The sequence below is a fragment of the Panulirus ornatus genome, chromosome 59, assembly GCF_036320965.1.
Source record: "Panulirus ornatus isolate Po-2019 chromosome 59, ASM3632096v1, whole genome shotgun sequence".
In the NCBI taxonomy this organism is placed as follows: domain Eukaryota; kingdom Metazoa; phylum Arthropoda; class Malacostraca; order Decapoda; family Palinuridae; genus Panulirus; species Panulirus ornatus.
Genome location: NC_092282.1, coordinates 2,527,384 through 3,066,486, shown reverse-complemented (window position 1 = coordinate 3,066,486; position 539,103 = coordinate 2,527,384). Strand labels below are relative to the sequence as shown.

The window sequence follows — 539,103 nt, the reverse complement described above, 5'->3', positions numbered from 1 at the left end:
TAAATGAAAAAAAAAGAAACAATGAACTCAGACAAAAAAATACATTGTGAGAAACAGAGAGAGAGAGAGAGAGAGAGAGAGAGAGAGAGAGAGAGAGAGAGAGAGAGAGAGAAAAGAAGACAGTGAGACAGAAAGTAAGACCAGAATTCCTGCCTGACACCGAGGGTGTCAGATGGCTCAAGGCATCACGTCAACACTCCTGCGTCAGGAGGGGCTGTGGGCAGCTGCTCTCTACAACCTACTGACATGTGGGAGAGTGGTAGAGCGTAAGGCGGCTCCGGGCAACAAGGGAGTACAAATACATTAATGTCCATACGTATCTACATCATGATAATAAATACAAGGACAGGAAGGAAAGAGAAAAGAAAAATCGTATGTTATAAAATGATAAAGACTTTTTCTATCGTGAGATCAACATCAAAAACCCGGAGCTTTTCTGAAGCCATTGTTCTCTTGTGTAGCGTCACGTGGTACTGGCAAACTATCGCATAGCATCTACTGAAGAAGCTTTGGGGTGGTCTCTCACACTGCCACGTTCTTCCGTCTCTACACTTCACAAATCTCCTCAAAATGTCCTCTAACTGCAACGTTCAAGGCCCACGCGTGCTAAGACGAGACCCTCGTAAGTTTAGCTCAGCGCAAAAGGTTGGCGACGGTATTACATGGTATGGTCGTGAGGCGATGAAGAGAGAAGCCCTCCGGCCGGCCGTCCCCGAGGTGCCACGAATGGCGAGCGAGCCGTGCACACACACACACACACACACACACACACACACACAAGGGCTTGTCATGTACCTCTGGTGCTCTGACTGGTCCCAGCTGGTGCGCCAAGACACCTGATCACCTGACGCCGACTGCTGTCTACCGATCATACGTACGAGAGAGAGAGAGAGAGAGAGAGAGAGAGAGAGAGAGAGAGAGAGAGAGAGAGAGAGAGAGAGAGAGAGAATTATTATGGGTTCCTCTCATAATGAGGACCTCTGCGTAAGACCCATACCCACACTTTGAGATGCCTGTCAGCGCACTGTAAGACTCCTACAATACAGCACTACCACTACCAACACCCTGGTGGCAAACTGCCTTCCCAACAGCCGGTGAAGCAATAGTGTCTTTCGTCCCATATTCTTCCATCAATAACCACACACACACACACACACACACACACACACACACACGACACCAGCACACACTCGCGCTCCCTCCCACCCACTCCACCAGAGATATCTTGATCAGCGGTCTACATGCACGGGTGCATCTGCTACACAGGAGGCGTTCTTCCAAACTCCCCCGGTCACTCCTACCAGGCAGGGAGTCACATGTGGCACAGGAGTACCAGCAGCTAACGTGAGGTGCACATGCCAAGTCTGAAAGGATATCGAACCCTGGTCTGTGGCCGCGCGTGAGTCATGCCAATTTTTCGTTCTCTTATTTGCTGCATAAGTTTCGTCTGTGTTATTAAACAACGTACGGGGAATGTGACGTTATTAAACAACGTACGGGGAATGTGACGTTATTAAACAACGTACGGGGAATGTGACGTTATTAAACAACGTACGGGGAATGTGAGGTTGTTAAACAACGTACGGGGAATGAGAGAAATGACTGATGAAATAATGATATAAATAATAATCACAATAAATGCAATCATCTCGAGTATATACACAAAACACAAATAAAAAAAAACTATGGCTCATTTCTATAAACTACTACAATCCCCCATAACTATACAGAAAAATATCACTCTGAACAAATTAAACTGTTCTTATACGAGCATGCCAGTCCCCCACCACCGCCATTAGTACGAGATGGAGGAGAAGGGAGGGAGGGAGGGAAGGAAAGGGAAACAGGAACAGGGAGCTGGTGATTAGATTGGGGAGAACCCACCGCCATTAATTGGCACACGACACGTAATAACCCCTCGCCCAAGTCTTGCACTGGAGATAATCTTATTATTTATTTCATTCAGCTGAACATATATATATATATATATATATATATATATATATATATATATATATATATATATATATATATATATATATATACGGAGCCGTATACTTCACTGTCGAGTTTAATCCACATACGGACACACGAAATTAACCTCCTGAGCACGACGGTAGGCACGGCCGTCCTCCACGAACGACAAGTCGTGCTCAAGGGTCGTACCGTCGTACACTTGTGTTTAAGGGCTGTACCGTCACGCATCAGAGAGGGGTTAACAATATGTCTTATGTGTACCAGCTGTTCTGGAGCAGCTGATCCAAGAGCTGGCACACTGTCCAGGTTTGTGCAGCTGGCCTCGTTCTTTCCGAGGTTCGTCGATGCCTTGTGAGGAGAACTGATGGTTCTAGGAAGGGCCATCGTGAGTCACATCCTGTGGCAGGCGTCAGCAGGCGGCACATCAGCTTGAGTCAGCGTCAGCAGGTACCGACCCCACCACTCTCTGTCGAGGTGCGCTGGCAGTGTCGAACGCTGACACAAACGGAAGACGACAATAACTTGACGGTGAGGTTTAGAGGGTAAATATATGGTTGCTGAGGAGGAAGTCCGGGAAGAGTACAACAAACGACGCACTGGAGGTAGCCACATACTCGCGAGTAACGACCCGTCCCCTTCTGAGTGCGTATCAATGTATTCGATACACGAGACCCTCAGCTCATATCTGTAACCTAACGTACACATTACTATAATGTCCATACGCATGAGTAATGGCACATCCTGTGCTGTATTTGCATCTATGTACTGAATATACAGGGCCCTCGGCCTATCTCTGTAACCTTCCAGTTCACCTAACTCTATACACACTCAAGTTGGTCGAGTGCCTGTGTTGTCTAGTCCACACTACATGGGCTTTGGTAAATAAAATGATTAACTAAATTTGCGGCGGCCGCATGAAAACGTGGCTGGGAGGAACGAACACTCCATTACAAGTGTTGGCCGGGATGATGATGACGGTGGTGGTGGGTGTGTGGATGTATGTGGCGGAATACACCGCTGTTATTACTGTGGTGAACCTGGTGAGAACTGTCATGGTGACTGTGATCAAAGGCTGACTGAAAAAAAAAAACTTTGAAACTGTACTTATTACAACGTTGATGCTAAATGGCACATAAAATCCACCGACGAGCATATATATATATACAATGAAGGAAACATTAGGGAAATAATGCCACGGGCCTACGGCTCCTGAACCCACCACCAGCAATATGTAAAGGCCACCACAGAAGACCCCCGGACTGTTTCTAACATTACCTGGACAGCTTACTTCATGGTGTACTGACTAGCCACAGAGCACGACTTATATATTGACCTGCAGAAACAAACAATCTGATACACCAAACCATGATTACTGAAACTTAGACTAAACTACGGGGGTAGAAAACAGCATCCGAAACCACACTAGACAAAGCACTGTTCATTTGAACTCCTTCAATATGTAAATTCTGCCTTTAAAATGACAATCATGCAAGACAAACAGCTCCTGTTATGAAACAGAAGCGACGTCACAGAGACCAGCGATCAACCACCACAACTACACGACAACACAAGGAAGTATTCACAACACACACACACACACACACACACACATTACACCAGGCTCACACGAGAAGCAAGCAGAACCAATGACGGTATTTCCAAGTAGCCTTTATATGTACGTCTACCGCCACCCTCCCGTGTACCGACCACAACCGCCCCCCCCCCCCCCCCCCACTATACGAGGCCAGAGTGGACCAACTTAACGAGACCTCGACCAATGAAGACTTTCCAAGTACATATCGACAGAATGATAATATACAACGTGGCTCAAAGGCACTTACTTTCCTCTCTCAATGGGGAAGACGTGGGAGATATACAACACGGATAAACCAGACGATAATAAAGGTTGAGTGCCTATTTTTGCGCAGGAAATCAATATCAAACTAATGTGACATGAGTTGGGGGCAGTGGTGAGCCCAGACAGAGGTATGGGTCAAAGAGGCTGGTATACACATGATGGAGGTACCCGTGGCCGACAGCTCTCTCTCTCTCTCTCTCTCTCTCTCTCTCTCTCTCTCTCTCTCTCTCTCTCTCTCTCTCTCTCTCTCTCTCTCTCTCTCCGGCATATTTATGAAACGACATGGTCAGGCTCCTCCAGGCTTGATCTCAAGAAAGAAATCTACAGGTTTCTCCAAAACTGTGTGTGTCCTCCGGCAGCTGTGGTGGTTATCTGAGTCTGAAGACTGCAGCCACAAATAGCCTGGTTGACCAGGTATTTACACAAACAGCTGGATCGAAGACCGGGCTTGAGCAGCGGTGAAGACCTCTCGTCACCACCACCAGTGAAAACTGGTGCCTTGAGGCTCTCCTGGTCACGGTGGAGGAGGATGTAAAGGTGAAAATGATGGAGAGTGACGGAGGATGTGGCGGTGAAAGTGAGGGAGAGTGTGACGGTGTAAGTGACGGAGGATTTGGGTAAAACATTGAAATTTCTATATCAAAATAGAAAAAAAAAACATTAAATTTGGAGAGAGGAAAAAAAAAAAAACAACTTTCACAGACAGATACTATTTACAGGCAGACAACCCACAACAAATATGAAATTCTAAAACTAATAAACAACAACATAAAGTGCTTGACACGGAAGATTCATGTTACATCATGGGCAGGAAAATATTAATCCTGTGAAAGCCTAGATTGCTATGCAGTTAGCACTATCCCTCCCACAGTGATTCCTCAATATACACCACACGTAAAACTTGAGGAATTGTTATACAGCTGATCTAGCAGAGTATATACATGTCTATATATGTGCGGGTCTATATGTGCATGATGGAGTGATCACGTGTGCGAGAATACAGTTCCCCGTCATTACCGGCAACCTTGAGCATTCAAATATAACCCAACAAGAAGACCTGAATTTCCCTGAAGTGGATGATTTGCAACACTTTCCTGGATTGCGTCCGAAGTGACCATGAGGGAGTGTGATCACCGGCCAATTACCGCCCACAACCAGTTCCCACCGTCACTGGGGGTTTATATGTGAGTCATGGCCACACACCTGTCGCCCGGGTCTCGAACCCAAGCCCTCGGGGAAGGAGGATGGCGCCGCCGCAAGGGAGATTAGAAAGGTCAGGAAAGGGGGTGAAGAGAGGGCGAAAAGGAGAGAGAATGAACGATGACACAGAAGCGGAGGAACTTCAGAGAAGCGGAGGGGCCTGAACGAGTAGGTGCACAGTGGTCCAGACAAGCCAAGTGTTTACGTAGGCTAACGGGCCTCCCCCTCTGACAGCCTAAGTGAACTGGGGAGCAATATGGCAGTTTGGTTTCAGGCAGAGCTGTGTGGGTCCCAAGAAGACCTTCGAAACCATCGGAAGGGACGCTTTAGGTATGGTCCTAGACCCAGCTGTTGGGGTAGACCTTCGAAACCATCGTAAGGGACACGTAAAGTAACGTAGGGCTCCAGACCCGAGATATGGAGGAAAGAAGACCTCCGAAGCCACCGTAAGGTGCACACTACCATTCCCTCATGAACCCGACGGAAACCATGACGTGCTGTGCAGTAAGCTGACCGAGGCGAGAGGCAGTACTGGAGGAGGGCACCTGGCAGGAACCAGGCTGAGAGCGACCCCCCAGGACCTCCCTCCTCCCAACTAACCCCATCCCAAAGTAATGACCACAACGCGCCGCCGTGCACCTCATCCACCCTATCTTCCCAGGTCAATTATCACCCGTCCTCTCACTCACACTCTCACCGACAGACACACAGACACACACACACTCTCTCTCTCTCTCTCTCTCTCTCTCTCTCTCTCTCTCTCTCTCTCTCTCTCTCTCTCTCTCTCTCTCTCCCAGACAAGTGCCACCCCAGGCAGCAGGTTTCAGGCCACTACCACCCAAAGTGAACTGTGGGGCCCCATGATCTCCCTGCACCGTCCTGTGTGCAACCAAGACTTGGGAGGACCATCGTCTGCGCAGCCCGGTCTGTGACCAGGCTGCACTGGTGCTCTCCTCTGGTCACTCTGGCTGTTTGAAGCTGCGATTCGCAGGCATGAGCACCGTCCACATTTAGACTGATCATCCACACTGTGTTCACCGACCCACCGCGGTTATGGGTCACTTCCACCTATATGAGATCTTTAGATCTATTCTGGTGTCGTCTACATATAGTACCGGGAAGTTGAGGCCTCCTGTTCTTCTCTGTCTACTATGAAAGAATGAGGAACACGAGGTGTGCGAGTACAGCATCAGAGAGAACATAGCACCTTCTTACCGCCCAGGAACGAAGAACATCCTGCGTTATAAACACGTGATGTGGTTTGCACAAAGGTTGCACAGTCATCTTTCCATTACACAGGGTATTCTACAAACACCATTAATCAATGTGTCAAGTCACTGCATTATGGCTGCTTTTCACATACGTTACAGACTGTGAGGATGAGCAGCTCATGGTAAGACAGTGCTATTTTACAGACCACGACTCGCTAAACAGGTGTGGACGATTGTTTGATCTGTGTTTGAAGGGTCTCTCATTTGGCTAAAGTCTGGTGTTGGTTAGTGTGGTGCTGATGGTCTCTGGCGTGGTCCTTGGTCTGATCACCAGCCTGAGTGTTCACCATCTATGGTCTCTGGTCTGGCCCAAAGTCTGGTGGTGGTGGTGGTGCATCAAGCCGTGGTCAGGTGAGCCGTGACTTCCTGACCGGGAGGGGTGGCGGCTACCCGTCTCGCTGGCCGGGGGTACGGATGCCATGAGTGAGGTCAGTTAATTTCGGCCGGTGGAGAAGCATCCGTTCCCGTCGGCCACACTGCAGCAGCCAGCGCCTCTCTCTCTCTCTCTCTCTCTCTCTCTCTCTCTCTCTCTCTCTCTCTCTCTCTCTCTCTCTCTCTCTCTCTCCCAGCCTCCATACACACACACACACACACACACACACACACACACCACGGTCGCCGACAGATAAGGACCAGAGTGACGTGATGGCCACGCCCAGATACGACAATATTGACATAACTAAGGGTGTTCAGATAAGGCATTACTCAAACTGCCGGATATCGAGATAACACAACCATGATAATATGAGTTTAGTCAACTGACAGTTACTGTCATATCTCCAGTACCAAGTTAATAGGGATAATCAAAACAACAAGTGTGTTGGGGCACACGGGTTGAGGGTATAATCATTATGCTACGACAATAAGGGGTACTTATGGTGATAACGCAATAATTGTCGATAAGAAATCAGAATAAAGACGTTGAATCTGTAATACGATAAACTGGGTACTTCCAGGGCCTCGGTCAACATTTCACTGTACGGATCCTTCAACCACAGACACCTTGCTGGGGTCCAGAGCGAGGGATCAGGGAGTTACTGCCCGATGTGTTGGGTAGGTCTGGAGGCGGGTCCACAACAGCACACTTGAGGTACACCCAGCAGGCCATGGTGACGGCGAGGCAACCGTGGCAACCATACACGTGCCGCGTGGGTCCTCTGTGTACAGGCCTCTTCAACAAGTGTCGGGAAGGATGCAGGGGATGGGTTGCAGGAAAGGGGAGGGAGGGTAGTGCCGCTCCAGACGGAAGCCAGAGCAGTGAAAGACAAACACGGGAGCCGTGAGCCCGTGCCTGAGACCACCTCCTCCAGCCGTCCGCGTTTTATTATGGAAACACAAGAACTCCGCCCCAGCTCAGGCGGTGTGCCTCCGTCAAGACCGTCCTGAACCCGGGCAAACACAACGTGGGAGGGATACCAGGGACTGTAACTCTAGTGAACAACTGACTAACTCATCTTCCTGAAATTCAGGGGAACACCACACAGGGAGAAGAAATAAGCGTGGGACTAGAACACGTACGTACGCCTGACACTGATCCATAATTAAGGTGACATCATTGTGGGTCGTCGTGAAATTCACAAATGGTGGTTAAGTACAAGTAGGAAGTGAGTAACCTGAGTCGATTCTCATTCAATATTGCCGTTTCTGGTGATGAAACCGGGCATCAGACCTCTAACACGGCCTTCCTCGCCAACAATATAAGTCCACCCTTAAGAAAAAGAACTCCTGGTGTATGAGGCTGGACGGAAAAGGTCAAATTATGTTGTAAAGTTTACATACTCGTCTCACGTCAAGAACTCGGAGCTTAGTTCTTGTTGACATCATGAGCACAACGGGTACAAACCGCTCTGCACGATGTTACGACCCTTGAGCACGACGCTACGATCATTGAACACGACGGTACCACCCTTGAACACGACGGTACGATCCCTGAGCACAATTCACGGCCCTTGTATATGAGGGAGTGGCTTTTAAAGACTTGCCCATTGAGGGTCAGGTCAAAGGTCAGGCCATCATACCCAAGGGTAGAACCATCGTGCTCAGGGTCGTTCCATTGTGCGCAAAGTCGTACCGTCGTGCTTAAGGATCATACCACTGTACACAAGGATCGTAACGTCGTGCTCAAAGATCGTACCGTCGTGCTCAAGGATCGTACCGTCGGGCTCAAGGATCGTGTCGTCGTATTCAAGGATCGTACCGTCGTGCTCAAGGATGGCAGCGTCGTGCTGAAGGGCAAGACAACTGTATCTTCACGGCGGCCCGGGCAATGCGTCCACCAGGTGGCTCTTATCGCCACAGTGGCCTCCACCGGGAGAACTTCTTGCCACCACCAGCTCCTGACCAAGATACTGCGGCTCTTCCCACGGCCAAGTTACCCACACACACACACACCACACACACACACATAACATGCACAGGTGCTTGGTGATAAATAATGATAAATTTATTTCCAGTTTAAACCATGTTTACTTATTGATTAAGGTAGCTGAGATGCCATAGGTAACTGACTACTCTGATCTTGGCCAATATTACGTATGCTACATATATTGACCAGAGCCACGTCCCCCATCTACCGACCAGCGCCGAGAGGATGATGAACACCTAGGTTGGGTGAGGGACGACTGCCCGACCCCAAAGGATTCCAGCGCTGGCGGGCTCGTGTGTCACTCATAGTCAGCAACACCAACCACAACACCAAACGAGAGAGTGATCCTCCTCACCACCCAATATCGTCTCGTTGTGTCGGCTGCGGTCATGCCCAACTGCGGCGCCGCAGCGATAAGAGAGCACAAGGTCGCCAACCATAGCTATCTGGCACGGCCAGCACAACGATGCCATTCTCGAGCATCACGTGCCTCCAGACCAGCCTTGTTGACAGAGGAACTCTTGTGGTGGTGCTAGTCAGCTGTTTGCATGACCGCCTGACTCGTCAACACATGAAACTGTCCTGAGCTCACAACAACAACAACACATGCCAGTCCTCAAAACAATAACCATGATTGCTAATGCTTGATTAGACAGGGTTGGGATTATCTGTACGGTATGTCGAGAATAAATAAATCTGAGGGAAAAAAAAAGGTAAAAAAAATCTCTTCCATCTACCTGCTGTTGGTTTTCCAATGTCGTGCTGGGCCAACCCTCGAAGTTCGGTCACCCCGGCCGGGGTCCTAAGAACACGATGCCTCCTACTGGGATCAACGTAGCCATGTGCCTGGCTACCTACCTTAGCAATACACACCACCGCAGGTCACGTCTACTACCACCAAGCTACACAGCGAGAGGGAGGGAGGGAAGGTCGGGCTGGTAATGTACCAAGTTACCCGTCCTCACCACGACTCCCTATGAGTATTCATACTGTGTAACGTACTGAAGGCTCGCAGGACAATACCAGAGGAGTCATTATGCCTTCTTCCCTGGCTCCCTGCCAGCCAGCCAGCCGCCCGACCAAGTCTCCAGCCACATAACAAACTGGCTAACCAGGCACCTACCGAGCCAACCATTCAGTTACCTAACCAACCAACCATAGAGTTAGATATCTAACCAATCAGTCAGCCTAACAGCAAGTCACCTGCTAGCAAGCCCCATGAGCAGAGACAGAGAGACATGAAACCTGAGAGCCAACGGCCTGTCCACCTCTTAGCTGAACGACCAGTGAGTGGGCCAACCAAGCTGGCCTTGAGCATAGACCTCCACCGTAGCCCACATGAGGGAAACAATCCTGCTAATTTGGTAGCGCTGTGACGCAAAGACTTACTACTGTTTCCAGTTAAGATCCTTCGTCTGCACGCTACACAACCATTCACTTTATATATATATATATATATATATATATATATATATATATATATATATATATATATATATATATATATATATATATATTAGAAATGAAAATCATACAAGATTACATGTTGGCTTGCTTCAGCCTGAGAGACATAGAGTGATACAAAGTGATGTCTCTGTATTTGAGAGGACCTCACCAGGCCGTCGTCCACTTGTGAACAGGGACGGAACGTTCGCCAAGCAGCACCCCCCCCCCCCCCCCACCCCGAGCAGGAATGAAATGGTCGTCAGGGTGAAGGGACGTGTGTGTGTCAAGAGGTGATTAACGCACATGGAAAGGACGGGCTGCGGGTAGAACGATGGTTAACCCAGTGCTTCACCAGGACGGGGAACCGGGGGGGGGGGGGGGGGGGACACTGTTAAGTCTAGGGCATGATGGAAAAAAAACGATGAAAGTATATGGATAATCTCTCAGGTTAAGAGGCACCACGAGAGGGAGCTGTGACGTCATCAACCCAATTCGTTCCCCAGGGCACACCAGCACACATACCGACAAGACTGCATGCAACCCAGAGACAAGACCACCCCTGAACGAGTCTAAGCAATTTATATCCAGACTCCAAGGACGAAAAAGAACACAACTTTACCCATATCTAAAACCGACCCGCGTGAATGTGCAGGCGACTTTACTCCTCTCACTGGAACGACCGCGAGGAAATTACACACGTCTTCAAGCAGCTTTACTTGGAGTAAGCAGCAAGCAGAGCAAGGAAAACTGCATGCCCTCGGACGGGCCACTGTTCAAGTTATCACGAGCACACCTAATTAGTCCAACCGAGACAGATCAAAAGACTCGCAGGCTCCAAGCATCAACGATCAAATAGAACAATGATTTCACCCAGGCAGTTGTGACCTGCCCCTTGTGAGAGGAAGATGTAGCCTGTAGTCCACCTCACCTTATGGTTCCATGAAGGACTCGTCCCACGCCAGCAAAGCTGACTGAAGCACCGAACCCCCACACCAGTATATACACACACACACACCCTCGCTCTAGATGGGGCATGACCCTCTTCCTTGTGTGTGTGTGTGTGTTGTCTGCGTTACATAACCGTTCCCCATCTACTGTCATCTTAAGCGAGGTGTAGTCATGTCTACTATATAGCTGCTGGAGCACCAAGGCTTTCAAGGCAGGTTCTGTTCTCCCACCTTAACTGTAAATTCCTCTATTCTTACATCTGTTCACCGCAAGACAATTGTAATAGCTGTGTCGGACGTTTCGAAACAAAGTCGAAATGTTTTTCTTTCTAATCTTCGTGACCCGCAGGACTGCCGCTATATTACCAGGAAACGTTTCACGGGTTCCATTCGATCTGATTCAGGTAAAAGCGAGTTTTTAATACAAGAAGGTCAAACTTCACCAAGCATCCTTCCGACCTTGTCACTTCTGTCCAAATGGCGTGTAGTCATTTCGAATCGGCTCCTCACCACTTCCGCGATGGCTGGAAACCTCCTCCCCCCCCCCAAAAAAAAAAAAAATAATGGCCATGGGAGGGAAAGCGCCCTAAGAGCGAGCGGATTCTGCTGTGAGTATCATGAGCGCCCCCGAGTGCTGCCAGAGAGTAAATAATGTTCCATAACCTTTTAAAGAATGAGAGAGAGAGAGAGAGAGAGAGAGAGAGAGAGAGAGAGAGAGAGAGAGAGAGAGAGAGAGAGAGAGAGAGAGAGATTCTGATATTCCAGCCGATGCGCTGGCCCGAGTCGCTGTTGTACTGTCAAAATGTCTTTCTCCATTTTGTGACCAACAGGACCAGTCCAGCAGGAGTACGGATGCTTCGCCAAGCCTCCCCTTTGCTCTGATGTAGGCGCGCCCACGGTCCCGCTAGCACTGGAGACGTTGCTATGGGTAGTAGTAATATACACGTCTCCCTGCTGCTGGTGGCGACTGAGATAACGCTCCCCATCTCGGCCATCCAGGACACACCGCACTTCCTGCTCTGTGATCAGCCACACAATACAACCCTCGGTAATTATTTTTTCTTGTTGAATGACTCGTCCATCTCGGGTAGAACAAACGCATGTCCCGCTCTCCTTCGCTGAATAAGTGTGTGGCATTTCCTTTAGTGATTAGATCCAAACACAGACATATACTATATATATATATATATATATATATATATATATATATATATATATATATATATATATATATATATATATATATATATATATATATATATATATATATATATATATACATACATATATAAAGCAGTACACTGCTGATAACTGTAAAACTAAAACCATCATCTAGCGACAAAGGCAACCTTGTGTTGTGTGGAGGCAACACACCTTGGGTCATTAGGCAACCAGTGTGTGTGTGTGTGTGTGTGTGTGTGTGTGTGTGTGTGTGTGTGTCAACCATTCAGCTCACGTTCAGTCAGCAGGAACGGAGTATTTCCCCGGGAGTGTCCACTACGTTTCTTGTATATACTTCACATCACCCAGCAGGTGGAGCCGGAGGAACAGACGGTTGTCTCCCACTGCATCCTGGCCAACTCACCTCCCCCCTACTTTTTCACAGTCCACGCCACTGTGTATTATAATCCAGTGTGATCATGATTTTGTCTAGACGACAAGTTCTTCGTTTTCGACGAATTATATCATCTGCGTTTGTCTATCGGTGAAGAGAGGCTTATATAATAACCTCAGGTTCGGCCAAGGGTCACCACATTCCCACGACAACAATATGAGGTAAAACACAAAGCATTAACCCAAGTATCTATCCTGCTACACTACGCATTACCCCATGTATCTATCCTTCTACACTACGTATTAACCCAAGTGTCTATCCTTCTACACTACGTATTAACCCAAGTATCTATCCTGCTACACTACGCATTACCCCATGTATCTATCCTTCTACACTACGTATTAACCCAAGTGTCTATCCTTCTACACTACGTATTAACCCAAGTATCTATCCTGCTACACTACGCATTACCCCATGTATCTATCCTTCTACACTACGTATTAACCCAAGTGTCTATCCTTCTACACTACGTATTAACCCAAGTATCTATCCTGCTACACTACGCATTACCCCATGTATCTATCCTTCTACACTACGTATTAACCCAAGTGTCTATCCTTCTACACTACGTATTAACCCAAGTATCTATCCTGCTACACTACGCATTACCCCATGTATCTATCCTTCTACACTACGTATTAACCCAAGTGTCTATCCTTCTACACTACGTATTAACCCAAGTATCTATCCTGCTACACTACGCATTACCCCATGTATCTATCCTTCTACACTACGTATTAACCCAAGTGTCTATCCTTCTACACTACGTATTAACCCAAGTATCTATCCTGCTACACTACGCATTACCCCATGTATCTATCCTTCTACACTACGTATTAACCCAAGTGTCTATCCTTCTACACTACGTATTAACCCAAGTATCTATCCTGCTACACTACGCATTACCCCATGTATCTATCCTTCTACACTACGTATTAACCCAAGTGTCTATCCTTCTACACTACGTATTAACCCAAGTATCTATCCTTCTACACTACGCATTACCCCATGTATCTATCCTTCTACACTACGTATTAACCCAAGTGTCTATCCTTCTACACTACGTATTAACCCAAGTATCTATCCTGCTACACTACGCATTACCCCATGTATCTATCCTTCTACACTACGTATTAACCCAAGTGTCTATCCTTCTACACTACGTATTAACCCAAGTATCTATCCTTCTACACTACGCATTACCCCACGTATCTATCCTTCTACACTACGTATTACCCCAAGTGTCTATCCCTCTATCAGCAGTAAGGCCGCTACAAAGTTTCTTGGGGGTTACATATGCAGTGTATTACTCCGTCATTCCCATGTATCTGCTGGGTTAATGTCGGGCCACACGGAAGGTGTGTCTGCCGCCAACCCAGGGTGGGAGACACACATGAGCTACCACCTGGAGACAGATCCTTTTTTCTAGGGGGGGTGAGGCTGTGTTGCTGTGCCCTGGGGAGTCAACCCTGACCTTCTAATTTCCCTAAGGCCCCTGCTGCTGCTGCTGCTGCTACTCCAGCTATTTGTGGGTCTGTCAACACTGACATACCCTACATAATGCATCGCCAGGTATAACTTAAAGCAACGCGCCTTGCGCGCGCTCTCGGTTCACAATCTCCTCCCCGCCACAATAAGGCTCGAACATGCAATAATACTTTCCTCTTCTTAAAAAAAAAAAAAAAGTACGCCGTGGGAGTCTTATTGTTCACACGCTAGACCCGGTCTTATTATATTACTGGACCAAGAAAAACATAATCTGGTGCACTTTTTTAATGCACGCTGGAAACTAAACCCGCTAATAATACAGTTATTCGTGATGTGTTCCGTGCGTCAACGCTGCGGCGATCGATGTACACAGACAGACACGTACACACACACACACACACACACACACACACACACACACACACACACACACAAAAAAAAAAAGTGTCAAAACAAGCGAAGCATGACTGCAGCAGAAACTCTGCCAGGAGTTTGTCTGGTTCTGACTGCTACACCTTTTGGTACATACCAGCGACTGACGAAGTTGAGGACAAGGGTGGCTGGAGGGGGAGAGCGAGGGAAGGAGGGACGGACGGACGGACAGACGGGAAAGAAAAGAAAAAAAAAAAGACAACTGAGAAAAGGAAAATATAAAAGGAAACATATGAAAAAAAAAAAAAAATATGAGTCGAGTCCTGGGGCCGGATATGCCTCCCATCATGACCTTTGACCAAGCGGTACCAGACGGGCTGGCTGGAGCTCGGAGCTCTCTGCCAGTCCTACCTTCGTTGCCTCACAAATTTTCCTCGTAATAAAACGTCTTTAGACTCGGCAGGAGCCACAGAGGGCGCCCGCATACCCTCAACGACCTGTAGTTCACTCAATGCTGTTCAGTACCAACAGACACGGCAGCAAACCAGTCTCCACGAAGGAAGTCCCCCCCGCCTCCAAGGACACCAGTACTGAGGGGACAGTTTGGGTCCACCGTAACCCCCACCCCCGAGTGCTGTGAATCGCAAGACGAGCTGGGTGGGGTGACACGCCACACGTGAGGGATGGATCGGTCGGGATGGTCTACCCTAATTCCACTTCGAGCGATGCTGGGATGACGTCCAACGTGTGGAGACCCTGTTCACGGCAGTCCGGACCAAATGAACCCATCCTGACGTGATGCACATACCACCAGTAGTAACAGTGCGATGAGACATATCCTCACAAACCTTGACCTGCCCTTTAACAATGTCAAGGGCGGTACCGTCGAACTCTAAAGGGTCTTCGAGTGGCGCTCTGGATGGTTAAGGACCACGAACTTCGACGGCGGTAACTCTACCAGTCAGCCAGGGTGGCTCAGGGCCACTACAGGTAGTTCTACCTGTGGTATCAGAGGTAACACCTACAGGAGATCACTACCACAGGCTTGAGCCTCCAGCTGAGGAGCACAACGCTTCCTGCGGCCTTCCACGGTCACTGGTGGCGGCTTTCTGCCTCTTACTCCGCCATGTTTCACATGCATCCCACGTCCCTGCTGGAGTACGAGGACGTGTACACAGCTTCCGGTGATAACGGTGTCGGGAAGGAAGGTGGAGGAGGAGCAACCCGCCCTCCTCACACTCGCCTCCAAGGATGCGTTTTATACAACTGCTCTACGTCAAGACCTTACCTTCAACTCTCTCTCTCTCTCTCTCTCTCTCTCTCTCTCTCTCTCTCTCTCTCTCTCTCTCTCTCTACTGACAAGAATATGAGGCTATCTTCAGTCCAAACAAAGACGGAATGAAACGTCCTAAAATAACCAGGCCACAGCAGGTCAACTCAATGCAGACCAACAGGACTTCCGTTCATGCTTCAGCCGTGTTTGATAAATGGTTAACTATAAAAAATGAGAAACAATTGGTATACAGCAGAGCGAGAGGGATGGCCTTGTTAGCAGAGGAGGAAGCGGCAATCTTCGCCAGACAACAACACTAGCCAGACAACAGAGCACACGCCCACCAAACACCGTAACTGCACGTGGAATTAGATTACGTGAGACAAGTTAGCTGGTAGGCAGCCAGTCGTGGCCGCAGCTGACCTCCACAAACACCCAAGGCGGACTCAAGCTACGAGGCCAGGCCTCTCTGACGCCTCCAAATGGTACCTCCTCCACCTGGCAACACACAGGATAAAACTACGAGACAATCGCGTACATCACTTAATGCTTTACCTGGCATAATCGTCCTGAGGCAAGGAGCACAAGAGGCTTCCATAACGACCCTTTTAACGTGTCAACCGCAATGGCTTGTGGCTCACAAGAGAACACCCTCACCACCAAGCAGTGCTGTCCTTCTTACACCCTCAGCAACCCACACATTGTGTGTGTGTGTGGGGGGGGGGGCATCGTGGACACTGACCCAAGGGAAATACGACTCTTCCATCATCCTGGGATAAAAATGGGCACGGTGGCCGCGGAGGACAGTTGTCGGGTTCCCTGTCCTGGAGAACTATACCGGTTTCTTGGGGCCGTTCTTTAACCCCGCCGCTCGGTTGGCGACCAGAAGCTTCCCCGTCCACGACCTGTTCTACCAGGTTGCAGCCCACATTTCAGTCCGTCACGTGCACCTTGTGGCCTCCGCCTGTGGTGGTTTACGCATCCGTCATCATCAAGATACGAGAGTTCCCTGGACCTGCCCTGGGAACGGAGCGCATGGGGTACAGCCGTCCCTGGGCTTCATGGGGACACGGTCGTGTCCCACATGTCTATGGAAGTAAGCGTGTCACTGATGCCAGGACGATCTCATGGTCCGGGAAACAAACGTTCTGCTTAACCTTCCTACAGTCACGATCGACAGTAAGCCTTACCTTTACCATTTCTCAGTCTGTAGGACTTACCATTACCCACCCATACAGTTCATTCTTGGGCCATGCTACACCGCCATTCCCGTGATCAGACACAATCGTCTGTGGACGCAGCCTGCAGGCCTCGACAACCGCCACAACTCGACTTATTTTACCAAGTTTCCTCGCTAGATCCCTACAGCAGGTGTTCCCACACCCTCCCCGGCGTCTGATTCGTAATCTCTCCTCCGTCTGCAAGCAGTGAAGGGAGCGGCCTCTGGTCTCACCTGTTGACAAACGTCCTTCCCTTTGCGTGTGGTCAAGTACTTCCGTTTATTCTTCTCGCACGAGGAGCCTTTCGCTTTCTCTTGTGCTCACTCGTCAAGATATGAAACACTTGAGTTGTGGTCCTCTCCCTCCCGTACTCCTCTCGTCCAATCTGTTTACGTGAGCTAGGATGTTTGTGTCTGTGTCAGCAGCGCCGCCCACGGCGTCCTCACACCGTTCCACGACCAGCCGACCCACCAACCGGCCGTTAATTTCATTGTTTCTTACTGGTACGTGACCGGGACACACCTCATGCGCTCCACACATCAATTTCTAGACAGTGACCAGATGGAATGCCTTGGTGGGAGACTGTCTACGCCTAGCATACTGACCAAGGCTTCCTGTCTCCCTCCCGACTCCCACATCATATGAACAGCGAGCTCGCCCGGTCACTAAGCCTGTGCCAAGAGCAATGACGAGCCCACATATTCTATCAGTCAGAGAACCACCACTAGACACAGCAAATATCACCCTTTAATCAACAAACTCATTTTCTAAAAAGTTTTAATCGTTTTTAATCCTTGCGGACGACCATTAATCCCGGGGAGTAATATGGCTCTCTGGCTGCGACACTGGCGGGCTGCTGGTCTGCTTCATGCCGTCCCCCACGCGCCCACACACACACAGAATTTTTTTTCTAGCTCCGTTCCTAATGATCTTCAATAGTTTGCTCAGGATCGCACTCCACATCTGTGGGGCTGCCAACCTCACGTCCTCGATCTCGGAAGCTTGCCTCCCTTCCACACCGCTCCGTCTAAGACCGAGCTGCCACTCTGGTTGTGCGTACGTATGCCACATACCCCCACGTCGCAAGGATCATTCGGCTAACTAGGTAAATGTTGTAAACATTCTCCCCCCCCCCCTCCCCCGCTTTTTTTCCCCAACAGGAAATGATGCCTAATATTTCCCATCTCTGAGATCTCATAATAATAATTCCTGGCCTCGTAAGCTGGGTGTACCAGCCGTTGCTACTAGGATGCTCACGTGGCTACCGTGTAATGTAGCAGCCTCCTGTGCGCATCGCTCCATCAAGAAATTATTCACAACAGTAACCTGGCCGGCTGGCTGGTCCCCGGGACCCCTCCACGTTCTGATATACACCGCTGCCGCCCCGCACCACCAGCAGGGAAAACTCCTGAGTCATTTCCAATAGTTTCCCGTTATGAGCACCGGAGTCAATGCGGAATACGCAGTTAATTAACTCAACCTTCCTGTACCAAATGTAAATTTAAGCTGGCCTGCCCCAGCGAGAGAGAGAGAGAGAGAGAGAGAGAGAGAGAGAGAGAGAGAGAGAGAGAGAGAGAGAGAGAGCTGTGCACACTTTACCTCCTCACACATATACGAAACCACATCCACAAGTTGAGGCTTCCAGCATATAACCCTTGGATATCTATATACACCAAGCCCGTATAGCCTATATCGTTTCTCTGGACAAGAAGGTATAGTTGCTTATATGGAGAAGATCTCTCGTCCAGCTGTGTGGAAGCACCTGCACGAATCTGGTATGCGAAACTACAACGACTATTCTCCATACAGGTCCCCCCCCCCCCGAGTCCACAGATACACCACCGAACATACAACACGTATAATAGAAATACCCTGCAAAATGAGGCGATGGACGACCAATTTCCTGTGCCATCCATGCCGCTGTGTTGCCACGGTACACTGGCTGACAGTGTCCCTCCTCCACCCTAGCCTCGCCTCCTACATTACAGGTACGACGACGCCAGTGTTGTGGGACTCCCGGTCACCATGAGAAGACATTCAGCCAACGGGCACGGTGCACAGCCGGCGAGTGCTTGCACACCACGGTCTCCGGAGTGCACGTGACCTCACATGCTGACCGGAGGGCAATACCACAGACTCCTTGACTGTGAAGGGAAGGAGGGGATCAATACAGACGACACTGTCACGATAGAAACTATCGGACAGGAAATGTTGGTGACGCCAGACGACCATGGGTAATGGTGACGTCAGAGGGAAAGCAGTGATGACGTCAGCTGACCAGCTGTGATGACATATACTTGGAATACACAAGGTCGGGTGAACCTCGCCTCGTGAGACCACAACCTGCGCGTGTGGAGGGCAGGCAAGTGTGGGTCCTGCCAACCCACAACAGGTGTGATGGACAGCCATTACCAACCTCTTTCCGAGACACCTACTCTACTCCCACTAACATATTCTTCCGGGGCAAATCACCTTAATCAACCGGACAGATCACAGAACTAAGAAACAAAACAAAAAAAAAAAAAAAAACACCTTAATGAGCAGGTAATGATACACCTGCTCCTACTGCAGGTGACAAGCTCAAGTCCCACGCCAGGCTAGCTGTAACCAGAGCACCCCCCCCCCCCCCCCCAGAACATCCCTCCCTGGACGGTGGTAAAAACTTACACCCACATCAACCAGCCTTGTGCTGCAGACCCCCCCCCCCCCCCACCGGGCAACTCTCGCCCAAGTCAAGGCATCCTCCTCCTTACCCCAACACCACCAAACCCTCATGAACGTCACCCAGACTGGAACACTTCGAGCAGCCGTCACCCGTGCAGGCCGGCAGCGCTGGCCCAGGTGCCCCGCGACCAACGTCTCAACGCACTCCACGCCGTCACTTCCGGCTTGCTGACGGTAGTGCCATCCTCGGCTCGTGTGGGCAGGGCAGGGCAGGGCGGCAGACGGAGCCAGTGTGCGGCCAGGTGCGTCATGCACAGAATGAGCGAACACCTTGACGTCCCAGGCCCGTGACTCCTCACCGATTAACCAGTAGTCCTCATCAACACCAAGCGATGCACGGAGGAGGAGACTGCCAGGGGTGACCAGACCAGCCGGGATGTGGAGCCTACGCGGGGGCCAGAGTGCGGGCCGCGACTTGCAACAGCTTGGTCGTCCAACTAACCCAAGAACCCACGGCAAATTTCGCCTCAGTGAGTGTTACGTATCCGAGATACTACAGTCAGAACCACCATAACCCCCCCGGTGCACATTCACTTTAGCTCCCTGTCTTATCGACTTCATTTCGCACAGCTCGGCTTCGACCCTTTCCTTCCACCTCAAACTATTAAACAAACAACCCCCTTGAGCGCGAGGTTACAACCCCTTGAGCATGAACTTACGGGGACCCCTGAGCGATACAAACAACCACTGAAAACAACGTCACGACCCTTGAACACGACGGGGCGACCCTTGAGCACAACGCCGGTGTGCTCTCTGGGTTAACATTACCAGCGTCTAATGAGTGATTCACTTTAAACTGGCATCATCATCACTGACGTCACCTGGCCAGGGTTTGCGATCACAACAACAAGTATTGATGGCAATCAGTACCAATCGTCAACTTTCCAGGCACCATTCACATGGACCAGAGGCGGAGGGGACCGAGGGCCGGGTCTGTGGGAGGGTTCGTTTCCCCCCCCCCCTCCCCAGCCCACACAGGAGCCAACCCGCTATTGACGACGCTTCTCCAGTGTGACAAACTGCTCCGCCTATGACGTCAGAGGGCGTGAAATTAGCATTCTTTACATAATTTATGACCGATGATTCACTCCAGGGAAATCAATGCTAATACTGTGTGGCCGACGACCTGAAACCTCCCGACCTACTGCACTAACTGACTGACTAACGCCTCAGGTCATACCCTTCCTATAGCCTCATCAGGATCGTAAACACACATCAAGAGGCAGCTTGCACGACGGTACTCTCTCTCTCTCTCTCTCTCTCTCTCTCTGTTTCGCTGCGCGTTCAATGTCGGTGTCCTTGGGAGAGTGACTGTAGTATGTGCACTAACTGGGGGAAACACGCATATTTACAGACACAAGGACGCTCAAGTTTCCACACGCATTCCTGAATGACTGAAGTAAAGGACACACACACACACACACACACACACACACACACACAGAGGCTGGGTCATCATGCACGTCCATCATCGCCTTCCAACGAGGTCATGAAAGTGTTAAGTGCAAAGATCGTAAAAATCAAACCACACGATGCATAGGGACGGCCTGACAGGAAAATGCAAGTCAGACTAAGCTAACACCTGGGGGGTGCAGTGTTAACACAGGAGATGCAGTGTAGCAGAGGAGGTACAGTGTAACACAGGAGATGCAGTGTAACACAGGAGGTGCAGTGTAACACACCCTCATTATGACTGAGCATCTTACGTATTTCTACTGAACCTTAATAACATGTGCGCCTCTGGCTGGTGGAGTGAGTACTGCCCGCGGGCCCTCCTTGATACACAATAGAGGCAGTTGAAATAGGTAATAAGTAAGTGGATGTTGCTATTTCTCCATTTAACATAATGCCCAAAGTGCTAAGTAAAAGATGGTACAAATAATGCTACGTGCAATTACATTAGAAATATGGGTAATTACATTGGAAATATGGGTGAGTCTGGGATGAATGAACCTTGTGCAGACGAACGAGAATGTTAAAAGCAGACAGACAGTTTTGATGACGGTCGTGACTTCCAGTGGTCCAAAAGTCACCAGAGAAGCTTGGTGGACACGACAACTTGCTGGCGACTGCGGCTTAGTGAGACGGTAAGGGAGTGGGACAGGGGCTGGCAGCGAGGATGACGGCCTGGGGATGGTTGATGGTGACGTGGTTTGGCGGCGGTCCTGTTCCGAAGGCTGTTCAAAGACGTGTGTGTGTGTGTGTGTGTGTGTGTGGGGGGGGGGGGGGGCATCGTGGACACTGACCCAAGGGAAATACGACTCTTCCATCATCCTGGGATAAAAATGGGCACGGTGGCCGCGGAGGACAGTTGTCGGGTTCCCTGTCCTGGAGAACTATACCGGTTTCTTGGGGCCGTTCTTTAACCCCGCCGCTCGGTTGGCGACCAGAAGCTTCCCCGTCCACGACCTGTTCTACCAGGTTGCAGCCCACATTTCAGTCCGTCACGTGCACCTTGTGGCCTCCGCCTGTGGTGGTTTACGCATCCGTCATCATCAAGATACGAGAGTTCCCTGGACCTGCCCTGGGAACGGAGCGCATGGGGTACAGCCGTCCCTGGGCTTCATGGGGACACGGTCGTGTCCCACATGTCTATGGAAGTAAGCGTGTCACTGATGCCAGGACGATCTCATGGTCCGGGAAACAAACGTTCTGCTTAACCTTCCTACAGTCACGATCGACAGTAAGCCTTACCTTTACCATTTCTCAGTCTGTAGGACTTACCATTACCCACCCATACAGTTCATTCTTGGGCCATGCTACACCGCCATTCCCGTGATCAGACACAATCGTCTGTGGACGCAGCCTGCAGGCCTCGACAACCGCCACAACTCGACTTATTTTACCAAGTTTCCTCGCTAGATCCCTACAGCAGGTGTTCCCACACCCTCCCCGGCGTCTGATTCGTAATCTCTCCTCCGTCTGCAAGCAGTGAAGGGAGCGGCCTCTGGTCTCACCTGTTGACAAACGTCCTTCCCTTTGCGTGTGGTCAAGTACTTCCGTTTATTCTTCTCGCACGAGGAGCCTTTCGCTTTCTCTTGTGCTCACTCGTCAAGATATGAAACACTTGAGTTGTGGTCCTCTCCCTCCCGTACTCCTCTCGTCCAATCTGTTTACGTGAGCTAGGATGTTTGTGTCTGTGTCAGCAGCGCCGCCCACGGCGTCCTCACACCGTTCCACGACCAGCCGACCCACCAACCGGCCGACCAGCCAACCGGCCGTTAATTTCATTGTTTCTTACTGGTACGTGACCGGGACACACCTCATGCGCTCCACACATCAATTTCTAGACAGTGACCAGGTGGAATGCCTTGGTGGGAGACTGTCTACGCCTAGCATACTGACCAAGGCTTCCTGTCTCCCTCCCGACTCCCACATCATATGAACAGCGAGCTCGCCCGGTCACTAAGCCTGTGCCAAGAGCAATGACGAGCCCACATATTCTATCAGTCAGAGAACCACCACTAGACACAGCAAATATCACCCTTTAATCAACAAACTCATTTTCTAAAAAGTTTTAATCGTTTTTAATCCTTGCGGACGACCATTAATCCCGGGGAGTAATATGGCTCTCTGGCTGCGACACTGGCGGGCTGCTGGTCTGCTTCATGCCGTCCCCCACGCGCCCACACACACACAGAATTTTTTTTCTAGCTCCGTTCCTAATGATCTTCAATAGTTTGCTCAGGATCGCACTCCACATCTGTGGGGCTGCCAACCTCACGTCCTCGATCTCGGAAGCTTGCCTCCCTTCCACACCGCTCCGTCTAAGACCGAGCTGCCACTCTGGTTGTGCGTACGTATGCCACATACCCCCACGTCGCAAGGATCATTCGGCTAACTAGGTAAATGTTGTAAACATTCTCCCCCCCCCCCTCCCCCGCTTTTTTTCCCCAACAGGAAATGATGCCTAATATTTCCCATCTCTGAGATCTCATAATAATAATTCCTGGCCTCGTAAGCTGGGTGTACCAGCCGTTGCTACTAGGATGCTCACGTGGCTACCGTGTAATGTAGCAGCCTCCTGTGCGCATCGCTCCATCAAGAAATTATTCACAACAGTAACCTGGCCGGCTGGCTGGTCCCCGGGACCCCTCCACGTTCTGATATACACCGCTGCCGCCCCGCACCACCAGCAGGGAAAACTCCTGAGTCATTTCCAATAGTTTCCCGTTATGAGCACCGGAGTCAATGCGGAATACGCAGTTAATTAACTCAACCTTCCTGTACCAAATGTAAATTTAAGCTGGCCTGCCCCAGCGAGAGAGAGAGAGAGAGAGAGAGAGAGAGAGAGAGAGAGAGAGAGAGAGAGAGAGAGAGAGAGAGAGAGAGAGAGAGCTGTGCACACTTTACCTCCTCACACATATACGAAACCACATCCACAAGTTGAGGCTTCCAGCATATAACCCTTGGATATCTATATACACCAAGCCCGTATAGCCTATATCGTTTCTCTGGACAAGAAGGTATAGTTGCTTATATGGAGAAGATCTCTCGTCCAGCTGTGTGGAAGCACCTGCACGAATCTGGTATGCGAAACTACAACGACTATTCTCCATACAGGTCCCCCCCCCCCCGAGTCCACAGATACACCACCGAACATACAACACGTATAATAGAAATACCCTGCAAAATGAGGCGATGGACGACCAATTTCCTGTGCCATCCACGCCGCTGTGTTGCCACGGTACACTGGCTGACAGTGTCCCTCCTCCACCCTAGCCTCGCCTCCTACATTACAGGTACGACGACGCCAGTGTTGCGGTACTCCCGGTCACCATGAGAAGACATTCAGCCAACGGGCACGGTGCACAGCCGGCGAGTGCTTGCACACCACGGTCTCCGGAGTGCACGTGACCTCACATGCTGACCGGAGGGCAATACCACAGACTCCTTGACTGTGAAGGGATGGAGGGGATCAATACAGACGACACTGTCACGATAGAAACTATCGGACAGGAAATGTTGGTGACGCCAGACGACCATGGGTAATGGTGACGTCAGAGGGAAAGCAGTGATGACGTCAGCTGACCAGCTGTGATGACATATACTTGGAATACACAAGGTCGGGTGAACCTCGCCTCGTGAGACCACAACCTGCGCGTGTGGAGGGCAGGCAAGTGTGGGTCCTGCCAACCCACAACAGGTGTGATGGACAGCCATTACCAACCTCTTTCCGAGACACCTACTCTACTCCCACTAACATATTCTTCCGGGGCAAATCACCTTAATCAACCGGACAGATCACAGAACTAAGAAACAAAACAAAAAAAAAAAAAAAACACCTTAATGAGCAGGTAATGATACACCTGCTCCTACTGCAGGTGACAAGCTCAAGTCCCACGCCAGGCTAGCTGTAACCAGAGCACCCCCCCCCCCCCCCCAGAACATCCCTCCCTGGACGGTGGTAAAAACTTACACCCACATCAACCAGCCTTGTGCTGCAGACCCCCCCCCCCCCCCCGGGCAACTCTCGCCCAAGTCAAGGCATCCTCCTCCTTACCCCACCACCACCAAACCCTCATGAACGTCACCCAGACTGGAACACTTCGAGCAGCCGTCACCCGTGCAGGCCGGCAGCGCTGGCCCAGGTGCCCCGCGACCAACGTCTCAACGCACTCCACGCCGTCACTTCCGGCTTGCTGACGGTAGTGCCATCCTCGGCTCGTGTGGGCAGGGCAGGGCAGGGCGGCAGACGGAGCCAGTGTGCGGCCAGGTGCGTCATGCACAGAATGAGCGAACACCTTGACGTCCCAGGCCCGTGACTCCTCACCGATTAACCAGTAGTCCTCATCAACACCAAGCGATGCACGGAGGAGGAGACTGCCAGGGGTGACCAGACCAGCCGGGATGTGGAGCCTACGCGGGGGCCAGAGTGCGGGCCGCGACTTGCAACAGCTTGGTCGTCCAACTAACCCAAGAACCCACGGCAAATTTCGCCTCAGTGAGTGTTACGTATCCGAGGTACTACAGTCAGAAACACCATAACCCCCCCGGTGCACATTCACTTTAGCTCCCTGTCTTATCGACTTCATTTCGCACGGCTCGGCTTCGACCCTTTCCTTCCACCTCAAACTATTAAACAAACAACCCCCTTGAGCGCGAGGTTACAACCCCTTGAGCATGAACTTACGGGGACCCCTGAGCGATACAAACAACCACTGAAAACAACGTCACGACCCTTGAACACGACGGGGCGACCCTTGAGCACAACGCCGGTGTGCTCTCTGGGTTAACATTACCAGCGTCTAATGAGTGATTCACTTTAAACTGGCATCATCATCACTGACGTCACCTGGCCAGGGTTTGCGATCACAACAACAAGTATTGATGGCAATCAGTACCAATCGTCAACTTTCCAGGCACCATTCACATGGACCAGAGGCGGAGGGGACCGAGGGCCGGGTCTGTGGGAGGGTTCGTCTCCCCGCCCCCTCCCCAGCCCACACAGGAGCCAACCCGCTATTGACGACGCTTCTCCAGTGTGACAAACTGCTCCGCCTATGACGTCAGAGGGCGTGAAATTAGCATTCTTTACATAATTTATGACCGATGATTCACTCCAGGGAAATCAATGCTAATACTGTGTGGCCGACGACCTGAAACCTCCCGACCTACTGCACTAACTGACTGACTAACGCCTCAGGTCATACCCTTCCTATAGCCTCACCAGGATCGTAATCACACATCAAGAGGCAGCTTGCACGACGGTACTCTCTCTCTCTCTCTCTCTCTCTCTCTCTCTCTCTCTCTCTCTCTCTCTATCTCTGTTTCGCTGCGCGTTCAATGTCGGTGTCCTTGGGAGAGTGACTGTAGTATGTGCACTAACTGGGGGAAACACGCATATTTAGACACAAGGACGCTCAAGTTTCCACACGCATTCCTGAATGACTGAAGTAAAGGACACACACACACACACACACACACACACACAGAGGCTGGGTCATCATGCACGTCCATCATCGCCTTCCAACGAGGTCATGAAAGTGTTAAGTGCAAAGATCGTAAAAATCAAACCACACGATGCATAGGGACGGCCTGACAGAAAAATGCAAGTCAGACTAAGCTAACACCTGGGGGGTGCAGTGTTAACACAGGAGATGCAGTGTAGCATAGGAGGTACAGTGTAACACAGGAGATGCAGTGTAACACAGGAGGTGCAGTGTAACACACCCTCATTATGACTGAGCATCTTACGTATTTCTACTGAACCTTAATAACATGTGCGCCTCTGGCTGGTGGAGTGAGTACTGCCCGCGGGCCCTCCTTGATACACAATAGAGGCAGTTGAAATAGGTAATAAGTAAGTGGATGTTGCTATTTCTCCATTTAACATAATGCCCAAAGTGCTAAGTAAAAGATGGTACAAATAATGCTACGTGCAATTACATTAGAAATATGGGTAATTACATTGGAAATATGGGTGAGTCTGGGATGAATGAACCTTGTGCAGACGAACGAGAATGTTAAAAGCAGACAGACAGTTTTGATGACGGTCGTGACTTCCAGTGGTCCAAAAGTCACCAGAGAAGCTTGGTGGACACGACAACTTGCTGGCGACTGCGGCTTAGTGAGACGGTAAGGGAGTGGGACAGGGGCTGGCAGCGAGGATGACGGCCTGGGGATGGTTGATGGTGACGTGGTCTGGCGGCGGTCCTGTTCCGGAGGCTGTTCAAAGACGTTCTGACGGTCCATGTCATCGGAAGAGCAGTCAACGTTATGGCAATGTGTGTGTGTGTGTGTGTGTGTGTGTGTGTGTGTGTGTGTGTGTGTGTGTGTGTGTCGGGGGGGGGGGGGGGGGTGAGGGGCGTCACATGTGGTCTTGTTGACTACATAGTGCAAGTCCCTGGTGGCCATGACGTCACGACTCATCTCCTGCACAATTCGGCCACGTTTCCTTCCTCGACTCTCCACCACCGCCGCTGTAAATCCGCGCAACTGCAGACATCTTTATCATTTTGGATCACAAGACGGCTGGATGTGAGGGTCGGTCAGACCGCTGCCTTCAAAGAGCCGGACTGATCACAGTATGAGAGTGTGGTGGTATGGTCTCACATACAGAGAAGCAGAGATATGGAAACAAACATCCACAGTCATCGTAAGGTATGTTTGGCTTCCTTCACCATCATCGATCTCATCTCCATATTTGCCAAGAGACCAAAAGGTGAGACTCGTCTGATGATCTTATGTTTGCTGCTGGCGACTACGTCAGCTGGCCAGGGAGTGTTGACAGGTTCCATCCTTCCCTTGAGCCTCTCACACGGTGACCCACACAGCCAGATGACCATCTTCTGCTGCGACTGAGTAATGATGTACACATCTCGCGCTGCAGGCTTGACTTACCTAAGGTGCCACACCTGATACAATTACAGGCTGCGTCGCAAGGTCTTTCTCACACACACACACACACACACACACACACACACACACACACACACACTATTGCTTCTAATGATCATATCCACAAGTTGAGGCGGTAAAACATCAACCAAAAATAATATTAAATCCCTTCGCGTCCCTGTGCTGCCTTCCACTCCAGAAAGATTTGCGTCATTATTTGAGTCAATCTTCAATATCAAAACAAATTAATATCTACACGGGTAATTTGGTCTGCCATTAAACCATTCTAAATGGGGGAAACAAATGCCTTTGTTAAAATCTGCGCGTCATTCATTCTTCAGTCATTACCCAAATGATCTGTGTTGTTAATGAACCCATGTGGGATTTCTGAACGTTTCTGAAACGTTTGCGCCCACACAGCTGTTTACCGTTACACTGGCGACAAAGAAAAGTTTTCCTGATCACACACACACACACACACACACACACACACACACTGTGCTCTGACGTAAGGCATGTCGTAACTACTGTTCCGCCTGCACAGGCACTGTGAACAACGGTTCCTTAACTTTGCGTCTCTGAAGTACAAGGTACGACGGTGATCTTTTATATACACACACACAACATACACAGACACAGTTCTACCAGCAACAAACGGTTCACGCCTGGCAATCAACCAACCTCATGGCTCAGATTTTGTTTGTAACTTTTTTTTCTTTTCGTCCGGGAGGGATGGCTGAGGACTTCTCATTCTGCGCTGGATGTGGATGACATTTGAGGTTGGCCGAGCGCGTAGATTTGTCCAGTAGTAGACTGAGGACGCAATTTTGTCCAGAGATTGGCTGAGAACTTACTCTGATCCATGGCATACGCTGAGAGACTATTTTGTCCATGTATAAAGCTGGGGGCTTATTTTGTCCATGTACAAAGCAGAGGATCTTCTGAGGGCTTTCTCGTTGTAAGAACATGACGTGAGAAATGCAAGATAAACAAGTCAGCAGTTTAATTTGACAACACACTAAGGTCAACCTTTATTCTTTATCTCAAGACACCAGTCACGGACAGACGTCCCTATCGAGTCCAGGCCTTAAATAAATCATAAAAAGGGGGGTTCCCCGCCGCCCACCTCTTTTCATGAGAGAGAGAGAGAGAGAGAGAGAGAGAGAGAGAGAGAGAGAGAGAGAGAGAGAGAGAGAGAGAATATATGTGCATGGCGCATGTAGGGAGACGCTGAGTCTATCTCGTCAGCTTAGTTTAATGAGACAAAGAGCCCCTGTCCCACACACAGGATGTAAGATGGTTCCGGCCAGCACTTTAACACTACCTCGGATTGACACGAGTTCTGCTATACGGGAAACCTACGAACTTAACACAAGCATGAATTACAAAATTAGTTTATGAATCAGTTAATAAATGCTTGACTTATATATATATATATATATATATATATATATATATATATATATATATATATATATATATATATATATATTTCATATACACACAAGGAAGTACAATATAAAACGGGAGTAATCAACTGAGTCAGACGACCTTAACCACAGTTAGCAGAACAAAGCAACCATTACATTTGGATCTGACGAACCTTCAAGACGAAATGCAAGACCACAGTGGCACTCTGCAAAGCACCTACAGTGAAAGCTTACAAACTTTCCCTCACAAGATGCACATAAGAGACAACTGAGGGGCATGGTACCCACTCTGCACACAGGAGCTTTCCCTACTTAAAAGACAAGCAGCATAGAAATGTGTCTAGAAATACCATGAAAGTGAAATGGGGGCAATAAACACAGCAAGTGTACAAACATCCGGAGCCTAAAACTGATCCACTCATCAACGGCAAGAATTAAGGGGACAGCAGACTAAACCAACACACAGCGAATAGGTACCTCGAGAGCACATCATTCAACCAAGTTCTGGAGGTTGGGTACAAAAGACTTTACCAATGCTTGCATGATCAGGGAAGCAACAGTAAGCCTGGTCGCAGTCGGGGCTGTATGAAGTAAACATGAAGGCAGGTGGGAACCACATGGAAATACCACGTCCAATCCCTCATTTGCGTACACAGATAACCCTTGCTGATACGACAGACAGAGGAGAACTTGCAAGAATCTGGTATGAAACATGGTAGAAGAGGCATTAAAGGAGAGTATGAATGTCAGGAGCCCGCGCGTGTTCGATCTACGGCCAGTAATACATAATACAGCATGTGTACGAAACACAATGGGAAAACCCTTGATACAGAAAAAAAAATGCTGAAAAGCTACCCGCTGCCCTTAGGACCATAGAGCCCCCACAGTCTGTCTAGTGTGGTCCACTTTGTATGTATATACATGTCCATAGCACTCCTAAAACTTCTCTACCGTGCATCCTATGCTGTTTGTGATGGTCGATGGAAAGTTGTTACTTACGAATCGGGAATATTCGAGAAACGCTACCTTCCGAAGGAGTTCAATTCTGGGACATTATTACATGGCAACAATGATGGATTTCATAAGTTCTGGAAGAGGGTAAAGAGAGAAAATTTCGTCGGTTTGGATCTAATTGTGGCTTCTTAGAAAAGCCACAGGGTAATCCCTTTATCCAGGAATATATAAGCTTAGATAAATATGTAATTGATTTGTGTATAACATATGATGGACCATAACACAAAGTTCCAAAGCATTCTTAATTAAAATACTATGCACGAAACAAACCGAGCACTTTCCTTCAGTTTTTACAGCATTCAGTTATAAGCATCAGAACCAAAAACTATATCAAATCACCCAATAATTCAAAGTACAACTGACAACTCAATCAGGAACGTCTAAAGTTATATATATATATATATATATATATATATATATATATATATATATATATATATATATATATATATATATATATTGCATCTTTTAAATATTCGGTCTTCGCAAGTAGGATTCCCACAGGTTACGGTGCTTGGTTAAGGTGAGGTGAGCGATCTCTGCACAAGGATTAACACATTTGCACTATACATCACTACAAGGAACACTCACAAACCTTGGTAGAAGAAGGCAAACCACGAAAGTTTAAGAAATATTTTGGGATTACTTTTATTTCTTGCGCACAGAAAATTGTATGCATCAAGCCACTTCAGGGAAAAAATATTTCACTTTCTCGTGCAAGTTATAGGCACGGTAGTACATGGCAATCCAATCTATAAAAGTCATACAGAGTAATACAAACAGCAATGTTACGAGGCCGTTTGTGATCGTGGAAGAGATCAGGAGCAAGATAGTGTGGAAAGAGTAAAGCAAGAAAATAATTTGAAAGTCACATTCATCTATTTCATAAGCAATTTAAGTTATGTTAAACATGAAGTACGTAATTCATAAATAAAGTTCAAGCCTTACTGAACAACTATTCCTACTATTATCATGGTTGTCTTAGGAAAAAAATATAAAAACAAAAAACAGTGAGCACTAAAAAGTTGGCGTTCGGCACCGCGGCACTGCTGTTGTCGATGTATTTATTGCTGCAGCGCCTCAGCTGAGACCCACAACAAAGAAAACAACCCATCTAAAAACACACTTAAAATAGTATACGTTTTTATCCAAGACAGACTAAAAGGTAGCACTGGCCTGTATGTCAAGGTGGCCACAAAACCTGCGTGATTTGGTGTCTAGTTGCCTCTCAACCACTCGCATATCACAAGCCACTGCGATTCCATCTTAACCATTCTTAAGAATGAGCCGTTAGTATGTTATAACTTATGACTGTGTAACGATTCGCAAATACAAACAACACTAATTTCTTTCATATCTCCATAAGCAAATAATACAAATTCTTCATTACAAAATGTTCTATGACCACCGTACCCAGTAAACTGCAGCTAATGGGAACCTAATAAAATGATCACTATAGAAAATCTCTCGAAAAGTCAGAACACATTACCGAAGGACAACAATAAAATACTGGATGAAACATCACGAAGGTCAAAACAATAAACACTGGCGAGGGTCTGATTAATCAAATAAACCTTCCAACCTCGCAACGACTTTTACCGATGGCTTGCGGCAGCACCCTTTTTGCCTGTCTGTCAATCGTATTTTCACTAGACGCTTAACAAGACAGTGAAAAAGAATGCACAACAATACATCCCAGGACCTTCAACGTTCAATATAAGGAATCGGAATGGAAATCCACAAAGATCTCGGGGGAACAGTCCTTCGTCCTAATTAGTAGCTAATATCAGACCCAATTCAACGGTCCATTAATACACGAGGCAGCAGTAATGCCGAAATTTACAGAAAATGCTTTACTTAAAATCAGTCTACAACTGTCCACAACTGTAATATATGGAGACAAGTTCAAAAGAAACACTTGGTCAGCATATTTCCTTTTGCATGATATATATATATATATATATATATATATATATATATATATATATATATATATATATATATATATATATATATAAATTTTCCATTTGGTAACTTGCAGCCTTTGTAACAAATTACTGTACTATAATAATAATAATAATAATAATAATAATAATAATAATAATAATTATTATTATTATTATTATTATTATAATAACAGAAACATGGACATGTAGTAGCAGGAGCAGGTGGAACACTTTAGTACGTACACAGAAATATATGATCATTCTAGTGCTATACAACCACAAACACTTTCCTCATTAGCCAATGATAAACTATCACTGCATACTAGATTTATCACGGTGCAAGTCTCCATATTAACACCATTCTGAGTCACATATATGACACTTCAATGGAAAGCGTTATTTCAACTCAGTGCCGAACTCACTTTGTACCTTGACTTGCAATTAGCATTCTCATGTTCCGTTGTGTACATAAGATGCAAATCAACGCGACAACGAAATCCACAGGAACTTCCTGACCTAAGAAATAAGAAAAGACTTTCTAGTAAAATTTAATAAATTTCGCTCATCTTCGCATAATATTCTTTTGGGGTTTTCCATTTACCTAAATAAACAAAGATGTTTTACGACCCTAAAACTAAACGGAAAACAATCTGATCATCATGGATACGAATATCCATTACATCAGACAAGCGTAACATAAAACCGAGTAAAATCATGAACTGGATCTGTAAAAAAAATTCGTGAAGGGTGAGCAGGACCACCACACAAAGTAGCAGTCTATTGTGCATTGCCATAAACCTCCTACGACAAAGGTTACCGTCATTAACGCAAAATCTAATACGATACATCGATAACTTGAGGAAATGTATATTACCCAGGTGGAACTGAAAGGAATATGTGTATGACTGTCGAGTGAGCGGGGGTCAGTGACTGGTCCTATGCCAGACTACCAAGTCCTCCTCCACCTGATCAGGACAACAACGGCCACAACAAACGCCACTTACCTTCACATTTCGGCCATAATATGACTAGCAAGTATAAGACTGTGTAGCTCCATAATCCCATGTTTATAGGCACTGATAATTTCCTTAGGATTCAACATATAGTCCAATATTTACACTAAATTTTACGCTAACATTCCCCACACACCCTCTTTCTGTTCACCCTGATCTCAAAACTAAGAATCTGAGTGACGTCATGAGTAGGATGAACGCTAGGGTTATTGTGTGGCTCTGCAGCTCGAGCGTTTGAAAAGAGTCTTTACAAGAAGACTTTGACACTTCAAATTGTATTATATGGACTTGATGTTCTGTAGAATCCATTGAAAATTACTATCTTTACTTTTCAAATTATTATAGAGAGGAATACTCGAGAAACAGCGATAAAGCGAAATATTAAGAGGGAAAAAAATTCCTCGCGACTGTAAACGTTCTAACCATGGCACGAACTCACTTTCAGAACTAATTTCTTTAGAATTATTCATTCATCTGCAAATATATTGATAAGGAATTAAAGAGAAATGATACTAAAACAATGAACTTAGGACGGTACAGACATGAATGATCAAGTCAAAGAAAATGGACTAAATTCGTTTTCTATGATCTTTGTGTCAAATATGGGACAGTAAACTCAGGTTGAACGATTATATCGAGATATTGAAACTTCAAAAGCACTATATTTCATTATCATTTTACATCATTAGTTTGAATCTCGAATTTCCCACTTATTTCTAATATATCTTTTGATAAAAGTAGAGAACAACGGATAATTTTCATAATTTTAACTGTAGAATATGTTCCTTCACTCTAGTAAAAGCTCTTTGTCTGCTTTGAAAGTCAGCTTCGCAATAACACTGTACTCTTTAACCATAGTTGTTTTCGTGTTAGTTACCGGTCCAATTGTCCTAATATTTTATCTTTACTTTAAACCTACCGCCAAATGCTGACTGGTATGCTATGGAATGAAGTTATTAACCTTACTGTAGCTGAGCTAATAACGTTCTTTGTTCTGTGAAATGTTCTATCTCCCGCAATTTCAGTTTACTGTTTCCTGTACAATACAGGAGGGAGGGAGATTATTGTACAAAGAAAGGGTACTGGATTTAATTCTTCTGGAGGAAATACTCTTTAAAAGGCAAAATAATAATATATATTTTTCGAATTTCCCCAATGCTTTCACCTTTAGTTTCGTGCCTATTGTTTAAAACTTTCCTGTTTCGTTTGTCTGATTTGCATCGGTTACTGACGCCTTTTTCAAGAAATGATTATCTCAGAAGACATTCATCAGGAAAATTTTGTGTCTACCCCTTTTGCTGCACTCATGTCTTTAACTACATGCGACTTTAGAACTCCTTTTCACCTGTTCCTGAATACACTACAAAGCTGAAGTATGCGACCATGTCAACAAAGGAAACATCAAGGTATAAGCAGGGTAAAGATGAGCAACTGTTGATATTGACCTTGAAAATCTTAATAATTTCTCTTCGTTACGTGTCTGGCATCTTCTATCCCTTCCATCTCCAGCTCATTGCAGATATTCCACTGCCGCTCTTCCCCTGCTACACACCCTCAGTAAATGCAACTCTCACTTCACTAGGCCGCATCTCTTACTTCAATTTCGGTCGAGCGCTGTTCCGCCCACTTCAGACTATCCCGTTTTTCCCCATTTGTTTCATGTTTATTTCCTCAGGTTTATCAATATATCTCTCATAAATATAAACAAAATCTCACTTTTACTCCATTTCTTCTATCTTTTCAAACCTTTGTTTACATGGCTGCGTCATTCATGTATGTATTCCTTGTCTGAGTTGCCAGCAAAGGTTACCACATTTTGAGACCTACCACTGTATACCATCAGCTCTGCCCGTCCGCCGTCACCTACAACAGCTTGACAAAACCTGCAATGTAGATGGGCTCCTCTGAAGCTCACATTCCCCCTATAAAACACAGGTAGATACCTACGCCAATAACGACTATATGTATTTTCTGACGTATGCCCAATTTCTTGAATGAAATTATATCAGAAAAAATTCTTGGGATGTTTATTGATTCGAGAATGTTTCTAGCAAAAACCTTAATTTCTAATATGACTGAGCGGGTGCAAAGTCATAAAATTGAGATCGCTATTGACGTTGTTCCTGAGAGAGAGAGAGAGAGAGAGAGAGAGAGAGAGAGAGAGCTCGAAATGGGGAAATTATTGAGCTGCCGTTGTACGTGATTTTTATGTCAAACGAGAGGGGCTTAGCTTTTTCATTTTTACATCAGTCCGTAATTAAACCTAACCTATCCAAACTTAGTTAAACTTAAACAGTGAACAAACCAAACTAACCCCACCAAATTTAACCACCTTTCTATAAAAAATTTTGTAGAAAGTCTACTCAAAAGGGCAAAGCAAAATAAAAAAAAATGTAAGATCACAAAGTTCAACTGTGGACCGTTCATCCTCATATATTGTTGGTTTCTACTTTTTTGAATATCAGAGTAGAATGTCATCAAGTAAATTGATGAAGAAGGGAATAACACTTATGCCTGACACTACTGCAAATCTGGGTGATGAAAATGGTTTAACGGTCGACCATTGAATCGGACGAGGACATTTTGTAATCAACACAGGATAAGCAAAGTTTTAGATAAAGTCTCAGAAAGTTCAGGTGCGTGGTTCTGTTTCGATCCCTGGCACGGGAAGTTAGTTTTAAAGATACCTGCGTTTTTGTAAGCTGCTCGTTATAGTACAGGGATAGTTCATGTAAACTTTGTGAACTATAAAGCAGACTTTATAAAGTCTACCGCTGGCGTTGACAGTTTTGTTGTTTAGTCTATTTCAACCTTGAGCCATCATCTTCAACGTTCTGCGCAGTTGCATGACCTCTGGTGTTGCATCTCATTAAGAGCCGTTCACCGTCGACCCTCTCACTTAGATTTATGTGCAACTTTAGGTTCGATACGTATATATTGTAAATACTTTACCAGGTTTCATTATTCATACACTTAAAAGACTAGTGTTTGCCGGCAGATAGTTGAAACCTATCACAATTCTGATGCAGAGTCCTGGCAACAGGTTTGGCACGTTGTCCCAACTTCCCTTTGACCTACAGTTTCCTTTAGTTTGTTTCCCCTCTAGATAACATCAGCACCAAGACCTTCCATCTTTTTTACGTACTACTTGGCCAAAAGTTCATCATTTATATATCAGGACAGTTTTGAAATTTATAGAGGTCTTGTAGGCTTATGAAATTATCAGTACCTCTTTCATGCCCTGGAAATCATCCTTTAACATGTTCAGGTAAGAATGCAATGCACCATCAGGCATCACTTGTATCCATCCAAGCATCACACCAGTGTTGATCCCCAGCTCATTTTGAGAATGCTCCTCTGTGTTCTTTACTAAAGTAGTTCTCTGTGGATAATCTATTCCTTATTTGTGCTTGTAGCTCTTGCTTCTTAATCTGTGATTGGTAGGATTGTGTGAAAACGTTTTTAGGATTTGCAAGAATGTACATTCTAGTCTTTAAAGTCTTCATCTATTCTTAGCTTCCTTTGCCACCCCCACAATTTCTCCTTGGCAAGCAGTCATGCATTTGTTTTCCGATTATTTTTCTCACTGCCAGATACCTAAAACACTTTACTTCCTCCAATTTTTCTCCACTCAGACTCACATCCCAACTAACTTGTCCCTCAACCCTACTGAACCTAATAATCTTGCTCTTATTCACATGTAGTCACAACTTCTTTCACACACTTTTCTAAACTCAATCACCAACTTCTGCAGTTTCTCACTTGAATAAGCCACCAGCGCTGTAGCACTGGCGATCAAATGACTTGGTTCCCAGGCCCTCTCATCACTAACAGAATGCATACTTGCACCTCTCTCGAAAACTCTTGCATTTATCTTCTTAACCACCCCATCCATAAACAAATAAAAAACCCAGGGGTTATCACACACCACTTTCCGCATCAGCGAGGCAGCCCCAGGAACAGATGTAGATATACTATGTTAGCTCATATTCATTAATGCTCTAGCAGTCATATGTAATGCACTGAAACCATAGCCTCCTATCTTCAACCAGGCCCTACAGACCTCTCCATGGTTTTCCCTATTGCTTTACATAACCTGTCAGTCCAATGATAGAATGTCAACCTCTGAATACCATATTGCACTGTATATGTGCATGCATTTTACCCTCCTGCATGATCAGACCCCAAACACTTAAATTTTCATTCCATCTCCAATTTGGTCTCTCCTTCTCCTTGTTCCCTTCACTTCTCATATCATCTTTATCAACCTCTCCTTATTCATGCTCTCCATATGTCCAAACCATTTCAACACATCCTCCTCAGCTCTTTAAACCAACTTTTTTATTACCAAACCTCTCTCTTACCCTTTCATTACTTACTCAATCAAACCACCTTATGCCACATTTTGTCCTCAAACATTTCACTTCCAGTACTTCCAAACATCTTCATCTCTAGCTCAAGCCTTGCACCCATACATCACCAGGAATACTATACTATACAACCACTTTTGCCCTCCCAGATAATAACTTGCCTTTCCAAACACACATACAAATACCTAGTCCGTCTCCCCATATATTTCTAAAGGCACTGACGGACTTGCATATTAGTAATTTGTCCTCCCCATATATTTCTAAAGGCACTGACGGACTTACATATTGGTAATTTGTCATCTCTCCTTTGGCCTTGATTACCATCTGCAGATACAGATGTCTGGGCAAGGAATTGCCAATCCAAGATTCCTCAAGTATTCTAGGTCCGCAGTTTGGGTCCATAAGGTCTTGATCGAAATGTGGCAAACTTTCTTCAGCACTCTTAACCATACTCTTTTTACTACCACACCTCTCTTAAAAGCAGTTGATTTCCTGAAACAATACAAAACATATGATATTGTAAGCAGCAGATATCTATACTGCTAAACACCCTGGCCATTTGGATGTCATTTTCTCTCAAGGGGAGGATCAAGGGGCTGTCTACTTTGCTTTGAGATTTGTTGTTGAATTGCTTTCAATCACCCCAAAGAATAAGTCAAACAACATGCTAAAGAAGCAGTCAGGGCAAACCATGAAAAAGCTTGTGGGGCCCGGCAGTGGGTAGGAGTTCCTGGTTTTGGTGAATTACACATAACTGTGATAGAGTGGACGAGAGAAAATTAGGCCATTTCTTTGTCCGTTTCTGGTGTTAACCTCACTAATGTGGGATACGCTAAATATGTATGGGAAAAAATCTTAATGATTATGATTATCTTAAGACAGCTGATGTCAAGGTCTATATTTTCTAATTACTCTCAACATCTTTACAGATGCCTGCACTACAGCAGGTTAACCATTTATTGGGTTTTTCAACAAATAAACTGCTCTTAGTTTGTTTTTTCACATTTTTTCCCCCATAATTTCCTTGTCCTGTAATTAAGCACTGTTAATCATCATTAGTGGGTAAAAGCAATATTCATCCACACTAGTAATTTTGTGGTTAAACAGCAAACCAGTTCGTATTTACAATGAGTGCAATTAATAAATGTAACAGTTATAAGATTAACTTATCTTTTTTTATTAAAGGTTGTACAGTACATTTATCATAGTGAAGAGTGATTTATTATCCATGAAGGATTTTGTAACATAATCTAAGACTCTGATACATACACACTAGCTATGACAAGGTCTGGATCTTTTCAGTGGTAACATCTATAATGGACAAGTTAAAGCATTATTTATAATTTAGAGCAGACACTATTACATTTGTACCAACATATTGAAGACAGAAACAGAAGAGATAATAATCCCTATGGCTAACTTAAGAAAAGCTTTAAAAAAATATTGAGCCTACAAGCCAGTTATGGCTTAAAAGAACCCATTTCTTACATCAAATAAAAGAAAGCCTTAATACCTTTTGTCAAAAATGAGTATGGCTTAATTCTCAAGGTACATGGTACACTATTCAATCAACCCCCATTTTACCTATAAATTAAAATCAACAGTGAAATGAATGGAAGGATTTGCCATACTTTGCAAGGTGTGGCTGAAAACATACACCATCACAATGCTAAAAAATCGCAATCACAGCTTTAAAATAATGACCAAGGGACTGACGAGTTCAAGATTCAGAATATCCATTCACAATTCTGTCTCTTTTGGCAAAGTATATATGTACAAATTTCAGGAATGCTGCCACCCTCACTTGAAACTGCCATAAATATAGAAGCCACATCTGTACAGACAAGAGGAGGGTTAAAAGTTTCCAGGTTCTGAACTACAGCATCTCTCTAGTCCTTGGCCTCAACATCTTTTACTCTGGGATACCACATTGGCTATTCTGAAAAGTAAGATTACAATAAATAAAAGAAAAAATATGTTCTCTAATCAATCCCTAAGTTCCATCTGAAGCCTATCATTAAAACGTTGGACTTGCTACAAAGTAGTTTTTAATATATACATACAGTGCAAGAAACTATATTCAATAAATAACTGGTCCCATAGTAACACAGTCCAACACATAAACTATCACCATATGGCTGCCTTATTCACCCAGCTCTACATCCAGAAAGCTATTCTTATGTACATCAGGGCAGCCAATACATTATCTGAATACCAATTACAGCAATACATTATCTGAACACCAATTACAGCATATCATTACATACCTCTAAATGCTCAAAACCACAACACATGAGTAAACTATCTGATAAAGAATGTAAGGTTAAGACTGGACAATGCAGTCAGATCAATTTCCTGATCTTTTGTTGTTTTCACTGAACTACATCTGGAATATTTACATCTTTGTTACTTCCAGTCTGTACTGTGTAAAAGATTCCTCAAAGCAGGAATTTTCCCCTGAAATACCTCTCTACTATGCTTTCTTTCATGTATTCATACGATAATGACATTAAAAATATTCTTGACTTACTCATCTCATCTTTTCTGTCATTCTATCAAGTTCATTACCACTTCAATATTTAAATATTTTTGGCTATCAGCCATTCCTACTTTCCCTTGAACTACCAAACCTTTTTTCATATTTGTTAGCCATTTCCCATGTTAGCAAGGCAGTGTTAGGATATCAAATGTCAGAGGACAATATGTGAAGTGAGTTTATTCAATCGAATAAGTAGTGAAAGGGTAAGATATAGGTTAGGTAATAAAAAGAGTGGTTGCGAGAGCTAAAGAGAGTGTGCTGAAATGGTTTGGACATATAGAGAGAATGAGTAAGGAAAGGTTAATAAAGAGTATATGCGTCAGATGTGGAGGGAACAAGAAGAACAGGGAAACCAAATTGGAGGTGGAAGGATGGAGAAGAAAAGATTTTAAGCAATTGGGCCTGAACATGCAGGTGAGTGACAGGCATGCACAGGACAGAGTAAAATGAAACAATGTGGTATACATGGGTCAGTGTACTGTCGACAAATTAAACCAGGGCATGTAAAGTGTCATGAGGTAAACCATGGTAAGGTCTGTGGGGCCTGGCTGTGGTTTTGGTTTATTAAACATGATAGACACAGAGTGGATATGAGTAGATGCAGCCTTTCTTCCTCTGCTCCTTGCACTACCTCACTAACACAGGATATAGTGATCAAGTCTGAAAGAGGAAAGAATTATCATCATCATCATCTTTAATATCAGTCACCTAAGCTGCAGCATTTTCCTTGCTTCCATCCAATGTACGAGTTTTAAACACGTAAAAGCTATAATGAGCTCTTTGCTTTTGCTTACATTCATGGTGTCATCTCACTTGCTGGCTGCCATTTTGTTTTGTCTCTGAACATACAAATACTACCATGAGGGTCTATTTGTTGACTTCACTTAAACCAAGTAAAAATTGTTGTATGTTGTATGGTTGCGAGGCGTGGGCTATGGATAGGGTTGTGCGCAGGAGGGTGGATGTGCTGGAAATGAGATGTTTGAGGACAATATGTGGTGTGAGGTGGTTTGATCAAGTAAGTAATGTAAGGGTAAGAGAGATGTGTGGAAATAAAAAGAGCATGGTTGAGAGAGCAGAAGAGGGTGTTTTGAAATGGTTTCGGCACATGGAGAGAATGAGTGAGGAAAGCTTGACCAAGAGGATATATGTGTCAGAGGTGGAGGGAATGAGGAGAAGTGGGAGACCAAATTGGAGGTGGAAAGATGGAGTGAAAAAGATTTTGAGTGATCGGGGCCTGAACATGCAGGTGGGTGAAAGGCGGGCAAGGAATAGAGTGAATTAGATCGATGTGCTGTCAATGGATTAAATCAGGGCATGTGAAGCGTCTGGGGTAAGCCATGGAAAGTTCTGTGGGGCCTGGATGTGGAGGGGGAGCTGTGGTTTCGGGCATTATTACGTGACAGCTGGAGACTGAGTGTGAACGAATGGGGCCTTTGTTGTCTTTTCCTAGCGCTACCTCGCACACATGAGGGGGGAGGGGGATGTTATTCCATGTGTGGTGAGGTGGCGATGGGAATAAATAAAGGCAGACAGTATGAATTATGTACATGTGTATATATGTATATGTCTGTGTGTGTATATATATATGTGTACAATGAGATGTATAGGTATGTTTATTTGCGTGTGTGGACGTGTATGTATATACATGTGTATGTGGGTGGGTTGGGCCATTTCTTTCGTCTGTTTCCTTGCGCTACCTCGCAAACACGGGAGACAGCGAGAAAGCAAAATAATAAATATATATATATATATATATATATATATATATATATATATAAAACATCCCTGGGGATAGGGGAGAAAGAATACTTCCCACGTATTCTCTGCGTGTCGTAGAAGGCGACTAAAAGGGAAGGCAGCGGGGGGCTGGAAATCCTCCCCTCTCATTTTTTTTTTTTTTCCAAAAGAAGGAACAGAGAAGGGGCCAGGTGAGGATATTCCCTCAAAGGCCCAGTCCTCTGTTCTTAACGCTACCTCGCTAACGCGGGAAATGGCGAATAGTTTGAAAAAAAAAAAATATACATAAAACATAATATGCAGCAACAACAAGACACAAAGAAGAATCCAAACTGATGCCAAAACAATATAGACTAGTGACATACAATCAAAATAACTTACAGAGAGGTAAAGAAAAGAATGATGGAACTTCATATAAACAATGCTGTTCATTCCATGAATCAATAGTTTTCTCTGTAATGGGGTCTTCATATTAAATATTTTTAACTATGATGTCTCCCAGGTCTTTGAAATCTGGGGAGGCAGGGTGAAAAAGCTTGTAAGCTCAGATCTTTTGCAAGAATGTCAAGAGTATATTAATCTACAGTATGGATATAACTAATAGATGGACATCTATAAGCATGCCAGTCTGTATCTCTGACACCGGTTCCATCTGGACACTCCCTCAAGGTGGTGGCTATGGGAAAAGAGTCTCCATTACTGGTGAACTACAGTGTCCTAAATACTGAGTATCTACTTTTGTTGGCCTATGCACCGTTTTCATTCTTTAGGCCGACAAAAGCAGAATTATTGTTCTATCAACTTCATGTTTGAAGGAATAGTGGTTCCAACAATGTTGTATGGTTGCGAGACGTGGGCTATGGATAGAGTTGTGCGCAGGAGGATGGATGTGCTGGAAATGAGATGTTTGAGGACAATATGTGGTGTGAGGTGGTTTGATCGAGTAAGTAACGTAAGGGTAAGAGAGATGTGTGGAAATAAAAAGAGCGTGGTTGAGAGAGCAGAAGAGGGTGTTTTGAAATGGTTCGGGCACATGGAGAGAATGAGTGAGGAAAGATTGACCAAGAGAATATATGTGTCGGAGGTGGAGGGAACGAGAAGAGGGAGACCAAATTGGAGGTGGAAAGATGGAGTGAAAAAGATTTTGTGTGATCGGGGCCTGAACATGCAGGAGGGTGAAAGGAGGGCAAGGAATAGAGTGAATTGGAGCAATGTGGTATACCGGGGTTGACGTGCTGTCAGTGGATTGAATCAAGGCATGTGAAGCGTCTGGGGTAAACCATGGAAGGCTGTGTAGGTATGTATATTTGCGTGTGTGGACGTATGTATATACATGTGTATGGGGGTGGGTTGGGCCATTTCTTTTGTCTGTTTCCTTGCGCTACCTCGCAAACGTGGGAGACAGCGACAAAGCAAAAAAAAAAAAAAAAATCAACTTCAAAAATATCCTAACCCACATTATGCATGTAACATATAGATGGACATGCAAATGCATGCCAGTGTCCGTAACACTGAGCATCCACTTTTCTAGAATGAAAGCAGTATATTTTAAGAATCATTGTTCAACCAACATATCTCTTCACATCTAAATAAAAATCAAATTCTTAGCTACACTGCATAACCAAAACAAGAAGGATGAGGAAGAAAGTGAATATCACAATCTGTGATCCAACACACCTTCTTGACATTCCAAGCTTTGAGTTGAAATGAATTCTGGAAGGGCAGCAGCAATGTCAAGAGTTAAATTGGGATCACAAGTTTTCAACTGATGTATACTAAAAGGAAGTGCTTTCTTCGCTATCCAACCTTTACCTGAATATGATGTAAGTTGCTCCTTTGAGAGACCTACAAAAAAAATATGAATTAAACTTTTTTCATAAAAGGGAATGATAGTATGCAAATATTTCAAATCCATACTCTGATGACAAATTATCTAAACAGTTACTGGGAAGGATGGTAAAGAAGCAACCAATTACAGAAAACAGGTAACCCGACACCTTTTGGAATAAAATATTGTATGTAGTATGAATTGAAAAATGAGGCTTGCTTTTCACCTATATACTTAGTTATAGGTACCTTACCAAGTAGAAATAATTAGTTCGTGTTTCTTGGGTTCAAGATTTTAGTATTTATGACACTGTTAGCCACCTTATTTGTTTTTAAACGCCCTAACTGTAAGGACATCCTTATACTGATAAGAAACCTTTTCACTTTACTACACTTTTTCCACTGTTTCTGTTTATCACATCCCTTTGTACTTTGAGCTGAGTTTCTACATCAGGTACCAAATTTTCTCATCTTCAGTAGAAACTCTTTATCAAGTTCTTTTCCAGATCTTGTGCCCAAAGATGTGGTTTCACTTAATAGTTACACAAGATTAATGAAATGTCTATTGCAATAATCAAACTGATGATGCTATCTTGTTAGGGTTAAAGATAGGAATTAGATAGAATGAGTGGTCACTCTAATGAAGCAAAGAGGAGGAGGCTGAAAATAACTATGTAAGTCAGGTTTTATATTATGACAAAAATGAATGTCAATGTAATATCATACTGAACAACTTGACACTGTGGATGAGTTTAAGTAAGCAGAAGTAAAGCTCATTAACATAGAGAATTTGCTTGCGAGACTCAGCAGAAAAGCTTTGAAGGGAGAAAAACTGAAAGTGCACTAATACCATTCTTGAATAAAAGAATTTAAGTGTAAAATGTTCTTGCATAAAAGAAGACTTCTTTCATCTGCAAGAAAGATTCTGAGATGGACAATTTACAAAGTACAGCTGGAATAGTGAAAGATACTGGAGATATATGAAAAATATTGCGATGAAAATCATTAGGAGGCACACACGTCAAGATCTTATACTGAAACAAAAATCAAGGACCCTATCGTACACATTTATATTTCATCAAATAAATGTCCCCTTGTTGGCTCTTACCTTGTTCGTCTGCACCCTGACCATAGTAAAGTTCTTCTGGGGCAACCTCCCCACATGCCCCACTTAGTTGCTCCATGATGCCAGCATTTTCAGCATATTCCTTTCCCTGGAAAATAAGATGAAAAAACATGTGAGACAGCAAAAAAAAAAAAAAAAAAAAAAAAAAAAAAAAAAAAAAAAAATACTTCCCACGTATTCCCTGCGTGTCATAGAAGGCGACTAAAAGGGGAGGGAGCGGGTGGCTGGAAATCCTCCCCTCTCGTTTTTTTTTCAATTTTCCAAAAGAAGGAACAGAGAAGGGGGGCCAGGTGAGGATATTCCCTCAAAGGCCCAGTCCTCTGTTCTTAACGCTACCTCGCTAATGCGGGAAATGGCGAATAGTATGAAAGAAAGAAAAATTCATATTTCATTATACCTGATTGCCATCTCTATAATAGTGTTCCAAGAGTTATTTTCATGACAGTTGGAGACTGAGCATGAACGAATGTGGCCCTTTTTGTCTTTTTCCTGGTGCTACCTTGCTGAAGCAGGGGGTAGCGATTGCTATTTCCTGTGGGGCAGCGTAGCACCAGGAATGGATGAAGGCAAGCAAGTATGCATGTATATGTCTGTGTATGTATTTATTTATTTATTTATTCATTTATTTATTTATTTATTTTTTTTTTTTTGCTTTGTCGCTGTCTCCCGCGTTTGTGAGGTAGCGCAAGGAAACAGATGAAAGAAATGGCCCAACCCACCCCCATACACATGTATATACATACATCCACACACGCAAATATACATACCTACACAGCTTTCCATGGTTTACCCCAGACGCTTCACATGCCCTGATTCAATCCACTGACAGCACGTCAACCCTGGTATACCACATCGATCCAATTCACTCTATTCCTTGCCCTCCTTTCACCCTCCTGCATGTTCAGGCCCCGATCACACAAAATCTTTTTCACTCCATCTTTCCACCTCCAATTTGGTCTCCCACTTCTCCTCGTTCCCTCCACCTCCGACACATATATCCTCTTGGTCAATCTTTCCTCACTCATTCTCTCCATGTGCCCAAACCATTTCAAAACACCCTCTTCTGCTCTCTCAACCACGCTCTTTTTATTTCCACACATCTCTTTTACCCTTACGTTACTTACTCGATCAAACCACCTCACACCACACATTGTCCTCAAACATCTCATTTCCAGCACATCCATCCTCCTGCGCACAACTCTATCCATAGCCCACGCCTCGCAACCATACAACATTGTTGGAACCACTATTCCTTCAAACATACCCATTTTTGCTTTCCGAGATAATGTTCTCGACTTCCACACATTCTTCAAGACTCCCAGAATTTTCGCCCCCTCCCCCACCCTATGATCCACTTCCGCTTCCATGGTTCCATCAGCTGCCAGATCCACTCCCAGATATCTAAAACACTTTACTTCCTCCAGTTTATTTATTTATCTATATCTTATGTATGTGTAGGAAGAGAGGAAAGTGATTGGTTCTCAGTGAATGTAGGCTTGCAGCAGGGGTGTGTGATGTCTCTATGGTTGTCTAATTTGTTTATGGATGGGATTGTTAGGGAGGTGAATGGAAGAGTTTTGGAAAGAGGGGCAAGTATGAAGTCTGTTGTGGATGAGAGAGCTTGGGAAGTGAGTCAGTTGTTGTTCGCTGATGATACAGCCCTGGTGGCTGATTCATGCGAGAAACTGCAGAAGCTGGTGACTGAGTTTGGTAAAGTGTGTGAAAGAAGAAAGTTAAGAGTAAATGTGAATAAGAGCAAGGTTATTAGGTACAGTAGGGTTGAGGGTCAAGGCAATTGGGAGGTAAGTTTGAGTGGAGAAAAACTGGAGGAAGTAAAGTGTTTTAGATATCTGGGAGTGGATCTGGCAGTGGATGGAACCATGGAAGCGGAAGTGAATCATAGGGTGGGGGAGGGGGCGAAAATCCTGGGAGCCTTGAAGAATGTGTGGAAGTCGAGAACATTATCTCCGAAAGCAAAAATGGCTATGTTTGAAGGAATAGTGGTTCCAACAATGTTGTATGGTTGCGAGGAGTGGGCTATGGATAGAGTTGTGCGCAGGAGGGTGGATGTGCTGGAAATGAGATGTTTGAGGACAATGTGTGGTGTGAGGTGGTTTGATCGAGTAAGTAATGTAAGGGTAAGAGAGATGTGTGGAAATAAAAAGAGCGTGGTTGAGAGAGCAGAAGAGGGTGTTTTGAAATGGTTTGGGCACATGGAGAGAATGAGTGAGGAAAGATTGACTAAGAGGATACATGTGTCAGAGGTGGAGGGAACGAGGAGAAGTGGGAGACCAAATTGGAGGTGGAAAGATGGAGTGAAAAAGATTTTGAGTGATCGGGGCCTGAACATGCAGGAGGGTGAAAGGCTGGCAAGGAATAGAGTGAATTGGATCGAAGTGGTATACTGGGGTTGACGTGATGTCAGTGGATTGAATCAGGGCATGTGAAGCGTCTGGGGTAAACCATGGAAAGTTGTGTGGGGCCTGGATGTGGAAAGGAAGCTACGGTTTTGGGCATTATTGCATGACAGATGGAGACTGAGTGTGAACGAATGGGGCCTTTGTTATCTTTTCCTAGCGCTACCTCGCACACATGAGGGGGGAGGGGGATGGTATTCCATGTGTGGCGAGGTGGCGATGGGAATGAATAAAGGCAGTGTGAATTGTGTGCATGGGTATATATGTATGTGTCTGTGTGTGTATATATATGTGTACATGGAGATGTATAGGTATGTATATTTGCGTGTGTGGATGTGTGTGTATATACATGTGTATGGAGGTGGGTTGGGCCATTTCTTTCTTCTGTTTCCCTGCGCTACCTCGCAAATGCCGGAGACAGCGACAAAGCAAAATAAATAAATAAAAATATTTTATTTTGCTTTGTCGCTGTCTCCCGCGTTAGCAAGGTAGCGCAAGGAAACAGATAAAAGAATGGCCCAACCCACCCACATACACATGTATATACATACACGTCCACACACGCAAATATACATACCTATACATCTCAATGTATACATATATATACACACACAGACATATACACATGTACATAATTCATACTGTCTGCCTTTATTCATTCCCATCGCCACCTCACCACAAATGAAACACCTTATATATGTACATAAATGAGTGAAAGTGTGAATGAAGACAAAAACAAAATACAAATTTATGACATAAACAATAAAGTGAGCACTTTTGTATATGATGTGGCATGAACAGGTATAAGTCAGAGACCTATCTGCACCTGTCACCCTAAAACTTAATGTGTGATGGCTTTTCAGTCTCACAAGTAGACCCTTACTATACTATCACATTCATTCTAGTGTGGTAACGGTACTGCTGACTAGCAATACTGAAAGATAAATTTCCTTCTTTCAAAAACTGATGTGTAGGGGATAACCTCAGGATTTAAGCCATCTACAGCACATGGGTTGAAGCAAATTCCTGTATGAAATAAATTTTGAAAAATAATATACAGAATGAACTTCAAGATACCTTGCATGAAGAAAAAAGAAGACTATGAAACAAATATACATTTTTACCCAATTGCTAACTTACCTCAACGAAAGCTGAAGAAAATTCTTCCAGTGCTTGGGATGATGAAAAATTAGCTTTAAATGTAGAGGTAACAGATGGCTCTGGTTTTAGGTTTAACACAGTCCAAGTGGCTGCATTACCATCTTTATGCATTGTTGTCTGTATGGCAATGATATGTTCCGCTAAAATCTCACCACTGTCTGAAGTCATGGTAATACGTGCCCCATAGATATCACCATCATACTTGATGCGCAAGTCTCCCATACCTAGTGTCTGCAGACAGGAAACACTAAGAATCAATCAAATCATTAACCCACACTTTCAAAAAAGTTAAATGTACTTTCCTATCACACATATCATAAACAATATATGCACACATGAATTTTTACCAAGAGAGCAGGGCACGTGTGCAAAAAGGGAGTACAGCAAGTAGTTCCTAAAGAAGGCTGGTCAACAAAAAAGAAGTGTGATGTCACTATAGTTGATTTATCTTTTCATGGATACGGTGGTGTAAGACGTAAATATGAGCAACTTGGGTGCTGGTGCATATCTGCTGAATATTAGGGGTGGGGGGGCACTGGGCACATCTGAATGCTATGAGTGTGTGAACACATGGGGATACATCTGTTGAACGTTTGGGAGAGAGAGAAAGATAAGTGAATCAGCTGCTGTTTGCTCAGGTGGCAGAATCTAAAAATAAACTTTATAAGTTGGAGAAAGAATCTGTGAGTGTGCTTGGAAGGAGAAACCTGGGAATAAATGTGAACAAAAGTATTATAAAAAGGCACAATAGAAAGGATGAGTCAGGAAGGACTAAGTGTAAGTTTGAATAAGGAAGGCCTTAAGGAGGTAAGGTATCTTAAGTAACCCTAAGTAGATGTGCCTGTGGACAGAACTATGCGCCTGATACGAGTCACAAGGTGGAAAAGGGGAGCCAAGGTCCTGAGGTCTTGGATATGTAATAAAAGGTGTAGAAAGCAAGGTCTGAGTCTGTTAAGAAAAAGGCATAGTAGCCCTAGCAGAGTTGAGTATTGTATGAATGGGGGCCTTGGGCAATGAATGCAAAAGAAAGGAAAGAGTTGGGCTGATAGAAGTAAAACTCCAGAGGACACAAGGTGTGAAGTAGAAAATCTGTGTATGGAATGACCATGTAAGAATGACGTTTGGTTGTAAGTAGGGTATGACAATAAGCACACAAACTGAAATGGTTCAAAAATATGGAAATAATTAGAAAATCTAAATATTTTTAGGGCCCAGAGGATAAACAGTCAAGAGGAACTGTGAAAGAGATACAGGTACTCCTCATTTAACATGCACTCCTGATAAGATTCAGCTTTATGTATGACAAAATTTATAAACAATGAATGAACAAATGCTTTCCAAAAAATCCCATGGGAGAAAGGTGACATTCCTTGCCTCATCCTCAAAACCTATTTTACCATGGTATGGGAACTCCCATCAAGGGAACAGCAACAGTGTTTCCAGACCTGAGAGGCATAATCCACTTTCAGGCCATTTTGTAAATCACTTGTTAAACATGTCCTTATCGATATACTAAAATGTGATTTTGATATTTGCCAGGAGACAGTTCACTTTCACAATCCTCCTAACATACCGGTCTGGAAACAGGTTATGTATAATGTTGACACTTAGATTTTTTCCAAACACTGCTTATACTGCTTATTTCCCACACTGCAGTATTCTGTCAATTTATATCTCTGATGCCTGTTCCATTCTGGAACTCCACTGGCAGACGGCAAGTCTAGCACTCTTTGCAGAGGTTCCCATCTAATGTCCCTACTGATTACTTCTACCTAATGCTCATACCTAATGTTTGTACCTACTACTACTACCTAATGCTCCTATCTACTACTTCAATTTATTGCTCCCACCATATTGCCAAAAGGCAGGGGTACCACATAAGGCTTCCCACAGGAAAATCTAGAGGCTGTATGTTTGTAAAAAGAATGCCAGTAGTTCACATGCAGGTTAGGCATAAAGGAAAGACAGTTACTTGGGTCAAAGGAGTGCAACTTGACAACCAGTGCAATGCTGGCTCACTAAGCAGCTGTCACTAACCCTCCCAATAATCCAGGTGGATAGTTTAGGTAATATACCTTCCTGGTCATTGGCTGCCTACCAGCTACTAACTACAAAGACATCTGGCTTCATATGTTCTGATTTACTCTTCAACATCTGTAGTGTGTAGGTATTTCAGCTACATTCATACTAATTCTATTCATACAGTGGCTTTCTTTGGCTGGGTCCCATCTTCATCACCTGGCATTTAACTGAAACAGGTCTCAACATCCATTTCCCAGACCAACTTTTGAGTTTGTCCAGGTACTCTTGTAAGCTGAGGCAATTGTTTTCATTCACTATTTCTCTCATGACTTTGGTATCATACGCAAATACATTTAGGTATGAGTCTAATTCTTCTGGCAAGTCATTTACATACACCTAAAACAGCAGTGGGCTCAAGGCTGTCTTTGGCACTCAACTTGCATCCTCAGCCCATTTTAAAAATGTGCCTTGTATTCTTTGTCTCCTTCGACACAGGTAATCCTCAATCAAGCGTAAGAGTTTATTCCTTATTCCTGCCTGTAGCTCTAGCTTCTTAATTAACCTCCAGTACAGTACAGTGTCAAAGTATGTGTGCATTCATGTACTATACGACAGTAAAACAATATTTGCAGCTGATAATTCTACATGGTTTAAGCTTACCTTCTCTGAAAAATACCAAATAACTGAATGTTCAAAGTCCTTACCTTCCAGCTTCCATTTTCCTTCTTGAGCAAAGTACACCTCTTGTTAAAAATTTCTACATTATCCTCTCCATCTTCCTCCTCATCATCCTCATCCTCTTCATCTTCCTCCTCCTCGTCCTCCTCCTCCTCCTCCTCCTCATCATCATCATCCTCCTCCTCCTCCTCCTCCTCCTCGTCATAACAATTTTCATCTTCATTATCTGCTTCTCTATCCTCCTGGTCTTCCTTATGTGCAGTATGACTAGGCTGTGAGATGACAACTGTTACAGAGGTGCTTGTTGTCATAGAATTGTTAGCTTCTACATTCCGTAATTTCTCTTGGCACTCTTCAAACTTTCTCTTAAATTCTTTGGCCAAATCAACATTCTGAAAGGGTAATATAATTAGTAGACTAGTCACATATATCTTCTTTTATATTAGATGAAACAGCACAGGCAACTGAGTCCATAATCAAGGCAATTTCATTACCCCATGTGTTAGAGAGGTAGCACCAGGAAACAAACAAACAAACAAACAAACAAAAAAAAAAAAAAAAAAAAAAGCCACATTCACTCATACTCTGCCTCTACCTGTCATGTGTAATGCACCGAAACCATAGCTCCCTATCCACATCCAGACACCAAAGACCTTCCCATGGTTTACCCAATGTTTTACATGCCTGGTTCAGTCCACTGTCAGCACATGACCAAATGCCTCTCTTTTCTCTTTCAGTAAAAACTTTATTTCTTCATCCCACTGCTTACTACCCTTTCTAACCTGACCACCTCCTACCTTTCTCAAGCTACATGCATCTCTTTCACATACCATCACTGCTTCCCTAAATACATTCAATTCCTCACCCATTCCCCTCACTTCATTTGCTCTCACCTTAAGGACATGTGACCAAATGCAGCCTTTCTCTGTCTGTTCCTGGCAGTACCTTGCTAACATGGAAAATGGCAATCAAGTATGGGAAATAAAAGTGAAGGGATGAGTGAGTGAATGATGTGTCTCCATTCTTTAACCTTAACTTACGACTAATGAGAAATCACACTGAGTCTGACAAGGATGCAATGTGATTTATCAATGGTAGAGACTAAAAGCTAAATCTAAGGGTATATATATATATATTTTATTTATCTATTCATTCTGATTTGTTGCTGTCTCCCGCTTTAGCGAGGTAGCGCAAGGAAACAGACGAAAGAATGGCCCAACCCACCCACATACACATGTATATACATACACGTCCACACACGCAAATATACATACCTACACATCTCAACGCATACATATATATACACACACAGAAATATACATATGTACATAATTCATACTGTCTGCCTTTATTCATTCCAATCGCCACCTAGCCACACATGAAATAACAATCCCCTCCCCCCTCATGTGTGCAAGGTAGTGCTAGGAAAAGACAACAAAAGCCCCATTCATTCACACTCAGTCTCTAGCTGTCATGTAATAATGCGCCGAAACCACAGCTCCCTTTCTACATCCAGGCCCCACACAACTTTCCATGGTTTACCCCAGACGCTTCACATACCCTGGTTCAATCCATTGACAGCACGTCGACCCCGGTATACCACATCGTTCCAATTCACTCTATTCCTTGCACGCCTTTCACCCTCCTGCATGTTCAGGCCCCGATCACTCACAATCTTTTCCACTCCATCTTTCCACCTCCAATTTGGTCTCCCACTTCTCGTTCCCTCCACCTCTGACACATATATCCTCTTTGTCAATCTTTCCTCACTCATTCTCTCCATGTGACCAAACCATTACAAAACACCCTCTTCTGCTCTCTCGACCACACTCTTTTTATTACCACACATCTCTCTTACCCTATTATTACTTACTCGATCAAACCACCTCACACCACATATTGTCCTTAAACATCTCATTTCCAGCACATCCACCCTCCTGCTCACAACTCCATCCATAGCCCATGCCTCGCAACCATACAACCATATATACATACATTTTTTTTTCATACTATTCGTCATTTCCTGCGATAGCGAGGTAGCGTTAAGAACAGAGGACTGGGCCTTTGAGGGAATATCCTCACCTGGCCCCTTTCTCTGTTCCTTCTTTTGGGGAAAAAAAAAAAAAAAAAAAAAAAAAAAAAAAAAAAAAGAGAGGTGAGGATTTCCAGCCCCCCGCTCCCTTCCCTTTTAGTTGCCTTCTACGACACGCAGGGAATACGTGGGAAGTACTCTTTCTCCCCTACACCCAGGGATAACATACATATATATTATTATTTTTCATTTTGCTTTGTCACAGTCTCCCGCGTTTGCGAGGTAGCGCAAGGAAACAGACGAAAGAAATGGCCCAACCCACCCCCATACACATGTATATACATACGTCCACACACGCAAATATACATACCTACACAGCTTTCCATGGTTTACCCCAGACGCTTCACATGCCTTGATTCAATCTACTGACAGCACGTCAACCCCGGTATACCACATCGCTCCAATTCACTCTATTCCTTGCCCTCCTTTCACCCTCCTGCATGTTCAGGCCCCGATCACACAAAATCTTTTTCACTCCATCTTTCCACCTCCAATTTGGTCTCCCTCTTCTCCTCGTTCCCTCCACCTCCGACGCATATATCCTCTTGGTCAATCTTTCCTCACTCATTCTCTCCATGTGCCCAAACCATTTCAAAACACCCTCTTCTGCTCTCTCAACCACGCTCTTTTTATTTCCACACATCTCTCTTACCCTTACATTACTTACTCGATCAAACAACCTTACACCACACATTGTCCTCAAACATCTCATTTCCAGCACATCCATCATCCTGCGCACAACTCTATCCATAGCCCACGCCTCGCAACCATACAACATTGTTGGAACCACTATTCCTTCAAACATACCCATTTTTGCTTTCCGAGATAATGTTCTCGACTTCCACACATTCTTCAAGGCTCCCAGAATTTTCGCCCCCTCCCCCACCCTATGATTCACTTCCGTTTCCATGGTTCCATCCGCTGCCAGATCCACTCCCAGATATCTAAAACACTTCACTTCCTCCAGTTTTTCTCCATTCAAACTCACCTCCCAATTGACTTGACCCTCAACCCTACTGTACCTAATAACCTTGCTCTTATTCACATTTACTCTTAACTTTCTTCTTTCACACACTTTACCAAACTCAGTCACCAGCTTCTGCAGTTTCTCACATGAATCAGCCACCAGCGCTGTATCATCAGCGAACAACAACTGACTCACTTCCCAAGCTCTCTCATCCCCAACAGACTTCATACTTGCCCCTCTTTCCAAAACTCTTGCATTCACTTCCCTAACAACGCCATCCATAAACAAATTAAACAACCATGGACACATCACACACCCCTGCCGCAAACCTACATTCACTGAGAACCAATCACTCTCCTCTCTTCCTACACGTACACATGCCTTACATCCTCGATAAAAACTTTTCACTGCTTCTAACAACTTGCCTCCCACACCATATATTCTTAATACCTTCCACAGAGCATCTCTATCAACTCTATCATATGCCTTCTCCAGATCCATAAATGCTACATACAAATCCATTTGCTTTTCTAAGTATTTCTCACATACATTCTTCAAAGCAAACACCTGATCCACACATCTTCTACCACTTCTGAAACCACACTGCTCTTCCCCAATCTGATGCTCTGTACATGCCTTCACCCTCTCAATCAATACCCTCTCATATAATTTACCAGGAATACTCAACAAACTTATACCTCTGTAATTTGAGCACTCACTCTTATCCCCTTTGCCTTCGTACAATGGCACTATGCAAGCATTCCACCAATCCTCAGGCACCTCACCATGATTCATACATACATTAAATAACCTTACCAACCAGTCAATAATACAGTCACCCCCTTTTTCAATAAATTCCACTGCAATACCATCCAAACCTGCTGCCTTGCCAGCTTACATCTTCTGCAAAGCTTTTACTACCTCTTCTCTGTTTACCAAATCATTTTCCCTAACCCTCTCACTTTGCACACCACCTCGACCAAAACACCCTATATCTGCCACTCTATCATCAAACACATTCAACAAACCTTCAAAATACTCACTCCATCTCCTTCTCACATCACCACTACTTGTTATCACCTCCCCATTTGCGCCCTTCACTGAAGTTCCAATTTGCTCCCTTGTCTTACGCACTTTATTTACCTCCTTCCAGAACATTTTTTTATTCTCCCTAAAATTTAATGATACTCTCTCACCCCAACTCTCATTTGCCCTCTTTTTCACCTCTTGCACCTTTCTCTTGACCTCCTGTCTCTTTCTTTTATACATCTCCCACTCAATTGCATTTTTTCCCTGCAAAAATCGTCCAAAATTCAATATTACAGCAAATCTAAAGAATGGAACCTTAATATTCATAGATAATTATTAAAATGCCTAACTCATCTCTCAATGTAAAATACAGATAAATCAAATAAACAATTTTCAATAAAGCCTGATACAAATCAAGAGTGACTTTAACACTTTCAAAATGGGTGAAATACAGGAGTACATACAGGCAGTCATATTAATATGTGAATCAGCTCTATCCTTAAACTACTTCTGAAAACATTAGAATAGTAATTTCACCAAAACAGATAAATACATATCACTAAATAAAGCTAATCATCATGATAATGGGATAATTATTGAGACAAGCAACATTCAAGCCCCAATGAATAACCTAGGACATTAAAATACATTTACAGGATAGTCTGGTAACAAGAAAAATGACAAATTAAAAAGTCCACTATACTATTACCTTAGTTTGCTTTGTGAAATTTTGGACAAACTGGGCCCTCCGTTAACCTTAAATTACGTACTACACAACATACCTTGAATCTAATTGCAAGTCGCTCACTAGTTCCTTGCAAATTATCTGAATAATCAGTAGCATACCAGCACCATGCAGTTTCAGATGTCTGCAGAGGTCGTAACTCGAGATGTGGGGTGAGGTAATGGTTACAGCAAGTTTTGTGGACCTGCAATGTAATAAAATAATATATATATGGTGGCTGATTCGTGTGAGAAACTGCAGAAGCTGGTGACTGAGTTTGGTAAAGTGTGTGAAAGAAGAAAGCTGAGAGTAAATGTGGATAAAAGCAAGGTTATTAGGTACAGTAGGGTTGAGGGTCAAGTCAATTGGGAGGTAAGTTTGAATGGAGAAAAACTGGAGGAAGTGAAGTGTTTTAGATATCTGGGAGTGGATTTGGCAGTGGATGGAACCATGGAAGCAGAAGTGAATCATAGGGTGGGGGAGGGGGCGAAAGTTCTGAGAGCGTTGAAGAATGTGTGGAAGTCAAGAACATTATCTTGGAAAACAAAAATGGGTATGTTTAAAGGAATAGTGGCTCCAACAATGTTATATGGTTGCGAGGCATGGGCTATGGATAGAGTTGTGCGGAGGAGGGTGGATGTGCTGGAAATGAGATGTTTGAGGACAATATGTGGTGTGATGTGGTTTGATCGAGTAAGTAATAACAGGGTAAGAGAGATGTGTGGTAATAAAAAGGGTGTGGTTGAGAGAGCAGAAGAGGGTGTTTCGAAATGGTTTGGTCACATGGAGAAAATGAGTGAGAAAAGATTAACCAAGAGGATATATGTGCCAGAGGTGGAGGGAACGAGGAGAAGTGGGAGACCAAATTGGAGGTGGAAAGATGGAGGGAAAAAGATTTTGAGTGATCGGGGCCTGAACATGCAGGAGGGTGAAAAGCGTGCAAGGAATAGAGTGAATTGGAACGATGTGGTATATACATAATATATAAACATAATTCTTATCTATATATATGAAATGTTTTTTTCATATTCTATAAAAATTCTAGCCAATAAAGTATTTTTTCATGCCAAATAATTTTCAAATATTAAAATTTTTTTCTTTCTTACAAAATATTTGGAATATACAAGGCATTTCATACAATAATATGTTACTCTGGTATTACTATGCAGACCAGACAACCACATATGTAAGATGAGTGTTAAAGTCTGGTCAGTGAGTACTAAATTCATTATGTATCAAACAGATATTTCATATGTCCATTCAACTGAATAAAAGAAAAAACCATTACTTACTAGTTCTCTCCTTTGCAACAATCGATACTTGTTATTTACTCGATCATAAAGTATCTTAAAATCTCCAATTCCTCTCTCTTTCCATTCCTTTGAAGATGTATCATATCGATAAAGTTTACCACGGTTACTAAAGATTACTTCCAGTTCTTCTTCTCCTGTTTTCACCTGTTGTGTAAATAATATCAATTCACACTATTCTGATTCAACTAACAATACAAATTACAGTACATGCATAATTTCAAGGAATTTTCTGATAATTAACTATACAAGAATTCAAACCATGATCCCCTTACAATCTTCCTTTAATCCTATTTTCAGTATAATTTTGCTATGGGACAAGATATACTCATCCCACAAACCCGATCTCTTTACAAGTATAATGTATATAGCTACTAAGTCATTCAAAACCTCAACAATATTTCTACATGCCATATACACATCTATGTGCTGCCACCTTTACACCTCCCACTCTCCTATATATTTTTCCCTTCCCTCTTATATCATCATCAGTTTTTTTCATACTTGATCACTGTTTCCTGCATTGGTGAAGTAGCACCAGGAAAAGATAAAGAAATGTCACATTTGCTCCCAACCATTCTCTAGCTGTCATGTGCAATGCACAGAAACCACAGCTCCCTATCCCTAACCATACCCCATAAACCTTTCCATTAGCTATCTTATATATGAACGTATCAAATCCCCAATCATATATCTATTTATGCCCTCTCTTCTATATATAAAAGAGAAAAGAGTACTGCAATAATCTCCTCCAAAATAATATCTTAAATCTCTGAAATTTTTTTCTTTAATTTTTCTTCCATAACAAAATGTGCTACCTACCAATTCTTTCATCTTTAAATAAATTCCAATTTCATAATCAAATCTTCCCTACTGACTTCAAGCATTCCACTGAATTCTTACCAGTCTTCATCTCCATCCACCATTCAACCCCTACAAATGAAATATTTCTAATAAAGGTGTATAAGGAACAAATGCATGGAACACAATAATCATGAAAAGCACTTAAAAAAAGATATGCTTACTTTAAAGTTAATCAAGAATGAGATTTTGTTCATCTAAACAACAGAGAAATAATCTTATTCTTATCTAACCTCAACAAGATCTGGCAGCGGCACAATGGGTTCAAAGTGTGGATCATGTGTATCTGCATCATCAGCTCCACCTTCCTCTTCACCTAATTTTTTGGGTGATTTGCTAAAAACAGGCTGGCCTCTTGTTGCCCACACAGCAGATGCTGCTTGATCTAAAATGAAGGATAAAGCAGTTAGAGTTTTCAGTAGAAGGAAGAGGATACAGAATTGAACATGGATTGGGATTGTGGAGACTTCTGCCAGTCATTTGTCAATGTGCCAATAGTGTTAGTTTCATTTATTTTTTGGTGTTTAATGATAAACCAATGTAGTAATGCTGTAAAATTATGATGTGGTATGTGAGAAAGTCATAAACGCCCCTGCCAACTGAAAAAAAAAAAGTATTCTGAAATATGAAAATATAAACTTTTCAACCCAAACAGAAACCCAAAAACCATCCACATAATCTGAAGATAAATATTCTATCACCTATTTCCTAATTATCACCTGTACATTTCAATAATGACTCATACTAGTAAATAAATAAATGACATACTCTTCTGAGGTCATTTACACAAATGTCACTCTCTGAATGGTCCAATCTCCGACTTTATTTTTTTATTCAATTAAGCAAACAGGACCATCATGTTTTGACCATACTTTGAATTAATTCCTCTTTTTGTTCCCTTCTATGTGACTTATTTTCTTGACTGCATTTCTCATTTCTCTAAACCTTTCATCAACAAGGACAAAATCTTACTTGACTACTCCAACTCTAACAATGTCTATCATTCTTTCAACAGTTTCACTTAATATAAAATTGCTCCTTCAAGTCATGTCCTTTAACTGAATAGCTTCTCAATCATCTTGAATAGACTCATCAGACCTTTGCTTTTTAATGAATTTACCATTTTCATCTTGTTTTTATGTACCTCCTGAATCCATTCCACCAAAATTAGTTTCTGTTCATACCAAATCACTATTATTTTCAGTTCCTTAATATCCTCTTTCATCTATGGTACCCTTCATAAGTCTTGAACTGATTTCTTATTTTTTTCTTCTCCAGTTATACTTTTTGACAATTTACCATACTAATTACAAATTAGCTTTCACAGGTGGTTACTATTTCATTTCTTCCTTATAGGTCTTGTTATGAATGACTGATCTTGGTGCACTTCTAACTCACATACATGCCTTACTCTCCAGGCAAAAACTTTTCCCTGCATTTTGTAACTCGCCAATCACCCCAAATTTTCAGGGCATCTTCCAAGGGCATCTTCCAAAGGTCTCTGTCAACCATCACTTAAGCTTTCTACATATCCATTAATTATTTATTTATTATTTTATTTTGCTTTGTCGCTGTCTCCCGCATTTGCGAGGTAGCGCAAGGAAACAGATGAAAGAAATGGCCCAACCCACCCCCATACACCTGTATATACATACACGTCCACACACACAAATATACACACCTACACATCTCAATGTACACGTATATATACACATACAGATTTTTTTTTTCTTTTTTTGCCACTGTCTCCCGCGTTTGCGAGGTAGCGCAAGGAAACAGACGAAAGATATGGCCCAACCCACCCCCATACACATGTATATACATACGTTCACACACGCAAATATACATACCTACACAGCTTTCCATGGTTTACCCCAAACACTTCATATGCCCTGATTCAATCCACTGACAGCACGTCAACCCCGGTATACCACATCGATCCAATTCACTCTATTCCTTGCCTGCCTTTCACCCTCCTGCATGTTCAGGCCCCAATCACTCAAAATCTTTTTCACTCCATCTTTCCACCTCCAATTTGGTCTCCCACTTCTCCTCGTTCCCTCCACCTCCGACACATATATCCTCTTGGTCAATCTTTCCTCACTCATTCTCTCCATGTGCCCAAACCATTTCAAAACACCCTCTTCTGCTCTCTCAACCACGCTCTTTTTATTTCCACACATCTCTCTTACCCTTAGGTTACTGACTCGATCAAACCACCTCACACCACACATTGTCCTCAAACATCTCATTTCCAGCACATCCATCCTCCTGCGCACAACTCTATCCATAGCCCACACCTCGCAACCATACAACATTGTTGGAACCACTATGCAAGCATTCCGCCAATCCTCAGGCACCTCACCATGAATCATACATACATTAAATAACCTTACTAACCAGTCAACAATACAGTCACCCCCTTTTTTAACAAATTCCACTGCAATGCCATCCAAACCTGCTGCCTTGCCGGCTTCATCTTCCGCAAAGCTTTTACTACCTCTTCTCTGTTTACCAAATCATTTTCCCTAACCCTCTCACTTTGCACACCACCTTGACCAAAACATCCTATATTAATATTATATACAAATCACTATCACATTGCTCCTTCCCACCCTCTTGATCACCTGAATATTCAACCACTTTTGTTCCTCTTGTCTTTACATAAGGGCACTGTTCATGCACTATACCAATCCACATGCACCTTAGCTTAGGCCATACAAAACATGAAAAACATTTTCTGGTTTATAATACTAAGGTGTCAGCTTAGATCCTCTTCTGCGTATTAGTATTACATAACCTAGAGACTTGAGTGTGAACGAATGTGGCCTTTTTGTCTTTTTCCTAGCGCTATCTCGCTGAGGCAGGGGGTAGCAATGCTGTTTCCTGTGGGGCAGCATAGTGCCAGAAATGGATGAAGGCAAGAAAGTATGAATGTGTATATGTGTAAATATGTATATGTGTTGTTGTTCCATGTGTGGCGGGGTGGCGATGGGAATGAATAAAGGCAGACAGTATGAATTATGTACATGGGTATATATGTATATGTCTGTGTGGGTATATATATGTATACATTGAGATGTATAGGTATGTATATTTGCGTGTGTGGACGTGTATGTACATACATGTGTATGTGGGTGGGCTGGGCCATTCTTTCGTCTGTTTCCTTGTGTTACCTCGCTAACGCAGGAGACAGCGACAAAGCAAAATAGGAAAAAAAAATAATGTATATGTATGTTATCCCTGGGGATAGGGGAGAAAGAATACTTCCTACGTGTTCCCTGCATGTCGTGGAAGGCGACTAAAAGGGAGGGAGCGGGTGGCTGGAAATTCTCCCGTCTTTTTTTTTTAATTTTCCAAAAGAAGGAACAGAGAAGGGGGACAGGTGAGGATATTCCCTCAAAGGCCCAGTCCTCTGTTCTTAACGCTACCTCGCTTGTGGGAAATGGCGAATAGTATGAAAGAAAAGATGTATATGTATGTATATATCCCTGGGGATAGGGGAGAACAAATACTTCCCACATATTCCCTGCGGGTCATGCAAAGCAACTGGGGGTGGGGTGTGTGTGTGTGTGTGTGTGTGTGTGTGTAAATCATTCCCCCCCCCTCTCACTTTTAATTTTCCAAAAGAAGGAACGGAAAAGGGGGCCAACTGAGGATATTTCCTCCAAGGCTCAGTCCTCTGTTCTAAACGCTACCTCGCTAACACGGGAAATACTGAATATGTATGAAAAAAAAATGTATACGTGCATTTATGTATATATGTGTGTATATGAGTGGATGGGTCATTCTTTGTCTGTTTCCTGGCGCTACCTCGCTGACACAGGGAATAGCCATTAAGTATAACATATAATATAAATACTCGTGGATGTCTTGCCGCTTTGCTTTTATCCGTTCCAAAAGCAAAGAAATGTAACAGCATGATAAAACTTACAATGACAAACACTAAAGACAGGAAAAATAAAATCAGATTCACCGGGAAGCAATTTGAAACTTACTTGTCTGACCAAAGTTGGTAGTGGAGGCTTGTGCAGCAAGATCAGCAAAGGACAACTGGGAACTATTATTAACAGAAGAAAACAGATCATCTTCTGAAGCTGTTTTCGTTGTGCTACCTGTGGTGGTATTCTCTGTAGATGTGACAGTGGTAGCACTAAATGAGGTACTGATCAGTCTTGCAGAATCCATAAGTTTAGGACTAAACAGTGCAGTGGAACTAGAGGTACCACCAAATATACTACTACTTCCACTGATAGAATTACTGCCAAACAGATTTGTAGTACTAGTTGGGGTATTATTTCCAAAAGTACTGACTGATGTGCAAGCTATGGTACTATTTCCAAAAATACTGGTAGAAGTACTTGGAGTACCGCCACTGGAAAAATTATGACTACTAGAACTGCTGCCAAAGACACTTGATGTATTTGTCGTGTTCTTTCCAAACAAGTTTGAAGAATTATTGGAACTGCTGCCACCAAACAAACTCGTTGAACTTGATGGGAATTTTCCAATTACATTACTGGAGAAAGATGTTCCACCACTGCTGCCAAATATAGTTGGCTTGAATGTGATACCTGAGCTTGATGATGTTGACTCGGGAACAGTTTCTTGACCTTCCTAGAAAGAGATTGACAGAATAAATAAAGAGGTTTATTTATAAAAGTTTAGATTTATCCAAGTTACAATAGCAAATTGAAGGTAAAAAGAGGATAGGTAGACTGTGGAAGAGATACATGGTACAGAAAAAACTGCTTTGAATTAGGGTAATCTCGTATGTCAAAGACTGTGGAATAAGTAGAGATAAGGGATTAAGAATACTTCCCACGTATTCCCTGCGTGTCGTAGAAGGCGACTAAAAGGGAAGGGAGCGGGGGGCTGGAAATCCTCCCCTCTCGTTTTTTTTTTTTTTTTTTTTTTCCCCCCCCCAAAAGAAGGAACAGAGAAGAGGGCCAGATGAGGATATTCCCTCAAAGGCCCAGTCCTCTGTTCTTAACGCTACCTCGCTATCGCGGGAAATGGCGAATAGTATGAAAAAAAAAAAAAAAAAAAAAAAAAAAAAAAGACAAAATGAAACCATACCAGAGATAATCTCACTTGACATATCAAATTAGTACACCGTAAAAGCATCAAAACCTTATACAAGCATCGTTCAAGTCACTTTAACAAAATAAGCAGTAGTTGATGACATACATGAGAGGTTTCAGAGGAGGTATGCACCTCATCAACTCTTCAGATATGAAAGTAAGTTCATTGTAAGAGAGACACACATAGAGAGGTTACATTTCCTATAACTTAAGGCTTACATAGAACAGAAAAAAATCCAGTCATTCATGATGACACAGAGTAATCAGATTTCTTATTAAACTGTTCATTACACTGGTTTCATTTTTTTCTCCAGTTTGCCATTTCCTTTGTTAATGAGTTAGTCTGTGGGTGTGTGTGTGTATGAGGGGAAGATAATTCCCTTACATACATTCTCTAGATGTCAAGCGTAATGAATCAAAACCATAGCCCCCTAACCACAACTAGGCCCTACATGCCACTCCATAATTTCCCTTGACTGCTTCATATGTGCTTGTTCAGTCAACCACGTCACTCCATTTCACTCTATCCCGTGAATGCCTTTCACCCTCCTATATGTTCATGCCACACACATTCAAAACTTTTTTCTACCTATCCAGTAATATACTTCTCCAGTCGGTGGCTGCCTACCAGCCACTGTCTACCATGCCTTACTCTCTTGATAAAAACCCCTTACTGCTCTCATAGCTTTAGTCAAACACCATAAATTTGAAACCAATTGTCTTTAACCATTTTCACATGCTTCCTCTACCTCTCTTAATCCACTGGCTAAATGACTGTTTCCTGTAAGTATCTCATTAAAAATAAAAGGTTCATTATCTGCATACCTCCCCTTCTCAACAGTTATCTTCCCTCCATTAAACCTTACCTTTTGCATCTTTTCATCATCTTCACAACCACGACATCCTGAGCAAGGAGGGGCGTCCTCATAAAGGTAGAAGTTGTCTGGTAGCTGGTGTTTCCGTGCCCGTTCTATTTGTTCCGGTGTAGCCTTCTTTTCGTACAATATTTCAATAGAATCTACAAAATATATTGAATGGGGTAAGTCAGATGCTACCTTGCTAAACAGTGTGTGTGTGTGTCTTTTACAGAAAACAACAAAGCAGTGATACACAACTTCCACTATTAATACATTTGATATTATTTGCATAATTCAATGCCCTGTATAACAGTGCATGTGATTTAATATAAACTACTTTAATAAATGACAAACACTGACCTATTTTTACATAAATTTAGTGAAAAAATTCCCAGTATAAAATGTACACCGGTGACACATAAATACATTATTATCTTCAGTTCTGGGCCTAATTCTTGCATTTCCCTAAGAAATGAAATCTCAATATGAAATATATGAACTGCTTAACTCACTCACAATTTGTATGCCTTTCAACTCAACAATTTTGTCTGACCTAAACATCCAGTGATTCAGGATAAGACACTATACTATATTTCATTTATCTATCTATAAAACCCCCAGGGCTTGTTTCAGTCAAGGTTCTGGTGTTACCTAGTTCCCTTTTTACAGGGGCTCCAAGGCTAGCTTTACAGACCATAAGTCAGAATAGGCCAGCAAGGGTCAGGCTCACAAGGGTTCGAATCCTGAGTGTGGCAGTCAGGCCACATCCAACCCAAGTATTCATTCTTCCTTCAGAGTTACTCAATAAATGAGCATCTGGCTTAGGCAGCAAACACACATATCAAGTATAAGTAAAATAGCATACATAAATGTTTTCTTTTCTCATACTATTCGCCATTTCCCACATTAGTGAGGTAGCGTCAAGAGCAGAGGACTGAGCCTTTGAGGGAATTGGCCCTCTTCTCTATTCCTTCTTTTGGAAAATGAAAAATGAGAGGGGAGGAGGTAAGAGAGATGTGTGGAAATAAAAAGAGCGTGGTTGAGAGAGCAGAAGAGGGTGTTTTGAAATGGTTTGGGCACATGGAGAGAATGAGTGAGGAAAGATTGGCCAAGAGGATATATGTGTCAGAGGTGGAGGGAACGAGGAGAAGTGGGAGACCAAATTGGAGGTGGAAAGATGGAGTGAAAAAGATTTTGAGCGATCATGGCCTGAACATGCAAGAGGGTGAAAGGCGGGCAAGGAATAGAGTGAATTGGATCGATGTGGTATACCGGGGTTGACGTGCTGTCAGTGGATTGAATCAAGGCATATGAAGCGTCTGGGGTAAACCATGGAAAGCTGTGTGGGGCCTGGATGTGGAAAGGGAGCTGTGGTTTCGGGCATTACTGCATGACAGCTAGAGACTGAGTGTGAATGAATGAGGCCTTTGTTGTCTTTTCCTAGTGCTACCCCGCACACATGAGGGGGGAGGGGGATGGTATTCCATGTGTGGCGAGGTGGCGATGGGAATGAATAAAGGCAGACAGTGTGAATTGTGTACGTGGGTATATATGTATGTGTCTGTGTGTGTATATATATGTGTACATTGAGATGTATAGGTATGTATATTTGCGTGTGTGGACGTGTGTGTATATACATGTGTATGGGGGTGGGTTGGGCCATTTCTTTTGTCTGTTTCCTTGCGCTACCTCGCAAACACGGGAGACAGCGACAAAGCAAAATTAAATAAATAAATAAATATTTGAGAGAGAGAGAGAGAGAGAGAGAGAGAGAGAGAGAGAGAGAGAGAGAGAGAGAGAGAGAGAGAGAGAGAGAGAGAAGAGAAGAGAAGAGAAGAGAAGAGAAGAGAAGAGAAGAGAAGAGAGGAGAGGAGAGGAGAGGAGAGGAGAGGAGAGAGAGTTTTGCACTTACTGGACCCCATCTCTTGAACATTCTCTTCTTTCATAAAGACTTAAATCTATGTATGCCATCTCTATTAATCCTGTTCCCAATAGGAACTCCCTCAAAGGGGTGGCCACAGTTATAGAGTCTCCACAACCAGCAAACCCTAGTGCCACTTCTTACCCTTAAGTGCTTCACCCTTAAAAGGCCACTCATAGAGGGCAATTCTCGTGCAGTGTTTGCAGAGGCTCCTACCTATTGTTCCTGCTGGCTCACTACGCAGCTGTCACGAACCCTACTGATACTCAGGTGGATAGAACTATTGATATACCTCCCTGGTCAGAGGCTGCTTACTAACTACTACCTACTACACTTATATGAACAGAAGTAATAAAAGTGACAATGTTTTTGTTAAGCCATCTTTAAAAGATTCCAACCAAGGAAGGGATATAACATCTATAATTGTCTGGGTATGTATGAAATGTGTGTGAAGAATGTTTGGCTGCTGTACAGATGCTCCCTGACTTATAATGGGGTTTCATTCTGATAAACCCATCGTAAGTTGAAAATACTGCGTCGAAAATACATCTAATAGTGTACATCTAACCTTCTTAGCATCACAGCTTAACCTGGCCTACCTTAAACATTCTCAGAACACTTACACTTCTCATCCACAATCATCATGTGCAGCTCTTCCATAAAAGCTTCAGCACCCTCAGTATTGGCACTTGCTGCCTCACTGCTAACTTTTACATTATGAAAATTATGATGCCTTTTGAAGCACTGGAACCACCCATGACTTGCTGTAAACATTTAAGCATACAAAGGATCATCAGCACACCATTTTAGTGTATCAAAAAGACTTCTTGCCTTAGCCTAGATCGACAATAGGCTAAGCCGTATGAGCTTCTGTATCTGGTCTTCCATCCATGTGACAAATAATTTTTTCATATCATCAGATGCTGGTGACTGAGTTTGGTAAAGTGTGTGAAAGAAGAAAGTTAAGACTGAATGTGAATAAGAGCAAGGTTATTAGGTACAGTAGGGTTGAGGGTTAAGTCAATTGGGAGGTAAGTTTGAATGGAGAAAAACTGGAGGAAGTAAAGTGTTTTAGATATCTGAGAGTGGATCTGGCAGCGGATGGAACCATGGAAGTGGAAGTGAATCATAGGGTGGGGGAGGGGGCAAAAATCCTGGGAGCCTTGAAGAATGTGTGAAAGTCGAGAACATTATCTACGAAAGCAAAAATGGCTATGTTTGAAGGAATAGTGGTTCTAACAATGTTGTATGGTTGCGAGGAGTGGGCTATGAATAGAGTTGTGCGCAGGAGGGTGGATGTGCTGGAAATGAGATGTTTGAGGACAATGTGTGGTGTGAGGTGGTTTGATCAAGTAAGTAATGTAAGGGTAAGAGAGATGTGTGGAAATAAAAAGAGCATGGTTGAGAGAGCAGAAGAGGGTGTTTTGAAATGGTTTGGACACATGGAGAGAATGAGTGAGGAAAGATTGACCAAGAGGATATATGTGTCAGAGGTGGAGGGAACGAGAAGTGAGAGACCAAATTGAAGGTGGAAAGATGGAGTGAAAAAGATTTTGAGTGATCGGGGCCTGAACATGCAGGAGGGTGAAAGGCGGGCAAGGAATAGAGTGAATTGGATCGATGTGGTATACCAGGGTTGACGTGCTGTCAGTGGATTGAATCAGGGCATATGAAGCGTCTGGGGTAAACCATGGAAAGCTGTGTGGGGCCTGGATGTGGAAAGGGAGCTGTGGTTTCGGGCATTATTGCATGACAGCTAGAGACTGAGTGTGAAGGAATGAGGCCTTTATTGTCTTTTCCTAGCGCTACCCCGCACACATGAGGGGGTAGGGGGATGGTATTCCATGTGTGGCGAGGTGGCGATGGGAATGAATAAGGGCAGACAGTGTGAATTGTGTGCATGGGTATATATGTATGTGTCTGTGTGTGTATATATATGTGTACATTGAGATGTATAGGTATGTATATTTGCGTGTGTGGACGTGTGTGTATATACATGTGTATGGGGGTGGGTTGGGCCATTTCTTTCGTCTGTTTCCTTGAGCTACCTCGCAAATGCGGGAGACAGCGACAAAGCAAAATAAATAAATATAAATAACCATCAATTGGCCCAGCTTTTTTCTTTGTGATGACAGAGTATTTAACTGATGCTGAAGATTTCATCTGTTTCCTTGTGCTACCTCGCTAATGCAGGAGACAGCAACAAAGTATAATAAATAAAAAACAATACATGTATTGTATATGAAAGAGAGAGAGAGAGAGATTGGCTGGTTGAAGTATGAAAAAAAAAAAGAGAACCTGGAAGGTGTGGTGTTTCAGATGGCAGCAGATGGAACTATGGAAGCTGATTTTGTCATCTGGTAGGTGATGGTGCTAATGTCCTAGGTGCATTGAAAAGTATATGGACAAGAGGGTCCACTCTTACAGGCTGCAAGTTAGCTGACAAATGACATAAACCCAGTGGCAATTACTGTCTGGCTTACAGCAGGCCCAAAATAAGGAAGCCACTGTGGTCACAAACGAGTGATTAATAAAGGGAGAGTAAAGACTAGTAATTCTTAACTACAAATAATGAGGTTAGGAAAATCATGGGAAGTGCCACACGGTTAAGGAAATATTTTCTAAAAGTTCAGAGACATCTCAGACTCGAGAGCAGTTGTAGAAGTGTATGAGTCTAAGACTGAGCATGAGTTACACACTATAAAATGTTTTCATTACACCAAAGCACATTTAGAGCCAGGCTAACATATTTCTTTTATTCCTTACCAGTGGATTCAGGTTCAGAGGAGAATTTGTCACCAAAACTAAATGAACTTCTTGTGGTTGTAGATGCTGTAGTTCCTCCCCCGAACACTAGAAATAAATATTCTAATGTAACTTCTATGTGCAAAAACTCCAGAATTGTAAAACAACATAAGAATTCCCAATGAATTATGCAATCTAAACAACATACAATATATTACATATATCAAGCACCCCTTTTCCAAAGAGTTACAATGGGCGGGACAGGTCCATTGAAATATCTTGGGTGATAACCACTTTCACACTTTTGCCAAGGCCCTTAACACAAAGCTCAGATCATGAAGAAGTCAGCTAGCTAAGAAGGATGATTAAATAAGAGAGACAGGTGCTCTTAACCTGATGATGACACAGTTCTTGTGACAATCTTTAGTAAGAAAATGCAGCAGCCAGTGTCTTAGTTTGGGAGTGTAAAACAAGGAAGCTGCAAGACAGTGTGAGTAAAAGTATGGTTATGAGCTTTGGCAAGGGGAGAAAGACAGGTTAGTTTGAGATTATAAGTGTACGTGCTAAGAACATCGGAAAAATTGTTTTAAATACCTGGCAATGGAGATGGGAACATATAAATCTAAGGCTGCTTAAGTGAACCATAAGATGGTTGAGGGGAAATGTCCTGAGTGCACTCAATATGTCTGATGGTAAAGTAATCCCAAGAGTGCTGTTATGCAAACGATTTGTGGGTGCTAAAGGCAAAAGAATAAATAAGGGTAGATGTCTTCATCTATTTTCATTGTAAGGTGAAGATTTTTATAAAATTGTGGGGCTCCATTTCTTGAACACTGTATACTATCATAAAGGTTTTAAAGCTCTGTATGCTGCATGCATTAACCATGTATATATTCATTTCATTCCATTCATATAAAAAGATACGTTTTCAAACCTTTCTTAAGTTTTTTATTAAATCTGTGTTATGTCTTCTGGCTGTTTCATCCCTACATGTATGTCTCAATGAAGTGTTCACTGTCTGCATCATCAGTATGTTTTAACAAAGGCAGTGATCACGTCACTCCTTACCCTTTTATCTTCTAAGGTGGGAAAATTCATGCCTCTATCCTTTTCCTGTTTCTCAGCTCTCTTAAGACTGATACTCTCTTTGATAACTTCATCTAGACCTTTCTTGGCTCTATGTGCTTCTTTAGGTGTAGTGATCAAACATGAAAAGCATATTCTTGTTTTAGTCTCATGTGTGATGGGAACAGATTGCTGAATATTTCCTTATCGATGCATTGGATTACAATTCTAAAATTTGCTAGAAGACAGATGGCTTCCTTAAATAATCTCTTTAGGATGGGATCTGGCAACGTGTGGGACGATTTCCTTCAAGATCATAATCAAATCGAACGTTTCTCTTGTTGTTGATCTATCATCATTATTTTGCATTTGTTTGGAATGAACTTCAACCTTGCATCTAACAAACTCTGGAGTCTGTCAAGGTGTCCTTAAATGGTGATGAAATCCTCTATGCTTTTCAATTCCCTCATGAACTTTGCATCATCAGCAAAATATTCAGGTAAAAGACCATAACTTCAAGCAAGGCATCCATATACTAGTGACCTCAACACATTTTAAGCATGCTCCTCTTGACATGCATCCTCTGTTCCCTTCCTCTATGATACTCTATCCACTGAAGGAGTGGCCCCCTTATTCCTGCTTTGTAACCCAGCTTCTTAACCAGCCTCCCAAGTTGTCGTCAAATGCTTTCTGGCAGTCCAAATTCAAACATTCCACCTAACCTTCCCTTCTGTCAAAGACATAGCTCACTAACTCATAGAAATCTATGAGGTTTATTATACATCACTTTCCCTTAAACCATGCTGTCTCTCACTTAGATAATTTCTCCCCAGTAGAAAGTCATCCATATGCTTCCTGATTATTGTTTCCATAAGCTCAAGAGTAATTCCTAGAAACATACCAAAAATGCATAAAAAAAAGATACATGAATGCCCAGCAAGGCAGCTGGAATGACACCATCATGCAACTCAGGGTGATCTTTGAAATACATATATAGTGATTTGACTTGTGAGTGAAGGTAATATCAGATGAACCTACAATAGATAATTGTGTCAGAGGAGTAGCTGGTGGAAAAAAAAAAAAAAAATGCCAGACAAATAAAATGTCATTCATCAATACTGAAAGCGAGTGGTGAGTGAAACATGCTAGCCATGGCAAAATCTCCTTAAAGATACTTGCAAGTAGGTAGATAAATAGGTATACTAACCCCTGACTTTACCCTTAAAACATTCACACAGCATTCTTCTCCCTAACCCTTAAGTTTTGTTTCACTTACAGCCAGAACATCTAAGTTCCTCTCCTTAATCATGCTACCTATCTCTCCCTTAATCTCATCTTGGTTATACCCACATACATTCAAGCACCTGAGCCTTAGCCTTCAAGGAGGATGAGCAATGCTTCATTGGCTCCTCCTTCTGTTCCAACTTTTAAAAACTGCAATACAAGGAGGGGAAGGTTTCCAGCCCTACTGTGCTTTAAAATAACTTCCTAGGAAAATCAGAACTAATGAAAAAAATTAACTTACGTGAGGACTCCCCACTGCCATGACTAGCAGTAGAAACAGTGTTTATGCCTAAATTTGCAGGTGTCTTCAATGAGAAGTTGGATGATACATTGACAGTGAATGTGGGCGAACCAAATAATGATGATCCCCCAAATACTGAGGCTGAAGATGTGGTTGTTCCTCCAAATACAGAGGTTGAAGACGTAGCTGTTCCACCAAATATTGATGAAACAGGTGTTACTGATGCTCCAAATACAGTTCCAGGAGATCCTACAAGAAAGTGAAACATGTTACTGTATGCACGGCGATATCAGGATGGAATTAATTCAAGAGACTCCTTAACTTTGAAAATCACAAATTTCATATGTTTATGTCTCTTTACAGGTACATTTCAAACAACTAACAAACATACTTACCCCCAAAGATCAACTTTCCAGATGTTCCTCCAAAATGTAATCCAATGGTTTTGCTGGGAGTGGTAGAATCAGCTGGTGCTACAACAGCCACAGACACTGACTCTGATGTTGTTGGTGTTGAGGAATTAGATGTTGCAACAGTCACTGGTGATTTGTCTTTTTGGTCATCTTCTAATTCCAGTGGACTTGATGTCATACCAGAAGGTTTTGCATGTATTCCTCCCAGTTTCACCTTTAATTAGAAAAGATGTAGAGGAAAGTTAATCGAAATTTTATCATATATCAAATGGATGAAGGCAAGTATGAATATGTACATTTGTATATATGTCTATGTATGTGTAAGTATATGTATGTATATGAGTACATGATATGAATATATGTATGCACATGTGCGTGTAAGGCGTTTATGATCATATACAAGCATTTCCAGAAGTCCTCTACTAATCCTGAAACCACATTTCCCCCCCCCCCCCCCCCCCCCCCAATCTCATTCTCTATTCATACCTATGAAGTATGAACTCTTACCTCAGTCACCCTCGCCCTTAAATAATAGTGTTATACATACATTCCGCCAATCCTCAGGTACCAGAACATGATCCATACATACACTGAAAATCCTAACTAACTGACAATTGAACAATACAGTCAGCCCACTTTCTGAGAAATCCTACTACAATACCACCCAATCTAACTAACCTCCTTGCCACATTTCATCTTACGCAAGGGTTCCACCGTCTCTGCTCCTCACCAAACCACTTTTTATGACATATTCTGCACACCTCTCAGAACTAAACACCCTACATCTGCTACCTTCTTATCAAACACATTCAACAATCCTTCAAAATACCCACTTCATCTCCTCCTCATCTCATCACTACCTGTTACCACTACCCCATTTGTCCCTTTCATGATGTTCCCATTGTTTCTCTTGTTTTTCTCAATATCAACGTCCTTCCGAAACACCTTATTCTCCCTGAAGTTTACTGATAATCACTTTCTTCAACCTTCATCTGTTCTCTTTTTCATACCCTGCACCTTCCACTTGACCTCCTGCCACAAGTACCTTTCCAATAATTTACACTCCTTCCCTTTAATTAAAGTACCACATATACAACTCACTTTTCTCTCACTAGCTCACTACCCTCTCTCACTTGCCTACCTTCCACATGCCAGAACTGCTTCCTTTAATATCTCCCTTTCCTCACCCACTCACCTTTTATTTCTTCATATATCATATTTATAACAATAAATAAAACCAAGTTGAATGATGTGATGCATCTGATACGCAAAAACTAGAATCAACATGGTTATGAATAATGGATGGTAGTTTACTCTACGCATAATAGATATTTATTTATTTATTTTGCTTTGTCGCTGTCTCCGGCATTTGCGAGGTAGCTAGCGCAAGGAAACAGACGAAAGAAATGGCCCAACCCACCCACATACACATGTATATACATAACACGTCCACACACACACAAATATACATACCCATACATCTCAATGTACACATATATATACACACACAGACACATACATATATACACATGCACACAATTCACACTGTCTGCCTTTATTCATTCCCATCGCCACCTCGCCACACATGGAATAACATCCCCCTCCCCCCTCATGTGTGCGAGGTAGCGCTAGGAAAAGACAACAAAGGCCCCATTCGTTCACACTCAGTCTCTAGCTGTCATGCAATAATGCCCAAAACCACAGCTCCCTTTCCACATCCAGGCCCCACACAACTTTCCATGGTTTACCCCAGACGCTTCACATGCCCTGATTCAATCCATTGACAGCACGTCAACCCCAGTATACCACATCGATCCAATTCATTTTATTCCTTGCCCGCCTTTCACCCTCCTTCATGTTCAGGCCCCGATCACTCAAAATCTTTTTCACTCCATCTTTCCACCTCCAATTTGGTCTCCCACTTCTCCTCGTTCCCTCCACCTCTGACACATATATCCTCTTAGTCAATCTTTCCTCACTCATTCTCTCCATGTGCCCAAACCATTTCAAAACACCCTCTTCTGCTCTCTCAACCACGCTCTTTTTATTTCCACACATCTCTGAGTTTGGTAAAGTGTGTGAAAGAAGAAATTTAAGAGTAAATGTGAATAAGAGCAAGGTTATTAGGTACAGTAGGGTTGAGGGTCAAGTCAATTGGGAGGTAAGTTTGAATGGAGAAAAACTGGAGGAAGTAAAGTGTTTTAGATATCTGGGAGTGGATCTGGCAGCGGATGGAACCATGGAAGCAGAAGTAAATCATAGGGTGGGGGAGGGGGCGAAAATCCTGGGAGCCTTGAAGAATGTGTGGAAGTCGAGAACATTATCTCCGAAAGCAAAAATGGGTATGTTTGAAGGAATAGTGGTTCCAACAATGTTGTATGGATGCGAGGCGTGGGCTATGGATAGAGTTGTGCACAGGAGGGTGGATGTGCTGGAAATGAGATGTTTGAGGACAATATGTGGTGTGAGGTGGTTTGATCGAGTAAGCATAATAGATACATAGTAAAAAAAAAAAATTGGTTGTTAAACCTAATGTTGAAACTTTTTATAATACTTTTTAAATCATCTAATTTTTCTTTAATAGCAAGGGAAATCTTAAGTCAGGAAAGAAATAATTGGGTAGGTAGGATCCAGGGGTGACTAGGAGTCTCAAGTGGACACCATTAAAGACTAACCATTAGAAAGCTTAAGAATTACCCAAATACATACAGAGACAATGTAAGTTAATTTATTCAAAGCCGATCAAATCAATATTCAGGTTAGGTTCCTAGCAGTAGTTACTTTGGGCAAGAAAATACAAATAGGAAAAAAGTATATGAACAGGTAAAACAAGGTATGGGTTGGGAGAATTTGTTATTCAGTTCCACACATATCCATACATCATCCTCTACATTTCATTCTACTCAGTGACTAGCAACTCTTTAAATGAAGATTTTTTCCTGATGATTTTAGAGGAAAATTTTGGATTTTCCTCATTATTCTTTTCAAAGTTTCTTTGTTCCTCTTTTCTGATCCTGCTATGCTATTTATTCCTTACCCTTGTATACCCTGTAAATGCAGACAGACTGAAGAGTTGCTTATGAGTTTACAACTGCTTATCTCAAAGAATTCTAAACTTTTTGACAAATCATACTTAACATTCACACCATAATTGAGGACAGAGGTAGCAAAGCTCCTACTACTTCACTGTAAACAAATCCTTTAACCACAATGCACTGGTTCCCGTCTACTGAACTCCATTTCCCAATGTATGCTAACCTAAAAATGTTTGAGGTTTGAGAAGTTTCCATGATTATATCTACTCTTTAGGAAGTCTCACCTCTTCTCTTTTGACTTCCTGATTTACCATATAGTCAAACTTGAGCATTACATTATCACTTTTTTCCATCTGGTGTGTCATACACAATATGATGTCCTTATACATTTAATTTCTAACAAATCCACCTTCTTCCATACTCTTTTATAAATGGCCCAAGCCTCACATCCATACAACACTGTCGGAATCAATATAAGACCAAACATAACCATCTTTGCTCCCAAATGCTGTGTCCTCTCATTCCCCAAACTCGGTGAACTATGGATCTCAGCCCCCTCACCCACCATATGGCTTACTTCAGCTTCTATAGTGCCATCTGCTGCCATATCCACACACATGTACCTAAAACAATCCAGTCCAGCTTGGTATTATCTGCTTAAACTCACACTCTAACCAATCTGCTTCTCTCCCCTGATAAGGCTGATAACCCTACTTAAATTAATTTCAACTCTCAACTTTTGCTTCTCACACAATCAGACACCAGTTTGTGCAATATTTCACTTAAGTCAGTCAACAAAGCTGTCATCAACAAACAAAACTAACCTCCTAAGCCCTATGAAGAGAACAGAACAGACATGACAGCAGAGAAAAATTAAAAGTGGAACCAAAATCAAAAAGTCTGTCATCAGTTAGTGTTAACAGAGAACAGTACATATTCAAAGAATGATATGGTTTCTTTCCTACCTTAGCAATGTCCACTTCTTTAATAAACTCTGAAGCAATTTCAGGAGTTTTGAATCGAATGGCAAATGTCTCATTTTGAGGAGTCGCTTCTGAATAGTCTAAAGCAGCCCAGTAAAAGTTCTTGTCATCCTTCTTGTGGAACTCCATATCTTTCTTTAAGTAGTGATTTAAGCAGATCTTGTGAACTTGTTCCCTTCGCATTAGTAGTCTAATCTTACCAGTCTGAGTGATGAAAGAAAATAAGGGTGTACATATTAAAAACACCAAATTAGTAATATTAATCATCAGTGACAATAACTATGTAAATAAAAAAAAATCTTGTGGACTTGTTCCTTGCACTAGTAGTCTAATTTTAACATTTTAAGTGGAGAAAGAAAAATGAGATATATACTCAACATATTAAGCATCAAGAACATAAAAGAACAAAAAAATTAGGGAAAATATTCAGACATGAGAGACTATACATCCTAACTTTCAAATTACAAAAAATACTGAACAAACCTGTTTATGAGCGAGGATCTTCACATCCCCAAGTCCACGCTCCTTCCATTCTCCAGCAACAAGTCGGAACAATTTCGCACGGTGTGTATACAGAACATCTTCTTCTTCTTCTCCAGTAACTACCTCCACTTTATCCGGAAGGGGTATTACTGGCTGCAGAAGATGAAATAATATAAAATTTCCTTTATGAAAATATTACATTACAAATACACATTAAGTGAAATGATAATGGCAAGGACAGCAAACAGCAACAGATTACATGAGAAATTACAAACATTAGGAGACCTGGTTGGCCCACAACTGGGTTGTCTGGATGGGGTGGTTAGGGATGTAAATGCAAGAGTTCTGGAGAGAGAGGTGAGTATGCAGTCTGTTGGGGATGAGAGGGCCTGGGAAGTGAGTTAGTTGCTGTTCGCCAATGATACAGCTCTGGTGGCTGATTCGTGTGAGAAACTGTATTAGTTGGAGACTGAGTTTGGAAAAGCGTGTAAAACAAGAAAGTTGTGGGTAAATGTGGATAAGAGCAAGGTTATTAGGTTCAGTAAGGTTGAGGGGCAAGCTAATTGGGATGTAAGTTTAAATGGAGAAAAATTGGAGATAGTGGAGTATTTTAGATATCTGGGAGTGGACTTAGCAACGGATGGAAGCAGAAGTGAGTCACAGGGTGGGGGAGGTGGAGAAGGTTCTGGAAGCAATGAAGAACGAGTGGAAGGAGAGAAAGTTATCTCAGAGAGCAATAATAGGTATTTTTGAAGGAATAGTAGTTCCAACAACGCTATGTGGTTGTGAGGCATGGGCTATAGACAGGGTGGTATGGAGGAGGGTGGATATGTTGGAAATGAAATGTTTGAGGGCAGTAAAAAGTGTGAGGTGGTTTAATTGAGTAAGTAATGAAAGGGTAAGAGAGATGAGTGGAAAAAAAAGAGCATGGATGAGACAGCAGAAGAGGGTGTGTTGAAATGGTTCTGACATATGGAGAGAATGAGTTGAGGAAAGATTGACAAAGAGGATATATGTGTCAGAGGTGGAGGGAACATGGAGAAGCAGGAGACCAAATTGGAGGTGGAAGGATGGAGTGGAGTGAAAAAGATTTTGAGCAATCGGGGCCTGAACATACAAGAGGGTGAGAGGTGTGCAAGAAATAGAGACAATCGGAATGATGAGGTATACCAGGGTCTATGTGCTGTCAGTGGACTGAACCAGGGCATGTGAAATGTTTGGGGTAAACCATGGAAAGTTTTGTTGAGCCTGGATGTGGATTGGGAGCTGTGGTTTCAGTGCATTACACACGACTGCTCGAGGCTGAATGTGAACGAATGTAGCATTTTTTGTCTGTTTTCCTGGTGCTACCTTGCTGAAGCAGGGGGTAGCGATGCTGTATCCTGTGGGGCAGAGAAGCACCAGGAATGGATCAAGGCAATAACTCTCCTCTATTCCTACTCATATACCTGCCTTCCATCCTTGGTAAAAACTTTTCACTGCCTCTAGCAACTTACCTCCCACACCATATACTCTTAAGACATTCCACAAAGCATCTCTATCAACCATATCATATGCCTTCTCCAGATCCATAAATGCTTCATACAAATCTATCTGTTTTTCTAAGTATTTCTCACACACATTCTTCAAAGCAAAGACATGATCCACACATCCTCTGTGACTTCAGAAACCACACCACTCTTCCCCAATCTGATGATATGTACATGCCTTCAACCTCTTGATCAAGACCCTCCCATACAATTTCCCAAAAAGTGTCACAATAGTACATCATATATTGTACACATGTCAAAGGTGGAGGGAACAAGAGGTGAGAGACCAAATTGGAGGTGGAAGGATGGAGTGAAAAAGATTTTGAGCAATCAGGGCCTGAACATGCAAGAGGGTGAGAGGTGTGCAAGGGACAGAGCGAACTCCTAGCACTACCTTGCCCCACAGGAAACAGCCATTGCTACCCTCTGCATCAATGAGGTGGCACCAGGAAAACAGACAAAAAAGGCCACATTCATTTACACTCAGTCTCTAGCTGTCATGTGTAATGCACCCAAACCAGAGCTCCCTACCAACATCCAGGCCCCATAGACCTTTCCTTGGTTTACCCCAAACGTTTCACATGCCCTGGTTCAGTGTACTGACAGCACATCGACCATGGTATTCCATAGCATTCCAATTCACTCTATTTCTTACAAAAATTCATATGATACCTACCTCAAAGTAAAGGTGATCTCCATCATCTTCTTCTAATACACCATCTTCTGATTCACATACACTTATATCTCTTGATCGGGGAGATTTTGCCTTTATTCCTGCAAAAGTAAATTCATACTTTCCTGGGCTTCCAAAAACAAATCCTGATTTCCCATCCTTCACTGGGGTGGAAGTATCTTCTTCAGAACCTGTAGAGGATGCCTCAGGTGCTGCTGAGAATACTGCTGATGAAAAAGCTGAGGTGTTGGTTGAAGTGGAGGATGACGTGGATGACACTAAATTTGCAGCTGTGTTTGTTGGATTCCAAGCAAAACTGAATGGTTTGTTACTATGGTCACTTGGAACACAAAATGAAAATGCAGGAGCAGCATCTGAAGCTACGGTCTCTTGAGAAGACCTGTTTGCAACACCAAATGTAAATGGTGGATGAGATGCTGTACCTGTTGTCACTTGGCTAGTTTGAGGAATGCCAAATGAGAAAGGTTTATTATCTGAAGTGCCAAAGCTGAACCCACCAGCAGAGGATGACAAAGCCACTGATGTTCCTTCATTTTTCCTTATGCCTAAGCTAAATGATTTATTCTCAACAGATGATTCATTACCACATGATCCGCAAGCAATGCACTTAGTCACCTCGGCTTTGTTGCGAACTAAACAACTGTTACACTCCCAAGATCCAGCTGGTGGCTTAAACATCCCAGCTAATGACAAAGGCACAGTATCATTTTTCTTTTCTTGATCGCCTCCACACTCCTTTTCATTTCTTTCGGTAACATTTACAGAGCTGCCATATTTTGGTGTACTCTCTCTAGGTGGTTCATAACCTGGTTTATTAACAGAACATGAAACACACACACTGCTCTCTGCTGCATTCCGCACCAAACATGTTTCACATTCCCAAGATCCAACAGCTGGTTTGAACATGGCTGCCAAACAGCTGAATGATCCTTGGGTTGAGGATTCTGGAACATTTGTTGTCAAGTCCACAGAGGATGATGTATTCTGAGATTTTTGAGCTTTCTCAAAGGCTGCCTTAAAGGAGAGTGCCTAAAAAAGAAAGAAAAGGGTTTAAGCATATGTAAACTACAAAGGCACTATCATTCCAATGGATGTTTTTATTCAAATATCTACTAAAGTGGAATTTTGCTGAAAGTCATGTTGCAGCAATGTGTGCATATATTATCTAGTAGGTTTCCTCTCCAAGCAAATCAAACCTATCTATCTATCTATATCTCTGATGCCCTTAATACCAGGCAATCCTATCAATGGGGTGGCCATGACAAAAGTGTCTCCACTTATCCATGTCCTAACATGCCTCCCTCACATACAAAATTCCATGAATTCTTCCCCCAATTCTCTCACTCTAGCACACTTAAACTCTATTTCCCAATGTCACAAGCGGTCTTCTTTGCACACAAACCCCTTTAATCATACTATTATATACTTGCCTTGTAAGTCCACAGAGTTCTTTCAACATACCCAAACCACCTCTAGTACATTTCACCCACCCACTCTACCACTCGACAATTCATTCCCTGATGTACAAAATCACTCAAAGACCCCCCTCATTACCTTCTTCAATACATCTAGCCATGCCATATGCTCCTCACAAATAACTCACTTCCATAGCCTGGATTACTGACACTTGTGATTCATCCTTGTGCATGTTTTAGCTGCACAGATCAGGGTTGGGAGGACTAAGCTGTCCCTTAATCCTTTCTTCACTCCCATACTAACCATTCTATCCTAAATAATTCTATGAAGGTACCCAATCTCTCTTCCAACCTGTACTACTCTCTCCCTTCTGTACCACCAAATTTACTCAAGATTGTATCTTCCTTCATAAAATCATGACTTACCAATTCCTGTGTTTTAAATTTGGCTGCAAACTGCTCCTCCTTTACTTCTTCATCAGCAAAGTCAGGAGCAGCCCATATCCAAGCCTTGTCTGATGACAGCATTGGAGTTAGTTTGATTTCAGGAGTTATGAAATGATTGGCACACACCTTGAGAATCTGTTCTCGACGCATCAATACCCGGACCTGTTAAAACCAAACTGAATTTTAGGAAGGATGAAAACAAAAAATGCCATTTGTTCTACTTTTTACTCTTAAAAAAGAAAGAAAAAAAAAAAAAAGCACCTAAGAAATCAAGCCTTTACAGGCAGCATAACCAAAAAAATTCATCTTGTCCTCTAATATATTACTCTGCTCACTTTCACAAATACCATAAAAAAGTGCTCATATGTCTTGTGAATCCTAAACTTACCAATTACATTCTTCTTCACTCCATTCTGACATACACACTGTCTACAGGTGGTAAAACCAAAAGTGATTGTATCATCATGGACAGAAAAGGGTAGACCCATCCTGACTACACATGGTAAGAAAAGTGTCTATCTATATCTCCGATGCCTGTTCCAATTAGAACTCGCTCAAAAGGAATGGCCACGGCAACAATCTCCATGACTAAAGAACTCCAGTGCCACTTCTTAGCCTCTAGTGCCTCATCCTTAACAGGACACAGGCAGAGGGCAAGTCTAGAGCAAAGTTTCCAGAGGCTCCTACGTGATGACTACTTATATGTACTGCTCCTACTTACCACTTCTACCTAATGTTTCTACCTGATGCTCCTCCCTAAAATGTTCCTACCTACTAATTATATCTACTGCTCCTACCATTTTGCCAAAAGGCAGGGCTAGCACATAGTGCTCACCAAAGGAAAATCTAGTTATGACGAATGAGCTGCATAAGTGTTTTCAAGTGTTACATATGACAAGGAGAAACTGTATGTTTGTGAACAGAATGCCAGTAGTCCACATGTTTGTGAAGCAGAAAGAAAAGACAGCTACCTGGGTCAGAGGAGAGCAACTTGACAACCACTAAAGAGCTAGCTTACTAAGCAGATGTCACTAACCCTCCTGATACCCAGGCGAGTAGTAGTGATAATGTACCTCTCTGGTCGTTGGCTGCCTACCAACTACTACCAACCAGAAAAGTATCTTATCAAAGGTTATGTGAAACACTATGACTACGTGGATGAAGGGAGCAAGGGGCTGGAAATCCTCCCCTCCCGTTTTTTTAATTTTCCAAAAGAAGGAACAGAGAAGGGGGCCCATAATAAATGTTAACTTGATTGCATATTTCCATGAAATTAACTATAAGCAGGGCTACCTTAATCATCAAGGTTTTCTCATTCAAGTTCACCAACCCTACCATGAAAAAGGCCTTATTCACTTTTTAATGAATTCACCTTCTTTCCTCTAAGTCCCCAACACCAACTTAAATTTCAGCAGATAATTTTCTCAGATCACTTAGTTTCTCTCTCATCTCATGACAAACTTCATGATCCTTGAATTGACTCCTCATATTCTGTAACTCCTCCTGTAGTTAACTTATAGTTAGTCTTACTCTTTAACAATTTCCCATAACACCTCTAAACATTTGTTCTCTGGCAGTCCCTAATTCATTTCCCTCCCCCCTTTTGCCTCTTCTCGTGAGTGTTGTATTGACTGACTGTTTTTGGTACATTCCCTTGTTTAATCCATATCAGATGGAAGCTCATTTCTTTGTGTAGTCTTGGCTTTTTTTTTTTTGTATTTGTTGACTTTCATCATTTCTTTGTGTGTTTGTGAGTGTGAGACAGAATATTCCTTAACAGACCACCAATTGTAACATTCCAAAGAAAATACTGCAGATAATGATTATATCAAGTTCACTTATTGCTCAAGAAAAGTACAACCTTCAACTTTTACTAACCTTCCCAGATGCAATATTTTTCAGGATCTTCAACTCTCCAACACCTCGTTCCTTCCACTCCTTGGTCTCTTTGTCATACCGGAACAACTTAGCTCGTTCACAAAACAGTTTTTCTTCCTCTTCTTCACCTATGGAGAAAATTTTCTTTGTAGATCTTATCTTTTTTATAAGGATTCCCCATTTCCCATGATAGTGAGGTAGTGCAAGGAACATATGATATGACTAAGCCTTTGAGGGAAAATTCCTCACTTGGCAACCTTCTCTGTTCCTTCTTTTGGAGAAATAAAACTGGATGAGAGGATTTCCAGGCCCCAACTCCCACCAATTTCAGTCGCCTTCTAAGACATGCAGGGAATATATGGGCTGCATTCTTTCTACCCTAGCCCTACATTTATCTAATATAGTTATTATAATTTTATCTATTTATTATACTTTGTCGCTGTCTCCTACGTTAGCACAAGGAAACAGACGAAAGAATGGCCCAACCCACCCACATACATATGTACATACATAAATGCCCAAACACGCACATATATACCTATACATATGAACGTACACATGCATATATACATACATACATATACATACACAGACTTCATACTATTCGCCATTTCCTGCGTTAGCAAGGTAGCGTTAAGAACAGAGGACTGAGCCTTTGAGGGAATATCCTCACTTGGCCCCCTTCTCTGTTCCTTCTTTTGGAAAATTAAAAAATGAGAGGGGAGGATTTCCAACACCCTGCTCCCTCCCCTTTTAGTTGCCTTCTATGACATGAAGGGAATACATGGAAAGTATTCTTTCTCCCCTATACACAGACATATACATATATACACATGCACATAATCATACATGCTGCCTTCATCCATTCCTGCTGCCACCCCACTTGAGGTAATGCTAGGAAAGGACAACAAAGGCCACATTCGTCAGCACTCAGACTAGCTGTCATGTATAATGCAGTGAAACCACAGCTCAATTTCCACATCCAGGCCCCACAAAACTTTCCATGGTTTACCCAAGATGCTTCACATGCCCTGGATCAATCCATTGACAGCATGTCGACCTTGGTACACCACATCATTCCAATTCACCCTATTCATTGCACGCCTTTCACCCTCCTGTATGTTCAGGCCCCGATCACTCAAAATCTTTTTCACTCCAACCTTCCGCCTCCAATTTGGTCTCCCACTTCTCCTCGTTCCCTCCACCTCTGACATATATATCTTCTGCTCTCTCAGCCAAACTCTTTTTATTACCACACATCTCTCTTTCATTACTCACTCGATCAAACCACCTCACATCACATATTGTCCTCAAACATCTCATTTCCAACACATCCACCCTCCGCACAACCATATCTATCGCCCATGCCTCACAACCATATAACATTGTTGGAACCACTATTCCTTCAAACATACCCATTTTTGCTCTCCAAGATAACATTTTCACCTTCCACACGTTCTTCAATGCTCCCAGAATCTTCGTTCCCTCCCCACCCTGACTCACTTCCACTTCTATGGTTCCATCTGCTGCTAAATCCACTCCCAGATATCTAAAACACTTCACTTCCTCCAGTTTTTCTCCATTCAAACTTACCTCCCAATTTACTTGTCCCTCAACCCTACTGAACCTAATAACCTTGCTCATTCACATTTACTCTCAGCTTTCTTCTTTCACACACTTTACCAACCTCAGTCACTAACTTCTGCAACTTATCACTATCATCATACATAATTGCTGTTTCCTGCGTCAGCAAGGTATTGCCAGGAAACAGATCAAGAAATGGCCCATCCACTCTCATACACATATATATATTTGTATACATATATATATGTACTCCCTGGGGATAGGGGAGAAAGAATACTTCCCACATATTCCCTGCGTGTCGTAGAAGGCGACTAAAAGGGAAGGGAGTGGGGGGCTGGAAATCCTCCCCTCTCGTTTTTTTTTTTAATTTTCCAAAAGAAGGAACAGAGAAGGGGGCCAGGTGAGGATCTTCCCTCAAAGGCCCAGTCCTCTGTTCTTAACGCTACCTCGCTATCGCGGGAAATGGCGAATAGTATGAAAAAAAAAAAATATATATATATAATCCCTGGGGATAGGGGAGAAAGAATACTTCCCACGTATTCCCTGCGTGTCGTAGAAGGCGACTAAAAGGGGAGGGAGCGGGGGGCTGGAAATCCTCCCCTCTCTATTTTTTTAATTTTTCCAAAAGAAGGAACAGAGAAGGGGGCCAGGTGAGGATATTCCCTCAAAGGCCCAGTCCTCTGTTCTTAAAGCTACCTCGCTAATGCGGGAATGGCGAATAGTTTGAAAGAAAGAAAGAATATATATATATATATATATATATATATATATATATATATATATATATATATATATATATATATATATATATATGTATATAAATGCCCACATATGCACATATACATACACATACATATCAACATATACATACACATAAGCAGACATTACATACATACACATGTACACATTCATACTTGCTTGTCTTCATCCATTCTTGTTGCTACCCCGCCCCACAGGAAAACAGCATCGCTATCCCCTGCTTCAGTGAGGTAGTGCTAGGAAAACAGACTAAAAAGGCCACAATCATTCACACTCAGTATCTGGCTGTCACGTTTAATGCACCGAAACCACAGCTCTCTATCCACATCCAGGCCCCATAGACCTTCCCATGGTTTCCCTGGCTGCTTCAATCCACTGACAGCATGTTGACCCCTGTACACTATATTATGTCAATTCACTCTATGCCATACATGCCCTTCATCCTCTGGTATGTTTAGGCACCAGTTCCTTACTTCCATCTGCAAATAGGTTTCCCCCTTCTGTAAGACCTTCCACAAGGGATCTCTATCATCCATATCAAGTAATGACCCCACTACTTGGAGGAAAAAAGAAAAAGAAAAAATAGATATTTCAAATACATACTTAAGGTGTTAATTACTGCTACACCTTTTACTCACTTTTTTCAAATGAAAGAAACCTAACAGCTTTAGGGTTAAATTGAATCACATAAACTCAACAAGTGAGCCTAATACCTGTGCCATAAACATTGAAATATATAAAATTTTAAAGTAAATAATTCATTGTGATTTCCAATTTCCCTACTCAGAGCATGGTGTTCCAGGAAAAACCTTTTCCAACCAGTATAAATGCCAACCATCTCCACATCTTCAGTGCATAAAATCCAAACATGATACTTTAAACATTTCTATAATGAGAATGTCTTTCCATGTTTCTTCGAAGTTCCCTATAATCAGAACTAATTCTAAACAAATGGAAAGCATAAAAGAAATCTTACCAGTCTTAACTTCAACCAAATCAGGCATCGGCACCACTGGCTGGAAGTCCACCTGGGGTTCATATTCCTCAACTTTGTCCTCACCATCTTCCTTTGTAGGGGATTTGGCTGGTGATGATTTTTCAAAAACTGTCTTGGGTTCAAACTATAAGAAGAAAAACATGAGATGTTCTTATAAAAGAATACAAGCCATCATGCAAATGGTATGAATGCAAGAGAAATGATGCAATCACATATTGCTGACTCAACTAGGTAAGACTGAAACTGGGCATAAGTAGAATAAAAGATAGCATTAGCAATTGCAATAATCCATAAAACTGCTCTGCTGACATCCAGTACAGAACACACTTCCCTCTCTTTGCATGGGAGATAGAAGTAAAAAAAGTCATGCACATAATAAGTGGTATTTTTAAAACAAAAGTAGAGGGCTTTTGTATTGGTAGACAATATACAATATCTACTGTGGATGTGTGCAAATGAGGCTACTGTCCAACTGTTCCTGACCCTAGCTTGGATAGAAAAAATACAACCCTCATAAACTTGCACAAACAATCCTCTCTCTCCACCTTACTGTATTTCATCACCTTGCTTTGTTCATATTTACACAAAACTGTATCCTCTCACAAATTCTCCCACATTGTCTCCAGTATATTATCACAGTACAGGGGATAAGGGTAAAATGAGCTTGGTTATAATGCCACGAAGGCATTACATGGGATGTGAGATCAACCAGTCATTGCTGCCAGACTAATGAGTATGCTTATGCACTTTTCTTCCTATTACAGCAATGCAAAACTCTGTATTAGCACATATCAATTCATGAAAATATCTATTTTGCACAAAACTAATGAGGTTTTAAATGAAAAGCTCTCACAAACTATATTGGAGTTTACTCCCATGCAGTGTCAGCACATCAGATTCCAATACATGATAAGTAAAGGGTAGCTAAGCCCTTCACTTTCTTTCGTATATGGCAACTTTCTATTACCATTCCCACAAAACTGCCATGCGGGGGGAGGGGGGTTGTTATTTCATGTGTGGCGGGGTGGCGATGGGAACGAATAAAGGCAGACAGTATGAATTATGTACAAGTGTATATATATGTATATGTCTGTGTGTGTATATATATGTATACGTTGAGATGTATAGGTATGTATATTTGCGTGTGTGGACGTGTATGTATATACATGTGTATGTGGGTGGGTTGGGCCATTCTTTCGTCTGTTTCCTTGCGCTACCTCCCTTACACGGCAGACAGCGACAAAGTAAAATGAAAAAAAAATTATTATGCTATGTCCCTGTCTCCCTTGTTATCGAAGTAGTGCAAGGAAACATACAAAAGAATGGCCCAACCCACACACATACATGTGTATATACATGTTCAAATCAAACATAATTCAACAGAGCAAGCAATTACAAATCAAACTTTAGAATGTAAACACAGGCACACACAATTTACTGTTCGATGAAATTTGTTGAAATCAATATACTTGACAGAGGTCCCAAGATACAACCTGCTTTAACTGGAGGACAGAAAGACTACGAACAACTTTACAATTATTAATGTAGTTAGACGAGGCATGTATTGGAGATATGAAGGCAAAGATACAGATAGATAGATAGAAAGATAGATAGATAGATAGATAGATAGAAAATATAAATTCACATAACATGGTTCACTTCAAAAGACAATGGGAATTTGCAAAAAATGTGTGTTAATAACTGAAAATATACTTGACAACTTGAAATACAAGAAAAATCTGATAATGTAAAGTACAAGAAAAATCTGACAATGTAAAGTACAAGCAAAGTCTGACAATTTGAAGTACAAGTAAATTCACACTTACTGCCTTTGTATTCTTTGTGGTGAACAAATTAGTGGGTGATGAAGTATCAGTTCCCAAACTTCTGAAAGAAAGCAGAGGTCCAGATGCTGCTTTACTGCCAAACAAACTTCCACTATTTGCCACTGTAGTACCTAGAAACAAAGAAAAATTATCAATACTGACAGACAGGAGTAATAAAATAGAACATTAAGAATGGGGGCAGATGTGCATAAGAGTAATGATATGGATGACCATGAAACAAGCATTATCTTCATTGTCTACTACATTAAATAATATTATTATCATTATTCTTTATTATTATACTTTGTCACTGTCTCCTGCATTAGCGAGGTAGCACAAGGAAACAGACGAAATAATGGCCCAACCCACCCACATACACATGTATATACATAAACACCCACACACGCACATATACATACCTATACATTTTAACTTATACATACATATACATACACAGACATATACATATATACACGTATACATTCATACATGCTGCCTTCATCCATTCCCGCAGCCACTCTGCCACACAAGAAATGGCGCCCCACTCCCCCCACATGCGCACAAGGTAGCACTAGGAAAAGACAACAAAGGCCACATTCGTTCACACTCTGTCCCTAGCTGTCATGTGTAATGCACCGAAACCACAGCTCCCTTTCCACATCTAGGCCCCACAAAGCTTTCCATGGTTTACCCCAGTCACTTCACATGCCCTGGTTCAATCCATTGACAGCACGTCAACACCGGTATACCACATCGTTCCAATTCACTCTATTCCTTGCATGCCTTTCACCCTCCATTATGTTAAGGCCCCGATCGCTCAAAATGTTTTTCACTCCATCCTTCCACTTCCAATTTGGTCTCTCCCACTTTAAATAAATCCCTTCAATTTCCTACTACTATCAATACTGTTCCAAATCCCATGAAGTCAAACAAATGCACACAGCCTTTGATTAATCAAACATCCTCAACCAATAAGATGTGTGTCTACTCAAATTTAAACTCTGCACATCAAGTTAATTTACCAAGGAATAGCAAAGTTCTAGAGATAAAGAATGGAAAATATATCTATCTATCTATCTCTGACTCCAGTTCCAAACTGGAACTCCTCAAAAAGGTGGCCACAGCAAACAGTGTCTCCATAACTAATGAAATCTACTGCCACTTCTTAGCCTTTAGTGCCTCACCCTGAACGGGCCACTAGCAAAGGGCAACTCTAAGTGTTTGCCTTGGCTCCTACCTAATGTTCCTACCAATTACATCTACCTGATGCTCCTTCCCACTGTTCTAGCCTACTACTTACTACCTAGTGCTCCTGCTTAAATGTTGCTACCATTTTGTCAAAAGGCAGTGCGAGCACACAGTGCTCAATGCAGGAAAATCTACGAGTTACAAAGAATACTGTGTCAGAGTAGTGCAACTTGACAACCACTGAGGTGCTGGTTCAACAGGTACAAGTCACTAACCCTCCCAATGCCTAGTCAGATGATACCGGCGTATAACTATCTGGTTGGTGGCTATCTACCAACTAATATGAACTAAGTGGAAAGATTTCTAACTTCATCACTCTTATATAAAAGCAGCATTATAATTACCAGTATGGTCTCCATCTTTCTTGGTGTCAGCACTAGGAGTGCTGAAAGTAAAACCTGATGCTGGAGGGTTAGCGGTGCCTGATCCAAATGAAAATCCAGCAAAGATGGATTCTTTTTTCTTCTCCTCTTCCTGGGACTCTTGCTGAGGTTCATCTACATTTTCTTGCTTGAGCGAAGGGGTGGTCGTAAAAGTAAAGCCACTTAGAGAAAACCAGCCAACTTCCTTGGAAGCATCGGAGGTGGTGGTACTGACTGAGGAAGTTGTGGAAGAGACTTGTGAGGTAACGGCAGCAGCTGAGTTAGTAGTGTTGCATGAAGAAACTGTACTGACAGACTGACTGCTAGTTGTACTTGTAGTGCCCAATCCAAATATGAAACTAACTGGAAAATACATAATGCAAACAAATATCAATCAACAAGATAAAATGCAAATGTAACTTTCAACTATATATAAGATTTTGCTGTTACAACCTTTAAATCCTGTAATTCATAAACCCTTTTTACTGCATCAAGTTGGGGTGAGAGAGTATCATTAAATTTTAGGGAGAATAAAAAGATGTTCTGGAAGGAGGTAAATAAAGTGCGCAAGACAAGGGAGCAAATGGGAACTTCAGTGAAGGGGGCTAATGGGGAGGTGATAACAAGTAGTGGTGATGTGAGAAGGAGATGGAGTGAGTATTTTGAAGGTTTGTTGAATGTGTTTGATGATTGAGTGGCAGATATAGGGTGTTTTGGTCGAGGTGGTGTGCAAAGTGAGAGGGTTAGGGAAAATGATTTGGTAAACAGAGAAGAGGTAGTAAAAGCTTTGCGGAAGATGAAAGCCGGCAAGGCAGCAGGTTTGGATGGTATTGCAGTGGAATTTATTAAAAAAGGGGGTGACTGTATTGCTGACTGGTTGGTAAGGTTATTCAATGTATGTATGATTCATGGTGAGGTGCCTGAGGATTGGCGGAATGCTTGCATAGTGCCATTGTACGAAGGCAAAGGGGATAAGAGTGAGTGCTCAAATTACAGAGGTATAAGTTTGTTGAGTATTCCTGGTAAATTATGAGAGGGTATTGATTGAGAGGGTGAAGACATGTACAGAGCATCAGATTGGGGAAGAGCAGTGTGGTTTCAGAAGTGATAGAGGATGTGTGGATCAGGTGTTTGCTTTGAAAAATGTATGTGAGAAATACTTAGAAAAGCAAATGGATTTGTATGTAGCATTTATGGATCTGGAGAAGGCATATGATAGAGTTGATAGAGATGCTCTGTGGATGGTACTAAGAATATATGGTGTGGGAGGCAAGTTGTTAGAAGCAGTGAAAAGTTTTTATAGAGGATGTAAGGCATGTGTACGTGTAGGAAGAGAGGAAAGTGATTGGTTCTCAGTGAATGTAGGTCTGCGGCAGGGGTGTGTGATGTCTCCATGGTTGTTTAATTTGTTTATGGATGGGGTTGTTGGGGCGGTGAATGCAAGAGTTTTGGAAAGAGGGGCAAGTATGCAGTCTGTTGGGGATGAGAGAGCTTGGGAAGTGAGTCAGTTGTTGTTCGCTGATGATACAGCGCTGTTGGCTGATTCATGTGAGAAACTGCAGAAGCTGGTGACTGAGTTTGGTAAAGTGTGTGAAAGAAGAAAGTTAAGAGTAAATGTGAATAAGAGCAAGGTTATTAGGTACAGTAGGGTTGAGGGTCAAGTCAATTGGGAGGTAAGTTTGAATGGAGAAAAACTGGAGGAAGTAAAGTGTTTTAGATATCTGGGAGTGGATCTGGCAGCGGATGGAACCATGGAAGCGGAAGTGAATCATAGGGTGGGGGAGTGGGCGAAAATCCTGGGAGCCTTGAAGAATGTTTGGAAGTCGAGAACATTATCTCGGAAAGCAAAAATGGGTATGTTTGAAGGAATAGTGCTTTCCACAATGTTGTATGGTTGCAAGGCGTGGGCTATGGATAGAGTTGTGCGCAGGAGGGTGGATGTGCTGGAAATGAGATGTTTGAGGACAATGTGTGGTGTGAGGTGGTTTGATCGAGTAAGTAGTGTAAGGGTAAGAGAGATGTGTGGAAATAAAAAGAGCGTGGTTGAGAGAGCAGAAGAGGGTGTTTTGAAATGGTTTGGGCACATGGAGAGAATGAGTGAGGAGAGATTGACCAAGAGGATGTATGTGTCGGAGGTGGAGGGAACGAGAAGTGGGAGACCAAATTGGAGGTGGAAAGATAGAGTGAAAAAGATTCTGAGTGATCGGGGCCTGAACATGCAGGAGGGTGAAAGGTGGGCAAGGAATAGAGTGAATTGGATCGATGTGGTATACCGGGGTCGAGGTGCTGTCAATGGATTGAATCAGGGCATGTGAAGTGTCGGGTAAACCATGGAAAGTTCTGTGGGGCCTGGATGTGGAAAGGGAGCTGTGGTTTCGGGCATTATTACATGACAGCTAGAGACTGAGTGTGAACGAACAGGGCCTTTGTTGTCTTTTCCTAGCGCTACCTCGCACACATGAGGGGGGAGGGGGATGTTATTCCATGTGTGGCGAGGTGGCGATGGGAATAAATAAAGGCAGACAGTATGAATTATGTACATGTGTGTATATGTATATGTCTGTGTGTGTATATATGTGTGTACATTGAGATGTATAAGTATGTATATTTGCGTGTGTGGACGTGTATGTATATAAATGTGTATGTGGGTGGGTTGGGCCATTTCTTTCGTCTGTTTCCTTACACTACCTCGCAAACGTGGGAGACAGCGACAAAGCAAAATAAATAAATAAATAAATAAATACTATTTGCCATTTCCCGCATCGTTAAGAACAGAGGACTGGGCCTTTTGAGGGAATATCCTCACCTGACCCCCTTCTGTTCCTTCTTTTTTGGGGGAAAAAGAAAAAAAAAAGAGGGGAGGATTTCTAGCCCCCTGCTCCCTTCCATTTAAGTTGCCTTCTACGACACGCAGGGAATATGTGGGAAATATTCTTTCATATTCACTCAAAAATTTATACCTGTCAACAACAATAACTGAACTTGACCCGTAACTTCAAAACAGATATATTCTTCAACTATAACAAGCAAAAAATACCCCATACATCCTTGAAAAGTCCATCACACCATTAAATACTTTCCTAACTGAGTAACACCACACTCAACACTTGTACAGACACCTGTTGACCAGCCACAAAGTGAGCTGATTTTCCTAACTGTACTGCACAGGAAGGGCATTTTACACTCATTGGATCCATTCTCTTCAAATTTCTGTCATATAATTTCTTAAATTCTGAAATGGTTTGGTCACATGGAGAGAATGAGTGAGGAAAGATTGACAAAGAGGATATATGTGTCAGAGGTGGAGGGAATGAGAAGTGGGAGACCAAATTGGAGGTGGAAAGATGGAGTGAAAAAGATCTTGAGTGATCGGGGCCTGAACATGCAGGAGGGTGAAAGGCGGGCAGGGAATAGAGTGAATTGGAACGATGTGGTATACCGGGGTCAGAGTGCTGTCAATGGATTGAACCAGGGTATGTGAAGCGTCTGGGGTAAACCATGGAAAGTTCTGTGGGGCCTGGATGTAGAGAGGGAGCTGTGGTTTCAGTGCATTATCACATGACAGCTAGAGACTGAGTGTGAACGAATGGGGCACTTGTTGTCTTTTCCTAGCGCTACCCCGCACACGAGGGGGGAGGGTGTTGTTATTCCATGTGTGGCGAGGTGGCGATGGGAATGAATAAAGGCAGACAGTATGAATTATGTACATGGATATATATGTATATGTCTGTGTGGGTATATATATGTATACATTGAGATGTATAGGTGTGTATATTTGCAGGTGTGGACGTGTATGTATATACATGTGTATGTGGGTGGGTTGGGCCATTCTTTCGTCTGTTTCCTTGAGCTACCTCGCTAACGCAGGAGACAGCGACAAAGGAAAAAATAATAATATATAATTTCTTAAATCTATGCATGCTCATTTAGCTTAAAAAAAAGGTAAAGATGTTATCTACTACAGGTATTCAAGATAAGCAAAGGATATGATAATCTAATCTAACTGGTAACAATGGATACAAACTCCAAGGGAAAATGCTTTACCTCAAATGAGGAGAAGTACTTTTTATTCATCAGCATTGTTAATGCATGGAATGATTTACCAAATAATGAGACTGAAATCAGGACAAAAGATATGTCTAGCAAAAGACTAGCTCAATATTTCAAATCCAAGACTAATATTATTCGCACCTTCATACCCTTGGTGAAAGCTTTCAAGCTTCTCTAAATTGATGCATTTCTACTTTTCCTAAACTAATCTGTAAGTACCTGATATCTTCCACTATAAAAAACAGCCTGGAAGAGACCCAGTGGGCTGTTGCTATTTGAATTTCTGTGTATTCCTTTGTATTTGGCTGTCTGCATTCACAAGTCTTCTTTCATTTCACTTTGTTCATCCACCATTCTAATACTATAAAAGTACTTTTTAAATCTAAAAAAAAAAAATCTTGATTTCATGCTAGGTACTCTGGTTGTCCTATCCCTACATCTTTTTAAAAATTCTTACTGTTTACATAATTAATCTGGTTTAAAATTTTGAGGCTATGATCAGGTCACCTCTCACTCATCTTTCTTCCAAGATGGGCAAATTTAAGGCTTCTAGCTTTTGTAAATTTTTTTCATACATGCTATCCCTTTCCCATAAGAGCAAGGTAGCGTCAGGAGCTCATGACTAATCCTTTGGGGGAACACTCTTCAGTTGGCTCCTTGCTCAGTTCCTTCTTTTGTTCAGTAATACAGGGACAGGATATCCAGCCATCTGCTATCACCTCTCTTAGATGCCTTCTACAACATGCAGGGAATACATGGACGGTATTCTTTATTCTTATCTCTTATTTTTCATGTTTTGAGGTTGATTACATCTATTATTAGAGAATGTTGTAAATCATATCTTTCAGATATATTCTGTATTTAAGTATCTTTTTTCTTTTTTTTTCTTTTCTTTTTTTTGTCGCTGTCTCCCGCGTTTGCGAGGTAGCACAAGGAAACAGACATTTAAGTATCTATTCTCTGATATACTATTATATGCCTGACATTTTGCGATAAGCCCCACAGGAAACAGCATCACCATCCCTGCTTCAGCAAGGTAGCACCAGGAAAACAGACAAAAAAGGCCACACTTGTTCACACTCAGTCTCTAGCCATCATGTGTAATGAACCATAACCACAGCTCCCTATCCACATCCAGGCCCAACAGACCTTTCCATGGTTTACCCCAGATGTTTCACGTGCCATGATTCAGTCCATCAACAGCATGTCAACAACGGTATACCACATCATTTCAATTCACTCTGTTCCTTACATGCATCTCACCCTCCTGTATGTTCAGGCCCCAATCGCTCAAAATGTTTTTCACTCCATCCTTCCATCCCTAATTTGGTCTCCTGCTTCTCCTTGTTCCCTGCACCTCCGACACACATATCCTCTTCATCAATCTTTCCTCACTCATTCTCTCCATATGTCCAAAACATTTTAACACACCCTCTTCTGCTCTCTCAACCATACCCTTTTAATTTCCAAACATCTCTCTTACTCTTTCATTATTCAATCAAACCACCTCACACCACATATTGTCCTCAAACATTTCATTTCCAACACATTCACCCACCTCCATACAACCACATCTAAAGCCCATGCCTCGCAACCATATAACACTGTCGGAACTACTATTCCTTCAAACATATCCATTTTTGCTCTCTGAGATAACATTCTCTCCTTCCACACGTTCTTCATCGCTTCCAGAACCTTCGCCCCCTCCCCCACCCTCCGACTCACTTCCACTTCCATGGTTCCATTCGCTGCTAAGTCCACTCCTAAATAGCTAAAACACTTCACTTCCTCTAATTTTTCTTCATTCAAACTTACAGACAAATTAACATGTATCTAAATTACTAAAAAGGGAAAAACATATTTCATTATTATTATACTAAAAAGGGAAACACATATTTCATTATTATTATACTTAATCGTTGTTTCCTGCTTCAGCGAGGTAGCGCAAGGAAACAAATGAAGAATGGCCCAACCATTCATATACACATATATTTAAACAAACTTCCATACACGCACATATACATACATATGCATTTCAATGCATACACAGACATATACATATATACATATGTACATATTCATACTTGCTGCCTTTATCCATTCCCGTCAGCACCCCACCACACAGAAAATAGCATCCCCTTCTGAGAGATATCAGTTTTTATCAAAAGTGATATTTTCATTAAATTTCTGTGTATATAATGTACGTAACACTACATTTTGAATTTTCATAATCATAACTCACTCTGAAGTAGAAGTCAATATACAAAAAGCAAGGAAATATAAAAACTTTAATTTTTCACCAAATATTTGTCACTTTTTCAAGGAAAAGCTTTTTCTTCTACTGATATTCTCATCATTATATAATGCGTATTATGATTCAATTCTTTCTCTTTAATAAATAATGAATCTAGCTGTTCACCGGCTTAGTCAAGGGAATTCATGTCCCATTTATGGGAGAATTTTTTTTCTATATATCTGAACTTTTTTGAAGGAATCATTTTTCTCTATTGTTATGGAATTCAAGGAATTTTAGTAACATATCTATAAAACATCTCTTTTTGTTATTGAAAAGTAACGAAAAATGACAACAATCTAATTTCTGGTGGACTATATGCATTTCAGGGCAACCCACAAACACAATCTCTCAATGTCACACGTACCACTTGACAACACTTAACTTACACAGCTCATTCTTTGCAACCTTAGATTTTCCTATGGAAAGTGTTATGTGCGAGCCTTGTCTTTTGGCAAAATGGTAGAAGCAATAGACAGTAGTAGTAGTAGGTAGGAACATTTAGATAGTAGCATTAGGTAGTAGTAGGCAGGAACATTAGGCAGTAGTAGTCATTAGGAACATTAAGCAGGAGCATTAGGCAGAAACAATCAGTAGGAACATTAAGTAGGAGCCTCTGCAAGCACTGCACTAGACTTGCCATCTGCTAGTAGCCTGTTAAGGGTGAGACACTAAAGGCTAAGAAGTAGCATGAGTTCACTAGTTATGGAGACTCTACTGCTGTAGCCAACCCCTTGAGGGAGTTCCAGAAGGGAACAAGCATCAGAGATACGAGACAGATAGATAGATAGATAGATAGATAGATAGATAGATAGATAGATTAATGGGCAACCCTTCTCCAAAACAAATTATGCAGCATAAGGATTAAAATTTGATTTTAAATACAGTAATGCCTCTTTTTGCATTTCATATTTCTTAGGATAAATCACTGATACTGCTTGTAACAATTTACTAATTCACGAAAGGACTGAAACTTACAGCCAGAAGTTGTTGCAGGGGTATTAGTTAGGGTTGTCTTGGAAACAGAAGGGGATGATGATGTACCAACAAACTGGAAATTAACTGGGAAGGCAACAGCAGCTCCATCAGTCTTGTTTGTTGGGGTGAACTTGAAAGATGCTGAAAATGCATGCAAAGCCGAGGTTAACTTTTTGCGTACACTAATACCTATAAAAAGGAATGTATTTCTTTTATGGTGGCTCATTTCATATGGACACAGGCATAAGCTATTTCCCTTTATTTGTATGTTTCCCTCAATATTTGAACAATATTATAAATATTGCTTGTTTGAAAATAATGACCCACATGACGCTTTTACTTTTCCATACAATCTGCTCTTCATTCATGAAAACTCAATTTTTCAAACTGTTTACATGTAGAGATCTGTCATACTTAATGGTAATACAAAATAAATAATATGAATCTACCTCATCAGCCCTGAGTGTCTATCAATGTTCATATTGCTTCTTACAGCCAATTTTCTAGCAGAATTCATTAATTCTCACAAAGCAGACTTGTAAAATGTGATGGGTATCTCCAATCACTCCACCGTACAACACAAACTATTATCCTTCAGAGTTCTGGGAAAAGGGGTCCTCAAGTAACACCAGGTACCTTTTAAAAAATGGGTCCTGGGGCAATCATAATAATTATTCATAAAAGAGGCCGGAGGTCAAGAGAAAGGTGCAAGAGGCAAAAAAGAGGGCAAATGAGAGTTGGGGTGAGAAAGTATCATTAAATCTTAGGGAGAATAAAAAGATGTTTTATCCCTGGGGATAGGGGAGAAAGAATACTTCCCATGTATTCCTTGCATGTCGCAGAAGGCGACTAAAAGGGGAGGGAGCGGGGGCTGGAAATCCTCCCCTCTCGTTTTTTAATTTTCCAAAAGAAGAAACTGAGAAGGGGGCCAAGTGAGTATTTCTCTTGAAGGCTCAGTCCTCTGTTCTTAATGCTATCTCGCTAATGCAGGAGATGGCAAATAGTAAGAAAAAAAAAAAGAGGGGAGGATTTCTAGCCCCCTGCTCCCTTCCATTTAAGTTGCCTTCTACGACACGCAGGGAATATGTGGGAAATATTCTTTCATATTCACTCAAAAATTTATACCTGTCAACAACAATAACTGAACTTGACCCGTAACTTCAAAACAGATATATTCTTCAACTATAACAAGCAAAAAATACCCCATACATCCTTGAAAAGTCCATCACACCATTAAATACTTTCCTAACAGAGTAACACCACACTCAACACTTGTACAGACACCTGTTGACCAGCCACAAAGTGAGCTGATTTTCCTAACTGTACTGCACAGGAAGGGCATTTTACACTCATTGGATCCATTCTCTTCAAATTTCTGTCATATAATTTCTTAAATTCTGAAATGGTTTGGTCACATGGAGAGAATGAGTGAGGAAAGATTGACAAAGAGGATATATGTGTCAGAGGTGGAGGGAATGAGAAGTGGGAGACCAAATTGGAGGTGGAAAGATGGAGTGAAAAAGATCTTGAGTGATCGGGGCCTGAACATGCAGGAGGGTGAAAGGCGGGCAGGGAATAGAGTGAATTGGAACGATGTGGTATACCGGGGTCAGAGTGCTGTCAATGGATTGAACCAGGGTATGTGAAGCGTCTGGGGTAAACCATGGAAAGTTCTGTGGGGCCTGGATGTAGAGAGGGAGCTGTGGTTTCAGTGCATTATCACATGACAGCTAGAGACTGAGTGTGAACGAATGGGGCACTTGTTGTCTTTTCCTAGCGCTACCCCCGCACACGAGGGGGGAGGGTGTTGTTATTCCATGTGTGGCGAGGTGGCGATGGGAATGAATAAAGGCAGACAGTATGAATTATGTACATGGATATATATGTATATGTCTGTGTGGGTATATATATGTATACATTGAGATGTATAGGTGTGTATATTTGCAGGTGTGGACGTGTATGTATATACATGTGTATGTGGGTGGGTTGGGCCATTCTTTCGTCTGTTTCCTTGAGCTACCTCGCTAACGCAGGAGACAGCGACAAAGGAAAAAATAATAATATATAATTTCTTAAATCTATGCATGCTCATTTAGCTTAAAAAAAAGGTAAAGATGTTATCTACTACAGGTATTCAAGATAAGCAAAGGATATGATAATCTAATCTAACTGGTAACAATGGATACAAACTCCAAGGGAAAATGCTTTACCTCAAATGAGGAGAAGTACTTTTTATTCATCAGCATTGTTAATGCATGGAATGATTTACCAAATAATGAGACTGAAATCAGGACAAAAGATATGTCTAGCAAAAGACTAGCTCAATATTTCAAATCCAAGACTAATATTATTCGCACCTTCATACCCTTGGTGAAAGCTTTCAAGCTTCTCTAAATTGATGCATTTCTACTTTTCCTAAACTAATCTGTAAGTACCTGATATCTTCCACTATAAAAAACAGCCTGGAAGAGACCCAGTGGGCTGTTGCTATTTGAATTTCTGTGTATTCCTTTGTATTTGGCTGTCTGCATTCACAAGTCTTCTTTCATTTCACTTTGTTCATCCACCATTCTAATACTATAAAAGTACTTTTTAAATCTAAAAAAAAAAAATCTTGATTTCATGCTAGGTACTCTGGTTGTCCTATCCCTACATCTTTTTAAAAATTCTTACTGTTTACATAATTAATCTGGTTTAAAATTTTGAGGCTATGATCAGGTCACCTCTCACTCATCTTTCTTCCAAGATGGGCAAATTTAAGGCTTCTAGCTTTTGTAAATTTTTTTCATACATGCTATCCCTTTCCCATAAGAGCAAGGTAGCGTCAGGAGCTCATGACTAATCCTTTGGGGGAACACTCTTCAGTTGGCTCCTTGCTCAGTTCCTTCTTTTGTTCAGTAATACAGGGACAGGATATCCAGCCATCTGCTATCACCTCTCTTAGATGCCTTCTACAACATGCAGGGAATACATGGACGGTATTCTTTATTCTTATCTCTTATTTTTCATGTTTTGAGGTTGATTACATCTATTATTAGAGAATGTTGTAAATCATATCTTTCAGATATATTCTGTATTTAAGTATCTTTTTTCTTTTTTTTTCTTTTCTTTTTTTTGTCGCTGTCTCCCGCGTTTGCGAGGTAGCACAAGGAAACAGACATTTAAGTATCTATTCTCTGATATACTATTATATGCCTGACATTTTGCGATAAGCCCCACAGGAAACAGCATCACCATCCCTGCTTCAGCAAGGTAGCACCAGGAAAACAGACAAAAAAGGCCACACTTGTTCACACTCAGTCTCTAGCCATCATGTGTAATGAACCATAACCACAGCTCCCTATCCACATCCAGGCCCAACAGACCTTTCCATGGTTTACCCCAGATGTTTCACGTGCCATGATTCAGTCCATCAACAGCATGTCAACAACGGTATACCACATCATTTCAATTCACTCTGTTCCTTACATGCATCTCACCCTCCTGTATGTTCAGGCCCCAATCGCTCAAAATGTTTTTCACTCCATCCTTCCATCCCTAATTTGGTCTCCTGCTTCTCCTTGTTCCCTGCACCTCCGACACACATATCCTCTTCATCAATCTTTCCTCACTCATTCTCTCCATATGTCCAAAACATTTTAACACACCCTCTTCTGCTCTCTCAACCATACCCTTTTAATTTCCAAACATCTCTCTTACTCTTTCATTATTCAATCAAACCACCTCACACCACATATTGTCCTCAAACATTTCATTTCCAACACATTCACCCACCTCCATACAACCACATCTAAAGCCCATGCCTCGCAACCATATAACACTGTCGGAACTACTATTCCTTCAAACATATCCATTTTTGCTCTCTGAGATAACATTCTCTCCTTCCACACGTTCTTCATCGCTTCCAGAACCTTCGCCCCCTCCCCCACCCTCCGACTCACTTCCACTTCCATGGTTCCATTCGCTGCTAAGTCCACTCCTAAATAGCTAAAACACTTCACTTCCTCTAATTTTTCTTCATTCAAACTTACAGACAAATTAACATGTATCTAAATTACTAAAAAGGGAAAAACATATTTCATTATTATTATACTAAAAAGGGAAACACATATTTCATTATTATTATACTTAATCGTTGTTTCCTGCTTCAGCGAGGTAGCGCAAGGAAACAAATGAAGAATGGCCCAACCATTCATATACACATATATTTAAACAAACTTCCATACACGCACATATACATACATATGCATTTCAATGCATACACAGACATATACATATATACATATGTACATATTCATACTTGCTGCCTTTATCCATTCCCGTCAGCACCCCACCACACAGAAAATAGCATCCCCTTCTGAGAGATATCAGTTTTTATCAAAAGTGATATTTTCATTAAATTTCTGTGTATATAATGTACGTAACACTACATTTTGAATTTTCATAATCATAACTCACTCTGAAGTAGAAGTCAATATACAAAAAGCAAGGAAATATAAAAACTTTAATTTTTCACCAAATATTTGTCACTTTTTCAAGGAAAAGCTTTTTCTTCTACTGATATTCTCATCATTATATAATGCGTATTATGATTCAATTCTTTCTCTTTAATAAATAATGAATCTAGCTGTTCACCGGCTTAGTCAAGGGAATTCATGTCCCATTTATGGGAGAATTTTTTTTCTATATATCTGAACTTTTTTGAAGGAATCATTTTTCTCTATTGTTATGGAATTCAAGGAATTTTAGTAACATATCTATAAAACATCTCTTTTTGTTATTGAAAAGTAACGAAAAATGACAACAATCTAATTTCTGGTGGACTATATACATTTCAGGGCAACCCACAAACACAATCTCTCAATGTCACACGTACCACTTGACAACACTTAACTTACACAGCTCATTCTTTGCAACCTTAGATTTTCCTATGGAAAGTGTTTTGTGCGAGCCTTGTCTTTTGGCAAAATGGTAGAAGCAATAGACAGTAGTAGTAGTAGGTAGGAACATTTAGATAGTAGCATTAGGTAGTAGTAGGCAGGAACATTAGGCAGTAGTAGTCATTAGGAACATTAAGCAGGAGCATTAGGCAGAAACAATCAGTAGGAACATTAAGTAGGAGCCTCTGCAAGCACTGCACTAGACTTGCCATCTGCTAGTAGCCTGTTAAGGGTGAGACACTAAAGGCTAAGAAGTAGCATGAGTTCACTAGTTATGGAGACTCTACTGCTGTAGCCAACCCCTTGAGGGAGTTCCAGAAGGGAACAAGCATCAGAGATACGAGACAGATAGATAGATAGATAGATAGATAGATAGATAGATAGATAGATTAATGGGCAACCCTTCTCCAAAACAAATTATGCAGCATAAGGATTAAAATTTGATTTTAAATACAGTAATGCCTCTTTTTGCATTTCATATTTCTTAGGATAAATCACTGATACTGCTTGTAACAATTTACTAATTCACGAAAGGACTGAAACTTACAGCCAGAAGTTGTTGCAGGGGTATTAGTTAGGGTTGTCTTGGAAACAGAAGGGGATGATGATGTACCAACAAACTGGAAATTAACTGGGAAGGCAACAGCAGCTCCATCAGTCTTGTTTGTTGGGGTGAACTTGAAAGATGCTGAAAATGCATGCAAAGCCGAGGTTAACTTTTTGCGTACACTAATACCTATAAAAAGGAATGTATTTCTTTTATGGTGGCTCATTTCATATGGACACAGGCATAAGCTATTTCCCTTTATTTGTATGTTTCCCTCAATATTTGAACAATATTATAAATATTGCTTGTTTGAAAATAATGACCCACATGACGCTTTTACTTTTCCATACAATCTGCTCTTCATTCATGAAAACTCAATTTTTCAAACTGTTTACATGTAGAGATCTGTCATACTTAATGGTAATACAAAATAAATAATATGAATCTACCTCATCAGCCCTGAGTGTCTATCAATGTTCATATTGCTTCTTACAGCCAATTTTCTAGCAGAATTCATTAATTCTCACAAAGCAGACTTGTAAAATGTGATGGGTATCTCCAATCACTCCACCGTACAACACAAACTATTATCCTTCAGAGTTCTGGGAAAAGGGGTCCTCAAGTAACACCAGGTACCTTTTAAAAAATGGGTCCTGGGGCAATCATAATAATTATTCATAAAAGAGGCCGGAGGTCAAGAGAAAGGTGCAAGAGGCAAAAAAGAGGGCAAATGAGAGTTGGGGTGAGAAAGTATCATTAAATCTTAGGGAGAATAAAAAGATGTTTTATCCCTGGGGATAGGGGAGAAAGAATACTTCCCATGTATTCCTTGCATGTCGCAGAAGGCGACTAAAAGGGGAGGGAGCGGGGGCTGGAAATCCTCCCCTCTCGTTTTTTAATTTTCCAAAAGAAGAAACTGAGAAGGGGGCCAAGTGAGTATTTCTCTTGAAGGCTCAGTCCTCTGTTCTTAATGCTATCTCGCTAATGCAGGAGATGGCAAATAGTAAGAAAAAAAAAAAAAAAAAATGCTTTGGAAGGAGGTAAATAAAGTGCGTAAGACAAGGGAACAAATGGGAACATCAGTGAAGGGGGGTAATGGGGAGGTGATAACAAGTAGTGGTGATGGGAGAAGGATATGGAGTGAGTATTTAGAAGGTTTGTTGAATGTGTTTGATGATAGAGTGGCAGATATAGGGTGTTTTGGTTGAGGTGGTGTGCAAAGTGAGAGGGTTAGGGAGAATGATTTGGTAAACAGAGAAGAGGTAGTAAAAGCTTTGTGGAAGATGAAAGCCAGCAAGGCAGACGGTTTGGATGGTATTGCAGTGGAATTTATTAAAAAAAGGGGCTGACTGCATTGTTGACTGGTTGGTAAGGTTATCTAATGTATGTATGACTCATGGTGTGGTGCCTGAGGACTGGCAGAATGCTTGCATAGTGCCATTGTACAAAGGCAAAGGGGATAAGAGTGAGTGCTCAAATTACAGAGGTATAAGTTTGTGGAGTATTCCTGGAAAATTAGATGGGAGGGTATTGATTGAGAGGGTGAAGACATGTACAGAGCATCAGATTGGGGAAGAGCAGTGTGGTTTCAGAAGTGGTAGAGGATGTGTGGATCAGGTGTTTGCTTTGAAAAATGTATGTGAGAAATACTTAGAAAAGCAAATGGATTTGTATGTAGCATTTATGGATCTGGAGAAGGCATATGATAAGAGTTGATAGAGATGCTCTGTGGAAGGTACTACGAATATATGGTGAGGGAGGTAAGTTGTTAAAAGCAGTGAAAAGTTTTTATCGAGGATGTAAGGCATGTGTACGTGTAGGAAGAAAGGAAAGCGATTGGTTCTTAGTGATTGGTTCTCAGTGAATGTTGGTTTGCTGCAGGGGTGCGTGATGTCTCCATGGTTGTTTAATTTGTTTATGGATGAGGTTGTTAGGGAGGTGAATGCAAGTTTTGGAAAGGGGCAAGTATGCAGTCTGTTGGGGATGAGAGAGCTTGTGAAGCGAGTCAGTTGTTGTTCGCTGATGATACAGCGCTGGTGGCTGATTCGGGTGAGAAACTGCAGAAGCTGGTGACTGCGTTTGGTAAAGTGTGTGAAAGAAGAAAGCTGAGAGTAAATGTGAATAAGAGCAAGGTAATTATTAGGTACAGTGGGGTTGAGGGACAAGTCAATTGGGAGGTAAGTTTGAATGGACAAAAACTGGAGGAAGTGAAGTGTTTTAGATATCTGGAAGTGGATTTGGCAGCGGATGGAACCATGGGAGCGGAAGTGAATCATATGGTGGGGAAGGGGTCAAAAGTTCTGGGAACGATGAAAAATGTGTGGAAGTTGAGAACGTTATCTTGGAAAGCAAAAATGGGTATGTTTGAAGGAATAGTGGTTTCAACAATGTTATATGGTTGCGAGGCGTGGGCTATAGATGGAGTTGTGTGGTGGAGGATGGATGTGCTGGAAATGAGATGCTTGAGGACAATATGTGGTGTGAGGTGGTTTGATCGAGTAAGTAATAATAGGGTAAGAGAGATGTGTGGTAATAAAAAGAGTGTGGGTGAGAGAGCAGAAGAGGGTGTTTCGAAATGGTTTGGTCAAATGGAGAGAATGAGTGAGGAAAGATTGACAAAGAGGATATATGTGTCAGAGGTGGAGGGAATGCAAAGTCGGAGACCAAATTGGAGGTGGAAAGATGGAGTGAAAAAGATTTTGAGTGATCGGGGCCTAAACATGCAGGAGGGTGAAAGGCATGCAAGGAATAGAGTGAATTGGAACAATATAGTATACTGGGGTCGACGTGCTGTCAATGGATTGAACCAGGGCATGTGAAGCGTCTGGGGTAAACCATGGAAAGTTTTGTGGGGCCTGGATGTGGAAAGGGAGCTGTAGTTTCGGTGCATTATACATGACAGCTAGACACTGAGTGTGAACGAATGTGGCCTTTGCCGTCTTTTCCTAGTGCTACCTTGCACACATGCAGGGGGAGTGGGATGTCATTTCATGTGTGGCGGGGTGGCGATGGGAATGAATAAGGGCAGACAGTATGAATTATGTTAATGTGTAAATATGTTTATGTCTGTGTGTGTGTATATGTATGTATATGTTGAGATGTATAGGTATGTATATGCGCTGTGTGGACATGTATGCATATACATGTCTATGTGAGTGGGTTGGACCATTCTTTCATCTGTTTCCTTGCGCTACCTCACTAATGCAGGAGACAGCAACAAAGTATAATAAATAAATACTTTTATTATACTTACTCGCTGTCTCCTGCGTTAGTGAGGTAGCACAAGGAAACAGACGAAAGAATGGCCCAACCCACCCAAATACACATGTACATACATAATGATAATAATTCCAGATCATTCCTATGAGGTCATATATCTTTAGTTCAAAGCTATTTTATCTTCATCTAACACCATCTGCAGGTAAATATCTTTACCTTGTACCTATCATCTACCATACTTTTTCCATGACCATAATAACCGATAAGATTCTCTGTCATATGCCTTCTGATGATACTTACATACTACCTACATACTACCAACCTGCATCTTAATCAGTCCTCTTGGTCTGCATTTCTTTGCTCATCTTCATTTGTCAAAACCATTTCAGCACACCCTGGCCACCATTACTTACCATACCTCTCTCTTACAATGTCATTCCTTACAAGAACAACCTGCCTCTCTTACACTGTCATTCCTTACAAGAACAACCTGCCTCACACCACATCTCTTCCTCAGGCAATTTCTTTCCAATACACCCACCCTATTCTGTTCTTTTGCATTCAGAGCCCCAAAACTTGCATCCATATACTGCTCACAGGACTGCTATACCTCTAAAAATACTAATCTGTGCCCTAAGACAATGACCTTTCCTTCTACATGGTCCTTAATACACCAGTGCCCTTTTCCCTCCCTCTCCCACCTTACAACTCACCTCAGTAGCAATGTTTCCACATGTGGCCATGTCCCCTCCAACTGATCTAAAACACTCCATTTCCAGATTCCCCCCCATTCATAATACACCAAAATCATCCTGTCTTGCCCCTCCTATACCTCATTACCTTACTTTTATTTATATTCACCTTCAAAATTCTCTTTTCACACAGTCTCTTCACCTTACATCATTAGCTTCTAGAGATTCTCATTCAAGTCTGCTACCAAGGCCAAAACATCTGCAAAAAGGGACTTTCACATAAAATATACAAATTCATCTTACCATACGGAGTTTGGGATCCAGCAACTGGTTCTTCTGCTTTCGATGCACTGGGATTGGGTGTTTCACATGCTGCACACTTCATTTTCTCTCCAGTGTTTAACACTAAGCATGTCTGGCAAGTCCAAGATCCTGCTGCTGGCTTAAACATCTCAGCTAAAGAGGACTGCTTGGGAGTTGCTGGTAATTGGTCAGCTGCTTCCTTAGATGATTCAGTACCATCCTGCAGAAAAGAAAGGGGACAACAATAAATTCCTTGTTAGTAAGCAATTACGTTTATGCCAAATCATGGCATTTAATGTCTCCATAATCAAATAATTACCTCCCAGGACAATCAATAGGCTTGTCTACTAAACTATACAAACAAAGGTAGTTATCTACTTTCACACACACTCTCTGCTAACATGAGTAATCTAAAAATTTTGCATAACCCCAACAAAAGGATTAAAAGATTTCTGTGCAAAATTCCATGAAAGTTGGTATGACATTAAAACTTTGACATACATTTTCACTACAATTTGTACTTATATTAAATGAAGCCTGTGAAAAGCTGACAAGTAAAATCAAATGCAGATAATTTGAGTCTGCACATCAAAAAACTTATCATCTGTGTAGGAGTTTACTTTAGAAGGTAATCTCCATAGCAGAGAAAGACTAATTCATTCTGGGAGACTGATTTTCATGTAATGTTGGCCCAAAAGTGAACAACAGAAAAGCACCTTATCAGTGGTACACATGGAAAATATTTTTGGAAAATAAATTTGCTGCGATACAATTAAACAGAAGCAACCTACTTGTTGTTCTTTACTTGCAGCTTCCTTCTCCTTGGCAATATTTTTGGCTTTTAAGAAAGCATCTCTGAAATTTGAGGCAATTTCTGCTGTTTTGAATCGGCAACAAAACTTTTCCATCCGAATTTCCTCATCAGCAAAATCCTGCAAATTGATGAATATGATAATGTATCAAACAGCAAATGGATTTGTATGTAGCATTTATGGATCTGGAGAAGGCATATAATAGAGTTGATAGAGATGCTCTGTGGAAGGTACTAAGAATATATGGTGTGGGAGGCAAGTTGTTAGAAGCAGTGAAAAGTTTTTATCGAGGATGTAAGGCATGTGTACGTGTAGGAAGAGAGGAAAGTGATTGGTTCTCAGTGAATGTAGGTTTGCGGCAGGGGTGTGTGATGTCTCCATGGGTGTTTAATTTGTTTATGGATGAGGTTGTTAGGGAGGTGAATGCAAGAGTTTTGGAAAGAGAGGCAAGTATGCAGTTGGGGATGAGAGAGCTTGGGAAGTGAGTCACATGTTGTTCGCTGATGATACAGCGCTGGTGGCTGATTCATGTGAGAAACTGCAGAAGCTGGTGACTGAGTTTGGTAAAGTGTGTGAAAGAAGAAAGTTAAGAGTAAATGTGAATAAGAGCAAGGTTATTAGGTACAGTAGGGTTGAGGGTCAAGTCAATTGGGAGGTAAGTTTGAATGGAGAAAAACTGGAGGAAGTAAAGTGTTTTAGATATCTGGGAGTGGATCTGGCAGCGGATGGAACCATGGAGGCGGAAGTAAATCAGAGGGTGAGGGAGGGGGCGAAAATCCTGGGAGCCTTGAAGAATGTGTGGAAGTCGAGAACATTATCTCGGAAAGCAAAAATGGGTATGTTTGAAGGAATAGTGGTTCCAACAATGTTGTATGGTTGCGAAGCATGGGCTATGGATAGAGTTGTGCGCAGGAGGGTGGATGTGCTGGAAATGAGATGTTTGAGGACAATATGTGGTGTGAGGTGGTTTGATCAAGTAAGTAATGTAAGGGTAAGAGAGATGTGTGGTAATAAAAAGAGTGTGGTTCAGAGAGCATAAGAGGGTGTTTTGAAATGGTTTGGGCACATGGAGAGAATGAGTGAGGAAAGATTGACCAAGAGGATATATGTGTCGGAGGTGGAGGGAACGAGGAGAAGTGGGAGACCAAATTGGAGGTGGAAAGATGGAGTGAAAAAGATTTTGAGTGATTGGGGCCTGAACATGCAGGAGGGTGAAAGGCGTGCAAGGAATAGGGTGAATTGGATCGATGTGGTATACCTGGGTCGACGTGCTGTCAATGGATGGAATCGGCATGTGAAGCGTCTAGGGTAAACCATGGAAAGTTGTGTGGGGCCAGGATGTGGAAAGGGAGCTGTGGTTTCGGGCATTATTGCATGACAGCTGGAGACTGAGTGTGAGCGAATGGGGCCTTTGTCGTCTTTTCCTAGTGCTACCTTGCACACATGCAGGGGGAGTGGGATGTCATTTCATGTGTGGCGGGGGTGGCGATGGGAATGAATAAGGGCAGACAGTATGAATTATGTTAATGTGTAAATATGTTTATGTCTGTGTGTGTGTATATGTATGTATATGTTGAGATGTATAGGTATGTATATGCGCTGTGTGGACATGTATGCATATACATGTCTATGTGAGTGGGTTGGACCATTCTTTCATCTGTTTCCTTGCGCTACCTCACTAATGCAGGAGACAGCAACAAAGTATAATAAATAAATACTTTTATTATACTTACTCGCTGTCTCCTGCGTTAGTGAGGTAGCACAAGGAAACAGACGAAAGAATGGCCCAACCCACCCAAATACACATGTACATACATAATGATAATAATTCCAGATCATTCCTATGAGGTCATATATCTTTAGTTCAAAGCTATTTTATCTTCATCTAACACCATCTGCAGGTAAATATCTTTACCTTGTACCTATCATCTACCATACTTTTTCCATGACCATAATAACCGATAAGATTCTCTGTCATATGCCTTCTGATGATACTTACATACTACCTACATACTACCAACCTGCATCTTAATCAGTCCTCTTGGTCTGCATTTCTTTGCTCATCTTCATTTGTCAAAACCATTTCAGCACACCCTGGCCACCATTACTTACCATACCTCTCTCTTACAATGTCATTCCTTACAAGAACAACCTGCCTCTCTTACACTGTCATTCCTTACAAGAACAACCTGCCTCACACCACATCTCTTCCTCAGGCAATTTCTTTCCAATACACCCACCCTATTCTGTTCTTTTGCATTCAGAGCCCCAAAACTTGCATCCATATACTGCTCACAGGACTGCTATACCTCTAAAAATACTAATCTGTGCCCTAAGACAATGACCTTTCCTTCTACATGGTCCTTAATACACCAGTGCCCTTTTCCCTCCCTCTCCCACCTTACAACTCACCTCAGTAGCAATGTTTCCACATGTGGCCATGTCCCCTCCAACTGATCTAAAACACTCCATTTCCAGATTCCCCCCCATTCATAATACACCAAAATCATCCTGTCTTGCCCCTCCTATACCTCATTACCTTACTTTTATTTATATTCACCTTCAAAATTCTCTTTTCACACAGTCTCTTCACCTTACATCATTAGCTTCTAGAGATTCTCATTCAAGTCTGCTACCAAGGCCAAAACATCTGCAAAAAGGGACTTTCACATAAAATATACAAATTCATCTTACCATACGGAGTTTGGGATCCAGCAACTGGTTCTTCTGCTTTCGATGCACTGGGATTGGGTGTTTCACATGCTGCACACTTCATTTTCTCTCCAGTGTTTAACACTAAGCATGTCTGGCAAGTCCAAGATCCTGCTGCTGGCTTAAACATCTCAGCTAAAGAGGACTGCTTGGGAGTTGCTGGTAATTGGTCAGCTGCTTCCTTAGATGATTCAGTACCATCCTGCAGAAAAGAAAGGGGACAACAATAAATTCCTTGTTAGTAAGCAATTACGTTTATGCCAAATCATGGCATTTAATGTCTCCATAATCAAATAATTACCTCCCAGGACAATCAATAGGCTTGTCTACTAAACTATACAAACAAAGGTAGTTATCTACTTTCACACACACTCTCTGCTAACATGAGTAATCTAAAAATTTTGCATAACCCCAACAAAAGGATTAAAAGATTTCTGTGCAAAATTCCATGAAAGTTGGTATGACATTAAAACTTTGACATACATTTTCACTACAATTTGTACTTATATTAAATGAAGCCTGTGAAAAGCTGACAAGTAAAATCAAATGCAGATAATTTGAGTCTGCACATCAAAAAACTTATCATCTGTGTAGGAGTTTACTTTAGAAGGTAATCTCCATAGCAGAGAAAGACTAATTCATTCTGGGAGACTGATTTTCATGTAATGTTGGCCCAAAAGTGAACAACAGAAAAGCACCTTATCAGTGGTACACATGGAAAATATTTTTGGAAAATAAATTTGCTGCGATACAATTAAACAGAAGCAACCTACTTGTTGTTCTTTACTTGCAGCTTCCTTCTCCTTGGCAATATTTTTGGCTTTTAAGAAAGCATCTCTGAAATTTGAGGCAATTTCTGCTGTTTTGAATCGGCAACAAAACTTTTCCATCCGAATTTCCTCATCAGCAAAATCCTGCAAATTGATGAATATGATAATGTATCAAACAGCAAATGGATTTGTATGTAGCATTTATGGATCTGGAGAAGGCATATAATAGAGTTGATAGAGATGCTCTGTGGAAGGTACTAAGAATATATGGTGTGGGAGGCAAGTTGTTAGAAGCAGTGAAAAGTTTTTATCGAGGATGTAAGGCATGTGTACGTGTAGGAAGAGAGGAAAGTGATTGGTTCTCAGTGAATGTAGGTTTGCGGCAGGGGTGTGTGATGTCTCCATGGGTGTTTAATTTGTTTATGGATGAGGTTGTTAGGGAGGTGAATGCAAGAGTTTTGGAAAGAGAGGCAAGTATGCAGTTGGGGATGAGAGAGCTTGGGAAGTGAGTCACATGTTGTTCGCTGATGATACAGCGCTGGTGGCTGATTCATGTGAGAAACTGCAGAAGCTGGTGACTGAGTTTGGTAAAGTGTGTGAAAGAAGAAAGTTAAGAGTAAATGTGAATAAGAGCAAGGTTATTAGGTACAGTAGGGTTGAGGGTCAAGTCAATTGGGAGGTAAGTTTGAATGGAGAAAAACTGGAGGAAGTAAAGTGTTTTAGATATCTGGGAGTGGATCTGGCAGCGGATGGAACCATGGAGGCGGAAGTAAATCAGAGGGTGAGGGAGGGGGCGAAAATCCTGGGAGCCTTGAAGAATGTGTGGAAGTCGAGAACATTATCTCGGAAAGCAAAAATGGGTATGTTTGAAGGAATAGTGGTTCCAACAATGTTGTATGGTTGCGAAGCATGGGCTATGGATAGAGTTGTGCGCAGGAGGGTGGATGTGCTGGAAATGAGATGTTTGAGGACAATATGTGGTGTGAGGTGGTTTGATCAAGTAAGTAATGTAAGGGTAAGAGAGATGTGTGGTAATAAAAAGAGTGTGGTTCAGAGAGCATAAGAGGGTGTTTTGAAATGGTTTGGGCACATGGAGAGAATGAGTGAGGAAAGATTGACCAAGAGGATATATGTGTCGGAGGTGGAGGGAACGAGGAGAAGTGGGAGACCAAATTGGAGGTGGAAAGATGGAGTGAAAAAGATTTTGAGTGATTGGGGCCTGAACATGCAGGAGGGTGAAAGGCGTGCAAGGAATAGGGTGAATTGGATCGATGTGGTATACCTGGGTCGACGTGCTGTCAATGGATGGAATCGGCATGTGAAGCGTCTAGGGTAAACCATGGAAAGTTGTGTGGGGCCAGGATGTGGAAAGGGAGCTGTGGTTTCGGGCATTATTGCATGACAGCTGGAGACTGAGTGTGAGCGAATGGGGCCTTTGTTGTCTTTTCTTGGCGCTGCCTCACGCACATGAAGGGGGAGGGGGATGTTATTCCGTGTGTGGCGGGGTGGCAATGGGGGTGAGTAGGGGCAGACAGTGTGAATTGTGTGCATGTGTGTATATGTGTGTGTGTGTGTGTGTGTGTGTGTATATATGTGTGTACGTTGGGATGTGTGGGTGTGTATGTTTGCATGTGTGGACGTGTGTGTGTGTGCATGTGTGTGGGTTGGGCCATTTCTTTCGTCTGTTTCCTTGTGATACCTCACAGGAGCAGGAGACAGTGACAAAGCAAAATAATAATAATAATAAATCAAACAGCATGAGTACCTCCCTATCAACAAGATCTGACATGAGTACCAAAAGGCAGGGCTAAAACATACTCTTTACATATCCTGTTTGTTCCACAATAATGACACTGTCTTAGGGTCATCTAGAAATGCTTTTTGACACTCACAATCTTTTATTAAGGGAATCTTAGCAGATCATTTGGCAAAAAGTCGAACAAACAAGAGAAAAATCAGTTAACAATAAAATCAAGTTTAATCTCCCATAGTATACCCCTTGCTTACATAGCCATGCAAAGTTCATAACAATTCAATACCCTCATATGAATCTGTACCCACCTTGTTCACACAATGTGCAAAACTCACTGAAGCACTACAAATTCCAAAACATTAAGAGACTAATTCATCTCTTCATTCTTTATTACATTTTATCAGAGGTAACTGCTCAACATCGGAAGGGCATCTGCAACTCCTCTCGTTATTGTGTACCACACATGCATGGTAATTTGTAAATGAATGAACGTGTGGCATAAACAAAGCACTTATCTTTAACCTAGCTTTCTTGAAAGTATGTTTCTATACCTTTAAAAAATCCTCAAGTTTTACCGTTTATGGTATGGATTCTTATAATTTTTGTTTCTTCCTTGCAATAGCTCAATACAGTAGAGTATGGTGAACAGGATGATTATCTTCCTTTTCTATTTTCTTTTCAGCAGAAATAGCTGCAGATGGGGAAAAAAAAAAGCTGCATTTCAGGATTCAATTTCAACAAAATCAAGAGGCAAAAGTACAACTATCCTCTCAGAGGTTTCAGAAAGAGTTCATACACCGCAAATATCCTAATTAAATAGATAACACATCAAGAGAATGTTTCCATCTTTCTTCCTCAGCTCTAGTAATGTTTTGTGCCTTTACAATTCAATGGTATTCTTGTCAAATCAATAAATCTTTCTCTCACTTTGTAAAGCTTTGCCCGAATAATTTCATTCTTAATTTCTTCAAAATGTTGTCATGTGTAAGTTATATTTTCTTTTCATACTTGTTCATTATTTCCCACATGAATGAGGTAATGTCCAAAGCAGATGACTGAGCCTTAAAGGTAAAAAGTTTCTCCTTATTTCTTCTTTTGGAAAGTTATACAGGAAGGGAGAATTCCCACTCTCCCATTCCCACCCCTCTCAGTTGCCTTCTATGAAACAGACGAGACTTATACTGTTCCTATGAATATATATTATATAACAGTCCTTTACTCAAACTGCATAAAGTAAAATATCTACGACTCAAATTACAAATAAAGTGTAAGTGTAAGAAATATATGGGATTAGAGTGCCATAAAACAAAATAAATGAGTTCAGGGTGCCTTCAGTTAAAAAGGTTGACAACGTGGACATAACATATCAAATACTATTAAATATATTCTAAGGCCTTGCATACCTGAGCAGCCCAAACCCATAATTTATCATTGCTTTTCATGGGTTGAAGTTCTATACTTGAGGCAATCAAGTGGTTGGCACATATCTTGTGTGTCTGAAAGAAGAGTATAAAGAAATAATGATTTCTAATGCAACTTTGCTTCCTCACTGATATTCTAACCAATAAAATATTTCCATCTTAGCATCAATCTCACCCTGCTTCTATTCTGTCATCTTCAATGCTAGTACTTTCTTGCTCATACAATTCTCTCTATATCAAAACATACTTTTAAATTACATTCCATCATATTTGTCTATTAATTCTAAAAATCATTATCTGGGTCAAATCTGGAAATGAAATACACAATTCAAATTCTTCTACATATCATAATTGCTGTATAATTCTTAGTGCCAATCTATATCTATCTATATCTCTGGGAACTCCCATCAAGGGGTGGCCACAGCATGTCTTCACTTATCCCTGTCCTTACAAGCCTCCCTTGCACACTGTTGGTATCTCAAATAAAACCCCTATAACTTTATCAAAATCATTATCTCAAACAACAACATACCTGATCTCTCCTCATGAGCACCCTGGCTGAGCCCTGAGATGGATTATGCAAAATTTTCATTACTCCCGTCCCACGCTCCCGCCATTCTTTTTCTACAAAGCGATAAAGTTTGGCTCGCTCTTCAAACATCACCTTTGAAATGTATGAACGACTCATTAGTAAATCATTACATACCTGAAAGTGAGAGGAGGGAGATGGAGAGGTGACTATTTAAGGAATGGTGAGAGGATGTAAAAGGAGAGGTGACTGCTTAAGGAAGAGCAGTTTTGATACAAGATATTGAGAGCATTGAATTATCTAGCATTTTGAGTTTTTCTCAGACTTGTGTTCACATTTCCGGTATAAATACCCATTTTTCAATTATATCTTTTATATATACATATCATTTACATATTCATGCATTACTAGACTGTGCCTGCTCAAGGTCACACCACAAGTGAAAAGTTACATCTGGCAAGGCTTTACCAATGGGAGTATTGTCTCATCACAGAACTTCTCACTCTAAAGAAGTCTACATTTCCCAGCAACTGGAAATAGTGGCAGCTAGTGATGCGTGAACCTTTAAATATGTCCTGGGTAACATCAGGACTTTTTCACTGAAACTGGTTCTACAGTAATAATAAATGAGATAAAAATCAAAAGTTACATATTTACAGAAGCATAACTTTATTCAAATGAGCTAAAGAAACAAAGATAATTTTTCATCAAAAACAGATACACTAATACAAAAGATACTGTCTTTTACGCTATATATGACACCATAATAGGTGTACAAATCTGGCACCACACCATGATGACGAACATCCACTCTCTTTGATGTTATGTAGGTGACTAAGATACATGACCTTTCCAGCTGTAAGGCTTTAAGTGAGTGGAAGTGGGTCACTTATGGAACAAAAATCAGCTGGGTTATAAATGATGGCAAGAGGCAATAAAAAAAACCACAGATGTGTGGAACAACAGGTCTTAACTCATCATATGAGGCACAGAGCTGAGGAAGGTTAGAAACAGGATGAGGAATGAAGTGTGTGGCTAAAATTAACTATTTTAAGGGAATTGTGAAATAATGTGAACTTGTATGATAGCACAAAGATGGCACAAGGACAAGGTGATTCAAAGTTAGAGAAATAAAAAGTCTCTCCTTTCGTCCCTATCATTAGAAAATTGGAAATATTTCATAATGACCACACAAAAATACATAGTCAAGATCAAGTTAAAAAATAAAAGTTAAAGAATGTACCAAAAAAAAATGCGAGAACATGTTTAAGCCTCAAGCTCTGCTGGGTCTTGTGGAAAAGAAATGTACAGGATGGCTAATACTAAAGCCAAAGTCTGAAACAGTACATATACTTGAAAAATGAAAATCACTGAAGGAGTTAATTAATGGTGGAGTACAGTAGGTTAAAACCATAGATACTAGCAACCAAAAGAATGATAGTATCGCATATGTTTTAAAAGTAAAATGAGAACAATAGTAATCTGTTCACATGAACTAATCAAGGTAAAGTCAGAGCACTATCGGAGATACAGTGGTGGCAATTTACATGATAATTTACATATATTCAGTGGATAACTGGGATACACTACTGTTATTCCACAAACTTCACCATCAAAATGGGCTTGGTCCCAAGAACTAAAATATTTTAATGAGATGACTGTAATTAATTCCAAAACTAATGTAATCATGTGCATTATGTGTATGCAAAGTATAAATCAGTTTTAAAAAATCAAAGGGTTAAGAGGATCTTGGGCACAATGATGCAAAGGTTGATATACAAGGAGCTATTAACTTACCTCTTCATCTTCTTCTCCAGTAAGAACTTCCACCTTCTCTGGTAGAGGAACAACAGGTTTAAAGTCTGGGCAAGGATCATGATCATCCTCAACATAACAATCATTGTCCTCATCAACGGATTCCTTGCTCTTGATGGGCGAGATCTTTGGTAAAGTACGTCCTGCAGGTGACTTGAAGGCACCCATAAATTCTGGGGAAAAAATTTACCTGATATGAAAACAAACAAATAAATGTGTTTAGCAGTCTGGTCATATCAAATTAAGCTACATATCAAAGAAATTTAATCCTTTAATCAAGGGCTATGTATAATTTATGATACAATGTACATTCAGATATCTGTACAAAGGACTGATTCATGCTGAACACTCACTTCTTCCTACACTTCATCTGCTTTCCTTAATGACATTAGGTTGACAAACTTTTGTAATTAGCCATGAGAAAAAGGAAGAGAGAAAAAGAAAGCAGTGCATACATACAAATACCTATGACAAGAATTTTCCCAAGAGGATTGGATATTGCATAATACTGATCACGAATGCCATTTGCTTAAATATATATGGTACAACATTAATATTTGCTTAAAAAATTCAGAAAATTTAAATAATTCTCTAAGTTTGCTTGCCTCAAAATAACAAACAACATGTCATGGTACAGGGAAAAAATTATGTATTGTGAAACAAGTTTGTGAAATTCATAATTGTGATCTCAATTCATCATCCCATATGGTACACCATGTAGTGCCATACTCCTGTGGTAATATGTTGAGCATGTCATCTCCCCCACTTGCCTGACATGAGCTACAACATCCACAGCATTAGTTGTTGCCTGTACTTCACTGTAAATGGATCTCATATTTTGTGTGTTTTCCACTCGCCTTTGTTGCGTTACACTATGGTTTCTATGAATCCTCAAGACCCTCGCGTGCATTCTGGTAGGGAAAAGACAACAAGCAAGAAGCCTATATTTAAGCTTTGAGGCAAACATCCGAGCCTAAGTATGACAGAAAAGTTAAGTGTGTTAGATCACTTTGATGCCAATGTGAAGGTCCACAAGATTAAGGGTAAATTTATCACATTCCAGCACTGCTTATTATAAAAGGAGAGCTAAAAACAAACCAAAAGCCTACCTAAAGAAGTAAATGAATCGAGTTGCTGGCCCCAAGAGGAGGAAGAGAGTTACTAATACCAAGAATATTCAGCCTGAGGAAGCAATATGGAGAAGATTCTTCCCTAGGGGGTTTGATCTAAGTAACACATTCAACAATCCAACAGACATCCTAGTTATCTAGACAATTATAACTGATCCATCCAATTCTGTTGTCAAATACTAACCAGTGATATATGCTGACACTTGTCTTCACAAAAATTGTCTTTAACAAAATGGAAATACGAACATATATGGAGGAAGACTTTCTTTGCTCAACACAGATATGGGAAAATGGAGTGGCAATTACTTTGCTCTGAGCTTGATACTACCAACTGAGAGCTCTAATACCATAACATTTGCAGCCATAGATCTTCAATAACTAATCACACCTTTAGAACAAAAACATGCCCATGACAAAATGTGACCAAGTTGTTAGAGTAACTTGGATACGAGATGCTGCTGTTGTCAGTATCAAGAGATACTGACAACATGCTCAGGTGAACCATACTTAAGGACTATCAAGGTTACTCACTGATTTAGGATATCTCACACTGACTAAATGTGATGCAACTATGGTGGCTAACCAACTAACCTCACAATTCATGGATAAGATTCAAGTCCCAGCCATACAAAGGCAATCAACAATATCAATACTGAGTTGATCCTAACAGTTGTGTCAGTTCATGTGCTCAGTCTACTAAAGCCAAATGGCAGACACCTCAAGATTTATGGCACATTATAATTAATTTCAAAAATGCTTCTGGGGTATGCAACTTAACAGGTTAACTCTTTTCGTCAACTCTACCACATCTGCCTTGCACAGTGTTAAGGGCCACCCTGAAGGAAAAATGCACAAATCATTCTAGTTAGCATGAAAAAAGTCAGAGAGACATGGGGAACTACTGGCCAGCATCTTTACTTTCCATCAATAAAATCCTGGAATATTGGATCCCTCAGACATGAAAAATATTCATTTCAGAACAGTCTGTCAAATGAAACATTTTGCAATCAAGAGTTCAGCAACCAAATTCACTACCATCTCCAATTCATGGCACCAGAAGCAAGAAGACTCTAAAATCACCATGGCATTACATTGAATACTACTAGTGCCTTACCACATGTGGCATCAGGAACTCTTCAAAAATAATATAATTCATGCATGTGTCAATATTCTAATACTTCACAGACTTGTCAAAAAGTACAACAATATAATAACAGGGACAAGTCCTTCATGTTCTCCATCACACTTCCATCCATTACATGCCAGTAAAGAAAATCCTACAGCACAAAAATTGCTAGCAGTAGTTTCAGCTTGGCCTCATCATTCTAAAGCAACACCTTACTGACGATCTATCAGGACTAGTCATCATAGCTGGAATGTGCATTAAACCCCTTTTGAATGACATATCTGGAATGTACATTAAACCCCTTTTGAATGAACTTCAGCATATCAGGATTCAGGCTTCAAATGGACCCTCTGAAACTATCTGAATAAAAGTTAATTGTATTACAAATTTCATACATTAATGTAAGGATCCATCAAACTGAAGTTGGTTTGTAACAGAATAGTCCATTAGTTTATGACCTAGGTTTGGGACACCAGACATCAGAACATGGGACAGCATGCTATGCATCATCTCAATGCACTTCTTTATTTCATTGACATTCAGTATTCTCACTGCAAACACACATGTAGTTCTACACATTTACAATAGTTAAATGGTGCAAAACGGTTTTTTGTACCAGTACACCTACAAAGATAATTTAAGTAGAAATTGCAAGATTAAACAATGGTCACTGCCCATCAGTTTGAAATAAGCATATACTTGGCCAAAACACACAAATCTCAGTGCCCATGTTCTCATACAACTGCAGTGGTTTTTTGTGGTGCACAGGACTATCTTTCTGTAACAATTCATGGCAGATAAGAGTGCTACTAATGCTGCTAGTACTATAAGTTCCAAGAAACATCCCAGCATTGCTGAAAATGACAGTGCCTCAGGCATTCCCTATTTCTGACCAAAAAAGCAATTCAGGTGACTCTAGGTAACCATGGAGCTATTTCCTTCAGATTCAGAGTAGTCTTTGTTCCTCCCTTATCAACTCCAGCCACTGGAAGAGCCTACATCATCAAAGAATAAGATAAATTTCCACTACACTTCCAAATATTTCATTTATCAATGTCTATCTATCTATCAATATCTTGATGCCTGTTTCCTCTGGGAACTCCCATAAAGGGGGTGGCCACAGCAAAAGTCCTCAATTATCTCCATCCTTAGATGCCTCCCTCACATACACCATTCCATGCATTCTTACCCCACTTCTCTCCCTCCAATACATTCCACCCTGTTTCCCCATGCACAGATGCTTCCTCTTACATCAACCCCTATGTACTATCATACACTCTCCTTGCAAATTCCCCATCTTGTATTGTTCCCACATGATCAAACCACCTCAAAGTATTACATTTCACCCACTATACAATTCATTCCCTTTGCATTCTTTGCCATTTCAAACCTCTCATACACCCCCTCATTATTTTCTTCATTCCGTCTACTCATGCCACATGCTCCTCTCAAATAACTTATTTCTACAGCCTGGATTCATGACCACTATGACTCATCCAATGTCAATGTTTAGGCTACATAGGTCCGGGGGTCCAGAGGATTATGCTGGCCTTGATACTTCTTTACTTCCATACTTACATTTCTACCCATCATTCTTCTATTTCAGGATCCAATGATTTTTCTACCCAGCACTGTTCTCTCCCTTATCTCTCTTTCCATATCACCAAACTTACACAAGATAGCCCCAAATACTTATATTCTAATACCTCTTCCAGTCTTTTTTCCCCCATATCTATAACATAGTTTAGTACACTTTCTTATTTCCATCCTTTCAATGTTTCCTTTCAAACACCATTACTTTATATAGTGTTTACCTTCAATCGCCTATGCTAACATGCATCATAAAACACACAACCTTTTGCACCTCCTTTTCACAAACATCAAACAAGACAGTATCATCTGCAAACAGGCTTGTCTCTATACATCACACTTCGCCACCACACTCCATCTCTTTTTCCCTAGTTTTTCTTTCATCTCTCTTATCACTCCATCCATATACATATAATAAAGCCATGGTGACATCACAAAGCCCTACCTCACATCCACTTGTATACTGAAACTTTTGCTCAACTTTCCATCCACTCTTACATACACATGCATTTGCTTCTCTATAGAAGGCTTTCACACCATCCAACAGTTGTCCCCCTATCCCATATATCCTTAACACATCCTATACAGCATTCCACTTGACTTTTCCATACACTTTCTCCTGACCCATAAAAGCTGCATAAAGCTTCTTAACTTAATCTAAATACTCTTCCACAGAAAAATTTGATCCACAAATCCCTTACCTTTCCTAAAACCCTTATTCTGCATTCATTCACTTCCATCACTCTGTCAATCATTACTCTTGAATTCATTTTTCCTGGTATTCACTTCCATCACTCTGTCAATCATCACTCTTGAATTCATTTTTCCTGGTAAACTTAATGGACTTACTTATTTCATATATATCAATTTTGCTTTGTCGCTGTCTCTCGCGTTAGCACGGTAGCGCAAGGAAACAGACAAAAGAATGTCCCAACCCAACCACATACACATGTATATACATACACATCCACACACGCAAATATACATACCTATACATCTCAATGTATACATATATATACACACACAGAGACATATACATATATACACATGTACATAATTCACACTGTCTGCCTTTATTCATTCCCATCGCCACCTCACCACACATGGAATAACAACCCCCTTCCCCCTCATGTGTGCGAGGTAGCGCTAGGAAAAGACAACAACGGCCCCATTCATTCACACTCAGTCTCTAGCTGTCATGTAATAATACACCCAAACCACAGCTCCCTATCCACATCCAGGCCCCACAGAACTTTCCATGGTTAACCCCAGATGCTTCACATGCCCTAAAATTACTTAATATACATCCTTAGCACCTTTTCCTTTGAATAAAGGAACAATAATAGCTATCAACAAATCCTTGGAAAAATTTGGGGTGTAACAGAATTCATCCTCTACTATACCAACTAAATCATTCTGATAGATTGGGACTTTACTGTAGACAACACAACGATTTCTTTTCAGGTCACGACTGAAAAGCCAACTGTTGGTCATAATCTATGAGAGAAAGATAATCTGGCTCCTACACCTTACATATGAAGACTATAAGAGACAACCTATTGTACTGTAACCATACCAGCATGAAATGCCTGGGGCCAAACCATTTTCTGGCCCTAGAATTTTCCAGACTGATGAGTGACTACAGGCTGCATAACAAGGATATCAAAAGATTACAGAGTGACTTAAGATTGCTTAACCACAAGGGTGAACCAAAAAACATCATGATATACATTTTCCATGCCCGTTCACAATATCCCAGATTAGTGACTAGAACTACGTGAATGCTGCTAGGTTTAACACATAATGCATCTAGAATGATAAAATACAATAAGTTAATATGTGAAAAAATATATTGGGTGCCAAAACTAATTGGAATTATGAAAAGTATGAGCGCAGAGACTTTGACTAGTAGGATATACATTGTCAAAATTGGAAAGAGCAAGAAGAGATGAAAGAAGATGGAGGAGATGGAGGGATGAAATGAAACAGGCTTTATGGTATCAAGCCTTGAACACTCAGGAAGGTGAGACATGCATAGGATAGAACAAACTGAGGTAACATATCATCAGTAGGTTGAACCTGGGAATATGAAGGGATAAGGAATAACCACAATTTGTTTTTTCATGTTGATGGCTCCAGTCATGGACAAAAGTCTACCATCAAGGCCAGGCCTTTATTGAAATAGAGAGAGAATTATGAAGCGGAAAAAGAAAAGACAAGGGAAGGTATTTATGAAATTTTGAGGAGGCGAAAGACCTGTCTTTTGAAGTGTGCCAGGTCATGGGTATCGGGAAAGACATGAGAGGGTAGAGAATGCCAAAGCTTCGACACGTAGGGAAAGAAGCAGGTGTCAAAACAGCCCACCCTTAAGTTGCTGATGGCCACAGTAATCATGTAAAGCAGCAACTTGCCGAGTATCGCATGGTCTAGCTATTGGTAGAGGCACACAATCTGTAGGGCTTGACTGAATAGTGGGCTCTGATTTCAATGCATTATATTTGACAGCTAGAGAGTGTAGACATAATGAGCAAGTAGGGTCCTCATTCATCTGCCCCAGGCACTACCTTGTTCATACAGGAAAAGGCAAATATATATAAAGAAAAAAATAAGTGAACAAAAGTATTGTTATTAATTAATTTCCAAACTTAACTATAGTAATATGCAAAAAAACAAGAGAACAAACTGGAACACTGGTGAAGTGGGGCAAAAGGGTAAGTGGTAACAATAGTGATGAAGTGAGGAGATGAAAAGAGTATTCTACAGGACTGCTGAATGTATCTGATACTAGGGTGGTAGATGCAGGGCATTTGGGACAGGGTGGTACGCAAAGTGAGAGTCATGGAGAAGAGAGAAGAGGTGGTGAGAGTCTTACCTAAGATGAAATGTGGCAAGCTGGAGTGGATGGTATAACAGATGAATCTATTAAGAGGGTGGGTGACTGTGTTGTTGATTGGTTAGTTGGGATTTTCAATATATGCATAGATCATGGATAGGTCTTTGAGGATTGGCAGAATGCATGTACAGTTTCACTGTATAAAGGCAACTGTTCAAACTACAGATGTAAAAGTTTGTTGAATGTGCCTCGTATGTTATATTCAAAGGTACTGATTGAGAAGGTGAAGGCTTGAACTGAGGATCAGACTGGGGAGGAACAATGTAGTTTCACAAGTGGTAAAAGATGTGTGGAACGGGTGTTAGCTTAAAAGAATGTTTATGAGAAATAATTAAAAAGACAGATGGGTCTGCATATGACTTTTCTGAAACTGGAGAAAGCACATGAAAGGGTTGAAACAAATCTCTTATCAAAGGTCTTAAGAATATATGGGACTAGAGGAAAGTTGCTAGAAGCACTAAGAAGTTTTTATCAAGGGTGTAAGGGATGTGTATGAGTATGAAGAGAGTGGCAAGTGAATGATTGCAAGTGAAGACTGGTCTGCAGCAAGGGTGTATGATGTCCATATGATTGTTTAACTTGTATAAGGACAGGATGGTAAATGGAAGAGTCTTAGAGAGAACAAGTATGCAGTTTGTGGGGATGAAAAGGCCCAGAAAATGAGTCAGTTGTCATTTGCTGATGATACTGCACTGGTTGGCAGATGCAAATGAGAAACTCCAGAAATTGGTGACTGAGACTGAAACAGTACACAAATGGAAGAAGTTCAGAGTACATGTGAATAAAAGCAGGGCTACTGGGTTTAGCAAGGTTGAGGGATAGCTTAGTCGGGGTGTGAGTTTGAATGGAGAAAACCTGGAGGAAGTGAAGGTCTTTCAGATAACTGGGTGTGGACATGGCACCAAATGGAATCATGGAAGCAGAATCAAGTCATAAGATGGGTGAAGCAGTAAAGGCTCTAGGAGTGCTGACAAATGTCCAGAAAGACAAATCATTACCTGGGAGGGTAAAAATGAGTGTTTTGAAAGGTATAGTAGTTCAAATATTTTATGGATGCAAAGTATGGGGTATAGGTAAGATTGTACTTAGGGTGGTGTGTTGAAAAAGAAATGTTTATGGTCAATATGTGGTGTAAGGTGGTCTGATCAAGTAAGCAATGAGTGTTAGAGAGAGGTGAGGCAATAAAACGAGCATGGTTGAGAGAGATGAAGATGGTATACTAAAATGGTTTGGAGATATGCAGATAATGTGTGAGGAAAGGATGATAAAGAGGTTGCTCATTGAGAAGTGGAGGGAACAAAAAGAGGTGAAAGACCAAATCAGAGATAGAAGGATGAAGTGAAAGATTTTGAGAGATCTGGGTCTATACATGCAGGAGGGTGAAAAGTATGCACAGCATAGTGAATTGGAATGATATGATATCCTAGGGTCAATGTGCTGTCAATGGACTAAACCATGGTATTCGAAGCATCTGGGGTAACCTACAGAAAGACTTGTGGGCCTGGTTGTGCATATGGAGCTGTGGTCTCAGAGCATTATACATGAGAGCTAGGGAATGGATGTGAGCACATTTGGCCTTCTTTCATCTGTTCCTGGAGCTACCTCATTATTGTGGGAAATGGCAAACAAATATAAAAAGAAATAGATATTGCAATTTGACATATACCAGAAATATTTGACAGTTCATTGTATTTGGTGCACAAACAGATACGTCAACTCACCAAAGACCACTTTGTACGCAGTATTCCAGATCTGGGATATTCAAATGTGTAAAAATCAAGAAAAAACATCACACGAGTTAAAATGGTTTTGAACAGTTCTGGCACTGGTAAACTAGCAATGAAAATGGAAAAACATTGGCTTAACTCCTATAGCTGGAGTGACAACAAAGTAGGGCGTACTACTGAAAAGATTAAAACAAGCAGATAAATCAGCATATGATACCATTACGTACAACTAGAAAAAGTTAACCCAGTTTCATCAATACACGATCTTCCTAATCCACCTAAATGCATTATTCGTCTTTACACGTATACCAACTAATATACAAGACTAACTCGTCACTTATTAAGTATTTCTGACATGTAATTACCCACTGTGGTTTTGGTGCATTACACACGACAGATTGAGACTGAGTGTGAACGAATGTGGCCTTTATTGTTTTTCCTAGCGCTACCTCACGCGCATGGGGGTGTTGCAGTTTTTCATGTGTGGCAAGGCGGCAACGGGAATGGATAAAGGCAGCAAGTATGAATACGTGTATATATGTATATATCTGTGTATGTTTATGTATACATTGAAATGTATAGGTATGTATATGTGCATGTGCAGGTATTTATGTATATACGTGTGTACTTGGGTGGGTTGGGCCATTTTTTCGTCTGTTTCCTTGCACTACCTCGCTAGCGCGGGAGACAGCAACTAAGTATGATAAATAAATATATATAATTACCCACTGTACTGTACAGCGAAGGAGTTCTAAAATTATGAAGCGCCATCTTTTGAAAATTCCCTGCTGTCATATAACTTTTTTAATCTATATACACTGTCTATATTTACCATGTCTTTATACATTTCATTCCAATCATTCACTACTGTCACACTAAAAAAGTACGTTGTATCTTTTTCAGCAAGTTCCTTCCTTAATTTCACACCATGTCTTCTGGTTGTTCTATATCAAAAGTCACCAAACATGAGAAACATATTCAAGTTTTGGTTTGAGATAGAAACATATTCAAGTTTTGGTTTGAGATAAGAAATGAAGAGCTTGCTGAATATACCCTTACCCATATTGTTAAGGAATTATGTCATTCTGCGTGTGTTAGGTTGTATTACACTGTACAGATTTAGCATTGTGAAACGAGTAGATGTCTGCGGCTTAGGCCATGGGAACAAGGAGGGTGTGCGATCAAGTGTGAAGTGGTGTGACAGCGGGTAGACAACCATGAGTTATCTTATGATATCAGCTCTATGTAAGAGCTAAGTCTGGGGATGACTCAAGTTGTTTGTTCTCAATTTCTAGCCAATCACAGTCAAGAAGTGGGCCTGCTTGGGTGACATCAGTATCTCAATTGCATATATCTCTTTGTCAACCAATCAGAACTGACAGTTAGCTAACTCTTCTCATAAATACCCTGAAAGGGGTTGGGTTGTTGATTCTTTCCAACTGACAGCACCCAGATAAGTATTGTAATTCTCTCGCACATCATTAGCAGCCACTGCATTCCACTGATTTGTATTGTATTACATTTATTGTTAATTCAGGTGGTCTATATTCACGTGTAAAGTACCAGTATTATCATTCTTACAAATGTGTCTGTGCTGAGGAAGATTTCTTGGTTTGAAAACTTACTTGGATTATGTTTAAAGGAACTTTTTGAGCCCTGTAAATGATTATTCCCCATTTTATGATATCAATTCATTTGATGTAGTTTTATCTCTTTTATTTCATCCCCTAACTTTGGAGTGGCTTTATCCATGTTGCATAACAATATACTTGAAATCTACTCTTAATATTTGTCAGCTGACAGTTTACTCCTTAAATATTCTCCTATTACGGGACTCTGATGAAAGGTTAGGCAATAACAACACCTGGTTTCCTATATAAATACTTCCTGTCAAATAATATTCATACAGAGGCCCTCTTTCACAGTGTACCATCCTCACTCTTCTAAATTTACTCAGGCTGAATTTCATCAACCAAGTATCATACTAAGTTTGGAAGTCCCTAGATTACCTTGTAAGACAATGCAATTATCTTCACTTTTCATTTTGCTTATGATTTTTGCATAATCTACAAACACACTCACAAAGAAGTCCATACTTTCTGACAAATTATACAAACAGATCAGGAAGAGTGATAGTTCTATAAGATCCATGTGGCACTCTGCTGGAGATCTTAACCCTTCTGGAGAAGGATCATCTGACAGGCATTCCATGTTCCCACTACTATCAACATCATCTGTCACTGAAGCAAGAACCCAACACCTACAGCCAAGCCCTGGACATTAGTGTATGAATTACCCTGACCACTTCATATTCCCTAGGTCAGGCCACTAAAAGCAAGTTGCACCCTACATACAATGTCAATCCAATTCATTCTAACACATACACACTTTTCATACTTTATGTTCATGCCCCAATAACCCAAAACCTCTTTCACTGTGTCCCTTTATCTCCCTCCCTTTGACATGTAAAACCCCTTAGTCAGTCTTTCTTCACTCATCCTCTGCATCCATCTAAATGATTTAAGTACAACCCAGCCATCTCTTTCACACCTCACTCTCACACCATCATTTCTTTAAAGTGCCATCTCTCTCCATCAGTCTGGACTTACTCCCACACCTCTGTCTTACACCATAATTCTTTACATGATCAACATCTCTATATGCTAGGTAGAACTTTTTTTTTATTTTTTTTTTTATTTTCGCTGTCTCCCGCGCTTGCGAGGTAGCGCAAGGAAACAGACGAAAGAAATGGCCCAACCCACCCCCATACACATGTATATACATACGTCCACACACGCAAATATACATACCTACACAGCTAGGTAGAACTGTTTGGAGGAAATGGCTTTGGGAGACAGAAAAGGGATGCACTGCCTGTCTAGAAAATTTGTACAAGAACTCCCTTTCTCATATGTCCATGTCCCACTTGCATACCACATCCTTCACCTGCACAACAAAGTAGTGCTTCCCTAAATAAATTTCACTTCTCTAGTTCTAGGTACACTCAAACCGTCATTCTTCATTTAATCTCTACATGTTATCGAACCATAATTCACTTTAAAAAAACCTCAGTGACTTTCACTACATATCTTATGTCATTTTCCCTTTTCCTTAATCCAACACCTACCCACCAAAAACTGATTACATGTTCCACCTGCTGCTCCTTTCATCACAATCACATCCATCAACATTACTTTGCACACCTGTCCATTTGCATCCAATCCACTCATGCCTTATAATCCCCATCCTGTCTGAATCATATAGACTTATGTTTGCAAATCTTTTTTACCCTGAAATTTCCAAATCACCATTCCTCTCTCAGCACACAACTCAACAAGCTTTTATACATTTAAATTAAATTCATGCTAGAGACCCCATGCCACCTAATTATATCCTCAATTCCCGGCGTCTCCCATCCTTGCATTCAATTTCCTGCACCTAAGCTGCCAAAGCACTCACTCAGCTCCTACCAAAATGTAGTTTCCACTCATTCTAACCCATGTCAACCTTGATTCCCATAGTTTAATACTCACCATAAGTGCAAAACTTTCTTTTGCACATCCTCTATCTAACTAAACTTTACCCAAACAATATTCCTAATCCACTATACCCCTTACACTTAATACTCCAAGTCAAAACATCTAAGATTTCTTACTAAACATGGCACCTAACTCTCCCTTTTTCCATAACAGTCATAATCATGAACACTCAGACAACCTAAGCTGAACCTTTGTGGAAAAACTTTTGATTGGCTCCTCCCTTGTTTCAGTTTCTGAGAAGTGATAATACAGGAGGAGATGGTGTACAGCCCCATCTCCCTGCCTGTTCTCATCTCTAAATCACACTCACAGGAAATACAAAGTTATTATTCTTTCTAACCATCCCAGGGATTAGGTAAATATATAAATGCAGGTCCTTGAAAACTGAGTAAAGGGAGTAATTGTGCAAGCAAAGGCCACAATCAAGTTGATTGAAAAGGCTGTATAACTGAACTGAAACACCTGGTTAAATAAACCTCTGGGAAGTAATAGTTCTGATATTACAGTCACTCTAATTCCCCTAATTCATATTTTGATGCAATTGCTGCTTGGCTACAGCACAAAATGCAAATGTGATGTTTATGCACACCATATCTTTTTTATTTTTATAATTTTTTTCTCTGAAGAAATACAAAGCCTGATTACGAATAAATAAAAGCTTAATGCCGAAGTAACAAAACTGTTAGAATGATAAAATAAGTGATGAAGTACTGATAAACAGTTCCCTACATATTAATGACTAAAAAATAACAAGCAAAGCAATTACAGCACACAAAATTCAAACTGCACATGACTCATGAACCACCCATGCACCAGCAAAACAAAAATGATGGCACTCAAGATCAAATTTGACATACTGAGAGTGCTATCCTGTGAACCAGCTGCAGCAGATGGAGCAACCAAACTCTCAGTCGGAGTGGACAAGCCTTCTGTAGACAACACCGTTGACACTGATTGGGCATGCGACTCGCCACGCACTGGGGATGAATCTGGAGTGACTGCAGAGTAGAGTGGGGGAGGCACATTGGCCAGGAGACCAGCGGTGGTAGAGCAGGGGAGGGGAAGGGACAGCGGCTCTCCTAGTGTTATCATGGTGGTTGTGATGGTGGAAGTGACAAGAAAAAACCCAGACTTAGTTGGGTGCAAGTTATGTTATAAACATGTGAAAAAATTTTCAACTGAAGCTCAATTAAAAATAATTGTGTAAACAAGAGCAAAGAGCCTGATGAAAAAAGTTATATTAATATGTAAACAAAGCATCATATTTGTAATGACCTCCATATTTAGTAAATTACCAACATTACATAAAATGTGTATATAACAGGTTTACAGATTGACATAAAAATCTGTAGAGCTTGAAATGCTAATCTTCTTTGGAGAAAATATTGTCAGTATCTTCTAAAACTGAAAAATGTGTTCATATATTCAAACGATAATAAATCCTTCATTTATCATTTCAATGGTAATTATTCCAATGTTAATCCTTCAGAATTTCTAAAAACTACTGTCACTCAAGAGAGAAGTGCACAATATTAAAAAAAAAATTACACTGCACCTGGATGAGAGATTATACCTCTTAAATTGGTCAAGCACAACAAAACTTGAGATCACATTATCAAAGCAAACAAAAACAAAAAAAGCCACCTGAATCATGACCCTATCCTAAGATAAAGTTAATCAAGACACATAGAATAATATCTGGTCAACACAATCTTTCAATAATTATTTGTTACCATTTATCTAAAAGCAAGCTAGCAAGTATCATGAATTTGAGGAAAATTACCATTACATCACTGCAGCTCCTCTATCAGTAACATACTAATTCTTGTATGTCATCTATGAAAACTATTAACCAGAGTGAAACTAAGTTAAAAAATTTATGCTTTATCTAAAAACTTCAAAAGAAAGCAGAGCTAACTCCACTTTAAATATCATGATAAAAAAAATAAATAAAGAACCTGACAATGAAACTGCAGCTTACCTAATTATCAAGAATCACTATGAAAAAAAAAAGCAGAATCATTTCAAGTTCATTTTTTCATACATCTTCAAAATTTCCCAAGTAGTGAGGTAGCACCAAGAGCAGATGAAACATGTTCTCATTTACTCATATGAAGACTCTAGTTGTCATGTATAACAGACCACAACCATATCTCTTTCAAACCCTTCTGTGCTTTTCCCGACCACTTCCTATGCCCTAGCTCAACCCACTCAACATATCACACCAATTCATCTCTATCCCAAGCATGCCTCACACCACCTGGCATATTCTGATGCCAGTCACTCAAAGCATCTTTCACTCCAATCTTCCAACTTGTTTTCCTTGTACCCTCCACTTTTGACTTGTTTACCCTAAGTCAGCCTCTCCATTTCAGCAATCTCATGCATACTCTTATCACTCACACAACTCTAACATCATTTCTTTTTAGATCAAACTTCCAAACACCACTTATCGTCCTCAAATATTTCCAACACATCCATCCTCTTCTGTACATTTTTATCTTGGGCACATACCTCAAATCCATACAACACGGTGGGGTTTTCCATGCCATACAACATACCTATCTTTGTCCTCAGACTAAGTGACCTTTCTTTCCACACTCACCTCAATGCAACATAGACCTTGTCTCAATACCCATCCTATGGCTTACCTCAACTTCCATGGTTCCATTAGCTGCTATGTCCAATCCCAAGCGACATTAAAATTAATACTTAGACATCTTTCAAATAGTAAATAATTCATGAGACTAACAGCTTTTACTATCACATGCGAAAGACAAATTTATGTTTTACCTGGTATGGATCTTGGAGGAGGAGTTAGAGTATTAGATACAATTGGCATGGTGATTTGAAATGCATGTGGGGGAGCAGAATTATCTGAAAGATGGCTGCTGCTGGAGCCGGCAATAGTAGCTGTGGTAACAGTGGTAGCCACATTCAAGCCAAGATTGCCCAAACTGCTATCACGAAGACTCTGTCAAAATAAAGAAGAAAAGTCATGAACTGTATTATGCACCAAAACCTGAGCCTACCATTCAAAGCCAAGGCCCACAGGATATCCCATGATTCACCTTAATCACCACATACACCATTATCAACCCATATATTGCACACACACACACACACCCCAATATGAAACATCACTGAAATTCTGTGTAAAAAACAAATCTTTGAACCCCTGGATGTTCTGACCAAAATATCTTACATCTTTACTCCATCCTGCCATCTCCTTTGAACCCTTGGATGTTCTCACCCAAATATCTTACATTTCCTTTTTCCATCCTGCCATCTCCTCTTCAGTCTAACCTTCTAATTTGTTTCTTTCACACGTGACACACAGACAGTCTCTGCTCACCACTATTCACTTATTCTCTCTAAATGACCAAACCTGTTCAACACATCCTAGTGTGGCTTCCTCAGTCATGCTAGGCTCCTTTCCACATCTTTTTCTTTTAAAATTTCATTTCTCACACAATCAACCTACCTTAGGCACATATCATCCACAGGTATTTATTTTCATTCATTATAATTAATTGGCATTTCCAGCTTCAGCGAGGTAGCGCCCGGAAACAGATGAAGAACAACCCATATACACATACATATTGACATATATAAAAAAAGTACATATTTATCCTTGCTTTCCTTCATACATTCTTAACGCCACTCTGCCTCACAGGAAACAGCATAGCCACCCCCTGTATCGACAAGGGAGTAAAAAAGAAAAAAAAAAAAGAAAAAAATCATTCACACTCTAGCTGTCATGTGTACTGTACTAAAACCACAGCTTCATATCCAGGCCCCACAGACCTTTCCATGGTTTATCCCAGACATTTCACATGCCCTGGTTCAGTCCACTAACAGCAAGTATTTCATATATTTCAATTCATGATTTTACTTTAATATTTACTTACTTTTCAGGCAACAATGAGGTAGCATTAGGAAAAACTGAACAATGACCTTATTTCCAAACATCCACTCTCCTGCTGTTAAGTATTATATAACAAAACCATATTGAAAACAATTATAGTAGAATAAGAGCAGTATTGAGTATGGTTTAGAAAAGTCTTTACACCTTTAAGCTGGATGGAAGAAATCTGACATTTTTTCCTTTTATTTATTTATTTATTTCGCTTTGTCGCTGTCTCCCACGTTCGCGAGGTAGCGCAAGGAAACAGACGAAAGAAATGGCACAACCCACCCCCATACACAATGTACACACACACACGCCCACACACGCAAATATACATACCTATACATCTCAATGTACACATGTATATACACACACAGACACATACATATATACCCATGCACACAATTCACACTGCATGCCCCTATTCATTCCTATTGCCACCTCGCCACATATGGAATACCATCCCCCTCCCCCCTCATGTGTGCAAGGTAGCACTAGGAAAAGACAACAAAGTCCCCATTCATTCACACTCAGTCTCCAACTGTCACGCAATAATGCCTGAAACCACAGCTCCCTTTCCACATCCAGGCCCCACACAACTTTCCATGGTTTACCCCAGACGCTTCACATGCCCTGATTCAATCCACTGACAGCACGTCAACCCCGGTATACCACATCGATCCAATTCACTCTATTCCTTGCCCGCCTTTCACCCTCCTGCATGTTCAGGCCCCGATCACTCAAAATCTTTTTCACTCCATCTTTCCACCTCCAATTTGGTCTCCCACTTCTCCTCGTTCCCTCCACCTCCGACACATGCCCTACACACCTACACGTACAACCTTAATACAATAATAAGGCACACAGTTGACCATACAATGCTTGGCAAGCTGCTGCATCACATGATTACTGTGTGGCCATCAGCAATAATGTGTAGACCATTTTGATAATTCCTTCTTTCCCTAAACCTCAAAGCCTTGGAACTCTGTATCTTCTCATGTCTTTCCCAATAGCTATGACCTCGCACTTTTATCCAAGCATATTTGCCATTTCCCAGGTTTGCGAGGTAGCATTAGGAACAAAGGGATACCTGACAAAAATTTCCTTTACAACCTTAGTATGACAAAAGGACACATACATACCTGAGCTGCTGAAATATTAGAGGGTGATGGGAGAGGTTCCTTAATCGTGATGCTTGCTGGGGAGCCCAATGTTGAAGTCACTATAGCTGTGCTCACTTGAGCAAGACTGGAGGCACTTGGTTCTTGGCTCACACTGGAGTACATAATGAGGTAAAGGTTAATATCTTAATTTATATAATTTTTGAAGAATACAAAGACTAAGGAGGTAAAAAATAAAGACAAATCCTGTGCATCATTTAAAACACATATGTGTTACATAAATATCAAAATAAGAGTCTGACAGGGTCGTGGCATTTGGGTCCAATTTCTAATCTCTCTTCATTCAGGTTTCTTCCCATAATCTATTCTCTTATGAAACCTTCTCTCTGGTCAGTCCAATTCCTTAACTTTAGTGGATTAGTCTTTACTTTCCCTATCTATCCTCTTCCTTATTTTCTAAAAGATATAGTTTCTTCAAAAAATAACTCTGTTCATATATAAATTGGTGACTCGTATCTCAAAAACTCCACTTTTATATCCACAACAACATCTCTTCCTTGACCTATATCTTACATTAACCACTTTTTCTTCTCTCTGATACTCAACTTTCTATCAGCCTCTCCATTTCAGCACATCCTCTTCAGCTATCTCAAACATAATCTTCTTACTAACGCATTTCTCTTTTATCACACCTTTGTGTGGTATTAATAGGAACAACAAACAATAATCTCAATTGCATACATCCAAACGCTAATTGTCAAGCATAAGGGACTAAAACCAAAGCCTAGCATCAAGAGCCAAGCCCCACAGACTACTCCATGCACCCTGATTCAGCACAATAACAGCACAACTCCCAACCCTACCAACCACCACACACTAAAAAGCTAAGAAACTTAAAGACAAGGAGGAAATCAGTAGGATATTCACCATATGTGATAATTCAAAGGAAGGAGGGGAGAAAAGCAAAGAATACAGTCAAAAGACAAAAATGGGAGACACCACAAGGATTAAACATAAAGAGGGCGAGTGAGAAGAGGATGAATATGAGGGTATACACATCAGAAGTGGAGGGAACAAAGAAAAGGGGAAAACCATGGACAAGGTGGAAGGATGGATGGAAAAGTGCTTCTAAGTTTCAGAGCTGCAACATGCAAGACAGTGTGAGGTGGGCAAGGGACAGATCAGTAGGAACGATGTGGTAAATGGGAAGATATGCTGTCAATGGGCTGAACCAAGGCTTGTGAAGCAGCCTTGAAAATCCACAGGAGGAATTGAGGGCCCAGGTTTTAAGAGGCTCTGGTTTTGGTGCATTATACATGGCAAACAGAGATGGATGTGAGTGAATGAGGCCATTTCTTTGTCAGTTCCCAACACTTCTTCACAGACACATGAAATGGTGAACTCCACTCACTCATCCATCTTACTATGTATACTTATTAGACATAAACCTCTATAATTCAAGCATTCACTTTTGTTTTCCTTGCCTTTATGTACGGGTACTGATGTATACTGACAATCAACTTGCCTTCATGCACTTCACAATGGGCCACAGCAAACAGAAAAGCCTGACCAACCAATCAACAACAATGTCAATCCCATTCTTGAAAAACAGCTGCAATCTTATCCACACCAGTCATTCTGCCACACTTCATCTTTTGCAAGGCTTCCACCACCTCTTCTCTTTTTGCTAAACCAATTGCAATGACTTTCTCACTGAACATACCACCTCATACCAAACAATTTTTTGTTAGCTGAGACGACATGGGCAGCAGAGGCCCTAATCAAGGCCATCCCATTTATGCTATATATGATTATGGATAGGGTGGTTAGGGAGGTAAATGCAAGAGTTACAGAGAGAGGGGTGAGTGTGCAGTCTGCTGGGGATGAAAGGGCCTGGGAAGTAAGTTAGTTGTTTTTGATGATACAGCACTGGTGGCTGATTCAAGTGAGAAACTGCAGAGGTTGGAAAGTGTGTGAAAGGAGAAACTAAAGTAAATGTGAATAAGAGCAAGGTTATTAGGCTCAGTAGGGTTGAGGGACAAGTTAACTGGGATGCAAGTTTGAATGGAGAAATATTGGAGGTAATGAGGTGTTTCAGATATCTAGGAGTGGACTTTGCAGTGAATGGAACCACAGAAGCGGATGTGATTCACAGGGTGGGGGAAGGATCGAAGGTTCTGGGAGCAATGAAGAATGTGTGGAAGGAGAGAACGTTATCTCAAAGAGCAAAATTGGCTGTGTTTGAAGGAATAGGCATGGGCTATAAATAAGGTTGTACAAAGGAGGGTAGATGTGTTGGAAATGAAACGTTTAAAGACAGTATGTGGTGTGAGGTGGTTTGATTGAGTAAGTAATGAAAGGGTAAGAGAGATGTGTGGAAATAAAAAAGAGTGGTTGAGAGAGCAGAAGAGAACATGTTGAAATGGTTTGGACATATGGAGAGAATGAGTGAGAAAAGATTGACAAAGAGGATATATGTGTCAGAGGTGGAAGGAACAAGGAGAAGCAGGAGACCAAATTGGAGGTGGAAGGATGGAGTGAAAAAGATTTTGAGCGAGCAGGGCCTGAACATACAGGAGGGTGAAAGGTGTGTGAGGAATAGAGTGAACTGGAACGATGTGGTATACCAGGTCAATGTGCTGCTAATGGACTGAACCAGGGCATGTGAAGCATCTGGGGGTAAACCATGGAAAGGTCTGTGGGGCCTGGATGTGGAAAGAACGCTGTGGTTTCAGTGCATTATACATGAAAGATAGAGACTGAGTGTGAACAAATGTGGCCTTTTCTGTCTTTTCCTGGCGCTACCTAGATGGGTGGGTGGGTGGGTGGGTGGGTGGGGTGTGTGTGTGTGTGTGTGTGTGTGCCATTTCAAGTGTGGCAGGGTGGCGACGGGAATGGATGAGGGCAGCAAGTATGAATATGTACATGAGTGTATATGTGTATATGTATATGTCTGTTTATGTATATGTATGTAAACATTCAAATGTACATGTATGTATATGTGCATGGGTTGGGCCATTCCTCGTCTGTTTCCTTGCACTACCTCGCTGACGCAGGAAACGGCGATCAAGAATAATAAATAAAATATATATATATATATATATATATATGTTTTGAAATGGTTTGGGCACATGGAGAGAATGAGTGAGGAAAGATTGACCAAGAGGATATATGTGTCGGAGGTGGAGGGAACGAGGAGAAGAGGGAGACCAAATTGGAGGTGGAAAGATGGAGTGAAAAAGATTTTGTGTGATCGGGGCCTGAACATGCAGGAGGGTGAAAGGAGGGCAAGGAATAGAGTGAATTGGAGCGATGTGGTATACCGGGGTTGACGTGCTGTCAGTGGATTGAATCAGGGCATGTGAAGCGTCTGGGGTAAACCGTGGAAAGCTGTGTAGGTAGGTATATTTGCGTGGGTGGACGTATGTATATACATGTGTATGGGGGTGGGTTGGGCCATTTCTTTCGTCTGTTTCCTTGCGCTACCTCGCAAACGCGGGAGACAGCGACACAGCAAAAAAAAAAAAAAAAAAGAAAAAAAAAAAAAATATTCTTTTTTTATACTATTTGCCATTTCCTGCAATAGTGAGGTAGCATTAAGAACAGAGGACTGGGCCTTTGAAGGAATATCCTCACCTGGCCCCCTTCTCTGTTCCTTCTTTTGGAAAATTAAAAAAAAAAAACGAGAGGGGGGGGATTTCCAGCCCCCCACTCCCTTCCCTTTTAGTCGCCTTCTACGACACACAGGGAATACGTAGGAAGTACTCTTTCTCCCCTATCCGCAGGGATAATATTGAGATGTATAGGTATATACATATATATAAGTAATGTAAGGGTAAGAGATGTGTGGAAATAAAAAGAGCATGGTTGAGAGAGCAGAAGAGGGTGTTTTGAAATGGTTTGGGCACATGGAGAGAATGAGTGAGGAAAGATTGACCAAGAGGATACATGTGTCGGAGGTGGAGGGAAGGAGGAGAAGTGGGACACCAAATTGGAGGTGGAAAGATGGAGTGAAAAAGATTTTGAGTGATCGGGGCCTGAACATGCAGGAGGGTGAAAGGCGAGCAAGGAATAGAGTGAATTGGATCGATGTGGTATACCGGGGTTGACGTGCTGTCAGTGGATTGAATCAGGGCATGTGAAGCATCAGGGGTAAACCATGGAAAGCTGTGTGGGGCCTGGATGTGGAAAGGGAGCTGTGGTTTCGGGCATTATTGCATGACAGCTAGAGACTGAGTGTGAACGAATGAGGCCTTTGTTGTCTTTTCCTAGCGCTACCCCGCACACATGACGGGGGAGGGGGACGGTATTCCATGTGTGGCGAGGTGGCGATGGGAATGAATAAAGGCAGACAGTGTGAATTGTGTGCATGGGTATATATGTATGTGTCTGTGTGTGTATATATATGTGTACATTGAGATGTATAGGTATGTATATCTGCGTGTGTGGACGTGTGTGTATATACATGTGTATGGGGGTGGGTTTGGTCATTTCTTTCGTCTGTTTCCTTGCGCTACCTCGCAAACAGCGACAAAGCAAAATAAAAAATAATAATATATATTTATTTTGTTTTGCTTTGTCGCTGTCTCCCGCGTTTGCGAGGAATATTATTATTATTATTATTTTGCTTTGTCGCTGTCTCCCACATTTGCAAGGGAGCGCAAGGAAACAAACGAAAGAAATGGCCCAACCCACACCCATACACATGTATATACATACACGCCCACACACGCAAATATACATACCCATACATCTCAATGTACACATATATATAAACACACAGACACGTACATATATACACATGCACACAATTCACACTGCCTTTATTCATTCCCATCGCCACCTCGCCACACATGGAATAACATCCCCCCCCCCCTCATGTGTGCGAGGTAGAGCTAGGAAAAGACAACAAAGGCCCCATATATATATACCCTAGCCTGAGCCAGGTACCCATTTTATCAACCAACCCCTAGTGGTGGATGAATTGCTGGGTCAACTGTGGAATGAATGCCGCAACCAGAATGTGAACCTATGCACTCAATCCTAGGCGGCCTGTAAATACGTCACGGCCAGGAACGATAACCACTACACAACACGAGTCCATACAACTCTATCATTCAACCCAACACATTCATCAGTCCTTCAATATCAGTCCTATTTATTGTTATTAATCTGTTCTCACTACACAGCATGCATTTTAGGAAAGTATGTTTACATTTGGAAGTTGTGCAACCCTGCCATTTTTGTAAGCCTACAGGGCTGGGCCTATGGACCCCTCTTCAGATTATTAATCCTGAAAGATGCAAATAGCTTCCATAAAATAAAATAAAAAAAATACAACACACCTGTATGACTGCTCTGGAACTGTAGATGGAGGGAAGAATGGAGGATTGCCAAAAATCCCTTGGGTAGGCATCAGAGGACTAGGTACTGGCTGTTGACCATTGTAATAGCTCATATAGCTGGGGTACAAACCAGGGTGAACCACAGCTGCTGAAAAAAAAAGGGATATTCAGTGCATGTATGGATCAGGGTAAAGTGCATGAGGATTGGCGGAATGCATGAATAGTGCCACTGTACAAAGGCAAAGGGGATAAAGGTAAGTGCTCAAACCACAGAGGCATAAGTTTGTTTAGTATTAATGGAAAACTGTATGAGAGGGTATTGATTGCGAGGTAGAAGGCATGTACAGAGCATCAGACTGGGGAAGAGCAGTGTGGTTTTGGAAGTGGTAGAGGATGTGTGGTTCAGATGTTTTTTGAAGAGTTATGGAAGAAATACTTAGAAAAGCAGATAGATTTGTATGGAGCATTTATGGATCTGGAAAAGGCATATGATAGGGTAGATAGAGATGCTGTGTGGAAGGTCTTACAGTCAGAAGTTTTTATCAAGGGTGTAAGGCATGTGTATGAGTAGGAAGAGAGGATAGTGACTGGTCCCCAGTGAAGGTCAGTCTACGGCAGCGATGTATGATGTCCCCATGGTTGTTTAATTTGTTTATGGATGGAGTAGTTAGGGAGGTAAACACAAGAGTTTTGAAAAGAGGGGCAAGTATGCAGTCTGTTGGGGATGAGAGGGCCTGGGAAGAGAGTCAATTGTTGTTCGCCGATGATAGAACACTGGTGGCTGATTCGGGTTAGAAACTGCAGAAGTAGGTGACTGAGTTTGGAAAAGTGTGTGAAAGGAGATTATTAGGTTCAGCAGGGTTGAGGGACAAGTCTGTTGGGATGTAAGCTTGAGAGGAGAAAATTTGGGGGAGGTGAAGTGTTTTAGGTTTCTGGGAGTGGACTTGGCAGTGAAACCATGGAAGCAGAAGTGTCATAGGGTGGGGTAGGGGGCGAAGGTTCTGGGAGTGATGAAGAACATGTGGAAAGAGAGAATGTCATATCAGAGAGCAAAAACAGGTATATTTGAAGGAATAATAGCTCCAACAATGTTATACGGTTGCGAGGCATGTGCTACATAGTGCTATGTAGAGGAGGGCGGATATGTATGAAAAAATGTATATGTACGTGTGATTATATGTGTGAGTGGATGGGTCCTTCTTCAAGTATAATCAATAAATAATACTTGTGTCAGTGCATCACAAGACAGTTAAAGAATGGATATGAACAAATGAGGCCATTTCTTCTGTTCCTGACTCTACTTCAATAACACAGGAAATGGCAAAGTATGACAAAATCAACCTACTATCTGTGTTTCATTTACACCAAAAATCTTTTAATTACAACTGTTATTCCTCATTCAAACTACTTTATATTAGAAAAAAAGAATCAAAGCAATAAATGCAGTGGAAGCATTTTCTCTATGGAGCTATTAAAAATGAACCATCTCTAAACACATGCACTCAATGTGTACAGTGATAAGGTAATAAACCCTTTAGTAAGTGTACAAGTCCATATTTCACTCTTAACACATTGGACATAGGTTGAGGATATATGTGCATTGCAGAAGATGCTCAATATACCTGATCCACCTCTTTAAATTGGATATGGATTGACAATATTACAAAAACAGAATAATTCAAAACAACATTCTGTATCATACTCTCTCTCCGAACATTCAACTTTAAGCCATACTTCATGAATACTTATTACTTAAATGAGATATGAGATAACTTTTAAGCATTCTGTCTGTTAACTTACTTAGTCAAATTATTACCATATGACACATTAAGTACAAGCATATTTCTTCTTTTCAAAATAGAAAACAAGACCTTACTCACCATGGAAAGGTCTGTGGGGCCTGAATATGGATGGGGAGCTGTGGTTTCAATGCATTACACATGACAGCTAGAAAGTGAGTGTGAATGAATGTGGCCTTTTTGTCTGTTTTCCAGGCACTAACTCACTGAAGCATGGTGTAGCAATGCTATTTGCTGTGGGGCAGGGAAGCACCAGGAATGGATGAAGGCAAGCAAGTAGGAATGTATACATGTGTACATATATGTCTATGCATATAAGTTAATAAGTATATGTATGCATATGTGCTTGTATGGGTGTTTATGTATACATACATATACATACACAGACATATACATTATGTGGCGGGGTGGCGACGGGAATGAATAAGGGCACACAATGAATTATGTACATGTGTATATATGTATATGTCTGTGTGTGTATATAAAGGTATACGTTGAAATGTATAGGTATGTATATGTGCGTGTGGACGTTTATGTATATACATGTGTATGTGGGTGGGTTGGGCCATTCTTTCGTCTGTTTCCGTGCGCTACCTTGCTAACGCGGGAGACAGCAACAAAGTATAATAATAAAAAAAACAAAAAAAACACTCATACATGCTGCCTTCATCCATTCCCGCCACCACCCCACCACACATGAAATAGCATCCCCCTTCCCCGCACGCACGCAAGGTAGCGCTAGGAAAAGACAAAAGCCACATTTGTTTACACTCAGTCTCAAGCTGTCATGTATAATACACCGAAACCACAGCTCAATTTCCACATCCAGGCCCCACAAAACTTTCCATGGTTTACCCCAGACGCTTTACATGCCCTGGTTCAATCCATTGACAACACATCGACCATGGTATACCACATCGTTCCAATTCACTCTTTCCCTTGCAAGCCTTTTACCCTTCTGCATGTTCAGGCCCCTATCGCTCAATATCTTTTTCACTCCATCCATCCACTCATGATATGGTCTCCCACTTCTTGTTCCCTCCACCTCAGACACATATATCCTCTTTGTCAATATTTCCTCATTCATTCTCTCTATGTGACCAAATCATTTCAATACACCCTATTCTGCTCTCTGAACCACATATTTTTTTATTACCACACATCTCTCTTACCCTTTCATTACTTAATCAAACCACCTCACACCACATATTGTCCTCAAACACCTCATTTCCAACACATCCACCATCCTCTGTACAACCCTATCTATAGCCCACGCCTCGCAACCATATAATATTGTTGGAACCACTATTTCTTGAAACATACCCGTTTTGCTCTCAGAGATAACGTTCTCGCCTTCCACACATTCTTCAACACTCCCAGAACCTTCACCCCCTCCCCCACCCTGTGACTCACTTCTGCTTCCATGGTTCTATCCGCTGCTAAATCCACTCTCAGATATCTAAAGCACTTCACTTCCTCCAGTTTTTCTCCATTCAAACTTACCTCCCAACTGACTTGTCCCTCAACCCTACTGAGCCTAATAACCTTGCTCTTATTCACATTTACCCTTGGCTTTCTTCTTTCACACACTTTGCCAATCGCAGTCACCAACATATATATATGTTAAGGTACATACCAGCTGGAAGATCCACAGGAACCTGTTCTTCAGCAGCCTTAATTTCAGCCACTTCTGAATGCTAGAAGAAAAAATACACAATCAAAAATCGAATTCCAATCTTGTAAAAAGAGTGATGAGATCAGATGCCTTTATCTCTCCTGTATGCATATTCTACTACAAATTTCCCATATAAAAAAACATTATTTTACATTTCCATGAATTAGCATTAGATAGCTTTAACAATCAACAAAAGAAGTATCAGTAAATACTAATATCATTAATACCGTCACAATATATATAAATTCCTAAAATAGTGACATAAACAGCCTTTAACATTAGGCAGGAACATTGGGTAGAAACATAAGGTACAACACGAAGGTAAGAACATTAGATGGAAGTGTCAGGAAGAAGTAGTAGGTTGGAACATTTGGTAGAAGTAGTTAGTAAGAACATTTACAAGTCTCCGGAAACTCCGGCAACACTTCACTAGAGTTGTCCTCTGCCACTGGCCTGTTTAGGGTAAGACACTAAAGGGTAAGAAGGGGCTCCTGAGTTCACCACTTGTGGAGACTCTTTTCCCACGGCCATTCCCTTCAGGGAGTTCCTGGAAGGAATGGGCATCAGATATAAAAACAGATATGTAGCTATTTTTTTCTTATTAATTATTTATCTATTTTTATTTATTTTGCTTTGTCGCTGTCTCCCGCGTTTGCGAGGTAGCGCAAGGAAACAGACGAAAGAAATGGCCCAAGCCACCCACATACACATGTATATACATACACGTTCACACACACAAATATACATACCTATACATCTCGATGTACACATATATATACACACACAGACATATACATATATACACATGTACATAATTCATACTGTCTGCCTTTATTCATTCCCATTGCCATCTCGCCACACATGGAATAACATCCCCCTACCCCCTCATGTGTGCGAGGTAGAGCTAGGAAAAGACAACAAAGGCCACATTCGTTCACACTCAGTCTCTAGCTGTCATGTAATAATGCACCGAAACCACAGCTCCCTTTCCACATCCAGGCCCCACACAACTTTCCATGGTTTACCCCAGACGCTTCACATGCCCTGATTCAATCCATTGACAGCACGTCGACCCAGGTATACCACATCGATCCAATTCACTCTATTCCTTGCCCTCCTTTCACCCTCCTGCATGTTCAGGCCCCGATCACTCAAAATCTTTTTCACTCCATCTTTCCACCTCCAATTTGGTCTCCCACTTCTCCTCGTTCCCTCCACCTCCGACACATATATCCTCTTGGTCAATCTTTCCTCACTCATTCTCTCCATGTACCCAAACCATTTCAAAACACCCTCTTCTGCTCTCTCAACCATGCTCTTTTTATTTCCACACATCTCTCTTACCCTTACATTATTTACTCGATCAAACCACCTCACACAACATATTGTCCTCAAACATCTCATTTCCAGCACATCCACCCTCCTGCGCACAACTCTATCCATAGCCCACGCCTCACAACCATACAACATTGTTGGAACCACTATTCCTTCAAACATACCCATTTTTGCTTTCCGAGATAATGTTCTCAACTTCCAAACATTCTTCAAGGCTCCCAGAATTTTTCGCCCCCTCCCCCACCCTATGATTCACTTCCGCTTCCATGGTTCCATCCACTGCCAGATCCACTCCCAGATATCTAAAACACTTTACTTCCTCCAGTTTTTCTCCATTTAAACTTACTTCCCAATTGACTTGACCCTCAACCCTACTGTACCTAATAACTTTGCTCTTATTCACATTTACTCTTAACTTTCTTCTTTCACACACTTTACCAAACTCAGTCACCAGCTTCTGCAGTTTCTCACATGAATCAGCCACCAGCGCTGTATCATCAGCAAACAACAACTGACTCACTTCCAAAGCTCTCTCATCCACAATAGACTGCATACTTGCCCCTCTTTCCAAAACTCTTGTATTCACCTCCCTAACAACCCCATCCATAAACAAATTAAACAACCATAGAGACATCACACACCCCTGCCGCAAACCTACATTCACTGAGAACCAATCACTTTCCACTCTTCCTACACGTACACATGCCTTACATCCTCGATAAAAACTTTTCACTGCTTCTAACAACTTGCCTCCCACACCATATATTCTTAGTACCTTCCACAGAGCATCTCTATCAACTCTATCATATGCCTTCTCCAGATCCATAAATGCTACATACAAATCCATTTGCTTTTCTAAGTATTTCTCACATACATTCTTCACAGCAAACATCTGATCCACACATCCTCTACCACTTCTGAAACCACACTGCTCTTCCCCAATCTGATGCTCTGTACATGCCTTCACCCTCTCAATCAATACCCTCCCACATAATTTACCAAGAATACTAAAACTTATAACTCTGTAATTTGAGCACTCACTCTTATCCCCTTTGCCTTTGTACAATGGCAATATGCAAGCATTCCACCAATCCTCAGGCACCTCACCATGAGTCATACATACATTAAATAACCTTACCAACCAGTCAACAATACAGTCACCCCCTTTTTTAATAAATTCCACTGCAATACCATCCAAACCTGCTGCCTTGCCGGCTTTCATCTTCCGCAAAGCTTTTACTACCTCTTCTCTGTTTACTAAATCATTTTCCCTAACCCTCTCACTTTGCACACCACCTCGACCAAAACACCCTATATCTGCCACTCTATCATCAAACACATTCAACAAACCTTCAAAATACTCACTCCATCACCTCACATCACCACTACTTGTTATCACCTCCCCATTAGCCCCCTTCACTGAAGTTCCCATTTGCTCCCTTGTCTTCCACACTTTATTTACCTCCTTCCAGAACATCTTTTTATTCTCCCTAAAATTTAATGATACTCTCTCACCCCAACTCTCATTTGCCCTCTTTTTCACCTCTTGCACCTTTCTCTTGACCTCCTATCTCTTACTTTTATACATCTCCCACTCATTTGCATTTTTTCCCTGCAAAAATCGTCCAAATGCCTCTCTCTTCTCTCTCACTAATAATCTTACTTCTTCATCCCACCACTCACTACCCTTTCTAATCAACCCACCTCCCACGCTTTTCATGCCACAAGCCTCTTTTGCGCAAGCCATCACTGCTTCCCAAAATACATCCCATTCCTCCCCCACTCCCCTTACCTCCTTTGTTCTCACCTTTTTCCATTCTGTACTCCTTCCCAAGCTCACTTGCTCTCACCACCCTCTTCACCCCAACATTCTCTCTTCTTTTCTGAAAACCCATACAAATCTTCACCTTCGCCTTCACAAGATAATGATAAGACATCCCTCCAGTTGCACCTCTCAGCACATTAACATCCAAAAGTCTCTCTTTCGCGCACCTGTCAATTAACACATAATCCAATAACGCTCTCTGGCCATCTCTCCTACTTACATACGTATACTTATGTATATCTCGCTTTTTAAACCAGGTATTCCCAATCACCAGTCCTTTTTCAGCACATAAATCTACAAGCTCTTCACCATTTCCATTTACAACACAGAACACCCCATGTATACCAATTATTCCCTCAACTGCCACATTACTCACCTTTGCATTCAAATCACCCAGCACTATAACCCGGTCTTGTGCATCAAAACACTTGCCTCTCATGATCTTTCTTCTCATGCCCAGGTGCATATGCACCAATAATCACCCATCTCTTTCCATCAACTTTCAGTTTTACTCATATTAATTGAGAATTTACTTTCTTACATTCTATCACATACTCCCATAACTCTTGTTTCAGGAGTAGTGCTACTCCTTCCCTTGCTCTTGTCCTCTCACTAAACCCTGACTTTACTCCCAAGACATTCCCAAACTACTCTTCCCCTTTACCCTTGAGCTTCGTTTCACTCAGCCAAAACATCTAGGTTCCTTTCCTCAAACATACTACCTATCTCTCCTTTTTTCACATCTTGGTTACATCCACACACATTTAGACACCCCAATCTGAGCCTTCGAAGAGGATGAGCACTCCCCGCGTGACTCCTTCTGTTTCCCATTTTAGAAAGTTAAAATACAAGGAGGGGAGGATTTCTAGCCCCCGCTCCCATCCCCTCTAGTCGCCTTCTACGACACGTGAGGAATGCATGGGAAGTATTCTTTCTCCCCTATCCCCTATCTTATTAATTATGTGCATAAAATCTTAGTACTGGTAAACTAAATAGGATCAAAAATATTTCATTAAATCAAAAATTTGGTCTTGACAATTTTTTGAATTTCTTAAGTCTTCAGAATTGTGTTGCCCAGCCTTTTTTATATCCTGTACTTGTACATGGGTGAGTGGGAATGGGGTTTGACAGATAATATTCACAATCAGCAAAGAAGAGATTGCTTAATGTGAACTAGCTGAGGGGGCTGCAAGTGGTATATATATGTCCATTTCTTGGTGGAAGCAAATGTGAAAGTTTACAAAAGCTTTCGGAAAAAAGGAAATGGCGAGAAAAAATGGCTAAACTAAATGAGTTTCGGAAAAGATGCACAAGTGCAGAGACATCAAGAAAGGCAAAATGATGAATGGTGCAAGAAGTAAGGATTGGGAGAAGAGTGGAAACAATCATGCAAAGATAAGCATGTGGCATGCAGGAGGTAAGAATATGAGAAACAGAAGTAAGTGATAAGATGAAGAATTCAAATTGCTAAAGAAAGAGAAAAAGAGGGTGTATACACGGTACTTGAATGGAAGGAGTATGAAGGACTGGATGGTGTAAAAGGAGGAGGGAGATCAAGACAAAGGTAGGAGCTGAAAAAGAGGGTATATAAATCACTATTTCTCAACAATTGTTCTTTTTAATTTTCCTAATAAACTGACAACATACATGTGTGCTCCTCCTTATCACCTCAGTCATCCAACATTCTATGCCTTTTCCACTGGGTCACTGCATGGATGATCTCAGAGAGGTCAACAAACATGCATTTATACTGGTGACTGTAAGTGGCACTAAAGAGCAGAATTTTTACCATGCCTGCCTAGTGGTTAGACAGTAAGCGCCATTCTCTAAAGGAACATTCACAGATGTTGGATGCCATTTAAGAGTTAAGAAAAAAACAATATTTGTCAAAATCAAAATACTAGATTGCAACACTTACCTTAGCAGAAGATTTTAAAGCCTGTAGCTCTCCCAAGTCAAGTGCCACAGCATGCATCTGAGTCTGTTAAAAGGGGACAGAAATCAGTTCGAATACTATACTCTTGGAAAGATGGAAGACTGGCGAATGTTTTTGTGAATCTATTAAAGTAAAAACAGCCAGAGAATAAAAGGAACTTACTGGTCACAAGTGAATCAATCATTGAACACAAAAGCATGTTTGTAAAATGATTATGTCCCTGAATAAGGCATCACAACCCCCTTTTCAAATGTCATCGTGTGACTTTGATCCTAACCTCCCAAACCCTTACTGAACATAAAATTTGCTGGGTAGTATCTTTGTTGCAAGTCTGGTGAGTATCCATCCTCAAACTCTTCAGATACTGAGTACACAAGCATTTAGCAATACATGACCTTAGTCACTGACCTCCCAAATTTGTAATGAATAGTTTTGTATGTAATATCTGTAAAGTGTCATTAGCCATCATCCAATCACCTAGTCATGAGATATTATAAACACAAGCATCCAGCGGCAATTTAGTTCACATGAACTTCCTTCTGAAAGCTCGCTAAACAAGTGCAACTAGGACCCATCAACTACTATCATCAAAACAGCACATTTGCAACAAAAAACTTGAAAATAAAAATCTCAGAAACAAAACATGTAACATACTTTTAGTACAACAACATACAGGGATCCAAACAAAGCAAAATTTCTTTTATAAGTGGTTTACTGGAAAAGGGAAATACAATATTCACAGCCTTTAGTGAAACTCACATTACAGTTCACATGAGCAGTTAGGTTTGGATAACTTAAATGTGTTAGGACTGGATGACTGTACATATTAACGCTTCTTCCTCTTGTGACATCCTCTCTCTCTCTACTGCGTATTTTGTCCATATATTTTCAGTCTTTGGCTGGAGTCAATTCAATGACCAATTATCTATCATCAATAATCTAATAATCAACAACATTAAGGGGTATGTTTGAAGGAATAGTCATTCCGACAATGTTATATGGTTGCAAGGCATGGGCTATAGATAGGGTTGTGCGGAGGAGGGTGAATATGTTGGAAATGAAATGTTTGAGGACAATATGTGGCGTGAGGTGGTTTGATCGAGTTAGTAATGAAAGGGTATGCAGGATGTGTGGTAATAAAAAGTGTGGTTGAGAAAGCAGAAGAGGGTGCATTGAAATTGGTCTGGTCACATGGAGAGAATGAGTGAGGAAAGATTGACAAAGAGGATATATATGTCAGAGGTAGAGGGAACGAGCAGAAGTGGGAGATCAAATTGGAGGTGGCGGGATGGAGTGAAAAAGATTTTGAGCGATCTGGGCCTGAACATACAGGAGGGTGAAAGGTGTGCAAGGAATAGAGTGAATTCTATCGATGTGGTATACTGGGGTTGACGTGTTGTCAATGGATGAGCCAAGGCATGTGAAGTGTCTGGGATAAACCATGGAAAGTTTTGTGGGGCCTGGATGTGGAAAGGGAGCTGCGGTTTCGGTGCATTACACATGACAGCTAGAGACTGAGTGTGAACAAATGTGGCCTTTGTTGTCTTTTCCTAGCACTACCTCACATGCGCAAAGGGGGTTGCCATTTCATGTGTGGCGGGGTAGTGATGGGAATGGATGAGGGCAAGATGAATATGTACATGAGTATAAATGTATAAGTCTGTGTATGTACATGTAAGTATACTTTGAAATGTATATGTATATGTGCGTGTATGGGCGTTTATGTATATACAGGTGTGTGTGGGCGTTTATGTATATACAGGTGTATGTGGGTGGGTTGGGCCATTCTTTTGTCTGTTTCCTTGCTCTACATCGCTAACGCAGGAGACAGTGATTAAGTATAATAAAAAAATCATTTGTATGCTAAAACTTGAAATAAATAAAAGAAACTTCAGGTGTTCAATGCTGTGGAGAAGCGTTCCTTTACTAATATGAAAAATCATGCAAAAAAATATGATGAATGAAGATTAACAATTCTATACATTTGTCCTAAGTTTAACACTAACCTGCAAATCCTTTATGGTAGAATGCATGTGCTTCATTTCACTTAGAATTGATGTATATGCCTCTTGAGAGAGAGTCTTGTTTTGCTCTAACATACTGCGATATAGTGAAGAGTTTTCTTTAAACTCATCTGCCATAGTGGTACACAAGTTTCTGAGTGCCTCATTTTGAGCCCTGAGTGCTGCATTCTGCTCTTCCATATTCCTCAGTGTGTTTTCTTGCACATCAGACAAGGCTCTCACCTGAGCATCTAAACGTTCAGGACTTGGACGTGCCTCCTACAAATATAACTCGGTTAAAAAAGATCAATGATTGTGCTGATATATTTATCTGAGAGAACATATTAGAAAGGATGAATGACCTTTCCTTTTGAATCCCTTATCCTATTAAAAAAATAACAATGAAGAGTTAAGACTTTAGGCTATTTTCAGAAAAAACAAAGAAAAATGTGTCCTTTTTCTATCAATAAAGTTTTAAAAACAGACTTACCTCTAGATATGCACCTAACTATTAGCTATTACCTTTCCTTTCCATACTCTTCAAACTTATGACAACTTTTTCTTTTTCTTTCTATCACCCTTACTAAACCTACTACAAGCAAATACTCTCTATCATCTCTAAATAGTCTGTCCACCTCACTGTCCTACTTCACTTTCCACTGTATATTCATGAGAAAGAGCCATGTCTACCTTTAATTTACAATCATGTTTAATTTTTCACACATCCATACTGGATTGTTGGAATGACAGGTGGGTTGCTTTAATGTGTTGAAAGACATTAAAACTTAATGAAATAGCAAGGTTCTTGGTTATGAGAGATGAGCAGTCACAGTATACCATCAGTCTACACAAAGAAGAACCAAAAGTTGTTCATAAGTTATTTGATTATATGATCAATAGGGATGGTGGCGGGAAAGCTGAAGCTGAGTAGAGTCAAGTAACAAGGAAGAGCTTAAGATGCATGGAGATCTTCAGTGAAACAGAAAATGCTTATGCACAGAATGAGCAGAAAGCACAAAGCAAAGGAGAACTACCTTATTCAGGCAATCAGGCTTACCTAATAATCTTGTTCAGTGCTAAATATGACAGACTGGATTCAGTAACTGTCTTTTCAAATGTGTAACATAAAACAAAAATAAGGCAAGTTACCTGTCTGGCTATCCTTGTGCTATTTCTATTATCTCTATATGGTGTACTAAACATCTGTGGGGTTTGTGACATATTTGTAATGTGTCCATTTGTTATGTCTGGACGTGGTGACTGAGACGCATCAGAAAGTGACTCTGTGTCATCCTCTCGTTGCACAGCCATCTCCTGGTCAAGGTTAATATGAGACAACCGTCTTTCCACATCTTCCAACTGCTGGCTAAGTTTGGTGTTTAGTGGATGAAAACGGTCAACACCTGACAATAAAAATACAAGATAAACAGCAGCCAAATCAAACTTTAGTTCAATCACAGTTAAATTTACTATCTCTTAAAAAGATACAAAATATAAATGGGACAAATTACTCTGGAATTATCAAGAAGGGTATGATTTTTGTTTGACAAATTCAACTTTAATATCATTCTAGATTTAGAGAATCAGGGACATTCTAAGGCTTTCTTTCACTTGTGTTAGGCCATTACAAGGAAAATTAAGAAAACCTACTCCCAGGAAAGGTCAATTATATGTTAACAATGTTAAATCTCCACATAGGCCCACCAGAATGTACTGAATGGTCTCAAGAAGTCCTAGAATATGAAAACAGCCTCCTACAACAACCTCCCTCTACACAACTACCTGTCTTCACTTGTAACCAACACAAATCTTACTGGTTACAAAACCAGTCAGATTTGAGAGGCTTCTCTGAGACTTTTAAGTTTTTAAGTTTTTCATTACAACAGGATTCAATCATATCATCTAAGCAACTAATAAGCCAACTTTTCTTCCATACATACACTATTTGGAGTAAAAAGAACAGGAAAAATTACATTTTTTTTTTTTTTTTTTTTTTTATACTTTGTCGCTGTCTCCCGCGTTTGCGAGGTAGCGCAAGGAAACAGACGAAAGAAATGGCCCAACCCCCCCCCCATACACATGTACATACACACGTCCACACACGCAAATATACATACCTACACAGCTTTCCATGGTTTACCCCAGACGCTTCACATGCCTTGATTCAATCCACTGACAGCACGTCAAACCCTGTATACCACATCGCTCCAATTCACTCTATTCCTTGCCCTCCTTTCACCCTCCTGCATGTTCAGGCCCCGATCACACAAAATCTTTTTCACTCCATCTTTCCACCTCCAATTTGGTCTCCCTCTTCTCCTCGTTCCCTCCACCTCCGACACATATATCCTCTTGGTCAATCTTTCCTCACTCATTCTCTCCATGTGCCCAAACCATTTCAAAACACCCTCTTCTGCTCTCTCAACCACGCTCTTTTTATTTCCACACATCTCTCTTACCCTTACGTTACTTACTCGATCAAACCACCTCACACCACACATTGTCCTCAAACATCTCATTTCCAGCACATCCATCCTCCTGCGCACAACTCTATCCATAGCCCACGCCTCGCAACCATACAACATTGTTGGAACCACTATTCCTTCAAACATACCCATTTTTGCTTTCCGAGATAATGTTCTCGACTTCCACACATTTTTCAAGGCTCCCAAAATTTTCGCCCCCTCCCCCACCCTATGATCCACTTCCGCTTCCATGGTTCCATCCGCTGACAGATCCACTCCCAGATATCTAAAACACTTCACTTCCTCCAGTTTTTCTCCATTCAAACTCACCTCCCAATTGACTTGACACTCAACCCTACTGTACCTAATAACCTTGCTCTTATTCACATTTACTCTTAACTTTCTTCTTCCACACACTTTACCAAACTCAGTCACCAGCTTCTGCAGTTTCTCACATGAATCAGCCACCAGCGCTGTATCATCAGCGAACAACAACTGACTCACTTCCCAAGCTCTCTCATCCCCAACAGACTTCATACTTGCCCCTCTTTCCAGGACTCTTGCATTTACCTCCCTAACAACCCCATCCATAAACAAATTAAACAACCATGGAGACATCACACACCCCTGCCGCAAACCTACATTCACTGAGAACCAATCACTTTCCTCTCTTCCTACACGTACACATGCCTTACATCCTCGATAAAAACTTTTCACTGCTTCTAACAACTTGCCTCCCACACCATATATTCTTAATACCTTCCACAGAGCATCTCTATCAACTCTATCATATGCCTTCTCCAGATCCATAAATGCTACATACAAATCCATTTGCTTTTCTAAGTATTTCTCACATACATTCTTCAAAGCAAACACCTGATCCACACATCCTCTACCACTTCTGAAACCGCACTGCTCTTCCCCAATCTGATGCTCTGTACATGCCTTCACCCTCTCAATCAATACCCTCCCATATAATTTACCAGGAATACTCAACAAACTTATACCTCTGTAATTTGAGCACTCACTCTTATCCCCTTTGCCTCTGTACAATGGCACTATGCACGCATTCCGCCAATCCTCAGGCACCTCACCATGAGTCATACATACATTAAATAATTACATATGTTGCCATATTTGAGTTACCATGACTCTTACACCGTATTTATTCAAATGACAAGTGATCCAGCAAGTCCGAAAAAGTTTTCTTTCTCTAATGGTTGTAATGACCAATTCAAAAACAGCTAAAATTTCAATTATCATATCCAATATTTGCACTGGATACAAGAAATTATTTTTCTTTGCATCCTATTGGGAGGGATCTTGTATTACTCTGGGATTGGGGAAAAAAAAGTCTGCAGCATTTATAATAGATTCAGGCACCTAAAAGTTTAACTAATTCTGCAAAATGGAGTATGGAAATAGAACATGTCTCCGCCTGACTGAAAAAATACAACAAGGTCACTGAAAATGCATTTCAAGTATTCATTGACATCATGAAACAAAAAGAATTTCTTCTGGCCCATTTCAATTTGCAAGATAGAAAAGGAAATTTTCTCCTTCTTAAAGATGAAGAGGAAATGGTTACATGAAGGAAAACACTTCAGTCTGATCAAAGGAAGCAATTTTTTTTTTTTTTTTTTTTTTTTTTTTAATACCTCGTCGCTGTCTCCCGCGGTTGCGAGGTAGCGCAAGGAAACAGACGAAAGAAATGGCCCAACCCCGCCCATACACATGTACATACACACGTCCACACACGCAAATATACATACCTACACAGCTTTCCATGGTTTACCCCGGACGCTTCACATGCCTTGATTCAATCCACTGACAGCACGTCAACCCCTGTATACCACATCGCTCCAATTCACTCTATTCCTTGCCCTCCTTTCACCCTCCTGCATGTTCAGGCCCCGATCACACAAAATCCTTTTCACTCCATCTTTCCACCTCCAATTTGGTCTCCCTCTTCTCCTCGTTCCCTCCACCTCCGACACATATATCCTCTTGGTCAATCTTTCCTCACTCATTCTCTCCATGTGCCCAAACCATTTCAAAACACCCTCTTCTGCTCTCTCAACCACGCTCTTTTTATTTCCACACATCTCTCTTACCCTTACGTTACTTACTCGATCAAACCACCTCACACCACACATTGTCCTCAAACATCTCATTTCCAGCACATCCATCCTCCTGCGCACAACTCTATCCATAGCCCACGCCTCGCAACCATACAACATTGTTGGAACCACTATTCCTTCAAACATACCCATTTTTGCTTTCCGAGATAATGTTCTCGACTTCCACACATTTTTCAAGGCTCCCAAAATTTTCGCCCCTCCCCCACCCTATGATCCACTTCCGCTTCCATGGTTCCATCCGCTGACAGATCCACTCCCAGATATCTAAAACACTTCACTTCATCCAGTTTTTCTCCATTCAAACTCACCTCCCAATTAACTTGACCCTCAACCCTACTGTACCTAATAACCTTGCTCTTATTCACATTTACTCTTAACTTTCTTCTTCCACACACTTTACCAAACTCCGTCACCAGCTTCTGCAGTTTCTCACATGAATCCGCCACCAGCGCTGTATCATCAGCGAACAACAACTGACTCACTTCCCAAGCTCTCTCATCCCCAACAGACTTCATACTTGCCCCTCTTTCCAAGACTCTTGCATTTACCTCCCTAACAACCCCATCCATAAACAAATTAAACAACCATGGAGACATCACACACCCCTGCCGCAAACCTACATTCACTGAGAACCAATCACTTTCCTCTCTTCCTACACGTACACATGCCTTACATCCTCGATAAAAACTTTTCACTGCTTCTAACAACTTGCCTCCCACACCATATATTCTTAATACCTTCCACAGAGCATCTCTATCAACTCTATCATATGCCTTCTCCAGATCCATAAATGCTACATACAAATCCATTTGCTTTTCTAAGTATTTCTCACATACATTCTTCAAAGCAAACACCTGATCCACACATCCTCTACCACTTCTGAAACCACACTGCTCTTCCCCAATCTGATGCTCTGTACCTGCCTTCACCCTCTCAATGTGACAATATAGCATGACTGCTGTGGATGGAACCATGAGGACTGAAGTGAGTCATGGGGAGGGAGAGGGGCTAAATAAGACCATGAGTGCATTAAGGAGCCTGTGGAAGGAAAGATCAGTTTCTGTTAGGGCAAACATGGGTGTTTGAAAGAATCCTAGTCACAAAAGCATTGTAAAAATGAGTGACAATTATACTGTTCCCTTGCTGTTAATCTAAAAAAATAATAATTCTTCAAATCCCTCTTACACAAAAACTAAAATTCCAATTATTTACCTGGCATACGAAGTCTGTCTAGCGTGAGGTAAAGAGTGTCGCGTGCCTGGGTAAGAAGAATGGTGTGCTGGGAACGCATTTCTGATGTGACTGATTCCAGACTACCCTCACCTAGTACTGCTTGTGCTCGCTCCTTATACAACTGGAAAATAATATCTTATGATAGGTGTAAAGTGCAATAAACATTTTAGTTCTTTCTGTTTCATGATTATGCACTACAAATTACAATCATTGGTGTGGCACTCTATTGTTCGCCTTGAATATGTTGGTAATTGTCTGGCTGCATGACTAACATTTTGTAACTTTAAAGATTTGTTGCTCAGTATGATCCTACAACTCTATGTGCAGTTCACTTTTCTACTAAACCAAATAATGAATATCATATATCCAAGATTCAGTGCCATTCCATATTTGTCTCCTTAGAGCTTACTTTTCTGTAAACAGTTCCATTTGAAAAGAAAGATAAATTTCTTAGGCAAATCATAAACAGTACAGTCAGTGCAATTAGATCTGAAAATTATAATGTACACTGAAAAATCTAAATAATTTCTATTTACTCATAACTCATACAAATTTTGTGCTATACTGTATAAGAAATAAAAATACCATTGCTCTCTGGAAAGATGCCTCAGGACTCTTCAACTCTCCCAATGCTTGTATGGCTTCCTGCTGCTTGCCTGCATGAACAAGGCGCATTGCCAAGAAGTACTTGCCTTCCTCTTCTAATTTTTCTCGTTCTTCAGTTGCTAGGCTCACACTGAAATAATGAGTTAATGCATGATAACTGGTAACCTCTGCTCTGGCTATAAAAGAATATTTTAAAATTAACTGGGTCTGGGTTATACCAAGTATGTCAACCAATACTTGCAACATTCAAATTGAAATAATTACTGCTGACATGACAAGTCCAAGTTTAGCAACAGCTTTCATAATAAAAATAATCAAGTTCCAAATATCAAAGACTTCTTTCAACACCTCATTTGTACTACTTCCCTGCAAAAATCATCCAAACGCCTCTCTCTTCTCTTTCACTAACAACCTTACTTCTTCATCCCACCACTCACATAAAGCCAATACCGTTTTAAGATCTAATCAGCTACATAACTACTCAGAAAAAATGAGTACTCAAAAGGTTAATGTATTCTAATCATGCAATGAGGTGAGTCTTTCTTTTTCTTTCATACTTGATTATCATTTCCCACATTCACTACTTGGAAAAAAAAAAAAAAAAAAGCCTCATCAAATAAAATCCATTAATCAGCTGTCAAGTGTAATTCACCAAAATGACAGAATAATATATTGCAATCACACAAGTACCACATCCTAATATCTTAAGATGCATATTTACCTTCCACTTAAACTATCAATAAATCTATGCTATCACACAACAGTGATAATGATGTCCCTTTCTCCCAATACAAATGCCTGAATATCAACAAGACTTTTTAATGTCCACTTTGTCCACAATAAACCACCCTTTAGCAGCATCTGTTTTCATTTTCATCTATAACAATAAATAATTAACCATCTAGTGTTCTTCCACACACTTTCAAACTTCCTTTTATAAAAATGATTCGAAATTCTGCACAACTACTTGGGCAAGTGACTATTACTAGCCTAACATTCATCTTATAATTTTTATATCCCAAGGCAGAAAGGAGAAAGTACAAATCACATGACTCTATAAGTCATACATGACAACTAAGGAATGGAGATGCGGCCAGTATTCTTCCCCTCACATGACTACATCCTAAAATTAGGAACAAAAGAAAGAACTAGGTGAGAACTTTTTCCCTTGAATGCCTAATTAAGTACTCCTGGTTCTAACTCACCATAACAGAAAGATAAAAAATTATATATTTCTTCTTTTCTCCTACCTTTCTCTAGCAATGCTTAACCAGATCGTAAACAAGCAAATAATCCTAATCAATCATAACATCCAATCTCCTCATTTCATCAGCCATTCCTACCTTCATAACAGCTTCCTTATATTACACAATATGATCCTTTTCTCCATACAAAAATGCCTTTGCCATATCTTACCTACATTATACAAAAAAAAAAAAAAAAAAAAAATTCTTACCTCTGAACAACAAAAAGAGGGTTTCGAGGCATTATATTTATGACATTACGCGCAGCCCTCTGGCAGAGAGTCAAAACACGATGCCAGTAATGTTCAGCCCGATCTTTCAAGGCATCAATTTCACTGTTGGTACTGCCATCATCAACGGCTGCACTTGCCTGATGATAAAACAAAAATCATTTCTATAGAGAAAGACTTTTCTGAACTCAGACAATGGTTGCATAAAAAGGTTAAGATTCTTAAAATGTCTCATTTAAGAATAACATTTTCAGCTTATCCTTAAAAGTCAGGTTGAGGTAAAATTGCAATTCATGCTTACTAAAAAATTTCTTCAAAATTGGTTTTCTAATACAAAATGAACACTATACATGTATATCTGAATTAACAAATTAAAACAAATCACCATTGGAGATAGTACTGGGATGGTGGAGGAATGGTGAAGGAAGGAAGGGAGGGTGGAGATAGAGCACAGAGTGCATTTGGTAATACTACAACGTTACTTTTGTAAGAAATACATGTACAAGGTAAGCACAAACAAATGAAACTTATATGGCTGTGGTATAGCACATATAATAGTGTAAATCCACCAGTGGAGGCTTTGAGAGGATAATGAAGTACAAGACCCATGACACATAATCAATAAATGTCATCACTAATAATGGTTACAATCTATCAATTTATCTATCTATATCAATGATGACCATTTCAATCGGGAACTAACATACGGGAAGTGGCCGCAGCAAAAGAGTCTCCCCTTAACCCGGTCCTTTTATGCCTCCCTGGCATATAGCTGGTATATTTGTGCATAACTACATCTATTTGCATATTTTTTTTCATACTATTCGCCATTTCCCGCGTCAGTGAGGTAGCGTTAAGAACAAAGGACTGGGCCTTTGAGGAAATATCCTCACGTGGCCCCCTTCTATGTTCCTTCTTTTGGAAAATTAAAAAAAAAAAGAGAGGGGAGGATTTCCAGCCACCCACTCCCTCCCCATTTAGTCACCTTCTACGACACGCAGGGAATACGTGAGAAGTATTCTTTCTCCCCTATCCCCAGGGATAGCTATTTGCATATATATTTACATCTAATGATTCTCTCCTGAGAGTGGTTGTTTATGAAATAAGTACCCACAGTTACCAAGGCAACACTTAGCAGCTATACAAATATCAAAATATTGGGGTTCACATTAAGCACTCAAACATCAGAGCTCATTTGAAGATTCACTGCATTAATAGGTCAAACAAAGTAAGAACCACCAAACCACTACAACACGACAAAACAAGACCCCTTAATCTTCAAAAGTTTCTCAATTACGGCCAAAAAAATTAGGAATAAGCATGAAAAAGTCTCCCCATTGCCCCATTTGTATTCATGATTTAACAGGAGGATAGTTCATGATAAGACTATATACTTTCTGCTTCTAAACTGAGGCAGAAATAGGATATCAAAGAAAAAGGACCTCCCTAACCATCTCTCCCTCTGGTTCACCTTCTATGAGGAAAAAAATAAGATGAGAAACACCATGTAATATAGGGAAAGTACAATGCCAAGGAAATTTTGAGCAAAAGAGAATAGTCCCATACTAATTCTATAAAAGGCTGTAATGTGACTATTATAAAAAATTTAAAAAGTTGAATTATCTCTTCTTGAAACACAATTCCTTACTAATAAATGATTCTGAAATGATTCATAAATAGCTGTCAAGCTTTGATTTCAAAGTAGCAAGGATAAAGGCAGAAATGAGGGCAGAGAGCATGTTGGGAGGGTAAGAGAGGGAGGCAAGTACTGACAGGGATAAGTGGAGACTCTTTCACCACGGTCACCCCACTAATGGAAGTTCCCAAAGGGAACGTGCTTCAGGGATACAGATAGATAGACAGAAGGTGGGAGGCAGTGTGCAAGGATGGTGAAGGTGGAAGGCAGAATGTGGGGGAGAGGGCAATGTATGACATGAAGGTGGGAGGCACTATAAAGGCTTGTGGATAATGTAGCAAACAGGATCCAGCATAGTGAAGATAGTGGTAAAGGTAGCAGGCAACCTGCAGAACAGAGTTGTGTAGAAGCTGGAAGACAGCATAAGGGAGAGTAGTGTAAGTGAAGAAGGGAATGTAGGGAGAGAGGGGAGCAGAGGATGTTAAGGTGGGATGCAGTGGGTATGGAAAAGGGCAATGGTGGAGGCTTCATAAGTTTCACCACGTTTTTAGTAAGTTTGCCTGTTACAACTTGGACAGAAAGAAACCTAACCCTCCAACTCAAACTTAAAAGATATATCAGTTTCACAGTACATCAATGTACACAGGTGGTTTTCATATCTTCTTCTCTATTATCTACTAACAATAGCAAATCACTGATAAAAGGAGAATGTGCAGAGGACAGAGGTGAACCTCAAGAGAAAATAATACTGATGAGGATATGGGAAGAAGTCCATTCATCAAAGAACTGAACATCAAGGGAGAATAAATGTTGATAAGGAAATGGGGAGACGCTGATCCAACAACAACTATATAGATCAGCCAGAAAGAGAATTAACTATGTGGGAGCAGAGTGAGGGAGGAAAGCCAAAAGACAGGAGCTTGATTTTGAAACCTCCTCTTACTCATGACTCATTACCTGATCTGTACCTCTGCTTTTCATGGTGGTACTGCACCAGACTCACAAGAGGCTTACACTTGAAATGAAGATACCCAAAAAAAAAAAAAAAAAAAAAAAAAAAAAAAAAAAAATCATTCTCCAGTTTGGAATGATAGCCTTTCTATTTCACTTTGGAAACTGTGTGAATTTTCTAATGTGACCCTGGCTTTAGTGTGAAGTCACTGGCTCATAACCATTGCATGCGTCAAGTACTGCATGACACCTCTTGTGGAAGAATAATGTATATCTTGCTGTTCCTCATTTTATAACTTTGACTGGCAGCCCTATAACCATGTAATCTTTGAAAATGGCAGATATGTAAAAGTAATTGCTGTTTCAAGGCAAGGCAAGTAGGCAAGAAACATATGGTTAAGCTTTTATCAAAAGTAGAACTCTATCGAAAACTTACAACTTTTTACAACGCACTCTTTAAATGGCTAAGTGTTCACATTTTCTGTAAAAAGTTGAATCATGTTCATTCCATTAATGACACTGCATAATGAATACAAAGATTATAATATATGTCAAATGATAATCCTGTAAGGCAAACTTACCCAAGTAGTGAAGCACTGTGCAAGGTGTGCCATGAGAGCTAAGTCAACACCATGGTTTCCAAGTGCCCTAATGACCTCCAAACCACGCTGTAAGGTCATCCTTAGTTTGCCAAGCCTGTGATGTGCACGATTGGTAAACAGAGTATAAGCAGCAGACCACCATTCTGCTTGTTCTGGCGTGTTGAGAGCTGATGCTACCACTGTAGGTAAGGAGGCTGGTGGTGGGCCTATCATTGAAAAAAGACATTAGTGAACCAAGTTAAGTGAAATGTTCAACAATTTAGTATCAGGTACCATATAAAACACTCACTCTTACCAAACAAGGCTTATGGAAATCATTACTGAAGAAACAAACTAAGTTTTTCTCTCTAACACTGTACTTAAGAGAAGTTTAAAAGCCCTATCCAATTACACTAGTATTCTATGATTTTTGAAACAACCTTTCCCTACATAGTATCAATATTCTCTGATAAATCAACAAAGCTCTTTTCCACACATCTCGTAAGGGTAAGACAGATGTGTGGAAATAAAAAGAGCGTGGTTGAGAGAGCAGAAGAGGGTGTTTTGAAATGGTTTGGGCACATGGAGAGAATGAGTGAGGAAAGATTGACCAAGAGGATATATGTGTCGGAGGTGGAGGGAACGAGGAGAAGTGGGAGACCAAATTGGAGGTGGAAAGATGGAGTGAAAAAGATTTTGTGTGATCGGGGCCTGAACATGCAGGAGGGTGAAAGGAGGGCAAGAAATAGAGTGAACTGGATCGATGTGGTATACCGAGGTTGACGTGCTGTCAGTGGATTGAATCAGGGCATGTGAAGCGTCTGGGGTAAACCATGGAAAGCTGTGTAGGTATGTATATTTGCGTGTGGATGTGTATGTATATACATGTGTATGGGGGTGGGTTGGGCCATTTCTTTCGTCTGTTTCCTTGCGCTGCCTCGCAAACGCGGGAGACCGGAAAAAAAAAAAAAAAATCAACAAAGCAAGGTCCATAAAAACATATATCAAATTTGTAAACAGCCTGCCCCAACACTCTACTCATAAGGGTTAACTTGAGAACCTAAGATCAACTTGTTCCAAATCTCTACTCATACGGGTTAACCTGAGAACCTCAGACCAACTAAGTGACCTAAGTCAAGCATCATCCTACAATACGGTGGGCGAGTGGTTGGTTAAGTATAAAATCATAATGTCACCTCAAAAACACTCAAATGTAAAACATCGTAAGATTCCCATGGATTAGTGACTCAATATCTTAAACACTCTTTTAATCCACCCCCTCCTTGGTCACTTCATCCTTCTTTCTCGACCCACTTCTGACACAGGGTAAGCTCAGTCTTGGATCAAAGGGATATATGGGTAGACTGTATTTCTAGATTGCCATAAAGAATTTCACAGTTCCTTATAGAGGCTGATTACAAAGCTTGAGCAAAAGGAAGGATAAGGAGCAAACTCCTCAATGGATACAGAATTACCACAGGAGAAAGTATCAAAAAACAAAGATCATAGGCACATCCTTAAGATGAGCTGAGATAAAAGTAGACTGCCATAAGTCATCATCTTGGGCCCTCTGCTATTCTTGGTGTATGTGAATGGCTTGCCTGATGGACAAATCTCACACCTACAACATGTTTGTGGATAATGTCAGGATCATGAGAGAAGTGAGGAATGAAAATTATCACATCGGCTTTCATGGGGGACTTGCACAAAATCCAAAGATGGTTCGATAACTGGTTGATGAAATTCAATCCAAGTAAACGTGAGGTAATAATAAAGATAAAACTCAGAGGGAAAAATTCTCTGGGAACTTCAATCAGGGGGAGGTCATGGCATGAGTTTTCACTAATCTCTACCCTTACATAAATCCCTAATATAAACCATTCCAAGCAATCTTCCACCACTTCTATCCCTCCAGTACTCTTTCCACTTTATTTACCCATGTCACAGGTGGTCTACCTTTCAAATCAAACTCCATTAATCATACTATCATACACTCTCCTTGTAAACTCCATGTTTTGCATTCTTTCCACATGCCCAACCACCTCAATATTATTTTTCACCCTTGCTACAAAGCCACAATGCATTCCCTTTACACCCCTGCCAAACTTTATCTCTCATACATCCCCTTATTACTTCCTTCATTCCATCTAGTCATACCATATCTATTTCTCTATATCTCTGATGCCTGTTCCAAACTGCACTCACTCAAGGGGTGGCAACAGCAGTAGTCACCATGACTAGCAAACTCCAGTGCCACTTCTGAGCCTTCTAGGGCTAACGCAACGTCTGCAGAAACTCCTACCTAATGTTCCTACTGACTACTTCGAACTAATGCTCCTGCCTAAATCTTCCTACCAAATACTTCTAACGACTGCTCCAACCATTTTGCCAAAAGGCAGGGCTAAAACATTGTGCTCAATCAGAAAAATTAAGTTATGAAGAATGAGCTTTGTGAGTTCAGTGCTGTCAGGTGATATGTATAACATGGAGGTTGAGGGGCAAGGGAGGTAGCGCCAGGAAACAGAAAAAGAAAGACCCATATACACACATTTATACATACACAATCATTTACTTTCTCTATATCTCTGATGCCTATTCCAAACTGTACTCCCTCAAGGGGTGGCAACAGCAGTAGTCACCATGACTAGCAAACTTCAGTGCCACTTCTGAGCCTTCTAGGGGTAATGCAATGTCTGCAGGAACTCCTACCTAATTTTCCTACTGACTACTTCGAACTAATGCTCCTGCCTAAATCTTCCTACCAAATACTCCTATCTACTGCTCCAACCATTTTGCCAAAAGGCAGGGCTAAAACATTGTGCTCAATCAGAAAAATTAAGTTATGAAGAATGAGCTTTGCGAGTTCAGTGCTGTCAGGTGATATGTATAACATGATGATTGTATGTTTGTGGACAGAATGCCAGTAGTCAACATGTGGATGAAGCAGAAAGAAAAGAGAGCTACGTGAGTCATGTACACATTCATGCTTGCTCGCCTTCATCCATTCCCAGCGTCACCCTGCCCCATAGCAAACAGCATCACCACCCCCTGCATGAGCAAGGTGGTGTCAGAAAACTGATGACATCCCTGGGGATTGGGGAGAAAGAATACTTCCAATATATTTCCTAAGTGTTGTAAAAGGCAGTAATAGGCAAAGAAAAGAGTGAATTGGAACGATGTGGTTTACTGGGGTCGACATGCTGTCAATGGACTGAACCAGGGTATGTGAGATGTCTGGTATCAACCATGGAAAGATCAGTGGAGCCTGGATGTGGATAGGAAGCTGTAGTTTTGGTGCATTACACGACACCTAGATTCAGTGTAAACAAATGTGCCCTTTTTGTCTGTTTTCCTGGTGCTACCTCGCTGAAGCAGGCAGTGTGTAGCAATGCTATTTCCTGTGGCGTGGGGTATTGCCAGAAATGGATGAAGGCAAGCAAGTATGAATATGTACGTGTATATAGTATATGTATATATGTTTGTATATGTGAGGGTATGGAAGTTTATGTACATATGTGTAAATGAGTGGACGGGCCAGTCTGTTTCCTTGCGCTACCTCGCAAACGCGGGAGACAGCGACAAAGCAAAATAATAAATAATAAAAAATTATTATATCTGACTGCTGCTTCTCGCACCAGGAAACAGAAAAAGAAAGACCCATATACACACATTTATACATACACAATCATTTACTTATTTATTATACTTGATCGCCGTTTCCTTTATCACCAAGGTAGTACTAAGAAACAAAGAATGGCCCCATCCACTCATATACATACATATATGTGAGAGGAGAAAGTTGAGAGTAAATGTGAATAAAAGCAAGTTATTAGGTTCAGTAGGGTTGAGGGGCAAGTTACTTGGGATGTAAGTTTGAATGGAGAAAAACTGGGGAAAGTGAAGTGTTTTAGATATCTGGACTTAGCAGCAGATGGAACCATGGAAGCAGAAGTGAGTCACAGGATGGAGGTGGTTCTGGGGGTAATGAAGAATGTGTGGAAGGAGAGACTGTTATCTCGGAGCAAAAATGGGTATGTTTGAAGGAATAGTACTTCCAACAAAGTTATGTGGTTACGAGGCATTGGTTATTGATAGAATCATATGGAAGATGGTGGATGTGTTGGAAATGAGAGGTTTGAAGACACTATGTAGTGTGAGGTGTTATAATTAAGTAATGAAAGGGTAAGAGAGGTGTGGAAACAAAGAGTGTGTGGTTGAGAGGGCAGAAGAGGGTGCATGGAAATGGTTTGGACATATGGAGAGAATGAGGGAGGAAAGATTGACAAAGAGGATATATGTGTCAGGGGTGGAGTGAACAAGGAGAAGCAAATATTAAAAACTCACTCACATAAATGAGTAAAGAAATGTTTCTTAAGGTATCCAAAACATATTTCAGACCAAGACGGGATTATGCCTCTCAGATCTGGTCACCATATCTGAAGAAGCACAGGGATATGACTGAGAGGGTTCAGAGAACAACCAAGCAGGTAGATGAATTAAGAGAGCCGAGCTACAATGCAAGGTTGAGGGCTACATCACTGTCTCATTTGGAAGATAATAAAGGGGTGACATGACAACAGACTAAATCAAGAGGTGCAGTGCCAGAATTAACAGACCATAATCAGAAGCTCAAAAAGAAGCATATCAAGAAGAATGTGTAGAAATACATTTTTAGTGTAGGGGTCATGGATTATCATAATGGTCTAAGCAAGATAGTGAATGCCAGCAGCTTACAGAGTTAAGTCTACCTGTGGGTATAAAAATATTTGCGATAAGACCACCACACATGCACATCTCTCTCCCCTTAATGTATAAATTAGTGATCACAATTATGTAATTATGTCCACCTTCTTCTTTCCTTCTTCATTCAAGGTCCTTGACTCACATCCACAACACTGTTAGTAATATAATACCATAAAACACACCGACCTTTGCCTTTGAAATGAATGACCTCTCCTTCATGTTCCTTATTGTGACCAGGACTTTAACTTCCCTCTCCTACCTTGTGACTCACTTCAACCCCCATGGTCCCATGCACCGTCACATCAATTCCCAAGTAAAATGCAGTCCACTTGCTCCCATTTACACAAACCTGTCTCAACTCCTTGCAGCACCTCATTATCTTACTTTTACTCACATTCAACTTCTACCCTCTCTTTTCACACATACCCCCAAATTCTTCATATGTTTAAAAGCTCCTAAACAAAAAAAAGCAATTGTTCTAAAAACACTCTCAAACACTTTATCAAAAAATATAAACCATACATTTCCTAATTTCAAACGTTTCACTTTTACCACTTTCCTCAAGATCTTGCTAATATGAATCGGCTTATTCTATGCACAATCACTGAAGACCGTTTCACGCTAAGATCTGATTACTAACCATGAGCCTCTTTAGATGCAGCAATCTGGCAATACACTGTAGCAGCCAGAAAGGCCAAGAGATCAATATGACACAATGTCTCCGGAGCCCCAGTATTGACATTAGTTGTAGAGAACTGCAGGCCCTCAAAAAGTGTGAAGACGTAGTAGGGCTGTGGCGTTGTGAGACTCCCAGAACCTTGTTGCAAACACAGCCAAACCATGTCACCAAGGCTGGCACAATACATGCTACCAACAACTGAAAAAGAGGAAAGTAACACCTTACTCAACAACTGCATAACTACTGACAACCAAGTCTTAAGTGACTACACACTAAAGGCGAATCAAGTGAACACACAAGAAACTGGTGCTTATAATCAAAAGAAATAATGATCACAGAAAAAATTTCCCTGTGTAGGTTATAAGCTTCATAGTATTTTCAAAATGCCATAAGCTTTTTTTCTAATGATGCCATACTACAGCAAGGCATAAAACAATAGACACCTACATAGCCTAATGCCCTGCCAAGAGTCAAATATAATAAGAAAAAAAGCTATGAACTCAAATTTTTTTTGCCATGAAATTTGCCTACCTATGACATGCATTGAAGATTTAAACTTCACATCATTCAGCAATCCCGAGTTATAGTAACTCCAAAACAAATAATTTTTCCAAACCAATACGCAAATTTAACCAGGTACCTATTTTGTGAGTATAAAATTTCTTTCACATATTGTTCTTAACTACTGCATTGACAAGATGTCCAATGACAAACACAAGTACATATGTGGTCCTAAATACAAACTCCTTCCACATACAGTACAAATTGGTTACTACTCTACACGTGGTGGTGGGTCATAACAATTAATCTAACCTGGTGCATTAATGAGTGAAACATCCCATGCTAAGTTCACCAAAGCACCTTGGATTACCAGAGAATGAGCCTGAACTCTACCAATGTCTGATACTAGATGCAATATAACTTATCTATGTAACTGTCATGGCTCTCTCTCTCTCTCTCCTCCCCCTGCAACCAATATGATTATAGGCTAATACCACACCTTTCAAATTAGGACAGACATTGCATCAATGGATACTTGTGCTCAAAGCAGCATGGACATTTTACGAAGCTTTGTACCTAGAGCTTTCCTCATGTCATCCCATACCTGTTTCAAGAAACCTTACAACCATTACACTCCACTTCAAATCATTTGAAAATGAGTCTTATCATAAATCCTGAAACAACATAACACCTACAGATTTGTTTAAATAATTCTAATAAAACCATTAAAAACTTCAAAATCTCAAAGAATATTTTTTCAGCTTTATATATATTCTGTATCATATTACAAAAATTACACAAATCTAATATAACAGGAAGTAAAAACCAGGCCTCCACATATACTATTTCTCAGGTAGTGTCAGGAATAAACAATGACCTTATTTGCATACAACCAATATATAGCTGTCATGTATAACATGTTTATACCATAGCATCCAGAGTTAAGGCTCACAGACCACTCCAAGGTTTATTCTATCCCATGCATGCCTCATCCCCCAAACCCCAAAAAGCCTCCATCACCCCTTCCTTCCATCTTCTGTCCCATGCCCCTTTCTTCCTCTTCTGACACAAAGATCACCTTCTTCAGTCTTTCTCTGCTCATCCTCCTCATGTCCAAACTATTTCAGGACACCTTGGTTAGCCTTCTCAATCAGGCTGCACTTGCTACCCCACCTCTCTCTTATACTGTCATACCATTAATATTCAACATGCCTCACACTACATATCTATACCTCTGATGCCAGTTCATGAAGGAATTCCCTTAAGATGGTCACTACAAAAGTCTCCATAATTTGAAAACTCCAGGACCACTTTTTAGCATTTAGTGCCTCTCCATTAACAGGCTATTGGCCTGGGGCAACTAAGGTGCAGTGTTTTCAGAGGCTCCTTCCTAATGTTCCTACCAACTATTGCTACCTAATGTTCCAAACTATTACTTTTACTTAATGCTCCCACCTAATATTCCTACCTACTACTTCTACCAAAAGCTCCTTTGTAATGTTCCTACTCACAACTAGCTATTCTTTCTGCCATTTTGCCAAAAGGCAGGGCTAAGGCACAGTGCTCACTATAAGAAAAATCTAGTTACAAGGAATGAATTGTGTGAGTTCTGTGTTGTCAAATGTATGTGACAAGGACAGACTGTATGTATGTGAACAGAATGCCAGCAGTCCTCAGACATCTAACTTCCAACAAACCTTTCTTCTTCAAGATCATTTTTACATACCAAGTCCCTAAACATTTAATAAACATACAGTGTAACTACAAAATATACAAGACACAACTTTTACAACCCTGTAGACTTAGGCACTTCAATGCTGGTGCTGTATCAACATTGATAGCTACTCGGACCTTACTAATACACTTTTTAGTGGTGTCCTGAAACATCAAAACTTATACACATTATTAGAATGAAAGCAGTGGAAGAAATATACTCCTGAAGTATTTCTTTTTTCATTTTTATATCCCTATCTTTTATAATTTCTATATACATATCTCAAAATTGTAAAGAACATTTTCTGAACTTGAAAATGTAAATTTTGAGGGTTGGAAAGGAAAACTTCATTTATAGTTAAGGAGGTAACTTACCATTATCCCATTCTCTGACTTGCTCTGACTCAGGGTAAGCTAATGGAGAGCTGATAAATTCCTCATCTCTCAAGAAAAAACTCTGGTCTTTTTTGTTAGCAGAGGAAGTCCCAAACAACATTTGATATATACTCTCCTGAGCTTCCCTGTTACTGCACTGTTGTTTCACTTGGTTGAGGAATTTTGTTTTCTCAGCTTCAGTTTTGGCCATGTGATGGAGAACATGAGCAGCCTGGGACAGTCTGTGACAGGCTAGTTTGTACCAGAACTGATCACGAGATGTCCAAGATTTACACTGATGGCCACTATCTGGAGCACGGATACGACAGGCATGGAAGAGAAGAGCACCAGCAGTAATACTGGTGTGTGTTAAACCATCCTGAAATTCAATAAAGAGATATAAATTAAAAACATATTTCTCTACTTATCTATAATCAACTCCATTCCTAATTCCATGTGGAGGATCAGGGGCATGTAACCTCTGGAAAATATGTTTTAGTAAGTTGTTCACATCATACACAAGGTCAAAATTAGAATATGCCTCTCAAGTTTGATCACTTCACATTTTACAAGCACAAAGAGCTAGCAGAGAAAATTCAGGGGAAGGCAACAAAGATGGCACAAGAATTCAGAAAGTTAACTTAGAAGTCAAGGCTTATCTAAAACTACTGAACCTACATGAAACGAGTAAGTTTGTAAAAAGATCAGTAACAAGGACAGCGAACAGTTTTTCAAGTGATGTTGAGACAGAGCAACCAGAGGACGTCACATGGCGCAAGCAAGAAACTTGTTAAGCAAGATGAATGAATGAATAAAGACAGTTAAAGCAGAAAGCAAGAAACTTGTTAAGCAAGATAAATGAATGAATAAAGACATAGTTAAAACAGAGAGCATACATAAATCTGAAAAGCTGTGTATTAAAGAACATTCAAGAGACAAGGCCCAACAAGCGTAAAATTCCCTCCCATACAGTACTAATGGGTAATTACAAATAGGAAATCACACACACAAATATCTATAAGTAAATAGCAAAAAGTTGAGGAGTTTTTTATGAAGAGAGATAGCGTGAGTGTGAGTAGGTAAAGAGAAAGGTGTGTGGTACAAGGTGAATGTAGGTCTGTGACAGATGTGTAATGTCACCATGGCAAAGGTCTAGGGTGCAATGAGGAATGTGTGGAAAGACAGGTCACTATCTTTGAGGGCAAAGATGGGTACGTCTGATGGGTTAGTAGTCCTCCAAAAGCTATAAAGATGCAAGGCATGGGCCTTAAGACGAAAATGTAAAGGGGGTTGATGTGATGGATATGAAATGTTTGTGGACATAATGAGGTGTCCAAAGGAGTGACAATAAAATATTGTAGGGTAAGAAAGCGGTGTAGTAGTAAGAAGAGTATGTGTGTGATATGAAGAGGGTGTGCTGAAATGGTTTGAACATATGGAGAGGATGACTAAGAGGGTATATTTGTCAGAAATGAGGGGATGTCATGTGCATGCCCATGCAACACTCAACCGAAATAAACAAGAGAAAAACATACAAATGCTTTTCTTTTACAGCCATTTTGTCCTGGGCAACTTCATACCCTTCGTGTTTCCCATGATTCCTCTCTCACATACACAGTAACCTCTTGTAATGGACTAGATGCATCTGAGGAATATTTACCTCACGAAAAATCTATTACAAGGGATGACATGGTGCCTATGGAGATGAGTTCCTGACAGTACCAATTCTTTAATTAGTAAGTGCCATAGGATGGCTCCCTTCAGTAACAGTAATGCCTCTGCATATGTTAATCTATTATTTCATGCATAAAACAAAGACATTGTTATGTAAATGTTATACGAAACTAAATCTAATCAATGTTCACAAGATTGTCAGAGCTTGCAGTGTTGCCAATCAATGTTGTTACTCTCCAACAATGCAACTACACCTTCCTGGCCTACTCTCCACTGTCCTTAGGTGGGAAAAATCTGTTGCAAGCTGAGATGTGGTGGACTGGTTGGTTCTTTTTATAATCTCGCTGTTATCATGTTTCACTTTAATGGAAGAATTTCATCCAAGTGACAGACCCACTTATGCCTGATGCTCTCTTACCTATTATACATAATTATATACTGTATTTACTAAATAAATACTTTTCATGTCCATTAAACAAAAATCCATTATACAAGCCTACATCAAAAGTTTTTCTGTGCTTCCTTACTCCACTCTCCTTCCACCTCAACCTAGGTCTCCCTCTTCCATTAATTTGACCCAATGACATTCATTCATCAACTATCCCTTCTATACACCCATATAGGCAGTATGACAACTTTCTTTCTTCCATAACTGTTTGCCATTCTTACATTAATGAAATCTCACCAAGAAGAAAAGGTTTCATTAACTCAAATCTATTCTCAGTTGTTATGTGTAATGCAACAATAACCGCAGCCTTTTATTCACAACCAGATTCCATATTCCCTCCTGTGGTTTTTCCTAGCTACTTCATTTGCCCTGGTTCAGTCCAGTGACAGGATATTTCCCCATGTATGCCAGATTGTTCCAATTCGTTCTTTTATCCAGAGCAAGCTTTTTATCCTCTTACATGTTCAGGCCCCAAGCACCCAAAATCATAGCAATTCCATCTCACCATCTCCAATTCAGTTGCACCCGTCTCCTTGTCCCCTCCACTTCTGACTTATATTTACTCGCTCATACTCTTTATATGTGCAAACCTTTTTTAGCACATCCTCTTCAGCTCTCATCCTCATTACCACATTTCTCTCAATCTATCTTTAATTACCCTATCAACATTTCTCACACCGCACATTGTCCTCAAACATTTCACATTCACCACTTTCCATACATTTTCATCTATAACCCATGCCTAGCATCCATGTATACCATCAGGCTACTATGTTTTCAAACATTCCTCACTTCACCCTTCCATACATTCCTCAATGCTCCCAGAACATCCATCCCTCATCCTCCCTATGACTTGCTTTACTTTCCATAGTTCCATTTTACTGCCAAAACCTAAGAATCTAAAACACTCCACTTCCTCTTCCTCCAAGTTTCCTCCATTCAAACTTACAACCCAACAAACCTGTCTCTTTGTACTACCAGCCCTAATCACCCTGGCTTTCATTTGCAGTTACTCTCAACCTTATCCTTTCACACATACCCAACTTCTGCAGTTTCTCATTCAAATCAGCCCTCAGCAAACAAAATCATTCACCTCCCAAGCCCCCTATCACAGCAAACTACATACCTTCCTCTCTCCAAGACCCTTGCATTTACCTCACTCAACACCCCATCTATAAACAAATCTAAACAGCCTTGGTGACATCACACATCCCTGCTGTATAACCACAATCACCTGGAACCACACATCCTCCTATCTGCCTACTCACATGTGCTATAAACCTCCATCCTTAATTCTTTTAGTAGCTCCTTTTTCTATTACATATTTCCATTTCACAAAGGAGGTAAGGGGAGTGGGGGAGGAATGGGATGTATCTAGGGTAGCAGTGATGGCTTGCGCAAAAGATGCTTGTGGCATGAGAAGCGTGGGAGGTGGGTTGATTAGAAAAGGTAGTGAGTGGTGGGATAAAGAAGTACGATTATTAGTGAAAGAGAAGAGAGAGGCATTTGGACGATTCTTGCAGGGAAAAAATGCAAATGAGTGGAAGATGTATAAAAGAAAGAGGCAGGAGGTCAAGAGAAAGGTACAAGAGGTGAAAAAGAGGGCAAATGAGAGTTGGGGTGAGAGAGTATCATTAAATTTCAGGGATAATAAAAAGATGTTTTGGAAGGAGGTAAATAAAGTGCAGAAGACAAGGGAGCAAATGGGAACTTCAGTGAAGGGGGCTAATGGGGAGGTGATAACAAGTAGTGGTGATGTGAGGAGATGGAGAGAGTATTTTGAAGGTTTGTTGAATGTGTTTGATGACAGAGTGGCAGATATAGGGTGTTTTGGTCGAGGTGGTGTGCAAAGTGAGAGGGTTAGGGAAAATGATTTGGTAAATAGAGAAGAGGTAGTAAAAGATTTACGGAAGATGAAAGCCGGCAAGGCAGCAGGTTTGGATGGTATTGCAGTGGAATCTATTAAAAAAGGGGGTGACTGTATTGTTGACTGGTTGGTAAGGTTATTTAATGTATGTATGATTCATGGTGAGGTGCCTGAGGATTGGCGGAATGCTTGCATAGTGCCATTGTTCAAAGGCAAAGGGGATAAGTGTGAGTGCTCAAATTACAGAGGTATAAGTTTGTTGAGTATTCCTGGTAAATCATATGGGAGGGTATTGATTGAGAGGGTGAAGGCGTGTACAGAGTATCAGATTGGGGAAGAGCAGTGTGGTTTCAGAAGTGGTAGAGGATGTATGGATCAGGTGTTTGCTTTGAAGAATGTATGTGAGAAATACTTAGAAAAACAAATGGATTTGTATGTAGCATTTATGGATCTGGAGAAGGCATATGATAGAGTTGATAGAGATGCTCTGTGGAAGGTACTAAGAATATATGGTGTGGGAGGCAAGTTGTTAGAAGCAGTGAAAAGTTTTTATCGAGGATGTAAGGCATGTGTACGTGTAGGAAGAGAGGAAAGTGATTGGTTCTCAGTGAATGTAGGTTTGCGGAAGGGGTGTGTGATGTCTCCATGGTTGTTTAATTTGTTTATGGATGGGGTTGTTAGGGAGGTGAATGCAAGAGTTTTGGAAAGAGGGGCAAGTATGCAGTCTGTTGTGGATGAGAGAGCTTTGGAAGTGTCAGTTGTTGTTCGCTGATGATACAGCGCTGGTGGCTGATTCATGTAAGAAACTGCAGAAGCTGGTGACTGAGTTTGGTAAAGTGTGTGAAAGAAGAAAGCTAAGAGTACATGTGAATAAGAGCAAGGTTATTAGGTACAGTAGGGTTGAGGGTCAAGTCAATTGGGAGGTAAGTTTGAATGCAGAAAAACTGAAGGAAGTAAAGTGTTTTAGATATCTGGGAGTGGATCTGGCAGCGGATGGAACCATGGAAGCGGAAGTGAATCATAGGGTGGGGGAGGGGGCGAAAATTCTGGGAGCCTTGAAAAATGTTTGGAAGTCGAGAACATTATCTCGGAAAGCAAAAATGGGTATGTTTGAAGGAATAGTGGTTCCAACAATGTTGTACGGTTGCGAGGAGTGGGCTATGGATAGAGTTGTGCGCAGGAGGGTGGATGTGCTGGAAATGAGATGTTTGAGGACAATATGTGGTGTGAGGTGGTTTGATCGAGTAAGTAATGTAAGGGTAAGAGAGATGTGTGGAAATAAAAAGAGTGTGGTTGAGAGAGCAGAAGAGGGTGTTTTGAAATGGTTTGGTCACATGGAGAGAATGAGTGAGGAAAGATTGACCAAGAGGATATATGTGTCAGAGGTGGAGGGAACGAGGAGAAGTGGGAGACCAAATTGGAGGTGGAAAGATGGAGTGGAAAAGATTTTGAGTGATCGGGGCCTGAACATGCAGGAGGGTGAAAGGCGTGCAAGGAATAGAGTGAATTGGAACGATGTGGTATACCGGGGTCGACGTGCTGTCAATGGATTGAACCAGGGCATGTGAAGCGTCTGGGGTAAACCATGGTAAGTTGTGTGGGGCCTGGATGTGGAAAGGGAGCTGTGGTTTCGGCGCATTATTACATGACAGCTAGAGACTAAGTGTGAACGAATGGGGCCTTTGGTGTCTTTTCCCAGCGCTACCTCGCACACGTGAGGGGGGAGGGGGTTGTTATTCCATGTGTGGCGAGGTGGCGATGGGAACAAATAAAGGCAGAGAGTATGAATTATGTACATGTGTATATATGTATATGTCTGTGTGTGTATATATATATGTGTACATTGAGATGTATAGGTATGTATATTTGCGTGTGTGGATGTGTATGTATATACATGTGTATGTGGGCGGGTTGGGCCATTCTTTCGTCTGTTTCCTTGCGCTACCTCGCTAACGCGGGAGACAGCGACAAAGCAAAATAAATAAATAAATATTTCCATTTCATATCCTTATCTCTCTCTCCACTCTTCAAACTTGAACCTTAAGAAATATACACAACCTGGTAACATGTCATCTGCTACTGAACACCAACATTCATTTGTTGTCATCTGTCATCATTTGTTGCTCACTCTCCAAAATACATGTTTTTGCCTCGTGATTTTTCTAACACCTCCAACCACTTGTTATTATCTCAAACTGATATTTTAGTGTCATTCTACATTCACAAAGCATACTTACCAAGCACACAAGATCCCCAATTCACTCCAGACTCTCATCATTCAAATACCTCACTGCAAATCTCTTTTTAAGGACGAATAACCTTACTGTCATTAATGTCATTTTTCATTTCCTATTTTTCATACATTGCAAAATTCTTTAGCATGGCAGAAAATAATTTTACACTTTCAACATTTCAGTAATCCACACCCTTGCACCTTGTGTTCTTTTATGCGGATCAAGCTGAACAACAGACCATCTAAAGATCCTCTAGAAGGGTGTCTGAGGATAAACCATTAAGTGCTTGTTCTGCTTTCATTGCAATTTTACACACAAAACAAGAAAATAAATTATCTAAACAAAAATAATATTACGAAGGGTACAATAATACCCTCCAAATGTCAGTTAATTTTGTCAAGATATCTTCCACAGAGAGAAAATGGCCTAATTTCTTTAATGACTATATCAGTCTAAGACAAATGTCTTCAAGCTTTTTATTTTTAGTGAAAACCAGATTATGATACATCCCTTACAGCCACTTCTTTATTAGCTATACCATAACTCACCTTCTTAGCACTATGCATGAGGAAGATAGCCATGTGAAAATACAGCTGCCCAACCATGAGCTGACCAAACTGTGTGTTCTGACCTATAATGCTGAGGCTTGGAGGAAGGCTTTGGTCAAACCTGGAAAAAAACAGATCTGTACCATAATGCAACAGATGGAAAAGGCAAATGCGTGTACATACAAAAATCACACTAACATCAAACTGCTAAACTATTAGATCAGTAAAGCACAATTTTCAAAGGTAGACTTGTTAACCTTACCTAATCTTCTGCAATAGGTATTTCAAAGACTGGTATAGCAGTATCCCACCCATAAAAAAAAAAATATATAAAATCATGCTTGATCCTTTTTATAATTTTTCCTTTAAACATGCTCGCCATTTACAGCAAAAGCGAGGTAACGTCAAGGACAGATGAGAAGCCTTAGAGGGAAAATTCCTCACTTGGCTCTTTGCTCTGTTCTTTCTTTTGGAAAGCAATACCGGCAGGGAGGATCTCCAGCCATCCACTCCCACCCCTCTTAGTCACCTTCTATAACACACAGGGAATACAATGGCAGTATATCAGCTTTAATTTTATTTTTGTGCTTAGATATATAGAGCTTGCAAGATCATATGCGGAAAACTAAGCCATTTTTGGCAGACTGCCAAACTGTAATTTGAACACCAATGCATCCATCTCTAAACAATGAGTCAATCCTGGTCAAACTGAGGAGACAAAGACCTTCCTTTTACTAAACTAACCCCAAAATAAGGTGCAAGCCTATATGCAAAATCTAACCATAAGTAAATAGGATAAAAACATTCAATTAATGCTGAAAGAAATACAGCAAATTTCCACCACTTCACAGTCCACACAACCAAGCACCCTATGATGTCGAGAATTCTGCAAAATAACATTCTCCCCAACTCACAAATCACTGCACATACCTGTACATCAATGCTATGCTCTTCATAGCCATAACCACAAAATTTTAGCTTCCTGAATATGTCTTGCCTAAAGTCTAAGTACCATACTCAACTTCTCATTACTTAGCTCGTTTTCCTTTAAATTAAGTGTAATTTGGCTTTTCTAAGAGGACCTAGCCAAGGCTGAAATAAGATGTTCAGGTAACGCTACAATCGAAAAAACAGCACAACTGTCCAACCACAACACATACATCTATCTGCCTATACATTCAAGCCTAAAGTGACACACACCAAGTTGGTCTGATAATTTGTTTCTACCATTTCTATTCAATTTTTTACTTTAATATCATTATGAATTACTTAATACTGCATTACATTAAAAAGCAAAATTGGGGGAGTCTACTGTAGTTACCCAGCAAAGTTTGTATTGAACACACACTTTCATTACTAATTACATTCAAAGCACATACATTAAGCTTGTGACCTGACAAGCTCCCCTTCAATGAGCAGTCCTGTTTCCTTCAAGAATACCAAAATTCTGTTAATCTGTATGCTTGAACTTCTAGAGCAAATGAAATAACTAGCAAAGTTGTGTGCTTAGTTTCAGCTTCTCTATGGATCACCCTTTATCTTCACTTTCTCCTAATTTAACCTAAAAAGTGCATTTGGTGTTTCAAATGTACTGCTGGAATCTTTAGCTGTTAAACTCATGTAATGGAATGAAAATAGCAACAAACTGATGGGTCCTTTTAAAGGCTGTTTGTGATGGTAGAAGAGATGAGAATAATCAAACCTTATGTTTAGAGTAAGAAAGTAAACAATTTTATATCTACCCTAGGAGCTCAAAATATAAGTCATGAAGCAAATCATTTGTCAAGACTACTTTTAAACATTAACTATGGTTTTGCTTTCAACTGCTCTTACTGATAAATCATTCCATAAAATAGCAATGCAGTTGTAGAGTACTTTGCTCAATCTAGGTAAAACAACAGTCCACAAGTACATATCAATTACTGCATGTGAATTTCAACTACTTCAGCCTCATATAGCTGCCTACACTGAATGTGTGTCAATCACCTATTAATAACTAGCAAAGTTGTGTGCTTAGTTTCAGCTTCTCTATGGATCACCCTTTATCTTCACTTTCTCCTAATTTAACCTAAAAAGTGCATTTGGTGTTTCAAATGTACTGCTGGAATCTTTAGCTGTTAAACTCATGTAATGGAATGAAAATAGCAACAAACTGATGGGTCCTTTTAAGGCTGTTTGTGATGGTAGAAGAGATGAGAATAATCAAACCTTATGTTTAGAGTAAGAAAGTAAACAATTTTATATCTACCCTAGGAGCTCAAAATATAAGTCATGAAGCAAATCATTTGTCAAGACTACTTTTAAACATTAACTATGGTTTTGCTTTCAACTGCTCTTACTGATAAATCATTCCATAAAATAGCAATGCAGTTGTAGAGTACTTTGCTCAATCTAGGTAAAACAACAGTCCACAAGTATATATCAATTACTGCATGTGAATTTCAACTACTTCAGCCTCATATAGCTGCCTACACTGAATGTGTGTCAATCACCTATTAATCTTTTCTTTTATATACTAATCAAATTTAAAGAATCTTGCCTGTACTCATGAAGTTTCTTTTCTTAGTCTGGAAGTCATTTTGGTACTTCACTGCTGTACTCCTTACATTCTAACCATTTTTTGTGTGGGGCAACCAAAACTGAACACAATATTCAAAGTGAAGATGCACCAATGAATCAAAAAGTAAAAACTAGATTTCTGGACTTGAATTCAAAGGTACACTGTAGGTGAAGAAGGTCTTCACAAACAGTCCGGTAACAAGTGAGGGGATGATAAATTCTGTAAGATAGAGTGCTGCAAAATTGCCACAGTGAATCTGATGGTAGATGAGCTTCATAAGAATGATGACAAAAGGCAAGGTGCCTGAGGAATGACAATGCATGTGTATTACCTTTGTATGAAGGCATGGGGTACAAAAATTAATTTCACAATTGTCTGCCATTTCCTGTGTAAGCAAGGGAGTACCAAGACAAATAAGAAAGTGGCATCGTTCCCTCACTCACTCTCGATCATTTTTTTTCTACGATGGCTGAGATGAAATGGGCAACTGAGGCCCTAATTAAGGCCATCTCATATACATGACAGATATGGAGTGGATGTGTGCAAAAAAGACAGTTGTTCCTTGGTTCCTGATGCTACCTTATCATGCAAGAATAAGCAATTGTGTGCAAAATTAACTTACTTGTGTGCTTCTATTAATTCATAAGTTTATGCCTATCCTGCCTGCATATTTCACACATCAGGTGAAACAAAATAAGAGAATACTGTGAACTGTAGCAATAAACAAACACTTATAGCAACAAGTTACAAACCTCTCAGCAAGTCCATAAGAGTGAGGTGTAAGTTACCTGTGGAGAAGTCTCGCTGCATCAGTTAAGGTACACTGGGACAGGAGAGCAGTCCCACTACTGGAGGCTAGAGTGAGGTAGACAAGACGCTCTAAGGTAGACAAGTAGTTGGTGTGGAACTCAACATCATTACTAACATCTGTGGTATTTTGGTAGGTCTACAAAAAAAAAAAGAAAAAAAGAAAATATAATTTCTGTGGGAGATAGCAGACTAGCTGGCCTCATCACCATGGGAGAATTTACATCTGCAAAAACATTATAAGACTTTCAAAATCATGTGGGATCCATTATGTTAACCATATGTTTCTTTTTTTCAATCATGCTCTTCCTCCTCTTTACTTTCTTAAACAAAAGAACCCAAATCATTCACATGCTGATGACTAACTCCTGCCTCACATTTCTTTCATATTCAATTTATCTTCTCTTGTTTAGTCGCCATCTCATCTTATCAGAGCTTCATATATTCATATCCAAACAAGGTTTACAGTAAGGCAACCAAAACCTATCTAATTTCAACACCTCTAAAACCCATCCTCTACCTATTTCTTTCTAAACCTCTTCTTAACTTGCTAATCTCATATGATGACTCCTATGATAATATCTACATTGGCAACTCAAAGTTACACAAACAGCTTTGTTTACCTCTAAAAGCTTGGTTTTCTTCAGATGAACACCCATTTTGTCTTAACAGTTACTTTCATAAGATGTTTCAGTCATCCTTATATAAAACCCAACCTTAACATCTTGAGTAATTCTAGTACCTTGTACTTACACGACAGAATCAAATCTTCAGCAATCCAACCCATCAACTCTTCAAAATTGGCCTAAAACTTGACCATCATTTCCCTTTTTTCATTCCTAGCAACTAGATGCTTCTGTGCCTCCACCATCTGCAACACCTTACATAAATATTGTTTTGTTGTTAGCATCTGCTTCTTTCGCTACACTGTTAAACTTTGAACTCCTTACCTTTAAATAATTTTCATAACCCATCCCTTTTAAATGGCAAATTTTCAGTCATAAAAGCTAAGATTACTCTTCTTATTCTTCCATTTCTTGGTAATTGATTTATGTTTCATTCAAAGCCTAGCATCAATGAGGACTTCTGTCCATGATTGATGCAGTATGTAAAAAAAAAAAGCTAGGTCATTCATACCTGCATAACATCATAAAGGACTTGATACCACTCCAGAGAGTCAGAAAAAGCTTTCCGAGCCTCCACCTGACAACCATAATTGTATGCCTCATTCAGCTTGTTCTTGTCTTCTGCACCCCAATCTTTATATAGCTGGAGAAGGTTCGTCTGAAGTCTAACAACTGTTGGACTTGCCTTTATTTCATCTGTACAGCAACAAAATGAATTGTCAATCAAATGTTTAAAATGTGCATCTGTGTTATTTAGGAATATCCTCAAATCATTAACTGTGTGGTGGTTAAAAAGCAATGGAAACAAACATCAAAACACCTTTGACTTACCTAAATATAATTTCTCAAGCTCTTCCCGAGAGTGTGAACCTGTGCCGGTAAGGAGAGCTTCACGGAGCTTGACAACATTTTCATGGTGAGGATATAAACGGTGGCCTTCTTCTGCCCAGTACAAGCGAACTGAAGAGTCAGCTTGCACATCTGTATATAACTCACAAACTGGAAAAAAAGCAGAACTTATTTTGTGATGAATAAAAAAGCATTTCAAAACTCATAGGATAGATATTCAACCTACTTGTTGGTGTTTAAGGATAGCATCAGCCAGAATGTTCAAACAGAAAATGGATCCCAGACAGGTAAATGAAGGTCCACACTATTTTGAAATAACTCGAATGCTTTCTCCCAAGTTACACACCCCACTGTTGTGTTCAACAAGTGTCAGTTCCAAAGGAATCAATAATTGTGAACTTCACCAAGCAAACATTAAAAGCTCTTGGAAGGCTTTCCAACACTGCAGACTGGACTGTGACCAAGTCAGTCACGTTGTTGAATGCCATGGCCTGCTGGCTACAGTCACCTATTTATCCTGGCTTTTCTGGCACCCTTTAAAGGTAATTCTACTTACCCTTTTTAATTTACTGAATATCTAATATGTTTCTAATGGCTGCAGGTAATTTACCAAGCAATTCTTAGTCCTCAATGTGTAAACTTGCCTTCTTATTTTACCCAGTGCACCATTCTATCTCCTAGATGTGTAAACTTGCCTTCTTATTTTACCCAGTGCACCATTCTATCTCAGAGGTAATATTTTACAGTTTCCATTCCCATCATGCCAACAGGGAATGGTTTTCATGGAAGAGGGAACCATGACTTTCATGATTTTTGAAGTGCATAATTTATCTCCATGTCCTCAGTATAGTACACCTCAGTGCTTTCAGCCAATCTATGTATTTCAGGTTTTTAACAGGCAATTTGGGCAGAGAAAAACCTCTGTACAATATCTTATTGTAATTCTACCAACCTTGATAGGTGATGGTGACACACAGCAGTATTCTAGTTGACAAATATAATTGCCTTAAAGAGTTATAACTTGAAATCTAGTCATCATATTTTTTTAAAGCAACTGTTCCTCTGTTATACCTTGTGAAGGTATGATCATCTGGCAATATTACTCTTAGGTCTTGTATGATTCTCTTTAGAGATAAGATAATGGTCTCTCTGTATCGTTTTTGTATTCTATTACAGAACAATGATCTTTTCAATCCACCACTCTGTACTATATTTTTAATTTTTCATTTCTTCACTTCCCCATAACAGAGAAATTCAAATATTTTGCCATCAAAAACCATGTCATGACCAGATTCACCAGAATACTTATGTCTATTTGGAGTCTGTCTTTTACTGATCATATTTCCTTTTCTAACTGCTATCATCTACATAAGGTGGTATGAATGGTGTAGTCCATGACTGGATTCACATCAGATAAGAAAATAAGAAAAAAACAGAGATGCAAGTAAAGCTCCTCTAGGGACTAGGATTACTACAAATGTATTAGAAGTTATTTTATCTACAAGAATGTTGCATAAAATGTATGCCAAAAATGTATCATATATCCCTCCACTTAATCCCACTTTACAAATTTTCTGCATTACAACACATTACTCACGCAACAAAGGCTTTCATAAAGTATATCCAAAAAACATATCAGTGATCAAACAGAATATTCAATTTACATTCGTGAAGTCTGTAAACTGACACGATACCTAACTTATGTTATAATCTGCAAAAGATATGAACACTCACTAGTCAAAAACGTCATACATTTGTGTATTTGTGAAAAGAAAACTGCATTTTTTTCAACTTACATCCATTTTCTGCTGAGGATATTTCAATATGAAATGTTCCCTTTTGTACTACTATTCAACTTCACTGTGCTACATTTCTTCCATGGATTTTCCTAGCCATCTGCAACCTGTGTGCGGTGGAGTGAAACCCAGAAAAAGTATATCTATAGCCAGACTTCCACAGCCTGACTGTCAAGTTGAATTATTCCTGTGTAATTCTAAGAATAATTTTTTTTTTCTCCTTTTTCCTTTAAACACCAGAACAATTACTACCTTCATCTAGTCATCAGGAACCAGAGAATTTTCCATGTTCCCACACACACTTCAGGATCTACTCGACAGCCATTTCACCACCCTCCAACAATCTACACCCAATTCCAACCATCAATCCAGTTTTCCATTTTTTAAGAGCTTTACTGCTTCTCTCACTTCCTCCTATGCAACACCTTCCTCTCCCACCCTACCTCTAATATTAATGCACAAAAAACAAACCTCTTTCTGAGTCGCTTCCAACCAGTTCTTTAATGTATTCTTTCCACCTCTTACTGACTTATATCTTTGTCACATCTGTTCTCTCAGACATGTCTTATACACACTCACTCCTAACATAACTCTCTTCAACTTAATATTTTTTTCTTTTACAATTCACTTTTCACGTAAAATCCTTATTTGCTTTCCTTTCTTTCATATTAGCCTTCTGTTTGAGTGGAAGAGTAATGGAGGGAGAGAAACAGGGAAGAATGTGAGGAATGGTGAATGTGAGGGAGGCATGAAACAACAGGGATAAGTGGAGACTTTTGCATGGCCACCCTTTTGATGGGAGTTCCAGGAGAATGGGCATCAGTGATATTGATAGATGGATGGATATAAAGATTCAGCAATTCAAATTTGACTTTTTTCTAATCCATTTACTGTAATCCTTCGCAGATTTGGCTTCTTATAAACTTCCTTCTTCTCCCCAACCAACTTTCCCGAAACTTCATTCCATAAGATACGACTCCACAGCAAAGGTTACAAGCAAAAATTAAGTTACACAGTATTAATGGGGTTGTTCTTTGATGGATAGAAAAGTGGTTGACTGTCCATAAACAAAGAGGCATAATCAATGGTCAAGCCTAAGGTAACTCCACCTTAAGTTCCAAAGCAACCCAGTTGAATGACATGTCCTAACCTAACCTAACCTAAGCTGTGGGATAACAATGCCAAGGAAAAACAATGGGCCACAGCAATAGTCCAGCTGACTAAACTTTCATACCTACTGTGAAATATGAATGTTTGAAAATAAAATTCACCTTGTCCAAAAACTTTCCTCTGAACCAAAAAGATCAGCATCTTTCTTAACTGAAAAATTTTTCATCACCACATAAGGACATGACTTTTTTTTACCTTAGGGTAATCCAGTACTGTTAACCCTTTTGCTGTATAATCAGATTTCATGGCAATGCAGCAAAATTACCAACCATCAACTGAAAAATCTAAATTTTGATTTGATGTATATCTTCTTTTTTAGTTTTCCTGATTAAGCATGAAGTTGTCAAATATGACAGAAAAATCAAACCTTGAAATCAAATAGAAGCATGAAACTGCAGTTAAAAAATAATAAATGCTGCAAACTTTAACAATAATCAATTATCATATTCAACAGAAATTGCAGAGAAAATATATAAAGCCAAAAGTTATAGAGTAAACCTTAAACAGTCAAGTGCAAGTGACAACAGCCGAGCTGCTTCTACAAATGATTACCAGAATTTCCAGGGAAAATACATACAATATTCCAAATCAACAATCAAAACTGTTATTCATATAATAATCTGCCATGATGTTTATTACCTAATATTTTTCTCATATCATGAAAAGTCACTGTGTTAAAATATTTCTGCATTAAAGAATAAAAAAGATAAAAACCAATATTGTTTCAACAAGAATACTTACTTTTTAAAATGAGGTCTTTCTGACCCTCTCCTAATTCATATGAAGTTTTGTAGGATATAACAGCCTTTTCCTTATTTCCAAGACCTTCATATATTTGGCCCAGGAACCGGTGTGCATCCATGGCCTTTGGACGCACTGTCAAAAATTCACTGAGGTAGCGACGAGCACTTTCATATTCATTAACATTGAAGTAGAGGCGAGCTATGAAATAACCTCGTACTTTGCGCTGAAATGGGGAGAAAATACATTTCAAGTTGTTGAAGTATACAAAAATAAAGTAAACAAAATAAAAATATACATCAACTCTTTAGTTACATGGTCATCCAGGGGACAGGCCATGACTGGAATGAGCTTAAACTGTAAGTGAAAGAGAAATGAGAGGTGCATGGGCACAATCAGCAAGGAATGAGTGTATGACTCAGATGTACAAGAAGGAATGGCAAGAGGTCAAAAGGAATGTGCATAAGCTCAAAAAGGGGGCAAATAAGAGTATCAACAAGTTTCAGAAAGAATATGAAAATGTTTTGGAAAGAGGTGAACAGATAAGAACAAGTGAGCACTCGGGAACACCTGTGAAGGGGGACTGATGAAGTAGTGGTAACAAGGAAGGAAGTTATGAAAGAGACAAAATGAGTAGTTTGAAGGACTGTTGAATATGTAATATGATACGACTGGAGGTGTATAGGATGTAAAGTTAAAGAATCATGGTAAATGGTTTGGTGAAACTGGAAGAGGTAGTGAAAGTCTTGAATAAGATAAAGTGTGGCAAAGCACCTGGAGTAGATAAAAATGCATCTAATTTCATAAGAAAGGGGATGATAATGTTACCGATTGGTTAGAAAGGATTTTCAGTGAATGCTGAGCCAAAGCAAGGTGCCTGAGGATTGGCAGAATACCTGTATAGTGCTGCTGTATAAAGGGTAAAGGTGACAAAAATGAATGTTGAAATTACAAATGTACAAGTTTATTTGGTGTAATTGTTGTTTTACGCATGAGTGGTGAGTAAGAGGGTGAAGGCATGCAGAGAACATCAAATGGGGAGGAGCAATGTCATTTCCAGTGTGGTCTAGTATTTGTAGATCATGTGTTTGCTTTTAGAAATTGGTAAAAAAATACTTAGAAAAACAGAGGTCTGTATGTGTAGTTTATAGACTTAGAAAAACAGAGATCTGTATGTGCAATTTACGGATCTGGAGAAAGCATATGATATAAATACTTTGTGGGAGGTGCCATTCATGGATCTGGAGAAAGCACGCGAGTTGATCGAAGTACTTTGTGGAAAGTGTTACAAATATGCAATGTGGGAGGAAAGTTTATACAAGCAGTGCAGTCTCTCTCAGGAGAGTAAGATGTGTGTGAGTGGGAACATGGGAGGGTGAGTTGTTCCAACTCGAATATCTGAGAGGAGTGAGTGACGTTACCTTGGCTGTTTAATGTGTTTATGGATTTATGGACAGGGTGCTAAGGGAGCCGAGTGCAAAAGTTTTGGAAAGTGGGAGAGATTTGCAGCCGGTTGAGGTTACGGATGTAGTCACTACTTGCTGATGACACAGCACTGGTGACTGATTAGACTGCAAAATTGCTGAAGTTGGTTTCTGAATTTGGGAGTGTATAAAACTCGAACACTGTGAGCAAATATGTGCAAAAGCATGGTTATTAGGTTTGGCAGTGGAGAGATGCAGTTTCGTTGGAATGTGACTTTGAAGAGATAATCTAAAGGAAAATGAATGTTTGATACTCAGAAGTGGACATGATAGCAAATGGAATGCAGGAGCAAAAATGGGCCACAAGGCAGGTGAATGGGATAAGGTTGTGGGCACATTTTGAGGTAAGAGTCCACAATCTGAGGGAATAGACGAGTCTGAAATTGTAGTCCTGACAGTGCTGTATGGATGCGAGGGGTGACCTAATAAAATAAAAAGGATAAATGGTTAGCTTACCTTTGCATTGTTTAGAAATTACAAAAACAATTGCAGAGCAAGGTCTGAAGCATTGTTTCTATTGAATATCAATTAAGACAAAAGTAGAAATAATTCATAAGGAAAATGTGGGGTTATGGTAAAAGTAGAGTAACCACATGTAATAAACAAACCCTACAACATTCACCTAATTTCACTAAGTAACAAAAATCTACAGCAAAAATTTACCTGCTCAGGTGACCATAAGGGTGCTTGGCCAGTCTGTTACCTGACATTCAAAGGCAGCAAATGTGCAATTCTCAACAATGGATAGTACTGTTACATATCCAAAAGATGATTCACTGCTGAGATGCATCTCAACTGCTACAGGTAGGTATTGAATTTTTAAGGGGGTCTACTAATTCTTATAAACATATAAGCTACCATTACTCCTTTTCCCTTAATCCCAAATTTTCCCTACTATACATAATTCTTACTAATTGCTTGTTTACTAATATTCAAAGCAATAGTCCAGATCATGCTCCATACCTTACATTGTATCCTCTGTACCCAAGACAAGCTCAGCTGAAAATCTCAGTATCTAAAGTTAACAACAATGTTGAGCTAAATATCTAAAGTTAACAACAATGTTGAGCTAAACGGGAATCTTACCAAAACATAAAGATATGCAAGTTGAAAAGATTGATAGCAGTTACTGGAAGGTGTGTTCGTCGATAGTGTTTACTTACTCCAACCACATGTAATCAAATGTGGCAAAAAAAAATTTCAGTAGTCTCGTGTAAATTTTCTAATTTTGTAAAAATTAAGATATGCCTCTACCTCTATATGAGGTATTCATAGGTACATTTATATTATGTAAATGTTTTATGTACTTTTACCTAACATTTCCCTTGATAATCCTTCCCATTCAATCATTACCAACAGAAAATAAATACTGCTCCAAATTATGCTTCCCTCATCTTAATCACTTCACCTAATAATACAACCATTAAGTTTCTTCAAAACAAAAGTTTTTTTTATGGTGCCTCTTACTTCAAACTTAAAAAAAATGCAGCAATAAAGTGGTAGAGAAACAAGTAAATATCAGCATACTAACATTTGGCCCACCACTGCCGATCACTTAGCAAACCTAATTTCTCCAAGCAAACTTAAGCTATAGTTACCTACCTTATCAAGGTGGATATAATTATACAGCTTTCATTCTTGTTTGTCTGGTTTACCATCTTATGTAAAGTATCAAAAATCACAAATCTAAACGTTCTCCAGTGACAAGCAACTTAACATTAACAAAAATCATCATATCCTTAAACTTGCTCTACCCCATTATCTTTACATCTGCCACTGTAATGTAACCAATGAAACTGCACAAAAGTCGAAAAATTTCAGTCCTACACCTTCCAAGCCAGATTAGTTTGGCGCCATAACGAATACACACCAATGGTGCCCATGTCTGAGTATTGTGGTCAGCTATGTTCTTCACTACCTTCAAACTCAAAATAAAAATGTCCCTAAATATGAAAACTTCACATAAAAGAATATTAAGGACTACAAGATCATGTGCGTAGAGAATACATGGGACAAAGTTAGAGAAGCCCACCACAACATAAACGTGCACCCGGTATTTACGCTTACCTCATCCTCTCCTTTGACTTTATTGAGTAATTCCCGTACGTGACGGTCAACATCCTTTTTAGACCGCAACATGGTTAAGAGATCATGATTTCTAGCACTGTAAGAACTAAAAACATAAAATATTTGTCCCGCACAACGTCAGATCAATCCTCAGTTCTTAACTGCGGGACAAGCACTAAGAGCATTTCTCAATAACTGCCAGAAATTATATATCTAATATCTTACTTTTGTAAATTTAAACCCCAAATGATGAAAACAATATTATAATTTAAATAATTTTATCAAAATCAATATATTTGCTACTCTAATTATAGATCTTTTCAAAAATAAATTCAGAAATGCAGCCTACTCGATATTTTAAAAATACGCGCAACATCCCTCCCAGGCTGAGGCTATACCAGTTATCCTCAGTACTACTCTCATATTAATATAAATGCACGATGATTACCAATAAAAACCTAATAACTTTTCACAATGTGTTTGCATCACCAATATGTTTACTATAGTCCGTGGTATCTATTTTTGTTAGCTGTGAGTTTGAGGGAAATTTTGCGTGCTTAAAATTACGCTGATCAAAAATAAATCTTTCCTCAATAATTTTCAGAACTGATATCTTGTGTATATATATATATATATATATATATATATATATATATATATATATATATATATATATATATCTTTCATACTATTCGTCATTTCCCGCGTTAGCGAGGTAGCGTTAAGAACAGAGGACTGGGCCTTTAAAGAAGGAATATCATCACCTGGCCCCCTTCTCTGTTCCTTGTTTTGGAAAATTAAAAAAAAAACAACAGAGGGGAGGATTTCCAGCCACCCGCTCCCATATATATATATATATATATATATATATATATATATATATATATATATATATATATATATATATATATATATTGGAAAGGATCAAAATTTTGCGCATGATCAAGATATTCCTATGAGTCCACGGGAAAAATGAAACACGAAAACTTTTCGTGTTTCATTTTCCCCGTGGACTCATAGGAATATATATATATATATATATATATATATATATATATATATATATATATATATATATATATATATATATATATATATATATATATATATTGCCCTTACTCGGGCACGAGAGTAACGCTCCAGAAATTAATGCGTTTTTCTCAGGTTACGTACATGAGTCTGGACGAGTCATATTTCCCACTAAAACGCGACGCTATGGTTTCTTTCTGTTGTAAATACAATCAGCTTTATTGACTTCAGCTTACAGATATTCAATGAGCTGACCTTTACGCAGAGTGGATAATTTCTGGCCTTCGTATATGAAACCGATGTAGTTACCATGTGTCGCTGGATTAATGTGCTTAATACTTGGATCTTTGTGTTTCTGGACTACAAATTTCTGGTTCTGGTTCTAGAGTGGAATGTTGTATCGCCAGCAGTGGTTATTTTTAATCTGAAATGCCGCTACATTTGTCGTTAAGGTTCCTTATGTTGCTTCATTTGTCTTTTTTGATGTATTTGAGAAAAAAGAAATGGACGCGGCCATCTGAAGACACCTACTAGGCGGGAGAACTAGAAAGAAAAATAACAACATCGTTATGAGTGCTGGCGGATTAGAGCTGTTGTTACTGATACTGCTGTATCACCTGTTGAAATACTACTCTCTCTTGGGCTACCGCCTTCGAACATTTGTGTTAGCTGTAGTGTGTGGCCTTGAAGTGTAGGAAAAAAATGAGGTCTAAAGGAAATTTTGATGTACATGAACATACTGTGCACAAAACTGAAATGTTACCAATGTATTAAGTGTGGATTTGTGAGGGGACCAAGCGTATCCCTCACTGGTGAACATTGTTAAAAAGATTGTGTAACTATAATTATGGTGACGTTCAAGAGAATTATATGCAGCATAACATGTCATAGAAGATTTATATGTTTATGGGCATTTCATACGTCTTTCTTGAAGGTAGGTATAGAAGACTTTCTTGGAAGTATTTTTATGATGAAATATATACAATTCATTTTAGTCACAAACCCCTACACAGTTTCTTTCAGCACAACGACTAGCAACAGCGGAAACTACCCCCGGTCACCCCCTACTAGCACCAACTTCAACCTGTTGGACACGAATAACACACGTCTGTCAGATGTCAGTGGGGACAGACGTACTAGCTCGTCCAAATGTTATCTTTAGACTATTGTATTTAACCAGAAAAATACCCTTATTCAGATAACAACGGGATGATTTGGTGTTAACGGGGTATGCCATTCCACCTCAGTTCTTGATCTGAATAGGCTGACACTGCTTCCTTAAAGTCCTCTGTATATATATATATATATATATATATATATATATATATATATATATATATATATATATATATATATATTTTTTTTTATACTTTGTCGCTGTCTCCCGCGTTTGCGAGGTAGCGCAAGGAAACAGACGAAAGAAATGGCCCAACCCCCCCCCATACACATGTACATACACACGTCCACACACGCAAATATACATACCTACACAGCTTTCCATGGTTTACCCCAGACGCTTCACATGCCTTGATTCAATCCACTGACAGCACGTCAAACCCTGTATACCACATCGCTCCAATTCACTCTATTCCTTGCCCTCCTTTCACCCTCCTGCATGTTCAGGCCCCGATCACACAAAATCTTTTTCACTCCATCTTTCCACCTCCAATTTGGTCTCCCTCTTCTCCTCGTTCCCACCACCTCCGACACATATATCCTCTTGGTCAATCTTTCCTCACTCATTCTCTCCATGTGCCCAAACCATTTCAAAACACCCTCTTCTGCTCTCTCAACCACGCTCTTTTTATTTCCACACATCTCCCTTACCCTTACGTTACTTACTCGATCAAACCACCTCACACCACACATTGTCCTCAAACATCTCATTTCCAGCACATCCATCCTCCTGCGCACAACTCTATCCATAGCCCACGCCTCGCAACCATACAACATTGTTGGAACCACTATTCCTTCAAACATACCCATTTTTGCTTTCCGAGATAATGTTCTCGACTTCCACACATTTTTCAAGGCTCCCAAAATTTTCGCCCCCTCCCCCACCCTATGATCCACTTCCGCTTCCATGGTTCCATCCGCTGACAGATCCACTCCCAGATATCTAAAACACTTCACTTCCTCCAGTTTTTCTCCATTCAAACTCACCTCCCAATTGACTTGACCCTCAACCCTACTGTACCTAATAACCTTGCTCTTATTCACATTTACTCTTAACTTTCTTCTTCCACACACTTTACCAAACTCAGTCACCAGCTTCTGCAGTTTCTCACATGAATCAGCCACCAGCGCTGTATCATCAGCGAACAACAACTGACTCACTTCCCAAGCTCTCTCATCCCCAACAGACTTCATACTTGCCCCTCTTTCCAGGACTCTTGCATTTACCTCCCTAACAACCCCATCCATAAACATATATATATATATATATATATATATATATATATATATATATATATATATATATATATATATATATATATATATTCCTAAGAGTCCACGGGGAAAATGGAACACTATAAGTTTCCAAGTGCACTTTCGCGTGATAATCACATCATTAGGGGACACACAAGGGAGAAATATAATAGTCAGTTGATATACAACGAAGAGACGTAGCTAGGACGCCATTTGGTAAACATGCATGTGTGTGTGTGTGTGTGTTGACATGTTCTGGATTCTGTTGAACAAGCCGGTTTGGATAATTTTGTTACCTTTCCTGACACAGTGATGTTGCTTACGAGGTGTGTACCCTTTACATTGTCCAAACCTTTATGGAAATACTAGATAGATATTCCAACTTTTTTTTTTTGTGTAGCGCTGAATACATCAAGCCTAGTAGTAGAATGTGGCATGTTTTTACTCTATGTAGAAGCAAACCTATTTAGACCAGATATTGCAGTAGTGACAAACATTACGCTTAGGTGTACATAACTAACATTTCATGTATTTCTACTAGTGAGTTCAGTTGCAGCTTAATGTTCAGTTATGACGTCACGGGATCCATCCTTTGTGTACTAGGGTTGCCGTTGCTATTTTTAGGACTCGAGGGAACGTTCAAGATTCAACGACCCTTCTTATTGAGGCAATGATGGGTAACTCGGAGAAAAGTTATGGTAATCATCAGAGATATTTCTAGAGCACTGTTTCAGGTTGTCAGCAGCCGTGTGGCGTGGTACCTTCACTCAGCAATCAGTGCAGTGTTGAAGTTGCCAGTGAGGATTATGAATATTGTCTCCGGAACTTTTTAAGGTAATTTCTACGTACTACGTAGAAATTGGTGGATTCTGACTCCTGACTATTCATCTAAAATGATACATAAGATTATTTCCTACAATTTTGTGTCAGCTATTCATGAAATAACATTTTCGATTACATATCCATTAGATTCACTGAATTGTTTTCACTGTATGATTAGATGGACTGCTTTCTTATATGTATCAGAATATAGCATATGCATACTTTCGTGTATAACCCCCATTTTCCTCTGACGATTTTTCTTTTTTCTTTTTTTTTATGGTGTACACCTTACTAGTCAGAGAGACGCATTCCTCCTGACCACAGAAAAAAAAAACTTTTCGTACAATTTCAAAGATGTTTCACATAAATGATGTTCCACGAAAAAGAAAAATTTTGCGAGTCTGTTGTGAGAGGCAACATTTTGATCCACCAGCAGTGGTGCCATAAGTTGGTCTATGTTATTATAGCGGTGACGAAATTTGCCAAAAGTATTCATTTTGAATTCCAGTTGTAAGACACCTGTCGAATATGCAGAACCATACGTGTCTTGCCCTGCAGCCAGTTGTACTAACTGGAACCTAGAACGAATGTGATGAATTTGACATAATATCAGATATTGCACCATGTTTTACCGGATTACACCCCCACCCCTCCCCTCCTACGTTGCAACGGATCTTACCTACCCGCCACAGAGGTACACTTGGCGGCCTGACTGTTCCTTCAAGTAGCAGTCTCTCTTCTTTATATACAAGACATCTCTCAGTTTCTCCAACTTGATGTCCTTCGACTTAGCAAACTTTTCTAATCCTTCATTAAGGCGTCTCTTTCTTTAGATAGTCATTTCTATAGCTTCTCTAATGCGTCTCTGTTCTTTAACTAGACATCTATTTGCTTCTTCCGTTGAGCATTTCTCTATTCCTCACTTAGGCTCTTGTTCTTGTCCCAGTGCATCTTTCTCTTCCTTTAACTAGGTATCTGAGTATTTCTTTAATCAAGCCCCACTTCCTTCAATTAAGTACACAATTTTTTCAACCAGTCATTTCTGTTCATTCACTTAGGAATCTCTGTTCCTTTAACGAGGCACCCTTCGTTCCCTTCCTGTGTTTGATACAAGTTAATTCTTAATAGATATCTCCGATATCGAATTAGGTAATACATAGTGTAGCCGTTGTCTGTCTTTCAAAGAAACATAATCATTCGCGTGAAAGAATACTATAACATTTACGTTCTTAAAACCACATTTATGCACGAATGTTCAAAATAGATATCCCACAGCACTTTATCACGTATTGTCATTTATAATTATAGTCAAAAGAAGCTTCGCAGCTTTTCTGATTAGGTAGGTGGGGCAGTGGTATGCCTGAAATGGGTTAACTTATGAATTAGCGAAGATGATTCTGTAGCAGACTCTTGGTGAATTGAGGGGAGCTTGGATGCAGCCTACTTCTTTAGATGCTGCTTGCAATACAAATTACTGTTCAGGTCATTTTCAAGTTGTCGACGCATTATCATCAATTGCTGAATGCGTAAACCAAACTTTGCAGGCTTTCAGAGGGCAAGGATGCTCAATTTAAAGCTAGCAAATTGTAGATGTATGCTAATTGCTGCTGATATTTCCATTAACATGCCAGCAGCTTTTAACGGGTTGCCTACAGGTAATGACCTGACTTCCATATACCCAACGTGAGCCAATGTAAACTGCTCAGTGACCCGTGCTTCATACTATAAATATGAAAATTTTAAGCCCACCGAGGACAGTTTCTCATCACCAAATTCACTGCGATCAGTTATTCTTGTCTTCCACAGCAAGACAGGATACTCAGTCAGCGGCAACAAGGACGACGCCATGAACTCAGAACTAATGCTGGTACAACACCAACAGTCGAAGCACGTGCACGGGTCCTTGCCAGATAGTGAGGTGAATCACCCACAAGCAGGCTGGATGCCAAATAGAGACAAACATTACGTCTAATCTGTCTCGAACAATTTTCTTAAGGCATGTCGTCCATTATTACATGATTTATGTGGTATTCAAAATTGCCCAAAGATCGCTGCGGAAATCGAAACAAAATGCCTGCATAGCATTGCTTGCGTTTTAGTTTCCCAAATGAGGATAGCCAATTACACACATTTGAATTATAACAAAGTAATGAAATTCACACAAACACACTGTCAGCAGTATTCTAAAGCATTGTATTACGTAAACCGCCTTTTTTTTTTTTAACTATAGAATGTGACATCAATACACGAGAAACACGGAGAAAGCAAAAATCACTAGTATTAGTAAGATATATCTAAAGCTACAGGAGGGAAGCTTTGTAATGTTGGATTCCTAATATGAGAGAAGGGCGTAATTGGAGCGACATGCAGAGGGCGCTGTTTTTCTTAAAGGATATAAACAAATACAAGTGCGGTTAGCCTAATAGGTATGGACGCGCATCAATATTGGGTGTTCTGAGTAGTCAAAAGACAACATCCACAGGTTGACGTGGTCCAGCACCAAGATCATTTTCATTTGTTAGTGGAGTAATTGCGCCAAAAGCCATGTTTTGGACAGAGTAGATCATTGTGTTTAGCTTTGTTGTGAGTCATTTTCTCAAAGATTTTGGACATTAAGGACGGAGGTAATACATAGGGTGGTAAGTCGAGAGGAGTTGCTTTTTTTTTTTTTTTTTTAAGTTTCCAGATGTTAAGCATTTTGCTTTGTAGTCACGGGTGGTTAAGAATATATGTAAATGTCTGGTTTGCCTCTAGGCTGAGGCATTTTATGTGATTGGTATGCTGTCAGGACTTGCCGTAGATTTACACTGCTCTGCTTATGACGTAGAGGGAGCGAAGGGTGGGTGAACTGTTGTTCTGGATACATTTGATATTGGTTTTTTATGATTTTCCTGTTTAGGGGTGTATTTAGTTTTATGATGTATTCATGGACAAGATGTTCCGTTAGAAGTGATGTCTTCAGGTTTTCTTTGTGAGACTGAAAAGTATCGTACTTGAAGACAAATGTTATTTGAGGGCTTCAGTGGATTTAAGTATCTGCTGGCCACAGTTCCTTGGTTGTTATAAACATCTAGTGCTAGATTTAAGCTGTGCTTGCATTTTGATGTCGCTGAAGGAGGGAAAGCAAATTTTTGATGTTGAAATTTAGTGTCGAGAATATGCTTCATTGAGGAAGCACAGTCAGCGCTCTTGGGAACATCGCTACGTAAATTATATATATATATATATATATATATATATATATATATATATATATATATATATATATATATATATATATATATATTTAAACTATTCGCCATTTCCCGCGCTAGCGAGGTAGCGTTAAGAACAGAGGATTGGGCCTTTTTTGGAATATCCTCACCTGACCCCCTCTGTTCCTTCTTTTGGAAAATTAAAAAAAACGAGAGGGGAGGATTTCCAGCCCCCCGCTCCCTCCCCTTTTAGTCGCCTTCTACGACACGCAGGGAATACGTGGGAAGTATTCTTAATCCTTCTTTTATCGAGGATGTAAGGCATGTGTACGTGTAGGAAGAGAGGAAAGTGATTGGTTCTCAGTGAATGTAGGTTTGCGGCAGGGGTGTGTGATGTCTCCATGGTTGTTTAATTTGTTTATGGATGGGGTTGTTAGGGAGGTAAATGCAAGAGATTTGGAAAGAGGGGCAAGTATGAAGTCTGTTGGGGATGAGAGAGCTTGGGAAGTGAGTCAGTTGTTGTTCGCTGATGACACAGCGCTGGTGGCTGATTCATGTGTGAAACTGCAGAAGCTGGTGACTGAGTTTGGTAAAGTGTGTGGAAGAAGAAAGTTAAGAGTAAATGTGAATAAGAGCAAGGTTATTAGGTACAGTAGGGTTGAGGGTCAAGTCAATTGGGAGGTGAGTTTGAATGGAGAAAAACTGGAGGAAGTGAAGTGTTTTAGTTATCTGGGAGTGGATCTGGCAGCGGATGGAACCATGGAAGCGGAAGTGAATCATAGGGTGGGGGAGGGGGCGAAAATCCTGGGAGCCTTGAAGAATGTGTGGAAGTCGAGAACATTATCTCGGAAAGCAAAAATGGGTATGTTTGAAGGAATAGTGGTTCCAACAATGTTGTATGGTTGCGAGGCGTGGGCTATGGATAGAGTTGTGCGCAGGAGGATGGATGTGCTGGAAATGAGATGTTTGAGGACAATGTGTGGTGTGAGGTGGTTTGATCGAGTGAGTAACGTAAGGGTAAGAAAGATGTGTGGAAATAAAAAGAGCGTGGTTGAGAGAGCAGAAGAGGGTGTTTTGAAGTGGTTTGGGCACATGGAGAGGATGAGTGAGGAAAGATTGACCAAGAGGATATATGTGTCGGAGGTGGAGGGAACAAGGAGAAGAGGGAGACCAAATTGGAGGTGGAAAGATGGAGTGAAAAAGATTTTGTGTGATCGGGGCCTGAACATGCAGGAGGGTGAAAGGAGGGCAAGGAATAGAGTGAATTGGAGCGATGTGGTATACCGGGGCTGACGTGCTGTCAGTGGATTGAATAAAGGCATGTGAAGCGTCTGGGGTAAACCATGGAAAGCTGTGTAGGTATGTATATTTGCGTGTGTGGACGTATGTATATACATGTGTATGGGGGGGGTTGGGCCATTTCTTTCGTCTGTTTCCTTGCGCTACCTCGCAAACGCGGGAGACAGCGACAAAGTATAAAAAAAAAAATATATATGTATATATATATATATGTATATATATATGTATATATATATATAATTTATATAAATATATATGTGTGTGTGTGTGTGTGTGTGTGTGTGTGATAATCACAGGTTGATTTTTTGTTGGAAATTATTGCGCAACTAAACCCAAACGCTTCCTAATGTCAGGTGACGCCCGCGTGCCAACTGCGTGAGACTGTTCTCCCTTCAGTATTGCCATCTCTTAGAAATACAGTAACATTAGATTCACTTGCGACTCATCATTTTGAAATTATCCCTAACCTAACATTGTTAGTATCGTCGTATTGAAATGAATGCGAAAGCTCCTGTGCATAAAGTAACGTAAAGTGATTCACCTATTATGAAAATGGTATGCTCAATGTAAGTAAATTGGGCCATTTTACCACAACTCTTATCATTCTGTATCTAAGATTACAGCTGCTGAAGGTAACTGAATAAAGCGTTTGGTTCATGTTTGTAGTGTAAACAGAGCTTACCTGTTCCTTGTAACTGCGCACACAACTTGCGAGTGATTGGCAGTTATTCGAAGGGAAATAATGTCAGAAAATTTATGCGAACTATTGTCTACATGAACTAATGCTTTACCTTTTGAGTTATCCCTTTGAGCACAACAGTGCAATCTTTAAACTCAATGGTATGCCCCTGAGTGCGACGGTACGACCCTTAAGAGTTAAGGCCAGGCCATCATGCGAAAGTCATAATGCCGTTTCACAGGCTTTACCGTGGTGCTCAAGGATCATGCCGCTGTATAAATGGGTTTATAGGTATAACATATTATCAACTGTCAGTCTGTTTTGTCCCAAGGTAACTAATCTATGGCAACGATGCAGACTAAACTGAAGCATGAATATAATTTTTTCCGCTTTGGGATTATTGGAAGGCACGGATTGTTCCATGCTAGGTATGAGGGCTTGTTCCAGACTGGATTTGTGGAGCTTCCCAGGATGTGGAATTTTAGAATTTTGCCGGGGTCTTGATTGTCGGAACTGATTAAAACTTGAAGACTATTCAGATAGGACGAATATATATTTTCCAACAGCTTTTGCAAGACATCCGGCAAGGAACTCAGGTGGAATGGTTTTTAATTAAGATAGAAGAACATGAAGGTCAAGGAGGGTCTAAGATTATGGTTGTCAGTGATACCAGGCTGATTCATCGGATTTTCCACGTAGTCTTTCTTAGAAAACAGGCACAAAATTCCATTTCTTTCATTTCACTACCTTGGTACTGTTGTTTTTCATTTTGTTCCTCGACATTATTAGCTGGTCGAGCTGTTCTGCACACCCCATAAGGAGCCAACATGGTAAGATTTCAAGAGGATGGTGAAGGGTCATGACCCTTTAATAGCATATTTTTATCCCCTCTAATGATATCGATATTTCCAATGGTCCTCCCCTATTCCCGTCTCGATATTATCGGGAATAATGTCTTTCTATGGTAAATATGATCTCAGTCTTAGTATTCACGCTTCTTTGGTAAATATGATTTCAATCTTGGTATTCACACTTCTTTGGTACATATGATTTCAGTCTTGGTATTCACTCTTCTTTGGTAAATATGATTTCAGTCTTGGTATTCACACTTCTTTGGTAAATATGATTTCAGTCTTAGTATTCACACTTTCAAAGTGCATTCTCAGTGGAGGACGTCCACGTGACATACTTCTCAAGAGGAAGAAAAAAAATGAGTACTTGAATATGGCATTTGGGTAGAGATGCAAAAAGAAAAACTCACAGTTTGATCATGATCGGTTGTTGGGTTGGTTATTATGGCTTTAGGAAGTGGTTCTCACAAGGCATGGAATAACACCAAGTACATATCCAGATGATGCTAAACTTATGAAAAATTGATTTAGGGTTTTGACAATCTTGTAAAATAATTCAATAATTCAATGTACGTGAACGTGGCGATGGTGAGGAGTGATAAAATATGGACTGGTTATGAACGTCATCTAACTGAGAGCAAGTAACAAGAAGCTGTTTAAGAGGACGTTATATTGTTGAGTCTCCACAACAAGAAAAATGTAAATGTTGAAAATGTTCTTAGCACAGTAGACTCAAAATCATTTTATGTTTATGCATTGGTTACTAAATCGATCTGTGTTAAATGAAACATTTCTCAAATTGGGAATAGTGATCAACTAAGAATGAACCTGTGAATGATATAAAGAACACGGATTTTTTTTTTTAATGATAAAATAGCGTAAGCAAGGTAAGGGAAGAGATAGTCACAGTAAACAATAAATGGCTCGAGAAATTGTATGGTAAAAGGATTAGAAATGAGACATCATATTTGTAGATTATCTCTGTCTCTTTCTTTGGCACACGTGACTTCAAATTTTATACTCAGTGTCGTACGACGTGGGTAGAAAAATACTGTTGACTAAAGTTAGCAATAAATGACTTAGTTAGCTACAGAGATGACTTAATTGCGCGTGACAGTTATTGTTGTACGACAGTGATGAAACCTATCAGAGTATCAAGTAATCATTTATGACACAAAGAATCAGTAAGGAAGGTTTTATTAAGTTTGAGTTAGGAAGTTTTCACATACATCTTTATGTCTCAAGAGGGAGGAAGACATCTTCTTGTAACTGTGACGCCGGTGGTAAACACGAGAAGGGTGACGTGTGTTAGTGTGGGAACTATGCAATGCGTGGTCAACATCTCTCGTTAACAACGTATTTCTCTAGTTTTTCTGCATTCTCAGCTATATCGTGAACAGTCAAGAAGAAATGGAGGCCTCTTACAACTCGAGATGTCCAGGTAAATGTAATTAAGGGTTAGATAGCTTGGTGAACATGACTTGATGTTACGGGTCTGGTCTCATTGTACAGGCTTCAGGATTAATGAAAGAGACAGAGAAATTTATCCTTTGATAGTGACTTGATGGATTTGAGTGATGTGTGGAGTTTTCAACGTTGGTTTATATTGCAAATATTGAATTAGTACTCCCTACAAATTTTTTTTGAAGAATGTATAGAAATGAATTACAGTTTACCGTAGGGATTAGACCTGACTCCTCTTGTTAAACGTAAGTGTGGTTTATATTATCGATGCTGTGGTTTTGCGTATGGTTGTGTTTCAGATATTATTGCTGATGATTCAGTTTTTGTCAAAAGTAATTTGGCAAAAGAGAGAAGGACTATAAAGTGGAAGGAAAGTGCTGGGTCAGACAATGAGATTTAGAAGACCTAACTTGATCTAGATAGGTCCTTGTGTGAGTTGTTCATAATATGGGAACTGAACGGTCATACCTCAGCATGTTCACTTTAAAGAAAATCTGAGCCTGAGCAAAATCAGGTGATTCTGCCTTATTTTAACGGACGTGCACTTTTTTCGGCATTGAGCACAAGAGAGAGTTATCTTAATGAATCCGTTTCATCTCTTCACATATGCCACAGATGTTAGTTTCGTTTTTACTACGTGATGGTCAAATCAAAGTTTTAAGTGCAGTTTACAGTCTCTACCATGGGTGCCTGCAGAAAATATTTTTGGGAAGCAAAATGTATTTGTAGATCAGGTTTTACAATGTAAGTCAACAGATTTGTGTTATGTGTGCTTTATTGTAAACATGAATTGAGTTTTGATAAGAATGACTAAAAATGATTAGCTTGATTCCAGATAAATAACTATGACCAGGAATTTAGTATGTGCAATATCTTTTGAAATGGTAAGGGGACAAATGGCTGATTACCAGGATGAAAGGAAGAGATACAATACCAGCATGTTTGTCATCAGTAAGTAATATCGAATCTTTGCACTTTCACCTTACAGATTTACAGAGAAAATCTTGTATCTAACATCTTGGAAATGAGTTAATTTTCAAGAACTTCAGAATCAGAAAAGTAGGGGTTACTGTACAAGGGAAAGGAGAAGATTTAATTTTGAATTTTAGACTGATACACTGCCGTTTACTTGCTTGAAATAGCAATATATATCTAATTAATTGTAAAGTATGATACTATACTCTCAGGTTATTTGGCTTGAGATCATCTTCCAAATTACAAATAAAAAAGGATTGACTTGTACATGGTAAGGGTATTATGTGGTAAGCTATATCCATACAATGCAATTTGTACTAAAATTTTTCAGGATGAAACAGTCTTCACATCCAGTTTTTAATGATATTTATATAGATGGTATCATAAATTCATAATTGAATGCAAGTGTTATTTTCTTGGTGACATCTTAACATTTCTGTTGGATATTGAGATATCATGAACAAGAAATTGCACAAAAGAGTGATCAAAGTCTTAAAGCTGGACAGTGAATTTCTTCTTAACATAGAAAGAGGTTTTGACTGAACTATTTACTTAAGTGGAGGGAGAGATATTGAAACTTTATGTAAGTGGAGGGAAAGATATTGAAACTATTTACATAAGTGGAGGGAAAGTTATTAAACTAAGGACTGAGGTTGATAAAAGTGCATGGATTAAGACCAAAAATATACATAGTGCACATCTTCATACACAGTTTATTTTTTGAGTTATTAGCACTGTTGCCTTGCCGGCAAGGCAGCAGGTTTGGATGGTATTGCAGTGGAATTTATTAAAAAAGGGGGTGACTGTATTGTTGACTGGTTGGTAAGGTTATTTAATGTATGTATGACTCATGGTGAGGTGCCTGAGGATTGGCGGAATGCGTGCATAGTGCCATTGTACAAAGGCAAAGGGGATAAGAGTGAGTGCTCAAATTACAGAGGTATAAGTTTGTTGAGCATTCCTGGTAAATTATATGGGAGGGTATTGATTGAGAGGGTGAAGGCATGTACAGAGCATCAGATTGGGGAAGAGCAGTGCGGTTTCAGAAGTGGTAGAGGATGTGTGGATCAGGTGTTTGCTTTGAAGAATGTATGTGAGAAATACTTAGAAAAGCAAATGGATTTGTATGTAGCATTTATGGATCTGGAGAAGGCATATGATAGAGTTGATAGAGATGCTCTGTGGAAGGTATTAAGAATATATGGTGTGGGAGGCAAGTTGTTAGAAGCAGTGAAAAGTTTTTATCGAGGATGTAAGGCATGTGTACGTGTAGGAAGAGAGGAAAGTGATTGGTTCTCAGTGAATGTAGGTTTGCGGCAGGGGTGTGTGATGTCTCCATGGTTGTTTAATTTGTTTATGGATGGGGTTGTTAGGGAGGTAAATGCAAGAGTCCTGGAAAGAGGGGCAAGTATGAAGTCTGTTGGGGATGAGAGAGCCTGGGAAGTGAGTCAGTTGTTGTTCGCTGATGATACAGCGCTGGTGGCTGATTCATGTGAGAAACTGCAGAAGCTGGTGACTGAGTTTGGTAAAGTGTGTGGAAGAAGAAAGTTAAGAGTAAATGTGAATAAGAGCAAGGTTATTAGGTACAGTAGGGTTGAGGGTCAAGTCAATTGGGAGGTAAGTTTGAATGGAGAAAAACTGGAGGAAGTGAAGTGTTTTAGATATCTGGGAGTGGATCTGTCAGCGGATGGAACCATGGAAGCGGAAGTGGATCATAGGGTGGGGGAGGGGGCGAAAATTTTGGGAGCCTTGAAAAATGTGTGGAAGTCGAGAACATTATCTCGGAAAGCAAAAATGGGTATGTTTGAAGGAATAGTGGTTCCAACAATGTTGTATGGTTGCGAGGCGTGGGCTATGGATAGAGTTGTGCGCAGGAGGATGGATGTGCTGGAAATGAGATGTTTGAGGACAATGTGTGGTGTGAGGTGGTTTGATCGAGTAAGTAACGTAAGGGTAAGAGAGATGTGTGGAAATAAAAAGAGCGTGGTTGAGAGAGCAGAAGAGGGTGTTTTGAAATGGTTTGGGCACATGGAGAGAATGAGTGAGGAAAGATTGACCAAGAGGATATATGTGTCGGAGGTGGAGGGAACGAGGAGAAGAGGGAGACCAAATTGGAGGTGGAAAGATGGAGTGAAAAAGATTTTGTGTGATCGGGGCCTGAACATGCAGGAGGGTGTAAGGAGGGCAAGGAATAGAGTGAATTGGAGCGATGTGGTATACAGGGGTTGACGTGCTGTCAGTGGAGTGAATCAAGGCATGTGAGGCGTCTGGGGTGGACCATGGAAAGCTGTGTAGGTATGTATACACGTGTGTGGACATGTGTATGTACATGTGTATGGGGGGGGGTTGGGCCATTTCTTTCGTCTGTTTCCTTGCGCTACCTCGCAGACGCGGGAGACAGCGACAAAGTATAAAAAAAAAAAAAAAAAAAAAAAAAAAAAAAATTAGCACTGTGGTTCCCTTGGTTATAACCTTAGCATTGCAGATATGTATTGAATTTTGAATAGTGTGACTCGAATAATTGACATAAGGACCTGACTTACTCATCATCACTTTGGTTCTGATACAATAAATATTTGGATGTAGGCCTTGAGTTGACAGAAGATTGCCTTAATGCCTCTCTCTATCAATATATTTTGGTGTAATCTACTCCTCAAACATAACAGCACAAGCCAGACCTCTGCACTATTTGATTACCTATATTTTTTGCTAGATTCTGACTTGAAATCATAATTCAGCTGTATTTGCAGGTGTCTTTTTGCTATATTGAAGGCATAGAATTTCGAATCCATATATTTTGTAACTCCCTCAGCCTGTTGTAGTTTGGAACTCTGCAGCCTGCACATTTCTAGACCTTGATGCTGCCCCAAACTCCTAGCTAATTTGCTGACACAAGTTACAGTGCTAACAACCCTATCATGATGCAGCTTCTTTACCTGCTGTGGTCCTATTCCTTCTAAGTTTAGGGCAGTCTAGACCACTTGGTACTGTCCCTATAGCTTCCCAGATCTGGCTAAATTTCTCTGGTAGATTAGATCATAAACCTTCCTTGTGTATTGATTGTAGAGGAGCTTCATTTTATGTGATTCTGTTTCTTCCACACAGCTGTGAAGCGGCTGTTTCGGGAAGCAAAGGAGCTACATGAAGCCGCAGAGGAGTATTTTGCCCAGCCTTTGGATGATAATCTTTTTGAGTGGCATTTCACTGTCAGGGGTCCTGCTGACTCAGAGTTTGATGGGGGTGTTTATCATGGCCGGATTATAATGCCTGCTGATTACCCTATGAAGCCTCCAAATATTATATTTTTGACGGTAAGATAATATTTCAAGTTTGACTTTTTACACTTTTTTGAGCAGCTAAAATTATTTCCAAATGAGGCTTAATGAGGAGAATAACACCTTTCATCCTCTCCATTTTTTGGAGGGACTCGTAAGCAGTTCATACCTGACAGTATTTTGACATAATATTTTAAACATAGCATGGTAGGGTGTTTTTAATGAAGAGTGTCAGGAAGCAAGGTCAATACATTAATGATAATGCTGAATTAGTTTTTATAGTATTCAGTTTATGATATATGAAACTGAGCAGTGACTAACTTCAGGGAGCTCCCTATTAATTATTTAGATCTTCTGCATACCTCTCTAAACATATTGGAGAACTGCATGCATGCTAGACCGAGACCCCCTATAAAAATGCATTTGCTCCAAGGGTTTACCTCATATATATATGGTCACACATAGAGATGTATTTGTTTCAAGGCTATAAGAATAGAACCAACTATCTGACTAATCTACTATCCACTCATCCTGTATACAAGCAGTGTGTTGCAAGCATTTAGGATGAATGGATATTCATTTAGTCAAATAGCTGGTTCTTTTCTTAAACTTGATGGCTTGGTCAGTAATGATTCCACCTCAGTGGTTGGAGTTTATGGCTCACTGGTGGAGTTGTTACTGTTATGCATCTTGTGTTCTTTTTTTCATAACTTGAGGAACAGTCTGTCTGCCAAACCTTTTGTATTTTTCAACCATCTTTGACAAAGTTTTTATGCTTGTTTTGATGTCCCTGTTCTTAATAGGCCTTTTATCCTCCTCCTAAAAATAAAGGTTCACCAGATCTCAATACTCATTAATAATGACCCTCATTTGCTTGTCAGATTCCCACTTCTTGCTTTGTTCCACTTTTCACCAGATCCCTGCACTCATTAAGACGAACCCTTCCTTTACTTGTCAGATTTCCATAACTTACTTAAGTACATGTGTTTGCAAGAGCACCTCTGATTGTGAAGCTTTATCCTTCCACCAGGTTTTCTGTTACTAGGCTATCTTTATCTTTTTACTTGCAGATTCGAGTTTTATGTGAACAGACAAAATGTTTGCTCCTTTGTCTTGCTAAAGTAAAATGGATGAAAGAGTTTAAGATAATTCACATTTAGTCTTTCTGTTTCCAGTGCTGTATTGTTACATTGTCCTTTTCATTTGCCAACAACTCTTTCCCCTATGTATGCATTGTGCAAGCTTGTCACTTAATTCTAAACATATTTTCATAACTCAATTTATTTTACCTCTTCAGCCCAATGGACGGTTTGAGACCAGTAAAAAGATCTGCCTCAGTATATCAGGCCACCATCCAGAGACCTGGCAACCATCCTGGAGTATTCGCACAGCACTCTTGGCTATCATTGGGTTTATGCCTACTCCTGCTAATGGCACCATTGGCTCATTAGACTATACTGCTAGCGAACGGGCCAAATTGGCTAAAAAGTAAGAGTTTTATTAAGTGAAGTTTCCCAGTATTACAGCTAAAGAAATAGCATACTTTTGTGTTTCCATACTTTTGTGGTGGGTATGCTTGATACCTGGAATACTTCCAAAGAATTGAATATTGTTAGGGAGGGGAGCTATGCCCATAGTGTAGGTGTATAGGAAGATTGCTGTATTTCAGATTTATATTGGAATACTGTATATAGTCACAAAACGATAGATAAAATTTTATGCTGATGAACTTGATTTGAGAATGATCTGTACATTGCCACAAAAAGTTTGCAGTTATATCATGGTATGACAAGTGATCACTATTGTCTGTCATCTGGAAACAAGTAGTTTTTGTGCTATAACTTTAGTTTCTGCTGACATTGTTGTAAAGTTTTAAGACAGTGATACTTGTATTAAAATGCAGGCCAATAGATGGTTGCAAAAAGTTTTTGTTGTATTATGGTGTGACAGTGACTTTGTAGTCTGTCATCTACCGCCTGTAAGCAATATATGTAAATATATGACATCAGATTTTCTTGGTGACATCGTAACATTTCTATTGGATATTGAGATATCATGAACAAGAAATTGCACAGTTAGCTTCTTTGCTCTAATTTTCCATTGATTGATTGTTATGAAATTTTGGGATAGTGGCTCTTGTATCAGAATTTAGGCCATGGTCAGTTTTGGGGGATGTGGCCTTTTATGTTTCTAAAAAAGTGTTAAAAAGGTGCATTTTTCAAAGTTTAAGAGTAAGGTTGAAGTATATTTTATGTATCATTTTGAATAGTAGAAGTTGGAGTTGTTGTTTATAAGGATCATAGCCCTTATGATAACAAATAAGGGGCCAAAAAGGAGCCTGCTCTCAAGCATGCACAAAAGTAAGGTTATAACATGATTTGTCTTTGATGGCAAGTTGCTTTATTTAAATAAGATAATGTATAATCTTTCCAAGTAGCCTTTAAAGCATGTTGTGTTATTTTTTAATTAGGATGAATGCTTTAGAATACTGAACTAAAGATATTTATTTGAAGTTAGGTATTTTTGATTTTGTAGATATCTTTCCATCATGTTTCATATCTTCAGGTCTTTGGAGTATCAGTGTCCACAGTGTGGGTGTGTAAGTGCCCTGCTCAAGGAGAGAACAAGTGATAATAAAGAGCTTCAGGAGGAAGCCCGAGAGGTTATGGGTAAAGTTACTGTTACAGTCAAGGTTAGATGTATTTATTTTCTGTTTGAATTTGAATCACATTTGCTTTTCAATCCTAAACAGGGAGAGTGTATGTACTGTACACTTCCTATACTTGCAGTTGCAGACCATCCTCATACCTTCAGGTATCATAGACCTAATTTTGAAACATTTTCCGAAGATATGTACTTACTCTTTTAGCTGCTGTACAAAGGAAGTAGACAATGCTTAGTAGTGTGAAAAGAATAAGTTGGTTGAGCAGATTCATTTTAAGGAAAGAAGTAAGGACATATGAAAAGATAAGAGGAATCTAGAAAATATAGAGAAGTGGGAAAATATCAACTTTTGAAAAGTAATATATAAAGTTTAAGGAAAATAGGAAATAATGTTGTAAGGCCTTAAAGCATTCATTGTTTTTTCCTTTGTTTCACATATACTGTCAGTACTTTATTTTCGTAGAAAAATGAAGTTTTGCCCAGTATATTTCAAGAAGAAAAATGATTACCTCATACCTGGGGAAGTGTATGAGAAAAATCGTGTTTAGAGCTTGAAGATTTTTTTTTTCACAAAGGTTAGAGGATGTGTTGATACAATTTTCTCACAGCAAGATGGTAGCTTAAAACTATGTAGGTGAAAGATAGAAATTGCATGCAGTTTTCATGGACTAGAAAATGCATGTGACAGACTGAAATACATTGTGGGAGGTACTAGTAAATGTATGGTTCAGGAGAAAAGTTGTCAGATGCAGCAAGATCAACTCTCTGTCTATCTGTATTTCTGATGCCCATTCACCCCGGGAACTCCCTTACCCATGTGCATTTATTCCTCCCTCGCATTTGATAGAAATAGGAAAGTATGTGTAAAAGTAGATTTTGAGGTAGTTAAAAGTTTAGACATAAACATGGTGGTAAGATGACTGTGATGTCACATTTGCTTAAACACATATATGGATGGAAAAATGAGAGTTGAAAGTAAGAATTGATAGTGAGGGTGCAAAGCTTGAGTTGGATAGGAAGACATGGTCATTCTGGACTAACTTATTTGAGGAAAATTTTATTTTGCTTGGTAAGAGTGATGAGAATTTAGACATGGTGAACATGTATTATCTGGTGCAAATGAAAAGAAGGATACGTGGAGTTTTTATCTTGAACAAACATAAAAGAAAATGATACTGAAGTGCCATCTTTGGAGATTAGACACTAAGGTCCTGATATGAAACCAAATTAGAGAGACGAGAGCAATGTTGAGTAGGTCTGCAATGTGAAAATGTGAACAAGTTTGTGATATGGGGATTACTTGCAGGGAGGTGCTATCTCATTGCTTCATTGTGACATTGGCTTGTTCATGTTGTTGCAGCGTTGTTGGGTTCTAATAAATGAGAATTAGGTAGATATCATAATGGTCGAGAGAGGGTGAAATCTTGGTGGATACTCCCAAATCTGGAGGTATAAAACTTGTAGCCATTTGTCGGAAAGTGTTCTCCCAATTAACCAGGGGTTCTATTTGGGGGTTAAAGAAATATCCACGTATCTTTGCCTTTTACGGAGAATGATATTTTTTTCAGTTAAAAAAAAATTCATTTTATCTCTATCCAGGGTGTCATTTATGGAATAAGAGAACATACAGGGATGGAAGGAGGGATACAGGAAAAAAAAAACACTTATTAACAAGTGATTGAAGAGACGTTTTGTGGACAAAAACTTTTGCCTTTCTAAAGGGTAGATAAGGGTGTAATAGGGGATAATATGGTTGGAAGTTTGATAGATAAGCCCATTTATCTTGAATTTCAATAAGTGTCCCTCAGTGTCCACAGAGCAATGGGGGAAATTGCAATCAAGTGTTGAAAAAAGTATTATTATTATTATTATGTAACTCTAAAGACCCATTCTTTAGGGTATCCTGCAGCTTCAAGGCTTCAGTACAATCACTAGCAGGGAAAGGATGGATCCTTGGGAATGAAAAATTCTTCAGTATTACTGTACTTTGGTGATATAACCTTACCAAAGATGACTTCCCATGTTTAGTCACAAGCATGCGGAATTGGGTGATGCTTAAAGTAGAAAATTAAAATCTTTTATGTATTCTATTACAGTTTGACAAAGAAGAAAATGCTGTGGAATGAGAAGTTGAATTCTTTAGTGAACATTCAGAAAGCTGGTGAAGGAATCTTGTAAAGTCATGAATCTTAAAATTTTGATGAACATGACAAGAGCAGAGTGAACAAATATTTTGTAAGGGTGAATGAGAATTTAATGGAGAATGTTGAATTACATTGAAGAAGTGAGAACTAGAGGAAAGAGCTCCTTGTGAAAAAATGAATAAAAAAAATGATGTGCCCAACATGAATGGAAGTCGTCAGCAGAAGCCTATACTTAATTATGTATCTAGCATTGCTGGATCATATTTGATTTTCAGGATTGTTGCTAAGGTTATCTTTTTCATTAGATTAGGTTATGAAAGCATTCATGTTGATCTGATAAAGCTTTTTGTTTATGATACAGTAGTATATGTAGTGTTTGAAGAAGGTTCACTTAGGGTTCGCTTAATTGAAATGAGCAAGATGGATTTGGTTCAGGAGACTGATAAGATAATATAATGTAATTTTGTCTTTTTCAAATACTGAAAGAGGAAGATGATGTTTATTGCAGAATATCATTCGATAAAAATCGAGTAAAGATTTTTATAGCAACCCAGTTCCCAAAAGCTGTTATTGAATTACTTATTTGTAGGTTTATTTATTGTGTTGACTTTGTGAATATATTTGAAGCGTAATAATATATTAAGAATTTTCTTGTAGGCGGAAAGTAAAGAAGGAAATGAAGGTACTGCAGGAGCTTCGGTAGAATTCGATAGTTTCATCAGCAGCAGCAGTAGCATTGATGACTCTCCAGTTTCAGTCAGTCAAGCCAACGAGGAGATATCTGTTAAGACTGACTTAAGCTCCCCCTCTGAGCCATCATTTAATAAAGGCACTGAGTCAAATACACCTCAGGCAACCAGTCAGGCAACTCTTCCTGGTAACAGTGCTCCCAGCAGTTCTTCACAAGTACCTACAGTTGACCAGACACCTGAGATACTGATGGAAGGTGTTGCTACACATAATCATGTCAGGGATCCTGTTTCAAATCCAGGATATTTGTATAATTTGGTGTTATCATCTGCCATTTTTTTGTTCATTGGGCTTGTTGTGCGTAGAATATTCCTTTTGGAAGGAGACACTTCAGAGGAGCTCGATGATGTTCTTCTCTGATATGGATGAATTGTATCTTTGTGATGTATCCCCTTCACAGATACTTATAGAGGTTGTATATCCTATGATATTTGCATTATAATTTTGTATATAGTATGTCACTTTCCTTCATGACACTTACCTCTCTCTCCACCCTTTGGTTCCCTAACCTTTACAGAAATGCAGTATTTAGTAGCAGTACTGTACTGCTATGTTATATGATTAAGTGATTTGTTAGAGACAGTTGATATTCTTTATATTATATATTTCTACATCCTGGTCAGTCAGTACTTATGTTTATTATGTAAATCTCTTTAGACCAATACATTGTGCTGCATTCCACTATTTTGAGATACAAAATAATATATTAATTTGTGAACATGACATGTTTGGGGTAAATGCTAGGGTTGAAATTATGATAGTCATTAATGCTTATTTTTGTGAGAACTTTAGAAGAACTACAGTAATTAAACATATGGTCATACATGAAGCCTAATGATTTAATTTTATTAAAATCAGTGAACATATTCAAATGAAAGTGTTTTGGTATAGGTATTGTACTTGAAGTTGCAAATGAAGATGTATGTCATAAAGATGGCTTTCTGTTGAAGCTTTTTTCTAATGAGAAGAGTGTTTGAATAACACTAATTAATCAGAAGGTGAATGATACAAAAGTTTCTCTCTGATTTATTTTGACCTTGCTCCATAATTTGTTTTCCATACACCTGTCATTAGTACATCATTTAGTGTGAACAGAAGGCAACTGCCTTACTTTTTTGCTTATGCACATAAAAAGATGCCAGTCAAGGGCATGATGTCTGCATAAATATCAGGTATAAAAGGGAGAAATGATAGTCACCCAATTTTCATATGTTGATGAACTGATCTCTTTATTAAAAACATCGAAGGAGCCTGAGAAACAGGAGATGATAAAGAGTTCCACAGTTTAGTTATGGCAGGAAAAAAGATAACATATAACTTAAGCATAGAATTCTTCAGTGTTTGATTTAGATATTGTTTTAACGTTTATAGTTGTTGCATAACTGTGTTGTTTGAAGAAGCTTCTGCTTAGCTGCCAACCATTTAACTTGACTCAGGATATGATTGATCTATATTGTTATAGATACAAAAAAATGCTTGTAATATTACATTGGTACAAAAATGTATTAATATGATTGTGAACAGAGAAAGTAAGTTATTTTAGGTCTAAGAAACATTAGTGAGGCGAATGTATTAAGCTTATCTCAGTAAGTTTGCAGTTACTGAGCTAATATTAGAATGTTGTTTAACTAAGGACAAAGCAATATTATGATTTATTCAGGTAGCCTAATAACTTATGAATCTAGTAATATAGTTCAAGTGGTATAGGAGATTGCAAGTATGCTTCGGGTAATAAGGCATCTCCAACTTTTTTGCCAGCCTTTGGTGTTGGAGCCGGTTGCCCCACTTCCAGAAAAGTATTTCCCAGAAAAAAGTGTGTGCTAACACATGATCCATCACTCTAAATGGAAAATGATTTAAAGATGATCGACAGAATTCAGCCTAAAGGGTAAACTGTGAAGGCAAAATTCAGGGTAGCTGAAGTTTGTATTTAATGCTTAACATATGTTAAATATGATCTTGTGATTTTCTTCAAATTTTGTGTTCAGAAGGGTCATTTGAACATCTTTTCCCCTTGTTTTATTCTTTACCTCATTTTTTAATTACCAACATATTCTGCTCTCTCTCTCTCTCTCTCTCTCTCTCTCTCTCTCTCTCTCTCTCTCTCTCTCTCTCTCTCTCTCTCTCTCTCTCTCTCTCTCTCACCCCTTCAGGATTTAGATTTTGAAAAATCTACAATATTTGACCTTATGAGTAATTTTGCCTCCACAGACCCTGGCTAGAATTATTAGTCATAAGGATTCCCTCCAAGGGTACGTCATAGTGAGTAGCTTTTATTATATGATCACTCCATTATCAGTTTCTTTGAAAATTTTTTTTGTAAGTCTGTGTGTTATGTATATGAGCACAGTCAAGATTGTAACATTGCACACTTACTTTTCTTAAATACACGCTTCCATCTGTCTTTTTATGTATTTTTATCTTGGTAATCTGCACTTCCAACCCTCCTTAATTCACCGTATTAATAAGATGTAAATAGTGCTTCTTTAGTTAATTATTGTCGTTATAGGCTTTTCATACTTCCTAACCATTTCATCTTCCACCTTCTTGACCACTCCCCTCATAACACAGATATCATTTTCTGCTTCTAGATATTTTATTCCAGTGGGTATCCATGCCTACATATATTCATATCAGAATAAGATATGCATTTTATTTTATTTTTTATTTTTTTTTTACCGTAAAACATTGTTGGAACTACTATTCCTTCAAACATACCCATTTTTACTCTCCAAGATAACGTTCTCTCCTTCCACACATTCTTCAACGCTCCCAGTACCTTCGCCTCCAACCCCACCCTGTGACTCGCTTCAGTTTCCATGGTTCCATCCGCTGTTAAGTCCACTCCCAAATATCTAAAACACTTCTCTTTTTCCAGTTTTTCTCCATTCAGACTTACATCCCTATTAACTTGTCCCTCAACCCTACTGAACCTAATAACCTTGCTCTTATTCACATTTACAGCTGCTAGAGCTGTGTCATTGGTGAACAAGAACTGACTCGCTTCCCAGGCCCTCTCATCCACAACAGACTGCATACTCTCCCCTTTCTCCAAAACTCTTGCAAGTACCTCCCTAACCACCCCATCCATAAACAAATTGAACAACCATGGGGACATCACACACCCCAGCCTCAAACTGACATTCACTGGGAACCAGTCACTCTCATCTCATACACATGCCTTACATCCTTGGTAAAAACTTTTCACTGCTTCTAGCAGCTTACCTCCCCCACCATACACTATTAAAACCTTCCACAAAGCATCTCTATCAACCCTATCATATGCCTTCTCTAGATCTGTAAATGCAACATATAAATCCATCTGTTTTAGTAAGTATTTCTCACATACATTCTTCAAGCAAACACGTGATCCACACATCTTCTCCCACTTTTGAAACCACATTGTTCTTCCCTAGTCTGATGCTCCATACCTGCCTTCACCTTTTCAATCAATACCCTTCCATATGATTTTCCAGGAATACTCAGCAAACTTATGCCTCTTTAGTTTGAACACTCACCTTTATCCCCCTTGCCTTTGTACAGTGGCACTATGCATGCATTCCGCCAATCCTTAGGCACTTCACCATGGTCCATACGTACATTGAATATCAACAACACAGTCACCCCCTTTTTTGATAAATTCCACTGCAATGCCATCCAAACCAGACTTCATCTGCAAAGCTTTCACTATCTCTTCTCTCTTAACCAAACCATTCTCCCTGACCCTTTCACTTTGTACACCACCCCAACCAAAACACTGTATGTCTGCCACCTTATTATCAAACACATTCAACAGACCTTCAAAATACTTCATCTCACTTTTTTCACTACTTGTTATCACCTCTCCACTTGCGCCCTTCACTGATGTTCCCATATATATATTACTTCACTTAATCTCTGTTAACTGTTGTTTTAATAGAAGTAAGGTATAATCAGGAAGTATATATTTATGCGTTAGAGTGCCCTAAAGGTAAAAGGTAAATCTCTATCCATACATTTACGTTAAGTAACATCATTATTTGCAGTTTGCATTGTTCATTTGTTTAGACATTAACTAAGTCAAGAGTGAGTGTTATCCATAATGAAAAATGGGTAAAAAGTGGCAACAAGGTTTAGTGAAAGCAAGACCTAGGAATTTATTTTGTTGACGAAGTCTTCTTCAAGAGATAATAAGACATCATGAAAGATACACGAGTTTATTCACAGAACCCATGGATCAAAGAACTGATTGCAGTGATGTTTCCATCTATCTATATCTTTGATGCCTGTTCCCTCCAGGTACTCCCTTCAAGTAGTGACCATGGCAAAAGAGTCTCCACTTATCCCTCTTCTTACATGCCTCCCTTGCATATACCATTCCATGCATTCTTCCACTATTTATCTCCAGTATTTCTACACCCTTTTATCCCATGTCACATGTGGTCTTCCACTCACACCAAGCCTTTTAATGGTACTATCTTACACTTATAAACTTACTGTCTTGCATTCTTTCCACATGCCCAAACCACCTCAAAGTATTACATTTCACACATTCTACCACTCCACAATTCACCCTTTGCATTCCCTGCCATACCACATCTCTCGTACACCCTTTCAATTCTTTCATTCCATCTAGTCACCACATGCTCTTCTCAAATAGCTCATTTCCACAGTCTGGAGGTTGGTAGGACTATGCTGTCTCTTAATCCTCTCTTCACTTCCATACTTACACCTCTACCCTTTATTATTTTATAAAAGAACCCACTGACTCCTCTACCTTGTACTGCTCTCTCCTTTATCTCTCCTTTCATATCACCACACTTACCCAAGATGCTCCTTGATACTAAAATTCTCTCATTTCTTCCAGTCTTTTGGAAGTGTTTTGTTGTGAACAAGTATCATTGCTAAAAGCTTCATTTAACATGTGTTATTGTGTAAAAGTGATGCGCTGTAAGAAATTATAACAACGTGAGGGTGCAGACTGTCATAGACTTCCTTTACATCGCATGTAAAGACTGTGGAAAAAATTAGTGAAGCGTTTGGAAATGATACATGGGATGCCACTTCAAGCCATTACTGGCTGATGATGCATACACTCCAGCCGCAGAAAACAGAACAGAAAAATATATTGGTTTGTACATGCCTCGACTGCAGTGAAAGGGGTTAAAAGAGACAACAACAGCAGAGAAGGCAGCTTCACTGGACCAAAACACTGGCAGGAATGCTGCTCTGTCACTGAGGAGTGTGACAAGGAAGTGCCAGGAATGGTTCAATAAAGTAGTGACATCTGTGTGACCAGTTCCATTTGTATATAAGCTTTTGTACTTACGATTATTACCATTTTCCGGAAGACCTTGTCAAAACTAGTTTAGAATAGATTCCTAGCTCTTGCTTTTGGTTTACCATGCTTTTTTTTACCCAAAAGTCAAGAATGCTCTGGCAGTTTTCAGACCCAGGCTCTCAAGATATCAGAACTACTAATGTACTGTACAACAGTGTATAGAAATTAGATAATTTCCTTTAAACATCAGATAATTTAGATTGATTTTGATGAATGTGATCTAGAAAAAGTAGTCTTGAAATAACTATGGAACTTTTTTTTTTTTTTTTTGCTTCAGTCTCCTGCATTTGCGAGGTAGCGCAAGGAAACAGACGAAAGAAATGGCCCAACCCACCCCCATACACATGTATATACATATGTTCACACACGCAAATATACATACCTACACAGCTTTCCATGGTTTACCCCGGACGCTTCACATGCCCTGATTCAATCCACTGACAGCACGTCAACCCCGGTATACCACATCAATCCAATTCACTCTATTCCTTGCCCTCCTTTCACCCTCCTGCATGTTCAGGCCCCGATCACACAAAATCTTTTTCACTCCATCTTTCCACCTCCAATTTGGTCTCCCACTTCTCGTTCCCTCCACCTCCGACACATATATCCTCTTGGTCAATCTTTCCTCACTCATTCTCTCCATGTGCCCAAACCATTTCAAAACACCCTCTTCTGCTCTCTCAACCACACTCTTTTTATTTCCACACATCTCTCTTACCCTTACGTTACTTACTTGATCAAACCACCTCACACCACACATTGTCCTCAAACATCTCATTTCCAGCACATCCATCCTCCTGCGCACAACTCTATCCATAGCCCACGCCTCGCAACCATACAACATTGTTGGAACCACTATTCCTTCAAACTCTTATTAAAAGTAAATTAATCTTGAAAGGAGTATTTCAAGAGATGGTTTTTGTTGCTGACTGAAATTTTAGACATTTGGTATTGTGTATGTTTCTTTATATTTTCTGATCTTGACAGTTCTTATGAAGGGGAAATCTTGACTTTTTATATGTATTAAGGAATATAACATATGTATTTTAAGTTATTGTCACTATGATGACTCAGTGACTGTGAATCCATTCTTGGTTAAAGCTAGTCTGGTACATTTGTTGTTCTCCTTTTTCATGTTCAGTAATCTACCACTGTTATTATCTTGTTGGGTAAATACCAATTTTACCTATAAAAAGCTTTCTTCTAATTGAAGAATTTTTGATTGTTTGGTTTAGTGTATGCATAGTTTCTTCTTTGCTTGGTATCGGATGTATTTTATTTTCATATTTGATGGTAAAATGCATTTTAATATCATTGATTAATTTTTTCAGTACATGATATATATGATATAAATGAATTTTAAGTAATATTGTATTGCTAGCTTGTAGTGTGGTTATACAGCATTCAATATGATATGAAATAGTAAGTGATATGTCCCAAATCTAGGAATCCTTGTGATTCTTTTATCACTAGATTATGAAGATTATTGACTGATGTAATTTTGTTTTGAATAGATGTGATGCTTTACACAACCCATGAGACCATGAGTTGAGCCCATGGCATCAATTGCTGTAGTGTGCACAGAGCAAGTGTAATGGTCATGACAAGTAAGTTGCTGGCAAACTCTTCTTGCCAGGTAGGTTCCTCCGTTACAAAGTCTTTCTTGTTCTTCCAACGGACATGAGTATATTCAACACATACAAACGAAATCTCATCCTAGTAGAAGGACTAATGGACACAGCATAGAAATCACTGTTATAGCTTAAAATATATGCAGATACTAATTATCATGTTGTAGAATAACAAGGACTGCAGTGCTAAACAGTGTGAAAAACAATATAAAAAAGACTATCAAAATATCAGATAAGCTGCATTGTAGTTGCACTGACCAGGAAATGTTAATGTAGTCTCCTTTAGATTTATTGTGAAAAGAGGGGCCATGGCTTTATATGATCTAGTCTTATTTTCAGACCGAGTATTTTTAATGCCTTGTTTCATGTAATGTAAGGTATTATTTTTGATTTCCTAAGATGCAACTTTAACATTCTGAAATGAGGTAGAGCTAATTCATTAGTGCCATGCATTCATTTATTGAACTCACTGCTGTAAATTATCTGAAGGATGGATTGAGGGAGTATATTTATGAGGGTTTCAAAATGTACTGACACTGAAAATACTTTTGTTTGGAAGTGGTTTTTATGGATACATATTTGGTTATGGGAAGAGGATATACTTGAGACTTTGTTAGATAATGATTAATCATCATACCAGTTATACAGTTGGAAGAGCCTTGAACCCAGTTTTTGAGATTGAGTATCTTTGTGGTGCTATCTTTATTTCATTGATATTCATATAATTATTGAGCTCTTAAAGTAGAACATGGGGACTGTTTTTACCCAGTATTTTTTAATGATGAGATGGAAAAGCAGAGGGTAGCAGTACATGATTAAGAATTTGCAGTTGATATACACATATTTAGAGATGTTCAGAGGTGGTTAGGAAAACTTGCATGGTTCACTTTGAAATTGGAAATTTTTATTTATTTTCTAATGGATGTACCTGCTAAAAAGCTTTCAGCACTACTAGCTTTTCTCTTTTGTGTACATTATGGACAGCTATGAATAGGATTAACTCAGAAGTGATTTAAACAGAGGACTAGAAAACTGAATATCCTTATATCTAAACTTTTTGATAGTTTCTAACTTGTGTGCATCATAGAGGCAAGGTACTTAAGCTTGGAAAATGGAAAAAATTAGTGATTTATTTTATGATGAATGTCTTAGTGAATGACATGTTTGCCATTATTCATTAAATGGATAAAGTACATGACTTTCAACTATTCACAGGAAAAAATGGAGTAGACTAAAAAGTTATTTACATTCTTAGAAAAGTTACAGCAAGTGCATGCTAGTAAATCATAATTTATAGATTGTAATAGCATTCATTCTATTAGGAGAATGTATATGTATGTACTTTGTTATTCTTATGAAACTATAGAACATATTTTGCTTGTTATTAAACCTGTTTTGTAGTTTATTTTTAACATTTCAAAATATGCACTAGTCTTTAAGTGCAGAAATAAATGGAGAGGCTATGCCCTTGTCCACAGTGCAGTGGATATATAGGGGAATTGAAAAATTATGTGATTCAGTGAAGAGTATTTACCAGGGAAGTAAGATATATGGGAAGGATGGAGAGTGAGTGTGTTTTGACTACTGATTTTACCGCCATTGATAGTAGTAACTGAAACGACTGCGATGATGGAAACAATGAAAGAAAAATGTTTTTGTTCTATGAGGACAAATAATGTCACAACACACTCCCTTGAATAAGTGTATATCTTACGAACAGTTCGAGCTGCTAAAAAAAAAAAAAAGGTAATTGTAAACCCTAATTTTGTTTATCCAGTACACGTAAGAACTTTTTTTTTTTTTATATATATACCTTGAAAGTTTAGGTGGTAAAGGTGAACGCCTGAGGGGTTGAGTGATTGCCATCCGAGAAAAGGTTACCATGGTGTTCGAGGACGGCAAGTCTGCTTAAGATATTTTTTAACATCTTTTTTGATGGCAAGAGTTTATACCTTATATAAACTCCCGTTTTTAATTTTCCAAAAGAAGGAAGAGGGAAGGGGGCCAAGTGAGGATATTCCCTCTTAAGGTTCAGTCCTGTTCTTAAAACTACCTTGCCAACGCGGGAAATGGCGAATATATATATATATATATATATATATATATATATATATATATATATATATATATAATTACTTCAGATTTTGTTTTATATGTAAGCTAATTCACTTTAATTTGAGCATTGTTTCTCGAGGCAATTGTAATGAATAAATGTAGCCAGCCGGTCCGGACGTGAGCCTCGTTTTCCTAGAGTGGTTTTTGCCGGATACTGTTGCCGTCAGGAATTCCTATTCAACCTGAAATTTTCAAAGAAAAAATGAGTGGAAGGAAAATCCAAATGGAGGACATGCACGATATGCTGTCGTTTCTGAATATTTTCCCTTTGGGGTTTGAAACGTCGGTACAACTTCTGGATCCTGATTATGCAAGTGAATGGTTGAGTTATTACAGCATCTCACTAAAGTCATCTGTGCAATGCATACATTTTGAATGATGATTTGAGGCATGAGTTAACAGAAATATCATGATGGGTAGATTACGACAATGCTGAGGCGCATGTGAAGGATTACATACCCCTCCTGCCAGACAAAGGGACTCGCGTGAACCAAGTTTGGGAATTACCATCGCCTTTGACCTCACGTTCGTTACCCACTCCACATTCCACAGAAATACTTTTGTTCCACTATAGACAGTAAATGAACGAATAAAGAAGACTAAATGTACATATCATGATGAAAACGAATCTCGAGAATATGGTTGATGAGGTAGCTAATGGCAAGAGTCCATCCTATTCTAGACTAAAGGCAATGTCACTCGAGCACTTTTTCGAGTAATTATCCGACATAGACTGGAGGGTGTGCGGGTGCATTTTTGCGGCCCAAACCTATAGTCGGTTGTTAGGGTCTTCTTTTTCTATGCCGGCGAAAACCATAAAGCCAAGAGAGCATTAAGATTGTTTTAAATGAAAACAATAACATTCGTCAAATTATAGTATTTCAGTGATGAACTTCAATAGTGCTGACATGCAGAAAATATATACATGTATATCAAAATTCCAAATAGATTGCGTCTTAATTGTTGATTTCAGTGGTATGTGATGTGTTTACATGTTTACATTTTGATCCCACAAGTGATTCATTCTCGGAATTTCTATTCGCTAACGACTCATTCGTCCACTTACGTTTGTGTTCCACTTCCGCCCGATGAAGCATAAAGTACCAAGTGTAGTAACGGACTCCATATCCAATCTGAGAGCCGTTCAGTTTGTTTTGACGAAACGGCAAATCACAGCTGACTGTTTCAGCTCTCGAGTGACAGTCGTCGCTGTGTAGCCACGATTGAGTCGCCAGAAACGAGTTTCCACTAGAAATTTTGTAAGGAAAAGTGACTGTGTGACACCGCTTTTAGGTCTGACGGATCTTAAACAGCATCGAAAACTCGAACAGACAGTCATGGAGAAGAATGTGTGGTAGGTGTAACCAGGTGTAACGGTCTTCTGAGCTGCAGGATTCGCCCTCTACATATAATGGACTTGTCACACAGCGAACACCAAATTTGCTAGAGTGGAGGAATCATCGTCTGTTTACTCCTGGCTCTTACATTTTTAGCCTCTGATTTTAAGGTAAGTTTAAATTCTGTAGTGACGAATCTTTTCTGTTCCAGAATATCATTAAAGGACAAACGAAGAACTTTGGGATTACTGAAGCGATCGCCATATTTACATTTGTCACAAGTGTTTCTGGTCATATGTATCATCCTTAGCTCTGACCTAAGCCTAAGCTAGGTAGGGGCCCAGTTTATCTACCAACGCATAAGGGAGGGCGAACAGCTGGGTTGACTATGGACAGACTGCCGCAATAAGGATTCGAACCTATTTTTACCAGCCCATCTCATCTAAGGTGGGTCAGTCTGTGGCTGCCATCCTCTCAGTCATTACGTCAGCTTCCTTACTCCATGTGCTGTTTGGTTGTCCATAGTTCGAGGCTGTCTAGGTGTCGTTTTAGGTTGCTGCCATTTTAATCACTTCTTACGTTTCTCATGATTATAACTTCATCCACAAACACATTCAGTTTTGATTCCAGTCCTCCTGGCGAGTTATCTCGTTTAAAAATCGGGACTGACAGGGATCCCGACACAATCTTTTAGGCCTCTATTGTTATTCCCAGTTACGGAAGGCACCGTTGCTATATTTCCTTGGTCCACTCACTTAAGTCACTACGACCCACCAAAGGAGTCTCTCTTTTCATATTCCTGCTTGATTGATTTTTTTTTCTACCATCCTTCTGCTGGAAGCATGTGGCAGTGATTGGAGACCTGAAGAGCCTCCCTCCCGCGCAGGAGATATACTCTCGACGGATGGGATGTTGCCCAGCACAGGCGGACACAAGGTACTGAATTCCCTGATGCAGTTTATGGTAAAGATTTTGGACATTTTGTTTATAACAGTGACGGCGAATAACTCGTGAAGGGTGCGGGAGGGAATGCTATGTTCAGGAACGACTGTACAGGTGAAGAGATTCATCAAGACGTTCAGGCTGACTGTGAAAGGATGAGGAAGATTGAGAAGAAAAGGCAGGTTATGAAGAATAAAGATTCTGGGAAAATGAGGAAACTACAAGAAAATTGAGGAGGCTCCTAGGAGTAAGAGGGATGTTATGACCCGTGACCCGGATGAGGGGAGTGTAAGGAGGATGTGGGGAGTCCCAGGGCTAGCCAGAAAAAGTGACGTGCTGGTGCATGGTACAGCACAGTGTCTTGTCTAGACGCATGACAGACCCTGTGTACTGTCAGGCTATAAGGGTGGAAACATGGCCATGGGATGTTGTCGAGGAAAAGGTGAGGTCTTGTGCCACCCTGGCTGGCCCAGGACGGGCTTAATTCCACGGATGACCTAGACTTCATAGGTCTCCGCAGTAAATTCTCAACAATTTCCTTGACATCAAACTACATTGTAGCAGATCTCACTTATGCATAGAAAAAACTTTGGAATATCGTTCTCTTAGTCGGTTTCTTAGTCTGTTGCGTTAAATTTAGTTTCGAATTTCAGTATTCGACAGCCAGCAGACAGGACTAACGTGGCTGGCCCTGCTAACAGAGAGTTTGCGTGTTTATGATAGTAGTGCAAATGTCGGACGGGCGGCTCTCTGAGCCGTACTCTCCCACCTACCGGCCCAGTGTCCACAGCTAGGGCTGGCTGGCTTATATATGACCACCTGGTCCCGTCATCGGTGCCTTCTTGTATATAAAAAGGTCGTATATGGTTGTTCCCAGCACCCAATTGCACCCCCTCGGTCGTATATGGTCGTGCCCAGCATCCATCTGCTCCCTCTCGGTTCGTATGTGGTCATCACATTACCAACCCAGTTCCCCCCTCGTCCCCTACAACTGGGGAAGGATATCCGCTCATTCTTACCTACAGTGTCCTGCCACCTACGCCCACGCCCATCCGAAACTCACCCTACATTCATCCGCCCACCACTGTTCTACCACCCAGTACAACACCTACCCCGCTTGCTTCGTGAGGTTCCTGGGTTAGTGGTGTTAACAGTGTTGTAACGTGTGCAGTATATTGTAACATGAAAGTTACGGTATAGGTGTGTGAATCCTGAGCCTAATCGTTCTGGCGGGAGCAGCATCTCTAACGACATAGTTTGCAGTTTTGTAGTTCTTGGTGGTTCACGACAGAAGGACAAGGCTTCGTAACGGAGACGTGCTGCCTCTTGAACTAGACGATACGACCCATGAGCACAACAGAATGGCGCTTGAACACGTCAGTGTCCCCTCTGGTGATGGGCTGTCCCTAATCCTGAAAGTTCTTCAGCAGCTGTTGTAAGGCCTGGCAACTTTCTGATTTTTAAGTTGATTATGATCACATGTGAACTTTTACTTATTTCTAATCGATGGTTACTTATATCTAACGTCATCTTACTCGAGTTATTTCAGTGATGAATGTTCGTCACGGAACGGATTTGTCGTGTTGCATTAAGCTGGTGGGCAGGAGTTATAACCCGATGATGTCATGATTAAGGTGGAGCGATGGGTCGCCTCCCCTTAGGTGTAACCGGCGAATTTCCTCCTGGTGGCCGAGCCCTTTCCGCTGGGCGGCCATCGCAGTCCAACCCGGGTGCCTAAGGTCGTAGAGGAGAGAGGTGGGCCACTGTGACCCTTCCGTACCATAATTCAACTTGTCATTAAGAAGACCATCCGTGTAGTGCCTCGCAGGAGGGAACGAACACATACGATACGTATGCCAACACTGCTCGCACCTCCTCCTCCCTCAGTATCTGATTATTTATTTATCTTCTCATGGCAGACTTCATACCGGGACGACGCTAGTGTTCAGTGTTTCCTCCTCTTTCCTTTTGAAATGTATGTGGGGCAGAAGTACCATAAATGAAACTACAACGGGATGTTGTACTAGCCTCCATCACGTTCATGGTGTATTACGGAACTTTGACCTAATAAAAAAAAAAAATATGATGGGATTCTCCTGGAGTTCTAGTGTGTCAGTGTGAAATAAAACTAGATGATAAAGAGAATTCCATCGGTATACATTGGCATTTGTAAACTTAAGTAAATCTACTTAACTTGCAAATAACATTGATAAATATTACTCATGTGAATCAGGTTTGTGACTGAGTGTCATGTGTGAGACCATTTTTTCTCCCTCATCTTGCCTCCTCTGTTGGGAATGTTGTCATTGAGGCCATGTTTACTGGTCATTAATGTGTCAAATTTTAGCAGAATCGCAGTTGTTTACACGTAGCAGATGACTCCTCGGTGAGGGATGAGGACACACCGTATGCTTCCACTCAGCGCACTCTCAAAGACACGCTGAAGTTTGGCATCTCATGATAGTTATGCCTCAATACCCTGGTCAGGTATTCATCTCAGACTATTTTTTTTTTTTTTTGAAAGATTTAAATATATCTGAATAATTCCCACATTATGTATTTTTATTTTTTGCAACCAATGCATGATATACCTTTAATCTATGCTTTACATACACCATAAATGTGTTTTTTAAGAATTGGGTTAAATTTTTAGTGAGAAAGACTGAGAAGTTTATAGAGTTCTTCGGATTGCTATTTAGGCTTTCATGATTTTGACTAATTTCATCGAGAGGTGAAACTGCCATAAAATCATCAAACGATAAAGTGAAACTTTATTTCCATTTTTACTTCTACGAGATTGTTATCATTTGTTTGGGGCTGTGTGATAGATGCAATTGAAAATATTGCATATGTAGGATAGGCAGGTAAAACACCTTAGAAACTGCAGTCAGCCCAAAACTTTGGGTCACCTAAAACCTTCGAATTCAACTGGAAATTAGAACGAGACTAGGGAAAAAAAATGAATCAGTGCACTTGAAGGTACAATGAGTGTGTGAGGGAGGGTGGTGGGTGGTGGCTGCACCGGCCCTTACACTCGTACATCGCCGTTGCCCAGTTATAGCCGCATTAGTCATCGTTGGTGCGGGTCGGCCGCCCTGAAGCCTTGCACCCGGCCTACTGAGTGACCCTTACTGTGTAGCACCACCATACTGTGGTCATAACCTGGAAGTGATCGTTTGACTTAAAGTGGTAACAACGGTGCTACCTTGTGTCATCGTGTGACGTGGAATTAGTGTGATCGTCATCAAAGTACAGTACTCGAATAGTTTGATGTTATTTGGGGGTTGTAGTTGTAAGTGGCACTGGTAGTACAGTGCTTGTGTGCCTCCATAGTTCGTGCAAGATTATGACAGCTACCCTGACCACGAGGTGTTACACTGAAGTAGCATATGAGTATGATGATATGATGGTACAGTGCTGTGGTGTAGCAGTATAGTGGTTAACTATGTTAGTGTGATAGTAGAGCAGTGTAGTAATGTAATGGTAGTTTGGTGTGCGGACAGTAAGCTCTCAAGAGGGCTAGGCTATACGTACGATAGTGTTGATAGAATGGTAGTGTGATGATAAGTGTGGAAGTATTAAGGTGTGGTAACATGGTTTCGGGGAAGTATGATGACCCAACGGTGTGTATTTACATGACCAGTGTGGTGAGTATGATAGTCTTACCATTAGGCAACCTAGCCGTCATGATGAAGTTCCCAACCGGTGATACGTCCAAGCCATCCAGATGGTACGAGGTTCCAGATCTGATTGTATGTAAACATTGATATAAACATTCTTAAGTCAGTGTTATGAAAGATATTAAACTTAAGTAATCATAAATCTACTATTCACGCAAGTTTTGAGTATTGTGAGTTGCCATACTAAGACAATTTAATGTATATGTTCATACAGTATTCACAGACATAGGCAGGTAATCTTGTTAGGGATTTTAATTTATCATTTAATGGTGATGTTATGCAGTATCCTAGGCGGCCAGTAGATGGCTGGGTAATGATATTTGTGGTGACAATATGGAAGCGCAAGACTGACAGTCCTGTTCATGTTTCTCCTGATCTTTTTAACCGTATTTGCATCGTGCAGCAGTATTTTTGAATTACCGCATTGTGACAGTCGGTAAAGAACCTACAGAAGGGTTAAAAGTCTAATTTGGTTACCGCAAGCACGGTACATGAGGTGAAATATGCTCGTCACATGTCGACGGTGAGTACTTCAACATTTTGTAAACATTGATCAACACTTGAGTAATATGATCTCCCCTCTAATACTGTAGCTTTACCTCTGACTAAATCAGATTCTCAAAACTTTACTCAAGAGGGCATGGGGGTTGTAAGGTATCGATATCAACGAAGATCATACCGATACAGTCAGTCGTTGCAGCTGAGCAAATCGCATCCGCAAAGATTACTTTCGAGAAGGTTGTCAGGTTTCTTGAGTGGACTAAGTCTTTTTTTATTTTCTTATGTCAGTAGGTGGGATACAGGTCTACTACCGGTAGCGAATTTGATCGTCAGCATGATTTTAGTTGATTTTTAATGGCTGAAATCGCTGTAGCTGAAGTTTTACCTGTAACTCTACTATTGAGTACGACCTCCTTGCCATTGAGTGACATTCAGCGTTTTATAGGCATGTCAGAAATACATAACCTTATTAAGTTGAAATGACCTTGACATATTAACATAGTCCCACTAATGTTACTATAACTGTACTTTTGACTCATATAACCTGACCATTGGGTAACAGTCTTACTAAAGAGTATGATAAGCTTACCACTGGTTAAGTCTTTTTGTAGAGTTTGATAACTAATATTAGAGGAACATAACTACGAGTACATTTGAGTACAGAGAGTGGCTTTATAGCACAACACGTACAGTAAATTACAAGGCAACAAGCAGCGAGGCTGATCTTGTAGGCGTGGTCTTGGGGGTCAGGGTCAATGTTGCATAATAGTCAGGTGAGAAGGGGGAGTGACTGAGGCGCGGGGAGGCAAAACAAGGTTATCATCGGGGTCCCTGGCTGAGAAGGTGTCGCCAGCAGAGGCATCTGACCACATATTTTAGTCCGTTACCTTTGCAAAAAGAGAGAAAGACTGGAGCACTTGGTATCGGTAGGGAGACTAGACACAAGGATGCAGAGCCAGCGAATGGTGGGTATGCATGACGAGTGATCAGAGAGAAGGAAAAGTGCCGGCATAGACCCATCAGATCAGTGCCAGGGAAGTTCATGCACCAGCGCCACATTTCAGTTTGACAGGGTTACTACAACACCAGTGTAGTGTCACTTGTGCACTAGGAATTCTCCTATGGGGGGCTTCTGCATCTTCGAGGCTGTACTCCACACAGGAGCAGGGATTTGTGGACTGCTTTGGAGAGAGAAGGTCCCTGACAGGACTGACAGTGATACAGCCTTGCCGAAATGGCTTCTCATTTGCGTTGTCACCTCAAGCTGGTGGAGTCCTGTAAGGAGACGAGGGCAGGGCTGGTGTGTGTGTGTGTGTGTGTGTTTGTGGTGCGGGAGGTGTATAGAGTTACAACTCGTCCTTAGCTCCATTAGTATCAGGTGACTCCCCTATTCCCGCTTCATGTTGTGGCTACATAATTCAAGGTTGTCTTTATAGGTTTGTTAGGGGTTTACTGTCTCGCTGTGTTTCTTTAATTCAGTTTTGGTTTCGTTATTGATTCATTAGCAAGAGGAGATTTTTTTTCTCAATTGGTCATGGAAGGAAAAACGGGCACATTCTGGTCGTTTGCGTTAGTGCACGAGTACACAGCTCCCGGTTATCAACGTTACGCCAGGGGTCCGTAACTTACGCAACACCTCCTTTCCTCTCAACACCTTCGCTAAATGTTTATGTCCATTACCCCACTTATGTACATCATTATACCTTCTCTCTCTCTCTCTCTCTCTCTCTCTCTCTCTCTCTCTCTCTCTCTCTCTCTCTCTCTCTCTCTCTCTCTCTCTCTCTCTCTCTTTCATTAGTATAGTCGTCAGATCACTGCCTACATACCTAGATAATCCTCCTCCGATGAATGTGTGCGCAATCAACATATTATCAGGCTTCGAATTCAATTATCCCGGCAGCCTCCTCACATTACAGACGTACAGACGGGAGGATGTTATCTTATACATCTGGTTTATCTGTTCGTTTGTATTACTAGCAATTTTTCCTACTTCCTTCCCCGCCAGTAAGTTGACGTCAAATTGTCTTTTACAAATTCAGATAGTCAAACTCTTTATAAGAACACCAGACATAGCCCACAGTAGATATAAGTAGAATGTAATTGTTAGCCAGATATGACCAAATACTGGGATCTGATATTGGAGACGGTGATAGAAGCCTCGGCAATAGATCATGGACAGCCAACTGATGCCTCAGTCAAGGAGTGGACCCAGTAGTAGATGTCAGGAGGTGGGTCACGCCAGACACAGGCTTGGTGCACCTTCTCCACTCTCAGCTAAGTGTGTTCAGGTTGTCAGACGTGACACACACTGATGTGTTTTGGGATGTGGGTGATGCGAAGCTTGAGTGCCGTTGGTTATGGGTGGCTTAGAACCTGGCTGTTGCTGGATATGGGTGGTGTTAAGACTTGGGGGAGGGGGGGCGACGTTGTGCATGGGGAATTGATGATTGTATTTTGAGTGTTTACACGCTTTATTGTAGCATATCCAGTCAGAGTGAAGGCACATGAAGGCCGCAACACCCACAGACACTGTGCCCTACATACAAGCAAATTTTACCTTTCACTTTGTAGGAGAGGGACAGGATGTTTGTGTAATGGATGGTTGGCGAGCTGGAGGTCATGTGTTGGAGGGAAATGTACCGGAAGGGGTTGATGAGCAAGTGGATATGAGAGAGAGGGAGATGTTCTCATGTATGGGGTTCTGTGGTCTGTGTTGGCGTGAACACCTCAGGTGTGATGGAAGGAATCGCGTTGAGCCCAGGACCGTGGAAGTAGTATGGAAGAAGGAGAGGGAGAAGGATCCAGAAAGGGTGTGAGAATGGAACTGAGGATCGGGTTGTCAGTAAAGGTCTGTGTGTGGTCTTGATCTGGACTTTGTCGAGTAAGAAGGATTGTGTTGCGCCTCCCGGAATGTGGGAACGCTGTTGTGTTGTGAGGACGAACGTGGACTGTCGAAAAGAAAGCCAAACGATATGGAGATGTTTCATAAAAGGAAAAACAGATGTGTTGATTCCGGGTGAGATTGTGCCGTATAGCCAATCCCAGAATGTAGTTGTGGGTAAAGAGTGTAAGTAGGTTCTTGAAGATGAGAGGAATTTGGCAAAATATTGCTTTGTGGGAAATGATCAGCTCTTGAAATTAATTTGCGGAAATTGTTGCAGAATAAGAGAGATTCCCTACTGTTTGGTTGTTGTGATGGTAGGGGTACAAAGGATGACAGATAACAGAGGACATGATGTAGTGTGACGAGGTTAATGGCTGGAGGACAGTAATTATCTTGAATTCCTAACTTTCATCCATGGAGGCGGGGATAGCAAAGCAAATCAGCCATGCCAGAAATGATATTTAGACCGGGCACACCGAGATGGGCGGTGGCTTGGGGGGGTGATGAACTGTTGGTCAGAGGAAGTATGTGTGACGACCAAAGTGGTGTTATCTGTACAGAGAGTTACGTTTGTGGTTATCGAGAGAGAGAGAGAGAGAGAGAGAGAGAGAGAGAGAGAGAGAGAGAGAGAGAGAGAGAGAGAGAGAGTCGTGGCAATATGTAAGCTCTGGTGGACACGAATATTCACATGTATATGTCACCCTGTAATCCGTGTACGTACATGGACGTTGTCTTTGAAGATATCAAAGACGGAGGAAGTCTGGGGAAGGTTGGTTGGTTGGCAGTGACGTGTGTGTGTGTGTGTGTGTGTGTGGTGGACGGTGAGGTGTCGACGAGAGCATTGGTGAGTGATGATTTACTCATCATGTGTGTGTGACCACATCTCGTCTGGGAAAAACGACGTGGCTCATGTGTCCGGATGTCGTGAATGATGAGTAAGGGCAGGTGGGGCCCCAGCGGTGGCAGGAATGATGGCCAGGGTTAAGCCGGTTGCTGACCTAAGTCAGGTACGTGTCCCGCCTGCGTCACATGTTTTCTTCCTAAATGAACAACGTCACTACAGTAACTGCGAAGCTCGTAGGACTTTCTCAGTAAATCCCTCGTTGGTGTAGGTTATTTTTCACGTGTTTGCTTCAACTTCAGTTCTATACTTTTCATCACAAATATGACAAAACCTAGATTACAATTAACTCAGGAACTGTCATATTTGATCAGAAGCATAGTACTACTATCTTGTATTTCGTTATCAATCTGGAACAAAACAACACAAAGGCTCGATCGTATCTTCCTCATGGGGTCATCCTGTGTGTACCAGGTAATAGCCGTCTAGAACCAATCCTGGGGTCGGTTTAGTTGAAACATAATGATCTCCAGTAGCGTTAGCCAGTTTCTGTCAGTCAGTCGGTGGTTGAACAAGACGGATAACTGGGAATAATGTGTGTGTGTGTGTGTGTGTGTGTGTGTGTGTGTGTGTGTGTGGCGGGGGAGCAGCAGGACATGATCCGGGTGCAGGTCCTCATGTCAACAAATCGACGCCCACTTGCCCTACTCTCCACCTAATAGGTTAACCATTCCTCCTCTACTGTTTCATCGTCAGAACCGAGTCCCTCCTTTACTCCCTTCCTTTGAGATGCATTTTTTTTTTTAAAGAAATTCTGTCATTTTCTCTTGTATGTCAGTAATGGAGGCCGCTCCATCAGCACAACCGCGCGACCTTTAGGGTATAATGGCCTGGCCTTTAGCCTAACCCTTCAGGGTCACATGAAATACACCAAAGCGTCGTACCGTCGTGCTGAAGAAGAAGGGAATATATGACCGGATGAAGCGGTGTCTGTGTGTCTGTTGTAGACGGGTGGAGCAGCGGGATGTCTCCGAAGGTGATGGCTGTGTAGAGGTAATAATCCCAGCGAGGCAACTGTAGGCAGGACTCTCGCTGCCCCAGCGAGGCAACGTTACTGCTAGCGTTCTGGGTTGCTGCCAGTGTCGGCCTGGCCGCCGTGGGACTTACAAGGTATCGTACACTTCCCTCCAGCTCCCCACGCCTCCCTTCGTGGCCCGTTCTCCACTTTCATTTCTGTTTCGTGAACTCTGTGTCTGTGTTGTGTGGTACCTAGTGTAAACATATTCTTAATGTTTATGTCACGCTTGTATTTTAGGGATTAAGGATCTTATTTCTTAAGGGTGTCCACTTGGAAGAAAGTTTGGGACGAGGTTTCACTTGGAGGAAAGTTACGTCTTGTTTTCGCAAGACATGGCTGGCGTCTCAGTTTCTCCTGCAGTTATTCCTGAGGAATGTCTCGTAACTTGCTTCCTACGTGGGATCAGACCGGCGTGAGTGTCATGTTTGTGTCCTCTCAAGCACGGAGCCATGCCATTATTGTCTGGTGTGTTCCGTCTTTACATGTTGCTTGTGGGGATTACTTTTTTGTTTTGTTCTGTGAAGTGTTCATTGTCCTACCTCCAGGCCGCAGCCATGCGGGGCAGGAGCCATGACCTGCGGCAGCTAGTGCAGGGCGAGAGCCATGACCTGCTTCGGCTAGTGCTGGAGAAGAGCTATGACCTGCGATAGCTGGTGCAGGGCAAGACCAGTGACCTGTGGCAGTTCGTGCAGGGCAAGACCCGTGACCTGTGGCAGCTAGTGCAGGTCAAGAGCTGTGACTTACGGTAGATGGTGCGGGCTAGAGACATGCGGTAGCTATTGCGGGGTAATAGCCAGGCACTGTGGCAGCTGGTGAAGGGGGAGGAGCAGCAACATGCACGACTTGCTCACTACCCTCACCACAAGGCGCCGCTGTCCGTCATCTCGCCCTAAGTTGAGGTGTTTGGCTCATCAGTGTGGCACGCGGGCAGTGCCACCCCAGCTCCTGGGTTGTACCCCCGTGGACACACCAAGATAACGGGGAAGATCAGATGATTTGGTTGATGTAAGGTGGATCACCGGTGAGTTTAGGGCTACCCTGCTTTTCAAAGGTCTCGATACCTCGTATATCTATGCAGTGCGGGCGCGAGACATCCAGTCTTCGCCGTAACTGCACAGCACATGTGTAGGGATGCGCCTAGATTGTAAACAATGCTTTATTTGTGCAAGTATATGTAGACAGAGGATAACAGTGTCGGTGAGGGACACGCAGCCTGGGGTTGGTTGGGAGCAAGCTCAGAACGTGCATTGAAATATGACGTGGGCTAAGCTATGGACATCATCCACTCAGACAAAAGTGGGGACTACAGATAACGCACTCACGTCACGCACACTTGAAGGGCGCGACGCGTTCATCTCAACACAGCCGCCACAGCGCAAGGTAAAGCCCTCTGTCCAACAGATTTATTTATCTCGAGATGGGTTCACCCTTCTCCCAGGAGTGCCCTGGATGGTGTTATGACACTACAGTGCGAAATTTCAGTAACTCTGAGTGTCTGTACCATATTTGTGGAAGTAATCACCGGGATATTTGTGGCTGTAATTACCGGGATGTTTGTGTGGTATTGTTCGGGTAAGTAATTAATGCTGCGTTACATCGTTGTTGGGGATGCGACTCAGGCTTATGATGGGCCGTGATTGCCCCAGCTAGCGACGGACCACACCGGCCACGGGTCCGCCACAGGTCACCACACCACCGTCATAACGGGAGGGTCTCTCTCCCTACCTTTTGGTCTCTGTGGGCGGCTGTGGGGCGCTCCTCCCGCTACGGTGTCGACCCTCCCTGTGCACAGTGACGCTCAGCGACGCCTACCTCAGTTATCTAATGCAGGTTGACGTACCTCAAGAGTAAGCAATTTTGTGCAGTTTGACCCGATTCTGTGTAGCAATGTCAGTCGTATGGGCCCCCCAGGGGCCTCGCTCCTCCTAGTTAGTTAAGTGGTTTAATGACTACCTACCTACCGTGGCCTGGGCAGGGCATAACAGCCACTCGACAGTCCTGAATGTATAAAGAGAACTATGAGGCAAGACAACAGAGTTGACTTTGGTGCGGGGAGCGAGTTATACTCGAGTGTGTGTGTGTGTGTGTGTGTGTGTGTGTGTGTGTGTGACGTACAACACTTATGAATAAGATTTAATGATCATGACAACACGTGTTTGCATGTTGGGGATCCCCAGGTGTCAGTTGCAGGGATGTTCATGTGGATGATGGCCTTGGGGTCAGCAGGAAGGGTGTGTCAGTGCTGTATGTATGTGTCTGCACGACCAGTAGTGGTTCGTTCTTATGACCAATCATGGCAGCAGATGAACCGTCACACAGTCTTCGCACAAGGGTCGTATCATCTCGAGAGGGCGTGACAGCCTCGCCTGACAGTAGTCACATGGAACGCTAACATCCCTCGTAGTGTTGTGGATACTTCTGTTGATGCGAAATGCTAGTATGGGTTTAACCTCCTGAGCACGACAGTACGACCCTCCAACACCATGTTCACGACCCTTGAGCACGACAGTACGCCCCTCCAACACCATGTTCACGACCCTTGAGCACGACAGTACGACCCTCCAACACCATGTTCACGACCCTTGAGCACGACAGTACGCCCCTCCAGCACCATGTTCACTACCCTTGAGCACGAAGGTGCGACCCAGGGGTTTTGATGGCATGGACTTCGACCTTGACCCTCAAGGGTTGTATGGTGCTCAGGTGGGTGTATGTATTCTTAAGGTTCAGCTCCCGTGCTGAAGGTTGATGATGGGAGCAGTGTAGCCACTTGACCCTCCGTGGGAGGGAGCGATACCGCTATAATTGCGCCTTGTGTCCGGCCACGGTGGTTGGCTACGGACGCGGCTCATTGTTGTCTGTTTCACCGTTCACTCACGCTTCATAGAGATCATACACACACACACACACACACACACACACACACACACACACACACACACACATGATATTTACATGTACTCGCCCTTCCTGGCTTAGCGAAGTAGGGCTTAGACTTGAGACTTTGAGGAAAAATCCAGTAATTGCTTCTTCAATCGTTACCTGTTGAAAGTGATGATACACAAGGGGAGAATTCTCAGCCCCACGCCCCAGCCCCTCTTTGTCGCCTTTTACGACGCGCAGGAGATACTTGGGCAATGTTTGTTCTCCCTTATTAGCGAGAGAGTGAGAGGGAGGGGAGGGTAAAGAGAGAGAGAGAGAGGGGGGGGGGGGGGGAGAGGTACGCCAGTTCTTGTCCTGGAGTATCTTATCTGCAACTCTTGACCTGTGATCGCTAGAGAAGGATCGGCTGTTCCTCTCATCAGCAGGTGTCAATATTAGGATAAGATTGTGTGGTGGGCTTCCCTCGGTGCGCGCGCACGTGTGTGTGTGTGTGTGTGGGGCATGACCTCGTGCGTCATTGTAACGGTGTTCTCACATCGTATATATTTTCCTATCTGAAGGACTCTCACTCTCATTCTTACGTCCAACAACGTATTCGCATGTGAACCTCATTGCGTCAGTGTTCCCATCTCTCTCACTGAGACACACTGTGATCCTCAGATGGTATAACCGCTCTAGCATTTTCTCTCCTTCTCTCTCATCCACTCTTACCGCTTCCCTCCCTTGGAGGTGGAGGATTCATGCCTTGCAAGCGACAGGTGGTTCGCTCTCTGACTTTGGCTTGCATTCAGCGCTGCAATGCTGCGTTGCGCTGTCTGTGGTGCAGCAGCTGTGGTGACTAGCCAAGGATGGTTGGTTTGATGCATCCGTGGCCTGTCCACCACCAGCCCTCACCACAACCCTGACCACCAGCTCACATTGCGTGCCGTACCGGACCAGCCAGGTAACGTGGCGTCTCAACATGGTCAGCTGTTATGCCTGCCTCTGTCGATGATGACCTTTAGCCCTTTCCTCTTCAGCAAGATGTCAGACACAAGTGCAAGTCCTCTGTCGCATTCCAGAGTCCCTTGAGCAAGACGATACTGTACTGCTGTACTGCCGCGAGTAATGGTCGTACAGTCGTGCTCGAGAAGTTAACTGCCCAATCAAACTTCATAACGAGTTGATACACACACTTGCATGACTTATCTCTAGCGCATGTCCAAGTGGGAGGGGGTCAACAAACGGATTGGTACCCGTGAAAATGGGAATGGTGACGAGGCTTCCTGCGGTGGGTGACGTAATTACCGGTGATTGCCTTGGTGGGCAGCGTCTCCGCCCTAGTTCTCACGATACGGTACCTCGTCCTGGACCACAGAGGCATCTGTATGGCAGTAACTTCTCCAAGGCACGAACTAAACCAGTTCTTTGTTTCGTCTGGCGAGAACACTAGCAAGTTACGGGACTATTAGACCCAGTGATGCCGTTGGTTGGTGATGTATTCCAACAGTCTCACCCAAAAAAAAAAAACTTGAGCCTAGCAAATTAAGACAACCTTTATAATGTTTCATGTTGATGTTGGACCTCATACAACACCATAAATGTCCCACTGTATATCACTTCGAAGTGAAACAGAAAATGAAAAGACAAAAAAATATCCTGAAATATTCCTTAATGTGGACTACGAAAAATGTATAGAAAATGTGTTCTGGACTGACTTCCTGCAGCCAGGAAACTGACGCATCAGACGACACCCCTGCTATCCACGGCTGCCCCTGGGCCAGGTTAACATGTTAACCTCGTGTTTGATGAAGCTAGTGAACTCTCCTGTGTTATCAGTCGCTTGGTTATTCCCGTTTGTACGCCCGCGGGTTGAACAAGTTCCGGTGAATTACCAGTGTTTTGCTCCCCCAAGAGCTTCATGATTTGGCCACCTCTTCTCCTCTGCCTCCCACTGTTGCACATTCTGAGCCGCCACGGTTGTACCACATCATATACATACCACTCAGGTTCTGCTCGTGAGAGTTTTGATGATGGAGTTGTGGTGTTGGAATCCCTCGCATTTTTTTCTTTTTCCTTAGATCGTTAAGCTATTAAATGTCCAGCTTTGAGCGTGTCAGATGCGACCCCCGGCCGTGATGCATGGCTTGGCCCATAACCTTACCCGTGGGTATGATGGCCTCGCCTCTAACCTAGCTCTTTGGCGGTCAAGTCAGAGGCAGTCTGTCATGCCAGAACATTGGACTATCGTGCTCAAAGGTCGTACCGTCCTGCTCGAGGGGTTCAGCCTCGAGGACAACCTCCACATCTTCCAGTTGTGGCCGCTACACGCCCTCCAGCACGGGTCTCACTGTGGCCCGGTAGTTCTCATCATCACCACCGTGTGATTCTTGCTCATCATTTTCTTTACTAAGGTTTCCACGCCCCCATCGTACGTCCTGCACTCGAGTCTCGTCACCTTGGGAAATTCTTCCGCGATCCTCGATTGCCTGACTCCACCGTCAAACTGAGTCTTAATTTTCCCTCATTCTCGTTCTCATATAACCTATTACCTCATTCTTATTTAGCGTACTCATTCACACAGGCCAGGCCTTCATTCGCACCAAACCGAGGCTCATCCTCACAAATAATGCCCTCATTTTCACAGACGAGGCGCTCACTCTTAACGTGAGTGAGGTCCTCATCCTCTCCTAACAGGTTTTGAGCGCCACATAACAGGCCCTCATTCGCGCGTACATGAGGTCCTCATTTACGCATTCCTGTTCAGATGTAATACCCCCTCCCCCTCCTTCCTGTCGCAGAAGCACTCATCATTCATCACCTTCCCCCTTCACTACCCCCCCCCCCCCCACCCCCCAACCACTCCTCCCGCCCTCATACAATTACTCACTCGTTAAGCGGGAAAGACCCGGGCGGTTGGTTGGCCGATCTCCACCCGCCTCATGTCCACCACTTCCTGGACACCTCCCTCATCCCCTCACATTTGTTCTTCCCTCTAGCGGCCTCCCGTACAACTACTCATTTCTTCTCATTCATGTTTCACTCCTCATTCGTCCTGTTTCACCCGACACTGAACCCGTTTCACTCGCCATCCATCCCTTCCTCCCTCCTGTTTCACGTTCTGCCTCTGGTGTTTCATCCTCCGGTCCCTTTCATCTCCCTGTGTCACACGTTTCACCCATCACCCTCACAGAACGCTTCCTCATTATCAAACCTCACAGAACGCTTCCTCATTATCAAACCTCACAGAACGCTTCCTCATGATCAAACCTCACAGAACGCTTCCTCATGATCAAACCTCATAGAACGCTTCATCATGATCAAACCTCACAACGCTTCCTCATGATCAAACTTTACAACGCTTCCTCATGATCAAATCTCATAGAACGCTTCCTCATGATCTAACCTCATAGAACGCTTCCTTATGATCAATCCTCATACAGAACGCTTCCTCATGATCAAACCTCAACGCTTCCTCATGATCAAATCTCATAGAACGCTTCATCATGATCAAACATCACAACGCTTCCTCATGATCAAACCTCAACGCTTCCTCATGATCAAACCTCATAGAACGCTTCCTCATGATCTAACCTCATAGAACGCTTCATCATGATCAAATCTCATAGAACGCTTCATGTTAAACGTCATAGACTAGTAGATACTCATGAGTAGAAGCGTACCCAGGAAGATTATTAGCTAGATAAGCACTCAGGTATTCGTGGGTAGATAGGTAGATAAGTAGATAGGTGCTTCCCTCTTCGTACCCAGTAGAGTACAAGAGTAACGTACACACAGTCTGCTGTACGTACATACATGATGTTCCATCCTCGTTGTGTCTCCCCGCTCCCCTTCCCTTCCCCCCTTCCCCCCTGTACCCTGAGTAGCCACTCATGGCCGTCAGGCCGTATGACGTCACGAGAACACTATTTTTACAATACTTATTTTCCAGTCTTGTCGGGAGGGGGAGGGGGAGGGGGAGGTATAAATAGAAAAGCCGCTTTTGTGCCCTTTGAAAAAAAGAATGTGGCGTTTGCTGTGAATCCTAGCTTGATGGACTGTAGCTGCTGAGAGGCCTTAGCTCCAACATACATACATACATACATACATGCATATATACATACATACATCCATAAATGCATACATACATACATACATAAATGCATACATACATACATACATACATACATACATACATACATACATATACATACATATATACATACATACATGCATACATACCGTATATAGATCATCCATGTGACCTGGATGGGAAGCAGATTGTGCGTGTTGGTTCGTTATTTCGGTCACATATACGCGGGTTCAAATGATTGTGGACTCTTGGACCAAAGGTGACAGGGACGATAGTGTATTATGAAGCGTGTGTATTGAGAAATGTGAATTTCCCATATGATTAAAAAGAACTGGCACAATGCATTCCGGCAACGCGAAATTTTTATATGTTCCACTGACATGTAGGTAGTTAGTGCTTGGTGTGGAAATTAAGTGTACAGTGTGCATTTAACTCCTTAAGCACGGCGGTACGACCCTCGAACACGATGGTATGATCCATGTGTGCGCTAATGTAGACTTGTCTGACCCATAAGGGTCTGGGCACTAACCAGGCCATTCATGATACCCAAGGGTCGTACCGTGGTGCTCTAGAGTCGTAGCGTCGTACTTAAGGGTCGTACCTTCGTACTTAAGGGTCGTACCGTCGTTTTCAGAGGATTATGATAAGCGAGTAGGCACGTGTGTATTGTGTGTGTGTGTGTATTGTGGAGGGAGGTGGTGTGGCAACCTGCCTGTACCGCCACAACAACCACCTCCACCACCACCAGCCCCTCGGTACCCCTTCACACCACATCCCACGCGCCGCACCTGCCCTAGCCGGCAGGCCTACGTGAGTTAGATCTACTGGAGAGAGAGAGAGAGAGAGAGAGAGAGAGAGAGAGAGAGAGAGAGAGAGAGAGAGACCTACACGGGTTGGGCAGCAGGAGCCACACCCACAAGACCCGTCCGGCCCTTGTGGACGGGCTGATACCCACCGGGAACCTACTCTCGCACTCTGCCAGCTGCTACTCGTCACCCGTGTAGTGCCGCCACTGGTGTCATTCATATGGTGCCAACTACAGCTGTTGTCATTCATATGGTGCCAACTACAGCTGTTGTCATTCATATGGTGCCAACTACAGCTGGTGTCATTCATATGGTGCCAACTACAGCTGGTGTCATTCATATGGTGCCAGCTACAGCTGTTGTCATTCATATGGTGCCAACTACAGCTGTTCTTATTCATATGGTGCCAACTACAGCTGTTGTCATTCATATGGTGTCAGAGTAAGGCTGTTGTCATTCAGGTGGTGCCGCTGACTGCGGATGCGCCAACAGTGCGCTGACTGACTCTAGATGCGTTAGTTTTATGCTGACTCTAGGGCGCTGACTGGAGATGTTTAGCAGTGCGCTTACTAATGGTAGATGCGTTAGTAGTGCGCTGACTGACTGTAGGTGCGTTTGTAGTGCGCTTACTAATGGTAGATACATTAGGAGTGCGCTGACTGACTGTAGGCACGTCATCATTTGCGGTGACTGATACGATAGTTTTTTTTTTTTTCGTCGAGTGAATGTGTGGCAACGGTTTCTGGGCACCAAACCAACCGGAAACCGGGCAGATAAGGCCTCAGTCCGCGCCCTGGAGGAGTCTGAGGAACAGTTATCTCTCTCACGCGGTCATGTGGGAGGACGAGGTGTACTGTTGGTTCCCTAGACTGTGATGGTCTTTACTGGGGTCGCTCGAAGGCAACAAACCGGACCACCACCACCGCCGCCGCTGGGGTTGGTGGGGGGGACGACGCGTCGGTCGGTCGCTAGGAGTTACTGTCTCCGGAACTGTGAGTGAAGCTGCTGGTAGCAGCGCTACCCTGAGCAGACTCGCTCTCTCGCTCTTGCATATACAGAGCATCCTTACGCAGGATCATTGCCGTGTCTTGACTCAGCAGCGTGACGTTGCGCATGCAGAGAGAGAGAGAGAGAGAGAGAGAGAGAGAGAGAGAGAGAGAGGGTGGGGGGAGGAGGAGGTAGGGAGTATATCTAGTTCTGTTCCACACACACCCTGGGTTAAGTGGATTACCAGATGCGGGCGTGAGTGTGCGTGATATGGTCGTTAATACCCCCGGCCCACGACCCGACCTATGTCTCACACACTCCCATCTGCTGCCCCGGGTTAGGGGGAGGGTCGCTCCTGGCCTCCCTCGCGACCCCCTCTTCTCACACACCCCAAGCTGCTGCTCCTGGTCAGGTGGCGGGTGAGAGCCTTGTATAGGTCATGATGGTCAGGGGAGGTGATTGTAGGGTCGTAGGGAGTAATGGTGAAGTACCGTGGTGTGGGTGGTGGTGTTGGTCGTGAGGCAGGCAGGTAGGTACATAGATAATACATATACATTACATGTGTTCGCCATGCGAGTCTTGCTCTTGATGTCTGGAGACCGTGGAAGGGGGAGACCTTGCTGATGACAGCGAGTGGATACCATGGAGGATGATCCTGGCATGTTGAGGTGGTACGTCCCTGGCGTAGCGAGGCAGCAGCGTATCAGGGTAGGTGAACCACCGGGTCGGAGGCGGTTGGGTCTCTAGGGGGAAGTCACGGCTGATCGTGTTTGCCAAGGTCGTGAAATTTCCCGCCTCTGAGATTTCGCATAGACAGGTTACCATACTACAGCTGCGTGGAGTTAATGATAAGATTAAGAATTGCTTCAGGTAAAGGTAACATTGTGTAGGCAGACATTTCTAGTAAGTACAGATGGTCCGCAAAAATCCTAGCCAGCCTCAGAAACCAGAGACTCGCCCACACAGCCAAAGCTTGTAACCCCACAGAGGTAACGCGGATCAGTCAGTGTCTAGGGGTAACGCATGTTACACGACACACCACCACCTGATGATATACTTCGTCAAAATATATTGATTATATATAAGCAGGCACCAAGCAGCACTATCAGTGGAATCAGTGTATTAGAATAAATGCCAGGTTCAGATTATCATGAGTTTCCTTTTTGGTTAAATGTGGTAGCGGGAGATGTCGCTCTCTTTTCAGCCCGAGGCTCGGCTGCCGAACCGTACCCCATCAACCGCACATGGTCACCACAAGTTCACCAGCTGGCTATTTATCACTATATCTGTCTCTATTATCATGACGAGTCTGCTGGCAGGTAGCGGTAGAGAGCGACCACCAGGTTGGGGAATTTGATGGCCTCAGGTTGTGTGTTGCCAATCGAAGACGTGATAGAAGTTTTGTAGGAGCCTGTCACTCAGTGTGTCATGAGTGGCGGTGTCTTCTGTCTCACGTGCGCAAACCTCGTTTATTTTCATAAATGTTATCGAACCACAAAGTACTCGGAAGCCAAGTTGGAACTACGTACTTCAGGGTAATTGTCTGTAGGGTACGAAGAGATGACAGTAATATTCCTGTCTTACTAGTGTCACCCTGCTGTGTGTGTGTGGTAAAGTTGTATTATGTAATATGTCTTGCAGTTGTTTGTTGTTTACGACGCTCCGCCACAATCTAACTAGTGTTCGCAGTGTGGTGTGGTGGTGACGTCATTTAGAGGCATTATCTCCCATCTGGCAACAATTCGGTTTCTATCGCATGTACACCAGGAACAGCTTCACAGGATCTTCATGCACGCATAAAACCGCATACCTGACAAAAGAAAATCTTGGTTTGACGGGACAGATATGTTAAGCTCTCCATGACATGCATCCACTAGGGTGGAGAAGGTTGGTGTTGCAAGCAGAGCGTGTTTCCCCAATCTTATGAGAGTGGCAATATTCATTTGTTTTACTTTGTTGACGTATAAACACAGTCTGAGATTTACTGGCTTCCGGTAGACCATTTGCGTGTATTCATGGCGTATGTAACGATTGGCGCCAACTGGTGGTGGTGGAGCCTCTTCCTCCTCCATTGACATCGAAGTTTCGAAATCTTAAGTCAGAACTTTGCTCGAGCGCTCCAGGCGTGCGGCCTTTCCTACAGTTGGTGGACGCGGTTGTTTCACAAGCGAGAGAGTGCACGCCACCACGGCACGCTTGAGGCCAGCTGACGTGCTCTCTACTGCCTTCGGTTGACGTTGACGGTCCTGTGTACACGTGTGGGAGAGGAAGGTCTTGCTCAGTATTAGTGGACAACGCTACGCGACGGGTGATTCTTGAGTGACGACAGGTGATCATTGGGTGACTCGACACATGGGTTACAGTTGGTTGATCTTTGTTACACCTCGAGTTATAACATTAAAGAATGTCGGATGTGGTGAGGTTTCTTGTGTTGGTGTTTTCTCTGTGTTTTGTTTGTGGTTTTACATAAATATTGTTTAATTCAAAAGGTCGATGCAGATACGATAAAGTTTTACTAACTGTAACGAATCCATTGATGCGATATTTGACTATGTGAGACTGAATGAGTAGCAGAAAACATGCAACATCTCCTGAGGTCTTGCGGATACACTAGGACACACCGACGAACGAGCAGCCGCTCAGTGCTAGCTAGGGTAGTAAGTACATAGAATGAACCTGAACGCGTGTGGTATCAAGCGTACCGTGTGACCTTGCCATGCTTCGCCACCAAGTTTCGAATGAACTCGCCCGAAGCAGCAGACTTTCCTGCTTTTATGCAGGCGACTTAACAGGGACGGTAGAGAGACTTAGATGCATGAGTTCAGGACAAGGACACTGGTTCTTCCCATGCGTTGCGAGCGGGTCATTTACTTTCAGCTCTTGACTTCCGTGTCACAAGATCGAAGCTTTAAGCTTCACACATGCAGTATGAATCCCTCATATGCCCTGTGAATATCTTTGTACCAAGACTCGTGAAGATGAGTTGCTATGTGTAGCACAGGTTAACTGATTAACTTTCCTACGTTGTTACTTTATACCAAGATGGCCTTGATTGGGGCATAGTTGCCCGTGTCATGTTGGTCACTTGAAAAAAAAAAGTAGTGTTTCATCAACTTTGGTAGAAATGGAATTGAATCGTGATAGCAAAAGATGTTTTTGGTACTTTTTGACCTCTGAACGAGTCTAGAAATGGTCGTCACTAATTTTTGTATTTAGCATTGTGGGGTACGTCGTACGTGGCAAGAAACATTTGTACCAGAATACAAGTACATTGGCTGAATTATGGCCAAATGATGCTCCATTATTTTGTTGTTGTTGTTGTGACAGTTCTTAGATGCGCTTATTCTCTGAAACATAAATAGTTGTGATTATATCATTATTGGGATTTTTTTTCTGCCTGGCTTGCCCCTCGTCGCCGACTGGTCACTTGTTTTGAATTACGTCTTACTGTGATTTAACTTTAACTTCCAGGTATACTAATCCATATCTTAGTTTTAGATTATTATTAGTCTCCTTACTGCGTTGTTATGAATACTCATGGCTCCCCATTACATTTTTGATATCCTAATTTTCCTCGATTTTACAGGATTACTTTCACCGTGACGTACAGGAACTGGCGCACCCCCGGATATCATACTCGTATATTACTGCTTAATGCTTCACAAATGTTTAACCTGTCGGTCGTCAGATATTCTGTATGTGTAGTAACGCTCTGGTAATGCTACTTGATAACGTAGTTCTCCTTGTGGGTCCTGAGCCATTTCCGGGTCGCTTAGAATACACTCATGTTAGAGAACGAAAGACACAGACATATTTTTGTTGCATAATTGAAAGTAATGGATACATTGATATCTCTCGAAACCCAGATTGATATGTGGGGAAGGCGCAGTAAAGTTTCAAGGCTGCCTTCTTTTTGTTTCTCTGCAACCCTACTCTGGCAACACTGGTCATGCACTCGTATCCAAACCAAGGTTAAAGTAGGTACCATTAAGTTTGGCTGCACCTGGTTACACACGGTAAGACAGTTGTTGAAAGTGTTGAAACTGAGGATGTCCTTTTCCGTTCAAGGGAAAAATGATGGACGTGTTAATTTTCAGGGTACTTGGCGCTTACCAGCCGTTACTGTCAGATACTTGAGCGAGTAGAAATCTCATGCTGGGGTATATCAAGGTGGTTCACGAGAAATGGCTCGAGACCAGAAGAGGGAAGTCATTCTTTGTACCTGATTATGTTTTAGAAACTAAGCGTCGTTACAATTAGTTCAGTTAGTTAAGTTAGAACAGTATTTAATGGAGCTCATTAGTCGTGTGTTCCATTAAGTTGGAATTAGATGCTTAGGTTAGTAGACGGTTGTTAGGCCAAGACCAAACCTAGAGTAAGTTGGTGGGTGAAGTATATATAACCAGGTTCTTTTTGGACGTTTAGAATGATGGCTATAGAGGAAAGGTTGGTCGGGAACTCTTCCTTCGCACATGCAACGACAAAATGAGGCGATGATTTATTAAGAAAACCAGAGCTTGTGTATGAGTAACATTTTCCTGGGTCGTAAAGTTCTCATTTCATTTCATCAACCTCATTTGAAAATGCTTGCCTGTGACGTACGTGGGCACATGTCGCACGAGGGAGTATTGTACATTAGCAGAGGTATGAAGAAGGGCGTTTAAGTAGCTTGGTCGGATTGGATAATCTCCATTAAGTGCTTCCTGATATGCTGGTCGTCCTTCACAGTGTGTTGTCGTGATTGAACGACCTCATAAAGTGCCTCGTGGCGTGATTGGAGGCCTCTCACATTACTCAGGGGCATAGTTTGACGATTTACGAACAGTGAAGTGACCTTGTTGGACGACCGTAACATAGGCTTGGCAGCAATATTCCGGATGGTGTCAGTAGGACCGGTTGGTCGAAACCCCATGGAGGTTTCAGTGGCGTGAACGGACGAGCCTCGGGAAACATTAAGACCGCAATGGTAGCTGGAGGCGACCTACGGAAGCCAGGCCAGGAAGTCGGTCCACACCCAGTGTTCGCCTTGAACCCTATTTCTCCCTCTCCCTGCGTCCATCAAGTTCATGGTCAGGCCTCGCTGAGTTACAGGAGGTGGCACGTGTGCTCCGTGCGGATGTCACTCGCCATGTACATTAAGCTCGACTTGTCACGTACGTACGTTACATTGCGGTGTGGTGCCAGCCAGGTCCTGTGCTCGGTGACCTTTGGGCCGGGCAGACGCTGTACCGAGCCGTGCCTTCCTCAGTAGAATGTCCTCTATTTTTTGTGATTGAAAGATGAGCTGTTCGGGTGTTTGTAGACCTGAATCTTGAACGTAAGAAGGTTACTGGAAGGAAGACGATATAAGGAATTTTTAATAAGTTTTCCTGGTGTGTGTGTGTGTGTGTGTGTGTGTGTGTGTGGCTAGGCTAGCTGGCGTGTATTGCCCCACGGCCTACTCCCAACCCCGCGGAACCTCGCCGTTTTCACAGATTAAGCCCATAGATTCATAGGGACCTGACCTTTGACCTAAACCCTACGGCTCAGGTCAAATGCCAGACCATCATTTTGACTGAACTAAAACTGGTGTTTCCCTGCAGAAGGAAGGTAGTATCTTTGTGTGCTAAAGGGAAACGAGTTCGTGTTAGCTGGTAGCATCGTGGTGTTTGAGCAGTAATCATGGTGTTAGGTACTTGTGTTAAGTGGTAGTATTTGGTGGTAGGTGGTACAGTATTTGTGTTAGCTGTAAGTTCGTACTAGGTGCTAGAGTCTTGGTGTTAAATGGTAGCATTTTGTCGTTCCATCTTCTGCTGTGGTACCGTAGCACCAGTGGCTGTGTGATATCACCTGCTGGTGTGTCGTCTGTTGCTTTGTTATCGTGTCATACGATGTACAAAAGTGGCAAATATTGCTGTTTCACATTGCTGCCTGTTGCTGTGATATAGTACCACCTGTTGCTGTGATGTAGTACCACCTGTTGCTGTGCTTTAGTACCACCTGTTGCTGTGTTACCGTTCCTTCTGTTGCTTGCTAAGGCAGCGCCTGTTGCTGTTCCTACAATAGCTAGGCTGCGGCACCACTTGTTGCTGTATTACCTGTCAGTAGTTGCCTCAGGCTGCTGCTTCCCATGGTTTCTCTGTGGACACGGGGCACGCGAGGATTGACCGGTACGATTCCTGCTTCCCTCTGAAAACGAAGCTGTGGAATTGTCTCCTATCTCTCGTCTGTATTTCCTCTTACAACTCTTATATCTTTAAGATTCAGGTCTACCATCATCCAAGGAGCTCTGATTTGGCTGTATTATGGACCCTTATATTGCTGTTTTATTGCACCATATATTGCGACATTACCTCGCCGTGTATTTCTGTATTACTACGCTCTATATTGTTGTGAGACTGTGGTCTCTGTTGCCGCCATATCACACCTGCTGTTGTATGTTGTTTGAATTTTGAGGCGTAGGACTGGCAGGGTGAGGGCACAGACCCCGGAGACCAGGCTGCAGCTGCTTTTGCTGGCCCATCCTCGCCTCATAATTACTCCTGACACCTGGATCAATAGGTAGGTCGGCCCTCCAGTGTACAACCTTGATCCACCCGGCTGTTCTTGGCAGGACTGGGCCTTCTTTTTGTTCCGCATGTGTGGTGTTGCTTACGTTAGGAAGTGCGAATTTTTGTGCTTAACCCCTTCAGTACGAGTATCGAATCCTTTGCATACAGTCTCTTATATAAGAAGTGTTTCACATTATACGTTTTCAAGTCCCTCCAGCGACCCGGTAATGCAGCTATACTGAGGCACTGACATAGAAAGCTGGCCAACACACTTGTCCACAGTTGATCCGATTAATTATTGTCCTCGTTCATCTCTCCCCGTTACTGGTGTGATGTATATATGTGTATGCATACTCTGATATCTGCTACTGGTGTGATATATATATATATATATATATATATATATATATATATATATATATATATATATATATATATATATATATGTGTGTGTGTGTGTGTGTATGCGTACACTGAAATGTGTTACTGGTGCGATACATATATGTGTATGCGTACGCTGTTATGTTACTGGTGTGATGTATATATGTTTATGCTTACTCTGATATGTGTTACTGGTGCGATGTATATATGTGTCTGCGTACACTGATATGTGTTATCAACCTGGCCGTAAAGGTCAGGGTGAAGGAAGTACAGAGAACGTGTGGCGGGTGTGCGGAAGGCAGTGATTGTCAGCGGGACGAGAGGCTCGCGCGTGTGACCTTGACCCACCAGTGAGGACGGGCGCTACGTCACGGTACTGGTGCCAGCTGGTCAAGGCTCAGGCCTGGCCCCTGCCACCCTCCGTGCTACACCTCACCACGGGCACTAAACCTGTGTGGTGTCTACCTGACACTGAAATATCTTACCCTGAAGTTTCACACTCACCTCAGACTCACTACTATACAGAGGGTTCGCCTGGTTGATGTTCATTCATAAACTGGCAGTGTCGAGAGAACTGTTTCGGGATGAATGATGGACGGCAACACAGACGAAAATCGTAGAATCATCTACTTCCTCGTCGTGTTGCTTGGAAACCACCCTTCCCCGACGAGTGATAGGGGCCGTCATTGTTCACCTGATCACCAGGAGTTAAGTTAGTTACACCAGTTTATTTATCACCCCACCTGCTCTGCTCTGGGCAACACGTTACATGCACTCTAGAAACTTGAGTACAGGGAGACAGATGAATGTGAGGATACGGGTGTATGTGAGGATACAGGTGAATGTGAGGATACGGGTGTATGTGAGGATACAGGTGTATGTGAGGATACAGGTGTATGTGAGGATGGGGCAGTCAGGAGGCTCTCTTACTTGTCATACTGGCTCCTTAGGAGGTCGTGCCTTAGATTATTAATTAGATCGTTGTTCTGTTTATTCTAGTTCAGGTTCTGTTAGCCACGTCTTTTTAGACGATTTCATCATGATGTACAGCATCTGGAGGCACTACGTTCCCGTAAGGGATATATTACAGGCCTCCCAGCATCGCTGTACTTACTGTGGGTACATGAATATGTAGCACGAAATGTGACACTTGTGCCCCCTCACATCTGCTGCCACATGCTCCTCTAATTATATCCCCCCATCTCTCTCTCTCTCTCTCTCTCTCTCTCTCTCTCTCTCTCTCTCTCTAATGCCAGAAGCTCGTGGTAGGTACTGGTAGGGCTGCCTCTTTGCCTCCCTCCCTATACCTCCTGCCAGGCTTTGCTGTTAGGTGTGTGTGTGTGTGTGTGTGTCTGTGTGTGTGTGTGTGTACGTGTCGGCATGATGGCGTTGCCGTGAGAAGGCCACACAGCAGCGCTCCACGGTTTATATAACGCCGCCTACGTCGTCCTCCTCTGACGTAACACACACACACACACACACACACACACACACACACACACACACACACCTCTTGACGTAAGACTAGTGTACCACAAGTACATACATACTGGTGGTGGTAGTGACGTACCTAACTCCGGGTTAAGTAGTTACAGTTAGTTGAGTGTGTGGGTAGGATTAGTATTTGTGAGTACTGTTTGTGTGTGTGTGTCTGTGTGGAGGGGGAGGTAAGCTAGGCAACTTCGACCAAGTAGTGTACATAATCCGCTGCCCGAGTTAAGGCCACTGGAATCAAATTTTTGAGATTGAAATTGATTCTCCTCGTGGCTATCGTATATAGACTTCCCCAGGTCACTGTTTGACCTCATACGCCCGTGATGTGGTCTGTGTCATGGTGTGTGTGTGTGTGTGTGTGTGTCTGTGTCACCGTGAGGACAGCTGAGGGCACAAGGGAGGGTGGGTTACTAATGTAGGCAGGATGTTGTTGCTGGGTCCCTCACTCCTGCCAGCTACCTGACGTAAGCTGGGGGACTTTCCCTGTGATGAAGGGAACTTTGTCTCCCAAGGAACTGTGTATGACAAGACTGATAAACCCTCTCATCCTTCCGTTTCGTTTGTTATTGTTGGGTTGTTTGGGTTGTGTTTGATGCTCGTGTTTGGGTTGTGTTTGATGGTCGTGTTTGGGTTGTGTTTGATGCTCGTGTTTGGGTTGTGTTTGATGCTCGTGTTTGGGTTGTGTTTGATGGTCGTGTTTGGGTTGTGTTTGATGCTCGTGTTTGGGTTGTGTTTGATGCTCGTGTTTGGGTTGTGTTTGATGCTCGTGTTTGGGTTGTGTTTGATGCTCGTGTTTGGGTTGTGTTTGATGCTCGTGTTTGGGTTGTGTTTGATGCTCGTGTTTGGGTTGTGTTTGATGGTCGTGTTTGGGTTGTGTTTGATGGTCGTGTTTCCCCAGCTTGTTGCTGCCGTGTCACAGCAGATGGTTAGAGTCTGCTGGAGATAAGTATTATCAGGAGATCATTAAGGCATAATGGTGTAATGATGGCTGTTACTGTTTGTCATGAGGAAAATGGGCTGATGGTGTCTTCATGATTACGTGTGTGTTACTGTGGTGTATGGTGGAGGTGTGGTGTATGGTGGTGTGTGGTGTATGGTGGAGGTGCGGTGTATGGTGGTGTGTGGTGTATGGTGGAGGTGTGGTGTATGGTGGTGTATGGTGGAGGTGTGGTGTATGGTGGTGTGTGGTGTATGGTGGAGGTGTGGTGTATGGTGGTGTGTGGTGTATGGTTGTGTATGGTGGTATGTGGTATATGGTGGAGGTGTGGTGTATGTGGTGATGGTAGCACCTGCCGTATGTAGATGGTCCTGGATGTTTCACAAGTTCCAGCCTCGTTTGGCACACGTGAGTTACCTGTACATACATCAGCTGTGGCCTCAGGTGAGCCCACAGTGATTTATGTGCACTTGCCGTCATATTTATTTGCATTTGCATGTTGAACACACACACACACACACACACACACACACACACACACGCACGCACGCACACACACACACACACACACACACACACACACACACCCACATACACACGCACACACACACGCACACACACACACACACACACACACACACACACGCAGCAGTGCCCTACACTGGTCCTAGTAATTATGTCCACCAGTAATTATGTCCAGAGTATCCAGATATGATTAGGAGGGACGCCACAGACACAGGTGGCCGTGGTCGTCCCACCTGCTGGTCGTGGACGGCGGTGGGTCGAGGGCAGAGGACCGGGAGCCGCTGCTCCTGGTACCAACTCTGTGTTCACAGTGTCTGCAGTGTACCCTGCCATGCTTCCTAGCAGCCCGATAAGATATTATCACACAGATGACGATAGTTCTGCCATCACCTGTCACATGACGCTGTCTTAATGTCAGTATTGTCAGGGTAAACAGGGTATGGGTACCGTCAGCTGGTGTTTTCTAGAGCTGACAGACGGTACCACGGGCTGAACACACACGAGAACAGCAGCAGTCATACTTGATGAGGTTGCCTGTGTCATCATCGGGGAGCAGCGTGTCTCGTTGAACGTTTTGCAGCGTGTCTCGTTCAACGTTTTGCAGCGTGTCTCGTTGAACGTTTTGCAGCGTGTCTCGTTCAACGTTTTGCAGCGTGTGTGTCGTTCAACGTTTTGCGACGTTGTTCCGACCAAGTCCGTCCATGATTCTCGTGATTGATTTTGATTTGTTTCAGAGTCGCACTGTAGGCACGGCACATACTACTACCTCGTCTGTGGCCGCCAGTACACTGAGTGTCTTTCAGTCACACTTGGAGACGTTCTTGGCTTTTCGGGTAGTGTTATGGGAACGTTACGTGACACCCGTGTAACAAGACGACGGCTGCCTCCTGACGTTATACATTTCCTCTTGTACGTAAATGGTTTTTTTTTTTTTTTGGTTTGGTTGGTGAGTCGTTGATGATGGTATCATACCGACCTCATGAGACATGAGTTGCTTGTATCTCAGTCGAGCGAGCAGTCATGATAACCAGGCAAGGTTGACACAGTTGTCATGGCACAGTTTATGTCGGTGATCTGTCCACTGGGCTCTGACGAAGGCCTTTTATGACCCTCGTAATCCTTGTGTAATACCGCTCACAGGATGAGCGCGGGGTGCGCACTAGACTGGCCGGTGATTGCTGGGGGGAAAAAATGGAAGAAAACATCGGGTCGGCCGACCCCTCTGGCCCGTGTCCTGATCGTCCCCGGGTCATTATGTCTCCTGATAATCCCGTCTGATTGCTTCACCTGATTGGGTCACGTGAATGAGTTGGACAATTGGGCCTTCTGACTGGCTGGCTGGCCATACTGAGGTCGGACTGGGAGCAGTGGGGGGTGGCTTATCGAGTGGACGAATTGTGGCACTGCGCTTAGCGGCTCTGCTCACCTCACTGTTCCCTCACTCCTCATTGAAATGAAAATAAAAAGTAGCAGCCCCTGGTAGGCTCATTACGCCTGCCAGGGAGGGCCATGACCCCGGACATGGACACCCTGGGGAGATCTCGAGCCGATCTACAAGCTGTCGGGCTGGTTATTCCCGTCGCAGCTGTGGTGGCGGTGTGGTGGTTGTGTGGTGGTGTCACCAGACGGGACATTGTGTGTCATGTGTGTATATGTGTGTGTGTGTGTGTGTGTAGTCCAAGCTCTTTAACATTAATGGCCCGCTTTGCTGTCTCATTACTGAAAATGACCAATATATATCTTGGGTTCACACTTGGTGACTGACTTCGATTTGCATATTTCGTGGAGACAGGAAGAGGATTTATGTATGATAAACCTCGAATGCTAATTATGTTCCTTGACATAGTTAGAGAGCGTCGGATGGTAGGTGTAATAGTGGTCCACTGGGGATATTATGGAGTCACTTACTCTTCTGGTGCGTGAAAAGATACACTGGAAGAACTGGTCTGTTATTGCTGTGTCCTAATCTGTACGTAAATGACTTAAGCAAAGAAAGCTGGGCGGAGGACACAAGCCCTTCCTGATGCGTGTGACGGCTGGCGGACCCTAGCACTAGCCCTAGCCCTAGCCAAGTTTGTTATTCACATTACAAGGTTCTTGCCCTCACCAGGCAGTGCACCATACCTGGTGTGCTCCCGCCTCTGACACCACCAGTGCCACCATTAGACAAACTTATCAAGATTCCTGCCACTTTTCCTGCCTCAGATGTAATTGAAAATTCCAGAGCCATTCGCCCGCGGTAATGCAGGGGGCGCGCGCGGGCCGGCACGGCCAGCTGACTCACCCCCTGGCACCAGGATTTATCTATCGCTAGGATGAACAGCGCCACAGTCTCGTGCTACTACAGAGAGGAATGTGGCACGGTGGACAGCACCATGATCTTGAGCAGCTGCTCCCTCCCTCCCTACCTACACTCAAGCACACGTGACTGCCCAGCAGTTTTCCTATCCCAGGGTGAACAGGAGGATAATAGCTCGACCTTTCAACACTTTCAGTAATGGAAGAGGAGATTGGACCGAGCTTGGAATTCCGGTTTGCACATTAGCTATGGGAGGGAGCGGTATGTACGGGTCGGGCTGTGAGGCTGCCTCGCGCGTCGTGGCGAACATTGCGCGGGAAAAAGTTTCTGTTAGTGTGACGTCCTTCGGCGTGGTGCAGTGTCCGTACTGCACCTGGGGCTGACGTGGCCTACGTCAGGTCAGGTTAATTCTGGTACAGAGGTGAGAAAAACGAGTATTTGACGCAGGTGTTGGGGCACCACACCTGCTGGCCTGGAGGACCTTCCCAGAACCGCCAACACCTATATTGACGTACCTGTTCTCTCCTTGTAGATGACTCGTTTTTCGTGACATGTTCACCTCCTGCCAGTAGCCTCGTATTCCTCTGCCTCGTCCAACGTTTCTATCATGTATTTGTTATTGATAGTTTTTTACGTCATGTTTCTACTCGTCGTAGCTTTAGATCAACATGGAAGTGTGACAAGCAAGGATGAATGACGCTTGGATCTGGATGTGGAGGAAGTTGTCATCGTGTTCGGGATATTGCCAAAGTGAGTTGTCAACAATTGTTGGGCAGGGGAGTGTGAGGGGTAGGAAGAGCTTGGTCACGCTGCCGTGTCATGGTACCATAGTTACCAGACAGTGACCAGGCTACGGTGTCATGGTACCATAGTTACCAGGCTACGGTGTCATGGTACCATAGTTACCAGACAGTGACCAGGCTACGGTGTCATGGTACCATAACTCTGCCATAATTCAGACACCATATGTGACCCGCACCGGTCTGTCAACTCAGTTTTAGATCCATATCACAAAATAGTGCTAGAAGCTACGGACGTACACACGAACATTCTGCAGTTCTATATAGAACACAGACCTGACGGTAAGCCGTACCACCAGTTGATATTGGAGGGACAACATCTGATGAGTCCTGGACTGTTCCATGGTTTACCTTGATCCCCTCATGTGCTCTGGTTCATTCCAGAACGTCCCCCATCCCGTTCATCACACGGATCCAGCTTATTCTATCCCATGTTAATTTTAGGTATGCATTTAGTATCGACCTTTAAGACATGTTTCCACAATCATTACAGTTCATCCTGTCAAACTGGTTTTCTGTTTGTTTATTTTTCATTCAGAGTAACTGTGCTGTCGAAGCGTTTAAGATTATTTGACTTTATTTTCGGCTGGGATTTTCATTATCAGTTTTCGTCAGTGTGAGGGTCTGTGGAAGAGTTGTGATGGTGTGAACCTGCTCGGGTTACGGGTCTTCTCTGTTTACACCAGCGACACTTGTGCCCTTCCTCTGTGCTAGTTTTTGTGTCCTGCCCCCATCATCTGCCTCCCAACCACCCACTACTCTCCAACACCCCCCACCCCCTTCCCCTCCCACACCTGCTCTCTGCCAGCCCCCTTCCCTACTTGCATCCATCGTCCACAGCTCTCTATCACCCCCCCCCCCCCCCCCCCCACCATCCCTCACTTGCACCCACTACCTGCCGCTATCTGCCCACCAACCTCTACCACACAATACACTCTGCCACAGATCGTACCATCGGGCTCAAAGATTGCACCGTCGTGCTCAAGGGTCGTGCCGTCGTGCCTAACGATCGTGCCGTCGTGCCTAACGATCGTGCCGTCGTGCTCGTGGAGTTAACAGCACCAAATTAGGCCGTGCGGTAGTCACATCTTGGTTGGTATTGCTGGGTCGCGACACGGGTGAAAAACTTGATCCCACCCTGAGGAGATGGTGGGCAAGGGACAGCTATGCTCAGCCACAAGGAATATCAGAGAGTCGATCTTCTCACTACTTGAGTGCTAATTAACTCCTAGTCGTGGAGGCGTAATTTCTTTTCCTGAGGCAGCGTACACCCAGTTCTTACGTGGCCTCTGAAGATTTATTTTCCCATCAGCTTCACCTTCCTAGTTACAATTCACCCTCCGAGGCGCTCGCGGCTTCCAGCTTCAGGTATGTACTCAAGGTTGACACAACCTAGTGGGGCATCCTGGCCAGGGCGGACCAGGACAGTGAAGAGCAAGCAGGTCGGGGAGAAACTGGGGAAGCCCGAGAGACGGGCCTCCTACTGTGCTGGGGAGGGGCAGAGTACCGGGAGAAGGTAAGGGCAGGAAGACGTGGAGGACCTGGGGAAGTTAAAGGTCAAGAGACAGAGATAATGACGCAGTTGAAGGAGGTGGGAAGAGCGAAACTGGTCGAGAATGGAGAGGAATGGATGACTGAAGGAAGAGGAAGAAGAGGAGATGGGTACCGAGGGAATAACAGGAGGTGGTTGCCAGGACAAGGAGGAGGGTGGCTTGTGAAGGTTGACACACACACACACACACACACACACACACACACTAGCACCTGTGCCAGACATTAGGGTGCAGGAGGAAGGCGCCAATGTCTCATGTGTCACTGCTTCTGGAGTCGGTGCGGGTCCCACTGGCAGGAGTAGGCTGCCGCATCACGTGTTGTAAACACGGTAGATGCGCCTGTCTTGTAAGGCCAGCATGTACCTGACTGGTAGTGTGTGTGTGTGTGTGTAAGCTAGCCTCACCGAACCTCATGTCGTATCTTTTTCTTACTGATAAGTTTTACTTAAACCAAGTTTGTTTACTTCGAGTAATATGGCTCTGAATGAGAGAGGTCCAAGTCTATTTTTGGTTAGTAAGATGATCGGGCATCAGAGAGAATCTGATTCTAATTGGTTCACATTATGCCAGAGCAAGTTTGTGGTCGGCTGCAGCGATGGAGACCAACTGTGGACGGGGACCGTACCGGGTGGCGAGCTTGTACGTGCCACACCAGTAGGTCATCAGCGTTACCACTGTGGTCATGGAGAGTATTTAGTTTTGTCGTCAGGTTTTCCTGCACTTCAATACCTTTTACGACACAGGAGTGAGTGAAAGTGAGGCATGACACCTTCCTCGGAGAGTAGGCTGGTGGAGAATGAGTGGAGTTTACGGCTTCTTGTGTCCTGGCTGCTTGGTTGCATCTGTGGGAAAATTCCATTTTTCCTCCTAAGTGAGTGAGAGGTTTTACGGGGAATTCGTGCGTCAGAGAAGGAAATGGTCAGAGTGGAATCAAAGCCACCTGTCTCGTAGATTATCCAGACATCACCTCCGTCTAGTCGTGCCTATGTCTTCACGTCATGATTTTGCTTGCCCACTTCTTGTTCTACATGTATAATTTCGGCCTCTACTGTCGTGAACCTGTCTGCGTGTGTCCCTGTAACTAAAGCTTGGACTTTTGCCTCTCTTCTGGCTGCTGCTTCCCATAGTTTCTTTATGGAGACCAACCACACGAGGATTGACCGTGACGATGCCATCTTCTTTCCTTGAACAGCAGAGCCGTAGAGAAGAAGTCCCCACAAATAGAGGCATGGAAAGAGAATAAAGTATGGGGACAGAAGATGCCTTCCCAACGAAATAGGATTCAACCTGCAAGAGCTTTGGTTACGGGAAATCCTTCTTGAAGGAACCAGGCTTTTTAAAAGTCCAGCTGATAAACCGGTAGGAGATCTTGTGTGTACGCTGCTACCAGGGTGTCGCTGTGGGGAGCAGTGTAGGTGGTGCCCCACTAGCGGCCCGGCTGGAGTCACCTGCAGTCCGGCCCGGTCCGAGTGATACTGTAACTGGTGCATGGGTGTAGGCAGGAGGAGAGGCTGATATAATGGACGTGTTGAATGTCCCTCGACCCATATGGTAATTTGTTTAGATATGATTACGAAGCACAAAACTGATGAGGTTACGAAGCACAAAACTGATGAGGTTACGTAGCACAAAACTGATGAGGTTACGTAGCGCAAAATTGATGAGGTTACGAAGCATAAAACTGTCCCGTGCTTGCTGGTGGCTCTGCGCGCGGGATACACGTACATTGTCCGCAAAATACCTTGTTCCCCCACGACCTTCACGTCTCCTCTGATGTTCTTTGCGTGTCTGCTGTTGTTCTTGTCCCATCCCCATCCCCTGCAGTCCCTCCGATGTCCTTGTCCGTCCTCACACACCTTACCCCAGAGTTGCTGCCTTACCCCCATACCACAGCTGCCACCTTTTCCTCCCACACTCCTCTACAGCTACCGTCCCATACATCCTATACCTGTCACCGTCCTCACAGCTTCCATAGTCTCCCTCATACCTGTGTCACTGTTCTTCCCACGCTCCACCGCTGTACCACACACCTCGTGAGTTTCTCTTTCCATCAACTGCTTTCTTTTTCCCCTACCTTTACCAGAGTGATCGCTGCTGCAGTGCCCCTCCCCCACGCCCACAGTCTCCTGCTTGACCCTGGCTCCCGCCCACGCCACACACCGAGGCGAACTTTCTCCAGTGCTTCACACAGGGCTGTGAGTCGTGACCTTCGCCTGGTGTCAGGCCTCTCACTACCTACGTCTTCCTCTCTCGTCAGCGCTCCTCCTCCTCCGTCATGCCTGTGGTTCACTGCCTCGGTCGCCTCTCTCCAGGATCCTCAAGTCTTGCAGCTCCACTTTCTCCTCCATTCCCACCACTCCACCGGCTGCTCCGACTCTGACTCTCCTCGGTTGCATCGTCTGCCAGTCTACAACACCTCTCCAACCAGGTTCCTTCAGATCTCCCGTGCAGCAATCTTCTCTTGTTTGCCTCGCCTCTAGACCAGCTGTGCCCCACACTACCCTGCTCTTCACCACACTACTGTCCTTCTCCACAACCACCGCACCACACCACATATTTCCCATGCCACACCTGTTCCACACATCTTACTTTCACTTTTCTTTCTTCCTCCTTGACCTCTTTTCTCAGCGGCCCCTCTGACCTCAGCCAATGTTAAGATGTCTCTGTTATCCCCGCGCGGTCTCTTGGCCTTCAGCACCGTAATTGTTACCATGTACATCTTCATCGCCAGCACACACACCACCTCCTCCTCATATACTGCAAGTATCCGCACCTTACTTTTCAGTTCACCCACAACTCTCATTACCTCTTCTAGCACCCTAGCCCTCAGCACATCATTCACCAGCTCCTTATCCCTCAGTACTTTAACTATACCTTTACCTCAGCTGTTTAAACCCCACTCCTCAGCCAGGGAACTATAGTGCCCCACCGTCACCACCACACCCGCCTCCCCTCAACGTCCGGGTGACAACCAGCAGCACTACCGCTCACTCAGCTGCCAGAACCTTACTTGGTACCACCTCAACCACCAGCGCCACAGTGGTCAGCGCCTCTGCTATTAGTGCTTTAGTCTGTCCACAACTCTGCAGTCAACTGTCACAGGAAGTGGTTAACACCTGGCCTCGCCAGCCACTCTCCATGATTCCAGAAACCACACTAAGTAGGCTGCCGTGTGCTACACCCTCCGTACCCGAGTCTCTCCCAGAGTGGTGTGTCCACGCCGTGCCTCGTCCACAACCGAACCTCAGTGACGCTGAACCGAAAGTTTGTGGCCCGAACTGCTTTTCTACAGGTCCAGAACCCAGTTCCGAGACCACGGGTCACCCACTTCATCCGAACTGCCCTTTTGTGATTTTGCAATCAGCCATTGTTGTGGTTAGCAGGTGAACGGCACTGCTCACCCCACGCCTACCGGGCCACACCTTAGGCTGGTGGACACAAAAGAGGACGTCGTCTACCTTATGTATGAACAGATCAGACAGCACATGTGAGGTGACGTAGCCCATGTTGCTCCGGGCAATAGGATGACGCACTCCAACTTGTCTTGAGCTCGATCAAGCGGGCGCTCAGGATTTTACAGAAATGAAACAAAAACATTTAATCATGACAGTCTCTCTCTCTCTCTCTCTCTCTCTCTCTCTCTCTCTCTCTCTCTCTCTCTCTCACGCTGGCCACAGGAACACCGTGCCGTCTGGCTGCCACATGTGGACCCGGACGTAGTACCCTCAAGAGCTTTTGCCGCCGCCGGCCGGCGCGCCTCCATCATTCTCAAGGTGGCATTCATTTCCGGCCTAACCCTTTTGTTAGCCCGCACTGATCCTCCCCTCCCCCCCCCTTTCATCATCATGGATGCACCCATCCATAATTCACCATTCAGTGGATGTCTGGTGTTTCCTTACCCCGACCCCTCGCTCCCGGTCATCGGCAGGCTGTGCTGGGTGGTACGACTTCCCCAGCAGCTGCTGCTGCTGCTGCTGATGCTCTGCACCAACGAGCGACCTTCATTATGTAACCTCTGTCTCCTCCCCTCCGCATGCATCCTTCACTACGCCAAATCATCATCATCACCACATTACGTACACACAACCGGGGCGAGACTTACATTGACCATCGTGTCTTTTTTCGTAACACACACACACACACACACACACACACACACACACACACATTCAGAAACACAGATGAGGGTGGAGGGGATCGTCCCAACACCCAGGCGTGTGCCGGTGGTATCCAGGGTAATGTACCGGGCCTTTCTCGGGGTCTGCCTCCCACGGTTAGCAAGCTGGACTCGAGGATTACCGTCTGCCACGGCCTCTCCGGCGTCTTCAAGGATAGTCGTCTGCTTGGTTCCCCGCGCACACATCACCCAGAGGATGTAGTTGTGACGCAATCTGCACCAGTGTATGTCACGTGTGTTGACTCTTGGTGATTTTGTTCCAGGAGTGAGAATTGTCTTTATAAAGTCCCGTACCCACGTACCCATTCACTGATTAACCCCCCAAAAGAGGAGGATAAACAGCTAGGTTGGCTGTGGGTCGGCTGGGTTGGTTCGTGTATTGGTTACCGTGTGACAGTTTGCATGGGCGTCAGTGTGTGTTGTGCGTGACGCCGTCACCGTGCGTGGCTTTGACGGTGAGGTGGATACTGATGGTTGGTGGGCTGACGTCCATCACAGGTGCGACAGCTTACCTGCGGCGTGAACTCTTTGTGTCAGCTTGAGTTCAAGCTTACTAGTGTGTGGTTATGAATGAATGAATGGATACAATGACTTCATTCATGTCGAAGCCTCAGAATGCATAATGTTCAAGTATACAGAGGCGACCTTACATCTCCCGTCCCTCCTCCACAGTACTTCGAGGGGAGGAGACTTGTGAGGGATGTGACGCCCTTGTGTGTGTGTGTGTGTGTGTGTGTCTGTGTGAGATACGGTGAACATGTAACACACACACACGCAATGCCAACATGGCCCAGAACAATAAACATTATAACCCTGGTCCTCCTCACACAGTCCTGGCGAGGCAAACATCACCCTATATTGCGTAAGAGCAAACATCACGTTCCTTACAGACGAATAGCCAGGTTTATGACATCCCCTCCCCTCCCCTCCCCCCATGTCCTTCCTCACACGCCTGGGCATCTCTACCGCGTGTACCTCCTGCCCTCCCTCCACCAGCAGCCGGGGTCGTGGCCGACGTGCGAGAGAAAGTTAGCACAACTCTCATGAGAACCACCGCGGTAGTTAGTGTTCCTGTGGTCCTGGTGTATAGCACAGGGGCAGTGCTGGTGGCCCTGGATAGAGTGTGGTACTGGTGCTGGGGTGAGGCGCTGCTGGCCTTGTGTAGTAGTGGTGCTGACCTTGTGTTGTGGAGCGGTAAGGAGGCAGTGGTGCTGATTTTATATACGTTGGTGCTGGCCTTGTGTAGTGAGGGAGAACCTGGTAAGGTGATGGGGGAGGAAGCGTCGTCGCATGTTGCTAACACACGTCTCGTGTGTCTATGGGCCTTCGCTTCACCCGTTGCTTAGCATTAGTTTGCCGTGGTTTACCATATATTGAAGGATCTTGCGAAACAAATGTCATAAGGCAGGTTTTCCTATGTAGTCATGCTCGCTCGCTCGCTGGTGCTTCATGAGTCAGATCCGGGACCATGATGACAGAGTGGAGGCCTCCAGCAGGACCCATCATCCACCTGCAGAATAACACTCGTGTCGCGAGACCGGATCTGTCTGGCCAACGGAGCCAGCCTGGGTATGGAGAGCAGTACCTCGCTCGAACACACTCTCTTTCCTTGACCAAAGTGTCGTAAGTGTTTTGTTTTTAATTCAGTGAACTTCAAAGGAAACTCAGGGTTACTCGGTAGAGGCTGACCTGTTCGCTCGGGAACATCACTCTCTCTCGGTGAGAAAGTCCAGGAAACTGTCTTACATATCGAGTCTATGAATATTCATAATGCTTGTTTTCCCTTCGCGCTGAAAATGAATTTAATGTAAATGTAAAGATTTTCATATCTGTTTTGGCCAAAGGAAATCCTGAAATGATTTTTTTCTTCGTCTCCAGAGCAAAGGAAAACAGGAAAAGAAAGGTGCTGGATTTTCTCCTGAAGGAAAAGAGTTTTGGCAAAGAGAGTTTTTCTTATTTGTTCTAAAGAAAGACATTATAAATGAAGAGACGACTGGAGCATCCTACCATTAAAGAAAGCTAGAGGAACCTTCCCCCCTGACGACAGAAAGTGAAAGGTTCAGCCTGCTTTCGATTGCTGGATCACCACACACACACACACACACACACACACACACACACACACACACAGTCACACACACACACACACACACAGTCACACACACACACACACACACACACACACACACACACACACACAGCGGCAAGCAGGCTAGGTGAGGGTGATAGTTTGAGTGAAGGTGAGAGGAGGAGAGGTCATGATAGAGAGAGGTATAGCCACACACCAAGGCCATTGCTTGAGGTCAGGAGACGTTGATTTTAGGCTCATGTATCACTGAATTGTAGCGTCAGCCGCAGGATGAGTATTCAGATATGTTCCCTTCGATGCTAAAGGTACCAAGTATGCAAGGCTATCAGGACACTCGCTCAGAACAGCGTTGAGCCGTGCGGTGGCGAGGGCTTACCACAAGCAGTAACGGTGTGTTCATCCCAGTATAAGAAACTCATGGTTTTAGGATCATCAGATACTGAGCGAATTAGGCGGACGTCATGCGTCTTTCTGATGAGTGGCTGTAAGGACCATGTCACAGTACAGCAGCAGTGTATGATGCTGAAGGACCAGATAATGTTATGATTGTATCACTAGGTGGAGCATGGACCTCCTTGTCCTCACGGTCATCTTGCCCTCTTCCAGGTATACGTCTGTTACGATTAAATCAAGTCAAGGTTAAGAGGTGAACGAGGCGTGTCTGGACGCTAAGGGGAAGAGGGGTGACCAAGGAGCCCAGATCACAGGTCTGGTGTCCACCCCATCGGTAGAAGCTGCCCGACACTCCAGCACCAGGAGTGAGTGGGAGGTGCCAGTGTATGAGTCGTCTCGTATCTTCTCTCGGTATCTAGAACCCCGTGTGGGTAGGCGGCGAGGTGTTCACTACGTGGAAAGATAATCTTGTGGTAGAGACGCCTGTGTGAGAGACGGGTTTTTTTTTTTTTATCTTAATCTTCCTCCAGATAAGATTTCTGTCTCTCTTTGTCTGTGTTATCATCATGTCAGGCCGGAGGATGGTGCTGGCTCCTCCACCTACAAGGGGATGCGACAGCCTTCCACCCTCTTAATATGGAACACATAAGCTTAGGGAAACATGTGTTATGTGGGGCCTTGATCGGTGTACACCAGTGTGACGTCACTCGCACAGGTGACCAACACTGTCCATCAGTGTGTCTGTGTCGGGTGTCAACCGTGGAAGTTTACTACATGTTGTAACTTTGCTTTCCAACGTAATGTCGTCTACGAATTTTGAGATCTTTTAACGAACCCTCTATCCGTATCACACACACACACACACACACACACACACACACACACACACATATATATATATATATATATATATATATATATATATATATATATATGTATACATGGGAGAAAGAATCGATCATGAGATTGGTCCTTGCGGCACGCCACTTGTTACGTCCAACCGTTAATCACAACTTTTTGCTGACGGTCAGTCGACCAGTATTGTGGCTGCCAAAAAAAAAAAAAAAAAAAAAGGAAATTACCACAAGACTTAACGTATGCTTGAAATCTCTGATGTGAAACTTCAGCGAATGCTTTCTGAATATTTAGATGATGGCATCAACCGGTCTACTTTCAGATTTATTAAAATGAGTCAGACAGTTTTGTCAGACATGAACTATATCGTGAAATTATCATTATTATTATTATTATTATTATTATTATTATTATTATTATTATTATTATTATTATTATTATTATTAATTATTATTATCATGTGTTCAGTGGTGATCAGGGAAGCACTTGGCCAGCCTGTCTACCGCCGTACCTCGAAGTGTGTGTGGTTGAGCCCGGACGTTGGCTGGTGTCCACCTGGTCCCATTACCAGCTGATCCTGCCCGTCTTCCTCCCTCCCCAGTCTTCCCATTGCCCGTACCCCCCCTGTACCCTCAAGCCACCCACCTCCACTCGCCTCATCCCCGCCACCCTCCCGCCTACCACCCCCAGCCCATCCAACCACCACCCCTAGGAGCCGTTTCTTCTCGATGACGTTTGAGATGTTGGCACAGAGACAAGGAATGGGGGCACAGCGAAGGAGAGAGAGAGAGAGAGAGAGAGAGAGAGAGAGAGAGAGAGAGAGAGAGAGAGAGAGAGAGAAGGAGGCAATGGTGGAGATGCAGTTGCAAAAGAAAGTTGTTGCGGGGAAAGCCACATATATACATGGAGTGAAAATAGAGCCAGTCTTGTGTGTGTGTGTGTGTGTGTGTGTGTGTGTGTGGATCATATGTGTGTTCGTATGTCCGCAGTGGAACATTTTCTGGTAATATATTGTCCGGGTCCCAGAGTTGAGCCTGCCACCATAACGTCCCTTGGCGCGCGAGCCAAGCACAGAGAGGAACAGTCCAGAGTCGTAACTGCTGGTGATGGTGGGAGCGCCAGGACCACCGCCCCACATCCGTAACGCTTTCTACACAGTATGACGCAGTCACGTTGTGTATCTTCCCCCACCCACCCCTCCTCCGTGTCCCCTCAGCACGTGCCGTCAACAGCATGTGTTACGCAGAGTCACTTTGCGTTCATCGTCTTCGTGGACGAGTCTTCAATACATCGCTGGTATGAGTCCATAGTGGGACCCACCATTGGTCCCTCCTCGTATGGCATTGTGTGACTACTTGTATTGTGAGAGCAGAAACAGCGTCTCATAATGGCTTAGAATTTGCTGGTATGAGTGGAAAGAGCCAGTGAAAGCCAGCCTACGTCACGTATGTTGTTATTTTCCCCGTAAGTAGAACAGTTATACAAAAAGGAAAAGAAATGGCGGGTCGAAGACCTTGCCCAGAGCGTTAGCACATCGTCGTGGATGGAAGAAATGTGACACTCTTGTTAAGGAGAGGAAGCCGTGGCCTGTGTCTGTGTTGCATCACGTATGTAAATATTCACCTAACCATATAATGATTCAGTACGTATTGATGCCCGGCCAGTGTGAAAATTTCCAGCCCCTCCCCCGCGCTCCCTACCCTTTTAGTCGCCTTTTATGACGCGCAGGGAATACGTGGGAAGTATTCTTTCGCTCCCTCTTGATATGTTTATCTCTATTTCATCACTTACTCCAGTCTCATGTTTTACGGGATGAGTAAGAGATGTCACGAGAGATGTGGCAGAAGATTCTGATGAACGTAACACCACCACGGTTCCTCGAATATACATGCCAAGAAAATGTCGTGTGTAGTAGAAGAAGGCGCAGGCCACTTAAGGGGGCGGTATACAACCACTGAAACAAATAGGTTTTTCTATGGTGGAGTGGTAACCAGTGACTGGAATGACCCCAATCCTTTCCACACGTGACCCCCAAAATTCACGAGCCGTACCAGTCACGGTCGAGGGTCAACCGGTGTAGGTGTGATAGCCAGTCAGTGGGACGTGTATGTGATTGAAACATTTTATTGAAAACAGATGTTTGATTCTTTGTCCTGAAGGTGATGAAGAAGCTTTGTGTGTCGCGGGAGGATAAGCTACCAGACCCACTGGACGAATTTTGACACTCAGAGATGTGGCGACGCCTGGCAGCCCGGAATGCTCTGGCAGATCAGATAAAGATGTAATATGTAAATAATACATCAGTATGCTTGAAAATTGATACGATCGATTCATAAGAATGCATGGAAATATGTATTGATCCCGGGTTGGTAAGGTAACTATGGAAAAGGATCAGTAAAACTATGAGTTTATAGGATAGACCTCATTGACGGATCTTTACAAGTATACCATTAAGAATGTCAAATATATTCTGGTGATTATTTACGATTCATTTCGATCACCCATGAGTTCTACTTACCATCCCAAAGGGACTAAGAAAATAGTGTTATTATTTATGTATAACTTTAGGCTACAACCCCCTGATGTCTAGGAGGCCACAACCGTCAGCCGCCGCTTGGTCAGTATTTGGCAGAAACACACATCTGACTCGCTGGGTGTCAAGCCAGCAACAACACACCTGACTCGCTGGGTGTCAAGCCAGCAACAACACACCTGACTCGCTGGGTGTCAAGCCAGCAACAACACACCTGACTGACACTGCTGAGCCAGCGAACTTAACTGTAGATGTGCAGATGGTGTACCATCATCATCATCTTCGGGTGTTCGCGAATTATTATTTCTCGTAATATGATAATTTACCCCATAATTGTCATGATTGCGACAACAGCGTGGACATGTATGTGGTAAGGGTACATGTAACTGTGTTGCTTGTTGCGGTTTATTGAGTCATATGTGGATAGGGAGCTGTGGTTTCGGTGCATTACACATGACAGCTAGAGACTGTGTGTGAACGAATGTGGCCTTTTTCGTGTGTGTTTTCCTGGCGCTACCTCGCTGAAGCATGGTGTCAGTAAAATACTTTCTCTCTGTATATTAAGAGAAATCAATACCTTAATACCAAGGCTGATGATTGGTAACATGATATCAGAAGTGATAGTTTGAAGTGATCATGTCTGTTGTTTTTGGTTAACTTTTGAGTCAACTGTGTCATCTTTTGCATCCTTGAGCACGACGGTACTACCCTTGAGCACGACGGTACGACCCTTGAGCACGACGGTACGACCCTTGAGCATGACAGTACGGCCCTTGAGCACGACGGTACGGCCCTTGAGCACGACGGAACAACCTCCTTAGGTATGATAACTTGGGTCAAGAGGCCAAGGTCTTCATACCCATGCTCAGACTGGGGTCATACCGTCGTGCCCAGGAAGTAAGCCTAGGCTACCTGCCATATATGTTGACCACACATTACTACTTTTTGTATCACTGAATTTTTATTCTTCTACATGATTAATCTTGTGCCCCTGCCATGTTGCATATGCATGTTGTTGTTCTCATGTTGGTTGTGGTGGTGAGGAGTGTGCTAACCCCCCCGTATCTTTCTTGCAGATGAGGGCGATAATTGCGTTGTGCGCTATGGTGGTGGCAGCTGTGCAAGCTGAGGCTGGTTCCCAGGTGTGTTTGTGTGTGTGTAATGACCTGTTTGTACAGCACGGGGGAAGAATATTCAATACGTGGGGTCCTATTTGATAAGATTTCTTGTGTCATATTTTAAACTTGTTTACGTTGTCTTCCTCCCTCACAACACAGGGAGGTCGACCTTTCTCTTCCATCCTTTGAAATTTCATTATTTTTCAAAATAATGTTCGTGAATATATATATATATATATATATATATATATATATATATATATATATATATATATATATATATATATATATATATATATATATGGCAGTAACTTTGATTAAACAACAATTGACACAAATGGTCGGTTACCCGTCATTCGTTTTCTTCTCGCCAGTAAATTTGTAGATCTCTGCCTTTGTTATTCATTGTTCACGAATGTTGGTTAACTGGTGTGGTCTCTTGACTCACTATTGTTGTGGTTTTCACAACTGCTGAGATTTCTACAAACAGATTATTATTATTATTATTATTATTATTATTATTATTATTATTATTATTATTAATATTATTATTATTATTATTATTTACTCCCCATGCCCATATTGGGGTATTTATTAGCCATTAGAGCTTCTTATTTCCATCTACATAATACATGAACTACTGGATAATCCTCGATATATTTCATTACATGATACATATAATGAGCTGCAGTACACACAGAGGCCAGTAGTGGTGGATGTGACATGTGTGTTGTGTGGTGTCTGTGGTGCACACAGTGACGTCATGATGGTGTAGACGTTTAACATGTTGGTCGGTGTCCACAGCTGTGGCGTGTGGAGGCGCCCTCCTACCACAGGGTGGTGCGCGCCTTGGAGGACGATGGGGACGTCGATGTGTGGGCTGGAACCGCAGACCACTGCAAGGTAAGTGTGGTACGGTACCTGTAGTTAGCACACCTCCCACCTCCTCCTGCCCTGACATCCCCTCAGTAAGCAGATCTGGCGGTGAAAACCCCTCTTTTCCCCCAGAAAAAAAGAAATGACCCTGAGCACTCAGAAAATTCCCTAGAATGTTTCAAAAGGGGGAAAAAACGCTGTTGAATACTCAGCAATGTCCCTAAATATCTAAAAATACCCCTTAGCGTCCCAGGAATGTTTCTTGAAATTGATACTTTTTCCAGTCAGTATATCTGTCCATCCAACAATGCCCCTAACACCCCCAACAACAACGTCCATGGATACCCAGAAATACTGTTGTTTCCCCTGCATGATCCTGAACGCTCAGAGATGCATCATGGCTGCTCACAATGCCCTGACATTCGACTAAGTTCCTTGATATGCCTCAGATTACTGCAGAATAACCATACATGTTTGGGATGCCCCGGTAACACACACTGACACACCACAGTGCACCTGGACCTCTCATAATTCTCATGAACGCCCCTGTATGATGATACTGTAATATACTTGTTCAAAATGAGTTTGGATACAGTGATACCCTAGACCCGTGTGTCCGGGCTGTTGCAAGACAAACTGGAGAATGTAAGTTTTACGTGTGACGGACGATCTTGGCAGGTGTTGGTTGAGGGCAGCGCCAGTACCCGGGTCGTGAGAGCCTTGGCGGAAGCAGACATCGGCCATTCTGTCGAGGTGGAAGACATGATGGCTCTGGTGGAGCAGGAGAGGACCCACATGCAGGAGAGGAGGAGGAAGCGAGCAGGTAAGTCGTGTCGCACCGTCTCGTACGTGGTAAGACCTACCACCCAATTCTTTCTGGTGGTTAAGACCGTCCGGTAGGGTAGATTTGAGGGTGTGAGGTCTGTCTTCTCCCACAGCTCGTGTCATCACATGCATACACACGCTGTGCTTACTGCAGGTGTACAGGGTTGTTCGCTTGTGCAACCATTATCAGTTTACGGGGAGGATAGTGCATGATATATGTCCTGAGAAACGAGGTTGTTAGGTTACGGATAGGCCATTATTGAGGGGAGAGGTTCTTTATATTACTGGACTACCTCATTATGTTCTCAAGGTCCCCTGCATCCCCTCAACAGTATGTTTTCCCAAAATTTGCTAAATGTCAATACTGTCAACTGAAATGCGTCATGTTATGTGAGTGTGATTGATCATGAACTCACGACCTCCACAGCCCAGCCAATGGACTGGACCTCGTATCACGACATGGATGACATCGAGGGCTTCATCGGGTGGTTGAACTCTACTGGCGGTGACCTGGTGCAAGTGGCCTCACCTACCCGTTCCGTGGAGGGGCGCGAGGTGCTCGTCCTCCGCATTAATGACCCCAGCTCTCAAGGTGTCAAGAAGAAGAAGATTTGGATCGAAGGAGGTGAGGAAGATTTTCCGATTTAATGAAGCCATTTTGAAATGGGAAAGTAGTGGGAGTAGGAGACCGAGTTGTAGGGAGGTTGTAGCAGTAGGAACCTGAGGGTTGTAGGTTGGTTGTTAGAGTAAGAGTATGAAGGTTGTATGTTAGTTGTAAGAGTAGGAGCGTGAAGGTTGTAGTTTGGTTGTGTGAGTAGAGACCTGAAGTTCGTAGGTTGTTTGCAGGAGTAAGAGCATGGAACACACTAGTGATACAGCTTCCTTGTGTTGATTTCTCAACAAGAACACTTGTGTGCGACTAGAATGACCATTTAGATATCACGTGCACCCACTTCAAGATGACTCTTCTGTTAAGGTAATGTGCCAACTATTCACAAATCATTTGGTCTTATAGATGCTTCATTATAAATACTTTACCTTATTTTATCGCCTTTCTTGCTTTAGCATCAGGGACGACCTAATGGTGCCTTATTTGTACATATACAGTCTCTAGCTGTCATGTGTACGGTACTTAATACCAGAGCTTTCCATCTGCAGCAGCCAAATGCCACCTGACTGCGACTCTTGCACATGACCTGGTTCAGCCCAGTAACAGCACATCACTGCTCCTGTACCACATCACTCCACTCCATGTCGTCCAGTGCCTGCTTCTTGCCCTCCTCAGTGTCCATACCCTAATACATCATAGCCTCCTTCACACCATCCTCCCATCTTCTTGCTCGTCACCTCCTCTTTGCTCTCTCCATTTCTGACACAGATTCTCTCGGGTAGTTTTATTTTACTCACCTTCTACGCATGCATGAATCATCTTAGCACACCCTAGTTGACCCTGTGCGTTAGACTGGACTTGTTTCCCGACTCACAATACATATCCTCAAGCTTTTCAATTCCAACGACCCCATCCTCCTATCCTTTGCATTCGAGGCTTAAGATTCACATTCAGACACTGCTGGTCGATTACTCTGCCCTCAGACATACTCACCTTTGCCTACACAAGACACAGACCTTTGTACACAGGCTCCTTAATACATCCAGGACCTTAGCCCTTTCTTCCACTCTATGACTCGCTTTAGTTCCCATATTTCCATCCACTGCCATGTCCTCTGCCAGGTACCTGAAGAACATTATAGTGACTCTTTAGTCCCACAAGTTTAGAGCCTTATTTCCATGCGTTACCAGACTCCACCTGCTTGTGGTTACACTGCGAATGAAAAGTCATCTTTTGCGTGTGGATAAGAATGGAATGGAAGAAACCCAGAACTTGTAGACCTCCGTAATTCAAAATCAACAGACTCTCCAGCGGTTGATCCAAAATCCCTTTCTGCCAGACTTGTCACTTCAGAAGTATGATTTATGGAAAGTATCAGGAGCTGCCAACAATACTCTCTCGATACTTCACTTGTTAGAGTTGTGTCTGGTGCTGGTAATGAAGAAGTCCTGGTTCCCTCAGGTATCCACGCCCGTGAGTGGATCTCCCCAGCTGTGTCCACCTTCCTTATGTACCAGCTGGTCACCAACCCTGAGTGGCGTGACCTGCTCAAGGTCACTGAATGGTACATAGTCCCTGTGGCCAACCCCGATGGCTACCAGTTCTCCTTCTCTTCTCAAAGTGCCAGGTCAGTACACTGAAGGAAACTGATTTCTGAAATTCGTGTTTTTCCATTTACATCACTTCAATGGTTATATCAAAGTATGGTTTAGTTAAGGAAACTGGAGTTTTGTTTGTTTTATCGAGCCATACGTATATCATGCTGATGAGTGTTACAAGTATAAACTCATAGTTTCCTGTATAGTACATAAATCAAGTTTAGTATAGTCTTATTCCCGTGACTTTATCATCTCTGTTTCAGGTTGTGGAGGAAAAATCGTCGCGATAATGGTGTTTCGGAGCGCTGCAAAGGAGTAGATCTAAATCGCAACTGGGACTTCAAGTGGGGAGTTGGGGCGTCCGCCAACCCATGCAGTGAAACATACAAGGGCGTTAATGCCTTCAGTGAACCCGAGACCTTCGGCCTCCAGCAGATGATGAGAACCATACCAGACATCGACCTCTTCATAACCTTCCACAGCTTTGGCCAGACGGTGTTGTATCCTTGGGGATGGACACGAAATGCTCCTTCAAATGCCATGCAACTGAAGCGTCTTGCTAAAGCGTTTACTGACACAGTGAAGCAGACATCTCTAGGCAAAGTTGACTATGACATTGGTGGTTCAGGACCTCTTTATGGCTTAGCTTCTGGAGCCACTGACGATTGGGCTTATGGGGAATTGGGAATTCCCTTTTCCTATACTATTGAGCTGCCTGACCAAGGCACGCATGGCTTCTTGTTGCCCGAGAACCGTGTTAGTAGCACCGTCATAGAGAGCGCGGCTGGGGTACATTGCATGGTCAGCTTGCTGGCCAACAGTGGCTCGTGTGCACGCCGTCGCACCCGCAACCCTTCCTCCATAAGGTTCAGAGGCTGATCAACTGGGACTTTACGACTTCCAATATTCTCTTCACCGTAGTAACAACATACCACTGACAGTGCTAGAAAAAAAAAAAAACGATCTTGGTGTGTGCTGTCTCCTGGCCTGACAAACCTAAAGGGCTGTTAAAATGCCCCTTAAATAAAAGTCGTTTGGCAGCTTACAGCCATCCTAGGAATTAGACCTGCTTCTCGTTTAACCCTTACAAATGAGTAACATCCAAATTGATCAATGTCGTATCTATTGGATTTTGTTTAAGAGAAGGCAGGCTTATGCTGCAGTGTGCAGGGTGAGAGAAAATAGGCATTTACACTTAGCTTTGTGCGCCATAGGAAACTGTTAGATAGGGCGTTAAGACTTGACAGTTGGCCTCTCTGACCCACAAGAGGCAGGATACTCATGCAGCCCCACTGGTGGAGCGACATGCACCATAGTGGCAACTACCACAAGATTTAGTTGAAGATTTGTGGATGATTATTCTCACTTAACTTTTAGGAGGTGTCAGCGAGGCTTTGTTATGCTTTCATGTGTATTTATAGATCTATCTTTATAATCTTCATTTATTTCTAATTGTATTTAAATATTAGTGTTATGAAAGCTTTCATGGAACCCTGGAGTAGCGTCACAGTACCACTACCGTTGTGAGTCTACATTAAAGGATTGACATAACTTATGCACCAGCCAGAGACTGCAACCCAGTCCCCCTCCAGAGAGGCTCCTGGTGACCCCCCACCATTTGCTTGTGACAGGCAGCGCTGTTTGTTGTCCCTGTAGCGGAAGATGACCAGGAGGTAATGAAGTTACTTAAAATACTATGAAGCCAAATATATTTATCATCACTCATTACTGAATACAGCATGTAGGGCAAAGGTTTAATGTGAGATTGTTACTGATGAACTGCAGTCTTGTACACTTCAGTGATGAGTATTTATACAGGATGCGACGGTGTTTGATTATTTTATATTTGAACTTACATTCAGTCCCAGTTTCATGGATTTCCTGGCTTAGGTTTACTGTAATGTATGGTGTTCCAGTATCACTGAAGACAAGATTAACATTTGCGTCTAGTGCTGTCTACCTCACTCCCACAGTTACTGCCAGAACTAAATGGCGCTGTAATAAAATTGATCACGTTCGTATTGTTTACTCACATTCCTTGGGTTTAATGGATGTCTCTACCACACACTACTCCCACCAGTAAGTTGTCTGCAACGCAGATGACCAAAGAATCTGTATTTTTTCATGTATTGACCGAGTGATGTAGGTGCTCTCTGCCTGATGGGGGGAAAACCAAAGTAAAATTTGAAAGACAAGGTGTTGATACCCTGGTTGTGGGAGGTAACCTTGTTGGTAAGGCGATAGGAAAAGATGGAAAATAGAAAATGAAAAATACTGAGGTATGTTTAGTGTGCGGCAGGTCAGATACTGGAAGGGCAAGAGTAGCCAGGTGTTGTGTGAAATCTACGAGTTGCCTCGTACTACTTCATATGATCTGTGTCATGAAGATGGGAACAAGTGGTTTTCGTAAAACCTCACTAATGTGATCACAAGACCTCCGTCCAACACGTCAGTCGCTGGTGTCATAACCTGCCCGCGATTGTGCTGGGTGTACTACCAAGATGTCCAGTGCCAGAGCTACCTGGTGGGCGTCCTACAGTGCCAGAGCAACTTGGTGGTCGTCCTACAGTGCCAGAGCAACTTGGTGGTCGTCCTGCAGTGCCAGAGCAACTTGGTGGTCGTCCTGCAGTGCCAGAGCAACCCGGGGGTCGTCCTGCACTGCCAGAGCAACATGGTGGTCGTCCTACAGTGCCAGAGCAACATGGTGGTCGTCCTACAGTGCCAGAACAACATGGTGGTCGTCATTCTGCAATGCTACGGCCTTTCACCTACACACAGCCAGTACTGCTAGTACCGCAAAGCCGCCAAAAGCTAACAGTGAGAGGATTCGAACAACATAGAGGGAAGGCTTTACCACAGGCAATTATTATCTATTTGTTTCCGAGTTCCTACCCTGAGTGTTACCAAATTGTTCGTCGCTGTCCTCAAGAGGTCATTTGAATCTTAGGAATGTAATAATTCTAACATCAACAGTCGAATTACGGATATAAAGAATTGTTACCCAGTGTCTACGTTACTGTTTACAGGAATACACTGGAAAGCCAGTCATGTGAGCTGTTCCTTATCGTTTGTGTGTGTGTGTAATATTTTCCTAGGATTATGTCTGAATCATTTAAGTGGTTGGTGTTTACTTAGGAGAAATGTTGGTGAAGCTTTCAGAGATGTGAGCATGACTGGCAGGGTTGTAGCACATGACAGCCAGGTCTGCCACCTTACTTGTCAACATGCCGAACACTGACCACACTGTGGATGGTAGACTCTGGTTTGCGTTGGTGCTGTATACCTGATAGCACACAGGAGAGGGTAATGCCGCTGTTCGTCCGTTCCTGAATTTGGCAGGAAATGCTGAATATATATATATATATATATATATATATATATATATATATATATATATATATATATATATATATATATATATATATGAAATTGATTTAGCAATTAATGATATAGTTTTGCCATATTATAATTGCTTTCTTTATAGTACACGAATGTTATGAGGAGATTGTGTAAATCATAATTCTGAACCGTATGTGAGAGCATAATATGTACTCTTAAGAGTTATTTTAACACCTGATGTAGGTCTTGTATAGATTATTGGATTATTGGGTTGGTGTATGTACGTTGACACGACGGGTGTAATGATCCTGGGACGATATATATATATATATATATATATATATATATATATATATATATATATATATATATATATATATATATATATATATTGAATGAGGTAAGAAGACCCTCTACACGTGAGGGAGCTGTGTCATGCCCAGGTGGCTTCAGGTAAAATTCTGAATATCTTCCTAGATCGTTGACTGTTGGGTTTGAGTAAAGTAAATACGGGTGATGTGAATATGAAAGGCAGGAAAAAACAAGGTTGATAAACTCTATCTCTCTTCCGAGGTTCCGTACTGCTATGGAATCAGACATTCATGATTTTAGGGCTCTAATGAAAGGCATTCGTCTATATTAGATACATTTAGTAGAGTCCCCGGTCCGTATGATCAACAAACGTTTTCTGTAGCTCGGGGGGGCCGTTAATCATAACCATAACTATAACATGGGCCACATGCATAGTGAGAGTGTGTATGTGGTCTTATAATTATCCTCAACGCCTGAAGATGGTGTTAAAAGATTTGCCGGTTGTTGGACGTAGCTTAAGCTGACGGCCTTCATGACCCTGGCAGTTGATAGGCCTTAAGCCCAAATCACCAGCCAACTATAGCTAAACTCTGCTACCCGTCAACAGACTCCGCTTCCCGTTATATGACCGACATATTATCATAGATTTTTCTTATGAGTTTTTTTTAATAAGATCAATAGTAAGCGTTTAGCAAAAACCATATGATGAGGGGAGGGGAGGGGTCAAGAATATTGGCCCAATGATAAGGTTTGTCTGTGGGACTGACGTAGCGAAGCGATCGATAATGTTGGGGGGGTCATGCGGGAAGCCCTGCCTAAGCCAGCAACCTCCCTCAGGCAGACACATCGACCTATGTTCAGTATCTGCCGCAGGTGTCATGCACGGGCGAGGCTGACGTGTACACGGGGTCAAAGTGTACGTGAAATGCACAGGCATGACTGAGATGTAGGTAGGGTTACGACGCACGCGCGTCATACTGGGGTTAGGCGGCCTTGAGGAGGGCGACAGGTGAAGGCGACCCGTCACCTGGGTCAGGCAGGTGCACCGTGGGGGGCGCCACGGACGCTGACCACTGCTGACCTTTGTCAAGGTAAGGTAATCACGTACACATTCCCTCGGAGGGTAGCATGAGAGGAGAGAGCAGCCAGTGTGTCGCACTGTTACTGATCCGTGCAGGAAGTGTAACAGGAAATCGAACTTCCCACATACGTACAGGCACATCCTGGTGAACGACTCGTCACAATGTAGATAGATAGGTGTTATGAGGCTAATCTTATCTCAAGTATATGACAGATAACAGGATCAAGTAATGGATGACAAACTCGTCCTCAGTGCACCAGCGTTATCAGTGAAAACTAAAAGCGGTATGTTATCTCGCGGGACCTGATTCTTATCATCATGCCCTTGCAGTATCTGACCCTGTCATGTAAAGATAAGCAAATTGTTACCAAACATCGTAGGTTTATCAGGTCCTGAAGGTCAGTCGTTCATGTTGGTTAAGATGGCCAGTGCAACGACCACGCACACCTGCCTGTGTTCGACATTTACCTCTTCACACATTTACCTCACCCATACTTGACCAAGACCTTACTCGCCAGAGGTCAGGCAGGCGGTCGAGGCCCTCACTCTCCAGCCCCCAGCTGGTGAGCTAAGGCATGCTGACCGTGGTCGTAACACGGACAGACTAAGGTCACGCCCCAACACTGATAGATCAAGTCATTAAGGAAGGTGGTGTCATCTTGTTATTTACATTCGTCCTTATCGCCGTTCATCCTGGGTTGTGAAGGCGGCTGGGGGGCACAGGCGAGCCTGGCTTTATTGAAACCTTAAAGTGACTCGTCGACGGGCAGCGTGAGGATGAACACGAATAGCTGACGAGCAGGGGGTTGTTTCTCAAGGATGAACACGACTTGCGGACGGGCTGTGTCTTTTGCTTCCCAGGCTGGACACAGACTGAGCGGAAATGATCCGTTAATAGGGTAGCGGTCCTGAGAGTGTATGTACATGAAACAAGATGAAACTATATAAACCCTAACATAACCCGCTCTGAATTTATATAAGCACTTGGAGGACTTGCAAAAATGTTACACGATTTATTTGTCACGGGATACGATAATCAAGAGTATTTGGAGACACGTAGTTAAAAAATGTAACTCCTCCGTTACCTATCGTCAAAAGCTTAAATCCACCAAACTGAACATCAGCATAATGAGATTCGAATCTGTATATGTAAGGATTAGTTGCTATGTTGGTCCATCGGTCAATATCTCTCGCTCAAGATAACACGACATAACAATAGCAGTATCTAAACCATGAACTGTGTTGCCATTTGCTCTGTTGTATTAAGATGAGACCCGTAACAGGCGTCACAGTACCAGTTGGGAGGGTAGTCTGCATATCAAATAGCCATGCGCCGACCTGATGCCTGACCTGTAAACTTGACAGGTTGGTAACTTAAACTCACAGAGGCTTAGACAGAAGCTTATTCAAAAAGCTCTTTAAACCCGAACGCACGCCTGTAAGACCTGTCTTCCACAACACTTACTTGGAGATTCCAACATATAAGCGTCAGTAAGAAAGAAAGCCAAGGATGTGAGAGTAGAAGAAATCTCGACTTTCTCAGTGGCCAGCTGTCCTCCGGGAAATTTGCAACGCCATACGTCTTGGCTATTGGCCCTAGGGGCGCGGCGGTCAACTCCCCGGGCCCTACATTAGACTATGCCTGGCAGACTTGAATGAAAACCTAAAGTACGTTCATATGTTTACACTTACAAATACACATCCATAGATAAGCATTTATATGTTTTCATATATATAGTCGTACGAGCAAACGAACAAACTACACATTTCCGTTATTCTTCATAACATATACATGGCGGTTAAAGGGCATCTCCCGCCAGGCAGCATGTGTTGTCGGCCGCCGGGAACCCTACACCAGCAAGTGGTCCAGTCGGCTTCAACCTGCGTGACACACTTCTCAACACCTCCAACCGCTCCTCATCCCTCCCTCCTCTAGCAGATAGGAGCATGACGCTACAGTGTCACTCATCAAAATGAAGCCAGAATACCCATGATACTTATGAATCTATACGATCAAATAAACATACATGCTAAACAAAACCTGAATAACACCTCCCAGCTATTATAAATTTGAGATAGCATCTTTGAGATAAAATTTGATATCCTGGATATCGCAATATTGATTCTTGGTACCTCTGTTATTGCTCTTATGATAGTACCAATGTTTTCATTACAAGATTAACCTTTTCTGATATGTTCCACTGAAACATTCTTCAAAACTCTTTGTACAAGAGAGTATCATATCTAGGGGTCAGGAAATGACGCGCTTATATGTCTTAGTCCATTTTGTCTGCTGCGTTGCCCTAATATATGATGAACAGTTTTTCATCATTCTTTGCTTCTTTTCCATGTTGGTAACATTAAATGATAGAATTAGCCAAAACTGAACGAACTGACAAGCATCAGTATTACAAAATAGATTCGAAAGGTCAAGTCTCTCGAAGCAAGTCCCAAGATCATACAGCGGGTCCGTTCGAGCCGCCGGAAAATCCCTCCCTCCCGGGCCGTCCGTCTCAGGATACACTGTCCCGGCCGCACGGTACATGAAAACAGACCGTGAGGCTTCTTGTAGTTAACTCTGTATTCACCTGTACCCCGTCACCAGCCAGCAGGGCGCCGTCAGCACCTTGGGTTACCGCCAGAGCTTTTCGAAGCCTCATTTTCGTAATGCAGAGTAACACTGTCATACATCATTTTAGTCTATAAGCAACAAGAATTTGCTTGGAATATCAGAATTTTTGTTGATTCTACATAGAACGTTAGTGGATAAACCTTATTAGAACCTTTTTTATTCTATGAAATAGGTTACTGTTGTTATAATCACATATTCTTGTATTTTGCATCGTGGGCAAGTGTAAGGGACATTGAAATGAAATGGGGGTCTGCCATAATGAACTCCTTTCATGAATTTTGATTACAAATTCAGTTTTCAACTGTGACGTCATAAGTTTCTAATATGATGAGTTGGTTGTCTCTGATTTTCATTATACTGTGTACATATTCTAGTCTGAAACAGTTTCCATCTGAGAACCATGCCATTTACACTTCATGATTTGTCAACTAATTTTTTGTGATAACTCAAGAATTACCTTTGAAAAATATCTTTAATCTGTAGATTTTTTTATTAGAAGTGGAGCCATTTAGCTACAGTTTTTGCATGTACCGCATCGTAATTTTCAAAAGAACTAACCCATAACGACTGAAAAGGTTGATATCCCTCTGAAGGTGGAAAGTTCTTGATATCAAACCAAGTAACATGTGTGAGGTCGAAAACAGTTTGAGCAATGTCTTGCTGTAAAAAAGGAATATATATATATATTTGGGAAAAGGGGGATTGGATGATGTCAAATTGTTTACCTACATCGTGTTTCTGGAACAAGATTATCAGCCGCAGAAACCTTTTCGCTTGTGTGATGAGGGTTACACGACTTGCGTGTTTTTTTTTATGCAAATGGTGAGTCCATAGCTTTCTTCTTGTAACTGGTGGGATTGTAAGTCCCGTTGACTTATATTGTGAAATGATAGGTTGTTTCTTTTTCTTTTTATCCGCTCGTGAAATGCGGGTTGTAGGTCCGTAGACGATTGTCCAGGAGACAAATTTTATTCCACATACGTTTTTATAAAGCGTGAGCTCTAAGGCCACAAGATTTTCAATATATATATATATATATATATATATATATATATATATATATATATATATATATATATATATATATATATATATTCTGACTCGAAATGGATAAGGATAGATATCTTGAGCAACATTTCGAGGGTTTTTTACACACTGAGTGAATGTTGAGATAATCTGTTGGGCAAAGCTTCCCAAGTCGTTTTCATAACTCCAATGTACCAATGTTAATACAACGTGGAACTTATTCATTTCACCTTTTTTTTTTTTTGTCATGCTCTTACAGCCTCCTTCAGAATTTATGTTTGATAAGCTGTTTTCATCAATTGACAGTTTACTCCTGCCTAGTTTATGGAACAGTTTTCGATTTTTATTTGCGATGTCCAGCCTTTCTGTTTTTACTGTTCCCATTTCTCGTTTTTTTTTTCTACTGCTGTTGAAGTGCTGGCTTGCAGCCGTGTGTATTTCGAGTTTAATCATAAACATATACGAGTACACGCAGGCACACATCTGGAGTACTTTGTGTATTTTTATTACATGTGCTCGTAAAGTATAAGTAATTGCTCTTCAGAATTATAGAACGGTTGAAGTGTCTGTGAAGTGGGATCGAATTCCCCTCGGGCTGCGGTCGGCCAGTGTTTATCCCGGCGTCTATTGCAGGTGTTTGTTTACGTGTGCACGGGAAGGGCGGCGCCGATGAATACCCTAATCACTCGACGCTCCACTGTATCCATGATCGTAAAGTTCGTTGCATTTCTATGGATATCTCGCTGGAAATATGTTTTATCAGTCTATTGAGCCAGATTCATTACCTCCTAGTGAGCTAGAGGGAGAGGAGAGCAAGATTATAGTGAGAAAGAGATCCCAATCCGGGCCTGTTACTGGGAGCTCGACGGATGCAGCGGAAGATGTTGGTAGACCTCGTAGCAGGACTAGGAGCCCTGACAACCTCGGCAAAATTCAGGAAAAAGTTGAAACGAATGACACCAACCCGAGGACAGATTATAAATTGTCAGGTTATTTGTACAAAGTGTCATCGTCACCGAATAAGATAAATGTTTCTGCCTTGAAGGGCTTGGGAAGCTCCCACAAGAAACGATGGTTTGTCTATTCTGATCATGTATGCAAACTTTATTACTACAAGCAGAAGAATGACCCTGAACCTCTTGGAATGATTGACATATCACTTGCAACATTTTTTTTTGATCCAGAGAACAAGAATGAAGGGCAGTTTACCATCAGGTGAGAACCACACATGACTGTAAATAACATTATTTTGCTGATTAGTTGGCATTGGTGGATCAGATGTTGAATTGCTGACGAACTTGTTTTTCAGATTTTTGCTTTTCCCCCCCTCTAAGTTACAGTGAGGTAGATAATGGTAGAGAGCTCAGAGAAGAGCTTCCAAGTAGGGTGTTTGGTAGTATTGATAAGTTTGACTGTTTTAAGCAACTTTTGGCCCAGATTCCACGATAGTTACAGATATGAGCTTTCCTGCAGACACAGCAGGTTTAATGCAATTCTGACTGATCTTGCACTCATAGATTTTGTGGTATTAGGAATCTTATTTGCGAAACCATCACAGGAAACTTGTTAAATCCATTTGTGAAGTGGATATAAAGTAAGTTGGTTGGCCAGATACTCTCTGACTTATTAGTACTAACTGATAGGGAAAATTACTACTACCAATGATAAATGTGCAAGTTGTGTATTTTAGGTCTGTGGCATTGTTAACATTAGAATAGGTAAGAAAATTATAGGAGTCAGCATGTTGTGTAGAACACTCTCACAACATTGAAGTTAACTGAAATCAGGTGATTAGCTAAATCTGAAAGTGGGCAGGGCATTGAAGGTGAGGGAAAATATCGAACTAAAAGATTTAAAATAAGAAAAAATATGTTTGGACTACAATAAAACTATGGAAATCTCACTTTCCTTAGGGGCTGACATCTTGACTCTTCGTATATTTTATTTTAGAAATGTGTCATTGTTATAGCTATCTGATTTAGTTTACCTGCTGTTGCCCTGAGTAAATGAATGCACACGAAGGAAGACTAAATAATTTTCTTCTGAAACTTTCTGGTAAATCCAAAAATAACTTAAAAGAATTGGCAAGATTTATATTTGCAAGTTCTGGGCCTTCCTAGTTGCAACTACACGTGTTTCATAGAACAGGATTACATACTTCCAGATGATAATGGGTAAATGAATCCACAGCCATGCAAGTACCCACTAAGTACAAACTTTCTTCAACACCTGGCTTAGAATAAGCTCCTTATATAGTGAATACAAATGCTTTATTTTGTATTATGTTTTCTTTGTGGATTGGATACATAAATAGACCATCTTTTTTTAATTTTGGGATATACTTATGAAATATAGTATAATAATTGTCTCATTCTTTGAAGTCTGAATATCCACCTCTAATTTAGTGTAGGACATCATTGTTTTTTAAATGAAGTATATTAGCGTCTTATATAAATTTCCAGTGTCATAATAAGAATTGTTACGTATGTATAGTACTACGAATTTAGTATTGTTTCATATCTTAGGTGTGGTAATGATGAGACTGTGTTGGAAGCATCGTCACCCCAGAGTCGGATGTACTGGCTTCAACACTTACAGGCAGCCCGGAGAGAGTTTAGCCAAAGACGCACTGCTACCAAAACTCCAGCAAGACGAACCACCACTGGGGTACTGTATTCTCTGATAATGTTGCTAATGATTTGTTGATAAATGATGCACCTCATTTTACATTTTGTGTGTGAATGGCAGTTGATGGTAAAGATAATTGCTAATAGTAATGATAATGAAAATGATAGGATTAATGATAATAATTATAATAATAATGATAATAATAATAATAATAATAATAATAATAATAATAATAATGGTGAAAAGATACTCAATATAGAATGTTTGCATCAATAGGTGTGATGACGGATGACACATGACGAATAACAATATGATTGACATGTTTATGGTAAGAATATGATATGTAGGGCTTGTATTGATGTGTAATAGGGGAGTCAAAGATGATAGAAAATTAAGATTATTGTACATTGCACATGCTTACTAATTTATGTCTTATTGGTAGAAAACAGTTGACTTAAAATTCCAGGATGGTTGGATGATATTTAGTACAGCACTGCCCTCCTTCCTCCACCTACAATTACCTTGCAGACTCCTTTTCATAGTGAATTACTGTATTATATCTAGCCAGCTATGTGGTTTCTTTCCTCCTCTTCAGCTGCACCTCTTCAAAATATTTTATATTTTATTGATATACAGCAAAACTAATCAGTGTAAATTGGTACAACTTCACATGCAACTGAAGTGAAAAGTGTTATAAGCTTTTGTTTAGATAATTTATTTTGATATACAGTATATTATACCCATTTTTTTAAGAATATTTCCCACTGATGTTCTTTTTGAATTATAGCGTCCAGACTCAGGGTTACTCCAAGATGACAGAAGTAGTCCTGTTCCCACTCCAGATCCTCACCATGACCTTATGATGCCAATGACACGGCCAAGTGATACTGGGAAGGGTGATATACCTCCTCGTTCTCCATCTGCATTATCAGATGCTCGACTAGTCCTGTCAAATTTGCTGCCAAATACTCAGCGAAAGATATTTAAGAATAATAGTGAATGTAAGTAAACTGTGGTATCTTTGTGACCATTGAATTGAAATAGGCTTGCAGCTAAACCTTATCTTACAATTTTTCAATAGATAAGAGAAAATTAGAAAACTGCAGTGTTTGAGGTACATTCTGTAAGTTTATGAAGATTGCATAAATTCCCTGCATCCATTTAATACTACTCTACTTGAGAGATAAGTTTGAATTAATTTCTATGAGTTTCATTTTGTGATCCTTTATATGGCTTTAGTTGTATTCCTTTGCCATTTACTTTACAACCACCTTTTGTTATTGCCCATCCTTGGGAATTCTCTGACATATGTTTCTCTTCTCTCAGCCTTATGTAAATAAAACATATCAGTCTGACAGATGATTGATTGGAAAGCCTATACTTTTACTGATTTTTAAAGAATGTTTGCTCCTCTTGAATAGTATATGTTTAATGAAGTTAACATTTTGTAGAGGATCTCTCTTTGTGAAAGATTGCCATTAAAGAATACATATCACTTTACTTGGAAAATGTTGTGGGAAGGGCTCAAGATTCAAATTTTTTTTTACCAACCTATTCATTCTCTTCAGCTCCTAGATCTCCATCTAGTCCTCAAGCAGCACAACATAGTTCCCTTGGTTCTCCTAGTGATGATCTGAGTTTCGGAAATCTTGGACGAAAGCTTCGTAGCTCATTTCGTGGGCGTCGACCTGCATCTCTAGAAGGAAAAGATGGGGTTGATGTTCCGAGCCTACATTCCAAGGTTACATGCAAAAAATGTGAAGAGGTACTTTTAAATGTTCAGTTTGAAAACGTACATATTATGTAATGTTTATAACCCTTTGTTGTTCATGTTTCAACTGAGCTGAAGTAATTTTGTTTCTGTTAACTGGCTTGTAACATGGTTTAGTTATAAAAGATGCAGTAAACTTTATCTGTAATTGTTTATTTTTCATTGTTTTATTATAATAAACATTAACCCTTTATATGATTTTCTTGATATCTGGTATTTCAAGAGAAATCAGCATGTTAAACTCATTTATAAAGTGTACAGTATAGTCTGTGTTTGTTAGCTTCGTGGAGAGCTAACGTCAGCCAAGGAAGACCTTACTGCCACTCAAGATGAATATCAGGCTTCTCGAGAAGTTATAGATCTGCTGCAGAAGGAACTTGATGCTTTGCAGCAGGAAAAAGCCACACTGTAAGTCCATGTATTCATGTAAATATGAAATTAAGAAATGTGAAGCATAAGCATTTATCAGATCCATTAAAAGGTAGATGCTCCAAGAAGAGGAAGCTGTAATTTTAAGTTCTCTTGTGTTGTATGCTGTATATGGGAATATAAAACAAGGTTCAGGGATACAAATTTGATAAACGTATTTGATGTGTTGATTCAATATGTGGATTTGATTAAAAGCATCAAAATATTATGGGAAGAGTACCATAAATGAAATTTGTTATTAAGTATATGACAGGTAGAGGGAAAAACACAGTTTCCTTAAACTTCTTGTTACTTCAGCTGAGATAAAGAGGTTGTATTTTTCATTTGTGGTTGTTGGAGATTGTGCTGAGGTTTATTGAAATTTAACAACCAGATAAATGACTAAGGGAACCTTTAAAACAGATTTGAATGATGACATGAAGAAGCAGAGTAAAACATATAAAAATAAATAGGAATGAGGTAGGAAATCATTGATTATTGTGCCATAAATGCAGTGTATGGGCTAATATGCAAATTTTAGAACTTGAATTTGAAGAAGTATTTATGAGATTTTGGTGTATATCATGGCTTACAAGGGAAATCAAAGTACTTGCAGTTTTTCTAAGAATTAGTTAGTGGAAAGGAAAAAAGGGGCAAACAAAAAATGTAAGACTGGCCTTTCCAGGCTGGCATAGACAAGGTTGTCCATTTGTTTTGGAATTTTTATTGTTTTGTTTGTGTACTAAAGTGTTCTACAGCATAGTTGTTTGTCAGTTTTTAGTCATAGTTTTTACACAAAGTAATCACTGATTATTAGAAACCATGACTAATTGCAGGATAAGTTTAGACCGAAGTGATCTGACAGACAGTCATGTTCTTGAGATATTACGAGGAAAGGACCGCCACATTGTGAATTTGGAACATGACAATCAGAAGTTGACAAACGATATAGCTCGGCTTACAGAACAGCTATCTGATGCTCAGTCACACCAGGAGCATCTTAAAGAAAAGCTGTCAATGCTTTATTGTCTTATTGAGGTATGGATGATTTAGCTGTTTTATGCTTAATTCTGTGATGTTCCACTTCTTATCATGATTAGATTTGAAATTTGGGTTTTATAATGGGAGAATACTAGTAACAAATAAGAATAAGTGGTGGTATGGGTGAATGGTTTGAAAGAAATGTGGGAGTGCATCAATACCGTTTGATGTCACCTTTTTTTCAGTGTTTTTTTGTATGATACATTATGCGAATGAATGAGATGGGGTGATAGCTAAATCTTCGGAAGAAACAGAATGGTAGCTGCCATGTGAATTGTATACAGATGATGCTGTGCCCCTGGCTGAATTATTGGAAGAGTTGAATGGAGTGGATAGCTTTGATAGTGCACTGCAAGTGAGATGAGAATTCTGAAAGTGAATGTATGTTAGAATAAAAACAGTTTTGAAAGAATTGGGAATTCACGGTGTAGCATCACTTTTAAGTAGAGAGGAACTAGAGGTTTGAGATGAGTTAAATACATGGGAATAGAGTTCTGTAAGGATTGTAGTGGGAATATAGAAATTGAGAATAGAATTATGCAGGAGAAAAAAAATAGAGGTGCACTGAAAGCTTTGGTGAATTTAAGTGTACAGTGTGCAAGAATCTTGTATGAAAGAGTATTTATCCCAACTGTATATTTACATAGAATAGAATACTGTAGGAGGATGTTTAGTTTTGTAGTTAGCTCATTTTTACATTTTTGCATTAGAAATGGCATACTTAGAAAACTTATTGAACCATAGTTTATTGTTTCAGGCTAAGGATAAGGCTATAGTCAGCCTAACTCACCAAGTAGATGAAAATGCTTCACGTTATCGACCAGTATCTCTTCCTCTGATGCCAACATTCAAGACAATAGATACAGCTACTCAATCAACACAGACATCCAATACACAGGAAGATGCTCTTAAAGATGCCCTAGAAGCTTACAGATGCCAGAATACCTTTTTAAATAAAGAAATCCTGGAACTGAATCTCCTCAGAAAATATGCATCAGAGAGGGAACAGAAGTTAATTACGTATGCCACTTAGCAATTTATTGTCAATGAATTTTCTGCCTTATGTGCTCCCTCCCAATTTACATTTTGGTAACATGCAATACCTCTTCCATTTCTCATGGTCTCTGCATGTGTCTGTGGATTTTTCCAATGAGATGTCTCTAATATTTTTTATTTCCAGCCTCTGCCATCTGCCACACCCTTAGTCTTGCTCTGCATCTTTCAGTGTATTACTATGCCTCATTCAGTCATTTTTCTCCCTGTGTCCTTGTATCATTTCACTACTTTGTCCTTTACTTTATTGACCACTACAGTCAATTAGGTCATTTCATATGCCATCATCTCTTCAAATTTAACTTCCATTTTTTGGAAACTCTATCATAGTTTCTTGTGGCTTAGTGATTGGAAAATATGTTTTACTGTGCAAGTTATGCTTGGATTATAGCTTCCATACATGCAAAATATATTTTACTATGCTTGGATGATAGCTCCCATGTTTATTGTACATGATGAAAGTACTACTTATATATTGAAATGTGTAAAACTCTCCCCATCCAACCTTGTTCTCCATTGAGTTTCCGCTCTTGCTTTTATCTGCATTGTGTTAGAATATTCTTTGTATATTTAATGCTTCAAAATTTTTCAGTATTATATGCCCCTCTTTTACTGATTCTGATGTTTTCACAGTATCATGAGCATTACACATTATTGGCATTATTGATTCCTTACAGCATTCATTAATGGATACCACTCTGGTACTTTCATTGCTGACAACAACAAAAAATCCCTTGATATACTGGTATGTAATGTTTGTAAATCATCACTGATGCTGTGTAAACATAAGATCTTTATTATAGCAGGGTGGTCATGGTCAATGTAATATCCCATATTTCATTAGGTAGAAGTAATAGGTAGGAACATAAGGCAGGAGCGTTAAGTAATAGTCAGTAGGAACTGTTAAGAGTGAGGCACAAAAGGCTAAGAAGCTGTTCTGGAGTTCACTATTATGTAGACTCTATTGCCATGGCCACCCCATTGAGGGAGTTTCGGGTGGGATGAGGCATCAGAGATATAGATGATAGACATCGATGTATTTGGGCCCATTGACTAGTTTTGATTTAGTAAGCTTTGATTTGATATCAGTATTACTTTTTTAATGCTGTTAAAATGTATGAAAGTATGAAATATCTGGCATAGTTGTTCACTATTATTTGCCTTGATGCAAAAGAAAGAAATTTGCCAAGTGAACTCAGACAGTTTGTCCATTAAATCTTTAATGATTCAAGAGTTAAAGATTGTATGATGTGAGAAATATGCAGGTTATAAGGAAAGTTGCAGACTAAAGTCTTATCTTTGTAGAGTATAAGAAAAGGCTTTCCAACAGGTTGCTAATAATTTTGCAGTCTTCCTATTAGATTTGTTTAGTTTTGAATCCTCCCTCTTTCATTTCAGAGAGTCTAGTGAATGGGAAGCCAAGTTCTACCAAATCCAAAGTAAATATTTGTTGCTGCTGAATGAGCTACATTCTCCTCAGGCAACCCAGCATGATCCTTCCATTGTTTCCCAGCTGTTGCAAGATGTAGTAGAAGCTCATGGCTCACCAGATCTCAGGTGCATTGAAAGCCCTCAAATATTTTGAATTTCATTCCTTCCAGATGTATTTTTGCATAGATGTTCATCATTTCTTGTGTTAGCAAAGCAGCACAAATATCTAATGAAGAAATGGCCTTATTTGCCCCTATTCACTTTCTAGCTGTTCTGTATAATTCACAGAAACCAGAGCTGTTTATTCACAATCAGGCCTCACATATCTTTCTGTGGTTTCCCCTGCATGTTTAGTGACTTATTGACCGGTATAGTCATGAAAGAAGCCTTGTATTCTTTATTTTTTCTGTATAATTTTGACATTTCACTTGTCTGTTTTGGTGAATTCTTATGCCTTAGAAAATTTAATTTTTTCTTTAATTATATGATTAGCAGCAGACTGTTTCAGTTACTTGAAACCAATAAAGATATAAAATTTATGGCATATTCCATGTATGTTGATTTATCTTCAGCTCTGATATTTAGCAGTGCTTGGTGTAACTGAGAAAATGTCAAATTCAGAATTGCATGAATGTAGGTTTGCGGCAGGGGTGTGTGATGTCTCCATGGTTGTTTAATTTGTTTATGGATGGGGTTGTAAGGGAGGTAAATGCAAGAGTCCTGGAAAGAGGGGCAAGTATGAAGTCTGTTGGGGATGAGAGAGCTTGGGAAGTGAGTCAGTTGTTGTTCGCTGATGATACAGCGCTGGTGGCTGATTCATGTGAGAAACTGCAGAAGCTGGTGACTGAGTTTGGTAAAGTGTGTGGAAGAAGAAAGTTGAGAGTAAATGTGAATAAGAGCAAGGTTATTAGGTACAGTAGGGGTGAGGGTCAAGTCAATTGGGAGGTGAGTTTGAATGGAGAGAAGGCTGGAGGAAGTGAAGTGTTTTAGATATCTGGGAGTGGATCTGTCAGCGGATGGAACCATGGAAGCGGAAGTGGATCATAGGGTGGGGGAGGGGGCGAAAATTTTGGGAGCCTTGAAAAATGTGTGGAAGTCGAGAACATTATCTCGGAAAGCAAAAATGGGTATGTTTGAAGGAATAGTAGTTCCAACAATGTTGTATGGTTGCGAGGCGTGGGCTATGGATAGAGTTGTGCGTAGGAGGATGGATGTGCTGGAAATGAGATGTTTGAGGACAATGTGTGGTGTGAGGTGGTTTGATCGAGTAAGTAACGTAAGGGTAAGAGAGATGTGTGGAAATAAAAAGAGCGTGGTTGAGAGAGCAGAAGAGGGTGTTTTGAAATGGTTTGGGCACATGGAGAGAATGAGTGAGGAGAGATTGACCAAGAGGATATATGTGTCGGAGGTGGAGGGAACGAGGAGAAGAGGGAGACCAAATTGGAGGTGGAAAGATGGAGTGAAAAGATTTTGTGTGATCGGGGCCTGAACATGCAGGAGGGTGAAAGGAGGGCAAGAAATAGAGTGAATTGGAGCGATGTGGTATACAGGGGTTGACGTGCTGTCAGTGGATTGAATCAAGGCATGTGAAGCGTCTGGGGTAAACCATGGAAAGCTGTGTAGGTATGTATATTTGCGTGTGTGGACGTGTGTATGTACATGTGTATGGGGGGGGGGTTGGGCCATTTCTTTCGTCTGTTTCCTTGCGCTACCTCGCAAACGCGGGAGACAGCGACAAAGTATAAAAAAAAAAAAAAAAAAAAAAAAAAATATATATATATATATATATATATATATATATATATATATATATATATATATATATATATATATATATATATATATTTATATATATGTGTCAGAGGTGGAGGGAACGAGGAGAAGTGGAAGGCCAAATTGGAGGTGGAAGGATGGATTGAAACAAATTTTGAGCGATTGGGGCCTGAACATACACGGTGAAAGGCTTGTAAGGAATAGAGTGAATTGGAACGATGTGGTATACCAGAGTGGACATGCTGTCAATGGATTGAACCAGGGCATGTGAAGCGTCTAGGGTAAACCATGGAAAGTTTTGTGGGGCCTGGATGTGGAAAGGGTGGTTTTGGTGCATTACACATGACAGCTAGAGACTGAATGTGAACAAATGTGGGGGGGGGGGCATTTCATGTGTGGCAGGGTGGCAATGGGAATGGATGAAGGCAGCAAGTATGAATATGTACATGTGTGTGTATATATATATATATATGTATGTATACATTGCAATGTATAGGTATGTATATGTGTGTGTGTGGGCGTTTATGTATATACACGTGTATGTGGGCGAGTTGGGCCATTCTTTCATCTGTTTCCTTGGCGGGGAGACAGCGACTAAGTATAATGAATATAGATATTATTTATGGATATGTAAATATTTTCTTTGGGAAATTCATGCCTCATCCAATAACTTTTATTTTTATTAAACTTGAAATTTTGCAGAGTGATACAAAATAAAGGCGAGGGGGGCATATCATGTGTGGTGGGGTGGTGATGGGAATTGATGAAGGCAGCAAGTATGAATATGTACATGCATGTATATGTATATGTATGTATACGTTGCACTACATAGGTATGAATATGTGCATGTGTGGGCATTTATGTCTATACATGTGTATGTGGGTGGGTTGGGCCATTCTTTCATCCGTCTCCTTGGCGGGGAGACAGCGACTAAGCATAGTAGATATAGATATTATTTATGGATATGTAAATATTTTCTTTGTGAAATTCGTGCCTCATCCAATTACTTTTATTTTTATTAAACTTGAAATTTTGCAGGGTGATACAAAATAAAGGTAGAGAGTTTGATGAATATGGATTCTGCATCACAGCTCCTGATGATAGCAGTTTACAATCGAGAGCTTGTTATCTCCGGAAACAGTCTCAGGCCCTAGCTCATCAAGTGCAGGTAAACAAATTCATGATTGTGATGTATGTATCATTGTCTGTTTGACAAAGTTGAAACATGCTTCCTACTGGTCTGAATAAGATATTATAGACACATGCCACTCTGAATTCACAATACCCATCATGGTGGATGCCTGAAATAAGTACTAAGGCCTCACCAAATTTGAGCCAGGTTGTGACTCTTCCAATAAAGATACTCTTATTGTAAAATATAGATACTCTTAGTGTAAATTATTAACATTTTGCTCATACTAAGATGGAAAGTTACCCAATAAACTCATACTAAGATGGAAACTTACCCAATAAAGATAGCATATTATGAACTTGATATAGGGTCTTTAGTTATGTTTGTTTATTATAAATTTGACGTACCAGTAATGAAGACACTATGTACACATGTCCCTTATGCCATCTCCCACAAGCCAGCAAGATGTCTCATGTTAAATTTCCATTTATGTATGCTTTTCCTTTTATGCAGCCATCCTTTCTGTACATATATATATATATCATATTCAGATTCCATTATTAACAGTTGTTAATATCATCAATTTAGATTTTAATGCATTCTTTAAAGTTCTGCATCAAAGGTTGCTAACAAAAGTTTTCACATGGAATAGCTTGATTGTACTTTGGTAACTAGGAAATTGGTTGACTGGCTGTAAACAAAGAGTAGTGATTAATGGTCTAACCTCAGAATGGTTATATATAAGAAGTGGTGTGCCACAGGGATAATTTTTGGACTGGTTCTCTTTCTCAGAATTAGAATTCTCAGATGATACCAAGTTAGCAAATAAATCTGCAACAGATCTACACTATGAATTATGTTGAGCTGTGAAAGATAAATAAGGAAAAGGACTTTGATGTAATAATCTTTGCTGACCTATATCCTAATAAGCAATACACAGACGTAAAAAGGGCTAAAAAAGAAAATTTGGATTCAAGCCAAGGGATTTTGCCCTCATTCTTTCCAAATTATTAGTGTGTCCCCATTTTGGACATTATTTTTAGTTTTGATAATTTGGAGAGAGTAAGCTACCAAGATGATTCCTGGACTGAGTAACAAATCCTGTGAGAGCTGACAAAACAAATTCAATTCATTAAGCTTTAAAAAGAGCAAGGGTAATGAGTGATTTGATACAGGTATTCATTGCTATCAAAGACTTCAATAACTTTGAGATAATAACCCACTTAAGTATAGATTTGTTTGATTTCACTCATGTTAATATATGAATGGATACAGACTTGTGGGCAAGCATTTTCTTTTAAGTGCAGTGAAGCATCTCTTTAATAGGATTGTAGTGCAGTGTTGAAGCTGCAGCAGCCCTTAAAAGGGGTTCTGGTGTTATTTGATGATGATGAATTGATTGGAACCCATATTTTAGGTCATCCGTTAGAGCTGTTTTCTCTTCTAGTTCTTTCCCTGGCTTCTGGATCATTTACTGTTGTGACATGAACCCTTAGTAACCCCAGACCATCTTGTTTCTGTTCTCTTGCCTCGTACATGTGTATGTGTCTTGTATTCATGCTAAAAATGAGAGATACACTTTAGATGAGCACATCTTTTAACAATTGAAGTGACCTTAAGATATACATGTCAAATTTTGGTGTGATGAAATGCTTGTGTCATGGCATATAGAATGAGTCTTGGAGGTTCTGGCGCTAACTTGATTGCTACCTAAATTTCCTGTGACTTAATGCATCATATGGAACATGTTAGGCAGTCTTGTGCTATGCAGATTTTCCAGCTCTTAGAGAATACTGTTTATAAAGATTTGCCAGTACCGTAGTTGACCCTTGTGGATAGTCGATATCTAATGGCAAGCATTTGCTAGTGTATCTTGGAAGTTGCCCCAATCATAGTAGTGTCTGAGGGACTCTGCAGTTTATGTTAGAGAATGACCAATTGGCTCCAACTATGCATAAAGATTATCTGCCTGGTTGTTAAGAATACTAATTTATGTACCTCTCTGTCAGACTAAAAAAATTTTGATTTGTGAAAGACTAATTTTTGAGCACAGTCACAATAAACTGAGGACATTTTCTTTCCATCACTACTATTAATTTGATGCACTTGGGCAAATGCTGTCTGTTGCTTGTTTTTTTGATGAAGGCATGAGATTACCTAGTGAATTTATAGATATGATTATGTCCTGTAAGCATTGTATGTCAGAGTCCATTACTGGTTATGAAGCCTCTTTGGTTGATCATTTGGAAGATTTTCCATGCAGATGTTCATAAGTCTGAGGCCTGGGGAGGCGCTGAGTACTGTAATTTCCTGGGCTTCTCATGTCTAATTTTAAGAATGAATAAATCAGAAGTCAAAATCCATTTTATGTAGTAAACAATGATGCATACATTATGTATGTGTGTTCCTTCTAACCCTTTAATGTATTATAATCTTGATGTTTTATTGCAGCATAATGGGGGTTCATGGGAGAACAAGTGGGAGAGCTTCTTGGCTGGAACAAGTGCGAAGGAGCTCCCACACTGCACAGAGCTCAAGTACCTGATTCGGGGAGGTATTCCATATCAGTATAAGGTTAGCTTTGCATATTGGTTTTTGTTGCCAATGTTGATCGTATGATATTTGCCATGATTTATAGTTTTTAATGCTGTTTTCTTGATTTCTGTCTTTTTTGAGGTAATATCTTCCATAGAAATATATGTGCTCATCCATGTTTGCTCCTCCCGTCAGTTTATTTCTTCAGTTTCTTTTACATCAGTCTAAGAGTACAAACGTATATACACTTTTTCAGTCATTATAGTCATTAGCATGACAGCATAGTTTTATGAGGCATTTGTTAAATACCATGCATTTTTTCTCATATTTTACAGTCTGTATCTATCTATATCTGTGATGCATGTTCCACTTGGAACTTCCTTAAGAGGGTGACCACGGTAATAGTGTTTCCTTAACTAGTGAACTCCATTGCTGCTGCTTAGTCTTTAGTGCCTCACCCTTAACAGGCCACTTTCAGTGGGCAACTCTGGTACATTGTTTACAGAGACTCCTACCCAATGTACCTACTGACGGCGTTTACTTAATGCTCCTGCCTGATATTTCTACTTACTGCTTTCTACCAACTAATTCTATTTTCTATACACCAAAAAAAAATGATTACTGATCATTTTTATGTTCTATGTAATAAATATTTTCTTGACCTGCTGGAGGGTGAAAGAAAATTTGAATTGTGTAATTTGATACCACTTGTTTTTATATGGCGAATAGTATGAAAGAAAAAATATATATATATAGATTGTCATGTGGATCATTGGGGTTCTCATCGCTGGGGAGCACATACTGCTCAATTTTGTTTACACTTCGTAGTTTATTGTGAAATCTTTTTGTATGCCATGGTTGGAAGATAACTGGAGAACTCATGTAATTGTTTTGTAATGGGTTTTAAGGCATTTCATGAAACTACCATAGATCTGCTGAAATTTGATTGTTGGCACAAAATTTCATATAGATCTTTTTAGAGATCCTCTCTTATGAACAAATGTAGATTTATAAAGGATCTGATAAAAAATTTAAACAAGTTCTTATAGTATTGTAGATTTAATCTAAAGGATAATATTTTATTTTTGGTAAAACATCTCTGCTGATTTTTAGGTTATGATTAATTGTGACAGCTTGATTCACAATTGGGTCATCTAAAAACATTAAGGTTTCATTGATAAAGTGGGGGATCCTTTATTACAAAAGTTGGTATTTGAAGTAATATTGTAATTTATGATGTGCAGTTACAGTATGCATCACTCCTGTAGACTAAAGGTTTTGAGAGCGTATGTGATAATTTAGTATGAATAATTCTCACATATTTATGTTATAGGGTAAGGTTTGGCGACTGCTGATAGATGCTCAAGTAGCTCCTTTAAAAGCTGCATTACCTTCTAATTATTATCAAGACCTTCTTGCTCGACGTACAACATCTTCCACACTTGTCTCTGCCGCCAAACAGGTAAGATTCTGATAAAATGCATGAAAGTTGATAGACTCTTTTTAAGTGCAAGTTTAGTCTTTGCTTTCTTAAGTTCAGGGTTATGGAAAATGGGGTTCATAGCCTTTTTGCAAATTATGAGTAATATGTGGATATAGAAACAATGATGATGATAATAATGATTTTAATAATAATGATAATAATGATAATAATAATGATAATGATAGTATTGATGATAATATCCCTGGGATAGGGTAGAAAGAATAATGCCCACATACTCCTTGCATGTCATAGAAGGTGACTAAAAGAGGTGGGAGTGGGTAGCTGAAAATCCTCCCTTCCTGTATGTATATATAGTTTCCAAAAGAAGGAACAGAGCAAGGAGCCAAGTGAGGAATTTTTCCTCTCAGGCTCAGTCATCTGCTTTTGTCGCTTCCTTGCTTATGCGTATGAAGAAAATGATTATGATGATGATTATAATCATTATAGTGATAGTAAGGATGGTAATAATGATGATATCATCAGTTTGCTGCATTGGTATCTACAAAAAACATAAGTACTGTAAACAGAAAAGTAAGGATGGTAATAATAATGATATCATCAGTTAGCTGCATTGGTATCTACAGAAAACATAAGTACTGTAGACAGAAAAAGAATTGGCCTAAACAAGCAATGTACTAACTGAGTACTGCTTTTACAACATTCTTTCAGATTGAACTGGATCTGTTGCGAACACTACCAAACAACCGTCATTATGAATCTTTTCACTCTGATGGCATTGCTAGGTTGAGACGTGTTTTGCTTGCGTTCTCTCGCCATAATCCCCAAGTTGGATACTGTCAGGTAAGTTTCAATTTTTTCAGTTGTTGAATTTTTGTTATTGATAGGAAGCTGAAGATGTTTATAAGTACTTTGTTTGGTTTGGTTTCCAGGTTTATTATATTTGCTTTTGTCAGTATGGGTTATGAAGCAGGAGAAGTAGATTTTAGGGTGGAGCAGATGATTGTCTGTAGAGGATGCAGAGTTTTTTTTTTGTCATTCTTTGATAGTTTGTTTATGGCCTTTGTCTTGATGTTTTTGGTGTGGGCTGAATGTCACATGCATTGTATGTGATGGCACAATTGAAGTTTTGTTAAATGGTAGTGGTTGGCTATTCAGGGTGATAGGAGGATGCAGGTTGGATTCGTGTCTCAGGTGTTAAGGGAATGACAGTAGACGTATGTGGAGATGTGGACATTCTATTTCAGGTGAACCAGTTTTCTAGTTGTGTAATGTAGTGTTGCCTGTTTGTTGTTGTCTATCCTACATCTGGGTGCTGTGATGTGACTGTAAGGTCATCTGCATATAACAAGTAATGAATGTGAAATACATTTTGTAGTATAGTGATTTTGCCTTAGATACAGTGTCCAAACTGGCTTGAAGAGAGTACCTAACGTAATTGCATCCTCAATCTAGTTGGTTTATACTCAGAAATGATTCTTTTTAGTATATGAAACCCATTTTTTGTTGTTGACATTATTTAATGTGCAGCATTTCAAGATTTTGCTCTCTTTTACAGGGTTTGAATCGTCTTGCTGCCATAGCTTTACTGTTTCTTAATGAAGAAGATGCATTTTGGTGTCTTGTGTATATTGTGGAGTATCTTATGCCACCTGATTATTACAACAAAAATCTCTTGGGATCTCAGGTAGATCAGGTAAGGAAATTTGAAGAGTACAACAGTTGTAGGGCCACAGTGCCTGATAATTAAAAATGGTATTTTAAATGTACAGGTGGTGGATTATAAGATAGCTTATGGAGTTGTATCTAATGCATTGGAAAATCAGTCTTTTTGGTGATTGTTCATTTGTACTGTAATTGTACTGAATTACATTACACCATATTGATGTAGTATTTGTGTTTGCTATGTCACTTAATGTGAAATCACTGTATAGTACTGGGTCTTGGGCAGGGTCTGGAGCATACCTCTTTTAATGCTATAATAGAAGTGGTTCACTTTTAATAGATTTACTTTGAGTACTCTTTATCTGCAAACACAGCCCTCATATAAAGCTGGGAAGACCTATATAAACTTTAATTCTTTGCTTGGCAAAGAATGCAACCAAGAGGGGTGGGAATAGGGGCTGAATATCTTCCTCTCACGTATATTTGCTTTCTGAAAGGAAGGTGCAGAGCAAGCCAGTCAAATAATTTTTCTGTGAAGGCTAAGTTCTTGGTGCTGCCTTGGTAAGGTGTGACAAAGCAATTTAGTATAAAAAGAAATTTTATTATTTGAAGTGTGATTATACAGAATCCTTATAATGTTTACAAAACAGAAATTGATGAAAAAGTCTGAACAGGAATTTAGACTCTGATTGAAGAGTTGAGAGCAGTGTATGAAAGCTCATTTTTGAGTCACTTTAAAGAGTTTACAGAAGGTAATATCATTTTTGATGTCTCAGTTTTGTTAGGGGGTATTTTTAATACTGCTTTGGAGCCTTGACATGACAGAGTAATTGGCTGTTTATAAACATCCTTCTAGCTCAGCCTGGCTTGACTTGAACCTGGGTTTTATGGGGTGTAAGTGTATTGTGTTACCCCTGTTAATAGTGCTTCTGAAGTTCAGGACTTAAGTAAAAGCAAATTGCTTGTGTTCAAAATTTATAAAAGTTTCTTAATCAGACAGAATTATATATTGCATTAATGATGCTGGGACATGTAATCCTATACATGAAGGATAGAGAATTATGTGTTAAAAAGATTTGTTGCTCACATCTATACTAGATATCTTTATTATGCATTTAGAAATTATGGAAGATTAGTGATGAAGACATTTAGAAAATAACAGAAGATATGAGGGTAAGGGATACGAGTCTAGAGTGATTGTTTACTCTCTTGTCCAAGGTGGAGAGAGAGGGAAGAGTGAGATTTTTAGAGTGTAGGGCAGGTCTGTAGTATGGTGGTGGTTGTGAGAGGCATGGGAAGTTAATGAATTGATGTTTACAGATAACATTGCTATAGGATAGTCTCCAAAGAGAATCTTGAAATCAGTGACAGAATTTGTGAGAATGTATGAAGGGAGAATATTTAGAAAAAATGAGAACAGAAGTAAGGCAGTGAGGTGCAGGGAAAGGCACGATGATTTGACTTCCTTCAATTAGACATGTAAGCAGAAAGTCTTCTTGGCATTTTTACAGTCTTTGAAGAACTTATACATACTACTTTACAGACATTTGTATTAGTCACCCTTTAATTGTTTATATCAATAATTCATCATATTTCACTTTGGTCATGAATACAAGAGCCTTCCAGTCAGCTGGATGTATTATTACTTATGTGTTTTACCCTTTCAGCGAGTCTTGAAGGACTTAGTGGCTGAGAAGCTACCTCGACTTAATGCTCATTTAGAACATCATGGGCTTGATATATCACTGTTTACTTTCAACTGGTTCCTTTGTATCTTCATTGACATTATCCCACCTGTTACCTACCTCACAATTTGGGATTCTTTTTTATATGAGGGGTCTAAGGTTAGTTATCACTGTATTTCATGGTGTTTTGTAATGACTTTGAGGGAAGTTCAGTTGTGGTTTTACTTATCTAAGTAAATGTTCACAGTTGATATGGTTTTGATATTTTGAATATAGAAAGTGATAAGATTTTTGTTGAATATATGATGTAATATTGAATGATATATATATTTGTCATCATTATGAACATTACTCTTTATCCATCTTTACTGCATGTTTGAGTGTCGTGTGCAGAATCGTTTTCAAACATCACAAGTCATTGCATACTTCCAGATGCTCATGCACAGCAACATCTAAAGCAGATGCTTCTTCACTTTGCTCTTCCACTTTACCATTAAACAATTTTCCTATATGCCCCATTTCACCTTCTACATATAACTATGCTGTTGATTAGTCTTCCTTCATTATTCTTGCATAATAATTCTTAGAATTTTTGGTTGATTGAAATCCTGATTGTTGCACTTTCAGCTACAGATAAATGGCAACATTGTCATACTGCTTTTTACTCATCAGATAGTGCCAGAGCTTTTTGCTGCAGTTGTATAGCTAACATACAGGGGTTGAAAGTTGGTGGTTTAGAATGGCAGTATCAGAGAGGGCCAGTGTTCTTCTTTGTTACTGTGCTAGATGTTATCTGTAGGTTTGTTACTTCAGTCTGGGAGGATGTTAGGATGTACCATTATTTCTCTGAAGAAGGTGTCAAAACTAGTTAAGAAGAATAGATTCATAGCTTTTGCTTTTAGGATTCCTTTTCACATTTAACTCACTTGTTGCTGTGACTAACACTCACTCAGTCAGTCTGTCAAAGCCACAGCATTATACTTATCATTCATGACTGTCACGCATCAGATTTTGTTTGTAGTAATTCTTAAAAAGTCGATTTTTGTGAATTATTCCTCATACTAAAAGATTCACAACTTCCTCTTTCTAGGTACTCTTTCGATATGCTCTTGCTGTATTCAAGCTATGTGAAGAGGGAGTTTTGGAAAGATGTGACTACATGGATATTTTCAATTACCTTCGCTCTGTCCCTGAACCTATCACAGATATTCCCAGACTTCAGGAGGTGAGTGTTTGTGTTGTCTTGATCTTTGTATTTTTGCTTGTTTTGTGTTATCCATCTTGGCAAGAACAGGGAAGATGAAAAGGTAATTGAAAAACCCGCATTAGCGAGGTAGCACAAGGAAACAGACGAAAGAATGGCCCAACCCACCCGCATACACATGTATATACATATCCATCCACACACGCACATATACATACCTATACATCTCAGTGTATACATATATATACTCACACAGACATATACAATATATACACATGTACATAATTCATACTGTCTGCCCTATTCATTCCTGTCGCCACCCTGCCACACATGAAATAACAACCCCTTCCCCCCGCATGTGCGTGAGGTAGTGCTAGGAAAGGACAACAAAGGCCACATTCGTTCACACTCAGTCTCTAGCTGTCATGTGTAATTAAATATATTTTTTTATATCAAGATCAATATTTTTTCTGAATCATGCCTACAAGAATTTTAGTTGACACATTATCCATAAACTGATTATATAGTATAGTGTTGTGATTTCATATAATGATTTTGAGGATGAATTGAAAACTGTTGATTGAAAGACACTTTATTGCTCCAAAATTTTTGACATCAGCATGTAAGTAAATACAAATCATAATTCAGGTATATAGTATGCCAAGAACAGTAGGGAGCTTTAAAACACTGGCTACTACTGAATGTTGCAAGATAAATCAAAGTGTTTACTCTAAACCTACCTTAACTATCTTACAAGCCCAGATGATGTCAGTGAGTACCATACATATGAAAAAATTTACCATATTGATTTCCATTTTATGAGGGCTTTCCAAAGCTAGTTCAGGAAAGCTAAGTAAAAAGTCAGCATCACTCTGAAATATCTGTCTTGCTCTATCAAACAAAATTTAGAATCTAGGCGGACATTAGTAGCACAACAAGAAACATTTCTGCCACAATTCTTATACACTATGGGCTGAGAGTGTGAACTTAGAATTAAGTCTTGGAACTATTGACAGATTTGACTATATTGTTACTCATGGTCCTTAGTCATCAGACTTTTATACATGACCTTCTTACATGAGCTGTAGGTTTAACACCAGTTTAGATTTACTGAATGAGTGATTGCTGTTGCTGAATGCAGATATTTCCTGTTAGGTAGAAGTTCTGCAGTGGCTTTGATTTCTGTGGTTCTAGTATTTTAAGTTTGGCATAATACAGAATGTAAAACTGCAGACATATAGTTTGATTAGTTTTTGTCTTGTATCACAACTCAAGCTCTGTTTAAGAATGATGGCTGGAAGTGCGATTATGTATGGTGCAAGGGCAGTAAATGAGCCTGTTGTCACCACACTGAAGACCTATAACATATATCACTGATCTAAATCTAAACTAATTTTCAACAGAAACAAAAAAGAGCAGATGCTCTGTTTTATATTTTAAATTTCTATACATCTTTATATATTTCATATTTAAAAGCTTATGAATGTATAGGGAGATTGTGGAGAATTTTGAAGATAATTTTGTTCTCAGCTATCACATCATGAAATTGGAATGTTTTTATTCAGCACAGAGATGGTATTGGTTTAACATAAACAGCTGATGATGATGGAAATACTTACTTGCACATCATATAACAATTCAATGATGTTATTAGTTTGATTATCTAACACGTATGTTATGATTATTCAGCACATTATTTATTTGTATAACTCTATTACGCATAGGATTTTGGCTAATCTGTACATGTGGATGTTCAAGCATTATTTTTTATGTAATATTTGTGCAGTACAGTCATTTAGTTGTGGAATTATTATTGCACTGAATTGGATTATGAATTCCGTGAAATCATTAAGATATACCTGAGGGATTTTTGGAGCTAGAGACCAGGACACCATGGCCACTTATTGAAAAGGGCAGTCATACTAGGTCTCATTACCACCAAAACACTCCTCTAATGTTTATAATGTGCTTCTAGGTTATGCACAGGATTGATTACTTCTTGCTCATTTCCATAGTCCAGAGACAGAACAAATGACAGAACAGTATATTTGGTTAAGGAGTTGAGATCATTTGTTGCCATTATGATGTCACTTATGAAGTTACCTCTCTCATGTTTTGGTAATCTAATGGCACACTGTAGTCCCCCATTCTTTGTATTTTCACACACAATTGACAGACATTCTTTTCAAGGAAAGAATGAGAATAGTTTTTATTCCCGTATAAGAGCACGACTGTGTGTGTGTGTGTTGAATGGTTGGTTTAAAGTTTTACATGGTAAGTGTGGTAAAGCCACTTGATTCAAGTGTACTCAGGTTGCTGCTCAAAGGGTCGTCATTTTAGCTTTAATAATTGTCAAGTTGATATTTAGGTAAGAGGTTATAGAATAAGTAAGTTATGACATACTCTGTATATATACATACATACCATATTATAATTTTTAATTATTTAACCCTAGGACTCCTTTGATGGGGCCTCTGCAGCTTCAAGGCTGCACTAGTCAGTAGCAGAGAAATGATGGGCTCCTTTGGAGTGAGGAGATCCTCAGTGAGATTGTACTCTTTTTTGTTCACTGAAGATGATACAACCTTGCGGAAGGTGACTTTCCACTTAGGGTGTAACATCATTCAGGTGGAGTCCAGTAAAAGACATACAATTTACATAATGTATGTATGTGTGTGTGTGTGTGGTTGTGTGTGCATGAGTGTATAATGACCAATTTGGTAATTACGCACATATACACATACACAGTTGTGTGATAGGAGAGAATGTTTAACAAGTGGGGCCCCATGAGTGTAATACTCCCTCTCCGTACAGCACAAATAGGTGATTCCAAATAGGTAGTTACTCACACTCAGTGTACAGGGGTGGTAGATGAATATATCAAATGAAGTAGGATGTGTTAAATGTGGACAGAAGTTTAAAAGGTGTATAATAGAAGAGAATGATCAGAAATGGAGCCCCATGAGTGTAAATTACTTCCCAGCACTGTACAAATAGGTAATTACACACACACACACACACACACACACACACACACACACACACACACACACACACATGACATAACATGAAATTAGGCAAGAAACTTGTTAAAGATGATGTGAGGAAATATTTTTATAGTATGAGTGGTAAATTAATATAAAATGAATGAAGATGTGATTAATGCAGACAGCATACAGAAATTAAAGAAACTGCATGATAAAGAATGTTCATAAGGTGGGGCCCCACAGGCATAAAACTCCCTCTCCATGCAGTGTAAATAGGTGATTATTCATACATACACACAGCATAGGACAGCAAGAAATTAAGCAAGAATTTTACAAAAAAAAGTTGTGAAGAAGAGTGTAGGATGAATAAAAACAATGTGGCCCTGTAAGTGTTAAACTCCCTTCCTGTACAGTGCAATAGGTAACTAGAACAGGTAATTACTCAAGAGATAGGGCCCCTATGTAAAATGAACCCCCCTTAGAGAACAAATAGGAGTTACACAGTGGAGAGTAACAATGATGGTACCAGAATTAGGAAAGTTGAGTTACAGGGAAACTGTAGGGTCTTAAATTTCCTAACCTTGGAAGACAGAAAAGTGAGGATTGAGCTGATAACTTTTTAAGATTTTGAAGCAGTTTGATGATGTAGTTGATGAACAGTTCTTTGAGTGATGCATGATAAACTGAGTAGAGGATATAACAAGAAATTAAGAAGAAACTTCTTGAAAAAGATATGAAGTGCTTCTATAGTGTAAGAATGGTGGTTGAGGAGAATAAAATGAGTGGAGATATTTAATGCAGATGGTATATAGAAATTTAATAAGTTGCATGATAGTAGAAAATATTCAAAAGGTGGAGTTTTACAATTGCTAAAGTCCCTCCCCATTCAGTACAAATAGGTAATTACATATAGAAAATTTTTTCAGAGAGCTGTGTTACAAGGAGAGGATAAAGGCAATGACTTTGTCAAACCAGTTTGATGATTTCAGCACTGAATAGCTCTTTGAAAGGTGCATTGCTCTTTGAAAGATGCCAAGTTAGAACAATTATGGGCTATAACATGAAATATAGCAAAAAGTTTGTGGGAAAAGATGTTTTGAAGTACTGATATTGTATAAGAGTTGTGGATGAGTGAAGTGAGCTAAGTTATGATTTTGTGAATGCAGGCAACAGACAGAAGTTGAAAACTTTACAATGGTAGAACTCCCTTCATGTACTACACAAACAAGTAATTACTGGGGGAGAGAGTGAGAGATAGCAAGGTACCAGAATTATGAGACCTGGGTTATAGTGAGCTGTGGAAGAGAAAATAGTAAGGGGTGACTTGATAACAATCTTAAGTTTTAAATCAGTTTGATTATGTCGTCAGTGAACTCTTCATTGTAAGTTGCTAAGATAGAGCAGCCAGAGGCCATAACATGAAGTTAGGCAAGGAAATGATTAAGAGTAGATGTAAAGAAGCACTTGTATGGGAAAAGAGCCATGGATGAAAGGAATAAACTAAATGATGAAATTGTGAACGTCGTCAGCATTCAAAAGTTTAAAAAGTTATATGATAGTAGAGAAAGTTTAAGAGATGGGGCTTCATTTGTGTATAACTTCCTCCATGTGCAATGCAAATAGGTAATTACTTACACACACACACACACCCATACAAGTGTTGAACTCCATACCCATACAGTACAATAAATGATTACATAAGAAGTAATTGAACACACAGGAGCTTATCAGTTTTTCTCATCATTGGATTTTTTCATTGGAGGCCTCTGATAATTCATCAGTCCAGCTACCTCAACAACCATTTCACCCTATTATGTTGAAATGAAGAAGGCTCGATATATACATGTGTGTGTGTGTGTGTGTGTGCGTGTAAGCAAATATATTAATATGATTATATATTAATGCTACCTCACTAATGTGGGAAATGGCAAATATATATGAAATATATATATATATATATATATATATATATATATATATATATATATATATATATATATATATATATATACTTGATCACTGTTTCTCGCATCAGCGACGTTGGCACCAGGAAACAGACAAAGAACGATCCATCCACTCACACACACACACACACACACACACACACACACACACACATATATATATATATATATATATATATATATATATATATATGTATATAGGGATTGCAGTTTCTTTGATTAGACTTTTGAGGATCAACCTTTCTGTTGAAGATATCTGAGTCTCAGAACCTTAATTCTTAGTGGAATTTTTCAGCATAACAATATTGAGTACATTCAGTCAGGAATTAGGTACAATACTAATTCAAAGGAGAATATACTATAGTACAAAAAATAAAACATAATTTATCATACTCTTTAGTATGTAAAGTAGCATAATTAATATAAATCGTATTCATATTTTGCTTATTGAATATACATAGCATCTTTATCCTGATAATTGTAAATCAAACTAAGTTTTTTTTCATAGATGTTTATTGTAAATTCTTTTGTTTGGGATATTAAATGAATTTGCTGGTCAGTTTTTGTCATTATAATTTTGTATAGAAATTTTTTTCTGCAGAATTAATCCTCATATGGGTATAAATACTAACTTTTTGCCATGAATACCATATTCTCCTTTGATGTTGTGGATGTTATAACCACCAACTCACAGCTTCCTAGCAGCAATAGCACGATGCAGGGCCTTATTCCTCTTATCACGCCGTTCCTTCTTTTCCTTTACTTTGTCCTTTCCCTTCTCCTTTCGCCCAGACTTCTTCCATCCATGCTTTTTTGGGCTGTACTTCTTAGGGGGCTTATGAACTTTAGCCTTGGTTGATGGGGTGCTTGCCTGCATGGAGGTGGAGGGTGCAACAGCAGCAGTAGTACTGGCTGGGGAAGGTTTGTGATGTGTCTTGTTCACCTTGTGAACCCTAGGAGGTCGTGGAGTCACATGGATTAACCTCTCTGACTCCATGGGTATACCATCCTGTCAAGAAAGTAGAAGTATGAGAATACATGTGAAGTAGGAACATATATCTGCTTCAAATTGCATGAATTGCATATGATTTTCACCCATCTATAATAAGAAATAGACTGATTAATAATTCAGGCATTCAAACATTTAAGTGATAGTGAAAAAGATTCTTGTTTGTGGGATTTAGATTAAGTATGTTATATACATGCAAGCTTCAAGAACAGGTACTTGCTTACTTAACCAGATCAGTAAAATATAATTTGAAAATTAGGAAAATGTGCTTAAAGATTAGAATTTTTGTAATTTTTGTCAATCATTTTCACCATCATATGTTACAAATTACAGAGAATACATATTGCAGCTGCATTCAAAATGAAAGCTGAAAAATACACATATATATGCAAATGATATATGCAAATGGGAAAAAGTTCTATTACAAAAGGTAAACAAAGTCCATAAAATAGCTCTCACTTGTAAGACAGATGGGAAGTGCAAAAAATACACCAGCTGAAAAAAGAAGTTTAACAAGGGTTTACAAAACAAGTAACAACAACAAAAATAAACTATTTGAAGAAGCACCGCCACAAGAAGAGAGCACAAGGACATGTGATGTGGGGGCAGATTAACTGATTTTTCTACCTTGGTGCCATTTTTGCCCTTGCCTCCAGCCTTCTGGTCAGTAGTGTTGGGGCTGGTAGACACATGGGGCGTTCTGTTGGTGAGGAGGTGGAGGGATGCCTCCTCACCACGGGGCACTCTGTTGGTTATCAGATGCTTTCCTACAGCCTCTCCCCTCCTCTGCTGCTATGAGAGGAGCACTGGTTAGGAAACCATGGTATTTAGCCCTGTTTAAGTATCAGTGTGCTGTGTTAGTTGTTCGTGTATGTGGTGAAGGTCATTTAAAACGCTGTGAAACTGAAATTTCAAGCTCCATTTTTCAATCAGATCCAGATTCTTTTGCATAATTGTATTTTTCCTTGTGGTGAATTTGGGAAATACTGATACATTTATTACTCTATAAACTTATTCATATCCTTATTTAATTCATTAGAAATTATACTTTTGAACAATGTTTCTTGCTACTTCATTTTGTTTTATTCATGATGGAGAAAATGACAGCTTCAATTACAATTAAATAAACCATCGTTTTTGGATTAACATTATGCTTAGGGAGAGTCGAGGACTTCTTAGTAGTTCTGAGTGAAGAAATGCATCCTGTGCAAACAGCTGAATAAGATTAATGATGCAGCTTTATATAAACAAAACATGGTTTTATTGTGCAGGACGCTTTTACCCATCATAGAATTCACTTTATTTGTTCATATTATTGTTTTGCAAATACTCAAGGTGTTACAGTGGATGAGTAATGAGCTTCTAATCAATTTCTGTTTAGGAACAAAATTAAGAGTACATTATGATTTAAAACATATTGCTTAGCTTTATAGTTTAAAATAATGGATATGTTTGTGTACTATGAACCATAAACTTGCATAAGGCAACATGGCTTTTCCTATTGTTGTACACAAATCAGTAACTTTTAACAAAACCTGAGAGACGCTGATGGATGAAATTGTTTTTATTCCTGAAAAAGTAACATTACATTCATCAATGATTAGAAAATGAGCACAGATTCATTAATATAGCATTGTCAGTTGTAGAAAAAATGAAGTACATTGTTTCCAGTATTCAGAAAGAGGGTCATAATTTTTGTTACTGATATAGTGTGTGGCTCAGGCATAATACAAGATACCATAAGTAAAGTAAGATAATTTTATTCTGGATGAAGATTGTATAGTATGTATAGTATATATTGTTTTATTATTTGAAATTCAGTTTTGTAACAAAGAAAATAACCTTTATTAAAGTGAAGGATGGCTGTTTCATAATAAGGTTGATATAGTTAGTTTCTATCTGATTATTCTCCATTATTTGTGAATGATTATGTTGATTATGTTTTAAGACTAGTTTAGACTTCCACACCCTTAATATGATAAGAGTTTTGAAAACCACCACCGTCAGCCTTAGTGGATTACTTGTAAGTTTTCAGGGTAACATGGTCATGGTCACAAGAAGGTTTGTCCCTTCACCAGGGCTCTTCTAGGTGAGGTTAGATTAGGTTTGTACCTTAACCTACCCATACTTAGTAGTCTAATCAAACTTAGCTTAGAAAATGATGGTGGGGAAGGGGCGAATCTACTGGTTATTCTATTATTCCGTTGGATTTTTTTTTGTTAGCTTTTATTTACATCACCCTACAGTAACTAAAGATGTGGCATGCGTCTCACATTGGGCTGATGGTAGAGTAGCATATGTGACAGGTTAGGGAAGTGGACATCTCATGGGATATAGACCGTGGATGGGGTTTAGACAACAGGTGAGTGGTGTATAGATGGAGGTCGTACAAGTTCTTTGCACCCAAGCATGCCGCATCGGTATGTATGTCTTTGCATTTATTTTTTCGTCGCTGTTGTAATATCACAGTTTTTACTCGTTTGTATTCCTTATCAGCTATCATACATAACTTGATATCTTGATAGGGTTTAGTTCAGAGTGTTTACAAGCAGGAAGTGAGGAAGCCTTCGCGTTTCTTGTTCATTTTTGAAAGGATGAAGGTCTGCCTTCAGATGGACGATGACCTCGTAGAATCCTCTGTCACTGGATTACTATGATGAGCCACTGATGTTAGCTGTCTGTGTCTGGTATTTGAAGGGGAGATGGCGAGGGGGTCGGGTATACGGGCAAGCGGCCGTGAATGAAGTGTTGTTTGGGTGTTGACGGAGATGAGTCGGCAGGACTGTACCCCCTTCCCCATCCCCTCACACAGCCACATCCCCCCTTCACTACCTCTAGTGTGTTATACGTATGCTTCGATCGTCTCACGGTGTGAGTGGTACTGTAGTCGATATTTTCGTTGCCATTTGAGGAGCACAAGCGAACGACCAGGAGCATCAGGCTTGGACTGTGGCCTCGGTCCTCACTAGTCGCTTAATATTGCCTGAGCTGTGACCTTGAGGCTCCTGACGTATCTGTACTACACAGGTGACTCGCTGTTAACCTCGGCAAGGTCACGCAGGGGGTGCTGCTCCACGGGTGGAGATAAATTTACCAGGAGGTTTGCATGATGAAGGAGACTTTGTTGCGCTTACTGTTCGTGTTTATCGTCAGTCAGTTTATCAAGTCTTTTCACTCCAGGCCCGACTTGCTCATATGTGATTAGGTTCGTGCTGAGACCAGTTTATGGTTGGTGTTGTGAAGTGAGAGGGTTGTGGTGGAGCTGGTGGTGGCCTGCACCTAATGAATGAGCCTCACACCGTGGGAAGACGGCAGCTCGCCTCCATCCAGTATCAAGTTCACACGTAGAATGTCCAGCAGACAAAAAACGGTAACCAGACTCCAGCTTGTATCATGCTGAGAACGGTATGGTGTTCACAGTCAAAACCTTGTTTATAAAACTAAGGTCTCGAAGACTGGACTTGCTGATTGATGTGCGTATTGAGAACACGGCATGGGATGTGCAGTACGTTGCACAATGTTGACCCGGCCCCACGTAAAGGTCTATCCCATGGAAGAGAATCTCATCGGCAAGTTAAGATACACATGTTGACCTCCTTGTATGGTCGAACCTGACGTGGGCTCTGCTTCCATTCATCTCAACTTTTACCAAGAGTGATCGACTAATGGTTCGGGCTTTGTTCCACTGTTATATAGTGTGACGGCTTATGGAAACAGGCTTGACAGGTTCATTTACTTGGGTGGTGTGTTTAGTGAGCTACTGGAAACATCCTGACCCAACCAGCACTGGGGAACATTTCAGTATAAAACTTGTTGCTACGGTCGTTTCATACCCAACCACTCACTCATGACAGCAGCGTGGAGCGGCAGCTCTCTTATTCACAACAGTAAGAACAGTATTTTGGCTCTTACTGATTCATTCACGCCACAGTAGGGCTGCGCTTGCCTCCCCACCCACTTGGGTTCGCTGTGGCACACATAAACACCGCGGGTTTCACCACCGCGAAAATCAGTTTATTATTATACGCATCGAGAGATCTCTGTTGTAGTGTGTGTGTGTGTGTGTGTGTGTGTGTGTGTGGGTAGATGGCCTTCCACGGATTGGATGGTTTTGTATTCCCACCTGGACGGGAGTGACGTCAAGAAGGGCGATGACCTTGTCGCCAAACTGCGCTCAAATTCATCATATGTTGTTGACAGCCCAGAGAGGCGTGGAATATATGGAGCCGACCCATTAGCGGGACGTTCATGTACGTCTTTCTTACCTAGTGAGATATTAATGCCGTTTGTCAACATTTTTAGTTAGATAAGCAGTTATGAACTGTTGACCTGGACTGTTGTGACTGAACTTCGATGTATAGTCTAGAGGAATAGTTATGAAGTTTATATGTTGTGAATTTGACTGTGATGTTGTAAAGATGACTATGATCGTCATGGAGTAGAACTCGTTCAGTATTTGTTTGCTTATGGCTAGAAGAGAACGGTAGGGAAGAGTCCGTGAGAGTCGTCGTGGTGGTGGTGATGGTGTGTGTGTGTGTGTGTGTGGATGCAGCGGTACTGTGATGTCATACGCTAATAACCTTTAATTTCCTGCGGCTGTTGGCTTTGTCAAGTCCTTTGGCGGTTGAGTGTAACCCGCGCCAGACCCGCTGGCTGTGTAAGGTCGGGTGTGTTGGACAGTTGTACTGGGAGGTCAGGCCACACCCGCCCATGATATGGCCGCTGCTGCTGATGTGTGCCACTTGGGAATAATGTTCGAAAAGCAACAGATGTTGCCACGTCCCTTGTTGACTCCTCATGGCCCCTCGCTTGGTGTCTGGCACTGGGAATGTGGTCAGTGTGTTTCATAATTATAACTGCTGGAGTTACTTGTTGTGTATTTTGACGCCAGTTTACCGGTGAGGAATCCTGGGTTCGGAGGTGGTTCCGGCCTCTCAGCGCTCGCTCGTGGCCAGAGATGAGGATGTTGATGTAAGTGACGTTAGACGTTTGTTGAAGGAAGTGGCTTGGTCTGGAGGTTGCAGGGCTGGCCTGGGTAGTGCAGGTGGGTGACAGGTGGTGCCGTCCACACTGGCCATCTGAAGGGCAGGTGGTTCACTACCCGGGCCCTGCCCAGGAGGGAGGGACGGGGAGGAGGAAGAGCAAGGGGAGAGGTTGATGGAGGGAGCCAGTGGGGTATCTGTTCTCAGAGTTGGTGGTGAGGTGATAGCCTGATGTTTTTAATGTGTAAGGTGAGTGATATGAGAGAGAGGGTGGGGGGCGTGGAGACTGACCTTGTCATCGTGGTTCTTCTCGAGGTTGTGCTCGGTGATGTGCTGGAGGTGGAGGTCCTTCTTGAGGTCGTGCTGGGTGGGTGGTGCCCCCCGGTGTGCGCCTCCCTTCCGGCCCTCCGGCCTCTGTACGTTGCCGTCCAGCTTGTGGAGTGGGCCGTGGTGGGCGGAGTCGTGCCCACCGTCCTTCTTGTGTCCACCGTCTGCCCGGTGCATCTCCAGCTTGTGGGCGGGGCCGTGCTCTCCTGTGGGGACGACACGTGCAACACGCGGTCAGTGGCCACCTCACACACACACACACACACATGCACACACACACACACACACACACACACACACACACATGCACACACACTCAGACACATGCACACACACGTGACAGCATATTTTTACGTTGTGTGTGTGGGGGGGTGGGGTGTCAAGTGGCAGGTGTAGAACACTTACAAACGAACACACGAGACATACGACAGTGTAGGTGCTTTATGATCTGTATGTGTAGATGGTTGGTCATGGGTATAGCTTGTGCACACACAGGTATCAACACAGGCACTGTGGATGTACGACTATAAAGGGTATAGACTCTGTACATCGTGGGTGTATAATTCTGTGTACATAGAGCAGGTGGTACAGACTATAAGAACACTCGGGATGGGTGTGTGTGTGTGTGTGTGTGTGTGTGTGTGTGTGTGTGTGTGTGCAGCCGTGACGGGGGAAGTTGTCTGCTGTAGGTGAAGGAGGAGGAAATCAGTGCTACGTATATACAGCTGAAGGTTATTACAGTATAAGGAGGAGAGACAGTACTGTGACGTGTGTGTGAGGCATGATGTATTCAGTCACTGAGGCCCACCAGTCCAATGGACATTTTGTGTACTGTATATTCTCTCTTGCGCCTCAACAAGAGGTTAGAATCTAACCTAGTTGACTTGGATATCCATCTGGTGTAGCTGGGTTCACACTTAACATATCCCCTGATATCCACTTGGTGTAGGCGGGTCCTCTCTCTTAGATATCCATTTGTTGTAGTTGGGTCATCTGGGTCTAGCAGGTAACCTCTCTCGCCGTGTTCTTTCTTCTGCAGTACCTGGCACCATGTGATCACATGTGGCCAACTAGATGGGGTTGGCACACTGCCCCTGACACCCTTTAGCAGGAGGAGGGGGGAGTCGCACCCTGTGGCTCTAACTAAAATACGCGCCCTATCTGACGTATCCAGATGTCCACTTGGTGTATCTGGGACCACACTGCACAGCGTCCACTTGGTGTGGTCTGAACCTCCCCTCCTCACTAACGACTCTGCATTTGGCGGTCGTTGTCACCAACTCTCAGTTGTGTACAGAAATTCCCTCTCGGGTCCAACTGTGGCTTCGTGATGTGAACTGTGCCTGGAGCGACACAGCAGACAAGGGTCTGTGATGGCAACTTGACGTAGATGTACAGTGTACAATCTGGCCTTGCTTACACCCAGCCTTAAGCCCAGTACCTTTCACTAGTGCTGTCAGTCAAGTATATCCTGAAAGATCAAGAGTTGGAAGAAGATAAGAGACTGTGTGGTTGCATGGTGGGTCTGGGGTGAGAGACGTGGTTGTTTTGCTTTCGTGTCGTTTCGTAGTTGGCTTGACGGCCCGTCTGGCTGCAGTAATGGGAGGTTAAGTGTGTCCAGCACGCTAGGGCACCCTGCTGGGGTTGTTAGTAGCGGTACTCAAGGTCCTGTGATGACCACGCTTCTGGTGGCCTTCCACGATCTGGCTGGTCACCGCACGTACGTGTCTTGCGTGTGTTCTTATCTCACCGTTTTTGTTTTTTTGTTTTTTTTATGTCTTTCGTTAAGTAGCAAGTTTCATCTTACGTGCCTTGCCCGAGCTTGAATTATACATGAGCTGGTCTTATTACGCTCCTCTGTTATACTTAGGTTCAACTTGTCTTCTCTTGTTTAAGATACACAGTCATTCCCAGCTCATCTTTAGCTTATTTTTGTTTTGCCCAGTTTATCTTGTCACCCTCAGGTTATTTGTAGCTTCGCTTGTCTTATGTTTGTCTTGGTCGACCTTCTTGCTCTTGTCATCCCGTGGTGTCACGTTATCATGTATGTGGTGAGCCAGAAGGCTATTCCTGGGACTACTTCAGTGTTATCTGTGGCGTCTGTGGGCCGTGTTGGTGATGATCCTCCTGCCTGCCTGCCTGCCGTCGCCTCCAGCACTCACTCCTGTTGGCTTCACCCACCTGAGTGACTGACTCGCTCCCGTGTGTCCGTCCTGCGGCCACTGATGATATCCTAGCGGGAGCCGGAGAGAGAGAGAGGGAGAGAGAGAGAGAGAGAGAGAGAGAGAGAGAGAGAGAGAGAGAGAGAGAGAGAGAGAGAGAGAGAGAGAGAGATTTAGTAGTTGATGGCCCAGTGCAAATGACTCAGGTCTCCAGGCCACACACTGCCCCCCCATGGAAGGTGTGGTGCCTCCAGAACAATAAACTTAGTGTGTTTATGAAGCAAATTAGAGGCTAGGTTGAGGTAGTGGTGGTTGGCCTTCACCTGTTTTAGTCACGAATGGCTTTGACCTACTGCTGGGTCAGCGGTATGGATTGACATCACTTTTTCAGGATCACAGAGGTGGACGTCAGCAGATAACCTTGTGAGCGGGAATGTCTCGAGAACACTCATATTTATATAATGTTTTCCTCGGTGCTTTTATCTCGGAAGATGTCAGGTGAGTGTGGTGGAGAGAGTCAGTGGCCCTCAGGGGGGTTCGTCTGGTTCATGCGAGGCTACCGAGGTTCAGAGAGAGATGTAGGTAACAACAGACGTGTTGGTCTGTGTCGAGGTCTTCTGCTGAAGGAATCACGAGTGACATGTCCTAAGGTTCAGATAGTTCTGTGAGAGATTAACTGCATTGAAGTTTTAGCGTTGGGTTGGATGTCGGTGAGGAGCAGTGTTCCCCTTAGCATTAGCTTTATTATTCTGTTGTTGTAGGTAAAATATGGCCCCATCCCCATGTTGGAGGTGGCGTGGTGTAGTGTGATGGACTTCATATTGACACAACTGTGTAGTGTGGTCCTGCCTGTGATGGGGTTGGTGTGAGCTGGACCTGCCTGCATGCAGGGAGGGTTGTTTATATATTCAGGAGCCGAGGGTTAGATTAGTGGCAAGGGGAGCGGCGTGTTGACACCATTCTTATCCACGGCCCACCAGCACGTGAGGGATTTACCCCCTGATGTCCCCCGAGGCTGGCCTATCCCTGCAGCCCCTACCCTGGGTGTTACGTCACCGGGACAGCGATAAGGGCAGTGGAGGCAGCAGTAGTAGTAGGTTGCAGTAGCAGGAGCGAGGCTTGGGGCGTGTCCCGGACGTTCCCAGCTGGTGTTATAAGCAATATCCTGCTGTGGACGCTACAGGCGAATCCTGGCCTCAGCTGGCACGGTGCGGGAGTCCAATCACACCCCCGGCATCTGCCACCTCCATGGCCTCTGCGGGAGTGCCTCACGTACAAGATGTTACTTGTTGTGAAGAAGTCGGGTTCCTCTCATGTAATAGATAGTCGTTCATGTCTCCAGATCTTCCGCATCAGCCATAAAGTTTAGTAGAGTCAGGAAGAAAGCATGGAGATGTCTATCGCTTATTGCTGATGCAGCCGTTACTCTGGCCTAAAAGAAAGAAAGAAACGAAACAAAGTACTATTTCTTTGCTATTAGATCATCTATATGAGAGGAATTCAGACCTGGAGTGGATTCTGAAATTGAAGATATTGTTGTTTTGTGTTGTAGATATTCTTAAGTATTCACTCTCCTCTGGTACAAAGATCACAAATGTTTTATGTTACAAAGACCACAAGTAAGTTCCACAGATCTGCACTGTGTTACAAAGACCACAAGTATGTTCCACAGGTCTGCACTGTGTTACAAAGACCACAGGTGTGTTTCACAGGTCTGCAATGTTGTGGAAGACCACAGATGTTCTTCACAAGTCTACACTGTGGTGTAGAGATCACATGTGTTTCACAGGTCTGCATTATGTTGCAAAGACCACGAGTTTGTTCCACAGATGTGCACTGTTGCAAAGACTACGTGTGTGTTGTTTCACTTGCGCTCTCTGTATCGCAGAGATGCAAGTGGTCGCTACATAGATATATAGGGTGAGGGTGTTGTATATGTTGCTAGGGTTTTATTTTGCTGGGATCATTAGGGTGGGATGTTCCCGGGCGGCGGCCGTGTCTCCCACCAGCAGCCTCCCCTTGCTACTGGAGGGTGTGCGACGCCGCCTCCACTGTGATGAGGGAGGCGCCTGCTGCTGGGTGTATGGTGGCTGGGTGCGGAGGGGCTTCACCTCCGCTAGTCGGGCCACACACACACACCCTCATCCAACATACCCCACCATCGTTAGCACCCACTGCAACGCACTCCTGCGCTGTCAATTTCTGCTTGTCCTTCATGATACCGGGAAGGCGAGGGTATCATCATTAGCATTTTCTAAATCGCCGGACAAATGCCACAAGACATCCAGGAAGTGAAGGAAGAATGAAACAAACGGGTTGCATTACGCCTCAGCGGGGGTGCGTGCGTCTCCCTCGTGCCTCGCTGGTGTCGTGTGCTGTCGTGGGCTTCTCCCGAGAGACAGACAAGCGGGGACGACGTTAAGTGGAGGGAGGGAGTGAGGGGCGAGGATCAGTCGTTCATTATGTGCTGTCGCTGCCTCTTGTGGACGTGTGGTGAAGATAGTGTGGGCCAGGCCCCGAGGATCAAGAGCTTTAAACAAAGGAATGCAAACAGGAACAGACCACTGGGTCCTCCTGCGTCCGTCTGTGATAGCCTCCAGGAGGGATCAGGAGCACAACACACAGTAGAACAACAAACACATGACTAAGGAGAAACGCATTGTAAACATGTTTGAGAACGTAGACGCAAACATCGTGAGTCGAGGATTTGAAGCCTTGTATTCCTTTGCTTTATGTTAAAGTACTTTTTTCTCTTCAAGTACATCTGTTGGTCATTCATGCCATATTTATGATAAAGCATTCTGGAGACATTCAGTGATTTTTCTTTACAATTTAATGTTGAATTGGAACAATATAGGTGACCGACATCGACTGTCTTATTAATCTTCATTGTAACGTTTAGCGGGGTAGAAGCAGAGCTGCACGCTGGCCATTTGTCTTCCTCGCCAGTTACCCCCATTCATCAGATGAGAAAAGAAGTGGAGCTAGACCCGTGTTTATCTTGTCCATGTGGGGCAGTCTTAGCGTGTAGGAGGCTTGGGTACGGCGCGCCACTGAGGGTCAGACGATGGGGAGTGGCAGGCACAGCCCCCGAACATATGATCTGTGGGCACGACCTTGAAAAGACTCGACATGCGCGCTTCCCGTCTACTCTCCCTCCCGAGGCATCATGCACACAGGGAGAGGTGTTCGCTCTCCTGCGGCCACGGTCGTGCCAGTCTGACGGCTGAGGCTCGACACGGACTTGGAGGGTCTCTGTAAGAAGCGAGTGTCATACAAGAGTGTCGTATGTACAAGATGTAGGGACAAGTGTCATGAAGGTATTACCTCTGTCATGGGAGTAGTTCTGTGTAGATGTGGCTGGGGATGTCGTGCACTGGACACAGTGGTACCTTGTTGAACATGCACATCATCTCCCGCTCCGTCACCTGCTGCCACGCTATACCTCAAGCTCACACACACACACACACACACACACACACACACACACACACACACACACACACACACACATCTTAACGCCAGCTGGCACAGCCACACCCTCTGTAATGGTCACAGAACCATTCACACACCACACTGCTACCCACACCATCTGCCACACCAGGGCCCACAGCTTGGCAGACCACCTGCCAGGCACAGCAGGTGGCAGTACTCACGTCGGTGATGGTCGCCATGTTCCATACGGTTGCTCAGCTTGTGTTCCCTGTTCCTCTTGGTCAGGTGGGACCGCTTGCCCTCATTGTGCGGCTGTTGGAGGAAGAGACAGATAATGGTTAGTACTGATGATGGTGATGGTGTGTCTGCTGCCAGGGATAGCCAAGGTGTGTGATTGCTAATGTGTGATTACTGTTTGTGTTTTACGTGGTGAGTTCTGCACTCATGTTGCCCCGTCTTCTTAACCTTGTATATACGTACCATTTTAATAGATAACGTGTATATATATATATATATATATATATATATATATATATATATATATATATATATATGTATGTATGCCATGTTTTTACTCCTATGTATGTATGCACAGACACATACACACACTAGCTTATGCCAGGTACACTTCCCATCGACCAGCCCTTAGGGATGGTTAAAAAGCTGGATTGACTGTGGCCCAGCTGCCACGACCAGGATTCGAACCTATAACGGGTTTGATGCCAGGCGGCCCGTGCATGATTGATGGTCAGTAATGCTAACCGCTACACCACAGAGATCCGTGTGTGTGTGTGTGTGTGTGTGTGTGTGTGTGTGTGTGTGTGTGTGTGTGTAATAACACATGTTGGTGTGGTAATGGTGTCGTGATGTTGATGGCTTCCACAGCTTCATGTAATGTTGGATCAGTATTACCCCATCACGCTGCCCCTCCCTCTCCTCTCCCGATACACATCTCCCTCGTGTCCTCCCCTACCTCACCCCTCCAGCCCCCCAGCCACTCCCCCCCCCCCCCCATCAGTGCCAGGTATCACCAGGGTGTTGATCCTCCTAGGCTAAAAGTTTTAATTAGTTTAACTTCCGTAAATCCCTCGGGGGGGGGGGGGGGGCGGCTGACTGGTAGACGAGGGGATAGGGAGGATTGGGGGGGTGGGGAACTGGCAGGGAGGAAGGTGGGGTTGGGGACTAGCAGTTGCGGGGTTGGGGACTGGTAGTTATGGGTAGGTGGGGGGGGGGGAGGGACTGGTCGTCATGGGGTGGTGAAAGATGCACACGTTAATGGCTGCGTTGCTGGGTTCCGGTGGTCGTAACTCTAGTTTTATTAACCCGGGCTGGTGGCCCTTACGAGGGGGGCTTGAGGCACCCACTGTAATGACCCGGGCTTTATGGGGGTACTCAGCACTGCCCGGATGATCGTATTTATCGTGATATTCAGGATGGTTCTCGTCCCTCTGTGATTGGGGATAACACAGTGATGACCCTGGCCGTGCGCTACGTGTGTTTTTATGTGTGTGTGTCTTTGTTTATGTGTGACGTATGGACGCCAGGGGGGGATCTCGTCAGCCAACATCACTCAGGTATTGTGGTTCCTCCTCCTCCTCCTCCCAGATCTTTATGTCGTCGACAGCTGGCTCAGATGTACCCACCTGTGCAACGATTTATGTCACGAATGTATATGTATTATATACGAATGTGTATGATGGATGCTTTTAAACGATTTACGCAACGTGTATCGATGGTATGGTGTATAATTTGTATTATAGATTTCTTTAAACGATTTATATAAAGTGCATTAATGGTAATGTGTATAATGGATGCTTTTAAAAGATTTGTTAATTGTTTATAGACGATAATGTTTGTTGTGGTGGAATCTTTCGAATTAGTTTTCAAAGCAGTTATTGACGGAAATGTATTTGGTGGATACAAATACGCAGTTTACATAACATTAGTAAACGGTAGTGTGTATGATATTTTATTAATCGATTTATATAACGTTTATAGACGTAATATGTATGATGGATGCTCTGTACGATTTTTATAGCATTTATAGAAGGGAATATATATGATTAATGTTTGTATGCGATTTGTATAACAGAGGGCAGTGTGTATGATACGTATAATGGATACATGTTAACTGATTTACATAGCATATATGTGGTAATGTATGTAATATGGATGCTTTCAATTTTTTATCAACCCCGTAAACTATATACGATGTATATGATGGTTTGTCTGGAACGATTTGTATAACATCGATGGTGTTATGTGTATTATGGATGATAGTGTACATCTAGCAGGAAAGAAACAGATGTAATTTGAACACACGGAAGATACAGCTACATTCTGAATAGACGAAAGAAACGTTATTGTAATATGCGAAAGAAACGTTTGTTTTTGACAAACGTTTCAACAGGAACATAATATGATGGTACAAGACCTCCGGAGAGAGAGATGTGTGGTGTGCAGACAGACTGGCCGAGGGAGGCTGGCAGTGGGAGACAAATATATTTGTTATTGTCTAACCAATTTGATTTGTTTGAAATATACGATAGATACTGTTGTACTTTTGACAGACGATAGATACAGTTGTATTTCTGACAGACGGTAGACACAGTTGTATTTTTAACAATCTGATGATACAGTTGTGAGTACTTTAACAAACTATATATACAGCTGTATTGATTTTTTTTTTTTACATGTGGAGGGAAGAAGTATTTGTAATGACAAAGAACATAACATATTGTATGACCAGAGTATGATTGGTCTCTGTCCACATACACAACTCAAGGGATTAATAACTTTTGTACGGCTGTTGGGACAAACTATTATTTTTCCCGAAGACTCTGGAAAAAAAAGTTTCATTTATTTATTTGTTTATTTTGAGCGAGGCAGAAAAAGAGACAAGGCTTTTCATTCATCTCTCTTCCCCTCCTTGTTGTTGCTTCTCTTCTTTACTTTCCATTGCTCTTTTGTTTCCTCTGCCTCTTGCCCAGGCCTGCCCTCCGGTCTGGCAGGTCTGCCCCAGGGCCTGGCAGGACGCGTGGCTATGATAGACGGTAATAATGTAATCGGAGGGGTGGAATCTCCTGCACCACCGCGCCGCTCTTCGGCTTCCCCGCCTGCCCAACCGCTCTCCGGTCTCGAACCCTCTCTCCGCACGTTCTCTCCCCTCCGCCCAGAGCTCCCAGCACTCGTTATGTATTCCAGTTGACCCTTCTCTCCTGCCGTGGCTCACGGGGTGGGGATGACGGAGCAGTGGTGGTGATGATGCGGTGTTAGGGTTGTGTCGGGAGGATGGAGGGCAAGTTGAGGGAGTGCGGATGGAGTGGTAGTGGTAGGATGATGGAGTGGCGTTAGTGTAGTGTTGGTAGGATGATGGAGGAATGGTGGTGGTGGTGGTAGGTTGTGGGGTGTCTGCCGAACAGCTGCCGAGCAGAAGATAGAGATGATGTTGGTGTGACGTGTAGAGAGAGAGAGAGAGAGAGAGAGAGAGAGAGGCGCGTGTGGCAGTGTGCAGACTTTAGACGGGAGGTTTTGGCCTTGTTAGCTGGCTGACAAGATATATGTATATATATATATATATATATATATATATATATATAGAGAGAGAGAGAGAGAGAGAGAGAGAGAGAGAGAGAGAGAATTCTGTTCATACATAGGCTTTTGATTTCGAACTTTCGTTACGTCTTTTCTTGAATGTACCGACAAGGGTTTGGTGGGCGAAGTTCCAACGAACTGATTTTTGCTGGTAGAAACTCTCGGGAAACTTTTTTTTATGATCAATGATTCCTATAAAGGGGTGAGAGGAGAGAGGTAGAAGGGGTGAGAGGTATGTATGAAGGGGAGAGTGTGGAAGTATGAGAGTGGAGCCTGTCTGCCTGCCAGGCCCACCCTTCGGGTGCTGGTAGACGCCCTGGACGGTGGGTGTCCAGGAGAGGATGGTGTGGGAGGACGTTCAGGGAGTGCCAGGCGGAGGCCGTGCTGGGGTGGGTGGGGGGATCATGATGAAGTGCCTGGCGAAGGATCTTGAGGAAGTGCCAGGCAGCAGCAGCAGCAAGGAAGCGGTGTATTGATTTACACTTCGTCAGGGACTTGCAGGCTGGTCGTCTCGTGGCGCCCCTGGGAGACTCATTACCCGTACTTTGTCTCGCGTGTCGGTGGCCAGGTGCAGTCAGCAGTCCTGGCCTCGTGATCCTGGGGTAGAATGTGTCCTCGAATATCATAATTTTGTCCTCGGACGTTAGGAGTTGCCTCCGGAGGATATCTTGTGTCCCCAGACGATAAAGAGTGTTCCCGGATGGCGAGGATTCATTCTTTGTTTGTTTGAAGTCGTCCCTAGACTTTTCACAGTTTGTCTTTCGACGTAAGACTTCGTCCCCAGACATTGCAGAATGGCCCTAGACATAACACTTGGTCCCCAGGCTGAGTCTTGGAACGCTTGCTGTGAGACAGTGGATGTTAATGTTGCTATTGTGTTACCGTAGTAGATCCGCGAGCTTCTGGCCAGCATCAAGTCTGGCGCTGACGACTGTGAGTAGGTTGACAGCGCAGGTGCCTCTCGCTGGTGTCTTACGTCCCTTCTGTCAAGTAGACTGGGCTGCCGTCTGTTCCTGTAGGTCAGCTACTGTGGTCGTTCCTGTCGTCTTCCTTAGGGAGTGATCCCCTGACCCTCTGAACATGGACTGCTGCCACTGTACTCACCCACCACCACCACCAGACGCTGGCGTCGCCTTCAACACGCTCTGGAGTTTTTCTGCCCCAGCTTCTATCATTATCATGTTAGTCCTTCTCCCAGTCTCTCTCTCTCTCTCTCTCTCTCTCTCTCTCTCTCTCTCTCTCTCTCTCTCTCTCTCTCTCTCTCTCTCTCTCTCTCTCTGCCTGTGTCACAGTCTTTTTCTTTTATAATTACTCCTTCTTTACTTTACCTCTTTCTGTATATTATTTTCTTTATCCTTCCTTCCCTTCACAGTTCTCACTTGTCCTTCTTTCTGTTATTCTTCCACTTTTTATCAGTTTTATACTTTATCATAGTTTTTCCTTCCATCTTCGTTTTCTTGTAACCAGTTTTTGATCATATATTTTCCCCCGTTCTTTATTTCTCCCCAAGTCTCGGTTCATGTCTTTTTGAATTAGCTTTTGTTTTTATCCCAACACATTTAGTATATATGTATATATCCTCTTCCTTGTGTGCACATTGGTTGGGAAAGTCATATGTGTACAGCTGGGACTCAAGGTTGTGTGTGTGTGTGTGTGTGTGTGTGTGTGTGTGTGTGTGTGTGTGTGTGTGTGTGTGTGGCCCAGGACCCTCGGCCGTGTCCACACCTCGGCCTCCTTCACTTGATTTGGTGTCTTAATTGGAGGCAATATGGCATGCTTTCTTGGGGTCATGATTCCATGTCAAGGGTTCTGGGGGTTGCATGTGGTGTATCTGATTCAGATGAGGAGATGTGGGTCACGGGGATGTGCTAAGTCCAATACAAGTGCTCGGTATTTATGACATGTGAGGCTCATGATGATGAGTGTGAGGCATGCGCTGCCTCTCTTGTGATGACTTGTTGATGGCGATGTTGTGTCGCCTGCGAGACCCTTCATCTTGCTGTGGATGTTGGTTAAAGTTAACATATGTGGTAGTCAACCCCAGTGTGTAAGGGTAAGGGGGTGAGGTTGGTAGCTGGGGGTCCTGTGGTTGTAGAAGCTGGGGTTTGCGTAAGGGAGAGGCAGCGTGTGTGATGAAGTATCAGGGGATCTTTTGTGAGTCGTGTGTTTTTAGGTTGTAGATGAGTGAGTCTGTCCTCATATAGGTTATTTCTGAGTGGGCCCTCAACTTTTGCGCTTTCTCTACTGTCATACATGTTTTTAGACGTCTTTAGTGTGTGTGTGTGTGTGTGTGTGTGTGTGTGTGTGTGTGTGTGTGTGTGTGTGTGTGTGGTGCTGGGTACAGGCTGTGATCCTCTGGAGGGAGGTGGGCGGCTCCCCTCCACCCGGCCCACCAGCTCAGTCATACGTCGGCGAGACTCGGGACTTACGTCCTGGCAGACAAAAGCTGGGGATGAGGCCGTAGTGGAGCACCTTGTACTACCCCTCCACCGCACTCCCCTGTGTTGAGGCTCATCTCCCACGTCTCCCCGGGGCCAGTCACGCTGTCCCTCTGCCTCTGCCCGCCTCACCCCTGAGGGAAAGTGAGGCGGAGCGGGCTAGATGGCCGAGCTAACGAAGTCGGGCATGGCAGAGTACGGTGTGCAGGTGGGTATGTTTCAGTGGGGAGGTGGAGGTGCAGGTAGGCGAACTGCGGGTTCCACAGGGGTTGTCGCGTGTCTCCTCCTCCTCCTCCTGTCCCTCCGCTGGTAGCACCTGCCACGTCATCTCGTGAATAACTTCATTGTCCTGCCATTTGCTGGTGTGGCTTCCGGGAAGTCCTCTCCCCCCCCCCTCCCCCCCTGCCGATCGTGCCGGATCCACGTTTTCTTTGCGCTGCTCTCCAGTTTGTGATCATGAGGATGGGGGGGGGGGGGGGGGGGGTGCAGTGACCCCGGGCCAGGGGCTCCCCTCATGAGCGCTGCCTTCAGACGCCTGAGTCAGGTGCCTTCCTCAAGGCGCAGATTGTTCCCGTAGGAGAGAGAGAGAGAGAGAGAGAGAGAGAGAGAGAGAGAGAGAGAGAGAGAGAGAGAGTGGGGGGGCGGGGGTTGCCCGTGCCAGAGAGCCCAGGACTAACACGATAGCCTGGATGGGGGAACTCACTTAAGCCATCATCAGCTTCTGATGACATTTTCTCTCAATTTCGCCGTCCCCCCCCCCCCTCTCTCTCTCTCTCTCTCTCTCTCTCTCTCTCTCTCTCTCTCTCTCTCTCTCTCTCTCTCTCTCTCTCTCTCTCATTTTCAGTCCCGTCCACCACTTCTTTCTCACGTTCATATTATTTTTCTCCCCCCCCCTCCTCTCTCACGTTCACTTCCCATGTTCATATGTTCTCCCAGGTCACTTCTCCTCTCCCCACACCTTGTCAGCCTAATCTCCCTCGTCTCACCCACGTCTAAAAAGCCACTTCATGTATAGACGTTCACAGCCACACCATCGTAAGCGTTACTGAGCCACGTGACGTGACCACGTGGTGATCAAGCGCGTCATGTGACTACCAAACAAACCAACACAGACAACCATTATCGCCGCCTGAACCAGTCAAGTGTGCTATCGCCACTCGAACAAATAAATCAAGTGTGACCAGCTCGACATGACTTGGTAGAGCCACTGAGGGTGGAGGGCTGTGCTTTCTATTGCCAGCAAATGAACCACTGTGACTCCCACTGGTAACAAGGCCATCACAACACACACACACACACACACACACACACACACACACACACACGGGGAAGCTGGGGGTACTGGCCGAGGAGGAAGGGGAACTTCACAGTGGACTTTCGTCCTTGTGGGGTGAGGCGGGGGACACAGAGCAGCGTTTGGGGCCGGGATTGTGTGAACTTAAGTGGGCTATTGTGGCTGCTGCTCCTGCACCTGAGGACTACATTAGTGGGGGCGGGGAGGGGAAGTGGCGGGGTGATGATGGGGAGGGGAGGGGAAGTGGCGGGGAGGGGAAGTGGCGGGGTGATGATGGGGAGGGGAGGGGAAGTGGCGGGGTGGGGCGGGGAGGGGAAGTGGCGGGGTGATGATGGGGAGGGGAGGGGAAGGAGGGGGGGGGGAGACTCCTAGGCACGGTGGTTGAAGTCAGCTGGGGAGCATATTATGTCGTGGGGGTTGTGGGGCGGGGTCCCTGGCAGTGGCAGGGTGTAGGGGAGACATCGGTAGGGGGAGACAGTAGGACACCTCTGTACTCAAGCGTCCAGCACTTAGTAGTGTACCTCACACCTGTGTACACCTCGGATCATCTCGGGGTGTACCTGTGTACACCATCTGACTCTGGGCTGTACGTCACCACACTTTGTCATGACGTCACAGCGATGCACCATGACGTGTTGGTATCCCATACCTTATGACGTCACGGTCCTTGCCCTCCTGGCCCCACCTTTAATGGCATCAAGCCATCACAGAGGTGAGGCTACGCCATTAATAATGGTAATATGGAGCCATATGAGGTAGCACAGGCGAGGAGTATCATATTAGCCTATTAGATAAGACGAAAAGGGCGCGCCGGTCCTTGCAGTAAGGTGGAGAACTGTGTGATAGCCGGTAGGATTATAACCCTCAGCGTTGTAGTGGTAATGGCGTCATTACCCCCTTGAGCCTGGCTGTAACGGCAGTGGAATCTCTCATGTCTCGTTCATGTCTCGCTCACACGTCTCGTTCATGTCTCGCTCATATGTCTCGTTCATGTCTCGCTCACGTGTCTCGCTCTTATGTCTCGCCCACATGTCTCGCTCATATGCAGATTTCATTATTTGAAAATGGTGTGAGTAGTTTGTGTAGCGTTGTAGACGTAGCTGTTGTGGGGGGAGGGGGAGGGGGGGAAAGAAAGAGAACGGAAAGATGGTCAGGTAAAAAAAAAAGTGAAAAATAAGAAAGAAAACGGGAATGCATCGAGAGGGGGAACTGAGTTTCATTTAAGTAGGATAAATCTGTTAACTTGGGGGGGGGGGGGGGTTGTTGTTGTGGTGTATATTACCTCCTGAATCATCGTGTGTCGGGGAAATTGAATTCATGATGGCGGAGTATGTTCCCCCTCCCCAGTCCTGCGACGAAGGGAGGGGAGGGGGAAACTTTGTGATAAAGACGTGGAGGGAAAATCGTAAACACAAGAGAGAGAGAGAGAGAGAGAGAGAGAGAGAGAGAGAGAGAGAGAGAGAGAGAGAGAGAGAGAGCTCGTCAGGAAAGATGAATGAGGTGCGGGACCGGCGGACAGTTTAATCAATGAGTGAGGTGGGTAAGTCAACCCCTTCCCCCCCCCCCCCCCCCTGGGTGGGGGCAGGGGTTAGTTGAGGGTCAGGGTTGTAGAGGAGGGGGGGAGGGGAGGTCACTGTAGCATGGGTGGGGGTAGGGGGGGGGGAGGTTAGAGTCGTGTTTACTTGTCCAGGATGAACATAGACAGCTCGATATATTTCTCTCTTGTGTCTCCCCTGATGATGTGATTGTTACACCAAAGTGCACTTGGGAACTTTTCGTGTTTCATTTTCCCCGTGGACTCATAGGAATATATATATATATATATATATATATATATATATATATATATATATATATATATATATATATATATATATATATGCTCAAGTTTATGAGTTGAGATTGCTTTGATAGTGCTGGTGAGGAGCGGAGCCGTTGTGTGTGAGCATAATGAACGCGTGGTTGAGCGGAAGTGGGTCTGGTAATTAATGGCCGTGAGGAATTAAGAGCAAATTTTGCACGATGCGAGCCTTGGGTAGCATGGTCTTGACCCGAGGTTAAGACAAGTTTAGTGCCACACTAATTACAATATCCGCCCGTTACCCGGGAGCGCCTGCCGCTACACTGGAGCTCCTCTCGCTACGCTGGAGCGCCTGCCGCTACACTGCAGCACCTCCCGCTACGCTGGAGCGCCTGCCGCTACACTGCAGCACCTCCTGCTACTTCGTGGTATTGAGAGAAGAGTAAGAGGAAAAAGAAAATCCGGCCTGAGGCGGGGGGTGTTGGGGAGTGAGGTTGTGCCACGGGTCGTAGTGCTCTCTGGGGTTGTGCCACGGGTCGTAGTGCTCTCTGGGGTTGAGGGGTTTGGGGATGGCTCTGACGACCTCCCCTCCTGAACCTGGGCCCAGCTCTCCGTAATGTGTGTGTGTGTGTGTGTGTGTGTGTGTGTGTGTGTGTGTGGCAGCCGACGCTCCTCCTCCTCCCGTAGGGTCGTGCCTCGTTAACCTATCCTGGCAGGGGATGGGGTTGGGGGTAGTAGCTTGCTAGCCCCTCCTTGCGGGAGTCGTACTTCTCCTCACGTGGGGGGGTTGGGTCATACCTCAACTGTCCTCGGTCTTCTCAGTTCGTTAACTTCCCCTCGCGGGGGAGTCGTAGCTCGTTAACCTCCCCTCGCGGAGGAGTCGTAGTTCGTTAACTTCTCCTCGCTTGGGAGTCGTAGTTCGTTAACTTCCCCTCGCGGGGGAGTCGTAGTTCGTTAACCTTTCCTCGCGGGGGAGTCGTAGTTCGTTAACCTTTCCTCGCGGGGGAGTCGTAGTTCGTTAACCTTTCCTCGCGGGGGAGTCGTAGTTCGTTAACCTCCCCTCGCGGGGGAGTCGTAGTTCGTTAACCATTCCTGCCTGGTAAGGGTTGTGGGTGTCTGGCCAGCTCAAGTGTTGCCACTACAAGCATCATGAAGGAAGGGTTGTTATAGTGGAAATTAATAGGTTAAACCAACTGTTGTCCCGCATGGCTATGTGAATGACTTGATTTACTGGCTCGGTAATGATCTTGGATCACCTTATAGACTCGTTCTGTAGGCACTGTGTGCTAATGTGTTAGTTATGGCAGGTATGTTTAGCACTATCTGCTAATTTGTTAATTATAGAATGCTAAGGATAGCGCTGCAGTGCTCAGGCCAGGGGTAATTATAATATGCTATAGATAGCTGTAGAGCACTCGGGTCAGAACAATGTCACTCGCATAAAATATCATATCATTTTAGGCTGGGTTAGGCTTCATGGTGTGCAGTTGTTTGTTTGTTGAGTGTAGCGGGTTCTAGTCGTCAGCACCACATCCCCAGTGTAGCGGCTCTTGCTATACCCTCCTCTCCTTACCGATTGCTGTCGTAAATTTTCCGCTCACATTTGTGAAAAACTTTTCGTTTGTTCATTTTGACGTCTCTTCTGCTGTTGTGTATTCTGTTAAGTTTTATTTGACTTTTTCCTCCCCCCTCCCCACACCAGCGTTGCCATGAAAAGTTTAGACGAATTTGAAGTTTTTCCACATATTTTTTGACAGGTCTCTCTCGTGTTTGTTTGTTTTGGCGCGCATCGTCCTGTACAGCCTCGCTTGTCTTTGACTTGTATTGGATATTTCTTTGCTGTTTATTTATTTGTTTGTGTTATATTTGTCCAATTCATTTGTTGTGATGCACACGGCTGGCTAACCCACCACCGTACACGGTCTTTGTTTCGGTGTTTATGTGTTGGGCGAGAGTGAACACTGAGCCAGGCTTGGCCAGAACACGTCCAGACTTCATCAGTCCCTTCGTGTGTCAGTTTCAGAACCACACAGCTGGCTGGTTGCTGGATAGCGAGGATTGTGGTGTCTCACAACCTCCTGCTGAAGCCACACACGCTTGCTTCCCTCCCTGGTGCAGCCATCGTGCTCTACACACACACACACACACACACACACACACACACACACACACACACCACTCCCGTCATGTCTCGTTAGAGGACGCACATTGCCTCTCACGCCTCCCTATGAAATATCCTCTGCAGTATACCTTTTTGCCATACTACATGGTGTTTTTCGTAGCTTTTTCTTCTTTCTTTCGTGGCAACTGTTGAGCTGGAGGGAGAGGTGGGTGGTTGGGGGATACATGCCGTCTGGTTTATCATCCAGTTCCTCCTACGGTTGAGGTTAGGACTGCAGATCACCTCGTCATGAACCATCAGGTTCTTCCCCCATTGTACTCTTGCCCTCACACTCGCTGCAGCTGGTGTGTGTGTAGGGTCCTACACTCGGGTCTTCCAGCCCTGCCCCCTCGCCTGTCTGGCTGGTGGACGTAGTCGTCTTCAGCCACGCCCTCCCGGTCCTCTCCTCTCTGAAGGAAGGTTTTAGGTGAAAGCCCCCTCCTATGTCCTCCCCCAGGTCCCCTCCTCCTTCTAGTGGGGTTAGACAAGGTGGATTCTTGTCCCAGTCTCCCCTGCTGGTCCTCTCCTCGCTCAGGAATGTTCTTACCCACACATCCCCAGCTCATCCGAATAATGGCAACATGAAATATATAATCATCTACCCCAGTCCGCCATTCCTGGTGTCCACCTCGAGAGCTCGAACGCGGAAATTTCATCCGCCACCCTTCCGTTCCTGGTTTACGCTTCTGCAGTTGGAATGGCGTAGATTCCAGCCGCACCCTTCCATTCCAGCCGCACCCTTCCATTCCAGGTTTCCACTCATCAGGTTGGGGTATGTAAATATGACTCTCCCCCCCTTTACCCCCCCCCCCCCCTCCCCCCATTGCCTGCTGCTGCTGCTGCCGCCTCTACATCGATTCCCCGCCACCTCCGTACTCTGGCCTCCTGCCGAATATCTGGATCCCGGCTGTGTTTGCCTGCCTGGAATGAACGGGTTGGCTCTCCTCCAACTCTCTCTCTCTCTCTCTCTCTCTCTCTCTCTCTCTCTCTCTCTCTCTCTCTCCCTATGGGCCAGGCTAAATGCTTGGCTGTAGTACCCCCAAGGGTCGTACCGTCGTTCTCACGGGTCGCGCCATCGTGCTCAAGAGAAGTACCGATCCTCAGGAGCCGCTCGCTGGCCAGTCCTGGTGACTTTAGGGGAAGGTCTGTCTCGTCCTGATCATTACTTCGTGTGTTTTTGCCCGAGGAGCGTCTCCTCAGCCACGTACGTACCTTCCGTCACCATAAACTCACCAGAGTTCGCCGCCGCGAGGGGAATTAATGCCTTCTGAGGACGAGGAGAGGCGCGGCCGAGCTGTGTCTGTATAGCCGTCTTGGATCTGCACCTCTCCTCATCCCGGTAGAATTTACGAGATCGTCCGGGAAACTGTGGTGTTGGTGGCTGGCTGGCTGCGGTGATCGAAGACTCTCGGAAATTGAGATTTGTTGAGGCGAAACTGCAGCCCAGACATACTTGCTTGTCCGGGATCTGTCTGACAGTTTGGGAATTTCCCTAAGGTGGGAAAGATTTTTTATTCATTCATCATCATCATCATCATCATTATTATTATTATTATTATTATTATTATTATTATTATTATTATTATATCGTCAGTAACGGTTTGATAAGTTTATATTATAACTGACTTCGCTCGTTTTAGAAAGTAAGTTTAAGTAGTATAAGTGTTCCTCTTAGATGTGTTGTTCACTCTTAGCACTGTTGCTATGTTGTGTAGACTGTCTACGTAATGACCATGTAAGTTCTGTCTTAATAACCTTCTTATCATACATGACGAAGAAGTGAAATTGTGTCAGAATTAAGCTCACATCTTCAGTGGTTTTCCTCCTCTGTGGAAGCTTTCATAAGTGGGTGTGGCCACGTGTGGTCAGTATGGTATGTGAGCCATAACTCACCTCCCGCCCAGCCCGGCCTACCAGAACTCCTGATGTCATGCTGTCCAGAGGAGAAAACCCCCTGACGGTGTAACCAGGACAGGAGATAGGGGCCTTCTGTCTATACCCAGGGGTACACATACGTCACTATTGGCTGGAGGGAAGGTAAGTGCAGCTGTATATAACGCATGAGGGAGGGACCTTCAAGATAGGTCCATGTGGAGGATGAAACGCTTCTGTTCTGAGTCACTGTATATCACAGTCAGGGTAACTGTAAGGTACCAGTAGACTTTAATAGGACGCTTTACCTGCCAGAAACAGTGGTGAAGAACATGAACATGAGATATGTTGAAGTAACTGATGAATGTTGAAGTAACTGATGAATGTTGCAGGAACTGATGAATGTTGAAGTGACTGATGAATGTTGAAGTGACTGATGAATGTTGAAGTGAATGATGAATGTTGAAGTAATTGATGATGAGATTATTATTATAGGTGGATCATGATGAGCAGTAGAGGAAAGTACGACCAGAAGAACACACAGGAAGTAATTAGCAGTGGAAACATCGTATGAAGGACGCTCTGACGTCGGCCGTGGCTGTTATGTTTGTATAGCTGGGGGGTGTTAGTGTTTGGGGGGGGGGGTACTTGGCAGGGTTGTAGCTGGTCTGGTGGGTGCAGGTGGCAGGGTTGTTGCTGGTCTTGTGGGTGTAGGTGGTAGGGTTGTTGCTGGTCTGGTAGGTGTAGGTGGGTGTGTTTTTGGTTGGGTGTGTGTGTGTATGATGTAGGGGTAGATAATCGACCCCCGAAGCGCATCGCAGACATGAGACTTGTGTAAATAGCGGGAGCAACAGCAGCAGTAGCCGGGAGGAGGAGGAGGAACTGAGAGAGGTGGAAGGTGAGGAGGAAGAGGCAAGATGATAGAGAAGGAAGGACGGAGGAAGGGAGGGAGGATGGCAGAGGTGCGGTGGCGAGTGTCACCAGGGAGCTGTGACTTTAAAGGGCTGCGTCCTGATTACTTCCCTCAATTGTCGTCTACACTAAACCACTGTGGCCCCTACCAGCTACACTCTCCTACCACTCAGCCTCAGTCGCTTTTCTCCTCCTCCTCCTCCTCTTCTTCTACTACTATTTCTGTTTCTCTTCTTCTTCTTCTTCTTCTTCTTCTTCTTCTTCTTCTTCTTCTTCTTCTTCTTCGTCTACATACATCCCTGTACGACTCCCGTCGCACAGCACCCTTGCCACACGTGTGGAAGTTGCGGGATTATTGCTTGAGTGTGGAATACATGTCCTTCCATCTGCTCCATCTCCGCCCCGCGTCCTGTCTGGCTGTTGTTGTTTGGCTGTGATTCTTGCGGCAAGAGTGGCGTGTGTGTTGTGCCCTCTGACCCGTCCTGTGGGCCATGACCTACACCGGGGCACACCACCGGTCCAGGGACCAGTCCTCCATGATTGAGGTACACACTACGAGGTGCACAGTGAGGGGAGGAGTCACAAGGCACACACTACGAGGTGCACAGTGAGGGGAGGAGTCACAAGGCACACACTACGAGGTGCACAGTGAGGGGAGGAGTCACAAGGTACACACTACGAGGTGCACAGTGAGGGGAGGAGTCACAAGAGCAGGGATGCCATGGATGGATTATGTAAGTTCAGTCGTACGTTAAGTGTTGACAGAGAAGCAGCATTGTTATGTGAGTCTGGTGTGGGGAGTGGGTGGTGTGGGTGTATGGAGGGAGTGGCAGTGTGGGTGTGGGTTTGTCAGTGGGAGTGTAGTAGGGTGGGGGGTGGGGGATAATGACCACCCCCACACCCCACCCCACACCCCACATCCCCGGTATATTGGCAGTCATCCAACAGTGCCTGTGACCCCCCCCAACCCCCATCCATCACTGTCCCCTCCCCTCCTGGGATGATCTTGCTGGTGCTGTCGGATCTTTTCCAGTGTCTCCCATTTTGTGCTTTTTTTTTATTCCTGCATTCTTCCTCTCTCTCTCTCTCTCTCTCTCTCTCTCTCTCTCTCTCTCTCTCTCTCTCTCTCTCTCTCTCTCTCTCTCTCTCTCTCCCATCTTGTTTATCGTTTGTTTCGTCACATGCATTGGTGTGACCTGACCTGGTTGCAGCCCCAGTGACTTGACCTGACCGGCCGCCTGCGAGAAGGTGAGGGGAGGCGGCCGGTTGTCTGGGTCGGGTGGGGAGAATGGCCCAGTTTGGCCGGAGGGAGAAGGTCGGGTCGGGTCGAGTCGGGTCGGGTCGGGTCGGGTCGGGTCGGGTCGGGTCGGGTCGGGTCGTTCCTTACATCTCAACAGCTGACGAAACATGGAAGATGATCTTGTGGTGGTGGAGGGGAGGAGCGGGGATGGGGTGACAAGGGGAAGAGGACATTAAGGTAATGGCGGAGGGAGTGGAAATGAGAGTCAGGGAGATTCATTGACCCATTTCCAGGCAGTCTTGGTGCAGGGTGGGGTTGGGGGGGAGGGGGAGGGTCACATCCACGACCCATTTGTCTGGTACACCTCACACCCACACCCTGAGGGAGGTGGGGGAGGGGGGGGCAGCTGGGTCAGTTCCACTCACGGGACACACATGACCCGCGGTGACCCCCCAGCAGCCTGTGAGTGGTAGGGCGCGGGAGGCCAGCAGGTCAGGTCAGACGCCTCGATGGACTAGCGATGGATGACCGCCACGACGGACCTGTGTTCTGATGTTATGTTTGGTATTTACGTCTCTCAGTCTCGTGTAACGTTTCGCCCAGTGTTGCTGAAACTTGGTTCCTTCAGACTATACGTATGTTGGTGAAGATTCGTACTGTGATCTGCCAGTATAATTCCCACCTACTCACTAACTTCTCCATTCTCTAATTCATCTTGATGAGTCTTGAAACATAAATATATGTATGAGAGACACATTGCATTCGGTTGCGTGTGTAAGCCTTTCTTATTAAGATATAATTCTTATGTAGACAATTTTGGTTGGGTGCTGGCGGCGATGTGTGTGTGTGTGTGTGTGTGTGTGTGTGTGTGTGTGTGTGTGTGGTGGGACGGACCGACCGACCCAGCGAACACGGTCAACCTCCTCCAGTTGGAGTCACACCTCACTGATTTGATTCCCTCGCCAGTTTTTGTTTGCTGACACCTCTATTGTCATCCTGTCTCATTTCTTTTTCCCTTCCTCATCCTCCTTCTTTTCTCCCTTCTTTGTATATCCTGCTGGTGCTGCTGGTGTATGGTAGGGCGTGATGTAACGTGAGAGTTGAGGACTGTTGACATTACGTATTTCAGAGAAAAGTTGAGTCCTCTGTAAACATCCCGGCCAGGGTAAATACTGATCAGGGCCAGACTTGCCGAGTGTGGGGCAAGGTACACACTCACCAGGGGACGCATCCACACACGAACTCAAGACATACTCACACACTCTCCAACCCTCCACTTCCCACCCTAGTTCTTTCTACGTGTTTCATCTGATTACTTCCTTTCTCTCCTCTTTATCAGTTCTCACCTCTTCCCCTCTTTTACTCTCACCCTTCCTCGCCTTCCCATTCCTCGTATCTTTACATTCCCAGTCTTCCTTTCCCCTGCACATCCTCTGTCTCTCCCCCTTCCTAATGATTCGTTCACGCCCTCACCCTTTATTCTTATTACCCTCCATCCCAGCTGTTTAGTTTCCTTCCTGCTCCTCCCCAGCAGGCGCCAGGATGGCCGGAGACACACTCAGGGTTTGTTCCGGTCGCGCGCCGTCTACAAGACCGCCTGGTCCGGACACCTTGGTTGAAGCCTGGAACGCCTCGGTACGACCCATGGCTCACAGACGGGACCCACACAGGTACCTGATATCATGGGGAAACCAGACGACAGGAGACCTGATGGTCCGTGGTCAGGTTAGGTGCTGGAAGACGGTCCATGGGAAGGACATATGGCGGAAGACCTGATGGTCCGTGGCGAGGTTATGTGGCGGAGGACAGCTCATGGCATCACATGGGGAAACCAGACAGCAGAAGGCGTATGACTCATGTCGAGGTTATAGCATTCATTGTTGTTGATAAGGTCAAACTAGACATGAGTTTTGATGATATTTCATCATCGCGTCCTCGTGTTTAAAGGTCTCTGAACTGTACGTAAAGTCTTCCTGCTCTAGCATCTCTCACCTACATAAAATGACATCTCGGGGCGTGGCAACCACGCATTACAGGCCTCGGGAGACTAACATGTATAGAGATATCTCACCGGAAGATGCTCAAGTTCTGACGATCTCAGCCACAGTCGTCTCATGTTAGAGACATCGAGTACTCAACCTCAGTGGTGGACAACTCATCAGGGAATCTCGTAGTTAAGGATACGACGGCCACATAATATCACAAGCGTCTCAACTCCCGCCAGTACTCCACGTATATGATATCACAACGACCGAGGCATGTGTGAGGTGAGCGTCTGGGATCTATCGGGTGGTATAGTTAATTTATTCAGTATTTAGTCATGCCTTTCCCATAGTCATGGAGGTGAGAGAGAGATTTGGGGGAGGGGGGGGTCGTCGCTTACAACCTTAAGTATACACGGGTACACACTGGCATTAACAAGCGCATTGGATCCGTTCAGTTGTGTTGTTATGAATGATGCATGGGTGTGGACGAGGGTGGGTGTGAGCGAGTCAACCCATCCACAGTGTCCAACTTTGACACGATGGTCAGCTGCAGTATTCATCACCAGCCGGTCATACACAACAGCCTGGTGCCTGCCCACTGTTGTGATGGGGCTCCCCCGGCAGCTTAACCATCCTGATCCTCGTCAGCACCACACACACACACACACACACACACACACACACACACACACACCGCTGCCCCGCATGACCCGAGGGCCGTACATGCATTGAGGACGAGTTTGGTATCAGAATGATCTTGAACCCTTGGTGAAGGTGACCAGATTTGTGGTTATAACTTAACGCTGACGTCCTTCTAACAAGCCATTTGACGCACGTGACTCAAGGCGACCACCAGAATACGCAGCCGGGAGGGTAGACTCGAGTCTGACTGTCGTTTCTGATCACCTGTTTGAAGTGCTGGTAAGATCTTCGTGTTGGATATCTGGATGTAGTGTCTCGTTCCCACAGGGGTTGCTACAGACCTCAGCAGCTCTGTACTCAATAGTCGTTCATTTCAGTCCGTGCTGGCGGGACTCGATGTTCTGTACCACCCTGGGCATGAGAGTGTCCCAGGGATGACTCGGGGCTCAGTGGTCGTCGCTGGTGAACACCAGCAGGTGCTCCCGACCCCGGGTGGTGAACACTCCGCCCTCACCAGGCATTACATGCGGTTGCCTCAGCCATCTGTGACGACAACCCTCCGCTTTCAAAGGTCGTCCCTCACCAGAAATAGTTTGTCTTGTGTGACACATTAATTTTCCGGTGGCACGGAATCTGTAATGTCATCTCTTCTCACCTTTCCTCACACACACACACACACACACACACACACACACACACGTAACACACAAATACCCAGAAGAGGCGGCGCCCCACGAGTGTCCCCCCCCCCCTCACCGAATGTACAGATACGTAATTACACGCGTGTGGACGTATGTATTTGTAATTACCCATTTGTACCGTACAGGGAAAGTAGTTAAACATTATTGAACTTCCTCTACTCACATAAAACTTTTGAGATGTCTCTATTCCATCCTCAGTCGCGATCTCATAACTCAGTTTTATGCCACTGTTGTGTGGCTGTGCTGTTCAGGATCACATGAGATATCTATTATGAATGTGATATGTTAATGTACTTAACATTTAATACATGTGTAGCTCACGGAGGGTTGGTGTTGGAGGACGTCCCCCACATAGCATCCTTGTTCCCCGGTCATGATAGCAACATACTGGGTCAGTGAGCCAGTTGTCTGAGCAGGACGACACTTTATCCTGCGCACCGACCGTAAGTGAAGCAGCTTGTGTGTCCACACCAACTGTTACTAAGTTCCTCACGCGTTACTTGAGGCTCTCTCGCAAGGGCGTCATCCTGTTGTATTCAGACGTATCCCCTTTGCCTAGCAACGTTTATTGTCGTACATGTTTTTCCGATATTGATGGTATATGATGTTACGTGACTCGCTAGCAGACGGAGGCCATAATGTTATCGTTTTGTAATCATGTGTCAGGTTTCTGGCGCTCCTTGAGGATCTGTGGACCAGAATGTTTTGCTGGTGATGCTGGCGTGACCGTCGCCAGGGACCCGACATCACACACACTCACACACACACACACACACACACACACACACACACACACACACACACACACACACACACACCATCTGCCGCACGTGTCCCCAACCTTCTGTCGCACCGTCCTCTCCATTCGCTTCCCCTTTGTTGTTTTAGCATATATCAACCATTGGTGCGGTGAGTGGAAGGTGTTTGTGCGAGTCTTGACCTGTGTCTCAGCCAGGTTCACCGGTACGCGGTACAAAGCCTGGCCTACGGTGCGCGGCCTGTACCTCTGGTCTGCTGACTGCTGGGTTCATCAGCATCTGCTGCGTGCGCTACCACGTCCTGCTGAGGCTGACAGGCCCACGTACAGGACCACTCGTGCAGGACTCCGTCATGGTCGGTCCCCAGACATCAGAACACACCGTCTTGCCCCCGTACCCTCCAGCAGAACTGCCATCTGTACGACCGGTCCCTCTCAGACGAACCCTCCTCACCTCCTGCCGCACGCATCACCTTGCTGCTCCACACGTTCCCTCCTCCTGTTGCCTGGCGACCACCGGTGAAGCTTGAGCTGTGTAATTAAGGTCTTCGTAAAGTTCCGTCGTGAGTTATGCTCACTGAAGGCGTATCGTGGTGACTGTAGTTATACCTGTGTTGTTAGTAGCACTTTCGATATTTAGTTATGATTTCCTTTTGGGCCTCGTGTTTGTTATGATGGTTCTCACTGTACTTTATAAAGTGATGGTTTGGATCGGTCGTCTTTAACAGTGTGTGTGTGTGTGTGTGTGTGTGTGTGTGTGTGTGTGTGTGTGTGTGTGTGCAGGAGGGAGGGCTGGGCTGGCCTGCTGCGCCGCTGTTCTGACCTGTAATATCTCCTGATGGCTGACACTGAATCACTCTCTGTAACTATCAGAGTGTAAACACATAAGAAGTTGTTTTGTAATTATTTGTAATGATGATGTGACGACCATCCTCCGAAGCCTTGGTATTGAGAACAAGTCCCGTTTCTCTTACAGTCTGACTCCGTCTCCATTGAGACACAATATATATATTGATTAGACTACAACATCCAAAACACATCGCTTTGCATGGGCGTGGAGCTGGTAAACAGAACCGTGTAAGGAACATAGCAACAGCACATTAAAGGGTAACACAGATAAAGATGATGTTCGTCTTGTGGCATGGTTTACACAGGCAACAGGGGGCCGTATCATATCATCAAGTACACTAGGGTTGTATTATATTCACCCTCCCTGTGTGTACGTGTGTCTGAGGCTGGGTTGTGTTTGTATGTAAATTCCCATAAACTGTGGAAGGAGTTTGGCACACGTTGAGATAGGTTATGAAGGGAATGTTGTATGTTTTAAAGAGTTACATTCCTAACGGGAATTTAAAGGGGAGAGTTGAGCCCCAGGCTCTCTGAGGCAAGGACTAAAATGCGTTTTTGAAGATGTTCAGGAATCCATCAGGGGTCGGAGAGGCAGCCTCCCTGGCTCCCCCTGCAGTAAGTGAACATTATACTGGACTTAGTCACAGCTGTTGGCTCCAGCTTCCGTACATATTGCGTGTCACGTTTTATAAACTCGTGTTCCTAATGTTTTTAAAGACGATGTTGTGTGACGACTCGTAACGTAACTGAACAGATTGTATGATTATACATTGTGGTGGATTACGAGATGAATGATGGTGATATTCCGGTGAATATGAACCACAGAGGTTATTGGTGTATGGCTTCGTGTCCAGGTGGTTGACGGTCCATGTGGACCAGCAGTGGTACGTTAACTAGCGAAGGGTACCACTAACCCCTTCAGAACCACGGACGGTACGACCCTTGGGTATGATAACGAGGCCTTTAACCCAACCCTTCAGAGTCAGGTCAGAGATGACTCTAGTTGAAAGGTCGTACCGTCGTCCTCAAGGGTCGTACCACCGGGTTAATGATGTTGAGGATTTACGACTACCTCCTACATGACGCGCCTCTGACCAGGACGGGACGCTAGTACACCGGTGTGATCACTGCCCCCCCTCCCCCATTCCAGACTTACGGTAACCAAGTGGAGGGTGTCAAGTGGAGCTTCTGCCACCGCTCCACCTCGTCCACCTTCCTCGCCACCTCACCTGCAATGTAAGAAAAGTATGTTAGAAATCGCCTGGACCTCCCGCCCCAGTCGCCAGCTTCGTCAGTTATTGAGTCACTTTATTTACCATTGGAACGTATAGAATTATACTCATCCAGGTGAAGGGAAGAGCAAGTTACGGAGTTGATCGAGGCCTTCACGATGTATTCAGTGCCGAGCTAAACATTACAGGATTACACATCTATATATACGGCCAGTAGCGCACGGCTCAGGTTAGAAGGGTGGGTTTGAGGGGTCTCCCGTGTATTTCACTGTTCGTATGGCAGGGTTAGAGAACAGTGATTTCTGTTATGGACAGTGGTGAAGATCGTTTGAAAACGTGTTTGGTGAGGGAAGGTTCTGCTTACAGGAACAGACAAGTGAGGTGGTTTGGTGTTGGAGATGACGTGACCCCATGATGTAAGCTGTCTTAGGTGTCTCTGCCATTGTGATGTAGTGTTGTGGTGGAGAATGATCTCGGAGATGATGGGGAAGACATGTGGAGTGTGGTGGTCCACCGTCAGCGGTGCACCGGAAAACCCCGCTCCTCTTACACCTTGAAAAATAAACAGTCACAGACGAGGGCTCTGACCAGGGTGATTGGCGAGGCTTGCTTAGGGTGGGTTGATTAGCGAGACTAGGTTTGGTTGGATTGATTGGCAAGGCTAGGTTAGGGTGGGTTGATTGGCGAGGCTTGGTAAGGGTGGGTTGATTGGCGAGGCTTGGTTAGGGTGGGTTGATTGGCGAGGCTTGGTTAGGGTGGGTTGATTGGCGAGGCTAGGTTAGGGTGGCTTACGTACGTTGGTCCTCGCCCGGCTGATTTAGGTTGAAGTGAGTGGATTAGGATGAATTAGGATATGTTAGGCCAATCACGATACTTCCTTATTACGTGGTAAGCAGATTATGGCATGACTTGATTACGGTTTGATTGGAAGGTCAGGTTCGCCCCACTAGCGTGGGAAGGTCAGGCTGGCCCCACTACCATGGGAAGCCCACACAACACTCCTGCTGCGTGCGCGTTCCGCCATGACTCCTTATAAAGATGATTGCTCCGCTTGTCCCTCTGTCCCACACCAGTACGTACCTCCAGAGCACTGGCCAAGGTAGCCCTCTGTTGAGGAGGCGGAGGAGGAGGAGGAAGGTAGCCGGTACGTGGGAGAGGAGAGAGAGAGAGAGAGAGAGAGAGAGAGAGAGAGAGAGAGAGAGAGAGAGAGAGAGAGAGAGAGAGAGACCCCAACCCACTCGCACCGGGTCCATACACACAGCGGCTCCCGTACAGCTGTATGCATGGCGTACATGCGGAAGGTAATCATCGTAAAGGCAGTAACAAATGTTGGATCAGTTGGGGTTATGGGTTGCAGGAGGGCAGGTCGAGCGGTGGTAATTAACATGTAAAGTGGCGGGCGAGTGTCAGTGGGAGCAGCTGATGTGCTGATTGCCTCACCCTCTGCACAATTAAACCCTTTACGGCTCCGGTGTAATTGCGTATGCTCGTTAGGCCAACAGTTAACACCAGACTGGCCACTGGACGGCAGGGTTGGTGCCGCCAGGTGTGGGTCCGGCAGGGGAGGAGGGAGGGTAAATGCGGGCTTGGCCTGTTGTCGGGGAGATGTTGCCAGCGGCGCTGATTACACCAGGTATGGATCAGTGAGGAGGCTATGGGGAGTGTATGCTGTGATGGGGAGGACGGAGAGGGATGTGGGAGGGTGTTGTGGCTGAGAGAGGTTGTGGGCGGGATTGTAGGTTACAGTGACCGCCACAGCCACACGGTGCACCAGAGGTCTTGCTTTCACTGGCCTCCTGCTTTGAAATTAGAAGTATTTTTCCTTTTACTCGTTTCATTCATAGTTCCCCCAGCAGACCATAGTACCCCGTGTCTCCTGTGCTACGCTCCCCTGCGCCAGACTCCAAGTAACACAGGAAAACTTCGCGGGGGACGTGTGGTGACGTGGCGTGTGTCGCCCATGATGTGTACAGAGGCTCTGAATCTGTGTCGCTCGACCTAAGAGTCAACGTGTGAGCGCAGCAGGTGTGATGATGTAGCCGTGGGGGGGAAGTCATTAAGGATCGTATGAAAGAGACGAAAGGTTCCGGTGACTGTCTCCTCCTTTTCAACCCCAGACCTCATAAAACTCCTTGATCTTCCTCTCCCGGCCTGCCCCCCTGACCCCTCACCCTTTGTTGGTGACAACACCTCTTTCCCGTTGACCAGTTTGAAGGTTCTGGTGAAGACTCACACTGTCAGGGAAGTACCAGTGTATTGATTCACTACCAGGGAAATACCAGTTCATAGCTTCTCCACGTCGGCGTCCCACTGGAACCATCGAGTAAGTTCTTGCAGTGAGGCCGTGACGTCTGGCAGTGATAACAACCAGTAAGAGCGAAACTGTGTTATGTATGACGCATATGTAGGGAGGTATGACACCCTGTGGGTGAGGGTGTGCGTGTGTGTGGGTGTCGGGGCATGATGCATGGTGTGGCACTGGCGCGGATGCCGGAATGATCCTTCACAACCTGTCGGTGCCACGGGCCTGGCTCGCTGCTGCCTGTTATGATACTCCCACGTCTCACATGGACCTGGTGGCCCCTCTGCTGACGTGGGACAAGAGCCTCCTGTGTTTGGCTGTCGTCAAGTCGCATGCCTACAGCTGAGCCCTTCTGGCCTGACAGTGCCACAGCTGAGCTCCTGTGGCACGTCCTCGATCCCTAGCGGCCGCCGCTTTAAGATCAATGGACGGCAACTCTTCGTCTCAACATTTCAAATAGAGAGAGAGAGAGAGAGAGAGAGAGAGAGAGAGAGAGAGAGAGAGAGAGAGAGAGAGAGAGAGAGAGAGATGCTTCGGGCAAGACACCGAACGGAGGCAGAAGAGAAGCAGACATGGGTATAGAGGAGGGCGAAGGAGAATGAGGTCACAGGAGGAATGGTAAAAGGCGAAGTCAGATAAGTGGTCTGAGGAAGGTAAGGAGAGTGTGGTGGTGCGAGGGAGGAGGAGAGTGTGTTCCCCATGGGAGGCGCCACCACCACCTGCAGCAGCAGCAGCAGTAGGGTCGGAAGGTCCTCCCTGACCGTCCCTACCACAGTCACTTCACATACCAGCTCTTTCTCTTATCCCTTCACTTCCTTCCTATGTCTCCTACCTCTTATTTTTTATCATGTTCCTCCCCCTTCCACTGTTTCTCTCCTCCTCCTCCTCCTCATCTTCCTAGTTTTGTCTTATTTAATCTGTAGGAGCCCCTGTATGCCCGCACATCTCGCCTCAGACGGCGTGCGAGCCCGTTGTCCCACTCATACACACACCTATACATATATTCATATATTTTCATATACATATATTAAGTGGTGATGGGGTGGGGATCAGTATGGCCTTACAGGTTGCCCCTGCAGTGCTGACGGCGTGGGGTTCACTGTTCACCAATCAAAAGTGTACTCACATGACAAAAAGGGCCCCAGCCTGGGTTATTTGTGCTGGCCTACACGCGTAGTGTTGTTCTCTGATATAAGGTGTAGTTGGTGCCCCCGGCATGTGTGTGGTAGGTAGTATATGCTTGCGTGTGAGGATGTCTGCGGCGGTTCGTGGTCAGGTGAGGTAGTCTGTGGTTGTAGACGAAGGTCAGTGATTGCACATGGTAGTGTAAGATGGTAGTGTATGTTCCGTGTGGTGGTGTGTGATGGTACTTGTTCTGCCGCTTCTTGGGGGTAGGTGTGTGGTGGGGCCTCCGTGTATGGTTGCCCGTGGTGGTGGATGGTAGTGTCTGGTGGTTTTCTTGGTGATACATGGTAGTGTGCGGCAGTAGCTGGTGTTGTGTGGGACGTTAGTGTGTGTGTGGCTGGTGGTGTTGACAGGTGGGTGAGGCTGTGGGAGGAGGCAGTGAGGGAGCGTCAACACCTGGGTGATGACGGTTGCTACTAGTGGCTGTGCCGCCCTCCCTGGTCGTCCTCTCTCACCCTACCATCACCTTATTCCATGTCTTCCTGGTCGACCTCTCGCTCTCCTCCTGTGTTTGCACAAGTCGACCTTCCCTTCCCTGCCTTGCTGGTGCCTGCCGCACTGTCACTCAACATGGCTTCCTTCACTTCTCTTAGCTTCCTGGCCCTCCTGTTCCGTCCTCGACTCTCGTATCTCGAGCTGTGTGTTCGTCTTGTCTCCTCCAGCAGGTGCTCTTCCTGACACTTCCTTCCCTTATCGCGTCGTCTGCACTTTGCCTACCACAGCCAAGCACCTCACACAAGCTCCTCCTCGCCACCACCACGTCCGCCAGCCTCTTCTCCACACGCAACGGGGTAATATTCACTCCATAGTTTCCAGATGCCTGGGTTTCTATCAGTTTAGGTTCCTAAGGCTGCCCCATTTCCTGAAGCCTGTTGCACCTAAACCACAGACCCCTATTTGATTCCAGGCTCCTCAGAACTTTCCATTGTTTACCCCGGACGATTCACATGTTCTGGTTCAGTCCATTGACATTATGTCGACACCACTATACCACATCGTTCCAATTTACTCTATCCCTTTCACGCTTTTCACCCTCCTGCATGTATATACCCACGTTATCGAGGGATATGACGGGTTTTAAGACCATGGTTTTCTACACGACATCAAAATCGTGCTGAGGAAATTTCTGGGAAGTGTTTCTTTCCCCAGCGGCCGCAGTCTGAGGGTACAATGATCGTCGATGAACGACCAGTCCTCCCAAACGACAGTTCCTGCCGCCCGACAAATTCCCTTTAACAGAGCCATTCGCCTGGGGGCAGCTGGCACCCCGTCCCTCCCTCCCCCGGGGCTAGAGTCAATAACAGTTTGGTCTTCCTTCCACTGGTAATGGAGGGAGTCTAGTGCGATGCTGGAGCATAGCAGGGCGATGCTGGAGTATAGCAGGGGTGGCGTGCGATGCTGGAGCATAGCAGGGGTGGCGTGCGATGCTGGAGCTCAGCTGGGGGTGGCGTGCGATGCTGGAGTATAGCAAGTCATTGGAAGGGGTGGCGCGCGATGCTATCGATATAGCCATACATCGCATATATTCATCAGGATCTTTTTGTTACCACAATTTTTAACTCCTTTTTTTTTTTTTCTTGTCATTTATCTGGCCATCTTTAACTGTCTGTCATTTTATCTTTAGGTAAGATGATATACCGTGGCCTGGCTGGCGCCGCACGCGCTAATGGACGTGGGCAGTATTATTAACTCTCATGATAGTAAAAGTTTTTGAATTTTGTGTCAGACGCATCAGCAGCTCCCTGGTGAGAGGGGCTTAACCCCCCTTTTGAGCGCGAGGGGTTCGACCCCGGGTGTATCGTGGCACCGTCGTGCTCAGGTGTGTGGCACCATTGTGCTCGGCGGGGGTCGGTCGCACCTCCGTGTTCAGGTGCCTGAAGATGCGCAGTGCACCCTTACACGACGTACTGTCTGTAGTAAGCAACAGATCCCCGTGGTTATGACCAGAGATGATTCTGATGTTGCCAAGACTCGGTCAGGTATGTGATCTGGACAACCGTAGCACCAAGGACAACCTCAGCTGGTTGGCCTCTCTGTTGTCAGAGATTCATTTGGTCTTATGTGATGTTCATCCGCGATTTGGTGTACCTCCCCCGCCGACTGTGGGTCCTGGTCATATTTGATTTCTTGTGATGGTGATTTGGAATTTTTATGTAAATAGATAAATGAATAAAGAACGGTTTATTGAATCCGGGCTGCTATTGGGATGAAAATACACAGTTGAGTTAATACTGATATTACACAAATGGGAGGTCATCATTTTTGGTATATTGCCTTGTGTGTGTGTGTGTGTGTGTGTGTGTGTGGAGGGTATAGCTCGGATGTCTGCCACCATCACACATCTTTAATCGATGCTGAAATTAATTCAGATAACGTGGGAAGGGTGTTGGGGGGGGGGGGGTGATGGTGGGAGAGAGGAGGAGGAGGAGGATGGTTTTGGGTGGGGGTTGGGGAGTGTGGTCGGACATCCTCCGTCAACCAAGCCTACATCACCAGGGTTGTAGAGGAGAGCCGGCCCATGTAGGGGATGGTTCTACCTCGACCCTGTATACACTCACCCAACCCGAGGTTTTTTTTTTTTCCTCTTCTGATTTAGGGTTCCAGAGCCCAAGGGGGACCACATTACATGTTCGACGCAAAACTTGTATCAATGATTAGGGTCCTGTCTGAATCGAGAGGGGGACGTCCACCATTTATCTCCATCAGTCGAGGTTTAAAAATTGCTGACAGCTTTGCCTAATGGGCGACCCTGTTTCTGTGATGGGCTTCCTGCCCTCCTCGCAAGGCTTCTCCCTCAGTGTTGCTCTTATTCTTATATTAATAAACTAACGCAACACATCACCGTATTATGGAGTGGGTCCCGCTTCCCCCTGATGATGGAGTTTTGAAATCTGAAATCTGAATGACTATCCCCTCATCCAACCCAGCCTCACTCTACCTAACCAGAGGTAACGTCATCTAACTCAGTCTAGTGTGAGTCTGAGGTAACACAACCTCACGAACAACTCTCGTTATGCATTCAAGTTCCTCCTGTGTGAACCAACACTATATAGTCTCCTCATACCTCTTGACGATACGAGTCTTGGGTGTGGTACCGCGAGTTTTGACTTGGGGCCAGAGGGTCAGGTCAAGAGTCCAGACCAACATACCCAAGAGTCATTTTCGTCGTTATTAAGGGCTTGGGGATGGATATATTGTACAGGGTGAGGCTAGTACGTATATCCCCGACGTGTGCGTCCGTGTCCTTGTGTGTTTGTCCACACCTTCCTGGGTTAAGGCTTACGTGAGAGAGTTGAGCTTTCAGTCGCTATCGTGATTAATGTTCACATCCGAGTTCAGGTCTTAGCCAGTGCGATGTACAGACGTGTAACTTGGTACACAAGTAGGTGTTGCCCTGAGGTGCAGTTCCTCACAGGCGATTATGTCTGGACGTGTGATCACCTGTGTTCCCTCAGTACATGCCGTGGTCAGACCTTCCTGCCGCCTCCCGTGTGGTAGCGTATGTTAAGATGGATGACCGTTCGTAGTCCACGGCTTAACCTGCCTCTTGGCTGTATGACGTCTTCCGCAATTGGTCTTGTTCGAGAAATGCTCTTAAGTTGTTTAGACATTATCGTAACGAGGCAGATGGTTCTGCTGTCGTGTGCTGGCTGGACCCTTACCTCCCCTCTCACCCCAGCCTTCTCTAGCTAGACCACGCAGCACCCGGCAGGCCGCCACCTCCTCCCTCCCACAGGCCCCGTGTGTGATCGTCGTCATCTTCAAGGGTGACCTCTTCTCGTCTGAGTCTTCCCATCCACAGCCACAGTTCCGGCCGAGGGATCTCAACCCCGTCAGGTTATATTCCCCTCGTCTCCAGCCGTCGTCGTCTGTCGTCCATTGAGAGGCAATCTGTCATATCTTGGGGGACGGGTAACACATTTTATTTGTCCCCACTCGACCGGTCCTTCCTCGAGAAGGGCACCACCTCCCATTATCGGTTTCCAGTGTAAACAATCTCGCCCATAAGGTACACGGGTACCATCTTAGCCCAGGGCTGTACCGTTCATCGTGTACCTGCCGCTAATCAGTCCACCTGCCTTGTCTCATCGAACGTGTACCATAATCGGCCTCCTTCCCGACTTCCCGTGGAGGGCCCCTGCCTGTAGCACAAGGGCCTGGGGATCCTGGTGCTGGTCATTACTGGAAATCGATTCGTGTCAACAGCTACTGACGGAAGCGGCCCTCCAGCAGGAGGATGCCGGAGGAGCTGGGGTATTTATTGCCCCGGCGGGTGAAGGGTCATCATGATCCACGGTACCTGGCATCCAGCACCTGCTGTACCCACTGCACCACCCCAGCAGCCAGCACATGTGCCACACCTCCCCAGGACGTATGCCGCACCACCCCAGCAGCCAGCACATGTGCCACACCTCCCCAGGACGTATGCCGCACCACCCCAGCAGCCAGCATATGTGCCACACCTCCCCAGGACGTATGCCGCACCACCCCAGCACCGAGGATCCCCCCACCCCACCCTCCGCTTTCACAAACAGAATGCTGTTGTTTTTTCATTAATATCATTGAGTAATTAAAATTTCCTGTTGTGATAAATTTGTCCACGTTTACTTTGGCTGTTGCCATATACATAAATGCAGTTTTTCCTGTTATGAATGTACTTTACTGTATTTCTCTGTACCGGTGATTGGGACGGCATGTGATTCGCTGTATTCACGTTTGGCGTGATGTATAATGTGTTCTGTTATGGTCTGCACCACTGACATATTGCTTCGCAATTTTTTCCGCGCGAACGCAACATTTGCTGCGTTTATATTTCACGGTAAAATTGGCTGTAGCTTTTATTTTTGTGAGGTCAAATTGGTCGTAGTTGTGTTTAGGATATTATATATATATATATATATATATATATATATATATATATATATATATATGTGTGTGTGTGTGTGTGTGTGTGTGTGTGTGTGTGTAATTCGTGTGTCGCACAATTTGCTATAATTACAGACACTGTAAATATAATTTGTAAAGTTATATAGCTAATGGTGCTTTCATGTGACCCCGATTTATTTCTAGCGATGTTTGATTGTACGTAGAGATTTATAGCCAGTGGTGGTGATGTGTTTGTATATTCATTCGTCGAAGGTATGTGCGTGTTTAGCTTATAAATGTCTGGCGTATTTTCTCTTTGTTTTATTTTGCATGGCTTTAATGTGCGTTCGTAATCTGGTGCGTAACGTAGATTTTCATGAGTTTGCGTTTCGCTTGGTGCGTAATATCTTGATGCACCGCACTCACTGACCACGACTATACGACCCTGGGGTAGTGATGGCCTAGCCCTTCCTCTGACCCGTCAGGGTAGCACACCATCGTGCCCCTGACCTCGTACCGTCGTGCTCCTTAAAGGTCGCAGCGTCATGTTCAAGGGCGCCAACTTAACCTCATTAACCTCCCTGCTTCGCCTGTAATCTTGTCATGTACATTGCCAGTGTTTCTCGTGCCTCATGACTGCTGTTGTGTGTATGTTTCTCCGTTAGATGAAGGATGAGATGTACTCAGTTGCTTATTGTGTTTCCTCTTGTACTGTTTATTGCTTACGATATATATAGTCTGTACTTATATGTTGCTAGTGAGTGGCTATGGCAATCTCTCTCTCTCTCTCTCTCTCTCTCTCTCTCTCTCTCTCTCTCTCTCTATATATATATATATATATATATATATATATATATATATATATATGCTTGTGATTATAGTGACAAGTGATGATTGTGCTGATGGTGGCGATGATGATTACTGTGACGTAATGATGATGATTATAATAATTACCTTCACTGTGCTCGTACGGTGATGATAGCATACATAAGTGGTGGTTAGAGCCGGTCATTCATTACGTGATTATTGTGCGTTTTGAGGTCCTGAGCGAGCGAGGATTATGTCCAGTGTGGTGTGGCGTGGTAGAGGGCACTCCAGGGTGTGATGTGGTACAGAGCGCTCCGCGGTGTGGTGTGGTAGAGAGAGAGCGCTCCATGGTGTCGTGTGGTAGAGGGCGCTACAGGGTGTGGTGTGGTAGAGGGCGCTACAGGGTGTGGTGTGGTAGAGGGCGCTACAGGGTGTGGTGTGGTAGAGAGCGCTCCAGGGTGTGGTGTGGGAGAGAGCGCTCCAGGGTGTGGTGTGGTAGAGGGCGCTACAGGGTGTGGTGTGGTAGAGGGCGCTACAGGGTGTGGTGTGGTAGAGAGCGTTCCAGGGTGTGGTGTGGGAGAGAGCGCTGCAGGGTGTGGTGTGGTAGAGGGCGCTACAGGGTGTGGTGTGGTAGAGGGCACTCCAGGGTGTGGTGTGGTAGAGGGCTTTCCAGGGTGTGGGGTGTGGTAGAGGGTATGCGTTGTAGGGCAGAATGTGTGTGTTGTTCTTGCCACTACCATAGCAGCGGAGAGGGCTCGCTCCTCACTGATTCTCTCAGCGTCATAGCATTAAAGGGCGAGTAGCTCTTAGTCATTATAGCCCAGCAGGTCAAAGGGCGTCAGGGGTTTTGGGCATAGGGCGTACTAGGGTTGAGTCAGTAGGCGGGGAGGGCCTCATGCCAGTGGGTAGATGAGCTACAAATGAGCGGGCGTGTGGTGTTCTGGTCAGAGGGCGTGATGGGCCAGGTCAGGAGGCGCGCGACGCTTATTCACGGGATGGCGCGGTAGGTAGAGAACAAGGGAGCGAGAAGCACATGCTGGGTTACTGTGGTGGGTCGACCCCGCGAGATCCAACCTTGACTCGTATAAGGAAATGATCCGACTCGTGTTTTCGGTAGCTGGTGGACAGTAACTGCCTCCTGGTGAGGAACCCTCTGTGGCACGGTATTTACAGTGCGTCCTGTGTGTATGGTTGTACTGGCGGCGGAAGCTGGGCTGTCGGGAGGAAATGGGTGCCAGGGTTAGTCCGGTAGTGGCCGTGGTGTTGCCGGGGTAGCAGGGGTGTTGGCTGGACGGGCCGAAGGTATGAGAGGTGAGGTTTGGCCGGATGAGTGTGAGGTGTGGCGGAGGGTGTGAGGTATGGTGGGGTAGAGATGAGTTTGAGGTATGGCAAGGACACGTGAGGTGTGAGTAGGGGATGGGAGGTGTGGTTGGTTATGTGAAGTGTGGCAGGGCTGTGGACAGTAAGGGAATGAGCTGGGAGGGAGGAGATGCTGTTAGTGGATACAATTATCCTCTTATATTGGCTTGGACGGACCCCAGCCCCAGCCCCAGCCCTTACTGTAGCCCCCCCCCCCACCTATTTTGTCTGACAGCACCCATCTGACTCTCACCTACCCACCCAGCCGCTGTCATGGCTGCCACCATTCACCATTGCCGGCAATCTACCATTGCTACGAACTGCCGTCTGCAGCAAACACGTCAGCTGACGCGATGCTTCACATGATGCTGTCTGCTGCACATGTCTGCTGCTGCTGCTGCTGTCTGCTTGCCTCTGCCACCACACGGGTGTCGTCAGATGCCAGCACCTGTGGTGTCAGCGTCGTGCTGGTTTGGTGTTGGCCGCTGTATTACATCGTGTCCTCACTCACCTGCTGACGCTGTTACCTCACACGCCACCATCGTCACAAACCATAGTTTGTATCAAGGACGATCCACGAAGTCATCAGTCACCCTCAGTTAGAGTCCTGCGTTGGGACGAACACGTGATCATACCAGATTTAGAGAGGCAAGTGTAACCCAGACGGTGTGGTGGAGTCGTGTGGTGAGTGAGGAGGCCGCGTACGTTGGGTGCGGTGTGCGGTTACACCAGACTGAAGACACAGACACTGTCTGGCCGGTGTGGTAGGGTGCAGGGGTGAGTCAGGGCGCACCGCACCTGCTCATACAGTGGAGGACTCACGGCTCCTGGCCAGATGGACGGAGCATCGCCCCTGGCTCTCCAGGGTGCACTTCATGGTACGATGACTTGTTTGTACATACGTGCGTGATGTATACGTGTACTAGCGAGGTAATGGCAGATTGTTGTCCTTAACCTTCTGACCTGAAGGAACGGCCCTTGAGCACGACGGTGCAACCCTTGGGTTATGATGGCCTGTGGTGACCTTGGGTCAGGTCGAAGGTCAGGCCATCACTACCACGGGCAGCATCGTCATGTTCAAGGGTCGCATGATTGTCCTCAACACTAGCGAGGTCAGAGTTCGAGGAATACTCCACTACACCCGCTACTTGACCCTCCACCCCATGTCATTGAACGTGTCCCTCCTCATCATCCACAGCCTCCCCTCCCTCACCCCTTGCGTCCTCCTCACTATCCCATCCTTGTACTCTCCCCTCCTTCCCGGAATCCGTTCCGCGGAGCCGGCTGCCAGTGATGTATCTAATCCTAGGGTGTGTCTGGCTCGGGCCCCTCCGACTCCCAGCTGTAATACTCTCGCATCTTCGTGTCATCATTAATCCTGGTGTAAACACACAGTACCCGGCCAGGTGTGGCAGGTTCTCGCACTGCCTGGCCAAGTGTGGTAGCAAGAGAGGTGTCGTCTGTGTTTGCTGTCCTACTGCAGCATCTTGAAATAATGCCACATTTTTGTTTTGAGTTATTTTATTCATGTATCATTGATTATGATTGGGTCTTGTGCCTCCCCCATGTTTTCCAGTCTCTCACTCCAGTACTGGTGGTTGTCCACCTTCCCCCATGTTATGTCCTCTGCCCACACCATGATGATGTCCTCTCTCTGACCTCTCCCACCCTCCGCTTGCGTCCCTGTTATCCTCTTTAGTTGCGGTCCTCTCGCTCCTGTACCTCACTCCGGCGTCACTCTGCCAGCCGCATCTGCCACAGAGTCGGGTGTTGTGTGCTGCTGGACACACACAGCTTTCACGACCCCAAGACCTGGTAGGGCAACACCTCTGTTAGGGGATGGGTCAGTCACAAGTCCCACTCCACCTGGGGTTGCCCCTGGCTTGGTCGTCAGGTCCCACTGTGCCTGGGGTTGCCCCTGGCGAGGTTGTCACGTCCCACTGTGCCTGGGGTTGCCTTCAGAAATGTTTTCGGACACTTACCAAGGTTGACGCGAGGAGGAAGGAGGTGTAGGACCTGGGCAGCTGGGGTATGTCTGATCGTGTCGTGGTGGAGGTGAGAGAGGTTGGTGGTGGGTTTAGGTAGAGAGGCAATGACTCGTGTAGGAAAGTTGTCCTGAAAGTGTTATGTCTTTTGCCTCGTCCGTCTACTTTTCCGACCACTGCAGGCGACTCATGGGGCAGGACTCACTGGCACTGTTCGAAGGCTTAATGTGGTTATGTATTCTGAGTTCGGGATACACTCGTAGGGCCTCAGCTCTTCAACTTTCTGGCTGTCGCTGGGGGCCGGGTGGGAGTACAAGCCCAACCACCCTAGACACAGTGCTTAGGTCCCTGACCACCGGCGGGCCGCCCTAGAGCATAGGGCCCGCACCTCCTGAGTTGTAGGGAGGTTTAATCTCAAACAACAACTCATCTACTGTCATACAGGGCCTCAGGGTTTTGTATGCTGTCCACGTCCATATCTCATAACTCAGTTTAATCCAGTTACCCATTGGTCTTATACTATAACAGTTCTCCTCTTATGGCAATAACGTTAGGCTATTCAGAGGGACCTGAGGGCTGGCCTTGCGTCCACACCTGTGTAAGCAGTGTAGTGTGTGTCGCTCACAGGAGATACACAACCTGTCCCAGGCGTGTGGACCTTCGTTGTATAACTTTACCCCACGAACGTATTTTCATTTTGTCCCGAGAAGCATCAACACTGTAGAGGGATTATGCATCCGTGTGTTCGTAATATTTTTATTGCCCCGAACTTGTTAAGTAAGGTGGTCCTGAGGTTAACCAGGTGAGACATCGTATATGAGGTCAGCTTCCTAAACTCATGAGTGGATGAGTGAGGGAGACGGGCAGGTCAGGTGGTGTAGCACCTGAATGTGTCTTGAGGTAAAGCCTTGTGTCCAGTGTAGAGGAAGTGATTAAGGTCATTACCATCGGTAGGGGAGGACACGTCGTGCATACCATAATTCCCTCACACACACACTCCTCCTCCTCCTCCTTCCCTTATTAAACTACAGCTCTCCCTCTCCCCTGCACCTTACCCTTCGCCTTTACATATATTTCCTTTTCCTCTCCCATGCACCGAGCTCCTTCCCCTCTCCGACGTGCACATGGGCTATGTGTTTTCTCAGTTCACGTCACCCTGCTCTTCTGTGTGTGTCCACATTTCCTCCTCTGTCCCTCTGCCCTTCAGTTGTACACCCTTGTTGTCATCCACTGTCCCTCCTCTTCTTTGTTTTCGCCTTTATCTACCTGGTTCACCTGGCACCATCCCACCCTGTCTGGGATTCTTTGATCTTTATATGTTTGGTGGCCGACGTGGCACGGACGAGAGCATGCCCTAATTGTGGCCAACTCAAATGGAAGGAAACATGAAGGGAATGAGTGAAGGAATTGAGGTGTTCATTTCATCTGTAAGTCTTGCTAGACCTGGAATGGTTAAAAGAAAGAGGGAAAACAAGACAAGAAAGAGATCTCTACGTCTTAGCTGATGGAGGACAGAAGAAAGTATTATAACGGTCAGTCCTGGAGTGGTTGGTCTCCACACAGAAACTGTGGGAAGCAGCAGCCAGTAGCTTGCCACGGATTCATGCCCTTGTGGCTGGAACACATGCGTACAGGTCATGAGAACACTGGCCGAAATGATAGCTGTAGAACAGAGCCGAGGGAACAACACCATGGTAGATGAGCTGTAGAAAATTGCTGAGGAAACATAATGGTAGATTGGAAAAGGATGATTAAAGAGGATGCTAGGAAGTTGAAAGGCTTGTGCCTCTACTGTGGCAAAGCGAAAGGTGGAAATGTGACCCCAGATTTGCGAGCAGATTGCTGTACGTGTTGGACACCTGCTCACGGCACCTGTAAAACACTGCCAACTTTCGGGGAAGCTGATTCTGTGATGCTTATGATGTGGGATATCCAGGATCGATTGCAGGGTGCGGTTATGACCAACATGTTTTCGTTAACGTGGGGTTGAATTGTGGTGTCTTGACTTATGATAGCAGGAAACCAGCGAGATTGAGAGAGAGATATAGATAAAGTCTGTTTTGGTACTGTTGAAATTAACGGGATTACCGCTCCCTGACAGCTCAGGGCTGAGGTAAGAGAGGTGGAATATTCATTGTGAGGGAGGGGAAATAATGTCTGGAGTACTGAGTAGGAGGCGAGGGAAGGTGAGGTGAAATATGGAGACGGGATTCACTGCTGGTCAGTGCAAGAAGTTGAGTGATAGTGTGACATGGTTTAGTCCATCCGGCAGTGGGACTCTCCCGGTGCCCTGCTGGTAGGTGGTGTGTGTGTGTGTGTGTGTGTGTGTGTGTGTGTGTGTAGGGTGGGAGGCAGTTGGCAACAGTGGGGCTACAAAGAACACAGTGGTCTGTATGCCAGTCCCTCGGGACCTCAGGCGGTTGGTAACAGTGCATCATATTGCTTAATCTCTCGGACATGATGATACGACCCTTGAGGACGACGGGGCCACCCTTGAGGACGACGGGGCCACCCTTGAGGACGACGGGGCCACCCTTGAGGACGACGGGCCCACCCTTTAGGACGACGGGGCCACCCTTGAGGATGACGGGGCCACCCTTGAGGACGACGGTGCCACCCTTGAACACGACAGTGCTATGTTAGACCATGATGGTTCGGCCTTTAAGCACGATGGCCTGGCCTTTCACTTGATCCTTGAGGCTCAAGTCAGAGATCATACCCAGTGGTTGTCACCGTCTTGCTTCAAGGGTCGTAACGTCTTGCTGGAGAGTCGTACCCTTCGTGGTCAAGGGTCGTACCCTCCGTGGTCAAGGGTCGTACCCTTCGTGGTCAAGGGTCGTGCCCTCCGTGGTCAAGGGTCGTACTCTGCGGGGTATATTTCCTAGCGAGTGTGCCATGTTGGTCATCCGTCAGCCAGTCGGTTAACATGCCACTGCCGCTGGTAACTGGAGCCCGTCAAACCGTAGACCGCGATGGAAGATGGCCATTAAGCCAGGAGACTCGGGTGGTATTTCCTAGCGTGGCGTAACTCACTTTATTCTTAACGACCTCGTCTTCTTAATGTTGTCAAGTTTATTAATTTGATAACCGTTGTCAGCGTGAGGGTCGTTAGGACCGTTAATGCTGTTGTGTGAATAAGATGCAATGTAGGGTGTGGAAAAGGGGGTTTGTTTGGTCAGCTAAGCGAGCTTGTCACACTGTGTGGGTGTATAGCTCCGCCTGTCTGCTGAACACACCATTACTGTCCACATACTTCATTCCTGCCATCACAGAGGCTCTCGTAGAGTGCGTGGTGACCTTGCAAAGTGTGTGATCGTCTTGTAGAGTGTGTGGTAGTTTTGTAGAGTTTGTGGTCATTTTGTAGTGTGTGGTCGTTTTGTAGAGTGTGTGGTCGTCTTGTAGAGTGTGTGGTCGTCTTCATATTAGTGTCAGGGATGATTTATGTGTCTATAATCTGGTTAGTGGTAGTAGTAGAGGTGGTGATAGTAATGCTGGTGGTAGTAGTGGTGGTAGAAGTGATGACCGTTGTGTGGTTGTGTTTGACTGGCGGTGCTGAGAACAGTAGCTCTGGTGTCGTGGGGGAACAGACTGAACGTTTATCGAGTGTGGTTCATATTGTATCGTGGTCCCTCAACACTTGCCGGAGGACCGAGTCAGTACTGTGTGCTGTGTTCTGCCCTCACAACACCCCAGGAGCCAGCACTGTGGATATTGGTCACCCGCCCTGTGCCCACACAGCTCAGGGGGTCTGCTCACGGCCGGCCAACGCCTCCCCGCCACTGACACATGACCCCTACGGCGCCAGCCATGTGCAGTGTGCACGGACCTCAAGTTCAAGTTCAAGTCTTTTTGTGCGGTGTAAGGCGACCCAGTGGCCATTGCAAGGAGGTGACGGCGACGTCGCGACGGTGACGTAGCTGACGTCACACTATGGAAGGAGAGGCAGGTGGGTGGGTGGTTACGTCACCAGCATACACTGATGACTGGTGTTTGAGACCCTGGTGCTCCTCACCTATAATGGTACCTGCTCTTGTACTGTACCATCGTCAGCTCAGCTCTCACACAGTACCCGCTCTTGTACAGTGTACTGTTGTCAGGTGCGTCTGTGAGTATGGGGTATCGTGTTGGGAGTGACACCCAGATGTGTGGCACTGCATCCCACGCCAACCTGCCTGGTCCCCTCGCAATCTGCTTGGTCCCCAACCAGTCTGGGGAGCCACAGTTCAATCTGGCAATTCGTAGTCACAGCCGGGCGACTGCACCTTCACCTACTTGGTTCCCACCCACTCCGTCCGCAGCCGCTGTAATCTTGCCCTGCCCATCCCACTAGCCCGACTCCCACTTAACTCCAGGTGTTTCATGCTCGTTCTCGTCCGCTATTACACACCTCCTTCCACTCCCAGCGCCTCCCACTCCCTCACTTAACTCACGTTCAGTTGTGACCGCTGGCAGTCTGTTCCTGCCGGGGTTGGCGGATTGAAACCCATTACTTCACTGTCTGAGTCCCAATTTTCTCCATACCTGCAGCCTGTGTTGACTTTGCATATGAACGTCCTCTTAATATTCAGATATACAAGTTTCCCGTCAGAAAATTCATGAAGTTAATTCTCCTTAGCCGGAATATTGAGCCAGGAATGTGCTGGGGCAAATTTTGGGATTGTGATAAGATTACCTCCAGCCCCTCCACACACACACACACACACACACACTCTCTCTGGAGAAAATGGTAATTGTGTGGAACCGCCGCCACCCTAATTTGCATATTCCAAACAAACCCCGAACCGTGAATGTGGCCGTAATAGTGTGTACGACCTTCCGGGGCCCAGCCCTCTGCCGGCTACAGGCGTGGGCGGGACTTCGAAGGTGCCGTCGGTGTGCTGGGGAAATGTACGTGTGCCTTCGTGAGATAAGGAGGACGCACTGCCCCAGTGAGAGAGAGAGAGAGAGAGAGAGAGAGAGAGAGAGAGAGAGAGAGAGAGAGAGAGAGAGAGAGAGAGAGAGAGAGAGAGAGAGAGAGAACACTTACACTGCATGACTGAGTCAGGTGTGTTAGTAGCCGTTGTTACGATCATTATCCTTGGTGGGACGTGTAGTGAGAGTGAGGTTCCTGGCGAGTGTTGTGCCCTCCGTTCAGGTGTCCCAGTTTTGGTGCTCGGTTCGAGGTTCCCACGGCGTCTCCCTCCGATGGCCAAGTCGCTGGCGCGGACGCGAGGGAGGAGAAGTTTGAGGATTGTGTTTCTCCTCCGTTGGGAAGTCGTCGGGATCAGCGAAGTTCTCTCTGGAGCGGCCATGTTGGGGGCCGGGATCCCTGGCCAAGTCATGAGGCTTTAGAGTCGTTACCCGGGGAAGTCATGAGGCCTTAGACTTGATTAATGTCGGGGTAGAGTCATGGGACTTAGATTTAATGTTGGGATGGGGGGGGGGAGTCATGGAGTCTGGGATTCATTATCCTGCTCGAGCACCTTCCTGGGACGTCATTAATGATTCATTATAATCAATTCCGGTGACGTCAGAGAAGATGAGAATGTATAGGATATTTGGTAATGGTTTTGTTTATGGCTTAACCTTGCCCTCTGAGTTTATTTTCTGTTGTGTTGTATTTAGGAAATCAGCCGTACCTGAAGCAGTGCTTTGGTCATTCTGACTTCCTGAAATTTGTAACGTGGAGGCATTCCTGTTGACGTCTGTGTGTGGGCAACGTTCCAGTAGGGTAATTATAACCTTCTGTTGTGCCTGCCATGAACACAGCACCTGCAGTGCAGCCTCAGTGTCGCCAGCAATTACACCGTAACTGTTGATGAGCCTTTAGCGTCGGGTTACTATCCTCCAATCAGTGTAAGTAAAGGTGTTAAACACTCTTCCTGTCTCTGGGAGTGAGGGTGTAAACAGTCTTCCCATCACTGGGAGTGAGGGTGTAAACAGTCTTCCCATCACTGGGAGTGAGGGTGTAAACAGTCTTCCCATCACTGGGAGTGAGGGTGTAAACAGCCTTCCCATCACTAGGAGTGAGGGTGTAAACAGAAATCCCATCAGTGGGATAAATAGTCCAGAGATTTACGACCCTCCATGTGACATGCAATTACTGCGGTATCCCGTCATGGCGCATTACAGTGTTCTGTCCGTTATGAAGCCAAGGCCACGCGAGTCCTCCCTTTTGGCTGGCTGAGCCTGCAGGCGGGGAGGGAGGGAGTGAGGACCGGTCACTGGATGGGTCTGATGCCGCGGGCGTCTGTCCTTCTCCTCCCTAGGTCTCTCCTCCTTCCTGGGACTCTCTCCTTCCTCCTGGATCTGTCCTATACAGGTGTCTTTTTTTAAGGGTCTCCTCCTTCTCCGTCGCTCCTCCACAGGTACTCCCTCTTCCATAGGTCCCTCCTTCATCCCAGATTACTATCTTTTCCAGGTACATTAGGCTGGTAAGTGCCTTCGCAGTCTCCCCCTCGAGAAGCGAGGGCACGCGGGGTTTTAGTGACCCACACGAATATAACGTGATTCCCGGCGTCGTATTTTCTCTCTGGATGCTGGGTTAGTGTTGGTGTGGCCTTGTACAGAGTAGGTTACGTCTACGTACAGCGTAGCCAACCACGTTATTCTCCAGCTCTTGTGTCTTTGTCTTGATACTCCTGCCTCTTTCTCAGGTTCTCCTCCCAGTCACCCGCACTCCTTCCTTTCAGAACGACCGCAGTCGCCGGAGGGAAAATTAGGTGCTGCTGAGGAAGGAATTTCGCCTTACCTACGGTTTATGTAGATAACGCGGCGCAATTGTGAGCAAGTCAGGCGTTCCTCGTTTGTTCCTGGCGTGACATCGCCAGCGCGAGAAATGGCGACTTGGTAAGAAAGAAAAATATAAGCGCCCTTACCCCCAGCGCCACCGCCACCACATGTTATTTACCCTCCACCGCACTGTTTTGTCACAAGTGGAGGTAGGGGAAAGTGGGGAGGGGAGACTGTGAGTGGCCAGCGACGATAAAAGAGGCTGGTAGTGGAGGGCGAGGGGAGAAGTGAGCGGCACGGGGTGCAGGACGGGGAGATAAGTCAGTCGTGAGGGGGAGGAGGAGAGGGAGAAATGAGTAGTGGTGGTGGAGAGAAACAAGTGTTCTGGGAAGGAGGAAGTGCAAGTGTTATGGAGAAGACGAGGTGCAGAACGAAGTGTTACGGGAAGGAAGGCAGCAATGTAGATAGAGCAGGAGGAGGAGGAGGGTAGGAATGCATTCAGTGAAGGGTAAAGGAAGAAAAACATCCCAAGGGAAGAGGAGGAGAGTAGAAATAAAAGTGAACGGGGAGGAATTTAAGATGCGTAAGCGTAGAAGTAAGTTGTGAGAGGAGGAGGAGGAAAGGAGAAAGAAGAGGTGGAGGAGAGGGAAATAAATGTTAAGCCAGAGAGGAGGAGGGGGACGGATGGTAGAGGCAGGAGGAGAGGAGCGGGACGTGGAAAAGAAAGTAACTTGTTTCAGGAAATGAATGAACTTGGAAGTGACGATAATTACTTAGGAATGAGAGAAGGAAAAGAGAGAACCCATCTCATTTTTATTTCATGTTGATTATACCCAGGCTAACCTCGGCCTGTACCCCTCCCTCCCCGCCCGCCCAGACTTACCCTGGGGAGGGGCGGTCGGGGTGGGGTGGGGAGGTGTAGGATGGAAAATGGAGTTCAGGTTCTGGTTAATTTCTCAATGAATATTTTAGCTAATCCCAAAAATTGCCCCAGCCACCCCCACCTACACCCTAGTTTGTGACGCCTGGGTGTATTTCAGTCACGCCCCAGACGAAAGCGCCCAGCCCTCACGCCTCCTCTAACAGGCTGAGGAAATATAGACGTGTGACTCTACGGTACAACCCAGTTAACCGAACAGATATAGTTGAGGTCACGACCTTAAGGTAAACACTTTTGTGGTATGACCTCTTTAAGTGGGTAGAGTCGCCTTCGGTCATGACCTTACGTCCAAATGTCATGCGTTGTCCCCAGCTGCGTGGAAACGTGACTGTTGTAGAATTTATCATTTATTATTATCATTATCATCGTTATCACTAGTGTATTGAGCCTACTACGACAACGTAAGACGATGAATAGCTATTTTGCAGGCACACCACACGACTAAAGCAGAGACCAGAGCCACTAGTTAATGGGACTTGTGGTGTACTCTCATTGGAATTAAATCATCCCTGTGGTTCCTCCTGTGTTTGATAGGCAGTGTTTACTATCTTAGATCCGACAACCTGCATGTCTAGCGTCAGGTGAAGTGATGGGAGTCCTGTTGTGTGTGTGTGTGTGTCACGGGCAGTGACGACCCAGTTGTGCCAGGCTGTGTGGGAGGTGGGGGAGAGGTAGGTATGGAGGTGGCTGCTGGCTCGTCCGGGTGTCCATCCCACTGGTATATATATATATGCAAATTAGCCACCTGCCTGGTTTAGCCTGGGTAATCCCTTCTGACCAGGTCGGTGTGACCTTTGGGTGGGCATGGTGGTCTGGCATTTTCGATACGGTTGGATGAGAGGTCACGCCACTAAGATGGACCCTGAGGGTCGTAACCGCCGTGCTGGGGAGGTCGGTCCACCCTGCTCGTGGGTCGTACCGTCGTGCTCAAGGGTCGTATTGAAAAAAGTTAACGTCATTCTTCTTCGTGACCCGACCTCCGCGCCAGAGATAACCCCGTCCCCAAACTGCACTGCGACCTTTGACCCGCGGCTATTCTTGACCCCTTGCTCTCCATCCAGAATTGACCTCGTTCCCTAGTGGCACTCCTGACCTTCTTCCACCGGTGTATCTTTACTCTGTCCCAGGTCACAACTGAGGCTTGTATCATTCATCCTTCCCCCGCCCCACTCAACACTTGACCTTTCCCTGTCAGAGATATTCCCTCGTGCACTCCCACCGCCTCACCCCATGACCTCCTGAGGCCGGGGTTTTCCGTTTAAATTTTACTGACCTCATTTGACCCAAGGTAGGCGGCTTCCCGCGGGAGAGGGGGGGGGGGGTCATGAACTTTTCATGTTTTCCTCAGGCCAAACTTGACCCCGTCACGGACACGTTACTAAACCCGCAGTGTAAAGGGTCATGATGTAGCCTCAGTCATATGTACCTCACCCTCCCTGGCCGCCATGCTGACGTGTGTCAGCGGTTGTCATGTTAACGTTTATCAGTGTGGTGGCCTGTCATGCCGGCCTCTGTCACGCTGTCAGCTGCGGACGCCTAGCTCGGTGTCACGCCAACCAGCCTGTAGTGTTACCCACCTCGTCACACCTCCTTGTAACTATCTCCTCTTTCGTATTTTAAAATTCCTTCCATCTTTAGTGTATGGTCCTCTCTCTCTCTCCTCCTGTTTGCCTCACCTCTCCTCCTGTTTGCCTCACCTCTCCTCCTGTTTTGCCTGTGTCGTGGACGGCGTGGTCGCCCTGAGGTGCGGGTGGGGAGAGCCCAATAAACCTATTGATCTTGGATATGTTAAGTAAGGGCACTCATTAGCATAATGTGGCCCTAAGTGAGCGTGGAAGAGAGAGAGAGAGAGAGAGAGAGAGAGAGAGAGAGAGAGAGAGAGAGAGAGAGAGAGAGAGAGAGAGACAAGTCTCTCTCTCTCTCTCCACAGATGTACTTTCTGATTGCCCTTGTGGTATACGCCACTGCACATTCTATTATACATATATACTTAAATAAACCTGACACACGCACACACACACACACACACACACATCCTGTCACCTTGGATGCAACAGTTCGAGGAAGGCCACAGTCTTAACCCCTCAGACTCGTCTGCACAGCACACACCCACCCACCCACACACCCACACACACACACACACACACACACACACACACCCGTGTCACGTTGACCTGCTGAGTCAGGTACCGTGTTGGTTGGGTCGTGTGGTTGGTGAGTCTTGCATGACCATAAATATCCGTGAACTCCTGGCCGCTGGTTTTGTTCCTTGGTAACCGCTGTTCAATACATCATCCGTCTGACCTCAAGGAAGATCTCTTGAGTCTAGCTGTAACACTCTCGTTAAACTGTGGTCGGGGGTTTACAGGCAGGAGTGCCTACGACAGACCTGCCAGCGCAGGGCGAGCAGGTTGGTGGACGTGACGCGCGCCATAAAACCTGTAGTGAGGGATCGAGGATGTCCCCTGCTTGTATGGGGAGACGCACTGACTGGCCGTCCGTCGCGATAGGCCCTCAGGCCACGAGTCCTCTGGGAGGTCAGGGTGTAGGAGGGAGGTGATCGGCGGGGATTACGTGGTGAAGAGTTTAACTGTTTCTTCTACTGAGGGGAGGTACCACCCGCTGACGTCAGGCTGGGTGTGTGTGTGTGTGTGTGTGTGTGTGTGGGTGGTGAGAGAGAGGGATTACAAGGAGGGAGGTTAACACCCATCGCCCGGTCTCCCCAGGCAAAAGTAATTATTTTCCTTGGTAGGCCATGGTCCTCGCCCATGGCCCAGGGCATTATTACCGAGGGTCAAGTACCCCAGCTGTCCGGGGAAATTTATTTCCTCCTCAAAGTTCGTGTTCCTCCCATCAGTGGCTGGCCGCTTTCTGACCACACTCCCCCTGCAGTTCTGTCTAGCTCGGTCATTATCTTTCTCCATTTTTTTAAGTTCCTCATTCCGTAGCGTGTTATCTTGAACCACCGTTCCTCCTGTGCCGTGCTGGTACATGGTGATGATAGCCACTTACAGCACACACACAGTCTGGGTAGATAATTGTGTCATGTCTGGACGTAGGAGGAACCATGGCTGTCCCATCATGAAGATATATTCAAGACACTGTAGTTAACTTTTTCACATTTTCCAGCACTGGCAGAGCGTTCCCAACTCCCTCTCACTCGGATTGCCATACTCTCAACTTGTGCTCTCTCTCTCTCTCTCTCTCTCTCTCTCTCTCTCTCTCTCTCTCTCTCTCTCTCTCTCTCTCTCTCTCTCTCTCTCTCTCTCTCTCATATTATATGATCATCATTTCAAAATACCCAAACTCCTTCACAACTTCCAACTTTCCCCATTCCCACTGACATTACTGTCTTAATCTCCCTCTGGCTCAAATGTGAGAAGCTTTTGTTCTTACTCTAATTTACGTTTATCTTTCTGCATATCGTCTACACATCACCAGAACGACTTGACATTATGCCAGACTTTCCCTCTGATACGGCCAATGGAAGAGTGTCATCAGCAGACAGCAACTGTGTTCGCTTGTGTGTGTCCCGGCATGGTGCGGCCATGTGCCACCATCACCCTGTCTCACTCCCTGCTCAGGAAACGTTCCCTAGTCATGGGTACGTTGCACATCCTTAATGATCTGTGTTCATTTCCAGCCAGTCTCCCAGACCAACTGCTCACTCGCACACAAACAACGCCGTCTCCCTTATAGCGAGTCCCGACTGCGCTCCTGTGCCTCTGCTCCTCAACCATGTTCTGTACCCGACCTCGCTGAACCATTCCTGTGTTTTCGTCCTGTACCACTGTTATTTCCTGTTCCTGTTGTAACCTTGATTTGTTGAGCTATTGTTAGTGCCTAATTCTGCGAGTTTCCCAGTTGAACGTTACACTGGTTATGTTGTTATTTAATTGGATTATGTCGTAATGTTGGTGCTCTTGCTGTACCTGCTAGCATTGTGCCTGGAATGGAAAGCTGAGTCTGGAATGGAGGGTTGAATTTAGATTGGAGGGTTGAGTCTGGAATCACTTGAGTTTGGAATTAGTCCCCCACTCTTGTGATGCTAAAGGGTACCTACCCACTTGTCTTGCCCCCACCACCCCTGGTATCTGCTTACTACTGAAACACAGGCAGCCGGGATGAGGAAACTGGAGGAGTCTTCCCTCCGGCCGGAGGTAGAGAGAGAGGTCCCTACACTTTTGACACTTGAGCACACACGACAGTAGTGCTGTTACCCGGGGTCGTCTTACGTATGCTTGAACTGCTGGGCGATTCCCCTCCCTCCTCCGCTCGCTTACTAAAACCTGTATACCCAACCACCTATGGTCTCGTAACTCCTTTCCAGGGTACACTTGGGGATGGTTTAGTAACGCGGCCTCTCAGCCCACATCCTTGCTCAGTGAAACCTTGACCTCCACACATTAATAGTTACGTCTCATAATTCTTAGACTCACCACTCTAATCTGGTTCGTCAGGCGCGACCCAACGCCTCCATTCAGACTCCCAGCCCGGCTCAGACAGAGACGAGGCCACCATGATGCTGGCCAAGTGTTACGTGGTGACCGGTTCATAGTGAATGCTTGAGGTGTGGTTGGTGACTGTGTAGTGTCTGTGGGTGAGGGGTGATGTTGACCAGGCGACTTGAGGGTGTGATGCCAGGCCAAATGGTGAGTGTTACACTCGAGCAACGCCTGCCTGGTGCTCCGTGTTGTTGAATACGTAAATACTGGAGTAGTATCATAGTTAATGGCTGTTAAGGACAGTCTGTGCGCCGTGGGTGATGAGTGTTGAATGTATAGTGGAAGTTGGTGTTTATCAGCGACGACACTTACGTCTCGTGGGAGGTAAATGTTTAATGTTGCAGACGTAAATGTTTAATGTTCAATGACAACAGTTATGTGGGTAGCCCCTTGTGGTATGTGAATGTTTGATGTTGAGGTGATGTAGTCCTTGTGTTGGGTTGACGTGGGGTGGATGTTAAGGTGGTGTGTGCATTATGTAAGGATGGCGTGGGCTTCATTTTATGATGGCGTGGGCTTCATGTTATGATGGCGTGGGCTTCATGTTATGATGGCGTGGGCTTCATGCTATGGTAGCGTGGGCTTCATGTTATGATGGCGTGGGTATAATGTTATGGTGGCGTGGACTTGACGTGTTAAGGTGGCGCGTGTTTCATGTAAAGGTGAGGAGGTCCTCGGTTAAGGTGGCGCGGTCCTTAGGTTAAGACGGCGTGGCCCTCGGGTTAGGGGGAGCGCGGTCTTCGTGTTCAGGTGGCGTTTGCCTCATGATGTTTCCAGGTGGCGAGAGCTGTGTGGTGGTTGTGGCTGGAGCGTGGAGATGGCTGGATGAAGGGTGTCCATTGTTCCTCCAGAATACGGAGGAGGCGGAGGGTTTGTCATTAGCCGCATCTTCTTTGTTACCTGGGGCGACCTCACGGTGTTGTCATCTGGCCTTACCCTGCCAACCACGTTTCATGGGGTTCTCCTGCTCCTCGCTCCTCTTGTTACGTGACGTTACGGGGACAGGTGCACGTGTATTCCAGTCTAACCCTGGAACCATGAGCTCAGGTGGCTTGGAATCATGAGCTCAGATGGGCTGGAACCATGTGCCTAGATGAGCTGGAACCCAGTGTCAATGAGAGCTGGAACCATGTGTCTAGCTAGCTTAGTGTACATGGTGACCAAAGAGGTGATGGAGGTAGGTGACCGTATGGTTACATATACAACCCCTGCAGCTTCGAGGCTGCGCTTCACGCAGAAGAAGGATTAGGTTGGCTCCTTTGGGTTGGGAAGGTCCTGGACGACGTGACCTGTACTCCTTTCCGTCCGGTGGCAGTTTGTTGCCAGAGCCAATGACGTCACTTTTGGCGTGGAGGTGTCGTCAGTGGATGAAAAGAGTGCATGTCGTACTAGAACTTCATACTCCAAAAGTCCTTTTTTCCAGCAACTGTTTGTAGCGCAGCCTTCAAGCTGCAGGAACCCCTTACAAGGGATTTTTGGGATAGAGTGAATTTGAGCGATGTGGTATACAGGGGGCGACGTTTTGTCAGGTATATGCAGCGGTTAGGAAAAAGCACCAGTAGGTGTGTAGGGCCTGGTTGTGGATGGAGGGTTCTGGTTGCGATGCATTATGCATGACAGAAACAGGATGGATGTGAGCGAACTAGGCCATTTCTTCTTTTTTTGCGCTGCCTTTAACGCGGGTAACGGCGAATAAGCATCTCTCTCTCTCTCTCTCTCTCTCTCATATATATATATATATAAGTTGAGGGTATATGGCGAGTTTATCCATTCCGACTACAATTTGAAAAATAATATATTTCTGTGCTTTTGACGCTGTGCCGGATACCGTCCGTTTGTTCTAATATTTTTTTTTCTAGTTTTTGTAAAATTCTAGGCATCCCATTACGTAGCCGCCGAAAATTTTGATGCATGCCTGATGAATGGAAAATAGTAGCTGGAAATGTTTTGTGTGTGGGATGTATATAACGGTGTGTTGCGGGAACCGCCTCGTCCCCCGGCAGCTGCTGCAACACGCGCCAACAGTCTTTTGTCTCGAACATTTTTAGCTTTGTTGACGCTCTCGGCTCTTTTCCAAACTCCTGAATTACGGAATTAAAAAGGCCTGGGGTGCAGGGGTAAGAAAAGACAAATTGGACCGTGCGGTAATGAGCAGTGGAGGCTGGCCTGTGACATGAGCGCTTGCTGGGAGACAACATATGTGTGGTTGACTGAAGTGAAGGGTTGTATAATAGCACATATTGGACCATCCATATGGCCCATACAGCTCGGATGCTTACCGTGATGCCTTCATAATGATCCGTAGTTACCCTTGTTACCACTCTGAGCTTTGTGTGTGGTAGGGTCGGGTTTATGCGTTGAGGGTCGGGTTTATGCGTTGACTTTGTAGGGTAATCGTTTGAGACTACCGTGTTATTCCCCAGGTAACATAACCACTTGGCGTAACGTTAAGCTGACACACCGCAGCTCTGGCGGGTAACTGGTGGCAACTGAAAGTTTAACGTATACAGGACGTGGTGCAAGTGGGCGTGCGCCGCTACACACACACCTTCATGCAGGGTAAAACTTCAGGCCGCTACGCCGTCTGATATCATACAGTTTATTCATATTCCCTTGTCGCTCACCCCGCGTCACCCCTCCGTCCGTCACACAAGTGTGGCGGGCGGCCCGACCGTCATATTCCGACGACCTTCACGGGTGGAGGCCAGCCGCCACCGCCACCGCTGCCGCCAATTATCGGAGTGACGACTGACCTTTTGTCTTTCACTGCCTCTCGTCGTCGCTCGCGACATAAATTTCCATTTTCCGTCCGCGGCCTGACAGGTGTGTGCGCCTGGGTGGGGGTGGGGGGGGGGGGGGCTCTGTGACGTACACACTGCTCGTTTTTGGCCAGGCAGAAGGCTTGACCGCAGGGGGGTGGGGGGGGGGGTATGACCTGCCACGCTGGTTCCAAGCAAGACGCATTGTGTCCACATTTCAGGGGAGATGGAAAACGTGCTCTCGAGAATCAGAACTTTTTGTGCATCGAGGCATTGTGTGTGTGTGTGTGTGTGTGTGTGTGTGTGTGTGTGGGGGGCTCACCAGCACAATGATAATATTCTTCTATCGAAATGCCTTTATTCTTCTTGCTGCATGCAAAGTTCCAGTACTCATTAATAGGCATCCCAAAGTCTTCTATTTCTGATGTCTGGATTTCGTGGATCTATTATAGCATTATGGTGAGGCAGAGCATCGTGATATCATCAATAAAACTGAAAATCGTTCAGTATAAGCAGAGGCTCTAGCCTCTCAGGGTGAGTGGAAACTTAATGTGACTGATCAGTGACACACAAACACTCACGGGCGGGTCTCTACCGGGATGATGACACTGTACAGTCGTCCACCAGCGGGTCTGGAGAGACCGGGAGGGTGAGGGTCAGGCATGCTGGTCACCTGGTCTTACCTGCAACAAGAGAGAGAGACAGAAGGTTAGCGACACACACACTCACTGGTAGGCCCTCGTTCACATATCCCACATGTTACTACCAGCACTTTAATTAAAACTACAGCTTGTCCAAGAGAACTCACCTTTCTTTCATTAAAACTACAGTTGCCTTCTTTAGTGATCGTGTGTGTGTGTGTGTGTGTGATCGTGTGTGTGTGTGTGTGTGTGTGGTTCTGGTGTGTGCTTTGCGTTCTTGCTGGGCCACGTCATGGTCTCCGGTCCCGCCACCGTGTGAGGCGTGAGGAAACAACTCCCTCAACCCGTCCGTCGGTTGTCGTTCTTCACGACGGTCGTTCCTGTACATCTTAATGCGGCAGCGGCGCCGTGAACGGCTCTGCCGCTCATCACTTTCCAGTTCCTGCCGCCATCACCGGCTGGCTGGTCGACTGCGCCGGTCACGCTCATTTTGCGGACGGGGAACGCTGAAGGATTCCGCTGGCCACAGAGGCCTTTTGTTACTCCCCCAGTGGCCAGAACGTCTTCCCAGTCATGTCACATTAGGACTGCCGCTGGACGTACCAGGCGAATGTCACACCTGCATCCTACCACTGTTGTTGATATTGGCTGGAAGGTGCGTATTGCTTCGTGCATTTTACCCTGATGAATGTATTCCGACTGTAGGGAGCTGGGGTGTGGAGGTGGGCCGACGCCACAGCAAGAGACCCTGGGCTATGATGAATAAGCTGAAAAATGCTCTGTCTGTGCAAATGTACGTGGAGGAAGCGCTCCCGCGGATGTGTGGGTGAAGGGCGCACAACAGGAGGTAGGTGGAGGCAAGCGTATAGAGCCCACAGCGGGTGCAACCCATCGAGATCTGAGGGCGAGAGGTGGGACCCGGGTGGTAGAGATTCCACGTCTCATACGAGGAGGAAAAAAAAAAATTAAAAGAGAAACTTTTATATTTCTGTTGAAGGACAACCCCTCCTTCCCCCTTATCCCAGCCTGAAGATTCAGCATCTCTGACCATCCCTCCAGTATGATACGACTTCCAAAGCTGTGTGGCAACCTAGATACCTACATTACCAGTCAACCTTGTGTGTTGTCCAACACAGAGCTCACTCTCTCTTAGAAGTCTAACAGGTTGGTTAACAGTGACTTGCTTTCCCCCGAATCCACGTTGTCTCTCACTTAGTTGCTCCTTTGTCAGTGTTCATCCATTTGCATTCTGATTATCTCTCAAGTATTTTACAAACTGCTCGTCAGGGAGACTGGTTTGTGGTTTGTCTCCTTTCTGAATCTCTTAAAGACAAGTGTGTGTGTGTGTGTGTGTGTGTGTGTGTGTGGTGTGTGTGTGTGTGTGTGTGTGTGTGTGTGTGTGTGTATGGTGTGTGTGTGTGTGTGTGTGTGTGTGTGTGTGTGTGTGTTGTATTGTTAGAGGACTCATCTGGCGGTGCTTTGTGCTTTGATTACTGTGGCAGTCTATTGTGGGAGCTTCTGTATGGCGAGGATGTGGCTGCAGCAGGAGAGAGACGCGGCCAGACCTGCAGCTGTAGAGGGAAGAAGCAGTGGCGGCAGCAGCAGCAGCGGTGGTGGTGGTGGTGTTGGTGGCAGCGTGTGGCGAGGGTGAGGCACATCAAAGGCCAGGCGGGAGGGGACTTGTGGTGAGGCCGGCCCCTGCGGCTGATGCTCCAGCTTTGTTGTGGAGGACGGCACTGAAGGCTATCGTCCCGCAGTGCCACCTGCAGTGCCACATAATGTGGAGGGCGGCAGTGAAGGCGCCCGTCCTAGGGTGCCACCTGCAGTGCCACATAATGTGGAGGGCGGCAGTGAAGGCGCCCGTCCCAGGGTGCCACGCTCGGGAGGCACACAATGGAAGGGCCTATATTGTTGTGGCATCCTGCAGGGACGCACAATAGGAGGGACTGTATTGTCTCTGGCACCACGCAGGGCCTCACGCTGCGGGAGTCTCTCTCTCTCTCTCTCTCTCTCTCTCTCTCTCTCTCTCTCTCTCTCTCTCTCTCTCTCTCTCTCTCTCTGTGTGTGTGTGTGTGTGTGTGTGTGGGGCGTGCGTACTCTCCTCCTCCTCTACATCATTGTGGCGTCTTCGTGTGGTGGTGAGAGTGGAGCCCATCGTGCTACAGTGGCAGGCAGTAGGGCAGGTACCAGCAGGACGCAGTGTGGCTGGTGTCTGTACCGGAAGCTTCTACTGTCCAAGACGGAGGAGCTGCAGATTACTTCCTTCCTGGCTGGCTGGCTGAAGGGGAGGGTTGTGGTCAGGGCTAGTCACGTGCTGGCTGCAGAGCCCCACCTTCCCGCCTGGTAATGTTTCTCAAACTCACATCCCCCACCACCCACCTACTTCAAATTTTTTTTATATATATAAGGAAGAACAAGACCTGGTTAGTCAGACCTTGATCTTGTCTGACCTCATCCTGCTTCATGTTGTGTAGTTTTTTCTTTCTTTCTTAAATAAGATAAGATCAGCTCTGTGTCTTTGGCTGTGTCAAGGTTTAGATACTGTGAATTTCATAAAACATGGTCTGACGTAGTGTTCCCAAATACTGTGTTGTTTCAGGAGACCAGATTTCGTTGGATCTAGTTACGTGTTGTTAGGTAGTCGGCTAGAGCATGCCCATATCTCTGCCGTCTCAGATGGAGAGATATACGTAGAGTGTGAGGAATGACAGGCCAGGTATTCATCAGAGCAGCCTAAGGTGGTTGTAGACCTGATAGGAACGGTGGGAAGGTTGTAGGGCGAGGGAAAGACAAAAGACAGGAGGAGCATTCCATAGCTTGGCTGTACGGGGGAAGGAAGAGGCATTATAACGGTCAGTTCTCGTGTTACTCCTCTCCACACTGACACTGTGGGAAGCAGAGGTCGTAAATCTCCCATGTTCTGTTCATCTTAAAAGAAAACAGGGAACCTGACTCAGACGTTCCTGGGTTGTTGTGTGTGTGTGTGTGTGTGTGTGTGTGTGTAGAGGGGGAAATGTTCCCTGCTGTTTGTTGAGTGTCTCTGGCCCAGGTCTCCAGGGGAAGATATCCCTAGACTTTATTGAATCACGTATTGCATATAGTAGTGCAGGGATCTCTCTCTCTCTCTCTCTCTCTCTCTCTCAGTTGTGGTGTGTGGGCTAGGGATGCCAGTGGTGAGGATCCCCCCCCCCGCCCCCACCATGTCCACCCCTCTCCCCCCCCCAGCCATGATGCCTGCTCACAGGCCCCATTTGACTGTGTAAACAAGAGGAGACATGTTTTCAAGTGCGGGAGGTGGGTGAAGGCCGGGTCATTAGTCCCTCCCCGCTGGACGCTCCCCAGGCACTAGGAATGGTGCCGTCGCCTCGTGACGTCAAAGTGCATGTCGATGTAGCCTGTGTTGTTGGTGGAGGTAGAGAGGATCTGGCGCAGGTGATGAACGGCTGGGGCTTGGAGGGAACCACACTTGTATCACCGGCGGTCCGTCCTCCATGCCGAGCTGAGGCAGTTCGAGTCACCTGATACCCGGGTCAGACGGAGAGTGGGGTACGGTACGATCACTGCCACACTGTCTCTCTCCCCTGGGGGGATAATGGGGATGTTTACCGTGCCCCGTGTTGGCCAGCCCTCCCTGCCTCCCGCAGGGTCCTCACCACGGGCGACGGGGATGGTAGGGAGAGGCCGCACCACGATTGGGCTGGGAGGAAAAGATGAGTCGTGGATGGAAATGGGAGAAAGAAATGGAGAATGAATATTGGAAGGGGAGGGCGAGGATAAATGTCTTTTGTTCGTGAGAGAGAGAGAGAGAGAGAGAGAGAGAGAGAGAGAGAGAGAGAGAGAGAGAGAGAGAGAGAGAGAATAAAACTTAATTCTTGCTCTGGGTGAGGGAGAGCCAGCCAGGCTGGTGCATTATTTATGTGCCCTGGATCTGGGCGCACTCTGGGGGTTTATTTTATTACATAGATATATCACAGCCTGACCCTCTCTCTGGTAGGACCTGTGTAAGGAGGGACCTGTGTAGGAGAGAGATCTGAGAGACCTGTGTAAGAGAGGGACCTGTGTAAGCAGGGCCCTCTTTTTTTAACCAGGTACCTTTGTGTTAAAGGACCTTCCATTGACCTTTGTGACCAGTTACCTGTATGACCCGGTCTCTGTGTGAGCAGGGGGTCTGTGCAAATATATACCTTTGTATGCGGGTACCTGTGAGGGGCACAGAGTGTGAGAGCAGGGACTCTTCATCACTGGGTACCTGTGTGAGTGAGGACCTACTTGAGGGCTGGGTCTGTGTGGGCAGGGGGCGGTACGCAGGGTGACGTGACAGCTGTGACGGGGATCTGGGGACCTGTATGAAAGGGGGCCTGTATGACAGGGGGTCTGTATGAAAGGGGGCCTGTATGACAGGGGGTCTGTATGACAGGGGACCTGTATGAGCGGAGTGGTGCGAGGACGAGGGGCCCGCGTGAACCTGGAGTGGTATATTTGAGGAGGAGGAGGAGGCAAGTTATCAGTAGCCAGGATCCGAGCCTTGCCACCGGCCGCACCGGATAGGTTATCGGTGCTCCGGTGGATGAGTTTTGACGTCACGTAACACTAGCCAAGACGGCCCCTGTCTCTTGCACCGCCACCGTCACCCTCCTCCTCCTCCTCCTCCTCCTCCTCCTCCTCCTCCTCCTCCTCCTCCTCTTCCTCTTCCTACAGTTGTACCGACAGGCTCAACACCGGACGCCTCCTCCCTCATGGCTTCCCTCCCTGCCATCCTTATCACACACACACACACACACACACACACACACACACACCGGGACCACTACCACCACCGTCACATCGTGATGACCAGCACGGGAAATGACACTGGGGGTTGGCAACCATGTGGCCGGACACTTGGCCAGTTGTCTTTTCGTGAGGCCTGTACGTGCTTGGGAAGGAGGCTCAGGACTTAGCCATGATGCTCAGGAACTTTAGCGTCTGCCTTGTGCAGGCAGCTGTTCTGGCCCACCTCGTCGCCTGGCACACGTAGCTTGTGGCGTGGGATGGTGAGGTGGGAGGGTGGATATGGTAATGAGGAAGCAGGTGGACGGTGGACCTGGCTAGGGCGTGGGGAGGCGGCATGCAGGCCCGCCACGTGTGTGCTGTTTTAATTAATTCTGGGAAATGTTTAATTCTCGTTTTAGCGGTGCGGTCCGCCGCAGTTACTACTCCCGGCACCAGCAGGTCGTTGCCACGCCTGCGCCGCGCGCCTCTGTGGCCGGGCCCAGGGAAACAACCCCCCCGCGCTCCCTCCCTTCTCCTGGAATTGGTAGATTTCCAGATAGACAGATTCCTGAAGGATGTGACGGCGGCACAGACGAGGCGCACTTGTGGCGTGGAGGAGGGTGAGAGAATAAATGTGGCGTTCGTGGCGGTGCCATTTATCAAGGGTCGGGTCCGAGGCCAGGCCACCATACCCAAGGGTCGCACCTTCGTGGTCAAGGGTCGTAACATCGTGGTCAAGGGTCGTACCGTCGTGGTCGAGGGTCGTACCGTCGTTGCCGAGGGTCGTACCGTCGTGGTGAGTTAAACAATAGATAAGGCGACTAGAGATGAAATATTCCACCAGCGAGACCACAGTGCAATGGACCAAAGTGTGTCATCTTCAGTGGGACCCAGATCACCAACACTGTAGCGCCTCTGCCAGAATTCTTGTTCAGGCGTTGGAGAGAATTCTTCATGTCTGTTGGCGGGAGTTTGACACACCACCTTCATGGGTGGGTCGACTGAAGGATTCATTCTCTTCAGCAGGATGGGGGGGCTACAAGGGTACGATGACTTGGCCTTAGACCTGAGCCTTATGGGTCATACAGTCGTACTCACGGAAGTTATGAAGTATACAAGATGGGTCCTCTGATGTGCAAGGATTGCAAAGTGTTTGTGAAGGTGTCAGTGGCAGAGGGCACGAATTTGTACGTCGTATGGTGGCCCTCGCAAACCCTAAGACATACTAAAAATCCACGAACACACAAACCCAGAAATCCACTGCTATTCAGAACCCCAAATGGAACACAAACCCAAAATCCCGCAACAGACTCGTAGATCCATATTAGATCCCAGAAGTGGTGGAGATGGCGGTCCCTTACGTTCACGATCCAGAAAAAGAAAATTATTCTTGTCTGTGTTTGACGTCGGTTTTTAGTTGCTCGGTTGATTGTTGGTGGTGGTCAGGCGGTGTTGACCCGTTAATGGTGGAAGTCTTAACGGTTGTGGTGTCGTTATGGTGGCGGCAGGGGATGTGGTGGTGTGGTGTGGTGTGCGTAGTGTGTATCCTTGGTGTAATGTAGGGGGAAAGGTGTGGTGTTTAGAGTGGTTAGGGTGTAGTCTGGGTGGGGCAAGGGTGTATCCTGGGTGAGGGAAGCAGGTGTACTCGTGACCAGAGGTTCCTGGTGGAGTTGGTTGGTGTTGACGTAGTGAGCACGTATTGTTATGCTCCAGCGATAATAGAACAGCAGTTCTTATCCTCTCACCCTATCCCAACCCCTCCTTCCCTCCCTCCCACCACGCACCAGCTGAGTGGCAGCTTAGGGAACTCATCAGGAGCTTGGTATGAGGAACTCCGCAGTGGCCTGAGTCACTGTACCGTCTGTCCCTCCTCCATGAGAGTGCCAGACCCTGGGGTGACGCCCCAAATATGTGGTGGACCATCCTGGGGTACCACAACTCCCCAGGGGGAGTGCCAGACCCTGGGGTGACGCCCCAAGTATGTGGTGGACCATCCTGGGGTACCACAACTCCCCAGGGAGAGTGCCAGACCCTGGGGTGACGCTCCAGGTTTGTGTCTCAGGGAGAGCCTTGGGTGACGCTGTAGGTGACACAAGAGCGACTGGGTTGTGACGCCGTCACCTGCTGGCCAAGGACAGGATCTTGATTCATTTCTGTCAAGTTAATGAGATGCGTCCAGGGTGCTGTTGTCGGGGACAGACTGTGTGTAAACCTGCTTGCATATACCAGAGAGAGTTCATATGTGCGTCTGGTTTTTTTGTGTGTGTGTCTTTATGTACGTATGTATTTGTTTGTTTATTTTTGTATGTGTCTGTGTGTGTGTGCATGGGGGTGTGCTGACGTCATAGGCTGGATTAGTGAGTATATTGTTTACATGTCCGTGAGGCCCAGTGAGGGAGGTGCGTTGGTCACACTGCTCCTCCATGACTCCAGAGGCGCTGGCCTCAAGGGCACGACCATTGAACACGACAGCACGACCCTTCAGCACGAGGACGACCCTTGCATATGATGGCCTCGGTCTTTTAACTGGCCTTTGAGTGGACCCCTTAGGGTCGTATCTTCGTGCTTCAAGTGTCGGACCGTCGTACCGAAGGGTCATACCATCGTCCTCAAGAGGTCAAGCTGACTGCGTAAGCTCACCACCCGAGACACACACACACACACACACACACACACACACACACACACACACACACACACTATTTTTTCCCCTGCCTCTCCTTGGTTGCATATTACCGTGTTGTGTTAACCTGATCCACACTGCTGGCTCGGCTGCATGATGATATCACCCAAATCTTCCAGATTATCCCCCAGATTATGTCAAGACAATCACCCCCTCAAAAAAATAACAAATAAAACACTTAACCTAGTTTCTCTGGGCCAGAGCCTTGATGTGTGTATATATATATTTAACGGATTTGTTTGATGGTGCCAAGTTATTTATGACTCGGTCATGAGGAGGGTGAAGAGAACCAGGGACTCGGGCAGGAGGCTGGACCGGCAAGTGTAAATACAGTAATAGAATAATAATCAACTGTGAAAACGTTCATGTTAAAGTGTTTATATATATGTATAATGTTGATGGAATATGACGAATTTTAATTCTTTCAGGTTGAAACCCATTTATTTATAATTTATTGTATTATGTTACCGAGGGAGGCACGAGAGATGACACACCTCCGAGGGTGACCTGACCAGAGTGAGTGGTGGACATAGATGAGTGAGGGACCGGGAAGGGGACGGGTGTATGAGGTGCAGGGAAGGGGACGAGTGAATGAGGGACAGGGAAGGGGACGGGTGTTTTATTGGCTTTCTAGGTGGGAATCACCCGACTGCAGGATAGACACGGGCCCTCGGGGTGAAGAGCATCCCTTCAAGGATTGGACAGGTGGGAACTAGCCCGCTGGGGATAGACATTGGACTACCTGGGACAGGCAATACAGTGGAACGATGAAACAATAAATACGATGCACAAAGCTTGACGGAACTCGTCACACTAGCTAGAGAGAGGAGGGTGGGAGGGGTCGAGGTTATGCAGATAATGCATAATAATGCATATGTTGTTATTGTTATTATTATTATTATTATTATTATCATCATCATCATCATCATCAGTATTATCATTATCTTATACAGGGAACTTTACGTTAAGTCCCGTTTAGAGTTGAGATGATACGAGTCCGCGAAGTGTGTTATGTACACTGTCATCGTGTAGGGATGGCAGTACCCTGTAACCAGCAGCGGGGATGCATGGCAGGTCGGCAGACTTCACCTCTATGTTCCTCCGCGCTGTGTACCGTTGGCCTTCCACCCTCACCACTGGTGGAGCCGGGACGCAGGTGCTGGGGGGTGTAGTAGTTGTAGTAGTAGTAGTAGTCATGGTGGATGTGTGATAGACATATATATACCACACGTACCACAAATACCACCACTTTTCCCTCTGTCCCTCCGCCAGCATCACACAGTTAACCAGTCAGGTATGTACTGACGTGCCACACTTCACGACCCACGGCCCGGAGAAGTAGTTAGCGAGAGTGAGTATCGTGTTGCCCCAGGTCATCCGCGATAACCTTAGCCAACACACGGGGGTCTGTCCCCTGTGGTGGCCGTAGAGTTAACAAGTGGACGTTTGATGATAACAACATAAACTAGGCGCTCATCAGAATGTCACTGAAGTTAAACCACTTGTTATATCTGGGTCCTTCACGTCATGACCCAGCGTCCTCATCAAGGACGCTCTCCCGCGCCACATTTCCTTCAGTCCCACATAAAACTGTACACGTCACTCCAGCTCTCGTGTGTTTATGGGTTTTTTTTTTAGTAGTTTGCTTATGAACTGTAGTAGTGTCGTCATGACCCACAATACTGATATGTGGAACGCCCTACCAGCAGTGCCACGTCCCCACCACCAGCAGTGCCACGTCTCCACCACCAGCAGTGCCACGCCCCCAGCAGAGCCTCACCCCCGTCATGCTCCCAGCCTGGTCAATATGCTGCTCTGGTTCCTTCAGGAATAAAAGTTTTTTTTAACTTGAGGGCAGTGGGCTTCATGGATCATGCCCGCCCCAGGTCTGGCCCCTAGTGACGGCACCGTGCACAGGCCTGTGAGACAGGTGGGCTGGGGCGGGATACACGTTACACTCTGGCTCGGATGACGGCACCTGTCGCACGGTGTGACAGGTGGGGGGGAGGCTGCATCTCCCCCCCTCCCTCCCCCATCCCCCCACATGTGATCAATCAAGAGCAGCGTCATATATTAATGGTGCGTCAGATGGCCACGGGTCGCCCCATCACCAGCTGCCGCCCCTCACCGTCAGGAACTGCGCCACTATCCTCGTTATCATCACCACCTGTCATGCACTGTTACACCCTGACCAGCTGCCTCATAAACGGCTGCTTCGTCATCACCTGCTCCCCTCCCTCATACACCCTCACCACCTGTGTGTGTGTGTGTGTGTGTGTGTGTGTGTGATCGGAAAAGCTGCCAGTTTAATGGGCCAGTATGGTATGGTTAGCAGTATGTCTGGAGGGATGTGGACACCGGAACAGCAAGATGGTGGTGGTAAACATGTTGTCACATTTTCCATCTGACTTCACTAGACCATCAAGGGTCAGGTCAAAGGTCGGGGCCATCGTACACAAAGGTCGTACTGTCGTGGTCAAGGGTCGTACCGTCGTGCTCACGAGATCAGGAATCACGAACACACACACACACACACACACACACACACACACACACACACACACACACACACACACACACACACACGTCCCAGCCTGGAGCCTTACATCACACCTCACCACACAGGAAATGACGGATCAAACCTTCCCTGTTATGTTTGTTGCTTGACGAAGTAATTATGTTGTAATGTTATTTTGATGGCGGATGATAATGGTGGTAATGATTAACACTTCTGTATAACATGAAGACATCCCTCCCTCCCTTCCTCCCTCCCTCTCTCCCTTCTCGTATCCCGGGACTGGTGCCTGAGCAACGCCATCTGAAATACTGCACTAGGTCTGCTGTCGCATATCCACTTAGTGTCCAGTTGCCCATATACCAGCTGTATCCCGCACCGCCACCAGCTGTCCTTCATGAGCTGAAGCGTCACCAGCTTCGTCACGGGATGCTGTGTCACCACCTACTGTCCCACCGCCAGCTGTTGCGTTACCATCTGCCGTCCCAAGACCAGGCCATCGGCCCAACAACACCAGCTGTCACTTGTTCTCTTGTCAGGTCACCATCGTCCTCATGGCCAGCTGTCTCGTCAATATGGGTATCTGTGCCATCACCAGCTGCCTCGGCTCTGGTTACCCCCTCGTCCTGACCCGTCCTGATTGCCACCTCACCATCTGCCCGACGCCAGTTTGCCCCGTCACCTTTCACAGGGTCATCTGCTCCGTTATGAGGTGCCACCTCACCACATTGCTCTGTCCCCGTCCCCAGCCTGGCCCTGCAAGAGCCCCGTGGCTGTCCTAACATCAGTCAGTGTGTGTGTGTGTGTGTGTGTGTGTGTGTGTGTGTGTGTGTGTGTGTGTGATGACGTATGGTGCCATACTGGCTTAATGACTCGGAACTGCTTGTGGCCATTAAACCCGGCAGCATTGCAGGAGCGGTGGTGGTGATGACAGGGGTCTGCAGGTAGGACCCAGCCACTGGCGGCCGTGAGGGGCAGGCATTGGGGCTGGGGTGGGGCAGAACTCGTGTGTATGTGTGTGTGTCTGTATGGTCCTGGGGAAGGTACGTCAGCTGGGCGCCCCGCCCCGCCCCGCCAAGGTCACAACGTGGGTGATGCTAACATTCGCTCACACAGTCTTCATTCCTCCAGCCTCACCCCTTCACAACTCCCCTACCCACCCACCCACCCTGACCCACCACTACCAAATTCACCAGGAAATTAAAACCGTGAGGTTTACGGCCTTTGGCACGTGTTGCCTCTCTTGTAACTCGGGCCATTCAATGGCTGCAGCAATTAATTAAATGAATTGTCGTGTTGTGCAGCTTTATGACTCGCACGGTTAATGTTTATGTCCGGGGCATCGACGCCAACCAAATTAAACCCATCAGGGAAGGGTTTTTTTTTTTAGGGGGATGAGGGAGGGAGGGAACCGGAAATCGCGTTAAAATATTCATGGCTACCCTGAAATGGGAGGATGTGGCTCGCACGGTACCGGGTATGTTGCCTGCACTCGATGTATATGTCTGGTATGTATGGTATGTATGAGAGGTATGTGGGGTAGGGTACGACACATCTCGGGGGAGAGTTATGTATTACGCATGTCAGGTGTGCTGGGCGTGGTGTGTGTGTGTTTGTGACCCGTATGGTGGATGTGGTAGATGTGGCGCATATGGTAGGGTTGTTGGTAGATGGTGACGTCAGACATGTACCGTTAATGGTCTTACTACCTGTGTTCCGAGGGAGGGACGGAGGGAGGGAAGGGTTGGCTAGTATGGTATGGCCATCAACACATGCCTCCCTCACAGACCCCGCCCTCCACGCCCTCTGACACCCTCACCTCAAAAGGGTACAGGGAGGACACGGGTGTGTGTGTGTGTGTGTGTGTGTGTGACTATCTCTCACTGGCAGGACTCCTGTATTTCGGGTTGAACGATCGTTAAGCCTTAACATTAATCATGTCACCTCCAGCCAGCCAGCCAGCCAGCCCGGCTTTCCGTTGTTTGTGTGTGATCCACTTCCCTGGGATGCATTACGTAGATATATGTCTGTCGCTGGCACTTACAGGAGGGTCAGAGCCAGTGCCAGCCAGATGCTGGGGGGTCTGATTAACCCAGGGAAACACCACCTTACGAACCCTCACGGTTCAGGTCAAAGGCCAGGTCATCATACTCAAGGGTCGCACCGTCGTGCTCAAGGGTCGGACCGTCGTGCTCAAGGGTCGGACCGTCGTGCGCAAGGGTCGTAACATTGTGCTGGAAAGGTTCAGAGAGCTGCCTGGGGTGCCATATAGGTAGCATTTGGTACAGACAAGTCCGTGGTAGCGGGGAGGTGCGGTCACCACCACTGTTGTATGGTGTTGAGGGTATGGTCGTGCGAGGGTGAGGGAGGGAGAGGCAGCACCTCAACCCCTCCGTCAGCACACCCAGTGAACAGCAACACTCCTCACACCCGACCTGACTTACTCCTTTCACTACACCAGCACACACACACACACACACACACACACACACACACACACACACACACACACACACACACACACACACCATTTAGCATGCCGGGGTATTTAATGAGGCACCAGACGTACATGCGTCATCATCTCACACACACACACGCACCAGTAACCCGACACCAGATATCTTGACATCAGTCATGTGTTACTGTGCTTTCCCTGGCTCACCACGGACACAGCGTGCATGGCTCATGCCAGACCAGAGCGTCCCTCCTCCCACTTGCATGCACTCATACCATACACAAACACAGTACATTGCTGTGAGAACTGGGGGGAAAAATACAGTGTTAACTTGAACTCTTAAAACAAATAGAAGTATGTGACAAGAAATCATGATAAAGTGTTATTACGTATACTTTATTCAGCTCAGTTAGCTGATAGTGGATGGGACAGGGAAGGAGAGAAACGTACATGAATACTTGAGAGCAGAGTAGGTCAGTGTTACGTAGTGGCAGCAAGGAAGGAATGGAATGAGAGCCTTTACTGTTGACAGACATAAATGATTATTTACTGACCATCTGTTATTTATTCAGTAAAGGCGCTCTTCCTCCCGTGTGTGTGTGTGTGTGTGTGTGTGTGTGTGTGTGTGTGTGTGTGTGTGTGTGTGTGTGAGCAGGTGTGGGTCAGTAGGAAGTAGCGTGAGAGATGCGCGTCACAGAGTATGTGAGATTGTCTCGGGAGTGCAGAGAAGCCGCCTTCAGTAAGGCATGGTCGAGCTAAGTGGACCCCCAGCATTGGTCAGGTGCCCTCTTGGCCCCTCACCCTACCACGGGACTGGTCCCCTGGTCGCTACACACACGCACACCTGACAGGTTGCCTCCACCCGCTCGTCTGGGGCGGGTGGCCTTGGGTCCGGCCTCTCTCCCGCTCATGTCGCATCTTCACACCAACAAAAACTGAACGGAAAAGAATTTTTCCTGCGGGTGACGGTCAAGACTTTCCCCCCCCCCCTAGCCTGTGTTGTGGCGTGTTGATGTTGGAGTGTTGGCAGGTGTTGTGTTGTACAGCAGGTGTGAGAGTGTTGCTGGCAAACACCCCGGCTTGCCTGCCGCCGCACTACTGCCTCGGGGGCTTAGTGTTGTCTCCGGGTGTTTCTCGGCCATCTCGAACATCCTGATGGCCCGCCAAAGACTAGACGTAGAATACAGTATTACAGGAGTGAATGTAAAATACAGTGTTGCAGGAGTGAATGTAAAATACAGTGTTGCAGGAGTGAACGTAGAATACAGTGTACTTGAAAGACTGGGTGTGAATCGACACATAGTCTGGCATATGTATATCTTTTTACCCCCGAGAAAAACTAGGACCGGGGGATGATGGAAGGACGGTGAACTATTGGTTGAGAGAACTCAAGAGTTTCCACGAAGGATATCAACCCAGAAATCTCACGGGAACCACTAGGTCTTCCAGTCCTGGAGAGGAAAGCAAACATTTATATTCCAGTTCCTCTTTAGCGTATCTCGTCGCCTATTTACATTTCGCACGAGAGGGAAATGATAAGCAAATATATATTATACCCAGCATTCAGGAGGCGAGAGTGGCACTGCATGTTCGTCCGGGCAACACAAGACACGAAACAAAATTTATTTACCAATATTTTTTGGGGTGTTTTGTACTGGGGAGGAGGACATGAGGTTGTTGTTGGCTCCCCTGGTTATCAGGGCGCCCCCGGCCTCCTGATGTGTGGTTCCAGGACACGACTTGGGCAGACCTAGGGCCGAGGTAGAGGCCAGACCTCTGGGTGTGGTAGTAGGCCAGACCAGTGTGAGGGAGGAGGCACGTCACACTGTGCCAGTAAGTTGGGTAGGCACCAGGAAGGTACATGAGGCAGTATGTTACAGTATACTGTTGCCAGTTTAATCCAAGTCAGGCCCCACGACCTCCTGGTCGTCCCTCACCCCCCCAAAGACTTTGATACTTTAACCCTTAAAGACGACAGTGCGACCCTCGAGGACGAAGGGACGACCCTTGAGCGCGACGTTGACACGACCCATCATACCCAAGGGTCGTACTGTCGTCTTCATGTGTTAAGGATGACTGCTGTAGGTCGTCATGTGAGAGAAATCACACGAATAGTATTGTTTACTTACCGTTTTAGTCTTGAATTATATATTTTCTACATATACAGAGTATTCAGTGAGAGGATGGGTGAAGGGCATATATCTAGGGTAAGATGGAGGCAAGTGTAAGAGCTATGTACAGCGGGCACGGCTCACCGACGTATGAGGATAACATTGTATTTAAGACGAGGAAATGATTTTAAGTATTGTATCTCAGAGTTTAGCTGGAAACACATAACCTGCCCCTCCTTTAGTGGCCTCCAGACCATTGTGCGGTATGTCCCACCCTTCCTCCCATCTTTATTTATCTTATCTGTTCTGAGAGCAGCGTTGTCTGCCGTGGCGGGCCTTCCCTAAGGCGGTAACTGTAAATGGGATGGTCCCAGGCCGTGATAGGATTGGTGGCTTTAGCAGAGTTAATATCTTACACCATCGCCCGGCACTCCTCCACTCTGTTGTTGTTCCTCTATACTCTATACACACACACACACACACACACACACACACACACACACACACACACATTTGTATTTCGGAGGTGACACTCACTACCCTATGGGGTTAAGAGAAACTATACCAATCGAGAAACACTATACTAGGAGTTAAGAAACACTACGCCAGTTGTTGAGAAACACTACACCAGCTGTTGAGAAACACTACACCAGCTGTTGAGCAACACAGGAAATCGAGTCAAACTCTACTAAAGACTAGGGGAGAGGAATACAGAGGGAGGGGAAAGTATAGAATTAAAGGCAACAGACAAAAATATTAAAGAGGAGGTACACGGGATCCAGCGAGCAGAGGGGAAGATCACGTAGAAAATGGAAGGGAAACAAAGGATGGTATTGGAAAGGACGAGAGGGAGAGTGACGTAGTGTGAGTAATGAACGAGGAAGATAGCAGGGGGACCTGGGGTGGCAGGGTTGTAGTGGGCAAGATAGCAGGGGGACCTGGGGTGGCAGGGTTGTAGTGGGCAAGATAGCAAGGGGACCTGGGGTGGTAGGGTTGTAGTGGGCAAGATAGCAAGGGGACCTGGGGTGGCAGGGTTGTAGTGGGCAAGATAGCAGGGGGACCTGGGGTGGCAGGGTTGTAGTGGGCAAGAGGAAGGGAGAGGCCCAAGATAGGAAAAGCGAAGGGAGAGTTGGAAGGAGAGCCACGAGGGAGGGAGGGAGGGAGGGAGAGTCGTCAAGGACGGGGCCAGTCCGTTCCGGTCCGCCCCGGTCCAGTCCAGTCCGCAGGTTCCCACCAGACCAGACCACTGGCCTCGCTGCCCTCCATCATGGTTCCTTCTGGCTATATCATACCACTCCCTTCCCCTCATGTTTACCTCCATCATGCCAGTCCTTACCCTTCGCTCCTTCCTCTGTGGCAACATTTCCTCGTCTCCATCGCACTTCCTTGTTCCATCCTTCTCCTTCCCTCTTCCTAAGAGATCTTGCTCGTCCCTCCCTCACAGCTCTTCCCTCATCACAGGTCTCCATCCATACATTCCATCACAGTTAACAGAATGCCTACCGAAATTGCTGTAGTTCCGGCGTCCTGCTGGGCATGCCTCTCATGACGACACCCCAGTGAGAGAGAGAAAGAGAGAAGGAGTGAGGGAGGGAAAGAGGCTATGGAAGGGGAGAGAGGGAGTGGGTGTGGGGGCTCCGACGCCAGCCTTATCAGTTATGTTTATCATATACTCGTCGTGGCCTGGCCTGGTGTGGCCCGGCAGACAGCAAGGTGACTCAGGCAGGACCTCGCCTCCCTGCGCCAGGCTGCACACTCGTCCCTTATACCTACTACACTCGGTATTTATAGCAGTAGATCCTGTCCAACAGGTTTATGGAAAAGCGCTTTGTGAAGCGTTAGGAATGGAAGCATCGCGCTGTTCCTGTAGATAAAGAATCGAATTCCTTCCTGCTGTGCGCTGATGGTGTTGGATCGTTCTCACAACACTTTTAAACCGAAACACTGGAGATCCTGCCGACCAGTTGTGGTCTTTCGGTGATCACGAGGAACGAGAGAGGCGTGAAAGATTCTTAGGATCTTAGGAAGAAGTGATGTGCAGAGAAGTGGAGCTGTTCTCTGCACGGAAGGGAAGGCTCCATTGTGGCTTCAGAAAAGGTGTGAAACGCTCTAGAAATTTTATACCACGGATACAGAACCTGAGGGTTTATACCACGGATACAGAACCTGAGGGTTTATACCACGGATACAGAACCTGAGGGTTTATACCACGGATACAGAACCTGAGGGTTTATACCACGGATACAGAACCTGAGGGTTTATACCACGGATACAGAACCTGAGGGTTTATACCACGGATACAGAACCTGAGGGTTTATACCACGGATACAGAACCTGAGGGTTTATACCACGGATACAGAACCTGAGGGTTTATACCATGGATACAGAACCTGAGGGTTTATACCACGGATACAGAACCTGAGGGTTTATACCACGGATACAGAACCTGAGGGTTTATACCATGGATACAGAACCTGAAGGTTAGATTTAGAAAAAAAGATTAAAGTTAATGGGAAGAAATTACTTCAGAGGTACAGAGTTGCCATCTGTACCACTCGCTAGCGTGCGGATCACTCCGGGGGTGTAAGATCGCTAGTGTCACACACGCCAACACGCGAGACATTCAAGGAAAAAGAAATATAAACTTTCCACTTGGTTGGTCATCGTTGATTACACTGTAAAGGTCGTCCGATCCTTGAGCGAGTCACCTGGCCACACGCCACCAGTACGTGTACCGTTACCTGGTACACGTGGCTAAGTGTAATCTGTAATTTCCTCATTATTCACCTCGACCTTCCCTCCTCTCCTCAGACGTCACCCACCCACCCCCTCCCTCACCACCATGTACTCTCCTCGCCAGTTAGCTCCCAGCCTGTAGTTTACCTTACATGTTTGTGTTGTAATATATTGATGCTCGTGTTGTTTTAAACGAATCTCTTTTTTCTCCTTCCAGGTAAGTGTTTGTGGAGCTGATCACATCACACTTATGACTGGAGGTAAGTGTTGTGTGTGTGTGTGTGTCTGTGTGTGTCTGTATCTGTGTGTGTGTGTGTGGCGAGGGTCGTGTAGGGAGGGTTGGGCGGGCTGGGATGGTCGGTGTTATCATCTGGGACTGTTGTTACAGTAGACTTGTGTTTGTATATTTACACAACATGTCGCCTGTCTTGCCTCACCGTAGAGAGGGTGTGTGTGTGTGTGTGTGTGTGTGTGTGTGTGTGTGTGTGTGTGTGTGTGTGTCCTCCTTCAAGGATGCATGATCATTCCCTGCGAATGTACTGGCCTGGTTTCTCACTTGACCCCTGAGGGTCGGGTCAGAGGCCAAGCCATCATACGCAAGGGGCGTGACGTAGCGGTCAAAGGCCCTACCGTAGTTTTCAAGGGCTTGATCATCTGTTGGGACAGTCGGCTGTGTCGTAAGGTAAGGTCTACGTAGGGCAGGTTTGGGGGCAGCTGGAGCTGTGGTGCACGTACCACCACACCTGCTGCGGATAGAAGCCAGCCACAGCTCCCCGTTGGCCGACGTAACAGACGCTATGGCATGAAATGTGTATTCCAGGATCTTGATGGCGGGCACCCTTTCCCTGTCTGACTCGTCTTTCACACGGGTGTCCAGCTGGTGGCCAGCACGGTGGCTGGCTGCTAGCCCGGGCGGCAGGTCTGAAATGCTGTGGCGACGCAAGTTTTCCAAAGTTGAGGTGGAGGCGGGAGAGCTATGTGTGTGTGTGTGTGTGTGTGTGTGTGTGTGTGTGTGTGTGTGTGTGTGTGTGTGTGTGTGAGGAACTTGTGCCAAACCTCCGCTGCCTCGCCAATTTAAAAGTTACTTTCCCACCGGCTGCTGCTCCTGCTCCTGCTGTCGTTGCCTCTCCTCCTGCCCCGGTCTCGCTGCTGCTGCTACTGCTGCTGCTGCTGCATATCTTAGAAATTTCTTCTCAATACGACAGTCGTTGAAGTTGTGGGTGGCGTGCGTGTTGAGGGTGGCGTGCGTGTTGTGGGTGGCGTGCGTGTTGAGGGTGGCGTGCGTGTTGTGGGTGGTTGCTGGGTGTTGTATTCCCCTGTGCACGTCGAGGGAGGGCCGAGTCACCAGCAGGGTACCCTCGTCGGCTGAGGGATGACGTAGTCATGAAGGTCATGGGTCATTCCTCACTGGACTGTGTCCCAGCATTATTGCCCCCCTGGGGTGACCAAGTGAGGACGCGATGATGTACGGGAGTTAGAAGGACGAGGGGGAGGGGATGACCAGCGTCGCAAGATTCCTTGGCAGTTTGTTTCCTGGATGTTTGAAGGCAAGACATAGCCACGAGGTGACGCCCAGGACGACCCAACACGACCAGAATTTGTCGCGGGAGTAAAGACAGTTTCTGGAGTGGCGTTAGGGACGAGTCTGGCTGATACTCCGTCATTCTGTGCGGTGTGAACTCCTCCTGTGCTGTATCCAATCTTAAACATTTTCCATTTAAATCACAGTAATTTTACGAGCGTATGGTCTTCATGACCGGCCATGATATATTTTTCGAGCGTATGGTCTTCATGGCCGGCCATGATATATTTTCTCGAGAACGTTACCCGTTGATGCCCCGGGGTTACATAGATCCTGCCATCGTCAGGACTGCCAGTGTGATATCAAAGGTCAGTCTGCGTCTAGACGTTGTATTAATTTTTCTCGTGGAATGTCTCAAAGATTGATTACTGGAATGGTTGATAAGGGTTAACGTAGCGCGTCCCTTCTCTGTTCACAGTGACCCCCAGGTCAGCGTTTTAAGGTAGATTGGTCGTGCCTGTTGCCCTCCTTTTCCCTTGTGGGAGTTTGTCATCCCCCTTTGACTAGAGTGAAAGGTGCCCCCACCATTGTACATCCACCTCCCCAGCTGTCGATCCTCGTGTCGTCCATCGCCTCGCCAGGGATGCGACCCGTGGCTGCCAGCTGATCGTTGTGATGCCTCTGGTGTAGACATGTTATTGGGGCAGTGATGGACGTGTTGAAGGTCACCACACCTGGCTCGCTAGTGAGGCTGGGTGTGTGTGTGTGTGTGTGTGTGTAATTATCCGTTTGTGCTGTACAAGGAGGGAGTTCTGCACTCATCCCCCCCCCACCTCCATCTCTTCTCTTTATGCCCTCCTCTTTCACCCCTCATCCCGCATCCCCTTCCCTCTCTCCTGGCATCAGCCGCTAGTGGCAGATGAAGAGGAGAGGATGGTGAGGGATAAGGATGATGGATTGTAGATGATTTACACACGATACCAGAGCATCTTACTGTTCCCGCCCACATCTGGCATGGCCGCCGCCCACACCCACGCCCTCCCGGCCTCATTTCACCTAACCACCTACCCCCGCGATGACTTTGCTGCAGTCAGAGCAGGGGACTTTTCCCTTTCATGCTGCCCTGTACAATGTTCATGGCGTACTGTTGTGGAAGATCAAGTGTGGTGTGCGGGAAGGTGCAGTGTACAGAGTGGTGTGGTTGTAACATATGGGGTGTCTTTAAACCTGTATTGTTGAAAGCAAATGCGTAGGACTAGGTGTAGTGGTGGTATGACGGTTAGAATGGATGCGTGTGTGTTTGATGGTTGTGTACCTGTGGTATGTGGATGTGTGGAGCAGCGTGTAGTGGTGGTGTGGTGGTTGAAGTGTAAGCGTGGTGAGGCCACCAGCAGAAGCCCAGCAACAGAGCCGAGGTCTGGTGTGGGCAGCGCAACGCGACCTTGACAACACCATCCCCTTACGGCTGCTCTTCCAACACTTCCCTCTCCCTCACTTTCCCTGCCAGCCCTTCCCTCTCCCTACCCACATCATTGTTCCTTCAGTCTCTCCACCTTCCCGCTCTAGGGGAACTACATCTCGTGCCGTAGCCTTCAGCACGACGTGTTGTAGTGTGTAGCACCCGTCCACCCTCCACTACCCTGTCAACAAATGACGGACGCTAGGGGGTCATGACGATACAGAGGCCTGCGACAGACGGGTGTGAGATTATCTTCCCATCACGGCGGCGCGGCGTGGCTGTATCCGTCGTGATGAGGTTACGTCTTAGAGCGGGTGGGTGTTGCCCTCTGGTTCCGAAAGGGTGGTGCTGTGGGGAGGGCAGGGGTGCTGGTGTAGGCGTCTGCCTCGACTTATATGGCATGGCCAGAGGCCTGTACTATCTCCCCACCTGCACACCATCTACCACCAATACTACCCTGATTGGACCCCAGACCACTTCCATTTTACTACTACTACTACTACTACTACTATTATTATTATTATTATTATTATTATTATTATTATTATTATTATTATTATTATTATTGTTATTATTATTATTATTGATAGGAATGCAAATGATTGCGTTGTAGTTCCTTTGATGTCGTTTAAACTTCTGCTTTTGAAGAGACAAAAACCTATTATAAGAAGAAACTTCATGCCCCCTTGAGCACGACTGAACGATCCTTGCCAACAACGACACGACTGTTGAGCACGACCGTATGACTCCTGGGTATGATACCATGACTTTTGACGTGGTCCTTCGTACCGTCATGCCGGCCATGGGTGAAGCAGGAGGTGTGGATCATCTCGAGGGTAACATCATATAATTTGTTATGAATCAGAAGTGAGCAATACACGTTTGGGATGGTGGTGAGACATCTCAGTGGCCATCCTGAACTAGGAGGACGTGAAGGCGTGTGTCGAACCCCGCCTCTGGCTCCCATGGAAGGACTACTGGCAAACCCGTCTCCAGACCAGCATGTAAACAAACCCGTCCACACCACTGATGTGAGGGACCCTGATGATAATGGGTTAAGAGAAAGGAAATGGACCGTGTTTTTGCTGCCAAGGAAAACAGGCTTCTCAGGTTCACGGAGTGTTTACCTTTTTAGGGAAGTGTAAATACCATCTTCTCCTTTTCTTCGAGAAGAACGTTGTTTTAAGGTAGTTTTTGAGGCAGAGAGAAAATTTTGCCTCCGTCCAAGAAATTGATGTTCAGTATTGCACGAGAGAGTGTTAGCGTCCTGGCCGTGGTAATAAACGTGGGAGTATGACACAGCGGAGGGGTTTTCTGAGCTGGGGGCATGGCGAAGACCAAGGGTATAACTGTGGCATTTGTGGAGGCTGAGCACTTGGTGGTGAGGGCTAGGGTGCTGGGTGGTGGTGTTGGCGTGCCCCTGCTGGCCACAGCTCGAGACGTGTTCTGGTCTGACTTTTTCACCGCTGCCTTCACCCCTTCCACCTCTCTCACTCTTTCCCCCCCTGTTTGCTCGAGCTGTTGCGCCATCTTAACAAGGTGAAGGCGGAAGTAATGGAGGCTGCCGTTTGATAGCGTCAGGCCTCTTCATCTTTCCCGGCATGAAGTGGTGCAGAACTTGGGTTAACTTACTGTAATGGCTGAGTTACACCAGTTAGGCAAGTCTTACCTAGGACGTGTGCACCCTGTATGACCATCTGCACAGTCCCCTACCTCACGGAGTCTTCTACCCTTCCTGACGATGGTCAACAACTGGTTCAGGTCATCGTGGTCTCCCTGGAGTTTAAAGGGGCTAGCACGTCTCCCCTGGGCCTCCTTGCCAGCAGTGTAGGCAGGTCCCGGACTTGCCTCCCCTCCCTCATAACTCGGCCACTCGAGGCACCGTGCTCTGTGAATTCCATCGGACATTCTGGGACAGTTTGTGTGTGTGTGTGTGTGTGTGTGTGTGTGTGTGTGTGTGTGTGTGTGTGTGTCCTCACGGGCCCAGCTACGGTGTTGGCGTATGTCCTCCCCGCCAGGGTGCAGCACACGTCGTATATATCATGTTGAACATCTCCCTCGCCACATTTCTGCAGCCGGTCTCGACACTGGCCAGGCTGTATAGTTGCCTTCTACCAAGTCTCCTCGCGTGACTCTCTTGGAGATGAGGAGGAGGTGATGTCAACTCCAGGCTGCCATATCTACAGGCTGACTCCTCCTTGTAGCCCGCGTTCTGGCCCTATATTCCCATCACTTGGGTGGTGAAGGTGGGCGGGGGTGAGCTCCCCGCCTTGCGACGCTGCTGGTGGCCTCCCCCGTCTTGTGAAACACGCCTCAGTGTTCCCCCTTGTGCTCGGCTGGAGACATAGAGCAGTGAGTGGTAAATGCATTTTGCCCTGTGCTTGCACCAGACGCGCACCTCTCGTGTATTGTCTGCAGGTTGCATGACTGCACACACTTGTCGCAAAGGTTTTGTCTCACACCGTCCCCTCCCCCCCAGACACTGGCGGTCTGATGCAGTTACTGTGGTCCAGCGTCGGGAAGGGTCCACACCAGAGGAAAATGCTGGGTGGTCACGCCGAGGATCGCCATTCACTTTTCCGATCATTATTTCATCATCAGCTGCTTTAGTGTTTTTATATTCACTCGTACATGCAAAACCATACACCCATGTGTAAATGAATGAATAGATAGCGATTTGTTTGCTGTAGGCACACTCGATTGGATGAAAATACACAGTTGAGGTACTACAGGTATTGCAGAACTGGGAGGTCACGAGAGTCAGTAGTTAACTTATCATACGTGAGCTTAAGATTAGGGTGGACTGCATATTGACACACTTTGGGTAAGCACTTGAGTGATGTACATCTAGTGTGTGTGTGTGTGTGTGTGTGTGTGTGTGTGTGTCCATTGTTAATGAGTCGGATGCCATTAGAGTGGACTCTGCATAGTAATTATGTAGAGCTGGAACCGCTCCAGGTGTGAGAGTAGTAATCCATGGAAGGACAAATCAGTCCTTCGCACATTGGAAGCAGGTGTGAGGATGGGAAAATGTGACGGCATGTGAACATGGCTTCCAGTGGCTGCTCGTGTGATGTGGAGGGGCTGGGGTGGGAGGTTCCAAGATGGTTGAGATGATACGGCGTTACAAAATATGTGTTTATAATGTAGACTGGTGGAACTAGGGTCATTAAAGCAGACGGGAGAGTTGTGCGAGGAGTTTTGGAGGCTGAGAACAAGCGGGTTTTGGAGGCAGTAAAGTTAACAAGGTGGCTCGACTGCCCCACTGGGAAATATGGCCAGTGGGAAGTTATATCATCTGCATCATCATCACTACCACCAGGACACAAACACTCACGGGCGGGTCTCTACCGGGATGATGACACTGCACAGTCCTCCACCAGCGGGTCTGGAGAGACCGGGAGGGTGAGGGTCAGGCATGCTGGTCACCTGGTCTTACCTGCAACAAGAGAGAGAGACAGAAGGTTAGCGACACACACACTCACTGGTAGGCCCTCGTTCACATATCCCACATGTTACTACCAGCACTTTAATTAAAACTACAGCTTGTCCAAGAAAACTCATTTTTCTCTTGGTTTTTTTTACGTTTGTGTGTGTGTGTGAGTGTGTGTGTGTGTGTGTGTGTGTGTGTGTGTGTGTGTGTGTGTGTGTGTGTGTTTAACTTGCAGTATTTATCCCAGAGCATTTGGATGGATTACTACCCCAGGTATTTCTCGAGCATGTCTTAGACGACAACTGGGAGGTCAGGGGAGAGGCTGGAAATCTAACTGTCCTGTATTATCACCTTCCAGCAGTAGGAACAGAGGAAGGAGCCAAGTGAGTTTTTGTCTTCTTCTTGAAGGCTCAGTGCCCTTTTCTTGGCGCAGGAAAACGAGATCTGACATTATATATATATATATATATATATATATATATATATATATATATATATATATATATATATATATATATATATCCCTGGGGATAGGGGAGAAAGAATACTTCCCACGTATTCCCTGCGTGTCGTAGAAGGCGACTAAAAGGGGAGGGAGCGGGGGGCTGGAAATCCTCCCCTCTCAATTTTTTTTTTTTTTTCTTTTTTTTTTTTTTAATTTTCCAAAAGAAGGAACAGAGAAGGGGGCCAGGTGAGGATATTCCCTCAGTGGCCCAGTTCTCTGTTCTTAACGCTACCTCGCTAACGCGGGAAATGGCGAATAGTTTGAAAAAAAAAAAAAAAAAAAAAAAAAATATATATATATATATATATATATATATATATATATATATATATATATATATATATATATATATATATATATATGGAGGGGTTAGAGAGCGAGGGATGTTATGGATGATCATTAATCTCGGGCAGGAGCGGACTGGTGGTGGTTGGCGCGCCTCGCTACACCATAACCAATAATTACCTCACCTCGCCCGTCCATGCTTGAGGTGTGTGGTGCCGCGAGGCTGAGGTAAAACCCAGAGTGAGGCAACATAACACACTTCACACACGCAGTCACACACACACACACACACACCACCACCACCACCACAGTCATGAGGGGCCAGCGAGCCGCCCACGCCCGTGCCGTCCCCCACATCAACATGCACCGCAAATTTCCGTTTGTGTGTGTGTGGATCACCATGGTGTGGGGGGGAGGGGAGGAGGACCACCGGGACGCCCCTCACCCCTGACGGACCCATGTGGGGTCACGTAGAGTCGTAATGGCCTCATTGGTTCGAGGTAGTCGTGTGGTAAGGTCGTGATGTATGGCGCGGGGTGAGAGTCGTGATGGTCGTGTTTGGTATGGGTGGTCGTCATTGTAAGGGATTAAATGATGATGATCCAAGGTCGTGGTGGTGGTTTCATGGGGTCGTGATAATGTCTGTGGCTTGCTGTAGTGTCTTGCTGGTTGTATATGGTTGTGGTCGTCTTTTGGTAGGGGTCGTGTTGTTTGTCGTGTGGGGGTATAACCATCCAGGGTCGTAGAGGTCGCGTACCACTGTGTTTCTCCTGTAAGGAGGTCGTTGCACTTGTCATAGGGTCGTACTGATTTGTTTAGTCTCGATAGTCGTAATAGAAGCCGTACTGTGGTCGTGGCTGATGTTTAGCATCGAGTTGGTTCTGTGGTTCTCTGTGGTCGTGGTGCACGACCTCCCCATACCATTGGTCGACACATCCTCGTGTCGTCAGCACACACGAGGTCGTCCAGCACTGTGTGGCGCGTATAATTCTGACTTCAATTGTCATAATTGTAATATCTGGGGGTCATGAATGCAAGCCAGGGAAAAAATGAATTTTTTCTTCTGATATGATTACAAGGGGATATAATTGGCATACATTAATGAGAATATAACGCAAAAAGGAAAAACTATTTCTCATATATATATATATATATATATATATATATATATATATATATATATATGTATATATATATATATATATATATATATATATATATATATATATATATATATATATATATATATATATATATATATATATATATATATATGGGTTGCGTTCCTTCATTGTCGTACGTCAGTATTCTGAGGTGTTCTGGGTTAAGTATAGTAATATCGTAATGTTACGACGTACACACGGTGAGATGTGTCGTGGAAACAATGTCTGTATATGTCTGTTGGGATGTTCTCCCTCAGGTGGCGGAAGCCGTGGGAGCTTGCTGCAGGCTTTAACCTTGTACCTCTTACCCACGACGGTACGACCCTTGATCAAGACGTTGCGACCCTTGACCACGATGGTACGACCCTTGACCACGACGGTACGACCCTTGGTTGTGATGGCGTGACTTTTAACCTGACCCTTAAGGTCGAGACGAAAGAGCGGGGGCATCACACCCCCAGGGTCGTCGCGTCGTGCTCAAGAGGCCCAGGACGATATCCCGTTTCCCGGAGTGGCATATTCTGCCACACCAAATATCATGGCAGGTGTGTGTGTGTGTGTGTGTGTGTGTGTGTGTGCAGCCCTCGTTCCAGACGGTGTTTAGCAGGACTGTTGTTGCTTGGTGCTGCCGCCTTCATCACCCATGATCTCCCTGCCCTGTAGCTTATGCCGTAATGGTCTCTCGACTTTAGACATTCCTCCCTATGGCTCTACATTTCCTCTTAACTTTTTGCCTGCCCTGCGGTCTTCCCTGAGCTCTAGTGACCTTCTCCAGTGGTCTCACGGGTTCTGCTTTAATTCCGGGGGCTTATTCACCTCGGTGGCTTTTCCCCCCCTCCCCGGGTTACTGTGGTCCTCTCTGGGGGTCTTGGCATCCTTCCCACTGAGCCGCCTACTTGGGCTCTTGTCAATATTCTCGAGGTCAGCTATGGTGCCCACATAGTCCGGGGGTCCTCCTCCTGGCTAGGTACTACTGTCTGGTGGTATCATGTGGTACGTCAGCGTCTCCAGTGATCGCGAGTGGCTCCGTCTGCCGCTGTGGGTGGTGGTGTGTCGGGTTCACCTTGCCTTTGTCTTACCTCCCTGATCCTCAGGTTGCGTCCTTCCCCATCTTCATGCAGGATTCATATGGTGTTGCTCTTATTGCATGTCGCTTCTCCCAGAGCGTCGGGACGTATTTTCCTGACCTTGTGTGTGTGTGTGTGTGTGTGTGTGTGTGTGTGTGTGTGTGTGTGTGTGTGTGTGTGCCTTGCAGGAGGAGGGGGAGGAATATCATGAGGGAGGGCGGACGGTGTGTTGTAGTAAGCCGAGTCTTAAAGCTGACAACCTCCTCCAGCAGAGGATCTTGGCGAGTGTGTCGGCACGCCTCTCCCCACCCCCCGTCTCCCGCCCACTCCCGCACCCGCCCACAGCCCCGGGGGCGGGGTGAGGGGTGGATCTGCCCCACAACCCCGCCCACACCTGTCATGTCCACCCCTGTTGTGCTCTGGTCCACGTGGACCTCCAGCTCCTCCCCTCCTGCCCCGTCCTCACTCGTGGATGCGATGCTCCTGATGGTGACAGTGATAGTGATGGTGACGATGATAGTGATGGTGACGGTGATTGAGGTAGTTCGTGGGTGGGTGGGCGGGTCAGGTTGATGGTGGCTACGTGGTAGGTGTTCATGAGTAAGGTGTTGATGAGGTGGTGTGGTAGAGGTTGTAGTAGCCAGGATGGTTGTGGTACTTGTGTCTGGTATAATGATGTTATGAGTTTGCTGGTGGTAGTAATGGTGGAACCTGTGGGGGTTGATGGTGATGAGGGAGGTAGTCTTTTGTGTAGCTGGTTATGTTGATGATGGTGGTAGTTGTGAGGTGGTGATGGTGGTAGTTGTACTTGTTTGTGGTGGTGATGGTGGTAGTTGCTGGTAGTTATCAAACGGTTGATGGTGATTTTGGGATGAAGGATGGTTGAGAGGTTATGTGAAGGTGTGAATTGTGGAAGCAGTGGTGGTTTGTGTGGGGTTGGTGACGGTAGTTGTGCTACTGGTGGCCTGTGTTTTGGGGTGAAGAGGTCAGTGTTGGTGGGGGTTGGCGGTGTGGACGGGAGACGGGGTGTCTCACCCACCCAAGATTCAAGTTACACACCCTTCCCGACGCCTCCTCAGAAGGTGTTCTGCCCCTCCCGTCCCCATCATCACCCCCTCGTCATCCAGTTCCTCGTTTCATAACGTACTTTACATAAGCTGTAAAATACATGCGTACAGTATTGTGTCCCAAGATTACCACGTGTTAGTGGGCGGCCGATGCTAGGGGCGTGTGTTGTCTGGATCAAGTTTATGGTGTGTTAAGAAGTCGCAGCTGACCCTCAGACACACTGGTGCCGGGACGCTACTCCTCGGGGACTGCCGTAGGCGGATGTGTCGATGGTTTTAGGGGCGGTGGGTGGATGTTGGTGAGGGCGGGTGGGGGCGTGGATTGATGGTAGTGGATTGGGCGGGGCTGGTGGAGGCACCTCACTATTGACTTGTCCCCAGCACCGTCCCAGCGGCCCGGGCAGCCGGACAGTAAACTGAGTTACGACAGTGTGGAAACTCCGAGTGAATTTTAGCCCGCGCTCCCTCCCCGGGACAACCGTTGTCCTGACGCGTTAATTCTGCTCACTGCATCCGCTGGAGAGACCGCCCCCTCCTGTTGTCGCTGCTGCTGCTGCTGTGTTGTTTACTACTGTTGCTCACACCGCTGCTTCTTCTGCTCCGTCAACTACGCCTCTCCTCTCCCGTCCTTTCTGCTTTTTTCCTCGTGCTCTTCCCGTCCCTTGTCTCCTCTGCTTTTTTCCTGCCCCATCCTCCCCTAACTAACCCCCCACCCACCCCAATTTGTCTGGCTCTTCTTCTTTCCTCGCCCTTTTATTCCCCTCTCTGTCCCCTTCGATACTTTTCTCATACGTTTTCTCGCCCTTTATTCTCCCTCTGCTTATCTTTATAACGACTCTCCCCTCTTTTTTTCCTCCCTTGTGTCCGGTGCTCCCGCCTCCCATCAGTGTTACCGCCACAGCCCCCCTTCCCTTCCCTTACCTTCCTTCCTTCCCACCTTTCCCTTCACTCTCCACCCCATCGTGGGCTCCACACACTGTGTCCCTGCCTTCCCTGCTGCCTCCACACTACCGCCGCCTCCTGTATCTCGTGTCTGGTTGTACATTACCGAGGGTGCGTCATATCTACGGGGGAGTACACCCGCACGCACACACACACTGTGAATATTCCTTTCATTTCCAGTTCATCTGAGTACCGCTGAGTACGTCCATTTTCCACACACATCCAAGACAAAGAGATCACTGGTGGCTGACGGGGGCTCCGCAATCACAGCTGCACCAGTCTCCCCCGCCTCACAGATTGCCACCCACAGGACTTCCTCAGCCGTTTTTTCCCCAAGATGAAGAGCTGTGCACATCATTCTGAGTCGACGTCCCCTGCTGCTTAGTAGGACGACTTTCCCCGAAATCCTCCTGTGGCAGCAGTGGTGGTGGTGGTGCAACTGTGGTGAAGGTGGTGGGAGGACAGCATTACGTGGTGAGGGAGGGATCACACGAGATGGGGACCCATTGGGACCTGTACAAAGTCGTTTGGCTCGGGAGAAAGAATAGGGTAGTAGTAGTAGTAGTTGTAGTAATGAAGATCATTGTGAGTATAGTGAGTAATGATCATTATGATGATAATAATTGTACATTCATTTTTGATTCAGTCATTCATTATGCCAATAAAATGCAATTGTTACTAAGACAGCGGCAGAGACGTGTTAGAACACGTCACGTAATGTAACCTATACCGGATGGACTGGTGTGTGTGTGTGTGTGTGTGTGTGTGTGTGTGTGTGTGTGTGTGTGTGTGTGTGGGGTTTGAGGCCAGTTCGGGTCGGCGTGTGGTGGTGGTACACGTTGGACCAGTGTAGGGCTCGGCTGGACAGGTGCCCCCTGGGGCGCGCCCTGCCGCGTCTCGCGCGCGCTCCGGTGACCTTCGGGCGCCCTGCCACGCCCTGCTTGACGGGTCACAGGTCATTCACCAGATCGTCTTACCCTCACCCGTCTCGTGTTCCCTGCTGCTCCCGCTGCCTGGCCTGTCTCCCGGCGCGCTCCCTGGGGGCGGGGGAGCCTCAGGGGTGAGACTGTCGGACGAGTGACGAAGAGATCGCATGGTCCGGGCGTGAGAGAGGTGGGGGTCACGACCTGGCTCACGGACCATCATGCGTGCGCACGAACGATAGACGAGGCGGGCCAGCCAGGCGTGCGATATGGGACGATACGTGAGGTCCGAGCACAGGTGGTGGGGGCACGCCTCAGGTGCGATAGCTGGGGATGATCGTAGGTTCAGATAAGCTGATCCATCCATCTGCTAAGCTTATCGGGAGACCTCTCCGCCGGCTAAGGTGTTCTAGACCCCTGCCCAGCTTACATGTACTAGGGGCGTGTGTGTGTGTGTGTGTGTGTGTGTGTGTGTGTGTGTGGAGTGCTTGCTGCCCGGCAGTTTGGATCAAAATATTTATTTCGTGATTAGTTCACGTCGTGGATTTTTGCTTACATGTTTTCCGTCAGGTGGGGTCTCCTTCCTCGTCGGGGAGTTTTCCCCTTAATTTCCCCTTCCGCAACTTTTACTACACCAGTTACGTCCCCTCCCCCCTCCCCTCCTCCAAGTATATTCGCTAGGACGAGGGTTTTTTCCCCCAAGCTGGAGTTTGTCGTGATTTTCTCTTAAAATTATTTTCCACATTCCAAACAGTTTGCTTTTATTCACGATTTTTCCCCCGAAATATATTTTTCGCTCACAATTTTTTCCCCCCAGTTCAAGGCTGCAACAGCCGTTTTTCCCCCAGCGAGTCAGGAATGTTTGGATTTTGATATAGTTTCATAAAAGGCTCGGGGGGTCAGGCCCGATATTGACAAAAACCAAAAAAAGTGTAAAACTGTGAAACTGTGTGTAACAGAGTGAGGGAGTGTGTGACTATTTGCGTAATTGCATGAGACAGTGTGAAAATGTGTGTGTGTGTGTGTGAAAGAGTGAGACTGTGTGTGTGTGTGTGTGTGTGTGTGTGTGTGTGTGTAAACAGCTTAAGGTAGTGTGGAACTGTTTGTGTAAATAGCTTGAGACAGTTTGGAAGTATGAGTGTAAACAGTGCCACCGTGAAACTGCATATGTGTAAACAGCTTGAGAGTGTGTGAAACTGTGACTGTAAACAGCGGGAGACAATGTGAAACTGTTGTAAACAGTGTAAAACTTAGTTCCATTTTGTAAACATTGTAAAGCCGTTTGTAAACAGCGCCAAAAGGTGAACATATGTGTTTGTAAACATTGTGAAGCCATGTGTTAAATGTGGCCGACTCTTTACTTTCCCCATAACCATCCAAATGAGGTAGGGGGGGGTTGGAATACAATACTTTGGTTACTGTATAGTTGTAGGCGAAGCTGTTGTGTTCTGCAGTTGTATTTTCACTCACTCTATCCCGCCCCCCGTGTCACGTGGTCAGGTTACTGTATCATTACTGCCCGGTGATTCTCTCTCTCTCTCTCTCTCTCTCTCTCTCTCTCTCTCTCTCTCTCTCTCTCTCTCTCTCTCTCTCTCTCTCTCTCTCTCTCTCTCGCTTGCTGAAAGTTCGACGGAAACGAGGTTTGTGTTGAACTGGGTCCTTTCCGGGCGAGCCGCCAGGAAGACTGGGAGTGTGGGAGAGGGCGAGATGAATACACCCAGACACACCACTGGCTGCGGGATCGCTCACGACGGTACGTGAGAGAGAGAGAGAGAGAGAGAGAGAGAGAGAGAGAGAGAGAGAGAGAGAGAGAGAGAGAGAGAGAGCTAGTGGTGGACTAACGAGGCAAACGATGGTTGATAGATAGACTTGTACAGTTTAGAGCTAGTGTAGCTTTGTGCTGTGCTGGGGACACGCCCACCGGGCTAGGGGGCGTGTCTCGTGCAAGTTGTAGAGGGGGGGGGGGTGGAAACACACGCCTACCGGCTGAGGGGGCGTGGCTGAGACAAATTGTGAGAGAGAACCACGCCTCCCAGGTGAGGGGGGCGTGACTGAGGTCCGTCCGGGCCAGGGGGGCCTTGTTGTCGAGGAGGGTGCATTATGGTGGGGGGGGCGGGCGGCCCCATGGATGCTTGTGGTAATGATAGGGTGACGTCACAACCACGCTAGTAGCTGGTGATGATGGTGATGCCTCTCACCTGCCTCACTACTGCTCTCCCCGGGAACCCATTGCCTCTCCCTGGCCTCTGCCATAAGCCTGGTCCGTCCATCACCTCCCATAGGTGTGTGTCAGGTCAGGTCAGGCCAGGTCAGGTCAGGTCAAGGGGGCGTCGTGACACATATTGCCCCGGGACAGTCCCCAGGTGGTGGCAGGGTCCCCCAGGTGGTGGCAGGTTCCCCCAGGTGGTGTCAGGTAGGCTGAGGGTAGGCCGGTACAGACACAGTGGACGGTTGGCAGGGCTACACTCGGAGCTGAACCCTGACATATCGCCTGGTGCCAGGCCCTCTCTCCTCCTCCTGCTCCTCCTCCCCACGCATTTACTTACTCAGGTACTCCCTCTCCTCTACACCCTCACAGCCCTATACCAGCTCACCGTGGAACACACGTCTTCTACAGACTAGCCCCACACACGCTGCTACAGACTAGCCCCACACACGCTGCTACAGACTAGCCCCACACACGCTGCTACAGACTAGCCCCACACACACCTTGCTGTAGACTAGCCCCACACATCTTACTAGCCAGTGGCTTCCTCTATAATAGCCCTACTACATGCCTTACTAGCACTGGACCTGCAACGTACTACTAGCCCTACACACCTTACTAGCCCGTGGCCCTGCTGCAGACTAGCCAGCATCAGGTGAACCTCCCAACACTGTGTTGCTACACACGACGATCAACACAAGGCTCGGCCACCTAGTGTTGCTGGTCCATGCAGTTGTTCATCATGCATGTGTTCTGTTGAGGGAGTTACCTACCACGCACAGTTCCTGTGTCCCAGGCGAGGTCAGGACTTGGGGTAACCTCTTTTGATGGATAACACACACACACACACACACACACACACACACACACACACACACACACACACACACACACACACACACACACAAACGGAAAAAAAAAGATCGGTTATTTTCGATACAGTAAAGTTTTGTCTGCGCTGTTGAATATTGTAAAGTTAAAGTTACAAATTCAGTTCAGACTTTTACCCATACCTCACTCTGAATCTCAAATTGGAAACTACAGTAATTCTCTCCCCAAGATGCTCATGAGCTTAGCTTTTGGCGTATTGGATGGTTAAGTTGGGAGGGTAGGTTCCGGGGAGAGTGTTGGGGAGAATAAGTTTTAGCTTGTATGAGAGGGTGAGTACTGGGTAGGTTGTATGGGAGGGTGAGTACTGGGGAGGTTGTATGGGAGGGTGAGTACTGGGGAGGTTGTATGGGAGGGTGGAGTACTGGGGAGGTTGTATGGGAGGGTGAGTGGCTGTGATGGTGGCAGCATCAGCCAGTGTTTACTGACTCCAGCCTGGAGATCATCCCTCCCAGGAGTTAATGATGATACATCTTGCCCGTCAGCGTTCCACATTACATCAGCACCTCCTCACTGTTTCCAGTCATTATCAGGTTGAGGGCGTCACTGTGTCATCACGCCGTACAAGAGCTTTGTACATTGTCCAGTCGGCAGTTTCCTCCGTCGGGAAAGGATGATGATGATGACACAAGAGCCATATTCCCGGCCTGGAGGAAGATAATACAAGTCTTGTGATGTGTTATGTGACCCGCGTTGCTTCTCTCCTCGTTAAAGGTTCACATGGTCCAGCCTTCCAGTCTTCCTTGTAGAGGCAACAGTTCGTTCTGGGCTCAGGCTCGGGTCCTCATCACACATAACCAACCTCAGAACTCCCGCATTTATCTTCCTTCAGGAAGAAGATTATGTTCTCCTCCCATGTTGCTTTGTGTGTGTGTGTGTGTGTGTGTGTGTGTGTGTGTGTGTGTGTGTGTATATATATATATATATATATATATATATATATATATATATATATATATATATATATATATATATATATATGTACAGTATATGAATGTTTAGTGACCTGCTTGGCATGGACAAAACACGGCCAGATCCAGGCCATGTCTTGTGAATATGAAAGAGTTGCAAAGAAAGATTGAAGATGTCGGGTACTTAGTACTTGTTTGTACCTAGACTGTCTTTAAGTTGGTGACTGCACATCGTCCTGTGCATTAGATTGTACATTATACTGTACATTGTACCGTACATTGTACTCTACATTGTACTGTACATTTCAAATTAACATTATCTTCGGAATTAGGTGGACGATCTTACCTCCTCCTACTGTCTGGTGGCCGAGTGGATATGTTGCTGGTGTGTGTGTGTGTGTGTGTGTGTGTGTGTGTGTGTGTGTGTGTGTGTGTGTTGTGCGTGTGTGTCCCGCAGACTGTCGTGGGGAGGGTGGGTGCTGGGGAGGGTAATTACCGGTAAAGTGTGGGGAGGAGGTAAGTGCCGGGGTGAGTGGAGTGTAGGGAGAGTAATTGCCGGGAGGTATTGGCTGGAGAGGTGAGTGGTGGGATGGGGAGGGTAAATGCCAGGATGGGGAGGGTAAGTATGGGGATGGGTAGGGTAAGTGCTGGGGTGAGTAGGGTGGGGAGGGTAAGTGCTGGGGTGGGGAGCGGGGCGGGTAGGGTGGGGAGGGTAAGTGGGAGAGCTCAGTGTTGAGCCACGCACATATTGATCGGTGCGCCGTCGTCGCCTCCTCCTGCTGCTGCTGGGGCAGGAGGAAGCTGCTCATCTCGCGCCGCACTCCATCTCCCTGCTGCACATGCTGCTGCTGCTGCTACTGTTGCCCTCCTGCTGTGCCCCATACGCTGTGGCACTAGGGCTGTGCCATCGTGAAGCCTGAGCCGTGTGAGGCACCAGGTACCTGGCTGTGGCTGTCCCTAGTGCTGCTGCGCACCTCTCCTCTCCCCCCCCCCCTCCCCTTCCCCTACAATCTGTTGCCGCCACAGCTACAGCTGCTGCAGCTACAGCTAATCCATATTACTGCAGCCAGCAGCTGACAGCACTCCACTACACCCCGTGACTGATGTCGCCGCTGCTTCTGCTGCTGCTGTAGGTGTGGTGGTGGTGGTGGTGGTGGTGGGTGTGGTGGTGCGGGCAGAGGGACCTTTTAGAAAAAGAGTTGGTGAAGGTGTTGGTGTTGATGCTGGACATGGTGTGTGTGTGTGTGTGTGTGTGTGTGTGTGTGTGTGTGTGTGTGTGTGTTGGTTGTGGTGTTATGGATGATCGTCCCAGTGGTGAGGGAGGAGAGTGGTGATGATGGTGGTGGTGGTGGTGGTAGATCTAGTAATGATTCTGAGGGTTATGTTGGTGTGTTGTTGTTGGCGATCGTGTCTGTTATGGTGGTGATCCTAACCCTGAGAGAGCCGGCACGACACGTAGTATTACTATCTGAAACACACACCTCGAGCACCTGCCAGGTCACATTATGTGCCTCGGGGACACCCAGGACACGTACCTCCCACACACACCAGGACACGTACCTCCCACACACACCAGGACACGTACCTCCCACACACACCAGGACACGTCAGAACCATCACAAAAGGAAACCCTGTGCTCACCTGGTTGGTCGGGACACACTAGAGCACCCTACACCCAGCAGGACCTCTCCAGCCACACCAGCCCACCTCCACACCTCTCCAGCTACACCAGCCCACCTCCACAACTCTCCAGCCACACCAGCCCACCTCCACACCTCTCCAGCCCACCTCCACACCTCTCCAGCTACACCAGCCCACCTTGCTAGCCACAGCAAGCCACCTCAGGACCTCCTGAACCTCCCAAGGACCCCTCTAGCTACACCAGGCCACCTCAGGACCTCCCAGCCATACCAGGATACCTCAAGACCATACGAGCTACGCCAAGCCACACCTGGACAACCCAGACCGAACAGCAGATCTTAAGATAAGACCTTTGTCCCAGGCACCGTAATGGTAGCCGGATCGGCTGCTGAACCGTGGTGATGATGAGGGAGTACCCAGGGACACCCAGCTGCCCCTCTGCCACAGCACTGGTCTGATGCCTCCCATGGTGCCAGAATCAGCCTCCCCTCAGTGCTACCAGGGTGCTGAACAATTTTTTTTTTCAGTTATGGAAGTGAGGCAAGGAAGGGGTCAAACAGCGTAAGGTACAGGGGAGAAAAAATGCTACAGAGTTTACAGATGTATGGTGAAGGTTTGCTGCAGTGTGTGGCTAGTTCGCTGGGCACGATTTTTTTTTTATTTTTGTGTGTGTGTGTTCCATCCATATACCCCCGGTAGACTGTGTGTGTGTGTGTGTGTGTGTGTGTGTGTGTGTGTGTGTGTGTGTGTGTGTGGTGATCTTTTTTGTTGGTTTAGGGAGGAAATTGACTTAGCTTACAACTGTTCACTCTGTACATTTCTGGATAACTGGGGCCTTTTTTGGCTTTGTTAGAACCCAGAGTTCCACTCTGGTGTTGCTCTCAAAATCTTAGTTATGTCTGTAGTTTGTGTGTCCGTTCTCTGTGTAGGTTCTTACGTGCTGCTTGTCTGGAGCAAGTACCAGTTGGGTTGGTCGTAATTTGCTCATGATGTTGGTCGGTGGCTTCAGTGTTGGAGTATTTTCCAATGAACACGAATTGTAGGGCGTTATTTTTTTACCTCGTGCAGCTGCAGGAGGCGAGTGTATGGGTATGGAGGAGTAGGTCAGGATGGTGAGGATTATAGCCTGTACGCGCGGTAATGTTTGCCTCTGCAGTAGATGCCAGGATGTGTACAAGCTCGTCAGGGCTGCTGCGCCTCGCCTGTTAGTGTGTGGTCCAGGATTTTCCTCCTCCTCTGTTGTAACGTCACTGGGTCTTATTCTCCCCAGCGCCACAATGGTGGTTTTGTTTATATGTGTTTCTGCTATCCACTCATCTTCTAATGTGTTGAACCTGGATACATCTCGACTGCACCGGGTGGATGTGTTCGGGGACTGTGTTGCTGAAGGGACAACTTTTAGAACGTTGTGGTGTGCGTATAAGACGTCCATGTTCCTGTTCTCTGCAGGAGCCCTCATCGTCCTGTGCCCCAGACTGAGGTAAGGACAGAAGGGCAGGTTGTGTTGGCTCGGAGTGAAATAAGTTGACTAGGATGGGTGGTTGGTTGGCTGGGTTGGGTGATTGGTTGGTTGGGGTGGGTGGTGGATGGTTGGGTTGGCATCATAAGAGTGACTTTGGTGATGATTTGTGTTGGCTCTGAACTTGCCGCTGTACATTACTCCTCCTGACGTAAATGAAGTGCTTCGTTACTGGCCCTCCCTGAGCCAGGGAGGGGACTGTGGTGGCCGTGTGAAGCCAGATAGTGAACATGTACTGCAGTACAGTACACTGCCTGTACACCTACAGTACATTACCCGTTCACCTCCTACATATATGTACACTTCGTCTCATGTGAGGCTCCAGTTGACGTCACCAGGATTACTGTCCTACTTATGATTTATATACTCACTTGTGTGAGTCTTCGATTGAACCATGTCCCTGAGGGCTGGCATCCCTCCCGCCTGGCGCCGGCAACAGTGGCGCCGCAGGTCAGGACGGCTCCACGCCCACCCACCAGGTCCTTCCGGGACGGTGGTGGTGGCGCCGCAGGTCAGGACGGCTCCACACCCACCCACCAGGTTAAGACTCGACCTTGTGGCCAACAGATGTTTCCACGCCGTCATTACCTGTCTCGCTCCCCCCCTCCCTCATCTCGTCATGGGTCCCTTGTCCCTAACGTGCAACGCCCTCCACTTACAGCACCATACCCTCCTCCACAGCAGTTCCTGTAGAGCATCTTCCACGTGGAGCAGCACCCCTGTATCATCATCCGTTTGCTGTACCCTTCTAACGTCATCCACTTGAAGCACCCCCCTACTGTATCATCCATCACCACGAACACACTTTGCAACACTCTTCCCTGTGGTGAACACACTTTGCAACACTCTTCCCTCGCAACAAAACAAGCAACACCTTCCCCTGTAATACCACACGCAACCCCTCGCCCTACACCACACACCCCAGGCCAGGCGCTAATTGCCGTAATGCTCGGCATTTTCTAATCAGTGTGGAGGTGAGGTCGGCGGAGAAATTGCTTTTCATTAGAGACTGTTCTCCAGGGGGCCGTCCGCCGCGTGCTGGCTGGCCCGTATGTATTGGAGGATTTATAGATTTTTTGGGTCGTGTTGTGGGATGGGGCGGCGGCGGGGTTGTGGTAGTGGTGGGTGGGGTTGTGATGGTAGGTAGAGTGGTGTGTGTGTGTGTGTGTGTGTGTGTGTGATAGTGGGGTTTCGTTTTTATTTCTCTGTTGTTGTGATGATGGTGGATGATGATGTGGGTTGGGAGGGTGGTGGTGTGGTTGTGGTGGTGTTGAGAGGCGTTAGTGATGAGCAGTTGGTGTGTCCTGCCGTGTTGTTAACGTGGAGGCGGACCCTCCCCCAGCCGCGGGGGACGGTGGTGGCCCTGATGGCACTGACAGTGATTACTTTAGTGCCACCGAGACAGACGGAGGCACCAGCGCGCCCCGCCACACTGTGGCCTCCCCGTTGTGGTGTAGTGTGCCATCAGCAACTACCATGACTGTGCAGGGTACCCCGTAGTACATCTAGTGAGGGTCTTCACAACCCCCCCCCCCCCCTCACACTGATAGTAGTAGTTGTTGGTCAGGCTTGTGAGGCGACACCCAGTAGCCCGGAGATGGATGGCATATTTTCGTAACCTGGAAGATTACGGCACAGCACCTGGCCGGCCATTTCTGCTCAGTCATTGAGACCTCGACTTCAGTTGTAATATTAGCGTCTTGGTGATGAGTCACGAAGCCTGGGGATGCGTTCTGCAGTGTTGAGGATCGTCTGGCACGTTGGTGTACCTCACCACGCACCTAGGTGAAGTTTTGAGAAGGGAGTGGTGGACCGTGGGTGCACCGGGAGAGGCAAGTGTGGGGGATGATGTTGAGATGAATCTGGAAGCAGGAGCGGGAGGAGGCAGTGGAGTCTGGAATATCGGCTCCCACCTGCTAGCCTACCTTGCTGCTTGGGTGCACTCGCCGGGGCGATGGTGGGGGTGTTACCGTGGTGATGCAGTGTGGGTATTGTGGTGGTGTGGGGCCTCGCTCTCTTACTGTGGTATGGATGTTATGCTGGTGTTTTGTGTCAATTATTTTTTTCATTTATTAAAGTTTTTAAGGCAGCCATGATGGTGGCCTGCTCACGGCTCGTACGGACTGTGGAGAAGATTGGTGTTGAGTGGAGACACAACTGTTTTTGCTGGAGGAGGAACGTAATGACCAGAGTGGCTGTAGGGAGAGAGAGAGAGAGAGAGAGAGAGAGAGAGAGAGAGAGAGAGAGAGAGAGAGAGAGAGAGAGAGAGAGAGAGAGAGAGAGATTCTGTACAGTATCCAGGGCTGTCCGGGCCACGGAGGACATGGGCCATCCCGCCCTCACCGTGGACAGCAGTAGTGTAGCCAGCAGGTTATTGGTGGTGGCCACAGGCAGCAGGGGGTCGGCAGCACAGCATTACCATGACAAAGAGCAGCGGTGCAGCCTGGCCCTCCCCCCCGGACCCACACATGTCCACAAACTGTGTAAGTGTGGCTAAACACTGCCTCCCACCTGGCTGACCCGCTGAGGGAGAAATATGCCGGGCACTGGCCAGTACATTCTTCTTTCTCGCACTGGACGAAAGTCGTGAGGCTGATAGGGCTGGGTGTGTACGTGGATCTGTAGTGGAGTGTTGGTGGATGCATGTGAGGGAATATGGATGTTGCAGTTTGGATGATGGTGGGTGTGTGAGGGAGTGTGGATGATATTGAATGTGTGAGGGAGTGTGGATGATGGAGGTGGACATATGGTAGGAAAGGAGTCGATGTTGTTTATTTTGTGTTTGTTTACCTGTTGAGTAACTGGAGAACAAGAGGAACATTTGGTTAGGATGTATTTCATGCTATTGTGTGAGGCCTGTGTATGTTCGTTTACATTCATTTACAACCTGACGCTGTAAGAAACAGTTAAATGTATGAATAAGAAAAATATTGAGAAGAAAAAGAACCCTAGACCGGAGCCTTGTACATAATAAAGAAAAGCAGTGTAGCATGACCCCACTTGTGCCTGGTACTGTCAGAAGTGTGGTGTATACTCACCTGGTACACCTGTTCAGTGTGTAACCTTCAAGAAAAATAAGCTATACTATGATGTTTGACAGACCGCTGTGTTGATTTACCATAGCCAGGGTATAACATCTGATTGCAACACTCAGGAGCTTAGGTCGGTGTGGTAAATTCATGGCTGATCAACCAATTCGTCATTCATATTTCCTTTATGTGTTGATGTCCGTTGATGTGTATATGTGTACGTAAGAACGTGTGTGTTGAGGGGCGACACCGAAAGACGCCGACAGTAGGAGTGGTGAAGCCTTATCATGTGTAGGTAGTGTAGTACATGAAGATGGGTCTCTCTCACGCCAGGTCACCAGATAACATGGCCCCGGTGTTCTGGTATGTCACGTGAGAGGACGGGCCGTCATAAGGCAAGGGTCCTGTGCCTCCCGGAGACCCGCTTACCAACTGCAACGCACGTCTCACTGAATGATCAGTTGTAGACTTAAGACACGACGTCTTTGGACATATTGATATCCTCCACATTGGTGGCAGTGTATTGCCTGGGTGTTGGAGCCGGCACACACAGAACACTCCCTGTTCCCAGGCTGGAAATTGATGAGGAGATATTCTGCGAATGGCACCTCGATACATGGATGCTTCACAATGTCTTCCGTGTTCCATGTTCCCCTCACCGGCAGGTGCCGGGGGCAGCTCGCCCGGTATCTCCTCACTGTGAGGAGGGACACGTCCACCTCACAGCACACACCACGACAGGCCACAACGAGAGGCATATCAGCTACACATCAGAACCCAACGTGCCCTTACGTCCAGGCCCGTCACAGAGGAGCCGCTAGGGCCCCTTGATCTTCACAAGGCTTGCCTGCCCCCGTGAGATGATTGGATGTGGCCGCACACTTGGTCTAATTTGATATTTCGTTGAGAGTCTGGCCCCACTTGGTCCTGGTTAACAAACACGGGTGTAGACATTTATAATCCTGCTGGCAAAGTGGTTGTCCTCTTGGTTATTACATGTTGTGGCTGAGCCATGTGGCTAGCTCTCTTTGTGATTCTCTGGTGCACGTCGTCTGCGTCCAGCCACGTCGTCTGCGTCCCGCCACGTCGTCTGCGTTTTCTCATCTTCATCATATAGGCTGTGTCCTTCCCTCGACCCGCCTCCTGTCTTCCTGATCGGTTCTGCCCTGTCTCTCCTGCCTGTTAGTTCTGCCCTTATCCCAACACTCCTCCCGTCCCTCAGCACTTGTCCCCCTAACCCCGGCAAGGGTGAGTGGGATGAGGCTGGCAACAGAGGAAGCAGCTGATGGTAATGTCGTCAGGATCCGGGGACCTTGCTGCCCACAACCTGCTCCTCACCCTCTCTGCTCCGGCTGCCTTTTGTGGACATACACTTATATACACTTTATGATGTAAGTGGCGGACGTCGGCCGTGTGTTGTGTCAGCAGCGTTAATGGTCGGACGGAACCAGTAGGCTACTACCCTCTGTCGCTCTGATCATCCGTGACGGTCAAGCAGTGAAGGACGGTCTGGCGCCAGATGCCGGGGCCTGAGACGACTCACACGTCGAGTCCGGAGGCGACACCCTGACTACATTGTCGCTGACCGGCCAGCCCGAGTGGCTTTTACGTTATCTTTTGACCGTGCAGAATATATGGCTCAGGTAAGGCACAGTGCTGCTGCTCCTGTGTCAGCTAGAATGTCCTGCGGTAGGTTAGTGCTGGCTGTGGCAGGTGTTACTGCTCTCCCACCCTCCATCAGGAGACCCAGAGTGCCAGAGCCAGAGGTGGCACTTCTCCCACCTGTCGAGCACTGATGTGCCGCCTGGTTATGCCTCACACAGTGGCCATAGAGATCAAGAGGCTTGACCCTGCCTTATAAGTGGACCTGGTACGTTAAAAGGATTGACCTCTGGCTGCCGTAACATTAGCGAGGTCTGCTCGAGTGACCTGGTGTCAGAGGCCATGGCGGTGATGGGGTTCGAAGGTCAGAGGGTGGTAACCTGGGCCGTCACAGACCTCGTCAAGCGGGCGCACATTTCGGACCATTATATTAGAGAGTGCGCCCCGCGGCTGTCCTTCAAGTGGGTGCAGGTGCTAGGGACCCCTGGTGAGGTGCCACTCACACTGTGTTCGCATCTTTAGTATTTGTTGGTCCACTTGCCGAGTATTCTTTGATATTTGCTCCTCATAAGTATCTGTTGTTTCGCATACTGAATATTACTATCTTTAAGTATTTGTTGTATCTCTCCCCGAGTATTCCTACTTGAGTATTTGGTGTTTCACGAACTTTCGTGTTGAGATCGTTCATTATTTAAGTGCTGCCACTGGAGAGGACTTGGGAGGGGGAGGGGTTGTTTGAGATGTTGATATTCCATAATATTTGTAGGTTCAAAAGGATTTATACTCTAGTTGGGCTGCCTGAATATTAAAGTCTTCTGCATTCAAATATTTTCCTCCGTCCAGTTCTTGAATATGATTTGCGACGCAGTTCTAGGAGGTCTGGAAAAGGAAGTTTTCCAATGCAATACTGGAATGGATTTTTCCTCTCTCCTGGACATCTGGCTGTTGAAATATTCAGTGTCCTGACCATCTGGTGCCCTGGCCGGGCCGGGAGTCAGGCCCTCGCGCTGTCATACGGGAATTATTTGAAATGAGAACACGGGAGCCATCCGAATATTGGAAGGGCAGGAACTCGTTGAGTGGGGTAGATGTGGGACGCAATCCGGACCCCGGTAAATTGAGGGGTGAAGTACGGGTCGTTGTTAGCAGCGGTGGGAGGGAGGGAAGGAGGTGGCTGCCGCGCTGTGTGGGACCAGCTGGGAGGCAGAGGTACTGCCACTCCTCACCAGCTCAGACGTGGCTGTGGTGAGGGTCATGACGGACGGAAATACTGTGATATGGAATATGATAGTCCGTCGTGTCTGCATCACAAGGGCCATTCCCGGGCCTCAGTGCTGGAGAGAGGCAGAGGGTGCAATGCAGCCGTGGTGTGGTGGTGGTGCCGCAGTGGTAGGGGTGGTGATGATTTTGTAATGGTGGTGGTAATGGTGTAAGTGAGTTGTGGTGGTGTTGGTGATGGTCGGGTGGAAAACAAGGAAGGATTTTCAAAATAATTGTGATTACTGATTGTGTGTAACGGGGGAAGATGGTGTGTGTGTGTGTGTGTGTGTGTGTGTGTGTGTGTGTGTGTGTGTGTGTGTCGAAGCCCCCGGGTAGGGTTGTCTTCTTCCCAGGCTGGGGCGGGGCGGGGCGGGGTGGGGCGGGGTGAGGCTGTATGGCCCACTGGACCAGTGGCGTATCTAGGGTATGGCAGGTAGGGCAGGTGTCCTGGGCGCCTTTTCAAGGGGGGCGCCACTCAACAGGTTTTTGACATATGCTGCCTGATTGACATTTTTAACGGTTTGATTTTGTGAGATAAAAAAAAGAAACTCGCCTACTTTTTAACCATAGTAATATTTTGCTAGTATCAGTTGCATTGCCGCTTCTACGTTACAATTTTGATCAAATAAGTCTTCAGCTTTAAGTCTTTAGGAGTTTATATAAATTTAAGTTTGGCCTAACTCTTCAACAGTTTATGATTACACTGTATATATTTATATATACATCCAATGTATGTACATTCTTAATCAAGCCTGGGGCGCAATTTCGGTGCTTGCCATAGGCGCTGTTTCCCCTAGATACGCCCCTGCACAGGACATCCTCCCCTTCCCTACCATAATGGCCCACGACCCAAGATGTAACTCTTGCATCTTACAACATTATTTCCTCTCTCTTCCCCACCTACACCCGGTTGGGGAGGAGGGAGAGGCCGCGACGTGAGTGGGGCAGAAGTACGAGGGCGTGGCTGGAGGGAGGCAGCACAGAAGAGGGTGGGGCAGTAGGGAGGGGGGGCGTGTCGAGGGAGCGGGACGTGCCGAGAGGTGAGGCAGTGGCGAGGGGGAGGGGCGTGGCGGGAGATGGGGCAGGGCGTGGCGGGAGCTGAGGCGAGGGGGGGGGGGGGAGATAAAAGCTACGTTTATCAGAGAAGCGAGAGGGAGAAGATAGGGAAAGGGGGAGCGGGGGTGGAAGAGGTGTATAGAGGGGAGAGTGGTGAAGGTGTGGGGAGAAGGGCATTTTGTGGCCTATCGTAAAGGATGGGGTGTTATGTGGTGTGGTCACTGGCTGGGCGTGGTGTGGCCACTGACTGGGTGTAGTATGGTCATTGACTGGATGTAGTGTGGTCATTGGCTGGGTGTAGTGTGGTGGCAGTGGGTGGTCAGGCTCCCAGGCCAGGGGAGAGCCAGTACTAGTCACACCCTCCCCTTTCCCTGGCCACGCTCCCAGCCTCTCCTTGGCCACACCTCCCGCCCTACCGGAGCACTGAAGTTTCCTCTGCACACCCGAACACCCTGCACTCACACTCACTCTTTTGCACGTCAGAGATCCCATACACTCACCATCACGTTAGACATCCAACAGTACGTAGGTACAGTTAATCATTTATAATCTTAAAATCTTTATTTGTGTAAATGTACGTCATCCAAGCATGTCAGTGATAGAGTGGGTGGAGGGTACGTAGTGAGGGGCAGCCGGACGGAGGCAAGGTTAAATCGTACAGCGGTACATTCAGAAGTGGGTAGGTGGAAGCAAGCACAGCGCGCACGGTGGTCACAATACAATGTGAGAGTCGTGAGGTTAGTGCAAGTGTTGCAATATGGCGGAGGTGAAGGCTGATCGTTGGCGGGTGGGTTATTGAGGAGGTGCGACGAGAACTGTTGTTGTACCTGCGGCTGTAGGGTTGTAGTGGTAGCGTCGCCTGGTCATGACACCTAGGCTCCACCCTCACACATGCTGGCTTCATCTAGTCAGGGAGAGAGGGTTTAGTGTTGGTGCGGTACGCCCGGTCGACCTAGACCTCGAGTCGAACTGGGGTGTTGAGTATTGTAACTTGATTCATTGGGCTGGTGGAATGTTGCCACAGGTGCTGGGACACTGGCATGGGTGCTGGAATGTTGCCAGAAGGAGAGTTGGGACATTTGCAGAAGCGACGGGACAAGAAAAGGGAGAGTGGGATAGTGTGAGGGCCGGGCGGGTGGATGACAATCTGTGGTGTACTTTCTCCCTCTGGTTGGACTGGTCTGGAGCCATGTGTGAGCTGGTGAGGGCCAACGTCACCTCGTGTAAGTTGGTTCGGGTTACAACTTGGGCGACGGCTGCCGATGACGATGAAAGCGGGGCTCCTTACACACACACACACACACACACACACACACACACACACACAAGTTGTAAGAGTCAAGAGATAAAATGGACTCAAGAGATTATGGGCCAACGCTCTTGCGCCGACATCACATTAGAACAGCCGCGAGGGGATTTAGTTATGTCTTATTCAGTGTCATAATTACCCTGAGGTTCCTGGACGGGTATACTTGTGAGGATGTTCCCAGCGGACGTGTGACAGCAGTTAAGAACCTGTAGTAGGAGCTTCTAAGCTCTGCATTTAACCTGGGGACGACGGTTCGATTCCTGGTGACGAAGGTTCGATTCTAGGACAGGAGGGCACAACCCTTGGATATGATGGCCTGGCCTTCAGCCTTAGCCTTAAGGTTTGGACCAAAGACCAGAGCATCGTACCTAAGGGTTGTACCGCCAGCTCCAGGGGCGTACCTTCGTACTCATGTGTCGCACCGCCGTGCTTCAGGGGCGCACCGTTGTACTCATCTGTCGCACCGCCGTGCTTCAGGGGCTAACCTTCGTCGTCAAGCGTCGCACCGTCGTGTTTGAGGCGTCCCAGTTACATATCCAGGTGAAGAAAATACAGTGAAGTGCATCAGAAGAAAAATAAAAGGTTGTGTAAATACCAGAGGGAAACGAGGTACAGAAAGAGAAGTAGTGAACACCATGCTGGGGAGACCTACGAGAGGACATGACAGCCACCTGTAAACTCCTCAGGGGTGACCATGATTGTGGTGTTGAGTCAGTTTCCTCGAGGTAAAGAGGCGCTGCTCAGACAGGAGGTGGTGCAGGAAATTGAGGAAAAGGAAGTGAAAAAGGAGTTTAGGAATGACTTCCCCGGCCAGCAGGTTGATGGTGGGCCAGCGGGGCGGTGTAAGAGGATGTCATCGCTGCCAGCCTTAGGATACAGGGATCACACACACACACACACACACACACACACACACAGTTTGCAAGATTGGGTTGGTTGTGGTGGCGAAGGACTGTGGTGAGCAAGCCTGGGTCTCTGGCGTAGGTGTCCCAATACAAGTTCTCCTTGAAGTACAACGCTAACTTGTTCGTCAATTACCTGCTTGTTGGACTTTAGACAACGACCTTGACATATACTCGTGTGTGTGTGTGTGTGTGTGTGTGTGTGTGTGTGTGTGTGTTGTCGGGTCAAGTTGCCATCTTGGGCTGGGAATGCGGAAGTGAAGGCGGTATATTTCCCACACATAGAGCCTGTAAGTTCTTCTTGTTCCGACGCTTGAAGGCCTTGGATTAGTGTCGTTTCCCACACCTGAAGGACTAAAGGCCAGTCTTGTCCGCAGACTGTGCGGGACTACGCCTTTACGCCTCGTTCATCTTCCACGCACACGAGTGTTGGGTCACTCTTGCTCTCACACGAGGAACCTGAACCAAATCAGTTCTCACATGTACTGGAATTACGTCACTCTGGCTCCCAGTCGAGAAACTTAAGCTGTCTGGTTCCCACTCGTATAGGACTTATTTCACTGTTGTTCCCACACTCTAACTCTACCTACTGTAGATATGACGTGAAGTCACATGTCTACAGATGACGTAGGCGAGTCACGTGTCTCTGCATGACATGGTCGAAGTCATATGTCTACAGTTGACATGGACCAGACACATGTCTCCTTTCTTCCCACAATATAAACTGGGGCCTTTTTGATTCCTTCTTACATTGTACTTAAGTCCTACTTGTTACTCATCGAGCATCGTGAACGTGTCTAGTTACCATACATACAGTCTGGCGTCACCCCTGCACACACCAGCGGGACGTGAACATGTCTGCTTCCCTCGGTGTCGAGACGCAGGCCTGTCCCCCTCCCCAGACACAGGTGATGTGTGGCGTGCTTGCTGCCGCCACACAGCGCAGCACACACATTGTTTGTGAATCCGTCGCTTGACAGCTTAGGCCACAGTTTTAGAACCCACGACTGTCATTTCCCTCGCCACAAATGAAGGATTAAGGACGCTCATGTTCCCTCCACAGGAAAGAACAGGAAAAAAAAGCATGTTTTCCTTTTACACATGGGCGACATTGGCTACTCTTATTGTCATACAGAGCGACCTGCACCACGTCTATACCCAGCACTTCAGAGCAGCGTACCCCGACGCAGAGGGTCAGAGGACACAACACACAGGTACAACTATGTAGGACCTTGTGTTGCCCTTAGTACTCGTCGTATGTCTCCCTGCTTGTGCTGGTCGTCCAGTGTTGGCTGGTGTACAGCAGATGTAGTATGGTGAGGTATGGTGAGGGCCGTCACTACCAGCACCTCGCGCATGACGTCATGAAGCTATTGGGGTAGTGTGTGGGGCGGTCATGACTTGGGTGGGATGGGGGAGGGGGTGCCTGCTGATAGGCCAGCAGGTGATGGGAGGCGAGGGGGGGACTTGGTTGGTGTGGAGTGATAAGGTCCGCGTCTGGTGGAGACAGGTGCGGCGGCTGCGGCGGGGTGTGGCTGCGGTGCAGATGACGAGGAGGGGGGAAGGGGACGTTGACGGGGAGGGTCGAGGTGGCGGAGTGACTTGAGGAGGGAACTTCGATGAAAGAGGTGCATAAGGGGTAGGGGTGAGGGGGGGAGAGGAAGGGGTTAGAGGTCCCATAGGGTCTCGTTTCACGTGACGCGACTGATCAGACCGGCTGGTACACCTGTACCTCCCTCCTCCCTCCCGGCTTATCATGACCCCCACATACCAGTATAATCCCGTCTCCCATAGTGTAGTTTTTGTCGTATCAGCGGGTGGCTTATTGTGGCGACCGCGCTCATCCTGTGGGGCAGGAGAAGCAAAAGGGATTACACAGGTCACAAAGGGTCTTTGTCAGACCCCAGTGGCCAGATGATTATAAGATGGGTTATTATAACATGGGTTATTACAACATGGGTTATTACAACATGTGTTATTTCAGAGTTGGTTCGCTACATAAGCTTACATGTCTCTTCATATAGTGAACTCGTGTACTTGATGCAAAAAGTGGATGTAATCTCAGAATGTCAGGTATATTATCATCCACAACAAGTGCCATTTCTTGCGGGGTTTGTTTAGACTTCTCATTGAAAACTTCTGTTATTTCAGAAACTAAGACGTGTTTTACAGGGCGTAAATGTCAAGCCACACACTGAGCACAGTTCCTTCATTAGCATAGTGTGGCAGTGACAACATACTGTTGTTTGATGATCTCGTTACCCTTTCCCGACGCAGGTTTTACTGTCATTATGATAGATAATGGATTAGCCTGTCTTATACCCTGGGATGGTTGTGGAAGACTCTAGTCATCTTGAACACCCCACCCCCTGCCTCACTCCTCACTTGCGCCTGTCAATATAAGGCCGTCTCTCCCAACTTAAATGTTGCCGGTGTCAGCTCACCAGGACCCCTCAACAAGCCAACCAGGGCCCCTTACCAGCCCGTGAGAGCCACTAACCAACCCACGAGGGTCCCTAACCAGCCCATCAGGACCTCTCACTAGCGACAGCAAGTGTCGCCTCACCAGCAGGATCTTGTAACCACCCACCACGACACCTCACTGTCTACACGACGGTGTCGTCTTACTAGCAGGATTCCTTACCAACAACCCGACCGAGGACCCTGCCTCACTATCCTCAGTGGCTGTAGTCTTCACCAGCAGGGTTCTGAGCCAGCCCACTGGGTGCCCTTCACTGCCCACAGTGGATGTCTCCTCGCCAGCAGAAACCCTCACAGCCGACCGTATATGAGTATCGCCTCTATATTGATAACTGAATCAGCCATATACTGCCTGCCAGCACCAGGTATGACTACCGTGACGCATTCGACCACGAGAGATAACGCGAGTAATGACCCACCCTGAGTCTTGCGGAGTAGACACCGAACCGGCTGGGTGAGGAGCGGCCGACAGAGCTGGGCATGAGGGGGTGAGGGAGGGGATGGCACATGGTTGACGGTCTGGACGAGGTAGGTCCGCCACACCCATTCCCTCGTGCGCATTCTGATCAGTTTCTTGAGGCGTGTGGAGCGGTCTTAGGTGTGGGGTTGGAGCGGGGCGGTACTGGTCGGTATACCACAGCAGCCACAAGGGGCACCTCCAGAGGGAGTGGTGCTCACCTTACATACCCGGCATGCCCACGGTTATCATACCCGGAGTGATATCGTATTTGTACCGCCCTCACTGGGTATGTACCTTGTTGTGCAGCCCATGCTCATACTGTGATCGGTAACACTAAAAGATAACGTGCCATACACTCACCGCCCCCCCCCCCCCCATCCACACACACACACACACACACACACACACACACACACACACATTCACCATTTCCACATAGTTCACTCACTTCACCACCTGTCGTACACCACATTCTTCTTTGCGCTCACATTTCCACATTATCCCACACAAACAAACATTGGCATAAGTGTAAGGTTCCTTCAGTGGGTCGAAAACAGTCTGAGTGGAGGAGAACGTATGAGAGGTTTCTTTTCTGAGAAGGTCACTGGTGACCAGCGACGTGCCGCAGGGCGTGGTCTTAAGCCCGCTGGTGTCGTATGTTGATGAATTACCAGGACATGAATTTGTTTTCAGATGTTTGTATGATAGTAAAGAAGAGAAGTGTTAGAGATGGGCGCTCATCATTGTAGAACTGCCACCCCCGTAGGTACATTACCCCTCCCCACCCTCACCGCTCAGCCATCAGGTGACCAGGTGCGGTGTGTTGCGTGTTACCTTGCAAGGTTGAGGGAGTGTGGAGTGACGTAGCTTTCCGGCGACTCTGACATTAGCGGCGGCAGCACAGGAAGTATTACACCTACCCCCACCCCACCCCACCCTAGCGTCTCCCTCCTCCTCCTCCGGGAGCCCCGCCCACAACACCTCCCGCACCAGACAATAAGACATCGAAGGAAAAAAAAAATCCTGGATAATTGGTTCACTCCTTGCCAGTCCGTTCCCCGCCCGCCACTCCCATCTGCACCACCCTACTCCTTGGCCTCTCTCCTTCTCCTCTTCCATGAAGGGCACTTCATACTGATCCCTCCCGCTCGTCTTCCTCCTCCTCCAGGTCTCTCTTCTTCTCCTACCTCCCCTATAAACGGGCACTTGTCCTCCTCTTCCTCCTCCCTGCGTCCATCTCCGTGGGCCACCTCGCCACTGATCCCCTCCACTCTTAGGTACTCTAGCATCAGTCAGGAGCGCTTCCAGCACACCTCTCTCTTGAGCCACATTGTTGTTGAGCGTCGCCCTCGTGTTGTGTGCTTCCGGTGTTGCTGTGTTGTTCCAGATGTGAGGGGCAAGTCTTGCTGTGAGGCTGCTGCGGCTCCGGTGATGCCTGGTGGCTCTGGCGCTCCTGTGTAGTGTAGTGTGGTGGCTTTTGTGTTGCTGTGTGGTTCTAGTCTCCCTGTGATGTTTAGTGCAGTGTAATGACTCTTGTGTTGCCTCGTGGCTCTTGAGTTGCCACGTGGCTGCCCGGCTACTGGAGGGCTGGTCGGGAGGAGAGGTCATGGGTAGCAACACAGGGTCCTTCAGGTCACTTACTGTCCACTTGACTACACTCATTCTCCGCTTGAAGTTCTTATTATCACAGGCATCAGGGGCCGCGAGTGGCGGCGGATGCTTCACTCGCATCATAAGGGTCATAAGTGTATCGAGTCTCCTTCTAATTGCTCCATTAGAGGCTTTGGGATTAAGTAGATCAGGGGCAGCATTCTCTCGCCTGCTGGGATCTCTCCTCGCTAGGTGGCCCAGCATCATCTCCTCCTCTGAAGTTTCAGTGGTATGATTATTTCACTTCAGTTTCCCTTTTTTTTGTGTCTGAATTTCCTTCGCTTATCCGTGCCTGCTGCTGTACTATCGTGATTCCATCTGTATTGACGTGGGATCTGGGATGTTTTTACTGTCCCCCAGCAGATAACCTCGTCACGGACCATCACCTCTCATCTGTCCTTCCCATTTACTGTCCGTCAGCAAAAACCGTCGTCCGTCCCTCCCATGCCCTTCCCGTAGGTGTGCGCCGTTGTGGTCCCCTCCCGCACCCTTGAGGTCTAGAGCTACGATACTTGTCTCCACATTTTGATCGAGTGCGACGACGTTTTTTTCCCCCGGAATGCTTGGTGCCGGTGTGTTCGTGTTTATCGGTGTTCGTGCCGGGCGGCCCAAGGCACCGGGGACGGGTCGGGGGTTCGTCGTTAGCAGCGTCTGTCACCCTGACCAACAGTTTGTCATCAGTTTGGCCGTGGACGTGATGGCCCCAGTGCATCATGCCTCATTAGGCCTGCCTCCTGCCCGCCCAATGTTTACCCCCCTTCCCCTTAACATTACTGAGAGAGAGAGAGAGAGAGAGAGAGAGAGAGAGAGAGAGAGAGAGAGAGAGAGAGAGGCTCTTAACCTCTCCCAGAGGTCTTAGGTCACTTCGAGGAATCCTGTACTGAAACATAATGTGTTACGTGTATGTTGTCCAAGTACAGAGAGTGAGTCCTTGGTCCGAGGTCAGTGTGTGTAACGATACAGACACACGATATTTATTACGCCGATCTCTCTCTCTCTCTCTCTCTCTCTCTCTCTCTCTCTCTCTCTCTCTCTCTCTCTCTCTCTCTCTCTCTCTCTATCTATCTATCTATCTATCTATCTATCTCTATCTCTCTCTCTCTCTCTCTCCAGGTGAATATTTCACAACTGTTTTCTCATTCAAAAAAAAGAAGGATAAGGTGACGTCGACACCGGGTTAGACCTGCCCACTCCACTCAGCCGGCCGGATTATCCATTAGGCATACTGCTAAGCGGCGAGCCTAGCTCGCTAGGACCCGCCTAGCCTCGGGGCCCCTCCCAGTTCACACTGCCAAGCTTAGCCGCCGGTAAGACTACATGGATAGAGGTGGTGGGGGAGGGAGGGTCGGATGCCGGTGAGCTGGTGAATGAGAGGAAAAACTGATTCCTCTCGTTGGAAATGTTGGTACGCTATGCCCCAGGGGCACGACGCACGACGATATGACCCTTGGGCACGACGATGCGACCCTGGGACACGACGTGGTGGCCCTGGGGCACGATGGTACGACCCCTGGGCACGACGCTGCGGCCCTGGGGCACGACGGTACGACCCTTGGGCACGACGTTTCCAAGGGAGCTGTGAGGAGAACGAGGCAAGCCAGGCTGTATTGGAAGTAAGGTAGACTGGTGAAGATTAGCTGAGGGGAAATTATTATGGTAGGTATACACCGAGGGGAAGAATGTGAGGGGAGAAGGGCGCAGTGGTGGCAAGGGAGACGTTGTTACGTCATCCACGACCTGACCTGCAAGGAGCACCTCAGGGAGATGACTGAGGGAGAGAGTATGCGAGTGACAGGGAGAGTAGAGAGGAGGGAGGGGCGAAATGATGTGGATGGTGAGGTGTGTAGGGAGGGGTAGGATGCTGAGGGAACTCGAGCACCTAACATAGTGTCAGGCTGGGGCCCACCTGGACCGACCTAACGGTAGGATCCCGCCTGGACTGACCTGTGGCGGGTGGAGTAGTAATGCGCTCCGCTGGGAGGCACAGTGGCCCTCTGGTGGTGAGGGAGTGAAACGTTTTTTACAACAAAGTTGTGTGTGTGTGTGTCTGTGTGTTTTACAAGTTCAGTGTTTGTGGGGCGGCTTTTTCCGTGGCAGAAAGTAGTTTATGGGAGTTTTTTCTCTCTTGAGAGGGTTGTGTTTGGTGAGCGAGGTGTTCCCTTTTTTATGGGGCCTGGGAGTTGTGTGTGTGTGTGTGATGACGGTAGCGCTTCGGTGTTAAATGTCAAGATAACCAGAGGATAAGGGCGGCGGGTGGCGCTCGGCCGCTGCTGAGGATAACGTGAATTAACAATCATGTGTGTGGCTACTGCACTCCACACTCCCTCCTTACGGTAACCCAGCCATCGACATGTGGTGGATGCTGGCCGCTGAGCTGGCTCATTCAGGTGACATCCGCGCGCTGTAGGCCTGTTAATGACATGTACAGACATACTCAGGACTATTAGCGACATACCACCTTCGTCATGACCACTGACATTCATCATACGTTGCTGTATGTGTACCTAGCATTCCCGACCCCCGTCACCCACCCACAGACCAGGATCTGAGTCCACCACGTAGCCCGGAGACACGGTTCCCATTGTCCCATTACTCTGCCAAGCACTAGGTGAACCCTGGCTGTCTCCCCGGAACCTCGGGAATCTCCCACGTGTAAATGCTGACTGCCCGACCCTCGTCGATGTCCGTGTGCTTTATTCAGGCGGTGAACTCGGTGTATGCCGGCGTGAGGAGGTGAGCACCAAGGGTGTGTAGTGGTATTAATCCTGGCCATGGCAGGTGAGTCGGGGTGTGGAGGCCAGAGACCAGTGGCACGGCAGGTGATCTTTATCACCCGGTCAAAAGTCAGACAGTTAGTGGTACGTTTCCTGACTCCTGTCCTCGCCTGCGACACTCACCGCTGCTCCGACGCCCTTGTACACCCTCTGCCCTCTGGGGATTTGGCCAGTGCACCGAGCGGGATGTGAGGAACATTACCCTAGATATACACAGCGTCTCCTAATGTAAGATTAAAGGTGTCAGTCCTTCAACCGTCTGGATCTGACCTCCGAGATCCACCCACCCCAGGCGACCTGCGACGCTGCCCTGGGTAACGGTGATGTATGACTGGCACAACCGTAGTCTGGAAGGTAATCATTCTTCCATATAACTATACAAACCCGGCCGGAGGAGCTCTTGATTGGCCAGGACTGCTAGGGATCCTGTAGGCCCCGCCCACCCAGGTTATTGATTGGGCCAAGACTGTTGGCAGCCTTCAGGGCAAGACTGTTGGCAGCCCCCTCCTGGGTCCTCATAACCACCTTGGGCTGGGGTTAAACTCCCGGTAGACCCCGCAAGTCTCCCTCATGACTGGTCTTGCTCGCCCGCCAACTTCCCTACCTTAAAGCTGGGAATTTAATCACAAAACTTATAATAGTAGACAACTTTCGGCGGCCTTCCTCTTGAAGACCGCGTTCATTACGACATAACGAAGACTTTACCGTTACCAGCGGCATAGCGAAGACCTGAAGGTCTTCTAACGTACGTCTGTTGTGCTTTAAGTCTAGACGGTCGTGTCGACACCTGCCAAGGTTCACCCACCACCACCACTCGCTGAAGAGATGGCCAGCATTGTGGAGATTAACACTACCACCCCAGCAGGAGCCTGGATCTCTCCCCTGGGTCGCCAGAGTTGGCGACGCGCGGTTGAAAAGGACCTTGGAGGCCGAAGCCTAGGCACGCCCGACATTTTTTTTTTCAATATCCTTACTTGTGACATTTATCAATAATGCCTGTACATGTGAGAGCTTGTGTCATGACCTTGTCATACAGCAACATTCACATGAATATGATTAATTGACCAGGTTTACTGTAACTAGATTAGATTAATTGACCAGGTTTACTGTAACTAGATTAACCGCTTTTTTCCCACGCAGACTTGGCACTCATTAGCTTTGGCATTCTCATCTAACGTTACACAGCTTCCTCGTGGCACCTGCTGGTGAGGTTGTGTTACACGCTGATGTCATTACCTCCCTCGGATGTGCTCATGTCCAGGAAACGTCGATGTCTGGCAGATCTAGCCTAAAAGGCACCCGGACTTGCGCGGCAAGAGATGCCGTACGTCAGGAGCCATCGCCTCCTGCAGGCTAGGCTGCAACCTCTACCAGACCACCGACCGGGACCTTTCAGGGTCCGTGCGTAAGGGTTCCCCTGGCGGGTGTTGGACCAGGTTTATAGTGGCGGGATGGGAGAGTTAGCCAGGCCTTCTGGTGGCTCTCCCCTTGCCTCACCCCAGGACTAACTGTTATTCTCCCCAGGCTCTCCCTTGCCTCACCCCAGGACTAACTGTTATTCTCCCCAGTCTCTCCCTTGCCTCACCCCAGGCCCTCTGGTGGCTCTCCTTCGCTGGCCTCACACCAGGTCAAAGTGATGCCCTTCATCTGTGTGCCTGAATGTATAAATTGTGACAAAGAAACAAAATATCCTTGTTCACTTATATGTGTGTGTCATGACCTATTTGAACTGTACGTGGAGGAAGTTCTACGCTGGTAGGGAGGGCCCCGTCTCTTGAACTTTCAATCATACAACTTCTTTATACTTCCTTATTGTATGCGATTCACATTCTCTACTTCATCATTCAGTGTGTTCCATTCATCCAACATTCGTATACTGTGAAGATAATTCTGTGCATCTTTTTTTTTTTTAACAAGATGCTTGCTTAATGTTATGTTATGGTGTCTTGATTGTTTAGTCTTTACATCAGACTGTTTACATAAATAAATGGGTTTAGAAAGGTAGGTGCTGTGTGTGTCTGTGTCATGGTTTACTTAGAGAGAGAGAGAGAGAGAGAGAGAGAGAGAGAGAGAGAGAGAGAGAGAGAGAGAGAGAGAGAGAGAGGTGACCCGTGTTCATTTCTACATTGACGTAAAAGATCAAATAAGTTGTTCATGATGAGGTAGATGGGTCAGATATTGTCTCCCGCCCCATAATGACGGATCTCATGGTTACTGGGAGGTGACCACTGGCTCCATCATGGTGGGTGGAACGTGGTGGCTGGGATACCTGGGACTGGGGCCACACGCTCCCTGGGATAGTATTGTCACACACACACACACACACACACACACACACACGGGCGTGAAGACATGCATAAATTTGAGCCTGGGTAGCCATTAAGCACTTAGGAAATTTGCATATCCGGTGTGGGATGTCGCGGTCCCCGGAGTGAGGACAGCCGCGGCGACCTGTCTCCCGGCGTGCACACACACACACACACACACACACACACACACACACAGGAACCATCATCAGTATACAGAGGGTAACCAGATCCTATGGGCGTGTCATGTGACCGTCCTGGTGATGCTGTGAAAATGACAGACACTTTTCTCTTCTGTCTCCCTAAAATCTTCACGATTTCCCTCCCTGGCCGACCGTGAAGCCCGGGATTTATGCATCATCTTACACAACAAAGCCACAATGTGTGGTGAAGACTGGGGTCATGACAGACCCGTCTGGGAGTGAGACACGACGCCCTCACCGTAGGATAGGTCATGTGTGACCCCCGTGTCGTGGCAGCGCCTGTACGACCCCGGTCGTGGCAGCACCTGTACGACCCCGGTCGTGGCAGCACCTGTGCGACCGGAAAGTTATGGATAGTTTTGTGACTGTTACGTGACCTGGGCTGGATGTATTGCGCGTGTTGTTCATGCAATACTCCGGTGTGTTACTATCACCTGGCTGCATCTCAACACTCACCATGACCAGCGCCTCACAGAACCTCAACACTGGATCTCTTCCCACATTCTCCCTGCACTCACCACAGCCTCACGAGGACAACTTCCTCAAAACTGAACGTTCTGAGTTCTGATTTTAGACATTATCTGTGTGACTGTATCACTGTAAACTGTGGCAGTGTACACCGTCACTGTGTAGACCACGCCACCGTATCACAGTATACAGCGAGCGAAGGTGAATGACGGTTCATTATACAGAAACATGAGCAACGGAGGCAAGATGCCCCGTCATCTCACAGCCTCTCGCATGACGGTCAGGCACCCCAGCAGCCACGGAGCAAGCGACATCTCGTGACCGAGGAATGTGCGTGTGTGTGTCACCTGGTTGACCGTGAGACAACCACAGAATGATAGAATTTTGTGAGTTATTGGTCACGCTCAGGCCAGGCGTCAGTCTGCATACCTTCCATCGTATTATTACATCACGCGGATATTGCGAACCACTCCTGACAATTGTGTGTGTGTATGTATATATATATATATATATATATATATATATATATATATATATATATATATATATATATATATATATACAGGGAGAGAGAGAGAGAGAGAGAGAGAGAGAGAGAGAGAGAGAGAGAGAGAGAGAGAGAGAGAGAGGTTGCCTTCCGTGGCGTAATAATGTCTGATCCGTAATAAAGCTGTAGGGGTGCCTGGATGAACGACGTTCCATCATAGTCTCCCACCCACACACACACACACACACACACACACACACACACACACACACACACACACACACACACAGGGAGGTACGAGGGAGTCAGGAAGACCCAACACTACCAGAACAACGAGACCAAAACTTGTGATTGATTTTAGTATTCGCAACGCGACCCTCCGGTCAGGTCAGAGGGAGGGCATGTATTGGAACACGAAGCCATATTAAAACTTGTAACACACTGGTCATAATGTATTTTATTCTGTTGGTTAACTCGGGTGTTGTGAGGTAGTGGGTCTGTGGCACACCTGCTGGCCGACAGACGGCACGTCAGACCTGACTTGAGGGAACACCTTGATGGCAGCCACCCCGCCTCCCACCGTGCCTGCCGGAGGTTAGCAGCCTCAGGGGGGGATAACTGGCGAGCCAGGAAGCCCCCGGGAGGAGGAAGGAACATGGAGGCAGCCACGGGGCGTGGAAGACGTTCACCGTGGTTCATAAAGAGAAACAAGAGAGATAAGGTGGTGAATGACGAGGGATGGAGGGAGGGAGAAGAGGAGGAAGGCAGGGAGGAAGAGGAGGAGGAGGAGTGAAAGATCAATAGTGGGAGAGTTGAGGTGATACAACCCAGTGGTGATGCTACCCACCTCCCTTGCCTCACCACCCCTCCCATGGTCGTCATACCCAGGGGTCGGTACCGTCCTGATCGAGGGTCGTACTTGAGGGTGATAGCTTAGCTTCGTTCTCACGGGTCGCACGTACTTGAGGGTCGTGTCATGCTCAGCGGGTGCTGGGTCCAGCAGGCAACGTGAGGACCAGCGTGAAGCACCTGCAGTTGTGTGTCTTGGTGAGACATCAGGAAAAATACAGACTGTGATATTGTAATGCTAGTTCTTCGTCGAGTGATTACAGCACAGGTGTTGATCCCGGGCTGGCAGCACACACACACACACACACACACACACACACACACACACACACACACACACACACACACACACACACTGCTGGAGCAGTGGTCAGCATTTGCGACCCAGCCAGCGGTTTCGCATCCCAGACAGGGTGGCCAGCTCACCGCCAACCCGGCTGTTCATCTCCTTTGGGACTGGTCGTTGAATAGGTGCCTTGGCGTAAACTGAGGTGTATCTATGCAAATGCAAATGACTGCGCCACTTGCAGTAGCAGGGGAATGATGGACTCCTTTGAAGAGAATATTTCTCTGACGAGGCAGTCCCCCCAGTGGAAAAAAGGCCTCGCCAAGGGTGATTTTTTTGTTCCCACTCCCGGTATAACCTCATGCATGCGGAAGGGCCGGTATAAAATGTATTTTGATCACTGTACTAAAACCCCCCAGGCTGCAGCACTCCACGCAGGAGCAAGGAAATAATGGACTTCTTTGGAGCAAAAAGCTCTTTAACGAGGAGGCTCTTGCTCCTTCCCCTCAATTAGCATTCAAGATACATTGTCGCTGGCGTAATGAACCCACGATCGATAGGGTAAGAATGTCATTATTCTTTTTATATTATGAACTATAACAATGCAAGTATTACATGATGACATTATATATTTTTTTCCCACGCGAGGAACATCAACAAGACAGTATGTAGTATGTTAGCCAACAGCTTGACCCACTGTGCTGGCTACAGTCTCAGGTCAACAGGGACAGCCAGCCTCACCCAATATGGTGACCCGGGTCTCAGGTCAACTGGGGGCAGACAGCCAGACCCACACTGATGACTGGAGCCTCAAATCAGCCGCAGGGGCGTGGCGGAGCAGCCTCTCCCATACGGAGGCTACAGCCGAGCTCAGCAGGGGTGGGGTAGTCACACACATGGTACTGTTACACACCTATGTTGGCGTCACACATGGTACTGTTACACACCTATGTTGGCGTCACACATGGTAGTGTTACAGAACTATGTTGGCGTCACACATGGTACTGTTACAGGACTATGGTAGTGTAACAGGACCGTGATATCGTCACACCCATGGTGGTGTGACAGGGCCAGGTTAGCGTAACATCTATAGTAGTGTTACAGGAGCATGTTAGCGTCACTCCTGACACACCATCATGTCAGCGTCACACTGACGTGGTAGTGTCAGGAAGGAAGTGCTTCTGTTTCTCTTTGTTGAAGTCACGAGACGAACTTTGATGTAACAGGACGAGTGACGCGTGACGGTGGCGTTACGGGTAAGCCGCCACGTCTCGAATGTCGTCATAACATTTTAGATTCTGTTGAGAACAAGATGAACTGCATGAAGAACAGGAGAGCCATTTGGACTTACCTTAGCAGCAGCCAGACAGAGGAGGCCCAGGGCGAGGAGGAACACGACGGAGGTCTTCATGTTGGTCGGGGGTTCAGGCGACGCGCGACAGAGAGAGAGAGAGACACCAGGAGAAGCGAGACTGAGAGAGCCAAGGAGCAGACAGGGAAGGAACCGTCCCTAGCAGTGGTGCGGGACGCTCTGGCCGGGCGGGCGGCAGGTCGCGGGGAGGGCACCACAACCTCCGCTCGCTCTGATGGGGGAGGAGCCGGGCCTTCACGCAGCCAGGGGGGCGGGGCCTCACCCTAGGAACCAGGTCGTGCCGGGAGGAAGTTAACTCCACGTTAGTCCCACTAGTCCCAGACTCCTCACTACTGATCCCCTGCCTTAGTCTCTTTGTCCGTCTCACACAGTGACCCTATGACACCACACATCATCTCGGGTGTCGGGTCCGATGCCCAGCCTGTCCGGCCCAACACACACACACACACACACACACACACACACACACACACTTATGCCTCCAGAGACACGCTGTAGAACCATCGTTTTGCGACACAGCCACTCTTGAGTTTGTTGCGTTGGATCAGACCAACTGGAGCGGAGTGTCACCAGTGAGGCACTTCGTGGCGTGTCAGTCATTCACTGCAGCAGGAAAAATGGCATAGTCACGTGGCTGGCTGACTGACTGCTTCTGGTGCAGTAGCCATATTAATTAATATAAGACACCCTCCCCATTTGGGGTGTTCCTCAGTGAGAGGGTCTCACCAGCTTTTTCACCAGTTGTGTTTCACCAGCTGAGTGTCTCATCAGTTGTTTCACCAGCTGAGTGTCTCATCAGTTGAGTGTTTCAGTAACTAGGTCCCTCAGTAGCTTCATCACCAGAGTGCCTCATCAGTTGTACAAAGTAAATCCACAGTAAAGACACAGAGGCCAGAACATGAGGGAGTCAGGGGTTACACAGACTCGATTAGTAATTTACGATGTTCTCAGTGATGGAGATGTCCTGGTAGCGGTCTGTACGAGATGGATGGGCTCAGTGCGGGATTAGTGCCAAACTGCAACTTGGGGACGAAGGATCTTTGATGGCAGGAGGTGTCAATGGCGAGAACGGTGCTGCATCTTTTTTCGTAACTGTTAGGTGATGTACGGGTAATGACTGGAGTGAGTCAGAAGGACGAATCTAATTACTGCTTCGTGTGTTACGGAGAGAGAGAGAGAGAGAGAGTAGGGTGTGGGAGGCATGTATGAGTTTGGAATAAAAGTTGTGTAGCTGATCTTGAGTTACAACCTCTTCGTGAGTGTACATCTTCACTATGGCGTATTCACACACTTGGTACTGCCACCTCCTCACACTTATGAACGTAAGCATACACCCACACTTACTCCGTCTTGCAATATGCACTCACACTCATATACCTTCACACACTTGAATATTGGAGACGTGTGCGCCTGTGTACCGTTCTACACTCCTCCTTACATACACTCCCTCATGCTTAAGCTTCACTGTAACACACACTCACACACTCGCTATCCCACTCTAACACTCTGTAGAATCTCGCACATACACATACACTTAATGGTACGGCTTGATTACGACCCTACAGCATCACGCTCGTGGGGCATCGCTGCCCCAACACCACAACACAAAGTCTTACACACACACACACACACACACACACACACGCGAAGCGACAGATGCTCATGCCGCTGCTGTGTCCCCTCACTGTCCCAGTTGCACCAGCTGCCTCCCACCCTCAGACTGTTGCTGTTACTGCTTTGTGTTCTTTAACTGTCCCAGCTGCCTCCCCCCAACATTCACCCTCGCCGCTGCTGGTGCAGTAGAATAGCCCGAGACCTTACCCTTATCCTCATGACATTTGAGTCACCCGCTCGGCTCCTCTGGAAACAACGGCGTGTTGGAGCTTGTGGCCAGGTGGAGGAGCCGTTACCACCCCGCCAGACACAGCTCTGACCTAAGTCCACCTAGGGCCCACGTAAGGCTCAGGTCAAAAGCCAGGTCATCCTACCCAAGAGTCGTACCGTTATGCTCCCGTCGTGCTCCAGGGTCGCGTTGTCGTCCCCAAGGACCGCACCGTCGTGGCCAGCGTTCATACCATTGTGCTCAGTGGTCGTACCGTCGCTATCAAGGGTCGTTGCTTCATGAGCAAGGGTCGGACCGGTGTGCTCAAAAGGCCGAGAAGAAATTTTTGGGCTTTTAGCTTTCCCTGCTGGAGTCATGCCAGATATGCTTGACTGATGCAATCAATCCTGCTTGCCTGAGTGTGGAACCACCGCTCTTGTGTGTCGTACCGGTTGTGTCCACTTGTGGGTCTCCTCCCTCGTACCTCTCCCGTGTGTCATACATGGCCTCAACCGTTCACATCCCACACACCTCACTAACGTAGGACGTCCACTTGCCAGTCTCTCAGCCCGTACTTGCTGACATTATGCAAAACTCCTTTTTGTTGGTTGGGCAGCGCGCGTGCGCGCATGTTTCCTGGTTGTGTGCCGTTTTCTGAAATAGAAGAATGATGAACACCTGCACTTCATGAGAGCCACGTCTGGCGGGATCTATCATGCCTGACCTCAACACCCTCTCCTCCTGGGCTGGTGGGGGGGTTCATTGGCTTTTTTTTCCTCGCGACACATTTCGTCTCATTCCCACACACACACACACACACACACACACACACACACACACACACACATTCCCCCGTAGCTTCTCCGCCATTCCTGCGCACCTGTTCACAAGATGTGAGGACCAAGCGGTTGTCGCAGTGCTTCAGTTTGCCTTAGGAAAATTCGTCGCCCAAATCCTTCGTGAACATGTCCGTCAGCGTCCGTGTGTGTGTGATAGATTTATGATGGTAACTCCTGCTGGTCAATTGTGTCTATACATCTTACCCTAGAGATGGCATTTTGATTTCGGCCGTAATGATAATGAGAATAGTTTGTGAACCATATTGGCGAGATCTGCCTCATCTTTTTTCGACTGTCGGCGTGACGTTCATGCGTGTGTTTCCGATCGGCTCGTAGCGGCCTCTCCCCTAATGATCAAAACAGAATCATAACACTGTATCCAGGGTTGCCCAACATTGCTTTCCTCTTTTTGCGCGCGCGCGCGGCCGTCCGTGGAGAGTGTGTTGATGCCAGAGTTATATCCCAGGTCCGACTTTCGTCCCTGCCTGGTCTCCTTACGGTCATAAATCTTAGGAAAACCCAATTTTCCCATTTAGCTGTGACACTGAATGTCTGTATGTCTCCAGCTGTGAGTGGTGACTACTTTGGTCGGTTTAAAACATGATCGGGTCTTACACTGTCACTCTAGGCACAGTCCCGGGATGTATTGTGTTGTATTTGTGAACCGTGGTTACTGTATTCTGTTCTTGTTGTATCGATCTTTGCCTCCCGTCTGGTGGCTCCGCCCTGGCACAGCTTGGTGATGATGATGATGATGGTGGCGTTGAGGACGTGAGAGTGGTGGCGCCTCACTCCACACTGTAGGTGCACGGTTCCTGCCTCCTCCCCCATGCCAGGGTGACGCACTGAGGAGGCCCCCCCCCTCCCCCTCCTCGTCACCGGGAAGAAAGCCCTTATCTTGCCACTACATGTTGAGTGCATGATGCCGATTGGTCTGACGTGTGTGTGTGTGTGTGTGTGTGTGTGTGTGTGTGTGTGTGTAGAAGTTAATATTGTGACGTGGCAGCGATGGTCGAGTCATAATACCACCATGTAGACTGCTTAAGATATATGAATGAGGTGGAGAGGGGCCAACCAGGACCCAGTCCCTCCATCTGTGGGGATTCGTACGTACGTATGGCCGTTGTCTGCAGCAGTGAAGGGCTGCGTAGATCAGTATGTGCAGCAGCGAAGGGCTACGTAGATCAGTGTGTTCGGCAGCGAAGGGCTGCGTAGATCAGTGTGTGCGGCAGCGAAGGGCTGCTTAGATCAGTGTGTGCGGCAGCGAAGGGCTGCGTAGATCAGTGTGTGCGGCAGCGAAGGGCTGCGTAGATCAGTGTGTGCGGCAGCGAAGGGCTGCGTAGATCAGTGAGTGGAGTTAACGAGACCTGTAGTGAGGCGGATCAGAGGAATACCACCACTCCACTCTGCACCCATCCATGGTGTGATGTGGAAGGGGAAAGTAATGTGGATCTAGACATTGTGGACAACACACACGTGTACCACCCTGCCGTACACGTACACACACACACACACTCCTGAAGCGTAAAGCATCACCCAGTCTGGAAGCAATGACGCTATACTGCACCTACGAAAGAAGATAAGAACCTGACGTGATGATAGAACTGTTGGTCGGGAGGAGGAGTTTTCATTCGGTTAGGATCGTCAGGTCACCTGAGGGACTGACTCTCAGTCATATCCTCCAGGTGAAGGTAAACTAATGCTCTCCAGCCCTCACGAGGAATGTTGAATCTTACGATCTCTCAGGACCTCCATCGCCTTCTCACGGTTGTAGATGCTGAATCTACATGTTGAGTCCGTACGTGTCAACGACAATGACCTGTTTTGTGGCTTCGCAAATGTAGAGTGTCCTCCTACCGGGGAGTTCGCGTCCCACTTGACTACATTTGATCACGACGGTTCAGAGGAAAGGTCAGGAGGAGGTGGGCGGCCCTGGCCAGGGTGGGGTTGCTCAGACCTGGTGCCATTGGGGAGGATGAGCTATCGTCAGTAGCCTGACCCAGGACACTTGTTGTATTGGAACCTGACCTGAAGATGTGTCCTACTAGATTCCTCCAGCTGTATTGATCTGTCTAGACCAACAGGTTGTACCGCTGGCCAAGGGTGCGGACAACAGGTTGTACCGCTGGCCAAGGGTGCGGACAACAGGTTGTACCGCTGGCCAATGGTGCGGGACAACAGGTTGTACCGCTGACCAAGGGTGCGGGACAACAGATTGTATATGTGGACAAAGTTCAGATCTGGCCATGAAAATGGAGGACTTGCTTGTGTGGCAGCAAGGAAGACCAGGTCCTGAGTGTACACTTGTGTTGACTAGTTCACTGAGCGCTGCTGACGGGGAACATACCTGACACACAGGCTGATCTTGATGTTTGATTTCATGTTTTGATTCACTTTATAATTCATGAAACGCTCAGCGACTGTCAAATTAAAAGAAAGGTCGTTACCCGTGACAAGGTTATCGACCCGGGTAAGGGAAGCCCACAGAAACCCGGCCTGGAGCCCATTATCCACTTGTTGATAATAATGATAATGATGATGATGATGATGATAATAATAATGTTAAAGGTGTTGTTTGTTATTATTGGTAATGACAGTATCATCATCGTTGTGACATTTACGAATCATGTGCAAGGCAAGTCCGTTGTACTTCAGGATCCTACCGTCGTGGTTTAAGATCCTACCGTCGTGGTTTAGGATCCTACCGTCGTGGTTTAGAATCGCATGGTTCAGTGAGGATAATGATGTCGTTGTTGTAGTGTCGTCTTCTCCCAGCAGTGAATACCACACACACACACACACACACACACACACACACACACACACACACACACACCAGCCAGAGCCACTCGTGGTCTGTGCCTGGCTGCGTGTCTTACACTCCCGCAGGCAGGATAAGCTTGCTTGGTGAGGCAGTCCGGCTTTAGTGTCTGCTGGAGACGTTCTGGCCGTCACATACCGCATGGCCCCTCCTGTGTACGAACAGTGTGTGTGTGTGTGTGTGTGTGTGTGTGTGTGTGAGGGATGGTAGAATCCCTCGTATACTGCACCTCACCCTCCCACCTGCACCGTAGATGATACGGAGGAGCTGACTCATCCCAGAAGATTGGAGACGTTATATGTGTAACCCAGGATGATATACGGGGGTCTGGGCAGCCCAGGATGATACAGAGGTATCAGGATCCTAGGATGATATACAGGGGTATCAGGAGCCCAGGATGATATACAGGGGTATTAGGAGCTTAGGATGATACAGAGGTCTTGGGATGAAAGACGACATGAGGAGCTTAGAATGCTACTAGCCTCATTGAGCTTCAGTACAGTGATAGACCTTCTGTGCATTATACTATGTGAGGGGTGACGGCCAGCTAGACACACACTGGTATGGGACAGCCATCCTTCACCGACAGCCAGTGTTGCGAGGGTCACACTTTCAGCAGGGGCTGTACACTGCTCTCTCCGTCGACGCCACCTGCTGAAATCCAGCAGTTGGCAATTAAATCTTTAAGCCTTGATGAGAGAAAACTGGGTTGTGTCGTTGACAGTCTGGAGTGGTTAACGATCGTTAACCGACACGTGAGACGCTGATTGTTTGGTGACGCGATGTATATAGTCGTGGCGTGTACGTGGTCATTCACCGAGGTGATCCGTGGTGAGGCAGGATGGATTGATTATCGACAGTGGCAGCGTGAGCGGCTGTCCTCTTGCCTCAAGGACTCTATACAGGCGGAATCAAGCCGTCACAGGTGCCACACAGGCAGGGGGGGGGGTTGATATCCGTGACCACCTGGGAAACTTTGTTCCCCCTCGCCTTCCTGCGGTGCTGTGGTCGTCTGTCAACACACACACATACACACACACACACACAGCACAGAGGTAATTGGGTTGTTATATATTTTAAGTGTTGTGTGGTCTTCGTAGAGAGGTCAAAGGGTAGGTTATGGATAGGACGACGTGAGAGCGGTCATACCGGTTGAATCAGGATGAGTAAGGACGTGGGTGGACCTGAGGTGGGTCATCTGCGCTGACCTGGGGTAGGTAGTGACGTGGATGGACCCGTGAGAGGTCATCCCCGTGACTGAGGGTGAGCAGGGATCTGGTTGGACGTGAGATTAGGTCAGCCTTGCTGGCTGAGGAAGAAACCAAAAAGGTTCCCACCGCCCCTCAGGCTCCCCTCCTCAGCGCTGTAGTTGACCACTCCGGTCGTCTTGTGTCAGCCAACGGTCATTGTCTCTCTATGTTTTGTGGGTAAACAGTCGTGTGTCTGGGTGTGTTGTCTAAGCCGACCTAAGGCTCTCGGCGCTCCTCCTCCTCCCCCTCCACACTGGGACATTCTGCGCCGCCAGTTCCAGCACATTCTTGTGAGGGGTTTGTCGCCTCAGCACAATATTAGATGGAGTTTCAGAAGGCGGGCTGTGGCTGTTTGAGGATGCTTGTGTCGGGCTTGAAGTGCTGCCCACGGGGAGTTATGTCTGGTGCTTAGGTGGGGCTAGGGGACACACACACACACACACACACACACACACACACACACACACACACACACACACACACGCCTAGGCCAGACGGGATCCGCCCCCTCACTCACACACTCTCCGCACCTCTCATTGCTCTATGCACTCCTACAGCATGGCAGCTTGGGCGCAAAACAACCTCTCCCTCACCATGAGAGTTCTTGATGGGGTTGGGGGTAGAGAAAACCTGGGGCATGTGGTAGTCTTGGTGAAATGTTCTTGTAGAAATTACCGTATGGAAGGCCAGAGTCTGCGAAGACAAGCCACGGGATCTTCAAGTCATGTTATGGAGGGTCGGGGAATACGTAATTATCCGTGGAAGTAGGAGGTGGGCAGCGTAAGGTTGACCGTAGCTGAGCCCCAGTAGATGATGTGCGGGGCTCGTAGACTTCCCCTGCCAGGGCGACACTACTGGAGGAGTGCTGCCAAGTAGACCGCTTAGTGTACTTAGCTGGGAACGTGACCCAGGTACACGAGTAGTAGGGTGCGACTTCCCTGCTGGCAGTATGAGAGTTGTGGTAGTCGGGGAGATGGAGTGGAGATTCTGGTAGAGGAGGATGGCTGGAGATGTGGTTGAGGAGGAGGCTAGTGGAGTAGGTAGCAGGTAGTGGTAGAGATTGTGGGTGTAGAGGGGAGGTGGGCGGTGGTGTTGGGTGGGTGAGGGTGAGGAAGTCTGCGGTCTCCCGCCTGCCAGAGTCAAGTATGTGACCGTTCGGCTGTGAGGGTCGGCCCGCGCCAGACTGCCTTAATATTTGATGACCCTCCCCTCCCTTCCCTCTAGCCTCCCGACTTCTGACCCCGGCCACCCTTTGATCTCCAGCCCTAGCTGTTCGCCCGGCTGGTGTGCTAGGCTTACTAAGGCTCTTCATCCTGTATTATAACCTCTGCGCTAATTACACGCCTCCCTTACTTCATATATGAACCTCAAGCATCTTTTTTTCCTTTTTATATTATATTTATATTAATGATGTCCCTGGAAAGCGACTGGAAGGCAAGATGCTTCCCACCTGTGCGTCCGTGTAAGTGTGTTTGTGTATGGCTTGATTGATGGTATATATTCAGAGTTCAAAACTCTATTCTGAAGAGATAAGGGACGACGTGCACAGCAGGTATACTGCACCTCCTTCAGTATCACCAGTTGTAAGTTGGTAGTGTAGTTCGACCTTACCTTCAGCTGTGGATGAGGTTAAAGATTTGCATTATTTGTCTTTGTATATTTGAGACTTGGAAATTATATTATGATGGCCATAAATGAATTATTACAAAATGTATCATTGTTGTGAACTTTTTTTTTTACTGTATCTCTGAATATATTACCTATTTTATGCAATCAGTTCCACACACATTGGTTTATGGACTAAACTGAAAGATCGTAGAATTGCGACACATCTGTTGAAAATATACATGCGACATTCTGGTGGACGCAAATGAATCTTAACCATATAATCGTATGTTGAAGTTAGACACATTTCCCAACACTAAATTTCCACTTATAAACCAGTTATATGCCCGCCTCTGTATTTATAAGTTTGGCACTACAGTTATCACAGTCAGTCTGTATCCAGTGGCCGCGTAGGAGCTGTCGCACCCTTCCCAGATGCCGCTTTCTCCTTCCCTCGTGTGTTCACATATTCTTTTCCTCTCATGTTTATTGCCTGAGATAATTCATGTGTGTAGAATACTGCTGCGTCCGGAATGGTCGTTCTTAAAGCAGAATTGCATCATGAAAAGTCAGGAAATTACTTGCCTGTTAATCCTCCTACGCTGGAAGATTCGGAAGAACCCCTTATAAATGTGTGTGTGTGTGTGTGTGTGTGTGTGTGTGTGTGTGTGTGTGTGTGTGTGTGTTGGGGTAAAGGTTCGGTGGGCAGGAGGGAGTTAAGATTGAGGGCCAGAGTTTGGGTCCAGTCTTCAAGCATTTAGATATTCTCGTGGTGTTAAGAGGAGCAGAGGATGCAAGCCCATCTATCATGTTTCAGCCACCCCGCATATTTTTCCTCCCGAGTCTGTCGCGCATCAGGATATTGACGTAGGTATGCCAAGGGCGGAGGTTCACCCGGCGGTGAGGCTGAACTGTACGCATCATCGTCTTCTGTGTAACACCTGACTACTGGTGCTCAGTCTCTGGTTGCGACAGCATCGGACGGAACCCGTCGTTGCTTGGGTCTTGAGCGTTGGATGACGACTGAGTGTGTACCTTTCTCTTGCTTCCGTAACCCCTTGATCGCGACGGTACGACCCTAGAGCACGACGGTACGACCTTTGGAGGAGAAATGATCATCATACCCAAGGGTCGTGCAGTCATGTTCAAAGGGTTAGGGTGTGTCGGGTTGCACGAATATTCTCCCTTTCATACACACACATACCCACCCTTACACACACTCCCCTCAACTATGGGCCCTTACAGGAATGTGCATATGAGGTTAGGGTTTCATAGGGACACAGATACTGGCCCCAAACGTGCCAGGAGTTGGGGTGCCCTCACGGGGACGCCCACACACTAGGCCCAACATGTGCGTGGTGGTGGTGGGGTAGAGGGGGAGGGATGCGCATTTGGTGAAGACCTCCATAAACCCGACTTTCATGTCGTATTACATGGGGGCAACTGCTGGAGGAGTCGTGGCGAACGTGCTTAGGAAACTGCTGGGGGCCGTGGCTGATGCAGAGGTCGTGCCGGTGAAGGGTCGTGGCTGGTGCGGATGTCGTTGGTGGTGCAGAGGTCGTGGCTAGTGCAGAGGTTGTGGCTGGTGCAGAGGTCGTGGCGGTGAAGGTGTTGTGGAGGGCGGTGTAGATGGGAGGGCGACCACAGCGTCTGGTGACTGGCCAGACAGGACAAGAGATATGCAGGGAAGTGTCGGGCTTCCTTACAGCCACCACACTGGTCCTGGACGGGGCGGGTTTGTTCCTATCCACAAGGAAGGCTTCTGCCGGCACCTGTGGTGACTTGATGAGGCACCAGAGGTCTTTTTGCTTCCTTTAGCCTATGGTACATGACTGAAGCAGGAGGGTGTTCCTGCAGCTGTCGCCAAAGATTGTTGCTGTAGGAAGTGATGGTATCCTTCAGCTCCTGGTGTGTTTCCGCAGGATATACACAAACTGCTGCGCCTGATGAGTTCCATTAGCACCAAGTGTTCCTCCTTGAGCCCTTGAGGCATATTGTAGCATTTAACGGGTTCCTGCTGCACCTGTGGTGTTCCCGTAACACCTCGTGTTCTTGCGGCACCTATGGTGTTCCTGCAGCACCTGTGGTGTTCCTGCAGTACCTGTGGTGTTCCTTCAGCACCTGTGATGTTCCTGCAGCACCTGTGGTGTTCCTTCAGCACCTGTGGTGTTCCTTCAGCACCTGTGGTGCTCCTTCAGCACCTGTAGTGTTCCTGCAGCACCTGTGGTGTTCCTTCAGCACCTGTAGTGTTCCTGCAGCACCTGTGGTGTTCCTTCAGCACCTGTAGTGTTCCTGCGGCACCTGTAGTGTTCCTGCAGCACCTGTGGTGATCCTGCAGCACCTGTGGTGTTCCTGCAGCACCTGTGGTGTTCCTGCAGCACCTGCAGTGTTCCTGCAGCACCTGCAGTGTTCCTGCACGCCTGTGGTGTTCCTGCAGCACCTGTAGTGTTCCTGCAGCACCTGTAGTGTTCCTGCAGCACCTGTGGTGTTCCTGCAGCACCTGTAGTGTTCCTGCAGCACCTGTAGTGTTCCTGCAGCACCTGTGGTGTACCTTCAGCACCTGTGGTGTTCCTGCAGCACCTGTGGTGTTCCTGCAGCACCTGTAGTGTTCCTGCAGCACCTGTGGTGTACCTTCAGCACCTGTGGTGTTCCTGCAGCACCTGTAGTGTTCCTGCAGCACCTGTAGTGTACCTTCAGCACCTGTGGTGTACCTTCAGCACCTGTGGTGTTCCTGCAGCACCTGTGGTGTTCCTGCAGCACCTGTGGTGTTCCTGCAGCACCTGTGATGTTCCTTCAGCACCTGTGGTGTACCTTCAGCACCTGTAGTGTTCCTGCAGCACCTGTAGTGTTCCTGCAGCACCTGTGGTGTACCTTCAGCACCTGTGGTGTTCCTGCAACACCTGTGGTGTTCCTTCAGCACCTGTGGTGTTCCTGCAGCACCTGTGGTGTTCCTTCAGCACCTGTGGTGTTCCTGCAGCACCTGTGGTGTTCCTGCAGCACCTGTGGTGTTCCTTCAGCACCTGTGGTGTTCCTGCAGCACATGTGGTGTTCCTTCAGCACCTGTGGTGTTCCTGCAGCACCTGTGGTGTTCCTGCAGCACCTGTGGTGTTCCTGCAGCACCTGTGGTGTTCCTTCAGCACCTGTGGTGTTCCTGCAGCACCTGTGGTGTTCCTTCAGCACCTGTGGTGTTCCTGCAGCACCTGTGGTGTTCCTTCAGCACCTCGCTTACACATCAACACCCAGTATTTAAGGCTGTCATCGTCAGTAAGTTGTTGACCTTCCTCTTGCTTCCAGACAGACCTTCCCCGCCCTCAGACGTCCATCCTGGCCTCGTGTGCTGGAGACAAGTAGTGTCTGCATGTGCTGAGTTACCTTGGCTCTGAGGCGGCCACCGTCCGCCGACCCTGTGTTGCTTACACTGTGTCTGGGCCGGTGTTCCCGGATCGGTTCCCTCCAGTAACTCAGGGAGTAAATAATTACTCAGCATTAATGTCAGGAGCAGCTGAACCCATCACTGCTTATTCATACCCCAGAGGCAGAAAGATTTTTTTTTTTGTAGGATTGATGCTTTTGGAGTTGCTGGGGGTTGAGACTAGAGAGGCGAACGTGCGGTAGTCATGGGTGAAGGGTTCCTGTAACCCAGCCCAAGTCTCGATCGGAGGTACATAGATAGAGGAATCAGATTTCTTCAGTATAGTTGTTCATTCATGTTCTGATAATGTGGAATCTCATCTTGCTCTCAGAACGAGATAGAAGGAGGAATGGGGAGAGATGAGCAACATGTGAACGTCTGGATGAAAACCACTTGGTTCAATCTACGTGTTGTCGGATGACCGTGAGCACGTCCGTGCTACCTCCACGACAGGTTCTGCTGGCCCATAGTAAATACACAGGAGTCACCTGACTCATCTTAGTGAAGGAGGAGGTGACAGGAATATTTCCATACCGCTCAGGGGGTTGCTGTTGGGGGATGGTGGGTGCTGAGCTGTGCTACAGTCCACTGTGCCTCTTTACGGTGCTGAGTGGTGGTTTGGGCGTCTGCTGACCTACCTGCTTAATAGAGCCGCCCATAAACTCAGACTGCTACCATCCTGTCGCTGCTGCTACTGCGTCTGATTATCCTCCCGCTGTGCCTACTGTTGCTGCTCCTCCGGCTGTTTCTGCTGCAATCGCACGCTTGATATCGCTCCTGTTCTTGCGTTGATATGCTGGACGCATCTTCTTGTTCTTGCTACTCCTCCTGTTGTGTGTAGCGTTGTTTCTGCTGTTCTAGATTCCCATGCAGCTGCTCCTGCTGTTGTGGGTGATGCTACTGCTGGTGCTGCCACCTTTGATGTTGCTACTTTCTCATACTTTTAGTGAGGAAACAGCTGTTTCTGCAGCTGCTTTAGTCGTGGTGTTCATGGTGTTGCTGTTGGAGTTGGTTGGTGATGATGAGTGATGGTGTTGGAGGGAGGAGCGAGTGAGGGAGGTTGGTGGGCGGCTGGGTCAGCAGACGACACCCGGCCACCTCTGGTACTCAGCACACTGGACACGTCCAGCCAGCCAGCCGGGCGCGGCGCCCCCCTCGGGAGGCCCTGCAGGTGGTGGGTGGGAGGCCAGGTGCCGGCCGTGGACGATGGCGGCAGGAGGGAGAAAGAGGAGGAATATGAGGAGTAAAGGGTAGGGGAGATGGTAAGAGCAGCGCGCGCACCGGGGTAGAGGTCGAGCAATGGGTGCGCCCCTTCGCCTGTGCAGCATATGTTGTACGCTAACCCTCAGCTCGACGCCCACTCCCTTAACTGGTGTCTTGAATTCAGTCTCATAGTTCAGGAGAGAGAGAGAGAGAGAGAGAGAGAGAGAGAGAGAGAGAGAGAGAGAGAGAGAGAGAGAGAGAGAGATCGTGCCGCGCAGTGATGTTGGTGACGCGTGATTCCCAGAATGAGGAAGGAAAATCCTAGTGTCTCTCATGGTGGAGGGTGGGAGCGAGCACCTGCCTCCCTTCTGCTGGGGTGATGGCGTCTCGGGCGGCTGTGGCCGGCCCTCCCTACCGCCCACTGGTGGTGACTCCGGCACCATTGTCCTCTCTGACAACACAAAGACCAGTTCCACCCGCCTGAGGGTGGACGGAGTAGGCGTGGGGGGACTCGGACTGACGTATACATTTCTTCCGGTCTGCGACGCCAGCGGGTAGACTGGACGATGAGCCAGGGACACTAGACTGGGTCTGGTAGTGGTGGTGGAAGCAGGGCTGGACTTCCACCACACCAGGAGACTACTACGCCCACGCTGCCAGCCAGGGTTGTGCACACAGCAATGTGGTTCCTCTTTCTCCTGGTACAGGAAACTTTAATCTCTCAAGCGAGACATACAGTGGTCTCTGCCATGTCACATCACGCGCTGCCAGTTCAGTTTTCATCGCTTAATAAAGGAAGATCATGTTATGGCCAGTGTCAAAAGTATCAGTATATATGATATGATATAGACACGTAGACACAGATACACACGTGATGTTCATTCAAGGCCACCATTTAAGAATCGGTCCACTTTTTGCCAGCGTGTATTACTGGGAGTGTAACGTGAGACAGAGCCGTGCACCAGCCATGGCACTACACCACAGTGGCACAGACCAGTCATCCAACAAACAGTAATTGATACCCCTCACCCCAGTCCTGCTCGCGTTACGGATATTCCTCAGACTACAGATAACCGTTGACGTGGTAGAATTAAACCCAGTGTACATTTTAGGACAATGTAGTGAGACAAGGAGGATCAGGTGACTGAACCCATTAAGTTGTATGGTGGGATAAGCGCGGCCGTGGTACAGGGGGGGGGAAGATTAGGGACGCGGTAGATAGTCGGTGTCTTCGTCATCAGGTGCTTGACTAAGGCTGTCACTCGTAACCAAGAGGACGGAGTGTACTAACCTCAGTCATGTGCGTGTGGCCATGGTGGTCCAGAGAGCAGGGTTAGCTAGGAGGTTCACCGAGTGGCTGTGGTTGAGTCGTTTCACTTGGCATGGTCATCATGGTTGAGTTGTTTGGTATATCCAGGTTCCATGTTAGCAGTCACACTGGTTCACATTGTACACCTTACAGTGGTGTTAATGGGAGCCATTCGGTTGGTGTGATCAGGGCTGTGTTCATTGGTGTGGTACGATAGGTTTAGTAGGCGTGATCTATAGGCATGATCAGAGCAATTTCGGTCAGTTTGGGTCATGAGTTGTAGTTTAATGGGTTCATTGGGCGTGGTCAGAGCGGTTCAGTAGTCGTAGATACCGAATTTGTAGCCCTGATACAGTGGGTGTGGTAGTTGGGCAGGCCTGTGTGCGTGCAGTGGTTCACTGAACACAATACGGTTGTCATGAACAGGGAGGACTGCTTTGTTGGGCGTGGAATATACTTTTGATTTTACGTCAGAGTGGAAGACGTTCTGCCTCTGAAGATGGAGTATCCTCAAACTCATCCACAGTATCACAAGCCTCTTGGGTATGATGCTTGGCTCAAGGGTCGTTCAGTCACGCTCAAGGGTCGTACCATCGTGCTTGCTGGGCGAACTGGAAACTCGCATGTATGGTGTCATACGGTCAGTAACCTTTAACCCTCATGTTCCTTCATGATCTGTTTCAGCGACCAATACAGTACAGTACGACTTTTGAGCTTCATGAAAGTAAAAACCACTTTCTCCGTTTCTCTCACTTCTACGTCAGTGATGGGAAAATAGGAAGATGGTCGCAACGCTGTTGTGTGGTAAGAGAGCCCCACAGTGGTAGGTAGGGGGACAGACGTGATGTGGCAGGCGGTGTGAGGGGAAGACCCGTAGCTACTTTGGTGGCGCCAATACTAACCTGATTGTTGAGGTTGGTCCGCCAGGGGTCACCTCCATCCTGCTACCTGATACTACTGCTCCTGCTCCTGCCACTCTTGATTCTGCTGCGTTACTCATATTTCTTCTCTTGCTGGTGCTTCTGTCACTGCTTTGCTCGTATTCCTAATGGTGTTACCATTACTGCTACTTTGTCTGTACCTAATTATACTAATGTTGTTACTATTTATCTCCCGTTTCTAATGCTGCTGTCGATGATGGTGGCACTCCTACTTATTGTTAGGTGCTGCTGCTGCTTGAGGCTGATTTTCTTATTTTCATCCACACAAAATTTAACCTTCGCTCACACATGCTTCTTTATTACGTTCTCTCACATTGCTGCATGGCTTCGTAAAAAACAATATTTGTTATCACTTTTTTGTCATTTATTTCTTTCTCTCTTCAGTACTGTGGCTTTTCTCCCTGCCTGTTACCTTATCAGTTTCCCATTTATGATGGATGGCGTGGTATTTGCGATGCAGGGCGTAGTGGGTGGTTGTGTTGGAGGGTTTGGTGGTGTTGGTTGTGGTGATTGGGTTGGAGGGCGTGGTGGTGGTGCTTATGGGTGACGGCGTGTCTGGGAAGGGCTAGGTTGGGGGAGAGGGGTGGCTGGCTGGCTGGTATGTATCCCAGACACAACAAAAACCTGGAGTTTTTGCATTGGTTCCGGACCAGTTGGTGTTGTGTGGGCCAGCAGGGCCATGTCCTCGTTTGTAGTCGCACACTTGCCACTCATCCGCTTCATCTAAATGGTTAACTTGCCACAACTGACATCCAGAGTGCTGTTAGAAAATCTCTGGATATGAATCCATCTTGAAATGGAATATAAGAAATTGTCTTGAACATGGCATCATACCTCTTCCTGTATGTTAAATCTTAACATAATATGAAATTTGTAATTGCATCATGATTTTTCTTAAAAGTTCCAGGGTACTCAGCTCATGGTATAAGCTTAGGTTCCAAGATCCATATATACCCCAGAATTTATTTCTTATATTACCCAAGGCATCTCTCTCTCTCTCTCCATTCTTCTGAGATCTCTGGGACGTGATATACAATGTTTTGAGCTCAGGAGGACGACTCTTGAGTATGACTATACGACCACTGAACATGAAGGTACTACCCTTTATACGATGGTTTGGTCATCGACCTCACCCTTAAGGGTTCAGTCAAAGGCCAAGCCATCACACTTAGAGGTTGTACCATCATGCTCTAGAAGTAGCCACAAGAGGATCGTGCGCTATGTGCAAGCTGGTGGTTTCTAATATATTACACTGGATGCCTGTTTTTTAGGAACAGATATTTACTTCTTTTATGTATGTGTGACAAATTAACTTATTATTGCAGTTTGTTTCAAAGGAATCCCCAGTATTAATGCCCTGATGCTCTAGGTTATACATACTACTATATACAAAATATGAAGCTGTTGCTTTAACTGGGTATTTGCAAAGAACTGCTTTCATTTTAATAGCTGATTTTCATTACATTTCTTTTTTTTCTGTTTTTCAGGCAGCCTTCCACAAAGTGAATCCACTGTCAATGCGCTACCTGCGGAACAGACGGGCCCACCACATTGCCATTGTCAAGGTAGCACAGGCTCATTTTATCACTGCTTTCCAAAACTGCCTATCGCCTGAGAGAGTGAGGCATGCCCTCAGTGTGTATATTTACTTATATATATCCTACTATTTTTCTCAAACCCTTTCTTCTCGTTCCTGTTGTCTAATTATTTGCCCTGTAACTAATATGGAATAGCTTAAGATTCTTATTTATATTATCCATGATTTAGTATGATTCTTGTTATATTTTACAGTATTCATTCCTTCCTATCTTGCACTCCAGATATTGCCAAACTGCAGTGTTATCTACATGTTTGTGCAAAGTATATCTGCATTCTTCTTAACCATATGCATCTGCATCATAAACTTTGTCTGTCTTCTCTCAGTGCCCTTTTCTCCATTTTCCAAAGTGGTAGCTATCACTTAATTTCCTCTGCAAATTTCCTGGAACTTCAAAAATCTGTAATATACTCCATTTGTGGAGTTTCACATGCCAATGTATTCTTTTTCTTTTTTTATTTGTTATCACTTCATTAATCTTTTGATCATAACAATATGACCCTTGTGTATGAAGACCTGGCCCTGCCACATGTCAGAATCCTGTAATAGCTCTCTCTCTCTCTCTCTCTCTCTCTCTCTCTCTCTCTCTCTCTCTCTCTCTCTCTCTCTCGTAAATAGGACTCTGGCATGTCCCTTGGTCTGTACATCTGTATTTTGAAAGATACACCCTAATAAATTCATCTTCATTCACAGGTTCATTTACAAGCATGTTTGCTTGCCATAACAGTCAGGCTTACTTGTCACTGTTGTACTCACCTGTGTGTTTTTGTTTATTGATAAACATCCTTCTGAATTCTTCATTATTTACTGCTTTCTAAGCCAGTTGTAACACTTGTAGCTTGAATTTGAGCATTTATGGCCAGCTCCTTTCTTTCCCACAGTATCTCCCTTTCTGCTCTGAGATATCTCTTTATAAGGCCACCTGTCCCATGCTTGATTCCTCTAGAATATCACTTATCCTCTTTACTTTGTCTTTTGTAACTCTTTTAAAACCAAGTATCCTACTCACTATGACTATATCCATTTCATGTTATTAACCTGACATTTTGGTTGGGCATTATTACTTGCTGTTTCTTTCAATGTTACCATCTGTGCTCTTTGCTTTACCAAGTAATTCCTCTTTCACTCTACCTTACTGCTCCTTATTTCTTCATTAACCTCCCCATGGCTTCTTACAATCACCCCTGTAACTATATTGTATTTGATTCTCATCATATTGTTTCTCACACTCTGGAATTCAGCCTCCTCTCATTATTCTACCTCTTTATAGTCACACTTTTCAGTTATTGTATCCCTGTTAATGGATAGGGCCATGAGTCGTCTGTTTTTTCAAATTGCAATCAAACCGTCTCCCTAATTATAGTCACTCACTTTTTAGTTATTGTATCCTTGTTTGATAGGGCCTTGAACCTAGTCTGTTTTATTTTCAAGTTGAAATGGAACTGTCTCCCCAACCCTCGTGTTTATTTTTTATACTAACATGCCATACATTAACCAGTCCATGCTCAGATTTTGTGAGTGCTTCCCTTACTAGCTATTGCTTGCTCTCCTGCATTCAGACCCTGGCAAATTGATGCAATCCTTGTGGCAACTCGTATAAATAGATGGAGAGTATTGGTCCCAAAACTAAACCCTGTGGCACACCACTGGTGGCCCTAATCCATTTTGAGAAGGCTTTCCTAATGTACATATCTTGTTCCCTTCCACCAAGGTAATTTTCAATCAACAGGAGTCTGTCCCTTACTCTGCCTGAAAATTGAACTTCTTTTTTAAACCAGCCTTTTATGTGTGTCAAGTGCTTTCTAGTAATATAGGAACACAGAGTCCACCAACCCTTCTCTTTTTGTTGAAAACATAGCTCACTCTTTCATATAACTCCAAGAGATATATTTTACACAACTCCCTTTCCCCAAATCCATGCTCTCTCTCACTTCTAATTCTTTGTAAACAGTCATCCCTTTACTTTCTGATAATTTTTTCCTGTGGATTACAGACCACACTCATCAGGGAGACCAATCTGTAATACGCTATAATATCTGAGTCTCCTTTCTTTAAGAGATACAACATTTGCCCTCCTCCACTCCCATAGCACTGTGCTTTCCTCCAGTGACAGTGAATAATGTTTCAAGCAGCCTGTCAAGAATGTATGTAATCACCTATTTTTCCAGTATAGAGAGGGAGTTCTACATTTAACATATCTTGAACTTTCTCTCCTACCATATATCTAGGAACAGCATTCCCAATTCCTTCATTATTCTAACACTATTAACATCTCAAACTTTCTCACCCACCGTACAACTTGGGTCAGCATTCCCAATTTCCTCACTGTTGATACTGTAAGAGTACCTCTGAACATCGTCTCTTATGCATTTTATGCATAATTTCTTGTTAAGGCCCATTGTTGCTGTGTTTGCTTCTTTCAAAAAACTATTCTTTGATGACATTGTGAAACTTGTTTAGAAAGTAGAACGTTGTGCTAAGGTATCCCTTATTCTTCTTTTCTTTGGTAGGCAAATTTATGGCCTCTTCACCTCTCGCAGTAACTTAACTTTTTGCAATTTTGGTACCATCTTTTTTTGCCCTCGTTTGAACAAGTCAATTTTTTTTTGGCTTCAGCAAGTGTGATGACCATATTAAAGAGTCATATTCTGGTTTTGCTAGTATAGGCTTAATGTTTTCATAAATAGTATGCTAATTTCCTATCCATGTACTTAAAGTTATTCTGTTTGCTAGTAAAAAGTTTATCTCTACATTTGTCCTGAAGTGGAACTCTGGCAATAGCTTACGTTCAGTATTAAGCCCCAAATCTCTCTCTCTCACACAGATTCCTGCAACTTATTTCCTGTTATTAAGTACTCATAACAAGGCCTTTCTTTCACTTAGCACTTTCTTTCATCCTTAGTACTTTAAATTTACTTATAGTTTCATCAAGCATGTATCAGACAAACATTACAGTTTGTCTAGGTCCCACTGTAAATTGATTGTATAGTTTTTCCATACATATGTCTGTCTATATGCAAATATATCTACATAATAAGTATAATTTTTATAATACGTGTCTCACTATATGCAATTATATATTAATATGCATATACAAAAATGCTGAGGTAGGAGTAATAACATTTTATTTTTTTTCCTATTGTTGTTTCCTTTTCTGTAGGCTGAGCTTGAAGAAGTGGAAGCTGTAAGGCGAACTTACCATGTGGCCAAGAGAAAATCCAGCATGGATAGAGTTACAGATGTTCCTGACAGTCCAACTAATGTTGACTCCCCACTTACCTCTGAGGATGAACAAGATGTACAAAAAGATGACTTAAAAGGGCTGATAAAACTTGAGGAAGAATCTTTAAGGAAAGATTGTGCAACTGATTTGAAACACAAGGAAGATATTGCTGAAACAGCATTTTCAGTTGATTTGAAGAATAACTGGAAAGATAACTTTACAGGGAACCTTCAAGAAATTTCAGAAGATGCCCCAAACAAGGATCTTGAAGGAGTTCAGCAGAACTCATAACCTGCAATATATAAAACCAATGATAATTAAATCATCAGTGATAGGGCTGTGTTAAAGGTTGGTTGGTTTTATTTAGTGCAAACTAGTGACAACTGCCTCACTTTTCTTTAAGTATTAGCCAATACAGTAAGCAGAATCCTTCAATATATATGACTAGCATTCCACTTATGTCTGATATAAGAATTTGTATGTGCATAAACACAGAAACCAAGATGATTTCAGAATGGCTTCTGTATACCAAGCCTTCTCTTTATTGTGGAATATTACACAATGAACAAAACTGTATACAGTATATTGAGGTTGCAAAATTATATGGATCATATTATGACTGATGCACTGTCATCATTAATTAATTTAAACAGTGAAACAAATTAACTCTTGCATACAACATTTAATTTTTAGTGCAAAAAGGCATTTGCTTTTGATTTGAAACTTACTATTTTTGCAGTGTAATAAGAAATAAAAACATCCTGTAAGAATAGTAAGGTAGTGCAAGTGATGGCATGACTTGCTCTAGGCACAAAATATTTGTGACATACCTTAGGATTCAAGTGATACTGCACAGTAGATACCAGGTGAGCCTTCTTAGAGAGCTAAACCATTATAGATCAAATTAGATTTTGTGAATGAAAGGCAAGCCATGTTGAAACTGATATTATACTGATATTAACAATTTTACTTTACAAGTTAGGGATTTTAATGTGTTATTCAGTTTGTTAAAGCCTCATAATCAATGCAAGCTTTGCAAGTAAAGGATTTATGTAACATCTTTATGGCAAATGTATAAATCATAAATATTTGTGATCATTTTAACACTTTAATGCTATATGCTTGCTATTGTAGAATGTTTTAAGAAACTGATATGACTTATTACAAAGTTGATAAATATTACATGTTACTAAATGTTGCTCTCCCAGATATCTCATCATTGCTGTTTTACAGTATTTCCCATTATGTCACAGAATACTTTCTCATGGAAAGCGATGACATAGTTCCGGGCATATAAATGATAAGCATGATAACCTAATAGCATATTTATGTGAATACCACACCTCCAACTGCATAACCATCTTTGTAAGTACAGTACATGGTGAAACTTATGTATGACTTCATACATGTCAAACCAAAATATTTATTACTGTTGACTACTGTGACAACTGCATAATTTAAACTAAAACATATGGAGCAAGCATAATGAGATCAGTATTTGGCATAGCAATGCAATTGTGTAGAACATAGTTTTTGGGTGATGCTTCAGTGCCTGTTGTTTATTAGTTTTTATTTAATGAATACTATCTGACAAGTTTTGCACTTATTTCATAGGTAAATAATCCATGTCATTAGGTATAAAGACTAGAATTTTTATTTTGGGTAGTCTTGGACTTCCTGTCGATTTTTATTAGTGTTTTACTTTACCATAATATGGTTCGATTTAATGGTGTAATTTGCACTAAGTGCATGTAGTCCATGGCAATAGGTCTAACATGTATACCCCAAGCCCCTCAGTTGTTTGGCTTTATTTTGTATGTTTGGTCATGCTGTACACTGATTGTGGAAGAAGGATATTAACAGATTTTTTTTTAGTCACTAATCTTCATGTATCAAACTAATGATATTAGGTGAGTACATGAAACCTGTGCCCATATATTTTCATTATAACATAGGTAATTACATTCTAATTGATATACTCTAAAGTAAACCCTCAGTTTCTTGCTAAAATGCTTGGGTGATAGAGTGCTTGTCTCAACTTTTATGTATGTATTGATACTTTATCATATACATCTTTGCAATGGGTTAGGAAGCTCTCCTACAGCTCAAGTAAAATATTATCTACCTATACCCACATTGGGTAACAACATAAAAACAGCAGATAGAAAACCTACATAGTATGGTTGGAATGAAGGGGGAAGAATGAAGATTAGAAAGAAATGTGGTGATGAAATCATTAGAAATGTATGTTATGGTTACTAAGGATGTATGGTAGATGATAAGTTGTTGAAAACCCTGGTTATTAAGTAGAAAATCCAATCTTCCTTCAAGACTGATGATTTGGCTTGTGGTTTCATCACCAACTTTGTAACAAAATTCAATATGAAAGCATACTGTATGCAATATCAGACTGAATTAGGCTGTGGAAGATAGATTTTCAAAAAACAATTTTCGTGATGTTTTGCATAACTAAGATGATCTTTTCCAAAACCTGAATTAGTAAAATTTTCATCCTGTACATCTCCCATGTGCTATCATAAACAATCATGTAAGTAACTAATCACTAGCCTATCAGTTTGGAGTGTGTTTAAAGATTTTTCCATTTTTGGTAGAAAGAAGAAAAAGCATTACGCAATCCATTTTGTCCTCTTTTTTTTTTTTCAACATCATTGTTAATCTCCAAGATGGATGAGGTGATCATAATAGTATAGTCTGTAAAATGTATTTATATTATTTGTAAACAAATGTTGATAAATACTATATATAGTACTACAGGTACAACAAAAATCCAGAATGCTTGGAATCTGGATGTTACCAATTTTTTCCCAAAAATTTAAGTGCATAAAAAAAAAGAATCTAACCTGCTGTGCATTGAGTACATATATATATATATATATATATATATATATATATATGACAGCTAGAGACTAAGTGTGAACGAATATGGCCTTTGTTGTCTTTTCCTAGCCCTACCTCGCACACATGAGGGTGAAGGGGTTGTTATTTCATGTGTGGTGGGGTGGTGATGGGAATGAATAAAGGCAGACTATGAATTATGTACATGTGTATATATGTATATGTCTGTGTGTGTATATATATGTATACGTTGAGATGTATAGGTATGTATATTTGCATGTGTGGACGTGTATGTATATACATGTGTATGTGGGTGGGTTGGGGCATTCTTTCGTCTGTTTCCTTGCGCTACCTCACTAACGCGGGATACAGCAACAAAGCAAAATAAATAAATAACAAATAAATATATATATATATATATATATATATATATATATATTTCTTTCATACTATTCGCCATTTCCCGCGTTAACGAGGTAGCGTTAAGAACAGAGGACTGGGCCTTTGAGGGAATATCCTCACCTGGCTCCCTTCTCTGTTCCTTTTTTTTTTTTTTGGGGGGGGGGGGGGGGGGGGGGGGGGGGGGGGGGGGGGATTTCCAGCCACCCGCTCCTTCCCCTTTTAGTCGCCTTCTACGACATGCAGGGAATACGTGGGAAGTATTCTTTCTCCCCTATCCCCAGGGATAATATATATATATATATATATATATATATATATATATATATATATATATATATAGCGACAAAGTCGCCTACGACATGCAGGGAATACGTGGGAAGTATTCTTTCTCCCCTATCCCCAGGGATAATATATATATATATATATATATATATATACACTCACTTTGCTTTTAAACTGAAGACAAATATAAAAATAATGGATAATATCAGAAATATTACCTACACAATCTTTCTAAGATTTATGAAGTTTCCAGAATTTTCATAAAAATGGTATTGCATTATGTAGAAGGGAAATTTCTTCATATATATTAGTGTTACCAGTGATATATAAAAGTAAGAATTTAACCAGTATACATTCTTGAAAAAATTTTTAAATCGTAACTATAAATTGGTAATCTTTCAATAAGATTATTTGAAAGGTGTTGTGTTCACCTAGGATTCACACAAGACAGATAATGAATTTTCATTTACCAAAGAGATTTAATGTTTTAAGTATTATTTTTTCCCTTCACATTCTTCAGCAAGTTGTTTTTGTTACAGATCAGTACAGCATCTTAACACTAGTTTAGAATTCTGTCATAAAATCCATAATATTGCCTCCTACACCTTAAGATTAAAATTAATGTCCCTGCTTGACTTTGTAAAACTTTATAATCGAGATATTTTGCTCTCAAGCTGGCAATATTTCCAAATACCAAAGTTCCCAGAACAAATGGTATGATATATTTACAAGTGTGGTTTTCTCTTTCTCTCATGCTTAAAACATTTCCAGATACAAAAGCTTCAGAACAAACATTATGATATATTTACAAGTATAGTTTTAAGTTTTTCTAGTAGATGGTGAATGGTTTATGATATATTTGAGTATCTTCTGAAGCATATCCACTATTCCAAAAATCACTCCATTATGCATTTCACTTTTCCCTGATTTTCAGTGTTTAATGCAATTTCATTTACCATATTACTGTAATTTTACTGTAACTCGTCATATCATATACATTTTGCTTGAGTCAGTGTTTCATATTAAAAGATATTACAGTATTATCATCATCGTCATAGAATATTGGTACTCTACATTTACCTTGTTTGTCAGCTTACTCATAACTTTGCAGTGAAAGAGGATAAATTTAACTAATTACTAAGTTACATGCACATGCACAATCAGTTGCCTGGTTGAAATTAAAGTACTGATAGTTAAAGTTTTCCTGAATCCTGAAGCTTATGTTTGGGGGCCTTTACATGCAAGAGTGAATTGGAGCGATGTGTTATTCAGGGGGCGAAGTGCCATCAGGGGACTAAACCAAGGCATATGAAGCAGCTGGAGGAAACCATGGAAAGGCTGTGGGGTTTGGATGTGTACTGGGAGCTTTGGTTTCAGTGCATTAAAAGTGGCACAATATGTTTCATGGATATATATATATATATATATATATATATATATATATATATATATATATATATATATATATATATATGAAGCGTCAGGGGTAAACCATGCAAAGTTTTGTGGGGCCTAGATGTGGAAAGGGAGCTGTGGTTTCGGTGCATTACACATGACAGCTAGAGACTGAGTGTGAACAAATGTGGCCTTTGTTGTCTTTTCCTAGCACTACCTCGTGTGGGGGAAGGGGGGTGCCATTTCATGTGTGGCTACCCCATCCTACAGGAAACAGATGGATTTCAGTGATGTATGGATTCTATAAAATATGTTTATATATAATTCATGAATAATATTTTGAAAGTAATATTTTGAAAGGAAAGGTCAGAACAACGCATACCCACCAATGTTTTTTATGAGAATGCGTTATTTATATTAATTCTGCATCATTACTTTGAGAACCACATATATGTTGGTTTTGTTAAGCTTTATTAGGATGTTAGTTTCAGTAAGAAAAAAAAAAAAGACAACAAACATTAGCCTTGAATTATACACAGTGCCATGTAATTATACCCACGTACTGGTAAATTACATTCCTTTATATGAATAAGCCAGAATTATTTAACATTATTATTTTATGCTTCATGTGTACTATTATTCTATGTATCACATATTTGTAAGTACTGTAAAGCCACATATGTATAGTCATTTATAAAGTCCAAAATTTGCCTCAGGGAATTGGCAGAGTGTGCCATATTTTACTATATTACATAAACATTATTGCTTGCAATGTGTACTGAGTCGAATGACATACCATAGTGAAGTCTGGAACATCATTTGGCAATTAGGTATTGATTTGGAGTAGCATATAAAATTAATTTTAATAGTTTATAGAAGTTCTGGGGGTAGTTATTGAGGTTCTAAATGAGGCACTGAAACCCTGGGAGGTACAGGTCTCTGACAAAGTATGTGAAACAGGGAATTTGTTGAATGAGCATCCTCATCCTTGGCAACCTTTACAACTAAAATGATATCTGAGAGCTCAGTAATTAGGAGATTCTAAATTTGCTACTTGTTAGTAATTACTGAGATTCTAAATTTGCTACTTGTTAGTAATGTTAATGCAATGTTTATGAAGGTAAATGTTTTGGATGAAAGTGGCAAGAGGCATTTTTAGCCATAATAAAGGGTCATTTGAGAGCGCAATAATTATGAAATTCTAAATCTGCTGCTTGGTGGTAAAATTCCAAAACTTTCAATCAGTGAATTGTAATCTTAATGCAATGTTTATGAAGAAAAATGTTTTGGATGAAAGTAGGAAAAAGCATATTTAAGCAAGGTAACAAATTTGAGTGTCCTCAGCAGCATACCTTCATTCTGGAAAATATCATTGTAGTTTGGTTGATACATAAAACAATAACCAAAACATTTTACTCCTGCATGTGCATCCAAATGTGTACCATTGTCCACGGACATATGCTATATTTATAAAAACTTTATGATGTATCTTTTATTTTCTATGTATTTATGACTATGATTTTTCATTTTTAGTCCATTAAACTAGTTACTAATTAATCTACATACTTACTTTAGTTTTGTTAATTCTTGCTTTTTAATGTCCTAGGTCTAGTGCAAATTCATCTCCTTTCAGTGCTGTTTAACCATAAACTTTATGACCATACAGGATTTGCCAAGTCGGCTGATATTACATCATTTCTTTGAACTTCATATTTTTTTTTATTGTGATTATACAAAATAAAGTTATTTCCTCTTGTACTAAAATTTATAAACTAACAAACTGAGTCAAACTTTTGATCAAATTGTAAACAAGAAATGATCCAGTACCATACCAAAATCATATGAATATAATACTGTATTTAAAAAACAATTTGGCTTTTCTTAATGTGGTGAAAATGTACTTACTTGCAGTTTGTCTGTAACAAGCCTTGCCCTTATGATTTTTACTTGTCATTTTGTCTCAAGAAATAAAATCTACACCTTAAAATACACTTACTTAATATTATACTTAATCTCTGTTTCCCATGTTAGCAAGGTAGTGCCAGGAAACAGACGAAGAATGGCCCATCCACTCGTATACACACACAAACATTTATTTTATTTATTTATTATACTTTGTCGCTGTCTCCTGCGTTAGCGAGGTAGCACAAGGAAACAGACAAGGAATGGCCCAACCCACCTACATACACATATAAATGCCAACACACTCACATATACATACAGATACATTTCAATGTATACATATGTATACAAACACACATATACACATGTACATATCCATACTTGCTGCCTTCATCCATTCCCGTCATCATCCTGCTACACATGAAATAGCATCCCCCCCCTCCAGCAAGGCAGCGCCAGAAGCAGACAAAAAAAGGCCACATTTGTTCACACTTAGTCTCTAGATGTCATATGTAAATAAACGCCCATACCTGCACATATACATATCAACATATACATATACAGATCTATACACATGTACATAAATAAGACATTATTATTATTATTTTGCTTTGTCGCTGTCTCCCGCATTAGCGAGGTAGTGCAAGGAAACAGACGTAAGAATGGCCCAACCCACCCACATACACATGTATATACATACATGTCCACACACGCAAATCAAATATACATACCTATACATATATATGCACATACAGACATATACATATATACACATGTACATAATTCATACTGTCTGCCTTTATTCATTCCCATCGCCACCTCACCACACATGAAATAACAACCCCCTCACCCCTCATGTGTGCGAGGTAGCGCTAGGAAAAGACAACAAGGGCCCCATTCGTTCACACTTAGTCTCTAGCTGTCATGTAATAATGCACTGAAACCACAGCTCCCTTTCCACATCCAGGCCTCACAGAACTTTCCATGGTTTATACAGATTTATACACGTACATTATTTTTTTTATTAATATTTTGCTTTGTCGCTGTCTCCCGCGTTAACGAAGTAGCGCAGAGAAACAGACGAAAGAATGGCCCAGCCCACCCACATACACGTCCACACACGCAAAAATATATACCTATACATCTCAACGTATTTTTTTTTTTATACTAATCGCCATTTCCCGCATTAGCGAGGTAGCGTTAAGAACAGAGGATGAGGACTGGGCCTTTGAGGGAATATCCTCACCTGGCCCCTTTCTCTGTTTCTTCTTTTGGAAAAAAAAAAAAAAATGAGGGGAGGATTTGCAGCCTCCCGCTCCCTTCCCTTTTAGTTGCCTTCTACGACACGCAGGGAATACGTGGGAAGTATTCTTTCTCCCCTATCCCCAGGGATACTCAACGTATATATATATATATATATATATATATATATATATATATATATATATATTATTTTTATTATTTTTTTTTATTATACTCTGTCGCTGTCTCCCGCGTTTGCGAGGTAGCGCAAGGAAACAGACGAAAGAAATGGCCCAACCCCCCCCCCATACACATGTATATACATACGTCCACACACGCAAATATACATACCTACACAGCTTTCCATGTTTTACCCCAGACGCTTCACATGCCTTGATTCAATCCACTGACAGCACGTCAACCCCAGTTTACCACATCGCTCCAATTCACTCTATTCCTTGCCCTCCTTTCACCCTTCTGCATGTTCAGGCCCCAATCACACAAAATCTTTTTCACTCCATCTTTCCACCTCCAATTTGGTCTCCCTCTTCTCCTCGTTCCCTCCACCTCCGACACATATATCCTCTTGGTCAATCTTTCCTCACTCATTCTCTCCATGTGCCCAAACCACTTCAAAACACCCTCTTCTGCTCTCTCAACCACGCTCTTTTTATTTCCACACATCTCTCTTACCCTTACGTTACTCACTCGATCAAACCACCTCACACCACACATTGTCCTCAAACATCTCATTTCCAGCACATCCATCCTCCTGCGCACAACTCTATCCATAGCCCACGCCTCGCAACCATACAACATTGTTGGAACCACTATTCCTTCAAACATACCCATTTTTGCTTTCCGAGATAATGTTCTCGACTTCCACACATTCTTCAAGGCCCCCAGAATTTTCGCCCCCTCCCCCACCCTATGATCCACTTCCGCTTCCATGGTTCCATCCGCTGCCAGATCCACTCCCAGATATCTAAAACACTTCACTTCCTCCAGTTTTTCTCCATTCAAACTCACCTCCCAATTGACTTGACCCTCAACCCTACTGTACCTAATAACCTTGCTCTTATTCACATTTACTCTTAACTTTCTTCTTCCACACACTTTACCAAACTCAGTCACCAGCTTCTGCAGTTTCTCACATGAATCAGCCACCAGCGCTGTATCATCAGCGAACAACAACTGACACTTCCCAAGCTCTCTCATCCCCAACAGACTTCATACTTGCCCCTCTTTCCAAAACTCTTGCATTTACCTCCCTAACAACCCCATCCATAAACAAATTAAACAACCATGGAGACATCACACACCCCTGCCGCAAACCTACATTCACTGAGAACCAATCACTTTCCTCTCTTCCTACACGTACACATGCCTTACATCCTCGATAAAAACTTTTCACTGCTTCTAATATATATATATATATATATATATATATATATATATATATATATATATATATATATATATACACAGACATATACATATATACACATGTACATAATGCATACTGTCTGCCTTTATTCATTCCCATATACATACATATATATATATATAAACTCCTAAGTTCATACCTAACATTTGTTATAAGGAATTTATAGGTATATACCTATGACCTTCAAAAGATAAAGGCAGTCGACACAATTTGCAAGAGTCTCAAAGTATGAAACATGTTACCTTTTTTAAAATGACCTTGAAACCAAGGCATGAAACATTGCATAAATATCTGTTTAGAGGCAGTGCTTAGCTCACATAAGCATCTGTCAGGAGACATTAACGAGTTAATTAGCTCTAAGCAGAGTGAGCACTCAATAAGGAAGTTAGTCGAAAGCCATAGACCTCCTTCCTGAACTCAACAATGAGATTCCTAAAGAATGCCACTGGAGGAGCCCCTTCACTTGCACCAATGGCTTTAAAAGACAACCATGGTTGTAAAAGGAATATCAGCTCCCTGATCCAACTTGATTTTCTTTTTCTTTTTGAAAAAGCATAAAGGAGTTGGATGAACAAACACACTTTCTTCAACATAATTTTCTGTAAGGCTAATAAAACCTCTAAGTGAACTAACTGAACACAAAGAATTATGTTCCCAAGGATAAAATAATTTTAGGGCTATTAATAAAGGAATAATCTCAGAATTTTAGCAAGAAACCTTAGGTTTGGATCTTTAACCAATAAAAAAAAGAAATTCAAAAGATTCTGTCTCATCACTGCACAAGTTTCACCATCTGTACTTCCTGATCCCAAAGCTAGTTCTCACTTGAAGAAAATGCCAAATGATATTACCTTTAAGACCAAAGGACTGTAAAAGGTCCAAAACCTTCAAAAGCTCCCATCAAGGCTAGAAACATATGTTTCCTTGAGAGAAAGGATTCTGAAAGTACATTCCAAACTGGGCTACAAAATCAATTCCCATAAAGAAAAAAAGGCATTTATCAAGCACATCTATATCACATGATTCTGCAAGTTTTAGATTTGATTCTTATATAAAAAAAAGAATAGAAAAACTAAAGACATGAATCTTATTATGGTTCCTTCAGGCTCTCCCCAACACAGGAGAGACAGTTTATATCACAGACACTTATTCTTTCACTTCACATGCTATTATTCCTAATATCATTAAGACTGTGAAAGAAATTTCCTTAAGTAATAACAATATATGCTGCTATAAACATGAATTTCAACTGTGAATATGAAAGATATCTACTCTGATTACAAATTTTTTAAAAATTCATTACTTATACTCAGCTAATTATAAATACTATCATGTGAAAGAAAATCATAATTTCAGCTTATACCATCCATATAATATTTTCTGACGTCATAACCATCTTACTCAAAATCACTAAGGATAGCTAGATAATATAACCCTGAGATGTTCTAGCTGCCAAAAACTGCAAGAAATTGCAGTTCAACCAGTAACTGTTGACACATGATAATTCTATAATACAAAGTGCAAGTATTAAAAGCACTACACTAATAATCTAACTGACATGCTTTCATGCCATAAAGGTTATATAAAATTCCTTTTAAACCCCTGGAGATAAACAAATAACATTTGTAGCTTTACAGGCAGACACCGAGAAACCTTAGTAATTTTAAAAAAACTAGGAACAAAATAATGCCAAGTTTGTCGCTCAATGGATGAAACTACTTAGCCTTCCATCCAAAGTATGATGGTAGTAAAGTGACAATCATCAGTGATGCTCATAACTGACAGCTATGAGGTAAAAGATATGATGGAACTGCACGATAATATTCCTTCAAGCTCTGAACTTACCACTGGTGATGCCCACAATGCATATATGAATGATACTGCACAAAGTACTGGCATTTAAGAATGAATAATACGAAAGTGCAAGATAAGAAAAAAATAAAATATATAGGTAATGAACTTCTGATAAAAAAAGACAACACGAAAAAGTATAGATCAGATTGATTATGTCAAGGCACTAGTTGACAGATGCTTAAAAATTTGGCAAAGCCATGTCAAAATCAGTTATGATCCTCAGAGCTGATTCTATAAATACATGAGACCAAACAATTCACAATATTCCTCAGACTACTTTCCTTACTTGAATTCCAGTGAGTGGGTTTCCTTCCTTGAACAGTCATTTTAGTATTGCACGTTTCCATGGGTCAGAGGATAACACCATCGAATAGCCCTCAGATACCCAACTCTTCAGCCCTTTCTGAAATCAAGAACAATCAATCATTAAATTAATAAATCTCAAATCTGCCAAGCTGAGATGTCAGCCAACTGGGTTTTACGTCACTAATTTACCTCTACATCCCAATATATCACATATATTGTAAAGCAGATGGTGAACTGACTGATGTCAGTCACCCATGGAAAGACTGTTATCATGCTCTTTCCCACTGGCTTCTTTTCTTTTGCCTCATACCCTATGAGGTGTTAATAGGCTCCACCTGCAAGAGGTGTTACACTGTGGGTAAAAAGGTACCTCTGGCAAGGCTGTATCACTGAGAATAGTTTTGTCAAGAACATTTTGCTCTAAGGTTGTCTATATTTTCCTCCTGCTGGAATAGCACAGCCATGGGCTGCAGGAACCTTTGGAGGTCCTGGATACCACAAGGATGTTTATAGAAAGTGGTCCAGGGTTAATTATAAATAGAAAAGCAAATGGATTTGTATGTAGCATTTATGGATCTGGAGAAGGCATATGATAGAGTTGATAGAGATGCTCTGTGGAAGGTATTAAGAATATATGGTGTGGGAGGCAAGTTGTTAGAAGCAGTGAAAAGTTTTTATCGAGGATGTAAGGCATGTGTACGTGTAGGAAGAGAGGAAAGTGATTGGTTCTCAGTGAATGTAGGTTTGCGGCAGGGGTGTGTGATGTCTCCATGGTTGTTTAATTTGTTTATGGATGGGGTTGTAAGGGAGGTAAATGCAAGAGTCCTGGAAAGAGGGGCAAGTATGAAGTCTGTTGTGGATGAGAGAGCTTGGGAAGTGAGTCAGTTGTTGTTCGCTGATGATACAGCGCTGGTGGCTGATTCATGTGAGAAACTGCAGAAGCTGGTGACTGAGTTTGGTAAAGTGTGTGGAAGAAGAAAGTTGAGAGTAAATGTGAATAAGAGCAAGGTTATTAGGTACAGTAGGGGTGAGGGTCAAGTCAATTGGGAGGTGAGTTTGAATGGAGAAAAACTGGAGGAAGTGAAGTGTTTTAGATATCTGGGAGTGGATCTGTCAGCGGATGGAACCATGGAAGCGGAAGTGGATCATAGGGTGGGGGAGGGGGCGAAAATTTTGGGAGCCTTGAAAAATGTGTGGAAGTCGAGAACATTATCTCGGAAAGCAAAAATGGGTATGTTTGAGGGAATAGTGGTTCCAACAATGTTGTATGGTTGCGAGGCGTGGGCTATGGATAGAGATGTGCGCAGGAGGATGGATGTGCTGGAAATGAGATGTTTGAGGACAATGTGTGGTGTGAGGTGGTTTGATCGAGTAAGTAACGTAAGGGTAAGAGAGAGGTGTGGAAATAAAAAGAGCGTGGTTGAGAGAGCAGAAGAGGGTGTTTTGAAATGGTTTGGGCACATGGAGAGAATGAGTGAGGAGAGATTGACCAAGAGGATATATGTGTCGGAGGTGGAGGGAACGAGGAGAAGAGGGAGACCAAATTGGAGGTGGAAAGATGGAGTGAAAAAGATTTTGTGTGATCGGGGCCTGAACATGCAGGAGGGTGAAAGGAGGGCAAGAAATAGAGTGAATTGGAGTCATGTGGTATACAGGGGTTGACGTGCTGTCAGTGGATTGAAGCAAGGCATGTGAAGCGTCTGGGGTAAACCATGGAAAGCTGTGTAGGTATGTATATTTGCGTGTGTGGACGTGTGTATGTACATGTGTATGGGGGGGGGGGGGTTGGGCCATTTCTTTCGTCTGTTTCCTTGCGCTACCTCGCAAACGCGGGAGACAGCGACAAAGTATAAAAAAAAAAAAAAAAAAAAAAAAAAAATATATAAATGAGAGGGAGAGGTAGAGAAAACATTAATGAAATGGTCTATATTGGGCACTCAGTTGCTAGTTTTGTTTTAGTTATAACAAAGAAAAAAAAACATATCCACATGTATGTGAGTGTTCTTATCCATAGGGCCCATCTCAACCTATTTTTGTCTATGCTTCTCAGTCCCTGTGCCATGCACTGTAAATTCACAGACATACTGAGGTTAAAAATATGTATTTGCATCACTCATACCCAATGATGCACTATTCCACCAATCCTTTCACAGATGTTATTTTCACTTGGGACACTTTATCTTCTATTCCATATCCCATCTAATTATTTATGCCATCCATAAGTGAATTTCTCAAACTTGAAACATTTCAACAAGTGTTTTGTCATCTTCCCTCCAAAAAGTATTATTACATGTTGCATCAGCAATAACTATTTCTAATCTAAATTTATCATATTTGAATACTGTAACTATTAACGTATACTTTGCTCATTTACAATCAACAATCTTTTCAAAGTAGTAATCTTCATCAGAATTCTAAGAACTTCTATTTCACAGCCATCTGTGCCAGCCTAATCTTACTTCCCTGAAGTCTCAAAATGGCCATGGATTTCAGAAATAATAATTATCTACTTCAAGTCTCTTCACTTACATTAGGCTATCGAGAGAGGATCCATGAGGGTGATGTTAGATGGGAAAGAGTCTCGAAGAATGATGCCTTTCTCCTGGTGCTCATCCAGCTCTTCAATAAATCCAAACCAGTAGATGACTAGACCAGCACCAAACCTTTGAACAAAATAATGAATAAAAATAATGTACTTCACCATTTCATATAAAACATTGTGCCAGAAAGAGATGAAGAATAGCCTCATTGGCTCACATCCACTCTCTGGCAGCCATTAATAAAGAAACCAAAACTAAAACCACCATCCACTGCTAAGCCCCACACACCTTTCTGTTTCCTACAGACCATTTCATATGCCCTGTTCAGCCCTGTATATCATTTCAGTCAAGTTTTCCAATTTGCTATTTCTAATTCACACATATCATCCCCTGCATGTTCAGGCCCTGACAACTTAAAGCCTCTTTCACTCTATTATTTCATCTCCTTGCTTTCTCCTTTCCCCTAGCTCACTCCAATTTTGACATGCATATCCTATTAGTCAGGATCTCTTCACTTATCCTCTCCATATGTCCAAACCACTTCACCACAATCTATTTAGTTCTTTCAATCATATTCAGCTTGCTGTAACACCTCTCTCTTACTATACTGTTCCTTACATAACATGCTCTTCTCACACCACATACTGTCCTCAAGCTTTTCATTTCTAACACAGTTACTCTATTCTATTCTTTCATGTCAGAAATAAGGAACTTGTGGATGTAGAAATCAGTGTCTGTTACAACAAAAAGAGGTATGTCTGAAGGTAAAGTAGTCCTTACAGGATTGCAAGTGTAGCCTCAAAGCCAATGAAGTTCCATGAAACAAGACCTGGTATTGTAAGAGAGTAATGTATATAAACAACGTAGTTACCGGACTAAACCTGCATGTGGTTACAATATAGGTGAAAAGTTACCTTCATTGTGACTGTATCATGTCAAGAGATGAAAAAGAGTAAACTCACTTCAAAGGAGTTCATCATCTCATCACCTCTGTTCCTGAACAGAGCATAGCCTTGAAGCTGCAAAGTAAATGTGGAGTGACAAAGAATGTGGATCTGTTTGTCTAAAACAAAATGCAGTTAGAATATGAAAACAGAAAACCATACATGGCTAATGGAGAGTATGTGAAAGCATAGAACCTTCAACACCACAGCTGACAGGATAGAAGGGAGATATATAATCAGCAACTACTGTGATGGAATGACTGGAAAGAAAACTTTGCATCAAAAAACAGAGAAAAGCAGGAAAGCCAAAGAAATTTATTTAAAAAGTACACTTATGCCACACACTGTCAAATGCTGTTACTGTCATCTCCAATGCCTCAGTCTCTGCACACACAAATTCTGTGTAGGGAATTCCTGAGGTTAAAGCATGACAAACATCATTAATATTTTTTTCTGTACTGATTGCCATTTTTTTTATATGCCTATTTTTGGTGTTAGTTCCTAATATAAGCATATATTATAATCTTCTCCAAGCAAATTCAGGTATTCTTTCATATGTTTTTCTAAATCCAAAATTTCCACAAACTTCATCAACCCTAGTTTTCTACATCAATCAGTCTTTAACAATCTAATTATTCACATACCCTTTAGAGTGTTTGGGCACCCACCTGTTCCAGTAGCTCCAGAACTGGTCCTTCAGGTATGAGCGATGGCTATCCTCATCACCAAAAGAAGCCTTACTTTCTATCCAGTTGATCACATGCCCATCAACAGCTAGTTAATAAGAGATGTCTTGAAATGTGATAAAATACAAGAGATCACTGTTAGATATCCCATTAGCATAAATGGGAACTACAAAAATTTTCAAGCTCTAATTCCAGTGACAATCTTCAATGAAGTGATCAGTAAAAATACAGTTAAATCTACTAGGTTTATAAATAAACACTACCTCTCTTACATACCCTTCACACAAAATACAAATCTAAAATCAAATTCTTCTGATGCCAAATATTAACATCTGTATCAAACAGCTCATTCATTGTACCTGGACTTTCCTTGGGGAGTCCTTATTGCCTTTTGGCAGTAAGGTGGGAGAAATATATAGAAGTAGTAGGAAGAGACATTTACGTAGGAGCATTAGGTAGAAATATCAGGTAGAGGTTGTGGGTAAGAACATTAGGCATAAGCATTAGGTAGAAGTAGTCAGTAGCAACATTAAGTAGGAGCCTCTGCAAACACTGTGCTTGACCTGCCCTCTGCCAGTGGCCGTTAAGGGTGAGGCACTAAAGGATATGCAGCACTAGAGTTCACTAGTTATGGAGACCTACTGCCATCGTCACATTCTTGAGAGGGGTCCAGAATGGAACAGGTATCAAAGATACAGAAAGATAGTTAGGAGAATCATGGTTCACAAAATGTGCAACAATATGATGTTACAATAATCCCATACGTTTCCCCAAAAATAGAATTGTGGATGTAGATCACAGTTTGAGATATGAGAAGAATTAGGATATGCAACAATAAGTAGATGGATCTTCACAAGATATTAGAAAATGTACCAGTTAGATGCTAAATGGTATTCAACATAAGAGAGAATGGTAGAAAGGCTGCTAATGCCAGTAAAGGAGATGGAAAAGTCAGCTTTACCAAGAGGGTTAGGGTCTTTAGGTAAACCATTACTGCTATTACCTGAGACCTCTTCTAGCTGAGAAAAGAACCAGAAGGAAACAGAAACTTTTCATACTCCAAAAGTGCTAGATATTGAGGGCAATTTGCATATTGGACTTTTAAAAAGTGCATTAAAAAGGGGAGGGAGCAGGAGGATGGAAATCCTCCCCTCTCGTTTTTTTTTTTTTTTTAATTTTCCAAAAGAAGGAACAGAGGAGGCCAGGTGAGGATATCCCCTCAAAGGCCTAGTCCTCTGTTCTTAAAGCTACCTCGCTAACGTGGGAAATGGCAAATAGTATGAAAGAAAAAAGAAGTCGAGTACATTATCTCGGAAAGCAAAAGTGGGTATGTTTGAAGGAATTGTGGTTCCAACAATGTTGTATGGTTGCGAGGCGTGGGCTATGGATAGAGTTGTGCGCAGGAGGGTGGATGTGCTGGAAATGAGATGTTTGAGGACAATAAGTGGTGTGAGGTGGTTTGACCGAGTAAGTAATGTAAGGGTAAGAGAGATGTGTGGAAATAAAAAGAGCGTGGTTGAGAGAGCAGAAGAGGGTGTTTTGAAATGGTTTGGGCACATGGAGAGAATGAGTGAGGAAAGATTGACCAAGAGGATATATGTGTCGGAGGTGGAGGGAACGAGGAGAAGTGGGAGACCAAATTGGAGGTGGAAAGATGGAGTGAAAAAGATTTTGAGTGATCGCGGCCTGAACAAACAGGAGGGTGAAAGGCGGGCAAGGAATAGAGTGAATTGGATCGATGTGGTATACCGGGGTTGACGTGCTGTCAGTGGATTGAATCAAGGCATGTGAAGCGTCTGGGGTAAACCATGGAAAGCTGTGTAGGTATGTATATTTGCGTGTGTGGATGTATGTATATACATGTGTATGGGGGTGGGTTGGGCCATTTCTTTCGTCTGTTTCCTTGTGCTACCTCGCAAACGCGGGAGACAGCGGCAAAAAAAAAAAAAAAAAAAAAAAAAAAATCATCATAATTGATAATTGTTTCCCATGTCAGTGAGGTAGTGCCAGGAAACAGATAAGGAATGGCCCATCCACTCATGTACACATGTATATACATAAATGCCCATACATGCACATATACATACATACATGGTACATATCAGATGCTAAAACTATTCTGAGGATGCAAAAAAGATCAAGTTATAATCTGTATGGCCACAAAAACACTGCTTTATGATCATCAATATATACATACATTACTCACACTTCAAAAATTCAAATATTCCCTCCAAGTATCTCTAATTGAGAAAATCATGAAATTCTAAAATTCCTCACATTTCAAACATTCAAAACTTTTGTATTTGTAATGGGCAAATGACTTGTGATACGTACCAATAGGGATGTCTAGTTTGATGTCAGGTGTCTTATCATATCCTTTCAATCGAAGTTCATCTTCATGATGAAAGCTTATATTTAGTTTTTCCAGTTCTCGACGTAAGAGAAACTCGTATTCATGGCCTATGGAACTGTAAAAAAAAAAAAAAAAAGGAAATCATGAAAAACAAACCTAGTGAAAAAGGTTACACTCAAAAAGGGAACAAATTTCAAAATCTGAAAAATGTTTCAATAAATAAGCAGATCACATGTTTACAAAGTGGGCTGATTGATTCATTTCAGTGTATCAATTACTGCATATTCTATCTAATATGTGGAGAAAAATGACCAGAATCTTTCAAGAAAATCTGTAAACCCACTTAAACACAATACTAATGTTTTCGATGTTTATAGTTTTGTATATGTAAAAAAAGTACTTCAAAACCTAATACAGAGTACAAAATACTAATCTGCTGAATTTCATGAAGAAACTGTATGACAGAAGAACAAAAGAAAGTTATGAATTCATAATAAGCAATTTCTTCCTTTCTTTAAGGGAAGGCCAGTGAAGAAGGGAACTGACAGCCCGGCTACCTTCCAGTTACTAAAATTATATCCAAGTATCATCCTGTGATTTTACTCACTATCTGCCCTCAGACATGGTCAAAATGCATGAACCAATAAGTGCCATTGTATTCTAAAAGTTGAATGTCAAGTTGTGAATCAGCAGCCATACTGTATTCATTGGAATACCTAAAGCTCATTCCCGCAAACTTCCAAATATTAAAATGCTGGAAATGACAGAGTGAAGATGGGAAGGAATAGGGAAAGCTTACTTCCAAGCCTTCTCTCCAAGATAAAATAACTTTTCCCAGATACAAAACTCACAATGTAATTAGCAGGATATCAGGACAGTAGACTCTTGGAAACTCTCAAAATAGTTAAAAAAAAAAAGAAAAAAGTGGCCACCAGTGGTTATGGAAAAGGTGTGTATAAGGCTCCCCTAACATCTAAAAACAGCTGTTTAGTCTGTCTGGAAGAAACTTAAAAAACAGAAAAGAGGCTATGATTAGAATGCAATGAAGAGTTCCTTAGGGATTAAAAATTTGAACAGTGGGATACTCGGCAACTCGTTTCATACTATCTAGAAAGGTATGTCACAAAAAATTATCCTGACAAGAGGGTTACATTAGTATAAGGAAGACAAAAGCAAACACAGCAATTCCACTCCTGAATGACTCTAAAAATTAAATCATCTTACAAGATATGAATGCATCTTATAAGAGAATGCAGACCAATACCTCAGCACCAATCTTAAAAAGTCAGCATTGTTATTTTTACAAATGCATGAGCAAGCCAAACTCATTATATCCTGAGTAACATTTGCAACTCTTACCACCTCTGCATCAAAATGGTGTAACTCTAAAGCAAAAAAGTTTAAATTTTCATCTGTGGCCAATTTCCATATCATATTTTCTTTACCTAGAGTATAGTTTCCTTGCCTATACTTACATTATAAGCACACTTTAAACTTGCCAAGCAGTCTCATATGCTCATTCTGAAACTACAGCCAATCCTAATCTACTTCATATTTTTGCCTGGTCTTATTCTTACTCAACCCCTTATCTATGCAAATAGACTTCTTCCCTTACATATACAATCTTTTTGCATGTCAGTCGCTGAATTTCTTACATAAAACTAAAGCAACTACTCTACTAGCATGACTGTAGAACTGTTAAATAAATCCCTCATCTTGAATTACAAGGATCATTGCAACAAAACTTATGCTAATAAATAAAAAACAAAAATGGAAGTGCATGTTGGGTAAAATCAGGTATTGCAAATGTAATGAGTCCACAGAATAAATCAAATTTTAAGAGCATAGGGCTGAAAAGATCATGAGGTACTTACTGCTTTATGCTGTCAGCAAATGGTCCGTAAGCATCATCTTCCAGCAAACACTAATGGAAATAAACAAAAAATACAAAATCAATATACTATAATGGTGACCATTAGAGAAGCAACCATTCTACACAATGACCAATCTACAGTGCTTCTTTTACATATCACACTCTAATCATAGAATTCTGGGTCCAAATTTATGTCATTACTAAAGATGGAATGCAGCTAAATGAAGTTTCTTCCTCCAAATCTCCTCTGGTACTTGGACTGCACGTTAATTCCTTTATTTCCTCTTAACACTCTCCCAAATCCAAGCACTGCTACCACACTTAGGCAGAAACAATCAGGTATAGAAAAAATTTCTCCCCATCATATGTGTTTGCTATTTCCGTCATGAGCAAGGTAGTGCCAGGAACAGGATAATGAGCACTAAAGAAAAAACCTTGCCTGGCTCTCTCTTCTATTCCTTCTTTTGGAATACAACGCAGGGAAGGAGGATTTCCAGACCCCATCATCTGCCTTTCTCAGCTGCCTTCCACAACACAGGAGATATAAGCTGGTCATTTCCTGCATTAGCATATAGCACCAGGAACTGATGAAAAAAATGGTCTTATACATTCACATCCACACTCTAGCTGCCAAGTATCATGCACTAAAACCAGAACCCCATATCCAGGCCCCACCAACCATTCCATGGTTTCTCCTGTCTACTTCATATACCCTGATTCAGCTCTCTGACAGCATGTTAATCCCTGTGCACCACATCACTTCAATTCACTGTATCCCTTACATGCCTCACTCCCTCCTGCATGTTCAAGCCACAAACCATCAAAATATCTTTCACTCCATCCCTCTACCTCTTCCTTGATTTCCCTCTTTTCCTTGTTCCCTGTACCAGTAACATGTATACCTATTTACTCTCATTCCTACTTCTCTCCAGCTTTCTCCTTACCTTTCATACAAATGAATGTTCTAAGAATAATTAACATTCTTCAGTACCTAATAGTATTTGGGAAGCATACAATTCAAAACAAACCACAACGCTCAGAGTCAAATTATCTCACAGCAGTGGAAAATAGAAAAAAAAATATACACATATATATATATGGGGATAGGGGAGAAAGAATACTTCCCATGTATTTCCTGCGTGTCGTAGAAGGCGACTAAAAGGGAAGGAAGCGGGGGCTGGAAATCTTCCCCCTTTTTTTTTTTTCCCCAAAGGAAGGAACAAAGAAGGGGGCCGGGTGAGGATATTCCCTCAGAGGCCCAGTCCTCTGTTCTTAACGCTACCTCGCTGAGGCGGGAAATGGCGAATAGTATGAAAAAAAAAAAAGAAAAAAATATACATATTTTATTTATTTATTGGGGGTGAGAGAGTATCATTAAATTTTAGGGAGGATAAAAAGATGTTCTGAAAGGAAGTAAATAAAGTGCATAAGACAAGGGAGCAAATGGGAACTTCAGTGAAGGGCGCAAATGGGGAGGTGATAACAAGTAGTGGTGATGTGAGAAGGAGATGGAGTGAGTATTTTGAAGGTTTGTTGAATGTGTTTGATGATAGAGTGGCAGATATAGGGTGTTTTGGTCGAGGTGGTGTGCAAAGTGAGAGGGTTAGGGAAAATGATTTTGTAAACAGAGAAGAGGTAGTAAAAGCTTTGCGGAAGATAAAAGCCGGCAAGGCAGCAGGTTTGGATGGTATTGCAGTGGAATTTATTAAAAAAGGGGGTGACTGTATTGTTGACTGGTTGGTAAGGTTATTTAATGTATGTATGACTCATGGTGAGGTGCCTGAGGATTGGCGGAATGCGTGCATAGTGCCATTGTACAAAGGCAAAGGGGATAAGAGTGAGTGCTCAAATTACAGAGGTATAAGTTTGTTGAGTATTCCTGGTAAATTATATGGGAGGGTACTGATTGAGAGGGTGAAGGCATGTACAGAGCATCAGATTGGGGAAGAGCAGTGTGGTTTCAGAAGTGGTAGAGGATGTGTGGATCAGGTGTTTGCTTTGAAAAATGTATGTGAGAAATACTTAGAAAAGCAAATGGATTTGTATGTAGCATTTATGGATCTGGAGAAGGCATATGATAGAGTTGATAGAGATGCTCTGTGGAAGGTATTGAGAATATATGGTGTGGGAGGCAAGTTGTTAGAAGCAGTGAAAAGTTTTTATCGAGGATGTAAGGCATGTGTACGTGTAGGAAGAGAGGAAAGTGATTGGTTCTCAGTGAATGTTGGTTTGCGGCAGGGGTGTGTGATGTCTCCATGGTTGTTTAATTTGTTTATGGATGGGGTTGTTATGGAGGTGAATGCAAGAGTTTTGGAAAGAGGGGCAAGTATGAAGTCTGTTGTGGATGAGAGAGCTTGGGAAGTGAGTCAGTTGTTGTTCGCTGATGATACAGCGCTGGTGGCTGATTCATGTGAGAAACTGCAGAAGCTGGTGACTGAGTTTGGTAAAGTGTGTGAAAGAAGAAAGTTAAGAGTAAATGTGAATAAGAGCAAGGTTATTAGGTACAGTAGGGTTGAGGGTCAAGTCAATTGGGAGGTAAGTTTGAATGGAGAAAAAGTGGAGGAAGTAAAGTGTTTTAGTTATCTGGGAGTGGATCTAACAGCGGATGGAACCATGGAAGCGGAAGTGAATCATAGGGTGGGGGAGGGGGCAAAAATCATGGGAGCCTTGAAGAATGTGTGGAAGTCGAGAACATTATCTCGGAAAGCAAAAATGGGTATGTTTGAAGGAATAGTGGTTCCAACAATGTTGTATGGTTGCGAGGCGTGGGCTATGGATAGAGTTGTGCGCAGGAGGGTGGATGTGCTGGAAATGAGATGTTTGAGGACAATGTGTGGTGTGAGGTGGTTTGATTGAGTAAGTAATGTAAGGGTAAGAGAGATGTGTGGAAATAAAAAGAGCGTGGTTGAGAGAGCAGAAGAGGGTGTTTTGAAATGGTTTGGGCACATGGAGAGAATGAGTGAGGAAAGACTGACCAAGAGGATATATGTGTCGGAGGTGGAGGGAACGACGAGAAGTGGGAGACCAAATTGGAGGTGGAAAGATGGAGTGAAAAAGATTTTGTGATCGGGGCCTGAACATGCAGGAGGGTGAAAGGCGGGCAAGGAATAGAGTGAATTGGATCGATGTGGTATACCGGGGTTGACGTGCTGTCAGTGGATTGAATCAAGGCATGTGAAGCGTCTGGGGTAACCCATGGAAAGTTGTGTGGGGCCTGGATGTGGAAAGGGAGCTGTGGTTTCAGGCATTATTGCGTGACAGCTGGAGACTGAGTGTGAACGAATGGGGCCTTTGTTGTCTTTTCCTAGTGCTACCTCGCACACATGAGGGGGGAGGGGGATGGTATTCCATGTGTGGCGAGGTGGCGATGGGAAAGAATAGGGGCAGGCAGTGTGAATTGCGTGCAGGGGTATATATGTATGTGTCTGTGTGTGTATATATATGTGTACACTGAGATGTAGAGGTATGTATATTTGCGTGTGTGGGCATGTGTGTGTGTGCATTGTGTATGGGGGTGGGTTGTGCCATTTCTTTCGTCTGTTCCCTTGCGCTACCTCGCAAACGCGGGAGACAGCGACAAAGCAAAATAAATAAATAAATAAATATTTATTTTGCTTTGTCGCTGTCTCCCGCGTTAGCGAGGTAGCACAAGGAAACAGACGAAAGGATGGCCCAACCCACCCACATACACATGTATATACATACACGTCCACACATGCAAATATACATACCTATACATCTCAATGTATACATATATATACACACACAGACATATACATATATACACATGCACATAATTCATACTGTCTGCCTTTATTCATTCCCATCGCCACCTCGCCACACATGGAATAACAACCCCCTCCCCCCTCATGTATGCGAGGTAGTGCTAGGAAAAGACAACAAAGGCCCCATTCGTTCACACTCAGTCTCTAGCTGTCATGTAATAATGCACCGAAACCACAGCTCCCTTTCCACATCCAGGCCCCATAGAACTTTCCATGGTTTACCCCATGGGGATAGGGGAGAAAGAATACTTCTCATGTATTCCCTGCATGTCGGAGAAGGCGACTAAAAGGGGAGGGAGCGGGGGGCTGGAAATCCTCCACTCACGTTTATAATTTTCCAAAAGAAGTAACAGAGAAGGGGGTCAAGAGAGGACATTCCCTCTAAGGCTCAGTCCTCTGTTCTTAACACTACCTCGCTAGCACAGGAAATGGCGAATACTTATAAAAATACATATATATTCTTTCTTTTATACTATTCGCCATTTCCCATGTTAGCAAGGTAGCATTAAGAACAGAGGACTGGACCTTTGAGGGAATATCCTCACCTGGCCCCCTTCTCTGTTCCTTCTTTTGGAAAAAAAAAAAAAAAAAAAAATGAGAGGGGGAGGATTTCCAGATCCCCGCTCCCTTCCCTTTTAGTCACCTTCTACGACACATAGGGAATAAGTGGGAAGTATTCTTTCTCCCCTATTCCCAGGGATAGATGAATTTACAAAATACTTACAAGGTACACTTCAAAACTGAGGTCCCTGTCCTCTATTAGTGTGGTGTCTCGCAAGAGCGCATTTACTTGGGACTTGCTCACTGAAAATGGAAACCAATCCATTAGCTGCATGAGAGATAAATGCAGGATATCTCATTAGCCTTGTATATAAGTGAAAAAAACAATTCTGAACTTCCAAGATAATTTTCCTAATCAAAACTGATCTGACTTTTTTGTGATGCCAAAAACACTCAACCTAAGGGGAAGGGATACACTACAAGAATATAGGATGATCATTATGATCACAACAAAGGAGTAACTAACTCAATTAAACCCAAAACTAAATAAATTATGACTTAATTGAAATACCCTGCTCATGTGACCATAATCTTCCCTGGCTAAAGGTAACTATGAGGAGTGGGCGCAATGACATGTTAAATGTCCCAAGAATTTCTCTACAAAACTCCAAGTAAAAAAATTTTCATTAAAATCATTCAACATGCTCCTTCAAGGTGTCAACATGGCTAATCCAGATGAGACTAGCAAAACTAACGGGCCATTATCCTTAAGAGAAGTTTCAACCTTTATTCTCGATTACCTAGCACAATCACTGCAAAAATTAGCTTATATGATAATTCAAGGATAAGAAAGAAATAATCACAAAAATTTCTAAAAAAATTCTAGACTTCTAAACTTACAATGGAGATTATCACAGCACAAACTGTGTTGCGGGCATGCAATAAATCCACCCCCCTTGGAATGATCATAAAAGTAAATTCCATACATTTTCATGAACCCTGAAGGTACAAAAAAAAAAATTTATACTGCTGACATCTAGATATCATCCTACTTATGAACAAAATAATTACGAAACTTATGTTTTCAAGCTAATAATTTCTCTCATCTTCCATGGAAAAGCTATTGCATTTTGCGAGCAAGAGCCTTATAATATTTACACAATGGGCAAACCTGGTTAAATATAAAATGCACTAAAACACATTTTCTACCTATATCTTTTCCACTTCTCTCTTTAGTTTTAAAAAGTCACAAATTACCCCTGTATTAATGTAAATATGTTGGGCATAACATAACCTCTACATCCACGAAATCCCACAAAACTGACATTACAAAATCTGTTTCCTTTAAAAGCTGTGGGTGTTGAACAGGTGCCATAATTAATTTTCTTGTGAACAGCTGTCTCATATCTATAAGGGTCTTATTATTCACCCCAATAAAGAGAACTGCTCAAATATTTGAGGTAGCCCTTCCGCCATCACTTTATCCACCAGAATGGAATTAAAAACCTTCTCCAGGAATAACCTCTCTCTAACCATCCCTCTCTGCATGCTACAGTATTGCTACCCCCTCCCTGTCATACACATATCATTTTGGCCACTGTTCTCAAGAGCTGTCTGCATGTGTCCCTGTTACCAAGACTTGCACCTCGGTGCTGCTTTCCATAGTTTCTGTTCGGAGACCTGTTACACAAGGACTGACCAATATGAAAACCACTCCTCTGAAAAAAATCATGCTACAGAACTTTCTTCCTCCTTATCTTCCCCTCTTCCTTTAAGTTTGTACTTTTAAAAGTCAGGTTTAATAACTCCTACGAAACTCTGATTATTTCACTACTCTTTTTTGTATCCTATTTTTCTTTCACCTATGATGGCCATGAAATGGGGTATACAGTTTAGTATACTCTCTTCCCTTACTCATAGGGCTTTGCAAAATCTATACTTTCACTGTATTTCCTTTCAAATACCATTATCTAACTTTTACTTGCTTTTACTTTCAACTGTCTATGCTTACACACATCATAAAATGCATGTGCAACCTTCTGCAACTCCTCATCACTATCAGCAAACAACACTATCATCCACACACAGGCTTATCACTAGCCATCATACCTCATGATCACCCTCCATCTTTACTCCTCTTTTCCTCAGTTTTGCTTTCATTTCTCTTATCATTTCATCCATGTTTTTTTTTTTTTTTTTTTTGCTTTGTCGCTGTCTCCCGCGTTTGCGAGGTAGCGCAAGGAAACAGACGAAAGAAATGGCCCAACCCACCCCCATACACATGTATATACATACGTCCACACACGCAAATATACATACCTACACAGCTTTCCATGGTTTACCCCAGACGCTTCACATGCCTTGATTCAATCCACTGACAGCATGTCAACCCCGGTATACCACATCGATCCAATTCACTCTATTCCTTGCCCTCCTTTCACCCTCCTGCATGTTCAGGCCGCGATCACACAAAATCTTTTTCACTCCATCTTTCCACCTCCAATTTGGTCTCCCTCTTCTCCTCGTTCCCTCCACCTCCGACACATATATTCTCTTGGTCAATCTTTCCTCACTCATTCTCTCCATGTGCCCGAACCATTTCAAAACACCCTCTTCTGCTCTCTCAACCACGCTCTTTTTATTTCCACACATCTCTCTTACCCTTACGTTACTTACTCGATCAAACCACCTCACACCACACAGTGTCCTCAAACATCTCATTTCCAGCACATCCATCCTCCTGCGCACAACTCTATCCATAGCCCATGCCTCGCAACCATACAACATTGTTGGAACCACTATTCCTTCAAACATACCCATTTTTGCTTTCCGAGATAATGTTCTCGACTTCCACACATTCTTCAAGGCTCCCAGAATTTTCGCCCCCTCCCCCATCCTATGATCCACCTCCGCTTCCATGGTTCCATCCGCTGCCAGATCCACTCCCAGATATCTAAAACACTTCACTTCCTCCAGTTTTTCTCTATTCAAACTCACCTCCCAATTGACTTGACCCTCAACCCTACTGTACCTAATAACCTTGCTCTTATTCACATTTACTCTTAACTTTCTTCTTTCACACACTTTACCAAACTCAGTCACCAGCTTCTGCAGTTTCTCACATGAATCAGCCGCCAGCGCTGTATCATCAGCGAACAACAACTGACTCACTTCCCAAGCTCTCTCATCCCCAACAGACTTCATACTTGCCCCTCTTTCCAAAACTCTTGCATTCACCTCCCTAACAACCCCATCCATAAACAAATTAAACAACCATGGAGACATCACACACCCCTGCCGCAAACCTACATTCACTGAAAACCAATCACTTTCCTCTCTTCCTACACGTACACATGCCTTACATCCTCGATAAAAACTTTTCACTGCTTCTAACAACTTGCCTCCCATACCATATATTCTTAATACCTTCCACAGAGCATCTCTATCATCCATGTATATGTTAAAAATCCACATTACATCACATAGCCCTGCCTCACACGCACATCTATACCAAAATTTCACTCAACTCTTCAACCACTCTTACACATGCATTTGCTCCTATACAAAAGGCTTTCACACCATCAAACAATTGTCCCCTGCACAATGTATCCTTGATGCATCTCATAAAGCATTCCACTCAATTATGTCATAAAGGCTGCATACAGCTTCTTAAATTTCACTAGATACTTTTCCATAGTCATTCTCACCACAAATACCTGATCCATATGTCCCTTATCTTTCCTAAAACCCCCTTGCTCCACCTAAATTCAGTAACAACCAATGTTAAAATATTGGCAATGGGACTCAACAAAGCCAACAAAACATAGCGCTTCACATGAAGACTCCCAGTACTTAAAGGTTAATATAAAATAAAAGCCAGAGCAATATGTGTGACATCAATCACTATATGAGTGAGACTGTACACAAACAAGAAAATCTAAATTTGAAAGAAATACAGTATTCTCTTTTTTCAGCTTTGAATAATTCAAAAAGAACCAGATAGTTTATCTGCTGATTCTGATTCTCAGGAATCATTATTATCCCCATTCATTCAAAAATAGTTTGCATGATTTATATATCTTTATTTTCTTTAGTTTTTCATATTTTCATTTCTATCCTAATATCTCAAGTCTTATTTTTTTTCATAAACTATTTCATTTTTCTTAAAGTTATCATGGGAATTGAGAGGATATCTTTTTGAAGTTTAAGTTTTATGTATTCAAGGGAAAATAATCCTTGATATTTTGCTCAATCCATTCAAAATCTTTTTAATTTTTCTTAAAAATGAATATCTCAAAATATATCTTATTGATTTTCATGAAATTCCTTGCCTAACTTTTTTCAATAGGTGGCTTTTCACTTTGCTATTTTCATTCAAATCAGTCAATTAATGATAATAACCTCATGTGCTCCTAATATTAACAACACAATCTTCAATCACTATTAATTCTTCAGATGCATAACTGTCTCATTTGCATCCTTTACTTGATCATAAAAATCCAACAACTGATACAAATGTACTGATGAAAGTATTCTACATAACTGCTGGGCTACCTGAGATACTGGGACAGCTTGTAAGAAGATGCTGCTCCACAACTAATTTGGCTAACATGGCAGGCGAGTAATCCATTTCTTGTGCCATTCTCACCAAGATACCTGGAGTCTTGCCAAATTCAGCAGATGACAAGTAACTGCAACAATATAACTGAGAATGAAGAGAGAAAATGTATTACAGAGGTCTGCCTAGTGTAACTCAATCTGCAAATGTACAGAGCATCTCAGCACTTAGGAAAGAAACATCCTATTTCTAATTATACTTCAAAATATTTCGAACAATTTTACCAGAAATGGATCAAAAAACACTGTAACAAAAAAGTCAATTTCAAACCAGTGAAAAGCATATTTTTGAGCTACAGTCCTCACCCATCATCCTGTAGTTCTAAAAATCTGTAAAACTCATATGGTTGACATTAATGAGGTACACCAACTCAACAAAAGTCACAGTTGTACTTAATGCAAGAAAATATTAACAGTAATGTGTACTGATGAGCAGTATAACAAACTCATCAAAAGCACTGCTGTAATCAACTGCTCAAGCTGTACCCCCATACCTATCCATGGTATAATACTGCCCAATTTTTCCAACTTAGCCACCTACATGGTTAGTCTCACATCCTTCAGGGTCATCATAGGTGAACCAGACTCTTTGAAAAGAAGAAGGACTTGGTACTCAAGAGGAGCAAATAAGTAACCTCAAAAACATGCTTTTCAGAATCTTACTGCTATCTTGAGCTACATTTCTCACTTGAACCTTCACCACACGAGAGAAAAATCCTAAGATATCGTGCATTTAATAAATATCTCAAGTCACTATCTCCTGAATATGACCATCTAGGATATAATTCTCATGTTGAGGTCTTAGAGAGGTGCTGGCTTTCCCAGAGCACCTTTTTCCAATAAGCGTATGTTTACTAAACTAACATGAGAACAATTACTTTATAAAATATTTTCCCTATCCATGGCACTCAGCCTTTAACATACAATGATATGTATTCTACAAATGAGCAAAATTAAACATTATCATTATGCTCACACTTAAACACTGAAATAAATCATCCATTAACTACTTTACCTTCAAAAGGTTACAATTCTCAACCTTGGAGGATAAAAATGGCAAGCTCAGTGATAAGATTATTATTACTTACAGATACGAACTGTAGGATTCAGAAAACATTATCATTACACTTACACTACAATACTGAAATAAATGTCAAATAAACAAAGTGATCTTTGAAAGTCACTGCTGTACCTAGATTCTGCCTGGAAGTGAGTGATATCACATTCTGTGTGGCTGTACCACTGTCCAATGAAAAGACTACTTAGCCATCAGGGACCTTCCTGTCCAGAGAAACCCACCCTACCCTGCTACCACATGAAGTGCAGCCTCAAATCTGCACAGCCACAACAAAAAGGGCCCAATGGTTGTACATAATGTCAATATTCTAGCCATTCTTCTCATCTATCACTTAAAGTAGAGAAATTCCTCCAAAATCCAAGACAATTGGGCTAATATTGATGTTAGAAGTCACCAAAACTCTTTATGCAGTTTAAACTACTTTGCTTAAAAAAAATGGAATACAATATTAGACATATAGAGCTGATATAGCAAGTTCCCTTGTAGCCCCAGAACTGATATAAGATTATTATCTGAATTGTCAAGGAAAGTTCAAAATATTCATCCCTACAACCAAATTGGTAAGGTAATGTGTCTACCTTCCAGGATCAAAAATGCAAAATTATCATAACTATAACTATAAATACCACAAAGACAGGATATCATCCTCTCAAGAAAAATATCTGCCAAATACAAAACAAAACCAGCTCTCAAGGTGGCAGACTTATTCATGAATAAGTTTTGCCTTCAACAAGAAAACCCTGTCTTCATCAATTCCACAACAGTACAAAACGGACAGCACAAATAGGTAGGTGGGAGAATGTAGCATAATATCATAAACAGATTACACGGGCAGAGTTTTATCAGGTCTATCTACCTATCTATATCTCTGTCTCCTTTTCCATTTGGAACTCCCTCAAAGGGGTGGCCACGGCAACAGTCTCCATAACTAAAAAACTCCAGTGCTGCTTCTTAGCCTTTAGTCTCACCCTTAACAAGCCACTAGCATAGGGTAAGTCTAGCACAGGGTTTGCATATATCTGACCAATGCTTAGGTACATCCAAGAGATAGGGCCCTAGGAGTATGAAACTCCCTCCCCATACAGTATAAATAATTAATTACAAATAACTCATTACATACTGACAGATTTCCAGTACTATATAAGCTAATATCCATCTAGGAGTGATATATAAGAAATATAAGTTTATAAACCAAAATCTTGCTGAGAATGACAAGATTTTGAGCTGCAATATTAAGACACGTAACAGAATTACCTGAAGAATATCTCCTTAGCCCTTTCTGAGGCATTAATGTGATGGAATTTCTTTTTCACTTTTTTCTGCATTTCCTGGGTGCATATGCTTCGCAGTGTATTCTTCTTAATTCTGTAAGAAAATAAAAGAAAGTGCTATACCATGAAATAAAATGATGTACATGCACATGTATATGATTAATAAGAAGGAGGGATAAATGGAAAGCAATGTCCCATAAGACTTAGTCTCTTACAATGCCACAGTCACTTGTGCATTCTGATATCTAAACATATCTCAATTTAACAGTGACAAAGGAAACAAAAAAATCCAGCAGTGTGATTTTGCAAGTCAAGGTTAAGGTTAAGCTTGATACCATACTAAAAAATGAAATGGCTCTTAATAATATCAACCCCATTTCTTTAATAATTTAAGATAAGCTTCAACGGAAAATAAAAACATCAAATCTAGAGGTCCTTTAAACAGATGCAAGAGGTAAATACAAATACTTTATGACCAGCCTGAGAAAATGATCTATGAAAGATACAGTCTGATCAAGTTTTAATTGATATACAGTTTGATCAAGCATACCAAAGGATTTTAAATCGATCTTCAGAATATGAATATGAAGACAACAATATAAGACATAAATATGGACTGATGTAGGTGTGCATAATTTACTAGACATTTTGAGCCTTAACTGTGAAGTGAACAAGTAGGAAATTTCACTGAGTACCATAAAATATTACTTAGCACAGCAAGTGGTCACAAATTTTACCCTGAACACAGAGAAAGACTGTGAAGTGAACAAGTAGGAAATTTCACTGAGTACCATAAAATATAACTTAGCACAGCAAGTGGTCACAAATTTTACCCTGAACACAGAGAAAGACATATGAATACACAATTCAGCTCCATCTGCAAGCCTAGCTGCTATAGATGAAAAGATCAACCATCAATTTCATGTAAATCTAACATAGTTTGGGAAGCTCATCACTGAATTCTCTAAAGCCTCGTGCCAAATGGCCACACACATATTTCCTTTGAAAGAGTACTGTGATATTATGCTGCAAATACAATCACAAATACTGATAAAAACTCAGCATGCTTTCCTAAAATTCCACAGCAATATTTGGGACCTATTACACAATATATGAATACAGCACATATATAAAGCCACATATCATCTTCATATCTGAGCGTCAGATAAAAAGTATGCAGGATATTACTAAGTCTAACCAAAATCTAAATACAAATTCTAAAACTTTGTAATCTGAAGCTAAAACCTGGAATATACATATATATATATATATATATATATGTGGAAAGATGGAGTGAATAAGATTTTGAGTGATCAGGGCCTGAACATGCAGGAGGGTGAAAGGCGTGCAAGGAATAGAGTGAATTGGAACGATGTGGTATACCGGGGTCGACATGCTGTCAATGGATTGAACCAGGGCATGTGAAGCGTCTGGGGTAAACCATGGAAAGTTCTGTGGGGCCTGGATGTGGAAAGGGAGCTGTGGTTTCAGTGCATTATTACATGACAGCTAGAGACTGAGTGTGAACGAATGGGGCCTTTGTCGTCTTTTCCTAGCACTACCTCGCACACATGAGGGGGGGAGGGGGTTGTTATTCCATGTATGGCGGGGTGGCAATGGGAATAAATAAAGGCAGACAGTATGAATTATGTACATGTGTATATATGTATATGTCTGTGTGTGTATATATATGTGTATATTGAGATGTATAGGTATGTATATTAGCATTTGTGGACGTGTATGTATATACATGTGTATGTGGGTGGGTTGGGCCATTCTTTCATCTGTTTCCTTGTGCTACCTCGCTAACGTGGGAGACAGCAACAAAGCAAAATAAAAATAAAATAAAATATATATATGAATGAGCATATGAACACATGCACCTCATATTTGAATGAACTAACTGATGGAAAAGAAATCTATCCAAGCCTGATCTTTTAAAGCCAAAATGATCGAACTAATGACTTGCCGTACAAAGACTTAAACATAAGCATGTAAAGCAACTCCAGCACTGAACTATACTGAAGATCAATAAATAATTCATATCATAATGTCATCAAAATTCACAGACTAACGTCATTACACGCAATCACTTTAAATACAGTAGTAAGGTAACTTACTCGGGAAACTGTTCAACGAGAGCCGCCACAACATTCTTCTGACACTTGCTATCAATTGCTTTTACTATTTCATTGTACTGCTGAAGCTTCATAACTAGGCTGAAAAGAAATATTTGTTAAACTGCATCCCAGACAAAAATTTCATGCACTGAATTCTGAATGTACCATATTCAGAATCATTCAAATCTATGACTGAAAGAAATTTTACAATACATATACTGTAACTTGCTGGAAGCCATTCAGAAATGGGTCTTCAGAACCACTATATCATTTAGCAAGCAGTCATCTACCAGATGCCTCCCATGCTCCGTGATTCAAAACCATTTATGTTACTGAAGGGGATGAAGGTACCACTTCCACGGGATAATTAAAGGTTAGATTCCGTCTCTGAAAAGTCTTCACAGACTGACTTCATCTGCTAAAATGTATACAGATGATCTCTCATTCGCATTTTTACTATGAATCAGCAAAGACAAGGCAATAATATCGTTAACATACTCTGATTATAACAATGAAAATTACAGTAAATCTTGGATACAAGGCAAAGTTAGTTTTCAAATGTTCTGAATTCTTAAAGTATTTCAATACGTTTTTACAAATGAACACCACATTTTCATTAAGCTTCATAGCCTGCACCATTACCAACTTTCTCATTAATTAGAGATTATTTTGCCAAATAACCAGCAGCAGTGAGTCAAGAATTACTTTACCACCCATCTTATTTTTCAAATTTTCCTTTTACCTGGAGCAATCTCTGTGTTATGCAAATATATGCCAGTTTAGTCAAGCTGACGCATATCCAAGCATCACTCTCATTCTACACTCTAATGTGATACAGCATAACACCTTATAATTTATTCATTTATTTTGCTTTGTCGCTGTCTCCCGCATTAGCGAGGTAGCGCAAAGAAAGAGACGAAAGAATGGCCCAACCTGCTCACATACACATGTATATACATACACATCCACACACGCAAATATACACACCTATACATCTCAATGTACACATATATATACACACACAGACATATACATATATACACATGTACATAATTCATACTGTCTGCCTTTATTTGTTCCCATCGCCACCTCGCCACACATGGAATAACAACCCTCTCCCCCCTAATGTGTGCGAGGTAGCGGTAGGAAAAGACACCAAAGGCCCCATTCGTTCACACTCAGTCTCTAGCTGTCATGTAATAATGCACCAAAACCACAGCTCCCTTTCCACATCCAGGCCCCACAAAACTTTCCATGGTTTACCCCAGACGCTTCACATGACCTGGTTCAATCCACTGACAGCACGTCGACCCCAGTATACCACATCGTTCCAATTCACTCTATTCCTTGCACGCCTTTCACCCTCCTGCATGTTCAGGCCCCGATCACACAAAATCTTTTTCACTCCATCTTTCCACCTCCAATTTGGTCTCCCACTTCTCCTCGTTCCCTCCAACTCGAACACATATATTCTCTTGGTCAATCTTTCCTCACTCATTCTCTCCATGTGACCAAACCATTTCAAAACACCCTCTTCTGCTCTCTCAACCACGCTCTTTTTATTTCCACACATCTCTCTTACTCTTACATTACTTACTCGATCAAACCACCTCACACCACATATTGTCCTCAAACATCTCATTTCCAGCACATCCACTCTCCTGCGCACAACTCTATCCATAGCCCACGCCTCGCAACCACACAACATTGTTGGAACCACTATTCCTTCAAACATACCCATTTTTGCTTTCCGAGATAATGTTTTCGACTTCCAAACATTCTTCAAGGCTCCCAGAGCTTTTGCCCCCTTCCCCACCCTATGATTCACTTCCGCTTCCATGGTTCCATCCGCTGCCAGATCCACTCCCAGATATCTAAAACACTTTACTTCCTCCAGTTTTTCTCCATTCAAACTTACCTCCCAATTGACTTGACCCTCAACCCTACTGTACCTAATACTAATAACCTTGCTCTTATTCACATTTACTCTTAACTTTCTTCTTTCACACACTTTACCAAACTCAGTCACCAGCTTCTGCAGTTTCTTACATGAATCAGCCACCAGCGCTGTATCATCAGCGAACAACAACTGACTCACTTCCAAAGCTCTCTCATCCACAACAGACTGCATACTTGCCCCTCTTTCCAAAACTCTTGCATTCACCTCCCTAACAACCCCATCCATAAACAAATTAAACAACCATGGAGACATCACACACCCCTGCCGCAAACCTACATTCACTGAGAACCAATCACTTTCCTCTCTTCCTACACGTACACATGCCTTACATCCTCGATAAAAACTTTTCACTGCTTCTAACAACTTGCCTCCCACACCATATTCTTAAAACCTTCCACAGAGCATCTCTATCAACTCTATCATATGCCTTCTCCAGATCCATAAATGCTACATACAAATCCATTTGTTTTTCTAAGTATTTCTCACATACATTCTTCAAAGCAAACACCTGATCCACACATCCTCTACCACTTCTGAAACCACACTGCTCTTCCCCAATCTGATGCTCTGTACATGCCTTCACCCTCTCAATCAATACCCTCCCATATAATTTCCCAGGAATACTCAACAAACTTATACCTCTGTAATTTGAGCACTCACTTTTATCCCCTTTGCCTTTGTACAATGGCACTATGCAAGCGTTCTGCCAATCCTCAGGCACTTCACCATGAATCATACATATATTAAATAACCTTACCAACCAGGCAACAATACAGTCACCCCCTTTTTTAATAAATTCCACCTATCAAACAAAACCACAGGTTACTTAATAAGTGTTGGTTATACACCGGTAAATTATCAACAGAATTTGTACAGGTTACTTAATAAGTGTTGGTTATACACCGGTAAATTATCAACAGAATTTGTACAAACTATAAAAACATTACCTAGCCTCACCTAGTAACCTAAATTATTGTAGAAAAAAGTGTATTGCAATCCGTCTCCTGCTGGGGACTGCCATGTGCTATCTGACACCATGTTGGCAGTGCATTTTCATATACGTGACCATTATATTTTCACTAAATTACTTAAAATTACAGTAAATCTACATTTCTAGGATGGTTAAGTAATTTTTCAAGGATTTTTACATGTGTATTATCTTCTTTTACTTGAAACAAACATTTTCCCAATGGAAGGATGAAAGATTTTGAGTGACAGGAGCCTGAAAAACATGCAGGAGGATAAAGGGCATTCATGGGAAAAGTTTTTTGGAACAATGTGGTATACTGGGGTCTACGTGGTCACTAGACTGAAGCAGGGTATGTGGTGCATCCAAAACAAACTATGGAACGTTCTGTGGGACCTGAATGTGGATAGGGAGCTATGTTTTTAGTAGAGTCTGTTCCTGGCACTACTTTATAAACACGAGAAACAGCGATCAACTATGAAAAAAGTCTCTTCTAAATCGTTCATTCAAAATATCACGGTCCAATTTTTGCTCCGCACGTATTTCTGTGATCACAGTGAATTGCTTAAATAACCATTTTCCTAAAGTTAGTTTCGATGAGTTAAAATAAACACAGCTGAGTAACTGGTGGCACTACATAAGTGTAGTGTATATAGTCTATGAAAGAGAAACTCAAGCCAAAGCGTAACAGCAAGACCCTATATTCTTAGCCTGAAATTTGGAAAACTTCGCTGACTGTTGCTTGATTGTTAGCCGCAACGCCAAGTCTTTGCTTCTACCAACGTGTATCAAAATTTCGCTTAACATCCAACTACGTATCACAATACATTCATACTGTGATGCCTACCTTGCTATCAACTACACAAAGAATATATACCATGCACTTGGAAATCACTTCAAATTTGCTAAATTATTCTATTTTTTTTTTAGCACGCGTTTCCCTCACACAATGTAACACTTTCAAAAGCAATGTAAACAATCTCTTGGGGGGGAAACAGGTGAGCAGATCCTTGCGTCCAGTGATGCTGAGAAGAAAGAATATTCCGGATGTAGTCTTTTAAGACTATTACTTACACAGTTATTACCTTTTTTCTTTCACAGTTTTTGCATATGAAGTTGCAGCTTTACACACGTAGTATTCGGTCACTTATCACTGTTTTATTGTAATGTTTCCTTGAATTTCGCTTCTAGAGCGCTTCCTCTCTCGTCCTTTCAGCATTTTTCTTGGAATCTTGTCCTTGATTCTTTTTGGTATGTAAGAACTGTTCTACGTTAACCTCGGATAGGTCTCTTGGAATCTTAAATGCCGTTTTCATGTTTCCTCCAATAATCGTTTACCAATGTGATTTTATAGAGGGTCTTGGGTTTTACGTCTTTGAAGTCATGGCTTCCTAGAAAATTAATGCGCAGGTACAATACCTCCCCTAATTCTTATATCTTCCCGGTCAAGTAAACTGATAACTTCCCTTCGTAACTCATTCCATTAAATCCTGGCACTATTTTAGTTGCATTATAGCTTGAGGCGAATGTACGTTATGTATAGCTTTCTAGTGGTCTTCATTACTTGAAGCAAATTTTGTCATTTATCTTACTCACATACTGTTCTTATAAGCTGTCAAATTTTCGTTTCCCCCCTCACAAAATGGCTTACAATTTACTTACAATCTGCTTAAACCAACTCCCATCTTCAAAACTATATTTTTTCAGGGTTAAACTTCATTAGCCATTTACCGGACACTGCTGTATCTTGCCTAGATCTATGAAGCATTTAGTACTTACTGTTGCTCTGTACTCCTTTTATGATTTCATTATAATCAGTTCACGTTTTTGCGTGGACAGTCATGGTGGGAGTTAATTTGTCATGTTCAGAAAGTTGTCTTAAGGAGGTGTGCAGCTGCGCACACGGTGATGGTGAGAGTTTCATTAATAATGATAGTGGAAGTTTATGGGAAATATGACACTAGATAAAGAGTGAAAGTGTTGCTGTACAGTGTTACATGCAGTTACACCGTAATATGAGGGAAATGGTATCACATTGCATTTGTCTGTATGACACACTGGAAATAATACGAACACACTTTAGTTGTATTTGTATATTTTCGCTGAAACCCACATCCATCACCAACTCTCAGACTTATTTGTGATGAACATAGATTTTATCAACTGTCTGTGTCATGTTCTTAACTGTGCATTTCCATCATAAAAGATACTTAGCTTGATAAGCAAAGCTTGTATTTCATCCTGAACATACTGAAGCGTGTGTACAGACTATTTTATGTGATCGTAATTAGATCATTCAATGCTCACTAGTTTCATAGTATTTCAAAAGCTCTGTTCACAAATAATTTCGAGATTGTATTGTTACAGATATCTGCATTGAGAAAGGGTATAATATGCTTTTAGTAAGTTTTATAGTTTCTTTTAATCAGCCTTTAGAAAGCTAGTAATTAATCAAAGACAGCGAAATATCTGACAACTGTTCCATTTCAGATGTTATTCAAGATCCTATTCTTCAAGAGCAGCCTAAAATGTTTGAAGCAGTTACCCAACTACAAAAAAGGACTGCTAATAGATAAGAGAAAATGAGCAGTTGTATGGGTAACTTGTAAAACATGGATTATACATATTTGACGATTTTCATTACATTACGAAGGTTTGTGTTGTTTTATTACTAAATCAGTAACGTTTCTCAATTGATTTTAGCATCGTTCGTTAAACTCTTGATATTTACTATGTGGCTTCCTGGGCAGAAACTTCCCAAAGTATCGATGTGTACAGTAAATGCATTGTATACATACGTAATGTTGCATCTTCTTTCAACAGGGCTCCTGGGATATGAACAAGTGTTCCCATACATCATGCCTACACTGTGTTGCCAGGCTCAAGTTTTTACCAAGGCTCTCTCTTGCCTGATCAGAAGACAAGGTGTAAGAAATACAAGGATCAGTTACTGCATGTGTTTATACATAGGAGAAGAATTTTTTGCAAGTTTTTTCTATTCTTAAAAGCTTTGGATTTCAGTGTCTAAAAAAAATTATGATAATATTGTACAAACTTAGGCTATCAATGTCATATTTTCATAACCACAGTAATACTGAGTCTGTATTGTATTGTATATCAAAAGGCAACCAATAAAAAGCATGCCAGACATAATTCATCAATGACCCTGTTGCAAAGTGTGCCAGGGAGTGAGCGAGCCTCCTCAGTGTGCCAGGGAGTGAGCGAGCCTCCTCAGTATGTCAGGGAGTGAGCGAGCCTCATCAGTGTGTCAGGGAGTGAGGAAGGATGCAAAATGATGCTGTGGAGGACATAGGATGAAGCTGGGGAAGGAGCCTCCTCAGTGAGTCGAGGAATAAGCCTTAAAGTGTCAGGGATTGAGCCTCCCTGAGTGTTGGGAACTGAACATCCTCATCTGTGTGTGTGTGTGTGTGTGTGCATGTTACAAAAGATCATAGGAGCAGCTAGAGTAATTTCACAAGCTTCTTTATTCAGGAGAAAACCCATTGTGATCCCATGGGAATCATATACTGAAAATATATATCCCTGTGAAATATCCAGTAAAAGGATACCGTTTCAGTGTGAGGAAGAAAACAAAGTAGTGATTCCTTTCCTTTACAGTTAACCCCAATTCCTGCTCGGAATGACATAGAGCTCTATACAATAGTTAGCAACCGACATAAATAAATTTCTAGAGTGCTGTATACATATCATCAACTTTTGTATAAAAGTAAAGGGTTAAAGGTTAACAGATACACACTCAAAATTATCAGACCAACCATCCTCAGCTTGGCATCTATTTAAAGATAGAACACTGATTTCACTCTCAACTGGATTGTTAATATGTGGATTGGCTGACATTTTCGAGTTTTTAGACATGTTCAATTTTGTTGGTTTTAACTTGTTTCAGGGTAAATGCCTGGAAAGGACCCAATGGTCTGTTGCTGATTTCTTTCCTGAGTAACTCGAGCCATTCTATCAATTCAATAATAATGAAAGGTTCCATCAATGAAAAACTTGAGAGTTCAGCTTACCTTGAACTATTATGGTATCAGCAAAACTCAGCACCTTATAGTAGGGTGGGCTGAGATCTGGCCAAACTGATAAACATGTCGATGAAGATTTGCATGGAATTCCTGCACATTACTACTACAACCGTACACTGAATCCCGCGGACGACAATAAAAGTCTGTAAATTTCTCCTTTTGCTCCCTTTCGATAAAGGATAATGTCATGTAGACTTACTTCCACTATAGTTCTCCAGTCTTACCCTCACGACGGGGAATCACACCCACGTAACACAACAGTAACAAGTGGGTGGGGGTAAGCAACAGCTGATGACGTCACAGGTAAACACATCTGAGGCCCAGCTGACGGACGTCAACACTGGATCAATGTAACGTAGGTAAGGTTGAGCAACGCAGCACTCCTGTAATATGTAGGTATAATAATCTCGCTAATATCATATAGATACAAGGAACGGACTACAGAGGAGGTTATATGTGTTGGAAATGAAACACTTGAGGGTAAAAGAGGTGAGGTAATGAAAAGTGGTTGATATATATATATATATATATATATATATATATATATATATATATATATATATATATATATATATATATATTATTATTATTATTATACTTTGTCGCTGTCTCCCGCGTTTGCGAGGTAGCGCAAGGAAACAGACGAAAGAAATGCCCCCCCCCCATACACATGTATATACATACGTCCACACACGCAAATATACATACCTACACAGCTTTCCATGGTTTACCCCAGACGCTTCACATGCCTTGCTTCAATCCACTGACAGCACGTCAACCCCGGTATACCACATCGCTCCAATTCACTCTATTCCTTGCCCTCCTTTCACCCTCCTGCATGTTCAGGCCCCTATCACACAAAATCTTTTTCACTCCATCTTTCCACCTCCAATTTGGTCTCCCTCTTCTCCTTGTTCCCTCCACCTCCGACACATATATCCTCTTGGTCAATCTTTCCTCACTCATCCTCTCCATGTGCCCAAACCACTTCAAAACACCCTCTTCTGCTCTCTCAACCACGCTCTTTTTATTTCCACACATCTCTCTTACCCTTACGTTACTCACTCGATCAAACCACCTCACACCACACATTGTCCTCAAACATCTCATTTCCAGCACATCCATCCTCCTGCGCACAACTCTATCCATAGCCCACGCCTCGCAACCATACAACATTGTTGGAACCACTATTCCTTCAAACATACCCATTTTTGCTTTCCGAGATAATGTTCTCGACTTCCACACATTCTTCAAGGCCCCCAGGATTTTCGCCCCCTCCCCCACCCTATGATCCACTTCCTGCTTCCATATATATATATATATATATATATATATATATATATATATATCGTACATATTCTCCATTTCCCACGTTAGCGAGGTAGGGTTAAGAACAGAGAACTGAGAATTAGAGGAAATATCCTCACTTGGTCCCCTTCTCTGTTGCTTCTTTGGGAAAATTGAAAATTGGAGGGGAGGATTTCCAGCCCCCCGCTCCCTCCTCTTTTAGTCGCCTTCTACGACACGCAGGTAATACGTGGGATGTATTCTTTCTCCCCTATCCCCAGGGATATATATATATTGTATACTGTCAGTACTTTACATATAAATAGTTATGTTTGCATCATTCACCATTAATATTTTAGTTCACAAGTAGTTTTTTTTTTTTTTTTTTTTTTTTTATACTTTGTCGCTGTCTCCCGCGTTTGCGAGGTAGCGCAAGGAAACAGACGAAAGAAATGGCCCAACCCCCCCCCCATACACATGTACATACACACGTCCACACACGCAAATATACATACCTACACAGCTTTCCACGGTTTACCCCAGACGCTTCACATGCCTTGCTTCAATCCACTGACAGCACGTCAACCCCTGTATACCACATGACTCCAATTCACTCTATTTCTTGCCCTCCTTTCACCCTCCTGCATGTTCAGGCCCCGATCACACAAAATCTTTTTCACTCCATCTTTCCACCTCCAATTTGGTCTCCCTCTTCTCCTCGTTCCCTCCACCTCCGACACATATATCCTCTTGGTCAATCTCTCCTCACTCATTCTCTCCATGTGCCCAAACCATTTCAAAACACCCTCTTCTGCTCTCTCAACCACGCTCTTTTTATTTCCACACATCTCTCTTACCCTTACGTTACTTACTCGCTCAAACCACCTCACACCACACATTGTCCTCAAACATCTCATTTCCAGCACATCCATCCTCCTGCGCACATCTCTATCCATAGCCCACGCCTCGCAACCATACAGCATTGTTGGAACCACTATTCCCTCAAACATACCCATTTTTGCTTTCCGAGATAATGTTCTCGACTTCCACACATTTTTCAAGGCTCCCAAAATTTTCGCCCCCTCCCCCACCCTATGATCCACTCCCGCTTCCATGGTTCCATCCGCTGACAGATCCACTCCCAGACATCTAAAACACTTCACTTCCTCCAGTTTTTCTCCATTCAAACTCACCTCCCAATTGACTTGACCCTCACCCCTACTGTACCTAATAACCTTGCTCTTATTCACATTTACTCTCAACTTTCTTCTTCCACACACTTTACCAAACTCAGTCACCAGCTTCTGCAGTTTCTCACATGAATCAGCCACCAGCGCTGTATCATCAGCGAACAACAATTGACTCACTTCCCAAGCTCTCTCATCCCCAACAGACTTCATACTTGCCCCTCTTTCCAGGACTCTTGCATTTACCTCCTTTACAACCCCATCCATAAACAAATTAAACAACCATGGAGACATCACACACCCCTGCCGCAAACCTACATTCACTGAGAACCAATCACTTTCCTCTCTTCCTACACGTACACATGCCTTACATCCTCGATAAAAACTTTTCACTGCTTCTAACAACTTGCCTCCCACACCATATATTCTTAATACCTTCCACAGAGCATCTCTATCAACTCTATCATATGCCTTCTCCAGATCCATAAATGCTACATACAAATCCATTTGCTTTTCTAAGTATTTCTCACATACATTCTTCAAAGCAAACACCTGATCCACACATCCTCTACCACTTCTGAAACCGCACTGCTCTTCCCCAATCTGATGCTCTGTACATGCCTTCACCCTCTCAATCAATACCCTCCCATATAATTTACCAGGAATACTCAACAAACTTATACCTCTGTAATTTGAGCACTCACTCTTATCCCCTTTGCCTTTGTACAATGGCACTATGCACGCATTCCGCCAATCCTCAGGCACCTCACCATGAGTCATACATACATTAAATAACCTTACCAACCAGTCAACAATACAGTCACCCCCTTTCTTAATAAATTCCACTGCAATACCATCCAAACCTGCTGCCTTGCCGGCTTTCATCTTCCGCAAAGCTTTTACTACCTCTTCTCTGTAGTTATTTTCACAAGTAGTTATTTTCATTTATTTTCATTTTGAAAGGACAGAAAACCTAAAATGCAGATCTCAAAGGATGTTTGAAAGAGAATTAAGTGGCACAGTTGTTTTTTGTAATAGTTTGTTTCCTTGGCTGATCAGATCTGTTTGTGGTAAAATTCAGTATATAATGTCTTAATTTAGTAAGCATATAACAAACGTGCGCAAGATAAAAACTGATACTGTGGTATCACTTAACAAATAAACTTTCAGATTACTTATCTCTGTATTAGAATACTTTATTCTAGATTTTTTTTTAACAATCTGAGACTATGGTAATGACTTTGTTTTATAGATAAAGAAAACTGGTAGATATGTGAACAATATCATGATGTTATAACGTTTGACATTGCATCACAATGACAGTATGTGAAATAACATTGATATCCTCTGCTTTTCAGTAAATACATCAAGATTATCTTCTGGGTTACATCTTTCCAGGATTTATGATGAAGCTGCTCGCCAGCAAGCAAACAATGGGTAATAAAATTGGTCTGTTCTGGTTTGGTTGTCAAAGTTCAATCATCTGTAGAATGTGAAATTTTGTTTATGTAGATTTCTTTCATTGTAAGAGTAATGGAACCACATTACATTTTTATGGTACTTAATGGTAATAGCTTAACGATTTCAGTCCAAGAATGGCATGTTATTATTTTTCAGAATTCACTGAGTATATATTATGTATAACAACAAAAGTGGCCAATTTCATTTCCTGTAGAATGTTTTGAAGAGTACAAAGAGCCAGTATCTGATTTTGTCTTTGTTTAGAAATTTGGTTAAATTGCTGCAGTTTCTGATTAGGCATAGGCTATAATTGAGGATGTGCAGAGGAGGGTGGATGTAATGGAAATGAAATGTTTGAGGACAGTACGTGGTTTGAGGGGGTTTGATCGAGTAAAAGATGAAAGGGTAAGAGAGAACTGTAGTAGTAAAGAGCATGGTTTGTAGATATGAAGGGAATGAGTGAGGAGAGGTTGACAAAGGATATTTGTATCAGAAATAGAGGGATCACAGAGAAGGGGGTGACCAAATTGGAGATTGTCAGTATTTGGCTAAAGATATGACAGATGTAAGTGCGTTGAATTTTCATCCAAAATTTGTTGTGTTCAAGGGAGAGCTTAGAATATCATTGATTTTTGAAATGCTAATTAATCAGCAAGTACTAGTTAATAAGCTAATTAAGCATCTCAACGTTTTGAATATGTCTTGCTTTATCAAGCTCCCTTTCAACACAATATTTTGCAGATAACAAGACTGAAACTGTAGGAGATGCCTCTCAGCCCATCAAACCTAAGGTAAATATAAACTGAAATGGGTGTTATTAATAATGCCATAAATACATTATTTGTAATATTCGCCATTTCTTGCTTTAGCGAGGTAGCATTAAGAACAGAGGACTGAGCCTTTGAGGGAATATCCTCACCTGGGCCCCTTCTCTGTCCCTTCTTTTGGAAAATTAAAAAAGAAAACGAGAGGGGGAGGATTTCCAGCCCCCCCGCTCCCTTCCCTTTTAGTTGCCTTCTACGACAGGCAGGGAATACGTGGGAAGTATTCTTTCTCCCCTATCCCCAGGGATATATATATCCTAGCCAAAGCCAGGTACCGATTTCATTGACCAACCCCTAGGGGTGGATGAACAGCTAGGTTGGCTGTGGACTGACTGCAGTAACCAGGATTATAACCTATGCGGTCAACTCTGAGCGGCCCGCGAATAAGTCACGGTCAGCAACGTTAACCACTAGAATTGTGTAAAACAAATCCTGCATGCCTTGTCAGAGAAACATGAATGTTTATAAAAGAATTGTGATACTCCAACAGATTAGCACAAGCATGAAATCAGAGGTTGGAGAAAACTAAGAATACATGAAAAAGAGGGAAAGAAAAGAAAGTACCAAAAATCGTAATACAATAAGGACTACATAGTTTGATAATGTGTTGCCAAAGAAGCATTAGTAGGAAAAGAAATGGTCTGTTTGCTTCTTTAAATGAGTCACTTTTGCTCTAGCTCTTCTACAATCAATAACCTTAAGCAGATAATAGTTATGACTATCTTTCTATTTGAATTTCTTAATTTCTGGTTATGTTTGTCCCCAAGTTACCTTTGCCAGTAAGCGCATATCTTCATTATTGTTTGTGCAAATTGTTTTTAGTTACCTTGTATTATGAGTGTTGGTAACAAAAATGTATGTATTATTTAGAAAGACATTTTTATACCTAGTGAGGAAGCTTTAAGGACATGTGCATTCAGTCAGAGCTTGTTTGACCTTACTGTAGAAAGCTCAACTACCTCTCTTTCATGGGCCTGTTCTACCTTTCCCTTGAGCAAGACAACTTCTTCTCCAAAGTCTTAGTGTAACTGAATATGCTTAGTTATAAAAAACAATCATGATTTTAAAATCATCTCCTCTTTAGACACATATGTTGAATATCAAATAAACTTCTTCCTGCCCTTCACACTTTAGTTATTTTTGTTTTGACAATATTTAAGGAATAAGACAGTAGTAATATTTAAGGAATAAGGCAGTAGTAAGCTTTTATAGTCAGGCTCAAAACAGTACTTGTACAGTAGGACTATTATAGTATTACAGTAAACATTCAACTTACACTTTGGAAACATTTATGTCTAGTGCCCTGGATATAGGCTCCTTTAAGAAATTATCAGTAGGGACAGTAAATATATAAATCTCTGTATATCAAACATCTTAATGAAAACACTAAATTATTTGTAGGGAAAGTTGGCTCGTCCAAAGCCTTGTTATCTTTGGACAACAGCAGATGTTCAGAAGTGGTTCAAGCGTCATTGCAGTGAATATTTCCAACTGTACTCCCATCTGTTAATCATGGTATGTAATAAAATGTGTTGTAGGGTAATATTGTTATTTCAGCTAGGGGTTGGCGGATGGTTATAGTGCTTTGGATGCATTGAGGTCACATAGAGTCTTGATATGTGATGAATCGATGTTTATTGTTCTGTAGGAAAAGTTGACATCAAGAGCTTAGGTGAAAAGGTGGTAATGAATCGATGTTTATTGTATTGTAGGAATGGTTGACGTCAAGAGCTTGGATGAAAAAGTCTGGTTTCAGCTGTTCTGGTGAGGTGATATTCAAGACTGATTTGGGAGAGCTGTTGTTTAATGCTTGTCAGGTTATTTGTTGAGTATATGCTTTGTTTGTGTTGTTTCTTATGGATTGTGTGATTTGTGAGTATGGTTTATTGAAGTATGAAGATGAGGTAAGCTTTTCATTTCTGTCTGGGTGTTGGTGGTTAGTTATGGAGTGGATTGAATGGGAAGTGTCCAGTGCTGTTGCAAAGAATTAAGTGCCAAGCATAATCAAATGGGATTGCATAGGGAGGATCTTTGTTTCATTTTGTAGATGTCAGGTGTTTCTAAGTACACAGTAGCAACAGGTTGTTTTGAGTACTTTGATTTTAGTGCTTTACAGCTTTTGTTGTATTTGTTTTTTTACAGTGGCAATTAGGGCAATGAGACATTTTTAGGGTGGAGCAGATAAATTGTATGCACAGGTTATTAAAGAATTCTTTTTCTTTTCCAAATCTTAAATCTTGTATCATTTAATGTCCTGAGGGCATATAGTTTGTTGCTGTCATATGTGACACTCATAATGGTTGTTTTTTTGCTAGATGGGAACAACTGGCCAGGTTGGATTAATGTCTGTCTGGGATCAAAAGGGGACTGATGTTTTCTGTGGAGATACAGATATTCGGTTTTGGGTGAACCATTGTTCTAATTGTACAGTGTTGCACGTTTGTTGTTGCTTCCATGTTGTCAGGGTGCTGTGGTGTGATCATCATCTGCATATAAGAGGACTGTGGTCTGCAGTAGGCAATGGGAGACTAAAAAGAGTTGGAGAAAGAACTGCTCATTGAGTCTTTCCATTGTAATTCTTATAAAATATTCCAGGACTTTGCTAGTGAGTAGTGCCATTGTGAGTGAAGTACATTCACTGAGGCCTTTTCATTATCCTTTGATAGAAAAGAATACATCATCATCGAAGACCTTCTAACCCCAAAGGAGGCCACCTAGTCCTGCAGCTTTGTGGAGTGCAACCTCTAAGCTGCAGGAACGCCAAAAAAGGGGCCTGGGATCGCATGTAATAACGATAATAACAATAAATATATAATTTCCTTCAGTTTAGTCAGTGGTTGTGTATTAGGCACTGTTACTATACTACAGTTGTAATTTGTAATGTTACAAATTTTGTTTCTGCAGCATGATATAATGGGAAAGGCCCTGGTGCGTATGACAGAAGGAACACTCATAAGGCTTGGCATCAGACACCCAGAACATGTTGAGGCTATATGGCGAGAGATTCTCAAACTTCGCCTCAAAGCTGATATTCAGGAGATGAAGGAAATAGAGATGAGCTCCATCATATCATAAAATTGACAAGATTATTGTGTTGAAGTTGGAAAGAAAGAAGCATGTGTAATAATATTAAAAAGGCATTTTTTAAATCTTAGGAAAATATGGGGGAGGGGCAAACTTTCATAGGAAGGAACTATCAGTGGGATTTTTAGAGTTGGTAAAAGGATTAAAAATTTTGGTTTAAGAGAATTACCATAATGTACAAGACAGAAACGTATTGGATTTCGTGTAACAATAATAGAAATATAAAATAGATTTTTGAAAATCTAAGAAAATCTGTAATTTGGTACAAGCACACTAAAAATTTTTAGATACCTTAGAAAATATAGAACTGGTAGTCAAGAAAATTTAGGAAAGATGCACAAAATTGATATGCAGGTTTAAGAAGAGATAAGAAAGTAAGTGATGGTTGCATAGAGTGCTGTACTAAGAAGATGAATCTTCAAAAATATCAACTTTATAGGGACTAAATCTTGTGTATATGAACGTTATTGTAGCTTATTGTTAACTGTTAAGAGGTAACAAAATTTAGGAATTTGCTTTTATGCAGTAGCATTTTGAACACCACTCAGCATTTGACAATTATATGAAAGTGTTAAACATTTAAACCTGGAGCTTTAGCTATCAAAGGAGAGAGTGCTGGATTGAATAATATCAAGAATATGAAATAGTTGAATTTGAAGCCCAGTCAGAATACTTCGCTCATTACTAGAAACATGGTAGTACATATTTTTGCTTATGCTGATTTTAAAATGTTGAAAGCCCCTTACAAGGATGCAAAGTTTATTAACAGCTTATTCATATTTGCACACTCATTAAACTGATGTACGTGTCAGTTTGTGTTTGTATATACATGGATTCATATTACAAGGTTTATGTATACAAGTATTCTTCACTAGTTTTTTCTTTTTTTTTTTTTTACATTGTATATAAATAATTACAATAAAAAGTTTCTATTACTTAGGTAGGATAATTGCACATGAACAGGTGTTTTTTAAAGGGACAAAAAAATATGTATTTCATAAGTTTGCTAGTTATTCATTAAAAAACAGACTGAACAATAAAAGATGTCATACAAGAGGCTTTTGTATTCCTTAATATCTGTCTTTGCTAAATACTTGTATGTTTGATATTTGAACTTCCCATCATTCATTAATCCTAAATTACAGCACTTACAAAAAAAATAATTTTCCTGATTACTGTGCAAAGTTGTGCCTCCCAAATCTTATCAGTTCATCTCCATAAGGGCTAGCTATGGTGTATGAAATTTTTATCTTGAGTTATCATGTGAACAAGAATGTGTCCACAGACAGACAGATATAAAAGTGATGCCAATCCTGCATACTCTACATATAGTGGCAGAGCATATAAATGATCAGATTGCTTTTGCTGAACCATTTATTAGAATTTTTATGTATATGCTCAAAATTGATAACCACATACCTGATAGTTTTACTAATCTAAATCCTTACTCAAAACAAAAATATATTTCAGGATAAAACTATTTACAGTGTTATCTATCAAGATTAGTTTTCCACAAAAGGATGAACATGTTTCTATGCATTTCTTAACAGGTTCAAAACTCGTTCAAAGCTACACACTATCCCTACTGTTTCAGAAGAGCATCTTGAACACGTGAGTTACTTACAGCAGTTAACCATGAAGTTTAGTAACCCATAGAGTGGAGTTTAAATCCCCCCTAGACTTAACAGTAATTTGTTTACACAGGATGTATCATTATCTAATAATGTATTTCAAACACCATAATCCATATAAAGTATGGCCTTTTCTACAAGCTGAAATAAAGCTTCAAAATCAGTCTTAGAATACAGCAATTCAAATGAAAATAATGAGATGATAAGCAACCAGCAATCCAACCATTCATTTATACACAAGTTGCGAGCAATGTGCTGCTATTGCCGAGAAATTCAGGTCTATTTTTCACCAGAGCATTTATGTATTATCTACTCCAATGCTATGAACCACAGTAGTTAATCACTTCTCTCATTTTCTATAAACTGCCCCTGTATTATGAACAAAAGATGCATATAATGATATTCTTAGCATTTACCATTAACTAGACCACATTAAAAGAAATGATCATCCATACAAGGGGATAGTCAGGTGTAGTAACTATATCTGTACCTATGACATTTGACACTTTGACCTCAGAAAAAATTCTGTCTTTTTTGGTCAATCAGGACCTTATTGGCTGCATTCAGAAAGCCATATTCTAGCTCCATGGTGTTCTAAGAAACATGAAAAAATTACGGTTAACTAAGGATCAAATTATTTTGCTAAAATTCTTATCAAAAGTATATGTTCAACTTTCTTCCAAATATATCTTTCTGAAGATTTTCAATAGGCTGTACAAACACCTACAAACATCCTACAACTGCACACCTAGGACTCTTGCTTTACTAGTGAAGTCATCATTGTCTAGATAGCAGCCACTCATGATCCTTTCCCCCTGGTAGCTGGCGCGACCGTGCATTACTCGCCAGTTGTCAATAAATAGCACATTACCTACAAATCAAGATGATTCATTAGTTTTTCACCCTCAAAAATCTACATATTACAGTAAAACTTTATCTATCACTGACTCTCATGTACACTGAAATCCCTACAACTTTGTATTCTAAAAAAAGCATGTTACAACATGAGTTGTCAGATCCTGATGAGATACAATTTTAGCATATTTTTAAAGATTAAAGCAGATTAGGGTTGATGAAACAGTTATTCAAGAAGTAGTTCGAGTGAATACACAGCCTCCAGTAATGACATTTTTAAAAGTGAACTCTTGGATAACTCAAAAAAAAGGTAGTGAAATTTTAAATTAGCTAGTGACACTGAAAGAGTTTAATTGCATACATGAATATGACTGAAGAGAGAGATCAGTAATTAGGAGGATGGACCATGAGAGGGTGAGTCAGTCCTTCCTATCTAATGCCACTTCTTAGCCTTTAGTGCCTCACCCTTAACAAGCCAATGGCAGATGGCAACTCTAGTGCAGTGTCTTCAGAGGCTCCTACCAACTACTAATACCTAATTTGTCTACCTAATGTTCCAACCTATTACTTCTAACTAATGCTCCCACCTGATTGTTCCTACCTTTTACTTCTGTCCACTGATCCTACCATTTGGCTTAGAGGCAGGGCTGATGCATAGTGCAAACTGTGAGAAAGTCTAGAGTTACAAAGAATGAGTTGTGTGAGTTAAGTGTTGTAAAGTGTTATGTGTGACAAGAAGAGTGTATGTCTGCAGACAGAATGCCAGCAGTCCATCAGTGGGAGAGGCAGAAAGAAAAGACAGCTACCTGAGTAAAAGAGGTGCAACTTGACAACCACAGAAGTGTTTACCTGTTAAGCAGCTGTATCTAACCCTCCTGATACCCAGGCAGGTAGTACCGGTAATGCACCTCCCTGGTCAGTGACTGCCTACCAACTAATGTACTACCTAACGGTTGGTCATTTCGTGGAAATATAATAAAAAAAAAAACCCTGCATGCCTGGACATCAAGTGGCCATAACTCAGACATACAAGGAAAGGGTCTCCAAATGATAAAAATGTCAACAAAAAACTGAGAAGCAATCATATTTTTCATGCACAGGGTCTTTTGGATACTTTCCTAGCCTTAAGAAGTCAAGGAATATGACATACATGGTATATCTCCTTGAATCCTATGGGTATGTGCTTCTGAGCCAATTCTAATTGTTTGCCTATTTTGTCCTTGACCCAAAATCCAATCTTTTTACGAAAGGAGACCTATCCCATCCAACTAATGACCAACTGCACTCTTCTGATATCCTGTCTTCGAAACTCTCCTTAACTATCACTTTCTGATCATCAATATGGTTTTCATGGTGCAAGCTTTAAAAGTGATCTCTACTATGTGACTTCTCTCTAGTCCTTCTTCCTTCTGGATTTGGGAAATCTTTTGTCTTGGCTCTCAACATCTCCAAAGCATTTGAGTGTGTGGCATGTGGCTTTGCACACATTTGCAACCTAATACTCAAATATCTTAATTGAAATTTTGCTCATTATATGGGGGATGGCTGTGCCATACTACAAGTGACTGTGTTCTCTCCATGTAGATTCAGTGGAACATGTAGATTTAGTGGCAGTGTCCTTTACTTACATTTGAACAACTGCCCTCATCTATGGTTTACAGCTTTTATATGGTTAATACAGTAAAAATAAGTATCAGTTTGATAAAAGAAGGGCTAGTATTTGATGACACTTCTCATATGGAATTGTATTCATTTATGAGTATATTTTGAAGATTTTGATGAAAGGTCATCATGAAACATTATAATCAGTTACTAGAATGCAGTAACTGACATTTCTCAACCAATTCTAAATCTCCAGCACCCTTATCCTTAACCAATGTAGCTTTATACTACAACTTTCAATTCTTGTTTCTGTTTCAGTAGAGCATAAGACAGCCAAGAGGTCTTATTTTGACTCTTGCACAGACAGTCATTTTTTTTAACAGCAGTAAGAAAGCTGTGCAGGAACAAATTCAAACAAGAGTAAAAGATATTGGTAAAGATGGACCATAGGCTCAAATGGAAAGACAACAATAAAGTTTATCTTTAAGTGAAAAGATGTATTATAGGGATAGGCAGTGCATGAAGTATTCAAAGAGAGTACTGTGTTGTTTTATCACATAGTGAGCAATGGAATCAAACCATTAACGTAAACTGAGTTATTAATCATTTGATTATCAGTTTACTAACTCTTAAAACAAATCATTTATTGTACCTGGTTCTAATGTAAGCCAATATTCATTCTTTGGGTTTCTTATAATCTTTGTAAGATTCTGGAAGTGTATGTAAAACTCTTGGACCTTTTCCAATGGAAGTGATGACAAAGGAGCTCGGTCATACATGTTGTATCTGCAATAGTTACATTAATTTCAAAATAAGGTGATATAAAAATTATAAAAGAAAACTTTGCAGCATATATAATTTTTCCCTAGTTGGATATCAATTGCATCTTCCAAGAATTTTGAAATCTTAATAGATAATTCAGTCAAGAAAATGGGATAATCTAAAGTGCTCTGATAGAATAACTTGTTAGACTTCCTTAATTTCTTTATTTAGTGGCTTTGGAGCAATAATCAAGCCATTATGGGGGTTTGACTTCCATGGAGTACTACAATTATCAACTTGTGCAAGATACAGAGGATGTTCAACTCTCAACATGCCAAACTGCTTCAACTTTCTTATCTGCGTGTATGCACTATAATAAAGCTCTTACTTCTTATACTGTCTGCATCAACTGTTTCTATCAATCAATCCATCTATCATCAAAACCAAACACTAAGATCATCATGATCTTTCCAACTAACCTGAATTGCTGTAATTGACCTGTGACTTGGTGATGCTTAAAAATGGTGTCAAGAGACATGTGGCATTGTCCATCCTCTATATACTCTGAAGGTATAGCTTCAGAGGAAAGGAAGTTGTAACCTTTAGGATCCCTGTTATAGAACTGTTCTGCAACACTAAATCCATCAACAAGCAAGTTCTCCCCACCTTCTGCAGCTGGCTGTAAACAGTGAAACACCTGGATTCTGTAATAATGAACATATTCATAATCACTTACTGCAATAATCAATACAGAATTTCCTCTTACAGTGTACATTCATCTAGGCACTCACCTATCTATTGCAGCATTTTTTCAAAAGTTACACATTACATCACATGAAGCTTACAGGAAAAAAATCGAGATAATGTTCATTAAATGAGCTTAAATCATCGAAGCTACTGGCCTGCACGCCTGTGAAAAGTAAGTGGTGTCCGTATGAGCCCCAATAAAACCTGAGGAATATGCAGTATCTGCGTGTTCACGACTTGCTTCTGAAAAGGACCAAAATTCTCCAAAAAGAGTCTTCTTTATGGCACACACTTTTTCTATAGCTGCACATGTTGATTTGGTATCTGCTGGGACCTGTCAAGAACAAAATTATTCACAACTGCCTCTCTGCATCAAGTCATACATTTATCATGTTTTAAAGCAGTGTGCTTGCAGTCTGCCAATGTAATTCAACACAACGTACAGGCTAAACACGAAAGCTATCATATCTTCACCCGACCCCATCTACGAAGAAGAGTCCCTTTCGACTATCTCAAAAATCATTCCATTTTCAATGCATTCACAATTATGCTTCCTTTCTGAGCATAACTCACAATCTATGTTGTACTGATAGTTTCAGGCATATTATCTTTAAGTAAAACCATACAACCTGATGAACTTCCAAAGAGCAATTATCATTAAACAGGTAAACATTAATAAAACTGCAAAAGACCATTCAAGAGGCATTTACCTGACTTTATGTCATGTCCTACTGCAAGTTACAGTTAAGCAAATGAGTTCATTGTTTCAAATTTTTGTATGTACTGATGTCTGTCTTCACATAATAAACATTTGTTATAAATCTCAGCTCCATCATTCACCATCTATACAGAAGGTAAGTATGTTGTAGGTATGAACTTTCTAACTTAAACTGATCTTGAATTATCCTGCTAATGAGAATGTGCCCACAAACAGACAAACAGGTAATAAACTATCACCTTTTTGGAAGGGAACATAGGACCTATGCCTGAGGAGCCTTCTCAAAACAGGTTTGGTAACTAGAGGCAAGCTCTTGTAAAAGGTTGATCTGGAAGCACTACTTCTACTGATCCATGTCTGTGACTTGTCAGAAGGCCTAAACTGATAACTGAATATATTTGTGGATGATTCCAAAGTCATGAAGGAAGTAAAAGAACAAAGATGATTTTATCAACATGGAAGAGAGCCTGGACAAACTCTGAAGTTGGGTTGAGACACTGTTGGTAGAATTCAGCCTCAGTAAATGCAATGTAATGAGGATGGAAAATAGTAAAATACGGCCTATCTATCAATATATACCTCTGATGCCCATTCAGGAATTCCCTCAAGGGGGTGGCCACAGCAAAAGAGGGTCTAAATAAAACATTATCTAGCAAGAAATAAGATACAAAAATCTATGTGTAAGAAGGATTTGAGAGTTACCACTGTACCTATACTGTCAAAAGAGCTCCACCTCAGGAGGACTGTAAAGGTATCAATGTCTGCTGGTAAATATTACAATTACATTCAAATACTTGGATAAAGAAATTTTTCATAATATAACATATATCAAGCCAGAACTATAATATTTTTCTCAACATAAGTCACTGCACTTAAAGAAGTGCAAAGGAACTAACAAGAAAGTCCAAAGGAAAGTTACAAATATGGTACAAGAATTAAGTGATCTGAGTTTCTGAGAATAAGAGGTAAGAAATATTTTCACATATAAAGAGAGAAGAATAAGGGGTGACTTGGTCACATCTTCTAAGCCAGATCTTTTTTTCATGTTAGCTGAGACAGCATGGAGAAATAAATACCCTAATCCAGGCCATCTGTAGGGCAGGATAGCACCAGGAATGGATGAAGGCAAGCAAGTATGAATATGTAGATGTTTATATATGTATAAGTCTGTGTATGTGTATGTATATGTATGTATGTATGCATTTATGTACATATATGTGTTCATGAAAGGATAGGACATTCTTCGTCTGTTTCCTGGCGCTACCTTGCTGATGCCGGAGGCAGCAATTAAGTATAATAAATAAATATATATATATATATATATATATTTATTTATTATTTATTTTGCTTTGTCGCTGTCTCCCACGTTAGCGAGGTAGCGCAAGGAAACAGACGAAAGAATGTGACTCACTTCCTTTTCCATGGTTTCATTTGCTGCTAAGTCCACTCCCAGATATCTAAAACACTTCACTTACTCCAATTTTTCTCCATTCAAACTTACATCCTAATTAACTTGGCCCTCATCCCTACTGAGCCTAATAACCTTGCTCTTATTCACATTTACTCTTTCTCCTTTCACACACTTTTCCAAACTTAGTCACCAACTTCCACAGTTCCTCACTCAAATCAGCCACCAGAGCTGTATCATCGGCAAACAACAACTGACTGACTTCCCATGCCCTGATATCTCCAACAGACTGCATACTCATCCCTCTCCCCAAAACTCTTGTATCTACCTCCCTAACCACCCCATTCATAAACAAATTAAACAACCATGGGGACATCACACAGCCCTGCCACAGACCAGCCTTCACTGGGAACCAATCACTTTCCTCTCTTCCTACTCACACACGTGCCTTACATACTTGGTAAAAACTTTTCACTGCTTCTAGCAGCTTACCCCACATACCATATGCTCTTAAGACCTTCCACTAAGCATTTCAATCAACCCTATCATATGCATTCTCCAGATTCATAAATGCTACGTACAAATTTATCCATTTTTCCAAGTATTTCTCACACATTCTTCAGAGCAAACACCTAAGCCACACATCCTCTACCGCTTCTGAATATGCATATATGAATAGTTTGAATATGCATCTTTATCCCCTTTGTCTTTGTACAATGGCACTATGCATGCATTCCACTAATCCTCAGGTACTTCACCATCATTCATACATACACTGAATATCTCATGGTTCAAGGTATAACATTTACACATAAAGAATGAATCAAATTCAAAGTCTGAACAACACATACCTCTGAAATGATGGCAAAGCCATTTCTGACTATGGAGTAAATAACTCGCCGTACACCAGCTTTCTTCGGGTCATACAAGTCTCCAACAGGAATCTGTCATAATACATTCACATCATCTTCACTAGAAGTTAGCAAGTCAGTACATTTCTTAAATGGCTTGAGTCTCTTGTCTTATGCATCTGTCATATTAAAACATCCATTAATCACAGGTTGTATCTTTGACATTGCAAATCCCAACTGATATGCAGAGGTACTCTTAACCACTTAAATTACGGCCCTTCTTTGTAACTTAAGTTTTAACTTCATATCTACTAACAAAAATAAATATTAGCCTTATCTAAGGAAAAAACTACACGCTGCAGAGCATAATCTTAGCACTCAGACAATGTTTAAAATAATGCATGCTTTCTCTTCCTGTACACAGGAGCAGTTAGACCTAAAAATGGAAAACTCAAACCATTCCAACATAGAGTCTACCTATCCAAATAGCCCATCCTATACACAACAGCCAACTGGGGCCTTGATAAACAAATGAAACATCAGTGGTTGTAAATAATATAGCATAGCTGCACTGCACAATTACTCTACTTATCTGGTAGGATCTTAATTCTGGATACTTCTAATCTACCAAATTACATAATCAGCAAAATTAAAATGGAATTCATTTATCATTTCATTTCAGCTGTCCAGTAATGTTAAATGTATTAAGATAATGAATTTTTGTTTTTTTTCCAATCAGTTGCAAGTCAATGTACACTGTCATACATCAATACAATGCACCCTAATTCTGAAGTACTGTTAGTCTGAAATTTTACAACTTTAATGTCATAACATGAAGCCTTGCTGTACTCACATACTAAAGTGATTCATCTGGCATAATGTGTCACAATTCACATTCCTCCTTGCACACAAAATACCCTTTACTTTTACTCACATACATTCTTATTCCTTACAATTAAAGTGACTGATGAATGACTACTAAGAACTAACCAAAAAACAGAAATGCTTAGCATATGATTTACATCATGCTTGTGATCACTGCACCATGTGTTAATCAATAACTGCACTGCCTGAATAAATTCATGGCCTCCATTCAAGTTTTAAATGAAAAAAATAATATGCACAATGAAAGGAGATAAACTTGGTGATTAGAGCAAAATCAGTCAAACACTAGATAAACTGTACATTTCAAAACATTCTATAAACTGATACACATATCAAGGCTGTGTACATAACAAACAGGACAACTCTCAGCACTGAAATATGGAACAAACCATATAAACTAATCTCAAAAAAGGAAAGAAACAGTATTTGTAACTTGCCGTGGTCATGTGTGCTGGGGGAAACGTAGCTGCCCTCCAAGTACAATAAGGCACTTTGTGTGAGGTTCTTCGACCTTCATAAGAATTCTGCCACAGGAATTTGTAGTCATATTTTGATATGTGGCCATCAGGCCCTGTTAGATATATAAAAAACATTGAATTATCATCATGTTTAACCCTTCAATGCTGGATGAATGTAACATCATAACTCTGAAAAAAATCTTAAAATTTGTCTCCTATCATAAAATGAAAGAAATACATGCAAAAGAAAATTGTATGTACAAACAAGCAAGCTAACAATACCTAATATGGCTGGGGTATAATGCTGAAGTTCATACATAGGTCCCCCAGCAGATGTGCTACATGGATGGTAGAGAATAAAATCAGAGTGGGGGGGTTGAGTCTTATGCATGCATTCAGTAATGACACTTATCACTGTTTTAGGAATACATGTAAAAGTAGTGAAGGATCTGTACAAACAAGTGACCTAACATAACTTTCCTGGCTGTGGGACAGTGATGAAGTTATGGTGGAAATCCATCAGCAAAGGTGGTGGAGGGAGGCATGTAATGCTATCTATCTATATCTCTTATACCTGTTCTCTCCACGAACTCCCATCTAAGGATGGACAAGACAAGAGTCTCCACTTATCCCTATCCTTGCATGCCTCCCTCGCACACACCATTCCACGTAATCTTCCTCCGTTTTTCTCTGCCCAGTATTCTTCCACTCTATTTCCCCATGCCATGGATGGTTTTCTTCTCACACTAACCCTTTATTTGTACTATCATATACTCTCCTTGTATGCTCCTTAACTTGCATTCTTTCCACATGCCCAAACTACCTTAAAGTATTACCTTTCACCCACTCTACCACTCCACAATTCACTAAATGACACAACTCTTTATGGTCACTATATACATATATTTACATTTCTTTACAAATAATCACATATATTCACATTTTCTTTCTTTCTTCCTTTCACCTTTGTCAGTTGTTTCATGCATTAGCAAGGCAGCACCAGGAACAGACAAAGAAAGGCCCATTTGCCTGCTCCATTCTCTAGCTGTCATATGCAATGCATCAAAACCAGTCCCCAATCCACTACGAGGTTCCCCATGGCTGCTTCACTTGCCTTGTTCAGTCCACTGACAGCACATTGGTCCGGTATACATGTCTTCAATTCATTTACCATATATCTACACATATTTTACCCTTCAAGCTTGCTTCCTGAGAGTGGAAGCCTCTAAAATAAGCATGTATGGTGACAAAAGCAACTTTTAGCAGCATATAAATGTCAATTTATTGAGGATGTAAGGCAAGTGTATGAGCAGGAAGAGAGGAAAGTGATTGGTTCTCAATGAATGTTGGTTTGTGGCAGGGGTGCATGATGTCTCCATGGTTGTTTAATCTGTTTATGGATGGGGTTGTTAGGGAGGTGAATGCAAGAGTTTTGGAGAGGGGGCAAGTATGCAGTCTGTTGTGGATGAGAGGGCTTGGGAAGTGAGTCAGTGGTTGTTCGCTGATGATACAGCGCTGGTGGCTGATTTGGGTGAGAAACTGCAGAAGCTAGTAACTGAGTTTGGTAAAATGTGTGAAAGAAGAAAGCTTGGAGTAAATGTGAATAAGAGGAAGGTTATTAGGTACAGTAGCACTGAGGGACAAGTCAATTGGGAGGTATGTTTGAATGGAGGAAAACTGGAGGAAGTGAAGTGTTTTAGATACCTGGGAGTGGACTTTGCAGTGGATGGAACCATGGAAGCAGAAGTGAGTCACAGAGTGGGGGAGGGAGTGAAAGTTATGGGAGCATTGAAAAATGTGTGGAAGACGAGAACATTATCTCGGAAAGCAAAAATGGGTATGTTTGAAGGAATAGTGGTTCCAACAATGTTATATGGTTGCGAGGCATGGGCTATAGATAAGGTTGTGCGGAGGAAGGTGGATGTGTTGGAAATGAGATGTTTGAGGACAATATGTGGTGTGAGGTGGTTTGATCGAGTAAGTAGTGAAAGGGTAAGAGAGATGTGTGGTAATAAAAAGAGTGTGGTTGCGAGAGCAGAAGAGGGTGTACTGAAATGGTTTGGTTACATGGAGAGAATGAGTGAGGAAAGATTGACAAAGAAGATATATGTGTCAGAGGTGGAGGGAACGAGAAGTGGGAGACCAAATCGAAGGAGGAAGGATGAAGTGAAAAAGATTTTGAGCAACTGAGGCCTGAACATGCAGGAGGGTGAAAGGCGTGCAAGGAATAGAGTAAATTGGAACGATGTGGTATACCAGGGTCGACGTGCTGTCAATGGATTGAACTAGGGCATGTGAAGCGTCTAGGGTAAACCATGGAAAGTTTTGTGGGGCCTGGATGCGGAAAGGGAGCTGCTGTTTCGGTGAATCATACATGACAGCTAGAGACTGAGTGTGAATGAATGTGGCCTTTGCTGTCTTTTCATAGCGCTACCTCACATGCATGCGGGGGGAGGGGGTTGTCATTTGCATGCGTGGCAGGTGGCAACGGGAATGAATAAAGGCAGCACGTATGAATAATGTACATGTGTATATATGTCTGTGTATGTATATATATGTATATGTTGAAATGTATAGGTATGTATATGTGCATGTGTGGATGTGTATGTATATACACGTGTATGTGGGTGGGTTGGGCCATTCTTTCGTCTGTTTCCTTGCGCTACCTTGCTAACGTGGGAGACAGCGACAGAGTATAATAAATAAATTTCAATATATCAAAAAAAGGAGAGGTGACAATAAGCCCACAAACATTAACACCCATATGATACCTCCAAAGACCCGTTAAATGTTTTTGTATGAAGATTCCCTGTATTCAAGGATTACGAAGATGGAATAACTTTAAGAAACTTATAATTTTGGAAAAGTTAATCAAAATATCAGGACTTTTTTCTCTACATGGACAACATAATTTTGACATGGTCTGATATGATGCATACAGATATACAAACTCGAATACACTTTATAATCTTGAATAGGTTATCTGTAATATATATTTTGATCTTTTAACAAGGCTAAATCAGCTGTAACATGATGACATGTGATGGATACTAATATCATATGCAGCTAAAGATGCATGTGAAATCCACGTTCAAGAAAAGATATAGTGCACTAATCTATTCATGCCATAAAGACTGCTAAAAGATTGTATACTTACATTGAAGTTCCAATTCCTCTTGAGTTGTCTTGATAGCAGCAGGTTGAATATTGAGTGGGAGCTTGCACACATCATAAACTCTCTGTTTTGTAAAGGAGTTATAACAAAGATGACAACGGCAGTGATCTCGCAGCCAGGAGTATGATAGGCTTAGGTCGTGAGGCCAGCGGGAATGACGGAGTTCCAGCCATGAACCAAAGCCCATAGCTTCAGTTTCTAAATTCAAAGAACAAATTTGAGTGTAAGTTAACTCTTGAACTGTGGCATTCATCTGAAATTACACACCCAGTGAGAAAAAAAATTCTTTGCTATTAAAGAATATCTCTATCATATGGAAGAAAATACTTAAAAAAAAAAAGCACTATGCTTTCCTCTATATAATATTGGTGTACTGAGTTCATTTGGAAAGGCCTTGCCTAGTGTTATGGATGCTCTTAATCTATGTAAGTATCTAACAATTATGTATATTCTTTCTAGGTGTGATTCCACTCTACCTACACCTAAATGCATCACACACTTTATGGTTTATCCATAGGGAATTTTACAAATTCCATATGTATCATTCACATGTCTTTTTAACATAAAATTCTTTATATTATTCATGTTATCATTTATGTATCATCTATACATGCACGACATTACTGATATGAAGTAATGAAAATATAATCTTATTTTCATCAAACATATAAACAACAATACACGAGAACATATTTCTTCTCTATTCATAAAAAAGTGATTACAATGTTGGCCACATATATCTGGCTTCCTGCTCTTAAAATGTAATTACATTGTCTTTGATGACTTATGGGTGATGAATAACATCTTTTTTTCAGTTATGTTGTTAGGTTGATTGTAACATACAGAGTTAAGAGACAGAATCATACATCAACTGAGAATACATATGAGGGAAGCAACCATCATCTACTTTCATATAATGCATGTCTCAATTGTATACATGAACACATATCAGGTATGGTGTACTTTAAGGCTTAAAGATGTGAATCTCAGGAAATCATACGAAAGAGACAACAAAGATGCATTATAGAAGGTGCTATGGGCGAATTGTCATAAACAGAAACTTACTAAATGCATTAAGTTTTTACTGAAGCGTATGTCATATCTAGGAGCACATAGTGAGGGCAAGAGACTCCTGGTGATGATGGGTTTGTGTCAAAGATATCCAATGTTACCATGACTTCTCAAGCTCAGAGATGAAGTGGTAAAGGAGGTAAATGAGCAAAGGACTAGTCTGCAGAATGGGAAGGTACAGGAAACTAATTATTTGTTTTCTGCAAATGAAACAATTATGGTGGCAGACTCCATGATGACACTTTAGAAGTTGGTGACAGAGTTTGGGAATGTGTAAAAGAAAAAGATGAAAGTATGGCAATGAAGTGCAGCTGTGGGCTGGGAGAGGTTTAAAAGGGAAGAAGCTGGAGGATGCAAAAGGGCTGAAGTCCCTGGGAGTAGATGAGGCAGAAGAAGGAAGGAACCATGGGGTCTGAAAGGAGTCACAGGGTGGAAGGAGTGTTAAGGAGTGTGTGTGAGAGAAAAGATCAATATCTGGAAGGGAAAAGATGGGTCTATTAGAGGAATAAGTAGTCCTGGCAGCATTATAAGGATGAAAGTCTTTGGCTTTGAATGCAAAGGAAGGAAAATAGGTGGATGAGCTGGAAATGAAAAGCCTGATGATGATGTGTGGCATGAAAGGTGGTGACCATTTACAAAATGACAAAACAAACACAAATATTTCCCCACAGAAAACCAACCACACTATACATTATCAAATTCAACATAACTGGCATCAAAAACAAAGGCACAGAACAACTCAACTTACTCAAGCCCACAATATATACAAAGCACTCACCCTATAAACCAGACTTACACCTACACTGACCCTCCTTCCCCTCTTATAACTAAATAACCCTAAGTGATTGGTTCCCAGTGAATATCAGGCTGGATGGGGTAGTTGGGAAGGTAAATGCAAGAGTTTTGGAGAGTACAAATGTGAATAAGAGCAAGGTTATCAGATTCAGTAGGGATGAGGGTCAAGTTAATTGGGATGTAAGTCTGATTGGAGAAAAACTGGAGGAAGTGAAGTGTTCTAGATATCTGGGACTGGACTCAGCAGCAGATGGAACCATGAAAGTGGAAGTGAGTCACAGGGTGGGGGAGGGAGTGAAGGTTCTGGGAGCAATGAAGAATGTGTGGAAGGAGAGAACATTATCTCAGAGAGCTAAAGTGGGTATGTTTGAAGGAATAGTACTTCCAACAATGTTATGTGGTTGCGAGACATGGGCTACAGATAGGGTTGTATGGAGAAGGGTGGATATGGAAATGAAATGTTTGAGAATATGTAGTGTGAGGTGGTTTGATTAAGTAATGAAAGGGTAAGATAGATGTGCGGAAATAAAAAGAGTGTGGTTGAGAGAGCAGATAAGGGTGTGTTGAATTGTTTGGACATATGGAGAGAATGGGTGAGGAAAGATTGACAAAGAGGATATATGTGTCAGAGGTGGAGGGAACAAGTAGCATGAGATCAAATTGGAAGCGGAAGTATGGAAAAAAAAGATTTTGAGCGATCAGGGTCTGAACATAGAGGAGGGTTTATATTTTTGTATATAATGGAATAAAAGCAAAATGATAATCACTCCATCATTGTGTAAGGTAGGAAAAAAAAATGAGTGGATGTTTGAGGGTCAAACTCCATCAAAATATCATCATTTACCCTGCTTGATGGCTTCCACTTACATGGGAAAATCTAACTTCCTGCACACTAATTCAATATTCACTGTCTTTCACACTTACTAACGTCAGGAGGTGTACAGTAATGTCTCCCCTTTGCCAGCCTGAAAAGAAATTCATCATTAATGAAAATGAAATTTAAGTTCAGAAAAATATTCTAACTACCTTGTTTCCTAATACAAATTACAAACAAACAACAGTCAAAATCTCCAGCAGGCACACAAAACACTCTATTAACATTAAACAGTAATACAGCTCACAATCTATGGCTCATATAGAACACATGTATTTTGAAAACCCATACAAATTAAGACATTTGACATTTCTTAGTACCATGAATAACAGACTACTAATTTTCTGTCAGACAACACATAAAGAAATGCAAAGGTGTAACAAAGCCCATATTTCTTTTTGCAGTCTTCATCAGAGGAGTCTTACCAAAGTGTAATTAACTATTTCCTTGTATGGGGAGGGAATTCCCTACAATCAGACTTCATATATTTCTTTATGTTCTCTGCATTAACCATTTTTTCATCATTTCAATCCATTCATACACCATTCTTTTACTGTAAAATTACTTTTTCACATCTTCCTTAACAAGGTTCTTGCTCGGTTTAATGTCAATAACCTCTGGTTATTCTATTCCTACTCTCTAAAAGAACTGTTCTCTGTATACATCATCAATCAGTTTTTAAAAATATTACAGTAATGTTCAGGTCAACCCTCACTCTCTTCTCTTCAATGGTGAGCACATATTAGGCATCTGGCCTTTTCCTGGGCCTGTTGCAGCTGATAGAAATATGCACTGAAGATACGCAAAGCTGTCCCTAAAGAATGTCTTAAATGAATAAATTAAAATAAAGCTATAATGGTATTACAGTCTATAATGGTATTACAGTAAGTCTATAGTGTCACATACTAGTACATTTAGCTTAAAAATATGCCACATAACTCTATGCATATGAGTTAAAGGTAGCAAAGAACAATTACTCATGGACATTTTTTAATGAATCATAATATCAAATAAATTTATGCATATAAGCTAAAAGTAGCACAGAGTAATTACTCATGAACATTGTTTAATGTATTGCATGTAGCATATATTTTCATCACTATTATAAACACCTTGCTTGGTACTATGTTCATTCTCTTTTCTATGCACATTAATGTGCAAATATTAATCATACAGGACAAGTTTCCATCAATACTGTTTGGCTATGTCTCTATCACTAACGTGATTAACATCCTAAGTTGGTTTGCTTATAGATCACAGAAAACTATAAACATGAACATGCAAATGATGTCATACTTACACCCAAGACATTATACCGTGATCTGATGTAATTGAAACCAAAGGCTAACACTGTGCTCCAACTCTTATCAATACTCTCAACTTTTCCCACTCTTCTGCTACTATGAGTACCTCCTACACTCTTAGCTAGAGATCATATTCCTTTGGGTCTTTGTAAATCATAAATCAATACCTTGGATTATATTCCTTAAGGTCTTGTTCATAAGACAAAATGAATAACTAGAACTTGTAAAGAACATATAAAGCCTCTTACATATTAAAGCTATGTATGTATCCATGAAATCTGGAGTTACTCACAATATCTTTAAGTGCAAAACTCTCTCACCATGCAATACAAATGGATAATTACAGGAGTCCCTTCTATCCTTATATGGCTCCTCCAGCACTCAGGGAGCTGGCCACTCTCAACATCTAACAGATATGTAATAAGAGTTAATACACTATCTTCAGCTTTGCTGATATCTAAAGTAATCATCAAGAAAATCCTGGACCTCAATATTCTTTATCCACATACATGATACAACAACTGTATCCCAGTATGTGAACTTGATATTCTTTGCAGGGAGTAAAACTTCCCTCTCAAAAAAAAACACAAAAAAAAATAATCAACTATGGATCACAAGTCATACATGACAAGCTAAGTAAAAAAAATTACCCTAATCACAGGTGATACTTTCAGTGAACTGTTTAGAAATCAGCATCAGGAACAAATGGACAATAATTTCACTTACACATATTCAATGTCTAGCTGTTCTGTATAGTGCACAGAAACCAGAGCCCGCCATCTACAGACCCCTACATGATTTATCTTCACCATATATATAATCTGCTCTGATTCAGCCCACTGAGAGTATGTTGATCTCCATATAACAAATCAATCCAGTTCATTTTATCCAATACATGCCTCTTACCCTCCTGAATGTTCAAGCCCCTATACCCCAAAGATTCATAACTTCTCCATCTACCCCATTCCCTTACTCTCTCCTCTTCTGTCATATATATATATATATATATATATATATATATATATATATATATATATATATATATATATATATATATATCCCTGGGGATAGGGGATTAAGAATACTTCCCACGTATTCCCTGCGTGTCGTAGAAGGCGACTAAAAGGGGAGGGAGCGGGGGGCTGGAAATCCTCCCCTCTCGTTTTTTTTTAATTTTCCAAAAGAAGGAACAGAGGGGGCCAGGTGAGGATATTCTGAAAAAGGCCCAGTCCTCTGTTCTTAACGCTACCTCGCTAGTGCGGGAAATGGCGAATAGTTTGAAAAAAAAAAAAAAAAAAAAAAAAAAAAAATATATATATATATATATATATATATATATATATATATATATATATATATATATATATATATATATATATCATCTTACTCAGTCTTTCTTCATTCAACCTTTCTACATGCCAAAACCATTCCAGCATACACTGGTTGAGCCAAGCAGACGTTTTCACAACTAAATTTTTCTTTCACATTCTCATTCCTTACATGATCAATGTCATACCAGTGTCCTTAGGCACTCAATTTTCAAAACACCCCCCCACCACCTTTCCTTTCCTGTGCATTCAATACACAAGATTCACATCCACACAACACTGTCGGAACAACTATACCTAAAAATATACCCATCTCTGCCCTTACAAACACTGACTTCCACATGATCCTTAGTGCACCCTGGATTTCAGCACCTTCTCCCATCCTATGACACACTTCAGGACCATAATTCCACCCACTGTCATATCCACTTCCAGGTAGCACTCCTCTTCCAACAGATCCCCAATTCAAACTTACACTCAAACTTCCTCCTTTCCCAGACTCTTCCAAATTGTAACTCCACCTACAGGTAGTATTTGATCAGGAAGGCACTACCATCTGGGTGCTGAGAGGGGTAGCAACAGCAACAGAATGAGCCAGAATCACAGTGGCAGCAATGTTCCCCTCCTCAGCCCAGGATGTTGTCTTTCCTTTCAGCCTCACACACATGGGTTGCTGGAATACAACCCATAAACACAAACTTTCTCTCCATCTAACAAATAATAAATGACATCTAATTCACATGATTCTTTAACTTAATTCATATCTTTTTTTTAACTTTTGGGACAGGAAAGTAAGAAAACTATTCACATACTTCCTGCATGTCAGGTAAAATAACTATCAGGGGTATGTGCCAGGAGTTGGAAAAATTTCCAAGACAGGAACAAATCCAAACCAAAAAACAAAAATACTTTTATTTTACTTTCTAAACAAGGAAAATCATGGTATGAACATTTCAAACATTTGCAACATATACCAACGGCTACAGGAATATCATCTACAGTCTGCTACTGTATGTTTGCTTTCTTCCACTTCCCTTGGAGCAATCTCTCATTGACTCTCTACACATCTCAAGTGATGAACTGAGTGTTTTTATACTCTTTTTGAGTGCTCCATTTAAGGAAATAATCTATCAGGGCCATGTGCCTCATATGCATAATGATTCTTTGATATCCTGCTTATGTTTTAAGAATCGTTCATTTTTTCCCATGGTTATTCTCTCTCTCTCTCTCTCTCTCTCTCTCTCTCTCTCTCTCTCTCTCTCTCTCTCTCTCTCTCTCTCTCTCTCTATTGCTGAGGTTATTGTGTCCTTCATTGTGGAAACAGAAGTTTGCATTAAGCTCTTCATGTACTTCCTTCTATATTTCTACAACCTTTCCCTCTGGGTATTTCAGTTTCACTAATTTTGCTTTACCTGTTAACCTGCTCTTAACAGTTTATGAGAGGTCCAGATCTTCATTTAAATCTTCTACAGTTCCTTTTCACAATCATTTTTACTGTTCCTTCCTTATTTCACCATAGTAATTTCTTGTCCTGTACTTTTCTAAAGCTGCTAGCCTGGTGTGATACCCAAATATTTCCCAAAATAAACAATATATCATGTGTGTGTGCAAGAGATCATTACTAAGTATAGATAATGTATTGCTACATTAGATAACATAAGATAAAAATTACTTCAGAAATAAAAGAATTTGTATATCTCGTACAAACTGGTTAAAATAATTACCAACAGACATTAAAATGCATATAATATACATTTGGTTCATAACATTCTCATTCATAGTTGACAGGCTTGGCTATGGCTCTATTTGGAGGTATAAGCATCCAATGATCTCCACTAGAGTGCTTTCATAAGTATCCCATAAGCATCTTATACAGTATTAACCATCCCCAAAAAAATAAAAAATAAAAATTCTGAGTTCGTAATGTATCCATCTAATTTTATAACTCACTATTTTGAACTGTGTAACTGTCCTAAGAAAAGGGCAATGCAATGCATATCATAGTGCATATATCTAGTGTATTCACTGTTTCTCACAGGCAAGAATGAGTCCGTTTTTTGTAATACATTCCCTATATCATTTTAAAATACCGGTACTCTAGTCATTCCTGTACTGAAATTCATGAGTTTCTAGTTTGCTATAGATTAAGCTCTCATTACTACTATTAACAAGTAACCATGAAAAACAAACTCTATAAGATGTAAAGTCCGTAATGGCCATTTTTCTGTACCTTGAAGACGTTAAGGGCCCATTGATATTTTCTCACACGTCACAAAAAATGATACCTCGTAACCACTGGAAAACAAAATAAATTGATACAATAAAAAATATCTTGGTAAACTAACCACAAAATGGCAACCAAGTTAACACGTTATTACATCAACTTCCCTCTACATACTATCGAAACTATGCCAATAAAATATAGTCATGTTAAATCTTATCACTTTGAACAGATCATGATATCAATCAAGTTCTAGGTATGTTAACAAGAGCAACAAGTTTGACATTTTGAGTCTGGCACCGCAGCCACAGTCAGGCGGAAACATTATTATCTATAAAGAAAATGGCAAGAGGGAAACTGTCATGTATTTATTATTTCAACAGCATTTGAACATAAAGCCAACACGATCTAATGTGTCTGCCAGTTTTGTGATATATAACAATTCATTAACGTTCCCCTTAAACGAAATGAACAAAAATGCTTATCAATGATTGATTTCAAGGTCAAGCCACACATAATTACGTTCCAAAAGTTAACCAGTTATGATCACATAATGTCGCTACGTCATCACATTACAACTTATATTTCCACTTACCTAACAGTAGATGGTATCAAAATCCTAGCCCTACGGGCCGAAAGGTTCTTAAAAACAGAACACAAGCTAGCCATAGTGTCTCCCGGGGTGTAACACCCGATGATTCTTAACTCGGGTCGGGAAGTAATCAACAAGTGGAAGGCATTATCAAAGGTAGATTAACTGATTAAGAATTGTAATATCGTGAAATTCCAATTCTTGCAATAAGATCAGTATACTTGTATAAATGAATCAATTTGAAAAAAAATGTATAATTCTCCTATCTAACAACTCGCGTCTTTAATGGTCAAGAAAATGGCAAACTATCATAATACAAATTATATGATTTGACATACACCACGAATCTTTGACTACATATGTGTGCACAACGTGCTGCCAAAATAAGCAAACTTTTCGGATTAAGCGTAAGATATCTAATCTTATTATAAAAATTACATTGATTATTGAAAAACGGGGTAAAGAATTTCTCTAACGAAGGAAACGGCGATCAAGTATCAGAAGAAAAAAAAATTGGTGTGGTAAGGTAATAGAATGTCGCACTGAACGTTTTTAATTGTCTTTTAGAATGCTCATTAGCTTTCATTCAAGATTCCAAGTTGAAAATTCAATACACAGTCATATCAATGAGTGCTTACATATGACAAACTTTAGAAACATTACATAATGTTCGGGTTATTCCTTATCTTAATCCACTTGATTCAATTATTACTGAAAATACACACTTGAAGATACCACGAGGTCTGACAGCGTGTAATTACTTATTAGTACAGTATATGGATAGAGTTCTGCACTCTTTTGAATTTTACCTGTGCCAAGATCTTACCATCAGGCAGGACTAGCGGGTAAGGGCTCACAGCGGGAAAATTTAGTTGAGTATTCATATGAGGTATGCTGTCAAATGTTATATCTTACATGGTACAGTGTGTGTTCGTGATTAGAAAGCAAGGAACCCACGTTTATATGGGGCAGAAAGAAAAGATAGCACCCTGAGCCGTGGAATTCCGGTAATTTGACAGCCACTGTGGTATTGGATCACTGTGTCGTCACAATTTTCTGTTCCCCAAGCGGGTTGTACCTCCGTTCAGTGGCTGCCTGTCACCTAATGCCTGTTTGTGTGTGTGTGTGTTTTACAGCATTGTCAGCTCATATACAGTCGAAACATACTCATTCCCTTGTAAAATGCGTGATCAATATTTATGTATTACGTGGAGAGTTTTACACTCGTGTTGCCCCGTCTGTTGACCTTGTATACATATGTTTTTACTGCCATGTTTGTATGCACACACAACACACACCAACCTAAATCAGGAACTCATCGACCAGCCCCGAAAGGAGGATGAACACCTGGATAGAGTGTGGGCCGATTTTCTTATGTTAGCTGACATAGTACAGACAAATGGGACCCTAATCAAGGTCATTTTATTAAAACCGTATATATACCCTAGCCTGAGCCAGGTACCATGTTATCGACGAACCCTTTGGGTTGGATGAACAGCTGGATTGACTGTGCACCAACTTCAGCAACCAGGATTCGAATTTATGCACTCGACCCTGGCAGGCCCGTGATTGTGTCACGATCAGGGACGCGAATTGTTACCTTACGGAAATCCACGCGGGTCCGACCCTGGGCTGGCCCGTGCTGATTCATGGTCAGTAACACCAACCACTACACCATGTATGTTTTACGGCAGAGGAGGGCTAAGGGCAGGGGTATAGAAGGGTTAAAGTTATTGAGGCGGGGGAAGGTGTGCACATGGCAACCAGAACTACACGCTGTGGAACACGCACTCGTACTCCAGTCGGCGCCCTAGGCGCTCCTGCTTCCTCTCTCGTATATAGGTAAGCGATCTCTATTTCATTTTGACACTCGTGCGTTATGTTTTAGCGCTCCCATCTATTTCCCAGGTCTCTTTAGACGCCATATGGAGAATGGTGAACGTGTAGTTAGGGAAGAGTGATAAATTTTGTTGAGTTACAATGGTCGGGAAAGTTCTGCTGGAGCGTAGGGTAGCGTGGCATGTATTGATTGCAGTTCCTGCGGTGGTGGTAACCTGTGGTGGGGGCGAGGCTACTGTTATGTTATCCTCTATATTTGTTGTTGCAACTGTTTTTTCACATTAAGTTACCCTCTACATTTGCCACAGAAGCAACTGTTTGCTGTTGTTGCGTTACCCTTTGTGTTTGCCTGTTCAATAAACTTTACTGACTTTTACGTCAGTTATGTTCATTGTCTGTATATCCAGTACCCCAGTTGTCTCATATACACTCTATATTGCTTTTTGTCTGTCATTTGTAAATGTCCTTTATTTTTGATATTTTCTAATCTCTTGCGTCGTCCCCATTTACTGTCTCTTCCGCTAATTGTGTTGTGTCATCCGTTAGCTGTGTTCGATTTTCTGTCTATTACCTTACTTCATGTGTTCCATTTCCCATGTTTTTTCTTTCTTTTTATGGCAGCCGACAATCATGGGTAAAAGAACGTCCTAGCGGCTCCACCTCATGGAATGTGGGACACATGCAGACAGCTCACGAGCACAGTGGCTTAAAAAAAGAATCCTGTAGAAGAGAGAGAATGAAGCAACACTGCAACGGACGGACAGCTGTGGTCGAAGAGAGATGACAGTAGGAAAATTTAGGTAGAAAGGTCTTTTTATTCCACTCTGGCTAAGAGGAAATTAGAAGAGCCACCTCGTGGTGCAACCATGACTCCATGATCCCTGGGCCTGTTTATATGGAATACTTGCTCATAAAATAATCGTGGTACCTATACAACACCTCCAGCTTTGAGAAGCAGATTCTACAATGTTCATTATGTGAAGTTACCCGAATAGAATAGACTATATGGTTATGCCCAACATATTTATATCATTACAAGGTTATGGAATGATTTCATACCGAACATTTGAAATCGAGTTAAATATAATCATTATAAAAAAAAGACGAATCAATGGCGATTTGATTTTGTCTAATGTAACCAGATTAACGTTTCCCCACTACATGATACTGCACAGTTTTGCATTTTGAGAAATATGTTCAGTGAGAGTAAACAAGTGAGTTTCAGTGAGGAACGAAGAGAACGTGAGTTTCAGTGAGGAAAGTGGAATTATCGGCACAGAGAGGTGAAAGAAGATAGGCCCGAACCTTGAGGGACACCAATGTTGATAGGGTAAGAGGGAGATGTTGCTCCATCAACGATTACCGTACTGAAACAACTTAAATAACTAAAAAACAGCATTATAGAAAAGAGGGAGGCATGTGCCACTCCCTGTTAAATGCCGTAGATATGTTGGGGCTATGTAAAAAGATTTGCCAAAATTCCTTAAGAGGAGGACAAAAGGAGAACCTCATGTCGAACTGGTAATATCAAAGAAGGGAATGAGATTCTAAGCTTTCAAGAAAATGAGCAGAAGCGTTTCAGTAACTTTAGAGATGGCAGAGGTGAGAGTTCTGGGGCGGTAAGTAGAATGAAGAGGAACTTTGGGTTTTAGACAGGTGAAATAGGCGAGCAAGTTTCGAAACCAGCTTACACTCTTGAAAGACACGAAGTATTATACCATTGGGTCCATGCCTTGCTGTGAAAGAACTCAGAAGACCCAGTGCGAGAAAAATGTTAGATGGGGCATATTTTCAGTAGGAGGATCACGAAACAGCTCCAACAATATCACTTAATGGGTAACTGGTTTCCTGAATATGTTAGTAGACTCCTACGATAGTGGGGACATCAGACTGGTAGACTCTAGATCTAAGAGCTGTTGGTTTCTAAAGAAAATGAATTTGATTTACCCTAGAATCTGATGTGTTAGTAAGGAATTCATAAGATATTTGCCTCGATATTTAACAAAGAAAATAGAGGCGAGTTCATAAACTATTCATTGACAGGTTTTCGCTTACCTGCGAATCACGGCTACAACAAGCAATGGGCAAACTCGGAGTGAAGCTAGGGAAGAGGCTGACCAAGAACCGCCCTAAAGGGAAGGTTGAAGCCGATTTAAAGGAGGTGGTAACTGGGGAGGAAATGCAGACACCTCTTTTGCCGGGTAAGCTCTACTTCATATTCTGAATCAAATTGCTTTAGCCATACCCAATAAACTGTCAAGGTCCCCTCCCATATCATATCAAGACCTGTTCATTTCTTGTTATGCTGATAGGATATTTCATTGCCTTCGTATGTATGGTCATGCTAAGGATATATACATAAAACAAACAGATAAGAATGTCATTAGATATTAATGAATATAGACTATATATATATATATATATATATATATATATATATATATATATATATATATATATATATATATATATATATATATATAATACTGTATGGATGCGGGGTATGTGCTTCAGATACGGTTGTGTGGAAAAGGGTGGATGTGTTGGAACTATACAATATTTGAGGACAATATGTGGTGAGTTGGTTTGATTGAGTAAATAATGAAAAGGTAAGGAAGATGATTGGTACTGAAAAGACTTGTTGGAAGAGCTAAAGAGTGTGTTGAAAAAGTTTCGACATGTGGAGAGAATGAGTGAGGAAAGGATGACAAAGAGGATATATGTATTAGAAATGGAGTGAGCAGAAAGAAAAGGGTAACCAAATTGAAAATGGAGGAATTGAGAAAAAAAAAATATCTTGAGCGATCGGGGCCTGAACATACCAAAGGATGAAAGACGTGCACGGGATAAAGTGCATTGGAATGATGTGGTATACTGGGGTTGACGTGCTGTCAATCTACTGAACCAGAGTATGTGAAGTGTCCATAGTAAACCATGAAAAGATCTGTGGGGCCTGGTTGTGGATAGGAAACTGTGGACTCGGTGCATTACAGACTAAAGCTAGAGATTGGATGTGAGCAGGTGCAGCCTTTTTCATGAAATATATATATATATATATATATATATATATATATATATATATATATATATATATATATATATATATATATATATACATACACACACACACACACACACACACATATATATATATATATATATATATATATATATATATATATATATATATATATTTTTTTTTTTTTTTTTTTTTTCTCTGTCGCTGTCTCCCGCGTTTGCGAGGTAGCGCAAGGAAACAGACGAAAGAAATGGCCCAACCCACCCCCGTACACATGTACATACATACACGTCCACACACGCAAATGTACATACCTACACAGCTTTCCATGGATTACCCCAGACGCTTCACATGCCCTGATTCAATCCACTGACAGCACGTCAACCCCGGTATACCACATCGATCCAATTCACTCTATTCCTTGCCCTCCTTTCACCCTCCTGCATGTTCAGGCCCCGATCACACAAAATCTTTTTCACTCCATCTTTCCACCTCCAATTTGGTCTCCCACTTCTCCTCGTTCCCTCCAACTCGAACACATATATCCTCTTGGTCAACCTTTCCTCACTCATTCTCTCCATGTGGCCAAACCATTTCAAAACACCCTCTTCTGCTCTCTCAACCACGCTCTTTTTATTTCCACACATCTCTCTTACCCTTACGTTACTTACTCGATCAAACCACCTCACACCACACATTGTCCTCAAACATCTCATTTCCAGCACATCCACCCTCCTGCGCACAACTCTATCCATAGCCCACGCCTCGCAACCATACAAAATTGTTGGAACCACTATTCCTTCAAACATACCCATTTTTGCTTTCCGAGATAATGTTCTCGACTTCCACACATTCTTCAAGGCTCCCAGGATTTTGGCCCCTCCCCCACCCTATGATCCACTTCCGCTTCCATGGTTCCATCCGCTGCCAGATCCACTCCCAGATATCTAAAACACTTTACTTCCTCCACTTTTTCTCCATTCAAACTTACCTCCCAATTGACTTGACCCTCAACCCTAATGTACCTAATAACCTTGCTCTTATTCACATTTACTCTTAACTTCCTTCTTTCACACACTTTACCAAACTCAGTCACTAGCTTCTGCAGTTTCTCACATGAATCAGCCACCAGCGCTGTATCATCAGCGAACAACAACTGACTCACTTCCCAAGCTCTCTCGTCCACAACAGACTTCATACTTGCCCCTCTTTCCCAAATTCTTGCATTCACCTCTCTAACAACCCCATCCATAAACAAATTAAACAACCACAGAGACATCACACACCCCTGCCGCAAACCTACATTCACTGAGAACCAATCACTTTCCTCTCTTCCTACACGTACACATGCCTTACATCCTCGATAAAAACTTTTCACTGCTTCTAACAACTTGCCTCCCACACCATATATTCTTAATACATTCCACAGAGCATCTCTATCAACTCTATCATATGCCTTCTCCAGATCCATAAATGCTACATACAAATCCATTTGCTTTTCTAAGTATTTCTCACATACATTCTTCAAAGCAAACACCTGATCCACACATCCTCTACCACTTCTGAAACCACACTGCTCTTCCCCAATCTGATGCTCTGTACATGCCTTCACCCTCTCAATCAATACCCTCCCATATAATTTACCAGGAATACTCAACAAACTTGTACCTCTGAAATTTGAGCACTCACTTTTATCCCCTTTGCCTTTGTACAATGGCACTATGCACGCATTCGGCCAATCCTCAGGCACCTCACCGTATACATACATATATATATATATATATATATATATATATATATATATATATATATATATATATATATATAGATAGATAGATAGATAGATAGATAGATAGATAGATAGATAGAATCATCAATTTTTGATATGCATTGATCATACTAATGCTCGAGGAACTTGGAATTTGCATTATCATTTGACAGGTTAATGCTAGTAATTAGATTTAGTTATTTTGGTTGTTTGTTGTAATTGTTATTGTCATGTAACTTCAAGGAATCCTTCTCCAAGGGACTACTGCAACTTCAAGGTTGTAATACAATCTCTGACAGGGAAAGGATGGACTCCTTTGGAGTGAGTTCTTTGACAAGATTGCAATCCGATGATATAACATGGCCAAATATGACATTTTACTTTGCAACGTAACCATGTGGAGGCAGAGCCTTGTATGTATATTGCTCTTGGACACCCTGGTAGATAGGTACATTTTTACCACTAACCATACTTTTGATCATGTTTATAGAGATATTTTCCATAATAATGATTATGATAATAATAATACCTGCTGATTATGGCCTTGACAAATAATCTGGGCAGGGGCAGGAGTGTGGCAGCAGCCCAGGAGGCGGGAGCAGCAGCCACGCTACCAGCCCACCGATTGGGACGACTCTCTACCATACGGTGGTAAGGTCTACCTCGCCCGGAAGAAGAAGCCAGACTCATGGCTCTGCATCTTACTACAGGTCACTCAATCATGTCTTTACCCCAGTATTCGCTTGCCTTGAGAGATTCTGACGGTCACATGAGGATCCCTCCTCCCCCTCGTGTTTTTCTTCACTTGAGTAGGTCAGGTTTTTGTAACTTTGTACCCTAAGTTTGCTTAGGCTGAAAAAACTCTGGGCACAAGCAGATATTAAGGGATATATTTTTGACTTGCTGTTTCCTTGTGTATAATAACTGCTTATGGATGTTAACAGCATCTTCGACGATTATCATGTCACCCAAACAACAATTATACATTGATATAATGTATAATATATTTTCTTAATATTCATAAAGATGTTGATAATCTTACAAAATGATACCTCACGTGACTCCACCTCACGTAAGTATCCTTTCCCAAAAGATGGAGAAGAAAAGGCTATAGGTGCTTGATTCATCCCTTGTATATAAAGTCATAACAGTTGGACAGATACTAAAATTGCACCAAGCCAATCAAACCACATGTTTCATATGTATTAATCAGTTAATCATAATAGCATTTGATATTTACACTTTGCTTCAATAATCTGATCAGTGTTAAAAATCTTATGTGATAAACTCAGATATTATGACACCAAACCCGCCATTTAATTCAAAATTAATCCATTGGGTACAACTAGCCTAAATCAACCCCTTTAGCATGATTATATGAGCATCTAGCACGACAGTACGACCCCTAAGCGTGTCACAACTTTTGGGTATGAAGGCGTGACTTATGACCCGAGACCTTCATGTTCATGGGTCACATTATTGTGCTCACGGGATTAACCTACTTTTATGGGAATTTCATGAAAAATATCAGTCTATAATTGTGCTATTGCAGCTTTAAGTTGGAATCTCTTATCTAAATCTTGTGCATAAGGTAAACATAAATCGTACTGAATACTAAAAGTCGCAGTGGATTTCTCTCACACTCAAGATCTACAGGTATGCAGCGGTCTTGATAAAATCCTAAACTCAAAATTAGTGCTTACATCACTGTTCTAATTAATATTTTTTCTTTCACATCTATTTGTTTTCTCTTATTTTATTATCATCAAAGTACTGTGTCTTCAGTTATGTGTCCGATAAAGCCAAACCTGTTCATCCTTCCAAGGATTACTAATAAAGTTTCTTTTCCTTTTCTTTCTTTTTACACTTATTAATACACCACATTTTTTTATTCATACCTTCATTATTATCTCTACGAATCTGACTTATCACCATACCACATACCTGGCAACATTTCTATCACCCCATGTACCTGGCATTATCAATCCTATCACCTACACCCGGTGGTTGGCCGGGGTAACCATATTACAGGTGATGGTGATAGGAGGTGCAGTTGGGGTGGTGTACTATGCTTGGTACCATGCAGACCACTTCCACTACCATGTCACCAAGGCGTATGCACACCTAGGCCACAGCCACGCCCAGGCCACCGTAGGACACAAGCTGCTCAATGGTGAGAGCTTCCCAAGTCACCTCATACAGAAGAGTATTTCAAAAACTTTTATTTCAGACATACTGAAAATGTATTTGTTTGTATATTACTTGTTTTTCTAGCCGTCTATCAATATGCAATTTACATATACCGTGATACTTCTCATTTATCAGTTTTATTTCCGTTTTATTGTATAGACATATTTCTCGTACGTGATCGACGTTTCTCGCCTGAGCGAGGTAGCACCAGGAAAAGAAAGGCAGAAACTGTTTATTCTCTAGCAGTCATGTGTAATGCAAAGAAACCACAGCACCTTATCCAAAACCAAGCCCCACAGACCTTCCTAAAGTCTACCACGGATGCTTCAGATGTCCTAGTTTAGTTTGCTGACGACACGTTGACCTCTGTATGCTATCCCACAATGAAGGGTCTGGGGTAAACCATGGAAAGTTTTGTGGAGTCTGGATGTGGAAAGGGAGCTGTGGTTTTGGTGCATTATACATGACAGCTAGAGCCTTAGTGTGAATGATTGTGGCCTTTGTTGCCTTTTCCTAGAGCTACCTAGCGCGCATGCGGGGGGGAGGGGGTTGTCATTTCAAGGTATGTGGGGCGTGATTGTGGACAGGAAGTGGTGGTTTCAGTGCATTACACATAACAACTTGAGAATGGATGCGAGTGAATGTGGCCTCTTCCTGGAGCAACCATGCAAACACAGGGAATGGTGATCAGTTATGTTAATATGTACGACCAATCCCAAGTGGTTACCTCATGAGCAGGATTTCTTCGGTAAGACTCATCATCAAAGAACAGAAACGAGTATGCAAAACTTTATCAAAGATGTTCATTCTCCAAAAGCAGCCCATTTTCTTGTTCCTACAGAGAACCCATATGAGGTCATGGAATAGTCATAATATATATACTTCCATTGTCATTAATCTTTTTTTTTCTTCAGTCTCCTAACTTCACTTTCTAAGTGTATCTTTTTCCTCCAAGATAATCTGCATCATAATGTCTTTATTACTGGCAGGTAAAGGAGTGGAGATGAATCACACAGCTGCAATGGAATGGTTTAAGAAAGCTGCTGACCAGGGCCACCCACAAGCAGCCTACAATGTTGCTATAGGTCACCTCCAGGGACACACCACTGGACTAAAGCCAGGGTAAAAGAGCAAGCGAGTGTTTACATACAGTTGTACCTCATTGAGAACATTTCTAGTCATACACAAGTTTTTTATGGAATACTATTTGTGTGCCATGTTTCCTCCCCACATTCTGTCTCCCACGTTTGCGAGGTAGTGCCAGGAAACAGACAAAAGAATGGCCCAACACACCCACATACACATGCATATACATAAACGCCCACACACGCACATATACATACCTATACATTTCAAAGTATACATACACAGACATATACATATATACACATGTATATATTCATCCTTGCTGCCTTCATCCATTCCCATTGCCACCCCAACACACATCAGACAGTACCCCCATCCCCCCGCGCGTGTAAGGTAACTTTAGAAAAAGACAACTAAGGCCACATTTGTTCACACTCAGTCTCTAGCTGTCATGTGTAATGCACCAAAACCACAGCTCCCTTTCCACATCCAGGCCCTACAAAACTTCACACCCAGGCCCCACAAAACTTTCCATGGATTACCCCAGATGCTTCACACATCCTGGTTCAATCCATTGACAGCACGTTGACTCCGATATACCACATCATTCCAATTCACTCTATTCCTTGCACACCTTTCACCCTCCTGTATGTTCAGGCCCCAATCGCTCAAATTTTTTTTCCCTCCATCCTCCCACCTCCAATTTGGTCTCCCACTTCTCATTCCCTCCACCTGACACATATATCCTCTTTGTCAATCTTTCCTCACTCACTCTCTCAATGTGACCAAACCATTTCAATACACTGTTTTCTGCTCTCTCAACCACACTCTTTTTATTACCACACATCTCTCTTACCCTATTATTACTTACTCGATCAAACCACCTCACACCACATATTGTCCTCAAACATATCATTTCCAGCACATCCACCCTCCTCCACACAACTCTATCCATAGCCCACACTGAAACTATATATATATATATATATATATATATTTTTTTTTATACTTTGTCGCTGTCTCCCGCGTTTGCGAGGTAGCGCAAGGAAACAGACGAAAGAAATGGCCCAACCCCCATACACACGTCCACACACGCAAATATACATACCTACACAGCTTTCCATGGTTTACCCCAGACGCTTCACATGCCTTGATTCAATCCACTGACAGCACGTCAACCCCTGTATACCACATCGCTCCAATTCACTCTATTCCTTGCCCTCCTTTCACCCTCCTGCATGTTCAGGCCCCGATCACACAAAATCTTTTTCACTCCATCTTTCCACCTCCAATTTGGTCTCCCTCTTCTCCTCGTTCCCTCCACCTCCGACACATATATCCTCTTGGTCAATCTTTCCTCACTCATTTGCTCCATGTGCCCAAACCATTTCAAAACACCCTCTTCTGCTCTCTCAACCACGCTCTTTTTATTTCCACACATCTCTCTTACCCTTACGTTACTTACTCGATCAAACCACCTCACACCACACATTGTCCTCAAACATCTCATTTCCAGCACATCCATCCTCCTGCGCACAACTCTATCCATAGCCCACGCCTCGCAACCATACAACATTGTTGGAACCACTATTCCTTCAAACATACCCATTTTTGCTTTCCGAGATAATGTTCTCGACTTCCACACATTTTTCAAGGCTCCCAAAATTTTCGCCCCCTCCCCCACCCTATGATCCACTTCCGCTTCCATGGTTCCATCCGCTGACAGATCCACTCCCAGATATCTAAAACACTTCACTTCCTCCAGTTTTTCTCCATTCAAACTCACCTCCCAATTGACTTGACCCTCAACCCTACTGTACCTAATAACCTTGCTCTTATTCACATTTACTCTTAACTTTCTTCTTCCACACACTTTACCAAACTCAGTCACCAGCTTCTGCAGTTTCTCACATGAATCAGCCACCAGCGCTGTATCATCACGAACAACAGCTGACTCGCTTCCCAAGCTCTCCATCCCCAACAGACCTTCATACTATGCCCCACTTTCCCAAATTCTTGCATCACCTCTCTAACAACCCCATCCATAAACAAATTAAACAACCACAAGACATCACAACACCCTGCCGCAAACCTACATTCACTGAGAACCAATCACTATTCCCTCTCTTCCTACACGTACACAAGCTTACATCCCTCGAAAAAACTTTTCACTGCTTCTAACAACTTGCCTCCCACACATATATTCTTAATACAATCCACAATCATCTCTATCAACTCTATCAAATGCCTTCTCCAGATCCATAAATTCTACATACAAAACCATTTGGCTTTCTAAGTATTCTCACAGACATTCTTCAAAGCAAACACTGATCCACACATCCTCTACCACTTCTTAACCCACACTGCTCTTCCCAATCAGATGCTCCTGTACATAGCCCTTCACCTCCTCACAATCAATAACCTCCCATATAATTTACCAGGAATACTCAACAAACTTGTACCTCTGAAATTTGAGCACTCAAAAGAGTAATAATACACTTTTATCCCCTTTTCCTTTTACAAACAATTTGCACTATAGCACGGCATTCGGCCAAACCTCATGCACCTCACCGAAAAAAAACATACATATATATATTATATATATAACATATTAATATATATATATATATATAATATATATATATATAGATTAGATATAGCTAGATATATAATAGATAGATAGATATATAGAATCATCAATTTTTGATTATGCATTGATCATACAAATGCTCGAGAACTTGGAATTTGCATGATCATTTGAAGGTTAAAGCTAGAAATTAAGATATATGTTATTTTGGTTGTTTGTTGTAATTGTTATTGTCATGTAACTTCAAGTAATCCTTCCTCCAATGGACTACTGCCACTACCAAGTTGTAATACAATCTCAGACCAGTAAAGGAGGACTCCTTTGTAGGAGTCTTTGAAAGATTGCAATCCGATGATATAACTGGCCAAATATGACATTTTTACATTGCAACGTAACCATGGGAGGCAGAGCTTGTATGTATATTGCTCTTGGACACCCTGGTAGATAGGTACATTTTTTACCACTAACCATACTTTTGATCATGTTTATAGAGATATGTTCCATATAATGATTATGATGAATAATAATACCTCCAGATTATGGCCTTGACAAATAATCGGGCAGGGCAGGAGTGTGGCAGCAGCCCAGAGGCGGGAGCAGCAGCCACGCTAACAGCCCAACGATTGGCGCACTCCTCTACCATACGGTGGTAAGGTCTATACCTCGCTCCGAAGAAGAAGCCAGACTCATGGCTCTGCATCTACTACAGGACACTCAATCATGTCTTTACCCCAGTAATATCGCTGCCCTGAGAGATTCTGACAGGTCAATATGAGGAGTCCCTCCTCCCCCTTCCGTGTTTTTCTTCACTTGAGTAGTCAGGTTTTTGTAACTTTGTACCCTTAAGTTTGCTTAGGCAGAAAAACTCTGGGCACAATCAGATATTAAGGGATAAAATTTTGACTTGCTGTTTCCTGTGTATAATAACTGCTTATGGATGTTAACAGCATCTTCGACGATTATCATGTCACCAAACAACAATTATACATTGATATAATGATAATAATATTACTTAAAATTCATAAAGATGTTGATAATCTTTACAAAATGAAATACCTCACGTGACTCACCTCACTAAGAATCCTTTCCAAAAGGAATGGAGAAGAAAGGCTATAGGTGCTTGATTCATCCCTTGTAAATAAAGTCATAACAGTGGACCAGATACTAAAATTGCACCAAGCCAATCAAACCACATGTTTCATATGATATTAATCAGTTTAATCATAATAGCATTTGATATTAACACATTGCTTCAATAATCGATCAGTGTTAAAAATCTATGAGATAAACTCAGATATTATGACACAAACCCTCCATTAATTCAAAATTAATCCATTGGGTACAACTAGCCTAAATCAAACCCTTAGCATGATTATATGAGCATCCAGCACGACATTACGAACCCCTAACGTGTCACAACTTTTGGTATGATGCTGACCATATGACCCGAGACCTCATGTGTTCATAGGGTCACATTAAGTGCTCCACGGATGAACCTACTTTTATGGAATTTCATGAAAATAGACAGTCTATAAATTTGTGCTATTGCAGCTTTAAGTTGGAATTCTTATCTAAATCATTGTGCATAGGTAAACATAAAACGAATCTGAATACTAAAAAAGTCGCAGTGGATTTCTCTCACACTCAGATCTACAATAGCACGGTCCTTGATAAAATCCCTAACCTCAAAAATTATGCTTAATTCACAGGTTCTAAGTGATTAAATATTTTTTTTCTTTTCACATTTATTTGTTTTCTCTTATTTTTATTAATCATCAAAGTAAGTGTCTTCAGTTATGTGTCCGATAAAGCCAAACCTGTTATCCTTCCAAGGATTACTAATATTTCTTTTCCTTATCCTTTCTTTTACACATTAATACACCACATTTTTTATTCAAATCCTCATTATATCTCTACGTATTCTGACCTTATCACCATTACCACATACATGCAACATTACTATCACCCCATGTACCTGGCACTATCAATCCCTTATCACCTACACCCGGTTGTTGGCCGGTAACCAAAATACAGTTGATTGTGATAGTAGACAGTATGGGGTGGTGTAACAATGCATGGTACCATGCAGACACTTCCACTACCATTTCACAAGGCGTAAGCACACCAATGCACAGCCACGCCAGCCACCGTCGGACCCAAGCAGCTCAATGGTGAGAGCTTACCAATTCACCTCATACAGAAAGAGAATTTCAAAAACATTTATTTTTCAGACATACTGAAAAGGTAATTGTTTGTAAATTACTTGTTATATTAACTAGCCGTCTATCAAAATGCAATTACATATACCTGAAACTTCTCGTTATCAGTTTTTTATTTTCGTTTTAATTGTATAGACATATAATTTCTCGATACGTGATCGACGTATCTCCAGCCTGAGCCGAGGTAAGCAACCAGGCAAGAAAGGCAGAAACTGTTTATTCTACTAGCAACATGTGTAATGCAAAGAAACCACAGCACCTATCCAAACCAATGCCCCACAGACCTTCCTAAAGTCTACCACGGATGCATCCTAGTCCTAGTTTATGTTGCTGACGATCACTTGACCTCTGTAATGCTAACCCACAATGAAGGCTGTGGTAAACCATGGAAAGTATTTGTGGAGTCTGGATGTGGAAAATGGAGGCTGTGGTTTTGGTGCATTATACATGACAGCTATAGCCTAAGTGTGAATGCATGTGGCATTTGTTCCTTTTTCCTAGAGCACCATAGCGCTCATGCGCGGGGGAGTGGGCTGTCAATTTCAAGGTATGTTGGGCGTGCATTGTGGACAGGAAGTGGTGGTTTCAGTGGCATTACACATAACACTTGAGAATGGATGCGAGTGAATGTGGCCTCTTCCTGGAGCAACCATGCAAAAACAGGAATGTGATCATTTAGTTTAAAATGTACAACCAATCCCAAGTGGTTACCTCATGAGGCAAGATTTCTTCCGTAAGAACTCATCATCAAAGAACAGAAACGAGTATGCAAAACTTTATCAAAGATGTTTCATTCTCCAAAAGCAGCCCATTTTCTTGTTCCTACAGAGCACCCATATGAGGTCATGGAATAGTGCAAAATATATATACTTCCATTGTCATTAATCTATTTTTTTCTTTTCATTCATCCAACTTCACTTTCTAAGTGTATCCTTTTTTCCTCCAAGACAATCTGCATCATAATGTCTATTATTACTGGCAGGAAAAGGAGTGGAGAAGAATCACACAGCTCAAAGGAATGGTTTTAGAAGCTGCTGTCCAGGGCCACTCCACAAGCAGCCTACAATGTTGCTAAAGTTCACTCCAGGGACACAATACACTGTACTATAGCCAGGGTAAAAGAGCAAGCGAGTGTTTACAGACAGTTTACTCATTGAGAACATTTCTAGTCATGCACAAGTTTTTTTATGAAATACTATTTGCGTGCCATGTTTCCTCCCACAAATTCTGTCTCCCTCGTTAGCAGAGGTAGTGCAAGGAAAACAGAACGAAAGAATGCCCTACGCACCCACATACACATGCATATACATAAACGAAACGCCCACACAACGCACATATACATACCTATATACATTACAAGTATACATACACGACATATACAAAAATACACATGTATATATTCATCCTGCTCTTGCCTTCATCACCATTCCATTGCCACCCCAACACACATCAGACAGTACCCCCATCCTCCCGCGCGTGTAAGGTACTTTTAGAAAAAGACAACTAAGGCCACAATTTTTCACAAACTCAGTATCTAGCTGTCAAGTGTAATGCACCAAAACCACAGCTCCCATTCACATCCAGGCCCTACAAAACTTCACAAGGAACCAGGCCCCACAAAACTTTCCATGGCTTACCCAGATGCTTCACACGTCCCTGGTTCAATCCATTGACAGCAGCACGTTACTAAATCCCGATTATACCACATCATTCCAATCACTCTATTCTTGCACACCTTTTCTCACCCTCCTCGATTTTCAGGCCCCAATCGCTCAAATTTTTTTCCCTCCATCCTCCCGAACCAATTTTGGTCTCCACTTCTCGTTCCCTCCACCTGACACATATATCCTCTTTGTCAATCTTCTCACTCACTCTCTCATGTGACCAAACCATTTTCTAATACACGGATTTCTGCTCTCTCAACCACACTCTTTATTACCATCACCATCTCTCTTTACCCGATTATTACTTACTCGATCAAACCACCTCAACACCACATATTGTCCTCCAAAAACATATCATTTCCAGCACATCCACCCTCCTCCACACAACTCGTCCAAAGCCCAACACTGAAACATATATAATATATATATATTATGTAATTTTTTTATACTTTGTCGCTGTCTCCCGAGTTTGCCGAGGTAGCGTCAAGGAAACAGACGAAAGAAAGGCCCAACCCCATACACAACTCACACACGCTAAATATACATACCTACACAGCCTTCCATGTTTTACCCCAACGCTTCACATTCCTTGATTCAAACCCTGACAGCACGTCAACCCCTGTATACCACAGCGCTCCAATTCACTCAATCCTTGCCCCTCCTTCACCCTCCTGCATGTTCAGGCCCCGATCACCACAAAATCTTTTCACACCATCATTCCACCTTCCAATATGGTCTCCCTCTTCTCCTCTTTCCCTCCACCTCCGACACATAAATCCTCTTGGTCAATCTTTCCTCACTCATTTGCTCCATGTGCCCATCCATTTTCAAAACTAAACACCCTCTTCTGCACTCTCACCACCGCTCTTTTTATTCCACACAATCTCTCTACCCTTACGTTACTTACGTCGACTCAAACCACCTCAACACCACACATAGTCCTCAACATCCACATTTCCAGCACATCCATCCTCCTGCGCACAACCTCCTTCCATAGCCGACTGCCTCGCAACCATACAACATTGTTGGAACCACTATTCCTTCACACATAAACCATTTGCTGTTCCGAGATAATTTCTCGACTTCCACCATTTCAAGGCTCCAAAATTTTCGCCCCCTCCCCCACCCTATGAACCACTTCCGCCTTCCATGGTTCCATCCTCTGACAGATCCAACTCCAGATATCCTTAAAACACTTCACTTCCACCAGTTTTTCTCCATTCAAACTACACCACCCAATTGACTTGACCTCAAACCCTACTGTACCTAATAACCTTGCTCTTATTCACATTTACTTCTCTTAACTTCTTCTTCCACACACTTTATACCAAACTCAGTCACACAGCTCCTGCAGTATCTCACATGAATCATCCACCAGCGCTGTATCATCAGCGAACAACACTGACTCGTCTCCCAAGCTCCTTCATCCCCACAGACCTTCATACATATATATAATAATATATTTTTTTTTTTTTTTCTCTGTCGCTGTCTCCCGCGTATGCGAGGTAGCGCAAGTGAAACAGAAAACGAAAGAAATGGCCCAACCCACCCCCGTACACATGTACCATACAAATATACACGTCCACACACGCAAATGTACATACCTACACAGCTTTCCATGGATTACCCCAGACGCTACACATGCCCATGGTCAATCCACTGTACAGCAAGTCAACCCCTGTAATACCACATCGATCCAATTTCACTACTATTCCTTGCCTCCTTTCACCCTCGCTGCAAGTTCAGAAGGCCCCGATTCCACTACAAAATCTGTTTCACTCCATCTTTCCCACCACTCCAACTTGGTCTCCCACTGTCTCCTCGCCCATCCAACTCGAACACATATAATCCTCTTGGTCAACCTTTCCTCACTCATACTCATCCATGTGGCCAAACCATTTCAAAACACCCTCTTCTGCTCTCTCAACCACGCTCTTTTTATTTCCACACATCTCTCTTACCCTTACGTTACTTACTCGATCAACCCACCTCACACCACACATTGTCCTCCAACATCTCATTTTCAGCACATCCATCCTCCTGCGCACAACTCTATCCATAGCCCACGCCTCGCAACCATACAACATTGTTGGAACCACTATTCCTTCAAACATACCCATTTTTGCTTTCCGAGATAATGTTCTCGACTTCCACACATTCTTCAAGGCTCCCAGGAATTTTGCCCCCTCCCCACCCTATGATCCACTTCCGCTTCCATGGTTCCATCCGCTGCCAGATCCACTCCCAGATATCTAAAACACTTACTTCCTCCAGTTTTTCTCCATTCAAACTACCTCCCAATTGACTTGACCCTCAACCCTAATGTACCTAATAACCTTGCTCTTATTCACATTTACTCTTAACTTCTTCTTACACACACTTTACCAAACTCAGTCACTAGCTTCTGCAGTTTCTCCACAGGAATCAGCCACCAGCGCTGTATCATCATCGAACAACAACTGACTCACTTCCCAAGCTCTCTCGTCCACAAACATACTTCATACTTGCCCCTCTTTCCCCAAATTCTATGCAATTCACCTCCTCTAACAACCCCATCATAAACAAATTAAACAACCACAGAGACATCACACACCCCTGCCGCAAACCTACATTCACTGCAGAACCAATCACTTTTCCTCTCATTCCTACACGTACACCATGCCTTACATCCTCGATAAAAACTTTTCACTGCTTCGAACAACATATTGCCTCCCACACTACACCATATAATCCTTAATACATTCCTCAGAGCATCTCTATCAACTCAATCAATGCCTTCTCCAGATCCATAAATGCTACATAACAAATCCTTTTGCTTTTCTAAGTATTTCTCACATACATTCTTCAAAGCAAACACCAGATCCACACATACCCCTTTTTCAACCACTTCTGAAACCACACTGCTCTTATCCCCAAACTGATGCTCTGTAACATGCCTTTCACCCTCTCAATCAATACCCTCACATATAATTAACCTACCACCAGGAATACTCAACAAAACGTGTACCTCTGAAATTTGAGCACTCACTTTATTATCCCCTCTGCCTTTGTTCAATGCCACTATGCACGCAAGTCGGCCAATCCTCAGCACTCACCGTATACATACATATATATATATATATAATAAATATATATATATAATATATATATATATATATATATATAATAGATAGTAGATAGAATAGAATAGATAGATAGATAGATATAAGAATAGAATCAACATTTTTGATATGCATTGATCATACTAATGCTCGAGGAACTTGGAATTTTGCCATAATCATTTGACAAGGTAAAATGCATTAATTAAGATTTAGTTAATTTTGGTTGTTTGTTTAATTGTTATTGTCATGTAACTTCAAGGAATCCTTCTCCAAGGTACTACTAGCAACTTCAAGGATGTAAACAATCTCTGACAAGGGAAAGGATGGACTCCATTTGAGTGAGTTCTTTGACAAGATTGCATCCGATGATATAACAGGGCCAAATAATGACATTTTACTTTGCAACGTAACCATGTGGAGGCAGGCCTTGTATGTAGATTGCTCTTGGACACCCTGGTAGATAGGTACTTTATTAACCACTAACCATACTTTTGATCATGTTTATAGAGATATTTTCCATAATAATGATTATGATAATAATAATACCTGCTGATAATGGCTGACAAATAATCCTGGGCAGGTGGCAGGAGTGTGTCAGCAGCCCAGGAGCGGGAGCATCAAGCCACGCTACCAGCCCAACCGATGGACGACTCTCTACCTACGTGGTAAGGTCTACCTCGCCCGAAGAAGAAGCCAACACATTGCTCTGCATCTTACTACAGGCACTCAATCATGTCTTTACCCCAGTATTCCTTGCCTTGAGAGATTCTGACGGTCCACATGAGGATCCCTTCCTCCCCCTCGTGTTTTTCTTCACTTGATAGGTCAGTTTTTGTAACTTTGTACCCTAAGTTATGCTTAGAGCCTGAAAAAACTCTGGGCACAAGCAGATATTAGGATATATTTTTACTTGCTGTTTCCTTGTAGTATAATAACCTGCTTATGGATGTTAACATCATCTTCGAACGATTATCTGACACCCAAACAACATTATACATTGATATAAATGTATCATATATTTTCTTAATATTCATAAAGATGTTATAATCTACAAAATGATACCTCACGGACTCCACCTCACGTAAGTATCCTTTCCCAAAAGATGGAGAAGAAAAGGCTATAGGTGCTTGATTCATCCCTTGTATATAAAGTCATAACAGTTGGACATATAACAAAATTGCACCAAGCCAATAAACCACATGTTTCTTATAGTAAACAGTTAATCATAATAGCATTTGAATATTTTACACTTTGCTTCAATAAACTGATCAGTGTTTAAAAATCTTATGTGATAAACTCAGATATTATGACACCAAACCCGCCATTTAATTCAAAATTAATCCATTGGGTACAACTAGCCTAAATCAACCCCTTTAGCATGATTATATGAGCATCTAGCACGACAGTACGACCCCTAAGCGTGTCACAACTTTTGGGTATGAAGGCGTGACTTATGACCCGAGACCTTCATGTTCATGGGTCACATTATTGTGCTCACGGGATTAACCTACTTTTATGGGAATTTCATGAAAAATATCAGTCTATAATTGTGCTATTGCAGCTTTAAGTTGGAATCTCTTATCTAAATCTTGTGCATAAGGTAAACATAAATCGTACTGAATACTAAAAGTCGCAGTGGATTTCTCTCACACTCAAGATCTACAGATATGCAGCGGTCTTGATAAAATCCTAAACTCAAAATTAGTGCTTACATCACTGTTCTAATTAATATTTTTTCTTTCACATTTATTTGTTTTCTCTTATTTTATTATCATCAAAGTACTGTGTCTTCAGTTATGTGTCCGATAAAGCCAAACCTGTTCATCCTTCCAAGGATTACTAATAGTTTCTTTTCCTTTTCTTTCTTTTTACACATTAATACACCACATTTTTTTATTCATACCTTCATTATTATCTCTACGAATCTGACTTATCACCATACCACATACCTGGCAACATTTCTATCACCCCATGTACCTGGCACTATCAATCCTATCACCTACACCCGGTGGTTGGCCGGGGTAACCATATTACAGGTGATGGTGATAGGAGGTGCAGTTGGGGTGGTGTACTATGCTTGGTACCATGCAGACCACTTCCACTACCATGTCACCAAGGCGTATGCACACCTAGGCCACAGCCACGCCCAGGCCACCGTAGGACACAAGCTGCTCAATGGTGAGAGCTTCCCAAGTCACCTCATACAGAAGAGTATTTCAAAAACTTTTATTTCAGACATACTGAAAATGTATTTGTTTGTATATTACTTGTTTTACTAGCCGTCTATCAATATGCAATTTACATATACCGTGATACTTCTCATTTATCAGTTTTATTTCCGTTTTATTGTATAGACATATATTTCTCGTACGTGATCGACGTTTCTCGCCTGAGCGAGGTAGCACCAGGAAAAGAAAGGCAGAAACTGTTTATTCTCTAGCAGTCATGTGTAATGCAAAGAAACCACAGCACCTTATCCAAAACCAAGCCCCACAGACCTTCCTAAAGTCTACCACGGATGCTTCATATGTCCTAGTTTAGTTTGCTGACGACACGTTGACCTCTGTATGCTATCCCACAATGAAGGGTCTGGGGTAAACCATGGAAAGTTTTGTGGAGTCTGGATGTGGAAAGGGAGCTGTGGTTTTGGTGCATTATACATGACAGCTAGAGCCTTAGTGTGAATGATTGTGGCCTTTGTTGCCTTTTCCTAGAGCTACCTAGCGCGCATGCGGGGGGGAGGGGGTTGTCATTTCAAGGTATGTGGGGGCGTGATTGTGGACAGGAAGTGGTGGTTTCAGTGCATTACACATAACAACTTGAGAATGGATGCGAGTGAATGTGGCCTCTTCCTGGAGCAACCATGCAAACACAGGGAATGGTGATCAGTTATGTTAATATGTACAACCAATCCCAAGTGGTTACCTCATGAGCAGGATTTCTTCGGTAAGACTCATCATCAAAGAACAGAAACGAGTATGCAAAACTTTATCAAAGATGTTCATTCTCCAAAAGCAGCCCATTTTCTTGTTCCTACAGAGAACCCATATGAGGTCATGGAATAGTCATAATATATATACTTCCATTGTCATTAATCTTTTTTTTTCTTCAGTCTCCTAACTTCACTTTCTAAGTGTATCTTTTTCCTCCAAGATAATCTGCATCATAATGTCTTTATTACTGGCAGGTAAAGGAGTGGAGATGAATCACACAGCTGCAATGGAATGGTTTAAGAAAGCTGCTGACCAGGGCCACCCACAAGCAGCCTACAATGTTGCTATAGGTCACCTCCAGGGACACACCACTGGACTAAAGCCAGGGTAAAAGAGCAAGCGAGTGTTTACATACAGTTGTACCTCATTGAGAACATTTCTAGTCATGCACAAGTTTTTTATGGAATACTATTTGTGTGCCATGTTTCCTCCCCACATTCTGTCTCCCACGTTAGCGAGGTAGTGCAAGGAAACAGACGAAAGAATGGCCCAACGCACCCACATACACATGCATATACATAAACGCCCACACACGCACATATACATACCTATACATTTCAAAGTATACATACACAGACATATACATATATACACATGTATATATTCATCCTTGCTGCCTTCATCCATTCCCATTGCCACCCCAACACACATCAGACAGTACCCCCATCCCCCCGCGCGTGTAAGGTAACTTTAGAAAAAGACAACTAAGGCCACATTTGTTCACACTCAGTCTCTAGCTGTCATGTGTAATGCACCAAAACCACAGCTCCCTTTCCACATCCAGGCCCTACAAAACTTCACACCCAGGCCCCACAAAACTTTCCATGGATTACCCCAGATGCTTCACACGTCCTGGTTCAATCCATTGACAGCACGTTGACTCCGATATACCACATCATTCCAATTCACTCTATTCCTTGCACACCTTTCACCCTCCTCTATGTTCAGGCCCCAATCGCTCAAATTTTTTTTCCCTCCATCCTCCCACCTCCAATTTGGTCTCCCACTTCTCGTTCCCTCCACCTGACACATATATCCTCTTTGTCAATCTTTCCTCACTCACTCTCTCAATGTGACCAAACCATTTCAATACACGGTTTTCTGCTCTCTCAACCACACTCTTTTTATTACCACACATCTCTCTTAAACCTATTATTACACCTCGATCAACCACCTCACACCACATATGTCCTTACAAACATACATTTCCCACACATCCACCTCCCTCCACACAACTCTATCCATCAGCCCCACAACTGAACAATATATATATATATATAAATATCTATTTTTTTTTATACTTTTCGCTGTCTCCCGCTTTGCGAGGTAGCGCAAGGAAAACAGACAAAGAAATAATGGCCCAACCCCATACACCACAACACGTCCACACACGCAATATACATACCTACACTGCTTCCATGGTTTTACTACCCCAGACGCTTCACATGGCCATGATATCAATCCACTGACAGCAACGTCAACCCCTGTATACCACAAATCGCTCCAATTCACATATTCCATGCCCTCCTTTTTCACCCTCCAGCATGTTCAGGCCCCGATCAAACAAAATCTTTTCCCACTCCATCTTTCCACCTCCAATTTGTCTCCCTCTTCTCCCGGTTCCCTCCACCTCCGACACATATAATCCTCTTGGTCAATCTTCCTCACTCATTTGCTCCATGCCCCAAACCATTTCAAAACACCCACCTTCTGCTCTCGCAACCACGCTCTTTTATTTCCACACAACTTCTTACCCATACGTTACTTACTCGCTCAACCACCCACACCACACATTGTCCTCAACATCTCATTTCCCCAGCACCAATCCTCCTCCTGCCACGAACTCTATCCATAGCCCACGCCTCGCAACCATACAACATTGTTGGAACTCACTATTTCCTTCAAACATACCCATTTTTGCTTTCCGAGATAATGTTCTCTGACTTCCACACATTTTTCAAGGCTCCCCAACATATTCTCGCCCTCCTCCCCCACCCTATAGAACCCACTTCCGCTACCATGGTTCCATCCGCTGACAGATCCCACTCCCCTGATTCTCTAAAACACTTCACTTCCTCCAGTTTTTCTCCATTCAAACTCACCTCCCAATTGACTTGACCTCCACCCACTGTACCTAATAACCTTGCTCTTATTCACATTTACTCTTAACTTCTTCTTCACACACTTTACCAAACTCGGTCACCAGCTCTGCAGTTTCTCACGATGAATCAGCCCCATCGCTGTATCATCATCGAACAACATCTGACTCGCTTCCGCCCAAGCTCTCTCAACCCCAACAAGACTTCAACATATATATATATATTGATTTTTTTTTTTTTTATACTTTGTCGGTCTCCCCGTTTTGCGAGGTAGCGCAGGAAAACAGACGAAAGAAATGGCACACCTCCCAGACACACGTCCCCCCTAAACACGCAAATAATACATACCTACACAAAGCTTTCCATGGTTTACCCCAGACGCTTCACATGCCTGATTCAATCCACTGAACAGCACTCACCCCTGTATACCACATCGCTCCAATTCACTCTATTCCTTGCCCTCCTTTCACCCTCCTGCATGTTCAGGCCCCGATCACACATAATCTTTTTCACTCCATCTTTCCACCTCCAATTTGGTCTCCCTCTTCTCCTCGTTCCCTCCACCTCCGACACATATATCCTCTTGGTCAATCTTTCCTCACTCATTCTCTCCATGTGCCCAAACCATTTCAAAACACCCTCTTCTGCTCTCTCAACCACGCTCTTTTTATTTCCACACATCTCTCTTACCCTTACGTTACTTACTCGATCAAACCACCTCACACCACACATTGTCCTCAAACATCTCATTTCCAGCACATCCATCCTCCTGCGCACAACTCTATCCATAGCCCACGCCTCGCAACCATACAACATTGTTGGAACCACTATTCCTTCAAACATACCCATTTTTGCTTTCCGAGATAATGTTCTCGACTTCCACACATTTTTCAAGGCTCCCAAAATTTTCGCCCCCTCCCCCACCCTATGATCCACTTCCGCTTCCATGGTTCCATCCGCTGACAGATCCACTCCCAGATATCTAAAACACTTCACTTCCTCCAGTTTTTCTCCATTCAAACTCACCTCCCAATTGACTTGACCCTCAACCCTACTGTACCTAATAACCTTGCTCTTATTCACATTTACTCTTAACTTTCTTCTTCCACACACTTTACCAAACTCAGTCACCAGCTTCTGCAGTTTCTCACATGAATCAGCCACCAGCGCTGTATCATCAGCGAACAACAGCTGACTCGCTTCCCAAGCTCTCTCATCCCCAACAGACTTCATACATATATATATATATATTTTTTTTTTTTTTTTTATACTTTGTCGGTCTCCCGCGTTTGCGAGGTAGCGCAAGGAAACAGACGAAAGAAATGGCCCAACCCCCCCCCATACACATGTATATACATACGTCCACACACGCAAATATACATACCTACACAGCTTTCCATGGTTTACCCCAGACGCTTCACATGCCTTGATTCAATCCACTGACAGCACGTCAACCCCGGTATACCACATCGCTCCAATTCACTCTATTCCTTGCCCTCCTTTCACCCTCCTGCATGTTCAGGCCCCGATCACACAAAATATATATATATATATATATATATATATATATATATATATATATATATATATATATATATATATATATATATATATATATATATATATATATATATTTTCGGTGCATTATACATGACAGGGCATGTGAAGCGTCTGGGGTAAACCATGGATAGTTCTGTGGGGGGATTGGATGTGGAAAGGGAGCTGTGGTTTCGGTGCATTATTACATGACAGCTAGAGATTGAGTGTGAACAAATGGGGCCTTTGTTGTCTTTTCCTAGCGCTACCTCACACACAAGGGGGGAGGGGGGTGTTATTACATGTGTGGCGAGGTAGCGATGGGAATAAATAAAGGCAGACAGTATGAATTCAGTATGAATTAAGTACATGTGTATATATGTATATGTCTGTGCGTGTATATATATGTATACATTGAGATGTATAGGTATGTATATTTGCGTTTGTGTAGATACATGTGTATGTGGGTGGGTTGGGCCATTCTTTCGTCTGTTTCCTTGCGCTACCTCGCTAACGTGGGAGACAGCAACAAAGCAAAATAAATAAATAAATATAATATTTATAGGGATAGGGGAGAAAGAATACTTCCCATATATTCCCTGCATGTCGTAGAAGGCAACTAAAAGGGGAGGGAGCAGGGGGCTGGAAATCCTACCCTCTCATTTTTTTTTCAATTTTCCAAAAGAAGGAACAGAGAAGGGGGCCAGGTGAGGATATTCTCTCAAAGGCCCAGTCCTCTGTTTTTAACGCTACCTTGCTAATGCGGGAAATAGCGAATAGTATGAAAGAAAGATATATATATAAAACAAAAGTAGAAAGTAGCTGTCATCCACAATTTAAAATTACATGAATGGACTTCTTACTAATAGCACTAGTAAATCAAGCAAAAAATTCAATACTTTATTATTTATACCTATCCCTTATTGTATCGTTTGTTCTCCATACAGTGATGCCTACAGGTTAATTAAACAGGCTGCATCCCAAGGGCTCCCTGAGGCAGTTGAAGTACTGGAGAAAGTCTGTTCCAGGGGCCACTGTGATGTTTGAATTCTGGGTGATCTTTGCCTGTCCTAATGCTGAAGTCATCAACACCTGGACTGTTACCTGTTTGGACAAAGAGATGCCTTATGTATGGATTGGTTCCAAATTTATTACAATACTTGCCAGTGACTTTTATTGACAAAGTTGATGTAATGCCTCCACACAGACCTTTTCTAGTTGTGGAAACCACTAACCTGTTCCATGAGCTGCAATTAATGTCATCTCTGAATTGACCCAGCCTCTGTTACCAGGTCTGATATGAAAAGTGTAAATCAGTATTTGTTAACAGCATTACATTATACAGAAAACTGAATAATTCCTTTATCTAACAATCCTGATTCAAAGCATATATATAAAACAAAATCTCATTCTTTTCAGATTATGAACAAAGATCATTTATCTACATCAAACTCATTTTTTTTTTTTTTTTTTTATACTTTGTCGCTGTCTCCCGCGTTTGCGAGGTAGCGCAAGGAAACAGACGAAAGAAATGGCCCAACCCCCCCCCCCCCCATACACATGTACATACACACGTCCACACACGCAAATATACATACCTACACAGCTTTCCATGGTTTACCCCAGACGCTTCACATGCCTCGCTTCAATCCACTGACAGCACGTCAACCCCTGTATACCACATGACTCCAATTCACTCTATTTCTTGCCCTCCTTTCACCCTCCTGCATGTTCAGGCCCCGATCACACAAAATCTTTTTCACTCCATCTTTCCACCTCCAATTTGGTCTCCCTCTTCTCCTCGTTCCCTCCACCTCCGACACATATATCCTCTTGGTCAATCTCTCCTCACTCATTCTCTCCATGTGCCCAAACCATTTCAAAACACCCTCTTCTGCTCTCTCAACCACGCTCTTTTTATTTCCACACATCTCTCTTACCCTTACGTTACTTACTCGATCAAACCACCTCACACCACACATTGTCCTCAAACATCTCATTTCCAGCACATCCATCCTCCTGCGCACATCTCTATCCATAGCCCACGCCTCGCAACCATACAACATTGTTGGAACCACTATTCCCTCAAACATACCCATTTTTGCTTTCCGAGATAGTGTTCTCGACTTCCACACATTTTTCAAGGCTCCCAAAATTTTCGCCCCCTCCCCCACCCTATGATCCACTTCCGCTTCCATGGTTCCATCCGCTGACAGATCCACTCCCAGATACCTAAAACACTTCACTTCCTCCAGTTTTTCTCCATTCAAACTCACCTCCCAATTGACTTGACCCTCACCCCTACTGTACCTAATAACCTTGCTCTTATTCACATTTACTCTCAACTTTCTTCTTCCACACACTTTACCAAACTCAGTCA

General features: G+C 43.3%; 10 protein-coding genes across 33 annotated transcripts in view; 5 read left to right on the top strand and 5 right to left on the bottom strand.

The window, feature by feature from the left end:
• kuz (zinc-dependent metalloprotease kuz) overlaps positions 1-33,665 on the bottom strand; it is a 249,113-nt gene extending 215,448 nt beyond the window's left edge. For both annotated transcript variants that reach the window (XM_071696457.1, XM_071696458.1), the window contains exon 1: positions 33,491-33,665. In XM_071696457.1, the coding sequence (XP_071552558.1) occupies positions 33,491-33,551 (61 nt within the window). In that variant the 5' untranslated portion in view covers positions 33,552-33,665. The remainder of the gene's footprint in view (positions 1-33,490) is intronic.
• A 5,402-nt stretch (positions 33,666-39,067) lies between these two features.
• LOC139767122 (E3 SUMO-protein ligase RanBP2-like) lies at positions 39,068-187,146 on the bottom strand. Its single transcript, XM_071696131.1, has 48 exons — positions 186,970-187,146; positions 183,419-183,644; positions 179,694-179,861; positions 179,374-179,558; positions 178,218-178,375; positions 174,870-174,990; positions 168,099-168,477; positions 165,471-165,707; positions 160,088-160,314; positions 156,902-157,059; positions 155,425-155,575; positions 154,819-154,960; positions 150,150-150,403; positions 149,004-149,279; positions 146,980-147,042; positions 141,863-141,923; positions 138,428-138,572; positions 133,104-133,236; positions 130,845-131,025; positions 128,909-129,130; positions 116,029-116,219; positions 114,235-114,366; positions 113,685-113,777; positions 110,532-110,672; positions 109,741-109,960; positions 102,024-102,161; positions 96,604-96,617; positions 89,195-89,528; positions 87,603-87,733; positions 85,756-85,900; positions 82,437-82,564; positions 80,538-80,720; positions 78,679-79,725; positions 76,474-76,626; positions 75,973-76,194; positions 71,955-72,186; positions 71,560-71,808; positions 68,991-69,077; positions 64,313-64,464; positions 62,361-62,979; positions 58,596-58,747; positions 57,484-57,648; positions 56,250-56,396; positions 51,406-51,771; positions 48,659-48,910; positions 45,084-45,189; positions 43,826-43,993; positions 39,068-39,808 (listed from the first exon to the last, which is right to left on the bottom strand). Exons 1-48 carry the CDS (start codon positions 187,039-187,041, stop codon positions 39,804-39,806), a joined length of 9,531 nt encoding a protein of 3,176 aa, XP_071552232.1. The 5' UTR covers positions 187,042-187,146; the 3' UTR covers positions 39,068-39,803.
• Positions 187,147-198,556: 11,410 nt separating this feature from the next.
• LOC139767234 (ubiquitin-conjugating enzyme E2 J1-like) lies at positions 198,557-216,871 on the top strand. The gene is made up of 5 exons (XM_071696376.1): positions 198,557-198,714; positions 202,818-203,023; positions 204,285-204,475; positions 205,553-205,679; positions 208,453-216,871. The coding sequence occupies exons 1-5, from the start codon at positions 198,684-198,686 to the stop codon at positions 208,903-208,905; spliced, it is 1,008 nt and encodes a 335-aa protein (XP_071552477.1). The 5' UTR covers positions 198,557-198,683; the 3' UTR covers positions 208,906-216,871.
• A 6,090-nt stretch (positions 216,872-222,961) lies between these two features.
• Positions 222,962-269,235, top strand: LOC139767329 (carboxypeptidase B-like). 9 transcript variants are annotated; one of them, XM_071696644.1, is made up of 7 exons: positions 222,962-223,142; positions 263,268-263,333; positions 264,114-264,212; positions 264,864-265,008; positions 265,438-265,635; positions 267,082-267,247; positions 267,482-269,235. In XM_071696644.1, the coding sequence occupies exons 2-7, from the start codon at positions 263,268-263,270 to the stop codon at positions 268,095-268,097; spliced, it is 1,290 nt and encodes a 429-aa protein (XP_071552745.1). In that variant the 5' UTR covers positions 222,962-223,142; the 3' UTR covers positions 268,098-269,235. The 9 variants fall into 9 exon arrangements, with proteins under 9 accessions (XP_071552745.1, XP_071552743.1, XP_071552736.1 ...); XM_071696642.1 differs by lacking the exon at positions 222,962-223,142 and adding an exon at positions 228,855-228,969; XM_071696635.1 differs by lacking the exon at positions 222,962-223,142 and adding an exon at positions 230,117-230,257.
• Positions 269,236-276,259: 7,024 nt separating this feature from the next.
• LOC139767128 (TBC1 domain family member 2B-like) lies at positions 276,260-444,492 on the top strand. 2 transcript variants are annotated; one of them, XM_071696138.1, is made up of 17 exons: positions 276,260-276,823; positions 278,134-278,275; positions 279,024-279,237; positions 279,805-280,001; positions 280,288-280,415; positions 281,252-281,453; positions 282,214-282,476; positions 283,908-284,066; positions 286,752-286,881; positions 289,297-289,419; positions 290,714-290,842; positions 291,533-291,664; positions 292,380-292,517; positions 294,154-294,330; positions 295,262-295,396; positions 437,746-437,823; positions 441,016-444,492. In XM_071696138.1, exons 1-17 carry the CDS (start codon positions 276,360-276,362, stop codon positions 441,367-441,369), a joined length of 3,165 nt encoding a protein of 1,054 aa, XP_071552239.1. In that variant the 5' UTR covers positions 276,260-276,359; the 3' UTR covers positions 441,370-444,492. The 2 variants fall into 2 exon arrangements, with proteins under 2 accessions (XP_071552239.1, XP_071552240.1); XM_071696139.1 differs by lacking the exon at positions 294,154-294,330.
• On the bottom strand, positions 295,952-421,268 carry LOC139767129 (uncharacterized). 3 transcript variants are annotated; one of them, XM_071696141.1, is made up of 5 exons: positions 421,036-421,268; positions 312,463-312,553; positions 306,609-306,850; positions 301,963-302,127; positions 295,952-301,335 (listed from the first exon to the last, which is right to left on the bottom strand). In XM_071696141.1, exons 1-5 carry the CDS (start codon positions 421,093-421,095, stop codon positions 301,015-301,017), a joined length of 879 nt encoding a protein of 292 aa, XP_071552242.1. In that variant the 5' UTR covers positions 421,096-421,268; the 3' UTR covers positions 295,952-301,014. The 3 variants fall into 3 exon arrangements, with proteins under 3 accessions (XP_071552242.1, XP_071552243.1, XP_071552244.1); XM_071696142.1 differs by having other exon boundaries at positions 301,963-302,124; positions 421,036-421,266; XM_071696143.1 differs by lacking the exon at positions 301,963-302,127 and having other exon boundaries at positions 421,036-421,249.
• Positions 444,493-451,126: 6,634 nt separating the features above from the next.
• Positions 451,127-481,758, bottom strand: LOC139767223 (CDAN1-interacting nuclease 1). Of its 5 annotated transcripts, none has more exons than XM_071696362.1 (10): positions 481,702-481,758; positions 474,533-474,631; positions 472,396-472,506; positions 470,001-470,137; positions 465,670-465,749; positions 461,162-461,211; positions 459,269-459,402; positions 456,917-457,022; positions 455,294-455,427; positions 451,127-452,861 (listed from the first exon to the last, which is right to left on the bottom strand). In XM_071696362.1, the coding sequence occupies exons 2-9, from the start codon at positions 474,622-474,624 to the stop codon at positions 455,295-455,297; spliced, it is 843 nt and encodes a 280-aa protein (XP_071552463.1). In that variant the 5' UTR covers positions 474,625-474,631; positions 481,702-481,758; the 3' UTR covers positions 451,127-452,861; position 455,294. The 5 variants fall into 5 exon arrangements, with proteins under 5 accessions (XP_071552463.1, XP_071552460.1, XP_071552459.1 ...); XM_071696359.1 differs by lacking the exon at positions 481,702-481,758 and adding an exon at positions 481,491-481,686; XM_071696358.1 differs by lacking the exon at positions 481,702-481,758 and adding an exon at positions 478,307-478,463.
• Positions 481,759-481,764: 6 nt separating this feature from the next.
• On the top strand, positions 481,765-490,399 carry ave (Protein aveugle). 5 transcript variants are annotated; one of them, XM_071696363.1, is made up of 5 exons: positions 481,783-481,861; positions 485,335-485,413; positions 486,179-486,228; positions 487,663-487,776; positions 489,166-490,399. In XM_071696363.1, exons 2-5 carry the CDS (start codon positions 485,380-485,382, stop codon positions 489,334-489,336), a joined length of 369 nt encoding a protein of 122 aa, XP_071552464.1. In that variant the 5' UTR covers positions 481,783-481,861; positions 485,335-485,379; the 3' UTR covers positions 489,337-490,399. The 5 variants fall into 5 exon arrangements, with proteins under 5 accessions (XP_071552468.1, XP_071552464.1, XP_071552466.1 ...); XM_071696365.1 differs by having other exon boundaries at positions 481,845-481,898; XM_071696366.1 differs by having other exon boundaries at positions 481,850-481,894.
• Tmlh (Trimethyllysine hydroxylase) lies at positions 490,088-510,781 on the bottom strand. 4 transcript variants are annotated; one of them, XM_071696354.1, is made up of 9 exons: positions 510,040-510,146; positions 505,228-505,268; positions 502,420-502,635; positions 499,242-499,375; positions 497,920-498,012; positions 495,098-495,276; positions 494,675-494,899; positions 494,086-494,219; positions 490,088-491,847 (listed from the first exon to the last, which is right to left on the bottom strand). In XM_071696354.1, exons 3-9 carry the CDS (start codon positions 502,622-502,624, stop codon positions 491,711-491,713), a joined length of 1,107 nt encoding a protein of 368 aa, XP_071552455.1. In that variant the 5' UTR covers positions 502,625-502,635; positions 505,228-505,268; positions 510,040-510,146; the 3' UTR covers positions 490,088-491,710. The 4 variants fall into 4 exon arrangements, with proteins under 4 accessions (XP_071552455.1, XP_071552454.1, XP_071552457.1 ...); XM_071696353.1 differs by lacking the exon at positions 510,040-510,146 and adding an exon at positions 510,626-510,781 and having other exon boundaries at positions 490,339-491,847; XM_071696356.1 differs by lacking the exons at positions 494,086-494,219; positions 510,040-510,146 and adding an exon at positions 510,626-510,781 and having other exon boundaries at positions 490,339-491,847.
• A 1,604-nt stretch (positions 510,782-512,385) lies between these two features.
• LOC139767372 (uncharacterized) lies at positions 512,386-520,700 on the top strand. The gene is made up of 5 exons (XM_071696699.1): positions 512,386-512,464; positions 514,505-514,662; positions 517,813-517,958; positions 519,280-519,421; positions 520,428-520,700. Exons 2-5 carry the CDS (start codon positions 514,542-514,544, stop codon positions 520,562-520,564), a joined length of 546 nt encoding a protein of 181 aa, XP_071552800.1. The 5' UTR covers positions 512,386-512,464; positions 514,505-514,541; the 3' UTR covers positions 520,565-520,700.
• The last annotated feature ends 18,403 nt before the right edge of the window (positions 520,701-539,103 follow it).

Coding starts and splice junctions, on each gene's coding strand:
- LOC139767122 (XM_071696131.1), bottom strand. CDS start 187,041: ATGTTGCGGTCTAAAAAGGATGTTGACCGTCACGTACGGGAATTACTC. Junction 129,131..130,844: donor TCCTCCAAGATCCATACCAG/GTAAAACATAAA, acceptor TGATAACACTAG/GAGAGCCGCTGTCCCTTCCC. Junction 71,809..71,954: donor TGGAAAGTTGATCTTTGGGG/GTAAGTATGTTT, acceptor ACTTTCTTGTAG/GATCTCCTGGAACTGTATTT.
- LOC139767234 (XM_071696376.1), top strand. CDS start 198,684: ATGGAGGCCTCTTACAACTCGAGATGTCCAG. Junction 198,715..202,817: donor TTACAACTCGAGATGTCCAG/GTAAATGTAATT, acceptor TCTTCCACACAG/CTGTGAAGCGGCTGTTTCGG. Junction 205,680..208,452: donor AAGTTACTGTTACAGTCAAG/GTTAGATGTATT, acceptor ATTTTCTTGTAG/GCGGAAAGTAAAGAAGGAAA.
- LOC139767329 (XM_071696635.1), top strand. CDS start 230,132: ATGACGTGGGCTAAGCTATGGACATCATCCACTCAGACAAAAGTGGGG. Junction 265,636..267,081: donor GAAGATTTGGATCGAAGGAG/GTGAGGAAGATT, acceptor TGGTTCCCTCAG/GTATCCACGCCCGTGAGTGG. Junction 267,248..267,481: donor TTCTCTTCTCAAAGTGCCAG/GTCAGTACACTG, acceptor TCTCTGTTTCAG/GTTGTGGAGGAAAAATCGTC.
- LOC139767128 (XM_071696138.1), top strand. CDS start 276,360: ATGTTTTATCAGTCTATTGAGCCAGATTCATTACCTCCTAGTGAGCTA. Junction 284,067..286,751: donor CATGGCTCACCAGATCTCAG/GTGCATTGAAAG, acceptor GAAATTTTGCAG/GGTGATACAAAATAAAGGTA. Junction 286,882..289,296: donor CCCTAGCTCATCAAGTGCAG/GTAAACAAATTC, acceptor GTTTTATTGCAG/CATAATGGGGGTTCATGGGA.
- LOC139767129 (XM_071696141.1), bottom strand. CDS start 421,095: ATGAAGACCTCCGTCGTGTTCCTCCTCGCCCTGGGCCTCCTCTGTCTG. Junction 306,851..312,462: donor ACATGGCGACCATCACCGAC/GTGAGTACTGCC, acceptor TCGTCCCCACAG/GAGAGCACGGCCCCGCCCAC. Junction 302,128..306,608: donor AGAAGAACCACGATGACAAG/GTCAGTCTCCAC, acceptor CTCCTCTCATAG/CAGCAGAGGAGGGGAGAGGC.
- LOC139767223 (XM_071696362.1), bottom strand. CDS start 474,624: ATGAAGCTTCAGCAGTACAATGAAATAGTAAAAGCAATTGATAGCAAG. Junction 470,138..472,395: donor GCTAAGGAGATATTCTTCAG/GTAATTCTGTTA, acceptor ATATTGTTGCAG/TTACTTGTCATCTGCTGAAT. Junction 455,428..456,916: donor TTCTGGAGCTACTGGAACAG/GTGGGTGCCCAA, acceptor TTTTGTTCAAAG/GTTTGGTGCTGGTCTAGTCA.
- ave (XM_071696363.1), top strand. CDS start 485,380: ATGATGAAGCTGCTCGCCAGCAAGCAAACAATGG. Junction 486,229..487,662: donor CTCAGCCCATCAAACCTAAG/GTAAATATAAAC, acceptor AATTATTTGTAG/GGAAAGTTGGCTCGTCCAAA. Junction 487,777..489,165: donor ACTCCCATCTGTTAATCATG/GTATGTAATAAA, acceptor TTGTTTCTGCAG/CATGATATAATGGGAAAGGC.
- Tmlh (XM_071696353.1), bottom strand. CDS start 510,699: ATGGCTAGCTTGTGTTCTGTTTTTAAGAACCTTTCGGCCCGTAGGGCT. Junction 499,376..502,419: donor AGAGGAATTGGAACTTCAAT/GTAAGTATACAA, acceptor TATATCTAACAG/GGCCTGATGGCCACATATCA. Junction 498,013..499,241: donor CCCCAGCACACATGACCACG/GCAAGTTACAAA, acceptor GTATTATGACAG/ATTCCTGTTGGAGACTTGTA.
- LOC139767372 (XM_071696699.1), top strand. CDS start 514,542: ATGGGCAAACTCGGAGTGAAGCTAGGGAAGAGGCTGACCAAGAACCGC. Junction 514,663..517,812: donor GCAGACACCTCTTTTGCCGG/GTAAGCTCTACT, acceptor TAATCTGGGCAG/GGGCAGGAGTGTGGCAGCAG. Junction 517,959..519,279: donor GGCTCTGCATCTTACTACAG/GTCACTCAATCA, acceptor ACCATATTACAG/GTGATGGTGATAGGAGGTGC.